This window comes from Sebastes fasciatus, chromosome 22 (genome assembly GCF_043250625.1).
Source record: "Sebastes fasciatus isolate fSebFas1 chromosome 22, fSebFas1.pri, whole genome shotgun sequence".
NCBI lineage: Eukaryota > Metazoa > Chordata > Actinopteri > Perciformes > Sebastidae > Sebastes > Sebastes fasciatus.
The window spans coordinates 8,963,365-9,427,862 of NC_133816.1; the positions used below are offsets into that span (position 1 = coordinate 8,963,365).

At 41.1% G+C, this 464,498-nt stretch overlaps 33 protein-coding genes, 3 long non-coding RNA genes, 1 other non-coding gene and 1 pseudogene across 65 annotated transcripts; 20 read left to right on the forward strand and 18 right to left on the reverse strand.

Moving 5' to 3' along the window:
• Positions 1-17,167: 17,167 nt before the first annotated feature.
• On the reverse strand, positions 17,168-35,027 carry trmt44 (tRNA methyltransferase 44 homolog). Its single transcript, XM_074623355.1, has 11 exons — positions 34,426-35,027; positions 33,816-33,933; positions 31,745-31,964; positions 31,576-31,644; positions 31,082-31,189; positions 29,729-29,800; positions 28,027-28,133; positions 27,520-27,703; positions 24,614-24,968; positions 18,893-19,009; positions 17,168-17,837 (listed from the first exon to the last, which is right to left on the reverse strand). Exons 1-11 carry the CDS (start codon positions 34,763-34,765, stop codon positions 17,605-17,607), a joined length of 1,923 nt encoding a protein of 640 aa, XP_074479456.1. The 5' UTR covers positions 34,766-35,027; the 3' UTR covers positions 17,168-17,604.
• A 6,683-nt stretch (positions 35,028-41,710) lies between these two features.
• tnk1 (tyrosine kinase, non-receptor, 1) lies at positions 41,711-54,298 on the forward strand. Of its 2 annotated transcripts, none has more exons than XM_074622994.1 (14): positions 41,711-42,041; positions 45,161-45,339; positions 46,425-46,495; positions 46,587-46,778; positions 47,913-48,065; positions 48,162-48,439; positions 48,527-48,653; positions 48,804-48,950; positions 49,079-49,173; positions 50,993-51,208; positions 51,906-51,976; positions 52,370-52,854; positions 52,944-53,039; positions 53,796-54,298. In XM_074622994.1, the coding sequence occupies exons 2-14, from the start codon at positions 45,177-45,179 to the stop codon at positions 53,970-53,972; spliced, it is 2,271 nt and encodes a 756-aa protein (XP_074479095.1). In that variant the 5' UTR covers positions 41,711-42,041; positions 45,161-45,176; the 3' UTR covers positions 53,973-54,298. The 2 variants fall into 2 exon arrangements, with proteins under 2 accessions (XP_074479095.1, XP_074479096.1); XM_074622995.1 differs by having other exon boundaries at positions 45,165-45,339.
• A 796-nt stretch (positions 54,299-55,094) lies between these two features.
• On the reverse strand, positions 55,095-66,474 carry LOC141760320 (phospholipid scramblase 1-like). 2 transcript variants are annotated; one of them, XM_074622999.1, is made up of 8 exons: positions 66,118-66,474; positions 65,509-65,607; positions 61,161-61,441; positions 60,277-60,319; positions 59,896-60,116; positions 57,781-57,942; positions 56,681-56,842; positions 55,095-56,564 (listed from the first exon to the last, which is right to left on the reverse strand). In XM_074622999.1, the coding sequence occupies exons 2-8, from the start codon at positions 65,519-65,521 to the stop codon at positions 56,505-56,507; spliced, it is 942 nt and encodes a 313-aa protein (XP_074479100.1). In that variant the 5' UTR covers positions 65,522-65,607; positions 66,118-66,474; the 3' UTR covers positions 55,095-56,504. The 2 variants fall into 2 exon arrangements, with proteins under 2 accessions (XP_074479100.1, XP_074479102.1); XM_074623001.1 differs by lacking the exons at positions 65,509-65,607; positions 66,118-66,474 and adding an exon at positions 61,703-62,053.
• Positions 66,475-74,098: 7,624 nt separating this feature from the next.
• Positions 74,099-76,293, reverse strand: LOC141760324 (PHD finger protein 23B-like). The gene is made up of 2 exons (XM_074623005.1): positions 75,971-76,293; positions 74,099-75,842 (listed from the first exon to the last, which is right to left on the reverse strand). The coding sequence occupies exons 1-2, from the start codon at positions 76,272-76,274 to the stop codon at positions 75,649-75,651; spliced, it is 498 nt and encodes a 165-aa protein (XP_074479106.1). The 5' UTR covers positions 76,275-76,293; the 3' UTR covers positions 74,099-75,648.
• A 9,555-nt stretch (positions 76,294-85,848) lies between these two features.
• Positions 85,849-88,038, reverse strand: LOC141761195 (uncharacterized). Its single transcript, XM_074624527.1, has one exon. The coding sequence runs from the start codon at positions 88,036-88,038 to the stop codon at positions 85,849-85,851; it is 2,190 nt and encodes a 729-aa protein (XP_074480628.1).
• Positions 88,039-88,484: 446 nt separating this feature from the next.
• On the reverse strand, positions 88,485-101,055 carry LOC141760321 (phospholipid scramblase 2-like). The gene is made up of 8 exons (XM_074623002.1): positions 100,885-101,055; positions 100,278-100,376; positions 94,746-95,026; positions 93,872-93,914; positions 93,492-93,712; positions 91,479-91,640; positions 90,305-90,466; positions 88,485-90,188 (listed from the first exon to the last, which is right to left on the reverse strand). The coding sequence occupies exons 2-8, from the start codon at positions 100,288-100,290 to the stop codon at positions 90,156-90,158; spliced, it is 915 nt and encodes a 304-aa protein (XP_074479103.1). The 5' UTR covers positions 100,291-100,376; positions 100,885-101,055; the 3' UTR covers positions 88,485-90,155.
• On the forward strand, positions 95,155-96,418 carry LOC141760328 (uncharacterized). Its single transcript, XR_012592332.1, has 2 exons — positions 95,155-96,102; positions 96,327-96,418. It is a non-coding gene; the product is annotated as an uncharacterized LOC141760328 (long non-coding RNA).
• Positions 101,056-111,767: 10,712 nt separating the features above from the next.
• Positions 111,768-117,805, reverse strand: phf23b (PHD finger protein 23b). Its single transcript, XM_074622998.1, has 5 exons — positions 117,260-117,805; positions 114,556-114,587; positions 114,346-114,438; positions 113,637-114,246; positions 111,768-113,508 (listed from the first exon to the last, which is right to left on the reverse strand). The coding sequence occupies exons 1-5, from the start codon at positions 117,285-117,287 to the stop codon at positions 113,315-113,317; spliced, it is 957 nt and encodes a 318-aa protein (XP_074479099.1). The 5' UTR covers positions 117,288-117,805; the 3' UTR covers positions 111,768-113,314.
• A 1,892-nt stretch (positions 117,806-119,697) lies between these two features.
• elp5 (elongator acetyltransferase complex subunit 5) lies at positions 119,698-122,117 on the forward strand. Its single transcript, XM_074623003.1, has 9 exons — positions 119,698-119,855; positions 119,972-120,104; positions 120,186-120,246; positions 120,375-120,455; positions 120,728-120,939; positions 121,164-121,339; positions 121,418-121,498; positions 121,599-121,699; positions 121,814-122,117. Exons 2-9 carry the CDS (start codon positions 120,050-120,052, stop codon positions 121,920-121,922), a joined length of 876 nt encoding a protein of 291 aa, XP_074479104.1. The 5' UTR covers positions 119,698-119,855; positions 119,972-120,049; the 3' UTR covers positions 121,923-122,117.
• A 6,042-nt stretch (positions 122,118-128,159) lies between these two features.
• LOC141760449 (CTD nuclear envelope phosphatase 1A) lies at positions 128,160-139,569 on the forward strand. Its single transcript, XM_074623295.1, has 8 exons — positions 128,160-128,856; positions 132,242-132,308; positions 135,820-135,938; positions 136,022-136,093; positions 136,358-136,474; positions 136,580-136,691; positions 136,994-137,078; positions 138,264-139,569. The coding sequence occupies exons 1-8, from the start codon at positions 128,752-128,754 to the stop codon at positions 138,322-138,324; spliced, it is 738 nt and encodes a 245-aa protein (XP_074479396.1). The 5' UTR covers positions 128,160-128,751; the 3' UTR covers positions 138,325-139,569.
• Positions 139,570-144,482: 4,913 nt separating this feature from the next.
• On the forward strand, positions 144,483-147,948 carry gabarapb (GABA(A) receptor-associated protein b). The gene is made up of 4 exons (XM_074623300.1): positions 144,483-144,735; positions 146,526-146,604; positions 146,689-146,807; positions 146,943-147,948. The coding sequence occupies exons 1-4, from the start codon at positions 144,646-144,648 to the stop codon at positions 147,021-147,023; spliced, it is 369 nt and encodes a 122-aa protein (XP_074479401.1). The 5' UTR covers positions 144,483-144,645; the 3' UTR covers positions 147,024-147,948.
• Positions 147,949-152,705: 4,757 nt separating this feature from the next.
• Positions 152,706-152,779, forward strand: trnan-guu (transfer RNA asparagine (anticodon GUU)). The gene has a single exon. It is a non-coding gene; the product is annotated as a tRNA-Asn (tRNA).
• Positions 152,780-154,272: 1,493 nt separating this feature from the next.
• On the forward strand, positions 154,273-159,149 carry gps2 (G protein pathway suppressor 2). Of its 4 annotated transcripts, none has more exons than XM_074623291.1 (11): positions 154,273-154,454; positions 154,673-154,790; positions 155,937-156,046; positions 156,162-156,277; positions 156,402-156,481; positions 156,588-156,667; positions 156,805-156,976; positions 157,096-157,179; positions 157,713-157,789; positions 158,034-158,141; positions 158,456-159,149. In XM_074623291.1, the coding sequence occupies exons 2-11, from the start codon at positions 154,697-154,699 to the stop codon at positions 158,546-158,548; spliced, it is 1,014 nt and encodes a 337-aa protein (XP_074479392.1). In that variant the 5' UTR covers positions 154,273-154,454; positions 154,673-154,696; the 3' UTR covers positions 158,549-159,149. The 4 variants fall into 4 exon arrangements, with proteins under 4 accessions (XP_074479392.1, XP_074479394.1, XP_074479393.1 ...); XM_074623293.1 differs by having other exon boundaries at positions 158,046-158,141; XM_074623292.1 differs by having other exon boundaries at positions 156,162-156,274.
• Positions 159,150-159,406: 257 nt separating this feature from the next.
• Positions 159,407-206,587, reverse strand: LOC141760450 (eukaryotic translation initiation factor 5A-1). 3 transcript variants are annotated; one of them, XM_074623297.1, is made up of 6 exons: positions 206,577-206,587; positions 166,568-166,592; positions 163,412-163,587; positions 162,987-163,091; positions 161,646-161,777; positions 159,407-160,854 (listed from the first exon to the last, which is right to left on the reverse strand). In XM_074623297.1, the coding sequence occupies exons 3-6, from the start codon at positions 163,577-163,579 to the stop codon at positions 160,792-160,794; spliced, it is 468 nt and encodes a 155-aa protein (XP_074479398.1). In that variant the 5' UTR covers positions 163,580-163,587; positions 166,568-166,592; positions 206,577-206,587; the 3' UTR covers positions 159,407-160,791. The 3 variants fall into 3 exon arrangements, with proteins under 3 accessions (XP_074479398.1, XP_074479399.1, XP_074479397.1); XM_074623298.1 differs by lacking the exon at positions 206,577-206,587 and having other exon boundaries at positions 159,407-159,891; positions 160,782-160,854; positions 166,568-166,868; XM_074623296.1 differs by lacking the exon at positions 206,577-206,587 and having other exon boundaries at positions 166,568-166,867.
• On the forward strand, positions 170,360-175,925 carry LOC141760446 (Y-box-binding protein 2-A-like). 4 transcript variants are annotated; one of them, XM_074623289.1, is made up of 11 exons: positions 170,362-170,530; positions 171,403-171,466; positions 172,418-172,451; positions 172,533-172,622; positions 172,717-172,959; positions 173,185-173,273; positions 173,368-173,593; positions 173,990-174,121; positions 174,224-174,236; positions 174,267-174,323; positions 175,283-175,925. In XM_074623289.1, the coding sequence occupies exons 1-10, from the start codon at positions 170,452-170,454 to the stop codon at positions 174,290-174,292; spliced, it is 996 nt and encodes a 331-aa protein (XP_074479390.1). In that variant the 5' UTR covers positions 170,362-170,451; the 3' UTR covers positions 174,293-174,323; positions 175,283-175,925. The 4 variants fall into 4 exon arrangements, with proteins under 4 accessions (XP_074479389.1, XP_074479388.1, XP_074479390.1 ...); XM_074623290.1 differs by having other exon boundaries at positions 174,227-174,236; positions 174,267-174,322; XM_074623288.1 differs by having other exon boundaries at positions 170,360-170,530; positions 174,227-174,322.
• LOC141760444 (solute carrier family 2, facilitated glucose transporter member 4-like) lies at positions 175,251-188,730 on the reverse strand. 2 transcript variants are annotated; one of them, XM_074623283.1, is made up of 12 exons: positions 188,405-188,730; positions 186,792-186,887; positions 184,690-184,850; positions 182,830-182,954; positions 182,027-182,142; positions 181,691-181,853; positions 180,503-180,690; positions 180,255-180,359; positions 178,855-178,956; positions 178,564-178,767; positions 176,877-178,473; positions 175,251-176,801 (listed from the first exon to the last, which is right to left on the reverse strand). In XM_074623283.1, exons 1-11 carry the CDS (start codon positions 188,435-188,437, stop codon positions 178,243-178,245), a joined length of 1,524 nt encoding a protein of 507 aa, XP_074479384.1. In that variant the 5' UTR covers positions 188,438-188,730; the 3' UTR covers positions 175,251-176,801; positions 176,877-178,242. The 2 variants fall into 2 exon arrangements, with proteins under 2 accessions (XP_074479384.1, XP_074479385.1); XM_074623284.1 differs by having other exon boundaries at positions 175,251-176,789; positions 176,865-178,473.
• On the forward strand, positions 193,745-204,913 carry tp53 (tumor protein p53). Its single transcript, XM_074623286.1, has 11 exons — positions 193,745-193,911; positions 196,165-196,315; positions 196,411-196,483; positions 196,615-196,803; positions 199,671-199,845; positions 199,980-200,092; positions 201,108-201,217; positions 201,462-201,580; positions 201,665-201,768; positions 201,859-201,929; positions 202,986-204,913. Exons 2-11 carry the CDS (start codon positions 196,230-196,232, stop codon positions 203,080-203,082), a joined length of 1,137 nt encoding a protein of 378 aa, XP_074479387.1. The 5' UTR covers positions 193,745-193,911; positions 196,165-196,229; the 3' UTR covers positions 203,083-204,913.
• Positions 205,053-216,184, forward strand: LOC141761276 (receptor-type tyrosine-protein phosphatase H). Its single transcript, XM_074624607.1, has 12 exons — positions 205,053-205,249; positions 205,333-205,424; positions 206,411-206,502; positions 207,371-207,932; positions 208,714-208,965; positions 209,997-210,248; positions 210,541-210,664; positions 212,266-212,408; positions 212,529-212,786; positions 213,775-214,041; positions 215,098-215,195; positions 215,416-216,184. Exons 2-12 carry the CDS (start codon positions 205,376-205,378, stop codon positions 215,491-215,493), a joined length of 2,175 nt encoding a protein of 724 aa, XP_074480708.1. The 5' UTR covers positions 205,053-205,249; positions 205,333-205,375; the 3' UTR covers positions 215,494-216,184.
• Positions 216,185-216,859: 675 nt separating this feature from the next.
• On the forward strand, positions 216,860-219,810 carry LOC141760204 (natural killer cells antigen CD94-like). Its single transcript, XM_074622813.1, has 6 exons — positions 216,860-216,946; positions 217,525-217,626; positions 217,758-217,901; positions 218,290-218,450; positions 218,539-218,663; positions 219,672-219,810. Exons 1-6 carry the CDS (start codon positions 216,913-216,915, stop codon positions 219,787-219,789), a joined length of 684 nt encoding a protein of 227 aa, XP_074478914.1. The 5' UTR covers positions 216,860-216,912; the 3' UTR covers positions 219,790-219,810.
• On the reverse strand, positions 219,559-226,533 carry LOC141760201 (butyrophilin subfamily 3 member A1). Of its 4 annotated transcripts, none has more exons than XM_074622811.1 (10): positions 226,446-226,533; positions 225,523-225,572; positions 225,017-225,168; positions 224,751-224,846; positions 223,192-223,329; positions 222,916-223,023; positions 222,566-222,694; positions 221,595-221,673; positions 221,112-221,138; positions 219,559-221,012 (listed from the first exon to the last, which is right to left on the reverse strand). In XM_074622811.1, the coding sequence occupies exons 2-10, from the start codon at positions 225,554-225,556 to the stop codon at positions 220,477-220,479; spliced, it is 1,299 nt and encodes a 432-aa protein (XP_074478912.1). In that variant the 5' UTR covers positions 225,557-225,572; positions 226,446-226,533; the 3' UTR covers positions 219,559-220,476. The 4 variants fall into 4 exon arrangements, with proteins under 4 accessions (XP_074478912.1, XP_074478911.1, XP_074478909.1 ...); XM_074622810.1 differs by having other exon boundaries at positions 224,751-224,849; XM_074622808.1 differs by lacking the exon at positions 226,446-226,533 and having other exon boundaries at positions 224,751-224,849; positions 225,523-225,908.
• Positions 226,534-228,566: 2,033 nt separating this feature from the next.
• capgb (capping protein (actin filament), gelsolin-like b) lies at positions 228,567-241,870 on the reverse strand. Its single transcript, XM_074622812.1, has 9 exons — positions 241,713-241,870; positions 235,157-235,350; positions 232,565-232,719; positions 231,569-231,727; positions 231,221-231,370; positions 230,713-230,799; positions 230,493-230,625; positions 229,143-229,234; positions 228,567-228,964 (listed from the first exon to the last, which is right to left on the reverse strand). The coding sequence occupies exons 2-9, from the start codon at positions 235,347-235,349 to the stop codon at positions 228,899-228,901; spliced, it is 1,035 nt and encodes a 344-aa protein (XP_074478913.1). The 5' UTR covers position 235,350; positions 241,713-241,870; the 3' UTR covers positions 228,567-228,898.
• On the forward strand, positions 230,727-233,691 carry LOC141760205 (uncharacterized). Its single transcript, XR_012592294.1, has 2 exons — positions 230,727-230,859; positions 231,534-233,691. It is a non-coding gene; the product is annotated as an uncharacterized LOC141760205 (long non-coding RNA).
• Positions 241,871-245,083: 3,213 nt separating the features above from the next.
• Positions 245,084-258,637, reverse strand: polr2a (RNA polymerase II subunit A). The gene is made up of 29 exons (XM_074623436.1): positions 258,300-258,637; positions 257,387-257,519; positions 257,167-257,303; positions 256,870-257,043; positions 256,463-256,744; positions 256,207-256,368; positions 255,878-256,098; positions 255,657-255,789; positions 255,417-255,541; positions 255,053-255,263; positions 254,757-254,966; positions 254,505-254,673; positions 254,285-254,379; positions 253,981-254,184; positions 253,665-253,887; positions 253,345-253,528; positions 253,028-253,199; positions 252,824-252,929; positions 252,228-252,433; positions 251,854-252,117; positions 251,522-251,729; positions 251,324-251,424; positions 250,994-251,098; positions 250,635-250,817; positions 250,345-250,548; positions 250,056-250,242; positions 249,857-249,970; positions 249,614-249,763; positions 245,084-248,796 (listed from the first exon to the last, which is right to left on the reverse strand). Exons 1-29 carry the CDS (start codon positions 258,384-258,386, stop codon positions 247,646-247,648), a joined length of 5,901 nt encoding a protein of 1,966 aa, XP_074479537.1. The 5' UTR covers positions 258,387-258,637; the 3' UTR covers positions 245,084-247,645.
• Positions 258,638-261,133: 2,496 nt separating this feature from the next.
• On the reverse strand, positions 261,134-269,019 carry LOC141760554 (uncharacterized). Its single transcript, XR_012592396.1, has 3 exons — positions 268,890-269,019; positions 268,506-268,765; positions 261,134-262,965 (listed from the first exon to the last, which is right to left on the reverse strand). It is a non-coding gene; the product is annotated as an uncharacterized LOC141760554 (long non-coding RNA).
• Positions 268,534-291,275, forward strand: zbtb4 (zinc finger and BTB domain containing 4). 6 transcript variants are annotated; one of them, XM_074623439.1, is made up of 4 exons: positions 273,208-273,444; positions 279,954-290,219; positions 290,379-290,557; positions 290,944-291,275. In XM_074623439.1, the coding sequence occupies exon 2, from the start codon at positions 279,970-279,972 to the stop codon at positions 285,385-285,387; it is 5,418 nt and encodes a 1,805-aa protein (XP_074479540.1). In that variant the 5' UTR covers positions 273,208-273,444; positions 279,954-279,969; the 3' UTR covers positions 285,388-290,219; positions 290,379-290,557; positions 290,944-291,275. The 6 variants fall into 6 exon arrangements, with proteins under 6 accessions (XP_074479543.1, XP_074479540.1, XP_074479539.1 ...); XM_074623442.1 differs by lacking the exon at positions 273,208-273,444 and adding an exon at positions 268,534-268,667 and having other exon boundaries at positions 279,954-290,557; XM_074623438.1 differs by having other exon boundaries at positions 279,954-290,633.
• shbg (sex hormone-binding globulin) lies at positions 291,134-296,586 on the forward strand. 2 transcript variants are annotated; one of them, XM_074623444.1, is made up of 8 exons: positions 291,134-291,275; positions 292,785-292,882; positions 293,309-293,498; positions 293,625-293,786; positions 294,976-295,132; positions 295,305-295,441; positions 295,673-295,880; positions 296,191-296,586. In XM_074623444.1, exons 1-8 carry the CDS (start codon positions 291,174-291,176, stop codon positions 296,322-296,324), a joined length of 1,188 nt encoding a protein of 395 aa, XP_074479545.1. In that variant the 5' UTR covers positions 291,134-291,173; the 3' UTR covers positions 296,325-296,586. The 2 variants fall into 2 exon arrangements, with proteins under 2 accessions (XP_074479545.1, XP_074479546.1); XM_074623445.1 differs by lacking the exon at positions 293,625-293,786.
• Positions 296,587-299,540: 2,954 nt separating this feature from the next.
• neurl4 (neuralized E3 ubiquitin protein ligase 4) lies at positions 299,541-322,939 on the forward strand. 2 transcript variants are annotated; one of them, XM_074623056.1, is made up of 29 exons: positions 299,541-299,753; positions 307,452-307,968; positions 308,057-308,122; positions 308,212-308,714; positions 310,118-310,229; positions 310,338-310,426; positions 310,520-310,592; positions 310,957-311,230; positions 311,631-311,812; positions 311,894-311,979; positions 312,325-312,487; positions 312,590-312,800; positions 313,148-313,224; positions 313,395-313,500; positions 313,626-313,795; positions 313,896-314,024; positions 314,174-314,319; positions 314,480-314,698; positions 316,737-316,835; positions 316,938-317,090; positions 317,195-317,365; positions 317,523-317,681; positions 317,856-318,035; positions 318,237-318,330; positions 319,196-319,303; positions 319,411-319,555; positions 319,978-320,090; positions 320,496-320,655; positions 320,750-322,939. In XM_074623056.1, the coding sequence occupies exons 1-29, from the start codon at positions 299,589-299,591 to the stop codon at positions 320,952-320,954; spliced, it is 4,875 nt and encodes a 1,624-aa protein (XP_074479157.1). In that variant the 5' UTR covers positions 299,541-299,588; the 3' UTR covers positions 320,955-322,939. The 2 variants fall into 2 exon arrangements, with proteins under 2 accessions (XP_074479157.1, XP_074479158.1); XM_074623057.1 differs by having other exon boundaries at positions 313,422-313,500.
• A 5,565-nt stretch (positions 322,940-328,504) lies between these two features.
• Positions 328,505-347,493, reverse strand: hdlbpb (high density lipoprotein binding protein b). Its single transcript, XM_074623071.1, has 28 exons — positions 347,372-347,493; positions 344,925-345,004; positions 343,682-343,783; positions 343,230-343,381; positions 342,318-342,533; positions 340,954-341,160; positions 340,504-340,719; positions 338,833-339,039; positions 338,625-338,732; positions 338,279-338,383; positions 336,805-336,883; positions 336,169-336,308; positions 335,937-336,041; positions 335,713-335,826; positions 335,534-335,620; positions 335,240-335,371; positions 334,741-334,959; positions 334,381-334,602; positions 333,776-333,994; positions 333,498-333,639; positions 332,887-333,014; positions 332,686-332,790; positions 332,011-332,145; positions 331,689-331,832; positions 331,307-331,486; positions 331,027-331,143; positions 330,727-330,885; positions 328,505-329,859 (listed from the first exon to the last, which is right to left on the reverse strand). Exons 3-28 carry the CDS (start codon positions 343,755-343,757, stop codon positions 329,767-329,769), a joined length of 3,807 nt encoding a protein of 1,268 aa, XP_074479172.1. The 5' UTR covers positions 343,758-343,783; positions 344,925-345,004; positions 347,372-347,493; the 3' UTR covers positions 328,505-329,766.
• A 3,843-nt stretch (positions 347,494-351,336) lies between these two features.
• arhgef15b (Rho guanine nucleotide exchange factor 15b) lies at positions 351,337-371,436 on the forward strand. 3 transcript variants are annotated; one of them, XM_074623431.1, is made up of 17 exons: positions 351,337-351,689; positions 358,091-358,618; positions 361,240-362,256; positions 362,371-362,419; positions 363,917-363,984; positions 364,122-364,279; positions 364,310-364,480; positions 364,908-365,068; positions 365,306-365,458; positions 365,609-365,738; positions 367,013-367,087; positions 367,435-367,527; positions 367,653-367,807; positions 369,224-369,391; positions 369,538-369,623; positions 369,701-369,805; positions 370,311-371,436. In XM_074623431.1, exons 2-17 carry the CDS (start codon positions 358,192-358,194, stop codon positions 370,478-370,480), a joined length of 3,186 nt encoding a protein of 1,061 aa, XP_074479532.1. In that variant the 5' UTR covers positions 351,337-351,689; positions 358,091-358,191; the 3' UTR covers positions 370,481-371,436. The 3 variants fall into 3 exon arrangements, with proteins under 3 accessions (XP_074479532.1, XP_074479533.1, XP_074479530.1); XM_074623432.1 differs by having other exon boundaries at positions 364,122-364,273; XM_074623429.1 differs by having other exon boundaries at positions 364,122-364,480.
• A 10-nt stretch (positions 371,437-371,446) lies between these two features.
• LOC141760545 (uncharacterized) lies at positions 371,447-375,841 on the reverse strand. The gene is made up of 5 exons (XM_074623433.1): positions 375,703-375,841; positions 375,568-375,621; positions 375,371-375,485; positions 375,202-375,290; positions 371,447-372,397 (listed from the first exon to the last, which is right to left on the reverse strand). The coding sequence occupies exons 2-5, from the start codon at positions 375,592-375,594 to the stop codon at positions 371,615-371,617; spliced, it is 1,014 nt and encodes a 337-aa protein (XP_074479534.1). The 5' UTR covers positions 375,595-375,621; positions 375,703-375,841; the 3' UTR covers positions 371,447-371,614.
• Positions 375,842-378,814: 2,973 nt separating this feature from the next.
• On the reverse strand, positions 378,815-382,926 carry LOC141760757 (uncharacterized). The gene is made up of 18 exons (XM_074623822.1): positions 382,716-382,926; positions 382,573-382,631; positions 382,406-382,495; positions 382,063-382,190; positions 381,841-381,981; positions 381,697-381,768; positions 381,453-381,623; positions 381,283-381,379; positions 380,997-381,208; positions 380,559-380,918; positions 380,364-380,478; positions 380,074-380,279; positions 379,868-379,985; positions 379,619-379,791; positions 379,438-379,523; positions 379,246-379,361; positions 379,009-379,155; positions 378,815-378,924 (listed from the first exon to the last, which is right to left on the reverse strand). The coding sequence occupies exons 1-18, from the start codon at positions 382,736-382,738 to the stop codon at positions 378,866-378,868; spliced, it is 2,373 nt and encodes a 790-aa protein (XP_074479923.1). The 5' UTR covers positions 382,739-382,926; the 3' UTR covers positions 378,815-378,865.
• A 191-nt stretch (positions 382,927-383,117) lies between these two features.
• Positions 383,118-387,227, forward strand: LOC141760758 (uncharacterized). The gene is made up of 19 exons (XM_074623823.1): positions 383,118-383,283; positions 383,368-383,426; positions 383,503-383,592; positions 383,726-383,853; positions 383,931-384,071; positions 384,141-384,212; positions 384,325-384,495; positions 384,578-384,674; positions 384,755-384,972; positions 385,065-385,212; positions 385,280-385,488; positions 385,594-385,711; positions 385,789-385,994; positions 386,079-386,196; positions 386,285-386,457; positions 386,551-386,648; positions 386,727-386,845; positions 386,920-387,054; positions 387,131-387,227. Exons 1-19 carry the CDS (start codon positions 383,261-383,263, stop codon positions 387,175-387,177), a joined length of 2,370 nt encoding a protein of 789 aa, XP_074479924.1. The 5' UTR covers positions 383,118-383,260; the 3' UTR covers positions 387,178-387,227.
• A 2,591-nt stretch (positions 387,228-389,818) lies between these two features.
• Positions 389,819-400,837, reverse strand: LOC141761277 (uncharacterized; annotated as a pseudogene).
• Positions 400,838-404,626: 3,789 nt separating this feature from the next.
• sst5 (somatostatin 5) lies at positions 404,627-405,265 on the forward strand. Its single transcript, XM_074623833.1, has 2 exons — positions 404,627-404,749; positions 404,872-405,265. The coding sequence occupies exons 1-2, from the start codon at positions 404,630-404,632 to the stop codon at positions 405,067-405,069; spliced, it is 318 nt and encodes a 105-aa protein (XP_074479934.1). The 5' UTR covers positions 404,627-404,629; the 3' UTR covers positions 405,070-405,265.
• A 3,860-nt stretch (positions 405,266-409,125) lies between these two features.
• trip6 (thyroid hormone receptor interactor 6) lies at positions 409,126-419,252 on the reverse strand. 3 transcript variants are annotated; one of them, XM_074623351.1, is made up of 11 exons: positions 419,130-419,252; positions 414,096-414,273; positions 413,988-414,050; positions 413,163-413,266; positions 412,846-412,959; positions 412,167-412,760; positions 411,833-411,926; positions 411,567-411,736; positions 411,261-411,439; positions 411,025-411,145; positions 409,126-410,063 (listed from the first exon to the last, which is right to left on the reverse strand). In XM_074623351.1, the coding sequence occupies exons 2-11, from the start codon at positions 414,262-414,264 to the stop codon at positions 409,932-409,934; spliced, it is 1,740 nt and encodes a 579-aa protein (XP_074479452.1). In that variant the 5' UTR covers positions 414,265-414,273; positions 419,130-419,252; the 3' UTR covers positions 409,126-409,931. The 3 variants fall into 3 exon arrangements, with proteins under 3 accessions (XP_074479452.1, XP_074479449.1, XP_074479451.1); XM_074623348.1 differs by having other exon boundaries at positions 409,790-410,063; positions 411,833-411,929; XM_074623350.1 differs by having other exon boundaries at positions 409,790-410,063; positions 411,833-411,929; positions 419,021-419,147.
• A 3,974-nt stretch (positions 419,253-423,226) lies between these two features.
• bcl6b (BCL6B transcription repressor) lies at positions 423,227-427,450 on the forward strand. 2 transcript variants are annotated; one of them, XM_074623797.1, is made up of 11 exons: positions 423,227-423,363; positions 423,717-423,794; positions 423,900-424,126; positions 424,458-424,706; positions 424,791-424,925; positions 425,087-425,273; positions 425,363-425,568; positions 425,652-425,878; positions 425,973-426,103; positions 426,210-426,347; positions 426,446-427,450. In XM_074623797.1, exons 3-11 carry the CDS (start codon positions 423,900-423,902, stop codon positions 426,584-426,586), a joined length of 1,641 nt encoding a protein of 546 aa, XP_074479898.1. In that variant the 5' UTR covers positions 423,227-423,363; positions 423,717-423,794; the 3' UTR covers positions 426,587-427,450. The 2 variants fall into 2 exon arrangements, with proteins under 2 accessions (XP_074479898.1, XP_074479899.1); XM_074623798.1 differs by having other exon boundaries at positions 424,794-424,925.
• Positions 427,451-431,022: 3,572 nt separating this feature from the next.
• slc16a13 (solute carrier family 16 member 13) lies at positions 431,023-440,028 on the forward strand. Its single transcript, XM_074623825.1, has 6 exons — positions 431,023-431,132; positions 434,242-434,487; positions 435,867-436,010; positions 436,189-436,445; positions 436,569-437,100; positions 438,612-440,028. Exons 2-6 carry the CDS (start codon positions 434,259-434,261, stop codon positions 438,848-438,850), a joined length of 1,401 nt encoding a protein of 466 aa, XP_074479926.1. The 5' UTR covers positions 431,023-431,132; positions 434,242-434,258; the 3' UTR covers positions 438,851-440,028.
• Positions 440,029-440,199: 171 nt separating this feature from the next.
• Positions 440,200-464,417, reverse strand: acap1 (ArfGAP with coiled-coil, ankyrin repeat and PH domains 1). 3 transcript variants are annotated; one of them, XR_012592442.1, is made up of 23 exons: positions 463,851-464,417; positions 460,642-460,699; positions 457,757-457,876; positions 457,389-457,442; positions 457,159-457,217; positions 456,341-456,524; positions 455,409-455,453; positions 455,191-455,286; positions 452,505-452,579; positions 452,229-452,341; positions 451,976-452,027; positions 451,186-451,286; positions 450,924-451,035; positions 450,549-450,766; positions 450,394-450,463; positions 450,116-450,210; positions 447,468-447,661; positions 447,150-447,194; positions 446,816-446,994; positions 446,252-446,361; positions 444,521-444,631; positions 442,282-444,429; positions 440,200-441,843 (listed from the first exon to the last, which is right to left on the reverse strand). XR_012592442.1 is itself a non-coding variant. In XM_074623824.1 (23 exons), the coding sequence occupies exons 1-23, from the start codon at positions 463,901-463,903 to the stop codon at positions 441,746-441,748; spliced, it is 2,304 nt and encodes a 767-aa protein (XP_074479925.1). In that variant the 5' UTR covers positions 463,904-464,416; the 3' UTR covers positions 440,200-441,745. The 3 variants fall into 3 exon arrangements, 1 of the variants encoding a protein (XP_074479925.1); XR_012592441.1 differs by having other exon boundaries at positions 442,155-444,429; XM_074623824.1 differs by having other exon boundaries at positions 444,368-444,429; positions 463,851-464,416.
• Between the last annotated feature and the right edge of the window lie 81 nt (positions 464,418-464,498).

Below are 464,498 nucleotides of genomic sequence, written 5' to 3' on the forward strand. Positions count from 1 at the left end.
ATGACATGTGTGCATCATCGTACATTTCTAAAAGGGACTTACTCATCTCTCTCATAACAGAATGGTCTCTCCCATCCTCAGATATCGAACCCGAGCGAGCAGAGTGGTTTGGTCCGCTGCAGGTGTCCAAAGCTCTGTCAAACCCCTTTGCTTTGTTCACAATGAGCCCTCTTTTATGTGGAGACCTAAAGGAGTAGATGGAGAGATAGCGGGGGTGAGCAGGAAGCATAAATAGATTGCTTTGACCCAATGAGGACAGACCACATAAAGCCACATTTGAAAGGACTCCTTTAGTGTTTTATTAATGACCCAGTGGGCTGTGCCCTGCCTATTTATTGATTCCTTCATCAGTCCTTTCATATACTTTCTTTATGAAGCTTTGAAATTTATCACACAGGCTTCCTGGACGCCTTTGCAAAAGATATGAGGAGTGCAGCATTGTATCGAACTGCTGTATTTGCATTGGATCATTCCTTTGATTCGGACCACAGGGTCACAAACACGTTGTTATTGCAGAGGGATCATGACCAAACACACTCAAGAGCGTCCAGCGGGCAGGCCAACCGGGAAAACTGTCTTTCTTGGCAGCGGAGAGAGAGCAGTGCGAGAGCAGACTGTAACCTGAGTCTGAGTGGAACAGATTGACAGTGAGCCACTAAGCACATTGAGCAGACACACTGCATTCATTATCATTAAGGCGACAGGAGCGCTTTGAAGCCAGCCGGGGCTCCAGTGGGCCGACGGCTAGTAGAGCAGGCCATGCAGCCGGCACGTGACGGAGCATAAGAGCTTCTGCAGAAAACTATAAAAGAAAAAGAGGCTCATAAAACGTGCAGGCACACTGATGAAGAAAACATTACTTAATAAGCCTTTTACAGGGATGGTGTAATGAACAGCCAAGCCCTTTAGAAATGATGTGCAGAGATCGGAAATTAATGTGCCATGGGTTGCTTGATGAAAGCTGAGCTATCTCCATGACAACTAAGCAAAATTGTGCTGATGAAGACCATGACGTGGTTGAAAGATTCTGGAAAAAGGTAATACATGGACCTTGAGTGAAATGTGTTGCTAAGGAAGGAATAACATATGCTTCGCATCGAGGTGCCGCATCGCCCTGTCGGGGTTTATTTCACAACAATGACCCGCTAGCTGTACATTATCCCATTTATTACACAGCTACTTACTGAAGAAATCAATAATTTCACACAAAAATGGTCCTCCAGAGTCCGACATCAGAAATGTGTCCATAGCAACGGTGAGCTATAAAGAAATAGAGTGCTCCAGGGATGACGTGTTTTTGTAAGCCAACCAGGAAGTTAGCATCGCCCTGGTTCCCTCCACAAAAAGCCAATGGGATTTTACCATTGGGTTTTGGATTGTTGCAGAAAATAAGCTCTGTGACAAACACACGTTTATGATACTTACACGTTTTGTTCAGCAAGATAATCTTCACAAATGAACACTGCTTCTATGATTTTTGAAGCGTGAATGCAGTCGCCAGAAGTAAAAAGCTAACGTTAGGCTATAAATAAACACCACCTTTGTCGCATGAGCGCGAGTATACACAACGAGGCTGTGAAGGCGGACGAGTCGGCGGGATGACATTTGGTAAGGTCATTTAGTCACTTGTTAGCAACCGGCTTTTTTTAAGGCACATAAAGGTTTCAAAATTTACAAGTGGGGTATTTATTGATGTATTTTATGTCGTAGAACAAAACGATAAAATCTCTTAAGCTTGTGTTAACCACAGACCTTATTTCATCTAACGAAAAACTTATTAACTTCCAGACGAGGGAACCAGAGGTGTTAAAACTATTTTCCTGGTTTTAGGACTCATTCCTCTAGCACTTTATAACAGACCATAGAACGCCGCGATCGACCAATCAGAATCGAGTATTAAACAAAGCCGTGTAATAACACAGTATATCAAACACTCTCACGATTCTCAGTCTTGTGAACGTATTCTTTAATCAGATCCTGGTTTCAATAATAATTCAGCTAATTTTAGGCTTCATTTTATTCAGTAATAATAATCAAATAATGGAGTTCAGATTTACTGCATAACATTTGCATAAATTCTGGCAATTTTTGCCAATTGCCTGAATTTTATTACTATTCTTGAACCCTAAAAATATGACATACTCAAAGAAAAGCAGGAGTAAATGTTAAAGAACTGGCTATGTCCAATTAAATGTGAACATTTTAAGACCTAACAAGCAGTATGTCAGTGAACTCAGCTCAAAGACACACACACATCACCTGCAGCATTGGATACAGAGAGGACTAGGCCGTATACAGTACAGCTTTGTAAAGTATCCATCACTCTCTCTAATAAGGATCCCATCACTGTTATCCATAACAAAAGCCCACACGTTAATGACCCTCTGCAATTAGCCTCCACCATTATACCATTACAGTGTGGATTTCACGGTGTGCATTTTACTGAATGGATAAATGTCCGTTGTTATTCATTGCTGCTGTTGGAAGAAAATCGCACGCCGTCCTGTGAGAAACTGAGAAATTGGCCACGGTTTCCTGGTGAATTTCACATCATACAATTGGTTTTGTAAGGGTTTTGTAAGTGTATGCTTTGTAAAACTCACTCAGCACATAAAAGACCTGTAAATCAGTGACAAATCAAGTTTACTGCTAATTCTAAAAGCCTTTTCTCCTGTAACGTTAAAAGGAATGAAAACACGAACAATAAACCACAAATGTTAACAAAAATCAAACCTCGGTCTTGCTTGTCCAAGTATAGATACTATGCAGCTAAACTGGATTATGTAAGAATGAAATAACAGTCCAATTTAGCGTTGCCAGATGTCCGATAATTATTGGATTTGTACGATAATTTTTCCCTCTGTACGATGTACAATTAATATTACCGTAATGTATGAAAATTTGACCCACAATTAGTAGTTGTTTTTAGTCTGCGCTGTCTCATTTTAATTAATTTCTGGACGAATCCTACATCTGTGTTTACACATCTCTTCTCACGTGACCTCTTTCCAGACAATCACGCTTGGTGTAGGCCATGTTGATGAACGTGACTCGCGAGCACGGCCGCTCGACGCTCATTTGAGAGTTTGCGCGAGAGAATGCACTAGTAAGCCCAGTTATTTATTTAATTTGCTTATTCATGCAGAATATGAACAGGCTTCCAGCTGGGCTGTCTTGTAATTTAATTTTATATTAGAAGGCTAGAAAATGATGTGGGATTTGTAGGCGAGTCAAAAAGTTGTTTAAATATGCATTATTTACAATTACACATTTACGTGTTTTGAAAATGAAGTTCTAGCTGCAAGAACAGGAAACGTGACAGGCGTAGCAACTGTAACTAAGGAGGGCGGGGCTTGGCTAATAGTCAATTGGACCCAGGATCATTGACGAATTATTGCCTGTCCTGTCCCATAATTTTTCTCTCTTCACTGCCACTATCTAATAAAGAATATTCATATTCATATTCAAGTATGATTTCCTGATTATCAAAGAATAAGCTTTATCTTATTACAGCACTTTGTGGGTTTTACAGTTCGGGAAAATGAACCGTTACAGCAGCATGAGGCTGCGTTTTTACATTTTCTCTACCGGCAGTTAATATATTATGAGATCTATAATTACACCAGCTGTCTCCCTGTGCTCCAACCCTTTGCCATAATAAATACACACCGTCTAAGCATTGACTCACTCCTTTCTAGCTCTACCTATTTTATTCTCTCTCCCTGCACAAACACACACACACACACACATACAGATCTGAAGCTGAATCCCCAGTAACAGTTTGTCCTGTGCATCTCACAGCGCGTCGGCTCTTACTCATCCTCGTCTAACCTTTACTGCCACCCATCTGCCTTAAGGACAAGACTCCCCCAGAACAGGCTGTATCCAGAAACATCTGCTTCGACCATCCTTCAAGGCATTTTCCAGGCTCGAATGGCCCTGAAGGTGTGGACTCGCAGTGTAGTGACTCATGCTAAATGAGTTGCATGAGTCACGGAGGGCCGAGCAGGAAAGTAGTAGCGTGGACAGCCACCTTACGCTTTCTGACACAGCAGAGGCACATTGGATGTTTATAAGGATTATTTATAAGTATGTTAGGTGTATGCCAGGATTGGACAGTGGAAACATGAAGACTGCAGAAGTCGCTGGCATGCATCGCACAGAGGAAGTGTGTCTCCAAGAAAACTCAAGGCACCGGTGAGCAGAGCTTCACGGCTCAGTTGCCAGAAGTACAAGACTGTTTTTGTACCAGACAGTTCCCAAGTGTGTGTGTGTGTGTAATCTTTCCTTGCTCTACAACTCCCACTGGCTGTGTTCAAAAACAGGAGTGTGTTTTTTGTCAACCTGAAGGTGCTGTCAATTCTGGGTGAAGAGATGATAAAAAATAATTTCTTACTATAGCCAGTCAAATTTAATTAATATTTCAGAACCATTAGAGTTTTCTCTGCCTATCTACACCACCAAATGCAAATGAGGAGAAGCTGGAAAGCCTTATCGCATATGTGCAATAAGGTGGTTATTGTGTAATTGCACACCCATTCAAAACGTGCCTGTTCGGAAAGCGGCAATTTCTTGGCCTCCATTGCTGCCTGCAGCTTTCTCAGAGCAACGGACCCAAACAACTTAACAACACTGCGCTTCCTTGGATCCTGAGCAATACACTTTTAAAGTATGAAGTCGATCAGATGAATGGTTGAAGAGAAAATCACATAGATCTCCGGTCTCTCTTTTCTTTATCTGTTCTTGAATGTACTGTAGCGAGCGGCGGAGGGTCGTGTCTCCAAGGTAACACGCAAATTGCAAAACTCTCTTGAGATAATTAGGTTAGGCATTGACCTTCGAATAGCTAAGTCTCGAATAGGTCACAAGGCAGCGTGTTTTTGTACATTTTCGCAAGTTTTTTCGCAATTTACGGGTACACATGACCGCGACGGAGAGGGAGCTGCACCCAGCATGCCGTTCGATGGTGTAACAGTTCATATTGTAGCGAGCGACGGAGAGCGAGCTGCACCCAGCATGCTGTTCGATGGTGTAACAGTTACTATTGTAGCGAGCGACGGAGAGCGAGCTGCACCCAGCATGCTGTTCTGCGTGTAACAGTTAATAGGGGTTCCCTACACTACATGTACATAACGCAATACTAATAAATGTGTCCTGTATATTTCAAGAGCTCGCACTCGACACTGCACTTCCTTGAGTCCTCAGCAATACACCCGCCAAGGGTGAAGTCGATTGGATGAACGGTTGCAGCAGTAGAATAGCATTGCCACTCTGTATGTGCTTCAAACAAAAGACAAATTGAGGTCCACTGCTTGGACATCATGGGGGTGGGGTTCATCATTAATTCAGATACATTTTACACAAATCAGTATGATTTAAGTGATTTAGCAGCTGTGAGCAGCTAATTAATCAATACGCTGGCAACACACCAGCTTCAAATTTTGTGTCCTGTCATGGCAGGATTGATTCTGCCACTCTGGCAGATAGCATTTCTTTTTTAGCGCAGTCCATGCAGTATTAACAAGTGTTACGTAACCCTAATCAGAGAAGTAAAGTGGGGCTTTGAGAAACCTCCACGCCAGCGAGTAATTTCTTCGTTAATCTTTAATTAAGCATAAGGTGCAGCGTTGATTCATCCTTCCTCGACGGGTGCTATTTTCGTCCACCGCCGTCGCCCACTCTTCCCCTCTCTGGGGAGGCAGCGGGAGTCTTTAAAAGCAAAGAAGAGGCTAACAAACATCCCTGTCGAAGCGCGATTAGATTGAGGAGAGACATTTTGAGGCGGATGCCCTTTTTTTTTTTTATTGTGGCCATGCGGGCCGGTTTAAATAATGAAAGTGTCTGCTATATGTGGCTTCTGGTGTTTGGTATCTTGTAAAAGATTTTGAGAATCTCATTAGTGATGAGGCAGGGGGACATTCAATCACAGGAAGTCCCTCAGATCCATTAGATTACATTCTGCACCTTTAATATCATAGCACAGCCATGACTATGACACTCTCAAAGACTGCAGCACTAAATATTTCAGGCCCATATCTTTCACTACAGTGAGAGCGCCTTGCATAGTAAAAAGGTAAAGTACAGCCTACATACTTCAACAAGAGCCGTGAGTCTGATTTACACGTACAGTGGCAGGAAAAAAATCTTATGGCATCAATAATCTGCCTGATCATTAGAAAAACCTGCGCTAGTTTGCATCTGTTATATGAAACTTACATGAGGCTATAAGGCTTTTACATTTATCAGTAGGTTGGGTATGAGCCAAACGTCAAGCAACATCATTAATCTGAAACAACCCGGTCTCACGGGAAGACGTATAAATAGCACAACATGAAACGGACATTCCGCGTGTTATCAGGACGCATTTTAGCCTTTTCGCGTGTCATTTGTACACCAAAACTACGGTAACATCCATAGTTAGGTTGAGGCAACAAAACCACTCACTTAGGTTTAGGAAAAAAAGTCATGGTTGGGCTTAAAATGAGTACATACAGAAACGACGTAACATTACTAAGAAAAACACGTCACAAATGTCAAGAAACAACACGTGACAAACGTCCATAATGTAACTTGCAAAACCAAACAAAACACTGGTCTCCTGGTTAGAAGTCCTGTGTTTGTTGGATCTCCCCACCCGCCCACCATAAGTGGTCTTTCTCGTTTTTTATTCTACGTTGCTAACTCATAGCATTTATATGCAAATGCTTTGACATTGGACACAGAACAGACTACATGGAGCACAAATGACACGTCAAAAGCAACAAAGGCTTTCGTATTGCACGCTAAATGCTTTGCGCATTATCGTGGTATTTATATGCCTTTTTGTGCAAACGGGCTGTCTGAATAGTAAAGGAATAGTTTGACATTTTGGGAAACGCTTATTCACTTACTTGGCAAGAGTAAGAGAGAGCCAGAAAACTGTTAGCATACTCAAACAGAAAAGTAAAAATGACAGTTTATGGTTTTATGTGCTGTAACTAATTCTCAACAACCACAAGTTTATCTGTCAGGCAACTGACAACAAGCTCTGGGAAGTCACCTCGCTGAGCTGCTGTTAGCCAGCATGTAACTCACCTTAAAAAAAACAAAATTTTACATTTCTGTTTGTGTGCAGACTCAATTATGGAGCTTTAAAAGTGCTGCTAAGCTTATCTTTGAACATTGGACAAGCTAGCTGCTTCCTTATGCTTCTAGTCTTTAAGCTATGCTAAACTAGGGCGCCTGGCTAGCTCAGTCGGTAGAGCGGGCGCCCATGTGTGGCCAAGGCTCAGTCCTGGCAGCGGTGGACCCGGGTTCGAATCCGGCCTGTGGACCTTTCCGCATGTCATCTCTCTCTCTCCCCCTTTCCAAGACTCTATCCACTGTCCTATCAATAAAACGCTTAAAAAATGCCCCCAAAACAATAATTTAAAAAAAAAAAAAAAGCTATGCTAAACTAAGCTGATCGCCTACTGGCCATAGACTGTATATAAGAAGTGGACGTAGTCACCGTGATGTCATACATTGATTTGTGGACTGCAGTTTTGAAACCTTGAGTTCGCCTTTTTGGCCGTCGCCATCTTGGTTATTTGCAACCAGAAGAGACACAAGAGGGTGGAGCTAAGTACGACCGAACGCTGAATAAGACACTTTTAGGCGACCAAAAGGTTATAATTAACTTTCATGAACTGAAAACACACTGGGAAAGGGTTAAAGTTGTAAAACGAAAACACAGACAACTCCCAGACCGGACAACGCCGTGGTAGCGACCTATCAATCACAAGGTAGCCACGCCCTAAAGCATACCCTGATTTATGGTCTATTTTTACTCTAAATGGGACCATAATTTACTAAATGAACATCATGTTGTATTGAAGAAGACTTGAAACTAGCGATTTAGACCATAAACTCATGTTTACAATGTTTACTGAGGTAATAAATCAAGTGAGAAGTAGGGTAATTATCTTGTGTTTTTGCAACCAGAGGAGTCGCCCCCTGCTGGCTATTAGAAAGAATGCAAGTTTAAGGCACTTCAGCATTGGCTTCACTTTTCATACCTGAAGGTTGCCCACTGGTTTTGACACTGTTTTTGAACTTTTCACTTTTCCTTATTGGCTCCACACACACACAGCTAATACAACACTGTATTTGGAGAGGCTGTACTTGATGAAAGGTAACCACAGATGCTTTTTTATTTTTCCTGGACAGCTTAAATGCAGGATTATGTCCATCCATCATGCAACACTACAGTATGTGTTCAATCAGAGGTGTGACCACGATTTGACAAGAGACTTCTGGGTAATGCAGTGTAGCCGTCAAAGCACAGCGGTCCAATAGGCTCAGCTGGTTTTGTGCCATCTGGGTCACCTCGGCCCGTCGCCCATGGTAACGACAACCCCTCCCAGTTTCCGCCTCTATGGTAACCCCCATTTTCACTTCACATCAGAGCTGCCGAGCTGCTCTCGTGTTGGTTAGATGCATTTGCTTTTTTCACTTTAGCAAGTTAGTGAAGGCGAGTCGTTTAACTCATGGGAGCTGGATGCTCACAGCACTTTAATGTTCTTCACATGATGATCAGCTAAAGGTGTGATGTCACTCTAAAAGCAAAACAGATTATGTAATATTGCATCATGAAACCTAAATTGAATGTGCTCGTGTCCCACGAGAATGACACTATACGATTCATCCGTGGAAGCTGCTAATACAATTGATTAGAGAAGGTGATTGTGCAACAAGACGCAGATGGATTGTGTGGATGTGTGGATAGATTTTAGAACAATATGGAGCACTTGGGTAACAGTCTTGCCGTTGTGTCATCTAATTTTCACAACTGGGTCTGTTGTTTCTAAAAATGCATATTAACAATGTGGAAAAACTGTAAATGTAATAAAATTTCGACACTGTGTGTTGATTCCATGTGATAAGAAAAGGTTTTCCATTTATACAAAAGCAACTTAAATTCCATACTTTCTTATGTGATTAGGAATTAGCTTATTTGAATTTGTAATTTTTAAAGGATTGTTTGATAAATGTCATAAATGTTTGTTTTTATCATAACACTTTACTGTATTGGGGGTTAAGATGTTGTTGGAATTACTGCACTCAATATCCTTTTTTTTGTTTGTATAGATTTAAAAAAAAAAAAAAAAAATGTTTGTCTTCTTCCTTTTTAGAATTTGTTTTTCTTTTTTCTCCCTTTTAACTGTTTTCTGAGGCTTTTGTTAATTTTTTGTTTGGAGGAAATGTGTTGAAGTGCGTTTTATTATTGAGACCATCTTTCTTTTTTGGCTTGTTTGGAATATAATTGTGTCTATATGTGAGTGACTTGTTTGTTTTTCTACTGTAATAATGCAATAAATATTTGTTCACAAAAAAAACAGCTTTTATAAATTTATACTGTCACCACTGACACAAAATCTGTGAAATTGTAACCATTTTTTACCAAAAACCTGGAAATGTTGGACCAGTGGGTGTGCCAACAAGATGATACATTGAGTGAAAGCAGCAGCAAGTCAGTAAAGTGTCATCTCTTATTATTTAACCATGATGTTGTTGTTTCAACAGTGAAGCCGTTAGTCTAGCATCTGTCCTGAGCTTATAATGATGTGCGGCTAGTGTCAGTTTGTGTGTCGGGGATATCAATTGCCTGACACACAAAGTCTTCGTTTAACTTAGAGAACTTTGGAAATAATACCTTTGAACAGAAATCATAGTTTTATGTTTATCATCCTTTTACATTTTACTCTAAAACTCTGAATAAAAGATCAATGTGAATAGGAAATATGTTATGTTGTGGTAGTAGTAATCTTTATAAACAGATTCTGCATTCACTTGTAGAATCTTTAGGCAACGGGACAATATTTTGGTATCAGAAGCGTTCTGGTTTCCGTTTGTAGTCCCAGAGGTATCGACCAATTACGTTGGAGCAGGCTTTGGTTGAATGCAGGTAAACAGTCCGTGCGGAGAGCAAACGAGGCGGAACGCTTTGGCCGAAATGCAATCTGGGAGCCCACCAGCTGTCGTCTGATGATAATTCAGCTTTTTATTAGTTTCAAATTAGCTTGTAAACTGGCTACTTGTGAAACAATCCGGTCGTACACGTCGTCTCTCAACTCTAACTCCAGTCTCGCATCCTAAATTGCTAATCAGACTAGAAACCATGAGCAGCGCAGGGAAAGGAAGTCTTGGCCCGGATATCCGCTCATTACACCGAAACCCCAGAAGCTTATCTGTCATCAGACCGATAGCCGATGAGTTCCGAGATTGTAGCGGTAGTGAATTCCCAGATTTCAGCTGATCGGGAAGAAGCCTGAGAACCAGTTCCCAAACACACAATACAGAAAACAAATCTCAAGCGCCTTCCCAATGAAAAAATGCCTCTTCAATTATAATAAAATGGCTCTTCGATATTAAACAAATGCCTCTTTAATAATAAGGAATTATATATAAAAATGGTTTCAATGAAAATAAACCAATTAATAGTATAAAAAAATAAAGCATGCAGGCCCTGATGCAGGTAACCTAAGGTGTTCTTTAATATTCACTCCAGCTTGGTTTCAGAATGCTTAAAATCACCCTCAATCAGACAGAAGTCTCAAAAAAGAAGTCTGAAAAAGGCCTAAAGGTCAGAGTTTTCTGGCTGAATCATCTAAAATGAGGTCTGCATTATGTCGAGGAAGGATCAGAATGCCCTGGGTGTGCGATTCCCGACCTCTCTTAGGTCACGAAGAAAGGGCGTCGTGACACCCTGATTGGCCAAGAGGGGAAATGCACTAAGCTGCTCTCAGTTCTGAAGAGATCTGAATAACCCTCCAATCAACTCGGGGGGAAAACAAGACAAGTACCAAAGAATGAGGGACTGCTACGATGAAAAACACCTAAAAGGAAAAACTAATGTCATTCTGTTTTGAAGCTTTTTACAGTTGAAAATCTGTCATGTAAACATGTAATCTCTTCGCTCCCCAGACACTATACAGTTATGAGATTTAAACAGGTAATTTAAGTAGTGCATGAAAAACGAAAATCTATATTATGATCTGATTAGCAGTGTGTGTGGGGTGGGGGGGGGGGAGAGCACTGGGAGAGCGGGAATTCACACTTTGTGACGCATCGCATTTTGTGCAGAAAACAGTATTAAATTAACATCTCATCAAATATTAATTGAGTGGATTGGCTCCCAAGTGGCAATTTCAACAAGCGAAAAAAGTATTTTGATGCTGTGGATCAATGTGTGAGTAAAAATTATGGTTTTATGTTCACCGAGATTCTGTTGCAAAATCAATTTCGGTGTAATAAATGAGATAAATCAGAGAGTATACAGTGGATCAGACAGCTTTATACTTGCAGGAACTCATAAACTGTGCTCTAATTTTAACTGCATGTAAATCTGAGTGGATTGGGTAGATGCCACGGCACGGCCCATGTGTGTATTGTGTATTTCCAGCTCTGTGTCGAGAAGCAGCGCCATCCACGCTCTGCACTGCCAACTTTTTGAAGTACGCGTTGAACGGTGAAACGTCAGATTGAAACATTTCCAAACAAATCTTCCTCCCTTATCTCTCTCTCTGTTCATGCGATGCCACGCTGAGGGAGCACCAGGTATGTAAGACCCTTATCTCTGAGTGTCACTCAGGTCTGAGTAGGTGATGGGAAAGGTCGAGTTAGGGGGCGTTGGATGGGGGGGAGGTGAAGTGAGTGAAAAGGGGTTGACTGTGTAAGCACCCAAAATAAAGACCAGAAGTGTGTTATCTGCTGTGACCATCCGCTTGTCGGCTTTGAGATATTGATCGAGCGCCCGGATGAAAATATCATCCTCGACTTATCAAGTGGGAGAGATTTAAGATCTGTTGTGGACATTTCTGTGGTTGGAAAATCCTCCTAGGAGCTCCTTCTTTTCAAGTAAGTTTAGGAACAAAGTCAAAAAAAAGTTCATATGAGTATTTAATACACTTTCTATTAGTACTTTTGAAATCATCAAGCCAAAAGCAAATCACAGAATATTTAGTAAGTGAAAGGTGTGTAGCTCCATCAGATGAAGAGAAAAAAACATACCTACATTGTGGGGCGGCTGTAGCTGGGTCGTCCTTTGACCAGGTTGGCGGTTCGATCCCCGGCTCCTACAGTGTCTTTGAGCGAGACACTGAACCCCAAGTTGCTCCCTGTGCGCTCCAAAGCAGCCCACTGCTCCTAAGGATGGGTTAAATGTAGAGGTAAATTTCATGCATGTACCTGTATGTATATGAAGAATATAATAAAGTTTTTACATACATAGGCTACATAAATGTAGGATTAGGAGTAGGCTATTACGACATACTTCATCGTTACACATTGATTAAACGAAGTTCGACCATTTGATTCATCTTTTTTTACACAGGGTTCAAATGTTACCTCTTATTTTATATGATTTTTTTTAATGAATTTGGATTCTTTTTTATGTTACCGATGTTTTTTTGTTTCACTAGCTACTTTCTGCTGGGAAAAAATGGCCTAATTCTTAAAGGCATTCAAGGGCATTTGTTGGATTACTCGTTAGATTAAATAAAGCCCCATTGGCGACCAAAAACACATCCACTGCGTAGTATTTCAACACGGTGTGTGAACACGTACGCTAACGTTAGCGGCTCTCCTGTTAGCTTTGAGAGAGTTACTCCAACAACCCTAGCTAGCTAAACTCGTTATCCAAGAACACATTGATTAGTCCTCCTCATCCACTTTTCTCTTAACGTTAAAAGTGAAACATAGCTACTGTTTGAAAATACAAGTCAGCATGACACAGCGTTTTCGACCAACTTATGTAGCTAACGTTAGCTGAATTAGCTGGCTACAGCTAATACCCAGCCAACATGGTTATGTGGGCCCACATGGGTTCTGCTGGGGGTACCTGGGTACCAAGTGGGTATGGGCCCAAAATGGGCATCTTATCTGGGGCCCACTTGGATCAACTAAGTTGGTCCCACATGGGCTCCCCATGTGGGCTACCCGTGTGTGTTCTAGTTGGGTCACTACTTGGAAATTAGTGAATGGGACCAACATGGAAACTGTGGACAAACCCACTTACAACCCGTATTTCAGGCCGTGTTGTCCCCATGTAGTATCCACATAGAACTTAAACCTGGGGGCGAGATGGGTTTTGGTTTATGTTGCCCAGATTGGGCCCATATAACATCCAGTGTACTCCTGCATGAAACCCACAAGGGCAATTGGCACGGGGTCATTATGGAACCCACGGACAATCCCATATAGGGCCCATTTTTCAGCCCATTCACTACCCACATGGGCCCCACATACAAATGTTGGCTGGGTAATATCTGCTAGCGACAGTTCAGATGGCAAAATAGTCGGCAGTTATAAATGAGAAACCTGCGTTTGTCTCATAATGTCTGAAATCAAGGTTTGTTTAACAATTTACGATGTATTTCAAGTGATAAATCCCCTCAAGTTATCATTGTAAGAACAAAAAGCTTGACAGGCGTAGCAACAGGCTCAGTGAACTGTCAATTGAGGGGAAAATGTGGCGGTTCCTATAGATTCATGCGTAAATAAATACAGATATTGACACAAAGTAATGTAGCTACCTAAACAACCCCTCTCCAGAAAACTCACAAAACTGAGAAGAAAAAAGAGATTTTGTAAGGCAGCAACAGTCAAACAAAAGACTTCATCGCAGCGACAGCTGTCAGCGTTGCAGTCCTACACAGCCCGCTTTGCTGAGAGAGACTTTTGTACATCACCGGGCCCCATGGTGCCACAATGAATAAAGCATGAGGGAAACACAGGAAAAGTTGTTGGCTTAGGCAAAGAGATGCAGCCACTTCTCCCTGACCTAGATTTCAAGCATGGGGAGTAATTTTGTCTGTCCCCCTCTGTCCTTTCTTTCACTTTCACCATCTCTAATTCATTCCTGCGGACTGAAGACTGGAAATCTGCAGAGCTGATGAACATCATTCAACCACCGTATAGACCAAAAGAAACCAAGAAAAGAACTGGAGCCCCTGTTCAGTATCAGACATTGTGTAAGGAAACAGTCTGTTTACATAGTTCACATAGTTTTCCGCTGGAACGGCAACAGGATCCTGATATCTGGAAACCGATTTGACTGCACACACAGGAATTCATGTTGTGATGTGCAGCTCCCATATCAACAGTCTCTGGTTCTCACCATTATTTGCCTAAGACCTTTATATTTCAAGCCATACTCAAGACCCATCATCATAGGTTGCACATTTATGAGCTGTGAGCATTTCAACCAAAGACATTTCCTTCGCAGACAGGAAAAAGCAAAGATTTGGGAAGAAGTCAGGAACAAATAAGCATACATTTGTGTTGCAGGAATGTTTTTGGTTATATTTTCCTATCTTCTTAATCACCTCAGATTATTCTTGTAACCCCCATGTTGGGAACCACTGTCCTACCACTAGTGTTTTTATCTCATAATCATCACTTATTGCTGTATGATGAAGACCGTGTGATATGATTGATAGCCCTAGAAAAAGCTAGTACTGTAGAGTGCCTGGCAAGTATGTAATTTGACTGGTCAAGAGCACCCGATTCGACTGTTATCAGGCCATTAAATAGCCGTTATCAGTTGCTATAAGCACCATAGATGTGGGTCAATAGGGGCCTACTATGCCTACTACGTTATAAATGTGAAAGCACCTAAGCCAGTGTTGTGCAGAGAAAACAGTTTTCTTGTTTGTAGCAGTTGTTGTTTTGTGCACGATGATGCATTCTTCAGTTGGGTGAGCAGCAGACCTCCTATGCAGTGTTTACGTGAGGGCCGAGGACAGGGAGGCTCAGTCAGTGTGGAGAGTGGTGTTGGAGGGGGGTAATTTTGCTTACTCTGGACCTCCTCCTCTGGTCTCCAGGGCAGCAGTGCGAGGCGGACATAAACAGAGTCATAATGATGGCTTATTGAACAGCGGTCAGAAGGGACTGCGGTCAGAAGGTCATGGCAAGAGTGGCTGCAAGTGTGTGTGGAGTTGAGGATCAGGCAGGTGAACACCTCCGCTCCCAGACCACGTCAAACTCATCTGCAGTTAAATGTAGGGCAGCAGGTCGATTGCATCGACAATCTTTGCAGACCCTGAGTTGCACGAGTATTTTCATGAATTGATTTCTTCCTGGCAGCATAATGACACGGGGGAAGGTTGGGGGGGGAGGGCGAGAGAGGGAGAAATGATTTGAGCATGTTATTAAAACCCACACATTGTACACAATATGAGTACAGCCTGTCAAGACACAACCACACACTTTCATCTCCACTATGTCCATCACAGCATCACTTACGCATCACTTACGTCTAAATGGCCTTTCATCAACGGTAAATTGTCCAGAAAACGATTAGGGCTTCCTCCATGTGTTGAACCTGTGGGCAGACTGAGTAAATACATGTACGTCTTCATCAATATTCAATGACACAGCCATCGAGCTGCAGGGGATGTGGGGGCATCTAGTCTACTAATATGTAACTAACCTTAGGATGTCCCTTTCAACCACAGTATGGATTTTATCCTCTGAACAGGACAACCAGGGAATGGATTCAGTGCACACACGATATACAACTCAGACCTGAGACAGGACTCACCGCTGTTTCAGTGATTTTGGTGTTGTGTCCTTAATATGGATGCAGTTGCTTTTTTAAGGGTCAGTTTGTTCAAATTATGAGATACTAAAGTCAAAGTGATGAGATAGAAAGGTGTAAATGGGGACATTAAGTGTAAATTATTACTTTTTGTGAGATACTAAGTCAAAACTATGTTGACTATTTAAGTCGAAAATATATGATACCAAAATATAGACTTAAAATACAATTAAGAGATTGCTCATATTAGTCAAAATTACAACTAAATTAGTCACAATTATGCAATACTAGGTCAAAATGATAAGATAATAAAGTCAATATATAGTCTTAAGTTAAACATTTTGAGATCAACTATGAGAGAAGTCAAAGTTTTGACTTTTTAAGAGCGATACTAAGTCAAAAATATGACTTAATTTGTCAAAATGATGAGTTGCTAAGTTAGATCATAAAGATAATAAAGGCAGTATATACAGTAGTCTTTTTAAGTCAACATTGTGAGATAATAAGTCAAATTATAGTATTTCTAAGGTAAAAAATGATGAGATAGTAAGGTGTAAATGGGGATAGTAAGTGTAAATTATTACTTTTTAAGTAAAAAATATGACTTTATAAACAAAGCTATGAGATACTAAGTCAAAACTATGTCAAGAATTTGAATATTTAGGTCAAAAATATATACAGTATAACATACCAAAATATAAACTTAATTATGAGATGATTGACTTTATATGTCAAAATTACAACTAAATTATTAAAAATTATACGATACTAAGTTCTATATTATAAGATAATAAAGTCAATATATAGTCTTAAGTAAAAAAACTAAATATGACGTGTGCTTACGTAAGCTAGTACTGACCAATTTCAACCAATAATATCATGACATCCATCCATCAATCAATCTGCAACCATAGCGACAAGGGAGGCGTGTGTTGAGGCTCATTATCACGCTACATTCTAAGCCCGCCTACTTATTAGCAGTCCAATCAAATGCAAAGAATTTGATTTAAATCCCTCTTGTACCTGTACACCGCTCAAATATCCAAAACAAAACATCAGACATCACATTGTTAAACTACCAGTGAGAAATGATGCAAACATCATTATTCCCAGTCTGCTTTGTCACTTCACATTCCTCCTCTATATATGTGACTAGATTTAAATAGTCTGTCCGTATGCTTTACTGCATCATTGGTGTGATTGTTGTTTCACTCACGTAAACAAACAAACCCTGAGGAGATGCTTCCCATCAGCGCGCTGCGGTCCCTTGGCGGGCCTTACTGGTTTTGACATTTGAGCCACAGGGTGATGGCAAACTGTGTTAGAGAGACACACAGCAGTGAGCGCCCGTCCAGAGAGGACACCCCTCAACTCCTGCCAACAAATAATTCATAGCGCTAACATTTACTTTGTTCAAACGCTGTCCGGTCTTTATCCACCCGCCCTGCCTGTGAACCTCAAAGTACCTGTCTGAGGTGAATTAAGTGTCCAAGTGAAGAATATAGAAGCTTTTAAAGTTTTACGGCAGTGGAGGGAAGAGTTGATAAGTGCTCAACAAGAAAAAAAAAGTCCCTGATAGACTTGATGATCTTTAAATAAGTAAAAACATGAAGCTTGAAATACACTTTAATATACAGAAAGTGTACAATTTTTCCGAGCTCAACAAAAGTCCACTTCTTAAATAAATAAAAAGAAAGACAAAAGAATCCCTTGAAATTAAATTTCAGCAGACGACGTGAGCCAGAGGTGTCAGCCAGCTCCAACAGTGAAACCTAAAGCTGCACCAGGAAGCATCACATTTTGGCAGCCTCACACAGAAGAAAGAGGAGACTGTGAAGTTCCCAGAAATGATGCAACGTGGCATCAATAAAACTCACACTGCTTGGACCTTAACTCCTTCCTCTTTGTGGTTGCAAAGCTGGACGCGGGAACTTTTCCAGGAGGATAAATGGGCAAAGATGGTAAGAGTCAATGTTGTTAATTAGAAAAGTAGTTTCTCAATTTAAAAGTCAACTAAATAAAGTGTGTCAGGAGGAATGAGCCAATCAAAAGGCATCGATTTTCATCTTCTTCAGAGGTCTGGTCGAGGGTCGGAGTTCATCCGGTCCGTGGGCGAAGGCGCAGTCCTCGGCCTGCAGGGGGCAGCGCTGAGGGTGGTGGTCGTAGAACCAGCAGGGGCGAGTTTTCAGGGCACCAGGGACGACGGGCTTCCTCTTGGTGTCCGCCCTGGAGGACTTCCTGTCCCGCCAGTCTCTTATGTGCACCCTCCCTCCTTCCACTGAAAGAGAAGGAATGACAGGATACAAGACCTCTTCAGAATAAAGTGCTCCCTCCAAAAGTTACAAATATATCTGTTCCTATAGAGTCGCAAAGTGGAGGAGTTATTCTGGGGTTCCAGCAGTAAACAAGCAGTTTATTTTCTGCATAGTAGTGACAATAACAAGTTGAATCATCAGTGCAAAATATGAGCAACTGTGTTAGAAAACAGTAGAGATGATAGGAATGAGGGAGATTGAGGGAACGGCACTCTAAAAGTTAATTATTAGGGGCCGGCCGGCAGCTCTTCTGAGGGTCCCTCTTGTTTTTGTCAAAAATTATTACTATTCCTCCTACTAGGAAATCTGCCTTCCCATGCATGAAAATAAACCAAACTTTGCACATAGTCCTATATGCTAAACTTCTTCAACCGGCTTCGTGGGCTAATAGTCCTGATGGTGGCGCTACAGCAAATGTCTAAAGTTTAAAACTTTGGAAATTCAAAACAAATCAGCCGTACGTGCAACAACTTTGCAACTTTCAACTTTGAGGTTATGGTAGATGTAGGGTGGTAAATTTCACTATTCCATCTCAAAAACTCAATTTTTGACATTATTTTCTATCCTCATATGAACCATTGCAGTCAATGGAAATCAAGCATGTTTAAACATCAGTTATGGAGCAATCAAATAAATTACAGACATCTCAATGTGGTCTAGATGAAGTACGCAAATTCTCTGTATTTTTAACACTAGTTTGAAATCTGTCTTTACATGCAACCCTGGCGATTACCTCAGTCATAGTGTGAAGTAGTAGTTTTTCTTTAATGAGGGATAATGTCAGTGTACAATGGATAAACTATCAAGTTCATTTTTGGACTTGTAATTGCAGTCATCTCCATGACAACTGAGTGAACTCCCTCTGCTGATGAAGATTGTGAGTGAACTGAGTTTTGCAAAACTAGTTTGCTTCTTTCAGTGAAAAGTTACATTCAACCACAAATTGGGAAAACACCTTCCTCCCATTTTTTATGTAGACAAGCTATGAAAATGTCAATAAAGCGTGTAATCCAACTACCTCTAAAGACCTGGTGGTTGTTCTTGAGCAGCGTCTGAAGGCCTCCACACTCCTTCTTCAGGAGCTGCAGGGTTTCCTGCTTCAGCAGCCCGGCGACCTCGCTCACAGAGAGGCTGCCTGAGGAGGAGGAGGAGGAGGAGGAGGAGGAGGAGGAGGAGGAGGAGGAGGAGGAGGAGGAGGGGAGGAAGAGGATGAAAGAGCAGAGTGACAAAGGAGCGGGCGGAGGTCTATCGATGTTACACTCATCAATATATTAACACGCTGCTTCGGGCATGCATAGAAATGATTTTCATCCTCTGATACGAATAAAGCTGGCTGGCTTGAGTCGATGTCGTTTTTTGGAGAGGCAGAGCGACGTCGTCTCTGTGACGAGTGAACGGGTGATCAATGCTATATACGGAACATTTTTCAGGAAGAGAGGGGGGAAGAAAACACCTCTGTCTTTCAGTGTAACTCAGGGCTGTGAAGTGTGCTCAATTAAAGCTGCTCCAACAAGCTGTCAGAGCAACCAGCATGCATTTCACCGCTGCAACTCCCACCGGCCGTTGGAGAGCATGAGTCACTGTCATCACCCCCCTCACCCCCCCAACTGGGACATTAATTTTAGATACCAAAGAGCAAAAAAAGTAGAATATTGAAATGCATAAAGTCCTATGCTACAAGTAGTAAGCAGATGATGATGTACTCGGAGCAGCGGTCCGCCTTCGGTGCTCCGTTTCATGAGATTTTCTGTATTTGTGGCGTTGCCCTTTTACCCCCTGAAAAGAATTCAATCAGGACTGACCTTTGCTTTGTACAAATGACAGTCTTCCTCCTCTTTTCTCTGACATATTGGAGAGGGACACACCGCGGGTTTGCTAATGCTCCTTTGTGCCGTTTCATAACAATATTTGACCTAAATCTGCAGACATCATAATGCGAACTTCATCATAGTTTTTACACAAAATCTCTGGCAACCTCTGCTGGCTTAGAGATGATTGAATATGTGAAATATGTTGTCTTTGATCCAAGTTTCATCCAAGTGCAAAGAAATTAATGTACTATTTTAGAGCTAATATATAGTTTATTCATAATTGGACACTGAATTTATGGTTTTCTAAAAACATATTGTCCACCCAAATACATCCTAAACTTAGCTGATCAAACAGCGGAGTTAATGCCTAAAATATGCAACACACTCCCACATGCACAGACACTCTCAGGGCCAAAGACAGTCCTGCGCTGCCGAGTGTGAAACCGGGCAGACTGCCGTCCCTCAGCCCAGACGCCAGGGAGCTCCAGGCCTTAATATAATATCAATACAGCGTTTAGAGCTGCCCTTTACTGCCTACAATGTTAATGAGGATTAATGGGAGGAGGCCGGTATTGACAGAGCAGACTCTGCTTGGACTAAGACCAACAGAGACGATTAATAATGGCTCGGCCGGACGTACTGTTGGACTTCTTTTTTTTTTTTTTTTTAAGGGCTGAGCGTCCCCTGTGCAAAACGCTAAGATGGCCGGCGATTGATTGCTTGTTGCGGAGGATTGTTTTTGCTGCTTAAGTCAATTCAGAATCAGGCTGAGTGGAGAAAATTAGCTCTAAGATTGCCGAGCGGTGAACAGAACATCTGAAAGGATCAGTGCCAAGAGCACAGCTGTAATACAGGTTCGCCCATGATTTGATTTTATTGCCTGTCAAAATAGTTTAATATATTTACCTGCGAGTCAGAATTATCCATAAGGGTCACAAGATGAGAGGAAAAAACATATTTCTGCTACACAAAATTATCTTTTTGCTGACTTTTATCAAAATATTTCCTTTTTCAAGTAAAATCTTGTTCAAAGCTGTAAAATATTAAATTAAATTAAATTAAATTAAATTAAATTAAATTATATTAAATTAATATCTCTGAAACCAGGAACGTTACATTTCTTTTTAATTCCCAACATACTATTATGTAGGGCTGCTATTCTCATTATAGAACAATGTGCCAGTTACCTTCTAGATTATTCTAGCAAACGGTTTGGTCTTTAAAATATCAGGAAATAGTGAAAATGCCAATTGCAATTTCCCAAAGCCCAAGTTGACGCATTCAAATCGCTTGTGTTTTGCCATTTTGTCATAAAACACGACTTAAAGGTGCAGTGTGTAGGATTTGTCGACTGCATCCAGTGGTGTGGTTGCAGATTGCAACCAACTAAGTACCCCTCTGCTCACTCCTCTCTTTCCAAGACTGCTGTAACGTGAGCCGCCGAGTCCAAAACCGTGGTAACACCGTTCGCCTCGCTCAGAGGGCATCCTAAACACAATAACACTACATTAGGAGCAACGGAAGTCAGACGGCGGCTGGCGGTACCACGGTTTTAAACTCTGCGAATCACGTTACCACAGTTTCACAAGCGTGTAGGAGAACTACGGTGGCCTTCAGGTGACGTCAAAACATGACAGGCTCTCTCTAGAGACAGTGTGTGGTTTGTCCGTTCTGGGCTACTGTAGAAACATGGTGGACTCCGTGAAGAGGACCCTCTCTCTATGTAGATATGAAGTGCTCATTCTAAGCTAACGAAAACACAACAATTCTTATTTTTAGGTGATTATACACTAATGAAAACATAGTTATGAATATTATATTCCATTTCTGCAAATAGATCCCCTGAAATGTTACACACTGTTCCTTTAAATGACTGTTGCCGATTAACTTTCTATTGACCGGCTAATCGATAAATCAGCTAATTGCTGTGGCTCTAATATTATGAACAAAGTGTAATCTTATGCACGAGTGTGGGGTGAGTGCAGTTCATCAGTGAAGACGGCATCTGAAGATGATAATTCTGGCCTAACTTGGCAAAAAGTGTGATGGGAGGCGCCCACTAGTTAATAACATACTATGGGATTTTTTTAATTTACTGTACTTGTCTTTTGAGAAAAAAAGATGTGTAAAAATCAGATTTTACTGATTTGAGGTTAAGTGTTGCAGAGTGTGATGCATATTAAGTGTACAGCTACACACTGACTTTCGTTCTCAGCATGGTTACATAACTACCTGAGCCCAGTCAGCAGTACAGCAGCATGCATGAATTAGTAACTTGACTCAAAGCTACAGAAGCCAGCTTCACACGGTCGCACATTTCACACGTTAACTATTTGAAACGCCATTCAGATATACAGCGTTTTAACTTCAGGGCACAATTATCACGCTGTATAGCAGCAGTAAAGCTTGTACATTTGTCTATATTGGCTTCAAATAATGAACTTTGCCTAAATAAAACATAGTTTAGAGTTAGAAAAGTTTCCTGATTTTGATCAGGAGATACCTGTACAACAAGTCAAAGAAGCTGACCAAGATTTTGATGCCAACTCAACACTTTTTGTTAAGAAAAAAGAAAAGAAATTGGCCAATACTGAGGTTTTATACCCAGAACCTGGACAGCAGTATTTTACACACTGTTCTTTTTTAAGCCTTTTAGTTTATGAGATAAATATGTGTATTTGAGATCTGTTTGCACTTGCAAAGAGAGATAAAAAAAATCGACTGGGCGCTCAGTAGCAACTGATAAACATATTCAACAAAAGTTGGACTTAGCCAGGGAGCTATTTAACCAAAATGTTACTTCTTCAAATATCAAAAACAGATTAAAACATCAATAATCCTCATACTCTTTGAAGAAACGGAGAGAAACCGAATCTCAAAGCCCTTTCCGTGACTCCGAGGCCCGCCTGGATCTCCTCAATATAGGCTGGCTCGCCCTGAATTTACCCTTTGTTCTTACACAGCAGATAACTGGTAGGAATACCTCCATACAAATGCACACTCATGCATAAATCATAGAAGGTGGTGCATTATTCATCCAGTCATCTCTATACCGGGTTACAGTCTCCCTTTTATTCGCTCATATTTTTCTACCTCTAATTTCAGCACTGATATTTTAATCATAGTAGTCCTCATCTCCTTATGTCATTCATATTGTGTGTGGCTGTGTGGCAGCAGTGGGGGGGTTTGGGGGGGTGCGGAGGCGTCGACAAAGGTGATGCGTGGGCGGTGTGTATATAATGTGTGTGATGCGGCGTGCGTATGTAGCACAGGAAGTGGTTGGCAGAGATACGGAGTTCAAAGTGGCGCCGCTGTGTGTCACAAAGGCCCTGGTGCCTGATGCAGAGAGGGGGACAGGGTGTTGACGAGAGAGGTGGGGGGGGGGGGGTTAGAGAGGATAATGGAGGGGCGATCAGACGAGAGGTTCGGGCCGCAGAGGCTGCCAAGAAATATATTTTAAGGCAGTGACGAGAAATGTGAGAAGTGATTCATCCGTGCTGTTTTGGAAGTGTTCGGGTCACATCTTTTAGCTGCTCTAAAAAGACAAACACAATAACTACATATTCAGTCTAAATGGAGTTTAAAAAATTGTTTGAGGAACAAACTTATTCGCTTTTTTCTCGTTTCTATTCTTTCTGTTAAGCTGAGCTAACCGGCTGCTGGCGGTTTGAAAAGGTGCTAAAGGCGAGATTTGGAGCATTTCTATTGCCTCCGCACGGCTCTCCTCACTCATCACTCCTCTATATATGTACATTACAAACAGCTGCTATATTCATTCTCTGGATATGGTATAGAGCACCTTTAACGGACAGATATGAGAGTGGTGCTATCGATCTTCTGCGCCATCTCTCCGCCAGAAAGCGAATAAGCCTATTTTCCCAAAATGTCAAATTACTCCTTTGAAACCTGAATGTCACTTTTTGACATCTGTGTTGCCATATAAAAAAATATAACGTCACAAAATGCAGAAAAAATGTACAGCTTTTTAAAATTGAAACTACTAAAATACTGAGGTAATGGTGAGATAGCTAACGCTAAATTTACTTATTGATTTTTGCCCACCTGTATATAAAATAGATCCATTTTGATATAATGACATCTTAATTGTGTAATAATAGTAATAACTACATGTGAGAGCAGCTAAATCCAATCATGAAGGACAAAAAAACCTGGCTAAACTTCTGCTAAAGCAAGAGGAACTAGCTCAGCTTACCTTATTTAATTATAAGCTATGGGATGTAAATAATGAAAATAATACTTTCTTAAAAGGAACAGTGTGTAACATTTAGATCTATTAGCAGAAATGTAATATAATATTCGTAACTATGTTTTTATTAGTGTATAATCACCTGAAACTAAGCAACGTTGTGTTTTGCACTCGGTGGCTCACGTTACCACAGTCTTGGAAAAAGAGGAGTGAGCGGAGGGGTGCTCAGTTGGTTGCAATCTGCAACCGCACCACTAGATGCCACCAAATCCTACACACTGACCTTTAAAACAATTAAAATGTAGAATGTAGTATCTGCATTTTTTAAGTATAATGTTGGTTCTAAGGCAATGATCTTTTACGGTAAAATAATCAGCCTAAAAAGTCACATTACAGCCTTTGTATCTGTTACGTTGGCCAGCCAGCCTGAAAACTTTGACCCTTTTTTCCTCAACTTTACTGCTTCTGTGGACACTAATCTCTTCCTTTGTAGGACGTATACAGTATACAGTATACAGCTGCCCTGCAACAGATGTTACAAAGTAATGACTCAGAAACCCCCAGAGTGCACAATAACAAGCCTGGATCAGTGAACCTCACAGATAATGTGTCCTACTCTGGATTTAATCTGAACTTGTTCATCACTTCAGTAGCAGCTCATGTCCAGGGAGACTTGTGTGACTTTTTATCTCAGGTGTTGCGTGGCTGTTTTGCGGTTTACCTCCTTGATTCCAGTCACCGGAGGACCCGCCGCCGCCGCCGTCATCTTCAGTCATTCCCAGGAGCACATTAGCAACCTGCAGGACGATGCCGTCAACAAAGTCCCGCGGAAGAGCAGCGCAGTTTCGAACCACTTCAACCCTGTCTCTGGGCTGGAACCCCACTCCCCACTTGCTGTCGGGGGTCCTGTCGGTGTCTTCGTTCCCATGGCAACAGTGCCCTTCATTTCTGATGTCTGACCTTTGAACTGTGCCCCCAGAGGCGGTCTGACGGCTCTGGATGTAACGAGCTCTCCGCTGCTCTGCCTCTGCCTCGTCACAAAGCTGGTAGTTTCTCGACTTTCCCACCAGACACACCTGCAGAAAAAGGAGTTTGATGTCAGGGCGACTCCCATGGGTGCTGAGGCTCAAGAGTGTAGAACAGAAACTCAAAAGAAGGTATACAAATCCTCAATATGTTACTGTGGACAAAACAAACTCATCATTTTGGATACATGTGCTGATGTTTGGGAAGCTTTTGCTTTTATGTACAAACTGATTATGACGGATCATTAAAAGCCCAGTAAATACTCGCTTGTTGTTATTATGTGTCCACGTGTATTGAAGCCATTAATGTCTGCCAGCTGTGAAACAAACGTCCCTTTGGGGACGATAAAGACTTGATTTATTCCTGTCTGTCTGTGCTAAATGAGGCTCAGGTGGAGAGGAGACCGGGACGCACAGCTGTGCCTGTTTGAAGAACAGGGATGTATTTTATGATAATTTTGCAGAGAATTCTAATGAGGTTTTTTGATAAGAAAAAATAAGTTCATGTTTTCTGCTTTATTGGAGAGTCACTGGAGAAAGATGGGAAACATCAGAGACCAAAAACAGACTTCATAGGTATGAGGTGCATCAGCTAATCAAGAAACCAGCATACTGCCTTAACGTTTTACCACTCCGATTCCAATGTGCAACATTTAGTATATTTATATCAACAGATTAGACTCATCTTTTCTGTTATTGTGATCGTTTTCAAAAAAGAAAGCCTGCCAGGTACAATGCGTGGTAGAATATACAGCTGGAACCGTAATTATGCGGTGTTTTCTACTCTCTTTTCAAACGTCTAACGATCAAAACAGTCCATTTGTTTTGTTATTTACGCTGACCAGCCCACTGGTAAAGTGTTAAAGGGGCACTTTATAGAGACAGAGCATAATTAAGTCCCGCCCACACCAGAGGGGAAAACAATTCATCGCCATACATTTGACTTGTGTGAAGGTGCCTCCTTGTCACTTTTGTCTGCTAGCAAACAAAAGAAAAATGTCTAAAAGCTGCTGTGTGGTGGGGTTGCACTACCAACAGGGTAAAGAACCCAGAACTAAGTTTTTATGAGCTGCCGGAACAAAAAACTGAGCCTTTAAGAAGACAAAAGTGAGGCATCAGCAGCGAGAATGGGAAAACTGAAGGATCCTGACACTCGGTGTGCCGACGTGTGCAGCAAGCATTTTGTCCAAATGTCAGTTTTAGGCTGACTATATTTCTGTAAGTTAAAGCATTTTGACAATATATAAACTTGTGTTATAGTGGAGTGAGGATGAATCAGAAAGCTAGGCAGTATTATGTTTGCAATTGCCTAACTACAGTAGTTGCAACACATAGCTAACGTTAGCATGCTAACAGCTAACTTTATCATCATCCATCGTCATTTTAGTTATGAAGTGCACCCCTGGTAGACATAAAATAATCCTTTCACATGCTGAAATTGAACGTTTTTAGCTTGCTACAGGCATTTTGTTAGCCCTTGGTTGCATATTGTGGCGCCGATTGTTTCCCCCTCCAGTGGGCGTGGTTTTCCGAGTATGACGCGTTGCGCTCTGTCTCTATTGGTGATGTAAAGTACTACTCAGCCTGTGAAAACAGTTGTATAATGTTTTATGTGGCTCTAGAGGGAGCTTACCAAAGTCTGAGTTATAAACTAGGAGGTGTGGAGTTTGAAAGATGTTATCAGGAAGGGTCTAACGACACTATCATGTTGCATTATGGGAAATGTAGGAGCTAGAGTTTTTGGTCACTGGTTCCCAACCCCCCCCCCCCCCCAGGGGTTGCCAAAGCATCACAGGGGTCATGATGCCTTCTTGATTTTAAGGGATGTAAAATAACCTTTTTTTTTTTTTTAAATATATAGTTGGCCTATATTTCAGCATTTCAGTCATTTCTGTAAAGAAATCTAAATGAAATTGATAATTTTAAAGCTAAACTGAATTTGCAAAAAAGAAAGTCTATTCAGTATGTATGATGGTTAAAAATAAATAAAAAATAAAACATAATCCAGACAGATAATTGTCTTAAACGTTCCTAAAAATAACGTCTCTGATGTAATATTCACAAGAAATAATACAAATTCATCTAAATTGCTCGTTTTACACAAACTATTTGGGTTAATTGTTCAGTTTATCAGTTGTTCTGTACTGTTATTGTTATGCATTGAATATAATATGAAATATCCATAAAATATGTCACTTAGTCAGAGGTTGTTATTTTACTCAACGATAGAAAAAGAGGTTGGGAACCACCGATGTAAAGTACTATTCATCCTGTGAAAACAGTTGTAGAATATCTTCTGTGGCTCTGGAGGGAGTTTACCAAAGTTTGAAAGATGCGGTCTAATGACACTATCAAGTTGCATTATGGGAAGTGTAGGATCTAGAGTTTTCCCTGCGTGGCCCATACTCAGGACTAAAGGTCATGATACGTTGGGCTCTGCTGCTTCAATTACGTCGTTAAATAGTACTTTGTGTCTTGCTTTGCGGATTAGATTAAAAGAAAAAATATTTAAAAGATGTCAATCACACAATATGACAAATGTTTAGGTCTTGTGTAAAATATAGGAAGTCAACAACATGAGCTATGGACTCCGTGAGCCTACCCGTTTGGTGGATGGTATTCTCAGGCAGTCCTCTTCAGTGTTGAAGCCACTGACTTGGCTGACCTCCGTGATGAAGTCGATGTATTCCTTATACTGGGACTTCTTGCACTGGCGTCTCTGGTATTTCGCATAGAAGTCGAAGAAACAGCAGGGGAGGACGAAGTACCGGCAGGAGGAAGAGGACCTGCAGTGAGAGCAAAAGACAAATTCTTACCCAGCGCCAAAGGAAATGATGATTATAAATCTTTTTTTTTAAGATTCTGAATCTGTTCAACAAACAGGAAACAAGAAGCCATTACTACAGATTATCATCTGTAGTCATAGCAGAACACTGAGGCTCAACATCGCCATCAGGTGGCCTTAGAAAATACAAATTTGTGAACTGACGTGCAGAAACAAACACACACACATTCACACATCCTCCCTCGGCCCATAATGTTATTCCAAATTGGAGAGATCAGCTGGCACTTGAGCCGCTGAGTGAGATTGTGTCTGCTGATGACTCGCCTGGCAGCTATAACGGGGATCCACGGTGTGAGCTCGTCCGAGTGGTTCCCAATCAGCCAGTCGGTACCCGGGAATAAGAAGCTCTCGCTGGGAGTAATTGCCTTTTCCTGAAATAGCAAAGACCGAAAAAGCACAAGAGCTCCTTAGAGCGGAGAAGAGATGCAACGCCGCCGTGATTTGATACTGAATCACTTTATGGAAATGGTCTAAAAAGGAAACTTCATTATCTTATCTCAAACTTTTAATACATCACAGAACACCTGTAAGTGTGAAATATATATAATATATGAAAACTTGAACAAATTATGACTTTTAGATGCAAATCCAGCTAAAAATGTATATAAACCATTTCAGCTCATTTCAGCAGGCAAGTGATGTGATGTAGGTTAAGAGCACTGAGGCCTGTGAGGTTCAGAAAGAGTCTCCAAATGAAGGTTTAAGACGGAGTACAGCACCCCCGGAGGGCCCACAAAGATTGGTCTGCCACATCCGCTCCCAAAAAAATCAGTCAATAATAGATGACCTGAAATGGAAGCAGGCGGCAGCTTGTTGTCAAATGAATGACTTGAGTCCAGGAGGCATACGGGAGAGTGCTGTGTATTTGGGGGGCGCAGGTTTCCCTGCAAATGTGTTTACACGGATTTGTCTGGATTCAGTCCCCCGAGCAGTAGTAGTGTTTGCTTTTTGTAGCCTGTAGCAATTGTTAAAACAAGAGTCTCTTAACTGCCTGTTGCAGTGTGAAAACCTCACTGTTTTTTTACCGTTAAATAACAAAAAAAAGACACATTTTCTTTCTGAATTTTGGATTTTTGCAAATAATTAACAGTTAAAATGCTGATTTCAGGGCAGCCACTGACGATTATTTTCATCATCGATTAATCAGTCGAATACTTGGTCGATAAGTGTCAAAAAATAGTGAAGAAATTGCTCCCGGTACCCAAGGTGATGTCCCAATGCTTGTTTTGTCCGAACTAGGGCTGCAACTAACAATTATTATCATTGTTGATTAATCTGTTGATTATTTTCTTGAATAATCGATTAGTTGTTTGGTCTATAAAATGTCAGAAAATCATCAAGGACTAACATTAATAATAAGATGGGATATATTCAAGTTTCACTCACCAATGCTTGGTACAGAAACTGATATTTTGAATGCATTTTGAGTGTTATTAAAACTGAGGAAAATAAAAATGTATTTAAATGTTTTTATTTATTTATTCATAAATTAAATCCATGTTTTATTTTCTATTTGCAACTCAAATGTAATCCTCGGTGTTTGAAACTTCAAAAAGAACATATTTCAATCTCCGCCTTGGAAACAGACAAAAACATTCTCATCTCTCCATATGTGATGAGGATCATGTGACATAATCCTAAATATAAATAATATAAATAGAGCTTGACGTGAGCTTGTTTTGTGAGCGACCTGATTTACGTTTTGTGCTTTAATACAAAAGGTTTGTCATGTTTTAAAATAGTTCTCAGTAGTTGAACCTGTTTAAAAGTAGAAGCCGTCTTCCCTCCATTAATCAAAGCACAAAGTAAGCAGCAGCAGCAGTGAGGGGGCGACGCCAGCTGAAAAGACACCTACAGTACAGCGTGCGATATGGATTCCCTGTTTCATGTGAAAAGATAATAACACTAATTAAAAACCTGAATATGGTTACAATGAGTCCGCCTTCTTGGTGCTCGGCACGCTCACCTCAAGCAGAGTCTGGGGGCCGTACATGTCCCAGATCTTCCTCCTCCGAACGTCGATGCCCTTTCCAGGATGCTGCAACACAAGACGGCGTGACGGTCAGCGGCTTATCGACTATCAACCGCTGTGTGTCATTTCAATTACACCTGTCCCAGTTTGTGATTGGCCATGACGGCGACACGGTGCTGTAGGTTTTATATATTCAGAGACATGAATCCCATCACCTTGCCTCACCAGCCCCGTGTCATTGATTAAGCTGCCAGGGAAGGTTTGACTAATTGAAAGATCTCTGCTTTGAAGGGCCGGTGTTTTTACAAGAGGCACTTTATCTGGATGTTATAGTAGTATTATATTCCTTACTAATTTAAACAAAAAACTTTATGGTGAATGCATTTTATGGCAGTGTCAGTTAGTCCGACAGATGTTCCAGAGCCGCAACAATTATTTGATGAATTGATCGGAAGAAAATTAATCTTGTTTGAATAATAGATATAGCCATTTTTCAAGCCAAATATGTGCTGATTCCAGCTTCTTAAATGAGAGGATCTGCTGCTTGTTCTTATCCTATATGATAGTAAATCAAATGTGTTTTGGTTCAGTTCAAAGATATGGCAATTAAATTCTTTCATGATTTAGTTTATATGCTTTTTTTTGTTTAGCTAAAAGGTGCAGTGTGGAGGATTTGGTGGCATCTAGTGGTGTGGTTGCAGATTGCAACCAACTGAGTACCCCTACGCTCACTCCTTCCTCTCCAAGACTGTGGTAACGTGAGCCGCCGAGTGCAAAACCGTGGTAACGCCGTTCGCCTCGCTCAGAGGTCATCCTTACCGTAATAACTACTACTTTAGGAGCAACGGAAGTCAGACGGCGGCTGGCGGTACCACGGTTTTGCACTCTACGGCTCACGTTACCGCAGTTTCACAAGAGAACTGCGGTGGCCTTCAGGTAACGTAAAAACGCAAAAGGCTCTCTATAGAGCCAGTGTTTGGTTTGTCTGTTCCGGGTTACTGTAGAAACATGGCAGAGCAACATGGTGGACTCTGTGAAGAGGACTCGCTCCCTATGAAGATATGAAGGGCTCGTTCTAAGCTAAAGAAAACACAACAATTCTAAGTTTCGGGTGATTATACACTGATAAAATTAATATTATATTCATAACGCGACTGTCCTCAGTTCAGTTTTAGATTCTAAGTAAGTTCAGTCTTCGGCGGGTTGTTGCATTTAGCTCAGTACAAAACTAGGCCCATATAAGCACTGTTTATGAGGTTATTAGGCAGACATCATATCCTGGTTGTTTTCTGAGGCTTCAATGGGCTTTCAGTTCGCTTTTCACCAGGAAGTAGCATACTAGCTTACCCCTTCATTGGCCAGTATGTGAACCAGGAGGCCGTTTCCACAGCCCAGGTCCACGAAGGACTGCCTGGCGGTCAGACTTTTCTCCGCTCGCTCCTCAGCCCACAGCACCTGCAGCACAGCGACAAGAGACTCAACGCCACTGTATGTTTTGTGAGAGCTTTCAATCAGCGGCAGGGTGACACCTGCAGCTGCTGCTGACGCCTTCTCACCTGCCTCTGGCATGACATATGAATCAATTTACTGCTGGGTCAAGGCTGTTTTTCACACTCAAATTGATTGACCCAGATAAAAAATGAGTTTCATCCTTCACATACATACAGTAGTGACATGTATGTGTACTTGGTGGTCACACACATTTAAAGTAAAGACAGATGAGGCATGAGGACTATTTTTCAATTCACATATTAATCTTCAAGACCCAATTCAAGCGTCATTGATTAATCAATCATTGATTTTGTTATTAAAACAACATTAACAACCAGGTTTGAACTCACCAGGAGATATGTAGCAATTGCAACATCCTCATAGACAAACTTCTCAGGATCTGTAACCTCAGGCCAGACCTAGAGAGCACGGGAATAAAATATCAGTGCTCAGTAATAAAGATAATAAATATTAACGGTTCACATATAAAACAACAGCCGTACACTGAGCAGACGTTACCTTGACCATGGCCTTGTACTTCTCCTTCAGCTGCTGGTACACGACGCTGTACTTCTCCACCGGCAGCAGGGACAAGGTGCTCTTGAACTCGCTGCTCTTGCACTCGGTGGCCCAGCGCACCAGTTTAGGCAGCAGATCGGAGGACAGCCAGGGCAGCTTTGGGTACGCCACGCCATCGGAGAACCACGCGTCTGACGCCAACACGTGCAGCTCCAAGGCCCTGAAGATAGAAGCAGAGTCACCTAGATTGTTTATTTTTACTTCTTTTTTTAAACGTGTTTCATGTGAAATATTTGAATTCAGAAATTCACATTTTTAAATCACTAACAACAATTATTGTCTGTTATTGCCTAATCTTAAGTGTCTGCCTTTAGGAGTGCCTGGATCAAAATCAAGTGTTAACATCTACAGTAGTTTCCTAGCAGGTAAATCAGGCCATGATATATCCACATATTGTTGAACAATCCTTCCCTTTTTGCCCCACTGTCCTGTTTTAATCCATCAGATTTAGAAAGCAGGACACAATTTTACATCTGAAAACATTTTCCAAGGACAAACGAGGCTCAGGCGGAGGAGGAGAGACAAGAAGAGTTGGTGCAGGAGACACATCACTGCCTCTTGTATCAACCTCCACCTCCTCATTTTACTAAGTTCACATTGTAATACAGAGTTACACTGTTACATAAATATACTCTTGTTCTCCGATAAGTACACTTACAAAGCACCTACCACAACTGCCCCCAAACACTGATATCTCAACATATATCACAAACACATTAATGTATACTGTATATCACTATTATTATTACTGCTAATATAAGCAGAATAGCACCTCTATCACATTTTCCGGCTGTGCTCAAGATTGAACGCAGTATAAACATTCCTCAATCTTATTTTACTGTGATAGAAGATTTCTTTTTATGCATGTTTTAGCTTTGATCCATGTTGAATATCTGCGCCATGTGTTTTCTTAAATTCATGACTAGATTTTAGGGCTGTCCTCGACCAAAGAAATTCTTAGTCAACTAACACTCGATGTTTGTCGACTAAGCGATTAGTTGATTTAATCGACATCTGTACAACTGAGTTTCTCCACAAAGAATCACACAAAAGCATCACTTTAAATCCTGTGTTTACCAGAGATGTGCTCATACTGTAGGTTTCTTTGAAATAAGTCATTCAGCATGAAACAAGCATAAAATAAATAATAAATCTTAAGTCGACTAAGACCGAAACGACCGATTAGTCGACTAGCCGACTAAGAGGGGGCAGCCTTACTAGATTTTCTCCATTATCTTCTTCTTATTATTATCTTTTATTGTAGTCCGTGTGAAGGCATGAAGTAAGATACTAACATTGAGATACTAATTAAACTGTGTATTTATGTGAGGAGAAACAAGAAAGTGCATAAAAGTTCATGTATTCAGTAACGCATGGCGATACATTGATACAATATTTAGTTATGAGACTATATATCATCTTGGATTTTGGTTATTGTATTATTTTAATCAATCAAATCATAAAAAAAGCTGTTTTTTACTTGGCCTTGAAGGCTGCTTTGCAATTTAATATTTTTCTTTTAACTAATCAGGTTGTTCTTTGTTCAATTAACAATGAAGACTGATTGAATTTTCTCCTTTTTTAGTTCCTATTCAATATTTCTGAATATCAGTGACTGAATGTCTTTCTCCTTCTTGATTAATGTTGGTTTACTGTGAGAAACACAGAGGACAATAAGAAAAATAATGATCCTGTGAACACATTTTCTGTGTAAATTATTTCCAAAAGATAAATAATATTAAATAATTTTCAGAAAAAAATAAAAGTTAAATAATTTGTAAAATGACACTCCAACATTTGCTTTCAAGACGCACACATTTGCATGGGATGATAGTGTTGTTTTCTCTTTCAAGGTAACATAAAACGGTCCTAGTTACTCTAAATACCTGAAGTTATTCAGGTATTCAGACAAAAAAAATGGACATATTATCTTGTGAGTATTTCTGAGTCATGTTTACCTCTAGGAACTTAACATTTGGACTTTCTTAGTAGTGCTCATTCAGCCACTCACCATTCCTCACAGTCCTGATGGAGGAGCTGCAGCTGATAAATGTTGCCCCTCTTCAGAGACACCTGTCCTTCTGAATCCTCTTCAAATGGAACAAAGGTCACTTGTTGTCTGCCAAAGTCTGAAATGGAAAAAGACATTTTAAAAAAAGTGATTATAGGAGAACAGAGTTTTTTATTATTATTATTTTCTCTTCTATTTTTATATATATATGTATGTATGTGTATGTATGTGTATATATGTGTATATATGTGTATGTATATGTATGTATGTGTATATATATATGTGTGTATGTATATATGTATATGTGTATAAATGTGTATGTGTATATATGTATGTGTGTGTGTATATAGGTTTGTATATATATATATATCTATATATTTTAAATTATTATTTTTTATTAACAGAATTTTATGTATCCATAATTAAGAAGCTGTGGCTGTTTGTGTGTATGTTGCTGTCAGGTATGATGTGTTGTTCAGAAAAACAAAAATGAAATTCCCCTGTATAGAGACTGTTCTATTGATTATTGACAATTAATAAAAAGACCTTTGAAAGAAAGAAAGAAAGAACAGAGTTTGGTAAAAAGCCTTTCATTCAAGTCCTCTCTTACCTTTGATGATAACCTCTTTATGCAGCTTTGTCCCATACTTGTTGACTTTAGGAATAAATGTCCTGACACTAGAGGACCAGGGGGTTTCCTGTTCGTGTGTCTGTGCAGGTGAAACCCTGCAGGTGATGAAGGACTGAACATCCAGAGCTAGTTGAGGATCATCCTGCAGGAACATCAGAGCTTCTCTTCTGTCCACATCTCTACTCTCAGTCTCCTTCACTCCACACAGACGCTTGTTTACAACGTGAGGTTTCTTTATCCACACGTCCACAGACGACCAGAAGCCTTCAGGAAGAGTCTTACATCCTCCTGGGAACTTTATATCAAAGAGTTTGGGCATAATTGAGCATCAGACACGACTAGGAGCCATGTGTTTACAAACGGAGAGCACACTTCCGGGGGCTTTTATTTTGTAGATAAAGAAAACTAGTACTAAAATAGTACTAAAACTAGAACTTTAAGATAAATATTGCTTGTAAAATTAGTTGATATAGTTTCCATAATGATATATTAGCATAAAAAACAAATGTTGAGCTTTATTATCAACATTAAGCTATGAAAACACAAAATAATGTTGTCGCTGTAGGATGACGTTTCCACAGGCGATAGATGTGTTATTACAGTCGTCCAGTAGAGGGCGCTGTTGCTCCTTGTTTCCATTTACACAGCAGCCAATATGTGATCATATTGATCCTTTTTACAATTACAATTTTACATATAGACATATATACACATAGACAGACTAACTAAATCTACTTTACTTGTTTTATTTGCTTTATAACTGAGTGTGTTTTACCTGTTATGTTTTATCTGCCTCGTTTAGTCTTGTCAAGTATTTGTTTTAAAGCACAATGACCAGAAGTGGCAACTGTGAATCTCGTTGTATTTAATACGATGACAATAAAGCTTTCTATTCTATTCTACTCTATTCTATTAATAATTCAATTATACAATGAAATGTTTAGTCAGAATTTCAAAGAAAGAGAGACATGACATTTCATGTATTTCACATATCTAACAAAGAAAACAAATAAAATAAAAGATAAGACAAAATAAATAAATTCCTCAAAGAAGAAGAACAAAAAAAAACGCAGCCAATATGTGATAATATTGATCCTTTTTCTTTTTTTTTTTTACAATATTTTTATTGAATTTTACATATAGAAATATATACACATACAGACAGACTAACAATATTAATAATTAAATTATACAATGAAATGTTTAGTCAGAATTTCAAAGAAGGATAGACATGATGTATTTCACATATCTAACAAAGAAAACAAAGAAAATAAAAGATAAGACAAAATAAATAAATTCCTCAAAAAGGAAGAACAAAAAAAAACACAACACACAACAATTTCAACAACAGCACTCAGCAACACACAGCAGTTTCAATTTGACTGTGCCCCTTGACGTCCAAGAACCTGTTATGTATGTAAGTCTCTCCAGTACAACACAAGATTCCATCTCCCTCACCCATACATGTATCGAAGGTAAAGACAAAGCTATCATTCTCCTGGCCTGTTGGAGTCCAAAACTGTTTTGAGCTAACGATAAAGTTATTTGGATGTATACTTAGTATACATATCTTTGCTTGGTGAGGCAGATAATATTGATCCTTAATGAAAAATGGACAGATTTTATATAACATATTATATCTAATAAATAAACAAATTCCTAACTACATTACCTGGCTATTACTATTGTTATGATTATTATTACTTTTTCAAGATGCACTATCACTGATGCATTGGTGGCTGCTACTCTTATTAACATTAATAGCATCAATAATTAGATAACATGTAAACTCAGGTTGAAGAACATCCCCTTTATATTATTCACATTAATGCACATTATCACATTATGCATGATCAATATATCTTATAAATAAACTGTGTACACAAATACAAATGTATAAAAATAATTTATTTAATGTATATCTACTATGTCCCTTTATTCTGGAATATCAGGAAACTGCACTTTGGATTTTGCACATTCATCACGTCTACAGGCAATGTGCTGTGTACAGGTTTCCAACTGTATTTGTTGTTCAAATGTATTTTTATCTAATTATCTGCATCCTGTTTCTATTTACCTCTTCTAAATTTTCCTTCAGGGGATTAATAAAGTTTCATCTTATTTTAATAACTTTGCCTGCCCATGACATAGCATTTTTTAGAATTACAGCAGCTTAAATAATGTTTACACAGAGTGAAACATGTTTTTGTTTGCATGAAAATGCACATATTGTAGATGCATTAATTCATACAGATTTCCACAAAATTCAATCTGACTTATTTGGTGTCTTTCAAAACTTTTGGGATCTCTACTAGAATTTAAAATAAAGCATTTGTGGGTTTGAACAGTCTTTAAAGTGCCTTTAATGACTTAATCACCGACAAATCAGTCCTGTCCAGATTTAAACTCCTCTACTAATCCACAATAGTCTCAGAGTAAGCTGTTGTGTTAATATTAAAAGCCACTGGTTTTGTCACGTTCTCCCCTTTTCAAATTATGTGACAACTGACTCTTGACCTTTTGGGCAAATAATACAGATGAATGAACTTAATTGTCACTCTTTGTTCCTCTGTTATACATCATGTATCTCATTTCTTTGTCATTCATTTCATTCATTGTTACAACCCGGCTCAAAGGTTGCAACAAAAATGGGAGACCAGACGAGTTTAAAAATAGTAACAGGCATTTATTTAACAAACTAACAATCAATAACTAAATAAAAGTGGAAAGTCAGTAGTCAGTAATCAGTAATCAGTAATGTAGGCATGTGTGGGTGTGTGAAAATGTCTGCTGCAAACAAAACCAAAACAGGTGTGCCAGCCAAGGAAGAGAGAGCCACATCTGTTGAAAGGTAGAGAGCTTTTATCCCAACCACACCAAGCCCAGGTGTGGCTCATCAACCTGACGACCCTCTCCTGCAAAACAAAGGAGAACCAGCAAAAAGACACAGGACACCTAGTGGAGTGGAGGGGTCGTCACAGTGTCCACGGTCAGGATTTCTGACTGTTTGGATTACTCATTCCTATTCTCTCATATATATATAAACTATCATATATCTCTCTGCTCAATTTAAACAACTAACACTACATTTCCCCAGCAGTGATTCACGGGCCATGTCCCCTCACCTCTATAGCCTCTCAGACACATGAAACAAGACATGGGGAGCTTCCCACGCTGTAAACTGACACTTTAAGGAACTTCAGCCTCAGTGACTTAAGACAGCAGAAGGAGTGTAAACATCCGTCCCACACACTCCTAATTAGCCCGGTAGGCTCGTCAAATCCTGGAAATGACAGGTTGTTGTCTAGATACCTGTCTGGTGCGTCACCTAGTTATTATTTGTATTGTTTGTTAAGCTCTTGGTTGTAGCATTATTGAAAAAATAAAGTAGTAAGAAAGCCATAACTCGAAAGTGGATGCAGACTGATCCTCCAACATTAGACTAATGGCGAGGTATTGTAAATGAAATATATTGTATGGAAAGACTCACATTTATTTTAAGGCTTAAATTGGAAAAAAGTATTGAGTACTGGGAAAAATGGATTGTGTATTTACAACGTTGATTGAAGTGTGACATTGTATATTAAGATGTATTTACAAAAATGTACTGCGATCTGACATTGTAACACCCACGATGACCTCATGTTCTTTGTTCTCAAATAAAAAAAGAGTTTAAAAAAATATATATATATTTATTCCTGCAATAGGTCACTTTCAATCATCAAACAAACTTTGTCTTAATCTGGTTTAGTTGGAAGTGCATGAAAGAAGTGTAAAGCTCCTGTTTGCAGGGTGCTTTGTATGGCTGCACCACTGATATCTCTGTGTGTGTGTGTGTGTGTGTTGTGTAATTCAGGAAGGCAGGCAGGGAGGAGTGTTTAGGGGAGATACTGTACCATGAAGTGCAAAGTGCAGGCAGGTCCTGCATTCAAATGAACAGCCACGTGGGAGGCTTGAAACAATCCTGTCAAACTTGCTTGGCAACAGCAGGTATGGAGAAGAGAGAAAGACAGGAACAGAAAACCATTTGAGTTTCTTTATTTGACTCATGGCTCAAGGCAAGTTTCTGTTGAGTCTAAACATCAGAACTAAACGGCCAATGGAGAGAATTAATCATGATAGCCTATTTACTGTAATCATTTGTACCTTAGTATGACTAATTAGACATTTTACCTACGTCATGGTAGCAGTTAAAAAGGTGTTGATCTGATCAATTAATGCAAACAACACAACACAACATCACAAGTTAGGTGCTTAATCATAGGATAATTAACTTATTTTTATTCAAATAACCGTTTCATTATACTCCTATAGCTAAAACTAAAGCACTATGCAGCCCTGAAATAAATCCTTAAGAAGGTTATAATGTTCAGTTTTTGTTGAAACTGTTTTTAAATGTGTTGATTCATTTTACTGTTGAATCTTATTGCATTTTACTGAGGTGCTTCTAGTCTACTCTCATTGTTATGAATAGGGCATACAAATTCAGCCTCCTAAATAATCATAAAGTTGAATTAACACTAAATAGTTTCAAGCAAAAAACATTATGAAGGGAGGATTTATTGCAGGGTTGTTGTATTTAGTAAAATTAAAGCTAAAACTTTATTAGGAAGGCTACACTGGCTAAAACAGTTTTAGCAAAGTGTACCCAAAAAACATAATTTAGACTTAGCTAGGTACATTTGGTGTACCCCAAAAAAGTAGCAAAATACTTTGTGTATCCAATACACTAGCATTTCATTTTAGCTTGGTACACTTTGTGTATCCAATACACTAGCATTTCATTTTAGCTGGGTACACTTTGTGTATCCAATACACTAGCATTTCATTTTAGCTTGGTATACTTTGTGTATCCAATACACTAGCATTTCATTTTAGCTTGGTACACTTTGTGTGTCCAATACACTAGCATTTCATTTTAGCTTGGTATACTTTGTGTATCCAATACACTAGCATTTCATTTTAGCTTGGTATACTTTGTGCATTCAATACACTAGCATTTCATTTTAGCTTGGTTCACTTTGTGTATCCAATACACTAGCATTTCATTTTAGCTTGGTACACTTTGTGTAACCAATACACTAGCATTTAATTTTAGCTGGGTACACTTTGTGTATCCAATACACTAGCATTTCATTTTAGCTTGGTATACTTTGTGTATCCAATACACTAGCATTTCATTTTAGCTTGGTACACTTTGTGTATCCAATACACTAGCATTTCATTTTAGCTTGGTAAACTTTGTGTGTCCAATACACTAGCATTTCATTTTAGCTTGGTATACTTTGTGTATCCAATACACTAGCATTTCATTTTAGCTTGGTATACTTTGTGTATCCAATACACTAGCATTTCATTTTAGCTTGGTACACTTTGTGTATCCAATACACTAGCATTTCATTTTAGCTTGGTAAACTTTGTGTGTCCAATACACTAGCATTTCATTTTAGCTTGGTATACTTTGTGTATCCAATACACTAGCATTTCATTTTAGCTTGGTATACTTTGTGCATTCAATACACTAGCATTTCATTTTAGCTTGGTTCACTTTGTGTATCCAATACACTAGCATTTCATTTTAGCTTGGTACACTTTGTGTAAACAATACACTAGCATTTAATTTTAGCTTGGTACACTTTGTGTATCCAATACACTAGCATTTCATTTTAGCTTGGTAAACTTTGTGTGTCCAATACACTAGCATTTCATTTTAGCTTGGTATACTTTGTGCATTCAATACACTAGCATTTCATTTTAGCTTGGTACACTTTGTGTATCCAATACACTAGCATTTCATTTTAGCTGGGTACACTTTGTGTATCCAATACACTAGCATTTCATTTAGCTGGGTACACTTTGTGTATCCAATACAGTAGCAGTTCATTTTAGCTTGGTACACTTTGTGTATCCAATACACTAGCATTTCATTTTAGCTTGGTACACTTTGTGTGTCCAATACACTAGCATTTCATTTTAGCTTGGTATACTTTGTGTATCCAATACACTAGCATTTCATTTTAGCTTGGTATACTTTGTGTATCCAATACACTAGCATTTCATTTTAGCTTGGTACACTTTGTGTATCCAATACACTAGCATTTCATTTTAGCTTGGTAAACTTTGTGTGTCCAATACACTAGCATTTCATTATAGCTTGGTATACTTTGTGTATCCAATACACTAGCATTTCATTTTAGCTTGGTATACTTTGTGCATTCAATACACTAGCATTTCATTTTAGCTTGGTTCACTTTGTGTAACCAATACACTAGCATTTCATTTTAGCTGGGTACACTTTGTGTATCCAATACACTAGCATTTCATTTTAGCTTGGTATACTTTGTGTATCCAATACACTAGCATTTCATTTTAGCTTGGTACACTTTGTGTATCCAATACACTAGCATTTCATTTTAGCTTGGTAAACTTTGTGTGTCCAATACACTAGCATTTCATTTTAGCTTGGTATACTTTGTGCATTCAATACACTAGCATTTCATTTTAGCTTGGTTCACTTTGTGTATCCAATACACTAGCATTTCATTTTAGCTTGGTACACTTTGTGTATCCAATGCACTAGCATTTCATTTTAGCTTGGTATACTTTGTGTATCCAATACACTAGAATTTCATTTTAGCTGGGTACACTTTGTGTGTCTAATACACTAGCATTTCATTTAGCTGGGTACACTTTGTGTATCCAATACACTAGCATTTCATTTAGCTGGGTACACTTTGTGTATCCAATACACTAGCATTTCATTTTAGCTTGGTATACTTTGTGTATCCAATACACTAGCATTTCATTTAGCTGGGTACACTTTGTGTGTCCAATACACTAGCATTTCATTTTAGCTTGGTACACTTTGTGTATCCAATACACTAGCATTTAATTTTAGCTCGATAACCTTTGTGTATCCAATACACTAGCATTTCATTTTAGCTTGGTACACTTTGTGTATCCAATACACTAGCATTTCATTTTAGCTTGGTACACTTTGTGTATCCAATACACTAGCAGTTCATTTTAGCTTGGTACACTCTGTGTATCCAATACACTAGCATTTAGATAAGTAGGCCAACATTTGGTGTTAGGTTAAACCACATTGCCATGTTGGTCATTGGTGACCTACATTACTGATTTGTGCTGGTTGATTTATGTCATTATGTACCTGTGCAGGTAATTTCCAATTGTCAGGTGGTTTGTGCTTTGCTGAGAGCTCAGGTGAGAAAGTCAGGAAGAGGTGCTCAGGTAAGAGGTGTGGTCAGGTGAGAGAGTGAGGAAGAGGTGTGGTCAGTGGAGAAACTGGAAGGGAAAGAGGAGGAGTAAAGAGCTGATAACAGACAGGTAGATCACAAACGGCTTGCAGTGACTCATAGAAACATAGTAACATAAAAATATAGGCTTCATGTTTGAGGTAACCTACCTGCATCTATCAGATGGAGGTAGTTTAGGATTCAGAGAGGAGTTGTGATTTGTGGAGCTCCGTCGACGCCGCTGAAGGATTCAACGCCGACATGGATCACTCGTCTCTGGGCGTGTGTGATTAAGAAATAGCTGTCAACAACCGGGAAACGGAGTTATTTTGATTAACGGTAAGAATCAGAGGTTATATCTGTTATTGTATGTCTGTGAAGGGGTTTATTATGGGGATGCTGTAGTCTGGGGAAACACTCAGCCCAATGTCTGACAGTTTTATCAACATACAGTATCAGGTTTCAGCTTCAAATGTCTAAAAACAACAACAAAAACTGTAATGAAAATGTGTTTAAATGTATATATTCTGTCCTTTTACAGATTAATTGAGAATAAATATTAATGGCAGATATCCCAAATGACCATATTGTGTGTAGCCTACTAAATCTACTCAAGTACTGTACTTAATTACAATTTTACTTTAGCTTAAATGTACTTTATTCCACTTTACTACATTTCAGAGGTAAATATTGTACTTTTTCCTCACTTATTTTATTTGACAGCTAGTTATTTTAGTTATTCTAGTTATTTTTTTTTTATATTCAAAACATTTGATCACTTAATGAAATATGGTGCATTATTATGGATAAAACTGCCATCATTAATCACCTCCAATCCAATCCAATCCAAATTTATTTATAAAGCACATTTAAAAACAACAAAAGTTGACCAAAGTGCTGTACAATTATACATAGAAACAACACAATAAAACACTAAGACCAACTTAAAACCAACAAAGCATTAAGACCAAATACCTCCAAAGACCTCCAAAGACCTCCACCAAATACAGCATGAAAATGCTGCTGACGCATTAATCCATCACTGATAATAATCCAATAATATATCATATAATAACATAACACTGAGGGGGGCCATTCAGTCTTTATGCATGCATAAGTACAGTTTGCCGATGATAATTTAAAGTATGATTTTGAATGCAGTATTTCAGATGGTGCAATATTTTAGATAGTATTGCTAATGTCTAAAAACAACTACAAAAACGGTCATGAAAATGTGTTTAAATGGCTTTTTTATATATATTCTGTCCTTTTACAGAGTATTTGAGAATAAATATTTATGGCAGATATCCTAAATGACCATATTGTGTGTAGCCTACTGGGAATACACTTTGTAAATCTACTCAAGTACTTAATTACAATTTGACTTGAGCTTAAATGTATGCTACTTTATTCAACCACATTTCAGAGGGAAATATTGTACTTTTTCCTCACTAATTTTATTTGACAGGTAGTTACTTTTCAGGTTTTTATATAGAAAACATGTGATCAGTTAATGAAATATGGTGCATTATTATGGATAAAACTGCCATCATTAATCACCTCCACCAAATACAGCATTAAAATGCTGCTGACACATTAATCCATCACTGATAATAATCCAATAATATAAACTATAATAACATAACATTGAAGGTGGCCATTCAGTCTTTCTGAATGCATAAGTCCAGTGTGCCGATAATAGTTTAAAGTATGATTTTGAATGCAGTATTTCAGATTGATGCAATATTTTAGATATTTTATGGCTACTTTGAGTTTAGTAAAAATATGTGACTACTTCCTCCACTACTGCTCTTGACTGTAAAAACACACAGCTTCTTGGGAATTTCTTTGAGAGGCACACCCTTCACTTCTTTCGTACCATAATATTAATGTGATCTAATAGTTGCGAAATTTCTCTGGGAATGAAGCTTCATGATGACTGAGGGTGTCACATGTGTCACATGTGTCACTGTGTGTTGATCTGGATTTGTTCTTGCAAGGAAGCAGCCATAACCGGTGTAAACAAATGCTTTCCGACAGAAGTGCAGTTGTACTTGATAAACAACGCTGCTGGCCATTTGAAGCTCTTGTAAGATAAAAGTCAGGCCAGTTCAACCAGTGACTGCTCAGCCACATGAAGCTATTAACTAAACGCATGCCATTGGGCTGAGAGGGTTTCCCAGGTTAAAGATTGATCACTCTGTACATAGAGAGAATGATCACAGAGCTCTCTCTCTGTTTACCAGCTTGCATCTTTTTTTTTCCTTTTTGAATTTGAATGTGACCTCCGGAGAATTTGCCTCATGCTCATTCAAGTTGGGTGCGTACATTGATTGGGAGTTGTCCCTGGAAATTAATGCAAGCCCAGACTAGTATACGTCTTGCAGTTGATGGGTTCTTCAAGCATCAGTTGGGCTGTGAGAATGAGCTGACAATGTGGCTCTGCTAGTTGTTTAACGTAGATGTTAATTTTTTTCCATGGTAGCTGAGAAGGGGAATGTCGGAGGACTTCCCTGACTCATACCTGCTGGGCTGATAAGCAGGGGATTTATGGCTGCACAACCCTCTAAGTAACACTAAGAGCAGAAGTCAACCAAAGAAGAATTTACTGTATTTAACTTTTCATTTATTAGCAATAAGGAAGATATGCAAACTTAATCATCCTTATTATTGCTCCCGGGACTCAGGAAGCTGCAACTGCTTAAGTGTCAACATCAAATTAGAAAGGAGATAGTTAAGTTTAAAGTGAAAATGATGCTCCATTCAGCATTACAAGAGCTGTCATGCTGCTGTCAACACACAGCACGACTTCAGCAGTTACATAAGTACTGTGTGAACAGGATCCAGTCCGACTGGTGCCCCTAAACCACAGACAAGCTAATGTTTCCACCTCTCGTTTTTTTTCTCATTCCCTGCAGCAGTTGCCTCGAAAGTTCAAAATGAGTCACAACACAGTAAAACCGCACTGATACTGCCTGTTCCTCTTTCATACATTCACTTCCATGCTTCTTCTGTCATCTTTCACCATTTCCCTGATCTGTTTTACTCTCATTCGGGTGGCAAACTGCCTGCAAATGACACTACTTTCATTTTGTCTATGTTATAAAAATAGATGAAAGATGTAGAAAATGTGATCAGTAGAGATTGTGTGAGATTCTCTCTCACGGGACACCAACACCAACGAACAACTTAAAAAGTTGGCACAGGTAAACGCCGAATCTGGCATCCCACACCAAAGGCGTTTTGTTAGGTCTCCATGGTAACCCAACAAGGCCCAAATGGGAGCAGAGTTACCGTTAAACAGACTCTTTCATGAGATGAGGAAGACTCAGATAGAGCTCTGCTTCATAAGTTTTAATGAGCAAAAACAAAAGAGTGGGGAGATTTAATGTAAGGAATTTACATGTACGAAGACACAAAGAGGTTTTCTAAGTGTCGTATGACCTTTGACCCTGAAGGCAGGCAGGCCGGGTGATGCTGATGGACCAGGACACTCAGTGGTTGTTACACCTCCTGGGCGAGGTCCAGCTGGAGAAGTTCTACCTGCGCGTCAGAGATGGCCTCAACATCACCCGCATCGAGCACTTCCACTACGTCAAGGAGTCCGACCTGGAGCAGATAGGAATCAGCAAACCTGGTGAGCCTGATCGTCTCCTTTGATCATCCATGCTTCTGGTGTAAAAAGCATTGTCTTCTGTTTACCCACAGTAGAATGTTTGTCTTTGGATTTACAGTATTGATGGATTAAAACTAATGTTTGACAAAAAATCAATCTTATCACAACATCCACTTACTTTAATCTAAAGCTTTCAGCCACATCTCATGGCCTTCGTCAGCGGCCGTTCAGCAAAAAACGTACACATGGACGATACTATTTTCTTAGTGCATAAGGCAAGGCAAGGCAAGGCAGCTTTATTTGCACATTTCAACAACAGGGCCATTCAAAGTGCTTTACATAAACATTCAAGAACATTGTGACAAAGTGCAAAAGAACATTAAGACATAAATCATCAAAGCAGTGTCATCTTGAGGATATAGAGTGTAGATTTAAAGCTCCCATGAAAATGAGAAATTACTTTTCCAGGTTGCCACCTTGTATCTTGGTGTGTTGCTCTTTTGTTTATAACAAAATAAATACATTTTCACATTTCACGTCATTTCAAAATCAATTAATCGACCAATCGTTGCAGCTCTATTTTGATCTAATAGACCATTAAAAGATGAGGTAGATTAAATTAGTCGAGATAAATTCCTGTCCTACTTTTCAACTCTAATATGATGTAGAAACAGCAACCAAAGACTATTTCCATTATCAATTAATCTGTCGATTATTTTTACAAATATTATTATTATTCTTTCAGTCTGTAAAATGTCAGAAAATTGTGAAAATTGTCCATCACAATTTTCCGGAGCCCTAATTTATTGTTAATTTCAGCATTTTTATGAAGTTTCTCCAGCTCCAACATCCTGTTTGGTGCAGAAATACCACAAACCATGAAAGGAATTTCATTTACGAACACCCTTTAATACAATTTAAGTGAAGTAATGACTGTAGAAATGTTGTGCCAAAGGATACAAAGGAGTAATTGTTACGTGAAATTGTTGGTTAATAAATTTTTTATGAAACAATACCATTTTGTTCATGATTTAAAGGCTGTTTTGAAATCACAGATATGCCACTTTGGATGGATATAATTACATATATGTTATTTTTTCTTCCAGCACAAAGAAGATTATGGGAAGCTCTGAAACGCAACAAGATAGCTTCACGAACACGGCAATGGACGTCCAAGGTCTGACACATGTAGTTCCTATCTATTGTGTGACAACTACATGTAATGATGGCATGACAGTCAGTAATAAATCATTTATTGATGCATATAGGTGGTCAGCAGTCGAGGTCAGGACCCAGTGGAGCAGTGGAGCGGAGGCGGCCCGGTTCCGGGTCCGGAGGGCGGTAGTCGGGCTCTTCCTTCTCTGATCCAGGACAGCGAGCTGGTTGTGGGAGAGAAGCTGGGCTCCGGCTCCTTTGGGGTGGTGAAGAGGGGGGAATGGCACACGCCCACTGGGAGAGTGGTAAGGACAGTTTGTTTTTCTAGAGTTTCTTTCACATTTTATGGGCATGTCTCTCTGATTGATGCTGTATATCCTGTACAGATACAGATAAACAGTATCAGCGTGTACTTTTGATTGCTGCGTGCATATTAGTACAAATCAAATACATTTATCTAGGAACAAAGTGAGCTGCTTTTACTTTACTTTACTGCACATTATGGGAATCATGAATATATATATCATGAATATAGTGTTCACAAAGTTGCAAAACAGAACTCAAAGCTGCTATAATACATGTGTTTATATTAACAACGTGTACAGTATGTGAAAGGGGTCGCTTGTGGTGACCACCCCACAGATATTTATCACCCAATTTGCAGCTCTACAGAGCAATTTAGCCTCTTTCAGCTCATTGTTTTGGTTTTACTATCTATTATGTTTTGGTTCCCTCTCACTGCTCATTAGCGTTCTTTTTGTAAGCGGCAGCAGGCAGCAGTTTTCAGCAAAAAAATTTACTCAACAGACTCAGCACCAAACAGCAGACAGACACAGTTAGTGACTAGCTGGTGAACACAGTGGAGTATTTAGCAGATAAAAAGCCAGATATATCCCGCAGGAGTTGGTGGAGACCAAAACAGAGCTAGAATGAGAGTGAATATTGGACATATATTCATCAATTATTGCAGGTTTAAAGTTAAGAGCAAGTTTATATCACAAGTTTCCTCCATTAGCCGCCACTTGTACTTCTGCATAGGTATAGTATAGAGGTGAATACCTGGATAGAGTTAAAATAAGACTTTAACACGTGCTCTTTGGTGGGCTATGTGTTTGCCGAATTACAGGAGATGCTTGGAAAGATTCGGAAAGGATAGCGAATCTAATTTTATTGGTACATTTCATCGGTAATTAGAGCCACGTTGTTTTTTTCCTTGTTTTTCTGAATGGAGTTCTGCTGATACAGACTCCAGCTCAGAAGGTTCAGAACTGTGCAGCCGGTGAGCGTCTCATGACCTGCTTTAATCTTCTTTTCAACTTAATTTGTCCTCTAGTCCCAAACACTATCTCTTAACATGGTGCACCCTCTCAGAGGCTGGTGATTTAGAAGCAGGATTGTTATTGAGCCTCCGTCTCTCTCTCTCTTTTCACTCTTCTCAGTTGTCTGTAGCAGTGAAGTCACTAAGGAGCAGCATGTCCAGGCAGACGGAAACACTGACAGACTTCCTCCAAGAGGTGACCACCATGCAGTCTCTGGACCACCCCAACATCATCCGCCTTTATGGCGTGGTGCTCACACAGCCCCTCAAGATGGTAAGTATTGAAAAATGGGTATAATATATGGATCTATTCAAACTAAGATGTGTTGAGGAGCTTGAATACGCAACAACCTATTTTTCCTTCCTCTAGGTAACAGAGCTGGCCCCCCTGGGCGCACTCTACGACATGCTGCGCTCACGTCAGTTCGAGTATCCTCTGGTTCGCCTCTGGCTCTTTGCCACCCAGATCGCGGCGGGTATGGACTACCTGGAGACCAGGAGGTTCATCCACAGGGACCTGGCCGCGAGGAACGTCCTGCTGGCGTCCAGGGAGATGGTGAAGATCGGGGACTTTGGCCTGATGAGAGGCCTGAGCCAGGAGACGGACCACTACGTGATGACGGCACACAGAAGGATCCCGTTTGCATGGTGAGGACTTGTGGGAAAATGGGAAGGAGGATGAAGAGGAGGAAATAATATTTAAAATTCTCACTTTCTCACTTTTTCTCACCGCAGGTGTGCTCCAGAGAGTCTTCGCGTCGGCTCTTTCTCCCACTCCTCAGACGTGTGGATGTTTGGAGTCACCATGTGGGAGATGTTCACCTACTGTGAGGAGCCCTGGCTCGGTCTCTCAGGCCGACAGGTACACGCTTGTCAGCTACATGTCAACAGCCATGCTATCCATGCCAACCAGCATATTTGTGTGTCCCCGCCCTGAGGATGTTTTCTTTTGTGATATGTTCCGTGACTCAGAGTTTTAATGTCTCTGACGTTCACTCTTCTTCAATCTTAGATTTTGTGGCGTGTGGAACGGGAGGGTGAGCGCCTGGAGAAACCGCCGGATTGCCCTCAAGAGCTGTACGGCGTCATGAGGAAGTGCTGGGCCTGCAATCCCGCTGACAGACCCACCTTCGCCCAGCTCGCCACAATGGTGGCAGAGGTGATAAAATCAGAGGAGAGACTATTGATCGAGCCTTATAAGAGCAAAGCTGCTTCTTAAAATGCTGCAGAAATGCATGTTTTTTTTCAGAAAATCTTATTTCTCCTCACTTCTGTCTGCATTCGCAGGCTAAACCGATGGAGGTGCAAGCGACGAGAGACTTTGCTGAAGCCAGAAAACTTCAACTCGTGGCCAACGACCTTGTGACCGTCGTAGACCATGGGTGGGTGAGAGAAAGGAGGGTGGGATTGAAAGAGTAAAGGAAAAACTTTGACGAGCAACAATGGGCCTTTGTTAGGATGAAACAGAGGTTTAAATCAGCCTCTCAAAAGTGCATTCCAGCCGTGATCTCATGGAGTCCTCGAACGCATTTTGCTTTGTTTGTTTGAACGAGTCTAGCAGCTATGCCACACTGTCTCACTGTCTCACTGTCGCACACATCAAGGAACAAAAATACACCTAAATCCATGACAATCAACATAAATACGATACTTTCTTCCTTGTGGATTAGCCTCTAGAGGCCATTAAAATGAGTTAAGTCATGCATTGAAACCCCTAAATGAAATTAAAGCCACAAAGTGTTAAGTGCTATCTCTAAAAAATTAAATGCAAGTAAAATTTACAAAATAAACCGGTGTAAGAATACATCATATACTTTGAGTTAAGTCTGTTGGTATTATTAATGCAAAATAAAAAGTAAAATACGCACACTGAAAAATCCAAGGCTCATCTATGATGAGAAGGTTTCCATCCCAAGCATTTATATTTTGCATTTTATTAATGAAACTAATCATAATACATTTTTTTTAAAGTTAATTCCTGACATTTGGGAGCTGTATGTGTAATCTATAAGCTTAAAGGTCATTTTACTAGCTTTTCAGAGCCGCATCTTCATCAGCAAATGTAGCTGGTTCAGGTGTTATTTAGACTTTAACTCATTTACATTCCCCTGCTCTTTACAGACAGTAAAACAGTAAAGATAAGAGAAATAATAATAAAGTCTGATAACACCACGAACTACTTACCTGTATCCTGTCAGTAACAAGACAGTTGCTGTACATTAAAGCCAGATTATGTAACTTTAACTCAGATAAATCTGTGGATACCTCATAGAGCACTGTGGGCTCTGGCCTTCTCCATTTATCTGCCTGTTTAGCATGCAGCTCTTCAGTCATGTATGAATATTGATCAATATTCATTGTGTTTATTACTATTTCAAAGTTTTTGGAAGATTTATGTTATTTGTAACATGACTATATGGAAATAAATTATGTTTTGAAGTAAAACTCCCAGTAAACATTCAACAGTAAACGTGGAAATAGTAAACATTGCCAAAACATGGAGACCGCCTGAGTATATCTTTGTAAATTCTATCATAAATGGTGCATTTTTGTGTATTTTCATCAAATTTACAGTCCGAGTTGTAGTAAAGAGTAGTAGAATACATTCAGTTGCATCATTGTCTATGGGATCTTGGTCATAATGGTGACATTGCCTTTGAAATGAAGATTTTATACAAGGCGAGGATATATATATATATATATATATATATATATATATATATATACATATGTTTCCTTTATTTCATCTCCATTTTCTCTGGAATGGTAATAGAGTTTAGTTTACTTACAGTGGATTCATATTCCCTAGCTTCTCACCTTTCAAAGGAGACCAGATATATGCATATAAGCCTTATGGTTGAGGAGCTATTCCTGATTCATTTTGGGTATGTTATTTTAGGCGTTTTTTCAGCGAGATAGGGCTTAACAGGTTAAAAGGAAGAAATAACACATTTGTCCTCTTACAAATGAAAAGTTCATAGCAATCAAACCAGTTGAATACATTCAGTGGTTTTGCTGCGACAGCCTTACTTGGTCTTGTGTGACCAGTATCTAATGCTGGCTAATTCACCTACTTACTTATCCCTATCTTGTTATACAGTGTTTCACCATTGACCGTTATTGAAATCCCAGTAGTCTCACTTTTAAGAAAGGAGGCTCTTTGGTTTCTAATTGAACTGTTCTTCCTCTCTCTCTGTGCAGTCTGGAGCTGTGTGAGTGGAGAGGCCAGAACCAGAGGACGCTGATGGTCGAGTGGTTTCCCGCGAGCCTCACCGTGCCGTCACTCCCTCTTCCTGCCGCCGCTGCCGCCGCCAACCAAGCTCTCATCTCGGCCCCGCTGAAGGGCAGCCTGCAGCACACCGGGCACGGAGACATCAAACCTGAGCGCTGCTGGGGGACACCTGAGAACCTGGACGAGTCAGTGGCACCACTCTTTCTATCTCACTCAAGCTGTTTGCTATATTTGCTTCTTCTATAATAATGTCAAGCTCATTCTCTTTACTTCTGAAGGATCTCACATTTGCCATCGTTGTTTTTTTGTATCGAAGCTGAACTGAAAGACATTGTCTTGTAGGTTTGGCCAGTCTGCAAGAATACAAATAAATATGTGATAAACTGAAATTTGCATGGCAGTAAAATGACTTATAGTTTACTGACTTGAGTTAAATTTGAAGTGATAAGCAGTCAGGCTCTCACAATGGCTCCTTTTTTTATTTTCATAGCTAGTGACTTGAATTACCTGCCGCTAAAAATTCCACCATTAAACAAGAGACAGGCCTAAAGATACAAAGTTCAACTCTAGTGGCTGTTTTTAGCAGTAATATAGTGTTTTAGGGTGGCTGTCGCTTTTATTGCCTTGTAGCCTTTGCAGGTTTTCTCCTCAGTTACTGACCTAGAAGAAAGAAAGAGTTGTTAAGTTGTTATTTTCCAAATTACATTTTTCCCATTTCATATAGAAAACCATATATACTTCCATCTCAGGTCCCCGAGTCACTGTGTTTTTATTGCAGAACGCTAACAACAGTGCAGCACTGAACTTTCACCTGCTGTCAGCCAATATAGTTTGTGAGCGGAGGCTGTCAGACTAACGTGTTTACTCTTCTGACCTGTGCAGCGGTGGCAACAGCTGCTGGAGGACGATCCCTGGCAGGGAGAAGGAGGGCTCCAATCTGCAGAAAATGGCAGGTAGGTGTAGCTGCAGGATGTAGCGAGTAAAGCTTTGATATGTAGGGTACTTTTATGTCAGGTTAACATCATGATATGACTAGATATCATCTGGGATTTAGAATATTATAATAGGGTACTTTACATATCATTAATGTTGTCGTTTTGTGGTCTGAAAGCAGCATTTGTCCATTTATTTCTTCACATATTCTATTTTAAAATGCTGTTTGTTATGCTATTATTAGACACGAAGCATCCAGGAAGAGACTCAGTGTATGTCTTCATTCATTCTCACCAGTCTGAGCAGTAGTGGCTCCTATCAGAGCCCACATACACTCTGAACTAGGATCACTTGCTACCTCTTTATAATAATATTTATTGTGCGTTTCAAAAGGCCTCTTCCTTTATCTTCAGGTTTGTCTCAGAGCCTGGAGTCAGTGTTGAGTGGATCGCGGCCCAGGGCTAACACACAACCAGTAGGGGTGGTCAGATTGGATCAGCATGGCAGACCCGTGCCCCACGTGAGGGCGGCTCAGAGCGTGGTGATGCAGGACCCGCGGCGGTTCAGCGAGGCCAGCGCCGCCCCGCCTCCGCGCCCGCCGCCCCCCAACCTGAAACGCTTGAACATGAAGCCCCAGAGGAGGACCACAATCAACCCGATCCCGGGCACCGTGGTGTGGCCTGTGCAGGTGGTCATGCCCCCTGCAGCGCAGCCCAAACCTCCAAACCACTACCCGCCTCAGCAGGTCATTGGAGGCTCCAACCTGGCTAAGATGAGCAACATGACACGCTCGACGCCGCAGCTGGACGACGACACGGACAACAGAGAGAGGGAGCGAGGCAGAAGTCGAGAGAGGCCGCCTCAATTACAGCCCACAAGAGACAGCCTCACCGCACAGGTACAAGACCGATTCATCATCGTTTATCTGATTCTGTATTAAAAGTTGAATTCAAAATGGAATAAAAATACAAGCTCTGCTCTTCTCAGGTTATGGAGGCGGTTCATGGAGTGACCATTGAAGAGGTTCATGCTGCACTTCAACGTAGCGACTGGAACCCAGTGCGAGCTGAACAACAACTCAAGGTCAGACCATGAAAACACACCTTTACAGGTTTAGTCTGTGTACAAAGCGTCACTTAGAAGCAACTGATGCAAGTGATTTGTCAGAACATTTGACAATATTTCACAGTAGAAAATCCAACAAGTAAAACAGCGATATGTGCAGTAAGGCCTTCCGTTTCGAGGGGTGGCACTAGTGTTGCCAATTTCAACACCAGCAGTCTTATAAAACATTTGAAGACGCATCACGCGAAAGAGCACGACGACCTCAACCAAGGCAAAGGCGGAAAAACGGACGAACCACAGCAGCAAACGTTGGAAACCTTATTCCAACGAAGAGATGAATTTCACAAAGATAGCCCAAAAGCGACGAAAATATTATATTTATCACGCTGGTATCGGCTGATAGGAAAAAATGGTATCAGAACATCTCTACTAATGAGTCTATTTCATGCCAGTGCTGCTTTAATCAATCATCAATAAGGCATCTGCAATTCATATTTTTGAACAATTTGCAGTATGTGATTCTGTAATAAACCGCAATAGACTCACACATAGAGGCGCGTTGCACTAGAGGTCTCACCAATGATTTCACAGCAGGTGTTACATTTGAATGCAGATGGAAACGCCTGCTTTGAGGTGTGGACAGACCCTCACAAAGCAAATAACCAGCTTGTTTTGTCTGTCTCCATATTTTGCTCAAGGTGATAATGGATTTATGTATCTAAAAATGTGTATTTTGGTTGCCGCCTCTGATCCCTGCCTTTGCGTCCCTCTCAGTTGGAGCAGCTGTACTCGCTGAGCCTCTGCTCCAGAGAGGACTGTGTGAGGATCCTCGCCAGGTACCAGTGGAACCTGCAGTTGGCCAGCCGCTACCTGATCCGGTGGTCGCGGGACGAGAGGCCCGGCCCCGGAGAGAGGGAGCGACCTCAAGTTAGCGCGGAAAGACGAGTCTGAAGTGGCGGATTTTTACCTTCATCAATGGTTGACTTTTCAGCAACAACTCTGTCTGGCACTGGACGCTGCCCAACACAACTATGGGGACAGACGGGTGGTCCAGTGGATAGAAAAAGTAGAAAAGTGAAGATGTTTGAATGTAAAAAAGGAACAATATTTTGAAACAGGAATTTAGCAAAAAGACTTCTGACTACTGTTTTTTTCTATTTTTAATGTCCAGCACAATATGTGCCTTTTGCAAATAGTTTTTGTATCTTAATGAATTTGTATATATTGTATTAGAAATGATTGTATTATTGAATAAAACGATCCGGTCTTAATGCTGAGCTGCTGAGCAGCTTGTTCAGTTGGTTACTGTTTACTGTTATAACACACTTTAATTTCATTTGTGTTGCGTTCAAGTGCCTGCTCAGAAAGATTTAGTGTCTTAAACTGTAATATTACATTTAATATTACATTGAATTTCTGTTGTAAGAGAGAGGTCATGGACTCTGCTGAGTCTGTTGGTCGTTTTCCATGTTTACTTTACACAACATATTTGTTTTTTTGTGACTTAAGAAAACTGTGTACATAGATGTACTAGTGTAAATATATCCAACAGCAGAATTTCAGGTCAACCTGTACGACCAGTTGCTCGGGCTTTGAATTGGTGACCCCCGTATAGTAAGAACTATACAGTAGGATTACATAATATGGGAGGACAATTCAAGTTTTTAGTCATTTCCCGAGAGCTTTGAGGCGTGGATGGACATGTGCAGACATGCTCTCAGAAATAGTTTGCTTGTATTTCCCACATTTTTCCAGAGGGTGGAGCAGTATGATCAATATGTGATCAGGGAGGAGGAGGTTTGTCTGCTTTTTGTTGCAGCTGAAGTAGGGCATGGATATAATCTTTAGATTAGATAAAGGAAGCTGATATTGACACCAATATTGTGCATGTTGTATTGAGAAAGTTAACTCAAATGGAGCATAGATTGGCTGATCCAGAGAGACGGGATTTCCCTCTGAAGCATTTTTTCCGAGTGAAACCAGATGTTCCACATTTAGACTTTCCGAGGGCCATCCCAAAACTTTCCTGGACAATCAGCGGAGCAGAATAACACAAGACACCATGACAGTGGATTAATATGACATTTTGTTTTATTTCTGAAGAACAGGGTATATATTTTGTTTCTGTAAAAAATGTGATTCACAAGACAATAACAAAATAGTTTTGGTAGAAATGCAGGAAACAGATCCTGCCTGCTGCAGACAGAACATTTTTTAAGTGCTGCAGATGAACATCAAACTGAAACAATGCACAAATAATTGCAATAAATGTACTGCCCATCCTTTGAGTACTTTCTCTTTCGTTATCAGAGGCTGACGGTAGTGTATACAGTATATAGGACACATTTAGATACGGAGCTGCATTTGAGAGCACTAGTGGCAACCGAGCCTCACGGGAGGCAACACCCATGTTTATCTCGCGAGAACAGTGAAAACGATTATTAAATACAGAGCAGAGAGTTGCGTTCAACAGCAAACAAGCGACATTTGCAAACATAAACCTGACCTCTCATTCTAAAGCTATCAAAATGAGCTGAAAAACAGAGCACATTTCACATGAGAGTTCACAGAAAGTCTGTTTCCTTGAACCCGCCACTGACTGGGGGGGGGGTTTTCCCACCACTGTGAGGTCACTAACCTCAACTTCTGCTTTTTCTTTTCTTTCTATTAACCTACATTTGCTTTCTCCTATGATATCATCACACTGGCACATGTTCAAGGCAGTGGCATCTGGAGAAATTGGGAGGGCGAGGTTTGGCAGTGGTGTCACTCTCCATGGCAACTACTGAACCACTGAACCACCGAGGGAGCATGAGAGCATTTGCACTGTAGCCTGTTCTACAGTATCGCTAGATTATGTACACCAGGGTTTAAGACAGAGGGCTTTGAGGAATAGAAAAGGCAGCTGAGAGGTAGAGAAAGAGCACTTTGGTAAATACTATCAGCATGTGTCAAGTTCGACTAAAAGACGAACACAACCACCACTTCCCTATACATTATGAATAGGCTAAATAACGAGTTTGTTTGCTGTTGCTAATGATTCCTATTGTGATTTCTTCATATATTAGACAAACATAGTGCATAAATATGAAATGTTATTGCCAGTGTAGCATTAAAGCACATTCATACACGTGTGTTGATAAAGAAAAAGACATTGAGGGGGTAAAGGTTGGCTTTTATGGGAGGGGTTAAATCTCTACTGGAGGTACATTCACTCATTTAAAGTAGATAAAACTACAAACTGTATGGAGTGTAAGGAACATTGGCAATGTGGCGGCCTGTTATCAGTCGCTAAGTTTGGACAGATTTCAAAAACAATCCTTGGCAGGCATCTGGAGTCAAAGAGTTCACTAGCTATTTTTGGCTGGAATTTTGGCGAAGGAAGGATTTTAAAAAAACTAATACAAAAATTAAGTACACGAACAGAGAATGCAAAACTGGAACTGGCTCTCCTGCTGTTTGTTTTTGCCTCCTTTATTCCTGTTATGAAAACACCGTGCTGCGCTGGTTGGCTTCCCCGACCTTCTCGAAAAACATGAAATCCTGCAAAGTGGCAACAAAGAAGGGAATTAATTCCTCCCCTGATAAGAACGAGGCAACAAGTGTACAAAGAATACAAATTGGTGTTATTCAAGGTAACTAATGAATGATGGTCTTACAATGAGGAAGGTGGCTCCCATGAGCACGGCTTTCATCTTCACGTCCATGTCCAGCGGGAACTGGATGCCAAAGTTGTCTGTGTCTGTGAAGACTTCCTTCAAAAGGCCGCTCCACTGCTTGCTGATGCGACCGATGGACTTGTCGCCGTCTTTGGCCTTCAGCTGCGGAACAATAACAACAACAAAAGACGTTTTAGCGTTTTAGCGTCCTCACTATACTATGATGTTGAGGTGTTCCCAAAAATGGCCAAACTTGGACCGGAACTGACGCTTTCTTGCCGAGAGTTAGACGAGAAGATTGAAACCCCTCTCATGCCTGTAGGATAAATATGAAGCTGCAGCCAGCAGGCAGTTTGCTTAGCTTAGCATAAAGACCATGGATGTGTTACAAAGAACGTATACTTCCAAGAGGTGATTGTCAATTGTTCGTTCCACTGCAACATCAACGTCCCTGCAGCAGAGCTACACTTCCTCCGTTTTGGACTGAGCGACTACCGGACGCCAGTAAAACGTCTGCGTACAAAGTAAAAGTACTAAAGTAAAACTAAATTATTTCTATTCTATTGTCATATTTGATGTCTCTACCAAAATGTCCTGTGTTGAACAATAAAAATATTATAATTATCATTTTCTAGCTTCACTTCCGTGTATGCGGCCCATTGAATAAGCAAAGTAATGTTTCTCCCGCTGGCCCCGCCCTTGAGATCCTGCTCGGCCCATAGACTTTACATTTTGATGACCGCACAGATTTTTTGAATCGCTTTTCTTGCCTCAAGGAAAGTTTTCCAAATATAAACCCTCCGTGGATCAAAAAATCCCAATAGAAAGAGTCATAATTGACCTTATTTCAACAGTCTTACAGACGTCTCTTTTACAATGGCAGTCTATGGGGAAAATGCTTTTTGGGCCGTAGGGGGATTTTTCGCTGGAAAAAATTGGAAGCAAGGCTGAGCTTATCCAGGTCTTATTATACATCCATGATAAAGACTAGGAACGGCTAGCCTGGCTCGGTTCAAAGGTCTGGCTGTAGCTTCATATCTAATGGACAGATACAAAAGTGGTATCGACCTTCTTCTAACACAACAATCCTTTAACCTCACCTCAAAGTTGACGTCCCCACAGCAGTTGCAGGCAAAGCAGGGCCCCTCCAGTTTCATCAGCGTCTCCTTGTTGGCTCCCTGGATGGAAAACCTCGGCACGAAAGGGTGCCAGTCCTGTTTGATGTAGCCTATGGTGGTGCCCGGTGGTGCCTGGACCTCCATCTGTGGGTGACATTGGTGGGTGTAATTACATACACATACCGACGTGCCACAAAATTAGAAAGCTATCCCAGAGAGCTGAAAAGCTGTCCTCATGCCTGACGGCTATAAATAAAAACATCACGGTTAGCGTTAGCGTGACACAGCAGGATTGATAAGTGAATCTCTTGACTGCTCCATTGTGGCACCACATGACACAGGTAATACATCTCACATGGCTCCAGGAGACAGAGGTGCAGTATGTGAGAGTGTAGCAGCTTGGGTTGGGGCCAATGGGAACGATGTGATTAAACAGAGAGCGAGAGAGAGAGAGAGAGAGAGAGAGAGAGAGAGAGAGAGAGAGAGAGAGAGAGAGAGAGAGAGAGAGAGAGAGAGAGAGAGAGAGAGAGCGGTCTCAGAGGTGGAGGGATGTCAGAGGACCGGGGGAGTCTAGGAGACAGTTTGGACAGACAAAGGGCCATTCATCGTCTCAACAAACCCCCTGCCTGAGCAGACCGGTGCACAAAGACACCGAAGCGCCACTCAGAAACTCAACAGTAACACAAGCTGAAGGGATCCACTTTTGTTAAAGGGCTGGCTTTCTTATGTACTTTTAGTGTATCTACATGAATATAAAACAATAGATGTGACATGTTCTAATGACCAATACCAATACCAATACTGCAATACACCAATACTGTTTTTTATTTAAAGTAATGAGTATAAGACAACTGTGTCTGTCTCAAATTAACCCCAAAGGCTAAGATTTTGATTATTATAGCTCCAAGAGAACAAATCATGCTACATGTTGTTTACTTTACACTCAATTGGCATGAAATGAACTGCTCAGCGGTAAACTGTTATGGTGATATTAATAACTTTGTTATGACGTTAACGCTACTAAATGTTACCTTTGAGCCAAGTTAGAGTAGCTAAGATTAAAACAACGTCTGTTTAATTAACAGATCAATGCTGTTGAGCTGGCAATCAGCAATACCTTTGACAAAGAACTCAGCTGGTCTGTTGCTTGGTAGATAACGGTAAAGTAACTCAGTTCACTTACTTTTGGTAGTTTTAGTTGACCCATAAGTAAAAAAATATATCTCTCATGTACTCTATACTGACGTGTGGAAAGTGATGTCAGCCTCCCTGGTCTCTTTGGTCCTTTTGGTGAAGCAGTTCGGTGCTGAACAGATGATAACCAGTTGCTGCCCATGGGTGGCATTTGTGAACAATACCCAGGTTAGATGGCGGGCAGTTATTCCTTTAGTTATGACGTTATGTCGCACCTACTGTTTTACATGTATGGGTACATGCAAATAGATTTACATTTCGCCCAGATATTGAGATATCCATCTCGACAACAACGTCTCTTTGCAGACACAATGACGCCGCTACACACCTCATCAACAGTTTTCATATGGACTTTATGTTCAGTATAAAATAGTCCTGGTTAAAACTGATTATCCAGAGTAGCCAGGACATCGTGTCTGGAAAGACACGTTGTAGCTGAATCTTTCAAAATGACATTTTCAATGCTGTGAGCACCACGAATAAACATTGTATCAAGGTGGCAGAAGAAATCGCAAAATCTGGACAAATAAAACCAAGAAGTGTCTCTTTAAAGGATAAGGACTTTTGCTTTGGCTGTTTTTATTTCCTTTTTTGGAGGGGGGGGACTCTGTTATTTCCAAAGGTTGTTGTTGTTGAACTATGAATCAACTGTAATAGTAATAGTTTATTCTTCTCCATCAGAAACTCTGATGACTGAAATGATTAAATATTAACAACATTAATAATGGGACACGTTGTCAGAGTGAGTACTCAGGGCGATTTGGAGCTGAATGGACTGTTGAATTAGTACAATATTTGTTTTGGTGTGGTAAATCAATATGATAGGGATGCTATTAAAAACTGCTCTTGACACCTACACCTGCACACACACACACACACACACACACACACACACATACAGACCTCTTGCAGGCAGCAGGGACACCAGCAGGAGACGCAGCGGAAAGGCCGTATGAGACGGATGACCTCCCTGTCACTGGTGTCCTTGATCTTCATGTCGAAGCTGCGCAGCGAGCCGCAGCAGTTCCTGGTGCAGCAGTCGTTCTTCTCTTTAGCCTTGTAGATCTTCTGGCCCAGACTGTTCTTTATCTCATACTGGTTGTTAGTCTCGAACCCGATGAATGCTGGGCGGGAGGAAAGAACACAGGGGGGGAAATAACAAAGTGGAGATAAGCAAAGAGTTCAAAGGACAGGTGTCATTTTATCATTATGGTTTATAGTGAGAGGTTTAAAGTTCAACAGTGCACCAAAAACATATGAATGGATGAACATAATGTGCCTTACCTTCCAGGAGTTCAACTTTTTGATGGATCAGGATCTGGTCAATCTAAAACCAAAAGAGGAACAGTTAACAGTTAACAATTCCTCTTAAAACAAGGGGAAACGCTGCAAACACAAAGGGACAATTTGACTTGTTTGCAATACAAAGCAACTTATGAAATATCACAAAACCACGATGAGTCTTGTTACCTGCAAACTCCCCTGTACCTTTTTTTGTTTGAGTACACAAAGGTTTTTTTATTTGCTTTTTTGATGCAAAAGTAAATGTTGTTCTTGTAGTATGTACACAAAGAAAACCTACTGAGCTACTGTTTTTAGAGAGAACAACGCTGAATGTGATCTTTACAAGTTAAAAAAAGCTTTGATGACTGTGGTCATACTACATTGTTTTAAATGAAAAACATTGGATTTAAAAGTGCACAAACTAAAGACAGATTACTAACGGTCTATCCAATGTAATTGACCCTTGTACTCTGTAATGGATTTCAATTCGGCTCTAGAGAAGTACAATAAACTACGCAGTACATGTACATAAATGGTAAATTATTACATTTTATGTATGACGTTTTATTTCCCCTTAAACTCATGTGAAAGATGGCAAATGAGGAACTAAAGAGTGTTCCATCTAGACCGCTAAACAACAGGATGTTACAGTATGTATTAAGGTTGCTACACTGTACACCCTCAGCTGATCTCAAGTGTAGCTTCTTATCGTTTTTATTTCTATTAATCGAGTCGTCATTATCCGCCAGCTGCCCAGCTCAGAGACAGAGAGAGATCAAATTCCAGAAGTGAAGGAGTGGTGCGTGAATAATCCATCTTAGTTCAAGATAAAGACTTGTAGGAAAAATTTGAAAACACGTGGATCTGGGATTTCTCGATCCTACCTGTGTGAGGTATTCCAGCCCCGGCGGCACCCCAACGGGAACCACAGCCGGAGCCGCCGAGATCCGGGGGTCATACTCCGGTGCTGGAACTGGGCCTGGGCCGATCGCATTGGGCTGATACATGACAGGAGCTTGGCCAGGATTGTAGTTCATGTTGAAGCCAGGTGGAGGGGCTTGACTGGGGTCTCCGTAACCCCCCTGAGGGACTGGATAAGGTGCTACGCTGTGGCCGCCGGGCTGGGGCATGGGATAGGGTGCCTGGTGGTAAGGGCCTGGGTAACCTGGGAAAAAAAGACAATGATGTTATTCAAACTTGTACAAATTTATTCACACACTGAATTTGTACAACATTGTTCATTATAATAGCTACACACACAGGGTTACTTCACAGAACAAAGCCAGATGTCGTTCAAACAGGAAGCAATAGAGGTTCATTTTAACATTAAAAAACATAATATATAAAACATAACTCAAAATAAGCAATAACTTTAAAAAAGAAACATGAATATAAAAACCCATATAATAAACATACAAGTTCTTACCTTCCAATAAGATCAAAAATACAATAATGCAGAGACAAACTTTCAGATCATCGTTGCACCCTCGACGGTGGATGTCGCAATCTGTGTGTGTGTGTGTGTGTGTGTGTCTGTGGCTGATAGTAGCTGCTCTGTGCTCCTGGGCGTGTGAGAGTGTGTGCGTTTACTGTTGATCACCCTGCTTTTCCCTGTTGGGACAGCAGAGCCAATAAGCTACTTATTACCCGAGCCACAGAGGAGATTGGAGGCACTTAGAAGCGAGTAAATTAACAGCCAATAGTGGACTATGGTATACAGTAATAGCACTGGTGGTTTTTGTCATTTTTTCATGGTAAATACTTGCTTAAAAATAGCTTTTTAAACAGCACGATTACCAGATAACAGTCTTTATTTGGGCATGAGTTCAACAGCTGCAGACTTATCTGACCAGAGCAAACTAGACTAATCAGTAAGGTTTTCAACCGGCAGTTTACTTCCGTTTTAGTTGCACCCTGGGTGCTTCATATCGTCTCATAAAAGGGAAGTCTTCCTTTAAACATGATTACATACATTTCTGCGTGTTTGTCTGTTTGAAGTGCATCAGTTATTGAGTCTGTCTTCATAATAAAGATAAAACATTCCCCTACTATTCTGACATTTATTCTGACTTTATTTTGCATATTCTGTGTGTTCTCTTCGGCCCAGATGTCAAGCAAACATCGGACTTCTGCAGAAGTCCAGGTCAGTCCTCTCATGTTAACCTGTCGTTTACCTGTGTCCATCTCAACAAATGCCCACGCAAGCAGCCTGTGTTTAGGTTTGCTTGGAAATGGTCTGAGGACCGCCTCTCGCAAGCGGTCTCGGTCCAGTTGTTTTGGTCCGCACCAGAGTACGATTACTGTTCACAACCGCCCAAATGAACCGCACCAGAGTTTCGATTAAAATGGACTAAATTTTGGCTTGTGAAAGTGCCCTAAAGCAATTAGAGATTACTGAATTACTCCTTCACACGCAGTTTAAAAGAGTCACAAATAATACGTGGATCACAGAGAGAAGTATTTAAATGACAATTTAAAAGGAAGTGGTCACAACAGAGAAGTGCAAGAGGATGTGATGAAGTGGAACGCTGACCGTCATGTGTTCACTCAGTTAGAGATGTCTGCAATGTTGTGTCACTAAAAATAAATCGCCAACTATTTGGATAATCGATTCATCGTTAGAGTAATTTTTTAAGCAAAGATGGCAGATAAATGCGTTTTTCAGCCTCTCATACAGTATATGGAGATTTCATACTTTTCTCTGTTTTATATCATATTAAACTGAATATCTTTGGGTTTTGGTCTGACATTTAAAGACATCATCTTTGACTTTGAGAAACTGGGATAGACATGTTTCACTATTTTCTGACATTTTATAGACCAAACGATTGACGGGTTAATCTAGAAAATAATTGGCAGATTAATCGATAATGAAAATAATCGTTAGTTGCAGCCCTAATAATAATCTTTCTCCTAGACAGAGTTATCAACATCCCTCATTTTAGATTTACTTGATGTCTTTTTCATTATAAAGCAAGTTTTAAGGGACTGTTTGTAAGAATCAGAAATTGGTTGTAACAGCGACACCTGTGGGCGTTAAGTCAACGAAAGTCAGTGTCCTGTTGCTCGCGCTCGCCCGTGTGCACGAGCTTACTGAATGTGAGCGGGCATCCGTCAATACAGTGAGGCGACACACGTCAGCTAAAGCCACAATATCACTCTATATTTCACCTGCTTGGCAGTAATGTTAGCTGACCAGACGAAGGTCTCTCCATGAATCAATGCTGATCCTAGTGTTGGCTTTTCCTGCTTCAGCCTCCCGACCGCGGCCGGAGAAAACAGGGAAGACACCGGCACCCGGTCGGAGACGATAACGTTTCTCGTTGCGGAGCTCCGTCACTTCACAAGACACGGAAAACCTCTGTTGGTCTGGAGGAGCTGCAGCATTTATTTCTGCACAAACGTCCACTGTACATTCACTAGATATTCTCAGAGCGACTAACTCTTGCACGTGAGGTGTAGCGAGCTGAGTGAAGGCAGGCAGAGGAGCAGAGGAGCAGAGTACAGCAGAGACTCCGGCCCTGGAGACCAAAGCTACGGTCTCCCCCGCGTCCTCCGACCGCGGTCAACACTGTTTTACAAGACGGGCTTCACTAGATATAACTTTGCAGTTTTGATGCTTCCGTGTAGTTTGTGTTGGAGTCTGAGTCTGAACAGCGTAGCCAAATGCGAGCGCGCATGGGACACCGACACGGATTGATTTATACGTGTAAGAAGTTACAAACAGTCCCTTTAAGTGTTATATAAATACTGTGAACGTATGGAATTAAATGCTCAATCCATGGAGAAATAGCCCGTATTCAGAAACTGTGTATTTGAATTAAGTTGTCAGGATTTCCGTAATTTTGTGATGTCACAAATATACAATATATAGGCCATTTTACAGTGTGTGCTAAATCGGAGCGTTTCAGACAGAGGGTAACTACAGGCATATTTAGACAGACAGTAAACGTGTTCTAGTAGAAACACAAAATACAAGTATGGACCTGAAATGAGCAGAATATGGGACGTCTAATATTTAGTGTTTAATCTTGTATTAGTGCATATCCTGTGATTTGTACCTTCATCTGTAACTAGTGTAATACTGAAACGATTAGTCATTTTTCCAGCAAACATTCCATGTGAGAAGCTTCTGCTTTTCTGTTTTACGTTATTGTAAATTGAAAAGGTTTGGGATATGAACTGTAGTTTGAACAAAACAAGCAATCTGAAGGCATGTGTTTTCTGCCTGTGCGGTAGATGTGGGCTTGTTTCCTATGGGTGGGTGGGTGTTTTGTCTTGTGTTTGTCACACCCCTGTACATGTCACTTGTTGGTTATTGAGTTCACTTGTTAGGAAATGTGTCATAGTGTCATCAACATACCATTAGTGTTGAGTTACAGAGGATCTGTGTGCCACTTTCTGACTGATTTGTGTGGTAGCTGACCAAACTGGTTTTTGTTTTGCATGGCAGGACAGTCCTACAACGACAAGCTAAACAGTTTTAGAGGACAATGAACCATTTCATAGTGAGACTCTTCCTTCCATAAGGTTGTGAGCATTCTGGCATACAGTTTTAAGGCTGAACCGATGTTGTTAAATCTCAAAACAAATGTGGATTAAAGTCAGAAAGACTTTCTATCAAGCGCGCTGATGACTAACAGAGGACGTGAGTAATGAGTTCTGTGAACTTTGAGGCTTGTTGTTGCTCCACCTCTTTCCACATTCCTTTCTCTACTTGCAGGAAACAAAACTCAGATTTTAAACCAGCATGTTCGCAGGAAGGCCGCACTCGTGTACACACACTGACAACGGTACCTTTCACCTCCTGAACTGCCCTTTTTCCATCCGGAGGGAGGAGTACGCTGTGCCAACGGGCTAAATCAGAAGAGGTTTTTTCACCTTGAGTTTCATACAAATATGCTGGGAATTTCTTTTAGATTTCACCACCTTGGGGAGGATAACATTTCTAAAGGACGTTGAAGGAACCTGGGGGCTGGACAGGGTGTCATTTCACTCCACAATGATGCTCAGTGAACAGGAATCTAATGAAAACTTTAAGATTGAATCATTTCAGCTAATTATGACATAATGGAAAAAGCCAATGAGGAAGCGAAATATATTCTTGAAAAGCTCCCCATCAAAGCCCTTAATTCTTCTCTTTTTCTGTCTAAAAGTCAAACTAAAGATGGAAATCTGAAAGAAATCTAGTTTTTATTCCACTTTCCTAGTTGTTGCGTTTAAGCTGCTTACCAGGAGAAGACATGGCGAGGAGCTGGATGAGACTTTTCTGGGCACGGAGTAAAAGGAAGGTCACACTTCCCGGTCCACTCCCAGGGTCTCTATGGGAAACTGGAAGAGAGGGGAGAGAGATCACACAAACAGACATGGATTGCTTATTTGTCACCACACCACAATGGTTTATTAAGTATATGTTTACAACATAACAAAGCATAGTCCACAAGTCCATTCTGTGGAAAATAAAAGGGCAGGAAATAATTGTTCTTCATGTTTGAGAGCTCACATGAATTTATATGTGGGAGTGAAATGATTCAGCAGAGGCAGAGGGACTTTCCATTTGGTCCTCTGCTCTTCTTCATGCTTTTATTTTGCTACCATTACTATTAGAAGTTTCAAAATAAAGCTGAATTTCCAGTTGAAACATGCAAATCCCCTATAAAGTCATCAGGAGTACATTGTTTATAAAAACACTGTTTATATTTTCCCCAGCATGGCCCCTCCTCTCTGGTTATCATCTCTATGCCTCACACACACACTGTGTCTGGTAAAAGCCTGATAACACCATCTAATCCATGACACATTAACAAGTACAAAAACATGTAAATGAAGCAGAAATCTCACCTTTCAAGCAGCTGGTCACAGCTAGAAAAAAATGATGATAAAAACCAATTAATTTAACGTGGAAAAAAAGCCACAAGCACCGAGCCAAGGAGGCACTTTTCAATGTTTTCTTCCCTGTTCCTCGTCGCTGAGCTGTCTCTGTTACTCCTCCCTCCCATCCAAATCTCAGATATTCTCCTCCCCTTTCTACTCAGATATTCTCCTCATATGACCTATATTAAGCACAAACTAAACACACCAATTACCATCTAGTTGGAACTGGAAACTATGTTTTATATACCTTTTTTACAAGGTTTCTATTTGTCCTAGCTCTAGTTGGCTGTCACATAGGAGGATTTACATCATGGAGATGGCAACATGTTGTTATCCAGCAGAGGAGGGAGGGGGTTGGTCTGTTAAACACGATGCAACAACCACTAGAGGGCGACAACACACCAGTAATGACATGCACATACTGGCAATTCATTTTATATTTTTTTTATACTTTATTTTTTCCCTTTTTTTAAGGTTGTTTTCATGTATGCAATTTACAGTTCGTAATTACAATAGTTTCTAAACCATTTTTTAAGTAGATGAGGTTGTAGACAAACTCATTAAGTACACCAGAAAAAAACAACTTCAACATTCAAAATTGAAATAAAGTTAAGAAAAGAAATAATAATAATAATAATAATAATAATAATGATACAAAGAAAGAATAGAGTTAAAAAAAAAAAAAAACATACATAACAAAAACAACAATAATAATACAAAAATACGAGAGTAATAATAAATTTAGTGCAAATATATAATAATATAATTTTTCATTGCACATTGCACTTGCACATACTGTCAATTAAAGGGGCAGTAGGCAGTATATTTTTGGCATCATTGGGCAAAAATCCCATAATAACCTTCAGCATATTGTAATTTCAAGTGTTCTGAGAGATAACTAGACCTCTGCACCTCCTCGTGGCTCTGTTTTCAGACTTTATAAAATCTAGCCTGTGACGGCAGACTTTGACCAATCACAGGTTATTTCTTTAAGAGAGAGTTCTCAAAACTCCGGTGTCTCCCCTGTTCCCTCCGGCCGCGGTCGGGAGGCTGAAGCAGGAAAAAAGCCAACACTAGGATCAGCAGTGATTCATGGAGAGACCTTCGTCTGGTCAGATAACATTACTGCCAAGCAGGTGAAATATAGAGTGATATTGTGGTTTTAGCTGACGTGTGTCGCCTCACTGTTTTGAGCGATGCTCGTTCATGTCTATGTAGAGCGAAGACAAGCGCGAACCTGACGCTGACCTTCGTTGACTTAACGGCCACAGGTGTCGCTGTTAACAAGCATTTCTGATTCTTACAAACAGTCCCTTTAAAGTGAATTTAGCTAACCGTTTCCTTTCTACATTTTGAACTAAACAGCATTAAACCTGAATAAACTAACCTATACTGTAATCTAAAGTGCATTATATAACTAGATCAAAATTAGGATGAAATTGAAGCTACACTGACTAATATGTTTATATTAACACCAACAGGTGAAGTCAGCTAACATTAGCCTAGCTAAGCTTATCACCTAGGTTAACTGGAGCTTTTTAGCACCTTTAGATCACATTTAAAGTAGTACTCCACATTTAACCCTTAACCCAAAGAAATTCCCAAAAGACCTAGCTAGACATGTGTAGGCCAGAAAGACACTCAATATTGGACTTACATGTGTCAGGTGTCCTGAAACAAGACTCCAAATAAATGATAATGTTGCTGGATGTCTGCTGGATGTCTGGAGTTCTTCTGCCCCCTAGTGGCCATTTATTTAAAGATAAATCTAAATCTAAAAAATAGCTATTCGCTATTTTGTTTTGTGGTTGTCAACTGGTGCACCTTCTCCCAGAGGACATACTAGACTTGTTAAAGGTCCCATATCATGCTCATTTTCAGGTTCATACTTGTACTTTGTGTTTCTACTAGAACATGTTTACATGCTGTAATGTTAAAAAAAAAACTTTATTTTCCTCATACTGGTCTGCCTGAATATACCTGTATTCACCCTCTGTCTGAAACGCTCCGTTTTAGTGCATTTCAACGGAATTGCGTTGCTAGGCAACAGTTTGGGTCCATGTTTATTTCCTGTCAGCTGATGTTATTCACATACAACAGGATATACACTGGGACACATTTAGAATGTTTACGTTTAAAACCGTGTAATGGTCTAAATATTGTATATTTGTGACATCACAAATGGACAGAAATCCTAACGGCTTGTTTCAAACGCACAATTTCTGAATATGGGCTGTGTGTATTTTTCAGTATATTGAGCGCTTCGATACTTTCACAGTATTTATAAAACCCTTAAACCTTCTTCATAATATAAAAGACATGAAAATCTTACTTTTTACAATATGGGACCTTTAAATATTCACATACAGTATACTTTTACTTAATAATAAAAGTCCTGTTCCTGTATAAAAAAATATACATGCTTAAAATTGACTTTAACTCTTGCTTATTTTATGAGCAGTTTGGTGTTGTAAGTTTGTAATATACTTTTGTACTTATTACCTGAGTAACATTTTCAGTATTGAACAGGTGTAACTAATAACATTAACGATGAATGCATTTTATTTAGGCTTTTCAGTTGCACAACTTTGAGCACGCTCACGTCGTTAATGCTATTAGTTACACCTGTGCTTTTCCTGCTGTGGCGAGTCAAAATGTCATGCCATCCATTTCCCAATTTATCACACTGACAACGACCTTATGTGATCTCTTTTGTTCAGTTCATGTGTCTGTCAGTCAGTGTTTTTGTGAACGACACAAAAACACAAATGGCTGAATTGACATTCAACTTCTGGACAAATTGACAATCTGACAAATGTTTTGTTTATTTATCATTTTCATTGTTTTTCCATGTCTTTCATTTCTAAGGTTGGTCACATTTGTGCAGGGAGCAGTCTTTGTCGAGTCTATATTTGGCACCCGCTGCAATGCCTGGTACTTATAGGGCGCTGGACCGGGGCGGGGTATGAGATTCAACACACACACACACACACACACACACACACACACACACGTAGAGAACACATTAAGCCATAAATTAGTGTACATGCACACAGACAGAAATAGGTGGATGAACTTTCATATTAGCCTACTATACTCTTCTTGAGGACCTTCAGTGAATATATTTATTTTTAAACCTTGACTGTAACTGAAAGTAGTAACCCCAAACAAACTTTCACCTTCATCATACAACAAGCAATCTGAAAAGTTTAAAAACGAATAATTTATTGCACCTTATTATAGTATACTTTCATGATTACTCCTGATTAATGCACTATTTTAAACCTAATTTTGTACGTAATGTATATTTCTTGACTACTCTTAACTCTCTTAACTAACTTTTGAGACACCTTTACCTTGTGTTTAAGTACTATTTATTGTACTAATGGCTATCCATATACTTTGTGTATACATGAACTGTAGTTATATTTCAAGTATGTGTATACTAGTGGTGCAACAGTTCAACAAGCCCACGGTTCGGTTTTTACGTCATTGAATGGTTCCTTTTTTTTATGGTTCGGTATCCCTAGTGTGTAGCCTACTAAGTACAAAAAAAGATATATTATAACTTAGAAAGTGTATTCAAGTGCAGTTTGAGGAATAGTTTGACACTGCTAATTCCCTTTCTTGCTGAGAGTTAGATGAAAAAAAATCAATATCACTAATGTTTGTACACGAAATGCTGGATGTAGCTTCATATTCATCCTACAAACATTAACGTGGTTTCAATCTTCTCATCTAACTCTCGGCAAGAAAGCGAATAAGTATATTTCCCGAAACGTTCCCTTCAACTATAGTCAAGAATATTTTAAATTATGCTGATTACATATCTTTATTTCACTAAGTTCAATGTTAAAAATAGTGCTGTTTATGTACATATAGAACACATTTGAGTTCAATCAAATACTGTATATAACTTAGAATATTTTAATGAGACACCTGAAATTTATTTGATTAAACTTGTGCTAAATTGTCCTGGCATCCAATTAACTGAATTTTAACCTTTACTTTACCTAATCCACATCCTAATCCTAACCTCTCACAGAAGTAAGGGCCAACAAAATGTTCCCGTTTTGAAGGCTTCTCCTTCAGTTTGCATCTTCAGTCGTGTATTTCACTAATACAACACACAGTCACACACACCCAGCCAGAGGCTTCTAATGAGGCCTGTCCCTGATAATGGAGGTAATCAGTGCAGCCTATCTGGCCTCTGCCCCTGCTGACATGCTGCCAGCCTTGCCTTGGTTTATTTATACACGCCTGATCTATCAGCACTAGCTCTATGTTTGGTGGGCCTGAGTGTCCCAGAATAGAAATAATTAGGGCAGGGCGGGAAAAGAGGAAAAATGAAAACGTGTCTGAATGCTCATACACTCTCAGAGCGGAGCCCCCCCACCCCATCCTCTGACAATCTCTCCATCCATCCATCCATCCCTGCTACACTGTCTCCTCTCTGTTTTGTTTTCTGGAGACAGAGGCAGCAGGCAGGCAGGCGGCTGGAGGGTGGAGGGTGGTGTGTGGTCTGGATTGGCTGGCAATCCGCCGGTGAAGTCGGGCGAAGCAGAGTGATCAAGTTGTCCAGATTACCACACACACTGTGTCCTCATACTATCTCTGATCTCTCTGTCTCTGTGCTTCTCTTTAAACCCCCAAACATACTGAATTAATGCACATATGAGAATTGGATGAACTCATCTCTTCAGTTTTGACTGTGAATTAGCTGTTTATCATTTATATATTCATTAAGTGTAAATGCTAAATAGTTGCTTACTTTCCTTAGTTTCATGTCTTTTATGATTGTTGTTAACAGTGGTGGACTCAGGCTGTCTGAGGAGCAGGGGCAAAAAAAATAAAAAGGGTTCAGGTGGTGGTGGACCAGCGCTCAGAACGTTTTCTAGCATGTAGGGTAGCTTATATGGCACGGCATCATGTTTTCTCAATTTTAAGGACAATCTAGAGCTTTTTCCACTGGAGGGGCACTCTAGAGGGCACTTTATCATGTTTTCTCCATTGGAAACGGCACCCTAAAAGGTACTTCATCATGTTTCCTCTACTGGAAGGGCACTTTATAACGTTTTCTCTATTGAAAGGGCACCCTAGAGGTCACTTTATCATGTTTTCTTCATTTAACGGCATCCTAGAAGGCACTTTATCACATTTTCTCCACTGGAAGGGCACCCTAGAGGGCACTTTATTGTGTCGCCCCTCAACCCCCTTTCCCCCCTCCCCTGAGTCCACCAATGGTTATTAAGTAGACCTGTTTAAATATGTCACTTTCAGCTCTAATATTTTTGGATGGCAGTCATTATTTTGGACATTTTTTTAGATTAATTCGTTCATCCAAAAATAATTTCTTCAAGGTTACAGAGTAACTGTTCCAGTGATAATTTAGTCCAAAGGATGAGTTCATTTAATTTTTCCTTTATAGGGGAGAAGGGGAACATTTAAAAACAAAATGCAACAAACTTGTTGCCAAATCCAAATGACAGATTTGGGCAATGATTAAATATCACTGTGTATATTTTTTTTAGTGGAATTGTATTTTGTTATGTCATTTTTGTTTGTTATTCTGAGTCTATAACTCATATGAGAGGATATATCAAAGACATGTGGTAAAAAAACTATAGCAAACCAGTTGAAACCGGCCTGAGGGTAATGCAAGGCAAGCCTGTAAACAGCCAGCTACAACATCCTCAACAATGACCTTATCTCGTTCCCATCTTCCCTCATAACGGCTGCAAGGAAACTGGGAAATGTGTGTATATGTGTGTATCAAGGCATGTTGTCAGCACTTAAAATGTCCTAAGAGTGGCTTTAGAGGTTTGACACTAATGATGACAATGCCGGGCGGCAAGGCGGCAGATGTAATTGGCATGTCTGAAGTCACATACACACTCACTTAGCCTAAACAGCCTCTGATGCCAGTCCCATAATATAAACCCACCCTAGATCCATGCCTACAAATACCCTCCACGCTGGTCAGCAGCTCAGAAGACGCAGAGCTGGCAACCATCATCAGCTTTGAGGACAGAACTCCATAAAGAAAACACAAGAATTAAGGTGAACATGTTGTTTCTTTTAAAAATTCAGTTGCTTGTGTGTTTAATGTTACTGACTATGTAACTGTGTTCAGATGCTTTGCTCCAGGTGTGTGCTACCTTTCCTGGCTCTTTACATGTTGCCAGAGGAGACGTATTCTGCTTTATTGCCAAGCAGATTCAGAAACAAAAGGGTAAGCCTTTTTCATGCAACATTTTTGTCCCCTCTTGGACAATCAAACACCTGCAAGCATTTAATCCTCCGCAAGTCTTTTTATAATCTGATTGTTGTCCTCAGGAGCTCAGTTGGTTGGATCAAGAGCTCTTCGCCCACCTGCCTGATCGCACAGACCAGGGAGACCTCTCTGTGGGGGACGCTGGGGAGATGGACAGGGACCTGGACAGCCGTCCCCGTCATTCAGAGACTTTCCTCGCCCCAACAGATCATCTTTCTCTCCAACGCCAGAGCCAGAACCAGAACCAATACCAGCGTAAAGCCAATGAAAAGAGGTGAGGAGAAACCATCCATCATAGTTTGAATGGCTTTAAACTAGTGTGAAGTACTTTTGTAGGCACACATAATGAAATGAATGCAGAAATAAAGCTTTACAAAATGTGACTTGTGTCTATAGAGCTGCAATGATTAACGTATTAATCGATTAGTTGTCAACTATTAAATTAATCCCCAACTAGTTTTATAATTGTTTTGAGGCATTTTTTAAGAAATAAAAGTTAAAATTCTCTGATTCCAGCTTCTTAAATGTGAATATTTTCTGGTTTCTTTACTCCTCTATGACAGTAAACTGAATATCTTTGAGTCGTGGACAAAAAAAGACATTTGAGAACGTCAACTTGGGCTTTGGGAAACACTGATCAACATTTTTTCACTAATTTTCTGACATTTTATAGACCAAACAACTAATCGATTAATCAAGAAAATAATCAACAGATTAATCGACAATGAAAATAATTGTTAGTTGCAGTGTCTAATGAACAAACCAGGGTAATAAGAAATGTACACAACTTACATAAAATAAGCGATTTCACTTGTTTTATGTCGACAATCATCTAAATTAATGTGACAGAATCAGAAATATTTTATTCATAGTGACAAATGTGAAGACATTTCTTCATTCTTCATTGATTTGATAAACATAACTATCTAACTTTAAGACGTTTTGGCTGGATTTTACTTTTTTTAAATAAAATAAGTGTCAAGTTTAATGTTGTTTTTGGAACATGTGATACCGAGTGAATGTATATTATAAAATGAAAAGAAATGAAGTGATTTAGACTGCTGTGTCTGCAGGAGGAAAGTTGCTCCTCTGGACTCCATCGGCAGCTTTCAGATGTCCAGTCTCCGAAACCGAAAGGTGAGAAAAACACTGTGGGAAAACTGTTGATAAAGCTACTACATTACTGTAGTAGTACTACTGAGAGAAATGAACACAGTGCTCATACATATAAAGTATTTGTACAAGTAAGGTGCAGTTTTAATGAGCACTATCAATCTATATCAGCGGTTAAATGTTACGATTTCTACAGGAAACTTGGATGTTTATTTCCTTCCCCATCATTTGCATAAACACAATTTTTGAATTGCATGAAAAACTGAACTTTTGTACGTCTGTGTTCCAGGATGAACCTGACATCTACTGGGAAGAACACGAGGAATAAAGAGCCAATCCATGTGGGAACTTTGTACCATATATTCCATATTTATTCCTTATTAATTAACTCGCTGCCATACCAACAAGTGAGATGCCTGTCGACCGACTCCCTCTAGTGGTGGAAGATGCAAACATGACAAACACTCCTGTGTGCAAACATGTAATTAAATATGACAAAATAACGGTTTCAAATGTCTTTTTTGGTGTTTCTGTCAATAAAAAGGATTCCAAATACCACCATTATGTTCCCAAAGACTTTTTTATTTTTCAAGCTACAATTAAAGAAAACAATATCAGACTGCAGAAAATATAGATTTTGCTTGGGTATTTTCTCTCTTCACTTTCACATATGTACAGTTGTCAAAGAACAGGATATGTACACAGAATTGAAGTTGTAGAGAGAGTGCAACTGCTACTGGAGACTTACCAAGACTCTCCCACCAACCAAACGAAAAGAAAAAGCACATGGTAAAAACCAAACAACATAAACAAAACGCCGCAGCCTACTGCGGCGCCAACTTATTTTCTGTACACTACAACTTTGTTCTCGATGTGAGACAATCTTTATGTCCATTCTCTGAATGCGGGCGCATCCCTAATCCCGCTTCTCAGAAAGCTAAGAAATAAACAAATTACATGAAAACAAATATTTTACAACCATTCAGCCTCAGAGCCACTTTGATATTGTCAAGCACTGCTGAACCATTCGTCTTACAGCAACGTTACGCCCTCATATCAGATGAGTTTAACATGAAAAACTAAAACCACACATGGAACAAAAACATCAAAATTTAAACAGCTTTCAATGTAAATGTTGTTCATGGTAAATGGTTGGCATTGATTAACAAGCCAGACAGGGAGAAACATTAAGCGCTTAATCATGAATGTACACAGCTACATGCCAAGTACAGAGTTAAATCAGCCGGAGGTCATCATATCCCAAATACCACCCAGAAGCACGTTGGTGGGATGGTATTTGGTGTTTTAGATTTTAAAAGTGCACTGCTGAAAAAATTGTCTGTGTGCAATTTGAAATGTAGTAATTTAGACACAATTGCAGATTCAAAAATGCTAAATGTTGACATATTCAATTAGTTTAAAGACCACTTATTCTAGAGGAGTGAGATCTCTGACGATCTAAACAAAAAAATGCAAACTCAAAAATTGCCAAAAAATACGATCGAAAAATAAAATGAGCTGCCCATCTAGCATTATGACATACTTCTAAACAAACAGGGGTGACTTTTTCCATCTCTTATTAATTTTGTCAATTTGTAAACTTGCATTGATTTGAGAGGGAATGGATATCAAACTGAAAATGCTACTCCTTGAGACACTAAAGGAAATTTTCCTCTGATTTGTCGATATCCTCAAGAAAAAAAAAGGGTCAAAATGCGCCTACAGTGGATATGAGAATATGTGTGGAAGTTCATGTGGGCATCAACCAGCACAGTATACAACAATAAAGCCAATTAATGAAGGAATTAATTAGTAACAAATAAATGATTCTCCGCTGTCTCTGTCGCCTTCTGTCCAGTTCTTCACAGTAGCCAAAGAAAAAAGAAGTAAGGAACAAAAAAAAAAAGAAAACAAAAAAAAGAAGAAACCGTGAGGGATAAATAAGAATGGTTGTGATTGTCAAAAAGAAATCCTACAAACTGACAATACAGTTGCCATCCAGGTGATAATTTTAGGCTGTTTTGGCTGTAGGCATCAAAGAAAACAAGTGTCAAGAAAGAGGACAGCAAAAACAGGGTGGGTGCTCCTCGTCCCTCCCGTCCTCTTTGTGTCTAGGGGTCTTTTTTGTTTCCAGACCGCCGCACGTCCCTGCACTTGTGGCAGTAAAAGATGTCTGGAACGTTGGACTTCTTGATCTTTGCACACGACAAGTGCACCCATATGCCGCACTGGTTGCATTCGATCATCGGCCGTCCCGCGAATGGCTTCCCGCAGTAACAGGTGATCAAGTCCCATGAATCGTCCCCTAAAGAGAAAAAAGTTATCGGATATTAGAGCTGGTAAAAAAAAGTCAAATTAAGAATTGGCCAAAAAACAAGTTAGTTTGGAATTGAAAATTGCTTATTAGATGCAGCCAAATAAATTTGAGCATACCTGACTCCACCATAATGTCTTCGTCTGCGATCCAGGTCTCACCCTCACTGGAGCTCATCTCTGCTTCCCTCATGGACTCGTCCGGCTGCATCTTCTCCAGGTCCTGCATGCTCGGGGTGGAGCCCCCGTGCTCCGTCAGCTCCTCTCTGCCGGTTCGTACCTCCGTATGGCGCGCCTCAGAGTCTGTCTCGCTTTGAGCAGTCGAACTTTTGAGCTTCTTGGGCTTTGGCTGTTTTGAGTTTTTGCTGCGCTTGATGCGCGCCCGTTTCTCACCTTCGCTGCTGCCGCTGTCTGCCGCCGTCATGCCGGAACCTTTTTATATAAAAAAAAAAGCTACTTAATGAATTACTCAGGGGTATTCAAAGCAACATTACAAAAGTACTCACCAAAGGTTCCGTTTTGCACGTCAACAGTGTATCTAGTGGAGAAGAGCAAAAAACAATTCTGTAAGTCACAAGTCTTGATTCATTTATTACTTCCACAAAAACAGCTTATACACAGTATTACCTGGTTGCCTAGGGCTATGATGACACACATGTGGACTAAGGCGAGCATTAGCTTTGCTAACACAGGGTCAATAACTTAAATCAGGGTTACTGGTGAGGAGTATGTTGAGCTTATTTAAGATAAGATAAGATGAACCTTTATTAATCCCCGGAGGGAAATTCAGGTGTCAAAGCAGCAACATCAGCAAACCTTGTGGACAATCATCTCAGTGCTTTAAGACTAATGAAAGGACAACATGCAAAGTGTCTCCTCAGAGCTTATGAAGAACTGAACATATATGATAAGATAAGATAAGATGAACCTTAATTCAGGTGTCAAAGCAGCAACATCAGCAAACAGAGTGAAACACAGGAGAGGTAAAAGGTATACAAAAATTATAAAAACAATAATAGAGATATAAAAGATACAGAGTGAATGGGTGAACATAGTGTGTGCAGTCCGTCAATAAATCAATGTAGTATGTGCAATAAATAAATGTAATATGTGCATATGTGCAGTCTATAAAGTGGTATATAGGATGTATATTGTAAAGTAAGTGTAAAGTGCACCAGTGGTTAGAGTGCAAGATGTTTGCAGATAGTGCATGTTTAAAGTTTAAAAACTAAAGTAAGTAAACTTTAAGAGTTACTGGTAACAGTTTGAGAGGATAATAAGCAAACCAGTCATCACATGTTAACAGCTGGTTGACTCTTTCTGCCGACAACCGCAACCGGTGTCACTTGATGATCATCATCTGAACTTTTACTGCAAAGTCTGGATATTTCAGCATCAACCATTGAAGAAGTGTTCATCAAGTTAACATCAGTGGTTGCTTTTGTGAAAGGTGGCTCAATGTGTTGGCTGCCAAGCTTTAAAACTTGTTTGTATTGTCTCTAAAGATGCTACCTGCTGGCTAATAGTTTGGAGAAGATAACAACACGTTTGCAGTGATAACAGGAAAACAGGGGTTCAACTAGTGAGTTTACTTAATGCACAGATATATTTAACATTTAAACTCGACAAACATTTGGATTGGAGTTAACTTGTAGCTTACAAGCAGCCACTTGTGTCAGCTAGATGATCATGCTTCTTAAAGTGGTAGTGGAAGGCTTATTAGCTACAGGTGAGCAAGCTGTAAGGTTTAATCATGTTTGAACTAATGCAAAACACATTTTTTCGTGGCTGACAAGCTGTCTAATTCACCTTAAAGCTGCCATGGTAACAAAGCTCAAAACTTGTTTGTATTGTCTCTAGATGCTGGCTGACAGTTAGAGGCTAACAACACGTTATGCAGAGATAACAGGAAAACAGGGTTTCTACTAGTGAGTTTACTTAATGCACAGGTATATTTAACAAGTTGCAAACATGTCAATTGGAGTAAACCTGTAGCTAAAAAAGAGTCAGCAAGCTCATCAGGCTTCTTGAAATGGTAGTGGAAGGCTTATTAGCCATGTTAGCAAGCTGTAATCAGGTTTGAACTAATGCAAAACACATTTTTCGTGGCTGACAAGCTGTCTAATTCACCTTAAAAGCATGACATGGTAACAAAGCTCAATGTGTGGGCTGCCAAGCTTTGAAACTTGTTTGTATTGTCTCTAAAGATGCTACCTGCTGGCTAACAGTTAGCTGACATTAAGAGAAGATAACAACACGTTTGTGGGGATAAAAGGAAAACTAGTGAGTTTACTTAATGCACAGATCTATTTAACAACATTTAAACTCGACACACATGTCGATTGGAGTTAACTTGTAGCTAAGAAGCAGCCACTTGGTCAGCTACCTAATCGTGCTAGCTCATTAGCCATGTTAGCTTGGTGTTAGCAAGCTGTAATCAGGTTTGAACTAATGCAAAACACATTTTTCGTGACCGACAAGCTGTGTAATTCACCTTAAAGCATGACATGGTAACAAAGCTCAATGTGTGGGCTGCTGAGCTTTACAACTTGTTTGTGTTGTGTCTAGATGCTACCTGCTAGCTGACAGTTAGAGGCTAACAACACGTTTGCAGGATAACAGGAAAACAGGGGTTCAACTAGTGAGTTTACTTAATGCACAGGTATATTTAACAACATTTAAACTCGATAAACATGTCGATTGGAGTTAACTTGTAGCTAAGAAGCAGCCACTTGGTCAGCTAGCTAATCGTGCTGGCTCTCTTGTTGTAAGAGAGAGGTCATGGACTCTGCTGAGTCTGTTGGTCATTTTCCATGTTTACTTTACACAGCATACTTGTTTTGTGACTTAAGAAAACTGTGTACATAGATGTACTAGTGTAAATATATCCACAGCAGAATTTCAGGTCAACTTGTACAACCAGTTGCTCGGGCTTTGAATTGGTGATCCCCGTATAGTAAGAACCATACAGTAGGATTACATAATATGGGAGGACAATTACAGTTATAAGTCATTTCCCGGGAGCTTTGAGGCGTGGATGGACATGTGCAGACATGCTCTCAGAAATAGTTTGCTTGTATTTCCCACATTTTTCCAGAGGGTGGAGCAGTATGATCAATATGTGATCAGGGAAGAGGAGGTTTGTCTGCTTTTTGTTGCAGCTGAAGTAGGGCATGGATATAATCTTATCCACATTTAGACTTTCCGAGGGCCATCCCAAAACTTTCCTGGACAATCAGTGGAGCAGATAACACAAGACACCATGACAGTGGATTAATATGACATTTTGTTTTATTTCTGAAGTACAGGGTATATATTTTGTTTCTGTAAAAAATGTGATTCACAAGACAATAACAAAATAGTTTTGGTAGAAATGCAGGAAACAGATCCTGCCAGCTGCAGATAGAACATGTTTTAAGTGCTGCAGATGAACATCAAACTGAAACAATGAACAAATAATTGCAATAAATGTACTGCCCATCCTTTGAGTACTTTCTCTTTCGTTATCAGAGGCTGACGGTAGTGTATACAGTATATAGGACACATTTAGATACGGAGCTGCATTTGAGAGTACTAGTGGCAACCGAGCCTCACGGGAGGCAACACCCATGTTTATCTCGCGAGAACATTCATTCATTCAAAGCCTTTCGCTCCTTTGTGGAGCATAGGCCGTTGACCACAGTCCGCCAGAGTCTTTTGTCCTGGGCTTTCCTCTCCAGTTGTTTCCATGTCAGCCCGCTCTGTGTGATGTCCGTGTCAAGGTCCCTGCGCCAGGTGTTCTTGGGCCGGCCTCTCCTTCTTTTGCCTTGTGGGTTCCATCTAAGGGCCTGCCTGGTGATGCTGGTACCGGGTTTCCGGAGTGTATGGCCAATCCATCCCCATCTCCTTCTCCTGATCTCTTCTTCAACAGGTTTTTGACCTGTTCTTTGCCAAAGATCATTGTTACTGATGGTATCCGGCCAGTGGATGTTTAAGATGCGCCTCAGGCAGTTGTTTATGAATGTTTGTACTTTTGTTGTTGTGGTCTTTGTTGTCCTCCACGTCTCTGAACCATAGAGGAGTATTGGTTTAATGTTGGAGTTGAAGAGTCTGAGCTTTGTCCGCCGGCTGATTTCTTTGGAGCTCCAGATGTTCTTTAGTTGTATGAATGAAGCCCTTGCCTTGCCGATTCTGGCTCTGACATCTGCATCCGTTCCGCCCTGTTTATTGATGACACTACCGAGGTATGTAAAGGCTTCTACTTCTTCCAGTGCTGTTCCCTCCAAGGTCACTGAGTCTTCACTGGTTGTGTTGACCTTGAGGACTTTACTTTTTCCTTTATGGATGTTGAGGCCTATTTGTGATGATGTGTCTGCCAGTATTGTTGTCTTTTCTTGCATCTGTTGTCGGCTGTGAGACAGCAAAGCCAGGTCATCAGCAAAGTCTAAGTCGTCTAGCTGTGTTGTGAGTGTCCACTGGATCCCGTTTCTCCTCTGTGCTGTTGTGGTCTTCATTATCCAATCGATAACCGTGAGGAAGAGGAAAGGGGACAGTAGACAGCCTTGCCTGACGCCGGTCTTCACTTGGAAGCTTCTGGTGAGCTGTCCTCCATGGATAACTCTGCAGGTCATCCCTGCGTAAGAGTTCCTGATTATGTTGACCATTTCTTCTGGAATGCCATGGTATCGAAGTAGTTTCCAGAGGATGCTTCTGTCAATGCTGTCAAATGCCTTCTCATAGTCTATGAAGTTGATGTATAGCGGAGAATTCCATTCCAATGACTGTTCAACTATGATGCGGAGAGTTGCGATCTGGTCCACGCATGATCTATTCTGCCGAAAGCCTGCTTGCTGGTCTCTTAGCAGTGGGTCCACAGCTTTCTTTATTCGTTCCAGGAGAATTCTGTTGAATATCTTTCCTGGCACTGAGAGAAGCATGATTCCTCTGTAGTTAGAGCATTTGCTCAGGTCTCCTTTCTTGGAGAGCTTGACCAGATAGCCCTCTTGCCAGTCTGTTGGTACTTCCTCCTTCTCCCAGATCTTCTGAAACAGTGGGTGCAGCATCTCTACGGAGGTGTCCATGTCTGCCTTCAGCGCCTCTGCCGGAATGTTGTCTGGTCCTGCTGCCTTGTTGTTCCTCAATTGTGTGATGGCCTTTTTAATTTCCAGCTTGGTGGGTTTTCCGCAGTTGATGGGCAAATCCGTCTCCGCAGGTTGAATGTCTGGAGGGTTAGGTGGTGTAGGTCTGTTCAGAAGTTCTTCAAAGTGTTCTGCCCATCTCTCCTGTTGTTGCTCTAGTTCTGTGATCGTCTTCCCTTCCTTGTCTTTCACTGGTCGATCTGTCTGTCTGGTCTTGCTGGACAGCTTCTTGGTGGTGTCGTACAGCTCTTTCATGTTTCCCTTTGCTGCCGCCTCTTCTGCTTCTTTAGCCAGGCCGTCGATGTAATTTCTCTTGTCCTTCTTCGCACTTTTCTTTACCTTTCTGTTGACCTCTGTGTATTCTTGTTGGGCTTTTGCCTTGGTTGTTCTTGTACGACAGTTGTTAATCTCTGCCTTCTTCTGTCTTCTCTCTTCTATCTTGTGTAGAGTTTCTGCTGATATCCACTCTTTCTGCTGGCACTTCTTTAGTCCGATTACTTCCTGACATGTTGTTGTGACGGCCTCTCTTATCTTTTCCCATTGGTCTTGCATGTCTTCTTCCATGCCCAGATCTTGCAATACCTGGAATCTGTTCTTCAGAGTCAGCGTGTACTCCTCCCTTTTCTGTGTCTCTTCCAAAAGGCGGACGTTGAACTTCTGTCTCTTTGTTGTTGTTTCCATCCAGTGCTTCTTCAGTTTCAGCTTCAGAGTGGCAACTAGCAGGTGGTGATCTGATGCTATGTCTGCTCCTCTCCTCACCCGTAGGTCCTGAAGTGATCTCCTGAACTTCCTGGTTATACAGAAGTGGTCGATCTGGTTCTCTGTCACGCCATCCGGTGATATCCAGGTTGCTTTATGAATCCTCTTGTGTTGAAAGACGCTTCCACCTATGACTAGGTTGTTCAGGGCACAGGTGTCTGCAAATCTCTCTCCATTCTTACTCATCTCTCCCAAACCCTGCTTGCCCATTACTTCTTCGTAGCCTGTGTTGTCTCTTCCGATCTTTGCATTGAAGTACCCCATGAGAATACTGATGTCTTTTCCCTTTATCTGTTCCAGGATGCTCTGCAGTCTGTTATAAAAGTCATCCTTATTTTCATCGTTGCTGTCGTTTGTTGGTGCGTAACACTGTATCACATTCATCTTGATCTTCTGCTTCTTAGTTCTAAAAGAAGCTGTTATGATTCTTGGACCATGTGCTTCCCATCCAATCAGGGCTCTCTGTGCTGTTCTTGATAGAAGAAGACCGACTCCCTCTGTGTGCGGGGCTTTGTCTTCTTCATGGCCCGAGTAGAGTAGCCGCTCTCCTGTCATCAGTCTTTGTTGTCCCGATTGAATCCATCTTGTCTCACTGATTCCCAACAGGTCTAGGTTGTATCTATTCATTTCTGCTGCTGCTTGCATGGTCTTTCCGGTCTCATACATGGTCCTAACGTTCCACGTTCCAATCCGGATGTCTCTGGTTGACAGAAGGGGTTTCGGCTCTGTGACTTCCTTGACTTTGTGGCTTTCATCACACAGTGTCATATTTCCTCTTGATGAGTGTCGCGGGATTCTATGTCAAAACTCCGTGCAACATGAAAAACACTGGCGTGGTCGGAAAACGTTGTATTAATCCCCTTTTTATTATGCCGGCCTCCCAAAGTGCAATCATTGCTTACTATTTACAAAAAGTGAAAAATAGAAAATAAGCTCTGTACAAAACAGCAAATAGTACGGAAAATCGAGTTCCTCAATAACTCCATGATTTCTTTCAGAATAGGCAAAAACAATCCAACAATACAATCTATATTTTACCTTCCTGAGTGTCTGAGTGTGACCTTCTCTGTCAACACTTCCAGACCAGACTCCCTCAGGTGGCCAAGATGACCCCCTTTTAAACCAATAGCCCCTCCCCTGGGCGTATTCTTTACACAGAAAAATAACAATTAACATCATCTTTCATCATAGAAGATATCCATAGTCCCTTCAACCCAGGCATATCCCACATATAAATGATATACCTCTGTCTAAACATTCCCCCCCCAACCAAAACAAGTTAATTTGCAACATAATCACAATTTCAAATAATAAACATATTTAAACTGATCACATGATCTCAAAAACGCGCGAGGGCACCCTTTATAACGGGGGGATTTGTTACAGCCCTGTTTGCTCGTCAATCCCATGAATGGGACATGACAGGATGGACAGGCAGCGTTTCAGCAACTGGTGAGTGAGAATAATGTTTGTGTAAATATATGCGTATAGGAAACAGCAGAACAATCAAGTGTGTACCTTTGGTCGCACTACTGATAAACAGTTTAGGGGAGAGGGATATGTCGCGATGTGTTTAACTACGGAGTGAATCAGGAAGGGAGCGGAGAAATGTTTGGCGTGTGTGTGTGTGTGTGCCTGCGGCGCAGCGGAGAAATGTTGGTGTGTGTGGCCTGAGGTGATGTGTGTGCGCTGCCCACAGTCAGTGACGGCTACTCCGTCACATCATCCCCCTCCTCCCGGAGGTTGGCGATGTGCGGCAACCTGGAAAGGTAATCTGCCACCACATTGGCCTTGCCGGATCGATGTCGGATGGAGAACTTGAAGGGCTGCAGTGAGAGGTACCATCGAGTCAGGTGGCTGTTGTGATCCTTCATGGTGTTTATCCAGGTGAGAGCCCGATGGTCAGTTTCCAGGTCAAACTCTCGTCCAAGCAAGTAGTAACGTAGGCTATCCAGTGCCCACTTGATGGCCAGGCCCTCTTTTTCCACAGTGGAATACCTGGTCTCACGTGGCTGCATCTTGCGGCTGAGGTACAAAATCGGGTGTTCGTCCCCAGGGTCCCCTTGGGCCAGGACTGCTCCAAGGCCGACTGCCGATGCGTCCACCTGTACCAGAAATCTTTTGTTGAAGTCTGGACTCTTGAGGACGGGAGAAGAACACAGGTGTTTTTTCAAGGTGCTGAAGGCTGTTTCACAGTCATCTGACCAAGTTACTGGGTTCCTGTGTTCGTTGCGGGTCAAAGCTGTGAGTGGGGCTGCAATGGTCGCGAACTGTGGCACGAATCGCCTGTACCACCCAATCAATCCCAGGAAGGACCGTACCTCCTTCTTGGTCCGTGGTCGAGGGCAGTTCTGGATAGCTTCCACCTTATCCACTTGTGGCCGTACCTCCCCTCGTCCCAACTGGTAACCAAGGTACCGTGTCTCCTCTCGCGCCCACTCACACTTGGAAAGGTTGAGTGTCAGCCCAGCCTTCTGGATCCTTCCCAGAACAAGTGATAGATGTTGGACATGCTCTACCCAGGTGTTGCTGAAGATCACCACATCATCCAGGTATGCAGCGCTGCAGTTGTCACAACCCTGGAGTACTCTGTTCATCAGTCTCTGGAAGGTGGCTGGTGCTCCGTGTAGTCCAAATGGCATCACTGTAAACTGGTAGAGTCCAGCTGGGGTTCGGAACGCCGTGTAGGGTCTGCTTGTCTCCTCCAGTGGCACCTGCCAATATCCCTTGCAGAGATCAAGGGTGGTGATGTACTTTGCAGCTCCGATCTTCTCCAGCAAGTCCTCGATTCTTGGCATGGGATAGGCGTCAAACTCTGAGATGGCATTGATCTTCCTGAAATCAATGCATATTCGGAGGGAGCCATCCTTCTTGAAGACGATGACCACCGGACTACACCACTCTGAGTTGGATGGTTCAATCACTCCAAGTTTCAACATCTCCTCCACCTCCTGCTGCAGTCTTCCCACCAGCTGCTGCGGAATACGGTAGGGACGTTGACGAATTGGTCGTCCATCTTTGAGGCGAATGACATGCTCCACTAGCGTTGTCTTCCCTGGGCTGGCAGCAAATAAGGACGGCGTCATCTTGAAGACCTGTAGGAGCCGTGCAACTTGTCCTGGTTCAAGATGTGCCAACACAGGAGCAGCTGGTGTAGTAAGGGTCTCCAGTCCCATCTCCACCTCTTCTTCACTGTCGACCTTCCTTGCCATCAGAACCTCCCCTGGTACCTGGATCAACCGGTCCTTCCACTCTTTCAAGAGATTCACATGGTAGGTCTGCTTGGGTTTCTTCTTGTCTGGGTGATGGACCTCGTAAGTGACCGGACCCATTTTTCGGGTGATGAGGTACGGCCCTTGCCATTTTGCTAGGAGCTTGCTGTTGGATGAAGGGAGAAGCAGCAAAACCTTTTGGCCAGGCTGGAACTCACGGCGCCGGGCCTGTTGGTCATACCAGGTCTTTTGGCTTTTCTGGGCCTCCCGCAGGTTAACCTCTGCCTCCTCCTGGTACCTTGCCAGCCGATCCCTCATCTCCAGCACAAACTACACCACCCCTCTGTCGTCTTGCGAGGTGGAAGGTGTCTCCCAGCCTTTGCGGAGCAGATCCAAGGGTCCTTGTACCTCCCAGCCATAAAGCAGCTCGAATGGGGAGAAACCAGTTGATGCCTGGGGAACTTCACGATAGGCGAAGAGCAGGAATGGCAGCCAACGGTCCCAGTCCTTGCCAGTATCATCCACGAACTTCCGCAGCATATTCTTCAATGTCTGGTTGAACCTTTCAACCAGACCATCAGTCTGTGGGTGGTATGGCGTAGTTTTGATTGCTGAGATGCCCAGCTGCTTTTGGAAGAGCTGCATCAACCTGGAGGTGAAGTTTGTTCCCTGATCCGTCAGGATCTCATCAGGTATTCCCACTCTGGAGAACAGTTGCACCAATGCACGCAGCACAGCAGGAGCGGTGATCGTGCGCAGGGGAAAAGCCTCTGGGAAACGAGTAGCATAGTCACACACCACCAATATGTACTGATGTCCACCACTGCTTTTCACCAACGGGCCCACAATATCCATGGCAATCCTGCGGAATGGAGTGGAGATAACAGGTAGTGGCTGCAGAAAAGCTCGGTCAGACTTGCGGGCAATGCATGTTTTTTTGACATGTTGGGCATGTGGCACAATATTTCTGAATGTCTGTGTACATGGAGGGCCAATAAAAGCATGAACTGATGCGCAGATATGTTTTGTGGCGGCCAAGGTGTCCAGACCATGGGAGTGTGTGTGCTAGGTGCATGACGAGTGACCTACAGTTAGCAGGAACTACTAGGCGTTTATGGTCATTATCAACAGTGTACAACACATCCTTTTCCACAATAAACCTTTCCCTTCCCACACAATCTCCCTTTGCTGCCTCCCCCACCTTAGTAAACAAATGTTTCAAAGTTGTATCCCCCCTCTGTAGCACAGAAATATCATCAGGTACTGCCCACATTTCATTTGACAGTGTACTCTTTGTTTTGGGCTCTGCTGACTTCAGCTGCTTCTCAAAGCGGCGTTGGCGACGGGATTTTCTTGGGCCCTTGGTGCCACCATCGAACAGACTACTGTCAAAGTCTGGGAAAGGATGAGCACAAGGTTCCTCTTTTCTTAGCCCCTGAGTGCCACCCTCACACAGACCACGGTGAAGGTCTGGGAGCGGTTGGACCCCAGCTTTCGCCTGGGCACGAGTGATCACAGGACAAGAAACAGTGACATTAACTTCCCCCCTCTGCCCAGTGTCAGTTTCCACTGGCCTGTTCTCCTGCAGCAAGTCCAGAAGTACAGGTAAGTCCCAACCCAAGAGGGCAGCAACAGGTAACTTTGCAACCACCCCAACAGTCAACAAGTAAGACTGTTCATCAATGGTAACAGTTAATTCAGCTGTGGGATAAGGATGCTTATCCCCATGAACACATAGTATGTCCTCTTGTCTGCTGTAATCCACACTGTTTACAGGCACCAGATCCTGCCGCACCAGCGACATGAAGCTACCACTGTCCAAAAGAGCAGTAACCTGCTGGCCATTAACCGTCACAGTTTTGTAGCGTTGTAACCTCACTTCACTATCCTCCACCTCAGGCCGGGGAGCATAGCAAGCGCAGGTGAGTTTAGCTTTGCGTATGGGACACACAGAAGCTTTGTGCCCTGGCTGTTGACAATAAAAACAAACAAAGTCCTTACCGGGTCCTCGTTGGTTTAGGGCCGAGCTGAAGTTACCTGGTGGTTCCTGGCTAAACTCTCTCCTCGTAGGCCGGGGCTGGGGTAACTGAAGTGTAGGTCTGGGGGCTGCACTGTAGGAACGTGCAGCTGGTCCTCCTCTCCGAGCGTTGAGGTACTGTAGCGCCAGCTTGGCAGCGGAGAGTCCACCCTCTGGTTCATGCTCCTTCACCCAGGTCCTCACTTCAGGGGGGAGTATCCGGAGTAGCTGCTCCAGGATAATGGCCTCACCGACCTCCTCCTTGGTGTGCTGCTCTGGCCGAATCCAGCGTCGATAGAGACCCTTCAGGCGGTGGTAGGTCTCTGTGGGGGTTTCACCAGGTGGTACCACTGTGGACCGGAACCGCTGCCGATACGTCTCTGGAGAGATGTCAAACTTGGTCAACAGTGCTCCCTTCAGGTCGTTGTAGCAGTGGGCCCTCTCCTCATCCATCATGGTGTAGGCCTTCAATGCCTTCCCCGACAGCAGTGGAACGAGTCTGCATGCCCACTCATTCTCCGGCCATCTCCATGTTTTGGCAATACGCTCAAAACGTAACAAATAGTTCTCAATATCCTCCCCCATCTGAAACGGGGATAATTTGGGCTCGTTGTAATGTCTCCACCCTGGTCTTGGATGCTCAGGGCTGCTGTTATAGTCTATAGCTGTTGCTATAGGAGAGAACGTCTCTGTTGGTGCCTGCCATTGCCCACGCTGGGGTACTGGCGTCGGCAGATCAATTCTTGGACTGCTTGCTGTCACCGTGCTTGGAGTAGGAGCAGCGTATCTCAGGCCTCGGATCTCTGCTAACAGGCCCTCCTCCCTCCTATTTTGTGCTGTCATAAATTCTCTCATCATTGTCAGTAGTTCTTCTCCTGGCCCCCCAGTTGATGATGGAGCTGCAGGTGCTATGAGATCTTCTCTGTACCTGCTCCCCTCCTCATCTTCCTCTGAGGACGACGTAGTATGATCCGTCTCCCCAGCTGGGTCCATGCTGGCGGCCGCGCCCTCCTCTGACTGCCCTTGCCCTTGGGAACGCAGTCCTGTGCGCTCCTGTGTGGTTATGTCCTTCCGACTAGCCATCCCACTCCTGACACCATATGTCGCGGGGTTCTATGTCAAAACTCCGTGCAACATGAAAAACACTGGCGTAGTCGGAAAACGTTGTATTAATCCCCTTTTTATTATGCCGGCCTCCCAAAGTGCAATCATTGCTTACTATTTACAAAAAGTGAAAAATAGAAAATAAGCTCTGTACAAAACAGCAAATAGTACGGAAAATCGAGTTCCTCAATAACTCCATGATTTCTTTCAGAATAGGCAAAAACAATCCAACAATACAATCTATATTTTACCTTCCTGAGTGTCTGAGTGTGACCTTCTCTGTCAACACTTCCAGACCAGACTCCCTCAGGTGGCCAAGATGACCCCCTTTTAAACCAATAGCCCCTCCCCTGGGCGTATTCTTTACACAGAAAAATAACAATTAACATCATCTTTCATCATAGAAGATATCCATAGTCCCTTCAACCCAGGCATATCCCACATATAAATGATATACCTCTGTCTAAACATTCCCCCCCCAACCAAAACAAGTTAATTTGCAACATAATCACAATTTCAAATAATAAACATATTTAAACTGATCACATTATCTCAAAAACGCGCGAGGGCACCCTTTATAACGGGGGGATTTGTTACGGCCCTGTTTGCTCGTCAATCCCATGAATGGGACATGACAGGATGGACAGGCAGCGTTTCAGCAACTGGTGAGTGAGAATAATGTTTGTGTAAATATATGCGTATAGGAAACAGCAGAACAATCAAGTGTGCACCTTTGGTCGCACTACTGATAAACAGTTTAGGGGAGAGGGATATGTCGCGATGTGTTTAACTACGGAGTGAATCAGGAAGGGAGCGGAGAAATGTTTGGCGTGTGTGTGTGTGTGTGCCTGCGGCGCAAAGGAGAAATGTTGGTGTGTGTGGCCTGAGGTGATGTGTGTGCGCTGCCCACAGTCAGTGACGGCTACTCCGTCACAATGAGGAACCCTCCTCTACCAGGTTTTGATTCTGTCTTTCTGTTGTCAACGTTTCTGTAGCGTATAGGTTTTTTACAAGTTGGGGTTGCTAACCCCAAGCCTAACCTTCCACCATTTCTGGCTTCTGGTAAGTTTTGGAGAACAGTGAAAACGATTATTAAATACAGAGCAGAGAGTTGCGTTCAACAGCAAACAAGCGACATTTGCAAACATAAACCTGACCTCTCATTCTTAAGCACACAGCTATCAAAATGAGCTGAAAAACAGACCACATTTCACATGAGAGTTCACAGAAAATCCGTTTCCTTGAACCCGCCACTGACGGGGGGGGGGGGGGGTGTTTCCCACCACTGTGAGGTCACTAACTTCAACTTCTGCTTTTTCTTTTCTTTCTATTAACCTACATTCACACTGGCACATGTTCAAGGCAGTGGCATCTGGAGAAATTGGGAGGGCGAGGTTTGGCAGTGGTGTCACTCTCCATGGCAACCACTGAACCACCGAGGGAGCATGAGAGCATTTGCACTGTAGCCTGTTCTACAGTATCGCTAGATTATGTACACCAGGGTTTAAGACAGAGGGCTTTGAGGAATAGAAAAGGCAGCTGAGAGGTAGAGAAAGAGCACTTTGGTAAATACTATCAGCATGTGTCAAGTTCGACTAAAAGACGAACACAACCACCACTTCCCTATACATTATGAATAGGCTAAATAACGACAGTTTGTTTGCTGTTGCTAATGATCCCTATTGTGATTTCTTCATATACTAGACAAACATAGTGCATAAATATGGAATGTTATTGCCAGTGTAGCATTAAAGCACATTCATACACGTGTGTTGATAAAGAAAAAGACATTGAGGGGGTAAAGGTTGGCTTTCTTTGGGAGGGGTTAAATCTCTACTGGAGGTACATTCACTCATTTAAAGGAGATAAAACTACAAACTGTATGGAGTGTAAAGAACATTGGCAACATGGCGGCCTGTTATCAGTCGCTAAGTTTGGACAGATTTCAAAAACAATCCTTGGCAGGCATCTGGAGTCAAAGAGTTCACTAGCTATTTTTGGCTGGAATTTTGGCGATGGAAGGATTTTAAAAAAACTAATACAAAAATTAAGTACACGAACAGAGAATGCAAAACTGGAACTGGCTCTCATGCCTCTCATTCCCCGACATTCTCGAAGAACATGAAATCCTGCAAAGTGGCAACAAAGAAGGGAATTAATTCCTCCCCTGATAAGAACGAGGCAACAAGTGTACAAAGAATACAAATTGGTGTTATTCAAGGTAACTAATGAATAATGGTCTTACAATGAGGAAGGTGGCTCCCATGAGCACGGCTTTCATCTTCACGTCCATGTCCAGCGGGAACTGGATGCCAAAGTTGTCTGTGTCTGTGAAGACTTCCTTCAAAAGGCCGCTCCACTGCTTGCTGATGCGACCGATGGACTTGTCGCCGTCTTTGGCCTTCAGCTGCGGAACAATAACAACAACAAAAGACGTTTTAGCGTTTTAGCGTCCTCACTATACTATGATGTTGAGGTGTTCCCAAAAATGGCCAAACTTGGACCGGAACTGACGCTTTCTTGCCGAGAGTTAGACGAGAAGATTGAAACCACTCTCATGTCTGTAGGATAAATATGAAGCTGCAGCCAGCAGGCAGTTTGCTTAGCTTAGCATAAAGACCATGGATGTGTTACAAAGAACGTATACTTCCAAGAGGTGATTGTCAATTGTTCGTTCCACTGCAACATCAACGTCCCTGCAGCAGAGCTACACTTCCTCCGTTTTGGACTGAGCGACTACCGGACGCCAGTAAAACGTCTGCGTACAAAGTAAAAGTACAAAAGTAAAACTAAATTATTTCTATTCTATTGTCATATTTGATGTCTCTACCAAAATGTCCTGTGTTGAACAATAGAAATATTATAAATATAATAAGCATAGTGGCTGTTGTTTGCTTCTATACTCTTTGTGTATTATAAGAACTGGATACCGGTACCCAAGATTGTGCCTATTCATTCCAATGCTAATTTTCTAGCTTTACTTCTGGGTATGCGGCCCATTGAATAAGCAAAGTAATGTTTGCCTGCTTGGCCCATAGACTTTACATTGTGATGACGTCACAGGTTTTTTTAATCGCTTTTCTCGGCTCGAGGAAAGTTTTACAAATATAAACCCTCTGTGGATCAAAAAATCCCAATAGAAAGAGTCATAATTGACCTTATTTGCAGTTGGAGGTGCCCTGTCAACAGTCTTACAGACGTCTCTTTTACAATGGTGGTCTATTGGGAAAATGCTTTTTGGGCCGTAGGAAGCAAGGCTGAGCGGCGCCACCGTATCCAGGTCTTATTATACATCCATGATAAAGACTAGGAACGGCTAGCCTGGCTCGGTTCAAAGGTCTGGCTGTAGCTTCATATCTAATTGACAGATACAAAAGTGGTATTGACCTTCTTCTAACACAACAATCCTTTAACCTCACCTCAAAGTTGACGTCCCCACAGCAGTTGCAAGCAAAGCAGGGCCCCTCCAGTTTCATCAGCGTCTCCTTGTCGGCTCCCTGGATGGAAAACCTCGGCAAGAAAGGGTGCCAGTCCTGTTTGATGTAGCCTATGGTGGTGCCCGGTGGTGCCTGGACCTCCATCTGTGGGCCACATACATAATTACATACACATACCAACATGCCACAAAAATTAGAAAGCCATCCCAGAGAGCTGAAAAGCTGTCCTCATGCCTGACGGCTATAAATAAAAACATCACGGTTAGCGTTAGCGTGACACAGCAGGATTGATAAGTGAATCTCTTGACTGCTCCATTGTGGCACCACATGACACAGGTAATACATCTCACATGGCTCCAGGAGACAGAGGTGCAGTATGTGAGAGTGTAGCAGCTTGGGTTCGGGCCAATGGGAACGATGTGATTAAACAGAGAGAGAGAGAGAGAGAGAGAGAGAGAGCGGTCTCAGAGGTGGAGGGATGTCAGAGGACCGGGGGAGTCTAGGAGACAGTTTGGACAGACAAAGGGCCATTCATCGTCTCAACAAACCCCCTGCCTGAGCAGACCGGTGCACAAAGACACCGAAGCGCCACTCAGAAACTCAACGGTAACACAAGCTGAAGGGATCCACTTTTGTTAAAGGGCTGGCTTTCTTATGTACTTTTAGTGTATCTACATGAATATAAAACAATAGATGTGACATGTTCTAATGACCAATACCAATACCAATACTGCAATACACCAATACTGTTTTTTATTTAAAGTAATGAGTGTAAGACAACTGTGTCTGTCTCAAATTAACCCCAAAGGCTAAGATTTTGATTATTATAGCTCCAAGAGAACAAATCATGCTACATGTTGTTTACTTTACACTCGATTGGCATAGAATCAGTTGCTTAGCGTTCAACTGTTAGGGGTAATATTAGTAACTTTGTTATAACGTTACCTTTGAGCCAAGTTAGAGTAGAAAACATTAAAACAACGTCTGTTTAATTAACAGATCAATGCTGTTGAGCTGGCAATCAGCAATACCTTTGACAAAGAACTCAGCTGGTCTGTTGCTTGGTAGATAACGGTAAAGTTACTCATTTCATTGACTTTTGGTAGTTTTAGTTGACCCATAAGTAAAAAAATGTATCTCTCATCTACTCTATACTGACGTGTGGAGAGTGATGTCAGCCTCCCTGGTCTCTTGGTACTGAACAGATGATAACCAGTTGCTGCCCATAAGTGGCATTTGTAAACAATACCCAGGTTAGATGGCGGGCAGTTATTCCATTAGTTATGACGTAATGTCGCACCTACTGTTTTACATCTATGGGTATCTAGACATGCAAATAGATTTACATTTCGCCCGGATATTGAGATATCCATCTCGACAACAACGTCTCTTTGCAGACACAATGACGCCGCTACACACCTCATCAACAGTTTTCATATGGACTTTATGTTCAGTAGAAAATAGTTCTGGTTAAAACTGATTATCCAGAGTAGCCAGGACATCGTGTCTGGAAAGACACGTTGTAGCTGAATCTTTCAAAATGACATTTTCAATGCTGTGAGCACCACGAATAAACATTGTATCGAGCTGGCAGAAGAAATCTCAAAATCTGGACAAATAAAACCAAGAAGTGTCTCTTTAAAGAATAAGGACTTTTGCTTTGGCTGTTTTTATTTCCTTTTTTGGAGGGGGGGACTCTGTTATTTCCAAAGGTTGTTGTTGCTGAACTATGAATGAACTGTAATAGCAATAGTTAATTCTTCTCCATCAGAAACTCTGATGACTGAAATGATTAAATATTAACAACATTAATAATGGGACACGTTGTCAGAGTGAGTACTCAGGGCGATTTGGAGCTGAATGGACTGTTGAATTAGTACAATATTTGTTTTGGTGTGGTAAATCAATATGATAGGGATGCTATTAAAAACTGTTCTTGACACCTACACCTGCACACACACACACACACACACACACACACACACACATACAGACCTCTTGCAGGCAGCAGGGACAACAGCAGGAGACGCAGCGGAAAGGCCGTATGAGACGGATGACCTCCCTGTCACTGGTGTCCTTGATCTTCATGTCGAAGCTGCGCAGCGAGCCGCAGCAGTTCCTGGTGCAGCAGTCGTTCTTCTCTTTGGCCTTGTAGATCTTCTGGCCCAGACTGTTCTTTATCTCATACTGGTTGTTAGTCACGAACCCGATGAATGCTGGGCGGGAGGAAAGAACACAGGGGGGAAATAACAAAGTGGAGATAAGCAAAGAGTTTAAAGGACAGGTGTCATTTTATCATTATGGTTTATAGTGAGAGGTTTAAAGTTCAATATTGCACCAAAAACATATGAATGGATGAACATAATGTGCCTCACCTTCCAGGAGTTCAACCTTTTGATGGATCAGGATCTGGTCAATCTAAAACCAAAAGAGGAACAGTTAACAGTTAACAATTCCTCTTAAAACAAGGGGAAACGCTGCAAACACAAAGGGACAATTTGACTTGTTTGCAATACAAAGCAACTTATGAAATATCACAAAACCACGATGAGTCTTGTTACCTGCAAACTCCCCTGTACCTTTTTTTGTTTGAGTACACAAAGGTTTTTTTATTTGCTTTTTTGATGCAAAAGTAAATGTTGTTCTTGTAGTATGTACACAAAGAAAACCTACTGAGCTACTGTTTTTAGAGAGAACAACGCTGAATGTGATCTTTACAAGTTAAAAAAAGCTTTGATGACTGTGGTCATACTACATTGTTTTAAATGAAAAACATTGGATTTAAAAGTGCACAAACTAAAGACAGATTACTAACGGTCTATCCAATGTAATTGACCCTTGTACTCTGTAATGGATTTCAATTCAGCTCTAGAGAAGTACAATAAACTACGCAGTACATGTACATAAATGGTAAATTATTACATTTTATGTATGACGTTTTATTTCCCCTTAAACTCATGTGAAAGATGGCAAATGAGGAACTTAAGAGTGTTCCATCTAGACCGCTAAACAACAGGATGTTACAGTATGTATTAAGGTTGCTACACTGTACACCCTCAGCTGATCTCAAGTGTAGCTTCTTATCGTTTTTATTTCTATTAATCGAGTCGTCATTATCCGCCAGCTGCCCAGCTCAGAGACAGAGAGAGATCAAATTCCAGAAGTGAAGGAGTGGTGCGTGAATAATCCATCTTAGTTCAAGATAAAGACTTGTAGGAAAAATTTGGAACTGTAATTTTTCGATCCTACCTGTGTGAGGTATTCCAGCCCCGGTGGCACCCCAACAGGAACCACAGCCGGAGCCGTCGAGATCCGGGGGTCATACTCCGGTGCTGGAACTGGGCCTGGGCCGATCGCATTGGGCTGATACATGACAGGAGCTTGGCCAGGATTGTAGTTCATGTTGAAACCAGGTGGAGGGTCTTGACTGGGGTCTCCGTAACCTCCCTGAGGGACTGGATAAGGTGCTACGCTGTGGCCGCCGGGCTGGGGCATGGGATAGGGTGCCTGGTGGTAAGGGCCTGGGTAACCTGGGAAAAAAAGACAATGATATTATTCAAACTTGTACAAATTTATTCACACACTGAATTTGTATTGTTTATTACAGTAGCTACACACACAGGGTTACTTCTCAGAACAAAGAACGACAATAAACCTGCCTTGTCTTTCGAGGATGAAACCTTTCTGGAGATCATGCAAGCAGAGGTCCAGAGAGATGAGCAAAACTATTGGATCGCCAACAGGTCTGTACCTGCATCAACACTCACTGACACCATGTGGTTTACAGGACCAGAGTTCCTTCACAAACCACACCAGCCTGAAACACATGAGTCTTTCAAACTAGTGGATCCTGAAACAGCTGTCAATGTGAGACCTGTAGTCCCTGTCTCCACTGATCCCTCTTCTCCAATGCTGCTGATGCCTGCTATGCTCCTAACCCAAAAACCAGGTGTGCCTGCTCCAGCCGGCAGCTTCTATGAAAAGGATCTTTTCAATTGTCAGCGGAAACAGGTGCAGCCACTAGCAAATGAGTTTTGGCCACGATGGAGAAGCAAGTATCTCCATACTCTTCAGCCAAGGTGCAAGTGGCACACAGCACGTCGGAACCTGGAGGTTGGAGACATAGTGCTGCTAAAACAGAGTCAAGCGCCTCGCAACGAGTGCCCAATGGGTCTTGTCACCTCCACTCTCCCGAGCAGTGATGGACAGGTCTGCAAAATCGAGGTCAGGACAACATCGCGTGACAAACTAAAGACATTCTTGAGGCCTATCTCTGATGTTGTCTTGCTCTTGCCAAAAGAAAGTAAAAGTTCAAGTACGAACAATTGAGTGGCACCAGTAAATGCCAGACGGGGAGTGTTCTGCCCTGAGTGCAATGCTAAAAAGACCAAGTTGATTGTTAAAAATGTGTTTGTATTGTTATTCTCAGAAAAGATTGTTGAGCTTTATTTTGAAGGCTGGAAAGATAGTGTAAACAGGAAGCGGGTAACAGGAAGTAGGAAGTATAGAGGAGACCTGAAAACAGAAAGAACATGGTGCAGTTGTATAGTTTCTCATGTTGAATCCAGTGTAATCCTGCATATGAATCCCTCAGAAAGCAATGGCTGTAAGTGATATATGTTCTTTACATGCTTGAGAATTGATATTAATGACTTTGATGGGCATTTTTCTAAGATTGTAGAAATATAATAACTTTATGTGTTAATGCTCATAAGACAACTTTACCGCTTATATACCTATTGCATTTACAAGTTAATGGTAGGTTATTTATATTTACCTGTTTTTGTAATAGCAGTTCATTAAGTACATCTTTTGTATTTTCTTTTCTAGTTTCACTCCAATTCAATGTGTCATCTTGACTTGACCTGCTGTGAAAGAAGTCATTAAAGGAGCAAGCACGCTCACTTCCTGGCTCTTGAAAAGGAGTTTGGCTGGCTGTTTATTTATGTTAACACTTTGGAAGTAAAACACATACAGAGAACAGTACAAATAGTACTGGTGGTTTTTGTCATTTTTTCATGGTAAATACTTGCTTAAAAATAGCTTTTTAAACAGCACGATTACCAGATAACAGTGTTTATGTGGGCATGAGTTCAACAGCTGCAGACTTATCTGACCAGAGCAAACTAGACTAATCAGTAAGGTTTTCAACAGGCAGTTTACTTTCGTTTTAGTTGCACCCTGGTTGCTTCATATCGTCTCATAAGAGGGAAGTCTTCCTTTAAACATGATTACATACATTTCTGCGTGTTTGTCTGTTTGAAGTGCATCAGTTATTGAGTCTGTCTTCATAATAAAGATAAAACATTCCCCTACTATTCTGACATTTCAGCAACAGTCTGCACTTCAATACCTGCTAATAAGAGCATCTGCTAAACATGCTTTTAAAATGATAATAGAAGTTTGGTTCAAGAGAGTCTAAGGGTGTTTTCACAAGCTATAGTCCGTTTTGCTGAGGGGCGTGTACTGAGGAGCGAATTTATCTTTTTCGTCTCAAGAGCTGCCACTTCTACGCAGGGAATCGCAGACTTTGATATATTGCTGTCGAAGTGTTTTCACTTTGACTCGTCACTGATCTACTGTGAGCACAAATCCCTTCTCCGGTTTATCTCCAATGACTTTATAAACGTCACTTTTTTTGTGGACTTTATTTTGCATATTCTGTGTGTTCTCTTCGGCCCAGATGTCAAGCAAACATTGGACTTCTGCAGAAGTCCAGGTCAGTCCTCTCATGTTAACCTGTCGTTTACCTGTGTCCATCTCAACAAATGCCCACGCAAGCACCCTGCGTTTAGGTTTGCTTGGAAATGGTCTGAGGACCACCTCTCAAAGCGATCTCGGTCCAGTTGTTTTGGTCCGCACCAGAGTACGATTACTGTTCACAACCGCCCAAATGAACCGCACCAGAGTTTCGATTAAAATGGACTAAATTTTGGCTTGTGAAAGTGCCCTAAAGCAATTAGAGATTACTGAATTACTCCTTCACACGCAGTTTAAAAGAGTCACAAATAATACGTGGATCACAGAGAGAAGTATTTAAATGACAATTTAAAAGGAAGTGGGCTCAACAGAGAAGTGCAAGAGGATGTGATGAAGTGGAACGCTGTCTGTCATGTGTTCACTCAGTTAGAGGTGTCTGCATTGTTGTGTCACTAAAAATAAATCGGCAACTATTTTGATAATCGATTCATCGTTAGAGTAATTTTTTAAGCAAAAATGGCAGATAAATGCGTTTTTCAGCCTCTCATACAGTATATGGAGATTTCATACTTTTCTCTGTTTTATATCATATTAAACTGAATATCTTTGGGTTTTGGTCTGACATTTAAAGACATCATCTTTGACTTTGAGAAACTGGGATAGACATGTTTCACTATTTTCTGACATTTTATAGACCAAACGATTGACGGGTTAATCTAGAAAATAATTGGCAAATTAATCGATAATGAAAATAATCGTTAGTTGCAGCCCTAATAATAATCTTTCTCCTAGACAGAGTTATCAACATCCCTCATTTTAGATTTACTTGATGTCTTTTTCATTATAAAGCAAGTTTAAAGGGACTGTTTGTAAGAATCAGAAATTGGTTGTAACAGCGACACCTGTGGCCGTTAAGTCAACGAAAGTCAGCGTCCTGTTGCTCGCGCTCGCCCGTGTGCACGAGCTTACTGAATGTGAGCGGGCATCCGTCAATACAGTGAGGCGACACACGTCAGCTAAAGCCACAATATCACTCTATATTTCACCTGCTTGGCAGTAATGTTAGCTGACCAGACGAAGGTCTCTCCATGAATCACTGCTGATCCTAGTGTTGGCTTTTCCTGCTTCAGCCTCCCGACCGCGGTCGGAGGGAACAGGGGAGACACCAGCACCCGGTCAGAGACGATAACGTTTCTCGTTGCGGAGCCCCGTTACTTCACAAGATACGGAAAACCTCTGTTGGTCTGGAGGAGCTGCAGCAGTTATTTCTGCACAAACGTCCACTGTACATTCACTAGATATTCTCAGAGCGACTAACTCTTGCACGTGAGGTGTAGCGAGCTGAGTGAAGGCAGGCAGGCAGAGGAGCAGAGTACAGCAGAGACTCCGGCCCTGGAGACCAAAGCTACGGTCTCCCCCCGTCCTCCGACCGCGGCCAACACTGTTTTACAAGACGGGCTTCACTAGATATAACTTTGTGGTTTTGATGCTTCCGTGTAGTTTGTGTTGGAGTCTGAGTCTGAACAGCGTAGCCACACACGAGCGCGCATGGGACACCGACTCGGATTGATTTATACGTGTAAGAAGTTACAAACAGTCCCTTTAAGTGTTATATAAATACTGTGAACGTATGGAATTAAATGCTCAGTCCATGGAGAAATAGCCCGCATTCAGAAACTGTGTATTTGAAATAAATTGTCAGGATTTCCGTAATTTTGTGATGTCACAAATATACAATATATAGGCCATTTTACAGTGTGTGCTAAATCGGAGCGTTTCAGACAGAGGGTAAATACAGGCAGATTTAGGTAGACAGTAAACGTGTTCTAGTAGAAACACAAAATACAAGTATGGACCTGAAATGAGCAGAATATGGGACGTCTAATACTTAGTGTTTAATCTTGTATTAGTGCATATCCTGTGATTTGTACCTTCATCTGTAACTAGTGTAATACTGAAACGATTAGTCATTTTTCCGGCAAACATTCAATGTGAGAAGCTTCTGCTTTTCTGTTATGCTTTTCTGGGAGATGAACTGTAGTTTGAACTAAGCAAGCAATCTGAAGGCATGTGTTTTCTGCCTGTGCGGTAGATGTGGGCTTGTTTCCTGTGGGTGGATGGGTGTTTTGTCTTGTGTTTATCACACCCCTGTACATGTCACTTATTATTGAGTTCACTTGTTAGGAAATGTGTCATAGTGTCATCAACATACTATTAGTGTTGAATTACAGAGGATCTGTGTGCCACATTCTGGCTGATTTGTTTGGTAGCTGACCAAACTGGTTTTTGTTTTGCATGGCAGGACAGTCCTACAACCAAAAGCGAAACAGTTTTAGAGGACAATGAACCATTTCATGTTGAGACTCTTCCTTCCATAAGGTTGTGAGCATTCTGGCATACAGTTTTAAGGCTGAACCGATGTTGTTAAATCTCAAAACAAATGTGGATTAAAGTCAGAAAGACTTTCTATCAAGCGCGCTGATGACTAACAGAGGACGTGAGTAATGAGTTCTGTGAACTTTGAGGCTTGTTGTTGCTCCACCTCTTTCCACATTCCTTTCTCTACTTGCAGGAAACAAAACTCAGATTTTAAACCAGCATGTTCGCAGGAAGGCCGCACTCGTGTACACACACTGACAACGGTACCTTTCACCTCCTGAACTGCCCTTTTTCCATCCGGAGGGAGGAGTACGCTGTGCCAACGGGCTAAATCAGAAGAGGTTTTTTCACCTTGAGTTTCATACAAATATGCTGGGAATTTCTTTTAGATTTCACCACCTTGGGGAGGATAACATTTCTAAAGGACGTTGAAGGAACCTGGGGGCTGGACAGGGTGTCATTTCACTCCACAATGATGCTCAGTGAACAGGAATCTAATGAAAACTTTAAGATTGAATCATTTCAGCTAATTATGACATAATGGAAAAAGCCAATGAGGAAGCGAAATATATTCTTGAAAAGCTCCCCATCAAAGCCCTTAATTCTTCTCTTTTTCTGTCTAAAAGTCAAACTAAAGATGGAAATCTGAAAGAAATCTAGTTTTTATTCCACTTTCCTAGTTGTTGCGTTTAAGCTGCTTACCAGGAGAAGACATGGCGAGGAGCTGGATGAGACTTTTCTGGGCACGGAGTAAAAGGAAGGTCACACTTCCCGGTCCACTCCCAGGGTCTCTATGGGAAACTGGAAGAGAGGGGAGAGAGATCACACAAACAGACATGGATTGCTTATTTGTCACCACACCACAATGGTTTATTAAGTATATGTTTACACCATAACAAAGCATAGTCCACAAGTCCAATCTGTGGAAAATAAAAGGGCAGTAAATAATTGTTCTTCATGTTTGAGAGCTCACATGAATTTATATGTGGGAGTGTGATGTTTCAGTAGAGGCAGAGGGACTTTCCATTTGGTCCTCTGCTCTTCTTCATGCTTTTATTTTGCTACCATTACTATTAGAAGTTTCAAAATAAAGCTGAATTTCCAGTTGAAACATGCAAATCCCCTATAAAGTCATCAGGAGTACATTGTTTATAAAAACACTGTTTATATTTTCCCCAGCATGGCCCCTCCTCTCTGGTTATCATCTCTATGCCTCACACACACACTGTCTGGTAAAAGCCTGATAACACCATCTAATCCATGACACATTAACAAGTACAAAAACATGTAAATGAAGCAGAAATCTCACCTTTCAAGCAGCTGGTCACAGCTGGAAAAAAATGATAATAAAAACAAATTAATTTAACGTGGAAAAAAAGCCACAAGCACCGAGCCAAGGAGGCACTTTTCAATGTTTTCTTCCCTGTTCCTCGTCGCTGAGCTGTCTCTGTTACTCCTCCCTCCCATCCAAATCTCAGATATTCTCCTCCCCTTTCTACTCAGATATTCTCCTCATATGACCTATATTAAGCACAAACTAAACACACCAATTACCATCTGGTTGGAACTGGAAACTATGTTTTATATACCTTTTTTACAAGGTTTCTATTTGTCCTAGCTCTAGTTGGCTGTCACATAGGAGGATTTACATCATGGAGATGGCAACATGTTGTTATCCAGCAGAGGAGGGAGGGGGTTGGTCTGTTAAACACGATGCAACAACCACTAGAGGGCGACAACACCCCAGTAATGACATGCACATACTGGCAATTCATTTTATATTTTTTTTATACTTTATTTTTTCCCTTTTTTTAAGGTTGTTTTCATGTATGCAATTTACAGTTCGTAATTACAATAGTTTCTAAACCATTTTTTAAGTAGATGAGGTTGTAGACAAACTCATTAAGTACACCAGAAAAAAACAACTTCAACATTCAAAATTGAAATAAAGTTAAGAAAAGAAATAATAATAATAATAATAATAATAATGATACAAAGAAAGAATAGAGTTAAAAAAAAAAAAAAACATACATAACAAAAACAACAATAATAATACAAAAATACGAGAGTAATAATAAATTTAGTGCAAATATATAATAATATAATTTTTCATTGCACATTGCACTTGCACATACTGTCAATTAAAGGGGCAGTAGGCAGTATATTTTTGGCATCATTGGGCAAAAATCCCATAATAACCTTCAGCATATTGTAATTTCAAGTGTTCTGAGAGATAACTAGACCTCTGCACCTCCTCGTGGCTCTGTTTTCAGACTTTATAAAATCTAGCCTGTGACGGCAGACTTTGACCAATCACAGGTTATTTCTTTAAGAGAGAGTTCTCAAAACTCCGGTGTCTCCCCTGTTCCCTCCGGCCGCGGTCGGGAGGCTGAAGCAGTAAAAAAGCCAACACTAGGATCAGCAGTGATTCATGGAGAGACCTTCGTCTGGTCAGATAACATTACTGCCAAGCAGGTGAAATATAGAGTGATATTGTGGTTTTAGCTGACGTGTGTCGCCTCACTGTTTTGAGCGATGCTCGTTCATGTCTATGTAGAGCGAAGACAAGCGCGAACCTGACGCTGACCTTCGTTGACTTAACGGCCACAGGTGTCGCTGTTAACAAGCATTTCTGATTCTTACAAACAGTCCCTTTAAAGTGAATTTAGCTAACCGTTTCCTTTCTACATTTTGAACTAAACAGAATTAAACCTGAATAAACTAACCTATACTGTAATCTAAAGTGCATTATATAACTAGATCAAAATTAGGATGAAATTGAAGCTACACTGACTAATATGTTTATATTAACACCAACAGGTGAAGTCAGCTAACATTAGCCTAGCTAAGCTTATCACCTAGGTTAACTGGAGCTTTTTAGCACCTTTAGATCACATTTAAAGTAGTACTCCACATTTAACCCTTAACCCAAAGAAATTCCCAAAAGACCTAGCTAGACATGTGTAGGCCAGAAAGACACTCAATATTGGACTTACATGTGTCAGGTGTCCTGAAACAAGACTCCAAATAAATGATAATGTTGCTGGATGTCTGCTGGATGTCTGGAGTTCTTCTGCCCCCTAGTGGCCATTTATTTAAAGATAAATCTAAATCTAAAAAATAGCTATTCGCTATTTTGTTTTGTGGTTGTCAACTGGTGCACCTTCTCCCAGAGGACATACTAGACTTGTTAAAGGTCCCATATCGTGCTCATTTTCAGGTTCATACTTGTACTTTGTGTTTCTACTAGAACATGTTTACATGCTGTAATGTTAAAAAAAAAACTTTATTTTCCTCATACTGGTCTGCCTGAATATACCTGTATTCACCCTCTGTCTGAAACGCTCCGTTTTAGTGCATTTCAACGGAATTGCGTTGCTAGGCAACAGTTTGGGTCCATGTTTATTTCCTGTCAGCTGATGTTATTCACATACAACAGGATATACACTGGGACACATTTAGAATGTTTACGTTTAAAACCGTGTAATGGTCTAAATATTGTATATTTGTGACATCACAAATGGACAGAAATCCTAACGGCTTGTTTCAAACGCACAATTTCTGAATATGGGCTGTGTGTATTTCTCAGTATATTGAGCGCTTCGATACTTTCACAGTATTTATAAAACCCTTAAACCTTCTTCATAATATAAAAGACATGAAAATCTTACTTTTTACAATATGGGACCTTTAAATATTCACATACAGTATACTTTTACTTAATAATAAAAGTCCTGTTCCTGTATAAAAAAATATACATGCTTAAAATTGACTTTAACTCTTGCTTATTTTATGAGCAGTTTGGTGTTGTAAGTTTGTAATATACTTTTGTACTTATTACCTGAGTAACATTTTCAGTATTGAACAGGTGTAACTAATAACATTAACGATGAATGCATTTTATTTAGGCTTTTCAGTTGCACAACTTTGAGCACGCTCACGTCGTTAATGCTATTAGTTACACCTGTGCTTTTCCTGCTGTGGCGAGTCAAAATGTCATGCCATCCATTTCCCAATTTATCACACTGACAACGACCTTATGTGATCTCTTTTGTTCAGTTCATGTGTCTGTCAGTCAGTGTTTTTGTGAACGACACAAAAACACAAATGGCTGAATTGACATTCAACTTCTGGACAAATTGACAATCTGACAAATGTTTTGTTTATTTATCATTTTCATTGTTTTTCCATGTCTTTCATTTCTAAGGTTGGTCACATTTGTGCAGGGAGCAGTCTTTGTCGAGTCTATATTTGGCACCCGCTGCAATGCCTGGTACTTATAGGGCGCTGGACCGGGGCGGGGTATGAGATTCAACACACACACACACACACACACACACACACACACGTAGAGAACACATTAAGCCATAAATTAGTGTACATGCACACAGACAGAAATAGGTGGATGAACTTTCATATTAGCCTACTATACTCTTCTTGAGGACCTTCAGTGAATATATTTATTTTTAAACCTTGACTGTAACTGAAAGTAGTAACCCCAAACAAACTTTCACCTTCATCATACAACAAGCAATCTGAAAAGTTTAAAAACGAATAATTTATTGCACCTTATTATAGTATACTTTCATGATTACTCCTGATTAATGCACTATTTTAAACCTAATTTTGTACGTAATGTATATTTCTTGACTACTCTTAACTCTCTTAACTAACTTTTGAGACACCTTTACCTTGTGTTTAAGTACTATTTATTGTACTAATGGCTATCCATATACTTTGTGTATACATGAACTGTAGTTATATTTCAAGTATGTGTATACTAGTGGTGCAACGGTTCATCAAGCCCACGGTTCGGTTTGTACGTCATTGAATGGTTCCTTTTTTTTATGGTTCGGTATCCCTAGTGTGTAGCCTACTAAGTACAAAAAAAGATATATTATAACTTAGAAAGTGTATTCAAGTGCAGTTTGAGGAATAGTTTGACACTGCTAATTCCCTTTCTTGCTGAGAGTTAGATGAAAAAAAATCAATATCACTAATGTTTGTACACGAAATGCTGGATGTAGCTTCATATTCATCCTACAAACATTAACGTGGTTTCAATCTTCTCATCTAACTCTCGGCAAGAAAGCGAATAAGTATATTTCCCGAAACGTTCCCTTCAACTATAGTCAAGAATATTTTAAATTATGCTGATTACATATCTTTATTTCACTAAGTTCAATGTTAAAAATAGTGCTGTTTATGTACATATAGAACACATTTGAGTTCAATCAAATACTGTATATAACTTAGAATATTTTAATGAGACACCTGAAATTTATTTGATTAAACTTGTGCTAAATTGTCCTGGCATCCAATTAACTGAACTTTAACCTTTACTTTACCTAATCCACATCCTAATCCTAACCTCTCACAGAAGTAAGGGCCAACAAAATGTTCCCGTTTTGAAGGCTTCTCCTTCAGTTTGCATCTTCAGTCGTGTATTTTAGTGGAGCGGCTAACATCCATTTTTCAGTCAAATCGTGCAAATAGTGATACAAGCACCAAATTTGGCATGATGATTCCCGAGGGGTCACTTAGCAAATATAAACGATCGGCCACTTGAAAATCCAAGACGGCGGCCATTTTTCAAGATGGCCACCAAATTGACCTGCCGTTAATGGTTTCTCTCATAGAAATTCATCTACTTGGTCAATTTGAGTGATCTTTGTGTCAAATTATGTGTTTTCTAGCATGCTGGATCTTATTTTGATAGTTTTAACAATTTTTAACTTCAATATGGCGGCCATTTTTCAAGATGGCTGTCAAATTTACTCGCGGAGAATGTTTTTCTTAAAGAAATGCATGTACTTGGTCAACTTGAATGATTGTGATGTAGAATTATATGTTTTCTGGTATGCTATCTAATCTAATAAGTTTTACAGCTTTAACATCCTCCAATAAGTGTTTTTCTACTTTTTGGCTGTCCGGTGAGTCTTTGCTTTGTGGTGTTTGCATGGCTCAATTGGCTTGTAGGCCTACTGTTGTAGATATCAATAGCTGCTGTTGCCATAGGTGTAGGGGCTTAGTGGTAGAGGTAGCACCTTTGTTTCAGAAGTCAGACTCATTCTCCAGGATGGACTACTGGCACTGGTCCTCACTACTTGCCCAACTCTCACCTGTGGCTCCATGAAGTTGCTAGTGCACGGCAATGACCACACCCCGGGACACCATGTTGGCTCACGGGCTGAACTAGGTGAGGGTAGCACACAGAGAGTCTCTCTGTGATGGAGTATGTCTAGCTCCAAATTTCAAAGTGCATAGAGTCAACGAACCAGCCATCTTTATCCATGAGGTTCCCACACCAACATATCTATCAGTTGCCTCTTTCTGGTCTTGGCAAACACAGACAGGCCAACATACATAGCAAAAGGTGTCTTCCTGTCCTTGGAGTGCCTGTGGACCTTCCCTGTATTTGGCAAAACAGCTCTACTGTAACAGTTGCAAGGTCAGATTTTGATGCGCCATTCTGCAGTTGTTACTTGATATCAGCCCCATGTTCAATCATACATACAAACTGAAGCAGGGATGGTGTGACGGTATCTTCAAGGTACCCATCATGAGACGTGCTGTTGAATTCTGATTTATGCAGGTGGACTGCTTCTCCATATTTGCTTCCTTCTTCTGGGCCAGGTCTTCTTTCTTCTGCAGCTGTTGGGCATTCAGATAGGCTCGTTCTCGTTTGTACAGAGCAGCCAAGCAAGCAGGATGACATCTCCAGCACTCAGATTGGGAAGGAACTTTCCATCACTGAAGGATTTTGCACATTCATTTGGTCTTTCATTCAGTTTCATGGTCATTGCTTATCTTAAGTTGCCCCCTTCTTCCTCGCACAGAAAGCATTTGGGGGATAGAGTATCTCTGACCCTCCGTGGTATTTTGTAACAGCTGCTCTCATCTGTAACAGTTGAAGGGGTTGATCTCTTTTCAGCTCTTTGTAACTTGGTGTTATTTTTCATCAAGGTTTCCTCTATCCCACTACCGTCGTCTAGTCTTGCTGGGTCACGCTTGACTGGTAGCTGACTGACTGCATGGAATCTGGGAATTTTCCTCGCCAAGAGGCTGTACCCATCACCTAGTCTTTTGTTGGGATTTATATGTGGAGAAGTAAGGCCCTCATTCTTGTCCATTTGACAAAGGCAACACTTGGCCCAGTCAGTGTGCCAACATTTTTCAGTTGATTTTTGGTTTAAAGCCATTGTAATGTTTAGGGTCGAAGGTTTATCCTTTTACCACCCTGTATCACGGGCACTTTCTTGTATGGGATACAGCTAGGCTCATGCATTATTTTACGCAATCTGTACACTATCTGGATAACTGAAACCCCATTATCCTTGGCTCGGCTCTCCCCGGCTTGCACATCCTGTCGATTCAGGTGTGGCTGCTTAAAACTGATCAGGGGTTGGTAGTAAGCAGCATTTGGGACACTAAGTATAATGCTGAATCCTACTTAGCTGATGTTAAACCCCATTCTGAGTTACACAGCAGCGATTGTCACCAGTGTGCCCTGGTAATGCCCAACAATCACTCCTTTACAGTTCTCTGCTGTTGTGACAATTCTGGCAGTTGGGTTGGAACCTCATGGATAAAGATGGCTGGTTCGTTGACTCTATGCACTTTGACATTTGGAGCTAGACATACTCCATCACAGAGAGACTCTCTGTGTGCTACCCTCACCTAGTTCAGCCCGTGAGCCAACATGGTGTCCCGGGGTGTGGTCATTGCCGTGCACTAGCAACTTCATGGAGCCACAGGTGAGAGTTGGGCAAGTAGTGTGAACCAGTGCCAGTAGTCCATCCTGGAGAATGAGTCTGACTTCTGAAACAAAGGTGCTACCTCTACCGCTAAGCCCCTACACCTATGGCAACAGCAGCTATTGATATCTACAACAGTAGGCCTACAAGCCAATTGAGCCATGCAAACACCACAAAGCAAAGACTCACCGGACAGCCAAAAAGTAGAAAAACACTTATTGGAGGATGTTAAAGCTGTAAAACTTATTAGATTAGATAGCATACCAGAAAACATATAATTCTACATCACAATCATTCAAGTTGACCAAGTACATGCATTTCTTTAAGAAAAACATTCTCCGCGAGTAAATTTGACAGCCATCTTGAAAAATGGCCGCCATATTGAAGTTAAAAATTGTTAAAACTATCAAAATAAGATCCAGCAAGCATGCTAGAAAACACATAATTTGACACCAAGATCACTCAAATTGACCAAGTAGATGAATTTCTATGAGAGAAACCATTAACGGCAGGTCAATTTGGCGGCCATCTTGAAAAATGGCCGCCGTCTTGGATTTTCAAGTGGCCGATCGTTTATATTTGCTAAGTGACCCCTCGGGAATCATCATGCCAAATTTGGTGCTTGTATCACTATTTGCATGATTTTTCCACTATCCGCTCCACTATTTCACTAATACAACACACAGTCACACACACCCAGCCAGAGGCTCCTAATGAGGCCTGTCCCTGATAATGGAGGTAATCAGTGCAGCCTATCTGGCCTCTGCCCCTGCTGACATGCTGCCAGCCTTGCCTTGGTTTATTTATACACGCCTGATCTATCAGCACTAGCTCTATGTTTGGTGGGCCTGAGTGTCCCAGAATAGAAATAATTAGGGCAGGGCGGGAAAAGAGGAAAAATTAAAACGTGTCTGAATGCTCATACACTCTCAGAGCGGAGCCCCCCCGCCCCATCCTCTGACAATCTCTCCATCCATCCATCCATCCCTGCTACACTGTCTCCTCTCTGTTTTGTTTTCTGGAGACAGAGGCAGCAGGCAGGCAGGCGGCTGGAGGGTGGAGGGTGGTGTGTGGTCTGGATTGGCTGGCAATCCGCCGGTGAAGTCGGGCGAAGCAGAGTGATCAAGTTGTCCAGATTACCACACACACTGTGTCCTCATACTATCTCTGATCTCTCTGTCTCTGTGCTTCTCTTTAAACCCCCAAACATACTGAATTAATGCACATATGAGAATTGGATGAACTCATCTCTTCAGTTTTGACTGTGAATTAGCTGTTTATCATTTATATATTCATTAAATGTAAATGCTAAATAGTTGCTTACTTTCCTTAGTTTCATGTCTTTTATGATTGTTGTTAACAGTGGTGGACTCAGGCTGTCGAGCAGGGGCAAAAAAAATAAAAAGGGTTCAGGTGGTGGTGGACCAGCGCTCAGAACGTTTTCTAGCATGTAGGGTAGCTTATATGGCACGGCATCATGTTTTCTCAATTTTAAGGACAATCTAGAGCTTTTTCCACTGGAGGGGCACCCTAGAGGGCACTTTATCATGTTTTCTCCATTGGTAACGGCACCCTAAAAGGTACTTCATCATGTTTCCTCTACTGGAAGGGCACTTTATAACGTTTTCTCTATTGAAAGGGCACCCTAGAGGTCACTTTATCATGTTTTCTTCATTTAACGGCATCCTAGAGGGCACTTTATCACATTTTCTCCACTGGAAGGGCACCCTAGAGGGCACTTTATTGTGTCGCCCCTCAACCCCCTTTCCCCCCTCCCCTGAGTCCACCAATGGTTATTAAGTAGACCTGTTTAAATATGTCACTTTCAGCTCTAATATTTTTGGATGGCAGTCATTATTTTGGACATTTTTTTAGATTAATTCGTTCATCCAAAAATAATTTCTTCAAGGTTACAGAGTAACTGTTCCAGTGATAATTTAGTCCAAAGGATGAGTTCATTTAATTTTTCCTTTATAGGGGAGAAGGGGAACATTTAAAAACAAAATGCAACAAACTTGTTGCCAAATCCAAATGACAGATTTGGGCAATGATTAAATATCACTGTGTATATTTTTTTTAGTGGAATTGTATTTTGTTATGTCATTTTTGTTTGTTATTCTGAGTCTATAACTCATATGAGAGGATATATCAAAGACATGTGGTAAAAAAACTATAGCAAACCAGTTGAAACCGGCCTGAGGGTAATGCAAGGCAAGCCTGTAAACAGCCAGCTACAACATCCTCAACAATGACCTTATCTTGTTCCCATCTTCCCTCATAACGGCTGCAAGGAAACTGGGAAATGTGTGTATATGTGTGTATCAAGGCATGTTGTCAGCACTTAAAATGTGCTAAGAGTGGCTTTAGAGGTTTGACACTAATGATGACAATGCCGGGCGGCAAGGCGGCAGATGTAATTGGCATGTCTGAAGTCACATACACACTCACTTAGCCTAAACAGCCTCTGATGCCAGTCCCATAATATAAACCCACCCTAGATCCATGCCTACAAATACCCTCCACGCTGGTCAGCAGCTCAGAAGACGCAGAGCTGGCAACCATCATCAGCTTTGAGGACAGAACTCCATAAAGAAAACACAAGAATTAAGGTGAACATGTTGTTTCTTTTAAAAATTCAGTTGCTTGTGTGTTTAATGTTACTGACTATGTAACTGTGTTCAGATGCTTTGCTCCAGGTGTGTGCTACCTTTCCTGGCTCTTTACATGTTGCCAGAGGAGACGTATTCTGCTTTATTGCCAAGCAGATTCAGAAACAAAAGGGTAAGCCTTTTTCATGCAACATTTTTGTCCCCTCTTGGACAATCAAACACCTGCAAGCATTTAATCCTCCGCAAGTCTTTTTATAAAATGATTGTTGTCCTCAGGAGCTCAGTTGGTTGGATCAAGAGCTCTTTGCCCACCTGCCTGATCGCACAGACCAGGGAGACCTCTCTGTGGGGGACACTGGGGAGATGGACAGGGACCTGGACAGCCGTCCCCGTCATTCAGAGACTTTCCTCGCCCCAACAGATCATCTTTCTCTCCAACGCCAGAGCCAGAACCAGAGCCAGAACCAGAACCAGAACCGCCGTAAAGCCAATGAAAAGAGGTGAGGTTTGAATGGATTTAAACTTGTGCTTTAAGTACTTTTGTAGACACACATAATGAAATTAATGCAGAAATAAAGCTTTACAAAATGTGACTTGTTTCTAGAGCTGCAATGATTAACAGATTAATCGATTAGTCGTCAACTGTTAAATTAATCCCCAACTAGTTTTATAATTGTTTTGAGTAATTTTTAAAAAAAATAAAAGTTAAAATTCTCTGATTCCAGCTTCTTAAATGTGAATATTTTCTGGTTTCTTTACTCCTCTATGACAGTACACTGAATATCTTTGAGTCGTGTACAAAACAAGACATTTGAGAACGTCAACTTGGGCTTTGGGAAACACTGATCAACATTTTTTCAACATTTTCTGACATTTTATAGACCAAACAACTAATCGATTAATCAAGAAAATAATCAACAGATTAATCGACAATGAAAATAATCGTTAGCTGCAGTGTCTAATGAACAAACCAGGGTAATTAGAAATGTACGTAACTTACATAACAACATAAGCGAGTTTTAACTTGTTTTATGTCAACAATCATCTAAATGAATGTGACAGAATCAGAAAGTTAAACATAACTATCTAACTTTAAGATGTTTTGGCTGGATTTTTGTTCTTTTAAATAAAAAAGAAATGTCAAGTTTAATGTTGTTTTTGGAACATGTGATACCGAGTGAATGTATATTATAAAATGAAAAGAAATGAAGTGATTTAGACTGCTGTGTCTGCAGGAGGAAAGTTGCTCCTCTGGACTCCATCGGCAGCTTTCAGATGTCCAGTCTCCGAAACCGAAAGGTGAGAAAAACACTGTGGGAAAACTGTTGATAAAGCTACTACATTAGCGGCTGAGAGAAATGAACACAGTGCTCATACATATAAAGTATTTGTACAAGTAAGGTGCAGTTTTAATGAGCACTATCAATCTATATCAGCGGTTAAATGTTACGATTTCTACAGGAAACTTGGATGTTTATTTCCTTCCCCATCATTTGCATAAACACAATTTTTGAATTGCATGAAAAACTGAACTTTTGTACGTCTGTGTTCCAGGATGAACCTGACATCTACTGGGAAGAACACGAGGAATAAAGAGCCAATCCATGTGGGAACTTTGTACCATATATTCCATATTTATTCCTTATTAATTAACTCGCTGCCATACCAACAAGTGAGATGCCTGTCGACCGACTCCCTCTAGTGGTGGAAGATGCAAACATGACAAACACTCCTGTGTGCAAACATGTAATTAAATATGACAAAATAACGGTTTCAAATGTCTTTTTTGGTGTTTCTGTCAATAAAAAGGATTCCAAATACCACCATTATGTTCCCAAAGACTTTTTTATTTTTCAAGCTACAATTAAAGAAAACAATATCAGACTGCAGAAAATATAGATTTTGCTTGGGTATTTTCTCTCTTCACTTTCACATATGTACAGTTGTCAAAGAACAGGATATGTACACAGAATTGAAGTTGTAGAGAGAGTGCAACTGCTACTGGAGACTTACCAAGACTCTCCCACCAACCAAACGAAAAGAAAAAGCACATGGTAAAAACCAAACAACATAAACAAAACGCCGCAGCCTACTGCGGCGCCAACTTATTTTCTGTACACTACAACTTTGTTCTCGATGTGAGACAATCTTTATGTCCATTCTCTGAATGCGGGCGCATCCCTAATCCCGCTTCTCAGAAAGCTAAGAAATAAACAAATTACATGAAAACAAATATTTTACAACCATTCAGCCTCAGAGCCACTTTGATATTGTCAAGCACTGCTGAACCATTCGTCTTACAGCAACGTTACGCCCTCATATCAGATGAGTTTAACATGAAAAACTAAAACCACACATGGAACAAAAACATCAAAATTTAAACAGCTTTCAATGTAAATGTTGTTCATGGTAAATGGTTGGCATTGATTAACAAGCCAGACAGGGAGAAACATTAAGCGCTTAATCATGAATGTACACAGCTACATGCCAAGTACAGAGTTAAATCAGCCGGAGGTCATCATATCCCAAATACCACCCAGAAGCATGTTGGTGGGATGGTATTTGGTGTTTTAGATTTTAAAAGTGCACTGCTGAAAAAATTGTCTGTGTGCAATTTGAAATGTAGTAATTTAGACACAATTGCAGATTCAAAAATGCTAAATGTTGACATATTCAATTAGTTTAAAGACCACTTATTCTAGAGGAGTGAGATCTCTTACGACCTAAACAAAAAAATGCAAACTCAAATTGCCAAAAAATACGATCGAAAAATAAAATGAGCTGCCCATCTAGCATTATGACATACTTCTAAACAAACAGGGGTGACTTTTTCCATCTCTTATTAATTTTGTCAATTTGTAAACTTGCATTGATTTGAGAGGAAATGGATATCAAACTGAAATGCTACTCCTTGAGACACTAAAGGAAATTTTCCTCTGATTTGTCGATATCCTCAAGAAAAAAAAAGGGTCAAAATGCGCCTACAGTGGATATGAGAATATGTGTGGAAGTTCATGTGGGCATCAACCAGCACAGTATACAACAATAAAGCCAATTAATGAAGGAATTAATTAGTAACAAATAAATGATTCTCCGCTGTCTCTGTCGCCTTCTGTCCAGTTCTTCACAGTAGCCAAAGAAAAAAGAAGTAAGGAACAAAAAAAAAAAGAAAACAAAAAAAAGAAGAAACCGTGAGGGATAAATAAGAATGGTTGTGATTGTCAAAAAGAAATCCTACAAACTGACAATACAGTTGCCATCCAGGTGATAATTTTAGGCTGTTTTGGCTGTAGGCATCAAAGAAAACAAGTGTCAAGAAAGAGGACAGCAAAAACAGGGTGGGTGCTCCTCGTCCCTCCCGTCCTCTTTGTGTCTAGGGGTCTTTTTTGTTTCCAGACCGCCGCACGTCCCTGCACTTGTGGCAGTAAAAGATGTCTGGAACGTTGGACTTCTTGATCTTTGCACACGACAAGTGCACCCATATGCCGCACTGGTTGCATTCGATCATCGGCCGTCCCGCGAATGGCTTCCCGCAGTAACAGGTGATCAAGTCCCATGAATCGTCCCCTAAAGAGAAAAAAGTTATCGGATATTAGAGCTGGTAAAAAAAAGTCAAATTAAGAATTGGCCAAAAAACAAGTTAGTTTGGAATTGAAAATTGCTTATTAGATGCAACCAAATAAATTTGAGCATACCTGACTCCACCATAATGTCTTCGTCTGCGATCCAGGTCTCACCCTCACTGGAGCTCATCTCTGCTTCCCTCATGGACTCGTCCGGCTGCATCTTCTCCAGGTCCTGCATGCTCGGGGTGGAGCCCCCGTGCTCCGTCAGCTCCTCTCTGCCGGTTCGTACCTCCGTATGGCGCGCCTCAGAGTCTGTCTCGCTTTGAGCAGTCGAACTTTTGAGCTTCTTGGGCTTTGGCTGTTTTGAGTTTTTGCTGCGCTTGATGCGCGCCCGTTTCTCACCTTCGCTGCTGCCGCTGTCTGCCGCCGTCATGCCGGAACCCAGCGACAGCTTTTTAAGCTTTTTGTCCTTCTTGCGCTCGGCTTTAGTGCTGGCCTGGCTCTCATACAGGGAGTCTTTAAGGCGCATCTTGTCCAGTAGAGTGCTATCAGAGTGCATGCGGCGAATGTTTTTGCCCTTGTTCGCTCGAGCTTTACGGACAAACGTGTGGATGGTGTGGATGTCGGAGCTTCCGTCTGCCCAAGTGTTGCCGGTGGAGCTGCTGCCTCCGCCGCCTCCGTCTGCCGACAACCCTGAACTGTGTGCAGAGCTGGATGATGTTGGGGACCATGAACTTTCCTACAAGACAACAAGAAAAAAAGCATTTTGGTATTTCTTCACAACCTGAGCAAGGCAGCCAATAACAGTCATTTTCTAATGTGATGAATGCAGCTTTACCTCTTTTGGACTGGGGATGTAGCCAGCATACGCCAGGACAAAGCTGCAGAACTTGTTGAAGTCCTCAACCGTCCTCTTTTTCCTCTCTGGGGGCTACAGAAAGCACATGATTTTTGTTTAAAAAAGTGAAGCTAACATATATATATAAAAAAAAAAGCTACTTAATGAATTACTCAGGGGTATTCAAAGCAACATTACAAAAGTACTCACCAAAGGTTCCGTTTTGCACGTCAACAGTGTATCTAGTGGAGAAGAGCAAAAAACAATTCTGTAAGTCACAAGTCTTGATTCATTTATTACTTCCACAAAAACAGCTTATACACAGTATTACCCGGTTGCCTAGGGCTATGATGACACACATGTGGACTAAGGCAAGCATTAGCTTTGCTAACACAGGGTCAATAACTTAAATCAGGGTTACTGGTGTGGAGTATGTTGAGCTTATTTAAGATAAGATAAGATGAACCTTTATTAATCCCCGGAGGGAAATTCAGGTGTCAAAGCAGCAACATCAGCAAACCTTGTGGACAATCATCTCAGTGCTTTAAGACTAATGAAAGGACAACATGCAAAGTGTCTCCTCAGAGCTTATGAAGAACTGAACATATATGATAAGATAAGATGAACCTTAATTCAGGTGTCAAAGCAGCAACATCAGCAAACAGAGTGAAACACAGGAGAGGTAAAAGGTATACAAAAATTATAAAAACAATAATAGAGATATAAAAGATACAGAGTGAATGGGTGAACATAGTGTGTGCAGTCCGTCAATAAATCAATGTAGTATGTGCAATAAATAAATGTAATATGTGCATATGTGCGGTCTATAAAGTGGTATATAGGATGTATATTGTAAAGTAAGTGTAAAGTGCACCAGTGGTTAGAGTGCAAGATGTTTGCAGATAGTGCATGTTTAAAGTTTAAAAACTAAAGTAAGTAAACTTTAAGAGTTACTGGTAACAGTTTGAGAGGATAATAAGCAAACCAGTCATCACGTTAACAGCTGGTTGACTCTTTCTGCCAACAACCGCAACCGGTGTCACTTGATGATCACCATCTGAACTTTTACTGCAAAGTCTGGATATTTCAGCATCAACCATTGAAGAAGTGTTCATCAAGTTAACATCAGTGGTTGCTTTTGTGAAAGGTGGCTCAATGTGTTGGCTGCCAAGCTTTAAAACTTGTTTGTATTGTCTCTAAAGATGCTACCTGCTGGCTAATAGTTTGGAGAAGATAACAACACGTTTGCAGCGATAACAGGAAAACAGGGGTTCAACTAGTGAGTTTACTTAATGCACAGATATATTCAAAACAACATTTAAACTCGACAAACATTTGGATTGGAGTTAACTTGTAGCTTACAAGCAGCCACTTGTGTCAGCTAGATGATCATGCTTCTTAAAGTGGTAGTGGAAGGCTTATTAGCTACAGGTGAGCAAGCTGTAAGGTTTAATCATGTTTGAACTAATGCAAAACACATTTTTTTGTGGCTGACATGCTGCCTAATTCACCTTAAAGCTGCCATGGTAACAAAGCTCAAAACGTGTTTGTATTGTCTCTAGATGCTGGCTGACAGTTAGAGGCTAACAACACGTTATGCAGAGATAACAGGAAAACAGGGTTTCTACTAGTGAGTTTACTTAATGCACAGGTATATTTAACAAGTTGCAAACATGTCGATTGGAGTTAACAAGGGTCAGCAAGCTCATCAGGCTTCTTGAAATGGTAGTGGAAGGCTTATTAGCCATGTTAGCAAGCTGTAATCAGGTTTGAACTAATGCAAAACACATTTTTCGTGGCTGACAAGCTGTCTAATTCACCTTAAAAGCATGACATGGTAACAAAACTCAATGTGTGGGCTGCCAAGCTTTGAAACTTGTTTGTATTGTCTCTAGATGCTACCTGCTGGCTAACAGTTAGCTGACATTAAGAGAAGATAACAACACGTTTGTGGGGATAAAAGGAAAACTAGTGAGTTTACTTAATGCACAGATCTATTTAACAACATTTAAACTCGACACATATGTCGATTGGAGTTAACTTGTAGCTAAGAAGCAGCCACTTGGTCAGCTACCTAATCGTGCTAGCTCATTGGCCATGTTAGCTTGGTGTTAGCAAGCTGTAATCAGGTTTGAACTAATGCAAAACACATTTTTCGTGGCCGACAAGCTGTGTAATTCACCTTAAAGCATGACATGGTAACAAAGCTCAATGTGTGGGCTGCTGAGCTTTACAACTTGTTTGTGTTGTCTCTAGATGCTACCTGCTAGCTGACAGTTAGAGGCTAACAACACGTTTGCAGGATAACAAGAAAACAGGGGTTCAACTAGTGAGTTTACTTAATGCACAGGTATATTTAACAACATTTAAACTCGACAAACATGTCGATTGGAGTTAACTTGTAGCTAAGAAGCAGCCACTTGGTCAGCTAGCTAATCGTGCTAGCTCTCTTGAATTATTAGCTTGTTAGCTTGGTGTTAGCAAGCTGTAACGTTTAATCAGGTTGTAATGCAGACAAAGTGTGTTTTTCGTGACTGACAAGCTGTCTAATTCACCTTAAAGCTGTCATAGTAGAGAGGGATTCCTGTGGAGGTGGTTAGGTAACGTTAGCTACTAAGCTAGCTAATAGCTTTGCAGGCTAAATCACTAGCATGCTAACTCAAACTGTGCAATAACACAAGCGATCGTAAGAAAACATTCCACTTTAACACAACTTTTCATGCTATTTTGACGACAAAAACAACAAGAAGCAAAGCGGTGCTATTAATACAACATGCGCAACCAAACAGGTAGACAACGTTAGCATTAGCTAGCATTGATGAGTGCTAAAATAGGAGCGATTTTGATGAGATAACACGTGGAAGAGTGTTGTTTGTAATGGTTTAATCTGGTGGTAATACTGGTGTAAACATACCTTGGTGCTCGGACATTATGTCAAGCATTGTCGCCTCACCGACCAGGCCTCGATCCACGACACCAGAAGAAGCAGCAGCAGCAGCAGAGCTAGCAGTGCTTTCCCCCCGGCGTGGCTGCACCTTACCGCCGGGGAACTTCACCAGCAGCAAGCCTCCAAAGGAAGGAGCTCCGGAGCACAGCTTTACCCCCAAAATACACTCTCCACCTCGGGTCCAAAAGTGTGGTATATTCCCTCCCTGGAGGATCCGCTACTCTAAAGCCAGAGAAACTACTAATTCCTCTGTCACTTCAAGCTTTCTCTCCGTCACTACATTTATATAACCCTCACTACTACACTACAACATGGCACAACTCCTCAGGTTAACTACTTAATGTTGATCCGTAATGTGAACTTCTTCTCCCATGAAGTTTTGTCTCTTCTCTTGTCGGCTCACACACTAAACGGACTGAGAGTTTTGACTTTATTCCGTCTTCTTCTTCTTCTTCTCCGTGTGCGCGGCAGAAACGCTCTTCAGGCTGCCAGAAGCAGAGTGTTTCTCCCGCGGGGAATGCTGGGTAACGTAGTTTTTTTTCTTCTTTTTTATTATTGAAGAAAATTCATTTACAAACATTAAAGGGACTGTTTGTAACTTTTTACATGTATAAATATACCGGGTCGATGGCCCATGCATGCTCGCGTGTGGCTACGCTGTTCAGACAAGACTCGAACACAAACTACACGGAAGCACCAAAAGCACAAAGTTGTATCTAGTGAAGCCCGTCTTGCAAAACAGTGTTGGCTGCGGTCGGAGGATGCGGGGAAGACCGTAGCTTTGGTCTCCAGGGCCGGAGTCTCTGCTGTACTCTGCTCCTCTGCTCCTCTGCCTGCTTGCCTTCACTCGCACGCTGCGCTCTTTCTCGCTCCACCTCACGTGCATGCGCGCACACTACACACTGCAGAAGAGTTATGGTACGTGTCCACAGGGGCGTTTTTTATCACGAGGGGACGTGACGCTTCCCAACATTGGACGCTTGGTGGGCTGTCCCTAGAAACAAGGCACTCGGCTCCTGATTGGACGAATGCTTTCCCGCCGTTGGCTGCTGCTCCCAGCTTTCAAACCGGAACCAGTATGGAGGCTCGTTTGGAAACTTTCTTCTCTTATTTCACGTAAATAGTTCACTGAAATGTGTTTCTGAAAACATTTGAGGCGAGAAATAACCCATGCAGTTGCTGAATCTGTCTTTATTTTGGCTCGACAACGTTTAGTTTAAAAGATTATCGGGAGTTTCGAGAGGCGGCGAGTCGCGTCAGACGCCCGTGATTTGCATAAAGTAGCCAGGACCTCAACTTCATGCAAATAAGGAGCGGGCGTCGTGACGCCTAGTCTCTCGAATCGCGACGCCACGCTACCGGAATGCATTGCGCGGCTTCTTGCATAGACAATGAATGGGGAGCGTGGAAAGCACGGAGCCTGTGGACACGTACCGTTAGTTTAGCTCTGAGAATATCTAGTGGACGTTTGTGCAGAAATAACTGCTGCAGCTCCTCCAGACCAACAGAGGTTTCCCGTGTCTTGTGAAGTGACGGGGCTCCACAGCGAGAAACGTTATCGTCTCCGACCGGGTTCCGGTGTCTCCCTCCGGCACCGGGTCGGAGACGATAACGTTTCTCTTCCTGCTTCAGCCTCAAAAGCCAACACTAGGATCAGCATTGATTCATGGAGAGACCTTTGTCTGGTCAGCTAACATTACTGCCAAGCAGCTGAAATATAGAGTGATATTGTGGTTTTAGCTGACGTGTGTCGCCTCACTGTTTTGAGCGATGCTCGTTCATGTCTATTTAGAGCGAGCAAGCGTGAGCCGACGCTGACTTTCGTTGACTTAACGGCCACAGGTGTCGCTGTTAACAAGCATTTCTGATTCTTACAAACAGTCCCTTTAAGGCATTGTAATCTAAACTCAATACTTCTAACATACAAGGCACAATTGGATAGGACAGATAACTTAAATTATAAAAATATATATATATATATAATAACAAAAATAAAAGAGGGGTTAGAAAATAATTAAAGGAACAAAAAAAGAAATGCATAAATAAATAAATAATAATAAGACTGCACTCTTCCATAGTAGCTCTAGGGGTCATCATCATATATTTACACTATACATCCTATATACCACTTTATAGACTGCACATATTACATTTATTTATTGCACATACTACATTTATTTATTGACGGACTGCACACACTATATTCACCCATTCACTCTGTATCTTTTATATCTCTATTATTGTTTTTATAATTTTTGTATATAATTTTATGTTCAGTTCTTCATAAGCTCTGAGGAGACACTTTGCATGTTGTCCTTTCATTAGTCTTAAAGCCCTGAGATGATTGTCCACAAGGTCCCTTTTGAAAACGGAAAATAGGGGGGACCCAACACATGCACAGTGTAGTAAATGTTGCTGAACTACATTTCCCATAATGCAATAAAGCAAGAGTGGAATTCTGGGATATGATGTTTTTGAATCGCACACATCCAAAACATGCTATCTAGCGACACAAGTTGGACTTGGTTTGGGGCAGAGAAAGCTTTATTATTATCAGTGAAATGTGAGTTTCTGCGACTTTAGGCGCTTGTCATTCTGAACTTTGAAGGATGTCATTCTTCTGCTGTTAATTACTGAGTTATTGGCTTTTTTTAAAACATGGTATTCACGTTTAAATAGGTGGTGAATCAGAGGGATGCTAACTAGCAGAAGCTACCTGGACCTTCTACAATCTACTTATATACCTAACTTAGTACAATGTTGCCTGACATACTGCAAGGCATTGATGCTGGAGGGTTTCTCATAATACAAGGTAAATGCTTTAAATGTCGTTGAAACATATACAGTAGCACATCATACAGTAGAGTCATGTAATGTCTACTTGCATTGTTAGATTCTGCAAGCTACTCTGGTCGACACCTCCTGAGGAGCTTCATCCATGCTGCATTGAACAGGTATTTAAAGAAATGCATGTTTGGTTATGTATGTACTATCACTTATTAATGTTTCTAAGTTATGTATTTGCTGAAAAAATATATATATATTATAAAAACCTACCTTGTGACCCATGTTGTGAATTTAGGGAGGAAGCTGTCCATGTCCTGGGCTTTGAGGTCAGTGAGGAAGAGCTGAGAGATGGATTGAAAGGATCACCTGTTCAGAGGTAACTGACAGTCACCTTTAATCAGTCATTTAATCTGCAAAATGCAAGATTCACTGGTTTCCCTCTTTTCCACTGTGAGCGTTTGTTGATTTTCTTCATGTATATCTTTTCTGATTTCTGACATTTTATATAGACTAAATGATTAATCAAATGATTGGAAACACAATCAATAGGTTACTCGATAAGGGAAATTATAGGTTGCTGCAGCACTTTTTTATTAGGCACTTTATTTAACCAAACAAACCGCTAATCATCTGTTTTTGTCACTTCAGGCTACACTTTCACAATGCTTATACGGACCCCCTAGGCTGGACTGATCACCCAGCTTTCACAGTTCACCAGTTCTGTCTGGAGGAACTTACACGTCTGGTGAAGCAAACACCGCACCCCAAACCAGCTACCTTAGTGATCGACTCTCTTTCGTGGATTTTGAGACACGTCGGTGCTCCTGCTGTCTGCAAAACTCTTCAGCAACTTAGGAAAGGTGATATAAATCTTCTTGATGTGTGTGTCGGCATGATGTCACAAGTTTCAAGTCATCGCATACCTTTTATTTTTAATTATCTTTTAAGAGAAATCAAGGATAATCAAATATTTCTTAAAATAAGTGCATCATGCTATTGTAAAATAAACTTTCTTGTCTGACTTATTTCAGAATAAAGCACAGTTTTCCCACTATTCAAGGGTCTTTTTCTGTGTTTTCATTAGGGGGAGCTGTGAGAGCTATTATCGGTCTGCTCCATGCAGATATGCATCAGAGGGGCACTGTGGGAAGTGTATGCAACTTGGCTACTTCAGTCGTCACTGTCGCACCTGGGATGAAGGGAGACGAAGCTGTGGCGAAGCTAATAAAGCGCTCAAAATCGGGGAAAGTTGTGCAAGATGTAAGCGGTGTTTCCCTCAGGATGACTATTTTGTGTTCCTCCACTGTTAAAAATTGTTGATAACTTTTTTGTCCTTAGGAGGAGATTTTCAGCATCAGAGATGATCTTACAGTCATAGTACTGAGCAGGCAACTTGGGCCCAAACAGAATGACCCAGAGGTGCAATATAACACATGCTTAATACCTTCACACCATACACGGTTCAATAGGATAACGGTAGGGCTCGGACTGAAACGTGTCTTTTTTTGCATTTCTGTAGACGGACCCAACAGCCAACTTGACCTTCAACCTTCGACTATCTGATAAAGAGCGGAAGGCCAGAGAGAAACTTGCACTTCCCTTCGTCTTCAGCAAAGAGAAGTGAGAAACCTTACCACAATTGTCCGATTTTTTTTTTTTTTCAGTGATAACATTCCATATGTTTTATTCATTTTTTACCAACAACTTAAAAATCCCCTTTTTTTTCTCTTTCAGGAAAACAGCTCTGCTCCACTCAGGCCCAGGTTCAGGACGAATTCTGTATGAGCCTGACGCCAATGATGACTATGACCAGGAGGACCCCGATGATGATCTTGATGTGTAGGCTTCTGGCACAAAACCCCCTGAAGGCACAGAGGATCCACTTTTTATGTCCTCCTTGCTATTCAAGACACTGAGTCATTTTCAGTAGTGAAGATTCAAAGACTTGCCGCCATCTCACGGAGTATTGATGATTTAAAATAATGTACAATATTTCTGTAAGAAATGTGTATTATGTTTATAAAATGGTTTTATCCAAGAGTGTTTTCTAATATTATTGATCGCCTTGATTTTTTTATTTTTTTTTTCAAAATGTTTCCTTGTTGAATAAAACAAGGCTTTTATCCAACAGATAATACCACACTTTGCTTTTTCATAAAGTTGAATATTGTACATGTCCAATTTATGGCATCATCCAACTGACTTTTTACACAATGATTTGTTGTAGTGGTTCCCAACCTGTGGGTCGGGACAAGATAAATATGAGCAGGGTCACAAGATTATTAATGTGATAAGAATGAAAACTATACATTCTGTTACACTGTTTTTGCTCTTGTAAAAATATGGGATGTTTTTTTTTTTCCTTTTCTAGAGCCACTAAAAATCCTACAGTAGAAATTAAGTTATCTCAGAGGGAAAAATTGTGGCCATTAAATATGTTAAGAGTCACAAGTAGATTTTGTCTCAAACATAATCACTCTAAAGTAAATTCAGGCCCCTCCATACCATGATTGGATGTAATATTAATGAGATTAATTCATATGATTACAGTTAAGGTAATTTTATTGTAAATGATGTTGACAAATTGGTTACTTCAACAGATATCAATTAACGCCCAAGGTCTATTTGTATCAAATTATAATTATTTTCCATATTATCCATTCCCATTATAAATAGCATCACTAAAGCATGAGAGATATTTGTATGGCAATGTCAGAGGGGGTTGTTTGTTTATAGTTTCCTAATATTTTTAAGTAATTTATTAGGTGTAAAGTCAAATAATGCCACTATGCCAAATATTATAATACAGAGGCCACTGTGCCTATAAAAAGTATTCACCCACGCCCAGTGATTATTTTATTTTGTCAGACTCCACAACCACACACCAAAAAACTGACAATAACCTGATATTTTCAGGTGGAATTTCATTCATTCTCACTGTGCAATATCATTTTCCACGTTTTAATAGTCTGTTTATTATCAATACTGTATATACTGCTTCTATTTTTATACTTCCTTCTATTTAAATGGTTCATATTTTGTTACATTTTGTTTAGCTCTTTTTTACTGTGTTAGCTGATGCATCTTGTTTTTTTGCACTATCCCCTTTGCTGCTGTACACTGCAAATTTCCCCACTTTGGGACTAATAAAGGACTTGTTTGAATCACCATTACATGATGAGGTTTATTGACACCAATCAAGCTGTCAAAATGAAAGCAAAACTTTATGTTTACACATAAATGTGTTAACAGAGATAATGTTGGTGTTAAACTTGCACCACAATCACTCTAAAAAGTAGCTGAAACTGATAATAAAACTCAATTTTGAATGTTGAGGTTGTTTTCTTTAGTGTACTTAATGAGTTTGTCTATAAGCTCATCTACTTAAAAAATTGGTTTATAAAACTATTATAATTACGAACTGTAAATTGCATATATGAAAACAACCTTGAAAAAGGGGGGAAAAAATAAAGTATAAAAAAAATTTAAAAATTGATAATAAAACTACATTTTGAATGTTGAGGTTGTTTTCTTTAGTGTACTTAATGAGTTTGTCTATAAGCTCATCTACTTAAAAAATGGTTTATAAACTATTGTAATTACGAACTGTAAATTGCATATATGAAAACAACCTTGAAAAAGGGGGAAAAAATAAAGTATAAAAAAAATGATAATAAAACTACATTTTGAATGTTGAAGTTGTTTTCTTTAGTGTACTTAATGAGTTTGTCTATAAGCTCACCTACTTAAAAATTGGTTTATAAACTATTGTAATTACGAACTGTAAATTGCATATATGAAAACAACCTTGAAAAAAGGGAAAAAATAAAGTACAAAAAAACTAAAATGATAATAAAACTAAATTTTGAATGTTGAAGTTGTTTTCTTTAGTGTAGGGGAGAGTGGGGTAAGATGAGCCAATTTTTACTTATGCTGTCCTCGAGGTTAGGAAAAATGAGACAGAAGTCAAATGAAAACATGAACCTTAAATTCAGGATCTCTCCTATCAAATGAAATGATCAGCATGCATCCATCACAAAGCTGTCTGAAAAAAATGACCTTCCCAAAAAAAGTGCTCCTGTGGCTCAACTTGCCCCAGGTAAGGGGTAAGTTGATCCGAGTCAGTGGGTAAGTTGAGCCATCGTGGGGTAAACTGAATATCTGAGTTTTTAAGTTTAAACCTCAGCATAAGTGTGTTAATAAACAGTTTCACAGTTATGAACTTGTGAGAACAAACCACCTGTGAGTTTCAAGACCATTGAACAATCAAAATATCATTCAATATTCGACTATATCCCAGTCGTCAAGGTTGCAGGGAAATATGAACTGTTGCTCCCTCCTTGCAGTTCCTTCAGCCTTTTGAGGTTGAGGTAGCTTCTTCAGCACATCACTCAGCAGAAAAGATGCCTCATCCTTTTCCTTGAATACAAAGGTGGGCTTCTCACGTCAAGTGTTCCCCCGGATTCTTCTGAGAAATCTTGCACTCACTTCGTTGCCCTCCAGGCTCTCAACCAAGCCAATGTAATGGTAGCTCCTGCCTTTGGATACAAAGTTTACTATGACAAAGTCACCAACTGACAGATCTGCGATGTCTGATTCACTTCTCTCATCATTAGAACTCTCATGCTCAGAAGTGTCATCAAATGGGATGGCATCACACTCTCCTCAGAACTGCTGTACGCTGTGATTTTCGTCTTGGTCTTTGGTTTGACCTAGGCCTACCTGCTAAACCCTTCTCTTTCCAGTTGTTGGGGACAGGAAGGTTGTTCTTTCTGCCAATTCCAATGCCAGTTCACAGCATTTCTTTGGAGTAAGGCCGTGGAACTGTTCAGCCAGCTTCTTGATATGGTCTGCAAGCTCCTTCTCTACCACCTCTGTGAGGACCCTCTTTGCCTCTGCTGTTCCACTATAACCAACTGTTTTTACTTCCTTTATCTCCCTCTTCTATAAAGGTTAACACATAAAAAATCAAACCAAGTTGTGTAACACTCAACGGTAATACCATTTTATACTTCAGAGAATTAATTTGGTTAATTTATGGTGGGGTAAATTGAGCCAGTGGCTCGGAATAATAGTAGAATATTAGTGTGCCAGTGGCTCAATTTACCCCATAACCTTTGGTTCACTTTGCCCCATAGCTACCATTTTGGAAAAAATGGCCCAGTTTAGCAATTCAGGCTAATCTTTAGCGAAGGGATTAACATGGTGTTATATCTTAGTAAATCACCAACGTGTATAATATATTTTTTTAGACCTGGATACATTTGCTTTGATCTAACATCCATTATTCCTGACATGCAGAAAATTTACTTTGACTGGGAAAAAACTGTTTTTGGTGTAAAAAAGTACTTACTACTTCTCCCATGTGCTTAACTCCATCACAGCAAGATAGAAATGATGGGTACTTCCTAAAATAATGGTCACATGACAAAACATAATCACAGTTGCCAAGATAGAGGGGGTGGGTCAACTTACCCACTGGCTCATCTTACCCCACTCTCCCCTACTTAATGAGTTTGTCTATAAGCTCACCTACTTAAAAATTGGTTTATAAAACTATTATAATTACGAACTGTAAATTGCATATATGAAAACAACCTTGAAAAAGGGGGAAAAAATAAAGTATAACAAATAAAAAAATAAAAATGATAATAAAACTCAATTTTGAATGTTGAGGTTCTTTTCTCTAGTGTACTTAATAAGTTTGTCTATAAGCTCATCTACTTAAAAAATGGTTTATAAACTATTGTAATTACGAACTGTAAATTGCATATATGAAAACAACCTTGAAAAAAGGGAAAAAATAAAGTACAAAAAAACAAAAATGATAATAAAACTACATTTTGAATGTTGAAGTTGTTTTCTTTAGTGTACTTAATAAGTTTGTCTATAAGCTCATCTACTTAAAAAATGGTTTATAAACTATTGTAATTACGAACTGTAAATTGCATATATGAAAACAACCTTGAAAAAAGGGAAAAAATAAAGTACAAAAAAACAAAAATGATAATAAAACTAAATTTTGAATGTTGAAGTTGTTTTCTTTAGTGTAGGGGAGAGTGGGGTAAGATGAGCCAATTTTTACTTATGCTGTCCTCGAGGTTAGGAAAAATAAGACAGAAGTCAAATGAAAACATGAACCTTAAATTCAGGATCTCTCCTATCAAATGAAATGATCAGCATGCATCCATCACAAAGCTGTCTGAAAAAAATGACCTTCCCAAAAAAAGTGCTCCTGTGGCTCAACTTGCCCCAGGTAAGGGGTAAGTTGATCCGAGTCAGTGGGTAAGTTGAGCCATCGTGGGGTAAACTGAACATCTGAGTTTTTAAGTTTAAACCTCAGCATAAGTGTGTTAATAAACAGTTTCACAGTTATGAACTTGTGAGAACAAACCACCTGTGAGTTTCAAGACCATTGAACAATCAAAATATCATTCAATATTCGACAATATTCCAGTCGTCAAGGTTGCAGGGAAATATGAACTGTTGCTCCCTCCTTGCAGTTCCTTCAGCCTTTTGAGGTTGAGGTAGCTTCTTCAGCACATCACTCAGTGGAAAAGATGCCTCATCCTTTTCCTTGAATACAAAGGTGGGCTTCTCACGTCAAGTGTTCCCCCGGATTCTTCTGAGAAATCTTGCACTCACTTCGTTGCCCTCCAGGCTCTCAACCAAGCCAATGTAATGGTAGCTCCTGCCTTTGGATACAAAGTTTACTATGACAAAGTCACCAACTGACAGATCTGAGATGTCTGATTCACTTCTCTCATCATTAGAACACTCATGCTCAGAAGTGTCATCAAATGGGATGGGAACATCACTCTCCTCAGAACTGCTGTACGCTGTGATTTTCGTCTTGGTCTTTGGTTTGACCTAGGCCTACCTGCTAAACCCTGCTCTTTCCAGTTGTTGGGGACAGGAAGGTTGTTCTTTCTGCCAATTCCAATGCCAGTTCACAGCATTTCTTTGGAGTAAGGCCGTGGAACTGTTCAGCCAGCTTCTTGATATGGTCTGCAAGCTCCTTCTCTACCACCTCTGTGAGGACCCTCTTTGCCTCTGCTGTTCCACTATAACCAACTGTTTTTACTTCCTTTATCTCCCTCTTCTATAAAGGTTAACACATAAAAAATCAAACCAAGTTGTGTAACACTCAACGGTAATACCATTTTATACTTCAGATAATTAATTTGGTTAATTTATGGTGGGGTAAATTGAGCCAGTGGCTCGGAATAATAGTAGAATATTAGTGTGCCAGTGGCTCAATTTACCCCATAACCTTTGGTTCACTTTGCCCCATAGCTACCATTTTGGAAAAAATGGCCTAGTTTAGCAATTCAGGCTAATCTTTAGCGAAGGGATTAACATGGTGTTATATCTTAGTAAATCACCAACGTGTATAATATATTTTTTTAGACCTGGATACATTTGCTTTGATCTAACATCCATTATTCCTGACATGCAGAAAATTTACTTTGACTGGGAAAAAACTGTTTTTGGTGTAAAAAAGTACTTACTACTTCTCCCATGTGCTTAACTCCATCACAGCAAGATAGAAATGATGGGTACTTCCTAAAATAATGGTCACATGACAAAACATAATCACAGTTGCCAAGATAGAGGGGGTGGGTCAACTTACCCACTGGCTCATCTTACCCCACTCTCCCCTACTTAATGAGTTTGTCTATAAGCTCACCTACTTAAAAATTGGTTTATAAAACTATTATAATTACGAACTGTAAATTGCATATATGAAAACAACCTTGAAAAAGGGGGATAAAAATAAAGTATAACAAATAAAAAAATAAAAATGATAATAAAACTCAATTTTGAATGTTGAGGTTGTTTTCTCTAGTGTACTTAATAAGTTTGTCTATAAGCTCATCTACTTAAAAAATGGTTTATAAACTATTGTAATTACGAACTGTAAATTGCATATATGAAAACAACCTTGAAAAAAGGAAAAAGTGTACAAAAAACTGATAATAAAACTGTTTATTTTGTCCACAGACTTATAATATACATCAGTATACATCAGTCTCTTTGCTCGTCCACGTCTGTTTATTTTCTTTCCACGTGGACGTGCTGCGCGCGCCCACACCAGGATTCCTCCCGGAAGTGACGGCTGATGGATGATGATGATGATGGCGGCTCGCAGCTTCAGTCCGGATCTCCACTGTGGACTACAAACCCGTTTTAACCGGGCTGCTTAGACTTTGATGAACTTTTTATAACGCCGTGTCTCTCTCGGACGCCTTGCGGAGTGACGTCTCGTTGAGCCGGAGCCTGACAGCGAGAAACCACAGAGCTTTTTAGGGTTCTTTGAGTCCAAAAGGTTCAAGGTGGTCACCCTGTCGAGCTAGCGGCTAGCTGGCTAAGCTAACGTTAGTGGCTGCACAGCTAGCTCCGGTAGCTAGCTGCGTGCTAAAGCTCCACACAGCTGCAGCTTTTCAATGCGAAAGCACCCTATTTAATGCGAACAAGTGCACTCTATTTAACGCTGATTGTGCCACAAGTGTGCAGAGAGAGGTACTCACACACTAGCTTGGCCTCTTGTTTCATTTGAATTGCTAGTTTGGCGGCTAAAGACAGGTTTGTGACCACTAAGCAAGTAATCAGGGCAAAACGCGTGCTATCTAAGTGAGAGTTGAAGTTGGGGTCTTTGCGTGCTCGTCAACATGCTGAAGACCCGGCAGTGTTTACTTGGCATCCGCACCTTTCTTGGTGTAACGTCGAGAATATGGGGCTTCATCATGTACATCCTCAGGAAGCACCTACGGACGGTGAGGAGAAGAAGAAGGGGGGGTTTGAGATATATGTGTGGCTGGTTGATCCTGTTGTTGTGTTTCTTTCTGTGACAAAATGAGGGAAAGTCTTTTAGGTTGCCATGGTTCCCCATGTGCCCTAAACATTAATTTTTTCAGATCACATCCACCTTTTAGGGAGACTTTAAGGACCTTTAGAGAGAGCTAGACTACCTGAGAGCCAACTGAGCATCCCTAAAGGTGGATGCTCAGTTGGCTCTCAGAGAGCTAGACTTACCTGTGTGTCTGACCTGTGCTGTTTCATTATGTGCATCCACCTTTAGGGAGTCTTTAAGGACCTTTAGAGAGAGCTACACTACCTGAGAGCCAACTGAGCATCCACCTTTAGGGATGCTCAATTGGCTTTCAGGTAGTCTAGCTCTCTGAGAGCCAACTGAGCATCCACCTTTAGGGATGCTCAGTTGGCTCTCAGAGCTAGACTTACTTGTGTGTCTGACCTGTGCTGTCCATTATGTGCATCCACCTTTAGGGAGACTTTAAGGACCTTTAGAGAGAGCTAGACTACCTGAGAGCCAACTGAGCATCCACCTTTAGTGATGCTCAGTTGGCTCTCAGAGCAGCTAGACTTACCTGTGTGTCTCACCTGTGCTGTCTCGTTATGTGCATCTATCATGATGATTTTGTCAAATAATCTGTAAATTATGTTAACAAATCAAAGTAGATGCTCAGTTGTCTCTCAGGTAGTCTAGCTCTCTGAGAGCCAGACTTACCTGTGCGTCTCACCTGTGCTGTCTCATTATGTGCATCGATCGTGATGATTTTGTCAACTAATCTGTAAATTATGTTAACAAATCCCACTGACTAAGTAGTAAGTATCATCCTCGCACTCAAGTGTCAAATGTATTGCCATATCATTCAGTATAAAGATGGCTAGGAGTATGTACTAAAACTTAATTCAAAAGAGGATATTGAAGAGTGTAAACAGTGGCACACAGGACGTTAAACTGCACCAAAATGTACAAATGCAAGACTAGTGAAAAGTGTCTGTAACAGACCAGTTCAAAACCAAAAAGGATATCCAAAATTCAATCAGCAATCATATAAAACAGAAAACCAGCAAATCATCACATTTGTGAAGCTAAAACCACACAATGTTTGGCATTTCTGTCTTGATCAATTATCAGTTGATCCACCAATCGATTAATAGACTATTTGTTTCAGCTCTTAAATAATGTATCCCACATCCAAACGCTAGATTTGAGGAGCTTGCAGGTCACCTTCAATCGCACCCAAATGCCTCCTCACTGAACTCGGGATTTAAGCTGACAGAAGGCGCCTGCCTGTAACTTCTAGACACACACACAGGTGTTGTTGAGTCGTTAATAGACATGCATATGTGGTGTAATGTGAGCGGACTTCGACTCTAGCTCCCTATCAAGCCAACAAAGCTTGGAGGAGTGACCCTTGTGTTATAACCATCTTGCTGTTGGAGGTTTGTCTGCAGTTTATTGTGTGGCAGTAACACTTGCCGGGTTGTCAACAGGCCCTGAGAGTGAGTAGTCCAGTCCATGTTGTGGCTGAAGTGAGAGGGATTATGTCAGCACAGAGAGTGTACTGTTCTCTCCCTCCCTCCCTCTGTTTCTCTCACTCACAGTTTAGCGCTGTTGTTTACAATAATGTGATGCACTGGAACAATGTCATGATCCAGCGAGCGCTAATGTAGCAAGCAAGGTAATGTAGGTGATCCTATAGGTGATTTGAGGTGAGGATGTTAACACCTAACCCTTTCAATTTCTTGTAAAACAAGGGATTGATGCAAATGTTGAATGCCCCAGTTCATTATAACAATGATAACCCCTTTTATAAACCTCATAATCCCATTTGTTAACTCCTACTGTTGTGTGTATGAGTAAGGTAGGGCTCAAGGTGTTTCCCTTCGAGAAGACCTCAATCCATTAAGTGACCTGATCCAAATATTTGGATGAGTAAAAGCTCTATTGGATTATGAATATTAGGACCAGGTAATAATCCCATGCACGCCACTCTGTGTCAACAGATGACGAGACGGTTGTTTATTAATCTTGCTTAATGGTTTTGCTTATTATCTCCCTGAGTGAGACGGCAACAGTGTGGCGCCAGGTGTGGAGTTAGCGCTAAAGACAACACAAAACTCCTGCTTTTGTCCCTTACATATCATTACACATTGAAGATTTAAAGTTTTTTAGTGGCTGTTGTGTCAGGTTAAGAGAGCAAAAGAAAATCTTAGTCGGCTAAACGATCAGTTCATTTAATCGACAGATCTTTAAAACTGAGTTACTTCACAAAGAATCACACAAAAGCACCACTTTAAGTCTTGTGTTTACCAGAGATGTACTCATAAGTTTCTTGGAATAAGTCATTCAGCATAAAAATAGGTATAAAAATGATTAATCGACTAAAGAAATCGTAGTCGACAGAGACCAAAATGACCTATTAGTCGACTAATCGACTAAGAGGAAGCAGCCCTACAAAGGGCTCAGTCCGAGTTCATAGGCATGGAGTCCAGATGGACGCTCTTGGAGGTGCAGGGAGCTGAGTCGTGGGTGAGGTCCCCCCGCGGTGCTCAGCAGCTGCCGGCACCAATAGGCTTCCCCCGAGCTAACTCTGCCAGGCAGCAGTGGGAGGGGACACAGAGGGAGGCCCCGTCCGAGGCTTTAGGTACCACGGCTCAGTCAAAGTCACCCTGCAAGTCTCCCTTCCTGTGTGCGCCCCATGCTCCGCTGACACCCGCCGACAGCTGGGGGGGATAAAAATAGCCCTGTGAAGAAAAGTGCAGTGCCCCTGGGCAAGAGCGGCACTGGAAAGGATCCTCTCTGTAGTCATCCTGACCAGAGCGGAGCAAGGAAGTTAGACAGGAGGAGTCACGGGGTGGGCACAACTGACTTCATGCAGTATTTCAATATGGCGTCCTCCTCCGAAGAGAGATGATTTCTGAAGAACGTATAGTCTAAAGGCTCAAATATAAGTTTTTGGATTCCAAGACTTAAAGGTTTTTAAGACCTTCAGGGAGATAAGATTCAGTCATGATGCTTTTTTCAAATTGGATTATGGATTGCCGCTATTAAGATGCTGTAAAACCACTTTTCTTTATGCCCCAAAGGATTCCCAAAACACCATCCTCTGTGTAATGGAAATGAAGTCAGACACTTTTAGAGTGCGGTTGGAAATGAAATGAGCCTTCAGTGTACTTGGTATCAAAAATATTCATCTATAATCAAAGTAAAAATAAAACCCACATTTGAAATCTACCCATGGTGCAGTTAACTCCTTCTGGCTCTGTATATTGTATATAGTTTGTTGTTTTAACAGTGTCCTGATCTGTTATGGATTAACTGACCGTTTCATTTGCCTTGTTCTTTTGCAGATAATCCAGTATCAGACGGTGCGATACGACACTTTGCCACTGTCACCTATCTCCAGAAACAGACTGAGTGAGTACATGATATGATGTCATAATATCGCATATACTGCTTTAATCGAGACACATTTGTTGTTTTTGCGATAACAAGATAGAGCGGAGGCACTATCACAACATATTTGCATTGTGGAAATTTAAGCACACGTTGAACCAGTTTGTCGAGGAAGGAGTGATTATGCAGAAAAGGAACAACACAACCGGGCTTTCCCTCGTTCTCCGGACCTTCGTTGCCTCGGAGTAAATGAACATCATCAGTGTTTCTGGACAGATAAACTTGACAGGACTCCTCTATGATATTCGTTCTCCATATGAGGAAACTCAGATGAGCTGTCAGCTGTGCGTGTCCTAACTGTGGGTCATAGCTGTATATATATTTTAATAAGGTGGATCAGATGTGTAAATGAAAACCGCAGTTGGTCTATTTCTCCTCTCTCAATTGTTTCAGTAAACCTGTTGTGCTACATTGGTCAGTAATTGTGTGCTCTCGTAGCTTTTTAATCGCCTACAAAGAATGGTTTTGCATGTAAATAATTTGCCTGAAGTTTGGTTACAGGTCAGTGAGGTGACATACTTATATCGTTACAATTGAAAGCCAAACAAGCAGCGAGAATAACAAGTGATTTACCTGAATTTCCCTCTGACAACATTAGCTCTCTAAAGGAAATGTCAGTCTGTTGCACAGCTTTAAATGTGCAATGTGAAATGAGATTAATACCTCTCAATAAAGCGACGATAGACACTTCCGAAACCACAGATAATCAATAACATGTTAGATATTATAAATTACACTGCACAGCAAGCCTTTACAAATAAAGAGGCAGCAGACAGACAAGTATTTGAGTAAAACTGAATTATGGTAGCAGGTTAATGTCCACCCAAAAGGGTGGCACGGTGACCAAAAACAGGAAATTTAGCTTCCTTCTCTGACTCTTAACAGTGACAAGAGGTGTTTGTGGTGTGGAAGTGGAGAGGAAATACAAACGTTAAAGGCAGCACTCACACTAGCACGGACTGGTGTGTCTGCGCTCTGAATGAGCTTCTCTTCTGCCCGTAGAGAGCTCATTCAAAAGCACACTCTTGACTTGGAGGAAGGATTGCCATTCAGTTTCTGTATTTCCTCGCCTCTCACTCACCGCAGTGACCTCAGCTGGAGACCCAGGTCCAGTTTCAAGTGAATGAGCAATGCCTTTAGCTGTAAATGGCTGGTATGTCTGCTGGTATTGACAACATTGTGGACAGAATTAAAGTAACAACAGTGGTCTTCAAATATGTGTGTTACATTGCTCTCTCATAACATACCAGAATAAGGTCAGCAGAAAAGGATTTTAGGTGGTGGGATCCACACCTCTTAAAAGTCCTTACGGCCCAAAAAAAAGCTGTGTTCAAGAGCAGCCTTTTCTTGAACGCAGCGTATTATTACGGTGCCACTATCTAGAATCAGCTTGTCTACAGGCTTTGGTAGACAAACTGCTATTGTTTTTATGGTTGGTTCTTATAATTGTTTGTTCTTAATCTATAAACCCAGGACTCCTCTAAAAGCAGTACTGATACTTGGTGCATTGAAGTGAATTTATTTCAATTAGTTAGTTATGGTGGGCTCCAGCAGCTGACAATGTAGACACCTGTCATGTATTTTAATTGCTCAGCCAGTCCCCAAAAGTAAGGTTTACTTGCAAATAGAGCACACCATCACAAATCCAAAGACAGATTACCATCATCTTGTATTTAAAACAAGTCAAACTAAAAGTGAGACTGACATTAAGTAGCCTCTTTAAGTCTTAAGAAGTCATTTCCACACCTCAACATTTGACTATTTGTAAAATCCAGGCGTATACGAGCTGTAAGAACTGTGCACTCTTTCACTACGGAGCCTTTCTTTTCACTGTGCTCTGAAAGAAAGAGTTGTCTTCTTTTGTCACTGAAACACTTAAAACAAAGCAAGTTATGGTTTCAAGATAAAGTTAGGGGTAGGGGAGAAATCTAGTTACTGACCTGCCGTATGTATATGCAGATTTTACAGTAACCGTCGTTATTATAGTGTATGTAAACTAGAGTTGCGTCCGATCCAATATCGTTGTCGGCTGCCGTTCCTGACGTAATTCACTCATCTGATATCGGACTGACGACACCGATCCACGTACTTATCCAGATTGCATAGTCTGATGTTTTTATGAATTATAAATATGTAAAAAAAAAATGCAATTTTAAGCCCATAGCCAAAATGTTTTTGCACAAATTAAATTAAACAGCTCTACAAAGATATCCAGTAGTCCCCATATTGTTTTGTCTCCCAGAATTCAATGAGTTAGACGTACAGGCGGACCTTGCGTTAGACCCCGAACCGTTAACTTGAGCCAGTCTGCAAATGAGACGCCCTTTACACCTTACATTAAAGTGCGTCTCGTATCCAGATTGTATCTAGATTTGATTTAACCTGATTGCATTTACACCTGGTATTAATATGTATCCACATTGAGATCCGATCGCTCTGTTCAGCTCAAACAACTGAACGGGTTGAGTGAGCACCGCCCGATCCGCAAACCGCCAAGTTAATGCATTATAGTAGCACAATTAAAGAGAAAGAGAGAGAGAGAGAGAAAAAGAGGATAGAAGAGAAAGTGTGAGGTGGACTACTGCAGGGAATGTCTATGTAAGTTATTAATAACTTGCATGGAACGCTGCTTTGTCACTTTTTGACCCTAGTAAGCTTACGCAAACGTTGTGGGTCGGCCTGCGTCTCACTACCGCCCACGTAGCTGTTGTAAATGGATTTAAAACACAGTTGCATTTACACTTGTGTTCTACGTGGTCACAATGCGTCCCCGACCGGTTTGGCCGATCGGATCACAATTCGTCCTCAATGGGCTTTGGGTGCATTTACGCCTGTACTCTCATGTGGTCAAGCACTGTCCGATTGCAATCCGATCACCCAAAACATATGTTTCGTGGGATGGCTGTGGCTAGAGCAGGTCGTCCACAATTCGAAAGGTCTGTGGTTTGAACCCCGGCTGCTCCGGGTCACATGTCGATGTGTCCTTGAGCAAGACACTTAACCCCAAATTGCTCCCGAAGGCCTAGCCATCGGTGTGTTGATGAGTATTTAGATTAGATCCTGATGGGCAAAGTTGTCACCTTGCATGGCAGCCTCTGTCATCAGTGTAGGAATGTGTGAATGCTGACGTGTAGTGTAAAGCGCTTCGAGTAGTCGGAAGACTAGAAAAGCGCTTTATAAATGCAAGTCCATTTACCATTTTAATGCCAGGTGTAAAGGGGTTATGAGAGAGCTAATAACAGTTGGTTAACTCAACTGGTCTTGAAACAGAGAAAAATCAAGACAGCCACTTGTAATGTGCGCGCAGATTTTCAAATTCAGGTTTCGGAAGTGGATCGGAACTGTAATGTAAACACATTGTGTTATTTCCTGTGTGACCTCATTTGTCCCAGTAACCTGGTTTTCTTGTGTGCATGTAAATGTGCTGAGATAAAGCAGCTCAAGGGTCTATATTTTGTACGATAAACTCCAGATGCAGTAAAGAGGAAGATTCTGGTTCTGGACCTGGACGAGACGTTGATCCACTCTCACCACGACGGGGTCCTCAGACCCACAGTGAGACCGGGCACGCCGCCAGACTTCATCCTCAAAGTACGAGCATTCGGCCACATCATGTACACGTTTGAACACGTAATGCATTCAAGCCTAAACGCTGTCTGTCTTTCTACATGCAGGTCGTCATTGACAAGCATCCAGTCAGATTCTTCGTACATAAAAGGCCGCATGTTGACTTCTTTTTAGAAGTGGTGAGTGTCAGCCTGTAATCAGTGTCCTGATTAACTTGGAAGAGTTGAGTAAAGCACACTGTATGGATCTTTCTTGTGTCCCGGGTCACCTTTTATCCCGCATGTCATCTTTGCCATCCCTCTACCATTGTACTGTACTGCACTGTACCTGATGTCATAACACTATATTTGTCTTTGGATAATGATCCCTCGTGACTTACGTAGCAGTTGCTGTATGTGTTTACTTATACTTTTGTGTGCTCTATACCTTATGTGTGTACACAGGTGAGCCAGTGGTATGAGCTGGTGGTTTTCACAGCCAGTATGGAGATCTATGGCTCAGCAGTGGCAGACAAGCTGGACAACAACAGGAACATCCTTAAACGCAGATACTACAGACAGGTACTACTCTATATTACTGGATTCAAACAGCATGTATTAAAGCTGACGCTGCTTAAGCTCTTCATTCTCCCTCATTTTTAATGGTGACTTTGTTTCTTTTGCCAGCATTGTACATTGGATCTAGGTAGTTATATTAAAGACCTGTCTGTAGTACACGATGACCTGTCCAGTATTGTCATCCTGGACAACTCGCCTGGTGCTTATCGTAGCCATCCAGGTAAGTTATGGCTTAAACTTATTCCGATTTGTGTACATTAAGCTGCTTGAGTTCTGTGTACATTCATCTTTAACGTAACACACAAAGTCAAATGAGGCTTCACCCTATACACATCAACCTTGTGATGACGCAGGGAAAGGACAGATAACTGTTCTCAGTACAAGGCTTGTATTGTAAATGTTGTATCAGTGCATTCAATCTACAGTTCCTCTAACACTCAGGGGCCTCTTTTAACAGAGCAGCATAAAATCACAACCCTGTCCATTTCACTGACCCCACTGCTTTTTTTTCCTGCCCTCTAGACAATGCAATACCCATCAAGTCCTGGTTCAGCGACCCTAGTGACACAGCACTTCTTAACTTGCTGCCTATGCTGGATGCACTAAGGTAAAAGGCATAATAAAGTTGGCATGGAAGCTAATAGACAATGCAAACACTCTTGTGCATACTGTCTGTATTCAAACGGTCTGTGGTGTAATTCAAGAGGTTCCAGCTAATGGCTACAACTGGCGTACATGATTGTAGTCGTTAAAGGGTAACTTAAAAAAGTGTGTAGCCACACCCGGCGAGTAAAAAGGACTCTGCGTTTAATTGGATTTTTAGGGTATATGGTACGGTGCACAGCCTGATTTATGGCTAAAGATGCCCCATCTACACTACCCTTCAATGTTAGATCTCCTCCAGAATTTAGCTTTTGGAGCAAATTTGGCAAAAACATGGGAATAGTTCAATATTTTTAGGAAATATGCTTATTTGCTTTCTTTCTGAGAATAAGATGAGAAGATCAGTAAAGCTCTCGTGGCAGTGCATTAAGAACAGATGGAGCTGGCCTGTGCATAGCAACCCTATCTGGCAACCCGCACCATAGTCTGAGACGGTGCAACCTCTGTGCAGCTGGACGGCTCGGATACAGAGTGTTAACCTGCCCTAAAATCACAGTTTTGTGTTTCTATATTTCTGCATGAATGAACTGCATTCATTCAAGTTTCTCGCCAAAAAATACATTTTACAAGATTACATTTGAACACACCATGATAACGTTAGAATTTACCTTTGCCCAATTCATTTTTGCTGAATACATATAAATCAATGGCACCCCAGTTAACATTAGCCATAACAGCTAATGTTAACTAGCTCTCCTGCCGGTTTCAACATGGACTTGTTGTTTGCAATGTAGCATTATCAGGGAAACAATAGGTTTCATCCCTTGGACGCGTCGATAGTGAGCTTGCTGCATCCCAAACACATTTTCTATCACCCCAAGGACAATTAGACGTCGTTAGTCTCGAGCCCTGGCGGGATCTGCGGTACTGTAGAAAACAAGTATCGTCACATTTTCAGAATTTTGGCATTGATCCCTAGTAGGCATAATCTTTCACTTTGTAAAGAGCCAGGCTAGCTGTTACAACCTGTTTCTAGTCTTGTGTTGAGCTAAGATGAACACATCTTACTCCAACTTCGTACTTGAAGCAGGGAAGTCTCAAATACGTCCCCAAATGTTGAGTTATTCCTTTAACGGCTAAGATAGTGAAAGTCAAGTAGTTAAATCTCCTCTCTCTCTCTTTCTCCTAGGTTCACTGCTGACGTCCGCTCCGTCCTTAGTCGAAACCTCCACCAGCACCGACTCTGGTGATTGGCTGAATCAAGAGGGGGATGGGGCTTGTTGACCAGCCTCTTCCTCTTTGCCGGCTTCCATCCTGCCCTCCGTTCCCACACAGACGACCCACCAGCCCTCTCTGAGCCTCTCAGATGTGTCCTGAGGAGACGAGGGTTGGGGTGACCGCCTACCGTGGGATGAACAGTACGGGATCACCAGAGCCCACAAACTACTGAGGAGGGTCGGGGGGGGGGCAGCTTGTTTTTTTTTTTTTTCTTCTTCTTCTTGATTCTTTATTTGTATTTTTTTTTTTTTTCCAAAACAAAACGGAGCCTATCTGCCTTATTGCTCCTGATACTGACCGTGCGCGTATGGAGGTGAGCTTGTGTACGTGAGTCGGAGTATGCTTGCCGAGTTCGTTAGTCCTTTTTAAACCTTTTTGACAATTGGGAGGGGAGGGAAGAGGAGATGATCAGCAAAGCAACAAAGACAATTCTACGTTATAATTTCTTCTTCTTCTCCATCATCATCATCAGACGTTGCACTTAAAGCAAACAATTTATCAATCTTAATCTCTCAGAGAAACTGAGCAGGGGAAAGTAGAAAACCAACCCCTTTTTAGATCACACCCTCAACGATAATTCATTGATTCCTGAGGTACGTTTAGAGAACGGATCAACTTGAACGGTGTAATCGAAGGACTCTGCTTGTAACATACCACCTACAGGCGTTTTTCTGGACAAATAGCCGAGCAGCCTGAGATATGTTTTGTTGTTTTTCAGCCATAACCATCACTCTTTTCCCAAAAGCTCCTCATGGGACTCAGTGATCAAGACTTGACTGAAAAGTTGTGAGAAAAAAAAAGAATGGCTTGTAAGGATACGTGGACTGCCGTGCCGCCTTTCGATATGATTGTTTCTCTATTATAATATGTGATAATATGACTTCTGCATACCATGACATTTCGCTCTCCCCCCCCTTCGCCATCTGACGCCATCCTGATTTCATCTAATAGGAATTGCACTTAATTTTTTATTTTTTTTTTCCCGCCCCTTCTGTTTTTGTTGCAGTTGGTTTTGTATTTGATTCAAAATTTTTGCAGCCTTCCTCTTTCAGTTTCCACCCGCTCCGCTTACTGTATGGGTTCGACTATTAGGCCCTCCGTCTTTAAATGCCTTCTGAACAATGTCAGTCTCGTCAAGGCTCACACCGGCTTCTTATTGGCTCTGTCTCCAGGTCTGTGTTACTAATAAAACACTTGTCAGTATCGACCCGTTATTATCCAGCTTGTTTTTCTTTTTAATGCAATCCATCCTGCAGTCTTTGTCGTACCTGAGGCATAACATTTTACAGCTTGTCAACTGACTGCCTGTGCTGGGGTGAGAAATGGATTCACACTGATTCTGCTTGAGGCAATTTGTTTTTTTGCCAATAATCTGCTGCCATCGTGTGGTGCGACAGGAAACTCCACTCAGTATTCCTACCAACCCTGCTGGAGAGAGAAACTACATTTACTATAGGTAATACTCTGACATCAAACAAGAAATGAAGGATTTTTGTCTCCCTTGTTGAAGGTATCAACGGCTGCCTGACAACATTTGTGCTTGTCTAAGAGCTGTATTGTGTCATAAATGGCACTTAATAGCTTGTCATTTGTGTGTGTGTGTGTGTGTATATGTTGATCTACACTCAGCGTGTCAGTGTATTAGATACAGCTAGCTAAAACCAATGCAGACTAATACAACAGTCATGTAATCATGTCATCATACCTTCAAGGTTAAAAATGAGAGAGGAGTTGATTCAACTGTCTGGTGCTGTTGAGTTGTATTGCATTATACTGACGGGTGTTTCTGATGTTTTTTCCTCCCATTTATATCAATGAAGGTAGTCTAAATAACGGAAACCAGTTTATACACCGATCAGCCAGAACAATTAAGACCACCGACAGGTGAAGTGAATAACATGGATTATCTCGTTACAATGGCACCTGGAAGTGGGGGGGATGTATTAGGCAGCAAGTGAACATTTTTAACTTTGTGTTGGAAGCAGAAAAAATGGGCAAGCTTAAGGATGTGAGCGACTTTGACAAGGGCCAAATTGGGATGGCTAGACGACCGGGTCGGAGCATCTCCAAAACTGCAGCTCTTGTGGGATGTTCCCGGTCTGCAGTGGTCAGGACCTACAAAAAAGTGGTCCAAGGAAGGAAAACTGTTAGCGGCGACAGGCTCAGACCCGACGCTCATTGATGCACGTGGGGAGCGAAGGCTGGCCCGTGTTGTCCGATCCAATAGAAGAGTTACTGTAGCTCAAACTGCTGAAAAAGAGAATGCTGGTTCCGATACAAAGGTGTCAGAACACACAGTGCATTGCAGCCCATGCTGACCTAATGTTATGGCTGATCGGTGTATAATGCAATACAGTTCAACAGCACCACAAGCTACATCCTCCAAAATGATCATACAGTTTAATCTGCACCTCTTTAACACAGTTTCAACAAAAAACTGAACATTATAACTATCATGAAGGCAGGATGTATTGCAGGACTCTATGGTTGTATTAGACTGCATTAGTTTTAGCTATAGGTGTACCTAAGAGAGTATGTATCTGTGGTAAATGTAAGCAAACGTCATTTTTTTATGTGCCAATTTAGTAATTCTATTTTTCTAGGAGCTTTTTTTACCAGTTTTTGAAGTGTTCATTACTTTTTTTTACATCCCTCTCATTCATAGCATACAGGTAAGTTTCTCAACTTCGACATCTACGGATCGGTCAGTGCTGCGAGTGTTATATGTACAAGCAGTTTTATTCTTCAGCATTTCAATATTGGACATACATTCATTAATTTTAGTCATTTAAGTGCAGGTGTAGGCAGCTGTACTATGGTGGGTTAAGTGTATACTGGTAGCACCTCTACCTGCTCCTGATGATGGTTTCAAAGTGAAACCAAGAGTTTGAAACAGTAATCATCTTGTTGTTCAGAGTAACTTTACTCGTGTAAGAGTTACAACCAGCCACCTTATTAAATTGAATCTCCTCTGTTGGGTTTGTCAACAGTTCCTGATCTCTCTTCCTACACCTTTCTTGAAGCGGAGGATGCTATAGAGAGGGGGAGGCGGCTGCTTCTTGGATGCACAGTACAGTTCACTAGTAGTTACAGCAAGGACTTACGATACATGAAGTTGGAGATACCTAGATTACTTACTGGACCGAGAACTGACCAGACTCTGATGAGGCAGGACTGAGCTGTAGCTGCTGAGTAGGCCTTGTTGAGAGTTGGTTGTTGGTTATCACATCATGGTTTGCGGTGGAAGAGGTAGGCTTCACTGGGGATTCGTCACTGACGATGAAGAGCTTTGTGGGAGCGAGAAAAAATCCATCGTCAAAAATAGTCATCTGCCATATATGATGTAGATCTGTCATACCTGAAGTCTCACAATAAGCCTCATAGTAAGACTGTCTTTTTAACCCTAGGGAATAAATCCTATCCACAAGTGACTCAGCAAATTACACCCTATAATGGAACAGAAAAGTTTACCATGACCACCTAAAATTATCATTGTGGTTAGAACAGGAAGGGTTGTTTCCCTATTCAGAACTGTCTCTATTGTTAAAGAGAAGTCTGTAAACACATGAGGGACTTTTTATTTAGATGTGTGCAATCTGTCTGAGAAGGTGGAGATGTCACATGAGTAGATGGAGCGAGTCATCGAGCTGTGAGTCACAGGCACAATGTACAGATTAGAGTCAGGACATGGAAAACTGTGACTCAGATTATACTATATATCATTAAAATATTATTAATTTTATTTATAACTATGTTTTGTTTTTAATCTCTGGATATAGACAAGTGCTTTACAGTTAAAATGAAGCAACATATTTGGTCAGTGAGTGGTTCCTGGGAAATTCCCCAAACTAGTAGGCCCTAAAACCAGTATTCACCATCAGGGTCTAAAATGAACCTTTTTCCTCTCCTGCCACTGTGGCAGGTCACTGAACATTTCTACCGGCCACTCATGTTTTTTGTCTGCCACTTCTGAAATCTAAGTAGAACGCTTTAAAATTGTAAACACTGAGTCAGCGGTACCAGACTAGAATTATGGAATATATCATGTAACCTTAATCCATGACTATATTTGGTATTACTTCATTTTACAGGTCTACAAATGTCATGGTAATTAGGTGATAATTAGCAAGTTACCTATTTGAAATTTCTTTGGAATTACTGCCAAAGTTATTTGCTAATTATTATCTATTTACCAGCAGACATGGAAATAAAGCATATCAATTCACTTTGTATTCTTTTGCTGGAAAATGTATTAAATAAATTACCAGCTATTGAGAAATAGCAGAATATAATTATTAAATAATGTTTATAATAAAGTAATTTTCAATAAATGTATAGGTAATTTGGCAGTAATTCCAAAGAAATTTCAAATAGGTTACTTGCTTATTATTACCTAATTGCCATGAACTTTGTGAACCTGTAAAATGAAGTGTTGCCATATATTAAATTTAGGCTTTAGAATTGCTTTTTATGTCTGCCATGGTGGCAGGTGACCTGAAATTTTCACCTGCCACAGCCAACATTTACCCTGTTATTTGGCAGGTGCTTATTTCATTCCCTGTTCACCATCATTACACACCATTAAGCAACATTAAACAAAAAAATAGAAAATGGACATTATTATTGAACTTTATTAGTTTTGTTCCCCTTAATTCTTCCATAAATGAGTGAATGAATAATGATCTCACTTGTTATTATGTGTCTGATGCTGTGGCAACACCGGAAGTTGCGAAACTTTTTTTTACAATATTCCCCATTTTGCTGAGGATCTGCTTCATGTGTCTGGTCCCAGATTAAGAGCAGATATACAGTCAAGACATGTTGCCACTCAATCTGAACTAACAAAACTAGATTAATGACAGATTATAATGTGCTCTGGATTTTCTGTAATGTATGAATGATTTGTCTTCACAATAACAATCTAGTTACTTTCATTTTACAGCCGTTATCATACATAGACTTTGATCAACTTGATTTATTTCCATTATCGAGTAATCTTCCAATAATTTCTCGGTTCATTTAAACACTAATGTGGTGTATAAAATGTCAGGAAATAGTAAAAACAGGTTCCCAGAGCACAAGATGACCTTTGCCTGTCATACGTGTCTGATCAGTAGTCCAAAATCAATAGTCTAACATCCAAAGATATACATTTTACTGTCATAGAAGGAAAAAACAAGAAGATATTTACATTTGAGAAGCTGGAACCACAACATTTTTTTAAAGCTCTTTAAAAAGTAGTTTCATTTTTGCGCTCCCCTCTGTCCTCTGTACTAAATCCTAGTCTGAATTGTAAGCATATAGATATACCATTGTCTTTCTTTTTTGTTGTTTCAATACTTTATTGAAAGAAAGCACATAAAATGTATAACAAACATGAACAAGACATTTTCAGGTTTAACAATCTCCCCTCCCTCCTCACCCACACTAGGGAAGAATGGGAGTGAAAATTAAGTAAAACATAATGGCAGAAATTACAGGAATAGAATAGTGAATACATACGCACACATACACACACACATATATATATATATATATATACACAGCCATACATACACAGAAAAATGTAAATGAAAAATAGATAAATTAGTCATAATGATGACAACAATAATAATACCACAATAATAAATAAATGAACAAAAAGAATTAAAAAACAATATGACTAGATTAAAAGATAGATAAAAACAAGTAAAAATAATAATAAAATAATGAAATTATAATAATTATGCTTATGAGTCTAGACTTCTAGTGTATAGTGTGACTACTGTACACCGGCACACACCAACCTGTAGTTAAGTCAAAATGTACAGTGTAATAAGGCATGTTTTTGTAGTTTCTCTTCTGTAGCTGCTATCTGCTGGGCCCCGGTCATATGACAAGGACAGCTGCCTCTTCACCGCCCTGCCCTACGTCTCCCTACGCGCTGATCAAAAATAGAAAATAGTCCCACAAAAATACTGATATTTTAAACCACTTAAAAAATAATTTCAAAAATAAGACGTTTCACTAGAATAAAACACTGATTATCAGACGTCAACGTTAATCTGGGATAGCGGAAACCGAAGTCTACCCCCCCCTCCTGCGGAACTAGACTCCTCTGCAACGTCATGTTGTTATTGTATCCCTCCGCCTGCAGTCGCACTAAGGAAAACAGCTGTGTTGAAGCTAACAGCTAAAGTTAGCATCGTGTTGTTGTTGTCGCGTGTGTGTCAGCGGATTTGAGCTTCTTACTTTGAGCAATATCGTTCAACCTCGGAGTGACCGACTTGTCGTCTGTCATCTCTTCATTAAAGATGAAGTTTCAGTACAAAGAAGAGCATCCTTTTGAGAAGAGGCGGTCTGAAGGCGAGAAGATCAGGAAGAAGTATCCGGACAGGGTGCCTGTGAGTAATGCTAAGCTAACAAGCTAAAGATCTACAGTGTATTGTAACACCAGTGCTGTTTAGCCAATTGTTAATGACTCTTAGTGTATAAAGTGAGTCTATAAACATGTGGTTAAACTGTAGCCACACCTAACTATCGTATATTTGACTGCCACGTTAGTAAACAGCCTACAAAGCTAACAATGCTAACGTTAGAGGTTAACCTGAATGTCTGAGTGTCGTCCGCGACATACAGGCCAGCTAGTACTAGTTTCATGTAATCCTTCCGTGTGTTTGTGTGTTTTAAACGATATTATTAATAAATCATAAAGGTAACATAGTGTTTTATTTGTTATAATGATTGCTGGTGTGGAAAGCATACAGTGTGAAGTGTGATTGTGGTCTGATTGGGTGTAGTCTTTAGGCTGTATGTTGAAATGTTGAGAGGTGCACCTTAAAATAGTGAGTCAACATACAGGACACTTGTTTACATCAACCTGGCTCTTGGAGGTAGATTTCTTTAGTCCACGACTATAGACATCTGAACTAAAAAGACTAGATTAATGACAGATTATAATGTGCTCTGGATGATTGATTTTGTCTTCACAATAACAATCTAGTTATTTTAATTTTTACAGCTGTTATCATACATCGACTTTGATTAACTGGATTTATTTCCATTATTGAGTAATCTTCCAATCATTTCTCAGTTAATTTTAACACTAATGTGGTGTATAAAATGTCAGGAAATAGTAAAAAACAGTTTCCCAGAGCACAAGATGACGTTTGTCTGTCATGTGTGTCTGATCAGTAGTCCAAAATCAATAGTCTAACATCCAAAGATATCAATTGTGCTGTCATAGAAGAAAAAAACAGAAGATATTTACATGTGAGAAACTGGAACCACAACATTTTTTAAGCTCTACAATGACACGCTAATGCCTGGCCATTCAGGTTGTTGTCCTATTTTTAGGATGAAGGGAAGAAACTTAAAAGTAGTTTCATTTTTGCGCTCCCCTCTGTCCTCTGTACTAAATCCTAATCTGAATTGTAAACATATAAATATACCATTGTCTTACTTTTTTGTTGATTCAATACTTTATTGAAAGAAAGCACATAAAATGTGTAACAAACATGAACAAGACATTTTCAGGTTTAACAATCTCCCCTTTCCTCACCCACACTAGGGAAGAATGGGAGTGGAAATTAAGTAAAAAATAATGGCAGGAAATTACAGGATGAATAGTGAATACATACGCACACATACATATTTGTATATATATATATATATATATATATATATATATATATATACCTACACCTACATACACAGCCTTACATAAACAGAAAAATGTTAATGGAAAATAAATAAATTAGTAATAATGATGACAACTATAATAACACAATAATAAATAAATGAACAAACAAATTAAAAAACAATAAATGACTAGATTAAAAGATGGATAAAAATGTAAAAATAATAAAATAATGATAATAATTACGCTTATGATTCTAGACTTCTAGTGTAGTGTGATTAATGTACACCGGCACACACCAACCTGTATACACGCACGTTGTCTTTCTGACTGACCGATTACAAAATACAAATTTAAACCAAATGAAACATCTGGTTTAAAAATATTCCAGTCCTCGCTTGACTGACAATTATTTGTATTCTCAGATCCCTTTTCTTAGAAATGTGAAACAAGTGCGTCTCACTTGATACACACAGCCTTTGTTCAGCTGAGAATATACTATATTAATTTGCTGAGAACATGTACAATGGTTCTTGTTTTTCTTTTTTTCCCCAGGTAATTGTGGAGAAAGCTCCCAAAGCCAGAATAGGAGATCTGGACAAGAAGAAATACCTTGTCCCCTCCGACCTGACAGGTAAATATTTTATTAGGTGCCAAGTTCTTGGACAACATTTAAATGACACTAGTAACATCTAAAATTATGTCTCTCTTTTATCAGTGGGCCAGTTTTACTTCCTCATCCGGAAAAGAATCCACTTGCGAGCTGAGGATGCGCTCTTCTTCTTTGTAAACAACGTCATTCCACCCACCTCAGCTACCATGGGACTGTTGTACCAGGCAAGAGTTGTTTCTGCCTCACGGACCTGCTCTCAGTCTTTATCAGCGTATTGTTTTTTTCCCTACTTATATTAAAGTGAGCTACATTTTTAATGCCATACTAACATGTTGTTTTCTCCTTACTCTCTTTCTCAGGAGCATCACGAAGAGGACTTTTTCCTCTACATTGCCTACAGTGATGAGAGCGTGTACGGCAGCAGCCAAAGGGAAATCTGATCCCGCTACCATCCCCCCCTTCCAACCACTACCCACCTTTCTGAGACCTCCACCATTCATTCATTTAAATATTAAATCCAACTCAGCAGCCTAGAGTTCCCAGAGTAAATATGTCAAATGCACTTTCACCACCCATGCATTACCCCCTCTCCCATCCATTTATGTCTTTATTATTCTGCAGTCTGAATTGTATTTGCCTCTATTTTTCTTTTCAGTAGCGACTCGAGTTAAGTGGCCAGTTATTTTTCTAGTGTCGTAATTGATCATACTTTACTGAAAAAAAAACTGAGAAAGAATAACGAAATAATGTTTGAACTAGGCCGTAAATATAGTTACCCCCAGGGTTAAGGGAAGAAAGGCATGGTATGTGAGTTCAAATCAGCTCTTATTGACAATGAAGATAGATTATTGTTTGTCCACTCTGTTGGCTTACAGGTATATTAAGTGTGTTTTGAGTTTAGGTGAGGGAATTGATAGTCGAAGGTAGGCTATTTTGTCTCTGGCAGAGTTAAAGGATAACTGTTTTGCAGCAGTTCTTTTCCTAGTAAAAACTGCAGTGTGAAGGTGATTTTTTTATTAAAAATTCACCAACCACTGAAGTCTGTGAATGAGAATTGAGTGGGCTGCCCCACATTTGGCCTTAGCAAGGAGTCTAATAGAATTCAGACTAAACAATCATCCTCTGCTTTCAGTGGTGAGACTATTATGTTGACTGCTACTATGATTACTGTTGTTGTTATTGTTAATTTTAGATGGCTTAATTTCTAAAAGGTATTGTAAAGCTGAGTGCAATTTTCTCTTTTTTTTTTTAAGTTTGTCTCCTTTTTTTAAAAAAGAAAAAAGATTTGAACTCTGTATACAGCTGCATTACTGGCTCTTTCTCTCCACTCATGACCATACATGATAAAATGTGATTAAAAAGCTATCTGTGTTTCTTGTCTTTATTGAATGTCTTAGGTCACAGGATTATTCAAAAATAACGTATAGACCAAACATTCAGTCATTACAGAAGTCCATTTTATTTATATCGCAAAAGGTAATACCTTTTAAGGGTCTGGGTATCATCGGATAATCCGTTTTTCCTTTGGAATTCAGAAAGGAAAAAACGTTTTTTATTTTTTCGTTTCTGAATCAAAAAATGAAAAACGAACCCAAACCGGGCCGTTTGTTTGTTTTTGCGAATTCCTTTTCTCATTATTCGTTTTGAATTGAAGAACGGAAGTCACGTGGGTTTTTCGTTTTAAACCACAAACGAAAAACGGAATCACGTGGTGCTCTGTTTGTTTTTTGTTTCAAAACGAAAAACGAAAAAAACAAATTAAAAAAACGATCCGATTTAGTTTCTTCAAGTTTCTTTCTGTAATTTTCTCTTTTGAATCGAGGAGTGGAGAACGGCAGTCACGTGACCAGGAAGTGAAGGCAAACATGTCAAAATAAAAGCCAAGAAGATAGTTTGGTCATATTATAAAAGTGTAACATTATGATCGAGGTAACAGTAGAAGATAAATAGGCTAAATAAATACATACTGTACCTAAAAAAGCCTAATTAATTATATATCCTAGACACCTACACTGTGCCAAAATCATGGAAATTCACAATAATTAGGCCTGTGCTAAAAAAGCCAGGCGCAAGTAAGCCAAATGATCTGTGGCCCATTGCAATAACCTCCATATTGTGTAAAACCATGGAACGAGTTCTTGCCAGCCACCTGACCAGCACAGTGGCTACTAAGCTAGATCTGCTCCAGTTCGCTTAAATAAGAGCGACAGAGTCCCAGACGACGCTGTGCTGACTGCTTAACACCGTCCACAAAACACCTTATGCATCCTAAAGGTTATGCCAGAGCTTTATTTGTGGATTTTAGCTCAGCTTTTAACTCAATGAAGACGCATATTCTCCTGAAAAGGCTCCTTGATCTCAACATCAACACAGGATTAGTTGTGTGGATCAGAGGGTCTGTGTCAGGGAGAACATATCAGACGTGCTGCCCACAAGGCTGTGTTCTTTCCTCTGTGCTATTCTCTCTTTTTACTAATGAATTTATGACCAATGAGAAACATTTTAGACTGTTTAAGTATGTGGATGACATGGCCTTAGTTGACCTTTTACAGGAAACAGGCCCACTAGGTGAAGCTGCCTATCTGGCCCACACTACAGCCCTTCAGACACGGTGTCACACTAGCCAGCTAGAAATCAATGTGGCCGAGAAGAAAGAATTAATCATGTGCTGCACAAAACAACATTTGATCACAGAGCCAGTTTCACTTGATGGCCAACATGTTGAAACTGTGGGACACTTTAAATACCTCGGTACAGTCCTGGACACCCAGGTGAGCTTCTCTGAAAATACAGAGTATATCTTCAAGAGATGCTCACAGCGACTTTATCTTCTAAGGAAACTTAGTGGCCTCGGTGTCAGCCGGCAGATTTTAGAATTAGTGTACAAAACTATTGTTGAGAGGATTTTAACCTTTAACCTTCCTGCCTGGTACGGTCACCTACACTGTAGATAGAAGAATAAACTGTCTAGGATTGTGTCAATGGTAGGCAAAATAGGTGGTAAACCCCAAAAGCCCTTGACTCAACTTTTTACAGAAAGGACGAGGAAGAAAGCGAGGAGCATCCTGGCAGATAGCTCCCATCCTCTCTGCAGCCAGTCGGGAGGCGCTATAGAGTCCCTCTGGCAACTAAACATGTGTTTAAAAAGTCTTTCATCCCAAATGCCATCAATACTCTTAACTCAACACAGTGACTGAGCAGATCTGAGCCACAGACACTGACATGAACTGTTTTTAATGTGTAACATAACCTGTCTCTGTTTTTTACTAACTGCTGTCTGTTGTTTTCTGTGTTTTGTGAGCCGAAGAGAAAAATCCACCCTCGTGGACAATAAAGTTTGATTGAATTGATCAGTTCATATTGAGGGGCCGTCAGCTTTACAATTTAGTTTGGAGGGAGATTCGGTACCAGTGAAGTCAGTGCATTTTATGAGTGGGCCTTCTGTGACGTTACCCACCGTAGGGGTCAGAGGTCACCACTCCTCAATCCCCAAGGATTTTCTTTTCAGTCAAATTTTCAATTTTGACGCATTTATAGATGAAAAGTCAAGTCAATAATCCTGGTCAATGATAGAGAAGTATGGTTGATCAGCATGTTTGCCAATCTTCAGACATCATAGTCTAATATGAGGATTAATCAGCCTGAGTTCTGAAGGAACCGGCCCTCTACCTCCAAGAGGTCAGGGCACAGTTACGTGTTGGTTAATCTTGTGTGACAAAGAGATTTTCCAAACAAAGCATAATAATACAATTTATTCCAAACAATTAATGTTGCATAAGTAAGATAACAGAGTTTACAGAATTCTGGATCCAATCAACGTGTCCCTGACAACATACAATGCATGGGTCAGTTCGCGAAGTCTGAACCCCAAGCTATCCCTGATCCAGCGTTTTTATGGTTTACACAATATCAATAGTCATGAGCTTAAGGCACGTGATGTTTTTGCTGCATATCTTCTTTTTTGTTTCTTCTTCTGACTCCATCCTCCCGTGACCTTGTGAAAAGAACAGAACATGCAGTCCCGTGTGCCTCCCCCCTGTCCTCGCCCTTGAGTAGTTCAAAGCCTCTCCAAATGCTGCCGGAGATTATTACAATGTGACTATATAGAAATCTACAGTCACCGAATCACCTCCTCAAGGAACAAAACAGTGCAACAACAACTGAACAGCCCCAAGTCCTTCATTCATTCACCCTGAGTTATGCCCTTAGAAGCTAATAATTGAGAGACAGTTATTGAGCAATCATGAAACAATACAACAGTTTTCAGCTTCCCTTATAAGCAGGTTATTTCAGGTCATTGTAAGCACTTTTGTACATAATAAATCCAACAGTTCACTAAAAAACTGAAATCACTAACTTTCTGTATTCTGTTTGGTGGTTTATGAGGCTTTTCAATAATTTCTAGTCTATTTGGTATAATATGTAATTTAGTTAATTTGTTCGACATCATGATAAGGCTGATTTTTCAACCAGTGGTTATGACATTAATGCCAGCTAGACAGAATAAAGCTCTGTCTGTCATGACAATAGAACTGTACTGAAAGCCTTTCCTTTACTCGGGTGACTCTTTACAGTCGTCTGAAGACAGCAGGTATCTGTTAAATCTACAGTATCTAGAGTGATGGAGTGGCCTTCAGTCCAGTACAGTATTGTCATGACAGACAGAGCTTTATTCTGTCTAGCTGGCATTAATGTCATAATCGCTGGTTGAAAAATCATCATTATCATGATGTAGAACTACTCGGCTACAGCCTTCCTAATGGAGTGCAGGGGATCAGGTGGAAGTGTCAGGTGTGTTGAAAGGATTAGCCACATAGTGCTTCTCACCTGCCGACATAAAGAAACAGCCCATAGTAAGGGTGTGAGAGAGAAAAGTGTCAATTATGTGAGAGTTCTGTATAACATCTGTAGAGACCCTCCCTGTTGTATAACATCTGTAGAGACCCTCCCTGTAATTTATCACACACTTTTTTGATAAAAGACATTCATGTGTTAATGAAAAGAACAAAACAAAAAAATATCTATGTATGTACTTATTTGTGTATTTATTTAGCCTATTTATCTTCTACTGTTACTTTGATCCTGTGCTTAAATAATGTTACACTTTTATAATATGACCACACTATCTTCTTGGCTTTTATTTTGACATGTTTGCCTTCACTTCCTGGTCACGTGACTGCCGTTCTCCGCTCCTCGATTCAGAAGAGAAAATGACAGAAAGAAACTTGAAGAAACTAAATCGGATCGTTTTTTTAATTTGTTTTTTCGTTTTTCGTTTGGAAACAAAAAACAAACAGAGCACCACGTGATTCCGTTTTTCGTTTGTGGTTTAAAACGAAAAAACGAAAAACCCACGTGACTTCCGTTCTTCAATTAAAAACGAATAATGAGAAAAGGAATTCGCAAAAACAAACAAACGGCCCGGTTTGGGTTCGTTTTTCATTTTTTGATTCAGAAACGAAAAACGAGAAAACGGCCGTTTTCTGGTTTTTGGTTTAAAACGAAAAAATAAAAAAAGTTTTTTCCTTTCTGAATTCCAAAGGAAAAACGGATTATCCGATGATACCCAGACCAGAAACTCTCGCGAGACTGTTAAGGTTAGGCATTGTTTTTGAATAGTTAAAGTTAAGCATTGATTTTTAATTGTTGATGTTAGGCAATGACCTAGAATAGTTGAGGTTAAGCATTGTCTTCTAATAGAAAAGTTTAGGTATTCACTTCAAATAGTTTCTCGTGAGTGAGTCTCGCGAGAATTTTTGCAGATCTCAGACCAGATTTCGCAATTTGCGGGCTCCCTTCTAGAGCATGGATGTATGAAGAGTCAAGAAACCAGGAACAAAAGTATGACATCAGTGAGGCCTAATGTCAATATGTTAGTGTATAATAATCCATTTATATATAGTTAACTGCAGTTAAATGGACTTTTTTTGTTTGGAAATTGTATCTACGAGAGAATTAATTTCCTGCTCCAGAAAGAAGACAAAGTAAATGGTGTGTGTGCTGCCTCTTAGTTATTATTAAAGTTTCTGTCATATTAATCATCCAGTCTTCACAAAATCAATATCACGTGTGTGTGTGTGGGTGGAACTTTAAATTTCTACTTACTTTCGTCGTGCGAAGTCGTCTCTGTGGCGCAATTGGTTAGCGCGTTCGGCTGTTAACCGAAAGGTTGGTGGTTCGAGCCCACCCAGGGACGAGATACGTTTTCTTGTTGACCAGCTGTTACCTTTATAACACACTCGTCTCTGTTCCCTGAATTATGTTTCCATGTCCATTGTCAGTATTGCTTGTGTAGATGCATTGATAATATAATAGTGTCTTGAAAATAATTCAAGATACAAGTGTTATTTGATGCAATGTATATTTATTATTCAAACTTTATTTCAGACACACAGGAGGGTCCATAGCAATAAAAGAAAAGAAAAAGAAACAAAAAACATACAAGATAAGACCACAGCAGTTCATCTTTAATTCATATGTAGGCTATCTCGCCAGTGTTTTCTGAGCCTGGATGAGTACCAGAGTGCAGCTCTTGCTCGGGCTGGTTAAAGCCTCTATGATGCTGTTCTCTGACTCATCCAAGCAACAAATTAAATTATACATCAGATGTCTTAAAAGTGCCTCACATGTAGGAATACCAGAGGACACAAACAGTTGACTGGCACTATGCCACCTGGGAACCCGAAGCAACAACCTCATTGCATCATTTGTAAGCCACTATGAGCCTTCACATACTACTTTTCTTGTAGCTCAACCAAAGATGAGCTGTGTACAAAGGCGTGCAGAAAGCTCTAAATAATGAACATTTTACATATACAGAACACATACTGAACTTACGAAGCAACATATTTGCCTGAGCATATAGTTTACAGCACTGTCGATAGATATCTATGTCATCATTCCAATCATCAGTGAGCAAATGGCCAAGGTATTTTATTTCCTTGCATGTCTTGAGAGGAATATCGCACAAATGAAACACAGGAAGAACTCATTTCTTATCTTCTCTACTTCTGACTATCATCACATTACTCTTTTTGGCATTAAATTTAACGTCGTAGTCTTTGCCGTATTGTGAGCACACCTTCAGTAATTGCTGCAGGCCAGCACTACATGGACTGAGAATTACCAGGTCATCAGCATACATTAGGTGATTGATAACAGAGTTACCAACAAGACAGCCTGTGTTACACCCATTCAATTGTTTCGATAGGTCATCCATATACACATTGAACAAAATAGGAGACAAAATACCACCTTGGCGAACACCATTATTGACATGAAACATGGCAGATACAGCATTGCTCCATTTAACCTGCATTGTTTGATGTGAATACCAGAAAACTAGTATTCTAAGTATATACTTTGGAACAACTCTGGCAAGTAGTTTCAGGAATAATTTTTCGTGATTAACCCCGTCAAAGGCCTTAGATGCATCAATAAAGCACATAAATACAGTGGAGTTTTGGCTTCCATACTCAGCAACCATTTCCTTTAGAGCATAGATACACATATAAGTGCACTTATTATCTTGAGTAGTCCTATATTTACAATGACATTATCAAAATAAGATACTCTCATGTGTCTGAAAAGCTTCTTAGAAATTGAGATTAGAGTGGGGGGATCTGATATACAAAATACAGGGGGGGGGACTACAATTCCCAAAATGCAATTCGGTAAGGAAAATAGTCGGAAGTCGTCGTCATGGGGACCGGAAGCGCAACATTATCACCCGGGCAGAAGATCTAGCTCACTGTTTATGTTTTGTGTTGTGAATTTATCTTCGTTAACTGCTCCAGATACAAACAAGTCAACTCTAATTTAACACCGCAAGACGGTTAGGTTCTTACTCAACGACCCACAAAGCAACAAAAGTAAGAGTCGTTGTGCTTTTATCACTGTTGACGTTAGCTAGAGCAGATAACGTTACCATACAATGCTAATGCTAGGCTAACTTAGCAGTTAGGCCTGTAACCGTTACATCTAAGGTGTTGCTACTGGTTACTGCACACGTGAGATCTTGATCTTTTACATGCAACCCCGGTTATTTTATGTGTAACCTATCACACAACTGTTAAACTAAACACCACAGCTGGCCCCACCGCTGCCTGTCACCATGCCCGCCCTGCTGGAGAGACCCAAGCTGTCCAACGCGATGGCCAGAGCCCTCCACAAACACATCATGAGGGAGAGGGAGCGCAAGAGACAAGGTGGGCACCCACTGACTGACTGACTCACTGACTGGATGGATGTGTGTGTATCTGTCTGTGCAACTAGCCTAGCCAAGTGTGGCTGGACTGTCACTGAAGTGTACAAATCTGACAACATAATGTGATTGTGTGTTCCTAAGTGCCCATTTCCCATTTAGTCTATTTTCCTTCTGCAAGAATGACTCTGAATTCTGCCTCCCAACATACCCCAGCATCTACTTACTATTCTCTTAAATATGCAGCTTTCTATACTCACTCAGAAATACCATGATCATTATGTATGTTGTGATATTGGCTGCTGCTCCCCAAGTGCTCCACAGACAGACTCAGGAAATCCTTTCTCCCCCGAGCCATCACACTGTACAACACCTCTGTAGGGAGGGGGGACAAAGAAGGACGGTCTGCAGGACAGATAATAATGCATACAGTGCATTTTCATAGACTAAGCTACTGGAGTTACCCTGCACTATACTCATTTTTAACAGTCTCTTCTGCACTATATTCACTTTTTTTAATAGTCGTGTATCAAAGCTGTTACCCTGCACTATATTCAGTTTGAACAGTTTTCTTCATCTCCTTGTATTTTTACATCTGGTATATTTGTTTGTACTTTGTATTTTGCACTACTAACTTTTTTACTGCCTTTTTACTAACATGTTTTGCACTATGGAACTGTGATGCTGGAAACTTGAATTTCCCTCGGGATCAATAAAGTTACCATCTATCTATCTATCTATCTATCTATAAGTTTTTTTTTATGTCTATGTGCAATACTGCAGACCACTCCATAACCTAAACTACTCATTTTAGGATATTATGAAACCATAAAAGCAAGCCATTAATGCCATTTTATTTCTCAACTGACTTAGTTATCAAATTGGAATTGGTGGACATAACATTAGAAACCCATTTCAATATAGTGCAATACTTTCGTTTAAATATTCTTTCAATATTTTTTCCACGTGTAGACAAAAAATCTTTAAGGATAATGAAATTTAAAAACATCCAAATGGAATACAAGCTTCATAAACACAGGCCATGTATTGGATTGGATTATTTCTTATAATACTTGCTCATTATTTTTTTAACTAATGGATTTTAATGTGTTTTCCACCACCACTGAATAACATGAATCCAATATTTCAGAGGAGGAAGAGGTGGACAAAATGATGGAGCAGAAGATGAAAGAGGAGGAAGAGAGGAAGAGGACAAAAGAAATCGAGGAGAGGATGTCTTTGGAGGAAACCAAAGAACAGGTTGGAAAACATTTAAACTGCATTGTGTGCCGTCTTGCCCTTTGGTTGGGGACAAATAATATATGGCAAATTAGTTTTCTAATACTATGGTTCCCAACCCCAAACTAAACTTCAGGTGATGAAGATGGGAGAAAAACTTCAGGGACTCCAAGAGGAGAAACACCAGCTCTTCTTACAGCTCAAGAAAGTACTTCATGAGGAGGAAAAGAGGCGCAGAAAGGAGCAGAGGTAGTAAGGATGACGCAGCTTTTTTCAGTACTTTCAGTACATAACGGTATGACAGAATTCATTTTTATTAAACCAAGACGCGTTCTGAAGTATGTTTGGTACTCAGTTGCATGTTTGTCCTTTCTAGTGATATCACAACATTGACGTCGGCCAGCTACCAACCCAGCTTGCCGATGCACGCAGGGCAGCACCTCCTCAGCATTCAAGGTGAGGTAGTTTTCAAGTATTAATATGTCTAACTTCATCTGGGTTATCTGGAAAATTGTCTTTTGGACATTATTAGTCAACTGATTCTTCTCTTTGCATCTCTCAGGCAGTCCAGTCGGCCACAGTCGACCCGGTGCGCTACTTGCAGAACGTAGTAAACAGCTGTTCCCAGCTGCTGTGATTCCGGTGAGTAAAGGGCTGTTTCACTCAAAGAACTGATGTCTTTTCATAAATCTTGTCACCTTTAAATCCATGTCCTTGGTTTAGACTCCAGTATTGCGTATTACTCTGTTTAACCCTTTTTCTTCCTCCTCCTCTTTTAGGCACGTCACTATCAGACGCCTGGGTTCAGCTCAGGCTCAGCAGAGCACGGACAGTTCAGCGGCGGCGGGGGGGTCCATGAGTCCTACGGGGTGGCTCAAGCCCAGCATCCCTCCACCTACGCCCCTGGACCATCAGTACCTGTCAGTTTCGCAAGCAGCTCTCAGATCAGAGGTAAAGGACGGGCGTCTGTTGAAGCGGCAGGATCTCACGTAGTCTTGTAGTATAAGGAAACGTGCACATTGGGCTGTAGCGATTGTCATAAGACAAAAGTTTCTTTCATTCTCCCACAGGTGCGTCTGCGTTTCAGGCCATGCAGTACCTCCCCCACCAGCAGCCCGGCTACCCCGTCCACAGCCACTTCACCTCCCAGCCCGGTCAGTTCCTTGTATTTTGGGGTTTCTACTAGAACATGTTTACATGCTTTTAATGTTAAAAAACACTTTATTTTTCTCATACCGGCTGTCTTCTGTCTGAAATACTCTGTTTGAGCTCCTGCCCCGCCCTTTCTCGAAAAGCCCAGTCTGATCTGATTGGTCAGCTGGTCTACTCTGTTGTGATTGCTCAACTAAACCAAACTCTCCAACTAGCTTTGTTTGAGGGCGTGCCAAACTAACCGCTCAGCAGGTATTATGCAAATACTTGCTTACATCAAGTTACGAAAGAAAAGGGGGGACTTCAAGCAAGGTGTTATGGGGAGAGTAACTCCCTTTGCAGACCTTTTACATGCACAAAACACTATATAACACACCAAAGGAAAGGGGGAAAAGCACAAAAGCATAATAGGTCCTCTTTAATAACATTCAGCCACAGCCTAAAGAAAATGCAGAGTACTGTGAAATAACCTGACCGTGGGCTCTGATGTAAATGGCTGTTTGGTTATAAACCATAACCTCTATATCTCATGCAGGATACATTCCCGGAGCAGGAATCCCCCTCCAGAAGCAGCTGGAACACGCCAACCAACAGTCCGGCTTTACCGATGCAGTAAGAAATGAAATATCAACAGTTTACTCATATATATATATATATATATATATATATATATAACAGCTTCATACATTTCACAAATTGAGAATTTTGAGACACTTAATAAACAGTATTGAATAATGTGTTCTAAAAAAGAGGGATTGTGTTTCAAAATGCTGAAGCTCTACAAAATGATGATTAATTTGTAATTATAAGCACAACTCCCTTATCTGATTACAATTTATGTCCTTCTGTCTCGTTGATGTTCTCACAGGGTGCTTTGAGGCCGATGCACCCGCCAGCCATGCATCCTTCTGCTCCGGGACTGCTGCCCACGCCGTCGATGGCGGTCCAGATTCCCACAGCAAAGGTGAATCCCCAAAACACACACAGCTCTTTTCACTTAACCCTTTCATTCATCTTCATCACTCCCTCTCGTATACATATCTTTAGCCATGCAAGCAGGATATCAAAACCCAACCGGTTTGAATTGTATCACTATAGTTTATCCTCTGGCGCCACCCTGAGGCTGCTTAGAAATAATTTTCCATCTTCCAGTTTTGGATTAAATGCCTCCTCTAACCCCTGACTTCCTCTTGATATAAGCCTTTCTACGCTGTCGTTAATGTGTTTCTGTTTATGATGTGCACACTCCATTTACTGTATCCACGTTTCCACCACCAGGCCCCGTTCCAGACCTCTCCCCAGGGCGCTCCTCGCCACGGCTTCCTCCCTCACAGCCAGAGCGGCCAGAGGTTCTACCACCACGGCAAGTAACTCACAGCCACCTTTTTTGCCTTCATCGTCTTCATCGTCAACCGAGACCTCTCAGCTTCGCTCGGGATTCTGGAGAACCTTTTGAGTAATGGATCGCCTTCTTCAAACGAAGTCAGTAGGCTGGATTGTGCCATGCGATTTGTGTTTTATTTCCTGTCCAGTATCTTGTTTGGACTTTGAGTGATCAGCAGTCCTCATTCTTATGTGCTTCTGTAAACATCCAACTTTGATTTTTACATAACTTCAAATGATTAATTTGTAAAAAAATAGATTATTTTACCTACCCCGTAAAGCAGCTCTGGAGGTGCTTATGTGCAGAATGCATGAACCAGAGCTTAATCTTTGTATACTAACATTCATAATTACAACATTAGTGGAGGGTTCAGCGTCTCTGCTGTGACTTTGCTCACTAAAAAGACGAAAAAAAACAGACAATTAATAGTTCAGCTGGTTATGTGGATTAAATCAACATGTTTCCGCTGATGTCACATGCACACTGTTACAATGATGGGGGATTTCCAGTGTTTTGGATTGTCCTCTTCTCGAGTCTCTGCTGTTTTAAAGCTTTTCTGTTGATAAATAAAATGATAAGCCAACACCACGTCCAACAGTTTGTGTCATCTTTATTTGTATTTTTTGGCCATGGAGACATTCTGCACAGTTTGGGTTTTCTGTATGAACACAAAGTAAGGATACCAAAACTGCCACAAGTTACCCGCCTCCTGAATCATCGCTCAACGGTTCAGGAGTACGCCAAATTATAACCCACTCAAGTTCTCCAGTGAAGGAGATTCTGCCCTTGAAGCAGGATGTTTTGTTTCCTTTTGACACTTCAAACACCTCGAGACAAAAAGAAACTGAACCTCGGTGTGCCATGTTGGTAACCCTTGTTTAATAGACAAGTAAACAGCAGGAGGGGCTTGTTCAGATTGCCAAAAGGAACAGATATGAAACCTAGTATTATACCCTGAACAAGCCTCAACAGAACAATGCAGATCCAGAGTTGAAGCCCTTCGTAAAACAGGGGAACATATAAAAACAACAGTCGAGACATTGTGACCTCCTTTCTTTTCCCTGATGGTAGGTAGCTACTGAATATTTGTAGACCTACTCAATCATTAGTCATCACCTCTGACCTTTTTCATCTATTTACATCTGTTCGTCCAGATGTTTACATATTAGACAATGTTTATTTAGCATTAGACATTTCCAATTCTTTTTTAATTGAACCCAAAAAAACAGCGAGGGAGAGAGTATGAAAAACAAAGACAAAACAAGGAAGGTAGCATTGACGAGGCAATATCCCCTCCTTTTTCCCCGGGTCCAGTGCATCTCGTTTGCCCCTGAAACAGAATTACAAAAGGGGGGAAGAATGAGGAGAAAGAGGAAAGAAAAGTCAGAGAAGGAGGAAAAAAAATAAACACGGGAGACATATATTTTAATGAGACAGTGTTTTAACTAGCCTCTGCAGAGGAAACATTGCACAAACCGACAGTTTTAAACATATTTAACGTGGACGCTTTATTCAACAGCCCACAGTTTGAAAGGTGAGAAAGTGCAGGGAAAGAAAGTGCATGTTTGACCCAACAATTACAACAACGCTCATAGCTGTTTCTTACTAGGCTAGATCAGGCTGTAAAAATGAAGTGCAACCCACAGAATTAAACACAACATTGTTCAGAAATACAATATGAACCATAAGCTTTCATTTATATTTCGATAGTGCTACATAAAAAAAATGATACACATGCTCATAATAGTGGTGACATGAGACAAAAAAGTACATTGAGGGGTAGGCAAATCCACAGTGGCACCACTTCATACAGGCTTCAAATCGTGAACACACTCATCGAATTCGTTTGTATATTAGAAATCTTTCAGCTGATCACTAATATGTCCAGTTTAAACAGATATATACACACAAAAATATGCAAAAACATGTCTATTTCCAGTATAGTGGATATGCATAATTGTACATTTCTTTTGGATCTTGTTGACTGGAGTTGCCTCTCCCTTGGTGGTCCAATGATGAACAATTAACCGTACACACACTCACACACTCGCACTGGCATGGCACATGCTGGTGGCTTGTGGTGTAACACCCAAACACACACACATCGTTTTTACATAACGCACACACACACTCCTCTTGAGGCAGGCTGGGGTCGGGCGGTAGCTGGGGAGGGGATGAGCGGACAGCTGCATGTCGACACAGCTGTAGATCTGTATTTACCTGCAGTGGCTTATTTACCCAAGGCTTTGATGCCAATTGCATATTCTTCATCCATTGCATTTAGAACAGTGATCTGAAAGAGCAAAAAGATTAGGTTTTTAAGATGTTCTTCCTGCGTACTTCACTCGATCAGTTACTTTTGAACGTTTCGGCGTTACTGTTGAAAGTTGAACAGAAGAAGAAGTTGATCTCAGATCGCCTGCATCAATGTGGTTACAATTTCAAAAATGAAGCGGAGAAAAAGTGCTGCCTGAAGTCGAATTTGATCATATTGTGTGTCGCGTCACACACACCTAAGGCACACCCGTAGCTGCTAGTGGCTCCGCACAGGACGCTGATTTGTCCGTGCTCTGGCTTGCAGGACACAAACGCATTGCTTGAAGCCTTGACGAAATGGATTTTCGTGTGATATGTGATCCTGCGTTTCTCGCGAGAATCCAGCTGCCGTGCGAGGTTAAGGACGTGTAGGATTTTCCTACAAAAACAATATATAGACTGATACAAAAAAATAATCCCTCTCAATCATCACGTATGACCCACTTGAAATCATTAGTTGTGTTCCTAATCACCATCACATATCAAAGGCATCCGTTATGCTAATGAGGTCATCAATAAAGCTAAATGATGAACTAGCACACTTGTTTTTCATGTGTGACACATGGCCAATAATAGTTTGTATCTGGATCTTGAAATCCTTTTCCTTTGCTACACCATCTCAGATCGTCCACTCTGTATCAGTTAACTGCAGAGTAAGCCTGATGCTCTCCACGCCGCCATGACAGCGACGTGTCCCACCCCCTGGTTTCAGAAACAGACAAACACAGTAGAAAAGAGTGCGAGGCGAGGCGACGCGACGGCACTGACCAGGATCTCCTCCCCGGCTTCGTGCTTGCTCTCTATCTCTTTGCCCAGGTCTCCCTCGGGAATCTTCAAGTCCTCTCTCACCTCCCCGCTGTCCTGGAGCAGGGACAGGTAGCCTTCTTGGATCCCGATCAGCTGGGAGAGGGGGAAAAAATAGGAAACAACAGAAAAGAGTAAGCGGACGTGAGGATACACTTCAGACACAATTCAAAGCTTGTCTCCATCATAAACGCTTCCAAAGTTATTTTGTGTTTTGTAGAATCATGTCTAGCACAGCATCAATGCTATAGAGCTGTGAGACGGAACCAAAACAGTAAAACGAGGAGCTGAAAGACACTAAAGGAGTGAGGGTGACAGTTGTCTGTGGGTCTGTCACTACAAGCGACATCTTACACATAGAAGTAGTCATTTAATCCATTGTTCATATAAAAAAATATTGATTATAGCAGCTTTAATAACATATTTTACTACTCAAGTTCATTATGTGGATTTCCAGTTCAGCCAGTGATTTAAAGCAGGTCTGATCCGACCTCAAAACTAAAAGTCACCCACTTTTTTACCAGCCACGTTTTAATGCAAAAAAAAGATTTTATTATAATGCCAATCAGCATCTTATTTCTTTATATTACATGAGTTTAGCAAAGATAATATAGGTCTTTTTCACAACAGACATTTTGATTCATCGCAGTAGGAAAGACACCAGAATAACATGACTCTGTTCTATTCAAGTGTCCCAGTAAAGTCATGCTATATAATGATAAATTAGACACCAAATAAAACCATATATGATGTTCCCTTCATGTCCAGATCCAGTGTGTGCTTCAAACAGTCATTCAAAAAGATTTCCAGCATTTCCCCCCTGACATTTCTACCGGTTTTCTTCTCTTTCTAAGAAATTCTTAGTTGACCTATGATCATGGGGCTTTTCCAAATAGTCATCCGACAGTTAATTGTCCCCAAGCAGCCGTGTGGAATCATCTCTGAAAATCTGGTGCTTATTAAAGACCAAAGCATATTTGTGAATATTACTGTGATATCTGAGCCGTGACTGTTCACTGAACTCATGCCTCTGAGTCAGACCATTACACAAATCACTCATCAGCTCACAATTTTCCACTGACTAAGAGGAGGCAGCCCTAGTATTCTGCCACACGGACAAAACAAGTAAAGCTTTTGTTATAATTTTGTATATTTGTTGTTGGTGGTTTGTATATTCATCTGTCTTGAGCTTTCTGAGCGTGTTATTGGAAAGACGTGTTAGTTTACCTGGCCAAATATTCTGAGTACTAATATGGAACAGACTCAGGTAATATCTTAGACGACAAGCTACTGTCTTCCTCTCACCTGGTAGTCCATTCTCTTGATGTTGGGGACGTCCATGTTGTGGGTGGAGGGACAGATATCTTCATACTTCTTACCGGAGAAGATGTCGATACCAACCATGTGGACCTGCGCGAGCACAAAACACACGGAAAAGGATCAGCTTTCTAACTGAAGTGTATCCCAAGAAAAGATGAGTATCACATTTAAACATCATTTATAATACATATGCTTTTCCAAATATTGACTATTTTTTTTGAAAGAAATGCAACCCAGCAGGGACACATTATAGTTCCCGGACGGACTGAAAGTGTCCATTAATGTGCATTAATATTAATAACTGTGACCGTGGGTTTATTCCAGAGATAAATGGATGGATAGTATAAAAGAAATAAAGCCCTGGAAAAATGGACGTCAGCATTTCTTGTGTTCCAGCAGCACAAACTGACCTTGGCGTGGCCGTGCTTGCCGGTCTTTGAGGTGGACATCTCGACGATCTTGCAGGGTCGTCCTTTCAGCACAACGAAGCCGTTTTTGCGCAGGGCAGAGCACTGCTGTGGGTAGGTGGCGGACGCCCCGGCATCACCTGTCTGGAAGTCCAGCTCTGCATCTGCCATGCCTGCTGCTGTGGAGGCCGACACACACAGGACGCAGACGTTAATATACATTCATGATTGATTCAGGAAAATAGACAGCAGGCACAGTTACCGTTAGAGAGCTATAGGTGGTGTATTGATTTCATATTGTGACATAAGACAAGATGTTGTCTGAGATGACTATTCAGTGATGCAATTTACTAAACTTTTTAGATTGTTCTGAGTGAAATGAGTTCTTCAGGCCTTTGTTGATACTATTGTGGAAACCAAAAACAAGACTTTTCCCAATCCTTATTTGAGAAATACATGGCTGTCCCGAATACCATTTCATGGCTTCGAAGCTTCGGTGAGAAATAGTCGAAGGTAGTCTAAGCTTCGGGACAGTGCAGCTGCCGCACTACTGTACACACACACGCACCTCTACACACAACAAACAGCGATATCCGTCTGAGAATAACTAATAATAATTCATGTTGAATATGAATAATGTTGTGGGATTATTCCTTGTTTCATGGGATTTTTTCTTTGTTATTATATACTTATATAAAAAAAAACAGAAAACGCCCAAGCATTTGAATACTGATTTGAAGGTGGATTACCATGGCAACGGTCGAAGCTTCGAATCATTCGGGTTAGCCATAAAATTGACCAAACCTTTTAGATTGTTCTAAGTGAAATGAGTGCTTCATGCCTCTACTAAGACTGAGGACTGTAGGCTGTAATTATTGAAATTAAAATGAAAAAATGCTTGAAACATTTTAGTTTATGTGTAATGAGTCTAGAATATATAACATTTTTACTTTCTTAAATAACTGACGAAGAATATTGAACTTTTACGCATTATTCTAATTTTTTGAGCTGCACCTGTATACTTGGATTTCTATATCATAGAGTAAGTAGTAATAGGCCTATAGATACAAGTTAGTCCATGAAGTAAGACAAGCAGACAGTGAGGTGCTGCCCGCCTGGTGGTGAAAATCTGTCACATCTCAGCACAACAACATGGAAATGTGAGAGTTGACTTGTGGATGATGCCAATTAAAAACGTGGGGGTGCACCGGAAGTGCAGTTCAATGCTGAGCACCGGGCAGAGCTAAATAAAGCAACAGAAACATGACACCTGTCAAAACAAGCCTTATGTCCTAATGTAAAATAGTAAATAGTAGTAGGCCTATAGATACAATAAAGTTGAGTCTGACCTGAAAGTAAATAGTTCTATCAGCCCCAGTAAACACCAGTCAATAGAAGACAATAAAATCAAATATTACAGAATGTTTGACAATATTTACTGTGTGGCTTTTCAATCAATAGTAATCTAAATACTGTACCACAGTGTATCTAAAACTGTCAAGTACCTTATCCATTAATTTGTCCATTTTATACTGTAGTTTTTGGCAAATTCTTCTAGGGTTGTTTGTGTTTACGCACCATTTAATGTTTGAGAACTCTGACGCCTTTTCGTTTTATTACAAAAAAGGTTTCGTAGAAAAACGTGTTCATATTTTTCAAAATAAAGTATGGTATGTCTTGTTTTGGTATCCACAATAGTATCAACAAATTTCATCCGAACGGTATCTGACAGTAACTGACACAAAAAGTTTGTAAACTAACTCACAATATGTTCAAACAAATGAACACATTCCTGACAAATATCACTCAGAAGTTATGTTATTAATTAACGTCAGAGTGGCTGTTGACCCGGGTAAAACGTTCAACCACTAATCAGCGCTAATGAGCCACAAATCAACTGTCAACCAGGCGTCAAAGCCTGACTCATTTAACTCGCCTCTCATGTTGTAAAACTGAACATAAAAACCTTAAATACGGGAGCGAAATGTGTCGGTAAGTCACTTCGGTAAGTGCAGCGGTGTGATATCTGCAGTGTTGGGAGTAGTGATGTGTCGGTGGCGATGTCGCGGTGCGTCGCGGTGCGCTGTGGTGCGCTGCGGTGCGTTGCGGTGCGGTGCGTTGCGTTGCGGTGCGTCGCGTTGTGGAGCGGTGCTGTGTGGAGCGTTGCGGTGTGGTGCGGTGCAGTGCGGTGCGGTGCGGTGCGGTATGGAGCGTTGCTTTGCGTTGCCTAAGCGCTGCGATGCGATGCATTGGGTTGCAGTGCGATGCGATGCGTTGGGTTGGATTGCGGTGCGGTGCGTTGCGTTGGGTTGCGTTGCGGTGCGATGCGGTGCGTTGGGTAGGGTTGCTGTGCGGTGCGGTGCACAAATAACAGACAAGATGAGTGACAGTTGGAAACGAAGCAGCATGTAAAATTATGATATTCTGGAAATTATAAACGTTAGAATAATTATAGGCTATTGAATCATTTAAGTGATATATGTGCACACATACTAATCATAGGTCAAAACAGCGCTAAATGTGGCTGAATTATAAAAGGCAGAAGTGGTAAAAAACGAAGAGCCGTTAGGGAGCTGAAAGAGCCGGCTCTTCTCTTCTTGGTGAGCTGAGCCAAATGATCTGGTTCACTAAAGAGAGTCGGACTCTCTCATCACTAGTGGAGAGTAAAGAGGCTGACTGAGGCCTAGTAGTGCAGACAGGACGGTAAACAGTTTGGTGTCTCCGCATCCATGCTGCACTGGCTGCACTCAAGCCGAGGCCCCTCTGATAAACACACTCAGGCTAAATGACAACCTTAAAGACACTTATATTAATGTAGACCTCTCTATAGTATTTAAATGCGCTGACTGACAGTTACCGTGGAAACGTGATGAACTGTGGCCCGCTGGTGTAATACTCTATTAATGTCTAGTAGCTGGTTTAATCATGGTGCATGTGGAGCTGTTGACATGTGTGTGAAAGCTGTAGAAGGTCAGCCAAGTCTTGCAAAGTTAAAAGCATTAAAAAGCTGCTCTCTCTCCAAACAGCGCGTTGTTGTTGCTTGATGGGGGCGTTTAAAGGGGACATGTGTGCGCCTCAGTCAGACATGTGCAGGAGGATCTCTCGTCTGCTCAGGCGCAAACACGCCCCGTCTATTGGATGTTATGATAAGGAACTTACCCTAGTGATAATGCCTCTCCTCTCTTCTGTTATTTATCAGCTTTTATCCCCTTTAATTCCTCCTCGGTGCGACGTCGCTCCCTTTTGCCTTCAGCTATCTCCTTTATTCCTCTTTCATTCCGCTTGTCCTCTCTTTATACCCTCCCTGCTTTAACCCGGGTTAACCCTCGTAGAGAGGTACACTACCGTTAAGGTCAGCCCTGGACCCGCTATGTCTGGTCTGTCTGCAGGCTTCACTACCACCTCCTCTAGTCTCTCTCATCCAGCAGCTCCTCTCCACCGTCACCACAGCAACACGATACAACACACACCACTTCCTGTCTGAGCTGTCACAATAAAAGCACCTCACTAGTAAAGGTGCTATTACAATGTTATTGTAGAGTCATGATAGCCTTCCCCGAAAAAAAATACAAAAAAATGAAAATAAATATATATATAATCATTATTATGATAACATTATAAGGATATTATTATTATTATTATTATTATTATTAATTATTATTATTATTACAACAAACAATATAATAATTATTATTATAATAATACCTTTTATTTAGGTTGTATTTTAGGTTGGTACAGGGGAGACACCGGCACCCGGTTGGAGACGATAACGTTTCTCGCTGCGGACCTCCGTCACTTCACAAGACACGGAAAACCTCTGTTGGTCTGGAGGAGCTGCAGCAGTTATTTCTGCACAAACGTCCACTGTACATTCACTAGAGCTACTAACTCTCCTGCAGTGTGTAGTGAGCGCGCATGCACGTGGGGATTGAGCAAAATAGCGTGAACGAGCGCAGTGTGTGAGTGAAGGCAAGCAGGCAGGCAGGGGAGCAGAGTACAGCAGAGACTCCGGCCCTGGAGACCAAAGCTACGGTCACCCTCCGACCGCGGCCAACACTGTTTAATAGACGGGCTTCACTAGATATAACTTTGTGGTTTTGGTGCTTCCATGTAGTTTGTGTTGGAGCGCGCATGGGACACCGACCCGGATTGATTTATACGTGTAAGAAGTTACAAACAGTCCCTTTAAAGCTAGAATGTAGATACTGGTATCATATGAAACTAGAAAAATAGGGAATCCATTGGTACCAACCATGTCATTCTAGCTTGTCACAGAGGAGGTTAAATAACGCTACAAACGTGAACAAAATTTTGTTTACAGGCTGATTCCAATATTGATATCTGACAGTTAAAAACAGTTGTATTAGGCTATCAATAAACAAATAACATAATCACTAAAAGTCTTCATAAGAATATTTTATTATTTTTAAAAATGTGACCAAAATATGTACTGTACAGTTAAAATAAAGTACTCTCTTGTGGACAAATGATGTAACAGGGGACACTATAAAATGTCCTACCTTTACATGTCTTTGGTATTTCTGTACAGCAGTTACTTATTGATGGACATACGCTGATAACAATAGAGCTGTAATGACCAAACATTTTATGATGATATCGATTAGTTATGCTGTACTACAGATGAGTGTGATGTTACGTAACGTAATGAAGACTTTGAAGAGGATGACTGGAAGCTTTCACACATCAAATTTGCATTATTTGCATCATTTTGTCCGAAAGCTGCTTGTGATTGTGCCTTACTTCTCTTTTTTTATATATTTATACTTTATTTGGTTATATATGTTTTATTTCTTAGATGTGCTCAGTTTAAAAACAAAAGCATTATTGCATTGGTGTTTGCATTCTCACATAAAAGTTTGATTTATCATGATGCTATAATAACTTAAATGTGGAAAAAATACTTGAATATGTATATTTCTTCTGTCCCATAACTGACAATGTAATGACATACTCTTACACTGAAAGTACAGGTGAAATGTTTCCTGTCTTCTCTTGGCTAACTTTAAGGAGCTTGTTGTTGCTCTCATCCACATGAATGCCCATGAAACAAACCTCAGCAATTTGGTATGTTCTGCGCATGCGTAGCTTTTCATTCTAGTGCAGCATGAACCGCTCAGCTTCTTCTGGACTTATTTACTTCTTAGTGTAAATGTGCATTTTTACAAGTTTGAAAAAAATACAAGTTATTTATATTAGATTGTTTCCTAAAATTAAAAGTGGCACACTGAGTTTTGCCATATTCCATATGTCTGTATACATACTGTCTTTACCTGCATATTAAAGTAAAATGTTTCTCATACAGATACAGTGTACTTTAAATACAAAGCATAGATCATGGTGTGTTCAGGACTTTCCATTCAGTCAATAAAAGTTTGGATCCAAGTATTTCTTCTTTTGATTTACCCTGCATCTTTGAAAACGTTCTTAACCCACAGTGTCAGTGTGCTCCTACCTGAACACTTCTAATTAGGGTCTTTTTTTCTGTCCAGAGACGCATGGCTTCTGTGCACTGCAGCGAATGGTTTCATTGAAATTGGCAGTAAGAGCTGCTGGGTTAAAATTAGTGCTGTGAAACTGGAGTCCCGGGATGACCTATGTGCTGAGGGCTGGACTTAAAGGTAGAGTTATCGTAACCTCCAGAATGAAAATTCAGCTATTGCTTTCATAATCCTATAAATGAAACCAAACCCACAGCAATCTAGCACTCCGTTTTTTAGGCTTACGGGGTCGAAATAAGATATTATAATATGGAAGTGTAACAGTGCAGAGCAGTAGAAAACCAGAGCTTGACTGATCAGTACCTTATCAATATTGTCTCTAATTACTCAGCAATTTTACACTGTCTGGAGCCACAAAACATTTGAGCATTGTGATGAAGGTAACATAGTTTATAGTCTAGCAGTGTGTTCCAATCCGCGTACTTCTGTACTTACACTTACTATTTTGAGTGCATAAGTGCGTTCACACTGGGAAGTACGGCAAAATGCAGTGCACTCAAAGTACCCGGATGTTGTACTCAAAACGGTCAGATCGTTGAGTGTGGAACGCTGGACACTTTTCACACTCAATTGTCGCCATCTTGGCTACGTAGCGGAAGGGGCGGAGCCACGACCACTATTCAAACATAAGTAGATAACAGAATAAAACAATACAATACGTAAACATACCGGTGCATTTTCAGCCAACAGGAGGACACATCGTAGGCGTAGGCGACGACATTGGAAACGTAATGTCCACTCTGCTTTCATTTTTTTTCAGAAGATATTTTGGCGGGTAGCGAGCCGCGGTCAAATGTTGCGATCGTCATTTCCGGTCAGTGTGCCACAGAGTATTCGATTTGAGACGACCCTACCCCGTTGAAATTTACGCACTACTCAAGTGAGTATAGAGTGCACAAAGTGCACTACACTAAAGTGTACTTCAGGAAGTACGTGGATTGGAACACACTGTAAGTATATAGTATATAAGTCTAATGCAGTGAGGGCCAAAGTGCAAATGTACGACGGAGCATTAGGGCCACATTGAGGGAATTTTTTTTTTTAGATTATCAGAATAAAGTCATAATATTACGAGAAAAAAGACATAACTTAACGAGAAAAATAAGTTGTAATATTACGAGAATAAAGTCATAACTTTAAGAGGAAAAAAAAGTCATTATGAGAATAAAGTCATAATTTTACGAGAAAAAAAGAAAATAACACGTAAAATTACTACTTTATAATATGCTTTTTTATAAAGCACTTAAACCTGCTTTATAATATAAAAGACATGAAAATCTTACTTTTTACAATATGGGACCTTTAAAGAGTGGAGACAGTGAAGTGCAGAGCTGAGAGCTACTGGCGCACATGACTACATGACGTTGAGAAAGACTACATCCAGAAGGGGGCAGTAATGCGACGCCAATGAGGACGCCTACTGCCGTGAAACCCTCAAAGAAGAAGACGAAGAAGAAGAAAAGTTTCTTGTAGAGCAGGAGGGAGGAGACTGCGGAGGTAAAGAGTAGTAATCCGACAGCGAGCATGACCGACGCCGAGGCGCAGAGCGCTCCACCATCTGCACCTGAAGAGGACCAGCCACAGCCGGAGAGGAAGATCATAGGTGGGTGAACAGAGTCATCATGGTAGAAACCTGTGTGTGTGATGGGAATCTTTAAAAGAACCACCTTTAAGTTGAATTCATGTGAGTTTTTATGGGAGAAAGAGATTTATAGGTTGTTGTTGCAGCATAAAGTTTATTTACATTATTGTCCCACTAATGTAAAAACACACCTGTGCTAACTACTTGGCACCACGTGTCTCAGTTTTACGCACGGGTTCTGTGGGAAGCATATATTAAGTCAAACCTCTACTGTGGAATTAAAACATTAACTTGAGAGCTTTTACTGGCAGAACTATTTTTTTTTTAATTCATGGTTAACCCAAAATAGGTCACCAGAACGTGCCTGTTTTCCCAATATTTACGCACTTTTCTGTTTTTTTGTAGCAGCTTCCTTTTTTTTTTTTTTTTTGCACTCTTAAGAAGGAAAAACTAAGTATTATTTGTGTTTTAACAGTGTGAACACATGACCTAAATTTCCTTTTTATCACCTGTCTGTCGCGCGCTCCAATCGGACGTGCGCGCGCGTTCTCACAGGTGCAAATCATTTCACTGAGAAGCCAATTAAATGCGTAAAGGTGATTTTTAAAGGGGAAACGCTCACAGCTTGTCCTCTTAAAAGTGTTTTTAGTGTTATGCCCATATTTGAGATGAGAAACATGTTGTTTAGCACCCCCCCTCCTCCTCGTGACCTAGTGCAGACCTGGTTTCAAAGTCTTCCTGTTAATCATTGACACACAGAGCTCCAACATTTCTTGTTGTAAGCAAGGCTGCCATTGATGTTGAGCTAGATAACAGTATGTTTCTCAGAATGGCTGTATAACAATGTCTCTTATGTGATACACATTTAATCATGTGCTTTATTACTATTGTAGCCACCTTGGTCCAAGGCACAGTGAAGTGGTTCAATGTGCGTAATGGATATGGCTTCATAAACAGGTACTGTTTCCTCTACACAACTTTGGGGCAAACTGGCTTCACTACAATTTAAGTGTATTTTCATGTTTTTTTTCAGTTTACTTAAAGCAGTAGGTAGAATTGGAGCAAATATAATTTAAAAAATATTTTTATTTATAAAACTGTCACCTTATCCTGACAGTAGTGCATGAGACAGGTAATCTGAAAAAAATCATGTGCCTCTGTGTCCTCCGGTGCTCCTAACGGCATCTGGAAGATTTCACAGACCGGAGGAAAACAACCAATCGGAGGCAAACTGGAGCCTTGCTGTCTCTGAGCAGCTGTCAATCACTCGCCAACTCCGATCAAACGGTCAAACTAGACAGCGCTGATCAAATATGAATCAATATTCTGTTACTGTAATGCCTATTTCTCTCTTCAAATGTTTTCAGAAACAACTTGTAGTGTACTGTTTAGCTGTAAAATGAGAAAGTTTGTGACCCGGCAGCCATGTTGAGATCAAGTTGAGGAAATACCAAGCACCGCCCACCAGCCAGAGCATATTTTCTTGTTTTACAGCTAAACAGTACACTGCAAGATGTTTCTGACAACATTTGAGGAGATAAAGGGGCATTAACGTAACAGAATATTGATTCATATTTGATCAGCCCTGCCTAGTTTGATCGGAGTTTGCAAGTGATTGACAGCTGCCTCTGTTCAATGAACAGCCAATAAGAACGCTCTCTCTCTGAAATGAGCTGTGATTGGCCAAAGTTTCTTGTCACGAGCTAGATTTTTTTTAAAGTCTGAAAACAGAGCCATGAGGAGGTGCAGAAGTCTAGTTTTCTCTCAGAACACTTGAATTACAATATGAAAGGTTATTATGGCATTTTTTCCCAGTGATGCCAAAAACATTCTGCCTACTGCAGGTTTAAATAATCAAATTCAAAGCCCCATTAGCCACGTTTGCTAATCAGGTTTTATTTCTCACAGGAACGATACCAAAGAAGATGTGTTTGTCCATCAGGTAAGGCAATGGGTATCGCTTGAGTTGATCATGTTTTTATGGGTTGATGTGGATTCTTTAATGTTAAATCCGTCTCGTCAGACTGCTATCAAGAAGAACAATCCTAGGAAATTCCTCCGCAGCGTTGGAGACGGGGAGGTCGTAGAGTTTGATGTGATTGAAGCCGCCAAGGTGAGCATAAAGGAGTCCATTTGATAGCATCACAATAGTTCTAAGGTCTGCTGATTTTTACTTTTCCCATTTCCTCCTTTTGGTTTCCCCGAAGGGCTCTGAAGCAGCCAATGTAACCGGTCCGGGCGGCGTTCCGGTCAAAGGCAGCCGTTACGCTCCAAACAAACGCCGCTTCCGTCGGCGGTTCTTCCCCCGCAGCCCGAGGCCTGACGACGAGGGCAAACCAACTGATGGACAATCCTCCGCCGTTGAGGGCGATGGATCGGGAGAGAACGATGGAGTGAGACCTCCGCAGCGCCGCCGGAGGCCCCGCAGACCACGGCAGGAAGCACAAGAAGTAAGCAGAAGGATTGGTACAGGGGGGAAACGACAACCGGTATGACTACAACCCAGAGTTAAATGAGTGTAAAGGTTTTGTAATAAAGAAAGTAAAGCTGCAGCACTGTTGAGCACAACTCTGGGGAAAGTGGTAAACCCTTCTGAAATTTTGAAGCATTTAAAATATTGTAAGAATTTCTGTTCTGTCAGATTAGTCTGAGGTTTTGTCTGCTTGATCTGTCAGGGTGAGGCAGGAGAGCAAAAGAACGGAGTGGCAGAAGGCGACCAAACACAACGACCGCAACAGCGCAGATTCTGGCGCCCGTACCGCAGGTGACGGGGCAACATATCCTTTATTCTGTGTTTTAATTTTTCTGCTCCTGAACTACAGAACTGCAAAGCTGATTCAATATTTCCTCCGTCACAGACCGCTCCGTCCTCGCCCGCCTGCTCCTGATCAGGCAGCAGACGGTGAGCAGGCAGCAGACGGCCAGCAGGCCGCTCCAGAAGAGATCCAGGAGCAGGGCGAAGTGAAGCAGACAGAGGCCCCCGAGGGCCCCCAGACCAACGGAGAAGCAGCCGAGGGCCAGCTACAACAGCGTCGCCAGTCTAGACGGCGCAGGCAAAGGAACTCCGAGTCCTCTACCTCGAAAGTGAGTGTGATTATCTACTACTACTGGGGCCGTTTCAAAAAAATGACAGATTACATTATGAAGGCTCTTCTCTAACTTGCCTCAAGTCCAACAAAAGTTACCCTGAAACCAGATGTGATGTCAAGGGTCTGATGTAGGTAATCTGGAAATATTGACCAGAGCTTTCATCTGCGAGAGCTGTGTGTAACGGACAGTTTAGCACTGTACAAAATGGGCTGATGGGGCTCTACTTAAATCACAAGAAGCATCAGTAGTATCCCTCCCTGTAACCTGGTGGCTTAAGGTACATGCCATCATTTGCAATGTCACTGGTTGCATTCTATATTAGATGGAAAGTGTTTTGGGATCATTTTCCTGCATGCTTAACACATTTTTTTGTACTTGCACACGTTGCAGAACGATACAGAGAAGTCTGCATCAGAGCCAGGTACCCCCCCTCAGACCTCCAAACCAGCTGACCTTAAATCCACATCAAAATCACCAAAAGCCTCCCCCAAAACCTCTCCTAACACGCCAAAATCATCCGAGGTAAGACGCTAACACTGCCATTTTTTAAAAAAAAATTTTTAATACTCATTAACTTGTGTTTGTTGTTGACACAGATATCTAAACCGTCTCCTTTCCCCACAGCAGGCAGATGCCACAACAGACCCAGCACCAACAGACCCAGCACCAACAGACCCAGCACCAACAGAGTGACGGCAGTGAGAGGACAGTCTCGTGACCCTTGGTAAGCGGTGGGTCATGACACATGAAGGTGTTGGGTTGCACTTCTTGTGCCACGTTGGCTCACATCTTTCACAGAGGGCGAGTTGACGGGCATTAACGGGCTGTATGAAGTTTTCCTGTTATTAGATTTAAGGTGGAAAGTTGGCATTGAAGCTGCAGTCGGTAACTTTGAGCAAATACGATAAAAAGTGATTTTTATAAGATTGTCAGTATATCCTGACAGTAGTGCATGAGACGTATAATCTGTGGGGAAAAAATCATGTGCTTCTGACTGTGCCTGTGCTCCTAATAGCATTTGCAAGTTTCTATCATGCCCAAACAAAAATAACATTCTATATTCTCCATATTCTAGTGTACCGTTTAGCTGTAAAATGAGAAAGTTGGCACCGGCCGGTCAATAAAATACACTGCCATTGACATTATTTGTCCACCGAGGGTTGGGCTGTCCTATAATAAGAGTAACCGGCCCCATGCTGGATACGTGATTATAGATCCCACGTGCTCACATACAGGCTACGTGACACAAAGCTGTCAAGCGTAGGTTACTGTTCATGCTGGCACTGCCGGTGGAAAATGACAAAAAGGAGAAAAGTGAATACTGTCAGGTTTTCCAAGAAAAAACGGACCAGTTCCTATTTGTTCAGAGGTAAATGGGTAGCCAGTGTGCTTGTTGTGCTCACAGCATAGCTGAAGGATTATAATATTTGCCACTTTCAGACTCATCATGGTGAATAAAAAATACAGGAACCTGAAAGGACAACTAAGAACAGAGAAGATAATGAACTGTTGCTGTAATTGTGAACTAAAAGGAGATGACACCCCTGATTTAGAGTGAAAGCTCAAACTCTAATGAACCTGGATTTGTTTATTTTGGGTTTTAATGTCTTTGTTTCTGTGCTGTCTTTCTCAGTCCTTGTGTCTCCCTTGCATTTTTCTTTATTTGTGTCTTTGTTCTCGTAGGTCCTAGGGTTGGAGGACTGGACCGTTTTCAGAACACATGCACTGCTCTCCCCTCCCTGTACTTCCCCCATCCTCCAACCCACCCCGTCTTCGCTTTCATCCCTCGGACCCCCATCCCCTCATCTTGTCTCGTGTTGTCCTGTCTAGACACTGACGCTTGGAGAGGGATGAGGTAGGGAAATAGGGGGATGCAGGTGGGTGGTGGGTGCATATTTAGAAATTGAAAGTACATCTTTAAAAAAAGACAAATGGGAAAGAATGGACAATCTGCTTGGTAGCCCAGTTATTCCAACCCCCCTTTAAAAACAATTTTTCTTTAATTGCTTAGATGGGACGCATCAAGTAGTTTATAGAGGAACCAGCCTTGATTTTTATTTAACTTTTTTAAAATTTGGTTGAAGAGGGGAAAACCAAGCAGGTGTGAGGTTGGTGGTGCATTGTGGGAGTCCGTTTAGTTCTGTTACCACCTCAATCGATTCTTAAAACCTACGACTCCCTTCATCTCCTCAAGTTGAGGATAGATTGATGAAAAAGAAACTTTATTTTTGTGTTTTACTTATTTGTGTGTGCTTTTCTTTGGAGGGGATTATGTGCAATGTCAGTAGTTAAGATGGTAATTAATAAATCATGTTTGCAAATCTCAGGATACAGTCCTTATTTCTTCATCATTAGATTAGAAGATGCTGCTTCTGAGCGTATTTGTTTTTGATATTGGATAACTTCATATTGATAGAAACTACTGGAGGCCCTCACGTGTGTTTTAAGTAACATTATTTACAGTACTTGCATCCTTTACAACATGACCACAGCATCATAATTCACTCTATACAAATTACAGGTTCACAAATCTTCAGAAGGTAGTGATACACACCATTAAAGAACAGACAGCAAACAGCACACATGACAGAAGATAAATACACAAACATATGATGCTTGTGTGATCTAAAAAAAAATCATCTACAAGTAGATCTACTCTTTACAGGCAGCCCTTTTGATTGCACATCTTGCTCTAGCCAAGTCTATCAGGCTTCTGTTAACACCTACTGGAGTGCATAAAGAATTTAAACGTTTAGACCCTCATACCTTAATATCAACAACCAAATAACACACTATATGTACACGTGAAGTACTAAAATAGATTTTGTTTCTTTAAAAGTAGCATTTCTGCAGGTTGTGCAATGAGTTTCTCATGATCAGAGTTGTACGTTGTGATGGCACTTTAGCTGGGAACACACTACATGATTGAAAGCCCAGTTTGGCAATGAAGGTTGTTTTTTCTCTGAAAGAGAGAGGGTAAATTAGTGGGACACCATGAACAGCTGGCACATTGTTGTAAGGCCAGGGCAGTGGTGTGGTGGTTTACATATACCCATCTATCAGCCAAAAAGCCTTTGGAATATATAGGAGAGTACACCCACATTCTCCTCCGTAACCTTCTACCTAGCATACCCACCTCATCAATGACCACTACAACATTGGGGCTGGGTATTGTTTGAATGTTTCCATACTAATCCAATACCTGAGTTTTGGTGCTGATACCAAAGTTGTACTGCTTTTTGATACTTAAATTTTAATAAAAAACATGTTATTCTACAAAATTATTTTCTTAAATTGAAGAGTCAAACATCCCAAATGTTAAAGAGGACCTATTATGCTTATTTTCAGGTGCATACTTGTATTTTATGTTTCTATTAGAACATGCTTAAATGTTCAAAAAATGCTTTATTTTTCTCATACCGGCTGTGCTGCAGCACCTCTTTTCTGTCTGAAACGCTCCATTTGAGCTCCTTGCCCGCCCTCTCGAAAAGCCCAGTCTGCTCTGATTGGTCAGCTGGCCCACTCTGTTGTGATTGGTCAACCGAACCTAACTTTTCGGACTCCACTCCAGCTCCACTCTAACTAGCTAACTAACTTTGTTTGAGGGCATGCCAAACTCGCCGCTAGGCAAAATGTGTTACTTGGTGACATCACCATGTTACAGAAGAAAAGGCATACTTCAAGCAAGGCGTTTCTGGCAGTTCAGGAGCAGTGTTTCTGTGGGGAGAGTAACTCCCTTTGGGCATGGACTTTGGGCTTTGTAACTTTGTAGACCTTTTACATGCACAAAAAAAATACATAACACATTAAGGGAAAGGTAAAAAGCATAATAGGTCCTCTTTAAATGTCTAAAACCAAGCAGCTGTAAATAGCTGTAAAATTGGCAAAATTATTTTAATCTGAAGATGTCTGATCAAAGAATAAGTAAACAAGATTTACAACTCTGACCAGCTTTAGGTACTTGACAATTTTCAATACTTTCATTTAAAATATTTGTTTAATACCCAGCCCATGTTACTGTTTAGTGTGAAGGGGTTTTAGGATTTAAATCTTGCCTCAAACCAGTTACATTACAGCTATAGTTTGAGCTAAATGGTAAAAATCTGAATGCTATCAGTTCAGTTAGATTTACACATCTAGAGTGTTCCCAGCTTTAGTACAAATATACAAGCATACTTGGCTCTATGGGTGTATATCCTAGGGTTTTTGGGGGGGCAGGGGGGGTTACCTCCAACTCTGAAAACTTTGGATGTCTTTGTAGATAAAGTGCAGGAATACCAAAGTCTCTCCACCTCCATCGTTCAATATTGCCACCGAGTGCATCACCATGGAATATCATCCTACCACAATGGGCAGTCAATGCCTCAACAGTCCAGACACTTTGTTCTGATGTGCTTCTTATTCCTTGAAACTACAGTAGTCAACTCTTAGGTTTTTAGCCTTTGTCGAGGCTCAATTCGTAACCTCATATTGCAGTGGTACCAGCAAACTCCAAAACACCCAGATTGTCACACCGTTAACACTGCTTTGGCACCACAATCTATATGAATACAATTGGCCTCAATATACATGTCAGAAAAATAAAAGTTTGGAGTCATCCCAAGCTGTACTCAGTCCCATCTCTCTTCACGCGGGGCAACTCTTCAGTTGATGCTTTCCTCCCCCAAATAGTCCAGCTCGGTGCTGGGCTTGTCCAGATCCATGTCCAAGTCCATGTCCATATCCATCATTCCTCCTGCAGAGTGCTGATGGAAGTTTGCTGCGATCTGGTCGAAGGTCTTGCCCCGCGTCTCTGGCACCCGGAAGAATGTGAAGATGAGGAAGAAGAGGAGGAGTGCTGCAAAGATCAAGAAGACGTATGGCCCTAACAGGTCCTGGGGAAAGATGGGAATAAATCCAGATTAAGAGATCTGAGAAGGAGTAGACATTTGCGTAAGACATCCGCAACATCTATTCATACTCACAGCAACGTATTGGAAGCACATGCCGATGATGAAGTTGGCGGTCCAGTTGGAGAAGCCGGCCACAGCCATGGCAGCCGGCCTCGGACCCTGAGAGAACAGCTCGGCTACAAAGAACCAGGGGATGGGACCGGGGCCGATCTCAAAGAAGGCCACGAAACCAAAGATGGCCAGCATGCTGATGTAGCTCATCCATGGGACACTGTCCTGTCAGGTGGGAGGAAAAGGGGTTCAGAGGTTCATAGAGAAAGCAAACATAACGGTACTGGACACTTGTATCTTTGGGAGACTGACCAACAAAGCAAGAGCCGTGGTCATGATGACGGCACAGATGCACATCCCACCAAGTCCCAGCATGTGGAGCGTCCGTCGACCCATCCTCTCTATCAGGAAGAGCTGTTAAAGACAAGGAAATGGGTTAACGGAGAGTTTGGTATCCTCAGTAGGCATTTAGAGGTCAAACTTACATATTCTACTTTAATAAGTAAAGTAAGAAGAATTCTAAAGGAATGTTCGCAGCTCTGTGAGGCTGAACAGTGGTGCTTTGAGCCACATGCTAAAATCAGCAATGACAACGCTAACATGCTGATATTTAGCAGGTTTAAAGGAACAGTGTGTAGCATTTCGGGGGTCTATTAACAGACATGGAGTATAATATTCATAACTGTTTTCATTAGTGTATAAACACCTGAAACTAAGAATCATGTTTTTGTTAGCTTAGAGGGAGCCCTTCATAGCTACATAGGGAGCGCGTCCTCTTCACAGAGTCCGCCATGTTGCTCCGCCATGTTTCTACAGTAGCCCAGAATGGACAAACCAAACTCTGGCTCTAGACAGGGCCTTTCACATTTTTACGTTACCTGAAGGCCACCGTAGTGAAACTCCTGTAACGTGAGCTGCAGAGTGCAAAACCGTGGTACCGCCAGCCGCCGTCTGACTTCCGTTGCTCCTAAAGTAATGTTATTATGGTAAAGATGGCCTCCGAGGTGAACGGCTCACGTTACCGCAGAGGATTACTCAGTTGGTTGCAATCTGCAACCACACCACTAGATGCTGCCAGATCCTACACACTGTCCCTTAAAACCAAAGTATTGGAAAATTAAAACTTTGACTTGATGATGGCGCTAGATAGAATGTCAGGGGAACACCAACATTGTTACACGTCATCTTGAGGAGGACATGAATGGTTGTACCAAATTTCATGGCAATTCATCCAACATTTGTGGAGATATTTCACTTAAAACCCACAACAACATGATGGCGTGAGAGGAAAAGTCGAGATGACCAGTAGGATTCTTCCTCTTGGAGTCATGGAACGTCTGGACAACGTTTCACCATTCAAAAGCTCTCTAGATATTATAGCGGGGACCAAAATAGTGGACCATCCGAATAGCCCTGCTGCTAGCGCGGCTTAACATCCCACTTCTTGACTCATTTAATGACATTGAAACATCTTGACCTGCTAAACCAAACTTGACCTATTTGGAAGCAGGAATGTTTGAGAGGCGGGCACAAGAAAACGCTGCTTTGTTATCTTATTTGCTCTTTGATAACAGTGTTAACCAGTAATAGAGACACACTTTGGTACATAGCAAGCCTGTTATCGTTATCGTACTGAATTGACAAAAGATTGAACATTGAATTCTTTAATAAGGAAGGATATCAAAAAGACAAGATGACAGCATGTTACTGACCGAGACCACAGTGAAGGCACAGTTCACCACGCCTGCTCCTATGGTGGCGTAGACTGGACTCTGGACTCCTGCCTTTAAGAAGATACTGGTGGAGTAGTAGAAAATCTGACCAGAGGGGTAAACAGATTAAGACTCTGTCAATATCACACTGCACTGATTCATTATCCTTTTTGGGACTTTATGCAAGGTGTACTGATAGATAGAATAATGTGATTTTCTTGCTGTGAAGTATGACTTTATTGACTCACTGCGTTGATCCCAGACAGCTGCTGGGAGAGCTGCAGCAGGATGGAGATGATGATGGGCTGGCGATAGAGCGGAGAGCGAAAGAGCTCCAGGATGGACACCTTCCTCTCCATGTCCATCTTCCTCTTCTCCTCCTTCATCTCAGCCAGCATGCTGCCCACCTCCTGACGGCCCGTCAACCTCCTCAGACCTGCACGAAGGAGGCATTGAGAGGTGTGTACGTTCAATTAGAATATTCTGTTTGAGTTCAGCCTGCAGACGCTTGCTCTAGTGCGTTCAGCCCCACAAAGGTTACATAAGGTGACTCCAGAGTACTTTAGTACAAATAGCAAGACACTGTACTGTAAGTCATTAGATAGTGTAAACCTGTAGGCAAGTTATTTGGTCTTATACAGGTCTTTCCTCTTTAAAGGAGTAGTTCACCCAAAAATGAGAATAAATTTTTTTTAGAAACCAATAAACCCATACAGTAAGTAGTTTAGATTATTCCGGTCATCGTTCAACAGCAACAAAAATACAAAAGATGTCAATAAAATGTCTTCCTGTACAGCCTGATCCAACTATTGTAGCCAAATCTTCAATCTCAAGAAGTATTTAGTCTCTTTTTGGTCGTTTTGTATCTCTTTGTAGACGTTTTGCGTGTTTTTGTGGTCATATTCTGTCTCTTTTTGGTCATTCTGCGTCTCTTTGTAGACGTTTTGCGTCTCTTTGTAGATCTTTTGCGTCTCTTTGTGCTTGTATTCTGTCTCTTTTTGGTCGTTTTGTGTCTCTTTGTAGACGTTTTGCATCTCTTTGTAGATGTTTTGCGTCTCTTTGTGCTTGTATTCTGTCTCTTTTTGGTCATTTTGTGTCTCTTTGTAGACGTTTTGCGTCTCTTTTTCTTCTATAGTTCACTATTGTAGCCAAATCCACAGAGACAAGCAAGTCAGGAGGAAAATATATAAAATAATGACGTATATGTTGTACCTGTGGCCTGCAAAATGTAATTTAATAGATATCTTGAAAATATATAGTACCATTATAGCTATGAGGAAGGCTGTTATACTAACTATAGCTGCTAACTTTCTTATAATTTCCCATCACATATTTGGGTTTTAGATTTAAAATGATGAAATAAAGCTTATTCCAGTATAAAACCAAGACCTTAAAGATGTCCTGAGACCAGTGTGGAGTGCTCCGGCTCCGCTCACCTCTCTTGGCTTGGTGCTCCTGGCAGCGGACGATGTAGAGGAAGCGAGGACTCTCGGGGCAGAAAGGCAGAAGTGCCATCTGCAATACAGCCGGCACAACACTTAAACCCATCAGAACCGGCCACAAGTGCTCAACGCCAAGCAACGACTCCAGACCGAGGATCTGCATAGAGAGAGTGTGAGGGCATAACATTAAAAAAAGATGCTGTAAAAATTTCAAGAAAAGGCTATTCCAAAACATTGATATAAAAAACATCACTTGTTGATATAATGGGACATGATACAGAAAGGTTTTTATCATCTCTGCAACATCAATATCACAGTGTGCTGTCATACCTGTGCTATGAGAATACCAATGACTATCGCCAGCTGGTGCAGCGTGCCCAGGGCCCCTCGCAGACTAGTAGGAGCGATCTCACCAATATACATCGGTGTCAGGCCTGATGCCAACCCTGCACAGAGGAAAAGCTGGATCAGAGACAGAAACTTTCTATCTATAAATGCATGGACATGTTATGAGACAATGGGCCCCTCGGCACAGACATTTAAAGGGCCCCCCACAAGAGCCGCAAAATTCAAAGAGACATCTTTTTGGTCATTTTGCATCTCTCTGTAGTCATTTTGCATCTCTTTATAAACGTTTTGTTCTTTGTGGTCATTTTGCATCTCTTTGTAGATGTTTTGTGTCTCTTCATGGTCATTTTGCATCTCTTTGTAGATGTTTTGCGTCTCTTTGTGGTCATTTTGCATCTCTTTATATACGTTTTGTGTCTCTTTGTGGTCGTTTTGCGTCTCTTTGTTGACGTTTTGTGTCTCTGTGGTCGTATTCTGGCTCTTTTTGGTCTCGTTTTGGTCATTTCGCATCAATATGGTATAGTTTTGTGTCTATTTTTGGTAGTTTTGCGTCATGTTGTGATAATTTTGTGTCTCTTTGTGACTTCCCAACAAGAAATGTTAGCAGTAACTTAAAACAGAGGCTCTGGTCCAGGGGGGCCCTAACCTGTTGGGCCCCTAGGTCTGTGCCCAGTGGGCCCGTTCAGTAATCCGTCCCTGATCAACTGTGAAGGAGATGAGAATTTCCTGTAAATACGTTAATAAAACAAATGAGAAAGGAGAGAACAAAAGAGGGGAGCGCTCACCGCAGTAAAGACCAATGACAAAGCGTCCGAGGATCATCATTTCAAAGGAGCGGCACAGCTTGGACAACCCCATCAGACTTCCACCAATGAAGGCAAACATGTTGTTTATGAGCATGGCTTTCCTCCTGGAAAAAACACAGACAAGCATCTTTTTAGAAATTCACCAGACTTTAAATCTCAATTTGACCTTTTTTATCATCAAAGAGTCTTAGAGTGAGATTAGCATCAACTCAAACACTAGTAAGAGTATGTTTTACAGATTTTATTGCAGAGAGGCTGTATGAAAAAATAAAACACACTCTTATAAAATCACTTTCAGCATGACATTACGGTCAACATACAAATTACTGTTGGTACTGTAAGTGTTAGGGCAGCACAATGACTTTGGGTTGAAAATGTACATATAGAACACTAAAAACACACTCTTTAGTACTTGAATAATGGACATTATACAGTAGATTTGTCTATAGCCTGTGTGATGTTTGCTATACAGATTTGATATGATTATAGTGGATGAAGTATACAGACCCCTTTTAGCCTCCAGAGGGCAGTGTCATACAAAAACAATGAAGGCTCAAGTTAGCTGCTTTAAAAAAGTCCTGGCTGAAATGAGTAATTCTTAAATAACCTTTACAAAATTAAATATGAAACATTAACCAGCTGCATCTTTGCAGTTTGGCATTACTCCATTCTATTGAAAGATATTTTTAGACCATGATCATCACAAGTCATGCCAAAAGGTTATATTTCCCACATATTTCCCATGCTGTGCAGCAAAATGACAATCAAAACTAAAAATACTAAACGATCAACATCAAGATAGTTTAAAGATTACCTCCAGACATATTTTAAGACAGAAAAATACTCAATTACCTCCTTAAAAAATCTTAAAATTCTTAAAATCCAGAATCTACGGATATACAAATATATCTTATATAATAATATAAATATAACTGCTGGACTCCTACTTCACTGTAAAGTCCATCTCAGTATTTGTGCATTAGAGGTTTTCCACATCACACTTGTGCATTTTGGCTCTCGATTGACTTCCAGACTAGTTGTGATGTCATAAAATCATGCTCACATGATACATCTTAACCTCAGATTTAAGTTGAGCAGAGAAACCTTCCGATCAGATGAATGTGAAAACAACCTTCTAGTATCAAACTCTGCACATACATCAACCTGCACAGTGAACGAAACCTTGCTTCAAATCAGACTGCTCACTGCTCCGCCTGTGTCTCACCCACCAAACAATAAGATCTACTGTTAAAGAGGAACACTGGAGACTTGAGTTGCATCTAAATCACTTTGACCTCAGAGGTCACAGCAGCTCCCGCCGTCTTTACCAGCCAAATGCTTTTTTTAGGAAGACCTTGTCCTGAGTGCACCCAAGCTGAACGCTGCCACCCTCACAACCCCTCCTGACCCAGAGCTGCCAGCTCTGTTGAGATCCCCTTTCAGTCACTGGGAGCTGTGGGCAGCAGTCCAGTTTGCATCCCAGCTCAGGTTACAGAGTGAAACTGGGTTGACGAGGAACATTCTGGGCAGAGTTCCTCCTAAGTGACTAGAGACTGGACGCTGGGATCCATTTTGGTTCCATGCAGAGGTGGAAAGGAGACACTGTCACTATGTATCATGATATCGTGCCTGAGTACTGGACTGTCATACTGGGCAGCATAGTAATGTGTGCGACCACTGACATAACTGGCAATAGTTCAATCAGTTGAAGCCTCAAGCATATAAGATGTTTTCAGTTTTTTTAATAAGCTTGGGTTCATGCAACAGGACACAGGCAAAATAACTCCCAATTCAGTAGAAATGCCTAAATGATGTGTCTCATCCTTTGTGTTTCCCTACCTGCCCAGCCACTCGGAGATGAAGCCCACACAGAAGGAGGACAGCATGCCACCGATGGAGAAGATGGCCACGGACAGCGACCAGAGGGAGGTGAGGGTCCCCGTGGGGATGGGCTCTCCATACCGGTGCACCCACGTAGCGTTATAGTCCTCCTCAATGATCTGCACAGGGCACAGAAGAAAGCATGAGAAGTGTTAAACAACCCGGGAGAGAAGATACATAAGAAACAAGGCAAGTTTAGGTGTTACGTTTGTGTTTGTCAGAGTTTAAAGTAACCTGTTTAGAGATTTAGACTCTCTTTGATAGCCCACATGGCTCATGGCCTTGATAACTGGAATTTAAAGTCAGCCTTTCTAAATTTAACACATTTGATTCACACCAGGGCTGTGTATCAAGCCTCAATACCTTTATTGGTGCCAACCAAAATGTGTCAGTAGAGTCTTTAAAGTTGTCAAGTACAGATACGGAAAGCTGGCATTGACTGTCTGGTCAAATTTGTAGTATGGGTCTCCTAAAACATGCTTATAATTCTCAAATAAGGGTTTTTCAGGTATTGTGTGGGCGCTAAATGACCCTGTTCAAACTCAGAAGTTACCATTGGCTCCTAAGCTGGAACTACATTAAAATAAATGTAAAGGGGTTATCAACTATAGAGGACGGAACCTGCCAAAATCAAAAATAAATATATAAATGACTCGATAAATATGTAAATATGTCTTTAAATGAATCAGAAATAATATTAATAATAAATGTAGGCATTAAATAAATTGATAAAATGTGACATAAAATTTATATTTCTGTTTTAATTTGCTTTTTTATTTATTTATATTTGTATTACTTCCCCTATCTATATACGGTTCCATTTATGTTTTCCTTTTATCTTTTTATTTTTATTAACTTTTAAATTTATTTATTTATTTTTGCTTATTCTTTCTTTATTTTAAACTTATTTATATTTTTATTTTAAATGCATTTATTCATTATTAATATTTCTGTATTTATTTATATATGATTTTCCCTTTGCATCCCCCATTTATTTCCCGAAACTTTTTTTATTTCCACACAGTAAAGTAAAAACAACCGGGAAAAAAAAAATCTATATGGAGGATGCACAATGCAGAAAGGATAAAGGATAATCTACAACCTTAATGAAAGGGTAGTTGCTGTCCAGTATAACATTTCATTTGGTATATATATCATAAAGTCAGCCTATATTAGACTATTTCTTAAACAGCTCTATTGTAATGTCCAACATTAACTGTCTCATAATGTCACACACACATAAAGACACAGCAGCTCAGCTTCTATTCTGGTTTCAGAGACTGCTCACCTGACTTGGCCTGAGTTCTCTGTGTCCAATCATCTCTCCGACTGACTGAATGTGCTACTAATGCCATATTTTGTGACATATTAATATATGGAATTATGTGGAAGTATTTATTGAATTCTAGTCTTGACAAAAGAGCAACATACACACACTATATGGGCAGTCATGAATCATACATTTCTCACATGCAGTACCCAAGCATGCCTTCATACTGGATCACCAGATGTGGCTGCAACATGAGCAGCCAGAGCAAGTCCATCCGTGTATATCTATATATACATACAGCGTTTTTAATGCGACGGCTCCAGAAGTGTGTGCAGCACCATGCTGCCTTCTGGATGTGACAGTAAACTAATCATATAACCCCTCCCCTCTGTTCCTCATAAACCAGACAGAAATACCTTCCAGTCACACCAGAGATGTTCTGGCATTGCTGTGTTTCCATTAACACGACTAAGATGCTCAACAGCTTTGCTCTGAAGTGTTCATCTGACTCCCTTGCGTTTGTTTTTCTTTGCAATCACGTGGCAGAGATTGTTTCCCTCGTCCAAGTTTATTTTCTAAACACCATCGGCACCGCTTGAGGCCGATGTTGTGGCGTCAAACATTGTAAAATCAGGAAAATATGAGAAACAGCTTAGTTGACATCTGGTTAAATGTCACTGTGTTTGCCTCCCGCGTCGTACATCGGCACTTCTTTCAACAACACACCCATTGGCACCAGGTTGGCACTGTCTTGGGATTATATTGACTAGGATCGGTGCTTCGTTTTTACCTTCTGAGGTGCATTGATGACGCCGATGTTGTATCCAAACTCCAGAGATCCCAGGACAGCCGTGAACACGGAGAGAACAAAGGTTCCAGTCAATGTCTGGAGTACAAACACACACAAACACATAGAGAGTTAAAATAACACATTTACAGAACAGTGTGAAGATGATAATGGCAAATAATAAGAGAGCTTGAGTGGATAACTGGGGTTGGTTTCGGCACTGTAGCCCTACTCCCTCCAACAGTGATCCTGATGAGAGACAGCACTTTCCCTCCAGTTCCCCATCAGGCTACAGGCACCTGTTTCCACGGTGACAGACGAGGCGACCTTGGGGAGATGAGGTCTTCCCCATTTCAACTAGCAGATTAGTTACCAAGCAACTCAAAGCTAAAGACATAACTAAATAACAGAAATGTGATGGTTTCCATGGTGATCTTGGAGGGCAAACCCATCATGGCTTCCTGTAAAGTTGATATTTTGGTGATGTGCGGCCTCTTGGCAACAACTACATGATGTGACTTTAAACTAAAATGTGTGCAAAACGGATCTTCCTGTTGTATTGTATTGCATTCATTTCTATTTTATTCTATTGATCATTCAGCAAAGTTTGAGTTTGTATTGTGTGTAGTTGGCATGCACATGGGTCTTGACCTTGCTGTGTTGAGTCACTAGATAAGTGCTGTTTAGTATTCACAAACCAAAACAGAAGGCTGTGCGTGTGTGTGTGTGTGTGTGTGTGTGTGTGTGTGTGTGTGTGCACGCCGTGTCCTTGCAACACAAAAGGTAAAACATCAGAAGCAGCCTGTTATGCTCTATTACACTTCATGCATTTCATTAAAAATTGCCTCATGCTCCAGTAATTCATTTACTTTCCACTTATCGTGAATGCATCTGATTCCTCAGAACTCATGTTTGCTTTTTTGCTTTGTTTGAGTTTCCGCGCTTATACGTCTGAGATGATCCCACATCCCTTGAACATCAACCTGCCCTGTTATCGCCTGTTTATTCTTGACGAAGCAGCTTCATGAGTTTTTTGTCTCTTCATGGCACCACAGATAACAGTCCTGTCTCTCTTGTTTCAAGATTATGGAGAGATTAAACTGTCCAGAATCACAGGAGTGACACTTAAAAAAGATTCATGCCTCTACTTGACCTAAAAATCTTTTCTCAGAAAGAGCTGCAGGGAGCATACAGCACAGGCTTTGTTTATGAGGGTGGTGAAAAGGAACCAGTCAAACTAGATGGCCTAGAACAAACCTGTTTAGCTCTGGTCAAGGTCATAGCTAGGACTAAATAAGGGCCAAAGCTCCTCTCTGAAACTGACACATTTATTGTAGTCACTGTTTATTGCAAAGGACATTAATCATTATCATTATTCACAATTGTTTATCATTTAAGAATCTATAGGCAATTGCTTTGTATATTTTTTAACAAATATACTACAAGACATATGTTAGAGCTGGGAGAAATGACAAAAAAAATCTTATTTTATATCATTTTAATTTAAAATCTTATAATTTCAGATTTTTCTGCTCGCCTTTGCAGGTAATAAAACAAAAAAAAACAAGCCCAACCACATTTATAAGTTGCAAAAAGCTCTCAATGAAAAGCTTTACCTCTCCTCCGAGTTGCTGAAACCCGGCAGGCATGGCTTTGGCAGCTCCGGGCACCCAGCAGCAGCAGTAACAGTCGATGACAGATGCGTCTGGTGCCAAATGGAGACACGTGAAGCTCCCACCAAAAAGGACAACAAGTCCTGAAACAAACTTCAGCTCTTTAGCAACAAAGGGAACGTAAATCCAAACCAAGAAGAAGCCCTAAAGTGCCCAGTCTGGTGCGTCCTGTTCTGCAGGGTGTCCTCTCTTCTTTGAACTCTGTGTTGTGTCAGTCCAGCTGGGATAGAGTGACACCCGCACACCCACATGCAAGCCTCTCTATGAGGGCTGGGAGGGGGCTGAGGCTGCTCCAGGCCAGAGAGAGAGAGAGAGAGAGAGAGAGGCCCAGTGGGCTGATCTTGAGGTCCTCCTGCAGAGGTCGAGACTCAAGCAGGAAGCTCATTTGACCTTAAAGACTATTGGCTGAAGGAGAGAAAAGTGGGGTATTCTTACAGACAAGGGGGTCTGGTTTTTATTATGGTGTGCAAGATATGAAGGATATGTGGGAAAAGCTGTGATTAGATTCCTGTTTAAATCAACAATAATTTATCTTTCGGAGCTCATGAGCCAGAGGCTTGCTCAGGGCCAAATTTGGTGTTAGGGCTCCCTGTTTATAAGCCTTGTCAACTGGCCTTTTAATGCATTATAAACTCTCTAAAAGAACCTCACATACAATATATGTGGTGCATCTTACTGTTTTCTGTGCTCATGAGATGCAACATTTTCAATATTATGTTGAATAACCAGATGTTTTGACCTACAAATCTGTGAAGTATCATCTAGAGCAGGGGTCGGCAACCTTTTCTATCAAAAGAGCCATTTTAGGCAAAAACAACAACAAAAAAATCTGTCTGGAGCCGCAAAACATTTGTGATGACGGTAACACAGTTTATAGTCTAAGTATATAGTATATAAGTCTAATGCAGTGAGGGCCAAAGAGCAAATGTATTACGGATTATTAGGGCCACATTGAGGGAAAAAACATCTGAGATTTCCAGAATAAAGTCATAATATTACGAGAAAAAAAGTCGTAATATTACGAGAATAAAGTCATGACTTTACGAGAATTTTTTTTTAATATTATGAGAATAAAGTTATAGCTAAATGAGAAAAAAAGAAAATAGCACGTAAAATTACTGCTTTATAATATTACGACTTTATTCTCGTAATATTATGACTTTATTCTGGAAATCTCAGATTTATTTTTTTTCCTCAATGTGGCCCTAATACTCCGTCGTACCGTCGTACTATAGAGCTACAACAATGATAAATAAAAATGAAAATGTAAACAAAAAACAGTTATTCATTTCCATTTTTAAAAATCCACAAAGAGCCACTGGAGAGGAGCTAAAGAGCCGCATGAGGCTCCGGAGCCGCAGGTTGCAGACCCCTGATCTAGAGGATAAAATAATGGCAATGCTCAGGTGATTGGACCTCAGACGAACCCATGTCAAGTCCCCAAGTCCAACACACCACCAGCTATGACTCAACATTTCTCGTGGGCAGCAGCAGCAGAGAGGGGCTCGTCTTTGACGCCCTGCCTTGGCTGCCTTTGTCTGTCTTCCCAACAGCAATAAATCCCTTTCTATTTCAGATCACATGCCAAAGGGGTCACACACCATAGCTCCCGTTCCACAAAACCCTCCCCCCGTCCTCTCTGTTGCACACAACAAAGCTCCTCCAACAGAGCAACAGGTGGACCCTAAATTTAAGGCTGTGCCACCACCGGTCACCGGTGTAGTTATAGCGAGGGGAAGTTTGCTGATCGAGTGACGGCGTATCAGAGGCGGGGATTAGAGGGTGTGTGTTGTGGGAGGGTTGCGCTGGGCGGGAAAAAGTAAGAGCGCAGTGGAAAAATGATCTGCTCTAGATCTCTCAATCAAATGATTCAGGCCCTCCCCTCGCAGGCACACCTCCACATCACGCCACTCTCTCCTTGGAGCTGGCCGCCTTTGCCTTTTTCCTGCCCTCATACGAACATTGAGAAAGAGAACCTGACACCCCCCTCATCCAAAGCCAGGGCCCCCAAGTACAGCCATGTGTGTGTGTGTGACTCTGACTAAATGTAGAGAAACTTTATACCATCAGAACAGTGACGTAAAGCCTCACCAGCATAGTTCATTTGCGCAGTCAGGGGCAGACAGACATTTCCAAAAAGTATCACATGAATTCACACAGAGAGAGCCAACGACAATGATGGAACTACAAATACTGACTGACAAGATGGTATAAATAAGCGCACATGCACAATCTTGCTTCGTACATTCAATATTTTTATTTCTCAATGCAAAATGGCACCTGTGTTGTCCCCAAACTGGAGATGGCAGCCAGTGTGTGTTTTACCGTTATCTGAAACAAAAAGTCACACCACCACCACACAGACGCACACACACATCATGTGCCTGCCCTCTATTACTCCCCCATGTGTTGTATAGAGAAACAGCCCATGTAAATACTGTTCCTCCTTGTCAGGGGGTCAGCTGGTTCGACATCATGTTACAGTACAGTCGCATGACGCATGGCAGGTGTTGCACAGACTATACGGTTAGTGTCGGTGTGTGACAGCCATTAACATTCGCACCAAATTGCATGGCTGTCCAGTCATTTGCTGGGGAAAAAAACTATGAATTCATATGTTCAGACACAAACATAAGTGATGGGTTATTGTATATATACCATTTATGAAGATTACATGACACGATGCAGTGAAAAGGTGGGGGAAAATGCACACAATGAATTCAAAAAGAGCAGCAGACGTGCAGTCAGTTCACTAAAGTAATGTTTTATTAGAGTGGCCAAATTGTTTTAGCAATTTAGCAATTAGCAATAAAGATCAAAGAAATAAATCCAAACAGATATTTTTATTGCAATGAATATTAAAACGAATTGTAAACGGAATTTTCTTCCATGGATCATACGATAGATAAAATTCAAAATTGGCCTACAAAACTACGTCATCCCTAGAGCACCGTACAAACATGAGAGTGGTATCCATCTTCTCATTTAACTCTCAGCAAGAAAGCAAAGAAGCATTTCCCAAAATGACAAACTATTCTTTGAAGTCGACACTGCAAAAGCTACAGAAACTATGCTGATTGTACAACTGAGCACCACACATGCAGTGAGGAGGGACTAAGGCCTACTAGTCTGTTCTCAATGTAGCTGCATATGTAGCAACACACCTTATGACCAATACCAAAATATAATTAAATGTGCAAAGGTAATGTTATACATGTATGAAGCTCTCCGTATGCCTGCAGTCATTCTGGACGGTATCCCTTTCTGCTTGGTAACCACGGGAAAGAATTCAAAACACACACACACACACACTCATGCAGCCTCTTGCCCTGCCTCATGACATGCACACCTCGAGAAAAAATATTAAATTACGCATAACATCAGATTTATTCAACATTCTACTGCAACATTATGCAAATGATCTTTTCCCTCTCTGCCCCTGGTCCTGTTCTGTTAGACCTCACTATTGTATCTACATGCTGTGCCACTGTGATCGAGTTCATAATGGACTCTCTGGCACCGTCAACACATACACTCCAAAGGTCAAACAGCCACCTAGCCCCAAAGTGGCACTAATAATCGCTATTCACCCAGGGGGATAGACGAGAAGCAACATTCACTGCGTACTCTTTGGATGTGACGCTTGCCAGATCAGGACAAGACAAGCCAGCAGGATGGCACAAGTGGCCTGATGCAGCTGACGGCACCTGAGTGAGGTGTTGCTCGGAGTTTCTCTGCAGCTCTGGTGCCCAGCGGTGCAGAAGTTTATCTAATCAGCACAGGGGCGTTTGAAGGGTGATGAGAGGCGACGTCATCCAGCCTGTTGGAGTAGATTATGAAATCATTAAACAGTGTTAAAGGGACTGTTTGTAAGAATCAGAAATGCTTGTTAACAGCAACACCTGTAGCCGTTAAGTTAACGAAAGTCAGCGTCGGGCTCGCGCTTGTGCTCGCTCTAAATAGACATGAACAAGCATCGCTCAAAACAGTGAGGCGACACACGTCAGCTAAAACCACAATATCACTCTATATTTCACCTGCTTGGCAGTAATGTTAGCTGACCAGACGAAGGTCTCTCCATGAATCAATGCTGATCCTAGTGTTGGCTTTTCCTGCTTCAGCCTCCCGACCGCGGTGGGAGGGAACGGGGGAGACACCGGCACCCGGTCGGAGACGATAACGTTTCTCGTTGCGGAGCCCCGTCACTTCACAAGACACGGGAAACCTCTGTTGGTCTGGAGGAGCTGCGGCATTTATTTCTGCACAAACGTCCACTGTACATTCACTAGATATTCTCAGAGCTACGAAGTCTTCTGCAGTGTGTAGTGTGCACGCATGAACGTGAGGTGGAGCGAGCTGAGTGAAGGCAAGCAGGCAGAGGAGCAGAGGAGCAGAGTACAGCAGAGACTCCGGCCCTGGAGACCAAAGCTACGGTCTTCCCCGCGTCCTCCGACTGCGGCCAACACTGTTTTGCAAGACGGGCTTCACTAGATATAACTTTGAGGTTTTGGTGCTTCCGTGTAGTTTGTGTTGGAATCTTGTCTGACCAGTGTAGCCACACATACGTATAAGAAGTTACAAACAGTCCCTTTAACTGGACTACAATAAAATTGTAGTAACCAGGAACCCACTGTGCACTAATAGGAACTAATAATAATTAGGTTTCTGAGAGCAAAATATATATATTTGTATGTACAGTGATTTTGAGTGTATAATTTTGATGTGTTATGTATGCTTTTGCCACTTCAAAGTACAAAGTGCTTGCTTGTAAACTTACATTTTATCACTTAGAATACTTAATAACTAAGCAACCAATGTTGTAAATGATGCAGTTTTTATTTATTAGCAAACTGCTTAACTGTGTACAAACTAAGTATATTTACAATAAGTTGGGAGGTTTCAGTAAAGGGTACTTTTTAAAGAGAAATACGTCATGTCATCGTCATGTTGCCTTCAAGTGCTCAGGAGAAGCTTGTAGTTTTTTAATGCATAACATCGTTTAGTTATTTTTGGAGAAGAAAAAAGGGGCAATAAACTTAAGTAAATTAAAAAATGCATCAATAAATAGTTTAGTTTCAATCCAACCGTGACCAAGACTTAAACAATCCTAATAATTCTACAAATATACAGCCATGAGTGCACGCAAATGCAACTTGTTTTGTATGGTCGTTTTCTGAGTTGTAATATTCCCGATATGCCTGAATGCAGCATTTTGCAGCGTTTTGCGATGTTGCATTTACGCACGTCAGGAGAGCAGAGCGCTCTGTGATTGGCCACTCTCTGTTGAGTTAGAAACCCGCCCCGCCTCCTGCCTTTTAGTGGGATTCCCCGACAGACAACGTGCTCCGCTGTAGCTCAAAATATTTTGACTTTTTCAGCTGTTTTAGCATCGCCTCCTCTATACCGACCAGTGGACTCATATCTCTCTCTTCCACACCAGCACATACAAGGTAACCGTTTAGTAACTCGTGTGATTTTTTTTAAAACAAGCGCCTGAACGCCACTTTATTTGTAAGTTAGAGAAAGTTAACCGCCGTTTAGCGAACGTTAGTCGGTCGCATTCCAAAACGTTGTGCTAACGTAGTTAGCCAGTTGAGCTAACGCTAAGCTAACAAAAACAATGGCGCTTCAATTGTGAGTTGAACCGTGTTATACAGTCGATAGTTTGGCGTTTAGTTGAGTTGTATTATTCGAGGTATTGTGGAAAGTAGCGACTCGGTGGAAGCTAACTTCATTCAGTTTGTGAAGGCCTTCTGCCGGAAAGAAAATGGACGGTAGCTAGCTTTAGCATGTTGTATGCAAGGACTATAGAAGAAGGATAGGACACGGGTCTTCGAGCATGAGGTGTTGCGCATGCGCAGTGTTACAATTTATTTTACTGCGCATGTGCAATACCCCTAATATGGCGCGTTGATGACGCGTGATGCAGCCTCCTTTCCATAGGCCGTGGTTGTATGGTTTGTTTTGATAAAAGTGTCTTCCAATTACTTTTTTTATGATTTCCTTCCTATTTAGGGTTAAAAAGAAAATCTTAACAATTTAGGGTTGTTAAACTTTATTTTTATTGTCCACTGTAGTGGACTACAGGACTATTTCAGTGTGGAAAGACTAAAAACAAATGAACAGATTATGGCTGTAGAGTGATGTTAAACCAAGAATACATTCAAAGTGATTAAAAACACGTGTCGTATCACTGGAAAGCCTGGGATGTCCTCTTTACAATACACCAGGGGTTGAGAGTCAGTCAAAAGAGTAAGAGGATATGCATGTGGACAAATTGTCCACTACAGAGGACACATGTCAATGGTCTGGGTCTCAGGAGGATATAAAGGTGAAATATAGATGTGTCTATGAATATTTATGTTTCATTCAGTGGTAGTTACAAATGGTAATGTCATTGTTAGTCAGCACCTTACAGAGCAGAAGGCCTAACTTTATTCTCAACTTGGTGAACTGGTATTTCCTGTGTGGCAGCAACAATAATTTTAGCAATTTGTTTAATTGCAGGACTTTGATAACGTTACACTATTCAATTAAATTTGCTTTATTGGCATGACTGTCGGGTGAACAATATTGCCAAAGCGTCAATTCAATAATAAATAAAAAAAGAACAAAATAAAAACAAAAACATATATTTATATATATATATTTATATATGTATTTATATATATATACATATTTATATATGTATATATATATGTATTTATATATATATATATATATTTATACATACAATTCATTAAGCAAATTACAATATATAGATATTTAAAAAGAACATGCATTTAAATGGAAGAAAACAATAAAGAAGCAATTAATGTTTGTTGTGTCAATAAAACAAACAAACAAATATAAAAACAATAACAATATATTGCAATATCAGAGGATAAATGTAAAAAACAACAAAAAAACAAACCATGAAGTAGAGGAGTAAATAAAAGACAGAGTGTGTCTTGTCTCTTAGGCTGTGACATTCACTGACGTATCCTAGAGCTTCTATGGCGATGACACTATTTTCTCCAAATAGATGTTGTATTTTATTTTGGTCAGAGAGGGAATCAAAATTTTGGAGTTTACATTTAATTTTTGTAAAGAATTTTTTTCTAATTTCTTCATATGTGCTACATTGTAGCAGGAAATGTTGCTCTGTCTCCACCTGTCTCTGTGGACAGAGCTGACACAGCCTGTCTTCGTGTGTCCCACTTCCTGTGTCGGCCAGGCTGTGATCACTGAGTCACTATTCAATCCTCTGTATACAGTTTCGCTAGTCTAGTCGTGATTTTTGACCATGTCTTGTTTGTTATAAGTTAAATGATGTTGAAGCGTTTAGTCGACCGACAGAATAATTATACAGAAACAATTTTTGATAAGCTACTAATTGTCAAGATTATTTTTCAAGCAAAAAAGTCAAACATTTCCTGGCTTCATCCTCTCAAATGTGAGGATTTGCTGATTTTTTGTAAATGAAATATCTTGGGATGTTAGACAAAACAATTGAAAACATGACTTTGGGCTCTTGAAAATTGTGTTGTTGAACATTTTATTGACCAAACAATCGATTAATCAAAAAAATTAGACAAATAAATGGATAATAAAACATAATTGTAAGCCCTACACTACTTGATTTAACACGGAACTAGTCAAATGGAGACTGAGTTGTTGCATATCTCATCGGTCTAACACTTACTTCCTGTTGATCTCCACAGCACTCCTTGGTTTGGATCTTGGCTCTTCCTAATTTTCTCTCAGCCGGGAACGGAGGGAAATAATAATGGAAGAGCAGAGCTTTGAAGGTCTGCCTCTCAGCCAGACTCTGCCCCTGAGCCAGGACTCATTCAAAGAGCTGTGGGAGGGCGTGTAAGTTATGTTTCGATAGTACATACCATTTTAAAAAATGTCCGTTTAGTCCAGAATAAATAAATTCACCAGTTTGTGTATGTTTGTTTTTGCAGGGTGTCTGCCACCATGACCACCATTCCAATGGCGAATGAGCCTCAGGGAATATATGGAAATATGGACATGCTGGTAAGCATGTCTCCCTGTGTTTCTGTACAAAAACATTAAATTACTGTAGGATAAAGCTTCATAAATATTCATATGATGGTAATTATTTTTTCATGGAGGCACACTGACTCTCATTTCCCTCCTTTTAGCAGCTAATGAATGAACAAGTGCTGACTGATGCGTTTGATGAGAATCTGTTTGAGCTGATCCCGGAGGTGTCCACTAAAGATGGTGTTACTCCCCCGGCGTCCACCGTCCCGGTTACAACCGACTATCCAGGGGAATATGGCTTCCAGCTTCGCTTTCAGAAGTCTGGCACGGCCAAATCCGTTACCTCCACGGTAAGTAATCCCAGACCTAATCTCTCATTTGTTTATTTCTTGTATTTAAACTGCCTGGTAAATGCGTTACAGCTAGTTTCTACGAGTATCAGATATAAATTGTCTTAGATCTGTTCTGATTGATATGAGACATACTACTACCAACTTCAGCAACAGAAATCTCTACTTCCTGCACATAATGTGTAATTTTAACAGAATTAAACAGAATCTAAATGTTAGACCACAAAAAAAAGTTTAAATTCAACAGGACTTGCTGTAGATTATCCTGCAACCAAACATGACAAGGAGCAGAAATTTGAGCCCCTCATAGGAGACAAAGGGGATTTCTACAGCGGCTCAGTTTTGCCATTTACTGCTGAAGTGAATTTCCTCCGTCCGTAGTGTATTTTTTATGCAGAAACTCTTTTCCTGTTTTAATTCACTTAATTAAATCCAACTTAACTATACAGAATTTTCTAATTTTGATGTTTGGAAATTGAAAGTTTTTACTATAATAAACTCACTCACTGGTCTCTTAAGGTTTTATAACCCACCAAATTCTTTGACGTATGTAAAACATCTAACTTTAATAAACAATATTAATATCTTACCTTGGCATCTTGTTAAAAATCCATTGTTTCGCATATTTCGTGGTGGCATTCGTGTGGAATCTTATTCATTGTGGCGATTCGTTAAATTTTAAGGTCTTGAGTCAGTTGCTGCGTTTGAAGAGCCAATGGCATTAATGTTTCTACGGTGACTCACCCAGCAGTGCTCTGCAGTTGGCTGGTTTAAGCCCGGGCCACACAGCGCGCATCATGCTCGCGTGACGGCAACGTCGCGTGTTGTTTTTTATTTCGGCGTCCATGTTAACAGGTTAGAGTGGACACACTGCCCGCATGAGACGCACGTCAGACGTGCGTCTATTTTATAGAATAGAAGGCTCGCCTATTTTTCACGCTTGCCGCTTACCTCTCGGCTGCGTCTCCCAGCAGCAACAGACAGTGAAGGTGATCTATTGACAGTATATGAGCAAGATTACTACAGTTTCCATGTCTAGACATCTGTAGAATATGTCACTGACCATCAATATTTTACACTTCCTATCTAGATTTCAAAATAAAAGTCCTCTAGCGTTTTTAGTGCACAGAATATTTCATTCATTAACACAATGCGTTTATTCTGAAATACTCTAAATAAAGCAGTTGTCTGCTTGCAGGTTTCCATCAAGTTAATATAGTACAGGCTTTTAATTATGTAAACACTGTAGTAGTCATAGCAGAAACCCTACATATGCTATACATATAATAGACTGGGTTAATAGGTTATAAGAACATCAGGTGATAGTTGGCAGTATTTTTCCGATGCGCTCTCTCTCTCTCTCTCTCTCTCTCTCTCTCGCTCTCTCTCTCTCTCTCTCTCTCTCTCTCTCGCTCTCTCTCTCGCTCTCTCTCTCTCTCGCTCTCTCTCTCTCTCTCTCTCTCTCTCGCTCGCTCTCTCTCTCTCGCTCTCTCTCTCTCTCTCTCTCAACAAACACCACGTAACTTTATTGTTCTTTCTTTTAGAGGTGTTATTTAATTTTTTTAAAGATATTTAATAATAATTTTCGTTTTCTAAAGGTTAACAAATAACGAAACTGTTTATTTTGCTTTGTTTTATAATAATAAAAAAAAAACACTTTACTTATATTTATCATTCTGAAATACTTCAGGTGTTTTTCTCCATCAAGGCGCAGTTCAGCAACAAGGTGGTGAAAAGCTCCAAGTTGCCTGAGATGTCGGAACATCAGCATTTATAATGTAAATTGCTGTCCCGCCCCAGATGTAAATTAAGTCGTTTTCGATAAAAGCCGCAACCTGGAATGCTGTAGAACAGGAACCCGAAACCCCCTGGAAATGTTGTTTAAAACTGTGCCAGTCAAAGTGAAGAGGGATTGCTGTAGGCTCTCTCTTACTACTAATGTATTTATTTATTTTTTTGTATTAATATATAGCCCACAGAAATCCCTCTTCACTGTCAATGAAGAGGGATTTATATATATATATATATATATATATATATAGCCCATAGAAATCCCTCCTCATTGTATATATATAAATCCCTCTTCACTGACAGAAAAGAGGGATTTATATGGGCTATATATTAATATTTATGTATGAATTTATTTGCTTGTTTTTAATAATATTTACAAATTACCACACAGTTCTTACCCTTTTTTGTCTTAAATAAATATAAATCACATTTATTATGAAGTTAAATGGCCATTAAAAGGCAAACTCTATGTAGAAAGAAAGGGCTGTCAGCAACAGCAAAAACACAGCTGACAGGTAGCTCCGGGACGCTCCCGAGACGTGGGTAACTCGCGTCTAGTGTGAACACCCTAGGTGGGCATGACGCGGCCACGACGTGACGCTGCCGTCACGCGAGCATGATGCGCGCTGTGTGGCCCCGGCGTAAGTTGAGGTTAGGTTGGTCTGCCGTGAAACTCCCACCCCCTGCGACCTGTGCTGTGGTCTGTGGGAGAGGTGCAGTCTGGTTGTAAAGCACAGCTCTGACATGACAGGACATGTTCCTGCGCTCTCTTCCTCCAGCACAGAATGGGTTAAAACGTATGAAAGCAAGGTAAAAAGTTCTTTTAATTTGATATATCTGGCCTTACTTATTTGGAGAACTTAACATGTAGTTAGTTTTTGTTTTCGAGACGAAAGAGTAGTTGAACAAATTTTATGAAACTTTTAGAACAGCGTTTGATTTTTATTCTTCTTGGTACGCTAGTTTTTTTCTGAGACCGATCTCAGACCAGTTTGGCTTTTAAGTCTTCACATAAGTACCCATAGCTCTGTTGCTGTTAATAACGTGCATGGCTTTCTCCCTGTGCTTTCTCTCAGTATTCAGAGCTTCTCAACAAGCTGTATTGCCAGCTGGCAAAGACCAGCCCGATTGAAGTGCTAGTGAGCAAGGAGCTTCCTCCGGGTGCTGTCTTGAGGGCCACAGCGGTCTATAAGAAGACTGAACATGTGGCCGAAGTGGTCCGCAGATGCCCACATCACCAGAATGAGGACGGTAAGGAAAATGTTTCAGTGAAAAATTGCTTTATATGTACAGAGGAAGAATGTTTGTCTTTGCTAGAAGAATTTGATTGTGAGCATGCTATATCTGAGGTGATTTTAATCTTTTCGAATCTGTTTTCCATTCAGCGGCAGAACATCGCAGCCACCTGATCAGAGTGGAGGGCAGCCAGAGGGCCCAGTATTTTGAAAATGCACACACGAAGAGGCAGAGTGTGACCGTTCCCTATGAGCCCCCGCAGGTATGACTGCCCCACTCGGTCTGTCTGAGGGGGAACTTGTCTGCTACGGCAGTTATTTTTACCCAATATGTGACCTTCAAGCATTTTCTATGTGAGTATATGAACAAACAACAGAGTATCACATTTTAGCTCAAAAATTCAATGTCCATAGAGTACAGAAATACTGAAACCACACATGAATGTGTTTCCTAACTTTAAAAAAATGGCTGGATTTTGGATATCCAGAAGAGGCGATAAGGAGTTTAGAAAAATAAGTGAAGTTCCCTTTTTCCTCTGATTGTATACACTCCAACCAGCAGTAAATACTACGGCTGTCACTCAATTCAAATATTTAATTGCATGATTATTCATCGTTAATCTTGATTAATCGTAAATTTTGTATCTATTCAAAATGTACCTTAAAGAGAGATTTGTCAAGTATTTAATACTCTTATCAACATGGGAGTGGACAAATATGCTGCTTTATGCAAATGTATGCATGTACATATTTATTATTGGAAATCAATTAACACAAAACAATGACAAATATTGTCCAGAAACCCTCACAGGTACTGCATTTAGCATAAAATATATGCTCAAACCATAACATGGCAAACTGCAGCCCAACGGGCAACAACAGCTGTCAGTGTGTCAGTGTGCTGACTTGACTATGACCCAAACTACATGTGATTATCATAAAGTGGGCATGTCTGTACAGGGGAGACTTGTGGGTACCCATAGAACCCATTTTCATTCACATATCTTGAGGTCAGAGGTCAAGGGACCCCTTTGAAAATGGCCATGCCAGTTTTTCCTCGCCAAAATTGTATTTAAGTTTGGAGCGCTATTTAGCCTCCTTCACAACAAGCTAGTATGACATGGTTGGTACCAATGGATTCCTCAGTTTTTTTTTGTTTCAAATGATACCGGTATCTTAACTGAGCCCGCTACAACCTCTGAAAGATCGATCGCATTAATGCCTTATTATTGCGTTAACTTTGACAGACCTAGTAAATACAAATTTTCTACATTTCAGTTGGGATCGGAAATTACCACAATCCTCCTCAGCTTCATGTGTAATAGTTCGTGCATGGGGGGCATGAACCGCAGACCCATCCTCACCATCCTGACCCTTGAGACTCCAGAGTAAGTCTTGCTTCTCTTTTAACAGATGTGAGGGGGGTGGAGGGATGTATCTTCTGGGTATAAAGAAGTGGTATTGCCACGGTGTAACTGGTTATCGTGGTTAACATTTTGACCCGTCTTACTTGTGTGTTTTTGCTAAAGCTGCTCCTATGAAAGACGTGTATTACTTCTCCTATGAGATTTGTATTTGTTTGTGCTGCCTAGGAAGTCATTTTGACCCTTACTTCTTCCGTCTTCTTCCTAGGGGGCTGGTTTTGGGCCGGAGGTGCTTCGAAGTGCGTGTCTGTGCATGTCCAGGCAGGGACCGCAAGACAGAAGAGGAGAATAGCGCAAAAAATGGAACTAAGCAAACGAAAAAGCGGAGTAAGTTTTTGTTGCATTGCTTTTAGATTTCAGTTTCCGTTCCTGCTTGCTGTTCCCTAGCTGACCTCACTTTTGTTTCTTTAGAGAGCACCCCAGCTCCAGCTCCAGCTCCTGATGCAACGTCTATAAAGAAGTCCAAGTCAGCATCCAGTGCTGAGGAGGAGGACAAGGATGTGTTTGTTCTGCATGTAAGTAAAGATACATACTGTAATAAAAGCTGGACGTCTTTACAAAATGATTCATTGTCTGATTAATTCCCCTTTTGATCTCTCCTGCAGGTGCGTGGGCGCGAGAGATATGAGATGTTGAAAAAAATCAATGATGGCCAGGAGTTGCTTGATAAACAAAAGTAAGAAGAGCATCCTGAACAACAAAACATCCTGAATCACTTTTCAGTGGACTAAACTTAACTTTTAAAGTATATCTCAACATGGTCCACACATTTAGACTGCTACTCTGCTGGCTTGGCTACAGTTGAGAGTTTAAGTGCCCATGAAATGAAGAATACATTTTCCCAGTTTTAATCCTGCGTCCCTGTGTTAATTGTTCATTTATCTCTTATTATATGTCAAAAACTGATCAAAATCCCTCTTTTCTCTCGCTGTAAATGGTTTCAAATGCTTGATAACTCATCCTGCACTTTGGGCATCTACAAACATTCATCCAATCAAATTAGACTTTGGGCGACTAGGTAGCCACACTTGTCATATATAAAACTTCACTTCATGTTAGGAGATTGTAGTAGCTAACGGATGGAAAGATAGGAAGAGATGTGTGTTTGGATATCAGCGGACAAAAACGTTTTTACTTCCAAAACAATGGCTGAGGTTGAATTCATTCAAGGGAAACTTTGCCGTTTTTTTAATCGTCTCTCTCGGTACATGCAGATCAACGGAAAAGATTCCCCTTCATCTCTCCCTCATCCTCCTCTTGATCTAACAGCTGGTGTGTGTGTGTGTGTGTGTGTGTGTGTGTGTGTGTGTGTGTGTGTGTGTGTGTGTGTGGCTTCTGTAGCTCCCTATTGTGCGAAACAGGCTGCCCACTTCTTGGCGGTCCAATCAAATGCGAAGGATTTGATTTAAATCCCTCTTGTAGCTATACACCGCTCAGATATTCTGTTTCACTGTGAGATACGTCACAGTACAGAAGTTAAAGATGCTCTAACCCTGTTTCAGACTTTAAACCCACGTTATGATCATGTGTCTACCTGGATTTTGTCCTCAACTCCACTGCTGTGTTCTTATAGAGGTTTCCTGCCACTAGAGGTCACTGTTTATAATGTTTAAATTAAACCCATCTACCACGGGGTCAACTGAGGTTATTGTGTCATTAAAACCATTTCAAATCTGTCACATCTGCCTCAATTCCAGACACTCACTGGATTTGCCCTGTTTTCTTTCCACAGTAAAACAAAGAGCAAGGTGTCTGTGAAGCAAGAGATTGCTGTGCCTTCCAGCGGAAAGAGACTCCTGCAAAGAGGAGAGAAGAGTGACAGCGACTAAGAAGCTCGCAGCCTTGATCATGAGAACAAACATCCTCGTCCTATCCTTGTCTCAGCCATCGGGTTTATTTCAGGCTTTTACCCGTCATTGGAACCCCAAATCACCGGCTGCCCCAGTACGCCATAAAACTTGATACTGTAACTGTACTGCCTGACCGTTTACTGTACTGTAGGTCCTGTTAAATGGCTTTGAGATCTTAAAGGAACAGTGTGTAACATTTCGGGGGATCTATTCGCAGAAATGGAATATAATAATCACCATTACTATGTTTTCATAAGTGTATAATCGCCTTAAACTAAGTAAGCCACAGAGTGCAAAACCATGGTATTGCCAGCCGCTGTCTGACTTCCGTTGCTCCTAAAGTAGTGTTATTATGGTAAGCAGCGAGGCGAACGGCGTTACCACGGTTTTACACTCGACTGCTTTTGTTACAGCAGTCTTGGAAAGGGAGGAGTGAGCGGAGGGGTACTATGTTGGGGGTGCTCAGTAGATGCCGCAAAATCCTACACACTGTTCCTTTAGACTTTGCATGAACCAGAATATCTTGGTATGCCTTAAAATTAAGTGACTACTTAATCAGTGTTAATCTTCGCAGGGATTTACATTTGAGTTTTAATGATTCCATTTTTAAAATGTCAGTCATGTTGTCATTTATAATGCATTATTTTTGGTCTGATTTAGTTAATGAAAACTGAAGAGATTGTTTCTTGGTATTTCCTCGACATTTGTTCTTTTATGTTTTCGCAAAATAGTAAATATTTTAGTAGAGTAAGACAGAACTCAAGAAGCAGTTTGGTCAAATTTGCAAAGGATCATAATACGAGTCACTGCCATTCGTTAAAAGTCATGCTTGTTAAACTTGAATGGATGTTTACGTCCATTCAAGTAGCTGTATTACTGTACCATAGCCCATGCGGTTTCACACATTTACATCCTGCCAATCTCTCCTTTTGGGTGTCTATGTGAGGAAGTCGGTCCAAGTGTTTCAGTTCCGCTCTCTTAGATGACCTATGCAAGCAAATATAACAATGAAAGTAAGAAAAGGAAACAAATGTAAGGCCAGATTGAATAATGTTTAAGAATGCACAGGCTTGACTGCATGTGATTTTTGTCAGCTGTTTTTTTTTTTTTTTTCTTCTTCACGTAAAGCTGTAAATACATTGTAGCCCTGTTTATTTCCAAGGATCTGTCTGTTGACCTCTTAAATGTTGGTGGTTTTGCTCGCAGGGAACATGTACTGTCATGATTTCTGTAAAAAAAAAAAATAACGGTAGATTTGGTAGATATGGGGCTGGCTGGATCACCCCAAAAGCTAATCACCTTTTAGTATTTGTAACTTTTCTATACAGCAGGGAACATAAACTGTTGGTGGGGAAAACAGGAATTTTTACATAAAAATACAGGAAATTTGGACACAAATTTGCAACAGAACACAAAATAACAAGAAAAACACCTGTGAAGGAATTATGAGGCACAACCCACTCAATTAAGCTATTGAAAACTACTGCCCGTCTAAACTGATGTGATTGGATGTTTTTTATTTCACCCACCGACCATGCGATCTCAGTTAATCCGCACTTCAGTTTGATGTGACCAATCACTGTCAATTTAACCACTTTGTGCTTTTTACACTGCCAAAAAAAAAAAAAAAGTATACTTAAAGGCATTTCTTTGTTATATTTCTGTATCTGTTTAGATTATTTTGGGACTTAGTTTTGTATAAGAGGTTTATCTATCTATATTTTTCATTGTCATTTTTTTCATGGCTTTTTTTGTATTAATTTGCATTTTGTTACTCAAAGCTTAAAGCCAAAATAAAAAGTGAAACTGCCCTTGTATTCTGTATTCAACATGCATAAATGTTTTCTGTCTTTGCATCTCTCCCTGCCAGTTTATTGCACTATCCTTCATTATCATCATCTCCCTTTTTTCATATAAGTACTTTGCATGTTTGGAGGATGGATGCAAGACCAGGAGCATATAAATGTGTTTATTGCCTTGTGTTGAATGGAATATTGTGTTGCCAGTCAAATGTGCTGTTTATTACCTGTTGACCTTTCATGTCACTGGAACAGATGCGTGTTTGTGTTATGTGAACGTCTCTCATACTGAGAGATCATTTCCTTCTGGTCAGAGAAGCAGATAACAGGATGCATCTGTAGCCCGGGTGAGTAGTGAGACACGTACAGTATTAGTTTGACTTCATTTAGTTTAAATGTGATTGACTTGGTTCCTACTTTTCTTTTTAAGACTTTATTTTACAGTAGCTGTGTGAAGCTGCTCTGAATCCAACATGGGAAACTTATCTCTCAAGGATAAAAGCTGTTTCCTAATTTTTTGGAGTGAGTATTATTTTCTCTCACCGGTATTCATCTGTATTAATGTGCAGCATTTTTAATAACTTGATGTAAGAGTTTAAGCGATAGTTTATAATTGTTTAAAAATGTAAAGGTAAGACAATTTGGCCAGCAATATACAGCAAATACTGTATGTTTGTGAACTATTTTTTCACTCAAACTTTGCTGTAAAAGTTATCCCATAACTCTTAATTTATCAAATATATATATTTTGATCCAAAGTTAACTTGTAACTGTATCTAAAATATGACTCAGTTCTGTAAAACTAAACCATAAGTGCTGAGGATACAGAGGTACAGTATATTCTGTTTGTAATATACAACAGGTGACATTTGGTCAGATGTTAATAGATTACTTTGGGTTGTGTGTAGAGCCAAAGCGATTAATTGATTTTCAAATTTCAAGCAAAAATGCCAAACGCTCTCATCCCACTCTCATGTAAGGATTTCTTTTTTTGGTCCGTTGGACAAAACAAGCAATTTAAAGGTCTTAACACATTTATATAGATGAATATAAAAAAAAAGAAAAAACGTCCACAGAGCCTTAATAAGAGTGAAAGTATGGCTTTTCCTGAAAATAATTCATATGATTGTGAATCATTAAAAAACCTTTGGCGGGTCCAGAATTAATGTTTTGTTTATCTCTGTGGAAGATATCTGATGTTCGGTTCCCGCTCCTGCCGAGGCTTGTGAGCCAATAGTAAAACAACGTTATCACGTGGTGTGTCTGGGTTTTCAGTTAATGTGGACAAAACAGATAAATGGCTGAGATTGATGGTAAGTGCCGACTTGTTGTGAAGTGAACGGGGCAGGGAGAATGCGACATCTAGTGGCTGAATGTTATCAATAGCACCTTTAAATATGTCACCTTGGCCTCTGAGGAATCGTTATTTTTCTCAGATAGTATCAGTGCCTCCCTACTTGAAATTTGTGTCGACAAACAACCAATCCCGTCTGTGTGTTTCTCTCCAGCTCTGGTGTTGATGTGCAGCGCTGTACAGCAAGACTACTACTTTCATGACTGGAGAAATGTCACCTGGGATCAGGCCAGGAACCACTGCCAGGTACAACATGAAGCTCAGTTAATGTACAGGAAGAGGCTGAAACATGAGGCCGGACTGTGTGAAAATACTGAAGAGGTTGTTATTTTTAATTAGTAAGGTATGTGTGTTTGAAGCTGCATTTAAAAATACAGTTGCCAAATTAAAACGGGCATTGTGTTCAGAGCTAGTAATTAACAAGTTTACTTCCACGATGCATTCACATTGCAGAGTTTGGATTTAATTGTTAGTGAGATTAATGCTTTGAATTCCATGTGGGGTTTTCCTTGACTAAAGAAACCTAGTTTCTTCTTTCATTTCTTTGTTTAAAAAAGTAAAGTAAAAATTTTAAAAATGTATAAATGTGGCAGGATGAATGACACAAGTGACGAAACTGCTAACTTGTAATCTAAATTTCTTAAAAACCTACAATAATTAATAAAAATAAATGTGTGGAAAAAAGAAATTCTTAGTCAACTAACACTCACACGATGTAGTGAAACTAAACTAAACTAAAACTGAGTTTCACCACAAAGAATTACACAAAAGCACCACTAAATAAACAAAATAAATCTTAGTCGACTAAAACCAACACTACCGATTGGTCGACTAATGGACCAAGAGGGGGCAGCCCTAATTCCATATGTCAGTTTATACAAATGATAAACTTAGTTTTGGACTGTGGAAAGCACCTTACAATAAATTACCGTAGCTGTTTGGTTATTACCAATTTTGTCAAAATCATAACTGTTAATAGTTAAAGTTGTTGCAGGTACAGTAGATCCTCATCAACACTGACTGACAGACAGAGTTTCCATTTCGTCCCAGCCTATGCAAAACAAAACCATCTTAATATCACAGTATGAAAAGGTTGACTTTTACGTCCCGTCAGGTCTGTTTCAAAGAGCTGGTGACACTGACTCCTGAAAACATCCAAACCATCTCCCAGAATCTCAGCTCTGACTGCTGGGTCGGCCTCCGCAAGACATTGTACCCAACCAGCAACTCCAGTATGCCCTGGTCCCGCTGGGCCGACGGGAAACCCCTCATCTTCCAGAACTGGAACCCTGGTTCGCCCGTCTTGAAATCCTCCTCGTCAAGAAGATACTGCTGCCCCTGCCCAGCAAAGACGACAAAGACATTTACAACCCAAGATGTGACAAGCTTTAGTGGACCCGGAGATAACACAACCGCAACGGACATAAGCAGCTTCACCAGCGACGTCACAGACCAAACTGTCACAGACCAAACTGGACTCTGGGTAAACACCACCCATAATCCTCCACCCGCCACAGCTGCGCCCACGGCGCGAGTAGAAGCAGAATGTGTGAAGTTGCCGGATGTCAACGAGACTGATGGGAGATTCATCAACGACTCTTGTGTGGCCATGCTCAGCTTTGGGGCTTGGGTTGAAAAGGACTGCTCGGAGCTTCTGCCTTTCATATGTTATGAAGGTAGGACTCATTTAAATGATTAAAGATCCCACACGGTCCAAAAACAACTACTATAGATGACTTGTGCAGGGCGACTGTAAGGCGTCACCTGTCTCAGAAGTGCACCCGAACAGCAGCTTTTCTAATTCAATTAAATCTAAAATTGGCATTTTTTATAGAGATAAAGTGTAATATATGTTGCCGTAAACATTACTTGAACATACAAAAAGAGTACAACCATACACAGCAAGTTGCTCAGTAAATATATCCTGTCCCATATATTATTATTTATTTATTTGTTTTTGTTGTTGTCGTACCGATGTGCTATCTTGGTTGGGGAAAGGGAGAAGGGGACATTTTTAAGACAGGAGGAGACATAAAGAGCTCTTTGTTTGTATATTTATGTTAAAAATGATCCGTGTCCAGTGTTACAGATGTATGTAAATGCTGATGATTTGCTCTTATAGTCAATCTAACCCCGAGTATTGAAAAATATAAATTTGATCACAAAAACAATATTCAACAACGGACTAAAATTTCATCCCGCCAAAATAAGATGCATAAATGTTCTTTCTTTGCTTTTACATCTGGGACAATATGGGGAAATGTTATTTGAGATCATACGTATTCTTAGGGGGTTTGTTTACACAACACATGCAGTGGTTTATGGTCTAATATGCACTTATTCAGAATTATACACCCCATTTTTGCACCTTTACTCCTTTTCTGTGCAGTTTTTTCCTTCCTAGATAATCACCGTTTCTTTGCATATTAACGATCTTCCTCTTATTTCCAACCGCAGATCGTTTCTTTGGCCTAGCCAGCGTGATCACAATTACTTCTGAGAACGCCAGTCTCACATGGCAACCCGGGCCTGGTGACATCAGCCATTACCGCGTAGAGGTCAGAGCCGACGGAGAACAGATACAAAAACAGACTGACAAGTTGACCCTTAACCTCGGCAGCCTGAAAGCAGGCACCCGCTACTCAGTCCAGGTGTTCCCTGTTAAGTGTAACAGAGACCTCAACCCGCAGGAGATCGCCTTCTACACCAGTGAGTTTGCCTCCTCCTTGTATAAATTGTTAAACTGAGACTCTTGTGGATCCAAAGAGCCCAACTGTATGCATGTGTGATGATGTTAGTCCCCATAGTAGCCATTTCATTGTAGAGACCATTTTTTTTAAAACTTGACCTCACTGTATAAAATGACCTGTGGTGACCTCTAGGATAATCACAGCCTCATGAAACTTTACAACCACAAACTAGAGACCTAGAGCATTCAGAGGATGGATGAGCAGGAGCTGGTTTCCGAGCAGTTTCCTCAATAGAAGTGCTCGCCATGCGATCACTGAAAAATGCAGTTCTTGCAGAAATCTCCAAATGTCTAAAGTTTTTTATCCCAAATCACAGCATGACTTTTTCTTTGGTGTTCCTCAACGTCTTGGTGTCTTAATGTGGTATTTTGGAGGGATTTCTGATCATTTTTATCAATTCTCGAGTGTTAAAAAATGGTTAAATTTAACATCAAATCTGTATAACAAATGGTAAAAAAAATTGCCGCAACAATTTATGAGACATAATAGAGCATGGGAATGGTCGTCATATACTTACATCATAATGTTCTAAGCCCTTATACACTTTAACTATTTGTTTTAATTTATTTATTAATTCATGTTTATGTCTGATTTACGACTAGAACAACACACGGTGCTGAGCTGCATCTCAAATTAATCTTCAGGTTCCCAGCTTTCAGTTGATGTACACCACTTCTATGTGACGTCTTCTGTTGATCAGCTATCTCCCCCTAAAGACCCCTTGTACCCCCCAAAAGAAAGACAAAAACAGGTCTAAATTAATACTCATTTAAGCTTCAAAAGCTACACAACTTGTTTTTTAAAACGATGCACACTGTTTCTATAATCCATCTTTAATGCATATCATTATTTAACCAGATAACCATCATTGCCTTATGGTTTAAAAAACACTCTAAGTTAATACACATATTTAAAAGTAGTAGTAAGTAATGAGCCCTAGTAGTAATGCAAACGCTTGCACCCCTGATTATATTTCTCCTTTTTCTTCAGTACCGAACAAAGTGGAAAACCTCACAGACACCAACGTGACAGAATCCTCTGTCTTCCTGAGCTGGAACAAGCCAGCTGGAAACGTGGATTTCTATCTTATTAAGTTCCAGGGTGGTAAGCAGATTAAAAGTTACAGAGAGGACACAGAAATCGACAGTCTGACACCTGGAAAGCGTTACACATTCACTGTCCTCTCGGGAGTCGGAGACAATTCAACATGGAGTGAAGAAACCAACATCACAGCATACACCAGTGAGTTTATATCACATAAAACCTTACACAAATAAAAGGAGTATAATGCCTGACAGGACTGTAGCTAGAATTTGAACAGGAAGAACACTGTATGACTGAGACCAGTCAAAGCACATCCAAATCTTGTTCAGGGTTAAACCAGGAAAAGGTTTACAGCTGGTTATTTCTTGTTCACATAATATATAATTCAAATCAGCGGAGGCAAATTAGAGCCACATCTGACCTGAACAGTGACACCTGTGTGGTTGTAATTGGGGTGGTTGTCTATTCATCTGTCTGTTCCGTCTTTCAGAGCCCGGGAAAGTGTCCAACCTGAGGGTGACTAACATAACCGACAGCTCGCTGCAGCTTAAATGGGTGCGACCTGAGGGGGAAACCGAGTGTTTCTCGGTGAAGGCTATGAATGACACTAATAAGTATGTATTTGTAGATAGTCCAGAATTTACTTGCTTTATTGACTTTTAAATTCAGGTATATTCACGGTCTGTTTTTTAGACATGCTACCGGCCTGGCTGGTCGGTCCACCACTTTGGTTGAGACTGAAATATTTCAACAGCTATCATTCATGTTGCCCAGAGGATAAATCCTAATGACTTCAGTCAATCCTGAAATAAATAAGGCCAGACAAAATTGAATTTAATGTATTTTATTAAATCATCATCCTCTAATTTTATTCTTAATTCTTAATTGATTTTATAATGAAATGTGCTATATGAATAAAGCTGCATTTCCTTTCCTTGCTTTGACTTGAAATAATCTAAACCACTTTATTTGGAGGTAAAAGAGAAAGTGAGCTCACCCAAAATGTTGGTAGCAATCTGTCATTGGATGGAAAAACTGTGTTTTTTAAGTTTTTTCCAGCAGATGAAATTATCAACGGCCAAAAAGTCCATTGGGAAATATGCCAAATAAATAAATTAATTAATTAATATCATGTTAAATAGCCTAATATTGTGTGACCTATAAGATATGTTGCCAAAACAATTTAAATATAATCTTGTATTATATAAGAGTTAATATGCCTCCGCGATTCTAATCCAATTCACCTTTTATCAAACTCAGCGAATATCTCCTCACGGCCCGCTGGCTTTCGGTTCTGTGTGCGCGCTGAAAAAAAGCCGGTTTTCATACACGGCGTGGCTCTGTAAATGAGAGACAAACAAAGTGTCTCAGACTAAGCCACTAGGTACCGAATGTCTTTCGAATTTGCGAATGAAGCCTTGTATGTCTGTCATGTCGCCGTTTTTTGACCGCGGTGAAAATGTAGTTTTTGAAAGGCTAAACGCCAACAAATATGGATTGAAGCACTCTATTTTGTTAGATGAAAAAATTTAGTATTTTGGACTTCGGACTGAGACAATTACAGAGACGAGGCGTGCCGTCGTGCTCACTATGAATGTGTGCGTGTTTGAGAGAGACAGAGAGAGGGAAGAGAAGGTGGACTATTGTACGTAATGTTTTGGTAAGGATATTATTAATAATAATGTGAATGTCAACGTTATGAATGAAGCTTCAAACGATTCGGTAGGCTACAGGCCTACGAGCCACACAACACTATTCTGAATTTGACAAACGCAGAATTCGGGCCGACCAGATTATTTAATTTTTTAGACCGCTCATTCATTTAACTTATTTTCAAGTTATGTAATATTTAAAACATATGTCTGGTAGAATATTTACGGACATGTTGGCCGTCAAAAAAAAGTCTAGCATAAACCCTGAGTATAGGTCAAAGTTGCAAGTTGTAATGGATAATTGTACCTTTTCTTTTTCTTTTCCTGTCTAACCTGGATTTTGTTTAAAACCTGTATGATCATCTGACTGCTTGTGTTTTTTACCCCGTCTGACTTTTGAATTGTCTGAATTTTAGCGATGTTGCTGCATAGAAATGAGATTGACCAAAATAAGACCCATGGTGGTGGTATCTTAATTTCTGACAAGTTGTCACTCTGGAGATGCAGTTTGTTGCCTCTGCCAGCAGCAGTTTGAATCTAGTAACTGTTTCTCTTCCTAACAGCACATTGTTTGATCAACGGGTGACTGAAACGGAAGTGATAATACCGAGGCTGCCAATGGGCACCAGGATAACCTGCAGTGTGACAGCACTGACAGACAATGGCAAACTTGAGGGAGACAAAGTGACTGTCACCAACTACACCGGTAACTCTGGGCTAATCTTATTTGCTTGTTGGTCAGTAGAGAAATCCATGATTTACAGAAACAGAACAACTGTTCTGTTGTGTTGAATGTCACTAATGTGACTTTGTGACTCCTTCATAGCTCCTGGATCAATTTCAGACCTGATTTTGGACTCAACACATAACTCCATCAATGCCACGTGGAAGTCATCTGCGGGTAGTTCTTCATCTTTCACCGTCGAGCTCCAGCTGGACGGCAAAAATGTAACTACAATACACAACCTAAAAGAACCTAGGAAGCACTTTGACAAACTGAAGTTTGCAGCCAATTACACAGTCATCGTCTACACGGTGAGCGGACATATCAAAAGCCTGGCAGTGGAACGCTCCAAATTCACCGGTGAGTCACTTTGGCCCTCGTTGTATTTTCTCCATTTGTGTGTTTAAAATAACGTAAAAGAGTTGTGCCCGTCTGGAACGGGTCGATTGCTTGGCCCCCACAAGTTCTGCTTGCAGCATTGTGGAGAACCACTGCTTGTACCCGCCAAGTGTGAAGTTGATTTGATGAACGGTTCTTGAGACATGCGAAGTGCAGTCATACATACATACACACACACACACACACACACACACACACACACACACACACACACACACACACACACACACACACAGAGAATACTTCCTTTATAGTTAGATGATGCTGCTACAGCGCCAACTATTGGCCAAATGGCACCAGATTTACAATGGTCACTCAAACGTCATATCAACACATGTCCTCCAAATGTGGTCACAGTAGCACAAAGCGTTGAGGAGATATGCCATTTTTTGTGATATAAACCCAGCTCACAGCATTTGAGTTAACTTTTAGGGCCACTAACAATGAATACAACTAGATAGAGAGTTAAACCTGCAGTAGGCAGAAAGATTTTGGCATCATTGGGCAAAAATGCCATAATAGCCTTTCAGCATATTGTAATTCAAGTGTTCTGAGGGAAAACTAGACTTCTGCACCTCCTCATGGCTCTGTTTTCAGGCTTTAAAAAATCTAGCCCGTGACGGGAGACTTTGGCCAATCACAGGTTATATTACAGAGAGAGCGTTCCTATTGGCTGTGCTCCGGTTGTGTTTCATATTTGATCTGCGCTGCCTAGTTTGACCGCTTGATCAGAGTTCACGAGTGATTGACAGCTGCTCAGAGAAATGCTGAAAAAATGCCGACCATGAATAGTTTCACAAATAAATTTGGTTTTCGTGGAAATGTCACGTATTACAACTTTAAAGTCTGTCACTATATTCTTCACATTTATGATGAAAATCATTTTACTGTGAGATAATCTGATAATAAATCCCTGCCTTGTTTTCTCTCTTCCTTTTTTTTTTTCTAGGGGTGGTGCCACCTACTAATGCCGCAGTCATTTCATCCAATAAAAAAAATATCACCTTCCAGTGGAAGGCCCCTGACAACATAGTAACAGCCAGGTACTCTGTCAGAATCAACTCCAGCTTCTGGGACCACAACCAGTCTGACACTGTGGAGGACAAAACCACGTACACGTTTGTTGGCTTGGAATCAGGGACCAGGTACGACTTTGAAGTGCGATTAGTGGCTGACGGAAAGTCAAGTACCCCAGCAACTGTGTCAGTTTTTACAGGTGAGACTCTCAGACCTGGTTGTTTTGCACTCTTTAGCCTATTAGCAGCCAGTGGTAGAAAGTAACTAAGTACATTTACTCAAGTACTGTACATAAGTACAATTTTGAGGTACTTGTACTGACTATATATGTTTTCTGCTACCTTCTACTTCTACTCCACCACATCTCAGAGCTGTATATTGACCCTTTTGCTCCACTACATTTAACTGAAATCTGTAGTCACTAGTTTCTTTTATTAGATTAACATTTAACATAAAAAAAATTATTTTCTGCTTATAAATGCTAGTTACTTTTCACCTAAAAAAACAAAAAAGCATGATATGATGCAGTAGTATACTACTAATCTACCCAGTAGTACACAAAGTATATCAAATCTGCTCCACTTTGACAAACTACAACATTAAAATACTATTATATGTATTCATTACTGATAAAAACAGAATAATATCATATTCTACAATAATAAAACACTAATAATAATAATAATGAGTACTTCTACTTTTAATACTTTAAGTACATTTCTTTGATAATACTTCTGTACTTTTACTTAAGTGACATTTTGAATTCAGGACTTGTACTGGAGTATTTCTACACTGTGCTATTTCTATCTGAGTACTTCTTCCACCTGTGTTAGCAGCAAACTGTGTTACTTTGTCGTTACAATAACTTAGCCTATCCATACGTTCCTAGAGTTGTTTTTTTTTTACTTTCATGCAGCCGTCAGTTTGCTGAAAATAAAGTGGCAAAGACTTGAAACAGTCTTGAGAAAAAATCCTTTTTGGTGCATTTAAGGAAACTCAAAACCTCTGAGGTTTGAGAGTCAGCTGTTCAGAAGCATTCACAAGCTGTGTTAGATATTTGTTTTTAAACAGAAACACACAACACAAACGTTTGGTGAATAAAGCCTGGTGTACTGGAGAAAGAGTCGTATGACTTGTTTTAATTTTGATGGGTGTTACGTATTCCTCCACATGCAAAGTTTTACAGCATGAATGACAGTGTGCCTCGTTGTTCTAGCTTCCTCTTTACACATCTCTCTCTCTGTTTGTTTCCCAGTTGCAGAGAAACGGGAAATCACTCTGTCTATGTTGTGCTCTTCGGATGAATCTCTCCTCTGTGATAAATACACCACGAGGGACGATGTTTATAATCAGGTATGTCGATCACCACATGGACAAAAACAGGGTTTGGGAGTTAAACTTCAAAAACAAAAGGTAGTTTTATTTTACTGTCTTCACTAAAATAGACTAAAAGTCTAGTAATTATTTGGAGTACGTATGTGTGACAAGAACTGACTCAGTTTTGTGTTTTATAAATACACATATTGGTTTAAAAGTGTCAATAAACAGCTTGTGTTTGTGTGTTTTGTTGCAGTTGCACGAACATTTCTACGAGCTGTTGGGGGACAATGTTTTCTGGAAACTCGAGAAGCTGGAAAATGAAAACAGATAATGTTTTTTTTTTAATTATTCTTCAAATCGGTATTGGTGAAGGTATTTTGTGTGTTTTCTGTCTTGGGTTTTCTTTTTTTCACTGTACTGCTGTTCAGGAAATCAAATATTAAGCCACAGTGTGTCATATTTAGTGAAAAGACATTATCATTTTTTCTTTTGTGATTTTAAATCTAGTTACAAGTTGCCTGCACCAACTCTCTTTAATATTTTTTATTTGAATTATTAGAAAATGCAGCAACAAAATAACTATAATACTAAAATGTATTTTATACTCTTGCTGATTTCCTCTTGTTTTTGTTTTTATTGTTTTATATGTTTTAATTTTCCCCCTGGACGTTGTTTTGCATGTATGGCCCATTTCCGCCAGGAAAAAAATAAAACAGATGAAATTCATGATAAAAATAAAGACATTTGTCAGAGAAACTTGGACAAAATCATTAGATAATAAATCAAAAATGTTCACTTACTATGTCAAAATTACCATAAGCATTTTTGTTTATATCAAGTTTAACTTTTTATTTCTTTTTTTTCCTGGCAATTCTGCCAGGGCATCCAAATATGTGTCTGATGTAACTAAATAAATAATAATAATGTAAAACATGTTTTTTTCTATTATTTTGGAAGATAATTTCTTCAGTAAAAATGAAACTAATTCATCATGTTCCAGCGCTCAATAAAGTTTTCCAGCAACAAAAAAAACTTGATTTAAAGTCTTCATTGAATAGCATATAAAATACTATTACACTAATAACAATGTGTGGCCATAATAAGACCATAATTATAACTATGATTAAGTATCTAGTAGTGCACACTCATCCCTTTTCTTCTTTAAATAAAAAACAATAATATATATATATAAAATGTATATCAATTCAGATTTTAAATAACTATAAAACAGAACAGAGAAAAGAAAAGAAAAAGAAACAAACTAAGCACCTGAAATAAAGAGTCACACACACTTCCCTTGATTACAGACCAAACTGAGAATCACCTTGACCTGATGGTTTTGTTTGATAATGAGAAGATAATCAATAGATAAACAGCGGATAGATTAGGTCGGGTCAGCAGATAAACACATTGAGAAGTGTCTGAAATGACAGTGACAAAGCTGTTATGTCAGGTCCAGGTGTGGGCTATATATCTGGGTCTAAGATGGTACTGTTAGAAATAGTTACTTCTACACATATAAGCTGTCGGTACGCCCTGCCAGCTTCCTCTGTTAAACTCCAACACATGATTCAGGGCTCAGAACTTTGTCTTTGAGCTCCCATGTTGAAGAGGAGGGCTGTGATATGAGGAAGGGGCGTAGTGGTCACATTTTGTTCAGCTAAATGCGTGAAAGTGAGACGGTGTAAATATGAGTCAACAAGCATGTGAAGCAGTTGAAGTAAGAGGAGAGAGAGCATCAAACAGCAGCATGGAGGATGATGGTAGGAGGGAAACACCTGCAGGTTGGTTATAAAGAGCATCTCCTACCACAACTAGTGTTAATATACTGCAAATTTATATGAAGAGTTTAACTATAATTCAAAGACAGAGCTTTAAAAACATGACTCTTGATTGATAAGAAAGGATTGAAACAAAAAACTTATAGAACAACCTTGTTCATATTCAGTCTTATGTGTGTTTGTGCGTCGCAATATGACATGTCAGTACTTTGTGTACCACAGTTACAGTTACAGACTGAATGTTAAACAAGCAAAGCTGCAGTTTTTTCTGGTTTCAAAGTCCAAGTTTCCTTTAACTTTTCTGTGAAAGTGTCACATATTTATCTTAATGGGTGTCAGAGGTCAAAAGGTGAAAATTGTGCATGCATGAACTGTTTATAAGCAAGTCAGAATATGAAAAATACTTTTAAATTAATGTATTTTAGTCCTTATGTCATTGGTTAACATTTTCACTGATAATATCCTCTACATTTAGAGGACTTAAAATGTCAATGTTTATAATAACCCGTCATAAAAGGTCATGATTAAGCTGAAAATGATCATTTTAGTAAAGTGCATCAATGCAATGATGTTATACTCAGGTGCAGGAAGTTGCCAGACTTGTCAGTTGACAACTCGTGTGGCTGTTGCTGTGGCAACAACAATCCTGGTCATGGGACTTCTTTTGTGTTTGGTATTATTTGGTGAGTATAAACATAAGATAATACATTTTACATATGTATAATTCTTGAAATTACAAACCATCATGAAGCACATAACGGCGATAAAGTCAAACTCACATCAAGTTATTCAATCACTCGTGTTCATTTGTCAGCCACGTGGACGGGAGCACCAGAAGTGGATCAAATCACCTCCAAAGCTTCGGGAGAGGAGCTGATGATGATGATGATGGAGCGACTGCAGCAGTGCCAAAAAGAGCGCCGTGATTTGAACCTGATGCTCCACACTGTCACTCAAGGTGATTTATATTTTCTTCTCTGATATACGAACAATTGACATTCTGCACACATGTGGCATCTCAAACTGTCTCAAACTCTTCTCTAAAAGACTGAGTTGGATGTCACAGATAAAGTGGTGAAAGCTTTGATGAAATCTTGCAGCAATGCATTATATCAACCAGTGATGGGCCTTTTTCACAGAAGACATTTTTTGACATGTCACAGTAGGGAAAGCACAGGTGCAAATAATGAAGATAATGATGGCTGGATTCCATTTAGCTGCTTTGATTTCAGGATCTAGGTATTGTGCGTGCTGATTTACTGTCACTCTGACTGGGACACTTGTACTTTTGCCACTATGACAAGTCAAAATGTGTTCAATCAATGTTTCCTCGCTGCTGCGTGTAGACTCCAGGTGCAGTTTGTGTCCAGACGGCTGGCTGTGGTGGAGAAGTCATTGCTACTTCTTTTCAGTTGGACTGCAGGAGGATCGTCAGTGGAAAGAGAGCGCTGAGTTCTGCCTGCAACACAACAGCAGCCTGGTTGTAATCAAAGACTCTGCAGAGATGGTAGGAGAGGATGGAACCAGACAGAAAACACCAAGTATCATTTCCCAAAATGGATTTAAAGTCCTCTAAAATGTCACTTCCTCCTCAGGAATTTATCCAAGGTGTGATGAGGAAGTTCCCTCGCTTCCCCTTCCTGTGGGTGGGACTGACGGACGCAGAGCAGGAGGGTCAGTGGCTGTGGGGGGACGGGACAGACATCCAGCACTACATGCCGTAAGTCCAGGACAAATGTTCTTCAAATGCAGGATTGAACGATAGAAACGTTGAGTACAAAGGTGACAGGAGAGATAAAGAGGAGAAAATTCTGTAGATCAGCATTTATGGACAGAACGCTGATGCTCTTGATTTATTAGTGGAGCTTTGAGACATTACTCACAGCAAGATAGGTGAACTAAATATTATACTAGTCTTTTTCTACTGAATCTACTTAAACCAGATTTAAAAGCTTTAATTCAGCAAGCTAAAACGTATTTGTGGTTCTATTATCTATAAGATGGCAACATATTTATGTATCCCAATTAAGACATTTGTTTGTGAATTCAAAAATATTTGTGAAGAAGCAGTAGAGAGAGATAATTTTATTTATCTCAAGGGAGAATTTAAGCGTTACAGCAGCATCCAAGTCAGGTTAAAACACCACAACAAATAATGTATGTAAGAAACAAAATACAACAAATGAGCCAAATAATAAATAAATATTATAAATAAATAAATAAATAAACAAAGTAAATATTTTAAATTAATAAATAAATAAAATAAATAAAATAAATAAAATAAATAAAATAAATAAAATAAATAAAATAAATAAAATAAATAAAATAATGCTTTATTTAATGGGTCTGTAATTAATATTTTCTCAGGAAGGCTCCTGTACAGAGCTACATAATTTGGTGCTAATTATAAGAAAGAACGAACATGTAAAATAACTAAAGAGTAATTGAATAAAAGCTGTGAATAAAGACTAAAAGTATTCTTTAACTCTAACATGTATTGAATATACACTGTACGATGACAGTGCCCAGTAACAGACTTTAGCTCTAGTAGTCCAGTAGATAATAATAGAAAACACATGGTTTACCTATATTTGTATATGAACACACAAACTTCATACATTTTAATTTGCTTTTATTATTAATAATACAAATAATTATCAATTTGATAAATACAACAATATAGTAAATATATACAAGCATTACATATTGCATTGCGTGTGCTTTGAAGGGTGACGGTGGAGTGGGATGCCGATTACAGGGACTGTGCAGACCTGAGAGGAGGAGGGAGTCTCTTCGCCGCTCGCTGTGAGGCGTATGGACCCTGGGCTTGTAAGAGAGACTCCTGACACACATCTACACACATTTTATATGTCTTAATTTGGTACTCCCACTTCAGCTACACTTTGTTGTGCAACGTTATCAAAGTTTTCTTGATTGATAAAGCTTGTCAAGGGGGAAGAAGTGAATGAAATGTAAGTCCAAAGATCTTTTATTTAAGAGCTCTACATTTGTATACATACATCGATATGTGGGCGGAATCATGACGATGTTTCTCTCAGACTCTCAGACATATTTGTGGAAAAAAAAGAGTAATGTGATAGAAAAAAAAGATAAGAATGAAAGACAATACAATATGCATATGAAATATTTATCTGAAAGTGCATTATAAAGTGCATGCATATATGTAGTTGCAGAATGTGTTCACACTTTCATGATAAACACATAAATATGAATGTTTAAATTAAATTTTTTTTAAATAAATACTTTCAACATTTTGTTCCTCCACTTATATTACTGCAGATTTTTAGATTTCTTTTAGAGTGGTATGATCAGATACATCTATTAATATCATCATCACTTTGATATACTGTAATGTGTTCATGTGTACCACTGTTCAAAGTCAGTTTTTAACTGACGATTGAGAGATTTTAAACTCAAAATCTTCATCTTCGTGCAGATTTTATTTTCTGTATTTTTTTTGGTCAATACAATTTTTGTTCCAAGTCCAAGTGAATTCTTTTCAGTAAGAGTTGTTAAAACTCCTCTATCTCAGTATTTGGAGGATGGATTGTCATGCATGTGCGACCATCCAGCGGGGCGAACAGCGGGTACAGCTTCCCTCTGAAGTTTCCGGTGAAGGTGTAGATGTGGGACTTTGTTTCTGCGTTGTAGAAGGAGATCTGACCCTCTTCGTAGTCTAAGTAGATCCCCATATGTCGAGGCATGAGGCCGATGGGCAGTGGAGTCTCCGGCTTGGTGCAGGCGTAGAACTGGTTTGTGCTGCGCCACAGGGTCCAGTAGCCCTGCTTTGGGGTCATGGGGAACCGGCCTTGACGCTTGGAACCGGCGGTGGTCAGTCCCACGCGCCAGCAGCCGTTGTTGGCTATGTCCACCTCCCAGTAGTGGCGGCCGCAGCTGTAGCCCTCCCAGCCCAGCACGCAGGGCCAGCTGTCGAAGCGCTGTGAGCTGTAAGGCAGTTCGGCCTCTGAGCGGCCCTCCTGGACCTTACGCTGGTCCTCTGACAGCTGCAGCCAGGGGTGGCTGGTCATGGGATCCAGAATCACATCAGCTGGTAGGAAGTAGAGAGAGAGAGGCACATATGAGCGATGTTTGCTTTTTCTCTGGTCTACGTGAGATAAGATGAAGATAAAGTGTAGGTTGATCTTACCTTCTGCGCTGCAAATCCAACTCCAAACTGAAAATAGAGACACAAACATTATAATAAAGTCACAGTGGATGGACAAGGGATATTTTAATTGTAGACTCTAAACCAATGATTTCCAGGAGTTAGGACAAAGGGTCACAAGATGAATCTGAAGTGTGAGATGATTACCAGGATAGGAAAAACTAAACTCTACTTCTCACACTGGTTTTTATTTTTGGTAAATTTTGCTTAATGTTGTTGTTTTTTCTTTTGAAATACTCTTCAGGCCTCTACAAATTATTCTGAGAAGGAACAATCCCTCTTTGATTGAACTGCTCACAACTCATAGACACACACACTGTGGTGAGTGGTGGCTGCAAGGAGAAATAGTCTTGTATTATGGGAAAGGTTGGGTACCACTGGTTTAAATACTCAGTTTAATATAATAGTAATTGTACTCTTACTTTAGGCAAATGATGATTTTGAAATGATTTCAAAAGTGCATACCTGAGTTGGGGATGTATCTTGGAATCCCTGATTGCCAGGTCCTTTGCTTTGCCAGTAACCACAACTGTGAAATCTTTCTCTGAAAAGGAAAAAAAAAAAGATAGATAAAATGAAAATATGTTTCATAGGAACAGCAATTTTATGTAGCGATTCCCTAATTCTACTTTTCGTTCTGACCGTGCAGTTTGCAAACATAATCATAAGCAGTAAATCCTGTAAATGATGTGTGAACCTTCCAGGAAGGTTGTGAGTTTTTCCCGTGCACAAATAGAGCAAAGGGCGGTTTATTGTTACTGTACAAGCAGCAGAAAGTCATGTGACGTATTCATGGCCTCAACTCCAGCTGAAATAAAGTAAAACTGGGCACCAAAGGCTAAATATTTCTTTAAACTTCAATCAAGAGCTTTGCTACGTACACTACACCATCATCCGCGTATGTGAGGGATAATGTACGGCGAGCCGGTTGTTGTTGTTGTTGCCCCGACAGGGTAATGCTGCACCCCGACGTGAATAGTTTATCTGCAGAGTCTTCGCTATCAGTTATCAAAGACATTTATTATTGCAGTTTATCAGGAGAGGCAGATCAGGGTTGTATATACTGAATCACTGTGTTCCTTTATTGATGCTCTGCACGTATTCGAAGAGCAGGGTTCACTCAAATCACACGTTAAGTAAGGTGGTTTTATAACCTGGTCATGTCGAACGTTAACAACTGCTTGGTTTCGTTTTTTGAGTTTAAGCCAATTCTGACTTTTACGGCTTTAACAAAGGCTTGTTTGTGACACAATAAAATGTTTATCTTAGAATTAAATCGACTTCCCATGGTTTCTATTTCATTTTGGCCTTCTGAGTAACCAACTTTTTTAACACAATTTTATAGAAAAAACATTTTTTGCAAATTATTTTCTTTTCTTTCTTTTTTTTTTATACAAACATCAAATGTTAATTTGTGTGACCATGTGGTTTCTCACCGTGCTGTCTTCTTTGAGCAGCGACCAGGTGATAAACTCCAGCAGAGGCAGCAGGTTGACCAGACGTTTCTTCTTCAGGCCCAGCTGGCGCAACACTTTACCCAGCTCGTCGCTCTGCACGCCACAACTCTGCAAACACAAACACTCGTTTCAGCTGCAGGATTTGGCACAGTTTTAACTTAAAAAAAATAATAAACCTGACACTAACTCTGACACAGTGCTTCTTCATGTGCTCACACTTCTTAACTGAGCTGCACTTGGTAGGTGTTCATTTCTGTTGACAGTAACGAATACTAAACCTTTCCACAAGTTTTTTTTGACTTTTTGTTTTTAAGTTCAGGACTCCTCACCTCAGTCGCCATCTGCAGCTCCTTTGCCCAGTCCATGATCCTCATTTGGGCCTTCTCATTGGCATCCTCTTCTTCATTATCTTCACTCTCCGATGTCTCCTTCAGGAGCTAAGGACACAAAATCAGTAAGTTAAGATTGATATTTTTGCCATTAGTTGTATCAGAATGTTTCCTTTCACAACCGCATGTGTTACATAGATTTTAAATTCAATCTGTAGTTGATAGTTACAGTATAGTTTTTACAATAATCACATATTGACTCGTGTGTGTACCGACCTCGTCAACGTGGTGGAGTTCGTCAGCCCACTCCAGGATCAGTTTCCGGCTCTCCTCAAGACTGCGCTCAGCGCGCCGGTCTGAACTCTGCTCGGCTTCTTTCTTGCTGGTGCCCTCGTCTGGATCGCCACTGCCCTGCTAAAACACAACACCACACACTGTCAGACAATGTCTTATAAACATAATGGTGTGTCACTATACGACAATTATATAACATAAAGACAAATGAAAGCCAGTTCATGCCGACTCAGGAACGTTGGGCATTCGGCTACAGTTCATTTACAGGTCACAGCAGTGTTAAATACGCCACATGTGGGACGTTTTACATTTACAGATGTCTAAAGAGCCAGGTTAAAGTCATATGAGCCACTTGTAAAAGAGAAAACCAGATACAGTAGGCTACATAACTTCTTACATGTCAATGCCCACCCTACATGTCCCAGCGCTGCAGGGCAGAGGGTCATGTAACCGGGTCGTAAAAGAGTCAATAAACGTGTAACCTATCAGCATCCACACACCCAAATAACTTAGTCATCACTCTGCTTGACCAAGCAAAGTAATGGTTTCCCATAGCAACGCTTATCCAATCTGTACGGTGATACATACGGGTTCACCTGAAGTCATTACGCACAAAATAAGGCGTTGTAGCTTTCAACATTTGTAAGCGTTATCTCCAGCTGTGAACTTTTAACAGACTGAAATGATCAATCATATAAAGTCTGACACCTTTTTCTCATTTTCCTCTCAGAATCAAAAGGACTTTTTTTTGCTGAGCTTGCAAACAACAAATCTCTATATTATTAAAAAGGGAATTGAGGGTTAAAACATGAGTTCTTCCTCGTCTATTTGTTATTTTCCCTCTAAATTTACACTGTAAGACTGCTGTTAATGAGTATTACTGTATATCATTGTAATTTCCTTTTCACTGGATTACCTAAAAAGTTTAGAAAACTATAGCTAGTTCAGTCTTACCTAAAATAAGGAAAATGGATCACATTGCTTAAACCACTGCACTAACTACCTGTATCACTACCTTAGAATTGATTTTAAAGTTATTGTACTTTTTTGTAAAGCTTTAAATGACCTTGAGATTTTCTTTAATTTTGTGTTCCAGTCAGATCATTAAGGTCCTCCACTGCTTTTCTTGTAAATGCTCCTTATGTGTCTCATAAAAGTACTTTTATGCCTCTGGATGTTAGAATAGCAAGCTCTATGTGTATTTTTAGAAGGAAGTTAAAGACCTTTTTAATTTGAAGTAATGTTATAGCCTTAGTTTTTAAACTTTAATTAGTTTTTTACATAATTTTTTTTATCCCTGGTGTTTAATTTATTTAATTTTATTGACTTTTATTTATTGATGTTTAACATTTTGTTGTTTTAATTTTTAGTCTTGCAAAATTTTATTTATTTATTTATTTTTTTTCTATGTGAAGCATGGTGGGCTGCATGTTTGTGTGAAAGGTGCTAGATAAATACATAAAGTTGGGTTGAATTAATAACATTAACATTAGTCTGCTGAGCCACTGACTGACATTTTCCTTCCTTCTGTTGTGTCCTACCTTGCAGACTTGGTCCACTTGCTCTTTCCAGTGATGGATGAACTGCACACACTCCTGCAGGCTGCGTAGATCCTTCAGGCCGTTCTGACGAGGATGCTGCTGAGAGGAAACACAACAGGTCACGTTTAAATGTTCTATGACAGTTAAATGCACCAAATTGGAAATGCATACAGGTTTAAAAAAAATGGTAAAAAACAAACAAAACAGAAGTCACTGGAAAAAGTAGAAATATTAGTTTGAACAAAATCAAAGACGTGTAAATGTACCTGTGAGCGTTTGGTGTTGTTGGTGTTGGTGGCAGGTCTGCTGGGGACCGAGCTGTGAGTCTGGACGTCCTCCTCGGGCAGGGTCCAGCGTACGGCACAGATGGAGCTGCTCTGGGTGGTGCTGCCGTCACCCCCCTTCAATATGCTCACTCCTGCAGGGGGACAAATTCAGGAGAAACTAATTATTAGTTCACACGACATCCAGCTGAAAATTATGGGAAAAGGAAGTTTTACTTTTCCAACAAAGGAAGTAAATCAACAGATGATACTTTATCATTAATTAGCCTTTCAGAGTGCGTTAAAGGGGGTCGACGATCAAGCATTTACAGCCACAGTCATGAATAATATACTATAAAACATTTATGAGCATCTATCTGATTTAATATAAGTTCCATGACGTCACATTATCTGCCCACACCAGGCAAAGATTGTAGGTTATCAAACATGAATGTAGGAGAAAAGTGGCATTGGCAGTGATTTAATAAAGATATTTAAAAAAGACCTACTTCTAGCAGATTTCAGGATACTTTTCATCTCCATGGTGGCGTCCTCTCTCCTGTTGAGCAGAGAAAATAGGAAAAATAAATCAAATGTTTGGTGACCAGTGATGGAAGAAGTAAAAGCAGTAATACGGCAATATAAAAAAAAAAAATACATTACAAGTAAAAGTATGGTTTTGAATCTGTAAGTAATATTAGTGAAATGTTCTTTATGTATCAAAAGTACGTTTTTTTTACTATTTATATTATTAGATTATTCTTACTGATGCATTAATGTGTAGTTGGAGCTAATTTTAACTATTTGATATACGGTTGAGTAGTTTAACCTGAAGCAATATAACATATATATTATAAATATTTATAGATTTATATTCTCTTTGTTAAGAAAATTCAAAACAAGTGAATTGTATTTCAGTGGAAATATGAAACTAGCTACAGTATGTTGAGAAACACTGTAAAAAATATTGCTGTAACATTCAGATGTGATTCACTTAAAGACTTAAAGAAATGTTTTATTTGACTCTAAATGAAAAACATCTGCCAAAACAATTTAAACTATTTAATAACTTATTATATTACTAATTTTATCTATATACGATTCAGTGATGCGTGAGTATCAATTTAGAATAAGAGATACATTTTCTAAAGTTTAGAAAAAATGCCTTTTCTTCAGGTTTGTGATCATATCCAAAATATAATAATTCAATTCAATTAATTTTTATAGAGCGTCAAATCATAACAGAACTTATCTCAAGATGCTTTTCATATATAAAATGTGTTGAATATTCACCACATACATACATTTATACCTACAATGCAAAATAAGTATTCTAAAACTGTGTAAAATTGCATCAATTAAGAATAAAACGTTGAACTATGTTGTTATAAATTCAGTCACATCACACATGCTGATATTGATGCTGTCATACCTGTTGTCTGAGGTGAGCGGTGATGCAGCTCTGCTGGTGGAGGCAACTAGACAGCCGCTGCTCTCTAGTCATCGTATTTGTTCCTTTCGGTGGCTCCCTGATCTTTGGACTTTTTTATGGCTTCTGAGGAGGTGAGGGAAACTTTGTGCACAGCTCTCTGACACGAAATCCTAACGGCTTCCCGGCAGAGCTGCTGGCACGTTCACCATGAGTGCACAACGGCGTGACTTTTTATAACAGTTATAACTCTCTGATTATCACTCAGAGTGACGCACAAGCTCTGATTTAGCAGCAGTGTTACTGTAACTATTTACACTTATTAACAAAGCTGTTACGGTTGATATAGTTTATATAGTGGCAGCTGAGATATAATATACAAAAATAGATGAACTTATAATGGACATAAAGTACTGCGTAAAGTAATTCTTAAAACACCTAAAACTGTGTTCAAACAAATTTGACAGCAAAAGCAAAAGGAGTTTTGGCCTAAGCATGATTTATAAACTGTATTTGCTATATTTTACCACATGTCACAATGCATTAATGTAAAATTTAAGGCCAGTAACAACTACGTATCGTTGCCTTGACACACATAATATTCACGATTGGAGACAATTGTTTATTGTCATTTACTGTAATCAGTCATATCTCCTCTCCAACATAAACTGCCATAAAAAGTTGGTCCATTTTGGGCATCAAAGGGACGGACAAAACCGTAATAAACATTTGATCATAATCATGTGTAAATGTATGTAAAAGTCATTTTCAAGGCAGTTTTAAAGCACAACTTTTTCAATAAATTATGTTTTAATGTCATGTATTTTACGCTTTTTCACCCATTTTATTTGGCTCTTTTCAAGAGATTTTAAAATAATATATTATTAAAATGTTATATTTATATATAATATTATATATATTAAAATATTATAAAAATATTAAAATAATAATACGTTCAATAAAAAGGTCAAATAAAATAGAATATAAACCCTCTTTGACACATACAGAGCCGTGCATTGAATGCTTCAAACATGCCCGCAATGCAGGGAAATCATAAAAATGACTCAGCTAGAAAAAAAACAACCACCTCATGTTTTAATTCTTTCACTCATTCACTTCCTGGTTAGCTACTGGAAGAAACGTCAGAGTAAAACACATTGCATCATGGTCCTACCCCTCCTCATCACCCTGCCCTCTTGACCTGCAGCCTAATAGGCCATAAATACATCACGCTGAACCAGACAGTATTTATTGCCTGATGAGTGAGTGTTTAAGCCTGCTAGAGGATATGAAGATGCATAATGCAACTGTGAGGCAAGGCACATTTATTTGGATAGCGACTTTGAACAATAAGGCAATTCAAAGTGTTTTATATGTGCTATGTGTCATAAAAGGGAATTAAGGCAAGAAACAAGACAATACAAAAAGACAGAAGTTAAAAAGAGTAATTCAAATACTATAAAACTATCATTTTTAAGCATTGACGAAGCATGGATTAGAAATCTAACTATATATTTAACAGGCTACGAGTAAATCTCTTGATCATGCAATAAAAAAACATTAGTAATTTTAGCATTAATGTAGTTTTAACGTAAAAATAATCATTCAGACTGAAATTACTGTCAGTGGTGGAAGAAGTATTCAGATCCTTTACTTAAGTTGCAGCTCAACAATACAAAATACTTCACTACAAGTAAAAACCCTGCATTCAAAAAGTGTGTTATCAGCAAAATATACCAAACGTATCAAAAGTAAAAGTACTCATAATGCAGAAAATTGGCCCCTGTGAGTGAAATATTCAATATATTATATAGGATTATTATTACTGATGCATTCACGTGCAGCATTTTATTGTTGTAGTTGGTCGAGGTGGAGCGAATTGAATTTAATAAAACAATGAATCATATACAATAAACTGATGTAAGGTAGCGTAACCTATTTAAAGTACTGCAAACTGTTGCATAAGTACAACATTTGAATATGGGGTGTAACAGTGGACCATGAGGCTGTGGTGTCATCATACTGGGTTATTGTGTGCAGATAATATTCACGCCGCCATGGCAACAGAGAGGGCATAGTTTAAACAACATCATGACAAAAAGAAAAAAATCAAACCACTTCCTCTAGCGAGCAGTTTCAGTTTATTTTTCAAATGCAGGTAATTAATGTGACACTAGAACAAATGTAAAAAACTCATTTACTTTATAATCGTTATAATCTCAACAGAGGAAACTTGTTTGCATTTATAAAAGTGGCATCACATCTCTTATTCTACCAATTTCAAAACAACCTACAGTGTGCTCTGTCAGCACGGTACCTTACAAATATGTCCATACAAGTAAATGCATATAAAAAAATGTGTTTTGTATCAGATGCTGTCTGATTTCAGATACACAGCTTCTTCTTCTTCTTCTCCCTCGCGTGCAGGATTTAGTCAAACGTTCCCGTGAAATGTTTTAGTTCCAGTTCTGGAAGAACTGCTTGAAGATGATGGTCTCCTTCCCCTGTGGCAGGATCTCCACCTGCAGCACAATACAACTTTTACTGCTTACAAAACGGCGTTACTATAAACTAGATCTGTAAATAAGCCTTTGAAATCATAACAGGCTGCTGTAAAAGGCCGCAGGAGCCAGAGCTGGTGATACACAGATAGTAGGAGAGCAGCTATTGCAACATTTACAGGAAGTACCAGTACTGTACCTGTGTTTTCATCTTGGGGTACTTCATCTGTTCAATGAAGTTATCCGCCATCTGTAGGGCCACCTGCTTCTCCTCAGCATTTGCTCCGGTACCTGACGGCCAATCAGTGACAGTTTAAGTGATATATAGTATATCTATCTATCTATAGATCTATAGATCTATCTATCAATCTATCTATCTATCAATCTATCTATCTATCTATCTATCTATCTATCTATCAATCTATCTATCTATCTATCTATCGACCGTACCTTTCTACCTACCTACCTACTGCCAGGGCTGTTTCCAGGATTTCCTTAATATAATTAGAGCTGCAACAATTAATCAATTTATTGCCAACTATTTTGATAATCGATTAATCTTTTTGAGTATTTCTTTTAAAAAAAAAAAGTCAAAATTCTCTGTTTCCAGCTTCTTAAATGTGAATATTTTCTGGTTTCTTTACTCCTCTGTGACAGTAAACTGAATATCTTTGAGTTGTGGACAAAACAAGACATTTGAGGACGTCATCTCGGGCTTTGGGAAACACTGAATCGAGAAAACAATCGTGAGATTGATCGACACTGAAAATAATTGTTAGTCGCAGCCCTAAATTACAGCAGTTTCAAGTAAATATGTAGTATTAATGAGTGAAAATGATATTATATACGTACGCACATACATGCATATTTTAAAATTGGATTAAGAGTTTAAAATAAAGTAGTGAAATAGAATAAAACAAAGTGAAATATTAAGCCAGGTCTGTTTTTATTAATATAATAAGAGGACATGAGTCCCCTCTACACCCTTCTGACTAAAAATAAATAAAATTATTTAGATTTTCATATTCTATTTATTCAGTCAACTGTTCAGTTATAATTGTAAATTTTGCTTAGACCGTTTTATCTGTATTTCATTATGTGAGTTTTTCTTGTGCGGCATTATTTTGCTTTGAAATGAAAGTCTCTACCAGGAAATAAAACCTTAAAATATGTAATCTTAGAAAAACATAATTGTAACATATATATTTCATTCAGATAATAACAGCTATGTATTTGAATTTTCATCTGGTTTGTTATTTTCAAAATGCAAACGTACAATGAATCCCACGTGGACAGCATGGTACTGTACAGAAACCAGTTAATAATACTGGTGTTCCCATACTCATAATGCTCATACTCCACATCTCCAAGCGCATCCTGAGACTCTCCTCCCTGCGAAAACTGTCAACCACTATTTTTCACAATGCTCATTAAAATTTCATCCAATTAGATACCGAATATCACCGGCATGTAACAACTATCACTTTCCTCGGTATGCATTTCAGGCGGCGCCAGTTTGCTGGTTCGGGGTCAAGTAGTATTTCCTCACCTTTCCAGACGAAGATCTTTCCGTTGGCGCCGTTGTCCAGGATGAAGCAGTCGTCACGAACCAGCAGGTCCTTGGCAAACGGGCTCTTCTCACACACTTTGGTCGTCGTCATGGAGCCCGTCGCATCGGACACCTGTGGAGCAAACGCATATGTATTTCTGCTTGTAAATGGTAGTTTGATGCATCGGTGCAGATTTAAAAGCTATGCAGATGATGCTACCTTGTAGAGGGAGGCGGAGTTGGAAACGTCTGCTTTGGTGTCCTCTTCCGGTGTGCTCTCTGCCAGCTGTGGCATCTTCCCCAGGACCTGCTCGGCAAACAAGACAGGAAGCTCAGATTTCCTTCAATTGATTTTGAATCATTTTTGGTGATTGGCCTGAAAAGCATAGTTTAAAGGAATAGTTCCACATTTTGGTGGAATATGCTGATTTGCTTTCTTGCAGAGAGTTAGATGAGAAGATTGACACCACTCTCACATCTGTAGGCTAATTATGAAGCTACAGGCAACAGACGGTTAGCTTAGCTTAGCGTAAAGACTGGAAACCAATGGAAACAGCTAGCCTGCCTCTGTCCAAACGGAACAAAATCCACCTACCAGCACCTCTAAAGCTCTAAAGGGTGGTTACAATTTTCTTATCCAAGTCCTAGCAAGAAATCTATTAGTGCATAAAATGTCAAACCGTTCCTTTAAAATGATTTATGTCCAAGTAAAATGAGTGTGTGTTTACCTTGAGCATCTCATCCGGCTCGTCCCCCTCGCTGCTGTCCACAATTTTTGCTTTACCGTGTCGGTCGGTGTCACGAATCAGCGAGGCGATCTCACGCACCTTCTGCTTCTCGAAGACGTTGGCCTGCGACCCGATCCACGACACAATGATCTGGAGATCACAATAACGATAAAACTGTCACTATTTTCATTTTCACCTCATGCAATTTGCAGTTTTACATCACAAACTTGATTTTGGATTGCAGCAGTATATTCTGAGTGCTTAGGTCAACCTGATTATGAAAGCTGACTGATTTTCTTTTGTTCTCCTGCAGCTGGATTTACAGTTTTCGTGTCCTCGACTCCTCACCTCTCCAAGGTCGAGGATGAAACAGTCTCCTTTGTTGAAGCTGCTCCAGGACAGCTCCACCTCCTTGGCACGGATGTTGCGTTTCCCTTTGATCTGGTACAACCTCTGCACCGTCCCGGAGCCCTGAGGCCTCCTGAAGCCCGACTCCACACCGCCATCCTGTGAGAGATATTAGTGGGATATTCATTTAAAGGCTTTATGGGTTTTTTTTGTTTTATGTTATTTGTCCTGCTGGGAAACGTCAGCTTTAATATCCTGGTTTGTTTTAACAAGCGCCCGTGCAAATCGAGTGGCATGAATGAACTTTGGCACAAAGGCCATGTTATCCAAGGTGCTATAAATTGATAAAAGAGATTTACGCAGCAATAAAAAAGATGCTAGATTAAATGAGAAATATGTCTAAAGGTAATTTTTACATTCAGTTTCTCATTTGAAAACTTGAGAAAAATTATTTCAATTACCATGCAAGTTTAAAGTTAAGTATAAATTTAAAATTTCAAAGCAAGCACGCGTAATAAGATTGCTTTTCAATTGGTACACATCCAATTTATCAATTCCAATGAATTGCTATAGTCAATGCACAGCTGCAGATCTGCTAACATGCAAAAATGTGAAATTTGTCTACAGGCAAGCCTACAATTCAACATATAAGAAGAATTACATTTCTAATAATACATTTTTATTCTATTATTCTATTTTACACTTTAAAAAAAATGCTATTTATGTGTCATTTTAAACATGCATTGTTTCTTTTCTATCTTGTCTTAATGCCTGATTATGTCTTTGAAAAACTTTACAATCAATATTAAATATGTTTTCCTATATTTATATATATTTTTCCTATAATTGGTACCACATTACATCAAATGTAACTGTGCAGCTGACGTTAAAAATATTTGATTTTTGCTTGACAATAGAGATATTTGTACTGTGAATCATATTCCAATGGCATTTAAAGCATCTGAACATCCAGAATTAGGTCCAGCCCGTCCTCACCTTGTAGCTGACCCCTCTGGGGAAGAGATTCATGAATTCCAGTGACTCGTAGCCCTGGGTGTGCCTGTGCTGGACGGGCTCGCCGCTCAGGAAGTTGTCCAGCTGACAGGCCAGCATGGCGCCCGCCACCTGCTCGTCCCTGGACGACTTCTCACCTACAACAGAGAAGGGACTCTTAAGAGAAGAAAGAACTAAATATCAAGTTCAAAAGGGTGTTGTGTTGTTCATTGTTTCTGATTTATTCTTCATATAAACCATTTGGTTTGTGAGTTTGAGGGTGGTGATAATCTTTGAAAGACACCTGAGACACACTCCCTGTAGGTCAAAGCAAGGTATTGTCTCCTACTTTGATCCCTGATGAAGCTCAAAAGTAGAAGTGAGAGAACACAGGAGAAAGCATCAGGAAATGAGGCCAGAAAGGTTAACATGTCCCACTATGAGGAACAAAGAGCCGCCGCTGACAGAGGTGAAAGGTCACAGAGACAAAAGAGACGAGAAGCTGGCGGCCACTGGACGCACAAAGAGGGGTCATCGATGGTAAACATGGAGGAGGGAGGGGAGGCTCCAGAGAGACGCATGCTTGAGCACAAAGAGCCTCTCCAAGCTGTGACAATCAGCTTAGTGTTACCTAAGCACCGGATACATGCTGGAAACAACAGTACTGTAACAGTCCTCCTGCATTTTTAATGGGCTCCCGCTCATCCCAGTTTCCCCTCGGGACTCCTATCTCTCCCTCTTCATCCCTCTCCATCCAGCCTCTCTCCTCCTCACACAATGATGAAGCAGGTCAGCGCCGTGTCTCATGTGTCATCACCATTAGTGGGAGGGTTATTAGCTTCTCAACCGCAGCACGGGGCCAGGGTTACGTGTGTAGTAAAGCACTGGGCAACAATGGTTAGTGGTTTTACTGGACGGAGTAAAATAGAAAGAGGAAGAGTATCTCTTTTTTTAGTGTCTCTCCTGGCTTTCTAAAGACCTTCCTGCAACGATGAAGTCGTCCCTCATCTGCTGTTGAAGACAGAAAACATTTCCAGAATATAGTATGTACAGTATCATGCTGCATTGCATGTAGTAGTACACACATTATGTCTTTTAACCTGTGTGTTGTCCTTAAATATTGTTCTTTTTGTCACTGATCAAAAGGTCACATTTCAATCCATCTTTTAATTTGGTGGGAAAAAAATGATTCTGATATGGAAACTGATTCTTATTGAACCTGATGATCAAAATTCCTATTTCACTTCATTTATCAGTCTGACATTGTGTTCATTTTAGACATTTTCTGGGAGTTTTTTTATGTTTTGTTCTTGTTTGTTTTGTCCTAATCAATCAATAGAGAGTGACATATCCGGCCTGACAATGTCATTTTGCATTTAACGTCGATTTAAGAGATGGTATTTCTGTATGCCACTTACAAGCTTTTCTTTTTTTTTCAGAGCTTTCAACTTTCCAACATGGTCTTCCTTAGCAGATATAGATAGCTCAGTTCATCATGTGACGTAACATGACACACTGGAGTTTGCTCAAATGTTAGATAACTTAGGCCACATGATTAACTAAGCTATCCCGATCAACTGAAGAAGAAAGATCTGAGTACGTTTTTTTTTTGTATGAGTAGTGTTTCAAGGTCAAGAGTGAACTTTTTCCTCATTTTCTGTTTGATTGACCAATCGATCATCATGTTTTATTGTTGTTTGTTTTGTCCTAGAGAGCGACATATCGATGTAATTTTGCATTTAACATTGATTGAAGAAATAAGCCAATTTAAGAGATGGTATTTCTGTATGCCGACTTACAACAACCTGTACTGCTGCTTCAGTCTTATCGAGATTACGTTGCCATTTTTCTGTCACCATTTTTAGGCCGTGGTTGGGGACGATGATCCGGCCTACAGAGCTCTGATTGTCTCGGTTGCTTTTCCATCTGAGGAGTCTGAGCACAACATCAGACCTTTTTGAATAAATGAAAAAATTGCTGATATGGGCAGCAATTCATAGATCTGAAAATGGTCTAATTGTGATTGTGATTATGTCTGCTTTGTTGATTCAGATTGTATTAACCTCTATTTAGATAAAATCCATTGAGGTAAAATCTCTTTTGAGATGGAGATCTGGCCAAGAAGGCAGCAAAGTTAAACGTCGAGTGCATGTCGATTTCATACATACAATAAAACAAAACAATACAAAGTAAAAACTAAAGTCCAGACAAACAAACACCGATAGTATGTGATACATATAGACAAAAAAAACAACAAGACATGACAAAATTGTTACGCATGGTTGCAAGAACAGTTTGTAACAGATGATCTCTTGTCTTCTTGTTACTCCAAAATATTCTATCTCCCTCTTCAGCTCTTATCTGGTGTGTGTGTGTGTGTGTGTTTCTTGCTCCCATGACTTAGCCGTCGTCTGACATTACTGATTGAATTTGTCCTGAAATGAGATGCCATCATTGTAAATGTGCCATCTACTCAGACTCACTGGAAGCCTGTTGAGTGTACAAAGAGCTTCAGCCTTGAGTCAGATTGCACAGCTGCATGCTACATAACCCTGTAGATGCACATTATGTAACCCAGATGTGTCTCTCTCTCACCTATCCACATGTGGAGGTCGGCTCCCAGTTGACCCCGGTTCTCCAGCACCAGATAGGAGTCCCCGTTATAAAAGGCCCCCACCTCGGAGCTATCCAGCGGCACCGCCTTCATCTTCTCCACCCTCCACACCCGGAGGCCCGGCTCGCGGACCTCTGGACCAAACTGACCCGGTGCTGGCTTGAACTGGAGCATCCTGCAGGAGAAGAGAAGAAGAAAAGAACGGTAAGACAAAAGGAAAGAGGTCTAACTTTGCCGTAGAGAGGGCAGAAAATAGTTTGGAATGATGATGATAACAGTCAACTGGCACTGAGTCACACTCATTTTACACAAATCCCCTCCCACAGAAGAGGAAGAGGTGGGCTGAAACAGGACGTGTAAGAACATGGAGTTGTTTCCATGTGGGAATGGATGTTCGGAGTTAAGGAGAAGCAAAAGCAGAAGTCAAGCCCACAATGTGGTGACAAATGTAGGAAGTAACACACTTGTCACCATCACAAGACCATTTCTTGACATTCTTACTTACAGTACTTTACTGCTCTCCACACTGACTGAAATGTTGAGTAAAATGTGTTTAACTGCAAAGACACAGACGCCTCCAGACCACAATCCCTTTAGGAAAGACAGAGTGGAGGGTGCGGTTGATGTGATGAGTGCTATTACACTCAGACGTGACACAAAATGATGGGTTGTGTTGCTGCTTAACAACCACGGACAACATTACATCACTGTTAAGCAACACAAGACCAAGCAGGCCACACTAAAAACAACACTAGTGCCATTGCACAAAAACAGGTGTGGCCATATATGCAAGCTAGATCATGTCACAGGTGAGCCAGGTATGGATTTGGTCTGTTTTATAGTTTTTCCCACCATGTCACAAAGGAAGAAGAAGAAAAAAAAAACAGACAGAACCACACCTCGGTGTCTTCCTGTGCTATATTTTGCACGAGTGAGGTTTGCAGAGAGACGAGTTACTTCTGCCTTTCCTTTCCTCTTTTCTCTCACACCGTCTCACAATATGGTGATGTGGCAACAGGTGCCAAAACTGAGCTACATTCACTGTTTGGCCCCTTTATCAAAAATATAATGTCTTGATTTTCGGGTAGGAATCAAAATAAAAACACGTTACAGCTTCATAAATACACGTTTTATACAAAACAATAGAAATGAGGAATGGAAAGATGGTATATCTGTCAGAGAAAGAGGAAGCGATGCCCATTTAGTTCACCACATAAGAGCAGCTGCTACAACATAACCAAAAGTTTACTCTGGATGATGTAAATGGGGTGGACAAAATATTAGAAACACCTCCCAGTGTTACACAAAAACGTTACAGCCTCTAAAATGACCATTAAGTTGAATCTATTGATCAACTGAATATTACAACCATCCTGAAGGTAGGATTTATTGCATTTTAAATTTAAATAAAAATAAGTTTAAGCTAGGTGTCCCTAATAAAAATGGCAACTGGATGTAGGTCTGCAAATAATGATTGTTTTCATTGTTAATTCATCTCAAGATTATATTTTTTTACTTCAAGGCTTAATTGTTTAGTTCATAAAATGTAATAAAATTGTGAAAAAATGGCTAAAGTTAGCAAATGCACATATATACAAAGTGGGAACCAGTGTCTGTTTGACATTTTTGCTTGGATAAATAGAGTTTTTTTTATTAAAAAATAAAATCTTAACTCAAGGTCCACTTACTACCTTTTCCCTGAGCTTTTACTTTTAAGCATATGTCATGGTCTTCCTCAGCAGATGGAGATCTCGGGTTATCATGTGACCTTTGTTACGTAATGAACTGAAGTATGCTCAGTTGTTCAATAACTTTGGTTGTGTGATGAACTGAGCTATATCCACCAAGGAAGACCATGAGATGTAGTTAAAAGCTCCAGAAAAAACTGTGTAAGTAGACCTTTGACAGAGAACTGTTTCCAAGATCAAGAATTAACTTTTACTCACAAAATTATCATTGTTTGAAAAGAAAAAAACATGACAAACTGGATTTTGTTCTGTAACATGGGCCACTTGACTTACTACGCTACCCTTATCCACTGAAGAAGAAAAATCTGAGTAAGTGGCCCTTGAGTTAACATTTTTTTTTGTACAAAATTTTCCTAATTTTCAGAATCGATTAATCGACTTCAGCACTTGATGATTGAAGAAAAAAACACTTCATCGGTTTCGCAAAATCCAGTATTTAATTCTAAGATATCTGATGCAATATAATCGTGTTATGTTTTTGCAGTTTCCTGCTTCGACAGATAATCAAAAGGCGTTTCCTGGACGATAACAAACACACATTTGAAAACCTTATCAAACCGGCTACATCAAGTATCTGCTGAGGTTTCCTCTCTTCTGATAAGAGAAGCCTCGCAGCATTACACAACAAAAACATCCATATAATACGGGTGGAGCATTTACGGCACTGTTTTCTTAGAAAACTATCATTATATAAGTCAGCAGTTTACGTTTCATTTTGGCTGTTAGACCGGCGCCAGGCAGCAACCATAACTGATAAAGGAGGGACAATTAGCATGATTATATAGGGATTAGAGTCAACTGAGGACACTGATCCAAATCTCCTTTATTATCTGTTAAAAAAGGACTCATTAGGCAGAAACAGTTGAAACTATTAGCGATAATTATCAGCATCGTGGTCAGTCAAACGGGATGTCAGCAGCAGTTACGCCCCTCTCCGTTTCGGGGGTTTTCAGTTTGGAAGATAGTTTTACGACTCTCTCATCTCCTGTTATCTGATATCAGCTTTTACAGCTCATTTTAGTAAACAGGTGGTGTTTTACTGACCAAAACAAGTCAGGTAGAGAGGCTGGCAATGCAGCAGAGTGAATATTTGAACGCATAAAATGGTTGAGGAGGTAAGGGAGCGAGGAAAGTAGAGGAAGGGCCCGAGGCAGCACATGCAAGGGGCCCTTGGAGTTAAGGTTACAATGCCTGCTCCAAGAGTAAGTAAGGAGGCCGAGAAAAAAGGCCCGATCCACTTAACTGTATGATCTCCTCTGGTACCTCCGGCATGCTGTCTGACTCCGGCTCCATTCTGCGTGTCCACTGGAGTGTGTGTGTGTGTGTGTGGTTGTAAGGGATGGAGAGGTCTGGCGAGGAGGAGTGTTTGCGCTCACCTGGCCTGGTTAGCTTATATGCGGGAGGTAACTGGAGCCGGTGTGATGAAAGAGTATACCTGCGGCCTGTGGATAGGATGCCGCGTGGGGGGGGACTAGAGTCGGGTTCCTGGTTCCTGGCTAAAGCTAAACACCAGGCGGATAATTAGTGGGAGAGCAAACTGCTGGCTCCTCCATCTTTCCTCTCTTCCCTTCTCCTCTGACTCCAGCTCTCCTTCACCATGTATACTCTCCTTCTAATCTACACAAAGGGCTCATTTTAGGCCCCCAACATGCCCAGGAAGTGACTCTGAACACCCCTTTTTGATATTCCCCACGCCACCATCATGCCTCATTCATTTATGGACTCTGAAGGTGTCATCAAAAACAAATACAAAGTCACTAGGCCTTTCTCGGTAGTGTTGTGAAGTCGGGAGATCAGGCCCCTGATCAGGCCCCTGATTCAAGAAGTAAAAGTCCTGTTCATACAAGCATAGACAGGCTCATAGTTGGACCAATTCTACATCGTGGATCAGCATAAAATTCTCCTGGTTTGAATCACCAGTATAAAAGATAAAAAATTGTGTTGGAAATAGGGCTGTCAATCGATCAAAATACTGAATCGCGATTAATCGCATGATTGTCCATAGTTAATCAAGATTAATCACAAATTATATGACATTATATTATATTTTTTATCCGTTCAAAAGGTACCTTAAAGGGAGATTTGTCAAGTATTTAATACTCTTATCAGCATGGGAGTGGACAAATATGCTGCTTTATACAAACGTATGTATATATTTATTATTGGAAATTAGTTAACAACACAAAACAATGATGAATATTGCCCAGAAACCCTCACAGGTACTGCATTTAGCATAAAACATATGCTCAAATCATAACATGGCAAACTGCAGCCAAACAGGCAACAACAGCTGTCAGTGTGTCAGTGTGCTGACTTGACTATGACTTGCCTCAAACTGCGTGTGATTATCATAAAGTGGGCATGTCTGTAAAGGGGAGACTCGTGGGTACCCATAGAACCCATTTACATTCACATATCTTGAGGTCAGAGGTCAAGGGACCTTTTTGAAAATGGCCATGACTGTTTTTCCTCGCCAAAATTTAGCATAAGTTTGGAGCGTTATTTCACCTCCTTCCTGACACGCTAGTATGACATGGTTGGTACCAATAGATCCCTTAGGTTCTCATATGATGCCAGTATCTTCACTGTAGCTTTAAAACCCTATTTAGAAAATATCTTCAACAAAAAGGCAAAAGGTAGAAGCCAGTGCAAGTAAGGTGATACGTTAAATACAATTCCCCAGGTGCATTCTAGCAAAAAAAAACAATTCTGTTATGTGCCCCACTAATGTGGATTTAGTGGACTAGTGGATTTTGTCTTATTTTTAAACCCTCAATGCAGATCGCGAATAAGGACACAGAACACATAAGAGCATAGCTTGAGAAAGTCATACTGTGTTTTCCTCCAATGCATTTATGAAGAAGTGACTCTTATGTAACTCGTCAGTTATGCCATTTTGTTGCATCTATTGTCATTTAAGTAATTTTCATTTTCAACTGTAGTTCTCTGACACGCTTGTGAAACTGCGGTAACGTGAGCTGCCATCTGACTTCCGCTGCTAAAAGCAAAGTAGTGTTGTTATGGTGAGGATGGCCTCTGAGCGAGGCGAACGGTGTCACCACGGTATTTGCACTCGGCGGCTCGCGTTACCACAGTCTTAGAAAGGGAGGAGTGAGCGGAGGAGTACTCAGTTGGTTGCAATCTGCAACCACTCCACTAGATGCGGCCGAATCCTACACACTGCACCTTTAAAAATGTATTTTCTTTAGGTAATATCTGGGCACACGCTCAATTTGGGGGCTCTTAGTAGTGAACACTAGTCCTAAAATGATTTTCCCATCAGTCAGTGTAGCTTCTTAAAGGAGCAATGTGTAGGATTTAGTGGCATCTATCCATCCAAAAAGTGTTAGTCGTTTAAGTGTACGCTATATTTAGAATATTTTCCGACAGCAAACCTATCTGAAAGTGAAACGTATCGTACTGTTTTTGTCAACAGAGCTTGTTGGCTTTGTAGAGAGCATAGATAAATTACACTTTCAGTTCAGTTTCCCATCGGAAACGAGAAGGAAAAGGCCGTCTGATGGCAAGGTAAAGTGGTGAAAATATTCTAAATATAAGCGTACACTTAATCGGTTATTGATTTTTTTTTTTTAGATGAGCCTTTCTTTTAGGTGGCTAAAATACGTCTTCCTGCCGTCCCTGTCCACAGCACTGTATTGCTTTGCTCCGGTGTCGGTGATCCTGTCTATTTTTCCAAACTGGAGGCACGTCGACCGTTATCTACTGTGAGTAATACACCTACTATGGATAAGTACCTCATACAACCCCACTACAAAAACACCCGAACTATCCCTTTAAATGTGACATCTGCTCTTTTTCCTGTGTTATTATGCTGTGCCGTTGAGTTTAGTTATTTACTGTGTGCGCTGGAGGCATTAAGTATTTAACCTTAAGAGAGCACAGATTTAAAATTACAATTGAATCTCATTAATCTCCATAATCCAATCTTGGTGTTTACATCAGGGGGAACAATGAAAGAACACAAGTGAGGAAGAAATTCAAGAAGTGAGTCTTGATAATGTTGCCAAAGAGAAGAGAAGATAGAAGCTTTTTGCCCTTTTGGCCTCGGCAGTGGTCAGTGGCGTGTGGTTAGGTGGAGATCAGAGGGGTTTAGATGGAGACATAAGGTCACGGATCGGCTACAGGGGTCACCGACTCAATCAGTCATTCACGCGTTGATAACCAGACAGAAATATGAGAGCAATGTGGACAGCAGCAGCAGGCTTGGAGAGATCTGAGAGCCATCTGACAGTTGATAGTGAGTGTATACAGTGTGTGTGTGTGTGTTTGTATGGCTGCATGCACTGTGTGTTTATGAGATTAGGAGACTGAAACCAGACAGAGTGATGCAGACGGGGAGAAATTGAGAGGACTGGAAAGCAAAGAGGAAGGAGACAGAAAATAGAGTATAATATGAATGTTAAAACACACTTTTATAGCTGCAAGTTTTCCAACTAAGTCCCAAGATCTGAGGTTGTTAACGCTTTGACACCCCACCCTACCTTTAAGGAAGTTGCTGTAGGAAGTTGTAGGAAGTGAGGACAACAGAAAAGGTGGAGCACAGAATAAGAGAAGAGTTTGAATGGAAGATGGATGTCTGGAGAGTTTCGCTGAAGTTAAACTAAATATTCATTGTCCCGTTGTGAGAAGGAATGTGATGAGCAAACAGGGAAAGAAGTGTGTGGGAGGTAAAATTGAAAAAAAGGGTAAAAGACAGAGAGGAAAATGAGAGCAAAGACAAAGAAAGAACAAACTGTACAGCAAAAATAGAGTCCATGTTAAAGCTTACCTTGGAGAGTGAGTTGTCGGTGGGACACAACGCGTCTGAGCAGAGAGTGGAGAGAAAAGCAGTCATGCAAAGAGCAACACGTCCCAAAACACACAAATTCTTCACCTCTCACACACACACAAGATATTTCCTGCCTCAGGCAGTCTTAGCCCAGCCCTCTGACTACACCACAAAAGAAGCAAAAATTGCGGAAACTAGATTGAATCAGAGCTTAAAGTGGAGGGGGGAAATGCAAACTAGGCCTACTTGACAAAATCACTGTCTATCGGATAAAACAGTTCATTTTCAACCAACTCTTTCTTTAAGAAGTTCCAAAAACTAGGTGATACAAAAATTACAAAAGAATGTCATCTAAATGAAATCCCTCCCTCGGCTCTCTAGCACCACTAACTTGCATATTATTGCCCTGAATTCATCTCCTTGTACATCATGTTTAACACAAGGGCTTTAAAAATATCACTTTTTAAAAGATAAAGTGTCCTCCTAATAACAACCCTGTCATTATTGACTCAACGTCACGATCTCCACAGTTGGTAAATATCACCACAGCAACCGACTCTTAGTCATACATGGATTCCCCCATACAGTCAAACACGCCCATGTAGGAGGCTCAGAGTGAAACCTGTGATTCATCATTTCCACAGGTTAAGATTACTAGCCTGTAGGACAGAAGAGAAAAGATCAGTCTAACTACATTTAAATGTACTAGTACCACTCAACTGGATTACATTGAATAATCTAAGTCAAACTTTTTAAAGGGATGGTTCGGGTGTTTTGAAGTGGACTTGTAGCAATGTACTTCTGTGGATGGGGCCGGCGGCAAAACGTATTTTAGACACCTAAAAGAAAGGCCCACCTAAAAAAATCAATATCAGTTTAAGCTTATACTATATTTAGAATATTTTCACAGCTTTACCTTGCTGTGAGACAGCTACACAGTCTATTTCCAACGGGGAACTGAAGGCAATGTCTATGCACTCGCCAAAGCCACCAGACTCCTTTGAAAATAAACAGTAATTGTACCTCGCAGAACACAGATGGTCTATTGCTGCCTTGATCGGTTAGTTTGATTGCCCTATTGTGTGACTTTGGTGAATCCAAACTCACCAAAGCCGCACAATAACACAAACTAACCGATCGAGGCAGCGGTAGAACAGCAACCCCCGTGTTCTGCGAGGTAAAATGACTAGTTTTTTTCAATAGAGTCTGGTGGCTTTGGAGAGAGCACAGATATTGCCTTCAGTTCCCCGTCAGGAATAGACTGTGTAGCTGTCTCACAGCAAGGTAAAGCTGTGAAAATATTCTAAATATAGTATAAGCTTAAACTGATATTGATTTTTTTAGGTGAGCCTTTCTTTTAGGTGGCTAAAATACGTTTTGCTGCCGGCCCCGTCCACAGCAGTACATTACTTGTGCTGTAACTCCTGTCTACTTCTCCAAACTGGGGGCGTGCCGACCGTCATCTACTGTAGGTAATACACTGACTATAGCTAAGCTCCTTATACAACCTCACTTCAAATCAACCAAACTATCCCTTTAAGTTAGATGGAATTAAAATTGAAAACAAGAAAATTCTAAATTTGAAGCCAACAGAAAAAAAGTATTAATATTTGGGCAACAAAATGATTAGATCAGTCTCCACAAACGTTTTAAGTAGCAGACAGACCATGTTACTTAATATCATAACAGGAAGCACTGTTGAGTAACCCTTTGGTGAGTCTGTCATTACCGACTCATGTTGTGCAGCTGAACATTGTTCAAACCTACAAAACTTAGTGGAGATCCCAAAGCTTCCAAAGATAGCACATGATATGTCAGGTAGGACTAGAAAATGTTCATAAAATGACCTCAAATTTATTTATATAGCACCTTTCATACAAACATGCACACACAGAAAATAAATACATAAATAAATAAATAAATAAATACAATTTTGCAAGAGTAGAAATTACAATAATAATAATAATAAAAAGGTTAAAAATAAATAAATACAATAAAAGTCAATATAATAAAATGAACACAAGGGATACAAATAATGTAAAACCCAATGATTAAAGCTTAAAAAACTAAGGCTGTAATTTGAGAACATGCTCTTTAGGGGCACATGGGTTTTAGTATTTCACTCTGTAAATATCACACACTGTAGCTTCAATGGGGAACTGGAACCAACACAATATATATGATACATATGATACCGTCACACATTGGGAAATCAGAGGCGTTGTATGTGAAAGAGTTATATTTGTCAGTGGAGCAGCCTCACCTACTCTGTTAGCTCTTAGTGGGCTCTTCTGGGGAAACAAATACATCACAATGAGGTCCCTCTCTCCATCTTGTGGCCGGGGAGGGCAACGCAACAACGGTTTGCTTCCTGCTGGAGAGGAGGTGGCACAAACAATGGAAATATTAAGACGCACAAGCTTGTGCTGTTTTTGGAAGTAAAATGAATCTGTAACATCCCTGCAGCCTGCACACAAAGCTGCACATTAAACTGATTTTAATAATGATTTTTAAGGCCTTTTATATTTAATGTTTTTTCTCATCCTTGTAGCTTTACTAAACACAACTGACTGTCATGTAAATGTATTTCTCGACTTGTCTTCCTGACTTGCAGAACCCATTTCAGGTCAAGTATCCCACCTGCTAATCCTTTACTTAAGCCGATATGGGCGATATGGAGAAAATCAAATATCACAGTACTTTGGACCAAATGAGAGTGCCCCCCAGAGGAAGGAGCTCGTTAGAACGTCTCAGGTCACATGATTTACTGGCACAGGTGTTTCCCATCAGGACTCATAAAGTGACTCATCTGTTCTCTGGTTATCAGCAAAAAATAGTGCAATCAACTAAGGAGTATCCTTTTTCTAAAGTAAAACCAGCAGTAAAACAATGCAAACCTACTTAATTACAAGTAAAAGTACATACCGGGATGTATTATCCACAAAATTAAAATTAAAAGAGGTCATTATGAGGAATTCCCCCTTTAAAGACTATTGTATTGAGCTATAGTATATATTATAGCTGATTCATGCTGTTCAAGCAACATTTTAATCGTGGTAGCCGCTCATTGTTGAGCTAATTTTACCTATTTTATACACTGTTGGATACCTAAACTTATGACAATGCATCATATTATTGAGACAATTATATGTTTCAATACAAAATCTTAAATTGGTGTTGCAGTTTGTCAAATATAAGTCGACATTTGAGTAAATACTTTTCCCCAATTACAAAAATAGCTGGACTACACTGGTATTTGTCTCTATACTTACTAAATGCAGCATTTTCTTTCCCCCAAATGCTGTGAAATGTAGCATTTGTTATTGCACAAGCTGTAGTTGTAGTACATAAAAAAAAGACAGAGACAGACATGTAGTAAAACTTTTATTCATTTTTTCCAAGTCAAAAAACAAACAGAACAAAGATACAGAGAGTGAGATAATGAATTGATTTCTATACAGTGGCAATGTCAAGTTAAACCTTCCTTTTGCCCAGACATGTGAAGTCTTTCCTCAGTTTGAAACCCTGTCTCGCCCTCGGACGCACAACCGACTGACTGCACACGCTCGCGCACACATTCATACGAACCTGGGAGTCCCGGTGTCCTGAATTGACTGGACAGCACACAGTTAAGACAACAGGATTAGATGCAAAAGCATGGTGGACAGAATATCACAACGTCTGGGGGTTTAGGTCCACCACAATATTTACTAAGTGCAAATACCAAAAAACCTGCTTTTATCTCAAAAGGCCAGATGATGCAGTCCTTTCAATTCAAGACCGTCGTGGAAGTTTCACAAAATCATGACAAATCATTTAGAACATAACCCAAAAGATTACTGGCTGTGTTTTATCTCCTCAGGACTCCCAGTCTGACTCCCCCTCCCCCCCCCCAACTTCCCTCCCTCCCCATGATTCCCCGTCGTCACAGGTACATACACTGGTAGAAAAAAAAGAAACACTGTTTTCAGAAAAAGAGGATCACTTGTGGATGAAGAGGGAAGAGGGAGGAGACCCAGCTAGTCCGATAAATTCAGAAACCGCGACGAATGATTAAAATGGAACGAGCAGGGGAAAGGAAATAAATGTTCCATTATCATCATCATCATCAGACGAGTTCCCTCACGCAGTCAAACTAGGTCGAGTCATGTGAGAAAGCACCTATATTCAAAAAGAAAGTTCACACTAATGTAGTGGGTAAGGTTGTTTTGTTTTTTATAACAGAGGCCAAAAGTTTCTTCGCTTCTCTGCTTAAAAGAACTGATCCATGTCGTAAAGAAAAAGGCCAACAGGAGGACAAATGTTGCCCTCTGGCGTCCCGAGAAGTGAAAAACCCCTGAACCCTCTACCTTTAACTGAAGCGTCAGCATGCAACATGTTAGTGAGAAGAGCGGTCGCCATCGTGGCGAAAAATCTCGAACTGTTAGGGGGGAGAACGGGGACGAAAATGACAAAAAGCACTCCCCTCCGTCCCCTGCCCCTTCATCCACAGTATATGAACATGAGCCTCCTGCAAAACGGCTTTTACAAAGTCACCAAAAGCAAAACAAAGAGAAAAGCCAAAAAAAAAAAAAAATTAAAAATCTTAATTTTTCCTCTATTCATATTCACACAGAATAGTATTTCACTTTTTCTTTCTTAAATAAATTGAATAGTCCAAATAAACCTGTGTACACGTCAGCTATTGGAAATGGGACGAAAAAGATTAGCGAGTAGCGGGAGGGATTTGAACTTTTTTTTTTTTAAACCTAAAGCTCGATTAAAATGTATTAACATGTGCTACTCATGCAAACAATGACAAAAGCAGCAACGCCGAACTAGAGTCCCTCGTCCACGTGTGCCCCATTTCCTCCTAGAAATCAAAATTAAAGATCATTTCTATTATTTTCATATAAATCTTTTTTTTAATTCCCACTGTCAAGGGGAAAGAATAGTATCTGGAAAAAAGTGTTTTTGCTTTTTGATGCACAAGTCTCCAAAATGGTAGAGGACAAGAGGATGCTGGTGGGTGTTTTTTCATGACATCTTTCAGGTTTAGTCTTTGGGGGTGTGAAGAAGGAAGAGGGGAGGGCGATGATGGGTACATACACTTATGTAGCTAATGATGTTCAAGAGTGAAATTTCCTTTTTCCTGCAAGCCAGTTTCTCTCTCCTATCCTGTATGTAATGTCTGATGACCGTCCAACTTTCTTCTTTGGACAATCCGACTTAACCGTTTGAATATATCGAACACTTAAAGCTCCGTCTTTGATCCACAAAACGCCCCCAAAAACTGGAAGCAGCTGTTTACAAAAGCAGCGAAAGGTCGAACAAGATACACCGTGGTGAAATATGCAGTAAACAAAGTCTGAACCTTACCTCCTTGATTTTCTTTAGAGCTTATGCTTTAGTGATGAATACAATCCACTTTTTCAAAAAAAAGGCTTTTGGCAATATGTACGCTTTTCCACGACTAAACACCCAACATGTAGAGAATGAGAGAGAGACTGGATGCGGTACACTGTAAAGTTAAAAAGGGACGTTTTTCTCCCCGTTATGTGTTCACCACATCTTCCTCTCCTTTTCATTCCCTCTTGGGATTTGCACCGACACCCCGTGTGAAAATTAAAAAACTATTTCAAAAGGCAGCCTTTTTTTTTTCCTTCAGGCAGAGCAGTCAAGTCTTTCACATAATAGTTTTAACAATTTCTTGTGGTAAAGAGAGGGGGGGTCTCAGATGGTAAAGACTTAACAGAGGTCCCAAAGGAGAGATTTCCCCAAAAGAAAAACAGTCACAATTGGGACCTCTGTGGCGCTAAGCGCCGCCACCTCCAGCTGGTTTAATGGTGCTGTCCTTCAGGTGTCCACCCATGAGGTGACGGGGGTTTCTTCAAGTTTCCACCCGTGACGTGACGGGGCTTCTTCAGGCGCCTCCCCTTCTCCTCCGCGGCTCATCAGTTGTTCTCCTCGTCGCTGTCGTCGGGGCTGATGGCCGGGCTGTAGGTGGGCGAGGTGGGGCTGTATCCGGGGGAGGTGGGGCTGTACGTGGAGCCTTTAGGACTAGTTGGCGAGTACGTGGGAGACGTGGGGGAGTATTTGGGTGAGGTTGGGGAGTAAGTAGGGGAGGTGGGGGAGTATTTGGGGCTGGTGGGGGTGTAAGTAGGGGAGGTGGGGGAGTAGGTGGGAGAGGTGGGGCTGTATTTTGGTGTCGTCGGGGAGTAGGTGGGGGAAGTCGGCGAGTACTTGGGCGACGTCGGGGAGTACTTTGGCGAGGTGGGGGAGTACTTGGGAGAGGTGGGGGTGTACTCCGGGGAGCTGGGGCTGTATGAGGGTGAAGTTGGGGTGTATTTGGGGGAGGTGGGGGAGTAGGAGGGAGAGCTGGGGCTGTATGAGGGGGAGCTGGGGGTGTAGGTGGGCGACTGCGGGGTGTAGCGTGGACTGGAGGGGGAGTAGGACGGCGAGGTGGGGGAGTAGGAGGGAGAGGTGGGGGAGTAGTTGGGGCTGGTCGGGGTGTAGTTGGGGGAGGTTGGGGAGTAAGAGGGAGAAGTCGGGGAGTAGGAGGGAGAGGTGGGGGAGTAACTCGGCGAGGTGGGTGTGTAGTTGGGCGACGTCGGGCTGTAGCTCGGGCTGGTCGGCGAGTAAGAAGGAGAGGTGGGCGAGTAGGACGGGGAGGTGGGGGAGTAAGACGGAGAGGTCGGAGAATAAGAGGGGGAGGTGGGGGAGTAAGAAGGAGAGGTGGGCGAGTAGCTGGGCGACGTCGGGCTGTAGCTGGGCGACGTCGGGCTGTAGCTGGGCGAGGTGGGGGAGTAGGAGGGGGATGTAGGGGAGTAGGACGGGGAGGTGGGGGAGTAGGAGGGAGACGTCGGGGAGTAAGACGGAGACGTGGGAGAGTAGGACGGAGAGGTTGGGGAGTAACTGGGCGAGGTGGGCGAGTAGGAAGGAGACGTGGGGCTGTAGTTGGGGCTGGTTGGGGAGTAAGAGGGAGAAGTGGGGGAGTAGGATGGAGATGTTGGGGAGTAGCCGGGGCTCTGTGGGGTGTAGCCTCCGGGGGAGCGAGGCTCGTAGGCCGGGGAGGTGGGGGAGTAGTTGGGTGACATGGCTCCACCTGAGGAGAAAAACAGAAAAAACATGTTTGCATTATTTTACTTTAAGTCCTACACATCATGTTAAAAAATACTTTCAAAATCTGGGGCCGGACACCTTGGGTTAAGGTTTTCCTTAAAGTCTGAGTTAGGGTTTCCTTAAAATAAATCGGCTGCACAAACCACCCTTAAGTCTTTTCCTTATGGTTTCCTTAAAATGTTCACTTAAGTACTTCAGGTTTTCTCCTTATCTTGGCTTCATACTTTAGGAATCCCTTAAAGTTAGTTAAACCGTTGCACAAAAGACCTTAGCAACCAAAGAAAGGAAGAAATCTTGCATTGTTTTGTTTGCTGTAATTTGCAAATCAAATTGAATTGTTAGTATTTGCTTTATTTTATTCCTCCAGAAGTATAATCTTTTCCTCCTCTGACTAATTTGGTTTTCTTGTCTTTTCTTCTGACATTTTTTTCTTTGTGACGCAATAACAAGCAAACAAACTGTCTCCATGGAAAATTGTTGAATTTTACCACTGTAAAATCTTTCCATGCTGTAAATACTTGAACATTTTTCTTAACTAAGGAAACATTTTGAGGACTTATGCGCAACACCCGTAAGTGTCAAAGGAGATCCCTTAAGGTGTGCAACCGGCCCGTGTTTAATAATTCTGCTTTTTAATGTCTTTCTTACATAATCTACATACTGTGTATTGTGAAAATTGTCATTAAGCCATTTTGTGCTTTTTCCCTGCACGTTATTTTCCGTTCGTACAAATACATGAGTCAAAAAACACCTGAATTACAATTCTGTAACGTAATACAATGTTTTCTGCAGTGTCTAACCTGGAGATGGGATGTACGGGCTGGCAGGTCCCGGAGATCCTGGAGACCCAGGAGTGGGAGACCATGCCGGGGAATAGCCTGGAGAGAAGCCACTTGCGTCTGATGCAGCGCTGGGAGAGAAACCTGCTGCTCCGGGGGTCATGCCGCTTCCTGGAGGAAAAAACACAAAAGGGCAAAACTCAGTGACGGAAACCAAAAAAAAAAAACAAGTAAAGAAGAAGCCAAAGCAACCTGAGCACTCACCGACACTCGGGGACCAGGCGCCGTAGGCCGGCGTCGCTCCCGTGTTCCACGGGGTCATGGCAGGTGACATACCGCTCATGGGACTCGCCACCGTGCCAAAGAACATTCCAGTGGCTGCGAATAGGACGGATACAGAACATTAATATCACAGCTCTTACACTACATCTACAATTCTGTATTATATCTGACAAGCACTTACGTCCAGCCACGCTGATGCCAGGGATGTTCGTCGGGATCTCCATGCCGTATTTACACTTCTCAGCATCCAACAGTAGGTCGAAGCATCCTGTACCGGCCGGGGCGAGCTGGCCGAGCATGATGTTCTCCGACACGCCCTTCATGGGGTCGCTCTCAGCGTGGGATGACGCCTCCATCAGCACATCCACCTGGAGGAGGAAACACAAGAAAGAGTGGAAGTTATTTAAATGCTTCTTTTTTTTTTTTTTTTTCAATCAGTAATAGTTTTAGAAGTGATGATTTTCTCTCACCGTCTCCTCAAAGGAACACTTCATGAGCGGCCCTGTGTCTTGACGGTTGATGCCGTGACGCGTGATGGCCATCAGGTGACCGCGGCAGGTCATGGTGTCGCACAGCAGAGCCAAGTGACGGTAGTTGACGTAGGAACCGTCAAAGGAGATGACGTGGTACAACTCCCTCTCCAGAGCCTTTCGCACCGCCTCGATTCCCAACACCTACGTAAGAGAGAGAGAAGAATATCTGTAACAAATCTGCTTTCATTTTGCTGTCGAGACAAAGCTGGTTTTTATGCTTTTCGTACCGTGAAGATCTCCACAATGTCGTTGGAGGTGGTCCTGACGGGATCTACGTCCTTCTCGCTGAGCACCCTCATGAGGCTCACGCCGTCCGTCTCGAGGATCCACTCCTGCAGGGCCTTGAACTCACCCTCCTCTGTGATGATGATCTTCTTCTTATTGTCAGTCTGCGGCAAGTGCATGTACACCTGGAGGAGAAGAGAGGGACCTTTGACTTGTAGCCACAGGCAGGTATATCCACTTGTATTACTGATGACAAAGTTTGTGTGAGATCTGCAACCATCCTGTAGCAGGAAAACCTACTGTGGCTGATTATTAGTGCGTGTGCGTGTGTGTGTGTGTGTGTGTGTGTTCGCTCTGTTACCTTGCTGATCTGCTCGATGCCTTGCAGGGTCATGTCTGTCAGCATGTTGGACTCGATGCACCTCAGGAACACGTCATCATCCATTTTGTCCACCACCTCCTCATCCTAGACAAGGAACATACAGGTATTCATGATTAATATTGAAACTGACTAGGGGTGGAGGGAAACAAATGATGCAGCATAGTATCGAAATATTTTGTGCGGCAATATTGTATATATAATGGGATCCCTTGACCTCTGACCTCAAGATATGTGATTAAAAACTCTGAGACGAACAGAGTGAAAACTGTATCATATCAAATAAAACAATAGAATAATATCAATGCTCACCTCTTGGAACTTGTTCTCGTCGCTGTTCATGATTCTGATCCGCAGAACGAGCTTCTCTGCGTTGTCGTCATTGAAAATACAGTTCAGGTCGTCTCCGAAACCTGGCGGGAAAAATCAAGTGTTATTAGGCGGGAAAAAATAAATAAATCACAGTTTCCGTTAAAAACGCTACAGAATATGTGTGTGTGCACAACCCACCTGCGTTGATCTTCTCTGCAATCTGCTCCATGGTCAGCTTGCGATCCGTCATGTGCTTGCGGTCGAGCTCGATGCGCAGCAGCCACGGTGAAATGCGCGTCACGTCAAAGTCGGGCATCTCGTAGTAGACGTTCACCCACTCCTGGTCCTCGGCCACCACCGTGTTCTGGGGGTTGGGGTCGTAGTAGATGGCGGTGTTGGCCGTCACCTGAGTAAAAAAAAAGAAAACTTTTAGTCACCGTTTTTAAATTAAATTATTTTGGCGAAGGGATTAAAAACTAAATTATCAGGAGGAAGCGTCCAATAGCTTTCTCTCTCTCTCTCTCTCTCACCTTTCGCAGTGTGGTGTGCTCCAGTCGACAGAGGATGTCCTTGGCCCTCTCAGCGTCGCGAGCTGCCTGACCCAGCAGGAAAACAGTCAGCGAGGGGGTTTTGGGCCTCTTGGAGATGTTGATCAACTCCTTCAGACGAGGCACACCGAGTGTTACGTTCTTGGCCGACACACCGGCGTAGTGGAAAGTGTTCAGGGTCATCTGGGTGGCCGGCTCTCCCAGCGACTGAGCGGCCAGAGCGCCGACCATTTCACCTGGGTGGGCCTGGGAAACGGAGGAAAACCATGAGATTAATAGAAACAAAAGATATCTTCAAAGTTAAAAGTTGAATAGTCTAGTAGAGATCTGACAACCTCTAAATATGCTAAACTTACAATGGACTGGTTGAATTTGGTCTCGATCTCTCCCAGCAGCCAGTCGTAAGCCTCTGTGGTAAGACGGAACTCCTCGGTCATGCGTTTGGAGCAGAGCGTGGAGCGCAGGTGGATGTTGAATAGCAGAGTGGCGTTCTGCTGGGCCTGTTTGCTCAGCGGGTCCTCGCCATTCACAATCACCAGCTTCTTACTCAGATCCTGAAGACCTGGAGATGCAAAGATTGAGATTTATGTTACACATTTTCTAGTATTTTTCTCCCATTATAGTAGAACATTTGAATCCTCCATACTGAGATGCTGTAAGAGATCATTTTCTCTCTCTGGCAAAGAGAGAGACTCGGGCTTGAACTGTTCTACTTGTTATGTAACACGCAGGGATTCACCAGGAGGCTATAAGGAGCGCCTGAGGCCAGGCCAACGCCAACTAGACCTCCTAGTTCTAATTCTACAGCTGGTGCTTCTTCTACGTGGTTCACATAATCCTGTAATAATCCTGAGTAGCAACTTGGCTGTATGCGTTAACAGCTAATACAGAGGAAGACTAAACAGTGAGCGGTGATATATTGCTCGTGAGGTTTTGTTATTTCTGAGCGTACCCTCGACCACCCTTAGAGGATTGAGGTCTGTTGGGGTTCGAATGTTGATGCGGAAGATCTTCTGAGCGTTCCAGATCATTCTGGCCAGATTGCACGGCAACACCACCTGCAGGGTGAGGAGAAACATTGCAGCGTATGAATATTTTGGATTTCACGTGGCAGAACCGAGGGACTAGTACCGTCTACAGATGTGTGAGCACACACCTTACTGTCCCCGGTGGGGAAAATGGCTCGGAGGACCTCCCTGTCTTCCTTCAGCCTGTCAAACTCCTTCTCCAAGGAGCCCTGCACGTGAGCGTTGGTCAGCACGTCTTTTACTACGTCTTCCTGTAGCATCCGCCGCAGCGCTCGCTCGTTGGTGCAATCAAACTTGAACCTAGACAGATTAGAAAAAGATGAGTTAAGATTATGCACATAGTTGAGTAAATGTTCCAGCATGTTTGGGACTAAAACTCCCTTCCAGTAATCACAGTATCCAATCCAATCCCGTAATTCTCGAACAATATGGACGTGTGACTTACTTCTTTTCAAAGGCCTTGTGCGAGGGTTTGAGCGTTGCCACGTTTTGGAACTCGACGTTCTCTCCCGCCAGGCCGTCCTCGCCGTAACGCAGCTGAACCACCTGGTTGATGGAGTTACGCACCGTGCCGTCGTACTTCACCATCACAGACTCCATGGACTTGATCAGACGACGCTGGATGTAACCTGGTGGGGTAGGACAGATTTACCACATTTAAAAAATATATTTATAGTTATTACTTATAAAGAAAAGGTACTAAAAGCACGTCTTTGTCCGACTCATTTCTTCCTGCACTCTCCCAACCAAGCTGCCTGGACTCACCAGTCTCAGCAGTCTTGACGGCTGTGTCGATAAGACCCTCTCTGCCTCCCATGGCGTGGAAGAAGAACTCTGTTGGCGTCAGGCCAGCCAGGTAGGAGTTCTCCACGAAGCCCCTACTCTCAGGACCGTAATCATCCTTAATGAAGTGAGGCAGCGTGCGGTGTTTGAAGCCGAAGGGGATTCGTTTACCCTCTACGTTCTGCTGCCCCACCACGGCAATAACCTGGATAAGGAGGTAGGATGAAGAGATGTCAAAGATAATGCGAATCAAAGCTTTCATTCCTGCGTTGTGCGATAGTTAGAGCGATTCTTTTACCTGCGAGATGTTAATCTTGGAGCCCTTAGAACCGGCCACCACCATGGACTTGAAGTTGTTGTACTCAGACAGAGACTTCTGGGCGGAGGATCCGGTTTTGTCACGAGCGTCGTTGAGGATACGATTCACCTGGTTCTCAAAGGTCTGCCTCAGTGTATTACCGGGAGTCGGCTCCAGCTCGTTGTTGTGGGCTTTCTCGATGACCTGGCGGACGAAAGGGAAAGGAAACGTTTAACTTTCAGCTGAAAAACGGGTACGTTCAAATCATTTTATTCTGTGAGTTTCAGGGATATTTTGTGCTTACTTCTATCACATCCTGTTTGGCTTTCTTGATGGTGTTCTGGATGTCAAGGTAGGTCTTGGCATCAGCAATGGAGTCACCAATACCAATGGAATGACCTGAAGGAAATATCAAGAGTAAACTCTTTAATATTAAGACAAAACAATGTCAAAGAATATAAAGGGATGACTGCAAAAACACCAAATATCAATTTTGGAAAATATAATGGTTGCCTTTAACTTACCCTCGATGAGCAGCCAGTTGTTGACCACAGTCTGAATGTTGGAGTAGAAGAGTCTGGTGATGTCGTGGCCCATCTCCAGGTAGGAGATGTGGACGAGGGAGCCGGCGGAGGTTCCCAGAGATTTCTTACACAGGATGCCCATGATCAGCTCGCCGTTCTCCACTATGACCTGCGTGAGTTGAATGTGGGGTCAATTGCATTGTCGTACATTTTCATTCTTTAATCTATACACGACTAATCAGGGATTTGTACCTTGGTGTCCCCGGGCGAGATGTGCTTGTACGGGCCGCTGTCTTCCTCGTCGGGATGGGTGCTGTGTGTGCGGACCACGTTAATGTGTCCGGGAATGATTAGGCTGAAGATCTGCTTGCCCGTCCACAGAGGGCGGGGCTTGATGATGGCCGGCTGAGGCACTTTCCCGTCCCAAGTGGAGAGGAACATGAGGAGGTTCATCACTTCGCCCTGTGGTGGAGAAACACACCGGTGTTACGACGCTTTCAGACAAGAAAAAGAAGCAACAGCTGGTGACCCCGGAACAATCTCCTTACCCTCTCTAAGAAGACGTCTCTTTTGGTGAATTTGCGGACGGCCGTGAGGGTGTCCTGCACGATACCCATGACGGGCCGGTTGGACTGGGGGGTGACGATCATACGCGGCACCATGGCCAGCTCCTGGATCTCCGCCCTCGTCTCGAGGGACTGAGGCAGGTGGAGGTTCATTTCGTCCCCGTCAAAGTCAGCATTGTATGGGGTGGTGACACTGGAGGGAGACGAGAGGATGGGATGTTAGAACTGCTACACCACGTAGATAACTCGTTTCAGTCAGGGATAATATGAATAATTAATACAGTCCAAAAAATCACTATGATGCAACATTTGTATAAGCCAGCGATGTGTGGTCTTCATTTGGTACCTGAGGTTGAGTCGAAATGTGGACCACGGCAGAATCCGCACCCTGTGCCCCATCATGGACATTTTATGTAGTGTTGGCTGTCTGTTGAAGATGACGATGTCACCGTCACACATGTGTCTTTCCACCTAAACACAGAAAAATGAGTCAGTATAAAAAATACATTTTAAATCATCATCTAACAAAAGATGGTTTTACTAATAGACGCAGTTCTGGAGCTGCTTATAAGTATTTCAATCTTGCCTTGTAGCCAATCTGCAGGTGAAGGTCACTTGGTTTGGGATGGAATCGCAGGTCAATTCTGTCTCCATTGTCACGGATGATGTATTTGGCTCCTGGGTACTGGCTGTTGCCTCTTCGCACCAGCTCTTGTAATCTAAGATGGCCATCAGCATGATTATAAAAATCACATTTCATAAAAATGGATTTGAAATGGGTTTAATCCGCTAACGACTTCGCAGTACCTGTCAATGTTAAAGGGTGTGACGATTTCTGGGAAGGTCATGTTGGCTGCGATGGATCGTGGTACGCCCACTTGGTCGATCTGCAGGTTGGGGTCTGGCGTGATGACGGTTCGAGCGGAGAAGTCCACACGCTTGCCCATGAGGTTACCTCGGACTCGCCCCTCCTTCCCCTTTAGACGCTGTTTTAGAGATTTGAGAGGGCGGCCAGACTTTTGCATTGCCTGTGAAAGGAAAAAAGTATTTGTAATTTATGCGCCATAAAAATGTGCCATTGAATCTCGTACTGGGTACAAATCGAACTTTAAGGCATCTGGGAAGTGCATATGTACCCTTGGCAGGCCTGGCAATTCGTTGTCAATCATGGTGGCGACATGAAACTGGAGCAGTTTGACATCCTCAGCTATGACGTGAGCTGCAGCGCCGCTCTGCTCGTTTCTTCTCAGCTGGTTGTTGATTTTGACGATGTCAGCCAATTTGTGGGTCAAGTCATCCTTTAAAACAGAAGTTAATTGTTGATTTGTTGTCATCGGCATATTGCTGTATAACAATACAACAAACATTTAGTCTGGGGTCATATGAATTTACCTGGTTGCGAGCCGAGCCCTGCATGACGACAGCAGGCCTGACAGCCAGTGGAGGCACCGGCAACACAGTTACAATCATCCATTCTGGTCGGGCAAACTTGGGGTCCATGCCCAAGATGAAGTCTTCTTCATCCGAGATGCGCTTGAAGATCTCGTGCACGCGCTCCGGGTTCAGCAGGATTTTCTTCTCCTGCGAATCCTCATTGACGTGCTTCCACTCCGCGTACAGCTCCAAGCCGGAGCGTCTGATGCGTGGCTGATAGCGCCCACAGCCGCCGTGGCCCTGCGTTAAGACACATTGTGGAGAGTTAAGGGAAGAGCGTGAGAAAGAAAATAAGCTGGGCAGTGCTGCGAATGTTGAGAGTCGAAATGTCCATTAACTATGACAAAAAGACTCCACCCAAATACCTTCTCCTTGCTAATGTCCTCCTCGGTCTCATGTTGTTCCATTCCGAATTTGTTGTCCATCTCCTCTCCTCCTTCACAGATATTTTTTCCTTTGCACAGCTCGTACACATGTGTCAAACGTTTCCTGGGTTGCCCTTTAGATTTTATCAGGATGTCTTTGATCTTTGGATTGTTCTAGAGGTAACAGCAATGGGAGCAACATAAAAAAAGCTATGAACAGACTGAAATGATACTTTTCTGATAAAATATGAGTGGATTATTATCATTATGTACAGTAATATTGCTGAATCTACTTACCGAATCCACTAATAGCTTTGAGCAAAAGAAGCAGACACATCGAAGAACCTTCATTATTTTTGTTACGAAGCCGACATGGAAAACTGGCTTTGCCAGTTCTATGTGCCCAAAGTGGCCAGGACATTCTGTCATGTTGCCTGAGGGAACAAAAAACATGTTTATAATACAGCCAACTGATCAATAATATGTTTTAAGATGAAATGCTAATATGACATCATACCTGCACATGTCTGACATCTCCCAGATCGTTCTATGACCCCTTGTCTTGGGTCCATAAGGCCACCAAGTTTAGGACGTCCTCCTTCTGTTGTTTCGGGGTACTTGATTCCCCCTTCTGTAACGGACATCCGTTTCTGGGGGGAAAAACATCATATATATATAAATATATAAGTTGATGCAACAATAATCAGCAGTTGATCATCTATGTCAGTGCTAGAATATAAATACCTATGTATATGTGTCAGTCATAAATATTTATTTTTCTCTGAATCTAAATTTATATAATGCATCATCCACTATTCAATGCAAAAAAAAAAAAAATACTTCAATAACAGATGTAAAAAAAAATGTAGACAAATCAAACCTTTCTAACAATAGCTGAATTTGTTTTTTAAAAAAAAGAAATTATGTAAACAACTTACTATAGGATGCTCAATTACACAAGCATACATAATCTTGTATTCCTTAATCCATAAAACTACTAAACATTGAGTTAAAGAAAGCATGCATATCGTTCTTTGTTGAAGTACCCTTTTATTCATTTATTGTGTGATGAAAACAAGAACAATGCGACCACGAGAAAAGCTATAAAAAACACAAAATATCCACTTCCTAATGGGTCTAATACGTGCATTACATAAATAAAAAGGGGGTTTAATTCATGTGATAGCATGGATCCTTTCTCTGAGAGTGTTGTGCTTAAAGTTTTACCAAACTTCCTGCAAACATGCTAGTTAGCACTCAGCTACACCAGCCTGAAACACAGCTAGGTAGCTAGGCTAAGGCTAACAAGAGAGCATTTCTCCCTGTTGTAAACAGAACCATGTCTTTGTTACAGTATGTTAAACTACAAGATTATCAAGAAATCTGTCGAGAATCAATAAAATACCCCCACCCCCAAAAAGAAAACCTACAAGCTCATCTGGGCTGATGATGCCGAACTGAACTCTCTTGATCGTGCGCAATGGGCATGCGCTGTCGCCGGAGGGCGGTCCGTGCATCCTGTCTACTCAAAGAGACGCGTCCTTCCTCGGCACGCCGCTTTGTGAGGCAGGAACAAGCCGTTAACTTCTGCTCAGGCCGCCAACGGTGACCGGAAAGTCTCCGAAGGCGATATCCCAGGGTACTCTGCTGTCGGTTGCCTTTATAGCCGAGTTATTTGTGTTTATCCCCTAAATATCGCGGCTACCGACTGTTCCCTTCCCTTTTTTGATCTACACCGTGGAGCGCTCTGAGCGCTTCTGAGCATGAAGCTGCTCAACGCTTGGTTTTATAGAGTGAGTGTATACTACGGGGTTGCACACTCATAAACGCAGGGGTTGGCTCTTCGGTAGGCGGGACTTGGAGCTGCGTAGTAAAACGCTCATTGGCTAGTTAAGACAGTTATATGAATAATTAATTGCGTCACACGTACAGCCAATAGGAGAGCACGTTTATTTTTTTAACCAATCAGAATTAAAGGCGGGCGTTGAGTTAATATAAACTCACCCGGATTGGCTTCACTAAAACAGAGTAGGCGGTGCGAGGTGTCGTTTGCATGCGATGTATGAATATTCAATTAAAATGCTCCCAATTCGTCCGTTTTCTTGTTAATATTGAGGAGTATAAAGTAGATGACCAATGGGTGCAGAGAGTTGAAGCTTCTTAGAGTAATTTCAACTAAACCCGCCCTGCTTCCGATGTTTGCCGAGTGTGTCCGATGTGAATTTCTTCCCCTCAGAGCAAAAATAAAAAAAATCTGTGTTGTGCCGTTCGTCTCGTTGTAGATCAGCCCGGGCTCTAAGAAAAGAGGCTCAGGGCTGAGGCCTGTTAACACCGTTCATTAAAACAGGGGGAAAATGGTCGAAATACATGATATTTTCATCCAGAAACACTGTATCATGGATTATTTTCGAGCTACTTTAAAAACACATCGACTTGTTTGGTTTTTCGTCTTCATCATTTTTTGGATCTCTGGGACTTTTCTTACAAGCCTCGGACTCGCCTGACAGTGATGCCCGGCTAGTGGACTGGATTTCCCGCACGTCTTGTAGGAAAATCCGGGGGAAGCCTTAAGTGTTAATTTAACATTTTTTTTCCCAACAGCTTTTGACGATTCCTAAACAAACATGTTCTGTGTGTAATGTACATGTAATTATTTTGTTCATATATTGTTATGTTTTTAATATTTTTTGTTAAAATGTACAACATTTTAGTAGGCCGCGTTTTGAGTAGCAGTCTGATATAACCGTCGTTTTGGCGGTTTAACGGCTAAGCAACCGACAGTTTGTCACTTTAAATCGCTGAAATAACCGTCGTTTTTGGCAGTTTAACGGCTAAGTAACGGTCAGTTTTATAACTTTTATCCACTGAAATAACCGTCGTTTTTGACGGTTTAACGGCTAACTAACCGTCAGTTTGTCACTTTAAATCGCTATTTATATAATATAAACTAACTTGAATTAACTATAAAGTCTAATTATGACTAATAATATACCAACCAGTGGAATACAATCTTAAAATACACATTTCTTAGCATTAAAGCTGATCTGGTTAGCTTAACGTTAAGACTACTTTGGCCGACAGACGACGTTATGTTCCCCGCTATTTATGTTATTTAACACAACATTTACTATACGTAGCTTATGTAGTCAACAATATATATATAGACCATGTTTATAAGTAGTGTTATGCTCAAGAAGATGGTCTTTTATGTAAGATTCAGTTAGTTAGCTTTGTAATGAACGTTACGGAACAAAACGTTCTGCTAAGCTAGCTGCTTAGCTAACTACTAGCTTCGTTAGCTACGTTAGCTTCGTTAGCTAAGTAAATCCCCTGTTTTGCGTTTCAACTCGTGTCTTTACTGCTGTAGTAGGTGAGTATTGTTCACAGTAGTACTAGTGGCTTATATTGTGTTATATAACGTCACATTGAGGACATAAATAAAGGCTATTGTTGGGGCTCCCGTTAGCATCCAACATGGCGGGTCCGCTTCTTGTTGTGAAGGAGAGAAAGATGGAGTCTGAGTCTGGAGAGAGATTCTCCTTCTTGTTGGCTCAACTTGACTGACCACATAGCTGCGCATTCACACAAAAATGTGCCTCTAAAAATAGGGAGCGGCGTTGTTGATTTTCTTACTCATTTTACACGTGATGGGTTATAAAGTGGCGACACTTTGCCCGGCTGTATTTCAACAGTATTGACTCTTCTGTCGGTGAAGAAGTTGAAGCCATTTTGCTAGTTAACTAACATAAGTCTGTTATTGAAAGGATGATTCTGTTGTTTACTCAACAAGCTGATTTCACAGTGAGTATGGTTTGATTACTTAAAGTTATAGGTTAGTTAAAGTATTAATCTGTATCTCCAGGTCACTCAGAGATGCCATTTAGCTTGTTACACAATAGATGTATCCTGTTAGTTGTGCCCAAGGGAAGGGAACAAGTTTGCCTGGTGTTATAATGGCTCTATAGTAGTCGAGCAGCAGAACGGTACACTGTGTTAATGTATGATCCTTAGGGGGACATACATCTCCATTGTCCCAGTCAAGCAGTGTTGTGGTGTTTGCATAAGGTGCTGAATTTTGTCGTCATGCATTTAGTGGAAGTGGAAGCTAGACAGTGGTTGAACCACATCTCAATATCTGCTGCTATGATTGCATAATCTCAATCGTTTATTTAATGTAATGACAATGCAACAGTACTCAAAACAACATCTTGTTGTGTTATTTTGTACTGCCCTTTTGTTTAAATAAAGACATAAACCAACCTGATCTGTGGTATTGTTTTTATTATTGAGCAGTATGTCCAAATATTCCATTCATGTAAATAGTTTAATGTGCTGCCACCAGCATCTTTGCAATCATCTTTTTTTTGGCAGGTACAGACAGCAGTGAAAGGCATCATTCAAGCCCAGAAGCAAGGATATAGATGCCTCATCTGCAGTATCCTTATGGGAGTCAAACCATGTTTCTGTTTGGAATAATATTAATAATCTTAAATGCATTGCCAGGTTTGACATGCGCAGAAGAATGTGACAGTGAATCACTTTGTTCACCATGTGCCATGCAATACCATGACTATACAAAGGATTCATTATTGACCAGCTGGCTCCCTCCTCTGGCTCATATTGAGAATGGACAGCGTTGCAAAGGCATTGCACAACCACGTTTTCAATGCGGAAGCGGGTCCCACCAGGCTGTCAAAGGGGCTCCCTCTACTGCTGCAAGCAGGTTAGTGCATAAGATGCACAGAAGAAGTTTTAAAAATCTATAGCACTGTAAAGGAGTTCTGCAAAATGTTAGCATGATATTTGTCTGACTATTTGAGGATTACAAGTGATCTGTATACAGATACATCTGGGGAGTGCCTGTAAACATATCATATACCATGCCTATTGGGATTGAAGCTGTCGGGTAATAATGGCAAACTCTAAACGCCCTTAAGAAAACACCACAATTGACTACATACTGTACATGGGAAAGTACATTTACTCAAATACTGTGTTTTGAGGTATTTGTATTTTGCTTGAGTCTTTCCAATTTATGCATCTTTAAATCGTAACTACTACATTTCAAAGGGGAAATATTGCAATTTCCCGCTACAGCTGTAAAATGCTGCTTACATAATCATCTAATAATATAACCAAAGCTATTCAGTATAATAAGTACTTTTAAGTTTAATACTTGCAATACTTGAATATATAACATTTGAAATGCTTTAAATTGTTACTTCTCAGTATTTTTACACTATTGTATTGTTACTTTTACAGCATCTTATTTGTTCCTCCACCACTGCATTGAAATTTATACATGTAAGTTTACTTTAAACGGGATGTTTGCAAAAGCTGAAAAATTCTTAAAATGTTTGAAATTATGACTTCTAATTTCAAGGCGCTGAATGCTTATGAATACAGTTTAATTATTTCATGTCTTAAAGATATTGCAGTGTTGTATTGGTGAGAAACCTACCGTTGACTTACCTTAGATATTGCCTAAATTTTCTGTTATGTCAGTGATGGAATTGGTCATATTTTATTTATTCTAATTGACTCTAAGTAGTGTTTTAAAGAGCTAAAAAATCTGAAATCCAAGCTGATGAAACTTGCAATTACCCTGATAACATTAGGCCTTGCTGAAAAACAGTCTCACAGCTAGAGGGTCGCAGGTTCGAATCCAGCTAGGGGCCCTTCTGTGTGGAGTTTGCATGTTCTCCCCGTGTTAGCGTGGGTTTTCCCCGGGTTCTCTGGTTTCCGCTCACACCCCAAAGACATCCAGGTTAGGTTAGTTGTTGACTCTAAATTGCCTGTAGGTGTGATTGTGAACGTGAATGGTTGTCTGTCTCTATGTGTCAGCCCTGTGATAGTCTGGCGACCTGTCCAGGGTGTACCCCGCCATTCGCCCAATGTCAACTGGGATCGGCACCAGCACCTCCGCGACCCCAAATGGGATTATCAGTTACGGATAATGGATGGATGGATGGATGGATGAAGAACAGTCAATGGTTTTGGTAGTTGCACTTTCTCTGCATGATCTGTATGGGTGGGTGGCTATAGGTTGTCCACAGTGGTTGCTCTTTTAGAGCAGGCATCACAGTGATGTAGTGTCTGTGAAAAGATACAAAAAATAGTTCAGACTGTTGGTATAATTAGGTATGATTTCTTGTTCCCAGTTCATATATTGGTATCGTATATATTCATGTCGCAGCATGTGTTTTCCTTCCAGAGGCATTAATTCCGGGAAGGGGTGATGATTCGTGTATCTAGGGGGAGCTCTTGTCTGTTGATGTCAGAGCCTGAAAGTGGGCTTGGTGGGGGGAGGTAGGGAAGGGGAGGAACTTTGTAGCATAATAAAGCAGGCGAACAAGGAGGGAGGGAGAAACAGACAGGCAGATGCAAAGCATGGTGGGAGGAGCAGACTTTATTTTTCAATCTAATTTACAATCAAAACGTCTAAACTATAACTGCACGCCGGTTACTCCAGAAGAACAGCAACCTCATTAGATGTGTTCAGCCAGCGAGTCATTGCGCCTGAAGCACAATCCACCAAAAAACAGTAACCATCCCAAAAAAAAAAATCCGTTACTGTTGAACTAAAATCCAAGGCAACATGTCCCGAAGGCTGTGATGCTGTTCTTTGGATAAAACATCCTTGCGGAACATGAAATGGAGAATTTTTGCGGTAAAGTTTGTGAATCAGAATTCTGGGAACATATTACTTTAAAAATACCAAGTCGTGGTCTACAGTATCAGCTGCACCATTACAAAAGAAGTTTGTCTAGTCATGGCCATTTTGAGTGAATCGCCTGTTATTATATGAATGAGAATGAATTGTTTTTTTGCTGCTGTATTCCTTAAGTTATGCACCAGGATGTTGTTTTGTAATAAAATCGGGTGACGCAGGATCGGAGGCATGCTCTCTCCGAGAGCCCATTGGAACCGAACAGGCCGGCCCATTTCTGTCCGCGAGAGAATGTCCTGTTCTTTGGGTGTTTGTTTTGGCTGATGTCAGCTCCTGCCAAGCGTCTTCATCTTTCTTTTATCCTTCCTTTTATCGTCCACACACCCTTTCAGACCTTCCAAATTCTCCTCTACTCTCTTCTTTTTTTTTTTTTTTAGGCAGCTCATTTGTAGAGGACAGACCCAAGTGGGAATGTTAAGTCAGCTAGTATTTGAGTTTTGCAGGAGATCTACGTTTTGTTAAGGTTCTTTTCAGCCTCTTCCTGGAACTATCTGGGTGCTAAATTAATTGCTCTTGATCCTACCTCGCGTTGCAATCGGCTTAGTGCTAATCTGGGGTTCTCACAGTGCAGCCAAGTCCCGTCCGGGCAGTGCTGCTGCACCGAGCTGTCCACTGCTCTCTTCTCCCAAGGTTTTGACCTCTGGCACTGTCTGTCAGGCTCCCCTTTGCCATACGCCGTATTTTTTTTCCACTATCATTCTCCTCTCACTCATTGTGAAGCCTCATTTTTTTTTTTTTTTAATCAACTTGTCCTACCTCTTTTCTGTACAGTCCACCCTTGTAGTCACATGATTGCTTTTCCCTTCTCACAGAAGCGTCTCCTTTATTGTCTGCACCTCCCACTTGCACTCAAAGCTTCATATTTTCTCTGACTCCCCTCGTCAACTCTCCCATCTTCCCTCCCTCACTGCGTTTCCTTCACCCCTCTCTCTCGCACACTAAGCCTCAGAGATGGCCACATGCTGCCTGCAGTGGCTCTCCTGGTCGTACCACTCGCCCTGCCTCTTTTCTCACTTTGTTGTGTTTAGTTTCTCTGCTGTGCTGCTGTTTTGTTTCCCGCTGGCATGATGCCATTGCCTCTAACCATCTGCCTCACTTTCTTCTTTCCTTTTCTTCTGATGTCAGTGCAACTATTAGTGATTTATTATTTTATTTTTGACCACGGGATAAGTTTATCTCATGTTGCCATTGATCCAAAAAACCCTCAGCATCTTTCTTTTCCTTTCTCATCACAAGACTTTCTCGGCTCCCCGTCTTTCCGGGAGGCTCTGATTGAAGTGTCTGCGTGCTATTTAAAGAGGCGTGCAGAAAAAGCAGGGTTGTTTACAGTGCCTTCAAAATACAGGCTGTCTAGAAACAGGAAGTACCATCGCCCCGAAGCGAACGCAGCAGCACACAACGTCCGCCAACATGCGGCCACTTCCTCCTCCTCCTCCTCCTCATGACCGAACAGAGGCTCCAGCAAAACAACCCTCACGCTTATCAGAGAATTATGCACCCCTCCCCTCCGCTGCCCGTCCTCCTGAATGGCGCACATACACAGCAGGCTTTTCACCCCTCCACCATGTCCTATCTCGCTTTCTCCCATTCTCTTATGCCAACAGCCCCCCCCCCACTCCCCTCTCCCTCTGACTGTCTCTTCGCCAGTACAGCATGCCTGAGTAGCTGCCTGGAGATGAAGGAGCTAATTAATTTGATTTAGCCGTCCTCTCTCTCTGGCAGTGGAAAAACCAGCCGTCCGTACCCCCCCCCTCACCCCTCCACCTCGCTCCCTCCCTCCTCCACACCGTATCAGGCACCCCTCCCAGATGATTTTCCACCTATCCTTTCCAGTCTCCTTTGGCAACGTCCACACTCCGAAACCCTCTCTTCGTCTTCTTCTTTGCTTTTTTCTTTCCTGTTATACAACCATATTTTGCCAGCTGTTTATTGCGTATCAAACTGATGTAAATTGCAACTCTCTTGTGTGTCCTACACCCATCTAATTCCTTTTTATCAAAAAGCATTTTATCTCTTGTGTGTGCCCGGGGACAGTTTGTGTGACACAAACATGCGTGCCATAGCTCAATGCGTCTGAATCCGGCCTGTCAGACTACGTGCGATGAAACCCCACTTCTGTCACTTGATACTCTGATGGAGCCGCCCATTGAGTTATAATAGAAAAGTCACAACTGTATAACTATCTGACATAACTCCATGAATCTTTCCGGTGCTTTCATCCTTTACAGTATATAGATCTCAACTTTGCAGCATGCAGGTCGTGGACATCTGCTCAGGATAGCCTCTATGGGGATATGTGTGTTTTAGTCCTTCAGTGTCGTCTTGCAGGCAAGGGGTGGTGCAGTGTTGAACTCGCTAACTCCTCTACTGAAACTTAATGCATTCTCAGTTTTTTTAATGTTTCTCCTCTACTGAAACTTGAAAAGCTGAAAAAGCCTGAACATTTTGTCACTCAGCTGCTGAAGAAATAGAGTTTTTGTTAAGCTGCATTGCTTCATAGAAAAGGTCACAGAGGACACGATCAATGATTTTTCTCTTCAACTTTCATGTGATCACAGGAAAAAAATGTTTTGATCTCGATATGATGGGCTTATTTACTTGAGGTCACAAAAAGTTTTTGTGATACCGGTAGTTTTTTTTGTTATTGTGACCTTTTTGACTTCTGGCCCCTAAAATTGAAGCAGTGTCTATTTGCGACCCCTCGTCGTCACCGGTCTACTGGTTGTCATTTAGCTTGAAGTATCTAATCTCATCCAACCTTAAAGAGTAATTGTGCACTAAATAGTTTGTGACAGAAAGACATTGTTGCACTGACCTCTGGTTTGAAAGTTTAAATTCTGCTGCAGTTCTGACAGGGGTGTTGCGATATGCCGGTACTGACGATGATCGTGATATTTAAAAATGAAATATTGATATCATGTTTATAATACACATACGATAATACCATTTAAATAATCCAGCGCCCTCTTAAATCATTTTATATATACAGTTATGGTTACAGACTCTCACACTTTTATTTTGAGTGTAATTCATTTGGCAAAAAAATATACAAAACACCCAATAAACAAACATGAATTTGACTGATAGCATTGTAATTTTTTTATTTTAAAATTTTCTATAGATATTGCGATAATGTTATCATGAATTCTTTTGGCCATAATAATCGTGGAGTAAAAAATCTAATATCTTGACAGCCCTAATTATGACCATGTGATTTATTTACAAAGTGTTCATTCTTACTTATGTACATTTGTATTATACACAGCTGCTTTGTAGAGGAAATGAAATAAAAAGAACCCATTCACAGTTCGGCAAACAAACCTAAAAAATGATAAATCATGGCATCATGTGTTTCCACATAGAGAGGAATCGCCGGGAAAAAAAAAAAATCTTAAAAGGAGCAGATGTTAGCACCTTATAACTCTGGTAATCTCAAATAAGTAATTACTGGAGCCTGTCGGGTTGAAAATATAAATATATCTGTCTTTACGTGGAGTTTTGCTGTAACTTGTCCAATTGTATACACTTTCACCTGTCTTGTCATTATGTAGGTGGCGGTGGTTTGAGCCAAAATAAAGTTGGCATTTTTTTGCCACCAATAAAGCAGGCCTTTCTCTTTCCTATTGCTCCATCGGGGATTGCTCCTATAAACAATGGGTCTAGTGGTAAATCAATTTTTAATATGGCAAGTATTTCTGTGTGAACCCCTTCCCAGTATAATTTCAATTTTGGACTATCCCAAAATAAAAATGTGTGTGCGATCTCCAACCAGTTTACAATCCCTCCAGGACAAATTTGTTTTACTTCTGTCATATTTTGATACAATGAAAGAAGTACTTAATATCCAGTTGAATTCTTTCCATAGTGGGCTATGTGTTACTTTATGCTGACCCGTGTGATTTGACGTGTTTCCATGCGAGAAAGGATGTCGGGGCAGAACTCTTAATATTTCAATTTTTATTACATTTTTGCTGGCCCGGTTGAAATCCGCTTCACCTGGGCCAAGTTGGAGCCTCGGAATCTCTTATAACATTTTATTAGATGGGGTTTTCTACACCCCTTGATGCGTCAGGACAAGATTTTGACACATTACTGGAAAGAAAAATATATGAATATGCATGTTTGACATATATCTGGCACATAACAATACACAGTGGAGTAACGCAGCAATACACCCGGGTACTCAAGATAACAACATAGACAAGCATGTCATCTGACCATTAAAGGCCGCATACTTCCTTAATAAATTAAATAAATGTGCTCATCTGGAATAGATGGAAATGTATTGTTTCTGTTAACATAGATAGCATTTTGATAGACAAGTGGTTAAATAATAGGAATTTTGCATTGCTCAAAAGATACAGATTAGGGGATATCGTTTTTATTTTTGCTGGACTCGTGAACACATAACATGTCCGCATTAAGATAATGTGAAAGAAGTGAAAAATCCATGCAGAGGAGGTACATTGCGCTCCGAAATGTGAACTGCAGAGTACTTCAGCCCCTAAAGACTTTCATAAAAATGACATTTAACCTTTTTTTTTAGTGGGAATTCACTTGTGCATACATCTTACATTTTGATTAATATTCATTTACTATTAATTTACAACTTTGAATTCTGTGAAAGAAGGATTTGCATGAAATGTCACTGCTGTCCTGACTTTTTGTTTTTGTAAACAGCAGAGAAGTGTTAGCTCAGGACATGCTCCAGCACGCTCATCTCTTCCTATTTCAAGGGAGGTTTCATCAAGTTACACACTATACCGCCCCTGTGTCTGTAAGACAACACTGAGGGCTTCAACACCCATTCCCCATGTGTGCATGTGTGACTTCAAATGTAAACATTCGTCACGCTTATCTGAACATGTACTTGCAGAAAATGCATGTGCTGTGGTTTTCACTCTACCTCTCTGTCCTCACATGTCTGTGCGCAGGCTCCAGACGCTGGAATTGCAGCGTCGTCCTTGTGAAGCCACCGCTTCCTCTTTAAGAAACCACCGACATCTGAACTCCTCGAGCGTCGTTTGACTTCCCACTTTGATCTCAGTCCAAGTCAGCTGGAGAGCAGGTTAGTCATCCCTTCTTTCAGAGCACTGAGGATGTTTACTAACCCTTGAGCGTGCCTCAGGATATATTCACACACACATGTACCAGTTAAAACTCAGCCTGAGTTTAGGAAGAAACATTATTAACAGTAGACTAGTGCACTGTTACTGATTATGTAACTGCTGCTTTTTCACTGTATCTTTTCTGATGTACCAAAATGAAAACCAAACTTTAGATTTGATACCTGATATGCACGTCAAACAAAGCTTGTATTGAATTTAACACGTTTAGTGCACTAAAACCAAAGACGGCCTGCCAGCAGCCTGCAGCCTGCATTTTGGGAACTGTCAGGGACGATGAACTTTCCCTTCCTTGTCCAATATGAAATAAATGACTCACTCAGCTTTTTTTTACTGGAACCACAGAGCACATTTGTTAGGTCATTGTGGGGCCATTGAACTCAGAATTGGGAAATTATTAAAGTTACCCAGTGGGGTTTTCATTATAAGCAAACAAAGTTTTATTTACTTTCATTTTTGGGCTAAAATGCATTGGGGTTTACCTCAAAGCGGCCGTAATGAATATTTTTATAATAACAATAGTTATAATGACTGTGTAATGTGAAAGGGGTTAGAGTGATGAATCCGTAGATAATTATAACCAGACTTTCTATAAAGCTCTTCACTTTTGATGCTCAAGCAAACCCAGACAGGGCGAAAAAACAGTAAACCACCTGACGTCCTGCATCGCCCCATCGGGGTTTATTTCACAACAATGACTGACTCGCTGTACATTATCCTGCTTATTACACTAGCTACTTACTTAAGAAATCAATAATTTTACACAAAAAAATTATCCTCCCAAGTCCAAGATCAGAACTGCGTCCATAGCAACGGTCTGTTATAAAGAAAAACCCGACCGTAGAATGCCGTAATTGACCAATCATAATCAATTATTCAACAAAGTCGTGTAATAAACACAGTTAACAATTAGCTGGTGAACAGAGTGGAGCATTTAGCAGCTAAAGAGACAGATATTTCCCCCAGGAGTTGGTGGCGACCAAAAATTGAGCTAAAATGAGAGTGAATATTTTACAAAAACATGAGACCAAATGAATGATAATGTTGCTCCGTACCTGTTGGATGTGTAAATAGGCAACTGTTCGCTAACAAGTTTTCCATATCAACTACAAAGTTGGTGATATGTTAGTGTCGTGGTCACGGCTTGTTTCTGCTGCCCCCACGTGGCCAAAAAATCAATCGTTGCAGGTTTAACAAACAACAACAAATAAACGTATCCATAAAAAAATTGCAAACGTTTTTTTTTTTTTTTAAATCTGCATTGTTCACATCAGCTTGTGGTCTTCTTCTCCTCTTTTATTGGCGCATTGCTACCTTATATTAGCGTTGCCAACTGTTACTGCCCTTCACAGTCTGCAGAAATGTGTTTTACTTTACCCCCAACGCGTGTGCATATGTTTCGTCATGCACATGCTGGTAGACCATGACGAACAAACAATACAAGGACCCACTTATCAAAACATTGCTCCTACTGCGCTGCTAGTGAGCAAACACTCCGCAGGGTGCCTTTAACTGCACCATTTACTTAAGTGTGTGTGTGTGTGTGTGTGATTTATATGATAATTGTGCTGGTTGTCTTTCCGTTTTCTGGTTGTTTTATTCTTTAAACAGTCAATTGTGCTGTTTGGGGGGAAAAAATTGGACCACGTTATATCTATATAAAATATAAAATAAATGTATTTTAGTCTGCCGAAGAAATTTGTGTTCCCCGAAATGTTGATAACCACCTCATGAAGTTCTCTAGACCGGATTCAATACTGATCTTAATGGTTAAATATTGAAAGTCTTGTTGAGCTAATGGTTTAAATTTTCCACCAAGATGGCTTCCTTGGTTCCTCCATCTTTGTGTATTCAGATGTGTGTGTCGCTTGGTAGCACAGCGTGAAAAGCTATGATCACGTTTGGCCAAACATCCATGAATGGGGACGGCTGGACAACGGGGGTGCCTCTGAATACAGAGTTTGTGGCCGGCTGCAGCCACGGGACAATGCCCGCACACATGTGTGGACCGACTGGTCGCACTCCTGAAACACATACACACACACACACGCACGCACACACGCACACACACACACACACACACACACACACACACACACACACACACTATTGTCTTTGCCAACGGGCAATCTGCTTCACACACACAGCCTCTCTTTCTTTTGCTTTTCGCACAGACAAATTGTTACTTCTAGTTTTAATTTTACTGTCCTGTCCTGAAGCTACTCACAACTGCTGTCATGTGTCCAGTCCACACACAACCAGCATGCTTTGAAAGCGTGCAGAAGTGCATGAGAGAGGACGGGTGGTGGTGGTGGGGCGGGGGGAGAGAGAAAAAAAGTTCGTCCAACTCCAACAGCCAGAGAGGTCACAGGAACAACACCCAATCCCAGAGCGGTTCCCATGGAGACAAGTGTGGCAGCGTACAATGAGGGTAGGAGAGAGTGATGAAAGAGAGGGAGAGAGGGAAAGGGCAGGGGAAGAGTAGGAGGAGGGCGGGTTGTTGGCGTCAAGGTTCAGTTGGTGGGTACCGGGGGGAGTCAGGGGGGTAGCAGCTCCACTCAAAAGGACAGTGGGAAGTATAATGGTGTCGAAGCATAACAGTGCTAGAACATTCTTCCACCCCTCCTCTCATTTTTCTGCCCTCTTGTTCCAGCTGATAGAATACCTCCTGATCTAAGGCCGCCGAGCGGCTCATGGACGACGGAGGGGGACATGTGGAATTTCCACTGGCCATGACGTGCGTGGACCAGAACGAATGTTGTTGTTGTGAGGCATTTTGCATGGATACGGATGAATCAGAAGTGATATCCAGCTGCAGGACTTGATGGGGGTGCAGTGGCGCCTTTGTTTTGGTGATGCGTATCAGTTGTGATGTAAAACAAAACAGGAGCCAGTAGTTTTTAGTTTGGCCACGTGTGTCAGACACACACGCTGACCTAAAAACAGTTATTTGACATGACCGGCATCGTCACTGATAGCACTTGAACCCTTTTAGCTGAGGGCGCGGGCAATCGAAGAGTGTCCCTGCCCCAGGTTCTGTCCTTGTCTCTCCACCTTAACCCCCTTTTCTCTTTTTAAAGAGCACCGATTTTACGTATGAAGATCAGTTTACACGTCAGTTTAGTCAACATTTGTATAATGTCTGGAGGGAGCTTTCTAAAGTCTGAGAAAATCAGATTGTGTGTGTGATTGTGGCTGCCGTTTTAGAACCGCCGTGTTGGCACAGTGGCAGAGGGCTCAGGCAAAGAAGTTGATCCTCAGGCCCATTTCACCAAATTTGTGACATGCAAGCTGCGATTTGCAACGTAATTTTGACACATTTCAAACGCCATACCCTGGCATGCAAGAGCTCCGTAGGACTCGCAAATTTATCCGCAATTCGCAGCGTCAATCATTTGTGTAATGCGACGCCGCCAGTATGTGCGATGCGTGTAAGCAGTGTTCGCAAATCACCTTTGTTTTAGCTCAACTTTTCCTACAACCAAAGGTCAACGTCATCTAGCACCATACTGTGATGGGCAATCAAACGTGTTCAAATACGGTATATAATTGTCAAGACGGAGGGTAGAATTATTGTCGCTATGACAACTTTCCAAGGTTGTCCCATCGGCACGGCACAGTCTGTTGCGTTGTTTTCACACAGTGCTATTTTGGATCTGAACGCCCTTCAAGGTTAGAAACTAAGTAAGTGGAGTTTGAAAGAGACTAGGGAGAGACTAGTGAAAGATGCTATCAAGTTGCATCATGGGAAATGTAGGATCAAGCGTTTTTTGGAGCTTGGCCCATACTTTAGGTCGTGATATCTCGGCCTCTGCATCATCAATTTTGACAATTCTTTTTTAATCTGTCCCTCGTACGTCCTTGAACTTTATGGAAGTGCAGTGCTAAGTCGCCGGAGTGGCCCTTTAATGCCTCCATTTTTTCCCTCAACTTCACTTGTTTCACAGAGTGCTCCCATCCGCCATTTGACTACCGCCAGTTTGTCCTCTCACTGTCTCGCTGTCTCTCTCTCTCGCTCACTCTCCCCTCACTCCCTGCTCTGTGTGTCGGTCCGTCCGTCCGTCCGTCCTTGTGCCCAGGTTTTTTGAGTTGGCGTGGTTCCTGTTTGTTTTCAGCCATTTTGGGGACTTGCAGTGCTCGTAACAAACTGCTTAAATGGCGTCCTCTTGCTTGCTTGCTCTCCCACTCTGTCTCCCTCTGCCTCTCCCTCCCTCTCCCTATCGCTGGGCTTTGTGTATATAAAGTAGTGTGTGTGTGCAGAGAGAGGGAGAGAGGGAACAACACTTCCAAATAAAAAGAAGATTGGATTCAGGGGGTGGGGGGGGGGGGGTTGGTGGGGAGGTGGTGCTGTGGGGGGGGGGATTCACTTGCTGGAAAAAAAGAGCAAAAACACTAAGAATCGTGTGTCAGAGGCAAAAACTGGAGTGAGAGAGAGAGAGAGCAAGAAAGGGGGAGTGAGAGAGAGCGAGCAAGTTCGAGTGTGAGAATCGCTCCTGCCCTCTGTCTTCACACACTGCTGCCTGTATGTGTGTGTATGCATGTGTGTGTGCGCACCGCCTCTCCCTGCGCTCACTCTCTCTCTCTCTCTCTCTCACACACACTCAGACGTGCGCATACACAGACCAAGGGGGAGAGAGAGAGAGAGAGAGAGAGAGGGAGAGAGGGAGTGTGAGGGGAGAGAACACATCGCAGCAGAGATGCAGCAGGAGGTTTTCCGAGGTACGTTCTCTTGTATGCTTGCCTTCCTGAGAGACAGCCAGAGAGAATAAGAGGCTGAATTCTGTTGTTTTCCTGCTTGTTTTTCTGCTTCACTCTGCTGCGGCGGTGGTTGCTGCTGCTCCGCGCGTGAACAGGAGGAAAAGGTTTCTATTTTACCGCGTGTGTGTGTGTGTGGGGCGTGAGTGTTGGTGGGTGTGCGTATTTATGCAGTGCGTGTTTGTGGACGCGAATTTATGTGTGTGTGTGCCTGTGCTGGGTCTGTCTGTGTATATGTATGTGTGTGTGTGTGTGCCAGTAACAGGCCTTGTCTCTCTCATCCTCCCCTCTGTTGCTGGCGCACCACGCAGTTCTTTTTCAAGAGCGATGACTCGTTTTGAGATTGTGATGAAACTTTTAATTTATCGAAGCCTCTTGCGTCTCTGTGATTCACCGCAGACGGGTGGGGGCGGGCGGTGTGGGGGGGCAGCCAGCACACGTCAGAACAGATATGAGCTTTGTTGTTGGGGGTCTTAACATGGTGGGCCAGTCTCCCAATCTTGCTCATCAAGTTACTAACAACATCAGACGAAGTGTTTTGGGGGAAAAACTTGCATGCAGGCGACGGTAAACATCTCCAGTTCCACCGACTCGGTTCTGTCTCTTATTTCGGTCACGGGCCGCCCAGTTTGTCCTCCATTTTACCAGCCTGTTGTTTAGCTGGAGGTTGTCTCTCGTAGAGCAGCAGAGGGCATATTGATGTCACCAACCCCGTTGTCGCTGCCCGAAGCTTTACTTTTTTTTTCCTCCCCAAAACAACACAGCATCTGCTGCCAACTACTCCACATTCCTGGTTTCCATGGATGCCAAGCCAAGCCCCCGTGCTCAATGTATGGATATATGATCTACACTGCCACAGGGGTCATAGGTCAGACAATATAGGAAGTGTACTTTCTCGCTGCTCTGTGGTGTCACACAGATGATGTTGTCAAAGCGGTGGCAGTGGTTGTTTGGGTCACACATTAGATGGATGTTTGCTGTGTTTGTCTTTGGGCCTTTTTCTGCCACGGGCATAAAAGTGCTAACATGCAAGTCTTGCAGATTGTCAGACCGAGTTGGTTTGGCTTTGTTTGATTATGCAGTTTTGTTTTTTTAAATGCCACAAACATAAAGGATGTGGACGCATTCAGGAAACTGGTGCAGCGCTTCATCTTCTCTAACCTGCCGTAGTTATACTTGCAGTTTATGGCGACTGTTGTTAACATGCCGCTCCGGCTCAGCCTCGCTAATACTCAGATGTTTCTTGGTTGTTTGAGACGGAGAAACTCCAAAGGGGCTTTCACACCCCCCCTTCAACAGGGACCGCGTGTGAAATTGAAAATGATTTTGGGGAAATTACCTCAAAAAGGTCACCGGTGTAGTGTTACTGCTCTCCAGGGGTACTTTTTTTTGGCCTTACTGTTCCCGAATGCCTCCCTTGATTCTGTTTGCAGCGAGCAGAATTATGGGAATTACGTGCTGGGCTGAGAGTTAACACAGCGTGGAGAGTATGGCGTTTTAGACATGGGCAGGTTCGCTGGTGCGTGGAGCGGCATGCGAAAACACCACCATACGACAGTTTACACATGGGGAGGGGGGAGAAGAGGGGGCTCGCAGTCAGTCATGCTGAGGGGGATCTGAAAGACAAGGAAACCATGAAATGTGAACATAGGCGAGACGTGTTTGAAGTTACCCCTACCTCCCCCGCTCCCACCGCCACAACCACCACTATCACCACTACCACCTCCGCTCAACCACTCCCCAACCCATACCAACTTCCCTTACCTCCTCCCTCCCTCCATCCCATCTGGCTGGCTCCACCACGCTCTCTTGGCCGGGGGGTTGTGGAGAGTTCAGTAGCTGTTCTTGCTAACGATGCCCCCCTACCCACCCACGCACACACCCTCATGTGCACACATACACCCTCCTCTTCACAGACCAACTGCTGCTCCGATAGTTGGGCCCCTCTGGCTGCCCCTCACTGGGGAGAAAGCCCAACCGACACCTTCCTCTTTCCACATGCTCCTCGCCGCTGGCTCACCGGCTGGAACACCGAGGCCCCCCACATTCTGCCTCGCAGGCACTCCCCTCAACCCCTCCCACTCACACACATGACAGCACATCATCGCTAAAGATATAGGTAGAGGATCATTCTGGTTTATTACGACTTGGGTTCGTATTTATTTTGACCATAATTCCTGTCAGTAACAATAACATTGCACTCAGTAAACTCACTGACCCTTGTATGGAGACTGGCCAATCATGGATTTTCTTCCTTTTCAGGCTGGTTTTGTGGATTTCGAGCTAGTCGTGGTTAAATGTTGTGCCTGGGGCATGTGTAATAGTGATAATCTTACCCGGAGGGGTTGGAAGGAGATTTAGGTTTTTAAACGGTAAAGGTTTTCTACGTAAAAACCTGTGAGGCTAACATTAGCAGGGATTAATGATGTAGTAGAAGTTAGCACTTCTATGCAACGCTACCTACTGAAAGTATACTGAATGTATACACATGCTGCTTTTGCTTTTTAATGATTGTAACAGTGAATAAAGACCTCCACAGCTTTACAGTCGGTCTCGATCACCAGGTGATGGTGGTTCACTTCTAGGCTGGCTTTACTCGGTGATACTTTCACACAACTAAAAGCCAGATAATTTAGTTTTATATTAGATAATGAAAGCTATAGGGAGTCACAACTAAACTTAGCTTAAGATAAAACAATATATTGACTTACCTACTGTGCAAGAACATTGTTGTCCGTGTATATGTTCGATTTTAACGTCCTCTTCATTCACAATACTCCGCCGACAAATTATAATGTGAATGTAGCTCTCAAATGCATATTGTAGTCTACTTCTCTTTGATATTTCAGAATGATTTTTCCAGGAACTTTGTATTATTGACTTCGGAATATCTCTCACTGTTGAAAACGCCATATTGACATACCAGGCGTGAAATCTTGACAGTCTTAGTAACAGTAACCAAGGGTGGAGGGGCTAAGCAAAGGGCCTTAGATCTGTGAATGCTTTGACATTGCTAAAAAAAAAAGAAGCGCAAAGAAGAAATACAAAAATTACAGACCGACTTCTTGCTTCAGCTTTGACCTGCAGTACTTTTAGGCACCCGTGTACACAGTCAGGTTACTGTAGCTTTGTGAACACACAGGATTTCTGTTCAATGACAGATAATTACCAACATTTCGGGTGCGCCCACTATCAGTTTCATCTCAGAATACAGTGGTTTAGATCATCTCTAAACTCATTTACAACCTGTCCTCTGACCACCCGTTTTCCTTTCCCCCATCCGATTATGCCTTAGCGACGTAGTTGTGTTCCCAGATCTGTGCAACTACTTTGGTGAGCACAATGATAGCCAAAACTATGAAAATAAAACCTAAGTTGTAATCAACCAGAATTGTCCCTTAACGGTGAGGGTACAGGGAAAGCAGAGATGACTTGATTGTTTTAGCTGTACTCTATTAATGACATTTTAATGAGGGTTCGGCACAAATGTTAGCTGTTTACATTCATATTGAAATGTCAGAGTAAATTAAGTGGCACTAAAACAGTATTAAAAATGTAATTTAGCTATGATCAGACTTTTAATCCTCAATTATAAGAAGTATTGGACCAAATAGCTTAAAACTGTTTATTTGAGATTCACGTTAAGGTTTAGTTTGAACTGCGTATCACAATACTTCTGGTTAGATTTCTGAGGATTTTCCTTTGAGATGGAAGATGGCAAAAACACAAAAAAAGACAAGCATGGTAATTGAATCCTAACAGTTATTTGTCTGTCAGCACAAGTACCAGTTTCAGTGTGGAATAAACAGATTGCTCAACGGCTGGTTCAAGGCCTTGAGCTGGCGCACCAGCCAAACTCCTCTGCCGTCCTGCCTTATGTTATGCAAGGCCACTTTAGCATGATGTTCCTAGTGACTGATTGACCGTTTAAACTCACTGGATTACTAACTAATGGTTTCCAAGGTCATAAAGTCATCCCTGTTTGTCAGATGCTAATGGCAAAATAGGTCGGAGTCAAATAGTAAAACTTCTGCTGTTTTGAATTGGTCCCATAATTCAAGCAGATGATGTGTTAGGATTATTGAGCCAAACAGAATAGTGTTGACTTTATTTTGTCATTTGCCTCTGTTCCCTCTGCCTGTCAGTGAAGAGCTTTTGTCGTTATAAGAAAGCCAGTGCGCTTGGTCTAGTTGGTCCAGTTCTAATTTGTTCTGCACCAGCTGAGAACCTGTTCGTGCTATGCGGTTTTGTAGCGCCACAAGCGTAAATAGATGAACACTTCATAGGCTGACCAACGTGTTTGTTTGTGCAGAACATCCTGTTGCAGAGAGGTGTGGGAACAGGGCTGCTGTTTATTTTGATTTTGCTTAAGGGTCCTCGCCACAGTCATGGTCACATTTTGTTTGCGTGCTTGTTTGCGAGTTGCACAGAAGGATGCATGCGTGTGTATCCACACATCTGCACAAATAACAAAAGAGGTGAAAGTGTTTTTCTGCATGCGCTGTGCGTTTGTGTACACGCTCCTGGTACGTATGAGTAAATCCGGTACATTTTAAAGCGTGTTAAAAAGCTGCCTGTCACAGTCAGATGGCGTGTCGTGCAGGCTCTGCCTGTGCAGCGGCTGTGTGCGTCACAGGGAGATAAAGAAAAAGAGCGAGGGGGCGTCATACGCATTTTCCTGTCCGTGGCGCAAGCATCAGATGAGATGGTGAAATTTTTAGCCTTAGCACCGTCTCTCAGTGTGTCCGCCCACTTGTAGCAGACTGGCGCTTGCCATAAGGGATTTCCTGCACAACATCTATCGCTCAGCAAATGTGAGGCCTGTTTCAATACAGAGCAACAAATCATGGCAAGCCTGGCGAGACACGACTGTGCATCCTTGCCTTTTAGACGCGCATCTTGAATAAGCACAAACTGTTTTGTTGTCCCCGCACAACGGAAACCACTGCTTGCACTAATTGCGTAATTAATATACACTTAATGTTTGACTTTTGTTGACTATACTTCATTCCACCTGTACCCTCAGTCTCAGTGCCGTGTTGCACTCAGATTCACCTTTTTTGGTTTTGAATGTCATTTACAAATACTACTTTGTTTATGCCTATGTCTATCTTGCCTGTGGGCATGTATGAGTGTATGTACAGTGCTGTGTACACATGCATGTTTGTTTGTGTGAGTGCATGTGCGTGGTTATATGTTTGTCTATGTGCTGGTTGCTTTTTCTGTGCGAGTGTTTGCCTGGGCTCCCGTCTGTCTGACAGTGCAGTGTGTCCGACTGTTCCTGTTTCAAAACCCCCCCCCTCCCTCCTCTCTCTTTCTCTCTGTCTCTTGCTCTCTCTCAGTCTCTTTCTCTCTCTCTCTCTCCCTTTTTCTATCACCCTTTCACTCTCCCTCATCCTCACCCTCTCTCTCTCACTCTCTCTCTCTCTCTCTCTCTCTCCCTCTCTCTCCCTCCTCTTCCCTCTGCAATAACAGTGCTGACCTAGTTTCTGCCTGTTCAGGGCTGCCTGTGGAATTTTACAGCGGCCTGCCTTCCTGGCTCCTTTGCTGCTCGAAAACGCAGGCAGAAAAGCATGACTGGGGATTTTTCTTCTCGTCGCATCATTATGGCCTTATACTGTCTCCGTTCTTATCCCCAATCTGCAGACCTAACTAAAATGGACCCATTTTAAATAAGTAATAACGGCAAATTCCCTATCGCAAAGAGAATCTGCAGCTATGTTACATATGGAGAATTTGTAGCAGGACTGCATCCACCACCATGGCAGTCGAATTAGAATGGAAATGAGAATAGCCTGTCGCTCATCTTCTACAGCTTAGCTGAGATTGTACCGGATGCAGAGGGCGGAAAAACACCCCTTCTCTGTGCATGCAATCTCCCTCCCTTCTCCTCTTCCCCTCTTTCTCTCCCCCCCCCCCTCGCCTTTGCCTTCACAAATAAATGGTTAGAGTCATGCCCGGCAAACACTAGCCACTGCCAGGAATGGCTAACAAGGCTCTTGCTCAAATAGCAAGAGAGCGGGACTATTTTTACGTGCGCACTTCGGGCCATGGATCTAAGTCAACGCTCTATTCTGAGGGAACCTTGATTAAATCTGAACGCCTTCCAATTAGGCATCGGGAATGTTGTGTCACAGCCGAGAGAGAGATGGATCTCTGGAATGCCTTTTCTGAAGGCTTGGTTGTGGCACGCTGAAATCCAAACCAGCACTGCCGCAGATTCATTCCTTCCCCCTACCCTCTCCCTCCTTGCACTCACCATTCCTGGCTGAGCTGCTGGAGTTCAGCATTGCTGGGGCATTTAGTTTTCTTTTCCGTTTCTCAAAAGTGTTCCACGAGCGTCATGACTGCTACTGCAAAAAGCTTTGAGTGTAATGTTAATTCTTTGCTCTATGTCGATGTAAATTTACGTGTTGTACATTTATCTTAGGATGTTTATGATGCTAATGTATACTTTCTGATTTCTCTTTCAGATTTCGGGGGCTGGTCATGGTGTCCGGTGAGAAGGTGTGGGACCCCCTCCACGCGGGCCTTCTTCAGTCACGTCTGAGTGAGCAACACCTGGCTACTGGGTTAACTCCCCTCTGCAACATCACACATAGTGCGACCAAGGACGCCGCGTGCCAACAGAGTCAGCGGTTGTCACCTTTGTCTTCCCCGCCACTGTCATTAGTGGCTGCAGACACCCTTCACTCGGATCGGGCCCCCTCACCATTACACCTGCCTGTCAATTTCTACGGCTCGAGCAAGATCGAAGGGCTATACAAACCAGTCCACTGTCTTCGAGCGGCCTCTCAGCCTGAAGAAGAGGAGGAGGAGGAAGGGGAAGCTGAGCAGTTGGAGATGAAGGGTAAAAGGCACGGAGGCCGGGGAGAGGCCATGATGGAGGACAGGCTTGAGGACATGGCTGATGGACCTAAAAATGCAAAAATCACCCTAAGCTTCCCACTTAGTGCCGCCCCCCTCCCAGCCTCCCTGACATCTCCAAACCACTGTCGTAGCTCCTCCTCGTCCTCCCCTTCCCCTCACCGACGGCGGCCATCCTCCAAGAGCTCGGACGAGGGGTCGCTGTGGAAACTGGATGCTACCATGGACGTAAAGCACAGACCTTTTAAGCCCCCGAGGCATGACAGCTCTCCGTCCTCTTCTCCTTCCTCCTCCTCATCTCCCATGACTGTTCATGCACTTAGCAGGAAGGATATAAAATCCCCGCCTCCTCTGAAGTGCTCCAAACTCAATCCAGAGACTCAGTTTCACAGGTCGCCCCCGAGATCCTCCAGCGGGTCTTCAGGCGGCTCTTACGGCGGCGATGGATGGGACAGGGTGGCCAACGGTACAGCATCACCCTCTCAAACCGCCCAGATCCTCTTCAGTCTGGGCACATCAGCTTTTCAGAGAGGTGGGGATGCAGAGAGGAGAGAGAAAATAACAGGAAGACCAGTTGGAAAAGCGGGAAGCCCTCATGGACCAAGTCTTCACCCACCCACCCTCCACCTCCCTCCCCCCTTACCACCACCTCCTCCTCCCCCATCTGAGGGTCTTACCGCACCCCCTCACTCGTCCTCCTACTCCCCTACCGACAGCCTGAAGCCCGAGCTGATTTGCGGGGTGTGCCATCGCCTTTTCAGCTCGGCCTCCTCCCTGACAGTCCACATGCGGCTGCATCGTGGCAGCCGCGCCCTCAGTTGCTGCTATTGTGGCAAAGTCTTCATCCACAGCAAGAGACTGCAATCCCACGAGGCCTCCTGCAGGGTGCCAGGCTTACCCTCCAACAGCCTGGGCCCTCCTTCTCTCACTGTGCATCCAAAGGAGGAGCCGCTGGAGGAGGGCGAGGTGAGAGTAGAGGGGGGAGTGATTGTGGGACAATCAGACATCAGCAAGGCGCGGCCGGGGAAGAAAGCGCGGAGCCTCCTGGCGCGTATCCAAGGTGATGATGCAGCAGCCGCAGAGCTGCTAGCGGGTGATGAGCACCATTTTGTAAAGGTGGTGGATGGCAATATCATTTACTTCTGCTCCGTGTGTGAACGTTCCTACATGACCCTATCCAGCCTGAAACGCCACTCCAACGTACACTCATGGCGGCGCAAATACCCGTGCCATTTCTGCGACAAGGTCTTTGCCCTGGCAGAGTACCGCACAAAGCATGAGGTGTGGCACACAGGAGAGCGGCGCTACCAGTGCATCTTCTGCTGGGACGCCTTCGCGACCTACTACAATCTCAAAACACACCAGAAGACCATTCATGGGATTAATCCCAGCCTCATCTCCAGTGAAAAGACAGCTAACGGGGGCTATAAGCAGAAAGCTAACGCCCTCAAGCTCTACCGCCTTCTCCCCATGCGCTCCCAGAAGAGACCCTACAAGACTTACAGTGACAGTTTGCATAATGGCCTTCTACTGCCACCATCTGATTCACCCTCCCTCTCTCTGCCTGGCCTGGGTTGTACTCTGGACCCTGGGGACCTACAAAGCATCATCAGTGGGGCCCACCCTCAGAGTGTAAAGCCTGACCCAGATGACTTCCCTGATGGCTTCCCTGTTTCTGTGTCTGCGGAGCACGGGGACCTCTCCACGCTGACACCCCTCCCCCAATCGGACATGCCCCAAGTTAGAAAACATGAGAGTGAGGCCCTAGAGTTAGAGCAGGGGAGAGGCAGTTTCAAAATGTCTAGTAGCAGCAAAACCAAAACTCCCAAGACTGGTAGAGGCACAGAAACGAGCATGCCTTCTGTGATAACATATGGCCATACAAAACCCTCTGTCATAGTTCATGGAACAGCAGTGTCATCCTCTGTCATCGTGCATAGCAATCAGGTCACCTCTGGAAGTGAAAAAAGCCCAATGAGCAGCCCATCCCCTGAAGCCAGCAGCAGTCAGACTTCACCCAAGGGCATTCCCAGGCCAATCAAAAAGCATAGAGATAGCGCAGATAACCACAGAAAGAGGTCAAGAGACAGTTCAGATACCACAGAGGGGGGTAGTGCAGAGACAGGCAGATTATTTCACAAATCACGCAAAGCCCACAGCAAGAGTGTCATCTCCAACTCAAAGCAGCTGTCAGCATCTGTAGGGTCACAGGTCAAAGAGGCAGGGCCACTGTGCCAGATTACTGTACGTATTGGTGAGGAAGCCATAGTGAAGCGCAGCATCTCTGAGACAGACCTTCGGCGAGACAAGAGCCTTTCTCCCCCTAAAACCAAACGGAGTGAAACATCATCTGTGCACTCCCACCACCATCACCATAAACACCGCCTCCACCGCAGCATGGAAGAAGAGGATGATACAGAAGGAGGAGATTGCGAGGAGGAGGTCAGGAAAAAGAGCTCCAAATCTCCCAATGAAGTGAGGGAGTACTACTTCCGTCGGGAGGTGCGTGACCCGGACAGTGACCAAGACACAGAGGATAACTTATGGCGGCCTTACTACTCCTACAAGCCTAAGAGAAAGGCCCAAGCACATCTACAGAGGGTCAAGAGCTGGCAGAGGAAGCTAAAGTTCAAGCGCTCCATCCGGTTGAAGAGGAGGACGGACAGGATCAAAAACCGTGTGAATAAAGAAACAGAGAAATCACAAGATGAGGAAGAGGACGGGGAGATTGAGGAGGCCGAAAAACTGTCAAAAGCTAACAGAGACGAGGGAGAGGGGGAAAAGAACGATTATCTCTCTGCCCCTTTAAAGGAGAAAAACAAAGACGCAGAAGAACAAGTGAAGGAGGCCCGTCATGAGGTTTCCACTCCTCCTCTGCACTCTCCAAAGCCTCCTCTGTCTACCTCAGTGGCTCCTACGGGAATTAAGAGGCGGCCTTGGACTAATGGGAATGCAGCAGAGTGTGGTACATGTGGCCGCTGGTTCTCAAGCCCCAGGAAGCGAGACAAACACGAGCTGAGCCATCTGCTGGAGTTTGTGTGCCTCTTCTGCCGTGCCACTTTCCCCTCAAGGGATAAGTTGGAAGACCACCAGAGAGTCCAGCATCCCAAGCCTTCTGAGACACCCTCTGTACCCCCGAAAGTGGCACTCGGCGAACAAGTCGAAGGGGCCGTTGTGAAATCTGTGCCAGAGATTGCAAAGTATGACGAAGAAAAAGGGGGGCAAGTAGGGAGTAATTCTAGTCCAAGTCGCCTAAGCAGAAGAGCATTATCACGACACACCTGTCCACAGTGTCACAAGGTGTGCAAGACATCGTCAGCACTGACTCGCCATATCCGACGCCATGAGTTAAGCAGTTCCCCAGAGAGAGAAAAGGAAGAGCCAAAAACAACAGAGGCAGTTGTTAACACTGTTAGCAGAGACCTAGAGACTGAAAAAGCCCAGGCTCCCTGCGCTCTCTCTGTTTCAGTTATCAGCTATTCAACACCCGACCCGCCCAGCAGTGGCGAGTGTTTGGCATCACAGCAGCACGACGACCATCTCAGCGAACTGACACATGAACATCAGATGTCAGAATCCAGTGACAAACATGAACTGACACATGCAGCTCTAGAGAGAGAGCCCAGCCCACAGATTGCAGACCCTCCATTAGAAAGCCCGGTTAACCTTACGCCCACTAAACACGAATTCACGCCTGCCGCACCCTCCGCTCTCCAGAGCGTGCTCGTCATGAACGGACCCGAATGCCTGGACTACCGCACCCCCAGCAAAAAGAACCAAGACAGCCAGATCCACAGAATACCCAGCCCTGTGCACATCGTGGCATCCACCAACACCTCTCCAAATGTGCCCATGACATCACAGACCAGAATAACCACTGCTGCTCCTCCTGTTTCCATGACAACAGCTCTCAGCTCCGAGGGGGGATTCATGAAACGGGATGGGGTCATTATGGACCGAGAGAGGCAGGGTGGGAGTGGTTTATTTCTACATGTAGGTTATGAGGAACCACCTCGGGTCCAAGATCTCAGAGTTCAGTCCCTGTCCAGGAGTCCCTCTCCGGATGAAGCACAAGACCTGACCATGTCCTCTATTCTAGCCAGAGAGAGGGAGATAGAGAGGCAAAGGGAGAACGAGAGGGAGCTGGAGAGACAGAGGGAAAGGGAGCGGGACAAAGAAATGGTGAAAGAGAGAGAAAAGGAGATAGAGAGGGCCCATCAGATGAGTAGAGTTGCACACGCCCCACAGGACCAGATTTCTCTGTTGGTCCCTAAAGAAGAGCCCTTGAGCCCTGTGCCGTCCCCCCAGCATATCCCCACTCAAACCACTATGAATGGCTCCTCCTCACACAGGCACACTCCCAAGTCCCCCTGCCGGTCCCCCTCAACTATTGGCCTCCTAGCTCAAGCCAACCGCCAGGTTCACTCCAGTTCACAAGGACTCGACAGGCTCCCACTGCCCACTGGAGCAGCTGGTGCCGGTGACCGCCCCTCCGCCCACGCTCTGCTTCTCCCCCGAGCCCCTCAACCACCTGAGCCGGAGCACCACGATAACATTTCTTCCAGAGATCCCCAGCAGGGAGACGTCACCCCAGTGGGCTACCACGGCCAGAATTACCCCCTACCCCTTATTGTGCCGGACAGCTACCGCTCTGGTAAGAAGCAGGAGGAACACCTGCTCATGTCCTATCCTGCTGGAGCTCTTCCCTTTGGCCCACTGGGGAAAATGATGGTCCCTAATGGCGGGGACCTGGCTAAGCTGCCATTTTATCCGGACCCTTACCAGCTGCTCTACGGGCCGCAGCTGCTGGCCTACCCCTATAACCTGGCCGCTCTTCCTGTGGCTCTGAATATGATGGGACCTGGCGGGGACAAGGTGGAGCCTATGCCTTTCCTTCCTGCCATCTTCAACTACGCGGCCACTGCTGGGCCCTACATGGGCGCAGCCCCGCACCACCTTGTGGCAAATCCCAGCCTGTACAGCAGCAGCAGCGGCAGCAGCAAGAAACACCGAGACAGCAGCAGCAGCAGCAAACCGTAGGACACAGAAGCACTATAAGGAATATATTTCAATGGGGACGGCCTGGCCTGTTTAGGATGGGAGCGGGAGGGGTGCGTGCTCACTGGGTCACTGAGTACACTCGCACGCTACCCCTGCCTCTCTTTTTATTCAGTAGAGATCAGAGCTAGGCATTAAATCAGGAGTAGGTTGAAGGGAGGAGAAGGAGCAAAGAAACGGGGAGAGGGGCCGATATTCTAGTGACGTATCATTACTCCCCTCTCTTTACTCTCGCTCACCTTTCTCCGTGTCTCTCCTGTCTTGCTGTAGTGTGTCGTAGTTCTAGAGCTTGATTAATCTTCCTCTCTGACTCATTATATTATCTATAAGAATAAGAACTGCTAACAGGGTGTGTGTTGTGTGAAAAATTAGTTCAGTCTGCTTCCCTTTATAGTCACCGCATAGCGAGGATAAACGCTCTTCAGGGAAGGCTTGTGTGGGCAAGGATAGAGGGATGAGACAGAAGAGTCCTCGACACAGTTGACGGTGGAGCATTAAGCAACTCGAACCTTGCGTCATGTTTGTACGAGCGAATGCAGGTGTATCCTGTCGTTAAAAATAGTCCATGAAAGTTATATATGAGCATGTATATGCACATGTATGTAGGGATTTGTGCATGCAGAGGTGGGCTTGAGCAGCAGGTATTACTGCGTACGTGTGAATGTGTGTGTGTGTGTGTGTGTGTGTGTGTTTGTGAGTATGTGCGTGTATGGTTAGATCATTCCGTGTGAGACTCACACAGCATTCCTACTCTAGTCGGAATAGCTACTGTAGGTCAAAAATGTAGAAGTGCATTTAGAAAGTGATTCATATCCAAATCATTAAGAAGTCAACGCTGTGGCCGGGTGCGAGTCTATGACAATGACAGATCATCCGAGCTTCTAATGTCTCAACTAACCTGGCGACTTTGTGGCCAGATGGCACTGTAGGATCTGTATAGCATTCACCATAGTTTATACCTTATGTGCACAAAACTAGAAAAAGTAGTGGTCACTTAAAGGGGACACTTGTAGCTGCTTGGGATATGTAGCTGGCCACTGGGCAAGAATTAAAGGCTGATAGGCCATTGCACTTCCGTTTTTCATCTCATTTCCTTCACATAAAAAAAAGGAAAAGAATAAAAACCAGTCAGCCTTCATCTTGCGTAGCTTTTTCCTCTTTGATTGGAAGAGGAAAAGGCTCCATTTCCTAAGCCAGGGAAGAAGAAAGTGACAGCAAGGAAGGAAAAACGAAATATGGATTCAGGGTATTGAGTTGTTTCTGTATAGGAAAAGAAATATATGGGCACAAAACTGTCGGACTCTGAGTCAGAAGGACCCACAGAAATGAGTTTGGGGACAAAAAAAAACTGCTCCCCAACTGGGGGGTGGGATCGGAAATAGCCTGAGCTATCTCCCCTCCCACCCTGTGTCATTTACTAAGAGGTAGGAAAAAGGCTGAGCTTAGCAGCCAAAGTGGTGGCCGAACTCCCCAGGTGCCCTCCTGGGGCCTTTTTTTGTTACGTGTAATGTTATCTCTATATGTTTGTTTCGTTAAACTATGTTGTTGTTTATGTTGTTTAGCCCTCTTACCAGATGGAAAAATGGCTTCAGTGAAAAGGGGGAGTAAACTTAAAAATATGAATGTAAATTTAGTCATGAGGTTAATGAAGTACAGCTGCATTAATGGTAGAGTTGGTTTTCAGTTCCTTTTTGTTTCCGTTATGACACAAATAACCTGTTAAAGAACCGTATAACGTCTGGTATGCATATATACAGTAGTCCTAGGAACATGTCAGTAAACTTGGGTTCTGTATCCACAACGCATGAGCAACACTTTGCTTCCTAACCGTTTATATCCTCGGCAAATCTGGCATTGTGCGCACAGCTTTTGTTTTTCTGTTTGATATTTTTCTGGCTCTCTTCATCTTCCATATATCTGTTGATATTTTATTTTATTTTTTTTTTATTCATTATACACCGCAGTTTGGAACAATTCCACAAAACCAGCTGCCACATTTACGTCTCAAAGTCACTATTTAGAAGCTGTTTAATTCTCCCTCTTCCCTCAAGCATACACTGCACCTCCTCTGAATGAAGTACATATGTTTTCAGTGTGCGTGCATGTGTGTGTGTGACGGGGCACCTTTTTGGTTCAGGCAGGAGTGGTAAAACACACTGTGACCAACTGCAGGGGCGCACAAGCATCCCCTTGGGTGTGGTTACAAGCCTTTTTTGCGTGTAGGCGTACGTGTTTTGTGTACGAGAGTGAGTGACTGCGCGAATATGAAAACCAAAATAAATCTGCCTGAGCAGCATATCCCTTGGCAGTATACGGGCCACCTGTTATTTTTTTTTGTTCTTTGACACTTTCCTGTGAGTTAGTTTCAGTGTAAAAAAGCCTTGCTGTCTCCAATACACTATCTCAAGCCATTCCTGTAGATGGACATGTATGTGTTTTTGGACCATTTCTTATGCCATCATGGTTATCATACAGACCAAAAGCATGCAAAATCGACGTATTGTAGTGACTGGACTGGAATCTGGTGGTAATATACAACTATTTACTGTATGTTTTAGTTTAAATGAATGTGCCTCTGCTTTGATATTTAAATAATTATCTATAGAAAGATGTGGATCTGCCAGATTTCAACTGTTAAGGTGCCTTGTTATGGCATAAGAAATTTGAAATAGCAAACGAACGTTTTCTTGAGAGACGACAGATTTGGAGATAGATTTCATGGCTTTGTTTGCTATGAAGCTGTTCATAGACGTAGGGGTGTGGCTAAACTGTTTTTGGTATCGTGTACATGTCTAGGGTAATACTGTGCCATATAGAGCCCACAAAATATGTTAATGTTATTTTTAAAAGATGTTTTAATGTTGCCTGATGACTTTGTCTTTAGATTTGATACAAAGGCTTGTAGCCACAGCTCTCCCAAAGTCTGTAGTCTCCTTTTCCGACATTCTTCCTGTTCTCTCTCTCTCTCCCCCTCCCCTTGTTTCTGTCTCCCTTTCTTTCTCTTTGCTGCAATCAAACAAAATAAAGTATTAACCTGATGACCCAATGAAATCAACTCTAGTCTGGACTCATGTTTTATTTAATAACGGTGTCTCCATTAATCTTTACAAGTTGATCTTAATCTGAACCATGTGCTTTAAGTTGTTGTTTCGCATCGTTTGATCCTCCCTGTGAATCCGCCAGTGAATTTAGTGATTTAGTGAAAGCAGAATAGATGGTGGTCATCCTTTGCACTTTTAAGCACATGGTGCATTAGTTGATTCTTCTGTCACTGTGCATTCAGTGTTAATTTAAAGGAACAGTGTGTACCATTTCGTTGCATCGCCTGAAACTAAGAATCGTGTTTTTGTAAGCTTAGAACGAGCCGTTTATATCTACATAGGGAGCGGGGTCCTCTTTACGGAGTCCGCCATGTTTCTACAGTAGCACAGAACAGACAAACCAAACACTGGCTCTAGAGAGAGCCTTTTGCGTTTTTACGTCACCTGAAGGCCACCGTAGTTCTCCGTCACGCTTGTGAAACTGTGGTAACGTGAGCCGCAGAGTGCAAAACCGTGGTACCGCCAGCCACCCTCTGACTTCCGTTGCTCCTAAAGTAGTTTTATTACGGTAACGATGGCCTTTGAGCGAGGCGAACGGCGCTACCGCGGTTTTGCACTCGACTCAGTTGGCTGCAATCTGCAACCACACTTGATGTTGCCAAATCCTACACACTGCACCTTTAATAACCTGGTGTTTTCTTTTATGTAATATTAACCACAGCACACATTCATGTTTTTTTTATTCTAAATATATAAAAACTACGTCCTGAAAGTTTGTTGCTGACATGTAAACCCGAGGCTGATTACAGCTTCCTCTTAGCAGTCAGCGGATTTAGTATCATCCTTGAATGAGCACTTTCCCGCTAGTGACGCTAGTCTGAACAGAAACAGTCAGCCTGGTGACTCACTCATCTTTGCACTCTCCAAATATGATGTCAGAGATGAATTGAAAACTAAATATTAATGAAATAATTTCAAAAATTGACTAAATCTATCAAAAACATTCATCATGAAATGTCAAGAGCGGAAAAAAAAAATCTTGCAGCCATGGCCTCGGGGATGGTTGGGATTTAAAGGTGCAGTGCTCCCTTGCCAATAATATTCTCAGCATGGCAAAGCATTCGTTTACCTCAATGGGTCTTTTTCTCAGTAGTCATTTTGAATTTTAACTTGTCATAGCAGGACAATCACAGGTTTTACTAATAACGTTAAAGGAACAGTGTGTACCATTAGGGGGATCGATTGGCAGAAATGGAATATAATATTAATAAGTATGTTTTCTTTACTGTATAATCACTAAATAATAAGAATTGTTGTGTTAGCTTAGAATGAGCCATTTATATCTACATAGGAAGCGGGTCCTCCTTCACAGTGCCAGCGGCCATCTTTTTACAGCAGCCCAAAACGGACAAACTAAACTCCGGCTCTAGATAAGACCATTCGCGTTTTTACGTTTTTGCGTTGGCCGCCGTCATTCTCCTTGGCACGCGGAAGAAGTTTCAGTTGATTGCGATCCGCAACCTCCCCGCTAGAAGGCGCCAAATCCTACACACTGCCCCTTTAACAGTGGCTCTGTTCTAATCAAATGCCCCAGTAAGCTATATGACAATGGGCCAGCATGCACAATACAAGGACCCTGAAACTTACCCAGCTAAATGGGATGCAGCCATCGTTAGTGTTATTGTTTACACCTGTGCGTTCCCTACTGTAACATCAAGATGTCTGCTGTGAAAAAAAGCCCTGTCGGCACATACGCCATGACGGTTAACAGACGTGAGTGCACACATGAGAAATGTTACGCTTCGGTGTGATTTCATATTTCAAATTAATTTCAAACAGCTGAATAACAGATTGTTTACTGATTGTTCCTTTGTGTGTGTGTGTGGGTGTGTGTGTGTGTGTGTGTGTGTGTTTGTTTTGCACTTTTCCCAGTATTCCCCAGTTATCACTGCCTTCCTGGAAAAGAGAGTATATCACAGGAATCAAGCCACCAGATGAGAGGGGAAAAAAGACGAGGCACAAGTCCTTCTCTCATCGGTTCCTCCTCTTCACTCTGCAACACACACTGAGTCATAAGTCAGCAGTGGGGAATCAAGGTTCCTGTGTAATGGGTAAACACACATCAGTGGTCGGGCTAAGGTCACTCTCCCGGGCTGCAGCGTCCACTCGACATGAATCACCACACAGGCAGGAGATTTACAGACTGAAGGAAATGCACACTCTATTAAAAATGTTCTTTGCTGAATTATTTCTAATATTATAACAGACAATAACATGACTTTAAAAAAAAAAAATAATAATAATAATAATTTAAGGTTAAAGGAACACATACACATACTTGTAAAGGGACATACAGACAGCAGCAACAACATATATAAACAAAAAACATTAAAAAAAGAAAAGAAAAAAACTTTTTTTTCTGCCAGTCACGCTACACATTCTGTCCTCTAACCTCTGTTTACCTGCTGCCCACTCTGTGTCTTTTGTCCCCATTTAGCCGGAAAGGACTCCCACCTGGGGATCGATAACCTGCACAAACCATGGCATATATGCCGTCTGGAGAGTGTGCCAGCACACACCGCCGCTTCAAACACTGTTGCCGAGAAAGACTCTGCTCCTCGTCCCACCGCCGACACCTCAGGGTATAGCGTGGAGTCAGCAGACCACCCAAGGGGCTTTTGGAGACTTGCACACTGGGAGGCCTGGGTTGGGTGAATGCATTGAAGGATGGCCGTGTTTTGGAAAGCAATGGCAGGTGGACTGCTGCTCTCTCTGAGCCTCACTCTGCTGGGGTGGAGAGTTGAGGGACAGGGGAACGGACGGGGTAAGGTATGTTCACATGCAATGTCACCATTATAATGCCTGGTATGTGTGTTAAAATGCTCTTATCAATCTCTATCTCATAGTCTAAAGCAGGAGTTCTCAAACGTTTTGGGGCCAGGGACCCCCTTACGACCTCTTAATCGTAAAACCCATTAATTATATGCTTACCACAAATTTGTACTCTTAGATACTATTTGAACTATTTGTATTCTAAAACTTTTCAAGCTAAATACCTCAGACATGTTTCATAGTGATAAACAGAAACACATTTCAATTTGAATCATGTTAATTTAAAATAAGATGATCCTTTATTAGTCCCACAGCAGGAAAATTTGCAATGCTATTTAATTTGAATCCCATTTATACACTTTTAAACAGAGGGGGAGTTTATTCAAATTACATTTGGACTCAACTTTATAGCATTTATAGCCTACAGATCCAATAAATTATCTTAGAAGCTTTCAGGAAATGAACAGTGACAAGACCGGCATAGTCCTAACAAATCCAGATGTTTAAACTTACCAGTCTAAAGCTGACTTTCAGTAAATGCGTCAACTTGAAAATAATAAACGTATTGCTGTGTTTCACAATCAACAGTTTCTATCGGCCCAAAGCTAACGTGGGTGGGATTAATGGGCACAATATGCTTGTTTTATTGGTGCAAATGGTCTCCATCTGTCGATATGCACATTTTAATGATACAGCACAATTTTATAATTGATAGCTAATTATTTTCAGCACCCCCCTGACAGAGTGCCATGGACCCCACTTTGAGAATGACTGGTCTAAAGATCATGTGCGAACAAATGTGTGAACAAATTTCCACAAAGAGCGGATCTGTATGGTGTATAAATGGTCTCTGTGCATTTTGTAGCTTCAAGTCCCTAAATCTGTGAATGATTCCTGTGATATGTTTCTTGTTTTTGCTTACGGTAAAATTACGAAAAGGTCACACAGTCTGTAAATAGATGGAAATATCTGCCTCTCGGGCAATTTTTTTAAACATCCTCTGTATTAATTCTGTGTTTGATATGTTTTTGAAAGCTGGAGGATAGAGAAAGTGCTGTATAAAATACTAATATTAACCAGTAAAAAAAATGTGAATGAACTCTACTGCATGCAATTCAGATAGCAGTTGAAGAGGGGTCAAGAGGGGTTTCCCAGCCTGTCCTAATAACCATTTATTTAGACTTGGGACTTTGCTCAGTTTGTGGGCAAACACCACCAACTGCTTTTACCCCACCATTGATATAGTGTCTTTGGATTGACATTGATTTTGCACTTCATTACCACTTGCACTTCTCTTGTTAAAAGATAATTAAGTTTTTAAGTTGAATCAATGACTGAATAAAAATCATCACTCAGTTTAATATGGTTTTAACCACGAACCGATCAAGGTATCCGACAAGAAAACACAAAAGCAGGGTTTAATGAACATGAACTGTGCAATAAAAAAAAGAGCTGCAGTAATGATTTCATGTCAAACGAGTACCTTGTGAACATTGTGTCTTCCAGAAAGAAGTATCAGGCGGTGCTACGGTCTACCTTGGCCAGGACAGAGACATCTGGAGGCCACTGATCCACACAACAGTAAACCTCAGTGAGATCAGCAGGTACGTCAGCAGGAGCAAACCACTGCACCGTGAAGGCCTCACATCGAACTACTCACTGAAAATCTGACGTCAAGGAGGGAAAAAAAAGGCTCTTGCATATTACAGAACTAAGACTTGTAAGCTAAACTCCCAGTTGAAGCACTTTGGGGAGAATATGTGGAAGCAAATACAGGGTATAGTTAGGAATTCTCCCCCTTATTTTTGATAACATACATATTATATAACCCTTCATTATATTGCTTTTCTTCAACAGTAGAAGTATCACTGCTTTTTACACCCTCAGTCAGAGGCACTGGTCTGTGTCTAAGGCAAAATATTGCTGGTCAGCCCTAGAAGAAGTAATAATAAATTGGGAGAATCATCTTCTTTATCTTCTATGAAGCAGCGTTCCCTTGAAAATAATATTATTCTGCTCTGTTTCTGCAGCATCAAGTCATCCTTTCAGTTACGGACGTTTGACCCAGAAGGTGCCATTTTCTACGGGGACACCAAAAATGGGGACGACTGGTTTGTTTTGTCCCTGAAAGACGGCATCCCCCTGATGCAGATCAGCAGAGAAGACATCCTCGTCAGCGTGGCAGGCGGCCCCAAGCTCAATGATGGACAATGGCACACAGTGAGTGTAGGCTTGTTTTTTCATTCTTCAAATTGCACATCATTAATAATCATACAATGTCCTGGACATAGTTAGTGTGCAGTAACTCTTAGTCTGAATTCTTCTTGTGCTCCTGGTGCCACCAAGCTGGAGGTGAGCAACCAAGAGATGTTTGTGATTCTAGAGGTGGACGGCTCCAGCGGGCTGGTGGTGGGCATGCAGTCCAAACAGACACAGGAGGTGCTATCGGGTGAACTCCGACTGGCCGTTGGCGGGATCCTGATCGACAAGGAAAAGATGATTGTTCCGGTATAGTGAGTCCATCCGCCCTGGGATACTTTACATTAGTTTACATTTGTCTTTTATCTGTCTTGTTCAATAGATTACATAAGTTATTTTGTTTCATCAACCTGCTTCACCTACAGTTCACACTTGTATGATTTCCTACATTTCCCATAATGACTTTCAACAACAACCAGAAAATGAACATGAACTTGCCATGAAGTTTTCTCAGGTAGCGGACAAGAAGTGTTAATAGGACTACGAGATGAATGAGGTGGCACAGATCCATCGTCATGACAACAGAGCAAACTCTATCCACTGATAAAGACTGTCGCTACGTCCAAATCGCATACTTTTTCTTTTTTACTTTTAGTACGTACTGCAGCTGCCCTTACAAAGTATGTACTGTTGCATGTAGTATGCATACAATTGGGACATACTACTTCATCATAACATTGTGCCTTGAACTTTGACCCTCTTGCTCGTGTATTTGCTTGGCAGAGGATTGTGGCTCAGAATAGCCAGGAAAGCATGCTGGCTCGCATACTGCAAAATGTGACCGGATGTAGTAGGACGTCCTGGTACTTGACGTATTGGGACATACTAAATCTTTTTCTGGCATACTAAATAGTATGGTAGTATGGGTATTGGAACGCACGGTGTGTGATACAATTTAAAGCGAGTTATTGGACCTTGATTTGGGATTATTTTGTCAAACACACATGCCTAAAAGCATGTACTGTAACTCTTTGGTGGCTGCATTGCATTCTGGTTTACTGAGGCTTTTGTAGGCATCTCTTTCATTTTGTCTCCATAGTTCAATGTCAACGCAACATTATGAGTCTATAGAAAGAAGCTTTTGTTGTTCATTCTGAAGGACTAACATTAGAAAAATTACTTTTCTGTTGTCGTTGTACACTGCATTGTAGCTGCAACATGACTCAGTGTGGGTCAGCTTTCCTTGGTAATAAAACGGACATACTACCGGAAAATGGGCCTATAAATCACAGACTGTTTTGTTTTGCACCAGTAATGTGTAACAGTAATGTAAAGGGGTTTTGAGGTGGAATTTTTTTTGTTCAAGCACCCTGTAACAGGACTGTGACAAAGTGCACTGAAAAATGACCGTCTTGACTCTTGAACATTTCTGAACCTGAAAGCTTGAATTGCTGTTCTTGCTCTTCAGCTACTAAATGCATTGCTGCGTTCTTTGTAGTTTGAGCCGCAGATGGACGGCTGTGTGCGGGAAGGCAGCTGGCTAAACCTCAGCATGCCCTGGGAGGCAGAGGCGGAGGAGCTCTGGCCTTGCTATCAAAACGTCCAACCTGGCAGCTACTTCCCTGGCACTGGATTTGCCATTTTCAACACCTCAGGTGCGAACATTGATCTCGATTATACAAGATATGGACAACACTCATTCATATAATAACAAGCTACCCAACAGGCCTGGATAATGCATTATTGCATGACATGGCATCTTGGGTAGAAATATATACTTTTAATCTGTCTTCAGATTCTATCAATTTATTGTTTTGTCTTCTACAGTTTTCCACTTTGAGTCCGATGATGGGGTCAAGGTTGAATTGTGGGGAGATTTCAGTAAAATGGATGGGACCATTTTGAGCATCAAGGCTCCTGGGCAAGAGCTGATGTTCGCTTTAGTGGCCAATAATAACACAAAGGTATGCACATTAAATCAGACATGAGTCAAACTGAATTTGCTAATAATTCCTAGCATCTGTTTAAAAGTGCTGATGGCACTGTAAGAGTGGCTTCATAGCTTACATGAACATTTGTGTAATGTAATCCCCCTCACACATGCACACATGCAGACAGATTGGAGACCCCCTATGAATTTATCCACAGAGTTATGTTACCATATTTCTTCTGTCTCTCTCTATTTGAATTTGCAGGAGGTCACACTCATTTTCGGCGAAGAAAAAATCAGTATGAAAGACACTTTCAAGAGACTGGTGATAACCTTTCAGACAGATTTACTGAAAGTGCTTGAAGATGAAGATGAAGATGAATCAAAGACCACGTTATCTATCATTCCAGTGAGCCACCCTGGTTATTTGACCACATGGAGAGAGGGTCGTCTTGCCGTCGGAGGTCTCCTGGGTGAGATTAAACAGTGATGATGTGCATTGTGTCTCTAAATTGTCTGTACAGTATTTACATCTTCAAATTTAAGCTCCTAGATGACTGTTCAGAAAGGGTCATTTGAATGTGCAGACAGGGTTTATAGAAAAAAACACACAATAAAAAACATTAATAACAAAATAAACAAGATTAAGCACAAGAAAAACAACCAGTTACAATAAAATATACATCCATAAAGAAAACCCATTGATTAGGCCAGACAAGGAGCGTGGTGTAGTGCAATACAAGGTGACTCATATTTTCTTCTTCCTCTTTTTTCACTTTTCAGGTGAGGGTGAGGATGACGTTGGCTCCCAGTTCTTGACAGGCTGTCTGGAGAAGATCCAGGTCCAAGGGAGGGATTTGGACCTGGATTTAGCTGTCAAACACATGTCAATCTCATCTCACAGCTGCCCTGCATAGACCATGAAAGTATGCATGTTCAAAATGTGGAGTCAATGTTTGCAGGGGTTTCCAAATGACATAAAAAAATATATGCAAGGTGTGTAAAGTGAAAAATTGTCTGCTAATAGTCATTCTGTATTTTTAATGTGGTATTTGAACCTAATTAACCTCTAAAATGTGGAGAATTTACAATAACATTTTAATATGTTGTTCAATAGACTAATCTGAGAAATGTGACCTTGCTACAGTCTGTTTCTAAATAAAATATGATTCTCTTTAATATGGCTATCCATGAACATGAATTTTATTGCTGCATTTAAGGTGAAATAAAAGCCAACAGAGCTTTAAGGAGATTTAAACACTGTGATGAAACACTAATGTTTAATAGATACTGAGTGGGGTAGGAGTGAGGCAGAGATTTAACACATGGATTTTGCTCCCTCTAGTGGATTATTAAAGATAATGTTAGAGTCATACCATCCGCTGTGTATGAGGCTACCCAAACAATAACACTAGAACACTAGATTCACGTAAAGTCACAAATATTGTTGATCATCCAAGAAAAAAAATCTGTAATTTTAAGGAATGTGCACAAATGTCACACTGCCAGAAAGTCTATGGTTATTTTTTGTCTTTATTAAATGTTTAAAAGGTTGAAATATATTACATGTCAGAACAAGTCATCTTTTGTTAAGCATAGAAGGAACAGAAAGAAAACAAATATTCATCAAATGACTCAAAATCACAATGAAGAATGTTTTAAGATATTCCTGTGGATTAAAAATGAATCTGGATATTATTTGTATGTGTGTAATGTATTTAAAGTTATGATAGTTTGAAGAGAATGTTGGCACCTCTTTATTGTCCAAAATTCAAGCAGAAACGTTTAAAGCATAATTTATTTGTTATTACTATAATAATGATAATAATTATTACTGTTATAATAATAATAATTATTATTAATAACTACACATTCACGTTAAATAAAACACAAAAAGAAGTAAGAAAACAATATTTTACCTATTTTTCTGGGAAGATTATGCATGTAGTGTGATTCAGTTCATTCTTACACTTCATTTGGGGCATTTACATTTATGAATGAAATGTTCACCCAATAAAAATCTAAATTTTTCAACAGACATCACTTTTAGTGATATTTAGACTAAGCCAAAAAATTAAACAAAACACAGATTTAAGACAGATATAAGCCTAAAATAAAACCCATAGAACCTTCTGCTACTACTGCAGTATTTGGAGTAGCACCACAAGACATACATCTTAGTCGCCAGGCAAAGAATATGATAGCTTTTGCATCTCTCTTAGCTAGACGACTTATACTTCTTAAATGGAAGGAGAAGTATCCTCCAACCTTTAGGGTGTGGTTTAAAGATCTCATACATCATTTTGGTATTGGAGAAGATTCGCTATACTACAAGAGGGTGTGCTCAGAAATGTTATGCTATATGGAGACCTTTTTTAATCTAAATTGAAAAATTTAATACAACTGACATTGAAGTGTTAAACTGCTGACCCCATATTACATATAATTCACAACTTATACTTAGTTTTTTTATTTATTTATTCATTATTATTATTATTTTTAATTTACTTATCTTTTTGTTGTTTATTGAGTCACTTTATGTGTTAACAGAAATGAACAGACATCACATTTAGTGATATTTAGACTAAAGCCAAAAATAAAACAGATTTTAGATAGATATAAGCCTAAAATTAAATATAAAGGCTTCAATTTCTATACAGCTTAAATATTAAAGTTGAATTTAGTGTTCGAAGCTTTGCATCTTTTCCTAACAAGGATGTGCACGTGGAGGAGAAATGTTTGTCTTCATTTTTATCTTTTAATCCTCCTTAGCTCTCTTTTCGCAATTTTTAATGCTATATTTGTATTATTTATTATATTATATTATATATATTATATATATTATATTATATTATATTATATTATATTATATTATATTATATATATATATTATATTATATAATATATATATTATAATATAATATATATATTATATAATATTTTATATTATATTATATTATATATATATATTATATTATATATATTATATATATATATATAAATTGAATTTAGTGTTCGAAATATATTCAGAAAAATCCCATAATTAATAAACATGTGTCCAGTTTAAAATTATAAAATTATATATATATTATATATATTTTATATATTATATATATATATATATATATATATATATAATATATTATATATATATATAATATATTATATATATATAAATATTAAAGTTGAATTTACTGTTCGAATTATATTCAAAACAATCACATAATTTATAAGCATGTGTCCAGTTTAAAATTATATATATATATAAATAGTATATTATATATTTTATATATATATATTATATTATATATTGTATATCATTTATGTATTATATATATTATATATATTATATTATATTATATTATATATATTATATTATATTATATTATATATATATTATATTATATTATATTATATATATTATATAATATAATATTATATTATATATATAATACATATGTATATATGTATTATATATATTATATTATATTATATTATATTATATTATATTATATATAATATTAAATTATAATATATATTATATTATATTATATTATATTATATTATATATATATGATATTATATTATATTATATTATATTATATAATATTATATAATATTATATTATATTGTATTATATTATATTATATTATATTATATTATATTATATTATATATATGATATGATATTATATTATATTATATTATATTATATTATATAATATAATATTATATTATATTATATTATATTATATTATATTATATATGATATTATATTATATTATATGATATTATATTATATAATATAATATTATATTGTATTATATTATATTATATTGTATTATATTATATTATATTATATTATATTATATGATATTATATTATATTATATTATATTATATTATATTATATAATATTATATTATATTATATTATATTATATTATATATATATGATATTATATGATATTATATTATATTATATTATATTATATTATATTATATTATATTATATTATATATATATGATATAATATTGAGTCACTCTATGTGCTAACAGAAATGGGTGCGGTGTGCAGCTCAGTTGTATCGATTCTTGCAGTAATCTACCGGCTGCCGTGTAGCGTCAGCAACTGTCGCAAAGCCCCCGTTCACTGTCGTGAACATACTGGCCGCCCACTGAAGATGGCGGCGGAGCTGCATCCGCGGAGCGGAAAGCTGATCGGCCTGTCCAACTCCAACCGAACCGCCCGGCGCAACCAGCCCGTCCAGGAGTTCAACCACGGCCTGGTGCTGAGCAAGGAGCCGCTGAGGGACCGGGATGTCTTCACCGTCCGCATTGATAAGAAGGTAAACAACAACAGGCCCTTCTCTCCGCTGCTGCTGCTGCTGCTGGTTCTCCTCAGCGGGGATGAGAGCAGCGGGATGCGGCGAGCAGCGCCTGTTGGACGGGCCGAGTGCTCTGCTGCTTCTACCACACAGGGCGGTTCACTCTGCTTGACAGCCACCACGGGGTATTAGTATTGTTCAGGGGCGAATTACATCCACTTAGATTTAACATAACACTAGATTCATGCAAAATCACAAATATTGTTTATCATCCAAGAAAAATAGTCTGTAATTTAAGGAATGTGCACAAATGTCAATATATGGTCAATGTCAAATATAAAGGCTTCAATTTCTATATAGCTTAAATATTAAAGGTGAATTTACTATTTGAATTATATTCAGAAAAATCCCATAATGTATAAGTATGTGTCCAGTTTAAAATTAATGTTATATTGAGTCACTTTATGTTTTAACAGAAATGAACAGACATCACATTTAGTGATATTTAGACTAAAGCCAAAAATAAAACATTTAAGATGGATATAAAGGCTTCAATTTCTATACAGCTTAAATATTAAAGTTTAATTTAGTGTTTAATTGTATTCAAACAATCACAAATATTGTTGATCATCCAAGAAAAATAGTATGTAATTTTAAAGAATATGCACAAATGTCACCCTGCCAGAAAGTCTAAGGCTCTTTTTTCTCTTTATTAAATGTTTAAAAGGTGTTTAAATATATTACATGCCAGAACAAGTCATCTTTTGTTAAGCAGAGAAGGAAGAGAAAGAAAACAAATATTCATGTTTTAAGATATTCCTGTGGATTAAAAATGTATCTGGATATTATTTGTATGTTTATTTAAAGTTATGATAGTTTGAAGATAATGTTGGCACCTCTTTATTGTACAAAATTCAAGCAGAAACGTTTAAGGCATAATTTATTTGTTATTACTATAATAATGATAATTATTACTATTATAATAATAATAATTATAATTATTATTATTAATAACTACACATTCACGTTAAACAAAACAAAAAGAAATAAGAAAACAATCTTTTACCTATTTTTCTGGGAAGATTTTGCAAGTAGGGTAATTCAGTTCATCCATACACTTCATTTTTTATTTTAATTAATTTATGAATAAAATGTTCACCCAATAAAAATAAAAAAATTTCAACAGACATCACATTTAATGATATTTAGACTAAAGCCAAAAAAACCAACAAAAAACACAGATTTAAGACAGATATAAGCCTAAAATAAAACCCATAGATGCTTCTGCTCCTACTAGGACTTAACAAACCCATGTATTATGTGTGTATTTGTTAAAATAGCCACCTGGCTAATGATAACCTGCTCTAGTTGCCTTGGTACCGTCAGTTAGCTGTTGCTAAGTAGCCATGATAGCAGCAGCTCAGGCTGTTCTGTAAGGTAATAATGGATCTCTGTCTCATGTTGTCAAGGACTTTCTGTTGTTAATTATGCTACAAGGAGCTCAACTAAGCTTGTTAACGTAGCTCTGCTTGTTCAGAAGGTGACAGTGCTTGTCAGCCTCTCTGTCAGCCTCTCTGTCAGCCTCTCTGCCAGTCTCTCCTGGTGGTTAATAATACTGCAGTGCTCATACCAGGTTGGTTTATTATAGTGTTATTTATTTATTTATTTATTTTTTATTTAACCAGGTAGTTAAATTACCTTATTAGTAGTTTGCTAATAATACTGCAGTGCTCACACCAGGTTGGTTTATTATAGTTGTATTTCATTTTTGTTTTTGTTTTTTTCTTTAACCTTTATTTAACCAGGTAGTACTCATTGCAATTAAGAATCTCTTTTGCAAGAGAGACCTGGCCCAAGACAGCAGCATTTTAAACATACATTAAAGTTTCAGACTGCCACAACATAAAACAAATGCAAAATAAATAAAAACACATTGAAATCAAGTGTTAAAGTGAAAATATTCAGAAATACAGACAGCTCCCTGATTGACTCTGCTTCTAGGTCTTTCATTAATGTTTTAAATTCATCAAAAGTAATCAGATTTCCCAGTTTCAACATAGTCAAGTCAAATATATTTATATAGCACATTTAAAACAACATGAGCTGACAAAAAAAACAGGTCAACAGAGCAGACAACAAAATCACACACATCCACAGACAGAGACCCATGAGTAAAAATCAAATGAGTAAAAGACTGTTATAATGAGCATTATTATAAAAGGCCAATTAGTAATCACAATTCAAGTACATTCAAAAGCCAAAGAAAAGAGGTGGGTCTTGAGCTGCTGTGCTTTGAAAGACTCCGTCGAGGGAGCAGATCTTGATGTGATGGGGCAGTTTGTAGTGACTCAAGTATTATACTGACTCAAATGCTATGTGTGAACCAAAAATAGGCGTTCAATTACCATCAGTTACCAGTGTCATTAATAATATTCATGTTACTATTCACACACACACATCTTGGTCCAAACACAAAGCATATTCAGACCCTTTACCAGCAGTGACCAAGCAGCTCTGCTGGTGTAGACTAATGCATGATGATGAGGAGTCTAACCACTGAAAGGTAGAACTCATTAATCACTGGTCTGGCATCTGTAAACATGCACTCTTCCTCTCTCTCATTGCAGGGACACTTGCTTTCCATTTAATTCTCACTTATTATCCAACAATTTTATGATATTTTACACAAAGAAACCCTAAATCAAGGAAAGAGAACAACACTTTTCTTACTATCTTAATGTCCATATTGTCAATCAATCAATACTTTTATTGCCATGTCAACCCACAGTTGATTGGAATTTGTTTCGGTGCAGCGCTCATTAAAAACAGACAAAAGACAAAAGCACACACGTATAAAGAACATAGTGTACATAGGAGACAACCACCTACAGTTATACAATCAGTCAGACCAATAAAATCCTAAAATGCTTAAATACTGTGAAGAGCCTTGTGCTATTGCAACTTCCCCTAAGTGCTCTCTCTTATTCTTTAGGGCAAATGACAGATTTGCCACCACAAATATACCCTTTACTACGTACATCTATTGTTTTAGAGGTTCATTTTAATACCAGTTTTTATTGATTGCATTTTTGGCAATCGGTAACAACTTAAAATATCTTGCTGTTCCTAAGGTTCTCATAATACCTCTTAAAGTATTCCCCTAAAATATATAAAATCAAATATTTCACACGACCAACTCTGCCGTTCAGTATGACGTTTTTAGGTGAAAAACTTCCATACATGCTTCGTCCATTTCCTTGAATGTGTAGCTTTCATATCATTGAACAGAAGTGCTTATCTAAGGCTCGTGCTCTTGTGACTCAGGCCTCTCCATATCATCTCGATGCCTGTGCACAGTGTTTACATTATGGCTGTTATCAGCGTAGAAGAGCTTGTCTGTTGTAATGGCTTCTGCCTCTGCAGTATGCAACCCTACTGGGTTTGTCAACAACATGGGCAGCTCTGGAGCTTGTGCCAGTGCCAACTCGGCCACACACACACACACACACACACACCCTCTGAATGACGTGTGTGTGTGCGGCCAAGACGCATAGTTAGGTCGTTCAGAAAATCTACCATGATAAGACAGTGAAGTGAGCCAGTGAAGCTAGACATGTGGTTTTTATAGCACTTACTGTATGTAAATGATTCTCCATCCCTTATGGCGCTCTCAGCCTGATGGGGGAGCTCTCATAAACAGCCTCATACTCTGACATGACATGCATTGCCTGTCTGGAAAATCAATACTTTTCCCATCACAGAGCACCCAGATTGGCATGACTGCCCATCCTGTCTGCTGAGCTACAGTGGCTGTTTGGAAAATGAGAGCAAGAGAGCGAGCAAAATGAAATGATTTATTGGACGAACAGTTCGCCCAGAGTAGGACACTGTCGGTGGTTTAGGGTTTGTATTTAAAGCTGTGGGCTACAAAGAGATCTGGAATATCACATATTGTGCGTATTGGTGTTTATTTTAAATTGGAGAGGTCTTATATACTGTAGTAGCTACTTTGATAGTGGATTAATCGTGATTTTTCAACACTCTAGTTCCAGATTTCCAGTTCAGAGGTTGTGCTGTTTTTCTTTATCTTACAGTAAACTGCATATTTTTGCGTTTTGGACAGGTGTTAAGACAAAACAAGCTATTTGCTAAACAGTAGGGCTGCAACTAACGATTATTTTCATTATTGATAAATCTGTCAATTATTTTCTTAATTAATCAATTAGTTGTTTGGTCCTATAAAATGTCAGAAAACTATGAAAAATGTCAATCAGTGTTTCCCAAAGCCCAAGATGACATCCTCATCCACATCATACTGTTATAGAGGAGTAAAGAAACCAGAAAACATTCACATTTCAGAAGCTGGAATCAGAGAATTTTTCTTTTTTGTCTTAAAAAATGACTCAAACTGATTAATCCATTATCAAAATAGTTGATGGAAGATTACTTTAATAGTTGACAACTAATGGATTGATCGATTGCAGCTACACAGTATGTTGCCTTGTATTTGTGTGGATTTTTGACTATATTCCAAACTATTAATCGATGAATTGATTAATAATGAAAGCCAATATTAGCCTGAAAATACAACCTCTATCATATTATTCTGTTATTAGTTTTGTTGGCGATGATATGCCCACTGTTAAAATGGCATTATTAGGATCTTTTATACAGTATGTTAGGAATATGCTACAAATACAAAGAGCAAATTAGCAAAAGAATGAAAGCATCAGTAAATGACGTGTTTTTGAAGCCTAACTTTCTAGGCTTTTTTTATATATATATATTTGTAATAAGACTTAAAAGAAATGTTCATATTAAAAAATACATCCAATTTATTTGTCAAAATGAAGGCAATATTTAATATGGTAGTAAAACCTGGCTGTTAAAATGTAAATTTATTCCCAAATTTCACTTCTTAATGTGAGCATTTTGTTCACCTCTCCCCCATGCAGAGTTCAGCTGTTACATTGTGTCCCCGTCTCTTTGCACTATCTTTATATCATGTTTATAGCTTATTTGTAATTTGTAAATTGTACATTTTTATTATTTTATTCTAACGTTTTTATCTATTCTTTTATCTATTCTTTTGTTTTTATCCATTCTTTTGTTATTATATTGTACTGTTTGTCTCGCACCAAAAATGCCAAAGAAAATTCCTAGTGTATACCTCTTACACCTGGCAATAAACACCATTCTGATTCTGATTCTGATGATGGTGTTAGATGAGAAGCTTTTACCTACTACTCTGTATAGTCCTTGCAATGTTTCTCAGGCTGTGCTTTTGATTCAATTAAATTTGTCATTCTTTTCAAAAGCTGTCCAGTGGTCATACTCTGCATGTCTCCTGTAGTTATTGGTCTTTTGAACAGAGAGAGAGTGAGAGAGAGGGAGAGAGAGACTGAGAGGCAGACACCCACAGCTGCTGTTACATAAGTGAATGAGCGAGGGAAGGAGATGTCTGTCTCCTCCACACAGCGACCCGGTCAGACTGAGTTACTACTAAATCTGTTAACCCAGATACCCGGGCTTTCGTAGCACACTGCCTTACATAGCACCTGCCACAGAGCTGAGGAGGGACACCATGGGAGCAGACGGAGGAGGAGAGGAGGCAATATGAAAGACGATATTTTAAAAAGGACATTGTCTCGGAGGAAGTCTTCTTTTGTTTTAGCCACTGCACGGAGGTGAGCTGCAGAAAAACATCCCAGGAGCTGGTAGGGCTTCAATGTTATGCTCAAGGTCACTCAATCGGGGGTGGATTTCTGCCAAATTCAACTGGAGTCCTGTGGAGCTACCAGGGGGAGAGAAAAAAAGGGAAAAAGAGAGAGGCTGAAGATTGATCTGAAAGTTTCCGTATACTTCTCAATCTGTTCTTGAGGAACAAAACCGCATGGCTTTCTGTTGGACGTCGTTCTGCAGGTGAGCTGCAGCGAGCCAGGAGATCACTCCTCAGCGGGATGACGCGGGTTCAAGCCCCCGTGTCGGCAAGCATCTGCCGGGGCTGAAATGTCTCCGAGCGAGACCGTGAATCTCCGGCTCTATTGCTGACGCTGCACTCTGTCATTCCACATCATGGAGGCAAAACGCATGAGAAATAGCCCCTGGAGATCAATAACGTATCGCATCATTGTGAGCTGATGTGGAGAGTTTTGTGATTCGGGGAAGAAATGGATATCTCAGGCTCCGTGTTATGCGATATGATTCCAATGTCGTGCAAAGACGAAAGGAGTTTTTTGGGAGTGAAACATTTGTTTTAGTGTTTTCATGTCTTGAATCCTCTGGAAGGCAAGACCGTGGAGGTGAAGCTTGCTTATTGAGATATTGTTTGCTTTGTGTGCTCGGGTTTAATCATCACAGCTGGACCACATGGTGTTTACATGCGAGTGCTGGCAGGTGAACCTCTTGTCGTTGTTTCAGTCAGAAGAAAACACGATAAAGGAGATGGGAGCGTTCGCTATGATCGCCACCTGGCAACTCGAGTAGCTGAGGAATTGTGATCCACCTTTAGTTGAGTAACATAAAGATCTCCCTGGATTTATTAGGTATTAAATTAAAAAAATATAGGATAGGAAAAATTGAGAGCTTCCAAAACTTTAATGGACCAAAAAAGGAAACATTTTGACTCTTCATGTCTTTGTCAGGCAAATGGCCAACATGTCAAAGCTTAAGGTGTTTATACAGAAACACTGGCACACACTGATTACAGTTAGGGCTGGGCGATATAGCCAAAATCTTCCATCACGTTATAGGTCATTTCTTGATAATCGTATATCAATATAGCATGTTTTTCTGGTAATTCAATAAATAGATAGTCTATATGAAATAACCACATGGTAAAGCCTATTTTTGTGTTTGAATTAAGTACTTGAGAACTTGAGTGCAAAATGAACAGAACAGTTTTAAGTGAAATTATGGAGAAAAAATAAATAAATATAGGCTGAGCCTATATTGCGATAGAAAAAAATATATAACATAGGCATTTTTAGAACGTTTTGAGGATATGTATCATCATATTGCCCAGCTGATTAAAGTCTTTTGATTTAATGGTCAACTGAATAAACGAAAAATGTACAACACCGGCAAAATGACACCAAGCATTGCTTACTCTATTATGTTCCTAAGTCTGGTCTCCTGGTCTAAATATAGTACGGCTTGTGCTCTCAACTATCTGCATCTATATGTATTGAACATCTAATTTAGGAAGTTTGGTGCTGGTGTACTGGGAGATGAGAGTTAATAATGGTGATTTTTGCATACTGCTAGACGTGCAATCATTGCCACTACATTTGCTTGTTTCTGTTGTGTCACTGTGTGTTCACACTGTCCTGCTTTTATTTTCAAAGGAGCGCTCCCTGAGCTGCGTTCTTCACTGACAGAACGACTAAAAATAACATGATGGATCATACAACAAGGCACACTTTGATTTCCATAGATATCTACCTGCAGTTTTTTTAGCACAGCGCTTCACTCTTTAAACAGCACAGCTTAGATGTTCCCACCCGGAGTCTTTTTGTGATCAGAGTAACAGCTGCTGACAACTGTATTCTTACAACTTATCGTAGTTGCCACTGTCTCTTAGTTTCATATCTTAATAAAATGATTTTTATACGAGTACAAATTCAACGCTCAAATGCAGGACTTGGTAACTTGTGATGGTCATGACATGTCATTATATGTGACATATTACGGACTGATATTCTCCCTGTTCCCCCTCAGGTGAACTCGTGGAGCGGTTCCATTGAGATTGGCGTGACGGCACTGGACCCCGCCGCGCTGGACTTCCCCAGCAGCGCCACAGGCCTCAAGGGCGGCTCCTGGATCGTGTCGGGCTGCTCGGTGCTACGCGACGGCCGCTCTGTCCTGGAGGAGTACGGGCGCGACCTCGACCAGCTCGCCGAGGGCGACCGAGTGGGCATTCAGCGCAGCTCGCGCGGGGAGCTCCACCTCTGGGTGAACGGGCAGGACTGCGGCGCGGCGGCGAGCGGCTTGCCGCCCAAGCTCTGGGCAGTGGTGGACCTGTACGGCAAGTGCACTCAAGTGACGGTGGTGAGCTGCGAGCCGCCGTCGCCCTCTACGGAGAAAGAGACAATAGAGCGGGACGAGGAGGTGGACGATGAGGAGGAGGAGGAGGAGGAAGAGGAAGAGGTGGTGGTGTGTGGCGGTCGGGAGGATGCGGGCATCACAGCACTGATGAATGTGGCAGCAATGAATGGAATGATGAACGGAGATGAAGGTAGGGGGGCCTTTTTATCTATACGGTTCTTCTTTACAACCTTTATTCCTTTTCTAGTTTTCACCCTCTCACTCTTCTCCCCCGTCAGTGCCTGAGCTTAGCTGCAGTCACACCAGACCAGACAAGTTCCCCAACAACCTGGAGCCGGACACGGGTAAGACAATCCTCCTCAGATCTGTTGATGGACGTTGAGCTACATGACCAGTATCGACAACCTTGTCTTCTTCTTCTCTCTCTCTTCAGTTCTAACGGAGCACCAGCTGTTCGACGTGTTCAACAACGCAATAGTATCTTTTTACCGCTCTGAGGATGACGGCGGAGGGGAAGACGGTGGAGGTGGAGGAGGAACTGGAGGCGTTGGAGGAGGAGGAACTGGAGGAGGAGGAGGAGGAAATTCTGGATCCGACTCCTCTTCCAGAAATGACAGAGGGAGCAGCAGTGGAGGAGGTGCTGTCAACAGCGACAGTGGAACAGGGGGAAGTGGAGGAGGAGGAGGAGGAGGAGGAGGTAGCGCCGGAGAAGGTGGAAATACTAACAACAGTCCTGCCGGTAACGGAGGGGTCGGGCTGACGGCGGTGACGGGTGCGATGACCACCAACGACGCGCTGCTATTCCACGAGAAATGCGGCACACTGATCAAACTGAGCAACAACAACAAGACGGCGGAGCGGAGGAGACCGCTGGACGAGTTCAATAACGGCGTGGTGATGACCAACCGGCCGCTCCGACACAACGAGATGTTTGAGGTGTTTACAATCACACGACTCAGTGCTGCCATGTTAACTCCATACATGAATAACATAGTGACAGCTGAAGAGTGATCACTCTAGTGTCATTGTAGAACATAGTCACTTTAGTGTAGGGATGCACCGATCCGACTTTTTCAATCCTGATAGCGATACCTGCTTTGGGTATCGGCCCGATACCGAGTACCGATCCGACACCAGTGTTTACTCAATGAGCTGTATGCCTCACTGTGTGGAAGTGACTGGGATCATTCTTCTATGTGTAAGGCAACATCAGGCTTGACTTTAACATTGTTTTCTTAACTTTGTAAAACAAAATGTGACAAATAAATTCAGAGATATTAATTGCAAATTGTTATTTATTTTTAAAATAATAAATCGTACACCAGCAACTTGGTAAAAAAATCTCCAAAATTAACAGGAATTACAATTCAGGTGTAAACTTTTTTAATGCAGCAACAAATTGGTCAAAACGTACACAGGAATTAAAAAAATTCCAGTATATAATGTATATAGTATATAAACATAGAATTTAATTTAATACCCAGTCCAGCTATTTGAGTCAGTATCGGCCCGATATCGGGATTGGTGCATCCCTACTTTAGTCGAGCTAGGTGATACTGAAACAATACAAATCACAGTATATCTGACCATTAACTTTTACAGTATATTTGAGATCACTCAGAAGTAGAACTGCAAATAATAATTCTATATCAATTAATCCGTCAGTTTTTATTAATTGGTGATGAAGGTGAAATCTTCAAACTTTTCAAACCCCCAAAGATATTCAACTTCTTGAAGACATAGAAAACAAAGTCAATTCTCTGATTTGAGAAGGTGGAACCAGCAAACATTTGGCATTTCTGCATTGTAAATGACATTAAGGAATATTTCACCCACAAAATTGTCATTTTTGTATCAAGTACTCACCTTGTGTTATTTTTGGAGAAAACTTTGCTTTTCTCGCCCGCCTCCACGGTGATCAAAGACTCAGGAAATGGAGAAAAGTCTTGATGAATTGAAGTCAATGGGGGACACGTTCAACAGCGGTAAAACGTCCGTTTCGTGCAGTATAATCCAAGTCTCATTTATCTAGGTGTATGATCACTACTTCCCAAACGCATGCACCTTCTAAAACCTTACTATTTAAAAAACTTGCGCAGAAGACTGATGATGGCCAAGCAGGCATAGACAAGGAAAGAAAATGTTACTGTAATTCAAGTACAGTGCTTCAAGTACAGTGAACGGTGTATTTTCCGATGTGTTCACTTCATTCCTGGGGGTTTGGTGCTATTTATGACTCTGGGCTTGAGGCAGAATATATCTTTATTTTAACTGGTGAATAATGAAAAAAAAATTGTCAGTACCTGAAAAACTAAAATGTATTTCTGTTATATTTTCAGATCCGCATTGATAAGCTGGTGGACAAGTGGTCAGGCTCAATAGAGATCGGTGTGACCACACACAATCCCAACAACCTGGACTATCCTGCAACTATGACCAATCTGCGCTCAGGTAACACACACACACACACACACACAGAAAGGCACATAGAAACTGCATTAAACAAATTGTTCATTGTGGATTTACGGATATTATCCTGGCTGATTATATTATTATTAGGTACAATCATGATGAGTGGCTGCGGGATACTGACCAACGGGAAAGGAACCCGCAGGGAATACTGTGAATTCAGCCTCGATGAACTTCAGGTTTGTGACGATTGCAGACGCGCATTTCATTCTGCCACCTACCGTGCAAGTGTTTTCTGTTTTTACAATCTCCATCAACTACTCTCGTTTCAGGAGGGAGATCACATAGGGTTGATGCGCAAAGCCAGTGGAGCGCTCCACTTCTACATCAATGGCATCGACCAAGGTGAGACGCTTCGGGCTGGGCTGGAAGTGGGTGGTCACAGTGATATGATGGTGATGGTTATAAATGAGTGATTGAGAAACACGCAGCTCAAAAGGGACAGAGGGGCCAAACGAAACATCAAAATATAGATTTGTCTGTATAGATTTTTGTTATCCCATGATCCCATGAAGCTTTACATAATAAACTACGTATTGCAAAATAGCTAGATTAGTGACGGAATAGTCTGTTAGCAGAGTCAGCATTAAGAAGTGACTGAAGATGAACTTTATACTTCTAATCAATACGTACAAACACAAGTTGGACATAAGAAATACTGCAACTGAGACTGTCGGCTGTCTCCTAACCACTCGGTGTCTTTCCCCAGGCGTTGCGGCGGCCCAGACCCCCGGCGTGGTCTACGGCGTGGTCGACCTCTACGGCATGGCCGTCAAAGTCACCATAGTCCACAACCACAACCACAGCGACCGCCTCAGACGCAACAACGCCATCATGAGGGCTTTGTCGCCCGACGTGGGCCGGCCCAGGCCAGCTCTCTCTCTCACTCCAGACTCGGAGGGTCCCGACCGACTGCTCTTTCACGCCAACTGTGGCCAGAAGGCCGCCATCATCAGTGACGGCAGGACTGCGCTGCGGCCACAGTGAGTCAACCTCCCACGTTGCCCTTGAATTCATTGCAGGCTTTCCTATTCTTTACAGGCTTGATTTTGACTTGTTTTAGTTTGCTTGACAATTGATGGAATACCCTGAACATTTTAACAGTGGGGGTTTTTATTGGGTTTATGGCATCTTCTGTCATCAATTTGTTAAATTGGGTACGTCATGACCCTACCAGAGAGGTTTAAGAGGCTGAATATTAATATATAAAAGTCCACTTTACTTGTCTGAGTATAGCATTTCTATGTGGTGAAAGTGTAAGATGATCTTGATAGTGCTCAGAAGGTTTCAAAAAGTTTGGGAATACTTCAAAATGAAAAAAAGTCTTCAGCTTTAGTGTTGTATGATCTCATTCTGCTGTTACTCATAACACCGCTTTCACAGTGCAACTGATGACTTCAATCACGGCGTGGTCCTGAGCAGCCGGCCGCTCCGCTCCAACGAGGTGTTCCAGGTTCGCATCGATAAGATGGTGGACAAGTGGGCGGGTTCCATCGAAATCGGTGTCACAACGCACAACCCTGCATACCTGCAGCTGCCCTCCACCATGACCAACCTGCGCTCAGGTAAAAATACAAATAGAAAAAGTTGTATTGCTGCTAAAATCTCTCTGTATGTGTGGATCTCACGGTGTTTCTGGTTTGCAGGGACGTGGATGATGACGGGGAACGGCGTAATGCACAACGGAACAACAATACTGGATGAGTACGGACACAACCTGGACCGGCTCAAGGTGAGGGATATTTGTTTTTTTATTACTCAGCTGACTCTCTGCGTTTATACCATAGACTGTATTTATAGATGGACGACGCGTCTCCACTTCCTCCCACTGTACAAAAAATGAAGCCAAAATATCCCGGATACGGGAGCTAACATGACCTATACTGCAGCCAGCCACCAGGGGGCAATCCAGATGTTTTGGCTTCACTTTTGGGGAGCTGTCATGTCGTCCATCTTTAGATACAGTCTGTGGTTTATACCCATCACCCTCTTTGCTCCTTCCTCCTCCCACAACGCTTCTGACTTTTAACTTTCAGCATTTTTATTAACCCTTTTCCCACTCTTCCCCCTCTTGCAGGCCGGGGACACAGTAGGTGTAGTGCGGAAAGAAGACAGCAGCCTCCACTTCTTTGTAAACGGTGTGGCTCAGGGTCCCGCAGCCTGGAACGTCCCTCCCAGTGTCTACGCCGTGGTGGACCTCTATGGCCAGGCTGCTCAGGCCACCATCATGGACGACATGGGTGAGAGAGGGAGGAACACAAACAGGCCTCCATATTTGAATATACTATATATAAATATATTTAGATGATGTGGACTTCTAAATCTATTTCCCCTTTTGTTAGTGGACCTCCTGCCTCTCCCAGAGGACAGCTCAGACGGCCCCACCGCCATGTCCCCCTGCAGCCCCTGCTCGGTAGGAGGGGTCAACACAACCAACGACCTGCGTTTCCACCACCTGCACGGCACTAACGCCGTCATCACCAACGGGGGGCGCACCGCCCTGCGACAGAACTGCCGCAGCGAGTTCAACGACGCTATTGTCATTTCCAACAGGTGAGGAAACAAATGTCGAATAACTTTCGGCGAATCACATCCATCTATCAGTCACAAAAATGCTATTGAGAAATGTCGTTTGGCTCGTCGGGTCACACCTGGCGTAGGTGGTGGTGCTCACAGATACAAAACAGGTAGTGCTTAGTTTGACACGGTGTTGACAGGGGAATAACCCAACATGTAAGAAAGGAACTTTGACCTGGTGTAGACAAAGTTATGAACTACACTGAAACACTGAAATTCATAATAGTTGTGAAACATCTCTCAGATGTTTAAGATTAAACAGTATTTAGAGAATTCCTTGTGATGGAGCTGCCTCAGGATTTTAACTTTTGACCTCCTTGCAGGTGCCTTCGAGACGGAGAGCTGTTTGAAATCATTATCCAGAAGATGGTGGACCGCTGGTCGGGTTCAATAGAAGCAGGTGAAGTGTTTCTACTGTTTCCACTCTGCTCCCTATCCCTCTTTTTTTGATATGTGAAGTTAAAATTGCAAAAAATTCCAATTAAATGTACTGTATGTTTCCTAACATTTACTTGTCCAACTGTATTTCAGACCTGATGTGTAAATGTATTTCATGTGTAATCACCACAGATTTTCTCCTCCCTCCTCTGTGTCCAGGAGTGACAGCCATCAGGCCCGATGAGCTTGAGTTTCCCAACACTATGACCGATATCGACTATGACACTTGGATGCTCAGGTAGAGTTTTTCATTAAACATTTTTTTTAGATCAGGTTGTGTTTTTATTTCTGTTCATTCCAAAAAAAAATTTATTAGTGTGTTAATTCAAAACCTTTTTTTCTGTCTTCCTGCTTTTTTCGCAGCGGAACCGCCATCATGCAGGATGGCAACACGATGCGCAACAACTACGGTTGCGACCTGGACTCCCTGACCACGGGCTCGCGAATCGGCATGATGCGCTCAGCCAGCGGCAACCTGCATTATTACATCAACGGCGTGGATCAAGGTGTCGCCTGCACCGGTCTGCCGCCAGGTAAAGATTAGTCGGTGGGAGTCAGAAATGTGAAACGAGGACTCTGCTGCAGCCTGTTTCATTTGATGACCCAATATCCATTTCTCTGTTTGTCTCTCAGAGGTGTACGCTGTGATCGACCTGTATGGTCAGTGCGTTCAGGTTTCCATCACCAGCTCCTCAGGCCCGCTTGACAACAGCCTCTGTACCAGCAACATCACCGAGAAGAGCTTCCCCATCCACTCACCAGGTACACACCAGCGTCTCAACTCAGGTCTGCGAAGCCTTGAAAGCATGTAAAATATAGGCTCATCAGTTTTAGTCTAGAAGCTTTTGAATTGTATGAAAAGTCTGTAAAAACACTTCGTGAAATACCTTTTTTTGCCTGTGTGTGTGTAGTGGCAGGTGTTGCCCATCGGCTCCACAGTAAACACGGTAAGAACGTGGTGCTGCTCGGCGACGGCTGCCAGGGCGTCAGAGTTGGAGGTTACGCTCACGGCATCGTGTTCAGCGCGAAGGAACTCAAAGCAGACGAGCTGTTTGAGGTAAATGTGCACATTAACCTCCTGAATACTTGCGTCTGCATGTACTAGAAATACAATTTTCTTCAATAGATTTGACGTTGTTTTGTTTTCCCCTCCTAACTGGTACTTGTTTTTGTTTTTTCCCCTCTATCCTGATTCCTCTTATCTCCGTCCTCTGCAGGTGAGGATTGATGAAGTGGATGAGCAGTGGTGCGGTTCGCTGCATATCGGTCTGACCACACTGGCACCTCCGGAGCTGCCGTCGTGCCCGCTGTCAGGTCTTTCCCCCTCCCTCCCGCAGCTCCGCACCAAGGTCACCTGGCTGCTCTGCGGCTCTGAGGTTCGTCGCAACGGTGTGCTGCAGCGCCAGAACTACGGCTGTTCACTGGACCGGCTGACGGTAAGCTGCAGCTCCTTGCTCTGTGAGCACGGTTAGATTAGAGGTCATATCAAAGACCTTTAAACCCTCAAGGATCTCTTCTTCTTGTCGCAGATTCATTGACAGAGCCCCTCTGGCTGCTTAAAATCCCCGACTTCAGACTAAAGATGTTATCAGAGCTTTGAGATCGTCACAGTCTGAAAGAGAAGTGACTTATCAGTATCACATCTTAAAACCCAAAATCTATCCTCTTTTGTCTGTTATTCTTTAACCATCATCACCATTTCTTCTCTTTGATCCTTCCATCTTTTTGATTTTGTTATCATTTAATGGTGCTATTGATAACATTCAGCCACTAGATGTCGCATTCTCCCTCCCCCGTTCCATTGCATCTGCTTAACAACAAGTCGTTACCAGGCACTCACCGTCAATCTCAGCTGTTTATCTGTTTTTTCCACTCTAAGGCCCAATTCCAATCCAGCCCCTCCACCCTCCCTCCTCTCTCCTCTCTCCGGCAAGGAAATACATATCAGGATCAGAATTACTTTATTGGTCCCCGTGGGGGGAAATTGAGCTACGTTTTGCTCCCGTTCTAGAATAGAAATATATAAAAAATAGAGACGTCATAATAAAATATAAATAAGAAATATACATATATAACAGTGCAAATAATAATGCTGAAAAATAGGATCTATGCAAATAATATAAATGCATGCATTTATAAGGATGCAAGAATAAAGTTTGAAGAAACACCATTTGCATGTAGATGGTGCGGCTTGGTCACATCATCAGTGATGAATGTGAATAAGGATATTATTTTAAATGTACTGTATAAATGAATGCAGTGTCAATGACAGAGTAAACCAGATTATTGCACAGCTGAATTACTGAACTACATTATTGCACTGTTAAATCAGTATTGCAGTTAAAGATATAATACATTATGGGGTTATTATAGCTCCTATATTATATATATATATAATATCTACCGTTTTCTAGTCTACACAAGGGTATATTTGATCCTAAATACAATCTATCTACTTTATGTTGTTGACGTTTGTATGACGATAAAGTAGAATAACCAAGCGTCCGATATCTTCCACAGAGATGAACAAAACATTCATTTTGGACCCGCCAACATTTTTAAAATGATTAATTCACAATCATCATTTTTTCCAGGAAAAGCCATACTTTTATTCGGCACCTTTCTAAAAGCTCTGAGGAAGTATTATTTAAAAAAAATAAATATATATTTTAAAGATTATTTAAAAAAAAATATTCATCTGCATAAAAATGTTATCAATAAGACCTTTTTAAAACTATTGCCAAAGCACATGATAAAATGTGCTTTTTAAAAACTGCTATGCAAATAAGAAGAAGTCACTGTAGGATTACTCACAGTTGAAGCCAAACAACGTATTAATATATGTAATGTATTTTATTTTTGCTCTTGATTTGCGGAGAGATGTCAGAATGATGGGTCGGCACAGCACAGCGCCCCGAGCAGTTAGGGGTTCGGTGCCTTGCTCAAGGAGGTGAACTAGCACCTCTCCAGCTACCAGTCCACACTCCGTACCTAGTCCATCCGGGATATCCCTACGGACTGAGCTTCTGCCGCTCCTGCCGCTCCTGCCGCTCCTGCCGACATTTAACATGTAACCGGGAGAAATATGGTTGTTTAGCAACACAAAAAGATTATTATATGTTGACCTTAAAGTAACAAAGGGCGTGGATTATTTTGTGATTTACTTTAATCCATCAATCTTCAAGTTAAATGATTTGAATCTTGATTATTTTCTGTTACAGTCGATGACCTAAAGGAGATATATTATATTCTGTGGTTACCAGATGAAGTCGATTATACACAATTAAATGAGTAACTGGTTATTAATTTAATTTGATGTATTTGAACAGTTTGTTAGTGCCACACTCTTGATGGGAGTCTGTAAGACAGAAAACAAAGTTTTAAAAGTTGTCAGTCGCCAGCAGTTTATATCCACATTACTCACCATACTCAGTACTTAGTACAGTAGTACTCACCTGAATATCATTGTTTTAGGTTGGAAACCGCGTGGGTGTGAAGAGGTGCAGTGACGACACCATGCACATCTTTATTGATGGAGAAGACATGGGACCTGCAGCGACTGCAGTAGCCAAGGTACACACACACACACACACACACACACACACACACACATCTACAGCACACAGCTACTGGGCCCCACGCTGCCATTCAACACCTCTCCCTGTCTCCTCGCAGAATGTGTATGCAGTTTTGGACCTGTACGGGCGGATAACGGCGGTGTCCATCGTGAGCTCTTCGTTGATGGAGGACTTGGAAAGCGTGAAGGCGCCCTCGCTCTCCTCAGACAGCTGCAGTGAAGGAGAGGAGGAAAGCACCCCCGTCAGAGAGGTAGGAGCACCGCTCTGTCTGTTAAACAAAAGTGTTATTCACTGCATCATTGAATTCACCAAGAGAAACTCAGACTATTCATGTCACCCTCTTGTTGCCTTTAGGCGGAGACTACTGAGGTGTGTGCGCTGGTGCCCACCATCATGGCGTTCCTGGAGAACCACGGCAAAAACATCCAGTTGTCCAATCAGAACCTGACAGCAGCCAGAGTATCCAGCTACAACCAGGGCCTGCTGGTCACCGCCCAGCCGCTGGCCCGCCAGCAGCTGTTCCAGGTGACATAACTGTGTGGTGTGGTGTCTATATGTGATTCACGCGGCTACGCTTCAGCTTATACCATACCATACTAGTAGACTATATTCCGAATACGATGACAAGCTATTTTAGGCTGTGAATGTTCCAGTTTGTCAACAGCCTCTCTTTCGTCACCAGTTTCAAATCGACCGTCTGAACCCGTCGTGGACGTCGTCGCTGTCGTTAGGGGTGATAGGTCACTCCCCCGACCGGCTCAACTTCCCCTCCACAGCGTGTTGTCTGAAACGCTCCGCATGGCTGCTGCAGAGAGACTCTGTCTTCCATAACTCCCTCAAGGTAAACACACACACACACACACATAAAATCAGTCTGTCATGTTGGAGTTGTCTTACATGACAAACTGATCTGATGTCTCTCCTGTCTTCCGTTTTTACTTCTTTCACCAAACCCCTCCAAACACTCCTTTCTTTTTTTCTTTCTTCTAATCACTCATTTCTTCTTCCTCCTCAGATATGTGAGAACTATGGTCCTAATCTGGACACTTGTCCGGAGGGGACAGTGTTGGGTCTGCTGGTGGACGCCAACAGTTGTCTCCACCTCTACGTTAACGGCATGGACCAGGGTGTGGCGGTGCAGGACATTCCTTCACCCTGCTACCCCTTTATCGACCTCTATGGCCAATGTGAACAGGTCAGCACACGCACACTGAATCAGCCCTTTCTGTTTGATGTTTGATGTTTGTTGTTTGCTGAATGACTTAAACGATTAATGAATTATCTAGAAAATGATAATTTTGTGCTAATTGACTAATCAGTTAATTACTTCAGCAGTACCTCACGATGAACAAAATCTCAAGGTGATATGCAAATGAATATTGTGTCATCATGGCAGGTTACTATAGTAACAAACAACGTGCCAGCTGTGGGTGGAGAGAGTGGTGAGACCCGTTGTCAGGGCGACATGGAGAAGGCGGACATGGTTGACGGTAAGAAGCCTCTGGTTACTACTTGTTATCCCTCCACGCCGGCGTGGAGTGTAGTTTAGTGTAGTTAGTCAAAAAAGAGTCGGTATAATATGTCCGAAAAAAAAGTCAGTGTAGTATGTCGAAAAAATTCATAGTATAGTATGTCGATAAAAACTTTAATAAAGTCATAGTATAGTATGTTGAAGAAATAAAAAGTAATAGCATAGTATGTCGAAAAAACTAATAGTATAGTATGTAAAAAAGAAAAAAAAAAAATTCTATAGTACTGTATACTATGTCGAAAAAACTTAAAAAGTCATAGTATGTCAAAATAAAAATTCATAGTACAGTGTGTCTGAAAAAGTCATAGTACAGTATGTTAAAAAAATATTTAAAAAGTCGTAGTATAGTACGTCGAAAAAATTTAAAAAAGCCATAGTACAGTATGTTGAAAACATTTTAAAAGTCATAGTATAGCATGTCGAAAAAAGTCATACGAAAAATAATGTTGAACAAAAAGCTATAGTATGTAGCTCATACGTAGCATATAGCACAGATACACCTGGAGGGAATTTCATTACATCCAACACAAACATCCACGTGGATAGAAAGTGAGCAGATTAGAGTTTGGTGGTCAGCCGTCACTGTGACATCCCAACACGCGTTTTTGTCCATAATTCAAGAAATTAATATGCTATTTATGACAATTTCACACAAATGTCTAATAGGATAAAATGATAAAGTGACATTTTGGACAGACATGGATGTAAATTGCAACTTGATTTGCGGAGGCACACAACTGCGAGGCGGTAATTCTAGTTCATCTTATTATTTCGGTTTTGTTTATTTATCTTTTAAGTCTTGATCTATTTTGTTTTACATGCAGGAATCAAAGAGAGTGTGTGCTGGACACCTCCTCCAGAGGTCAACCCCAACAAGACCTGCGAGTACCAGGCACTGTGCTCGCGCTTCAAGGACCTGCTCACGTTACCAGGTGAGTTTTACTCCAACCCCTTTCTGCCATGATCTTTGTTTCAGATCTAAAAATCATGTCAATCAAACACTCACAATCTTTGTCTTCTTTTTACCACCGCCCATAAGATGGCTATTTTAACGAAGACGCAAAGTACAACCTGTGCTACTGTGAGTCCTGTCACAAGCTTCGGGGTGACGAGGCTTATTACAAGAGAGGAGAACCGCCGCGGGACTACGCCCTGCCCTTCGGATGGTGCCGCTTCGGCCTCAGGTGAGAGGACCATCTCTTAGTCAGATAGAAAATGACTGTGTACCCCTTTTAATTTCACCATGGTCCATAGGATGTAATGAACAGAGAATTATAACTATGAATATCAAGATGTTTTGTTTTAATCAAAGCAAATGTTTAAATAAAAATAAAATTATTTATTTCCTATAAATCTGAATTGTGTGTTTTCATGCAAATAACCACTAATGTTGATAACAAAAGTAAAAAAGTTGACATTTAGAATTTTTGATAATTTTTTTTTGTCCAAATCCCTGTTGTTTTTTTTATTTATTTTTTAATAGGCCTACATTTTCCATTTGGTAAAGCTCAGCTACTTGCTGACTTACAGGCTTGTGTATCTATTAATTTGTAATTAACATCTGCATAGCGTTCTCATTGTTGCATCATGTGTCCTCTTTGTGCAGGATCAAGCCCCACTGTGAGGTTTCTAATGCACTGAAGAAGTGGCACATCGCATACCACGGCACCAGCGTAGGAGCCCTGCGGCGCACGCTGGACCACAGCCAGCTGTTGCCTGGTAGGAAAATCACTGGTTCCCTTTTTTACAAAGACAGTACAAACATAAAAGAAAATATCTATTCCATCTTATTTCCACATTAAATGACAGAGTTATCCACTGAAATTGCTAACTTAAGCTCCCATGACACTCAAGAGATGCCACTAGTTGCCAGGCGACCAGTAGCTTTCTACAAGTTGTCATTCTTAACCTGACAGACACTTATTAGGGCGGGTGCAGTTTGACGCAGTAGCCAAGAGGTGTATTAAACGTAAGCTATTGAGAGTGGGCCGCGGGTGATTATAAATATAACGTATGCATCTCATGTCACGTTCAGGGACTGCACAGAAGGTTTCTGAGGGCCGTCATTAGTCTGCGGTCTATGGGCTACTGGTCTTAACTATAAATGTGATTTTGTTGTTGCAGGGACGTCGTCTATCTTCTCAGTGTCCCCGGTGAAGGCGGAGGGGCCTAATGGCTACAGTGAGCCGGAGGAGAACTGCGCCCCCGGCAGGGAGGTTCCCAGAGTGCGGCTCTCCCCAACTATGCGCTACTCCGGCATGGAGATCTTTGCCCCCAAAGTGCAGTAAGTCCACCAGGTTCACAAAATCACTAATACATTTGGTACGCACCTGTCTGTGAGGGAGCACTTACTGATAGCTCTACTTCTCCTCATGCAGATTCCGGGACCCCCGCTCTCACCGCAGCCACCAGGCTCAGGTGGGATTCCAGGTGTGTGTGCGTCCAGGCTCCTACAAGGTGGGACCGCAGACGCTCGGCCACAGCGAGCCCCTGGACCCTCGATTCAGCAACTCGGAGATCGAGTGGATCACGAAAGAGCAGGGCGGCACGCTCCTCTACGGACTGCTCATCCGGGTCGAGTGAACGGAAGGACGGAGGGGAGGCATTCGGGTGGAAGTGGGGAGGGTCCGCGTGGCGCTCCTCGGTACTTTTAATAAACTGACAACCAAATCCAACCCCTGCCTTGAGCGAGAGACTCCTCTGGAATCCAGCTGTTCCAGCTGTGGATTGTTGATAATTCAGCATTATTGATTTTTGTTTATTTTGTTGTTTTTTTTGGTTGTTTGCTCTTGGACTTTTTTAATGGCCAGGGGCTACGGCGGTTTCAAAGAAGAACAGACACTGCCTGCACTTTATGTTTTGGACACTCGTGGGGCGATTTTTAAACTTAACTTCTCATCGACTCGACACGACACGTTTGTTCATTCGCTACAGTTAGGGTTTTTGTTTTTTTTGTTGCCACATTTTTGTTCTCATTGTTTTCTTCACAAACAGCGATTTTTTTTCTTAACATTTTGGCACTTATTTTAACACTTATCATCACCTCTGCACTGGTCAGTGTTTTTTTTTGATTTGGGAGGAGCTGTCCCCTGCCAACCTGCACGTTAACGGACTGTCACCTATAAAAGACTGAAACGTGGGTCAAAAAAAATAAAAAGTGACAATGTTTTCACAAAAATACAAAAAAACATAAAAGACACTTGAATCTGAAAAATGAAACGAAGAGTGTCTTGTGATTGTGACTTCTTTTAGGGGCGGGAAGATTTTAGAAAACTGGAGGGAAGAACAAAAGTTTACACATGTACAACCTTGTATGTTGCTGTTCTCTTCGTGTCTCCACATTATAGCATTTCGGCTACTTTATCAGTCCTGTTTGCGTTTTTCTGTTGTGGCCCGGTATCATGTCTGACTTCGTCTTTGTGAAATGGAAAAAAAACATTCACAGGCTTTAAAAAACTGGACAAAACTGGAAGGTTTGACAGAAAAAACGGACTTTTTGGAAGCTAAAAGTTTTTGTATTAAGTTAATGAATGGCATATGATGTTCCAGCCTTTGCTTTAGTGTTACAAATGAGAGGATCCATTATGAGATGTTTAAAAATATATATATATATTTACTTCTAGACTTGGTAGGTTTTGATACAGGAAAAGGGAAAAAGTGAAAGTTTGACATTTTTGGGAAATGTGCTTATTCACTTTCCTGCAGAATAAGATGAGACGATTGATGGCACTCTCACGTGCGAGTGGAATCCGTCTTCTCCTCTACTCTTGGCAAGAAAGCGGATATCCTATGTCACTTTTTTTTTTAAATAACAGAGTAGTTAAATGGACTGAAGCCAAAAGGTTTGAGTGGTTTTCCACATCACTCCGACTGTCTCGCTTCCCCCCTTCATCGTTTACTCTAGATCCACTCACACCTCCACTCTGATCTGTCCATCAGTCATGTCTGACTCTGTTTACATGGCAGAACCTCCAGAGCCAACAACATGTAGTTTCTAGATCAGCAGGGACGTCCAGTCATCTGCATCCTACGACCTACACTGGTGTTTACATGTGAATGTTATTCATTAGGGCTCTGCGGTTCTTTTATTTCAACTACGATCATTTATTTACATTTGTCAAATGTTTATACAAAGGGTTTTTATTTAATCCGAAACATCCATCTAATGATTGATTGTATGTGAACAGCTTTCCAAAGCGTTTCTTTTTCACCGTTCTCAGTCCTGTTGCCAATTTGATAATCCTGCTACAGAACAGGAAAACCCCCCCAACATTTTTTGCTGAGTCAAACTCAAAAATTATAATTGAAGAAGATCAATCACCTTCTACGAGCAGCTGTGATCTGACTGGTGGAAGATCTACGGGGTTTGGCAGAAGGACAAAAACTTCTGATCAAAAAATGTGAAAACTATTGTTATATGGGTTATTTACGGCCCAGTGCTGCTTTGTACAATTTTAATTTGTATTGTTTTTCTTTATTTGTGTTGCGTTGTACAGGCTGTTACATAACAAATCATATCTTCCTGATTTATAAAAAATAAAAATAAACTGACAGACAGTATGCACAGATGAATGGTTGAAGTTGTGTGTTTTGGTACTGGCTGTAAAACAAAAACATGAAGAAAAGACATGGCATACTATACTATGACATGACTATTTTTCAACATACTTTACCATAACTTTTTTGAAATATAATATGATTTTTTTTAATTTTTTGACATGCTATATCAGCATAAGATAAGATATTCCTTTATTAGTACCGCAGTAGGGAAATTTGCAATATGCATTTTCTTCGATACTATGACTTTAATTTTTTTTCGCCATACATGACTTTTTTTTTGACATACTATTCTATGACTTTTTAATTCTTTTTTCAACATACTATATTATGCCTTTTTAATTTTTTTTTCGACATGCTATAATATGACTTATTTTTCGACATATTATACAATGACTTTTGTTATTTTTTTGATATACTATACTATAACTTTAATTTTTTCAACATACTATATGACTTTTTATTTTTCGACACAATATACTATGACTTATTTTTTCGACATATAATAGTATGACTTTTTTCGACATACTATACTATGACTTTTTTTCGACATGCTTAATTATGACTTATTTTTTCAACATACTATATGCCTTTTTAATTATTTTTTCGACATGCTATAGTATGACTTTTAATTTTTTTCGACATACTATACTATGACTTTCTAAAAAAAAAATTCAGCATACTATACTATGACTATTTTTCGACATACTATACTATGACCTTTTTATTTTTTCAACATACTATGAATTTTTTATTTTTTCGCCATGCTATACCATGACCTTTTTATTTTTTCAAAATACTACACTATGACTATTTTTCGACATACCGTACTATGATTTTTATTTTTGCGAAATACTATACTATGACCTTTTTATTTTTTCATTATACTATATTATGCCTTTTTAATAATTTGTTTGACACACTATAGTAGGACCTTTTTTCCGACATGCTATACTATGACATTTTATTTTTTCAACATACTATACTATGACTTTTAAAAAAAACTTTCAACATGCTATACAACAACTGTTTTTTTCAGCATAGCCTACTATGACTTTTCTACATACTATGACTCTTTTTTGACATACTATTTATAACTTCTTTCGACATACTATACCATGATTTTATTTTCAACATATTATATAATGACTTTTTTTTTTTGCTGATTATTGTTTTTCTCCTCTGTCATGACCACGCATGGGAGTCAGGAGCCACCTCAGCCTCTCTGCTTGTTTCATTGTTTTAAGGAGACCAGCATTATTACAATTTGTATATTTTAAGTGGATTTTACTCACCATGTGTTGGATGTCCCTGGATCTTGATCAGCATTTTGTCTCCCCTGTCTTTCATTCAAAGAGTTGCTGCCAGCTGGTTAGCTGTCTTCTGGCTAAAAACATTAGCTGGAGTTGAGGGCTGAGGATCCACCTGGTCGAGGTGTGACCACTTGAGGGACCTTGACATTGATGAAGTTCTCTGCAGAGATCTCCAGCATTAAGTCCATTGAAAGCGTCATCAATGATCCTCTCCAGCTCCCACGGTTGCAAGCTCCTGCAAACCAGATTGTCTTCCCACGATGCAGGCCATGAGGTTCCTCTGCTGCTCATCACCTGAAACCTGCACCTGGTGTGCGCTCATGTGGTGTCAACAACACGGATGACGTCACGGCCAAGCCCCCCTCTTAGGTCTGGCCAATCATCTCTAACTATTGTTATTTTAAATTATTTTATTACAACCTACAATTTGGATTTTCCTATTTTTGACAGAGACCTGACTTAAAGGTCTCATTTATAACATTTTTATGTAGAGGAATATTTGAAAAAATAAATAAATAATACATCCACAGAGTGTTTAAACCAGCAACCTTTACTATCAAAAGAGCCATTTTAGGCCAAAGAAATAATAAAATCCGTCTGCAGCTGCAAAACATGTGAGCATTGTAATGAATGTAGCACAGCCTATTATTAAGTCAAATGCAGTGAGGGGCCAAAGTGCAAATGAGAGGCAGGACATTGAAGAAACATCTCAGGAGATTTGGCTTTTCAGCAAATCCAGTGGTGCTTGTTCTGGAAATGTCTTTCAATTACTTTTTTTTGTTGTCGAATCTGTCCACGCATTATTAACTTCTCTATTTTCCTCTGAGACTATTCTTTTTTGGGGGGGATTTAGAATCCATAGCGAGCCTATTGAGCTATTGAGGTTCGGCAAAATTAAAGGATAAGGCACCAGGCCGTAGATGACGCATATTTTGGGTGACTGAAATTATAAAAAAAAAAAAATTATTCGGTGTATGGGCTACAGATTTTTACAACTGGAGAATGTAAGAATCACCGTAGACCTACAAGAATGATAAATGAAAATGTTAACAAAAATAACTGTTATTCATTTCGATTCTTTTTTTTTTTAAATCCATGGGGAGCCACTGGAGAGGAGCTTAACCGGAGCCGCAGCTTGCTGACCCCTGCTTTAGACAGTTGCCGAATAAAAGTATAGCTATTCCTGAAAAAAATTAAAATAAAATACTATGATTGTGAATTAATCATTTAAAAAATGTTGCTGGGTCCAAAATATTTTTTTTGTTTATCTCTGTGGAAGAAATTTGACGTTTGGTTCCCACTTCTAACGAGGCTTGTGTAAAGTAAAGTGACGGTGGTATCACGTGGTATTTCTGGGTCGTCAGTTAGTATGGGGAAAAAAAACTGATATATGGCTGAGATTGAGGGTAAGTGCCTGGCAATGACTTGTTGTGAAGTAAATGCAATGGAATGGTGGGAGGGAGAATGAGTCATCTAGTGGCTGAATGTTATCAATAGCACCTTTAAGTCTGGTGACATCAGTTCTTTCGCTGAGCTTTGTCCCACCAACTATATGTTTTATAATTCCCCCATGCAGGCTCACTGGTCCTGGAGGAGGCCTTGTTGTGGCTCTCAAAAAGCATTTAAAACTGTTGCCTCATCTCAGTGGAGAAACCTTCTAGCTCTTAAGTGCTGATGTCCAACGTCAATTGTGATACCCCTGTCTGATGTGTTGTTATTTATCGCCCCCATAAACCCAATTATAGCTTCTTATCTGATTTCTCAGATTTTATTTCATCTGTTGCTCTTAGCTATGACAAACTTTTATTGGTTGGAGGTTTTAATATTCATGTGGATGATTTTTAAGTATATGAGAATCTTTTGACCTGAAACAGGACATCCCACACATGAACAAGGGAGGCGAGAGCGAAAGGTTTTGTCTCTGATCACAAAACTAACGAAACCGCTCTGCTGAAAATCACTAAAGATATTCTTATGATTGCAGATTCTGGTCATCATTCCGTTTTAGTACTCTTATTGTTTTCTTATTCTTATTGTTAGACTATTTTAGTATTGTTAGACTTGTCTGACGCCTTTGACACTGTTAGTCTTACCATCGTGCTGGAAAGACTAAAGCACTTGGTCGGCATGGACATCACAGAGAGATCTTTCAGGTTGACTATTGATGATTTCGTCTCATCGTGGGCTCATGTTGTGTGGTGTCCCACAAGGCTCAATCCTTGGTCCCATTTTGTTCAGTCCGTATACGCTCCCCCTTGGTCATATTATTCGTCAGTTTAAGATTATTGCCTACCAGTGTAATGCGTTGTGCTTTGTACAGGCTGTTGTATAACAACTCATATCATCCTGATTTATAAAAAATAAAAATAAACTGACAGACAGTATGCACAGATGGATGTTTTTGTTTTTTTTGGTACGGGCTGTAAAACAAAAAGATGCCATGAAGAAAAGACAACCTACTGATGCTTTTGGTTCCTTTTTTTATTTAATTTTATTTAGAGTAGGAAAAAAAGTCCGGTCACTGACATGTTATTGCAGTGTTGCATACTTACTCAATCACACCTTTTCCAAAATGCTGTAGACTAATTGCTCATTAAGGCCAATAGTGGGTTTTTTCATAGCTTTTTACAGAAATAGTGGCTGCGTCAGAAGCAGCGCTGTCCTCCCATCTAAGAAAAGACAAACACATAAAGTAATCTAAAAATGCAGAGACTCAGCCAAGAGTTCAACAGCTAAAAATAAAAAATTACTAGTTTGCTGTCCCATAAACATAACTGTAATGATGCCATAATTGTAGCGAAGTACAGTGACGTACTACTGACGGACAGTGATCTGCTGTATGATCCTGTTGGGTTGCATAGTCGGTTTTATTTTATAATCTGTCCCCAGCTTTAAAGAGTCATTTCTGCACCAGCTTTGACTTTTAATTGGACCCTGAGTTTTCTTATTTTGTTCTTATGTCTAACTTAGAGCTGCCAATGTGGTCCCGAGCTCTTCCTGGCCCTCTTAAATAGTTTGACATTTTGAGAAATTCGCTTTCTTTCCAACAGGCAGATTATTAGATTGTGTTGAATCTCATTTGTTTAAATCTGCCCAGTAATTCTGCTGAAATAACTGCAGCACATACCTGTTCCCATTACCACAACTTGTCCCTTTTGTATGTCTGTTTGTATTTGTATTAAATGAATAAGATTTAACTGGTTAATTCGTTTTAGAGGTGTATGCATATTTGCTTCACTTTCCCCCCGGCTTCCAGTCTTTATGCTACACTAAGCTAATCACCTCCTGGCACTAGCTCTGTACCAACGACACAGTCTCACGGCAGTTCGTGAAATAGTCACGAAATGTAATCGATTTGATTCGTGTACATAGACACGAATTTCCCTTTTTTTTCTTTCGTGATGCTCAGAACGACTTTCAACAATTTTTTTGTGCGTTTTCCTACGTGTGTCCAGCGACACGTGTCGATTTCCGCTCCAGTCTTTTCAAAATAAAACAGGAATAGATCGACTTGGTTAGGTTTAGGCGACAAAACTACTTATTTAGGTTTAGGAAAAGATTGTGGTTTGGGTTAAAATAACAAGGGAAGTGCCGTAACTTAAGTACTGAAGTTACGTGACAAATAAATCAACGTTCACATGGGACTCGAACACAGGTCTTCTGGGCGAAAGCCCTGTGTTATTTGACCCACCAATCCACCTGACCTGCTCTCTACGCGACATTCGCTGCTCTCTATACTTCCCGGTTCACATTATGTGTATTATTCTTATCGTGTCTATGTAAACGAATCAATACATTCAATTTCTTGACTAGTTTACAAACTGCTGTGCGACTCAGCTGAGTTGAGTGTTAACAATCATCTCTTAATTTTATGGAAAGAAAGCGAGTAAGTGTATTCCCGAAAACTGTTAAACTATTCCTTTAAGACTCCAGGCACAAGGAAGCTTTGACGTAACTGATTGAAATCCGGGCCAATTGTACGGTTTAGCGACAGGACACATCGCTTTAAGTCTCTGGAAAAAGAAGGGGCAACAAAGGTTTCTGCTACAAAATACTACTAAATACATGTAAAGCACTTGAATGAGAAAACCAAAGTGCAGCTGTTGATACTGAGTTTGTTTTTGTGGGAGGGGAGGTCAGATTTTTAAGCAGCATCGTGTGCATGTTGACAGAAGATAAATCAAGTGTAAATGCTGAGCTGAGAGGGTAAAAACCTCTAAGTGAGCTCCGAGAAGAGAGACAAACGGACAAAGACGATGTAAAAGTTTGGTTCAGCTTCATTCAAATATACATCTTAACTTCCATGCGCACACATACATACATACATACATACATACATACATACATACAGTCTTCCAAATATGCCAACAACGAAAAAAATCCCACAAAGTTTTAAAAAAATAGCGAAAAGTTCTTTGTACACTTACACATAACAACTGTTAACATGTTTCCCCGAACCCTGACGTACGACATTCACTCCCAAACATAAGGTTGTAAGCATCGAGCTACAGTGAGTGCTTTTATAAAAAAAAACGCATGATCACAGTAGTTCAAATAAAATGGCTCAATTTCGAATAAATAAAACAGTGACAAAATGACCTTCAGTACAAACAATCGACTTCCACATCTTTTGATTTAAAAAGGAAAAGCTCCAGTGAGTTGACTACAGCAGCTGTTTTTTGCTCCCAGCTCCGACATAAATAAAAAGGGGGATCTACAAACACTTGTGGGTGAAAAACCTCTCCTGAACCCACCAACACACACACACACACACACACACACACACAGCTCATTGCCTCACCTGCTGCACCACATTACTGACTGGAAAGATGAGCCAACGAGAAACCTCTTTGTAAAAACCACAGGAAAAAGAACCGTAAAAGCTGTCATTGTTTACAAACTCTTCTTGCACAGTAAAACCGCTTTTTTTTTTTAGCTTAAAAATCCAAGATTTAGCTATCATTACTTGGATACACGACCACCACCTCCCTGAAAAGCTTCAGGATATTCCCCCAAGTGCTCTCTGACCCCTCTTCTCTGACTCAGCAGACTCTGGAGAGTTTAAACACGTCTGATGTACTGCAGTGAGTTTGATTTCTGAGGAGGAGTTTGGCAGTCAGAGGTGAAAAAAGGGGGACAGTCTTTGAAATATTTCAGCGAGACCGGCAGGGGGTTGGTGCAACCGAGAGGCAGAGCAGGACAGCAAGAACTACGAAGAGAGCACTCGATGTTCTTGTTTTTCTCTCTCAGGGGGGGAAGGAGGTTCTAAGAGGAGGTAAAAAAAGAAGGGATAGTTCTCCCAGAATTCATTGTGGCTGGTTGTGGGAGGATGGTACAAAGGGTTTACAGAGAAAGAGCGACAAAAGGGAGGCTAAAGAGAAGAGGAGGAGGAGGAGGAGGAGGAGAAGGAGGAGGAGGAGGAGGAGGAGGGAAGGCGAGCAGCAATTTGATTAGAGATTTCTTTCATCTCTCATCATCTACTTTACACAAGTTTTTTTTTTTGTTTTCCTCCAGATGAGCGGACTTCAGAACTTCTTGGGACCCCAGGCGGACGCTTGCTTCGGGGCCACGCCTGTCCCAAACGTGGGGAAATCCTCCGCGCTGCTCATGTCGGGAGCCTGGAACAAACATATGCTAAATGTTTGACACACTGCACTAATAAACCTGGATGCAATGCAAAACACTGTACAAAATATACAAGTAGATCTCTCTGAAAGTTGCAACACCCTTTTCCACAATTTAAAACTCCTTCTCTAACTCATCTGGATCTCCTCTTTTCAACTGATTAAGTTAACTTGTAACGCAAATTTGATTTAACGGCACTAATTTCGTTAACACATTAACGCAACTTGCGATTTCGGATGTTTTAGCGGGCTCAGTCTTCTGGCATCATATGAAACTATAAAACCTAAGGAATCAATCGGTACCAACCATGTCATACTAGCTTGATGCAAAGGAGGCTAAATAACGCTCCAAAAACTGGCATGGTCATTTTCAAAGGGGTCCCTTTGACCTCTGACCTCCAGATATGTGAATGAAAATGGGTTCTATGGGTACCCACGAGTCTCCCCTTTACAGACATGCCCACTTTATGATAATCACATGCAGTTTGGGGGCAAGTCATAGTCAAGTCAGCACACTGACACACTGACAGCTGTTGTTGCCTGTTGGGCTGCAGTTTGCCATGTTATGATTCAAGCTTTCTTTTACGCTAAATGCAGTACCTGTGAGGGTTTCTGGACAATATTTGTCATTAGAGTATTAAATACTTGACAAATCTCCCTTTAAGGTACATTTTGAACAGATAAAAAATGTGCGTTTACTTTGCGATTAACTATGGACAAACATGAGATCAATCACGATTTAATATTTTAATCGATTGACAGCCTTATTAAATACAGTAAAGGATCATTTTATTTCCCTTGGACCACTAGCCCTAATATCTCTACATTCATCAATGAGTGGAAGAAATGAGCATGTCCAACCTTGTTCCCTGCTGCGTTCCAGGGGGCGTCCCGCACCACAAAGCCCTTAGCCGGACCCCCGCTGCTATCATCACCTCCTCCTGCTCCCCCTCCCCCTCCGTAGCGAGAGGGAGGCTTCATGTAAGCTGCCAAAGTCTCCGTCTCCGTCACGCTGAGCATCTGAGAGCGGCGGAGAAAAGAGGGAGGGAGAGGAGAAGAAAATTGCTTTTCAAACTGCCTCGGCACCCAGCTTTAGTGCCAGGGAGAGAAACGCTGTACTTCTAAATAGTGCAGCGACTGCTACGGTCTTTGTGAACTCACATATTCCTCCTCCAGGTTGAGCAGGTGGTCGATGGCGTTGTCGACAGTCTCAGGAAGGCCCGTCACCGTCACTTTGTCGGGCTCGTCGGAGCCTGGCTGAGGGAACCGGATATCCACCTGAACAGGAGGAACAAGAGGAGGAAACAGGATTAAATAGAGTGGAGAACAACAACAGGTGAAGATCAAACAAGATATAATAATGCAAATGCAAAGATTTCTCCTCTGTATTCAGAGTCGAAATTAAACTAAGAACCGGTGTGTCAGATTTCAAACATCTAACCTTGAACTCCTCCATCAGCTTGCGGATGGCTTTGCCACGAGCGCCGATGATGCGAGCGTGGGTCCTCGGGTCCAGATGAACATCTTGGCTCACCATCTCCTGCAACTCGGCCACCAGCTGCTGGATGGCTTGACTCGCCTCCTCCACGTTACGCTCGTACCCCGAGATCACGATCAGATCCTTCGGAGGGGAAGCCAAGGATGGAAAAAAAATACAGGAACAGGATTAAATATGCGTGACTGATAGAGGTGAAAGGGACAGTTACATGTAAATAGAGGGTAAGACAGGAAGAAACAATTCGAATCGGACATGTGAGGAATGAGAAGTGTGTATTAAAAGCTCAAGTTAAAGTCAGTTCTAGAAGATAGAGGAGAAAACACACCTGCTGCTCGTCTCCTTTGTCGGGGAACTGGATGCTGACGTCGTGGTCCTTCCTGATCTGAGAGATGACCGCTCCTTTGCGGCCGATGATCTTGGGATGAAACTTTGGATCTACAGACATGGTCACCTTGAAACTGCGCAGGGCCTGAAAAGGAGACCTCAAACACTCAAATATCTTTACAATGTGATGATAAGATAACTATGTTGGAGAGGAAATATTGCTTTGTGTGTATGTGTGTGTGTGTGTGTGTGTGTGTGTGTGTGTGTGTGTGTGTGTGTGTGTGTGTGTGTGTGTGTGTGTGTGTGTGTGTGCGTGTGTATACCCTGTCTTCCTGCTCGGCCTGCAGTTCTTTGACCCTCTCATGCAGACCCAGTTTGGCTCGCTCCACGTTGGCCACCAGGCCCGTCACCTTGATCACATCCAGCTGCTTCTCTGGCTGTGGCACCCAGATGTTCACCTGCACATGCAAGACCACACATACACACACACACAACATGCCAACAGTTAATTAGAGATGACTTGCGTGTTTAAGGTAATCCCCCTTACCTACACACATACTTTTATATCAATGTAACTAATTAAATGAATCACAATAATTAAGCATGTTTAAAACAGCTAACAGCTTTAACCTTTTAAAAACAATGATCTCCTGCGGGTGGCCGCGGGACGCTCGTGATGACGTCATTATGTTACATTACGTGCAGCACAAAACGTGGTGACAACACACAGTGGCGCCAGATTATTGCCCCCGTAACGGCAGCAGGAGATCGTTGTTTGCAAGATCCTGTTCAAATTGATGTAAAATAAAAACCATAATATCTACAGCAATCATTCATTTTTCAGCGGGAAGCTGAGACTTCTGTCATCCACGTCACCAATGAAGGCACTCGTGGACCATTTCTATTGCAGAGTTCAAAGGGTTAAAACACAGACCGTTTTGACCTGCGGTATGAAAGGTCTCACGGCCAGAAGATGGCACCAGAGAGTATACGCTAACCTCGTACTCCTCCATCATCTTCCTGATCCCGCTGCCCTTCTGGCCGATGATGTAGCGATGCAGCTCGTAAGACACTTCGACGTCCTCCGTTATGGGCACCAGCGCCTGAGGGAGGAAAGCAGGAATATCATTGAGGACATGGACGACAGAGAGGAAGAACAGACAGCATCATGTCTGTAATTGAAGTAAAGCAGCGCCTACCAGCAGGGCGGCTTTAGCCTGTTCACACTTCTCTGCACGCCCGGCGATGGTGATGACGTCACCCTTGCGGGCGACAAACTCCGTCTCTGGACTGACCTCACCGTTTTCCTGTGGTGGAGCCTCCTGACCTGTAATGTCACCACAGATAATGCATTAAAAGCCAGGTTATGACTTGCCCGTTTCCTGTGTATATACATTTGGATGCAAATATATTGATTTTTATTTTTATTTTTATCTATTTATCTGATCTTATCTTATCTCTGTGCTCATCTCCTTTGGCCTTAATCTCATTTTATCTGCCTTGTTTGGTTTTAGTTTCTTTAATGAAGCACTTTGTAACATTGTTAACATTGTTATCATTAGATTTCCATTAGAGAAACACATTTTTTCCACATACTGCCACATAACAGATCAAGATATCACATATGAGCAGGGGAGGTCAACCTGCTAAACTGGCTGGTAGGACAGATAAACTTCAGTAACTTCATAATCCCTGTACTCAGAGAGCTCTATTTTCTTATTTTTCTGCTCTCTTCACGGTGGCAACATATTAACAACAGCATTAATATTGTAGCTTCAGGTACACTTCTCTCGTGTGTTATGTTCCTGACTTGCAGCGCTGTCGTCTCTCTCGGGGAACTTGATTTGGACCTCGTTCTCCCTGGTGATGTGCTGGATGCGGCAACCTTTAGGCCCCATGATGGCTCGGTGGTAGCGCTGAGGGATGGCCACCTCCACGCTCACCTGGGACTCCTGGGGGCAGAGAGGAGACAGCTGGGTAACAACGGCACCGACAGCAAACACAGAAACATCAGGAGCAGAATTGTTTTTTTTTTATTGACTTGAATTTCACTTCTTATTGTTTCTTAACTTCTCAAATGTCTCTTACCAGGTCCTCGATGATCTCCTGGATGCGTTTCTTGGCGGCCTCCACACAGTCCTTGGCTCCCTTCAGAGTGACCCGCTGACTGTTGGCTCCCGTACGAGGGAAACTCACGGCTACTCCGCCGTACTCCTCAGCCAGCTCCCGCAGCACCTGGCCTCTCCGACACACAAAGTGGCGGTGGTGGCGAACGTCTACTACCATGCTGTCCTCCACCACGTCGTCCTGGAGAGGGAGACAACAGGAACATAGTAAATGGAGAAAGGGGATAGCTCAGTTTATGACACCGAAGATTTGGAGAGGCTGGATTTTTACCATTTTGACCTCCACCTTTTTTTAAAAATTGAATCTGTTTTTTGGTGGATACATTAAAAAAAATCCTAATTTAGCACTTTGCTTTTGCTTAATTACTGTGCAAATACTTTGAAAAGAAAAGAACACCTGACAACCATATAAAAATTTTTTTACATTTATGCACTGTTAAAAAAGAAAATAAAAAAACTAGGCAGATAAATAAGAACAAAAAAATAAATAAAAAATACATTTAAATATGAATATAATATGAATATGTAATTTCAACATCAGATAAATGCTCTGTAGTAATTAATTACCAGGTTTTTGACGAGACCTTCCAGCTCCTTCTGGGCCTGACGAACGGCCTCCTCCTTCCCTACGATGGTGATCAGTTCCTGCTCGGTGTCATCCGGCGACGGGAAGATGATGCGGGCCCCCGTCTTGTCCCGCACACGGCGAATATTGGCCCCTCCACGGCCGATCAGGAATTTATGGTACTCTGGTTTGGCCTGAAGCTCAGCTGTGAAGTTGTTGACTTGCTGAAAAGAACAGAGGACAGGACAGCGATGTAAGTATTCGCCCTCACTTCCCCTCCTCTTAGCTCACTTCTGTCATTTTACGTCACCTCTTGTTCACTCTTTGTATCCATTGTTCAAACTTTTCTGTCTCTAACTCACCTTCTCCTCAGCCAGCTGCAGCAGCTGTTTCTTGGCCTTCTCCACCTCGCCGACGGGCCCTCTGATGGTGACCTTGTCCGAGCCGGAGCCCTCGGAGGGGAAATGGATGTGGACGCCGCCGCAGTCTTCCATGACGGAGCGCACGAGGCAGCCCTTTGCGCCGATCAGAGAGTTGTGCAGCTTGGCAGGGATGGCGACCTCCGCCTCCTTAATGTTGGCCTGAAGGGATGGAGAGAGAAATGAATGCCAAGGAGATATATTGAGCTACAGCTACAAAGGTCCCCAGCCAAATTCGAACCACGATGTTGCAGCTAACGGTTTTGTGTGTGGATGTGTGTGCCAGATTTGAAGAAATTCCCTCCAAGCGTTCCTGAGATATCGCGTTCACGAGAATGGTACATAAAAGGCATAAAAAGTAATTTTTGGGGGAGGACCATGAAGGAAAGTAAATACAAAAAGAGGCTGCAATAACTGTCAAAAGCAGTCTGACGTCTCTCACCAGTTCTCTCTGGATGGCGAGGATTCGTTCTCTGGCTGCCTCACAGTTGCTCTTCTTGCCTGTGATGACGATCATCTCGGAGTTACTGTTCTCCGTCGGCAGGTCGATCTTGGTGTTGGTCTCTTCACGGATCTGGTGGCATCAACAACATCTGTTATTTTGTGCCTTTTCCATAATGCAACATTTGCTCTGGTGACAGTATCCTAGGGCTGAAATCTGTATTTAAACAGCTTTCAATATTTACTCATTTCATGAGAGAAGTGATGATTTTCAAAGTGCACTTCAAATTCTCACCTTTTTGATGTTGGCGCCGCCCTTACCAATTATGTTTTTGTGAAACTGCTTAAAGATGGGAACGGAGAGCGAGAAGCTGTTCTCAATCTGGGAAAGAAAGAAAGGAAAGCTGCTGTGAAGTAAAGTCTAGAGAGACAGAGACAGATAAAGACACAGAGACAGAACACGGCGGGTCATACCAGTTCGGCGATGATTTTCTGGAGGAACTTTCCACATTTCTCCACCTCGTTCTTCGGCCCTCTCAGCTGGACAATGTCACTCTTCTGCGACGGGTCGGGGAAATTGATAATGACCTAGAAGCAGAACAAATAACACTCGTCACATTAAATTAGAACTGGATCCAAACTAATTATTTCACAATGACGAATGGGCGAGATGAAGTGCTGTCGGAGAAAACGTTCACCTCGGGGAACTTGTCTCGAACTTCTTTGATCTTTTCTCCCTTCTGGCCGATGATTGTCCGATGGAACTTCTGCTCCACGATCAGGTCTTTGGTGCGCTCGTTCTCCTGGAAATTGGAGACAAAGTGTGAGCAGGCCACTTTGGAGTCTGTGTACGGAGCATTTCTTTTTGGGGTTTATGCCGACCAGCAGAATGAATGAATGAACCAACCTAAACTTTGACCCCATTCTCACCATTCTCTGGACCATCTCAATGAGCTCTCTGCGTGCCAGCTGGACTCCTTTAGGGTCTCCCTCGATCCGGACCAGACCACTTCGTTCAGAGTCCTGGGGGATTCGTACGGACACTTTGTACTGCTCCTTGATCCGATTGACTGGATGGTGTGACAGAACGGTGAAACAATTAAGAGAGAGATGGTTGCATTTTCAAAGATGGATCAGAAGTTTTTTACCCAAAACAGCACATTGGCTGTGCTCAGCTTGAGTTTTTATTTTGGAAAAAAAGCATCAAACTGTTCACACCCATCCTGCATCATAATCCATTTCTCTGCTTTACACTCTGACAACTGGTCTCTACATGAATTGAGGCCGATCACAGCTACTATGAAGCTCCACGACGGCTGATAATACAAACCTTTTACAGCTACCTTTCAAGCCCTTCAATTTATTTATTTATTTATTAATTTGCACAAGATCTGACGATTCTGACTAAAAGAGTAAAAACAAAAAAAGTGGCTTAATTTACTGAGTCAGCGTTTTTTAATAAAAAATGAAATGGCTGGTCCCACTGGCATTTGAACTCTAAACCCCAGCAGTGTTGATGGGACAGTTTTTTTTCTGTTGAGATCAGCAGAACAGAAGTGTACTCACTGTTGGCTCCGTTCTTTCCGATGAGGTGCCTGTGGAAACGCTGATCTATGATGACTTCGGTGTAGTCCATCCTCACCAGCTGGACGCAGAGGGGCAGAGGGAAGATTTGTCACTGGATTTGTTCCCTGAGCTACAGCACTGAACCCCTTCAAATCTGGATCTGCTGTGTCTCTTTCTCTGTATCCCTCAGCTTTCCAGGTGTCTTTATTCTGAGAGTGAATAGGAGTGAACTTCCAACAACAATGCTGCATGTCATTCTGGGTAGGAATGTTACAATTACCTTGAGATGTATTAAATAAGAAATAATATCGGGAGCATTTGACGGTGTTATGACCATTTTTACTAATGCAATTAGTGATGAAGACCGCTCCTCTTATTGTAAAAGATATTCCATGTAGGGCTGCAACTTCAAAATGCTTCTTTTGTCTGACCAACAGTTCAAAACAATATTACGTTTAAAGACATTAAGTTTACCGTGCACACAAATATTCCACTATTTTTACGAATATGACAATATTCTGAATTTGATACGCGTCATGTAAACAGCATATTCCTTTTGTATGTTCTGAATTAGGCTCTTATTCCGAAGGGAGCATTTTCCGATTAAGACATGTGGGATATGTCGATATTATTCAGGTTTTAGGAGCATCCTTTGGAAATATACAGCGCATTCAAAATATGCGTCTCAGTTGAGGTTTTTAAAGCTGTTTGCAGCACGAGGCCTCTCGCCTGTTTACAACCAGCTCTGTGCGTTGTACGCAAAAGCAACTATCAGACAGTTTGCAGAGTTGCATGCCCAAAGGAAAAGCCCACATTTCTGGTCAGAAGGAGAAACATATCTAGTTTTAAACATTATGAAAGACTTGGATATTAACAGGTTTTTGGATAAGCGCAAATAACGCACCAAAAGGTCAAGGTGGTTGAAGGAATGAAAGAGGGAGGCTGTTTTCCCGCGGTCAAACAAGTCCGTAATCAGAGTATGCACAGCTGCATGTAAACGGGAATATTAGTGGAATATTAATTTTCATCAGACATGAAAACAGCTTAGTAGGAATATTGTCTTTTTGGAATAAGGGCAAAAAAAAACCTGAATATTGCATGTAAACATAGTCAATGATATAAAACACAGAAAAGCAGTAAATCCTTACATTTGAACAGCTGGAGACATATGGTGTTGGTATTTTTGCTTGAAAAATTACTTTTAACTGATCAATTGACGAATCGATTAGTTGACTAATCGTTTTAGCTCTAATCCCACAAATGGAATTTGTGTTAACTACAGATGTTAAAACTATTACATCACTATTCTTACCTTGTTAGATTGATCACCTCACATTTATAAATAGAAAAATCTGTTTTAAAATATTTTGTTGTAAAAGGCTCATGATTTTTAGTTCTGTGAGTATGTGTGTGTGTGTGTATGTGTGTGTGTGTGTGTGTGTGTGTGTGTGTGTGTGTGTGTGTGTGTGCTCACCAGGTCCTTGATGATCTCTTGTATCTGGGCCTGAGCCTGTTCCACCTCCGCTGTTGGTCCCTCCAGACTGATGCGCTCCTCGCCGTCCGTGAACTCTATGTGAACCTACACACAAACACACAAATCAAGATGAAGTGTTGATTCGCCCCTAGTGTCAGTGACCTAGTAAATAAGACACATCACAGTCCATGTTATAAGTGTCCGCTGCCATGCTGCAGAATCTTCCCTCCTTCTTCACCTCCTACATGATTGATAATAATCATTGTTCAAACTACTCTTGTCATATTGTAGGAGCAGATTGTGTGTTTTATCTCTGGTTTCTATCTCCGATCATCTCTCTCCTTACCCGCGGTAGCTGCTGTGTGATCCGCCCGATGTTCTGTCCTTTCTTGCCGATGATGAAGCGATGCAGCCAGGCCGGAGCGGTCACCTCCACCACCATCGCACTCTTTGCCTGCGCAGGGACAAAAGGCTTACAACTTAAAAACCAACAATCCAACGATAAATAACTGCTTGTAAATTAAAGCTGCACTAACATGCCCTCTCCTCCTCACCTTTGCGTACACCTGTGTGAGCGCCGGTCCCAGCTTGTCGGGCTCCCCCCTGAGGATGATGGTCTCTGAGCTGGAGTCCAGCAGAGGCATCTCCACAGACACCCCCGTGGTCTCCAGGATCTCCTGCAGCGTGTTGCCCTTTGGACCTATAATGTACTTATGCTGAGACTTCTTCACCTCCACGGAGATGGTGGTGGTCTTCCTCTTCTGCGGGTAGAGGATTAGAAGTGATTGGCACGGAGAAGAAAAAAGGCGGTGAAAGGAAGGACAGCGCGGGGAAATTGAGGAGCTCAGTGAGGGATGGATGGGAACACAACAGGAGGCAGAAAGAGGAATGACAGGCAGGAAGCAGGAAGGACAGAGCAGATGAAAGTTGGAAAAAGGAGGACTGAGCGACAGTGAGACAAGAGGAAATAAGCTGGCAAGAGGTGAGCAGAGAGGGAGAAGAGAGTGATTGAAAGCCAGAGAGAATATATTTGTTTTTGCCTCTCATGCATATGCACTAAATGACATTAGCATTCTCATCCTGTTGTTCTCTGGTGAAATCCAATTTTCTCTCCACATTATCTCCGGCCTGCGTATCGCCAGCACTCGTCCGGCACACACACACTTCCTCTCCACGTTTCATCCATCCATCTTTTATAGTTTCTTGTGTGTGGTAGAAACAATAATAAAACCTCCTCATTACAAACTGCACCAAACATGGTTACTACAGATGAGGTTTAAGATCCAGGCGGCAGAGTGAATAAGTGGTTAAAGTGAGACTGTGATGAAAACAGAGAACCACAAAGTTTAATATCTGCGATCACGTGTGTCGTGCCATAAAGCCCTAAATTAAACCCCAATCTGCTCGCTCACAGCAAGTCATTCTGGGTAAGTTTAGTACACACTAAAAGTTGGCATAAATTACTGAACAATTCACAAAAATGTCTGAATGATCCAAGAACGAGAGCTGGCAGGAATGTAAACAAACTAGTGAGGCTTGTTTGTGATCCGATTTTCATGTTTTGTTCCTTGTCTTGCTTTTGTGTTCCTCGCGATGCTTGCATTTGAAATCCTTAGGTTTTCTAGATTCATATGATACCAGTATCTTTACTCTAGCTTTAAGACTGAGCCCTACAACCTCTGAAAGATTGTTAAGAGGTTAATAGTTTAAAGATTGATAACGATTGATGTCCGTGTATCGATACAATATTGCCAAGCAAAATATCATGACACTACGCTGTACCGATTTTTTCACCCAACCCTATTTGATAGCAGCAAAAAAGAATGAGAAAATGTGAAATAACAGCTAAAGGTCATTAAGACTGCAAATGATTAATCAACTATTGACTTCATTTTCAATTCAGATGACTCAAAATAGAATTGTATATAAGGGTTTTCAAAGGCTATAAGTTTTTTTGCCATTAATAGACAGTTGAAAGTAGAGATAGAGACAGACTATATCATTAGTCCACCAGGCACTCAAATAAATTGCAGATAGATTAAAGACTTCTTTGTACATATGGAGATAAAAGCTCAGTTATTTAAGCCACTAATGGCTTTAAAAAGATTAAATTAAACATTACAAATCAATTCTAAAGTCAGTCAGGAGCCAGGGTGAGTTAGAGTAAGAACGGGGTTATATGAGTCCTATGGTTGCTAGAAACTGTTCGTTTTGAAAGAACGCACCTTGTCGTCGTAGATGGCTCGGATGCGGCTGAGCGCCAGGGCAACGGCCTCCTTCTCCCCGGTGATGACGATCTCGTCCTTGGGCAGGCTGGGTGGGGGGATGCTGATGCGAGCGCCCGTCTCCTGGCTCAGCTCCTGCACCAGCCGGTTGTGAGCACCGGCGATGAAGGGGTGGAAGGCCTTCTCCAGGGACAGACGCTCCACTGCACGCTTGTCCTGGTGAGCAGGAGTAAATAGTGACGGCCATGATTAGAGAGGCAATAAAGTACAGTATCAAAACAAAATTCAGCAGCGACAATTTTAGTCTTCAAATCTTAATGGCCGGCTCACAGCCAATTAAAATACTTGATTAACGTATCATGAGCGTATATTTACTCATTAGTCCATTTCAAGGCCATTTAACCTTCAACTATACTAGGATCACATCACAAACTGAACCCCGCAGCTCACCTGTTCAGCCGAGATCAGAAGTATTTCATGGCGAGCCTTCTCGATGCCTTCCTTGGTGCCGGTGATGCGGATGTTGGCGCTGGGGTCGTCAGGACGTGGAATAGCGATCTTGGTGGCGGTCTTCAGCTCCAGCTCCTGCAGCTTCTCTCCGTTCTTACCGATGACAAAACGATGGTGCTCCTTGGGGATGGCGACCGTAGCCGAGGCCTGGGGGAGTTTCAGGGAGGAGGTGAGAGAAGATTTGCATTGTTACACATTGGAAAACGGCAGTAAATCATTATATCAGGAAACATTATCATGCCTGAACTAACTTCATTAGCATTATATAAAGTTCTCTTAGGAGTTAAGGATAAGACATATTCATAAAAATACAATATTGTTGATGTAGCAGCTGTGGTTTCACATTTATATAATATTAGAATATTAGTTTTCTCACATTTCTAGTTGACCAAGGACAGTAATTAACAGTAACAATGGAATATGTGGGTTTTCAGCAGGTAAAAAAAAAAAGAAAAAAGGTTCGACCTTGCGAAGAGTACAGAGTGTTTTTCTGCACTCTTGTATCAATAACTGCAGCTCAGCTATACAGGTGGACCTCGGTGCACCAATTGAAGTGGAAATCAGCATGTTTACTGCTGAAGCCCTGAAAGGCCACCCTCGGGAGCTGACGGTCATTTTTCAGCTCAACTTTTTGTCCTAAAACCGGCCTGCCTGCACTGATAGGATTCTTCAAGCTGCAGCTAGAACTAACTATCCTATATCATTTTGTGAGGATGTAAAAAGAGCAAATGCCAATAAAAGAAACAGATCGTCACAGTAAAACCCCTCTGATCCCATTCATCAGTTTAAGTGATGTGAGTCGTTGTTCTTCCTCAAAGAAACATCTGTTAGTCGGGGGCATTTTTCCAATGGTATTCACTATCAAGACAAAAACCCCTTTCACTTAAAAATAGAATTGGTGAGGGAACAAAATACAGGAATGCATAATCACTAAAAACACAAATTATTCAACAGCAGCACACAATATGCTTGCACCGATATATTGTCGCACAATGTGTAAAAATGATAAAGAAGTTACGAGAGGCATTTTTAAATTGGCAACATGACAGTAATTTAACTCATGACTGTCTACAACTGTGCAACAAAGATTACAAATTAATTTTATTCTGCATCTTTAGAACATTTACTGCATTATTGGTAATATAACTTGACGAACGCATTCATGCTGTTGAGTAATACTTCCAAGGTTTCTGCTTATTTAGCCAAAGAAAGAAAGCATTTTCAATCGATCTAGTCAAGAAAACCCCCCCGCCATGCACTCTGTATCCCACATTTATGAGCTCAAACAACTGCGGTGAACTTACCTGCGTCTGCAGGCGAGCCACGATTTCCTTGCGAGCCTTCATGACAGAGTCCAGTTTGCCGGTTACCATGATGGACAGGCCCTGGTCTTTGGCCAGGGACAGCTCAATGTGGGCCCCCGTCCGCTGCATGATGTCCAAGCACACTTTGGCCTCCTCGCCTTCCCCGAACTGGCTGTTGTCCTTGTAGCGACGCTCCTCCAGGGGCACATGGAACACCTACACACAAAGCGGGTTAGAGGGGAGGAGGCGGGGGAGGTTCAAATTTCAGTCAACGTGTCTCATTTGCTTATCTCCCATAACTGGTGCATCTTATCGACCGCTAATGTGGCTCGGGGCAAAATTTAGTTACGCTCAGAAAGATATCTAAAGAGCAGATGAATGAACGACAGACATCAAAATATAGTATTTCATTTTTTTTTGCATTAATGAATGTTGTTGTTAAAGTCAAAACAGTTTGCAAATTAGACCCTGAGTGTTTCCAATAACTCATAACATGTGTATTAGGGCTGCAACTAAGTATTATTTTTCATTATTGATTAATCTGTTGATTATTTTTTGCGATTAATCTATTAGTTGTTTGGTCTATGAAATGTCAGAAAATGGTGAAAAACGTGTTTCCCAAAGTCTAAGATGACGTCCTCAAATGTCTTGTTTTGTCCACAACTCAAAGATATTCAGCTTACTGTCATAGAGGAGTAAAGGAACCAGAAAATATTCACATATAAGAAGCTGGATTCAGAGAATTTTTACTTTTTTATATTTAAAAAATGACTCAAACCGATTAATCGATTATCAAAACAGTTGGAGATTAATTTAATAGTAGACAACTAATCGATTAATTGTTGCAGCTCTAATATGTATGTGTCTACTTGTGTATATTCTGTTTATGTATGTAGTCAGTGGCTGCCTGACCTGGGTGATGACAGAGGCTTTGATGGGCCTGATCCTGCTCCCCCACGCAGAAACCGGCTCCCCGGCCTTTTCCCCTGGGGCCCCCTTCTCCGGCAGCGGAGGGAAGGCCTCCAGGTAGGTGGGGATGTAGGCCTCATCCTCCGGGACGCAGCCTGGTCCAGAGAGACAAAGATAAATAAGGCAACGAGAATTAAGGTAAGGATGGAGGAAGAAAACAGAATGCATGTCTGGATGGATAGAGGAGGATTATTAAAGTTAAGGAGAGATAATATGGACGGGTAGTTAATACGTACACTGAGAAGAGGAATACTGAAAAATCACATGTACGGTACAAGAATAGTGGGAATGCACAGCAAAGAGAAGTAGGAGAAAATCTAAATATGTTCACCTGATCTCTTAGGGTAATAAGAGGCTAACTAGCTTGGCATTCTGACAAAACAGGCGGACGTTACCTGTAATCTCCTGGTCCTTGAGGCCACTGCGATGCTCCGCAAAGCTCTCCGGGGTCAACACTGCCACTGAGCTCATGGTTCAAGACTTATTCCGCTATTCCACTAAGACAGAGAGGTGGGGAAGGATAATAAGAATAAATCAAACCCTAGAATCTCTGGAGGAGGAAATTAGTTGCTGTATCAGCATGAAATGTCATCATGAAGTACTAACTGGACGATCCAACAGCATCAGAAGTACAGAAGCCTGTTTCAAACCTCTTACATTGTTCTTCTTCCCTCCCTCGATTGCTCTCTAGCATTGCTTTCCACAACCCCCAGAAGATTGAGGCTGCCCCCAAAAGGTTTGCTTCGCGGCACCGATGCTGCACGTTACACCTGAGATACTCCAATTAACACTTTACAAGCCTCAGAAAAACACACGGTCGGTGCCACAAAGCCTCAGGGACAGGGTTATCACAAGTCAGACACTAAGAGCTGTCTTAGTCTAAAAACAACTGCTGCTGGCATTCCTTGTGATCCAGAATCACAGGATCTTGTCAGCAGTGGGTCTTCCCTGAGCATTTTTAAAATCCAAAGACTACAAATCCTTGAACTGCTCCTCTGACTGTGCATGTTAGAGCATCTTTGTAAACACAGAGACAGTGATTTAGGGAGGATATTGCATTTTTATGGCTGGCGCAGCAATAAAATAAAAATCATTAAAATGCTGAAAACCACACATTTACAAGAACCTCATAAAAATAGTTTTCTAATTAAAGGAAATCACATTTTGTCTTTTACATCTCTTACTTTTCCTCTTACCTTTAAGATAAAGTCAAGATCCGAAATAACGGTTGAGATGTATTAGATTATGGGATTTAATAACCAAGATGTTTTTCTCACTCATGAACAGGCATGCAAATCCATCCCCTGTGATGCTTCTGGTTGAACACAACAGCGACTTTGTGTTATTATCTAATATCCGTGACATGCTCCAGTAGGATTATTTCTCCTGAAATGTTACTGTGTGCTCCAAGAGTGTATTCAGATCATCTCAAATCTGCCCCTGCTGGTAAAGACATTGCTAACCCCGTCTAATAGCCAAGAAAAGTAACTACACCAAAAAAGTACAAGATGCATCTCACGGAGTAAGAAGCAAGTCTTGTTGGAAATATAGCAGGATACAGTACACTAAGTTAAAGCTGTGGAATAACTGATCAAACAGAAGTAACTCAACTGTACTTTGGTAGAAACCCAGGCTTACCTGCAAAAGGTCAATTGCCAGAGAGTCCGTCCAGTTAGCTGCTACCGAAGGCGCTTCAGTGTGAGTGTGTGTTTCAGCTCCTAGGTGCACAGGAGGAGAAAAAAAAAGAGACTGAAAGTGAACACTGTAAATCAAAAAGCTATACAGCACGGAGGCTGGGTTAATACTGTGAACACCCACACTGCACTGCACCTTACAATGTCTGGATCTGATTCACTCTCCTCCTTTCTCCTCCCCTCCCCTCTCCACATCTCTCTGCTCATCTTCCCTCCTTTATAGTTTCGCAAATTCAATGGACCAGGAAATCAGGAGTGAATATAACAACCCAATGTGAGTCTGTACTGTACTTGGTATACAAAAAACATGATTATCTTTTTTTTCTCTCACTAGTTTTTTAAGTCCAGCCCATGACGTCTTACATTGGGTACACAAGTGGGGGAAATAACGTAACCCAACAGCAGCCCAACGCATGCTGTACAGTAGGGCTGTCCAGAATACGAAATCGAATAGTGACTTGGAGGCCGTGGCAACTGTCGAAGCGTCAAAGCATTCAGGTCAGTCCTACTGTGCAGCCCAGGATTGTTCAACTTTGTTTCAAATCTTTAAATTGTAGTGGAGATCCAAAAGCTTTCAAAGATACCAAACATGCCAGGCTAAAGTTTCAGAAAATGTGTATAAAATGATGAACAAAAAAATTTGGAATATTTCAATTTTAATAGACGGACAGTGAGTTTAAATATTTCACTCAGTGAAAACATCTTGCAGCTTCAGTAAAGAGCTGAAACAAGCTGTTTGAGAAAATTATACACTGTCAAACAGTATTGAAGATAATTTTAATAACATTAAAGCTATTTAAGGGGAAACAAGGAGGATAACTTTAGTTAAGGGAAGTGGTGGAATGCAACTAAGTACATTTACTGAAGTACTGTGCATGTATTTCCATCTTAAGTTATTTCTATCTACAGTTATTTGACAGCAATAGTTGCAGAAATAAAGTAAATATAATGAGCCTGTGAAATTTGATGCATCTTTACATCATTATTAAACTACTACAACAGCAAATACAGCAGCAAGCTCCACATATTACAGTAAAAGGCTAGTTATACATTAATGCAGCAATATAAGTTATGCAATTATAACGTAATGCAACTGACGGATCATCACATAATAAGTATACTTTTACTTCTTTATGTATATTTTACTATTAATGCTTATAAGGAGCACCATCGCAGGTAAAATATGGCACTTTAGACAGACATGGTTGGGTGGTGTATGTATACAAGATCTGTAAATTATGTGGTGTATGTTTGTTGCAAAGTGTCAATAAAAATATGATTAAAATTATGTTTATTTTACTATTAAAGCTTATATACAATTAGACAACAACTGCACATTTGAATTGTTTTATTTTAACATTATTGCTCCTTTTACTCCAGTAAATGCAGACAATAGTTCCACCAACCATTTGTTATAAGGGGTTAAATAAGAAACTACTGTGCAATATATCCTTGATGCAATATACACCTCAAGTGCAACTACCTTTGTTTACATTTTATTCATTACATCTACCTTACCTATTTTACAAGTGCAATTACCTCTGCAATTATAACGTAATGCAACTGACAGACCATCACATAATAAGTACTTTTACTTCTTTATGTATATTTTACTCTATCTACAGTCATTTGACAGCAATAGTTGCAGAAATAAAGAAAGTAAAACTATAATGAGCCTGAGAAATTTGATGCATCTTTACATCATTATTAAACTACTAAATACAGTAGCAAGCTCCAAATATTACAGTAAAAGGCTAGTTACACATTAATGCAGCAATAATAATAATAATGCAACTGACAGATCATCACATAATAAATTCTTTATGTATATTTTACTATTATTAATACTTACATACAATTACACAACAAGTGCACATTTCAGTTGTTTTATTTGAACATTATTGCTCCTTTTACTCCAGTAAATGCAGACAACAGTTCCACCACTATGTGTTAAGGGGTTAAATAAGAAACTGCTGCTGTAAATCTCCCATTGTGGCTCAAGCACCTGCTAACACCTTGTTAGCTAATACTGAAATACAAGAACTAGAAATGAAATGAAAGCAACAAAGAGGAACTGGGCTCTCTGCAACACAGTTTAACACTAAGTTAGCAGCAGCTTTGACTCTGAACAGCACAGTGACAGAGTTATGTAGAGATAAATAAGAGATAAAGACGGTGGAGTTAATCCAGCCTTGCTAGCATGATGCTAAGCTAAAGGCTTTACTGCTAGCTTGATGAGGATGCTCTGCTCTGCATGGCTGGTCCGTTATCTTCTGTTAACCTCTACTAAAGGGCTGTCTATCTACCTGGCTTTCTACCTAACATTCACACCACATGACTGCACACACACTGTGTTCACATTGAGATGTATATAATAAAGATAATGCCTACCTTTGAGAGAGAGAAAGTGTAGCAGAGAGGGTGTGTGTTGTGTCTGACAGGTGATGGTGTAAACACAGTGGTGATTGGTCCGGCAGCATTTCCTCTGCTCGGCGGAGGGATACCAAGCGTTGCACTGCGACACACACACAGAGTATAAAGGAAAAATGCCGCAGTATCTTTACGCCCGACAGACAGGAGCATCCAAGTTAAATAGATCCGGAGTGATTTTAGTCTTACTCTGCTTTACTCTTGCTGTTATATTCAGATGTAAAAAAGAGTCAGATGTGGTAATTGATTATTGAAAGAATGTAATGAAGTTATCATCCCTCTGCAACTTCTTTTTGTCCATCAAAACTGACCGGGTCTACTTATTCATAATGGTGTGTGTGCTCTACAGGAGTCACAGCATCATACTTTTCTGAAGTTATATGCAGCCTAAATATTATGGATCCCAATTTCTTTTTTCCCTTTTTTCAAGGTTGTTTGCATATATGCAATTTACAGTTCGTAATTAAAATAGTTTATAAACCAATTTTTAAGTAGATGAGCTTATACAAAGTCATTAAGTACACTAGAGAGAGAAAACAACTTCAACATTCAAAATTGAAATAAAATTAAGAAAATAAATAAATAATAATAATAATAATAATAATAATAATAATAATAATAATAATAATAATAATAATAGTATAGAGTTAAAAAAAAAAAGGGAACCCAATTTCACCAGGAAAGGAAAACTTATTAAAATTAAAAAAAATTAAAATGATAAGAAATAAAAAATATGGTAAGTAATGGTCATGGTAAGTCAAAAATTATGAGATAGTAAGTCAAAATTTCTTAGTCTTAGTCTGAGTTACTAATCAAAATTATGAGATTCTAAATTGAAATTATGAGATAGAAAGTTCAGTTTAGGATGACTAAATAAAAATTATGAGATAGTAATTCAAATTTTTGATTTTCTAAGTCAAATTCTTGAGATACTAAGTTAAAATTATGAGATAACTCAAAAGTTTGAGTTACTAAGTAAAAGTTATGAGATACATTATAAATCAAGATTTTTACTTATGAAGTCAAAATGATGAGATATTAAGTAGAAACTAATGAGATAGTAAGTTAAAAGGATGCACCGATACCAAAACTGGATCGTATATCGGGCCGATATGACTCAAATAGCTGGATCGGGTTTTGGTGATAAGGTGCCGATCTATTCAATTCAATTCAATTCTTCGTTATATATTATATACGTTATATACTAGAATTTGAATTCCTTTTTAAGTTTTGGCCAATTTGTTGTTGCATTAAAAAGGTTTACATTTGAATTATAATTTCTGTTAATTTTGAAGATATTTTTGACCAAGTTGTTGGTGTACGACTTATTATTTTAATAATAAATAACAATTCAATAAATTCACAAAAATCTGTGTTTATTTGTTACATTTTGTTATACAAAGTGAGGAAAGCAATGTTTTAAGTCAAGCCTGATGTTGCCCTACACATAAAAGAATGATCCCAATCACTTCCACACAGTGAGACGTGCAGATTATTAATTAAACACTGGTATCGGATCGGTATTCGGTATCAGCCGATACCCAAAGCCCAGGTATCGCTATCGGGACTGAAAAAATTTAATTGGTGCATCCCTAGAGTTAAAGTTTGTATTACTAAATTAAAATGTTTAAATAGTAAGCCACATTTTTTAAATAGTAAACACAAATAAGATACTACAATATACTAAATTTAAAGTGCGTACTTTTGGGGTGTTGTGTTTTATTTTTCATCTATTTTTTTATTTTCCTGGCAGAAATGGTGTTCTATAAGATACTGATTTGTAGAACTATGAAACTTATGCCACCATTTACAGCCCAAGATATTTTTTTTAGATTGCTCGTGTGGCAGTGAAAACAATAAAACATCTAAAATAAACTGTAATATCTGAAGAATCCAGGACAGTTCACAACTGTTCCGATGTAAGGCACTAGGTGGAAGTAGGATACAAAGGTAAAATACAGAGGTGAGGGGAGGGACAAACACCTCCCCTCTGTGCACCTGTAATAACCTGTAATCTACCACAAAGAGTTGTTATATACTTTATCACATGACATCTATTTACAGGAAGTGGTCACCACAGCATAATATTATGTTGGTGGTAAAAAAAAAAAGTAGGCTAATGATTATTATTATTATTTAATAAGTGTTATATCTCAGTTTGAAACAGCAACTTTTTCACTGTTTATTACTAAAACAGACTTTACTGTAAGAAAAAAACAAAAATAAAACATAATATAATTCTTTTGCACTACCAACCACAAAATAAACAATATTTAGAGGTCTATTATAGTTTCTGGGATGTCAGTAGATTGTAAAACCAAAGATGCATGAAGTCTACAATAAGCACCCCGGAAGTGCCAGAATTAAGACATTTTGGGCTTCAAAATAAGAGTGCTAAAATAAAATCATAAACGCTAAATCATTAAACAAGATTTCCAGTTGAGATTATAGTCTACAAATATGTTATCATACAAGAGTAAAAAGGTAAATCATGCAAGAATAAAACAAATGACAAATAGATCAGAAGCTTTTTTTGCGTGTACTGTATGCTGCACAACCTTTATAATGTTTGAATGTTTGAAACTGTATGAATGTTGTATTTATTTCAGTTAATTGTGAATCCCATGGAAAATATGGTGGTAAAATTCACGATCCAATTCTTATGTGTGAATAAATGTGGGTAGAAATTAATTTAATTAATTAATCTATTAATTAATTTGAATTTACCTCTTATGTGACCGACACTGTAGCACTGTAATGTAGTCCTAGTCTTTTACCTTTTGAACTTATTATTTATTAGTTTAAAATAAAAATAAATAAATAAAAGCATGTCTTTTATAATCCAAATCATAAATATTTGTTAATTATAATCAATGTTGTCTGAATGGAAACATTTTGTAGTTTCAATCAGGTCTACTTTAACTTTAGTGTTCCAGAGGGGAAATTTGTCTTGCAGCCAGATAAACCACATAACACATACAGGCTTGAACAGAAAACATTATGAAATACATAAAACACATCAAATATGTAAAACAAATGCTAAAACACACAGGCTTCCATTAAATGATGTGCATTAGGTGTTGACATATAACCTGCAGAACATTCAGATGCAGATTCAGACAACTCTATTGATCCCAAGAAGGGCAATTTAATTCACAGATTACCCCACAAACACACACAGACAACATCCAGACAACCATCCAAAAGGTTATGTCAATCACAGACCAGTAGAACTGACAAACAGAGGTCGGTGAAGGACAGCAAATAAGTTAATAAAATATAATAAATAGCAATAAAATAGATAAGAGAAAACAAATAGATAATAAATAGACATTGTTACATGATTCTTATGTAAGGGAACTGTCAATAAACTTAACCTTAACAATGCTATACAGGCTGTTTTTGTCTTTAATGGTTAAGCCACTGAACCAACAAATAAAAGAAAAGATCAGAAGACTTTCAATAAAAGAACAATAAAAGTTAGTTAAGATCCTCTCGCTGACATTAAAAGAGTTCAGCTTCCTCAACAAATAGATTCTCTGTTGACCTCGTTTGACGATAGACTCTGTATTAATATGAAACTAGAGTTTACAAACAAAAACAATTCCAAGATATTTATAGGACTCCACAACCTGAACATCTTCGCCGTGTATGACACTAGCTTTGTTGTCAGTCTTGTGTCTGAAGTCAATGATCATTTCTTTTGTTTTGGAAACATTGAGGTCAAGATAATTATCATCACACCATTTAAGAAGCACATCTAGCCAAAATCATCATCCTAACAATCAAAAAAGTTAAAATACATCATATTTCCACCAATTTCCATAAGGAGGAATCATCATTAGCCAATAAATCATAGTTTACATTGAGCTTTTATTTTGAAATCCCTCACTGGAAGGTGTAACCATGTCAGTGTGTGACTTGATGGTTGGTGTCCTCAGGGGGGTTTCTGTCTCCTACCTCCTCTCCTCTCCTCTCCTCTCCTCTCATACACGCTGCTGCTAACAAAGGAGACAACAACAGAGGGATGATGCTCGCTCAGACAACAAGCCTGTCAGAAAAAGCTATAAGAAACTGAATCGTTTATCTCTCACGTTGTGGATATTTCTTCATCTTCATCTTCTGCGGGACGAATTAAAGCAACGTTACACCAACTAACGAAGCTGCGACCCGGCGGACCGATTAAAAGCGTCTTTTCTTGGCATTTAACCATGTTGGACTGCCAACACTAGAGCCGAATAACAGAAGAGAACGAGTCAGACATGCCTGTATAAGATTGGTGAGTTTTCTTTCATGTAATGTATGTTTTTAAGCGAGATTAGTTCATAATTGGTGATTTAGCAGGCGCGGTCTGGTGGAAGGTTGGAAGCACCTGTTCTCTCTCTTATGGAAAAACCGCTGTAATACTAACCAGATGTTTTATATGATTAACATTGTCATACTGAAACGTAATTACTTTAAACATTGTGGTATTACTGCAGAATATAGTGGAATATCTTTACATATTTCCCATTTTTGTTAATGTATAGGTAACAGTACCGGAATACGCCATATTTAACGTGTATTAAGGATTAATTAAGGATACAAACAACACTGTTGTAGGAAAACTTGGATTTTTTTTACATTTTATGAATAGTGTGCCATTGACACTTAATTCGGCTTTCCTATGTATTATGTTGGGAAATGCGTTTTGTTGTAATTGGCATACAATAGTCTAGATTGGCAGTTTCAGATGTGATCCTTATACATTAGACCTAAACATCTATAGGTAGTTTTTTTCTTATAGCCTACCAATTATGTCCAAATTAAATCTATATGTTTATTCATTTTTTCCTGGATCCCCACCCTTGTGTGTGTGTGTGTGTGTGTTTTCCTTTCTAGACACACCTTTTCCTCTTCCTGTCCAACGTGGAGCTTTCACACACATCATATGTATTGTAATGGTAGCTCTCTTAAAGCCCCCCTACCCATTTTGTATACACACTGACCCATTAGTGTCCAGAGCAGATGGCATACTGTAACACACACACACACACACAGAGACATTGAGAGAGCATTGTGTTAATAGACGCCCCCTGTAAGCACTTAAGGATTGTTCTCAAGCTGCTCTGATTTAAAGGATCACACCATATCTGATATTTATTGGATTTACTTGGACAAATACACTTACTGGAATGAATGAGTGGCCCACTGACCCAGCCACGAGTGTGTGTAGGGTCCAGTAGCTATTGAACTAACCAGGTCAATTGAGCAAAAAGAGACAAAAGAGAAGTGAAGTCTGGTGGGGGGCTGATTGAAAGAAAGTCAGGGGCAAATTGTGACCTCAAGTCTAGTCTATCTCTTGGTCTATAAGTGCATCAACACACAATTAGAACGTGTTATCCCCACTGTGTAGAAGAGTGCTTTGTGTGGTGTGTATACACACCCACCTATTTGAGGTTTATATGTCACCCTGTGGACAATGATAATAACCAGAGGGGCCAAACTGAAACCTGGAAAGACCTACATTACACCCACACACGCACACACAAACGTTGCTGTGGTGATGTCGTGTTTTGATTATAAAACAAGTTCAGTGTCAAAATCAAGAAATTGAAAAAAAAATGTTAGAGAATGAAGCGTAGTTATAAAAGGACACAGGTTTTTAAATGAACCTCCTTCATGCCATACATTCCTGCTCTGTCATTTGAAATCATCTAAATACACACGTCTGTTTGTCAGACCTCAAACAATTTCTCGTCAGACTGAAACGTGAAACCCCGTCTTGTCTTTTTGTATTTTAAGCTCACTGACTGTGCTGCTGCACGCACATCCCTTCCAAACTGGTCTGACTAGCTGGTGCACTCTCGCAACAACAAACGTCTACTGGTTGTGAGGTATTGACTTTAGTGAGCTGTGTGGAAAAAGTAGATTTCTGCCTGTGTTTACCTGCTGGTATTAGGCACTACTCTGGATTAATTTCTTGAAAATGTTGACTGGATCCGGTCACGACTTCATATGAAATCACTGGCACTTCACATGAAATGAGCAGCCTTTAATATTAATCCCATTAAAGGGGCACTCCACTGATTTGGCATCGCTCTTGCATAAAGTTGGGTGACTTGCAAGGGACAGATTTAAAAAATAAAGGTAAAAATTGATGCAGTAGAGGCTGAAATGTCCTATATCTGTAGTATGGTTCAAGCTCCCAAAACACACCTACATTTCCCATAATGCAACTCAATAATAATAACACGTTTTGACAATAGACTGGTGCAGGGATGACGTATTTGTGTAGGCCAAACTGGAAGTTAGAATCGCCCTGGTTCCCTCAACAAAAAGGGATATACATTGTGTTTTGGACAGAAAATAAGCTCTGTGGCCAACAAACGTTTATGATACTTACATGTTTTGTTCTGTAAAATAATCTCCATAAATGAACACCACTGTCATGATTTTTGAAGTGTAAATGCACTCGCATACAACTAGCTGTGAAGGCGGACGAGTCGGTGTGACGCCGTTTAGTAGTCTCATTTAGCCGCTTGTTAGCAACCGCCTTTTTTAATACATATAAAGGCTTAAAAATTCACGAGTTGGATATTTACTGATGTATTTTATATCGTACGACAAAACGTTAAAATCTCTTCGGCTTGTGTTAACCACAGACCTTATTTCAGGCGTCTAACTAAAAACCCATTCAAAAAACCCATTGACTTCCAGACGAGGGAACCAGAAGTGCAAAAATAATGACTCGTTCCCGGGTTTTAAGACTCATTCTTGCAGCACTCTATAGGCAGCAGTTTCATATGTATATTCTTTATAATGTAGTGCTGAATAGGACTGCAACTAGCAATTATTTTCATTATCAATTAATCAGTTGGTTAAAAATGCCCATCACAGTTTCCCAGACCCGAGGATGATGCGTTCAAATGTCTTGTTTTTCTTCCAACCAACAGTCCAAAACCCAAAGATATCACATTTTCAGCGATATATAGCAGAGAAAAGCTGACAATTCTTATATTTGAGAAGCTGCAACCAGTCAGTCAATCCTCAAAATACATTTTTGGTTTCATTTCTGTCATCAACTGAGGGGTTATATAAGAGTCAACATTTGTTTTGTTGAGATATTTCAGTCTGGACCAAAATGGTAGATTGACCGACACTAACATTAACATCCGTAGAGAAATGCTGCTGGTGTGGCTAAAATATAAATACCTGGGGTTCATATGACTGCCAGCTGCTTATTGGTCTCTGTGACAGACACCTGGCAATATTTTAAACACTTATAGACTAAATGATGAATCAATTAATCCAAAACATAATCACTACATTATTCCTCAATTAGAATAGTTGTTTGTTGCAGCCGTTAAATGACGTGTGTGTAACCCTAAATGCATGCAGCTACATGTGAAACGCATTAATCAAAAGGGTCACACGAAGCAGTGCGGTGACGTCTTCTACTGGGTGACTCAGAAGATGACTAACCCTCGCTTGGGTTTGGTATTACATCAGCTGTTACACACATATATAAAAAAAAAACACAGTGAGAAGAATCTGCAGCATGACCATTTGGTCGCCCAGAATGGAAACTGAAATTCACTTTATAGTCATCACGTTTCTTTTTATAGAAGAAGTGTCTCATTTGACTGCTTCATTTGAATGACTATAGAGTGCTTTGAATAAGGAAATCTCTCAACGTTTGAATTTTAAAGGATTGAATCAGTGTGGATTTACGGCCGGCATGAGTGTGTGTACATCTGCATTTATCGAATTTGTCATTGAATTCCAAATTGTGAGTTTTCTGAGTTTAAGCGATAGCAGCACACACTTCGGGGTCATATTGTTGAAACATCTATGGTCTATGTAAAGACCTCAGACAATGTTGTTGCACAAGAAATATTATGGGTTGTAAAACTTTTTCAAAGCGTCTGTAGATCAGCTAAAAGGTAAAAGATTACGAGGAGCTGGAGGCTATTCAACCTGTCTGGGCAACAGTGGACAGGGTGCAGTGATCATAAATATACGCTTGTACTGAAACAGCGGTTAACTTTTAATTGAATTACAACTGTGTGTCATGAATCATTGTATTGTTAAAAATGCCAGCTTGCCACACAGGTATTACACATGAATTAACAGCAAAGCAAAGAAGAATTGACATTTGTATTTACTTTACACAGAAGTTCAGGCTGAAATAATATTAAATGCTGTAATATATATATATAAATAAACATAATAAAAACATAATTATAATTTAAATAATTAAAAAAAATAATTAAGAAAAATCTGTAATATTATATATTATTACAGAATATATATATAATAAAAATATATTAAATATATTAATATATTAAAAATAGTTTCCATACCCCTGTTCTGATAATGCTGACACACAGCCATTAAAGCTGTAAACTAATAAACAAGATCATGCTTTCCAGCTGTGAGTCATTCATAGATAACATTTTAAGAAGTTGTGTGGAGATGTTAAAGGTCACCTATTATGCAAAATGCACTTTTCCATGTCTTTTAAACATCAATATCTGTCCCCAGTGTGTCTACAGGCCACCATAGTATCATAAAAGACCATCCTCTCTCTTTTTCTCCTGCTCCGTTTGTCCGGAAATGGGTGCAGAAAAAAAATTCGCTTTTTTCCTTCTCTTCTGACGTCATTTGAGAAATGCAAGCCATGTAAGGGTTTCCTGGTCGAACCAGAGAGAACCTTCAGTAGCTGACCCCGCCCCACAGCGCGTCACTGTCTCTCCTCCTCAACCGAACTTGAGCAAAGTAGCTCTTACAGTTAGTCTGCAAGAACCAACAGAACCGTCTTCATGTACTCCCATCATCTAAATATAACATGTTCTTTCACAAAGGCTTTATGTAATTACACTGTTTAAACAGATGATATTTATATATTATATATATTTGATGTCATGCATGTAGCAGAGTACAGGTAGTAAATAGTGACTTGTAAGCAACACAACACATTTCTGTTTCACAGTCAAACTTTATTTGAGTTGACAGATGACAATATTAATTATTCACAGCATTTGTAATCATCTCACCTGTTAGTTAGTTATGTTAACATGGTACAGGAGAAAGTCTTCAGCTCTGGTAAACTATGGTAAGCTAAGCTCCGGTGGTCTGTAGTCATGGTAACACAGAGACAGCTACTACTGTAAATAATATACCATTACTCTGATCTTCCATACATTTATCTTTTAGCAGAAATAATGAACTGACTACTGTTTCACATCTTCTATTTTCCACCCTGATGGTCGCTGTGTTTACACACCGTGTCACAGCGGTAGCATGTAGCTAACCCGTTAGCATGTAGCTACATGCTAACGGGTTAGCTACATGCTAACGGGTTAGCTCTGTATCTCCATGTAAACAGAGCTAACCCGTTAGCATGTAGCTACATGCTAACGGGTTAGCTCTGTATCTCCCATCTGCTTTCAGCTATCTGCTCTCCTCTGGGATGATTCTGTCGGTCATTTCTCACAGATGGATCTGTAAAGACAGACGTAAAACAGAGTGTATGTTTACGATTTACAGAGTTGATGCATGAGGTAAACACTGAGCTAACTAACAGAGATATAAATAGTATTATTTACCTGAGAGAAACCGTCAGGAAAACCTGGAATCTGGACCGCAGATGTTCATCATGTGTCGCCGATTTCTGATCAGATTCCTCCGGTAACGTGCGCTGGGTGAAGTTTCTGGTTTATAAACTTTAAAGTGGTTTATAAGCTCTATTCTAGCTCCACTCTCTCCCTGCTCTCAGGCCGCGAGGGGGGCGGGGAGGGTGACGCTGTGTTGTTGAGGACGTTTGATTGACAGAAAACGCTGACCAATCAGAGCAGAGTGGGAGGAGACAGAGGCTACAGACACAGAAATCAGCACTTTTGGAAATGGGCTGAAACAGAGGTTATAGAGACATGCTGGAATGCATGATCTGATTGTTTTTTTGAAAAAAAAACTTCAGAGACATGGTTTGGAGGTGTCTGAGACCTATAATAACTAGTTTAAATGGAGTATAATATGTGACCTTTAAGTAACTTAACAACGGAAAAAAAAAAATCAATGGTCATGTCTGGATTTCCCTTCACTGCACTTTGAAGTGCAGTAAACAGGCTTATTAGCTCCGGCTACTCAGCTGATTTTACATTATCTTTTGTTTTCTCTGTGTGAATGTGTTCTCGCTGAATGAGTAGACTCCTTACAGTGCAAAGTTCATTTTCCTCTGAGGCCTTACGGTGGGGGGTTTGTAGCACAGAGTTCAAAGTCTGATTTCAGGATTGTACTGTAATGCAGTAGTGTTTATTGCATTGTGTGAATGTTGATTTCAGCAACAGAAAATGCTTAAAATGATAGTGAGTCGGCCTTTTTTAAGGAGACACAAGCCAAAAGGTTTGCGTACCACTAACTTAGAAGTTAAAGGTCCTTTTTTCCCCCATTCCCTGTTAGCCCTTTACTGTCTAATGAAGGCATACAATGCAAGAAAAGTTAAGATAAGTACACAATTACGTCCTTTTTAGTAAGTACATTGTCCACACAGAAGTGAATATAGCCTGTTATCGTCTCTGCAGCCACGTCGATGTCCGCATCATTAAAAATATCTAAATAAATGTCTGTTGCTTTTAATGATTTGGACATTATATTTGATAAACTGGTTTTAAACTCTCCTTTCTCTTTGCTCATCAGGTGATGATGATGTGCTCACATTGACCTTTGCCCTCAAAGCCTGACCTCTGATTGGTCAGGGCTGGGAGTTAAACGCACCGTAAGAGAAGACTCCAGCCACCATGTCTGTTCAGGAAGCATCCCAACGGCCCACGTCGCCTTCACCCCTCAAACCCGAGGCCAAACCGAGGCCGGAGATCCCTCCAAAGCCGTCGCCACAACAACCCAGCTCCCCTCCTCTGGGAAACATGAGCAGAAGCCCCTCTGGAGGGAAGGTCAAGAGGATTGTAAACAAATTTAGCAAAAAGGAGTCGAATGAACCGGTGGAGCAACCCACCAATGGTACTGCAGAACGGACGACTATTAAACGGTTCAAAAGGCCGCCTACGGTAAAGCCTAAACCTGGCCGCGCCAGTCTGCAGCTTCAGATCGGGGCGGAGAAGGCGCCTCCGCTGCCTGCGAAGAGGAGCCGCACCTTGCAGAGGCAGCGAGAGAGCGAGGGAGGAGAGGAGGGGTACGGCAACATCAATGTGGAGGGAGGTCGATCAGGTACAGATGTTTCTACTTGGCTCTTAAGACGAGGGTTTTTTAACTTCATCTGTTGTACGTTCCTGTGTCCTGTGGGTAATGCCAGGCTGTCAACCAATTTCCTTTGGGATAATAATAATAATAAAGTTAAAGGTGACATTTATGTATTTATTATTAGGGCTGTGTATTGGCAAGAATCTGGCGATTCGATACGTATCATGATACAGGAGTTACGATTCAATATATTGCGATACTGTACGCAAGGCAATATATTGTGATTTTTTAAATCTAATTTTAGGAAAACTGTTATAGTATTAAGAACACACCATCATCTGCATAAAATCTGAGTAAATACATTTTACTTTGCTAATGCATAAATCACAGTCCCTGTAACATCCAACATCATAGGACTACTTTGAGAGGGCACATACACTGAGAGGACACATATATTTGTAAATGAAATAAGAGTTCATTTTTGCATGTAAATTATTAATTAAATACATGATACAGTGTTTTTGAGAACCGATACAGTATCACAAAACATAATATCGCGATACTCAATATTTTCTTTCACTCCTATTTATTATAGGATCACCATAAATCTTAAAAAAATATGTACAGATTTAAGCAAGGTAGTAGTGAAAAAAACCCCAGCTGGTAACTGGGCAACTTGACATGGTAAACACCAGGAAGCTGTTTGATGTGATTTCCTGAGAAGGAAATTAAAATTTGTTAGACTTACCTTTGGCTGCCATTCAGAGCTGGCAACATGTAAAGCTTTTAGTCTGCAGGACAAAGATCAGACGAGATTATAAACGGTGTTTTACTCACTCCTCAACACACAACCTGCGGTGTAGCTAAAGTTAGGGCCAGTTTCACAGACACTGGACTGAGTGTAGTTTTAGATCAAAGGTCAATGGACATTTGTTAGTTGATGCAAAAAGTGTGTATGTACAGTGCAGTCTTCTGCATGCGAGTGTGTACATTAACTGATTTGAAAGTGAAACCTACAGCTCGGTCGGGGTATTGGTGTGAATGTGAGCTCTCAAACAGACAGGTGTGGTGCTGCCAGATATCTGAACCAGCAGCCGTAAACAGGTTCTGTAAGTCAGCTGATCACGTCTGTGTGTTTGTGCGTGCACGCTCCTCCTGAGTAATGTGAAAGCAGAATGCGACGCTCACTGTGTGTTTACTTACATTAAGAAAACATAATGCACAAGCATTTCTATCTATCACACTTTTATGTCCTTATCCTCTACTCGTAAAGTAAAGCACATTAAAACTACTTATCAGTTTTAATCCGTAGCTCATTGACACACAGGAGTGTCCTTTGCTGAGTCATGATGTTCGGCTTCGCACTGACTCGACAAAAGAGGAAGCCAAAGACATTTTATTGGCTGTCTGATTAAATAGAGATTTGTGTCCCCGGTTACACATACTGTGCTTTCACTTCGCTGTTTTGGTTCCCCGTCAGCATCATGATACCTTCAAGGCAACATGATCTGTGGCGATGTATCCACATATCATCAGTATTGATCAATGTGGGCTTCAAAATCCAATATTCTTTTCACTGGAGATTAGGGCCGCAACTAACCATTATTGTCAGTATTGATTTATCTGCCAGTTATTTTCCCGATCAATCATATAGACCAGTGGTTCCCAAACTTGTTCACGTCAAGGACCCCTAAACTGTCACAAATTAGACCACGGACCATTTGATACATTTTTGTTCCAGGGTCTCCCATCTGATAGGATTTTTGCTTTTAGATGTTTTATTGCAGTGTTTGAAACCCATGACCAAAATAGTCATATATTACTATTATAGTGAAAAGAAATAATTCCCCTTTTTGCAGGGAACCCCCTAGATCCCCCTCGAAATCGAAATAGTTCGAGATACATTTTCTGTAGATTGATGCCTAATCAATTAATCGACTAATCGTTTCAGCCCTCTATACTGGTGATATTTGAGCAGTTATGGAGATGGAATTAAACTTAATGCAACTGCTACATTAGCAACAAAACTAAAAGTATCATGGTCTTTCATTGAAATAATGCAGTAACTTAAAAACACATGTCTGAAAAGCGCAATCCTCTTTGCATCTTTATTTGACTATATTTTTAAAAAGACATCTGAATTGGCTGGTATGGAAAATCAAAAATCCCATCACTACTTTCTTCTTTTTGTCTTTCATATCTTTACTCACTGACCCATTTAACCTTCATCCTCTCTCTCCTCTCTCTTTCCTCCACCTCTTCCATTTCCTTTTGTCAATATTGGATTTTCCCCCCCGCCATGAAACGCTCCAAACTTTCCATGAATATTTGAAGACGCCACTTGCAGTATTTGTGTAGTGATGAACTGCTGACTCGACAGTCCGGCGTTGCGCCATGTGAAGCTGGAAAGAAAAAAGGCTCTTAATGAAAGTGGGCCGCCCTATCAGGGGATGCAGATGTAGGAAAGAAGTGGACAGGAAACAGCTCACTCGCACCCGTTCGCTTAGCGTATCAGGGATGTGGAGGAAAATTAGCATCGATATGTTTCCTTCGTTAGGAAGAACTAAAAAATGTTAGAGAAGTTTATGGTGTTTTATTTTCATTCGAAAGTAGTTGATCTGTGTTGCTTTTTTTTTTTCTCGATGCAGCGCCTGATGGAAAAGAGGTGGAGACACAGCTGATTGGAGGAGGTGAAGCGGAGGCGGAGCACAGTCAGCACACACTTCTCAATCCATGCTGCGACTCGAGCTGCAGCTGTGTGTGCCACCGCCAGTGGCCCGGCATGAAGCTAATATGGGTGCCCGTGGACGTGGATGATGGCGGGGAGGAGGCGGTGGAGGAGGAGGAGGAGGGGGGGGATGAGACTGATTTTGAAGAGCAGGTGGGGGAGGATGAGGAGGATTGGGAGGAGGATGTGGAGGTAGAGGAGCGGGGAGAGGAATGGGACAGCGATGCAGGGGATGAGGTGGACAGGACGTCTGTGGTTGATGAGAGCGAAATATTGAAACAACAAAAGGCAAAGTTCCACCAGTGTTTGGATGTTTTGATGTCTGATGGTCACAGGAGACGTTCGGACCCGGGCCCTCACTCTGATCTCGCCTCCCTCGCTGTCACTCGCTCCCAGTCTCCCCCTGTTCCCCCAAAACGAGCTCAGTCACCACAAATCCACCACTTATCCGCCCAGAACGAAGAGGAAAACATTTACGAGGCCACTCTTCCAGTGGTCAACCCCACTCCTAAAAAGACCGCACCTAAAATTAAGGAACCGGATGTTCCTCTAATCAAAGTACGCAAACCAGCCCGCCGGTCTAAACTGTCCTACAGCACCTCAGACCCCTCATCTGAGTTTCAGATGAAAATAAAGCCCACCTCGAGGACAGACGACTTGCCGCCCGCCGTCCCGCCGAGGATGCCCGTGATTCACGACAGCCGCAGCCTCACGCCGGTGCACCGAGGCGGCATTCCTCTCCCCCAGCCCACACTGGAGGAGTGGCGCAACTTGCGGCCCGCTTCCCCCGTCAGCAGCTACACCGGCAGCACGCTGAGCCCCCAGAAGGCTCTCATCCCACCCCAACCCAGCCCTCACAGAGCCCCACCTCCACCACCAAAGACGGATCCCAGGAGGCTCAGCAGCGTCTCACTGCAGTCCCTCACACAGAGAAGAGGTTGGTACCGAACAAACATGATTACCTTTGCCTGAGATGAGCTATCAATGATTCACAACTTGTTTGATTTTCTGTGTAATCAAAAGCGATGACGCCATTTACTTTTCTTTTCAGAAGGGGAGGAGAATGGAGGGAATGAAGAAGAGGACACAGTGGAAGAACCGTAAGTTATCACCCTCACTTTACCTCTTAGTTCCATTTTTTTTAAGAATAAGGCTGACAATATTTATCTATTTTTCAAAATAAATCCCATGAAAAGCCCAAAGCCATCAATGAATTGATCCTGTTAACACCTGTTGTCTGTGTAGCCAAAGACTGAGCAGAAATCAACAAATTTGTTGTCCAAAAACTACCAAAAACACACCAAATGGGCCACACTGTTGCACTGGATGACATGTTTCTTTATTACCATGCACATGGGCACTGTAGTTTACTTTCAATCAATCCAACAAACACCATCCTGCTGCTGTAAATACTGACTAGCACAGCTAATGTGTATTCATCCGCAGCTGAAAATAGTCCGTAACAAATGTACAGTTTACTACTGTTTGAGAACAGCACCCGGCTGTTTTAGGAAACTACTTTGCTTTTTTTTAAAAAAGATTTAAAGGTGCTACTGATAACTCCCTCCCCCGTTCCATTGCATTCACTTCACAACAAATGGTTGCCAGTTTGTTGCACAATCTGCATATTTTATGGTGGAGTGCAGTGAGACTCAGACATTCACCAACTCTGGTTCGGTCGGCCACCCACTACTAAATCCCCTCTGATGCGCATTTTCATTATACATTGTTTGAGAGTACTATAAACGTGAGGTAACTGGACGCAACCGTCACTAATGCTAAGATGCTAACGTAGCTCTTCAGGGATTGAAGCTGTTATTTTTCTCATTTTGACAATAAAAAAAAACAGTAAGGACTATGCCGGTTGGTAGTTGGTGCTGGTTTTGTTTAAATATGCCGATTTGTAATTTTATAGGTTATTCTTGTTCGGATGATTAAGCTATGACAGCTAATATGTGCTAATGTCAGTTGTCACTTGTTGCCATGGTAATATTCACATATTAATATTCGCCTGATGGAGACACCAGTGTCAGTGCGGCCAGGCATGGCAGAGGCAGCCTCCTTTTATTTCTGAGCACTTGGAATTGGTACCGGAGTGAAGCAGAGTGCTGCAAACTCAGTCATTTATTTGTTTTTTCAACACTAACTGGCAACTTCATCGCTGACGACAAAGAGATACCACGTGATACCAACAACCAAACGTATAACGTACCACAGAGATAAACAAAACATTCATTTTGGATTCGCCAAAATGTTTTAAATGATTCATTTACAAATCAGAATTTCTTTTAGGAAAAGCCATACTTTTATTCGGCACCTTTCTAAAAGCTCTGTGTATTATTATTTTTTTAATTATTCATCTACATTTGCTTGGAGCTGAGTGCTGCAGACAGAGTACAGAAGTTGGATAGTATTCAGAGATGCAGTAACACATTGTTCGGCTTTTTATGGGATTTGTTGACAATAAGAAAAAAAAAAGAAGAACTTTCCCAGCCTTAATCATTAACTGTGTCATTCACTCTTTTGTTGAATAGTTTGTTTTCATATCACCCTGGTTGATACCTACCTTTCTCCTCTTTCCACACTTCCTGTTTCAGGCGTCCAGTCAGGAGCGGCTCCCTCCGGAGGGGGTCTTCGTTCAGCTGGGAGTCCCGGCTGCAGGATGGTGAGGCTGGCTGACACACTGTAACAAACAAAACATAAAAAAAAGACAATGATAAGGCTGAAAATGTTACAGTTGATGCCTGGAACGGGATACAATGTTAGTATTAAAGTATTACTTTGTGACTTGTTTCCCCTCAGAGCCTCTGTACCAGACGTACCGCGCCACTGTCATCACCAAGGAGATCCGACGCCAGACGGTTTGTCGCAACATCAGTAAAGCTAGTGTGGATTATGCCATGGACTTTTCAGCCCGTCGCTCCGGTATTGGAACTAGTGCTGGTGCTGGTGCTGGTGCTGGTGCTGGTGCGGGTGCTGGTGCGGGTGCGGGTGTTTGTACTGGTACTGGTACTGGGACTTTAACTGCAACTGGAAATGGAGCACCAAAGAGCAGCCCTGTGCCCACACCGGGCCAGAGCACCCTGTGGCAGGACCTCCCAGCTGTGCGGGAGGGAGGGGTGCTGGAGCAGCTCACCCCTGAGCAGTGCAAGTACCAGGAGGTGAGGAGAAGAGGGAGAGGCTAATGCACCGAGGAGAAATCAATGATGCGAGGAGAAGAGAAACGGGAGATGCAATATCAAGTTTTAAATCACATCTTAGAGTAATAATGTGATGTTTTTATCTAAATTAAGGTCCACTCCGCCTCACTGCATCACTCATTGCTGCGATATGATATTGATTCACTCTATCCCCAGTTCATGAAAGCTTTTACGGTCACAACTTTCCAACATCAGGAAGGAAAAATAAATCCTTTTATGTACAGGAAGTGATAGATACGCGATGCATACCATCTACAAGGAATATTTCAAATGAGGAACATTTCCTTCTTTAGAAAGAAGCCCGCATTTTTGCTCATAGGGTGGAAAATCTTTCAAATATTTTACCTACAGTGAAGTTAATATTTGTGTTTTTGTTCCCCCCTGGCAGAGTATGTTCGAGGTTTTGACATCTGAGGCCTCTTACCTCCGATCCCTGCGAGTCCTCACCGAACACTTCTTGGACAGCCGAGAGCTGGAGGAGACGATGATCATCAGAGACAAGAAAACCCTCTTCTCCAACATCCTGAGGATCCGAGAGGTCAGCGAGAGGTGAGGAAACGGCAGACGGAAGCATGACGGGAGATAAAGGGAAAGGGAAATAGGAAGGGGATTTATGACTTGAACTACAACAAGGTCACTTGGGGACAGAGATAACAAGAGATAGGAAGGAAAAACGTAATGAGTCATTTCCTGAGTCAATTGAAGCGCTGTCTTTTTTCTAGTTGTTTTTTATGGTTCGACAAACCTTTTATGTCTAGTGAAACCTTTTGCTGTCTGACTCCGCAGGTTCTTGAAGGACCTGGAGGACCGCATATTTCCGGACCTGGTCTTCCCCGACATCTGTGACATTATCCACTACCACGCCCAGCACAACTTCCCAGCCTACATCGACTACGTCCGCAACCAGATCTACCAGGAAAAGACCTACTCCTTGCTGTCGTAAGGAATTCTCTAAAATTGTCATTTTTTCCCACGACTATTTTGTAATATGTCAGGAAGGCTAAATGCCAAAGCAGGCCCTCCTTTTCTCTATTTCACACGTGTATGAACATTACAGCTGCATTACAAACCATTAATGTGCGTCTACAGGAAGAACAACGTGCCGTTTGCTACGGTCATCACTCGTCTCCAAGAGTCGCCTCTATGCCAGCGGCTGCCCTTCATGTCCTTCTTGCTGCTGCCCTTCCAGCGAATAACACGCATCAAAATGCTCATTGAGGTGAGCAACGTCACAGGATGTGTTGCTGTAGAAATGCTGTTTTTAACAAATACAGTAGTTCATAACCGGCCCGGTTATGTCATCTAAGCACAGAAAAGCTTGGATTACAACACAGAGACACTCTGCTCAGACATTAGTCCTCTATATCTTTACATTGGAAATAGTTATCTGCTGCTATATTTAAGGGTCTATTTGTAACTTTCAGAAATGCTTCTTAACAGCGACACCCGTGGCCGTGAAATCAACGAAAGTCAGCGTCGGGCTCGTGCTTGTGCTCGCTCTAAATAGACATGAACGAGCATCGCTCAAAACAGTGAGGCGACACACGTCAGCTAAAACCACAATATCACTCTATATTTCACCTGCTTGGCAGTAATGTTATCTGAGCAGACGAAGGTCTCTCCATGAATCAATGCTGATACTGTGTTTGCTTCTCAGCGGGGCTCCGCAGCGAGAAACTCGTCTCTCTCCGCCGCAGCCGAAGAGAACAGGGAGACACCGGCACCTGGTCGGTTACGAGACGACAACGTTTCTCTCTGCAGAGCCCCGTCACTTCACAAGACACGGAAAACCTCTGTTGGTCTGGTGAAGCTGCAGCATTTATTTCTGCACAAACGTCCACTGTACATTCACTAGATATTCTCAGAGCTAAACTAACTCTTCTGCAGTGTGTAGTGAGCGTGCGTTCACGTCTAGAGGTCGAGCGAGTACGCGAGAACGCGTGCGCTGTCTGAGTGAAGGCAAGCAGGCAGAGGAGCGGGGACGCCGGCCACACGCGAACGCGCATATGCGAGCGCGCATGTGTCCCGACCCGGTACATTTATACGCTTAAAAAGTTACAAACAGTCCCTTTAATGCTCTGAATGTCGTATAGAGAACCTTTAAATCTATTTGTGGTTTTGAGTCAGTGTGCAGGTGTGTTTTTCTCCTGTGAGGAGAAAGCTCAGGAGGTCAGTGTCATAGTTGTAGTGTTATTGGTGCGTGACAACAATGCAGTTAGCCTTTGCAATTATTTCCTCAGGTGAATAAACAGAATGCCACAGCACATTTTTTGAACTGACCCTTCCCGAGTTCATCACGGTGTGTTGCTTTGTGGAATGTCCTCATTCTAGCGTAATCTTCCCCGCTCAAACTCGTCACTGCTTCTTGATCTACGAGCAAACACACCTCGTCTCGACCTCGTGACCTTTGTTTGCATTTAGATGGAAAAAATGGATCCTGTTGATGCCGTTTGTCCGTTGCAGAAATAGAAAGTTGTTGTTTGTCCGTTGCAGAACATCCTGAAGAGGACAAAGGAGAGGACGAAAGAGGAGCAGACGGCCTCCAAGTCTTTGGCTTCGGTGTCGAAGGTAAACGCCCCTCACTCTGTCTTCACCCTCTCTTCTGCCTACAAATCCAGATCATTTGACTCCCGAGGGCTTCGCATGCCTCTGGATATTTTGATGTCAGCCATTGTCTGAGAGAAGGGTTTCCTATTGAATGAGTTCCTGCAGTGACAGTGAGTCATACGAGCCACTAAGGACAAAGGCAGTGTGAGATAGTTTGCTCAAACAGGGAGACCTTCGTCAAAGGAATGAACCTGATACTCCCGATGAGATGCAGCTGAAAGGAATGTGATGTTCGTCGGTGTGGAAAGAAAAAAAGAGTTTATTTTATAATCTCGTCTCTTTTTTCCGTCTCTCATAATGACGCACAGATCATCGACGAGTGTAACACGCAGGTGGGAAAGATGAGACAGATGGAGGAGTTGATCCACGTCTCTCAAACGCTGGAGTTTGACAAGCTCAAGGTAAAGTCCCACACAGTAAACGTGTGTCTATTTGTCAGTATTTTTTAGTTGGGCTTGAGCTTCTTAGACATTTATTTTTTGAAAACAGAGCAAAATGTTCCTACCTTTGCTCGCGTCTTCTCCAGGCCCTCCCGATCATCTCCCAGACACGATACTTGGAAAAGAAGGGAGAGCTGCAGGAAATGTCCAAAGGAGGAACTATCTTCAACATGAGGGCAAAGTTCACCCCCGTCTACCTCTTCCTCTTCAACGATCTGCTCATCATCGCCGCCAAGAAAGGGTGAGGCAGAACTAAACGATGTTCAACACCGATTAAAAAACAAAAGCTAGTGGCGTGGCTCTAGGGATGGAAATGTGCTCGTCTTTGATCCACACTAAAATATCTGCACAGAGCATGAATCCTATTGACTCGGTGATCCTCTAGCACCACCAGGCCACGTTTTCATGATGTCCAATGCTGCAAAACAAATGACATTCCCATCAGACTCAGTTGTACTTTCTCTTTAATGTTAAAAACATTATAAACATCAGCATGTTAGCAATGTCAATATGAGCATGTTGGCATGCTGACGTCCAAGCCTCACAGTCACACTAGCATGGCTGTAGACTCTTAAGTCTTGTTAACACTTAAGGAATGAATGGGTCTTTATCTGGGGACACATTTCAGTCACATTCCTCTTAAATTCCTGCAGAAGTCAGGCCGAACGTTTTCTCACATCACAATGACCTACATCTGACAATGTGTGCTTCAGCCTTTAATACACTGTGTAATGCAGGATGCATTGGTTATTATTTATGAGGCAGAGCTGAATCGGCAAGGCACCCAGCAGTCAACGACTACACAACTGCTGGCAAAGTGCTAGTAAACCTTCAGCCGTTCAAGCAGCTTCTGGAAAACAATACATATGATGCCACTTTCCTCTGTAAGTTATTCTGTAAGCCAAGGTTATGTATTGTCCTCAGGATAGGTGCTCTTTCAGAGTAATGCACTGTATATGCAGTCACGATCATAAATTATGGCTTATCATTAACTACTTGTGACTACTAAACGTCATCACAAGGAACACTAGTCCGCCTTTATCTTAGAGGTGGTGAGGTGAAGTCGTGCAAGATTATCTTATGGAACAATACATGTAAGTATCATAAACGTGTGTTTGCCTCAGAGCTTATTTTATGCAATAATCCAAAACCCAAATGGAAAAATCCCATTGGCTTTTTTGTCGAGGGATTCCAGGGCGATGCTAACTTCTTGGATGGCCGACAAAAATAAGTCATCCCTGCACCACTCCATTAAGGCTGTACAAGTGAGAGTGCAGCCGGTCCCCTCTGGAGGCGGAGAAAAGCTCGCCAGCTTGCCTCTTTTTTACAAGCTGTGATAATGGAGGATGTGACCACTGACCGCAAAAGCAATCATGACTCTTTTAACAGCGTGTCATCACTAGTGAAACGACTCCAAACTTCCTCAAAATGTGGCAGGAAGTAGTGTTTGAAGAGAACTGAGAGGAAGAGAATAGTAGATTTCAAATATGCCGTCGTTGGCACATAGACGGCAGATAAGAAAAACAAAATAATGGCGTACAAGATGCATATTATACGAAATGCAGCTCAACATATTATACTGTAAATGCCTCAGTGCACATGTCCACTTGACCCTAATAGCAACAAAAACAACTCACCCCTCTTTTTTCTTGAACAGTGCGGAGCGCTTTGTGGTGCTCGACCACGCCCACCGCTCTCTGGTGCAGGTGCAGTCGATAGATGAAGGCGGGGGCAGCTGCGCCGCCTACGAGTACTGCTTCAACCTCACCCTGCTGGAGAACCACCAGGGACGCATGATGGAGAGGCTGCTCAAAGCTCCCTCCACGTGAGTAGATATAACAAAGACATAAAACTGCTTCAATTTCCTCCAGGATTGTCTGGGGATTTGAGAGGCATTCCTGATCCACGATTTCTTAGTTATTTTTCCATTTGCCAAATTTTGTTTTATTAACTAACGGTTTGTGTCAACAGGTCAGACAAGCACAGGTGGATGGCGGCTTTCCCCAACCCCACCAACCCAGACAGAGATGAAGATGAAGTGATTTACGAGGACTGGGGTGAGGTCACATATAAAGTGAAACTAAAGTATATGGTTGTGTGTGTGTTTCTTACGGTTATGTGTTACGTGTGTCAGATTGTCCTCAGGTGCAGTGCGTGGAGCCGTACATCGCCCAGCAGGCTGACGAGCTCACCCTGGAGCCCACCGAGATCATCAACGTCATCCGCAAAACCAACGAGGGTAAGAACGCGAGCAGGGAAACCCGGAACAAAGATGCGTTTGTTTGTTCATTTATTTATCAGACTGTCATGGAGACAAAAAAAAAAAAAGATTAGAAAAGATGATCACATACATCGTTGGAAACATTTCCTCTTTCGCAGAACACGGCTGAAACTGCTCAATAGTGATATGAATCTGTTCTTGCGTCATATACGATTTTCCCACTCGTCTATATTTGGCAGAAGGTTTTACTAGTGGTTTCCTATCAAAAGGGTTTAATGTACTGACATGACTTTGCCTCATTAACATGCCCCTTCCTTTGACTCTGCTTGCTTATACACCCCGATCCTCATAACTGCCTCATTCCTCCACCCTCTCAACCTTAGCAGTTTATTGATTTGTCTTGACTTTCTTGCATGAACGATACAGAAACCTCCAATCTTCCCTTTGCTTGTTCTCCTCCCACCTCCGACCCTCTCCCCCCCCCCCAACCTCTACCTCTCCTCCTACTTCTCCTTTCTCCCAGGCTGTTACGAAGGCATCCGCCTGTCAGACGGTCAGAAGGGCTGGTTCCCCGTGGGAAACGTCATAGAGATCACCAACGAGCACGTGAGGCGGCGAAACCTCCGGGAGCGCTACAGAGTCATGCAGGCGGCGAGCGTCGTCGCCATCGGCAAGTCCAACACCTATCATTAGGATCGAGGATGTTTACACTAAAAAAGATTATTTTTAAAAAGGACGATGAATGGATACAAACGCCTCGATACAAAGACTATTCAGGGACATATGTGTCAGTTCCTAACAACCAGGAAATGAAAGATAAAAGGAGAAGGGTGACGATCATGACACATGACGACAGACCTGCAATCATCACCTTATTTATACTACCGGAACTACGTGAGCTGGGAGCTTGAGGTAGATCATTTACTACTGACACTGACAAACTATGTGAATGTGAATGCATGCATTCAATTACAGAGATCGACATATCACAGCATTACAGCTGTAGAGTTTCTCTCCCTGTGAGCATGCAGCCCTGCATCAACGTCATGCACTGCTGTAAAGACTGCACATTTGAAATGCCAATCATTCTACAAATATCAGACCTGCCTGCTGCAAAGAAAAGAGTTGGGTGTTCCTGTAAACGCCTCGTGCGTGTGTCACAGTTGTCAAGTTAAGTCCTGTCATTCCTGCCGTGCACAACAATCTATCTTGTGTCACTACGGTGGCCAGAAAACAGGATAGGACATGTTTTTATGATACAAGAATCCTTACTCTTACTTATTCAACATTTAAAAAAGACAAACTTTTTTTTTTTTTAAAAGAAATCTAATCAGGAAGTGCCTTTTGAATAAACTCAAAACACGGAACTACACACCTATCCGGATCACGTCGAGCACAAGAGCTTTGAAAAAATGCATGTGTGCTGAGCTGTCGTCGTGCTGTCCACTACCTTGTTAGCTTCTGTCAGTAGACGTCGTGGAATAATACTGTAGCTCCCCCTGCAGCTTGTTGTCAGTAAAGACGGGATATTATGTGTGGATAGATACGCTGTAAAATGTACAAAATGTTGTAAATAATGAGTGGGGGGGGGGGTTGTCTCCTTCAAAAAACAGTCGTAGTGCTTTTAATAAAAACTTGTGTCTTTTTATCTAGAGGCTCAAATGTTAATCATTTTTATTAAACACACTGCAATACTCAAAAAGGTAGAAAAATAAGGGTTTTGGGGAGAACTGTATATCAACCTTCAACTTCCTTAATGACAACGAGGTAGTAAAGTCCCTTTAAAAAACTCACCCAGGGACAAGAAGACCCTCAGGTTTAAGACGATCACTGCACGATGTCCAACGCCACCGTGTCTCCGAGGCTCAGGAGGACATGCACAGCATCTCCCTCGGACTCTGAGAGCACCCACACAAACCCCAAATCCCCCCAGCCTGGTTCTCCATGTTCCCTGGCACAACTGAAGCTGATGTAGTTGTTTTGGGCACAATCGGTAGTTATCGATGCAGGAGGTGTCTCAGATCCTTGTTGGGTTTCGGTGCTTATCGATGAATCCTCGTGATTCTGCTGGTATGGCAGAGGATCGGGAAGTGTTGCTGCTGGTTTATTGTGGTTTTGGCCCCAGATTTCGTCCTTCTCCGTCAGGCTGAAGCAACTCAAGAGGGTGTTCGCCGCCTCGAGCTCCGTATCCGACCAACACCTTCCCTGCTGCAACTGCAAACTGGCCTCCCTCGGATACCGCACATCGCTACAGAAGAAGGGCTCGTATGCTTCCCCAGCTGAAGCGGAGGCCATAAGTTCAGGGTGAAGGAACGGGATGGGGTTCAAGTCCATTTGCGAAGCAGTAAGGGTGTCGTCACTCCGCACGGGCTCTTCTTGGTGGTGCAGTTTCAGGAGGTTAGTGATGACCTGGTCCTCCTCCTGGGTAAGCTGGAGGACGATCCGGCTCGGCTGCACCGGAGGGCGGAGGAGAGGATTTATTTTCACGGTGAGGCTGCCCAGATCCCTGGTGGGGTGTGGTGCTGATCTGAATGGGTCTGGACGGGTCGGTGGAGCCAGGCAGGTGGACATCACTGGTGGCGGAGTGTTGAGCTGGAAGCAATCGAAAACCTGATGGAAAGGAATGAGGGTGGAAAGAAGTTTTAATACAGGTTAAAACAACTCTTTACTTTTACAGGAATACATTTTTCATCATTTCTATACAGCATTTTTTGTGTTTTCTAGCCATCCTCATTGTCTGTTTTATGTGCTTTCCTTTTCTTTGCTGCTGTCTCAATTCATTTGTGAATTTTTTTTGGTGATGCGTCTTCACTGTCAAAACAAACAATTTCCTTCCAGCCCCCTGGTCAGAGTCTTAGCTCCGTCTGACAGAGCCAATCTTATTAAATGTCCTCGTCTGTCTGAGCCCCTCCATAATAAGCTCTACCCTCAACAACCAGCACCAACTAGAGGACAGGCTGGACCTCATTACCTCAACCTGTGCCTCAATACATTCTCACAATCTGGGGTAATATAATAAAATAAAATGTTTGATTTGAGAAATTAATGTGTAACATACTTTAAAAATGATGGTTGTATTCACTCTCTCACTGCACAGAGAGCACCACATGCTACTGTATTTTGTATTACATTTGATTACAGAGTGTTGTCACCACTGCTGTAGTTAGTAGGAGTGCAGTGCAGTGCGCCAGTCGAGTAACAGTTTCAATTCTAATCTTTCCAACACTTTTTAATGCCTATTCAATACACATTTAGTGTTCCTAAAATCACCATTTCTAATGAAAAGAAACATCACAATCAATCCCCTTGTTACGAGGGCTTGGCGATAATTCAATATGATGATTTATCATCTTTCAATAGGGAATGGGATTGTGACAGCAAGTTGGCCATTTTTGGAGGATAAAGGATAAGAGTGCCATCCGCTGGTTGATTAATGCAGGTGTCAAAAGATAACACAAAACACTGCACAGTGAATAAGATTCAAAAGCCGAATTGTAGTATATACATGTAGTATACAGAAGACACATAGGTAGGCTAACGTTATGGGTTTCATTTTGCAAGATACCGGTAGATTAAGTATGCAGTATTAACAGAAGTTTTGATCTTAATGTCATATATCTACCTGTTTTTAAATTGGACATCGGCCTCCAAAGCTTTACATATGTTGAACTGCTGACAGATGTTCACTAACGCAAAAACACATCAGTGACTGTAATGGGTGGCAAACTGTCATGGTCTTCCTAATTCGTAAGGATCAATAACATAACCTAACTTCAATTTTGTAATTATGGCCCCTTTGTCTCTGTCAGCTTCTCTTTATATGTTTATCTTTCGCACGTACTTTATACATTTCTGATGATGAACGACTGACAGATGAATGGACCGGTGTATAATGACAGTCTACTGTAGCTCCGTACGCTGCCCTCCAAAAATGTAGGCGCGCCCCAGAATGCTCCGCGATTCCCATTCCCTATGGAAACGTATCGTGATGTAATCACATATCGAGATATCGTAATACACAATTATGATTATTTACAATTATAGATAATAACAAGCACATTCTAACTCACATTTCTCAGAAAATCGAATGCAAAATATTTTGAAGGTGTATAATTTGAAGATTTTCTTTTTACATCACACTTTACAATACCACTCAGTTTAATGCGATTAACAAACAGCGTGTATATGGAAATATTTACATATTCTCTATAATTTCTAGGGCTGCCCCGAATACAATTTTTTGGGCTTTTTGATCTGTCTGTCTCCAACTCTCCCGTTTCAGTGCCGCTGCTGCACTACTGTACACACACGCACCTTTACACTCAACTAACAGCGATATCCGTCTGAGAATAACTAATAATAATTAATGTTGAATATGAATAATGGAAAATGTTGTGGTATTATTCCTTATTTCATGGGCTATTTTGGGAAGGATATATGCAGTATTGTTACATATTTAAAAAAAGAAATGTAAAAAAAAAAAGCATTCAAATACTGATTTTGGAGGTTGATTACCACGGCAACGGTCAAAGCTTCGAAGCATCCAGTTCAGCCCTAGAAATCTCACTTGAAACTGTTATTAATTAAATGAGAAAATACCACTAGTTCTTTTCATTTGTCATTAGTATTTAATTCAAATAGACTATTGAAATACAAGAAAACATGCTATATCATGATATATAGATTCATAGACTAAGCTACTGGAGTTACCCTGCACTATACTCATTTTTAACAGTCTCTTCTGCACTATATTACCTTTTTGAATAGTCCTGTATCACAGCTGTTACCCTGCACTATATTCAGTTTGAACAGTTTTCTTCATCTCCTTGTATTTTTATATCTGGTATATTTTTTGTACTTTGCACTACTAACTTTTTTTACTGCCTTTTCACTAACATATTTTTGCACTATGGAACTGTGATGCTGGAAACTTGAATTTCCCTCGGGATCAATAAAGTTACTATCTATCTATCTATCTATATATTTAGGGCTATATATATATTTAAGCTTCGACCGTTGCCATGGTAATCGACCTCCAAATCAGTATTCCAATGCTCCCTTTGCCTGCAGATCTACTAGGTAGATACAGCTGTGCGTTAAAACAGAATAAGTAAAAGATTTGGAGCAAAAAATGGCCTCAAACAGCCCCTTGATTTGCTCCAGTCTTGATCCCCTTTGGATGCAATCTTGAATTAAATTCAACTGGTCTTGAAAATGACCTGGACGTGTCTTAATGTGGTCTTGACAAAGGCCCAAATGCAATTGATGCATTTCCAAAACTTTATTCCATTTTTAGTGGGTAAGTAAAATGATCAAACAATGTAAAACATTAAAGTTTATGAGAGTGTGTCTGTGTTGTCTTCCAAGGACTAAATCCCAGTTTTTAGATGAGGGTTTATATGAAGTCCACTTACCCTTAAATCACTCACTATGTTGGGGACCCTCCTGCCACAGCTCATGGTGGGATCAGTGTAGAAGAACTCAGCTGGGATGATGGGATGGACTGGAGAGAGGACAACCAGCTATCAAGCTGCAGCAGAGGTTGTTATGAAGCTTAGAAACTGACAGGTAAAACTGACTCACCTGTTTGGTTGCTAAGGTCTGTGTGATGGCGTCCAAAGCCTGCAGTCAGGTAGAGAGGCAGGAAGGAGGGGTGGTGCAGGGTCCTGCTGGAGAAGGGAGGCAGGCTGGGCTGCCTCTGGGTGAGGAGAAACATGGGCACAACTTTAGTCGTTAAAAAGTGAAATGTTGGGCTGGAGAGCACGTGATAGAAAACTCACATCATGACGTCCTTCATTGTAGTTCATGGTTGACCTGTCTGTTCAATTGTGCAGCTGGAAGATACCAAAAAGAAGAGTCATCTAGTTAGTTAGCTGCCTCATGTTTGTGTCAGTCCTGTCTCTGCTAGCAGCTACCTGGTGGCAGCCAGCGCCTCCTGCTGGTTCACTTAAGGGACCCCGTTTGGGTTGAAGTTTTTTGATACAACTTTATGTCAAACAGGTGTTGGTGTCACGTGTGTAGAAGGTAACCCACAAGTTGAGAAACTCTCGCGAGATTTGAGTTTTATGGCGGCTGGCAAACAAAGGTGAGCATTACCACAACCAACTGGTATGTAGTGTGAATCAGGATTTTAACTACTCACTAGTTTTATTACTAAAGAAAATGATATATATATATATAAAATATATATATACATATATATACACATATATACATATACCTATATGTGTATATATATACATATACCTATATATATATATAGGTATATGTATATGTATACACACACATTTCCATATATATACACATATACATACATATATACACATGTATATACAATATATATATATGCATATATATATATAATATATATATGCATATATATATATTTACATATATATACATATACATGTGTATATATAATATATATATGCATGTACATGTATATATTATTTATACATATATATACATATACATGTGTATATATAATATATACATGCATGTACATGTATATATTATTTATACATATATACACACACACACACACATATATATTTATACACACACACATACAGCTCTGGAAAAAATTAAGAGACCACTTCAAAATTATCAGTTTTACTGTTTATTGGTATGTGTTTGAGTAAAATGAAAATTGTTATATTATATAAACTACTGACATTTCTCCCAAATAAAAATATTGTCATTTAGAGAATTTATTTGCAGAAAATGACAACTGGTCAAAATAACAATAAAGATGCAGTGTTTTCAGATCTGGAATAATGCAAAGAAAACAAGTTCATATTAATTTTTAAACACAATACTAATGTTTTAACTTAGGAAGAGTTCAGAAATCAGTATTTTGTGGAATAACCTTGATTTACAATCACAGCTTTCATGCGTCTTGGCATGCGCTCCACCAGTCTTTCATATTGCTGTTGGGTGACTTTATGCCACTCCTGGCGCAAAAATTCAAGCAGTTAGGCTTTGTTTGAGGGCTTGTGACCATCCATCTTCCTCTTGATCACATTCCAGAGGTTTTCAATGGGATTCAGGTCTGGAGATTGGGCTGGCCATGACAGGGTCCTGATCTGGGGGTCCTTCATCCACACCTTCACTGACCTGGCTGTGTGGCATGAGGCATTGTCCTGCTGGAAAAACCACTCCTCAGAGTTGGGGAACATTGTCAGAGCAGAAGGAAGCAAGTTTTCTTCCAGGACAAATTTGTACTTTGGCTTGATTCCTGCGTCCTTCACAAAGACAAATCTCCCTGATTCCAGCCTTGCTGAAGCACCCCCAGATCATCACCGATCCTCCACCAAATTTCACAGTAGGTGCGAGACACTGAGGCTTGTAGGCCTCTCCAGGTCTCCGTCTAACCATTAGACGACCAGGTATTGGGCAAAGCTGAAAATTGGACTCATCAGAGAAGATGACCTTACTCCAGTCCTCTATGGTCCAATCCTTATGGTCTTCTGCAAACCTCAGCCAGGCTCTTTGCTTTGGTGCTCTGACAATGTTCCCCAACTCTGAGGACTGTTTTTTCCGTAGTATTTCAGTAGTAAGTTCTTCTCGTCATAAATCAGAAATTAACATGAATGAATTAAAATAAATTGTGAATGTGTAAAAGGGCTTAAAACATGATAGAAGTATATGATGGTCATTACCATACTCACTTATGTCTCATAAGCTGTTGCAGCAATTTTTGGGTTGATACCATTTGTTACTCAGATTTTGTGCTAAATTTAACCATTTTTTACCACTCAAGAATTGATAAAAAAGGATCAATAATCCCTCCAAAATATCACATTAAGACACCAAGACCTTGAGGAACACCATAGAAAAAGCCACTGATTTGGTATCAAACAATTTGTCATTTTGAGATTTCTGCATGAATTCCATTTTTCAGTGATTGGATGGCGAACACTTCTGTTGTGTAAACTGCTCAGAAACCCCCTTATTGTCAATAAACCCAGGAAAGCCATCCATCCTCTGAATGCTCTAGGTCTCTAGTTTGTGGCTGTAAAGTTTCATGAGGCTGTGATTATCCTAGCGGTCACCACAGGTCATTTTATACAGTGAGGGCAAATTTCTAAAAATGATCTCACTAGAATGAATTGGCTACTATGGGGAATAACATACATGGGCTCATTGGATCCACAAGAGTCTCAGCTTTACAGTGATACCTAATTTATGCAACACCAAGACCATTTAGGCCCAGTATGCATAAATATTCAAATACACTATTTTAGAATAGGTGAACAAACTGCATGTTTTTTGCCCCAAACTGCATGCGATTATCATAAAGTGGGCATGTCTGTAAAGGGGAGACTCGTGGGTACCCAGAGAACCCATTCTCATATCTTTAGGTCAGAGGTGATATTTATATCTGGATCTTCACTGTAGCTTTAAAACTACCTGCTACAGCCTCTGAAAGACAGTAAAGTCGGTCTCAGAGGGTTAAATATTCCCCCTTTAGTAGTGTTCTTGAATGGCATGCCAAGTTAAAAGTGACCAGGTGCATCATCCTAACATTAATCAGGCTACACTGTAGTATTCAGATGTTAAGTAAAAGTAAAAATACTATTGTAATCCACTACAGGATATAATTAGTGTTGTCAAAAATAACCAAGTATTGATATGGAATATTCTAAATTGTTTCAATTCTCCATTATTGATATACAGGTACCCATTATTTAAAATTGTATGTCCTCAGTTTTCCCCTGTGGTACTGAAATGCAATATTCAAGGTATTGCTACAACACTAATAATTACTAGTTGCCATGTGCCTTAGGTAGAGCCAAGTTTAACTACTTCACTGTTAGTGTAGTTTCATACCCGATTGTTCTAAAAACATAATCTGCAAGCCAATTAGCAACTATAGCTGCCTGATAATGTAGTGGAGTAAGAAGTACTTTATCTCCCTCTGAAATATAGTGGGAGTAATGAAGTATACCAGTATCTAAAGTTGTATTAGTACAGTGACAACTTCCTGTGTCTGTAGTAGGTGTTGGCCAAATATACAATTGATACTTTTGTTTAAGAAAACCGCTTTATTAAATTTCAAATGGTCAAAATGTAAACTTACACTTCCTTCAAAATCAGGGAAGCATTTACTTTAGTTTGCAAGGGTCCTTGTGCTCCTGTGAAGAGATGGTCAAAACAAAGTTAACAAAAAGTGAGACTTCAGCTCTTTAAATATGAGTTTTTAATGTTGGAGTTCTCACCTATTCTCATGCCACCGACAAGATTGTAATACCTAGAAACCTTGATGAAGCGAGCAGGGGGGTGGCTGGGATGCATGTATGGGAGAGGTCGTCTAGCAGGCATGGTTTTAAGTGCTGTAGTGGGCTTGATGGTGGGACTCTGCAGACCTACAGTGGAGAAAGAAAGGAGAAGTGTGCAAAATCCAATATGATTGAGTGATAACCGGTCACATCCAACAGGTAAACAAACTACTGTACCTGCTGGCTGCGGAGTGTGGATGATGCTGCCGATGCCAGCTTCGTCAGACTCAAACCTGTACACCGAGAATAGGCGATGGAGACCAGCCAGAGGATATGTACACTGGATGGTCACCCTGTAAGATAAGACCATACTTACAGCTACCAATCTAATGCTGTATAGCACTTCACACTATAAATGGTGATACATACCTCTCAGTAGCATCATCATTCAAACTGAGGTACTTCTTGCTGCTGTAGAAAAGCTCATTTTCATAGGTCACATTTTCCCTGGTGAGCTGAAGGCAAAAGATACAAAAGGTGACATCTATAGGACATTCAGATGTGTTGTCAATTAATGTGAAATGTCAAGGATATTTGGAAGCAGCAGTACCTTGATTGTGGATCCACAGGTGTTGAGTGAAAAAGAGAACAGAGCCCTGGTGGCGTCCGTCTCTTTGGGTCCACAGTATTTGTCCATCAGGTTGACTCTAGCGGGATCTGCTCCACTTGGGATGGCCAGAGACAAGTCAGCCACCACAGTCAGCTTCCCATCAGTCGAACACACTAGAGAAAGATGTGTTTTAGTACAACTATATGGAGACCCCACCTGCTGTTACATTAAAAAACAGGATGTTCTTACGAATGAGTTCAGTCGTAGAGAACGGACAAGTCTTGATAGTTGAGCTCTTGACCTCTGATGTTTCATGATCCCGCACGACGATCTCGAAGATGCCAAAGAAGTTCTTCAGTGTAATGTTCTATAAAAAACACATCCATTTTAGTCCGTGATCGCCATGTTTTAAACACACATTAAAGAGTTGATGCTTCCAATGAGTCTCCTCTCACCTTGTACTCGTAACCGTGAGAAAAGAGCGGCACCTCGAGCAGCAGACTCTGGCTGTCGTTGCTCATGATGTAGCCGTGCTGGGCTGCCAGCTCTGATGTCAGCAGCTCTGAGCAGATACTGATCTCCCACAGGTAGTCAAAAGGCCGGTGGTCCAGTTTGAAGCGGATGCCAGACTCGGAACAGACGGCATCAAAGACAGGAGGAGCTGTCAAATATAACACAATGTTTAACTCTGCTTCACACACACAAGTAGGATTGATCAAGTTTCAAAATAAGGTTAGTGACTTACAAGCATCAATTAATGCCATGACTGATGCCAGGTGGTAAAAAGGCTCGTTTTCAGGCAGAACCATCAGTGTGTAGTTGATGTCGAGCCCATACTGAAGAACTGCATCTTCAGAGATCTAGGAGACATAAAACAATTATCACTGAGCTCAAGAGACAGTTGTAAGACTCAAGTTTACGTCCAAAAAAGACCTTTTACCTGCTGCATGACAACAGGGTCATCAAAAGGCACCTTCAGAGTGTAGCCATGAGTGTTGTTGGGATGAACTACTTTTGTGATGTTGGGGCTGCACATGTTTGTGAACGGAAGTGTACATTCTTGTCCGTTCAAATTAACAGAAGCCAACTCTACGTCTTCGGGGAAGTCACCGAGGTAGACCGTGAACATGTGCTCGTCAAGAACCGTTTGGTTTTCGGTGAGAACGGTGCGTGGCAACAGGGGAGTGGCCAAAGTCCTGTGAAGTCGGAGCCTGGTTTCTACACGGTCGTCATCCACCAGGATTTGTTCCAAGTAGAGATGAAATACGTAAAACTCGTAGAGCTCGCCAGACACAAAGCTCTGAAAACAGACAAATGTCATTTGTAAAGGAATACTTACAGTACAGGTAAAACAAGCCAAACAAGTCACATTCCTGACCTTCCTGTATCCTCCTTCAGCATTATAGGGGATGCCGAGGTGGACTGTGGCGTTGTGCTTCTCCACAATGTAGCCTCGCTCCTCTGCAACTGGCTGCTCCATAAGTTCACCAAAGAGACCAATGTTGAGTTGTGGGGCTTCAAAACTCGGGTACAGCGCCTCAGGAGTCTCCCACATCATGTAACCGCCATTGTAGTCATATGATCCTTCATCTGTGGACATAATATAGCTTTACTTGTCAGTTAAAGGGAAAAGAAGTCACAGCATAAGAGATGGTAATACTGACGCATGGAGCAAGCAGCCACCAGGTCCACCATGAGGACAACCCAGCTTTGTCTGGAGAACAGAGTTGCATGGACCTCCTCTACTGGAACACCATTCACCTGTAGAGAGACTCAGAAATCAAAACCTGCTTTGGACTAAATGCTTTACAAAAAGCATGCATCAGTAGTTTACCTCAGTGCTGAATGAGTCAGGTTGTCCATACGGAGTACGAAACACCAGCCTTCCATCAGTCAAGTCAAACATATATCCCTGTTTACGAGCTTCAGAGAGCTTCATGGGTGGCAACTGCTCCTCATCTCTCTGAAACATCACCTGCCAGTCTGAAGTGGTGGAGCTATGTGTCTGGGAAGAGATTCAAAGTCTTAAAAAAGTGAAACTTGACTGCACAGAAGGAGATTAAGATTTTTAAACCTACAGGTTTTAGAGCAGTATTCCAGTCATCTTTATTCATCCCAGTTGGACAGGTGACTTCACTCCTCACAGACACCTACAGAGAAACCAGGGTTAGCAAACATTTGAAAATTCTCAGAATAATATTACAAGATGTAACCCAGCTTACCTCCATGTAGTTGACCTCACAGGTGACCTCTCTGGGAGACCAGTGGAGAGAGGGAGAGCAGGTCTTGTTCAAAGCATAGGGATAGTCCTCTCCTTCATGTGGCACCATCAGGTTGAAGTTGAACGTGAACACTTTGTCATCCTGAAATATAGTAGAAAATGACAGGATGCAACACCTAATCTGTACAGTAAAAGTCAAGTTTTACATGCAATTTGTAGGCACCTTGTTGTCAGTGTGACAGCTGAAGTAAGAGGCTCGGAGCTCCACATAGCCCGGTAGAGGGAGAACACTGATACTGTAGCCACACTGAGCTGCATACTGCTCAGTGATGGCGTACACTCCTGTCCCATCTGGAAGAGAAATCAAATTCACTTTGCCTACTCCCAACACAGCTCTTGCACTCCTTAGTCAGTGAAATAATTCAGCTATAGATTTAAGTATCTGACCATTTAAACAGGACAGTGTTAGGAAATAAGGTTTAAAAGCCACTGTAGCTCAAGAGTGTGCACTTTCAACTAAAGCCCACCCCTGGTTGTAGTTAGCAGTGAAGATGTGCAGGACTTACCAACGGCCTCAAAAAGAGGATGAGGCCCAGTGTAGGAGAGATCAACAGCGATCCTGACGTAACGATCACGACACTCCATTTGAAGAGCTTCTGCATGAACAAAGAAGTTCACATCTGAATATAATGTGCCAAGGCATGTGTTCTAGCAGCCAATTTTTTATTCTTACCATCAGAAATATGATGACATTTTGCAGCAGTTGCCCAAACAGACAGGAGCAAGGTCACACTGTAAGACAAAAACATAAATTACAAACATACAGGTGCACTAATGTCAACTAACAGCTTCTAAATGATCCTTAAAACCTCTTACCCAAGGAAAAACCCAAAAGCCATAGCCACTGAAGTGTTGGCAGTGTCTAAAGCTAGCCCAGCTGCTAGCAAACTACACCTGCAAACCAACACAAGCCAAGGTGAACCACTTGCTTAGACTATGTCCTGGCAAAACTGACACAATATGTGTTGCTGTCTCCTACACCAGCTTTAATAGTCAGTTTATTCACCCATGAACCTCAGGCAACTCTAACCTCATCACCTGCACCTGATTGAAAGCTGGCTTGATTGCTAACGAGCTACACATGTGGCTGTAACAACTGAGGGCCTCTGATTGGTCGATGTAGCTCATTAGCAATCAAGCCAATTCTCAATCAGGTGCAGGTGATGAGGTTAGAATTGCTTTTCAACCTCATGAGTGGATAAACTGACTATAAAAGCTGGTGTAGCAGACAACAGCACATATTGTGCCAGTTTGTCCAGAACATACAGCAAGCAAGTGGTTCACTTTAGCTTGTGTTGGTTAAGAGGTGTAGTTTGCTAGCAGCTGGGCTAGCTTTAGACACTGCCAACACTTCAGTGGCTATGGCTTTTGGGGTTTTCCTTGGGTAAGAGGTTTTAAGGGTCATTTAAAAACTGTTAGTTGACATTAGTGCACCTGTATGTTTGTAATTTATGTTTTTGTCTTCCAGTGTGACCTTGCTCCTGTTTGTTTGGGCAACTGCTGCAAAATGTCATCATATTCCTGATGGTAAGAATTAAAAAATGTCTGTTTGAACACATGCCTTGGCACATATATTCAGATGTGAACTTGTTTGTTCATGCAGAAGCTCTTCAAATGGAGTGTCGTGATCGTTACGTCAGGATAGCTGTTGATCTCTCCTACACTGGGCCGGCTCCTCATTTTGAGGCTATTGGTAAGTCCTGCACAGCTTGAAATCAAGAATCTAATCAAAGTCACCCAGTGTGGCCTGAAAATGAAGTTCATACTGTAATTTGATGAGTGCAGGGACATGTTGGGTTTAATAACTAATGCCGTTTCTCTTCCAGATGCGACAGGCGTGTACGCCATCACTGAGCAGTATGCAGCTCAGTGTGGCTACACTGTCAGTGTTCGCCCTCAACCGGGCCACGTGGAGCTCCGAGCCTCTTACTTCAGCTGTCACACTGACAACAAGGTGCCTACAAATTGCATATAAAACAGTTTTACTGTACAGGCTAGGTGCCATAATAATTTTCTACTATCATCTTTTAGGATGACGAAGTGTTCACATTCAACTTCAACCTGATTGTGACACATGAAGGAGAGGAAGACCCCTATGCTTTCAACAAGACCTGTACTCCCTCTCTCCCCTGGTCTCCCAGAGAGGTCACCTGTGAGGCCAACTACATGGAGGTGAGCTTAATTCATCTAACATCTTACTAAGACTATATCAGATGCTTGCTAACCCTGGTTTCTCTGCAGGTGTCTGTGAGGAGTGATGTGGCCTGTCCAACTGGGACAAAGAAGGATGACTGGGATGTGTTTGTCCAAACGGTATGTTTGGTGTTGCCTTCTGGGGAAATGTGTGGACTGGACTAACATTTAGTCAAATACAGTACAATGGCTGTTTAATGTACTAATATGTTGAGCTTTCAATTCTCTCCAGGCTTATACCTCAGCCACCTCAGACTGGCAGGTGATGTTCCAGAGGGAGGATGAGGAGCCGACACCCATGACCATTAATGACGCTCATGAGCAGGGATATGCATTTGACTTAACCGATGGAAGGCTGGTATTTCGTACTCCGTATGGACAACTTGACTCATTCAGCACTGAGGTAAACCACTGGTGCATAATGTCTGTCTTGTATAACATTTAGTCCAAAGCAGGTTTTGATTTTCGAGTCTCTCTCTCTCCAGGTGAATGATGTTCCAGTAGAGGTGGTCCATGCAACTCTGTTCTCCAGACAAAGCTGGGTTGTGCTCATGGTGGACCTGGTGGCTGCTTGCTCCATGCGTCAGTATTACTATCTTTTAGGCTTCTTTTTCCCCCTTTACAAACAACAAATAAAGCTATTACTGGTGTAATGTCCGCAGATGAAGGCTCGTATGACAACAGCGGCTACATGATGTGGGTGACTCCTGAGGCGCTACACCCGCTGGTGTCTGGTCTACACGAGACGCAGGTCAACGTTGGTGTCTCTGGTGAACTTGTGGAGCAGGCAGTTGCAGAGGAGCGAGGCTACATTGTGGAGAAACGCAACGCCACAGTCCAGATCAGCATCCCCTATAATGCTGAAGGAGGATACAGGAAGGTCAGGAAGCTGCTTAAAATGTGGAAGGGACTTCTAATCTAGTAGCACACTTTAATGAATACATTTTCCCTGATACATTTTCCCATTTGCAGAGCGTGGTGTCTGGCGGCCTCTACGAGTACTACGTATTTGATCTCTACTTGGAGCAAATCTCGGATGAGGATCAAGTTGACACCAGACTTCGCTTTCACAGGACACTGGCTACTCCCCTGCTGCCATGCGTTGTTTTCACTGAAAACAGTAAGTCTATTAACAAACACTTTAGTCCTTTTAATTCAACCATAATCTGAATGGCTTTTCGTTGCAGGAACAGTTCCAGAGGAGCGCACGTTCACGGTCTACCTCGGAGACGTCCCTGAAGACGTCGAGTTGGCTGCTGTTCGTCTGAATGGATACGAATGTACTGTTCCATTTACAGATACAAGCAGTCACACGATCACAAAAGTAGTTCATCCCAACAACATACATGGCTACACTCTGAAGGTGCCTTTTGATGATCCTGTTGTCATGCAGCAGGTAAAGGTCTTTGATTTATTTGTTCAGTCAATCTTCAGATGTCCTGCTGGTTCATACATGGAAACTTCATCCTGCTTGGCTCAGCTGGTATTTTCTGTTTCCTAGTTCTCTAAAGAAGACGCAGCAATTCAGTACAGTCTGGATATCAACTACACACTAACAGTTCTGCCTGAAAAAGAGCCTTTTTACCACTTGGCATCAGTCATGGCATTAACTGATGTCTGTAAGTCACAAACCTTATTTTTAAACTTGGTCAATCCTACGTGTGTGTGAAGCAAAGTAACCCGTTGTGTTTGACAGCTCCTCCAGTCTTTGATGCCGTCTGTTCCGAGTCTGGCATCAGCTTCAAACTGGACCACCGGCCTTTTGACTACCTGTGGGAGATCAGTATCTGCTCCGAGCTGCTGACATCAGAGCTGGCAGCCCAGCACGGCTACATCATGAGCAACGACAGCCAGAGTCTGCTGCTCGAGGTGCCGCTCTTCTCTCATGGCTACGAGTACAAGGTGAGAGGAGACTTACTGGTTGCATCAACTCTTTATTATGATGAGTTGTTTTGAACAATAACTTAAGCTGCATGTGTTTTATAGGATGTTACTTTGAATGGATTCTTTGGCACCTTCGAGATCGCCGTGCAGGATCATGAAACATCAGAGGTCAAGAGCTCAACTATCAAGACTTGTCCGTTCTCTACAACTGAACTCATCAGTAAGAACATCCTGTTTTGTTTTTTTAATGTAACGGCAGGTGTGGTCTCCATATAGTTGACACAAGTACTAAAACCTTTTTTCTCTAGTGTGTTCGACTGATGGGATGATGACTGTGGTGGCTGACTTGTCTCTGGCCATCCCAAGTGGAGGAGATCCTGCGAGAGTCAACCTGATGGACAAATACTGTGGACCCAAAGAGACTGACGCCACCAGGGCTCTGTTCTCTTTTCCACTCAACACCTGTGAATCAACAATCAAGGTACTGCTACTTTCTAATGTAACTGTTATACAGTTCAAATGATCTTTACATGAGTCAACCTGCTTCAAAAAAATGCGTGCTTTGTTTCTCCAGCTCGGCAAGGAGTATGTGACGTACGAAAATGAGATTTTCTTCAGCAAAACATTGCGCGCTCTGAAAAATCCAGCAGACTCCAGCAATGATATTGACAGGTATGTCTTCAACCTCAACTCTTTTGGCCATTTACCCCTGCCTCACCTACTTATGAATGTATCCCTCTTGTCTTGCAGGGTGACAGTGCAGTGTACATATCCTCTGGCTGGACTGTTTCGCCTCTTCTCAGTGTACAGGTTTGAGTCGGACGCGGCTGGTGTCGGTCGTATTGTGCATTCTGCGCACTCCACTGAAGGTAGGTGGTTCACCTGTTGACCTGAATAAACCACCTTCTGAATAGATCACTGACTGTTTTGTTCTCTACTCCAGCTCCACCCAGCATGGAGCCCACTACAGTGTATCCTACAAGACGCATCCCAAGTCGTGTTTCAATGCGACCTGATTTCTACCCTCCTTCTCAGTACATCAAAGTCTCCAGCTTTCTAAAGAATCTTCCTAAGAAAGGTCAGTATCTAATTAAAACCTGGTTAAAATTTGAAAGTAAATTGTCTTTTCCTAAATCTTTTAATTCTCTTCACAGGAGCCAGGAGATCTTCACAATCCAGAGTACATGCTACCACATCTTAAGGAGTGTGACGATGTATTTTAACTATGAATCAATAAATATGTATTTAAAAGATGCTGACTTGTCATTGGAAACTTGAACCAACACTGTACATGAAAAGGACAAACAATAAAAGCCTGATTAACTTTAGCAAATTTAGCATTGCGCACATATAAAAAATGCATGATTCTTGAGCTACTGTATCAAGTCACCACTTCAGGCCCTGACCTGTCTGAATGTGACCACAAGACTGACACGATGTGCCTCAATGTGGAGACTGTACCAGCTGAACAATCTGCCTGTAACTTACAAAGTCAGATCATCAGAACTTAAAGACTCACATGTTTATTTCACCACATCCAAGTCTTAAAAGTTCAGGAAATGCTTACTTGGTCTTATTGCCTGTTTCATTAATGATGGCAGAGCTTTGGCTCTTATGCAGGATATGGGAACATTTTGGCCCTGGTTGAACACATTATGTGGACTGTATGCTCTTTCTCTATTGGAAATCTCTCTGTGCACTTGAAGGAGGCTTGCAAGAGGAGCTATGTGCAAAGGTGTATCAAGTCTATTTGGCAGCTGTTGGTGACAAGAGGTGTCACATTTTGCCACATTGTGAATTTAATTAAAAATAAATATACAAGTTGTCAAACACTATGCTCATTTGACACATCATAAAATACAGCAGTATAACCAAATGGACAGATGCTGTGGCACAGCTGCAGCATGTCATTGATGTCGCTTTAAAATGAGTTCTCATTGTTAAATGCCTGTTGCCTAAACTCAACTCCTTGTCTCTTCCTCGCCTGTTACGCTTGCATCTCAGGTGGGAAGGACTAAGACGTGAGGGGAGGAATTGAGTTTGTACAAACAGAGAAATAAGAGCCCTGTATCAGCCAGTCCTATAGTTTTTTTTTAAACAATATTTTTATTGAATTTTACATAAACATATATATACACAGACTAACAATATTAAGTAAATTATACAATGAAATGTTTAGTCAGAATTTCCACAGTAATCAAAGAGACATGAAATTTCATGTATTTCACATATCTAACAAAGAACAAATAAAATAAAAGATAAGACAATAAATAAATACCTCCAAAAAAACAACAATTTCAACAACAGCACTCAGCAGTTTCAATTTGACTGTGCTTCCTTGATGTCCAAGAAACTCCTAAAAAGGTTTCCACTTTTTCAAATTCTGCTGCTTTTCCTCTGGTAATGTATGTAAGTCTCCAGTACAACACAAGATGCCATCTCCCTCAGCCATACATGTATCAAAGGTAAATCCATTTTTCTTCAAGACAAAGCTATCATTCTCCTGGCCTGCAGGAGTCCAAAGTCAATTAGAATTAACTGTTTTGAGTTAATGATAGTTATCTGGATATATACCTAGTATAAATATATCTTTGCTTGGTGAGGCACCTTCACTCCAACAATCTCAGATATATTCTGAACAATTGTTTCCCAGTATTTTTTCACCTTCGGACAGTCCCATACACAGTGAAACAGAGTACCCCTTCCTTCTAAACATTTAGTACAAGTGTCTGGGACGTCAGGGGACCATTGGTTCAGTTTGGCCGGGGTAATATAAGTTCTCATTAACCATTTGTATTGTAATAGTTTCATTCTCGTATTGATTGATTTGGGGCCTTTAAACATGCAAGTTCCCAATCAGTCTCTTGTATGTCCTCTTGAAAAGCCAGTCTCCAGCCAGTCCCATAGTTGCATTATTTCCTACAAGCACATCTTTTTTTAAAAATTGCTGGATGGTAATACTGCAAGTAGATATTTTGAACATCTATGATGCCATTTTGGCAGGACCTGAGGGAACCCTAAGACAACAGTGTCTCAGTATCTGATGGGTTCCCTAAGAGGGCCTCAAAGGTTAAAACCATCAGAATTTGAAATTAGCTTCTCTGCTCCCAAATAGGCTGGTGACCTGAAAGCTTCATCAATGAGCCACACAAATATCTGGTAAAATACATACAGGAGGTGGAACCATCAGTTCGGTAGAATTCAGAATTCACAGCTTCCTCTGCAGCCACAAAAAAGGCTTTACACAACTTATACTCAATATATGCAGTAGTACTCCCTAAAACCAGAGATCCCCTTTAAGTCACACACATCCAATAAATTAGTTTCATTACATTTCAGTCTCAAACTTTCAAGCTGGGTTCAACCTAGCAGCTCAAGGATCCTGTGCTATATCTAGATTTGTGCAACACCTCTAAAAGTTGTTAAAACAGGCTCTCATGTAAAGATATGAACCCTTACTGAGCTTTTGGTTGTTTGAGCTACATATGTATGTACTTGGTTTCTTCAAGTCTCAATGACAAGTCAAGAGTATTTAAGACATCATTTATTGAACTTTATATTTAAAATACATGTAATTACAATCCAACATATGGAGTCACTTTATCTTGGGAGGATCTTCTAGTTCCTGTAAAGAGAATTAACAAGATTAAATATTTTACATTCAATCAAATTTCCAATAAGCAACCAAACAACCAACCTTTCTTTTTGGAGTTCAGAAAGCCAAATACTTTGATGTACTGAGCAGGAAGGCGGTAAACAGGTCTTCTTGAGACGGGTCTTCTGGTGACTCTGGTGGTGGGCATTGTAGTGGGCTCGATGGTGGGACTCTGTAGACCTAGAGTAGAGACAACAGATCGTCAAACGTCGTGATATATAGAATGCACAATACGACCGACACCAGCCGTGTCCGACTCAAACCTGTACACTGAGAAGAGGTGAAACAGTCCAGCCAGAGGATATGTACACTGCACTGTCACCCTGCAAGACAAGAGGGATACATTCATAAGTAGGTGAGGGAGGGGTAAATGGCCAAAAGAGTTGAGGTTGAAGACATACCTGTCAATATCATTGCTGGAGTCTGCTGGATTTTTCAGAGCGCGCAACTTCTTGCTGAAGAAAATCTAATTTTCGTACGTCACATACTCCTTGCCGAGCTGGAGAAACAGAGCATGGATTTTTGGTGCAGGCACACTCATGTTGCCACATGTAAATGTCATTTTGTGGAATAAGTAGAACTGTAACAGTTACATTAGAATACAGCAGTACCTTGATTGTGGATTCACAGGTGTTGAGTGGAAAAGAGAACAGAGCCCTGGTGGCGTCTGTCTCTTTGGGTCCACAGTATTTGTCCATCAGGTTGACTCTCGCAGGATCTCCTCCACTTGGGATGGCCAGAGACAAGTCAGCCACCACAGTCGTCATCCCATCAGTCGAACACACTAGAGAAAGATGTGTTTTAGTACTTGTGTCAACTATATGGAGATCCCAACTAATGTTACATTAAAAAAACAGGATGTTCTTACTGATGAGTTCAGTCGTAGAGAACGGACAAGTCTTGATAGTTGAGCTCTTGACCTCTGATGTTTCATGATCCTGCATGACGATCTCGAAGGTGCCAAAGAATCGTCCTATAAAAACACATGCAACTTAAGTTATTGTTCAAAACAAATCATAATAAAGAGTTGATGCTACCAGTAACTCTCACCTTGTACTCGTAGCCGTGAGAGAAGAGCGGCACCTCGAGCAGCAGGCTCTGGCTGTCGTTGCTCATGATGTAGCCATGCTGGGCTGCCAGCTCTGATGTCAGCAGCTCTGAGCAGATACTGAGCTCCCACAGGTAGTCAAAAGGCCGGTGGTCCAGTTTGAAGCGGATGCCAGACTCAGAGCAGACGGCATCAAAGACTGGAGGAGCTGTCAAATATAACAATGTTTAACTCTGCTTCACACACACAGGTTTGACCAAGTTTAAAAATAAGGTTTGTGACTTACAGACATCAGTCTAACCCTAACCCATGACTGATGCCAGGTGGTAAAAAGGCTCTTTTTCAGGCAGAACTGTCAGTGTGTAGTTGATATCCAGACTGTACTGAATTGCTGCGTCTTCTTTAGAGAACTAGGAAACAGAAAATACCAGCTGAGCCAAGCAGGATGAAGTTTCCATGTATGAACCAGCAGGACATCTGAAGATACAACTGGACAAATAATTCAAAGACCTTTACCTGCTGCATGACAACTGGGTCAGCAAAAGGCACCTTCAGAGTGTAGCCATGTGTGTTGTTGGGATGAACTACTTTTGTGATCGTGTGACTGCTTGTATCTGTAAATGGAACAGTACATTCGTATCCATTCAGACGAACAGCAGCCAACTCCACGTCTTCAGGGACGTCTCCGAGGTAGACCGTGAACGTGCTCTCCTCAGGAACTGTTCCTGCAATGAAAAGCCATTCAGATTATGGTTGCATCAAAATGAGTGTTGTTTGTTAATAGACTTACTGTTTTCAGTGAAAACAGCACATGGCAGCATGGGAGTAGCCAGTGTCCTGTGGAAGCGAATTCTGGTGTCAACTTGATCCTCATCCGAGATTTGCTCCAAGTAGAGATCAAATACGTAGTACTTTTAGAGGCCGCCAGACACAATGCTCTGGAAAAGAAAATTTATCAGGAGAAAAGGTCATGTCGAACTGTTCATAAATTTGGCTTGCAAGTGTGCAACTAGATAAAAAAATCCCCTAAAAATGTAAGTCTCATGAAAGATTAAATGCCAATTTAAACATGCGAGGAGCCTGAATGCTTTCAATGCTGCACATAGATTCAAACCGTCAATTGCAGCTTGTTATATCAGTGCCTCCTGACCTTCCTGTATCCTCCTTCAGCATTATAGGGGATGCTGATCTGGACTGTGGCGTTGTGCTTCTCCACAATGTAGCCTCGCTCCTCTGCAACTGCCTGCTCCACAAGTTCACCAGAGAGACCAATGTTGACCTGCGTCTCGTGTAGACCAGACACCAGCGGGTGCAGCGCCACAGGAGTCGTCCACATCATGTAGCCACTGTTGTCATACGATCCTTCATCTGCGGACATTACACCAGTAATATAGCTTTATTTGTTGTTTGTAAAGGGGGAAAAAGAAGTCTAAAAGATGGTAATACTGACACATGGAGCAAGCAGCCACCAGGTCCACCATGAGGACAACCCAGCTTTGTCTGGAGAACAGAGTTGCATGGACCACCTCTACTGGAACACCAGTCACCTGGAGAGAGACTCAAAATCAAAACCTGCTTTGGACTAAATGCGCTACAAAACAAGACTTTATGAATCAGTGGTTTACCTCAGTGCTGAATGAGTCAGGCTGTCCATACGGAGTACGAAACACCAGCCTTCCATGGGTTAAGTCAAACATATATCCCTGCTCATGAGCTTCAGTGAGGCTCATGGGCATCAACTTCTTCCCATCTCTGTGCATAATCACCTGCCAGTCTGAGGTATAAGCCTAGAGGGGAGATATACATTTGTACGCATCATTATTCCAGCTACACATAAAGGTGACAAGATCAACTGCTCAAGTTGAAACCTACAGGTTTTAGAGCAGCATTCCAGTCATCTTTGTCTCAGAAGGACAGGTGACTTTACTCCTGACAGACACCTACAGAGAAACCAGGGTTAGCAAACATTTAAAAAAATTCTCAGAATAATATTACACGATGTAACGCAAGCTTATCTCCATGTAGTTGGCCTCACAGGTGACCTCTCTGGGAGACCAGGGGAGAGAGGGAGTACAGGTCTTGTTCAAAGCATAGGGGTCCTCCTCTCCTTCATGTGTCACAATCAGGTTGAAGTTGAACGTGAAGACCTCGTCATCCTGAAATATATATCCAGTAGAATGAAAGGTTGTGGGGAAATTGTGTGACTAAATAAAGCAAAAACTGTTTTTTTTAATGCAATTTGTAGGCACCTTGTTGTCGGTGTGACAGCTGAAGTAAGAGGCTCGGAGCTCCACGTGGCCCGGTTGAGGGCGAACACTGACACTGTAGCCACACTGAGCTGCATACTGCTCAGTGATGGCGTACACTCCTGTCGCATCTGGAAGAGAAACGGCATTAGTTATTAGACCCAACATGTCCCTGCACTCATCAAATTACAGTATGAGCTTCATTTTCAGGCCACACTGGGTGACTTTGATTAGATTCTTGATTTCAAGCTGTGCAGGACTTACCAACGGCCTCAAAATGAGGAGCCGGCCCAGTGTAGGAGAGATCAACAGCGATCCTGACGTAACGATCACGACACTCCATTTGAAGAGCTTCTGCATGAACAAACAATTTCACATCTGAATATAATGTGCCAAGGCATGTGTTCAAACAGACATTTTTTTATTCTTACCATCAGGAACATGATGACATTTTGCTGTTGCCCAAACAGACAGGAGCAAAGTCACACTGTAAGACAAAAATATGTAAATTACAAACTTACAGGTGCACTAATGTCAACTAACAGCTTCTAAATGATCCTTAAAACCTCTTACCCAAGGCAAAACCCAAAAGCCATAGCCACTGAAGTGTTGGCAGTGTCTAAAGCTAGCCCAGCTGCTAGCAAACTACACCTGCAAACCAACACAAGCTGAAGTGAAACACTTGCTTGATGTATGTCCTGGACAAACTGGCACAATTATGTGCTGGTGTCTGCTACACCAGCTTTTATAGTCAATGTATCCACCCATGAGGTTGAAAAGCAACTCTAACCTCATCACCTGCAACTGATTGAGAACTGGCTTGATTGCTAATGAGCTACATCGACCAATCAGAGGCCCTCAGTTGTTACAGACACATGTGTAGCTCGTTAGCAATCAAACTGGCTCTCAATCAGTGGTTTCACAGCAGGAGAGCACAGGTGTAACAAATGACATTAACGACGGCTCATTTATATGTAAGCAGCATGTTTAACATCAGGGCCCGTGAACTGGAACGCCAAACATGACTGCAGACGTTATTAATGTTATTCATTCAACCTGCTATGACATGAAAATGTCATGTCTTTAAAAAGGTCTACTACAGCTCATCAGGTTAAGGTTTCTCACTGGTTCACCTTCATTAACACATGATCACTGGCCCTGCTATTTAACCCATCTGTGCCCAGAGACTATATTTAGTATGATCAGGATATATGCCATAACATTTGTTCTGATTTGTCACAAGAAATTTGGTATGAACATAGTCTGAGCAAGTATTTAACAATACGACTTTGATTTTTTTAGATCAAATGAAAAATAACACTTTTATTAATAGTTAAAATCAGGATTTCCGAAAAATTTGGAAAAACGCTAACATTGTGTTTATTAAATGTTTTCCTCGTGAAATGTTTTTTAACACTGCATGTATGTGCATATCTTTGATATTCAACTTGTTATGAGTTCATAGATACCAAATACTTGATTGAGCTCCTTGTAGTTTCTGAGCTAAAGTAATTTTCTTATCATACTATATCTAATATTTGGGAACATCGGACTACTGTTTTTTCCAGATATATAATGGAGCCACAAAAAAAAAAGCACCAATAGTCTATTTCAGTAGTAGATACCTGATGTAGGCAATACCAGAATAACTTAACTAAATCCCAGAATGGATTACATGTTTACATAAAGAAACAGTACCTTTTCTTTTAATTTCTCATATCTTGTCAGGATAATCACTGAAGAGAAAATATAAAATAACTTACAACAAAGGCCTAATAATAAAAAAGTTAAATAAAACAGTGTTCATTTATTTAATTTACAGGTCAAGTATGCAGAGATCCGTGTGCAGAGCGTCAGCAGCAGCAGAATGGAGACAAGCGTCCATGTGATCCACACTGAAACTCCAGAAAAGAGGAGACAAGAGGTTAAGAATCGTGTTCCTTATTGTCAATTATATGAATCTCTCCATTTCAGTTTCAATACACTAAACAGTAGATTTGTGTAGAACATTTAGTACAGTGATAACAATGATTTACACAGCATCACTTCTTCTCTACGCGGCTTAAAGATGTGATGTTCTTTCTTAAGCTTGAGAAGTCTACAGAATCTGTATGTCTTGTTATCCTTATAATTAGTGGTGGGTCTGTATATTACTGTAACAGTGTCATTCGTAATAGGTGGAGTTTCGTGCATATGGCCACGCTCAGGGCTCACTCTCTCCCTACCTATGCCACCAATTGGGGCTTCTAACACATGGGACTGATATGTTTTATTTATTATTGTATATCCATTCATTAATTTATTTTTGTTAATAAAAATATATCATAAAAAAAAAGATTTACATACAGTTTAAATAAAGTTTCACTACCTGGACGAAGGTTTTGCCATCCCTCCAAATTCACTCTCCATTTTCTTTGGTCTGATTGGAAAACAAAACACACATTTACATAGTTAATATCAAATACGAGTTGCAGATCGACTTGTACATCTTTTAAATACTAACTGAAGTCACAGTTTTACACACACAGACCTGTGTTTGCAGCTTCCCTGCGTGTGCGTTTGACTGGCATGGGTGAAAGGTCCAGAGAGGAGTTCAAAGGGTGCTGGATAGCGAGAGTACTACTCTGGTTCGCTGGGTAGCGACACTGAATTGTCAGCCTAAAACAGACGAGACTTATATCAACACTGGTTTAAAGACAGATACGTAACAGTATGTATGTTTCTCACCTGTAAGGAGAATCTCTGTGTATGAGAGGATCATCCAGAGGCAGAAAGTCTTGAGCATAACTGATCTGGTTTTCATAAACGAGAACATTCCCATCAGTCTGAGGAAAGAGAATAAATGAAGAGATCAGAAAAGAGGCCAGAGAAAGCACATTTTCTGTGTGAATTTAGATTTATTAAAGTATCTCACAGTTACAGTCGTCCCACAGGAGTCCAGGCTGAAGCTGAACAGGGCTCTGGCACTGTCCGTCTCCATGGGAACACAACTGGGGTCCAATAAGGTGGTCCGGTTGGGGAGAGTGGGCGGGATGGTGTGGGTGGTGTCGACTACTGCCACCATCCTCCCTTCTGGCAAACACGCTGTCAGAGAAACACTGCGAGTGTCAAGATTATTATAAACTAAAACATGTCATGCTTCAGTTTGAGCTAGTGGTGGTTACCTAGTAGTTCTCTAACAGGAAAGGTGCATTCATGGACAAGACTGTCCTCCACTTTCAGAGACTCTGCGTCCACAACAGACACTTCCACTCCAGAGACGAGACCCTGCAATGTCAGCTCCTGCATGGGAAGAGAAAAGGAGCATTACGTGTCTTATATGAGGATGATGCTAATGTAAAGCAGCAGCTGAATTATCCTCTACAGAAAGAGTAAATGTTACATCAAGTGAAAAATATTTGATTGATCACCACATAGTTCATCCCAGGGCTGTAGAGGGGGATCTCCACAGTCAAGTAGTCCTCATCCGCCTCCACCACGAACCCACCCATCTCCACCAGGTCCCAGTCCAGCTTGCGAGCTCCGAGGAAGAGCTCCCACTGCAGCTCCGTCTGGGCCCCGTGGTGCAGCAGCACCAGCAGGCTGCTCTCTGTGCACTTCCCCTCCAGCTTGGGGGAACCTGGAGCTGCACCGGGGTCGATAGGGAATCATCAGTATATTGATTTAAGCTGCACCAACTGGTCTGAATTAATAACTCACCTGCATAATCAACACTATGCTCTATAGTGGCGTGATGGTAAAATACCTCTCCACTGGGTGAGATGTCAAGAGTGAAGGTGAAAGAGAGGCTGTACATCTCATAGCCATCACCTATGTACTGGGATCAGATAGCAGGTCGTTTCAGATATTTTTGAACTTCTACACATAATAAAAACAGCTCAGTTGTTGGTTAATCTCACCTCTGGGATTATGTTTGGGTGTGACAACAGGTAACGGAGCTGGTAGGAGTGGCTCCCGTTGGAGTGGGAGAGCCTGGACACGTTGAAGACGTCTGTGTCACTCTGGGTCCAGGTTAAAAGGTCACCGCCGCCAATTACTGTCACCTTCTGGAGGGAAACATCCGGCGCAAAGACGCCTAAGGTGACGGAGAACAATCCCTCAGATGGGAATGTGTCTGCGGAGAAGAGAAGACTCCAGTTCAACATTTCTTTGTGATTAACGTTAAAATATTTACCATTTATCTGAAACAACCTCCAATGTTTATTTTCCGTTTTAAAGATAAGATAAACCTTTATTGATCTCCAGCAGGAAATTTGGTTGTTGCTATAGTACAGATAAATAGAGGAAATAAAAGAAATAAATAAGAGGTATATAGAACTAAAATAAGAATATAATAAAAATAAAATTTTACAAGAGAACATGGAGACAGAAATTGCAAGGTAAAGGTAAATAATTTAATGTTTTGGAGACATCTTAAACGAAATATTAGTTTCTAACATCACAATATTAAAAAGAGTATTTGTCTGACAGTGATATATGTCATGATATACCAACTGCAATGATGACATTGATGTCCAATGCAAAGAAATGTTATTATTTTATGAGACAAAATTCTTTAAATGTGTAAAAAAAAAATTTTTTTGAATTTTTTAATGACATTTTGCTTGAAATTATTAATTTTACAATTTTGTAACATGATAAACACGATGTTCACGTTATTATGATACAATAAAAGGAGGGAAAAGTGCAGCATTTTTATTTTAAAGTCAGTATTTAGCCACATCTTACCTCGTTCTGTTAAAGGATACTGAATTATCACCCAGCCCTGCTGCACAATCTGTGTTTTTTTACTCTTTTTATCAATTAAATATACATAAACAAACAAGTTAACATGGCAGCACTTACTGTTGGTGAAGACTGGGATTTGTGGGATGAGAGGAGTCTTGATGAGCCTGAAGGAGCGATGCTGTGTGAGAGGCCAGCGCTCGTCCTCCCACTGACTCATGAAGAACAGATCCACTGACATGGACTGACTGTACTGTCCCCTCACAACACCACTCTGGGAGAATTACAGCAAGACATAAACCCACATCAGTCACTCAGAACACTTTGCAAACAGTTATTTTTGCAGCTGTTCAATCGATTTCAATAAATCTAAATATTTCACAACTAGAATAACCGCCTCTCGGTTGTATGCCTCCGCAACCAGTCAAGTTGCAGTTTACATCCATGTCTGTCCAAAATGTCATGGGCGTGTTTTGTGAGGTCACAGTGACCTTGACCTTTGACCTCCTATTAAACATTTGTGTGAAATTGTCATAATTAGCATATGAATTCTTGGGTTATGGCCAAAAAACGGGTTTTGTGAAGTCACAGTGACCTTGGCCTTTGACCTCCAAAATCGAATCAGTTCATCCTAGTGTCCAAGTGGACGTTTGTACCAAATTTGAAGAAATTCCCTCCAGGCGTTCCTGAGATATCGCATTCAGGCGGACGTACGGACGGACATCTTATTTGTATACCTTAATGTGTCCACCATGGGCTCCTAAAGGGATCCTGACCTCCACTGTCCCCTCCTGTAGGTCGATCTTGTATCCCCTCTCTTTATGTTCAGACTCACTCAGATCCCGGCCGTCCACTTCCATCCTCATGCCTCTGTCCCTGAACTGACCGTGGACTAACGCAGACAGAATATAAGGGACAGTCCACAGCAGGTCAGTCCCATCTGCTGAAGCCTCATCTAGGAGGATGGAGAAAGGGGACAGAGCAAGGAGACATTTCACTCTGGTACTTAACCGTTGCACAATAATGTAATACTGATAAAAAAGTACTAACTCAGAGCACAGGCAACAGTGATGTCAACAGCTAGGAAGTTGCTCTGGAGTCGGTACAGGGTGGTTGCTCTGACAATCTCTACATCCACTCCCCTCTCCTGGGAAAAAACACCCACACACAGCATCCAGTAAAACACTGAAAGCAAGACTTTCACACTGAATATGCAGGCCTTATCAGTAGAGTAAAGAATATCATATCTGAGTACCTTGACAAAGTATGAGAGAGGGGAGGAGTAGAGACAGCGGAGGAGGAGGTGAGAGCCACGTAGTGAGATGTGGTAGCCCAGAGAGGCAGCCTCCGTCAGGGACAAGACCCTCGCTTCCTCTGGCGGCAGGTCGTCTCTGTGGAACATCACAGCCACGTCTGTCTCCTCAGCTCCCTGCTCAGTGACAAAGAGGTGTTTGTGAAGCTATAGAGCAGAACATCATTTATATTTATACTTTTTCTTCTTCTTATCTTAGGAACTCTGCATTATGATTGTGACAACAAATGCAAAGTCATAAAAACAAATCAATCTCTGGACATGTGCCATTTACTAACCTTCTTCTTATTTTTGGATGTAATGGGCAGGACAGGCTGCTGGATGGACACCTAGGAGAGGAAAAGAAGAGGCTTGATATACCTTCACAAATTGCTTAAATCTTCCCTCATTAGACTCTCTTTAAGAGTTAGTGTGAATGTGATGACATAACTCTGCAGGTTAGTTATTCACCTCCATATAGTTTTCCTCACAGACGATCTCTCTGGTGCTCCAACGCCCCCGGAGTGAGCAGTGGAGCTGGAAGGGATACGCCGCCGCCACCTTCCCATCAGCCTGCAGGTTCACAAACCAAAGACGCAGGTGATAGTCTGCGCCTCTCTGCAGAGTAGACACACAAAAGTTGTGTGTTGTTAATAAATGCAACATATCAAAGCATTAAAAAGTGTAGAAATATCTACCTTGCTGTGGACGTGACAGGCCAGGAAGGAGGCACGAAACACCAGGTCTCCAACATCATTGATTAGGACGGTGTAACCACAGAGCGAGGCCTCCTGATCAGACAGGAAGTGGAGTCCATGCTGATCTGGTGGTTAAGAGTAAAAGATCATCAATAAGTGTGGTTTACCTAAGCAGAAAACAACCATTTATCCATCTACGAAGAGCTCCTCTGGTACTGATTTTCTCATGGAGGATAAAGAAAACACACCTTCAAAGTGAAAACGGGTCATCGGTCCAAGGAAGCTGGACTTGACAGAAAGCCAAAAGTGACGTTCAAGACATTTGGTCTGAAACGTTCCTGGAAAATATCAAGAATGGCATCAATTCACAACTAATTCCAAAACAATTGTATTTTGTAAAGGCTTATTTGAATTTTAAAAATGCATTAAACTGAGATTAGGTGATTCAGATGTTTCAGCGTAGTACCCTGGGCCTTCTTCATTACACTGAAAAATACATGCAGCAAGGCTGTCTGGTGTCAAAATGAATGATTCCAACAAAATTAATAAATTTGTTTTGTATATATAATACACTGGTTTGGTGGTTGCATAGCAGTGGGACATAATTCATTGATTTGACCATAAATTTGATTACTTTATGGGTGATTTTGCACAATTTGCGATATTACAAAGCCATATTTGATCTCATAAAAATACCATTACTGTAGTTCTTATTTCACCATGCCCTATACATGCATATGGTACAAAGAACTGTTCTCATTAGACAATAGAGGTAATACAATAACAGTACTGTAGCAAACAGTATTTTCTATTGTAGACCTCCATATCCTGTATATATCACTCCAGACTCTCTAAACAGTGATAAAGGTATTTCCCCTGACATGTAAACAGAGAGACATTTAATCTGTGAGAAATATATTGAATTGAAAGAATAACATTTTATTGGCATGGCAGAAAGTAATATCCAGTCTTTGCCTGGAAGCCACAAGAGTCTCCTGAAGGACACCCACAAGAGTGAACTGTGATATATGATGACACACAGGTAAGTTATTTTAGCTTTATGTTACCACTCAGTGTTTCTAAACTGGTCTCACCTGTTGGTGCTGGACTGGAGACACAGAGAGATGAGGCGAGCAGCAACACACTGAAACAATACAGGAACAATTAACATTGCATGAGGCTTTAAAGTTTACACTTAAAACAAACATGCTTTTACCTCTCTCTCTTAGAAACGTACCCAAACAAAATACCACTACATGTCTCTGTTTGAGAGCTGTCAGTCCTGTTTACCTGCAGACATGTCGCCATGTTGACAGACTCACCTGTTAGGCTGATTGAGAAGCTCATTAACACACAACTTCCGTTTTCTGTGTCCTTCATCTTTACTGTCACTTTATAATTAACCTCAAAGTTAATTAGCAAAAACTATCCACGGATATTTATACGAGGCATTTATGTAAAGAGTTTAATAAAGTGACTGAGGCTCTGAATGTAAAATGCAGTCTTACAGCGACACCCAGTGGACAGACATGGCTACTTCTTCTTCTTCTCCTCCTCCTCCTCCTCCTCCTTCCTCTTCTTCTTCTGCTTCTTCTTCTTCTCCTCCTTCTCCTCCTCCTTCCTCTTCTTCTTCTGCTTCTTCTTCTTCTTCTTCTCCTCCTTCTCCTCCTCCTTCCTCTTCTTCTTCTTCTTCTTCTCCTCCTTCTTCTCCTCCTTCCTCCTCTTCTTCTTCTCCTCCTCCTTCTTTTCTTCTTCTTCTTCTCCTCCTCCTCCTCCTCCTCCTCCTCCTCCTCTTCCTCCTCCTTCCTCTTCTTTTTCCTCTTCTTCTTCTCCTCCTCCTCCTCCTCCTCCTTCTTCTTCTTCTTCTTCTTCTCCTCCTCCTTCCTCCTCTTCTTCTTCTCCTCCTCCTTCTTTTCTTCTTCTTCTTCTCCTCCTCCTCCTCCTCCTCCTCTTCCTCCTCCTTCCTCTTCTTTTTCCTCTTCTTCTCCTCCTCCTCCTCCTCCTCCTTCTTCTTCTTCTTCTTCTCCTCCTCCTTCCTCTTTTTCTTTTTCTTCTCCTCCTCCTCCTCCTCCTCCTCCTTCTTCTTCTTCTTCTTCTTCTTCTTCTTCTTCTTCTTCTTCTTCTTCTTCTTCTTCTTCTTCTTCTTCTTCTTCTTCTCCTCCTTCCTCTTCTTCTTCTTCTTCTTCTTCTTCTTCTTCTTCTTCTCCTCCTCCTCCTTCTTTTCGTCTTCTTCTTCTCCTCCTCCTTCTCCTCCTCCTCCTCCTCTTCCTCCTCCTTCCTCTTCTTCTTCTTCCTCTTCTTCTTCTTCTTCTTCTTCTTCTTCTCCCCCTTCTCCTCCTTCCTCCTCTTCTTCTTCTTCTTCTATTCCTCCTTCTCCTTCTTCTTCTTCTCCTCCTCCTCCTCCTCCTCCTCCTCCTCCTCCTCCTCCTCCTCCTTCTTCTTCTTCTTCTACTCCTCCTCCTCTTCCTCCTTCTTTTTCTTTTCCTCCTCCTCCTCCTCCTCCTCCTCCTCCTCCTCCTCCTCCTCTTCTTCTTCTTCTTCTTCTCCTCCTCCTTCTCCTCTTCCTCCTCCTTCCTCTTCTTTTTCCTCTTCTTCTTCTCCTCCTCCTCCTCCTCCTCCTCCTCCTTCTTCTTCTTCTTCTACTCCTCCTCCTCCTTCACCTCCTCCTCCTCCTCCTCTTCCTCCTTCTTCTTCTTTTTCTTTTCCTCCTCCTCCTCCTCCTCCTCCTCCTCCTCCTCCTCCTCCTCCTCCTCCTCCTCCTGCTTCTTCTTCTTCTTCTTCTTCTTCTTCTCCTCCTCCTCCTCCTCCTTCTTTTCTTCTTCTCCTCCTCCTCCTCCTCTTCCTCCTCCTTCCTCTTCTTCTTCTTCTTCTTCTTCTCCTCCTTCTCCTCCTCCTTCCTCCTCTTCTTCTTCTTCTTCTATTCCTCCTTCTCATTCTTTTTCTTCTCCTCCTCCTCCTCCTTCTTTTCTTCTTCTTCTCCTCCTCCTCCTCCTCCTCTTCCTCCTCCTTCCTCTTCTTTTTCCTCTTCTTCTTCTCCTCCTCCTCTTCCTCCTTCTTCTTCTTCTTCTTCTTCTCCTCCTCCTTCCTCTTCTTCTTCTTCTCCTTCTTCTTCTTCTTCTTCTTCTTCTTCTTCTTCTCCTCCTCCTCCTCCTCCTCCTCCTTCTTTTCTTCTTCTTCTTCTCCTCCTCCTTCTCCTCCTCCTCTTCCTCCTTCCTCTTCTTCTTCTTCTTCTTCTTTTTCTTATTTTCTTCTTCTTCTCCTCCTCCTCCTCCTTCCTCCTCTTCTTCTTCTTCTATTCCTCCTTCTCCTTCTTCTTCTCCTCCTCCTCCTCCTTTTTTTCTTCTTCTTCTCCTCCTCCTCCTTCTCCTCTTCCTCCTCCTTCCTCTTCTTTTTCCTCTTCTTCTTCTCCTCCTCCTCCTCCTCCTCCTTCTTCTTCTTTTTCTTTTTCTTTTCCTCCTCCTCCTCCTCTATGACTAAATGGACCAAATTACAAAGTATTTCATTATTTGACATTTTAAAATAAGATAAGATAAGATAAGATGAACCTTTATTAAAGGGCAATAAAAAGAAGAATTATGAAAAGAATTTACAAATGAAATATTAATCCATCAATAAATAGTTCAAATTAAAAAGGGATTTACAAAAACACCATAAAACAGTCAATAAGTACATCATTTAAAAATACATTTGTAAACACATTTATTAATGCCTATTTTTAATGTACATTAAGTTATTAATCAGTTAAATGCTCTATTACTATTTACGTGACTCTTGTGGTCCTCCATACAAGATACAAACTGAGAACAGGAAAGGCAAAGAAGAGTCCAGATAACGGTTGATCTTTCACTTCTACTAGTACGAGACTATGACGTGTACTGCCAAGATGTTAATATAATTAGTCTGCTCAGATGTGAACAGTGCTCGTTGAGATGTTTGACTCACCAGCTTGACACGTAGAACAAAATACTGAAAATAATGAAGAACCCTATAGAGGGATGTGCAAATCAGCAGGAGGAATTGCTGCTTGTTAACCATTAGCTGAAGATGTTTAATTAACCCTGACAAACTGTTGGCACATTGACACTATTTTTAATCATGCAGCAACAGGTGTGGAGGCGGTGGAGGTGTGATGATCGTTGGACCCCCCTCTCATTGTCCGGAGCAGCACAGCTGGACTCCTGCGGTCACCACATCCTTCCTCACTGCTTGGAAAATGTTACTTAAAGTCAAGTTCTGTCACGATTAAAGACTGAGTAATCAGTGAGAGTCCTGCGGTGGGAATAAAGGTCACTGTGTATTTAAAGAATGAGATGTGAAAATGATACTTGACTTCGCTACTGACATGTTCGTCAGGAAAAAGAAACAAGATGTTAATTATGTGATGTCCCTCTTTCAAACACTTACACCAAGTGTTTTGTTTGCAGTCTGACATTTAGATGTTCTCTGTGTTCATTTCCGACTGACTCAAAGTGATGGTTCGCAGCCTCATTAACATTTGAGTCACATTGTGTCATTAACAACACCGCACAGCACGCAGGCCTCACGTCGAGTTCAAGGACACCCTACGAAGGCGGTGTTGTCATGTGTTACCATTAAGTTTGAGATTCAATATTGCACATGTAAAGTTATTAAGTCGCTAATCAACCCAAAAGTCACATCTTGGAGGTTTTAGTTGGATGTGTTTAGTTTCATGTCGTCGTGGCTAATGATGACCTTTATCCCGTCCGGTGACACTTCTGTTCACCACACACCTCCTCATTCTCCTCGCCATCCACTCTTCTCCACCAATCACATCCTTTTGTTGGCTTGAGGATGAGGAGGATCAGAAGATGAAGAGGCCTATTTATCAGCTCAACACATCCTACTCAAACAGTCAGCTTCTTCCACCATCCCACTTTCTCTGATTGGTTATATTTTGGACTTCTTTGCACATCATCAGAGTTGAGAAGAGAATATAAGCGTTGTTGTTGTTTGCTGTTTTGAGGTGGAGATGCTTCGCTCTCAGGTGATTCTTGTGGCCTTGTTTGTTTCGTCTGTGCTGCTGGTGCAGGTCAGCGGCGCTCCACGCAGAGACATGCTGACACTGAGAGCAGATCTCGCAAGCGACAAGGTGAGTGACTCTTTAAATGGAATTAGGGAAGTTGAGATGTGGCGTTTAACAGTTGGCTTCTTGCATGGGGAGCACATTTGTGTCTTTAGTGCTTATTTAGTTCCCTTCCTGTCCTCCTTTAGGATCTCGCACACTTGCTCATGCTGACGTTTGTGTCTGAACTGATGGCAGCGAGAGCAGATGAGATGCGCCCCGAGCTGAAGGAGGAGGAGGAGGGAGTCAGGGAAGATGTGATGCGGAGGCGACATCTCCCCCTCACCCAAAGGGAGCGGAAGGCAGGCTGCCGTAACTTCTTCTGGAAGACGTTCACCTCGTGTTAACACAAGACAACAGCCGGAGTACTTTTGTTTTTAAATGTACTTTTTAAAAGGATAAATCAATCCACGTTTGCTCATTTTGTTGTAACTGGATCATTTACTGCAATATGCCAAATATACAGATGTTTTGGCAATTGTAAAAAGGTTGTATGTTTTGAGACTGGCAGGGATGTACACAGTGTTTAAAATAAAGTTTTTCTGATTTAAAGGATATGTTTCTCAGGCTTTATCCTTTTTTTTCCTCTGTGTTAAAGGGGTATTCTAGTGATTTTGTATTGCACTTCAGTAGTTTGGAGAGTTATGAGAGATACATTTAAACAACAATTTACAGGATTGAAACAGGAGGGTCTGACTTTTAGTCTCATGTATGGGTAAAACCTCCCAAAATACTGGATCCTACATTTCCCATAATGCAACTTAATTGCATATTTTTCCAGACCCTCCTTGCCTGGTGCTCTGGTCTTTCAAACTCCACACTTTTTGCTAAAACTTTGTACTAGTTATTCGACTAGTAAAGCAAACTTGATATGTGAAATTGGTACACTGCCCCTTTAAAACAAAATTTCCCATCTTAAAGGGGTATTCCAGTGATTTTGTATTGTACTTCCATAAAGTGTGTATACTTAAAAGAGATACATTTAAACAAGAATCGTCAGAATTGAAGCAGCAGGGTCTGAGATTTTTAGTCTCAAGTATGAGTCAAGCATCCTAAAACACTGGATCCTACATTTCACGTAGTGCAACTTAATTGCATATTTTTCAGACCCTCCCTGCCTGGTGATCTGGGGCCTCATGTATAAAAGACTGCGCAGCTTTCACACTGGAAGATGGCGTACTCACAAAATTGGAAAAGTACGTACGCACAGAAATTTTCACATGTATAAAACCATGCGTACGCCTGTTCCTGCGCACCTTTCCTTTATACATCCCACTTGACGTGAAATTGAGCGCAGCTGCACGTGCCACTTGGTCCGCCTTGTCTCCTCCCATTAATAACTATGCAAATGACTATAAACACGCGCCATGCTGTCACTTATTGTCCAAATAACAACGGCAAATCACGCTGGAAAAGGAACAAAAAAGAAGAATTTCACAGAGTGTGAAATTGAAGTGTTTGTTACTGAGGTGGAAGCTAGAAAACATATTTTATTTGATGGTCTTTCATCAGGAATCAGTAACAAACGCAACGTCTCCACAGTAGCTGACCGTGCGCTCCCGAAGGTTCCCGAAGGCTTCCGAAGGCGCACGATCAGCTGCGCCCCGTGCCTTGACTGCTGAGGGGCGCAGGTCTGGCCGCGTCCTCAAATATACTATACGCTGTGCTGGAGTCACAGAGAGAGATTGTCAATACAATGAAGGATAATATATATATATGCAACGAATTAAAAAGAATGAATGATGGTGGGATAAGTCATATATTAAAAGACCTTGTTAAAAAAAAATGTTTGTCTCAACTCACCTCGTTGCTTTACATTCTGTGTATCTCATCCAAACGGCGCCGTATAGCTGCTGCATTTGGCTCATTGTTAGGTGTGCCAGGGTCCGGTTCATCCATCTGTAGCTCCAGGGGACACAGGCTCACCACGGTGGTTTGCCACATTGTGCAGCATGCGATTTTGTTTTTGGCACGGTGGTTAAGTCATGCCATCTCTGGGAAATTAGTTTAAATGTGTTTTTGTTGTGCCTCTCTGATGTTAAACTTTATGCGCAAACTAGTTAAGAAATATGTGGATTGTTTTTTTTGATCCCACATCATAAATAAAGCTCAGTAAGTTGAGTGGAAAACATATTTTTACACATTTAGCGAGTTTCAGGACTTTGTAGTTTGACACTGCCAGATGACAGAGTTTGGAAGACGGCCCGCACATTCTCACGACTGGTCTAGAGTTTGCGGCACGGTCCGCACATTCTCACGTCACGTTGATTTTTATACATCCCGGCGTGAGCTTGAAACACAGCGTACGCAACATTTTAGTACGTACGCACCGTTTATACATGAGGCCCCTGGTCTTTCAAACTTCACACACTAAATTTTAACACAGGCTTTTTGCAAAAATGTTGTACTAGTTATTAGACCAGTTAATTACGCTTGACATGTGAAATTGGTGCACTGCCTCTTTAATATTTTCCCATCTTAAAGGGGTATTGTAGCGATTTTGTATTACACATCACAAGAGATGCATTTAAAGAAGAATCATCAGAATTGAAGCAGCAAGGTCGGAGATTTCCTGACTTTTAGCCTCAAGTATGGGTCAAACCTCCTAAAACACTGGATCCTACGTTTCCCATAATGCAACTTAATTGGTGCACTGCCCCTTTAAATTTTTAACATGATTTGTTTAAATAAAGAGTGACAGAAATCGATTGACTTGTTGACATTTTAATAATCGATTATGTTACTACAACCTGTATTAGGAGAAAAATCCACCCATGTGTTCAACATGCTCCCCCATTAATGTAACAAACTGCCATTTCCACTTCAACAACCTGTTAATTCGGTAAAAAATGGCCTCCTTCTTCTCGGTGTGACCTCATCAGTGGACAGAGGTCTGCTGCTGTACCGCAGGCTTTGATCTACAAGCTCCAATTCACAGCATTTCAAACTGAACACACAGTAAAGACGATAAATGGATGACTGTGTAACAAAAACAAAATGTGATTCAAGGAGTATGACACAAGAGTTGGCATGGGTCGGGATTTAAAAAAATGACACTTCTGACTGAGCATGAATGAAATCCTTGATGATAAAAAGCAGATTAATACAGTAAATAAATAAACAAGAGATGAAAAATGCGACTCTGAACCGTTTTAGCATGATCAAAAAAAAGCATTCACAGACAAACCCAGTTTCAAAAAAAGGATTATTATGAAACTGAATGACATCCTTGAGATAAGGCTTCCAAATTTCTAGCCCTTTAAGTTACAAAATACAAAATCAGGACGGAAAGACGAAGGTTAAACATAATCATAACGAATACGGTAGCTCCAAAAAGTCTCAGAGAGTGACAACTCGGCCCGCATAAGTGCAAGGATGAACAAACATCAAATCCGCAAGTGAAGAGTTGTATTCCAATATCACAATCTTTTTAGGGCGGAAAAATACATCACATTAAATTCCACTTTTATTTTGTCTAATGTAAAGAATAAGCAGTATTTGTCATGTAAATTTACCTACTTTTAAATGGAGTATAATTTTAGTTTCGTACTTCCTCCACACGTGACACACGTACAAACTCTTCACATGAGGCTCAAACACACAATAGGATGTTTTCGAGCCACAAATGTGACCAACACCCTGTTTTCCTAAGACAGAAAAAAGAAAGCATTTGACTTCATTGCACTATCATCTTCAATGTAACAGTCAAGTATCAACCAACAACAAATGTTAAAAAAACAAACAAAGCAAGATTGTGTTTCGTAGACATTCAAAAAATGTTATTCTGGATGATTAAACAAAAAAATGGCAACAATCCTGTTATGAGCTCCGATTTAAAGGGATGGTTCGGGTGTTTTTGAAGTGGGGTTGTATGAGGTACTTATCCATAGTCGGTGTATTACCTACAGTAGATAACGGTTGGCGCGCCTCCAGTTTGGAGAAGCAGACAGGAGTTACCGCACGGAAGCAAAGCAATGTACTGCTGTAGACGGGGCTGATAGCAAAACGTATTTTAGCCACCTAAAAGAAAGGCCCACCTAAAAAAATCTATACCAGTTTAAGTGAATATTTTCATTGCTTTATCTCGTCGTCAGACTTCCCTTTCGACGAGGAACTGAAGCCATTATATCAATCTATGCTCTCACCAAAGCCACCAGACTCCATTGAAAAAAACAGTAATTTTACCCCACAGAACACGGGGGTACGAAATACGTTTTGTTGCCGGCCCCGTCCACAGCAGTACATTGCTTTGCTTCTTCAAACTGGTGGCGCGCTGACCGTCATCTACTGTAGGTAATACACTGACTACAGATAAGTACCTCATACAGTCCCACTTCAAAACACCCAAAATATCCCTTTCACAACTAAACAACATGATCTTGTAACGTCGAGATGTATGAGAGATTTGTTCTAGCAAATATTGTAATAGCATTTAATTAAAGCTAAAGAAAAAAAAAAAAAAAAAAAGATTGTAAGGTTAACTACACATTCCTTTTGTCTACATTTCTCCTGCTACGAGGCTACTTCTCTGCAAACATTCACCGCACTAAAGGCTACATGCTTTTCCAAAACAGTTGGGAACAGTTTCCATTGTCAAACCAAAACCAGCCCGTTATGTACAGTCACAGTTGTTGCATTATGTGCTTTTAATAAGCTCGTTTTGAGGCAGTTCTGCACTTTGACGTTTAGTGTTTTACAAATGTACAGGTCCCGTCGTTTGAACGGATTTAGCCTAATTATCATTTATGCTGCTTCTCTTTCAGTTCTAAATCTATGACATCCTTCCATACGTTCATTGTCTTTGAGAGCGATAATAATAATGTGCGAGCTAATAGTTGAGCAGTACCGATAAATGGTAAGTGGAGCCCAAGCTGCCTGCAGGTCAGGCCACTGTCATACTAACACTGAACTAAAGGTGGAAAACGGGGCAGCTGTGTACCAAAAAAAAGAGAAAGAAATGTAGTAGGACATCTGAATGAAAGGAAACTCGAGAGGTGGTTGCTCCATCAGGACTCAGAAAATGTTCAAATGAAATTGCAGCTGGATACCAACAGAGGGAGCTGTAGCAACGTTTATGTCAGAGTCAGAGCAACCAAGAAAAAAAGAAAAAGCATCTCTCGAGTTTGCGCAAAGAAGGGGCATCAAGAATGCGTAATATGTTGACTTTCCGTGGAGTCGTGAGAGTGCCGAGCGGATGCAAAACGGTTTGTTAGCAGTCAGTGGAGATTTTGGCCGAGAGGTCCTGGATGCGGCAGGCGCTGCAGCTCTTACACAAGATGTGGCCGTCCAGCGGGTAACAGCCTCGACCCTCGCCTTCAGAGGACAGCAGGAGGCCACATTCCTGATGAACACAAACACTTCAGATAAAACACTCTCATGTGGACTCATCCCATTAATATGGGTCAAATGTAAGAAATCCAGTGAATTTGGGGTGCTCTAAACCACTCTAATATACCGGGGGTTATATTTATTATAACAGCAAATCATCAGCATTTATATGCATCTGTAATACTGGACATGGATCATTTAACATAAGTATAAAAATGTCTAAAAATGTATATCATGAATGTATATCTGTCCGACAAAGGGCTCTTATTTGCCCCTCCCAAGATTGCACATGGGTACGACAAACCAAAAATATATAAGAAAAATACAAAAAATAAAAAACTGAAAAGTGAAATATACTGTATATACCCCGGTATATAATGTAATACAAAAAAGAGAGAAAAAACAATACATAAATAAATACATAAAATTCTAAACAAAAAAATATATGTTTATATACATAAAGGTAAAAATAAAAGTAGAAAAAAAATACACAAATTAAAAAATAATAGTCAGTTATAAAAGGACTTTTTTTTTCCATTTATAACTGAGAATATGGTGATATGTTTTCCAGGCAAGTTTTCGATTTTTGTATGCATGTTGCATAATTAGAGGCTTATTAACATTATGCCTAAATAAATACCTAAATAGTTAAAAAAGGAAACCCTTTACTTTACAGTTGTGTAAAGTTCAAAGGTCAGTGGTTAACTGCAGTAATGAAGATGTGATTTTGCCTTTAATGACTAATAAAATGTTACTGCTGTGATCTCCTTCTACCTGTGTTAAAACTATAGCCCTTAATAAAAATAACTGCACATTGGTGTTAAACATTTAATGCTTTTTTCAGTCCTTTAATCTTCAACTAAAACTTACACTAACTTAAAACTCTCAAACCTATCAAATAAGAAGTGTTAAATCCTCCTGAGTCCTGATGTTCCTGGTATGTTGTGTTGTATAATCTTGTCCAGTTGACTCACCTCACAGATGTAACAGTTGACATGGAAGCTGCGGTCCAGAGCTACTATCCTCACCGTCTCCTCCTGGCCTTGCTCGGGCATGATGGGCTCGCCACAAACTGAACAGCGAGGAGCGTACTTCCTGTCGGGGAGAAAAAAGCAGGTACAGTTAGTGGACATGCCTGCCTGTCACTTATCTTCATACCTTAGAAAGAAAATCAAGATTAACATCATGTGCGTTTTGAATGTCTTCATACCTGTGAAAGTCATCTATGCAGTGTATCTGAGAGGTTGCGTCCACGGTGAAGGGCACCCCGTCCAAGCAGCAGTTACAAACCACACACGTGAAGCAGCGAGGGTGGTAGGCCTTTCCCATGGCCCGCAGGATACGGTCCAGGATGGGCTTGGAGCACTTTGAACAGCGCTCTAACGTACTCTGACAAGAGAAGAAGAAACAGGTGTGTGGATCAGAGTAGGGAAGAGAAAAGTACAATAAACCAGGATATAACATATAAGGATATATCTATAAAAGCTTTGGAGTGAGGCACTGATGCGTCACTTACAATGTAACAACTCTCACAGTAGCTCTTCTTGTCGAGGGCGTAGAAGGGTTGCCCTCGGAGACGGGCGTGGCAGGTGATGCACGTGAAACACTCCACGTGGAACACCTGCTCCATGGCGATACAGCCGCTGCCGTCGCCGACCACGTTGTCACCACAGCGGGCACAGCGGCCTGAAAGTCAAAGTGTCATATGTCTGTTTATTTTGAATGCCAGAATACAGACTTTGCTGTGTCATAACTCATTAATGTAACGAGCAGCGACTGTACCAAAATAGTCCTCTACGGGGGGGTGGTTCATATCATATACCAACTTCTTGGTGAGTCGATCCAACTCTTCTTCAGGCCGGGTTGTTGCTATACCCTGCTGGAAGAAAACAAAGATCACAAAGTAAGGTATTGACAAAAGTATTATTTTTAATAAAACGCAGATATCATACGATGTCAAATGATACCCAGCCCTTAGGATAGTATACTTGTGTGTATGCTTTTTATTTAGAATAATAAATGCTCACACAGTATTTAGATCTTCATCGTCATTTGAGTGTGTGAGATAAAATCAACTTTCCACAATTGATTGTGAGATGTGGATCTGTGTCCCTACCTTGCTGGACTGATAAGCAGGACTCTGCGCAGCCCCTGACCCTGTTTGACTATTCTCCATCCCTCTCTTGGACAGCGGAACCTGGTTCACTCTTCCTACAGGTCCTGCGCCGCCCCCCTTGTACACCGCCTCAGAGTGCATCTCCTGAGCTTGTGAGCCGGGATGTGGAGGGTACCAGCCCTGCGAGCTCGTCTGAGTCTGGGGAGGGGGGCGTGACACGTGCTGCCGAGGAGGGGGCGGCGTGTAGGCCTGTTCGGCCTGCCTCCCCGTCTGGGAGTAGGTGACGGGCTGCGCCGTCTTGACCTGGACGCTGAATCTGGGCCCGGTGGGAGTGGAGGAGGTGGTGTAGGAGGCCGGGACGGGCTGAGGGTAGGGCTTAGGGGTGGGAGAGGCGGAGTAGTAGTCCTGCTGGTGGGACGTGGCGTACTGGGGGGACTGGTGCTCGTTGGGGTAGCGGGGAGCCGGATGGTACTGGCTCTGGGGATGAGGGGGGTAACCCATTGATGGCCGACCCTGAGGAGGGGGTGCGCTCTGGTGGACAGGCTTGTAGTGATCCCCTGCGAGGTACTTGTTGTAAGGCACGTTGTCGTACAGCTGTGGGGAGGCAGAAAATGTATATTATTAAGTACCGATGGCGGAATTTGCTTCCATTTATTATCAATTAAGTGTATTTTCCTACTTGTGTGCTGGAGTCCTGTGGGTGGCTGTCCAGATCAGCGAGCATACTGGTGAGGGAGTCAATATCAGCGTCGATTTTGGAGTGATAGTTCGCTGGCTTTTCAGGGCCGCGGTGCTAACAACAGAACAGCATAACATAACACATGTTAGTACATACACAAGGACTGTGTGCATTTAATCAAAACATCTCTTTTCCCAGGATCCGTCCACTGTTTGGAAGGTGATATCTTGCAGATTTCTGTTAAAGACGGAGGTCCAAAAGGAGGACTCAAATATGTTTTTTTATTATCAGCAAAGCTACAGAGAAAATGCACCCACCATCAGCTCGTAGCTGTCCATGTGAGGGCTCCAGTTGCGCTCTTCTTTGGGACCGTGGGGAGGGGAGTAATAGTGATCGCTCGACGGATGATGAATGGGCCCACCTTTAGATTAGAGAACAGATGTCAAACAAATATTTTCCCCAAGTCAATCAATGCACAAAAACATGACTATATTCTTAAAAAAAATGCACACAGAACATTTCAGAAGATTGGTATTTCATTAATGTGATTGGATATATTGAGGGCTAAGGGGGAAAAACCTGAAAACACTGGTAAATACACATTTACACTAATGGAAATACACACTTATAACTTATAAACGGACGCTTCCACTCAATTCCAGAGGAGAATCATCTGTGCGATCCTGCACTTTTTGTTCTATTATCCATTATATCCCAATCTGAGATACAGGCTTTTCCTTAAAATGTCTGCAGAATGTCTTGATGTATTTTCTGTTGATTGTAGACTTCAGTATTTTTTACAGACAAAGTGTTTCATCTAGCTGAGTTTATCTTCAATGCCTACCAGCTGCGTAGGAGGGCGATTTCTCTTTGATGTGTTTAAGGCACAGTCTGTGCCTCAGATGTGTTATGTTTTATAGCTGTAATGTGGAAGATAGATTGTGTTCAACATTCATTTACTTACTCGATATAACTGTGAGGAAACGTTTGAGTAAATGGATGTCCAATTTGGATGATGTAAACTAAATCCTGCCAAAAAGCTGCACGCATTTTAATTCAGAGATGAACTAAATAAAGTGATGCTATCAATGTATTTATTTGGATGTGATTAGTTAATGTGTCGTGACTACTGGTCTTCTTACCTGTGGGTCCAGTAGCCATGTACCTGTTGGCCATCCCTCCTCCACCTCCTCCTCCTCCTCCTCCTCCTCCTCCTGCTCCTGCTCCACCTCCTCCTCCTCCTCCTCCACCTCCTCCTCCTCCGTTCTGGTCATAGGGGCCGTATTTTGGCCGGAAGTCGGACGGCCCCTTCTTGTTGGGCGCTCGGTAGATTGCTGACCCGGCAGGGTGAGACATCTGGGGGGCGGCTCGCTCGGGGCTATCCAGAGTCCTCGGTGGAAGCCAGGTGGGGCCGGACATGGCAGGCTTCTGAGATCAAAAAGAGAAAAGGAAAATGTTTCCGTCATATTGCTCTACTAATAAAGTTTATTTCGTTTATTATTATTGTAATATGACAGCTAATATCAGTCGAGTGAGTATGCATGATTTTCATCTTTTCGCCACAATTTGCATGAGCACAGCTGTGGCCGCTGTGTGTATTTATGTCGCGGATAACCAATGGAAACTAAGGGATGCTTCAGGCTTTGTTTCCTATGGCAACGGGGACACACACATTGAACAATAGGCTTCTAGTTGAGGAGCAGGAAGAGAGCAGCCATTCTGAGAGGCTCGGGGATTTCCAGCACACTCGCACATTGCTGTAAAATGTGTGTTTTTTGCCCTTTGAGACAAACACTCACGCAAAAAAGCTCTCCGGCACACAACAAACTCGTACACGGACGACACAAACAGGTGCAAATCTGTGGTTACCCCCGTCGCCTGTTATCCGCCACAATGGTTATTGTCTTTAGGTGTTTACACACTGGTATCATTGATTTCCAAATGAAGCAGGGGACAAACACAGGGCAGGAAATATTGTGTAATGATATGTGTCTGTATACACGCCAACACCTGGCTCATAACAATATATTATGAATCCTCTGTGGGATAAATAACAACGCTGCTGCACACAGCTGAGCCGACAAAATGCTGAGTTGCACCTGAGGGCCTTCATTGAGATCTTTAAGGAAATACATTGATATATATATGATGACAGGGATGTATAGAAAGTGTCACAAATTACCTAACAAGGGAAATAAGATCCTTAAAGATAGAAAGAACAGAGGTTAGGGCTTTTATCCAAAAAGTAAATGCTGATTGGTCAATTTTTAATAATGGATTACCTATATATCTTTATAAATTGAATACTGACAAGTACATTAACTCAAGTACTGTACTTAAATACAATTTTGAGGTACATGTACTTTGACTATTTCCATTTTATGGTACTTTATACTTCTACTACACTAAATCTCAGAGGGAAATATTATACTCTCTACTGCACTACATTTATTTGACAGCTTTAGTTACATTTCGGATTAAGATCTGACACAATGAATAATATAACAAGCTTTTAAAATACAACACATTGCTCAAAATTAATCCAGTGGTTTCCAACCTTTTTGGCTTCTGACGTCTTACAAAAAGCAGCGTGTAGTCTGGGTCACATTTCAGATGTCTATGAGTTGCTTTTTTCCCCTTTAAACTTCTCACATGTCAATAAATGTTCAAATGATACAATATTTCACCAAAAATCAAAGATTAAAGAAAACGTCCAAAAACTTAAAACAGATGTGTATCAGAACGGATTTATCTGGTGTTCCTGTATATAAAACCATATATAAAGTGGTTCGAACTATCTCCACATCCAACAGCTAAAACAGTAACATGCTGCTTAAACAGTGATGCTTCACTATTATTAATCTAATGATGTCATATATAATAAGAAAAGTATTAGAAGCAAAATATTATATAAATTAAGTAGGACTTTTCATGCATGACTTTGACTTGTAATAGAGTATTTTTGCATTGCTCTATTGTCACTTTACTTAAGTAAAGGATCTGAATACGTCTTCCACCACTGAATACTACTGGAGGTTAGACTAAGTAAGACTTTTAAGGACATCCCTTTGTGCTCTGGTAACCTTCTGGTGGACATCTGGCATTACATTTACCATTTTATAGAGTGAACAATTAATACAAAATGATATTGAGTCATCAATTCTCCATGCACAAAAGAAACAAGCTTAAGTATGTACTGTCATATCCTTTCTGATTTACACAATGGCTAAATGGACTGCAAGCACAAGGACAAGCCAAAACAAATCTGTATTGTCAGAGTGGAGAAATTAACAGCCCACGCAGACTGATTGTATGCGGGTCGTGTGACCGTCATAAATCCTTGTTGGTAAGAGGATTATAATGATGGATGAGATGATGTAGACATAGAGAAATGCAATGCTTGAATTTAAGCCTTTTGGTTTGTTTTTGACTTCTTTTATTATTTCTATCTCTAGTTACCATTAAACCATGCAGTAGCAGCATGGTCTTCACTGATATCACACAGTGACCAGGTGGAGGTAAGAGTGACCACCACCTCCACTTGATTTAAGCCTCTCCATCCGGATGAGCACACACTCAAATCCGAGGATGGCTGGGCCAGGAAATTAATCTCACCATGTTTATCACTGTGTGTTAAAGACAATTGCTTTTAATGTAATTTAAAATGAATTTCCCCACTATTATCTCGGCTGGAATCTCTTGCTGGATGCAAAGGAGAAGTAGCAGCTCATGAAATGTCAAAGTTGATGACAGTCACAAGAGTCAAGCAAACGGAAATGAACAAAAGACGACATCCGGTGTTTTTCCAAATTCAAAATAAAATGTCATACATTCTTCAAAATACTCCTGCTGGTTTACAAAGCACTAAATGGTTTAGGGCTAAAATACATTTCTGATCTTCTGCTATGTTCTGAACCATCCAGACCTCTCAGGTCATCTGGATCAGGTCTGCTTAGTGTCCCCAGAGTGACAACTAAACATGCAGAAGAAGCAGCGTTCAGTTTTTATGCACCAAATATCTGGAAAATCCAGAAACCTGCAGGACCAACTCCAACTCTGAGTTCTTTTAAATCAAAGCTTCAAACTTTCCTGTTTGCTGCTGCCTTTTATTTAACCAGATTCTATCCTAGCTTTTATTTTTAGCTTGTTTTTTTTTATAATCTTTAATGTTTTTATAACTGTTTTAATTATGTCTTTATGTTCTTTTGCACTTTGTCGCAATGTTCTTGAATGTTTATGTAAAGCACTTTGAATTGCCCTGTTGCTGAATTGTGCTGTACAAATAAAGCTGCCTTGCCTTACATTACATTAAACGTTTCATCAGCAACACAGAAAACTAATAAAAAATAAAAAACAGCACAGTTGAAATGATTGGTAGCAAATGCAAACTTAATGCATGCTTTCAATTCAATTAAATTTGCTTTATTGGCATGACTGTCAGGTGAACAATATTGCCAAAGCGTCAATTCAATAATAAATAAAAATAAAAAAAATAACAAAATAAAAACAAAAACATATATATAGACATATATACAATTCATTAAGCAAATTATAATATATAGATATTTAAAAAAGAACATGCATGTAAATGGAAGAAAACAATAAAACAAACAAACAAATAAAAAACAATTAACAACAATATATTGCAATATCAAAGGATAAATGTAAAAACAACAAAAAAACAACAACACAGCTTTCCAGTAGAGAAAAGACTCGCCTTAAGCACAGCGACATTCTTTAGTAACAGCATTTATTCTACTAAACCCGAGTTTTTATACAGTCAAATTACCAAATGCAGAGACGTTCACAGTCATTTCACTAGAACAGCAGGTGATGGCCAAATCATGTTACGTCACCCAAAATCTAATGCCTTAAAAAAGACGGTCATTTAACATGCCATCAATCACTGGAATAGCTTCCCTCTTTACATACGTCAACCCTCTAACAAATCCTCATTCAAATACCATCTAAGAATACATTACTGAAGCAGCTGATCCATAGTCCAGTGTTGTATGGTCATGTATGGTTTTTCTTTTGTTCCTTTTCCCTGATGGGCCTTGAGGCTAAATGGTTGTGGAAGATGTGTATGAATGGGAAATTTATATATGTTTGGAAAATTTGAATGTTATTAGTGTAACACAAATATGATGTTGTATATAGTATGTATGTGATAAATGCAAATACAATAAAATATCATTACCACATTTTTTTTCCTTTTCTTTTTTCTATAATTATTAATTACTTATGTTATTTTATTTTAATCAATTTTTCTGGTTTTAATATTTGTTTTAATAAAAGAAATATTGATGCACGTTGGAATTGAATTGTAAAATAAGCCTTTTGCTAATAAAAATAATTCTTAAAAAAAAAAAAAAAAAAAAAATTAAACAAAGCAAAAAAAACATTAAAACAAGTGTATGGGTGTATCAACGTTTAATAAAAGTCAGATTATGTTCTAATAAGTGCATATAGCAGAGTAGATACTGTACTTAGGCCTACCAGTTAAAATAAAATGATAATGAAAGAAATATGATGTTGTATATAGTATGTATGTGATAAATGTACTTGATTTCGGACCCCAGGAAGACTAGCTGGTGCCATTGGTATCAGCTAATGGGGATCCTTTTTATATATATAAAAAAATCACAGTTTTATTATTCTTTACCAATTGTGGTATTTTCATGCTTTTATTTTGAAGGCGAGGTGCTGGCTGGCTTGACACAATGTAGCTTTAATGTAGCTTATTGAGCAAAATAACAGGAAGACAACAGGATTTAAGTCATTATGGGTAAAGTAATAGTATCAAAACTATATCTAAACATTAGCAACATAGTGTATTATCATCTCCTACCTTTTACAGTCCCTTTACAGTGACTCTCCTCTTCCCCTCAGTCTCATCTACAACACACCAATAATGACTAGAGAGGCTATAACTGCTCAGTTGTTCCTCCAAATCTGTCCTTTTGTGCGTCACACATGTGTAAAACATACCACTTAAGTAATATAACAAGCCACAATGAAGCATAATTAGCAATAATTAACTTTAATAACAGGGTTTGTTGTTTGCTAGCCTGGTTTTGAAGTGGAGCAGCAGCAGAGCTAGAGCAGAGTTACCTCCAAGGCTAACTTCAACACAACAACCAGAAGAGGAAACAGTGAAATAACAGACACCTACCGCCCAAATGAGCCTCACAAACACAATCTACGCCTCCATATACACGCTCAAAGGTCAGGGGAAGCTGTCCAGAGAGGACTTTCTTGTATATTTAGCGTGGTTAACCTACTTTGTGACGGATCCTGAGGCCTGTAGCAGCAGCAGCAGCAGCAGCAGCTCCTCACTGCATTCCCGACGTGTGACGTAACTGCTGCTCTCTGTCTCTGTGTGTGCGTGAGTGTGTGCGTGTGTGGAGAGGTGGGGGGTCTGTCACATTCATTTATGATAAATAAATCCATATTATAAATACTAACACGTTTGTTTTTTTATTGTAAAACCCCATACCCTTAACCATAAATTAAATGTATTAAAAAAATATATATATATATATATATTTTTATTTTTTTTTGCTTTTTAGGCTGAAGTTTATGTTTAAAAAATAAAAAATAAAAAATATTGAAATATGATTAAATAAAGCAAAAATACAGCTGGAATAAAGTGTAATTTCTTAAAGACCAGGGTATAAAAACAGAATAAAAAAAACTTTTATATATATATATATATACATATTATATTATATATATTATATTTATATATACTGTATATACATATACAACATATATTCTATATTTTGGGCTGAAGATTATGTTAAAAAAATCCCCGCAAAAAATCTATTGAAATACGATTAAATAAAGCAAAAATACAATTGTTTTAATAACAAAAGAAATGTTGATACACGTTGGAATTTAATTGTAAAATAAGCCTTTTGCTAATAAAAATAATTCTTTAAAAAATGCTTTTAAAAAAATGAAGTGTATGGGTGCATCAAAGTTTAATAAAAGACAGATTATGTTCTAATAAGTGCATATAGCAGAGTAGATACTGTACTTAGGCTTTCCAGTTAAAATGAAATAATAATGAAGAAAAGGCTTTACCAAATATGTCAAGTAAATATATAATGAATATGTTATTTAACCTGTCTTGTCAACTTGTCAACCTGTGAACATTAGCTACCAAATTCATGCATATTCTTGAAGCAGTTTATCCCCGACAGCATCCAATTTACATTTTTCAAAAAAATTCCACTTATTTAAATATTATACAATAATCGGACCTCAGAAAACTCAGGATAACTGAGCTGTACCAACTTATGATGTGCTTTATTTTTTATTTTGCATTAGCTAACTGCTGGGTTTTGAGGGATAAGCATTGAGCACACAGTTTGTTTTCTCTATATTCCCAGTTGTTTACCACCAACAGACAGTGAATATGGAGGTCAAAGGGGTTTTATTATTTTGTGGTTCATGAGATTTGGGTCAACTGTCCTTCTGCTGTCCCCCCCCTCCCTTCTTCTTCTTCTTCCTCCCACTCCACCCAGCACCATGTTGGAGGCCCGCTGCTTCCCCTGAGGCGCTTCATCAAAGAAAGGGTTTCATAACTACATTATTTATTTTTAATTTCTCTGCCAATACGTGGAGGAACAGCCAAGGCTGCTCCCTGGGATATCCCCGCTTCCTCCTCCTGCTCCTCCTTCCAGTAGCTCTTGTTTGCCCTTATATGTCCACAGAAATCACAGGAAGAGGCGTTTTAAACAGCAGATCTGTTATTGTTGCAGGAGTCATCAACATCTTTGGCACCAACTGGGGGACTTGAAGTCAAAGCATGGCTTCAGCAGCCCATACATTATCAGATAAACAATATAGTTCTGTCCAGCAAACCAGGAAACCACAACAGAAAGGGGAATCCCCGCCTTTGTTCTGTTTGACGAGGAGTGACAGCAGTTAAATAGATGTTGACATATTTCATTTGCTTTTGAAATTTCACAATGTTTGTTCTTCATTGTAGAAAGTTCTTTAATTTGATGGTGAATAGTTGCAGCTCTACATTTGATCAATAACAGGCTCGGTGGGCACCGACAGACGCAGGAAGTCACCGTGAGTGCTGCCAAGCCTTGCCAACGGGATGGACTCAATGGCTTCCGCCGATTGGTTGAACCTGTTTAGTATGTTCTCACTTTTCCTCAACCGCCCCCCCCCTCCCTCATCCGTTCTTCTCACAATGCCTGGAAGTAGCCGAGACCTCCATCTCCCTCTCTGTTTTCTTAATCGTTGTTTTCCTTTATGGTTTTTCCTTTTTTTTTTTTTTTTTTACAAAGCACACAATTGGTTGGACCTCCATGCAAACAAATAAAAGCACAAGGACACGCGCACAAGCTGTACACAAACACTTCACTTCCGATTCGTATTTTTAAAAGGATTTATATCCAAACATGGTCATGTTGTCTGATTATTATTCCATGTTTGACACATTTGCTTTTCATATCTATAAATGATATTTGACTATTTTACAAGTTGCAGCTCAAAATTAAACTAGACCTGCATGCAGTTGAACCTGGCTCCAAGCACACAATGCCCAAACTAGTTTCAGTAAATCCTTTTACCCCCCTATGTTTTCAATAGTGTATAATCACCTGAAACTAAGAATCATTGTGTTTTCATTAGCTTATAATGAGCCCTTTATATCTACATAGGGAACGTTTCCTCTTCATGGAGTCCGCCGAGTTGCTCCGCCATGTTTCTACAGCAGCCCAGAATGGACAAACCAAACACTGGTTCTATAGAGAGCCTTTAGCATTTTTACGTTACCTGCAACCACCGCAGTTCTCTGACATGCTTGTGAAACTGCGGTAACGTGAGCCTCAGAGTGCTAAACTGTGGTACCGCCAGCCGCCGTCTGACTTCCGTTGCTCCTAAAGTAGTGTTATTATAGTAAGGATGGCCTCCGAGCGAGGCGGATGGCATTACTGTGGTTTTGCACTTGGAAAGGGAGGAGTGAGCGAAGGGGTACCAAGTTAGCTGCAATCTGCAACCACACCACTAGATGCCGGCAAATCCTACACACTGTACCTTTAAACTACAAACAGTATACAGAAAAGTGACGCCGAGGGGTCTGACAAAGCATCAGTATATGACGAGTTGGGATGACACGTTGATATACACTGTAGAAAAAACAACACAATTTGCAGCTTAAAATTAAAAAATGCATATTTTTCTTTGGCGGTAAAGCTGATTCTTATTAGTGAAAATAAAAATAATTTTCTCTTTGTCAATCAACCGTCCACTTGCTTCGTCCTGCAATCCTCGCTTTTTGTGCATGCAGCACTTATCTCAGTTAACCTCTCCTCCTTCTTCAGTGCCTCTTTCTGTAAAATACTTTGATGTGAAGGAAATACAGTTCAATGAGTTCATAGTTCACTTCTGCGGCGTCTCAATTAACTGTCCAACCCACGGCTGCACTGAGGATGAGCTGACTTTCCACTTGTTTTTTAGTTCTTCGTGACCTCTAAGCCCTTGTCCCCCTCGCTGTATTACCCCCCCTCCTCCATCTCCTCGTCTCCTGCCCGCTTTATTATTGACGGATGTCCTGCGCAGGCGTTTTGCATCCATGTCTCTGAGCAGCTTTGCAGGATGCATTCAGATGTGTGTGTGTGTGTGAGTGAGTGGGTGTGCAGGGCAGTTCCTGCACATCTGTCGGGTGCATTTCTCTCAGTCGGGGCGGGGTAAAGGTTGTTTTTCACCACCAGGAGAAGGTGTCGCCCATCTTGAACCATCGATTTGGCTTCCTTCCTTTTGGTCCTCGTAACACAACGCCTCTGCTCTCGGGCAGCAAGCCAGAAGCTTCCGGAGCACTCACTAACCTGAACTGGTCAACACAGCAATAACACAGTTTCTCTTTGCTTCTTGTATTTACATGCCTTCCTGAGAAAATTAAGAAATTCTTGAGTACTCATGTAGCTTAACAAAATAAGAGTGAAACTCCCTCGATGAGATAGTATCTCAATGATGAGGGCACAGTTTGTTTATCCAACAATAAGCTGGTCTTCCAGCTTCCTGTCGCACACTTCCTCTGCCCTGGTGAAGGGTAGGAAAGCGTTGGTGGGGGAAGCCTACTCCTGGATTGCCAGGCACGTACCGCCTCTCCCCGAGGGCCCTCATATATATTTTTTCAACGTGGCACAAAAACACACAACGCTTTCCTGCCATTACTTCTCTCAGAGCTATGGGGGTTTAGAAAAACTAATAGGGCCACTAAAAATACTTGGAGCCCGGGGCCCAGGCCAGGGCCTTTCCTGCGCTGCTTCCAGTGTACGCGTGGGCCATTGAGGAAAGAGGAAACGAGCAGCCCTGGTTGTACGGGGGCTTCCTGCGCGACATTATAAAGAGTCCCCCTCCCTTCAGCCTCCCCTCACAGTGCTGCTCAGAGCCAGTGGAGTCTGCTCCACGTCTTTGACTCTAGACTGAACACTGAGACGGGGGGTTTGACGTCAGCGCGGTGCACCGTAGTTCTCGTCCCTGCTGGTCGGGGTGAGTTGGAAAATGAAAATGTTCTCAGTTTATTTATATTTTTTAACGGGCTGCCTGATAACTGCTTGCTTGGATTGATTTGTTTGTTTTTAAGTGATGTTAATGATTTTGTCTTTTCTTGATTAATCCTTAAAAGTTAACATTTAAATTTGTCAGATGACAAGGTCAATGTAGGACTTAGAAATTGGTTGAATTTTAGATTTTTTCACAACTTTTAATGTCTCCATGAGTTCTCAGTAATCACCACTTTGCTGCCTTTTGCAACTCCCTACATATCTACAGTAATGTGATTTTTGTAAAGGTTAAATATTCATACTAAAGAGTGTATATTTCTTATTTTTTTCCTCATGCAGGTACGAGTAGGGAGCTGGTCTCACCTAACACATGTGTCTGGGACACTCCAGTCTATTTATTCTATCAAATACACATAGGTAGGTCATTATTGTGCATCCTAATTAAAAAAAACGGTTCATTCAAACTTTCAAAATGATATGCATTGGTTGGTTGCTTCATATATATTCACATATTCTCTACAGATGCAGATGAGCATGATGGACGTATTGGAAGGATACAAGGTCACAAGGGTGCAGGAGATGAGGCCCACCGCCCCGGCTGAGGGATACGTGAAGGAGTTCACCCGCCACTCCAACGACGTGCTGCTGAACCTGAACGAGCTGCGGCACCGCAACATCCTGACCGACGCCACCCTGGTGGTCGGCAACGTGCACCTACGCGCGCACTGTGCTGTGCTCGTGGCCTGCAGGTTGGTGCAAAGGTCAACGCATCTACACTCTCTGGACTTGTCTGCAGGTTTTCTCTGATTGGTGCAGTTTTCAAAGGTTTCCTTTTATGGACACATGCACAGTATTTCCTTTCCTCTCTTCCTTTGGTTGACTCACAGCTGTTGACTCATAGCTCCGGATTTTGTCTTCCCTTCACTTTTTACTGCTTTGCACTTGGGACATCTATTGTCGTCTTCTTCCCATCTCTTCTCCACCATTTCCGCCATATCTCCCTTATTTTAAACACTGTACCTGATCCAAATGTAAACTCAGATCAAATGCATATTTCTGTCTTTCCCTCTCTTCTCTCAGTGGCTTCTTCTACTCGATGTACTCCCGCCGCGTGTTGCTCCAGGGGCGTGGCGGCAGCGGGGAGCAGCTCATGACAGTGTCCCTCCCCAACTCCTTGGACCCGTCCAGCATCTCCCTGCTGCTCGACTTCATGTACACCTCCCGCCTCCCCCTGACACCCATCACCGTCTCTGGGGTGCTCACCTCTGCGGCCTACCTGCAGATGGACCACGTGGCCGACACCTGCCGGGATTTCATGCAGCTGCACTGGTGAGGGACTGGGAGGAACATCTGTTGTCAGGCCAGGACAGATTACATCATGAATCATGAACTGACAGATTCTCTGTTTTCCAGCAGGGAGAACATGAGTGCAAGACACCCTCAACTGGAGCTGGACTCCAGGGTGTCTGTAGCCTCTGTAGCCCCCCAAGGAGGGGACCTGCCCAATCCAGGACCCCAGAGATCACCCCCAACAGCAGTGGCAACAAGGTAGGAGGAATATGTGTGGAATTGAAAACCATTAGGGTGGCAGAAAGTGCTTGCTTGGGTGTGTTTTTTTTATTGGATTTTTGTTTACTTAAGTGCTGCTGCTGTGGTTGGTCTGTTGACAGGTTTAGCTCATTACAGCACTTCCTTTGTTTGTCCTGCAGGGTCCCAGCGGAGGTCGGGGGCTCTCTCCAGCCAGGGGCTTTCCCGACCCGCCAGCCCGGGTCAAAGGAGCTGAAAGGAGAGCCCGAGTCACCCCTCAAAGGCACCCCATCCCCAGACAGCCCCGCCCGCTCCAGCTGCCAACCAAACTCTCCAGCAGAATCCAACACCTGCAGCAAAAACCTTGTGGTGAGTTTAAATTTCACTATTAAAAAACAGTCTATATTACCACTGGGAAGTTTTACATTTAAATTGAAGACTGTTTATTTATTCTCCAGAGTGATATCAAAGCCATGCCGGACCCAAAGGCTTGCAATTGGAAAAAATACAAGTACATCGTCCTCAACCCTTTGTGTGCAGCCGCCGCGGTGAAGGAAGAGGAGATGGAGGAGACACAGAGTCACACATCATCCCCCGACAGGATGGACTCGACTCCCAAAGCAACAGAGGCGTGGTCTGGAGAAGTGCCCGGTCAGATTGATAGGTAAACTGGAATAATGAGAATTATGAGATGAGAGAGGGGAAATCAAACATTTTGTTGAGTTTTTATGGATCTTTCTTCATCAGACAGGGGCAGGCCTCCTGCTACGAGGGTTCTGGCCGAGCCCCTCCCCTCGGGCCACCCCCCTCTGTGGATCACCCCCAGTCTGCTTCCTCAGTCTCACCCTGCACCGTTCTCCCAAACCTGCACCCCACTAGTCCAGAAGCTGCCCAACATGCAATCAAGCATGAGAGCTACTATCTGCCCTACTGTTATTCTGGCAACCCTCAAGGAACCAAGACTGTCTGCTCAGGTGAGGCTATAAATAAAAAAATAAAAACTCTTTCCCATTCTCTTTTCTTTATTTAAAAAACTAATAACTGGCGCTGACCTTTGGCCCCCGGCAGGTGACAAGCCGTACCGCTGTAACGTGTGCGGCGCCCAGTTCAACCGACCGGCCAACCTGAAGACTCACGCTCGCATCCACTCAGGAGAGAAGCCTTACCGCTGCGACACCTGCGGCGCACGATTTGTCCAGGTGAGGGTTAACTGCCACTTCCTCTTTTCTATAAAAAGTCCTGTAAGTGTTTGTAAAGTGTAATTTGTTTCTAACTAACCTGTTTGTGTTGTTGTCCTGGTGTTAGGTTGCCCATCTGAGGGCCCACGTTCTGATCCATACGGGGGAGAAACCGTACCCCTGTCACACCTGTGGCACCCGCTTCCGCCACCTGCAGACCCTGAAGAGCCACCTGCGCATTCACACCGGAGAGAAGCCGTACACCGTGAGTCAGAAACACACTGTCTGTTCGACCAATGGCGTATATATCATACAACAAACACACAGAAGGTCATGTAATCTGTTGACCTCTTTGTTTTTCAGTGTGAGAAGTGTGACCTACACTTCCGCCACAAGAGTCAGCTGCGTCTTCACCTGCGCCAGAAGCACGGGGCCATCACCAACACCAAGATCCGCTACAAGGTCCTGACCGAGCCCTACCAGCCTCTTCTGCAGGCCTGCTGAAGACATCTGACCTTTGACCTTTCATTCATCACGTCCAGCACGTTGGTCACAATAATCATATCTGTCAGAAAATGTGAAATTTGGTGAATGAATTAACTTCTGCAATTTTAAATTATCAGCACCTGTTTTTTTTTATTTGAGGTGGTAATTTAAAACTTTTAACGGACTGGTTAGAAAACCAGCTTGGACATCAAAGTTCGAATGGATTCCATTTGGAGAAAGAGACATTTACAAATGGCTTTTAGCATTAACATGTTGTTGGAGGAGGTTTGAAGCTCGGAGATAATTATTAGTATGAATCTATAAGGTGCATTAGAAGTCCTGGGTGGCTTTTCTGAGATGGAGATGGTGCTAAGAAAGAGTGTTTTTGAAGGTTCGTGAAGGGATGGAAAGAAAGGAACGAGACATGGAGATATAGGTCAAATGTTTTGGGATGTGTGTAGACTGAATTACTACTGAAAGAAGAAGTATGTGACTGGTTTGGACGAAAGATAAAGCAAGTTTTACGAAGGAGAGGTGGTGAATTGTGGATTTTCTTTGGAGTAAATTAAATTCTAACATTTGTTTGAAGCATTAAATGTGTATTTATCTTAACCTCGAGGCCTGGGGCCTGCGTGTTCTTTAAAGAAACAAACAAAATATGCAGTGATATCTGCTTTTTATAGTCCGAGCAGGCAAAGGACTTAGTCATCTTGTACTGGAGTGTAAAAGTTAAATATTGTTTTCTGACATGAGCAATTTAAATAAGATGACTGTAAGCAATTGGATGAATAATAATAATATTACATGTATGTGTATGAGTTCATTTGCTGGACAAAGATGGTTTTGTACAATCTAAATTAAATCATTTTTATATGAATTGGAGCTGTGGTGTTCAGTGTCTCATTTCATAACATCCTCTGACATATGTGTTATTATGTAAACAAATGGTGAAATTAATATTGATAATGTGAAAATGCTCACATAGTGCTGACCAGAGTCCACTCATTTTTCAGCTCTTTTAGCTGCAGGGTAAACTCTCTGCCACCTCCTTCAGCCTTTCTCCTCCCTGAACTTCCTTCCTCTCATCAACGCACTCTTTCTACCCATGAATCACCTCTTCTGTTAACTCAAATCTGTCCCGCCATTTTCCACATTTTTTTTCTCAGTTGCTTTTGTGGAAACAATGAAGCAGAGGGCACCTGTTTCCTCCAGGCTCCTTATACCAGCTACTCACACTACACAAGCCGACAACACGTGTGTGAGCTCGCTGCTGCTTCCTGGAGGTGGTGGGGGGCTGTGGAGACTCCTGCTGAACTCTCCCACCCTCTGTCATCCCCGCTTCCTGCTCCCTGATGAGTTGTGGCTAGCTGGGCTTATTGTCCCTGCTCAGACAAACATTGGAAGTCTGACGGGACTTTCCAACCTTCACCCCCCTCCACCTCTGAAAAAAAAAATGAAACCTATGATATAGATTCCCACTTATTGTGACCAACGACCTGTCAGAGGGATCTCCCAGCAAATCAGTTCACTGAACTCACAAAGAGTTTGTCAGAAAAGAGGAGTTCTGTGGAAGGTATTTAAGGAAGTGATTATTATGACACGTGTGGAACTTATCTCATAAAGTGCGTATTACTAGAAACCTTTTAGGGATTTTATTGAAACTGCAAAAAAATCCAAAAGACTGCAACTTGATACTTTCAATGAAATTCATTGTGCCAGTATGTTTTGGAGAAGGTCAAATGTAGCTATTGGAGATTCCTCTCGCTCTTTTCCCATTTTGTATCTATCTTGTTGCCTTTAAAGGTTCTCTATACAATATTCAGAGCATTAATGTAGCATCAAACAACTATTTGCTGTGCAAAGATATAGAGGAGTGATGTCTACCTGAGCAGAGAATGAAGCCTCTCTCCCTCTGTGTGTGTTGTAATCCGAGCTTCTCCGTGCTTTGTTGTTAACATAACAGTACACTTTAGCGCAAGGATCGCCTTGCTTCCCACCATTGGACGCTTGATGGGCTGCCACTAGGTAGACATAGGTACCTGATTGGACGAAAGCTTTCCCTCATGGGTTGCTGCTCCCAGCTTTCAAACCGGAACCAACCTGGCAGCTCGTTTTTGGAAACTTTCTTCTCTGATATCATGAAAATAGTTCACCGAAATGTGTTTCTGAAAAGATTTTACACGAGACTTAAGCCATGCGGTTGCTGAATCTGTCTACAAGGCTTAGTTTAGAAGTTTCTCGGGAGTTTTCAGAGGTGGCGAGTCGCGTCGGACGCCCGTGATTTGCATTAAGTAGCCCAGACCTCAACTTTATGCAAATGTGGAGCGGCCAACGTGACGCCCCGTCTCTCGAATCACGAATGCATTGCAGGGCTGCTTACATGGACAATGAATGGGAAGCGTGGAACCATTACATATAGTACCTTTAAGTAAACATATACCACACCTGTAATCAAATGTTAACTTAAGCAAAAGTGCTAAAGTATTATCAGGTAAATGTGGATAAAGATAAACCCAGTTTAATCATACTTTATCTGCTGTTGGTTGTTAAACCTATACCATTCTCTAGTGGAGTTAAAAAATATAATATGTGCCTCTGGGTCAATAGGAAGAGAGATAACCTAAAAGCAATTGACATTGTCAGACCTTGTGGTTGCCTCCCTCTAGTGTCAGACATGTGGAAACCCATTCATGTGTTACATCTTTTGTATGACATTTGTAAAATATGCAAACTGATCTGTAAATATATGATTAAAATGTTACCTCTTTAAATTAACATTAAAAAATAAAAACAAATTAAATTTGCCATTTGCGGATCAGCCCAGAAATCTTACTATACCTGGCAGCCCCTCTTATCTTGTTTTGACCGACTGACCGTGCTTCCGTACGATTAAGACAACATGTATTTTGTATTTTTTGTAGTATATGTTTTAATTTCCTTGGGAAATTTCATTTAATTCCCAATGCTGTGTCTTATTATATGCTGTGATGATATAACAGTTCTAACAAACAAGTAATAATTGAACCAAAGTGAGATTAAAGTGAGTCATTTGAGTGATTATAAAGGGGTTTTCAAGTTCAACAGTGGATAATGCTGAGGGTTTTTTCTTGGTTAATGTTTTATTGCCTGAAGCTGTGCACGCTGTGTTTTTATGTTTTTTAATAAAAAAGGGATCCTTTCTTTTCAAGGTTGTGCTGGCAAAAACGCATCCAGTCATGTGCGTCCTCAAATAAGCTATAAATGGTCCAAAGGAAATGTTGTTTCTATTCATATCAGAATATTGGAGGGTTTATGCAAAAAATGTGCTGTTTTTAGTTAATTTTTTTTGTATTTACAAGCACGAGTGTAAACTAAAAAAAATTCAACTGTGTCTTTGCTCTAAAATCCAGCTGATTCCTGATCCAACTTTGTGCCAGAGTGGACTGTAGAATCTAATCTAAAGCAATCTGCATCAATGCCAACAACATAAATTCAAGGAGCTGAGTGAACAGAGGTGTTGTGGTGAATGGATAGTATAAAAACTATTAGCAGGAGAAGCTATTGGTGGAATTCCTCCTTTCTGCAGCTTCCTATAATGAAGGGTGACAGACTGTCTCCTCGTCTCAGATGAAAGACACATAATGATGAGAAGTCTGAAGTTTGTTAACAAAAACAAATTATTTACAGTAAGTTTAAAGTTTAAAGGCCCCATATTGTAAAAAGTAAGATTATTTTTTCTTTTTCATTATAAAGCAGATTTAAGTGCTTTATAAATACTGTGAAAGTATCAGAGTGCTCAATATACAGAGAAATACACACAGTTGGTATTCAGAAATTGCGCGTTTGAAACAAGCCGTTAGCATTTCTGTCCATTTGTGATGTCACAAATATACAATATTCAGACCATTACACAATTTTAAACGTAAACATTCTAAATGTGTCCCAGTTTATTCTTGGTTGAAGTGTATGTGAATGACATCAGCTGACAGGAAGTAAACATGGACCCAAACTGTTGCCAGGCAACGTAATTCTGGTGCAATTCTGTTGATATGCACTAAAACGGAGCATTTTAGACGGAGGGTAAATACAGGTATATTCAAGCAGACAGTATGAGGAAAATAAAGTGTTTTTTTTAACATAACAGCATGTAAACATATTCTAGTAGAAACACAAAATACAAGTATGAACCTGAAAATTAGTAGATATGGGACCTTTAAATATATAGGCTATTCCAGTTTTTAGTCTCAATGTGTGTGATATTTCAATAAGGCCTATTATTTTTCTTTTATTCTTGTTCCTACTGTTTGTTTTGTCTGTCCTGTTTTATAGGCAAGTCAGTTTTTTTAAATAAAATAAAATAAAATAAATTATTATCTTCAAGGCAAAAATATGCAGAATGCGTGCGCCCCCGTGAGGACTGCGCACGCGCACCTTGCTGTGTAGTTACAGCTGAACTTTCTCCTCCTGCATACTGCTGCTGCTCCTCAGGCTGCAGAGAGAGACTTGCTGTCATTCTGCTTCTCACCACAGTGCTGTTAGAGACTGTGGACCATGTGGTGCTGCAGAGGAAGCTGACGCACCGACGGTAAGTACCACTATATCATCAACAGTATGCTTATATAGTCTCGAACATTGTGTTTCTTTATGTGTCTATAATACAGCTGTGTGTGTGACAACCAGTGCGCAGGCGCAGTGTGTAGCCTACGTCATTCACGTGGAGTAATGATTGAAGAGGCCACATGCACTGTCTACCTGTTCATGTGTAATAAATCATGAATGAAGCTGATTGTTGATATGAAGCTGCAGCTGCTTGGAGGAAAGGCAGGACTATAGCACGTGTTTGCAGGTGTGTGTGTATACATACACTAATGTTCATATATATATATATATAAACTGACAATAACCTGATATTTTCAGGTGGAAAATCTTATTGTAGGATCATGCAATCAATACATGTTTATAATTGTGGCTTTATGGCAAATTAATTAATCAAACATCTTTATATGGATTGAAACTGGTTGGTTTCTAGTGGGAATTTAATCAATAAATAATGCTGTATTGCAAAAACAAAGAGCACAGAACAGAGAAGCATTATTTTTACATGTTTATACATTTTAAAGTGATATAAAAGTTGAGCTTTTATTGAAATAAACTGGAACTAAATTATATATGAATCACAAAATTGTAAACTCACAATAACAAAAGTATTTTAGAAATACTGAGTTCAATGCGGAGCTGCTGGCAGCAGTTGGTTGTTGCCCATACAAAACATATATTTAGCTAAATAAAACTTCAAATTCACATGATCCTAGTGTGAAAACCTTCATACATGTAGGTTTCAAGTTATACAACCATCTCACTCATTATTCGGCACATATAGAAATACACTATGAACAGTCTTCAAACCGATATGAAATCAAGTTTTTAAGTCATGTTTTAGGTCTTAATTGTACTACGTTGTAAGTCTACATCAGTGCATGTGTGTTTGAGGGTGCACATTCCTGTAATTCCTGCAGCAGTGAAGTGAGTGGCATTAGGTTAGGAATGGATCAGATCACTGCGCTATTTTCAACTCACTACAAAAAGTCACCACAACAGCAACAGAGGGGAAAATACTGCTCAACCAACAGCACCAATAATTGGAATTACATAGTACAAGTCTGGTTTTACATACTATATTTGTAATTATATGTGTGCAGAAATGAAAAGTGAACCTTTGTCTCTTAGTGTTCACACTTAAACATAATAGTATATTTTTAATAACCTTTTTTTTTCGCTATTAGCGAGCTGATCAATTAAATCAAATAGGAGGCACAGTTTTCTGGAATCCTTATAGCTTATCAGCTGACTAAAAACAACTGAAATGAATGGACACATGGGGAAATGGTAATGGTAATAGCAGATAACAGAAAGCCCATAACGGCAGCATGTTGGTGGCAGGAATTGAAAGTGGATGTGGTCAATGTCAGAAGAGGATCCTCAGGACTGTTTATGGCTCCTTCTGTTCTACATCACCATTTATTTATGTGGTAACAGAGGATGCATCATGTGATCAGCTTGTGAACTGTGCTTGAGGAGTACTTTTTCCTCTAAAAAATGTAATAAGGTGATCAGGATCATAGTGAAAAATGTGTAGTAAAAACATGTACTATATTGATTTAACATTTAAATAATATGTTTTCCTGTTGTTGAATATAAAGATACTTAGCCCCTATTATTATTATTAGGCTATTATTATCTTATTTGTATAAATATGTTTACAACTTAAGCATCAAATGTTCCCATTTTGATGGAATAAATGATTATTTTTTACTTTTAAATATACAGCTTTATGAAAGCGTATTTAAACAATTGGTGACAGCGAGAATCATTCAAATGCATACATCAAATTTAAATTTGCAAATAGACTTATTAAGGCTGCCCCCTCTTAGTCAATTAGTCGACTAATTGGTCGTTTTGGTCTTAGACGACTACGATTTCTTAGACGATTCATCATTATTCTATGCTTTTTTCATGCTGAATGACTTATTTCCAAGAAACTTGTGAGCAAATTTAAAGTGGTGCAACTCAGTTTTGCAGATCTGTCGATTAAAGAGGACCTATTATGCTTATTTTCAGGTGCACACTTGTATTTTAGGATTCTACTAGAGCGTGTTAACATGCTTTAATGTGCAGAAAACGCTTTGCTTTTCTCATACTGGCTGTGCTGCAGCACCTCTTTTCACCCTCTGTCTGAAATACTCTGTTTGAGCTCCCAGTGTGCTCTGATTGGTCAGCTGGCCGACTCTGTTGTGATTAGTCAACTGAAACAAACTCTTCAGACTCCGCTCCAGATCCTCTCTAAATAGCTTTATTTGAGGGTGTGCCAAACTTGCCGCAATGCAGGTATTATGCAAATATGTTAAAGCAAATATAAGCTATTTGACACGCTTAAAGAACAAGTGAAGAGTGACAACAACTTGAAAACGTCACTGAAAAAACAAAAGTCACACAGCCGTTGCTTGACTGGGTCTCTGGCCGGTTCAGCCGGTAACGCAAGGTTTATTTTTTTTATTGTGGTTGATATTAAGACAACGACGGTGTTTATTCCTCTCTCATTTTCCGCCATTGAATCGCCGTTCACCGATACTACCTTTTGTTTATCGCTTTGGTAAATGCATAAAGGTGAGTGTGCTGATATTTATTATTGCAAACCAGATATTAGAGTGATTATTTAGTAATATCTCTGCCAGTCATTTCTCAAGTCTGTTTCCGTGTTGTTTAATTGTGACACATATCCGTAGCAGGTGAGTCAACTTTAACCACCTGTTTCCTTGGAGAGCTCATCTCCTTTAATTCACTTCTTTAGACTACTACTGTAAAACCTAGTGAAAGCTGATTTAGGGGCTTCTATTGAACATGCAACTATTACTTCATAGCTGATCCATGAACACTTCAGCAGTCAGAGTTCACCTCTCACCTATATCTTGTTCTCAAATGAAGGCAAACTTGTTAAGCAGCCTGGTCACACTTACACAGCACAGCCAGGCCAATCTATTGGCCTGTGGGGAGTTAATCATTACAGTTATTGACAACCACAGAGAGGATCTGAGACTAAAGCTATCACTTGCTTTTCCTGAGGCTTCGTGTTTTCTGTGCTTTCCTTTCTCTTCTAATCTGCTCCTCCTCACTCCCCTGGTATTTTATTTTTACAGATAAATCTCTCTCAGACATGGCCGACCTCAAGCCCAAAGCAGAGAGCCGGGCCGATGAAGCCGAGGACCCGGACGGAGGCTGGGGCTGGGTGCTGGTCGGCGCCACGTTCGTCAGCACGAGCCTGGTGTTCGGCCTGATGCGCAGCTTGGGGATCTTCTTTGTGGAGTTCGTCCAGTACTTTGATGAGAGCGCCCAGGCCATCTCCTGGATCTCGTCCACGGGCCTGGCGGCACAGCAGTTCTTCAGTGAGTCACTGTGTGTTTGTAATGACGGCTATAACTATCTCTTTTTTTAATCACTGATTAATCTGTTGACATGAAACTGAAAGAAGCAGCTTGATGAATGATCACACAGGTGTAACTAAAGAGAAGCAGACAATTTATGGAAGCATTTTTAATTTATGCGCCATGTTACAGATGGTTTATGAGGAAGGGGCAGCAACTCATTAACCCTTTTAATAAGCACCAGCGGGTCACTCATTAAAAACTCATGGTGTGCAGCCAAACATTGTTCAAACACACATAACTTGTTGAAAATTGTAGCAGGGAACTTTCGAAAGATGCCAAATATGTCTGGCTGAGTTTGGGGGGGAATGTGTAGAAAAATGGCACACAAGTTATCTAGAAATATTTATTTCATTTTCATTGTGCAGCCATAAAAAATGGCCTGAGATGATTTTAACAACCTGAAAAGTACTTAAAGAATAACTTTGGTATTTTTTAGTGGACGTCAGTTTACGTCCGCTAAACAAGCTGTAATGTAATCAATTGGGGCAACCTGGTATTGTCCGTTTATGTCCACTAAAAGTGCTTGTTTTTGCCACTGACAGGCTCAGATTGTTATTATAAGTGTCTGACAACATTATGGTAAGAACCCTACGAGAACTGAAATGGTTTTTTTTACCTTTCGCTTGATCTGGTCTGCTTGTTATTGTGTGTCTCGCTCATAGAAGCCCCACTCTGAAAACCCCTAAATATTTGGCCATGACATTGAAAATCTTTCAGAGAACACTAAGATACGCTTTCTGTACTTCAATATAACAAACTCTGACAACACCGGTGTCCCTGTGGCACTCCTCTCTCCACTCTCACTCACGTTTCCACTGTTGTCTCTTCTGGCAACATGTCACATGACACAATGACAAACAGAAAGCGAAAGGTACGAAAAACATTTCAGTTCTCTGTAGAGTTCTCACCATAATGTTGTCAGACCCTTATAATAACAATCTGAGCCTGTCAGTGGTAAAAACAAGCCCTTTTAGTGGACGTAAGCAGACGGTACCAGGTTGCCCCAATTGATTACATTACAGCTCGTTAGGTGGCTGCAGCGTTCTCCCTCAATACTGGACCAATTTTAAAAAGTGTGTCCCCATTAGTCATTTAGACACAAAAAGATGGGAAAATAGGGTCCAGGTTGAAAAATACCAAAATTACACTTTAGGGGGAAACAAAAGTGGAAAGCTGCACATTAAAAAGAAGATGACCTTCATATTTTGTGTAACATTGACATCCACTGACATTTTGTTGGCGATAGCATGCACATATTGTAGTTATTAAGTTGTCTGCAGTTATTTGGCTTTAAGCTAAATAGTTGTGTGTGTGTATGTGTGTGTGTGTGTTTGCAGGTCCGCTTGGTGCAGCACTATGTAATGCATACGATGCCCGGGTGGTGGTGATGGTGGGGGGCTGTCTCGCTGGACTCGGCCTCATACTCGCCTCGCAGGCCACCCGTCTCGTTCACCTCTACCTCACCATGGGTCTTATTTCAGGTAACAACAATCGAGATAACTGCTTTAGTCGTTGTTCCTCTGGGACAACTGGAGAAGAAAACATCCATTTAGTTGCTTTGTAAAGTCATCTTTGTTTACCTGGTAAACTGTTAACCTAGTTAATTGCAGGTGATAACAGTGAGCTCTTGCTATGAGTCTTGTGTCCTCTCTCCTCCAGGTTTGGGCTGGGGGCTGGTCTTCACTCCCATGGTGGCAACAGTCATGGCTAACTTCACTCGCCGGCGCGTCCTGGCGTTGGGACTGGCGTTCTCCAGCATCGGCCTCTCCTCCTTCGCTTTCAACCCGCTCTTCCAGCTGCTGGTGGAGATGTACGCCTGGCGAGGGGCCCTCCTGATTCTGGGGGCCCTCAGCCTCAACATCGTGCCCTGCGGGGCTCTCATCCGCCCACAGCGACGCTCCAAAGCCCCAGCAAAGGTGGGAGAAGGCACTACTGTCTTCCTGTGTTGCTGTATTGAGAAAAATACATGCTTTTTATCATGAAAAAACAGATGTTGGATGACATGAAGATGAAGCTCAGCATTTCCTTCTTTTCTTCAGGTGGATTCAGAGAGCAGGTCATCATGTGCTGCAGTGCTGCGCAGAGTGTCCTCCTACCTGGAGCTGTCGCTGCTCTTCGAGAGGCCTTACATCACCTACACGTTAGCCATCAGTCTCCTTAACGTCGGCTACTTTGTGCCGTATTTCCACCTGGTGGCCCACAGCCGCCAAGCTGGCTTCTCAGAGTACCAATCTGCTTTCGTCATGTCAGCTGCCGGCGCTGCAGACATTCTGGGCCGCGTAGTGTCGGGCTGGTTCTCAGACCTGCGTCACTTTCGGCTGATTCACTTACTGACCGCGTGGACGACGCTGGCGGGGGTCTTCATCATGTTGCTGCCCGTGAGCTCCTTGTCCGGCTCCTACACCGCGCTGATGGCGATCAGCCTCCTCTATGGCTTCTGCTCCGGGGCGCTGACCTCTGTGGTGTTCGCAGTGGTGCCCATGATTGTGGGCGTGGAGCGCACGATGGGGGGCCTCGGGCTGCTGCAGCTCATCGAGAGCAGCGCGGGACTGCTGGGGACGCCGCTGTCAGGTACGAGCACATCGGAGGAGCAGAGTTCCTCCAGAGTTTTGGTTGCACAGTCCGTAACTATGTAGGTCATGTCACCTTGTTTCATGTCTAAAGTGACCTAAATCAGTCCATAAACACAAGATAACACAATGAAGCCACAAGTAGTCAAACATTAATTGAAAGCCGGTATACGGATCAGCCAGTTCTGACATACACTCCCAACCTCACCAAATTGTAGCCAGCATAGTTGGAGCAGAATGTCTTAAAGGGCCAGTACACCCAAATTCCCCAAAAAATTCTCACCTAGTGATTTGTAGACATGTAGAGTTTTTGTTTTAGAGCACTATTCCCAAACTTTTTCACCACAGACTTGTTGTCATAGTAGGCAAAGCACAGGTGACACTAATAACATTAACGATGGCTCTCCACCAGCAGTAATTAATGTCATTAGTTACACCTGACATGTTTTACAAGTGAAAACATCTGCTGCAAAAAAGTTCAGTTCAATTTCTCTCCACACTTTCCCCCTCTTTCATGTGATAACTCAAAAACAGATATCTCTCTAGAGGTCTTTTTTTTGTAATTTAGTTGAACTGGTCCTTTAAAAACCCGTTTAGCCGTATCAAACGAGTGTCACAGTAATAAGATCTTAGAAGCTTCTTGTTGAATGATTAAACACATGATTCTGCACAGCACAGATCACTTTAGATTAAAGTCATAATTATATAATCAGGACTTCTAGTAGAGGACTTTGATACAAATAAATAAATTTGATAACTTTAGACATGATAAAATCAAAGAAGACTTGCAACTCAACTTGTACTTTAACACCAAAGACTCGTGACTTCACTTGGACTTGAGCCTTTTGACTTGAAAATACTTGATACCTTCCCCCAAGCCCAAAGATTAAAACGTTATTTATAAAGTGCGCCACGAATCAATCAGTTTTGACTTTGGACTTGACTCTGGACTTATTGGCCTTGACTTGGGACTTGACTCAAGATTTATCAGTTTTGACTTGGGACTTGACTCGGGACGTATTGGTCTTAAATTTGGACCTGACTCGGGACGTATCGGTCTTGAATTGGTACTTGACTCGGGACTTATCAGTCTTGACTTGGAACTTGACTTGGAACTTGACTTGGGACTTGACTTGGGACTTATCAGTCTTGACTTGGAACTTGACTTGGGACTTGTCAGTCTTGATTTGGGACTTGACTTAAGACTTGTCAGGCTTGACTTGGGACTTGACTCAGGACTTCAATGCAAAGACTTGCAACTTACTTGCGACTTGCATAACAATGACTTGGTCCTACCTCTGGATTCTAGTACACATTGCAATGAGTGTTTTTCTTAATTAGCATGAGGCTAACATTATGCACTTCTTCATAGTTCTTCATAGTTTCTCGTCAGTTAGTTTTGCACCGTTTTGGTCTTTGATTTTCTCAATCTCAATTTAGAGATTTCTTTTACTTCTCATGCAACATCTTTTGTTCATGTATGAATACTTTCTCCTGTCTCCATGTCTCAAGGTTTGCTCAAGGACATCACTGGCGACTACATGGCTTCCTTCATGGTGGCGGGCAGTTTCCTCATTCTGGGTACTTTGCTCATGACCACGCTGCCTCACTACTTCTCCTGCACAGACCCGCCGCCTCCTCAGAGACGTTCACTTGTCGACAAAGATAAAGGTTTACATCCGGAGCAGGAACAGATGCACAGCTTGCCTTCTGACACGAGTCACGGAGGAGTTAATGATCTGACAGTTTAAGTAACCAATAAACAGCATAGTAAGACTGTGTGAGTCAAGTGTTCAAGAGCCCCTCAGTCCAGCTAAACCACCGTTGGCGCCAACCTGAAGGACTTTGGACTCCGCCAACCTGAAGACACCATTAATATGCTGCTCCACGTGTTGCTAAATGGCTACATGTTCGCATTATACCTCAGAGATACAGACCCAAAGAAGAAAGAAGCATACTGTGAAGACTCCTCACTCTGTTACACACCCTAACCTCAGATTAATATTCAGCACCTTCTGCCTAAAAGGAAACGCTGGGTATTTAAAATATTTTATTTGCCACGTACAGATGTGTGGTTGCTTTACATAAACAGTAGGATGGCACGCAGGATAGGAAATGTGAAAGAAAATGTGTTTTTATTATTATTATTATTATGAAACATGGCATTAAGTTTCTAAATACTTGACAAAGAAACTAAGAAGCTGTATTTTCTTAGTAGTTTGTGTGAATGTAAATCGTATTCTGTTGCTGTAAATCTGACCAGCATATTTAAATATTGCACATACATGATTAATCTTCACAATCACTATCATTTATGAATTTAAGAATGTCTTAATGATTAGCAGCACCCGTCTGTGTTATGAGCACAGCAATAGCTCTAAAAGAGCTGCAGACTCCAGCACTATTTCCAGCAACTCTCTTTCAGGACTTTCTCTTTCCATCAGTGCATTATGTTGCTGGGTAGGAATACAAGACTGTTATTATTTCTCAAGTGCACTTTCTGATCATAAAATCATTGCTTGCATAAGCACTTTGTACTTTTTGTAAATCATAAACTTTGGCTTTGACAACAGCTGAATGAACGCCAGGTTTGCAGGACCAAGACAACACGGTCGCTGTGACCTGCTGGCTACTTTTCAATGCAAAAAGCCTGTGACTTATAAGTAAATTACCACTCAAACATCCAGCCTGCAACTGGTAGTGCCTAGAAGGGAACCCGCAAATTGTGAAATCTGATCGGAGATATGCAAAAACTTGGAAAAAACTCTCGAGACTCGCTGCCCGACGACCTATCTTAACCTTAACTATTCGGTTCCCTTCTAGACATTACCCCTGCAACCTGACACTGTTTTAAATGTGCGTTTTTTAATGTTAAAATTTGATATTTTGTACTCACTCTTGATTAAAAAAGCAATGTATTTTGTTTTAATGAGTCTTCGTTTTTAGTAGTATTTTTGTCTCAGGCAACTTTTTGCTTATGATAAAATGATGGCGCCCTCTGCTGGGGATGTGTACTCATCATGACAGCAAAACTACTGCACACTAAAAGATAAACTTAAGACTTGTAATTATAGTTTAATAACTTGAACGCACGTAAATGTAAGTTTTGTATTGCAGTTTATTTGATCATGATTCAAATCTCGAGTACCTCACACAGTGTAACAAAACAGACATAATGTATACATTACAATTCGATGGAAGACGGTTGGCTCTTTACAACAATTGGGTCCATTTCAAACAAACTTTTGCTTTTTCATGTAACAATTCAATAGAAATGGCAGAGGAAGATAAAAACACTGCGCTTTTAGTTAAAGGGGACATATCATGCTCATTTTCAGGTTCATGTTCTACTGTTTACATGCTTTAATGTTCAAAAAACACATTATTTTTCTCATACTGTCTGTCTGAATATACCTGTATTCACCACTTTAGCGCCCGTCTCTTTAAGCCCAGTCTGCTCTGATTGGCTTGCGAGAAAAATATGGGTTAGGTTTGCGCTAATTTCACGGGTGTTTTTTTTTTCTTAAAGGTGATTAAATTCTATATTCAGAGCATTAATATAGCAGTGAACAATTATTTGCTATGTAAAGATATAAGGCCGGCCATGCGTGCTTTTAATTACATTACATGATAACACCGTCCCGACTGACGGTGTCATCGCCCACCCTCCGATTCCCCCTCAGGTAAACACCGTTGTCTCCATCAGCACTTTTGCCGTTGTTTGCAGTGTTAGTGCTGTTAGCACTGTTAACTGCAAGCCGCCCAGCTCGCCATCGCCATGTTGAGAGCAGTTGAGAGGCAATAGAAATGCTCCCAATCCCGTATTTAGCACCTTTAAATGCAGACCTAATAGTCTTGAGATATTACAGTTTTTGGGCTGTGCTGAACATTCGGTAGGAGATGGCGTATGTCGGAGATCGTGTTACAAATGTTTGTTAACGTACTGAAAAGACTTTAGTTGATTTTAGCTTGTGATATAGTGGAAATTTGGGTTTTTAAAACAGCTGCCATGGTTCGGGCTTGGGCAGAAATTATGCGTGTTCATGTAGGGCCGGGCCTGATTTTTGGATCCGATCATCACTCTAGTTGAGATACTAAATTGGGGGTGTACATGACAGAGCCTGCATGTGACATAGGAAGGGGAGCCAAGTCTGAATGTTGAATCGCATGTTTTCTGATCTATGCAGCCCACAGAAAACTGACCTGGTTGTCTTATTTCACAGTTTGTGGGTCGGTAGGCACTCTAGATACACAAAAGAAAAAGTGAGTTTTTCATGATATGTCCCCTTTAAAAAAAAAAAAAAAAAAAGATTTAATTAAGAAATCTTGGCAGAGTGATGTTGTAACCCTCTGCTACACATAAAGACACCTCATGCTGGTCTCATAAAGCTGCTCCAATGTTCCCACTCGGACGCAATTGTTCTGGTCTGACGTGTTTGCACAAAGAATTCACTGTTTGGAGCGTTCATCCCCTCTGAAGTCAACACCAGCTGAGCTATGACTGAACAAATGGCAGGTAGCCAGGGAAAATCTGTGTGTGTCTGCATGCCTGTGAGTCGGATACTAGCATGTTTTTCTGCATACGTATTTGAAAAAGTGTGAAATTTGGCATTGTACAGCGAAGGTGCAGAGGACGCAACAGCTTGTTAGGGTTTGGGGTCTGCACTGCGGCGTTTGAGCTTCTCTGGGTTGTTTGAAGCCATGTGTGAAAAGTCTCTGAAGATGTCATGGTAGGTTTCATCACCTGGAAAAGACCAGAGAAGAAGACATTAAAGCTTGACATTTCTTAAAACAGTACTACAAGCGTTAAAAAGTTTCAAATTAATGCCATCTCTCTCTCCTGGGTTCAAATTCTTGGCTTTCTTTCTAATGAAACGCAGATGTTTTTGAAGCATAACATCTTTCATCAAAAGCTGCATCATTTCGGAGAGGACATATTTAATCGCCGTAACTCCAGCAACTATTTCCTGAACACATTTAGAGTTGCAGCCTTAAAGCAAGAAGCATGCAACTGAACAAATAAACACGCATCAGGGGCACGCACATGCACTTTACCTCTGTGTTTGCAGTAGGTGGCACACCGCACAAGCAGTTGAGACGAGCCGGACACCTCGGCGGGCAGAAGACAAAGAGCACACAACAAAGACAGACAGTGATAAAGCACAGCACGTCAAATACTGACCAGCAGTTTGTTTCAAGCAGACAAAAAGCGTCACGCTTCCATTCCTTCATGATGTGAAACTGTGATTGAATACAGCTTACACAAGAAACTTCACAAAAAGCCACTAATGGACAATCATGAAAGAATGGACTTTGAAACTTGAAAAGGAGCCAAATGACAAAACGCAAACAAAACCCACTGTTGACCTTCAGCTCGAGAGAGCTGCGGCACAGAGCTCTTGAGATTCTGACAAATACAAACACGTAATATGTAACAGAGTTCAAACTGTGTCGCTATTCACAGAATAGCAGGATAAAATGGTCCTTGAGAACCAAACCCGACAATGAATTTAGCTTACATAACCGGACTGAAAAAGACAGCCCAATAAAATATACTGGGTGGATTATGAGACAATGGGCCTCTGGGCACAGACCATGGACTTTATATAAAGATGGACAACACATCTCCACTTCCTCCCACTGTACAGAATTGAAGCCAAAACATCCCGGATACGGGAGCTGCCGTTTTAAGATTTTGATGTCATTTGGAGCCAGACTCTGCACAGTAGTGATCGGGCGGTGGCGGTTGCGGTATCGAGGTCACCCGCCCAAACCAATCATGAGCCGAGTACGGCCACAGCTTGTCAGCGAGAGAGAGTCACAGCTGCCAATCATGACGTCTCACCCCCTTTTTATAGCATCAAATAACTAATTAAAACCAAACTTATCAGAAAAATTAACACTTGATAAGAACTACCTAAAATGACAGAAACCATCTTTGGGAAAAAAAAAATTTGTTTTTGACTTTTTAGTTTGGCCCATGTTCCATCTGCTAATATGGAGGGGGTGGGCTTTATGACCTATACTGCAGCCAGCCACCAGGGGGCGATCCAGATGTTTTGGCTTCACTTTTGAGGAGCTGTCATGCCATCCATTTTTATAGATGGCACAGACATGCAAAAGGCCCCAACCACCCTTCCTATTGGAGCTAGACATAGAGACTCTATTTGCGTGTCTCTTTGTGGACATTTTTAGTGTCTTTGTAGTTGTTTTGTGTCAATTTGTAGTCATTTTATGTCTCTGAGGTCATTTTTGTCTCTCTGTAGTTGTGACACACATCACTTTGTAGTTGTATTTGTGTATCTTTGTAGTTGTTTTCTGTTTCTTTGTAGTTGTATTTGTGTCTCTTTTTAGTTGTTTTATGTTTCTTTGTGGTCTTTTTCAGTCTCTTTCTGGTTGGTTCGTGTCTCTTTGAGTGACATTTTGTAGGTGATGGCCAGCGAGGCCCCTGTGCCTGTGCCCGGTTGGCCCATTCAGTAATCCATCCATGCTCAATACACATGGAGATACACAATAAAATTGATCTGATAAAGCCAGAACACTGTACATACTGTACATAAAAATATCCCAAATATACAATATCAGAAAAAATAGGCCTCACATAGGTCTATTATTATATATACATTTTCTTAAACGTTACACAACAATGGAAACACCCACATGCAGCACTCCCTATGGACAAGGTATTCAGAGGTTTTGTGGGTTTGAAAGTGCAGGATGATGTGCGTTTGTAATTCAAAGTGCAACGTGGACTTTTGTTTCACAAGACATTTTCCCGTCTCCACTGATGCGATAAATCTGTTCTCACTTATGTCCTTGAGCCTTTATTCTGTCGTACCCTGTGTTCTGGCTCTTTGTAGCTTTACAATAATTGAATTTTATGATTTCTCAATGAAGGCAATTTCTCTTTTAAATCTTAGAAGCGATGACACATTTTTCCTTGAAGGATATTTGCGGAAGGCCAGGATCATTTCTCTGCAGATGCTGCAGATAAACACCACATGACACTGCAAAACCAGTGATTTCTGATGCTTAACAACTTGACAAAAACATGTGTTTTCCTTTAAGCTTGTAACCAAAAACAAGCTCATTCCAGAGTCACTGCCCATCTCTTGTCCTGGAATCATTTTTCCCCCACTAATCATTTTGCCCCCCCAGAGCCCAGCCACTTATGTGGTTCTTTAAAGCCTGGAGGCTCTTCCTGCCGTGGGCCCGCCCACCGCCTTTTCCACCCAATACATCCCCAGACCCCTGCCCCCCCGAGTGACCTGATTGGCCAAACGCTCCGTCCATCTCCCGCATCTCCTTGTTCATTTTGGCGATCCGCAGCCTGAAAAGGAGAAGATGAGTCAGAAAAAGCTGCTGTTGATATCTGGTTTACATCGTCACATATGAGGCTTTTTCTTGCCACAAATACTCACAAAGTGACGATGTCAGCGTTGGCGGCGTCCACGGCAATAGTTATGGGGTCTTTCTGGTTCTTGTCTTTGGCGTTGTAGTCTGCTCCTCGCTTCAGGAAGAGACAAACCAACCTGGGGAAGCAAAGAGATGCATAAAGTGGGTGAGATCCTGACAGCTTGTTAACTCCTGCTTACTGTAGCCAATTTCCACTGCAGGAACTTTTCCAGAGGCCCAGGAACCATTTCAGGAAATCAGGAACTTTTCTTCTTCACCTCTGTATGTCTTTTTAGTATCCGTTCATTACATGAATTTAAACATTAGACTTGAGCAACATTAACAAGTGAATAGGGTTAAAATTCTAACTAATAGATATCACCATGAAACTTCCCCAGTTGATAACTTACATCAAGACAATTATTTTTCTGAAATGTTATGCTTAAATATGCAAATAAGGCATGATTTAATGCTAACTTTTGGTGAATTTAGGAGAAATCTACAGATGCAAATAAACAAATTATAGTAAAATCAACAACTAAATGTGTATTTTGGATTTTCTCTTTCCACTAATCTGGCTCCTTTTCTGTTGTGGAAGCAAAATAGTCCAAAATCTCAAAATTGACCAGTGCATGAAAAACGATGTTGCCTGTAGTGTCTTGCCTTAGTATAAGGCATCTTACATAATAGTAAGAACAACACAATGATGATGTGATGTTGATTCATCATGTATATGGCAGTTGCATCTCAAAGATCACCGTAACCTTTTAATTCAATTCATCATTTTCCTTATCTTTACGGTTCTTCAAATGAAGAGGAAATGCAAACACTGAGTGCACAAAGGGGACTTTCAGTTCCTAGTTTTGTTCCTGAATTAAGTGCCTGTAGCTTAATAGTTCTTGGAACTATTTTAACCTTGTTCTTGAATGTACTTTAAAAATAAATCTTACTCTTAAATTATGACAAACCAGGCTCCCAACTTGTGCTCCACAGCAGAAGTCTGCAATCTGACCCAGGTCAGATGAGATTAGAGACAGATGCTAACTTGACTTTGTGATAAGCAGTACAGGTCCAGGTAGAGAAATAATGGGCTCTATGTTATCTGCATTTTAGCCCTCTCGGTTTACCAAATAAATAACCACGTTCATTTGGCAAAGATCACTTAGTAGAAATGTTGCTGTACAGCTACGATGGGCGACTTTGCACTGCTTAAAAAGGAAGCATTTGTCATCTACACCCATAAATCAACTGCAAACACATCCTAAAGTCGAGCTGTGAAATGTCTTAACTCCTCTTTAGGAGACTCTTTTTGTATTTTCATTTAATTCATCACTTCTTTGTGGTGAGATTTCCCACTTTACACAACAAGGAACGTCATTTGGGCAACAGGATGAATCTACTTAGCTCCGTTAATGGTTCTGGGCGCCGCGCCAGGAGGCTTAAATAGATTTTCTGTCAGTGTGTGTATATAAAGTGATCTGTTTATTTTTCTGCACTTGTATTTCTTTCTGTGTCAGTGTCTATTGTTGTTTGCATCTGTAGGTGTATCTTTTTATTTTATTTTATTGTTACAAATCAAATTGGTCATTGTTGTGAGACGGATGGCGTATTTATATCTCTCGAATTAATCCACCTTTTGCCACATGTTGTCACCTTTTGAACACCCTTAATTGTCAGTGTGCAGGCGATTTTTCTATGAAATAGGACTGTTCATATGTATGACAGCATGTGTGTGTGTGCGTGACAGTGTGTCCTACCCGGTGTGACCCAGGACAGTGGCGTGGTGAAGCGGTCCTCTCCCATTGCTGTCTGCCTGGTTGACGTTGGCACCGTTCTGCAGCAGGAACTCGCAGGCTGCCAGGGCATTCTGGGTAGGAAACAGGAACGTGTGAACTGCCATTTATGTATTTTTTAATAGAGTTGGGTCAATTTCCGGTTGTGCTGGCATTTGTCATTATGACACGTTCTGGCAAATTAAGAAGTAGCCGACATCAGCGACCTGTGCCGACGGTGTCACAGCGCTAAATCCAGCTTGTATTGCATTAGTATTAGTATTAAGCAATATAATATGTTAATGAACATCAGTATAAAATACAGGATGTAAACATGCAGGAGTTATCAATAATGATAATCTTCATCCGTAGTCCTGAGGCAGCAACACTAAATGTATAAAGCCCCACTAGAGGGCCCTAAAGGCTGCAGAGTGTGACAGTTGCCTGGCGGTGGTGCTAAAGGAGAGGTCAGGAGGTCAAAATCATCACAATTCATCGTCAGGGGAACATCAATATTAATATGAAATTTAATGGCAATGCTCTCCTCACCGCTGAGACGGCCTGTATCAGCGGCGTGCTGGACTCCTCGGCCCCGTTGACCCAGCTGACGTCGGCTCCGTGGGCCAAAGCGTCAGCCATGACGGGGAAGTTCTGCAGGGCCGCCGAGCGGTACAGCAGCGCCCCGGGGTGAAGTCCGCTCAGATCCTCTTCTTCTTCTTCTTCTTCCACTTCTGAGGGGGAGCAGAGGGTTAACTTTTCTTTTTGAAGTTTTTCCCACCCAATTTAAAAATGTTCTAGTCTGACAGTTCATGTTAAACATGTTGTACAAGCTTGCTTTCGTTGTCGGGTCAAATGTATTCATCAGTGCGTGTTTTTATCTCACCTTTGTGTGTATTGTTTTTTTCGACAAGGTCGCTGGGGCTCAGCCCTGAGGAAACAGAGAGAGAGACGTGATTACTGGTTTATCCTGCTGACTGCAACACACACAACATACGGCGGACTAGGCCCTTAGGATTATCAACTTTTGCTGGATCACCAGTTTTGGGGATTGTGCGAGTGTGTGTGTGCGTGTGTTTCTGTTCTGTTGACATCAGCAGGATCATGAAGAGTGATGAACTAGACAGCAAGCTGCGCTAGTAGACCTTTAAAAGCCACACTGGTTTCCATCCATAAGTCCTGACTCCCGTCTCTCTGTGTTTACCTGTGCCCCGAGGTAGAGTGGCTCGGTTCGGTTTGGGTTTGAGTGGCGGGCGCTGCGCGGTCCGGTCCTGCGTGACCGCTCGGTTTCTCCTGCCGCTGGATCGCCTCAGCAGGGGGTTCCTGCCGGTCTCGGGCAGCTTTTGGATGAACTTCTTTTCAACGTACTTTGATCGGATCCACGTCTCCTTATCTCCTCTGAGGGACAGAGATGATAGATTAGAAAGTAAGAAAACAAGAGATGGAGGGAATTCATATTCCCTCAGCAAACTTCTCTCACACAAAACAAAAGAGGCCGACATGCAGGGTTGTATTTGTCAGTACGTTTCTGGTTTTACTTGTTCTCAGTTTGACTCCACAACTTGCTTGTGCAGCTGTGAGACAAGAATGCTTCACACATGGCCCCGAGGCGCTCGGTGTCTTTTAATTAAGTCATAAATTCAGTTTAAAAGAGCTCTATTTAGGACTTAAAGTGCCTCCTTTATTTACCATTTAATTACAGCACAAATGCAAGCTGCCTCCCACTTTAAAACAATTAAATTCATGTTAATCAGCTGTGTACTATAAGGCACTTACAAATAGAATAACAAATAACAGAAACCCAGACAAGACGAGACTGAAAGCTCATGCCGCAGAAAGCATGCAGCCTCACAGCAAGTTTCCGGAGGACACTGTAGTCACAACGTTAATCATGTGTGTCATGTACCTGTGGCACTTCCTGTCTGCTGCGACACAACAGAGAGGAGAAGAGGAAGTCAAAAAATAATTCTAAAGAGTGTTATAGGCCGCTGATATAATCATCTGTAAACCACATAGATCTTTGCAGACGGTACATTTGCATCAACACACATAAACCGTTTCAGAGTTGTGGAGAGCTGAAGCAAATCCACTCACACACTACTAATAGACGGAATCAAACTTTATGTAATGCCCTGAATATGACAACAAGAGGAGATGAAGAGTGTGTTTCTCTTTATTTATGCTGAGTTCTGAGTCATGTTGGATAAACAGTTTGATAAATAAATGCAAAATCTTTATCACTGGAAAATAAGTTCCCTCAAAGACATGCTTGGCGTAGACCTAATACCTACTATATCATTTGCTCTTTTTGTAAAGTGATCACAATGTGCACTGCTTTCACAAGCACAAAACAAAACTGACACCTAATTCAACAAAGCATGACAACCTACTGTCGGCAATATTTCAATAAACCAAGATGTCTAGTGTGGAGGTTATATTTGGCCACCAGAAGTTGAGATTGATGCTGTGACATAGATTGGTGTTTGGTTGACACTCTTACAATTAGCATAGTGAGATAATGTTATTATAATTTGGGTCACATCTTCATTTGAGGCATTTTTGGGAAAATTCAGTTCAAGGAAAACAAAGTCTCAGACTGTAGACAGAAAATGTAAAATAAATAATGTTGAATAGTTAGAGAATTTTTTTACTTTGATTACCAAATAAATCAGGTGTGACTTAAAGGGGCACTCCACCAATTTAGTACTGGACTTCCACAAAGTTAGGAGACTTGCAAGAGATACGTTAAACTAAGAATGGTCAAAATCGAAACAGCAGAGGCAGAGATATCCTGACTTTTAGGGTGCTTTCACACCGAACCTGTTTGATTCTGTTAAAACGAACTTAGGTCCGTTTCCCTGGTTAGGTACGGTTCATTTGGGCTGGTGTAAAAGCTGTCAATCGAACCCTGGTGGGGACCAAACAACCGGACTGGTTCCAAGTGGACTCTGGTGCGGTTTGTTCGTGGTGTGAAAGCAAACGAACCAACCACGGGATTTTATGATAGCAGACATGTGATTTTAGCATGATTTCAAAAGCTAAACTACTAATAAATCCATCTGCTGATCGTGAAATCTGCTCAGGAAGCGATCTTATTGATCTGTATTTAAGGCGATCTATATTAGCACGTCAGCGTGGGTATTTTCTCTGATTAATAGGTCAAAAAATGTTAAAACTTCTGTGCTTGTATCCGACTTTGTGTACTTTGTCAGTTCATTGACTCAATTAAAAAGTGTGTGACAGCGATCCCACAGTAATACGCCTCACGCGCATGTCCGTGTGCTCCCCGACGTTCGCACTATGTGTTCGTACCATTCATCTGGAGCTTTTGTACAGATTGTCTCTACCCAAACTCATCATAATAAGTGGTCAATATGAAGTCTGATGGCAATCGCCAAAATAGTCCAATCAACGAGTTACCTGTCAGTCAGTATAACTTCATGTTTACTCCGCTTGGTTCGTTTGTAAAAAGTCAGTGTGAACAGGAACCCTCGGTTCGGACCAAATGAACCCAACTACAGGTGTGAAAGCACCCTTACTCTCTAGAATGACTCAAGCTCCCGAACTGCTGGGTCCTTCATTTCCCATAATGCAACCAAAAGCATCTTATTCTTAGACCGTCTTTTCCTTTTAAATGTCCACATCTTCCTAACTCCATGCCCTAGTTTCTAAAGACGACTTTCTGCTGAAAATATGAAGTCTAAAGCCAAAGTCAGGACACTCCTGATGACATCACCAGGGTCATTGTCCTCCAGAGCCACATAAGACATTACACCACCGTTTTCACAGACTGAGTAGTACCGTCTATGCTGCATGTGTAAACTGTGTGTCTGTGCGTTGGTTAGTACGTACCTAGGACTGGAAGGGTGGGGCTTCTTGATGGTGATCTCATCAATCCGGGCCTCGTAGATCCTGTTGATTACTATGTTTCCTAATTCACACATCAACTAAAGAAAGCAAAGAAAAAACTTTTTAAAAAATTACATAAAAATGAGTGTGCTCCATTTGGAGAGTTTAGTTAAAGCAAACTATTAAATAATTCATTTCATAATCATTATACTCAGAAGAGCACAGGAAATGCAATAATGCGGTTGTGTACTGTAGCTGCTGCAGTTAAAAGGTTAAATTACCTTAATGAGCTCTGGCTCCCAGGAGTCGAGAGTTAGGGAGCGTACTTTGGAGAAATGGACTCCCAGGCTCCTGTTAAGAGGAGGAAACCATTAAAGCTAAGATCTTCCAAGCCAAGTGTGTGTATAAGTGTTTGTTTGAATGTGTGTGTGTGTACCTGTGTATTCCTGAGCAGATGATACAAAGCGTGATGCCCAGGTTGATGGAGGCCCAATCAGGACCGGGCTCCCCGCAGTCACAGCACTGCTTGTTGCCCGTGATCGCCTGGACCTCCTCCAGGGCCTTGCAGCCCTTGTTGCCCTTGTTCTCCTGATCCCCTCCTCCTCCTCCCCCTCCTCCTACCAAACCGGTCGACACCGAGCTGCAGCGCTGTCTCTGACAACCACATACACACAAATACAGGAATGAGGAGACGCACAAAGGCACACAACTTCCTGTATCTCCTCGGATTAAACTCCCACTGAAAAATGCAGATATAGAAGATGATGGTGTGTGTGTGTGTGTGTGTGTGTGTGTGTGTTTGTGTTCTCACTGGGCTGTGTGGGTCCTCTCTGTGCTCCTGAAAGGCTGAGGCGATGCTGTTTTGGACGGCGCTGATCCACGCCTGCTGCTGCCTTTCCGAGTCGGCCTGCAACGTACAACACCTACACACACACACGAGAAATTGACGTGGACAAAATCTCACACCCCCCCTCCTCCCTCTTTTGCAGGACACTTAACACTGATGAAAATTCACCCACATCGCCTAAATACACGTATGCATGAGTGCACAAGCATGTTGTTCGCCCACTCACTTTGACGGGGAGACCACTTCAAAGCAGAACCGTCTTTCGTTTTCAGCGCTGGGCTTCACTGTGCAAAGACGCAAGTCCTCCACCACAACTGTAGGCTGGTCCTGAGAGAGACGCAGACAGGAAAAACATGAAGGTCAGACTGTTCACGTCATTATGCATGTTTGTGTAGAGTGAAGGTACTGGTGTCATCTACAGGATGAGGAATCCTTTGTTACCAACCATGTCATGCTAGCTTTTCAGGAAGGAGGCTGAATGACGGGTTAAATTTTGGCGAGGAAGAACTCGCATGGCCTTTTTAAAGGAGTCCCTTGACCTCTGACCTCAAAATATGTGGATGAAAATGGGTTCTATGGGTACCCAGGAGTCTCGCCTTTACAGACATGCCCACTTTATGATAATCACATGCAGTTTTGGGCAAAAATCATGCAGTATAAATGTGTTGTTTTCGCCTATACTAAAATGGTATATTTGAATATTTCTGCATACTAGGGTCTCTAAACAGTCTGGAATTACATAAATTAGGTATCGCTGTAAAGCTGAGACTCTTGTGGATCCAATGAGCTCAATTGTATTCATGTGTGATGATGTTAGTCCCCATAATAGCCATTTTATTACGTGAGACCATTTTTTGAAATTTGACCTCACTGTATAAGCAGTTGTGACCTCGAGGATAATCACAGCCTCATGAAACTTTACAACCACAAACTAGAGACCTGCTATCTCCTCATAAAGACACCTCCTAGGGTTAAAAAGCACATTTTAAAAATAGGGACACTAATCTAAAATATACCTTGAATTTCTTCCGATACACCAGCTGATTCTTTTCAATTGAAAACCAGCGCCTAGAGAGGAGAGAGAATATGAAAAGGTCATAGAGTCAAGGATTAAGCCGTTAGAAAGGAAAAAAACAAACAGTGGACACAATCAGTTCAGTAACAACACAGTGGACATTTGAGTCCTTTTAGTGAGACGTATGGAGGGAGAGAAAATCCCAAAGACAATGCAGCTGTTCTCTGTGAGACATTTCGTGGGTGAACTTGTACCTGCTCCAGGTCTTGAAGGCGTTGCTGGCTCTCTTGTAGAGGTATCCTTCCATGGCGATCCCATTAGATGCGTCAGCATTGAAATCCATGATGGAGTCATCATAGGACACGTCCTGGAAATATTTAAGAAAAACAAGTCACTTAGTGTAAATTAAAATGCTTTTAAGGGGCCTATTCCTGTCGATTTTATTTATTGTGGTTTAAAAACATTATTTTTTTATAGATTTATATATGTAAAAGTGTGCATTTAAGTGTACATTTTTGTTAATGCATTACCTTTTTCTTGATTGCAGCGTGTCTTTGCTCCATGTCCCTCTTCTCCCGGGCCGAGTTTAGGACAAACTGCGTGTGCTATTAAAACAGAAACAGACGCAGAGGTCATTCTCCAGACACAAATATCGATTATTAAATGATGTACATTATTCCACTCATAATAACTCACCATCAGGAGTTTTAAAGAGCTTTTACGTATAATCTATTAAGCTCTCTGATACATTAACTGATTTGCAGTTTTGCTCAGCTAAGTGAAACCCGTTAAGTGCTTTGCTAAATGACACATCAGCCTGGCTTAAAACCCAGTCCAACATTTAGAACATTTATTTGAGCTGTTCTACACACTTTTACATTAAAGAGGACCTATTATGCTCATTTCCATTGTGCATACTTGTATTTTCGGTTTCTACTAGATCATGTTTACATGCTTTACATGTTTTATGTTATATCTCATACCAGCTGTGCTGCAGTACCTCTTTTCAACCTCTGTCTGAGGCCTTGTCCACACACATACGTGGGTATTTTTGTAAAGGTGGCTTTTTTTAAAACTCCGGCCAGGGTGAAGATTTTCAGAAACTCTGTTTTTAGTGTCAATGTGTAGTTTTTGCATGACTTTTTGGGCTAGTAACGTCAGAGTGTGTGCCGTTATCTCCTGTGTGAGGCGTCACTAATGCGGCAAAATGTTGTGCAACAGCGGCAAAATTAAATCGCTGAACTGTGGACGTGGCCAAATAACCTGCTAACAGGACTTTTTATATAAATGTACAGTTACTCTTTCACTATATTGAGGAACAGAGGAGTCAGAATGCGCTATGGAGGTCATTGATAATCATCCAACGCAACACTACCACGACAGGGACAGTGTGACCAACTACGCTGGTATGTGTGTCCAAATCTGCCACTGGCCTGGACAGCGCTTTAATTGTGTTTTCGTGTTTTCGTCTGGACAGGATTTCTCCCGAGAATGAAGGAGGTAAAATGCAGTTTACAAAAATACCTGTGTATGTGTGGACTAGGCCTAAAATGCTCTGTTTGAGCTCCGGCCCTGCTTAAATTCATTTTTGAGATCTGTCTTTTCTGTCTATTCACTGTACTCAGGGTCAACTTTTTCCTTTCCATTTCCTCTCTAACATGTTTGCCTCTGTGAGAAAGACAGAAACGGAGAGACATCAACAAGTTCAGAGTAGGTTATCACTCTTGCAGTCTTTGCTCTTCAGGAAACAGGAATTAGGAAGTGTTGAACCTCTTCCCTTCATCCTGTGTCACACTGAAGAACAACACTGTTCAGTGTATTCTTCCTCAGTGTTCTCTCTCTCATCTGCTTCTTCTCTTTCCTATCATTTCCTGTTGAAACAGGAAGAGCTTTGGTGCGGTTTGATTGAGCCAGTGAACGCTTACAAATTCATTTCCTGTTTTAAATTCTTTTCATTTAGCAAAAAACACTCAACAATAATCCTGCTGATGTTCAAGGTTGACGGTGCAAAACGTTTTTTCCAGTTTGGACAGTCAAAAAGCAGGAACTAAAACAGACACGCACACACACAGACACACACACACAGCCATGTGAAATATTTCCTGTTGTTGCTCACTTTTTCCTGTCACGATGAAAGTGTGATGTCATCTTGTGACTACTCGGCTCTGCCCCACTTTAGAAAGATGCCAACAACTCATCTGATGCAACTCACCCAAACAAATGGGTCTCATAATTAAGGGAACCATGTGGTTTATTGTACACAAACATGTTTTAGTTTACATTCAACATGTCTTACCAATATCTTGTATATATCTCTAAGCTGTGATGAACATTTTGAATCAGTTTTGTGCCTCTTAAAATATCTGCAAAGTCTTTTTGAACGTCTGAAACCTGCGTCGTTCATATCAGCGTGTGCTCATCTTCATTCTTTAAATGCCAAACTCTCCGATTGTCTCATTTGAACAATAAACATTTTGACATGTCATAGCTGTAGCTTCCTGATTCACTTAATGGAACGGTGTCATTATTCATGTTCAATTTCACCCGCGCCTTTTCTGCTATGACAAGTCAAAATGTCAGCAAGTGAAAAAGGTCCAGAATGATGTCACCTCTGCATCCTTATATGATGCTGAGCAGAAGATTCAAACAACAACAGGGACCTGCTCATCAAAACATCGCCCTCCAGTAGTCAAACCTCCGCGGGGTAGGAGGAATATTGACTAATATGGTCGAAAACCTCAGAACAGCTTCTAAAGGGACCTTGTGGTGAGCTTGTTTTGCCTGCTGCTCTACTTCAAAAAGGTCAAGACTGAACTTTCGATTTAAAAAAATGTAAGCTGGCATGGATGAGAATTCTTCAAAATGCTAAAATAAAATGGAAATTGAACATGACAGATGGGCAAATTTCATCTGCTGATGAATTTTGGGAAGTTTTTCTGTCTTGCCAAAAGTTAGACGAGTGTTGTTGTTTGCAACACCTTTAGACTGCTATATTCAATAAACTCCACATATCAACATACTGACAATTTTCCTTTTCTTAGACTCTTACTATGCCCCCAACACAAGACTTTGTCTCCTCCTGCCCAGCTGTCATTTATATAGTTACAATAGAGCCAGTTCTGTCATCGAACGCCATGTTGGCACCTCACACGATTGCTACAAGATACAACGGAAACAAAAGGAAATTAAATCAGTCAGGCTTTAACAAGCGGTTACCTCGTCATTGAGTTTTCGTCGATACTCGTCCAGTTCTGAGAGAGACTGGTGGCCGTGTTGGAAGAGCTGAGCCTGGGCATCCATCATTGACAACATCTGACAGGAAGCATGAGAAAGGATTTACAAAAAAACTCTCACATACATACATACATTTTTACAAGATGTATTTACAAAAGCAACAAAATGAACTTAAAAATAGGTCAACGACATGAACTCACTGCCATCAGAATGTCTGTCTTCTTCTTGGCCTCAATGACGTTGATCTGAGAGAAAATGAAGCAGCGGTTTGAGACAGTGTTCATGTTTCCATAACCAAAAAACTCATCGGCCAGTTAAACTTCTGGGAGCCACAACCACAAGCCTGGAGAGAAGCCCCGAAGGCAAACCTGCTATCATTCAAAACAGCAACGGCACAGCTATAATTAGACGTGCTGCTGTGTGTCTTATCCAGGCTGGTTTTGGTACCAGAAATGCAGTTTTTTAAATAATTACATATCATCTGTCACTGTCAATATGCATAAATCCTACATGCTGTATTTAAGATATGTAGGCATTTTCACATGTACATTCTGTATATCCAGTCCATGTACGTATATCCATTCAATATTTATTTCTTTGCACTATTTGTATTGTTACAGAACACCTGACTTGTATATAGACTATTTATTTCTTATTTTATTGTTGGTCATTGGTGCTTTTTATATACATTTATATAATATTTATGCAAACACCTATTTTTTTTATCTACTTGTGTACATAATAGTCCCGTCTATTCTTTACCTTATTTGTCCAGCATTGTTCCAAGCTGTTATTTATACTTTTGTGCGAGTACACCGATAGAAATGCAATAAAACAGAGTATAATTCCTTGTATATCTTGGTATGTGCACAAGTACTTGGCAAATAAATCTGATTCTGTTCCTGAATGCACTGATTTTTTTCCTTTGAACTGCTTTTAGCAAATTGGTGTGTTTGCCACTCCAACTTCAGTTTTATAATTATTATCCCGGAAGGAAATTTGGCTTGCATGCAGGCATTAACACACAGGTCACAGACATAAACTGACGACAACAAACAGCAACAATCAATTGTCAAGGATATAAAAAGCAAGTAAGTCAATATGTTTTACTTCATCCAGCATTCTTTCTCACCTCCAGGACGTAATCCAGCGCCTCAGCCCGAAAGGTCCTGCGTGCGTTGAGTAGAGCATTGCTGGCCTCCTCCACTTCGTGTTGTTTCCCTCGTGGCGCCTGAGCATTCCTCACCAGCGCCCCCTCCAGGCATTCGCTGCCGCGCTCAAACTCCTTGCGCACGTCCTTGAACCGACGCACATCCCTGGGAACATTTGGTAATGTATCATCGTCCTGCTTTCGTGAATATTTAAACTTTATTTGACAAATAAGTTAGTGGAATTAGGGTGTTGATAGCAGATAACTCAGCTCTTGTCTTGGGGAGTTTGGGGTGATAAGAGTTTAAAGGGTGATAGTGGAAAATGCGTAATAAATATAGACAGCTTTACAAGCCATTAAAAAGGTAAATAACAGATTGTTCTTGAAAGTGTTGGTCTTTTGTCACAATTTCTATATACTGTATTATACTTCATCATACTGTAGTATATTAATGACGTCCATTAAGTGTTGCCAGAAACAACAAAAACACAGACCTGTGAGCTCAGAGGGTTAAAACACATTCAAAATGTGTCACTGGCTAAAAATCCAGCTAATCACGATCATCACATGCTATGAGACAACCTCTCTCTCATCTAATCCACCGTATCAGTCCCACTAATAAGCGCATACTGCAAGATAAAGTACGAGGAGAAGGCAAATGAAGGATCATAATCCTCTCATATTTTTGGCAATGTGCATGCTAATGGTTGGCAGACATGCGTGGTGAGTGACTCAGCCTGAAGAAGGTGGCTGAGTGCGTCAAAAAGATTAGATGGGGGGGAAAAAAGCAGCTCACTCACTCTTTGACAAAGTTCTGCAGCTTCGTCTTAACGGTCTTCTGTGTGGTCTCAATCACTTCCTAAAAAGGGAAAAAGGAGACAGAGAAAAATCTATCACGGTGAGCACAGATAACTGTTAAATGTCAAATGTGTTCAACGCCGTGCTGCAGCCTCGTCTGACCACATGCTGCGGCTGATAAGCGCCGTGACTGGAATGGAGATGGTGGTGCAAAGACGACAGACAGACTCACCCCCTGAGCCTCCAAGATGATAGACAGCTTTTTGGAAAATTTGTCCAAACACTCCTGCAGGACAGACAGCTTAGATTAAACTCAAATCAATAACAGCAATATCATGTGTCATATCTATAACAACCATCTCTGTTTCGTAGTTAGAGTGTAGATTTAGTTTCATTCAAACCCATGTAGTGTAAAAAAAAAAAAGAAGCAATGCAAGTGTGCATAAAATATCCTGAATTTGACAGATTTCAGATGAATCAAATAAAAGTAGTGCCTTCCAGATGTACTTAAAAGTTATAAACCACCACTTTCTTTGAGTAAATTTGTCATAATCTGACTGGAAAATTGGCATGAGTGGTACGCCACTGTGCTCTTATCACCTCCATCGTTGTGTCCCCAGAGCAGTGGAGTCCCAGATCCTTGAGGCCGTTGACGAAGCTCTTGCTGGTCTGGCAGTAGACTCTGCCGGCCTCCAGCATGGCCTGGCATTGTTTCACAAGCTGGATGACACAAACATACAGCAACACCACACAGTCAAATTCATCCCGAACACTCAAACAAAAGACACTTGAGAGATGACTAACAGCCGGTCATAATCAGTATGAGTAATTAAACATAATGAGTTATTCCAGGAGTCCACCCGTTAAGGCAATGAAACAGCCAGAGTTGGAGGTTATACCAGGAGAGCGTAATCACTGTGCATGCTGAATATAACCTCCAGCCATATGTTAAATACTGTCTGGAGCTCATTAAACTGCAATTTATGCATTTTATTGTGCTGTACTGTGTTGTACTGTAGTGCTTGCTGAAGCTTTGTATTGGTAATATTTCTAATTTGTAATAACCTCCTCAGGGACTAAAGACAAAAATTAGCTTTTTAGATAAGTTTAATTTAAATCAATTTGAGCCAGACCATCACTGGATTAACAAGATAGGTTTTTATGTTGAATAATGGGTTTTATAAATCAATATTTGACAAATCTGATAACAATATATTACCAATATTTAAGATGTATGCATGTTAACATGTACTGAGGCAAGATATTTTACAGATTTACAGGACAGTCACTGTGCATATGACATTTAATTTTTTTTTAAAGTAATTTAATACATTTGTATTGGAGACTGAAGCTGCATTATTACATATTTTTGGCCACTCAGAAGTGGATCAAGCTAAACACAACGTTGCTAGCTTGTAGAGAATGTAGTCCAAATATGAGCTCTTCTTTTAACTCTGTTTTCAACTCCTGAAGGAAATACCCGTCTCTTTTAAAGGTCCCATATTGTAAAAAGTGAGATTGTCATGTCTGTTATAGTATAAAGCAGGTTTAAGTGCCATATAAATACTGTGAAAGTATTGAAACGTTATATATACGGAGAAATACACACAGCCTGTATTCAGAAATTGTGCGTTTGAAACAAGCCGTTAGGATTTCTGTCCATTTGTGATGTCACAAATATACAATATTTAGACCATTACACGGTTTTAAACATAAACATTCTAAATTTGTCACAGTTCATTTCCAGTTGCAGTGTATGTAAATTACATCAGCTGACAGGAAGTAAACATGGACCCAAGCTGCTGCCTGGCAACGTAATTCCATTGCAATTCCGATGAAATTAGCTCAAACGGAGCGTTTCAGACAGAGGGTAAATACAGGCATATTCAGGCAGACAGTATGAGGAAAATAAAGTTTTTTTTTAACATTAAAGCATGTAAACATGTTGTAGTAGAAACACAAAATACAAGTATGAACCTGAAAATGAGCACAATATGGGACCTTTAATGCTAAATGCTCCACTATGTTCACCAGCTAGTCACTAATGGGGGCTAACGTTAGCTAATGTTGGCAAACTTCAGTGACTTTACTGACTCATTTCTTCTTCTTGTGCCACATCTTAGCAATGATTAGCCCTCAGCACACTATGTTCTACTTGTGGCCACACAGGTGTCTCTCAATTAGCTTGTTGCACCTGTCAAGAGTTGGACAACCTACCACCTTTATAGTTTGTATTATTACATTGAGCTTGATGACCTTGTTATTCCCAGCACAGTGTATGAATGTGAATGAGCCTTTAATGTGCTAGAGTTTATTTGAGCTTATCCAACATTTACACTGATATTAATATATCTGATAAGACGCTGTGGTCCCATAGGTCTAATATGTCACAGCAGGAAGGTAGTACTTTACCTGAGTATTCCCATTTTATGCTCTTCTACTCATTATTTTTCAAAAAGAAATATACTTTTTACTCCACTACAGTTTATCTGACAGCATTAGTTACTAGATACTTTGCAGATTAAGATTTGACCTACAAAACATATGGTCATTTTATAAACGGGGATGTGATGATGATATGATATTCAATAGATTAAGCAACCCAGTTGTGTTAAAAAGTTAAAAGTAGCTCCACCTACACCAACTACAACATTAAAATTGTACAATAATGCATCAGTAAAAACAATCCAATAATATAAAATGTAATAATATAACTAAATATACACAATTTTAACTCTGCATGGTTAGTATTTTTTCTTTTGATACTTAATACTTTTGATAACTGGACAATATTATACAGATTAGGCATGTTACGGGATCACTTTATTTATCTAAACTCACAGTAAAAACATCCGGCACTCATGCAAGCAGGGACCTTTCTGTTTCTCTCTTTGTCAGAGGTCAGAGTTCAACTACAGAGCAGCAGTTATTTCTGCTCAAGGACAATTTTGGAGCAGATAAAAGCTGCCTGGGGGGGTTTGAACCCAGTTAGTCCGTTTTTTTCTAACGCCACACATAAATCCCTCACTTGTATGATGCTTTGCAGAGAAGGTTAATTGAGCTTTAACTTGGACTAGTACATGCATATTCCCATGCTTTCTGGATCAAGGAACAGAAACGAAACATGTGATCTCTCTGACCCAGTTGAATAGATCTGAAACTGTAACATGTGGGAAAACAAACATGCAATGTGGAATATATGTTATCGAAGCAGAACAAACTGTGGTTCTCTCTGCTGTAGGACAATACGATGGGGAAGCAACACCTACAGCTACTTCCTGCTCACTGTCAGGTGAAAAATACCTCAACGACCGCCGCCCACCTCTCACTTCACTGCCTCTTCACATGAGGAGCACGTGTCCAACAGTAACTGATACCTGTGTGTGTGTGTGTGTGTGTTGGAGGTAACCTTTTTGGAAGTGGAGCCTTTACTCAGTATGATATTATAAAAGTGTGTGTAGGTGTAGTCGCATGATGTATCTCACCTTTTCTAATCGCGTCTCGAGTCCACTCACATCGATTTGGACCAATTCGATTTCAGCTCTGAAACAGACACAAAAACACACAAAGTCACACACAACAGCTTGGGGTCAAAGGTCGCTATCTGTTTACTCCTAGTAGCACATGAACCCCAGTGTGCTCACATTCCTGTTCTAATGAGAAACCAGCGCCAAACATTAAACATTAAAGTCAAGTGAAAGGTTGAAGGTAGTACTGAAATGATTAGTCAACAGAAAATTAATAGACAGAAGTGTTAATAATTGATTTATTGTTTTAGTCGTTTGTTGGCAAAAGTTCACAGGTTTCAAACGTCACAACCTTTCACTTTTACATCACTTTTCTTGCTTTTCATGCTGTGTATTGTGCTTCTGTGCTTCATGTTTTAACTTGTAGCCAACACTGTAGATTTAAGACATTTTAATAAACAGTAATATTCTGTTTTTATTATTTATGCCAAGGGCTTATACGCTTCATCAATAACCTTTAAATTGTTTGATCTTAAATGCTTTTTTTAGGGTTACTATGTATCATCTGTACACGGACTACAGATGACCTCTGGCGTGTGCACTGTTCCTGTTAAACAAACCAATAATTCAATCAAATAAATCAACAAATTGAAAATAAGTAAGTTATAAGAGTTGCAGCTCTCTTTAGTATTCATCTTCAACTATTAAAAAAATAAGAACGTAACTAAAATAACAAGTGCATGAAAAGAATTTAAATTGAAATGTCTTGTATTCACTCCAATTTAAATACTTTTTTACACTTTTACAACATATAATTCTATTGCATAATTATGTTTATTCAGGGTTCAAAATGATACCTCAACTTAAATTTTCAAATTTTAGCTTTTCATATCCTGAGGAGTGAGAACCTTTCTTTATTAAATTCAATCTTTAATATTAAAACTTCATAAACATGTGGATGACGACATGTACTTAATGAACAATATTTTGACAATTATTACAAAATACATTTTCCTTTTGGCCCCAAATAGTTCAGTGTGTTCAGTGGTAGTTTTTTGATTAATAACTGTGGATTGGTTCAGACTTGTGTGCCCTTTTGGCAGTAGAAAGAGCTCATCAAGAGCTTTCATTTGATATATATATATAACTAAAAATGTCAATTGCACCCCCCCTCTGGTTCTCACCCCTCTATAAAATCTATTTTTCAAAATGACAAAACATTTGACCTTTACTTGCCTCCATAACATTTTCCCTTGAGCTTTCAAATACAAATGCATACAACACTGCATATTTTCAGTGAAGCTACGGCCTTCATGGCTGCGTATTTACATGAACATGGAAAATTCCTGTTCATCTTTTTATACTCACTTCAGTGTAATTTAGCATATTGGTATTTTTAGAAACCTGAGGTCTTGAGCAGCGTTTTCAAAAATAAAACGTCTGTGGGTTTGAACAGGGCTTAGATGATGGACATGTTGTGTGGGCCGTCTTGCAAGCATTCAGACTGTAAAAGCAAATATCCAGTATGCTTGTTGCTCAGTTATGGATTCATAAAGTTTGTTCAAACATCTCTCACACACACATGCACAAAAGCGCCTCAGAAGTCCTCCTGTGCATGGCTAGTTTTTGGTGTAACAGTATCTCTTTCTGCCTCTCGTCTCTTCTCACAGCTCAACCATGTGGTTTCCGCTGCCTTCCACCAACAGTACAGAGATACAGAGAGACAGACAGAGGAAGAAAGAAAAAAGAGAGGCGAGACGAGAGTGGAGGGCCTGGACGCACAGTAACTTGTTTGTGTTTCTGTGTTTGTTAGTGCGGGGATGTTTGAATCAAAGTCTGAGGTCATGTCCTCATGAAATACAACCGAATGACGACTCAGCTAAGGAGAGAGGGAAAAAGAAAGGAGGATAAAAAAGATTGCTTCATTAAAGAGGCACATCCTTTATCACTCCTCTCTGAATTAGTGCCACAGTCTGAGAGCAAATGAAGACAAGAGCTAAAGCGAGAGTTTCCGCCGTGGTTCTCCCCACAGAACACACACTTCCTGTCGATCACCTCAGCACATCTCTCGCCTCACTTCCTGTTGCCCTCCCGCCTCACCGTTACCTAGCAACAGGAGGCAGCACATTCAAGCTGTTTTTTAACATCTTTTCTGTCTGTCGTCACCTCACATTCTCCACTTATCTGTACGTGTTTACATGTGAGATAACTTTTCCTTCCCTTTTCCCCCCTCCTTGCTCCTTCCTCTGCTCTCAAGACTCAGACACGACACCTCGCCAAATGCAGCTGCCCACAACTCAAACTTTCCACCACTGGTGCGAGCCTCATAAACTCGGTTCGACAGAGAGAGAAAGACAGGCCGAGGGATTGAAATCTGCCAGATCAGCTGCAAGAGACGACCAACGACGACCTACCAGCCTGCCACTGTGACTCAGGCAGGATGCCAAGAAACGATCAGGACACACCCAAGTTCTTCCTAACTCTCTCTCTCTCTCTCGAGCTGCTTGCAAAACCAATTCAGCGACACTTCCCTTTTGATTACACCAGATGCTGTCTCTGTGTTGAAAGAAGATTGATTGTAGCTGACGTGCAGCAGCATTGTTACAAACTTCAGAGGCTTCTAATGAAGTTGTATGCGCTCAAAGGTGCGGCATCACAAGTCAAGTTAGAGAAATACCCATCTATAACTTGATCCCCTTATTGATGTTTTTTTCTAATGAAAGATGTTGAGCGACAGCATGAGCTTCCTGTGTTTCAGTGACACGTCAAAAGCCAGCCTAGAGCAGCAACATCAGATCTCAGATCAGTTCTTTTTATTTAGCCCTGCAGGCCTGCATGTAGTGTCCCATTCCTTTTATTGACCCCCAACACTTGCAGTAACATGACATGGGCTTGACCTCTGACCCAGAGGGAATCAGCAGTTGAATATTGACTTATTAAGATGCATTAAAGGTCATTTTTTGGAGTCTGAAAAGCCACTAACTGCATCATAGACCTTATAATGAAAGTATAAGTTGCTTTTATATCACTATAATGGAGTTTATAGCAAAATTTTAAATTCTGAAAAGCCACTAACTGCAATATAAACCTTATAATGAAAGTATAAGTTGCTTTTATACCACTATAATGGGGTTTATAGCCACATTTTGAACTCCAGAAGGTAAATTAATTTTGTTTTGCCGCTGTTTTTTTTATTACATCATCATTAGCACAGGTGGATCTCTTACCTGAAGCGTGGAGAGTCCTTCAAACACTCCTCAAAGTCCAGTTTGACTGTCATCCCTCCTGTTTCTAGTCGCAGATCACACAAAACACTTTTATTTCTCTGAATCCTCCTCCTCTCTCTTCGGAGCTGGACACTAAAAAACTCTTCCTCTGCTTTTTAAGGCTCCACACCGGCAGCTTGTCTCATTCTTCTTCTTTGTCGGAGGGTTTTTCTTTCAGCAGAATAATTTGTATTCCTCCCACAGTCTCCGTCCTGTTTCTCTCTCTTTCTCTCTCTGAAGGGACACCGAGGCACAATGTAAGACGACTTCTTGTTGCCACCGCTTATGATGAATGAGCGCACCGAGATGTCAGCTGCGTTATTATGACCATTGTATTATCATCCAGGAAATAACAAGTTGAGTCCTCTGCAGAAAGTTTCCTAGAGAGAGAAAAAAAAGTATCCTTATAGAACAATAATCCCAAATGAACAAATGAATTAGATCAGATCAGATGGCAGCCGGTGGATTATTGGATGCTTCTTCCCAAGAGAGTCGACTGGAGTCTCTCTCTCTCTCTCTCTCTGCACACACACATGAGGTCCAACCCACATCTCACTGCTTCCGGGTTTTTTCTTACTCATGGCAAATTGTGGGTTTTGAAGTAGGAAA

Bases quoted from the DNA above. Each gene is read 5' to 3' on its own strand.
- trmt44 (XM_074623355.1), bottom strand. From the start codon at position 34,765: ATGCCCAAACTCTTTGATATAAAGTTCCCAGGAGGATGTAAGACTCTT. The intron at 29,801-31,081 runs GTAAGCTAGTAT...CTTGTGTTGCAG, and splicing joins ACATACTGGCCAATGAAGGG to CATCCTGGAAAGGGCATCGA. The intron at 27,704-28,026 runs GCGAGTCATCAG...CTCTCACTGCAG, and splicing joins ATCCCCGTTATAGCTGCCAG to GTCCTCTTCCTCCTGCCGGT.
- tnk1 (XM_074622994.1), top strand. From the start codon at position 45,177: ATGCTGATGGACCAGGACACTCAGTGGTTGTTACACCTCCTGGGCGAG. The intron at 45,340-46,424 runs GTGAGCCTGATC...TTTTTCTTCCAG, and splicing joins GATAGGAATCAGCAAACCTG to CACAAAGAAGATTATGGGAA. The intron at 51,977-52,369 runs GTAGGTGTAGCT...CTTTATCTTCAG, and splicing joins CAATCTGCAGAAAATGGCAG to GTTTGTCTCAGAGCCTGGAG.
- LOC141760320 (XM_074622999.1), bottom strand. The intron at 60,320-61,160 runs GTAGGATCGAGA...TTTTGGTTTTAG, and splicing joins GGCTGGAATACCTCACACAG to ATTGACCAGATCCTGATCCA. The intron at 57,943-59,895 runs GTCTGTATGTGT...TGTCACCCACAG, and splicing joins GTCCCTGCTGCCTGCAAGAG to ATGGAGGTCCAGGCACCACC.
- LOC141760324 (XM_074623005.1), bottom strand. From the start codon at position 76,274: ATGACGGCGGCAGACAGCGGCAGCAGCGAAGGTGAGAAACGGGCGCGC. The intron at 75,843-75,970 runs GTATGCTCAAAT...TTTTCTCTTTAG, and splicing joins AGACATTATGGTGGAGTCAG to GGGACGATTCATGGGACTTG.
- LOC141761195 (XM_074624527.1), bottom strand. From the start codon at position 88,038: ATGGCTAGTCGGAAGGACATAACCACACAGGAGCGCACAGGACTGCGT.
- LOC141760321 (XM_074623002.1), bottom strand. The intron at 93,915-94,745 runs GTAGGATCGAAA...TTTTGGTTTTAG, and splicing joins GGCTGGAATACCTCACACAG to ATTGACCAGATCCTGATCCA. The intron at 90,467-91,478 runs GTGAGGTTAAAG...ATTGTTCCGCAG, and splicing joins GTGGGGACGTCAACTTTGAG to CTGAAGGCCAAAGACGGCGA.
- phf23b (XM_074622998.1), bottom strand. From the start codon at position 117,287: ATGCTTGACATAATGTCCGAGCACCAAG. The intron at 114,247-114,345 runs GTAAAGCTGCAT...GTTGTCTTGTAG, and splicing joins ACATCCCCAGTCCAAAAGAG to GAAAGTTCATGGTCCCCAAC. The intron at 113,509-113,636 runs GTATGCTCAAAT...TTTTCTCTTTAG, and splicing joins AGACATTATGGTGGAGTCAG to GGGACGATTCATGGGACTTG.
- elp5 (XM_074623003.1), top strand. From the start codon at position 120,050: ATGTTGCCTGACATACTGCAAGGCATTGATGCTGGAGGGTTTCTCATA. The intron at 120,456-120,727 runs GTAACTGACAGT...TTGTCACTTCAG, and splicing joins AAAGGATCACCTGTTCAGAG to GCTACACTTTCACAATGCTT. The intron at 120,940-121,163 runs GTGATATAAATC...TGTTTTCATTAG, and splicing joins TCTTCAGCAACTTAGGAAAG to GGGGAGCTGTGAGAGCTATT.
- LOC141760449 (XM_074623295.1), top strand. From the start codon at position 128,752: ATGCTGAAGACCCGGCAGTGTTTACTTGGCATCCGCACCTTTCTTGGT. The intron at 128,857-132,241 runs GTGAGGAGAAGA...GTTCTTTTGCAG, and splicing joins TCAGGAAGCACCTACGGACG to ATAATCCAGTATCAGACGGT. The intron at 132,309-135,819 runs GTGAGTACATGA...GATAAACTCCAG, and splicing joins TATCTCCAGAAACAGACTGA to ATGCAGTAAAGAGGAAGATT.
- gabarapb (XM_074623300.1), top strand. From the start codon at position 144,646: ATGAAGTTTCAGTACAAAGAAGAGCATCCTTTTGAGAAGAGGCGGTCT. The intron at 144,736-146,525 runs GTGAGTAATGCT...TTTTTTCCCCAG, and splicing joins AGTATCCGGACAGGGTGCCT to GTAATTGTGGAGAAAGCTCC. The intron at 146,808-146,942 runs GCAAGAGTTGTT...TCTCTTTCTCAG, and splicing joins CCATGGGACTGTTGTACCAG to GAGCATCACGAAGAGGACTT.
- gps2 (XM_074623291.1), top strand. From the start codon at position 154,697: ATGCCCGCCCTGCTGGAGAGACCCAAGCTGTCCAACGCGATGGCCAGA. The intron at 156,278-156,401 runs GTAAGGATGACG...TGTCCTTTCTAG, and splicing joins CGCAGAAAGGAGCAGAGGTA to TGATATCACAACATTGACGT. The intron at 158,142-158,455 runs GTGAATCCCCAA...TTCCACCACCAG, and splicing joins TCCAGATTCCCACAGCAAAG to GCCCCGTTCCAGACCTCTCC.
- LOC141760450 (XM_074623297.1), bottom strand. From the start codon at position 163,579: ATGGCAGATGCAGAGCTGGACTTCCAGACAGGTGATGCCGGGGCGTCC. The intron at 161,778-162,986 runs GTGAGAGGAAGA...CCCCTCTCCCAG, and splicing joins TCAAGAGAATGGACTACCAG to CTGATCGGGATCCAAGAAGG. The intron at 160,855-161,645 runs GTCAGTGCCGTC...TTGCTCTTTCAG, and splicing joins AAGCCGGGGAGGAGATCCTG to ATCACTGTTCTAAATGCAAT.
- LOC141760446 (XM_074623287.1), top strand. From the start codon at position 170,452: ATGACCGACGCCGAGGCGCAGAGCGCTCCACCATCTGCACCTGAAGAG. The intron at 172,452-172,532 runs GTAAGGCAATGG...CCGTCTCGTCAG, and splicing joins AAGATGTGTTTGTCCATCAG to ACTGCTATCAAGAAGAACAA. The intron at 172,960-173,184 runs GTAAGCAGAAGG...TTGATCTGTCAG, and splicing joins CACGGCAGGAAGCACAAGAA to GGTGAGGCAGGAGAGCAAAA.
- LOC141760444 (XM_074623283.1), bottom strand. From the start codon at position 188,437: ATGCCTGCCGGGTTTCAGCAACTCGGAGGAGAG. The intron at 182,955-184,689 runs GTAGGGAAACAC...TGTTTTTTCCAG, and splicing joins ATCTCCGAGTGGCTGGGCAG to GAGGAAAGCCATGCTCATAA. The intron at 180,360-180,502 runs GTGAGTCAATAA...CCCTCTGGTCAG, and splicing joins AGCTGTCTGGGATCAACGCA to ATTTTCTACTACTCCACCAG.
- tp53 (XM_074623286.1), top strand. From the start codon at position 196,230: ATGGAAGAGCAGAGCTTTGAAGGTCTGCCTCTCAGCCAGACTCTGCCC. The intron at 196,316-196,410 runs GTAAGTTATGTT...TTGTTTTTGCAG, and splicing joins AAAGAGCTGTGGGAGGGCGT to GGTGTCTGCCACCATGACCA. The intron at 196,484-196,614 runs GTAAGCATGTCT...TCCTTTTAGCAG, and splicing joins ATGGAAATATGGACATGCTG to CTAATGAATGAACAAGTGCT.
- LOC141761276 (XM_074624607.1), top strand. From the start codon at position 205,376: ATGGGAAACTTATCTCTCAAGGATAAAAGCTGTTTCCTAATTTTTTGG. The intron at 207,933-208,713 runs GTAGGACTCATT...TTCCAACCGCAG, and splicing joins GCCTTTCATATGTTATGAAG to ATCGTTTCTTTGGCCTAGCC. The intron at 208,966-209,996 runs GTGAGTTTGCCT...CTTTTTCTTCAG, and splicing joins GGAGATCGCCTTCTACACCA to TACCGAACAAAGTGGAAAAC.
- LOC141760204 (XM_074622813.1), top strand. From the start codon at position 216,913: ATGGAGGATGATGGTAGGAGGGAAACACCTGCAG. The intron at 216,947-217,524 runs GTTGGTTATAAA...TGTTATACTCAG, and splicing joins TAGGAGGGAAACACCTGCAG to GTGCAGGAAGTTGCCAGACT. The intron at 218,451-218,538 runs GTAGGAGAGGAT...CTTCCTCCTCAG, and splicing joins TCAAAGACTCTGCAGAGATG to GAATTTATCCAAGGTGTGAT.
- LOC141760201 (XM_074622808.1), bottom strand. From the start codon at position 225,673: ATGTATTTTTTTTTTTTATATTGCCGTATTACTGCTTTTACTTCTTCC. The intron at 223,330-224,750 runs GTAGGACACAAC...GTTGTGTTTTAG, and splicing joins AAGTGGACCAAGTCTGCAAG to CAGGGCAGTGGCGATCCAGA. The intron at 222,695-222,915 runs GTGAGGAGTCCT...TTGTGTTTGCAG, and splicing joins AGCTGCAGATGGCGACTGAG to AGTTGTGGCGTGCAGAGCGA.
- capgb (XM_074622812.1), bottom strand. From the start codon at position 235,349: ATGCTCCAGTTCAAGCCAGCACCGGGTCAGTTTGGTCCAGAGGTCCGC. The intron at 232,720-235,156 runs GTGAGAGAGAGA...TCTCTGTTGTAG, and splicing joins CGACCTCCACATGTGGATAG to GTGAGAAGTCGTCCAGGGAC. The intron at 229,235-230,492 runs GTGAGGAAATAC...ATTGGCCGTCAG, and splicing joins AAAGATCTTCGTCTGGAAAG to GTACCGGAGCAAATGCTGAG.
- polr2a (XM_074623436.1), bottom strand. From the start codon at position 258,386: ATGCACGGACCGCCCTCCGGCGACAGCGCATGCCCATTGCGCACGATC. The intron at 251,730-251,853 runs GTGAGAGAGAGA...TTTTTTACTCAG, and splicing joins AGCACACCACACTGCGAAAG to GTGACGGCCAACACCGCCAT. The intron at 250,818-250,993 runs GTAACAGAGCGA...CTTCTCCTCCAG, and splicing joins GCATCGAGCAGATCAGCAAG to GTGTACATGCACTTGCCGCA.
- zbtb4 (XM_074623442.1), top strand. From the start codon at position 279,970: ATGGTGTCCGGTGAGAAGGTGTGGGACCCCCTCCACGCGGGCCTTCTT.
- shbg (XM_074623444.1), top strand. From the start codon at position 291,174: ATGGCCGTGTTTTGGAAAGCAATGGCAGGTGGACTGCTGCTCTCTCTG. The intron at 293,499-293,624 runs GTGAGTGTAGGC...GGTGCCACCAAG, and splicing joins ATGATGGACAATGGCACACA to CTGGAGGTGAGCAACCAAGA. The intron at 293,787-294,975 runs GTATAGTGAGTC...CGTTCTTTGTAG, and splicing joins AGGAAAAGATGATTGTTCCG to TTTGAGCCGCAGATGGACGG.
- neurl4 (XM_074623056.1), top strand. From the start codon at position 299,589: ATGGCGGCGGAGCTGCATCCGCGGAGCGGAAAGCTGATCGGCCTGTCC. The intron at 308,123-308,211 runs GTAAGACAATCC...CTCTCTCTTCAG, and splicing joins CAACCTGGAGCCGGACACGG to TTCTAACGGAGCACCAGCTG. The intron at 313,796-313,895 runs GTAAAGATTAGT...TTTGTCTCTCAG, and splicing joins CTGCACCGGTCTGCCGCCAG to AGGTGTACGCTGTGATCGAC.
- hdlbpb (XM_074623071.1), bottom strand. From the start codon at position 343,757: ATGAGCTCAGTGGCAGTGTTGACCCCGGAGAGCTTTGCGGAGCATCGC. The intron at 336,884-338,278 runs GTGAGCACACAC...CTCTGCGTCCAG, and splicing joins AAGAGATCATCAAGGACCTG to CTGGTGAGGATGGACTACAC. The intron at 335,827-335,936 runs GTGAACGTTTTC...TTCTGCTTCTAG, and splicing joins TTCGAGACAAGTTCCCCGAG to GTCATTATCAATTTCCCCGA.
- arhgef15b (XM_074623429.1), top strand. From the start codon at position 358,192: ATGTCTGTTCAGGAAGCATCCCAACGGCCCACGTCGCCTTCACCCCTC. The intron at 369,392-369,537 runs GTGAGTAGATAT...TTGTGTCAACAG, and splicing joins CTGCTCAAAGCTCCCTCCAC to GTCAGACAAGCACAGGTGGA. The intron at 369,806-370,310 runs GTAAGAACGCGA...CCTTTCTCCCAG, and splicing joins CATCCGCAAAACCAACGAGG to GCTGTTACGAAGGCATCCGC.
- LOC141760545 (XM_074623433.1), bottom strand. From the start codon at position 375,594: ATGAACTACAATGAAGGACGTCATGAT. The intron at 375,486-375,567 runs GTGAGTTTTCTA...CTCCTCACCCAG, and splicing joins ACAATGAAGGACGTCATGAT to AGGCAGCCCAGCCTGCCTCC. The intron at 375,291-375,370 runs GTGAGTCAGTTT...TCCTCTCTCCAG, and splicing joins AGACCTTAGCAACCAAACAG to TCCATCCCATCATCCCAGCT.
- LOC141760757 (XM_074623822.1), bottom strand. From the start codon at position 382,738: ATGGCTTTTGGGTTTTTCCTTGG. The intron at 382,496-382,572 runs GTAAGAATAAAA...TTGTTCATGCAG, and splicing joins ATGTCATCATATTTCTGATG to AAGCTCTTCAAATGGAGTGT. The intron at 380,280-380,363 runs GTAAGTCACTAA...TATATTTGACAG, and splicing joins CATGGCATTAATTGATGCTT to CTCCTCCTGTCTTTGATGCC.
- LOC141760758 (XM_074623823.1), top strand. From the start codon at position 383,261: ATGGCTTTTGGGGTTTTCCTTGG. The intron at 385,489-385,593 runs GTAAAGGTCTTT...TCTGTTTCCTAG, and splicing joins ATCCTGTTGTCATGCAGCAG to TTCTCTAAAGAAGACGCAGC. The intron at 385,712-385,788 runs GTAAGTCACAAA...TGTGTTTGACAG, and splicing joins CATGGCATTAACTGATGTCT to CTCCTCCAGTCTTTGATGCC.
- sst5 (XM_074623833.1), top strand. From the start codon at position 404,630: ATGCTTCGCTCTCAGGTGATTCTTGTGGCCTTGTTTGTTTCGTCTGTG. The intron at 404,750-404,871 runs GTGAGTGACTCT...GTCCTCCTTTAG, and splicing joins CAGATCTCGCAAGCGACAAG to GATCTCGCACACTTGCTCAT.
- trip6 (XM_074623348.1), bottom strand. From the start codon at position 414,264: ATGTCCGGCCCCACCTGGCTTCCACCGAGGACTCTGGATAGCCCCGAG. The intron at 411,737-411,832 runs GTACAGTCGCTG...TTTGACTTTCAG, and splicing joins CCCCGTAGAGGACTATTTTG to GCCGCTGTGCCCGCTGTGGT. The intron at 410,064-411,024 runs GTGAGTCAACTG...TGTGTTCATCAG, and splicing joins TCAACTGTTACATCTGTGAG to GAATGTGGCCTCCTGCTGTC.
- bcl6b (XM_074623797.1), top strand. From the start codon at position 423,900: ATGCAGATGAGCATGATGGACGTATTGGAAGGATACAAGGTCACAAGG. The intron at 424,707-424,790 runs GTGAGGGACTGG...TCTGTTTTCCAG, and splicing joins GATTTCATGCAGCTGCACTG to CAGGGAGAACATGAGTGCAA. The intron at 425,879-425,972 runs GTGAGGCTATAA...GGCCCCCGGCAG, and splicing joins AACCAAGACTGTCTGCTCAG to GTGACAAGCCGTACCGCTGT.
- slc16a13 (XM_074623825.1), top strand. From the start codon at position 434,259: ATGGCCGACCTCAAGCCCAAAGCAGAGAGCCGGGCCGATGAAGCCGAG. The intron at 434,488-435,866 runs GTGAGTCACTGT...GTGTGTTTGCAG, and splicing joins GGCGGCACAGCAGTTCTTCA to GTCCGCTTGGTGCAGCACTA. The intron at 436,011-436,188 runs GTAACAACAATC...TCTCTCCTCCAG, and splicing joins CACCATGGGTCTTATTTCAG to GTTTGGGCTGGGGGCTGGTC.
- acap1 (XM_074623824.1), bottom strand. From the start codon at position 463,903: ATGACAGTCAAACTGGACTTTGAGGAGTGTTTGAAGGACTCTCCACGC. The intron at 457,443-457,756 runs GTGATAAGAGCA...TCTGTCCTGCAG, and splicing joins CTGGGGACACAACGATGGAG to GAGTGTTTGGACAAATTTTC. The intron at 455,454-456,340 runs GTGAGAAAGAAT...ATTTTCTCTCAG, and splicing joins CGCTGGATTACGTCCTGGAG to ATCAACGTCATTGAGGCCAA.